This window comes from Rhipicephalus sanguineus, chromosome 8 (genome assembly GCF_013339695.2).
Source record: "Rhipicephalus sanguineus isolate Rsan-2018 chromosome 8, BIME_Rsan_1.4, whole genome shotgun sequence".
NCBI lineage: Eukaryota > Metazoa > Arthropoda > Arachnida > Ixodida > Ixodidae > Rhipicephalus > Rhipicephalus sanguineus.
In genome coordinates this window covers 10,216,180-10,734,446 of record NC_051183.1, presented here as the reverse complement: position 1 = coordinate 10,734,446, position 518,267 = coordinate 10,216,180, and the positions used below count along the sequence as shown (strand labels likewise).

Here is a 518,267-nt window from a genome sequence, read left to right as displayed (position 1 = left end):
TGAACCGGCACGCACTGTCTTCTTGCAGATGTAGGCGTTCAGAGCAGGGGCGTAGCCAGAAATTTTTTCCGGGGGGGGGGGGGGGGGGTTCAACCATACTTTATGTATGTTCGTGCGTACGTTTGTATGTGTGCGTGTATATATACGCAAGCAAAACTAAAAAATTTCGGGGGGGGGGGGGGTTGCACCCCCCAACCTCCCCCCTTGGCTACGCCCCTGGCTCAGAGGTAAGCTAGCCAGAGACGAGCTCACCAACGGTACTACACACGTTCCAGAGGTAAGCTAGCCGAAACTATAGCAAAACCTTAACAAAACCGTCGAATAACAGAAAATACAGCTTCGCTGTGCCTTTAGCATTGCAACAGCAACGCCATGCAAAGCTAGCCGCGGCCTTTATTTATTTTTTTTTTCTGCGGCGCTCTGCCACCGACAGCTGTTCTGACGGCCACAACAGTTGTAGCCGCTGCCATGGTGAGAAACTTGGCCGCCGCGATAGACGAAGAGAGAACTCATGATGGTTAGCGCAAACGCAACACGGACGAAAAGAAGAAGAAACGACGATACAAGCGCTATCTAACAACTGAATGTTTATTGGAAAAATCACAAATATATATGTCTAATAAAGAGAAAAAGACCACCAAACCCGCACATGCGCCCCAAAGATAATTGACAGATAAAAACGCGTATGCTAACAAAACTAGCTAGCCCTTTCCAGGAAAGACACTTCCTCATCAATCAAATTTAAGCGAAAGAAGGGCAGCTCACGCTCGTGTCTTTCTTTCTGATCATCGATCTCAAATGCCTCGGCAATTTCCCGAGTTACTCTGGCTCTTGTGCCTAGTCACCACGACCGTTTTGTCAAGCTCAGGAGCACAGCCGCATTGTCGGCAATGGAGGGCAAGGTGTGAGGACGGTGCGCCCTTCAAAGAGCTAGCATGCTCCCTCAAACGGACGTTGAGACATCTCCCCGTCTGTCCAATGTAGGAACAACCGCAGGACAAGGGTACGGTGTACACAACGCCGCAGGCGCAGTCAACGAACCGTGTGGCATGTTTCATAGAACACTCGCCATCTACTGAACTCGTCTCTCTTTTTTCCACCTTTCTGTATACACGCGCACAAGCTTCCAAGCTTCCTGCCGGCACGAAATACGACATTGATGTCGTAATGACTCGCCACCTTCTTAAGGCGATGCGAAACAGTGTGCAAGTATGGAATGACAGCAAACTTGCCACGTCTTTCCGGAGGCAAAGCCACCGTACCAGTACCATTCTTTTGCTCCAGCTTCAAGCGGCACAACAAACGCAGGGAAACAGGACCAAGAGCCAAGCGCGGGAAACCCGCCGCTTCCAATCCTTCCACTTGACGCATGAAGCTTTCGCGCATAGCATGCGCACAGGACTTCTTGATAGCTGCGAAAAGACACGCCATGGCCAACCCATTCTTAACAATCTTCGAATGAGCAGACTTGTAACTTAAAAGCTTTTTTACAGAACGTGGTTGATACGCCCAGCAAACGTGTGTCGCTTGGGTTGGCCATGGCGTGTCTTGGTTGGCCATGGAGTTCTCCTTCTCCACTGTGTGTCCACGCTCTTCCTATACATAACTTGCAACTACGTCACACCGTGGAACTCTGGGATACAATTGGTCGACATGAGCCGCCATTACTGAGCACATGGCAGCAGACGACATCGACTCAAGCTGTGCGGTTCTCGTAATTCCCGTCAACGTTTCACATCGCAACGGCGATTTGTCCGATGTTTGGCTTTTGCACGAGAAGTGTAAATCAATAATAAAAAAAAGACCAGAAGCGGGGACTTACTGTTTGCCAAACGGTGATCACAAACCCGTGCGACCGCACGAAAGAGCTGTCCGAGAAGTGGAGCACATGGCTTATGCGGGCGTAAACAGAAAGGACCTCAGACGTTGTACAACGTTTATGTGTGCGGGTGTCACTTCATAACAGGCAAGTTATGCTTCCGAATCTCCTCACCTTTTCGCCGAGTGTATCACCACGGAGTTATGCGCGAGGTCAATTTTTGTAAAAACGTGAAGCACCGAATTGAACACAGCGATCGCGCCTTGGTTTTCGGGAGGCTCTCTTAGCTCTTCGGTGAAACGAACCCCGACTGGGCGCCAGACATGTATGTTATTGGGCCATGGTTTTATGAAGCAATCAGCGACGAAATCTGTGCAGTTTAAGCGCCGCAAAATGCAGGCGGCGAAGAGCGCCGCTGTAGGTGACTCGTGCGAAGTTGTTTCAACCATTACGTGCGACACCACTGACGACACTGCAGGCTGCATATAATGTCCTGAACGATTCTCTTTCGTCATAAGCGCAAGGCAAATGATCCAAACACGCACACTACGCCGAACGATCCGCGCACGAACGTAAACACAGCGCGGTCACTGAGACGTATGTGCTCGGCGATGGCGGACGGAAGACAGGAACTGACGTCACTTGGAAGTTATGTATATACAAATAACGGAACACCTTCTCTGCCCATCTACTCTCCTTCATATTCCTTAGCCTTTCTTCGAACCTTATTTTGATCTGACCCTCGAGTCGCCTCAAAACCTGCCCATCCCATATATCCCTTTACTGCCTCGATGCGCACGCCCCCGCGCGCTGGCATGAAGGCATCAGTTTCCACAGGTCACTCATTCACGCACCAGTATGGCTAGTCGTGATGACGTTGACGTGATGTATTAAAGCTTTAAAATGGCCGTGATGTCTCACCAGAAACACTCAAAGTGGCCGCCTGTGCGTCACCAATGGAGCGGAGTGGCCGTGGAAACGTAAGGCTCATATGCCGTGACCAACGTTACTAGAACAAACTTGGTTGTGACGTCAGCTAGGTACAGTAGAATCTGAAACTATCTTTTAAAAGCATACTGTAATTACTTTTTCATGGCGCACTCAAGCTTACCGGTACATTTTCTAGTCTCTTGAGGGCTTGGCCTTTCATTCGATGCAAAAAAAAAATGAAAATTTTCGTGTCAGTACCCGTTTATCGCTGCAGCACCGTGCAGTCACAGTGCCCTAAAGTTATCAAGCAGGAAGGATAGCAGAGGGGACTGCCATGTATGAAAAGTGCTTTGCGTATTCGTAGCTGCGGAAAAAAAAGCTTGCAATAAAATAAACTAACGGCTAATTTTTTCTTCGGCACGCAACTTGAAATTCTTCAACATATTGTTTGGAACTGTTGAGGAGCGTTTCAGCATGCCACACATTCCACCATCTCACACCAATTCAACCAGCTGCGAAACAATCGGAGAATGCGCTTCGCATGCCAGGTCTTCATTTATTAACGCGGTAGCGTTAAAGAGCTAGTTTCGCAGAAATTCCGGTGTCGGCGTCGTTGGTTGTGAGCGAAAAATCATCATCTTTTTCGTGACCGATAAATTGAAAAGGATGCGAATAAAAAAAATAAAAATCATTGGTTCGAGTGAGAATCGAACCCAGGCTGTCTGCTTGGCAAGCAGATATGTTCTACCACAGAGACACGCTCTTTCTTGAAACTACACTATATGATTATCATGTAGTGAAAAGAGTGTCCTTAACACATGTAATAGTGCGTGGTAGAAGCGTAGAATCGCGCCATGCGTCAAAACATGTGCATCGCGCAAATAGTGGGTGTTTTAAAGGCCCACCCATCGCAATGAGCTCAGACATATATTTATCATCAGCTGCAAAAGCATCGGCAAAGTGAGCAGCTGCGTAGGTTCACGTGTTGCCTTACGGACGCGTAGTGGGCCCTTCGCCGATTCACAAAAGAAAGAATTATGGCGTAGTGGGCACTTCACTGTACCTGCAGTAGGCATTCTAGGATATTCTAAAGGGCCAATGTTACGAGCACAGTCGTCCGTTTCCTTACGGCACGCTTGAGGCATGCACCGCGAACCGAAGCCAGGCTGGTAATTCAGAAGGCGAGGCGCAGGGCGCCCGATTACGCTATCGCGTTTTACTCTTGAAGGCGAAGCTCAAGCGTACTTCAAGTTTTTTAAATGCGAAGCATTTCTTAGCGAACTTCAGGCACTTTGGCCGTTTCTATCTATATATCTATCATCTATAGAGCGCCTAGACCTACGTCTGGGCGCTCTCCTGGTCGTCTCCATAACTTGTAATATACAAAAATTGGAGTAGGGGATCAGTGTATGACAAACACGATTCACTAGTCATGACATGAATGACGCAAAATACCTGTCGCGTACGTCATGAAACCCTTTCTCTCAGTCACGTGTGGCACATACCCGCATACCAGAGTTCATGTTATGCGGGTATGTGCCACAGGTTATACAGATCTAGTCTCAAATAACGCAGTAACCGCGAACACACACACATTGACACGCAAGGAACGTGATAATAATAATTGTCGGGGTTTTATGTTCCAAAACCAAGATACGATTACGAGAGACGCCGTAGCAATGGGCTCCGGAAATTTTGACCATCTGGTATTCTTTAACGTGTACCGAGATCGCACAGTTCATGGGCATCTAGCATTTTGCCTCCATCAAAATTCGACCGCCGCGGCCGGAATCGAACCAGCGACCTTCGGGTCAGCAGCCGACCGCTACACCACCGAGGCGGACGCAAGGAAAGTGAGGAAGCTGAAGACAAAACACCCCTGGAAGCTCAACTGCTATCCACTCGTCCACGTGGTCCGCAACGTCGCCTACGTGGATTACACAAAAACCGGGGCCGCTGATTCCTACAATAAATCTGCCGAGAGTACCACCGATGGCTTCAGCATTGGTTTATAAAGACCCAACAACGCCTGGTCCTTATACTGCATGAAAGACGGCTTGGATGTGGACAGGGCATCAATAGACCTTGCTGCCACGTCCAGGACAGGAGGCATCATAGATCATTTCATCGTAAGAGGCGTCCAGGATTTCCACCAGCCGTACTATACCTCGCACTTTACTACACTTAGAACCCTCGTAACCGCGATCACGAACGGATCTGATTAACAAGTCCGGTCCAGCTGCTGGTGCTCACTGATCACAGTCATGATGACCTTGTTCAAGAACTGTCAAGTACCCCTTCCACACATGCACACGGATTCGTGAAACGTGCGTGCGTTCTCGGCCATAACAGACAAGTGTAAGCATAACAACTGCAACTGCGACTAACGTACGTGCAGTGCGCCTGCGCGTGCCACTCGGCTACGTACCATATATCTAGGAAAACTTTCCTGAATGAAGCTTAGTTGCGAGTAAAGCCTGTCCTGTGCATCTGTGTTCCTTCTTTGTTCTGTTCTTATTCGCACTATCCAGTATTGAAGAATATAAGCACTACATATCAGCTTACCGCATCTGGTGTTGGTAACACCCATGTTGCTGTTGGCATCGTTACACAACTGTAAATAACTGGTCATATAATACATATGCGACTCTTCAACATATGAGCCTGCATATACCACTTCCACATTTCTCTAGCGTCATTCCGTAACGTTTCGCTCAAAGGGGAAAATTACGCCACAGTCACCATCCCGTGCATGCTTCGCATAACATCGATTCCCGCGTTACGTGGGACCTGCCGAATTTTTTTTAGTATATTGTATTTATATTTTCTATGTATGCTCCCCTCCCACCTCCCCGAGTCTCCTCTCTCTGCTTGTGGGTACATTTCCGTGAATAGTGAACTGCCTTTATGCACCACGAGGCTTCCACAAATTACGCATTAATGAAATTGCCATAAGGTAACTTGGTAGCCTGAAAATATATGCACAAATTTACACGTTTACAGGAGTTGCTGATTGAATGCAGCTTTAAGTTACTGGCTTCGATACTGGCTCAGAGTAGGCATGCTAGAAGCAGTCTGCAACAGAGCTGAATTTGCTGCCGGAAGAATTTTCAGTTGTTGCAGTTTTATGCAAAGAGTTCATTCATTATAGCGGCAGGCCTAAGACCGATGAGTACTTTAAAATAGAAATTCACCACTTGAATGAAGGAAAGCCATAAGTGACCATCTAAGAAGCAGCAGCTAGCTGGCCTCACAACAGCGCCACCAATCACAGTAGCAGGTAAGACTCGCGAGTATGCCAATATAATGAGAATATGGCAGTACAATGAAACAGCTATGGCTTACGGCATCCAAAGGTTTCGTTGTGGACGGGTATGTCAGCCCAGCAGTTAGTACTGCATGACAATAGCACACATAATGTAGCCTTCCTCCATGGCACACATGCATCAAAAAGGAAGTGACCCCATAGCAGTTGTCCTGTACTGGCATACATTCGAGTTCATGAAAGTGCTTTTTGGTTTCTTTGGATCGATATTTAGGACGTCATGAAAGCAGTAATCACTCATGGATCTTCCCAAAACTTAAATTTAAATGTACAGTACGGTCCACTGTTAAAGGGAACACTCTAATGAGCACCTTTCATTTTGCTGGCCCTCTAACAGCAAGTGGACAGGGAAACATTGCTCTTGCACTGCACGAGTCTTTCAAAAAGAGGCAGAACAGTCAACCACTAGTGTTTTATGCAAATCTAAGCCACTAAGTTTTTGCAAGAGAGTGAAATCCAAACATGGCCGGCACGCAAGTGTTCCCTTTAACAGTGGACCCGTCTGTACATATTTTTTCACACAATCAAAACCAAGGAAGTAAAGCATACAATTTCACATGTTTTATAAAAATATAATTATGGCTTCCTTCTTGTTGATGTTTGCTTCTGGCTTCTTGTGCCCTCTAGATTAAGAAGCAATTTATATGAGAAGCAAATGACTTACCAACCTAAACTTAAAAAGACACTTCAAGGTGGAGAAGCTTACATTAACGCTGATCGCTAATTCTAAACTGCAAGCCAAATTGTAAGAGTGCTTTGCACTCATCAGTATGCCCTCTCGACAGTGATAAATTGAATGCATACGATATACAACAAAACGCCACAGCAACTAAAACACTGCAGCATTTATGGCAGATGTGGTAGGCAATGTCATTTTTGAACAGCAATCAATTAAACTGGTTGATTTTGATGTCTATTCATCCGGTTGCCATATCAGTGGCAACACCACAGCCAAAACATGTTAGGTGCACAGGGGACACTGGAATTCATCAACTTTGCTTTGAAGGATACCCACAAACTTACAACACAAATTATGACACAACTTTTTGAGTATAAACTTTATTAAGGATGCAAAAGAAGGCGTTGCATCCTCAAGATATCATTCAAAAAATGGCTGTGCATGTTTCAATGTGCATGCAAACTAAATGCCGACAAATGCAAAAAGACATGGGGAGTTGTAAAACATACCTGCTAAGTGAACATACGAGGGTTCTGCACAATAATTGAACATCGACGGTGGAAAATGAACAACGTTGGGGAAATAAATTAATGTACATCTTTTTCACAACCGAGGTTGCAACAGTCAAGTCTGCCACAAACGCAGTTTTTTTTTTCCAGCACAACACAACCACCACCACCACCAAGATGAGATGAGGCGTACGGCTACTGGCTGTGACGCACATGTCAACTTTGGCAGACGCAGCGACAATAAGGAAAGGGGGAAAAAATGTGCAAACAACCTTTCGTCGTTTTGCCTGAGAACGAACTGTGACACGGGCACTACAAGGTACAAAACGCAAAGTACTAAAAAGACCAGAGTTGTATCTTTGGAATATGCACTTCATACGATGCAATGAAAGTGAGAAAACTAACACCCTGAAATAGAGCCAACGTGGTCCTAACAAAGGCAAGCTCACTTGTGAAATTGTGTTTAGTATGTGGGCCGGTTGGTAGGTATGAGCACGTTAGGGTGAAAGCAGTGCAAAGATGGGGCATCTCTCTTCGACACTGTCACTTCTTTACACTGTTTTCATCTTAAGCAACTATTAATACCGCCAATTACTACCTCCACTACCACCCACTTCTTGGTCCACCTGAATCAATCCCAACTGCAGGAAGGAAAGAACAGGACAGATCTTCATGTAACAGTATCTAAGCCAACACCTGAAGCCATAATATAATAACTAGCAATATGCCAGTGAGACCAAAATGGCAACAGGGAGGATGGCTTACAAAAGTTGGCCATGTGAGGTCACCTTCCCCCAGAGTTTCACATCCTCCATGATCACTTTCCGCTGAGGGGACAAATCGCAATGGCTGAAAAGGAAATAACTCGGAAGATAAAGTACTCCAACCTTCACAACAGCAAATGCTAAACACGTTCGCAGAACAAACCTCGCAACCCCTTGAGCTAACATCAGTCAAAGGAGTTCGCAACACCTGTGAACAAAGATGCCCTCGAATGGAGTCTATGTGCCTCAAGCTGAACAGTGGGTCGATTTGGGCAAGTTGTTAGTTCACATATAAACATCAAAAAGTGCGCTGAAGACAAGGAAGAAATATAGATCGTTGTAAAATGTCCATGCATCTTTTATCCCGTCTCTAGTGCACTTTTACAAGTTTAAGTAAAGATGAGCTCAGTTTTAAAAAATACTGCAACGGCCTCAATCACCAAGTCCAGGGCAGTTCATCCACAGAAGCAGTGGAGAGGCAAGCAGCACTGGCAATCACACAGGGGAAGCACTAGGAAGACTCGCGCCTGCGGGACAGCAACTGCCAGAGCTGCTCGCAATGCCACCAACGGTAGAAGGGACGATGTCATCACAGCCAGAAGGTCCCGCTTCGTCCAGGTGGCGGGGTGAAGGCCCTTGTCAGATCCGTGGCTGGTAGGTGAGCGTGACGTGAAATGTGCGCACATCCAGTTCCGTACAGTCCTGCTCGGACACGACCGGTGGACCGTCGTTCTCCTTGCCGCCTAGGAACCACTCGGAGCGGGTGCGCAACCTCTGCGCCTGCTGGCGCTCCAAGGGGCACGACGACGACGCAGTCGCCTCGTCGACGTGCAGCTCCGCCAGCGCAGGCGCTGACTGGTGCAGGCCCCAGCGCTGCGCCTCGGCCTGCAGCCAGGAACGCTCAGCCTCGAGCGACGTCTTGCGAGGCACCAGCGAGTCAGGCGGGTAGCGGAAGGCGAAGATCCAGTCCTCCTCGACGCGGAGCACGCGGCCGGTCAGCCGCGCATAGTACTCGTAGTTGTGCCGGCCAAACAGGTTGCTCACACCGAAGTTGTCAATGAGGAAGCGCGTGGCTCGGCTGGCGGCTCGGAATCGGGCCACGTCCTCCATGCGCGCCACTTTGCCCGTGCAGGTGCGGAAAAAGGAAGGCGCCACGCTGACGCCCAGTGCCTCAGCCGTCATGCCCGTGCGGCTCAGGTCAGAGGCGACCAGGCGGAACGTGCCAAAGAGCAGCACCAGCAGCCGCTGTGCGGGCAGTGGCAGCTGCGCGAGAAGATTCTGCACCCGCTCGCGTCGCTCCTCGAGGCCGCCTGGTTGGTCTAGTGCCACCAACAGTTGGGCTTCTAGCTCAGCACCAAACACACCACCTGCCAAGAAAAAATGCAGCACGATCTTGGGCTCGCAAACGACACTTGCCGAACTCATCACATCTGTCCTTGTAAGCCATGCTGCATAGTACACCAAAGCAAATAATAATTCCCATAATCACTACTCAAGCAACGATTACTACACCTACCATGGTCAAATAAAGAACTCAAGTAAGTAGAATCTCGATGATACGAATCCCGCGGGGTCACGAAAAATATTCGTATTAGCCGAAATTCGTATCACCGAAACACATGTAAAACTAGCTAAATTAACAGTCAGAGGCAAACTCATTTTTAGGAACACATAAAAAAACATTTATTTCTTGCAGAAAAAATCTCTAATGTCTTTCTGCTTCTTTTTTTTCGCGAAGTCACTCAGCAGACTTCTTTGAAATCCGTAAAAACGCGTGCACGTGTCGTCGCTGATTTCATCAGCGGCCATAGCACGCCTCAGGACGTCGAGCGCGTGCAGCGTTTCAGCCGCCGGTGGTAGTCCTTCACCATCGCCCTCGTCTATGTTGTCGCCATCATCGCTGGAATCGGCAACCTCGCATGTGGCCTCCTCAACAATATCCTCCACCGTGCGCGCACCACAAGTGGCGAGGTTGTCATCCGCCGTGCAGAAGTCTTCAGCTGTACACCCAGCATCAAGCAGTTCCCAACCCTCAATTGGCTCTTCCTGCTCTGAGGGCACCTCTTCGGAACTCCTGAAGAAGCCGCATTTCGCAAAGCAGTTTGCTATGGTAGTCGGCGTTACTCGATCCCAAGCCATAGCGATAAAATGGATGGCGTCCAGGAGGCTTATCCGCAGGTCGCCTTCGTGTTTTCTGTCAATATTGGCAAGTAGGCGGCGCACAAGAAGGCCCTTGAAATGATGCTTGAGGTTTTTTATTATTCCAGCGTCAAGCGGTTGCAGGTGCATCGTCGTGTTCGCGGGCAAAAAGATCAGTTTGACGTTTTGAAGCGTTACTTGCCTCGGGTGGGCGGCGCACTGGTCAAGAATCAAAACAATCTTCCGATTCTTGCAGGCCATCCTTCTGTCAAGGAGCGACAGAAATTCTTCGAACAGGGCCGCCGTCATCCACGCCTTTTTGTTTGCGCGATAGACGCACGGCAAATGGCTCTCGCGCTTGAAACACCGAGGCTTTTGGGATTTGCCAATTACCGTCAGCTTAAGTTTCTCCGACCCGTCGGCGTTACAGCACAAAAGCACCGTTATTCGCTCTTTGCTTTTCTTGCCTCCTTGGCACGCTTCGCCTTTTAAGCAAAGGCTCTTCTCAGGCTGAAGGTTAAAAAACAGGCCAGCCTCGTCTGCGTTAAAAACATCACGAGGCTCATACCCAGAGATGAGTGACTGCAGCTTCGCGAGCCAGTCGCTAACAACGGTCTCGTCAGCCTTCTTCGCTTCCCCACAGACGCTTTTGTAAACGAGACCGTGTCTCGTCTTGAAACGGTGCAGCCACCCACCTGAGGCCTGAAATCCGTCGATGCGCAGAGCAAGTGCGATCTCGTCGGCTTTCTCACGCAACACTTTGCCATTGATGTTCACACCAGCTGCAGTAACCTCCTTAAACCAGGTCAGAAGAGCTTCTTCAAGCTTCACGTGTTGGGCTGTCTTCGCTTGCCTCGCGTTGACGTTGAATGAAAGCACAATCTTCATTATTGAGTCCCGCTGTCCAACAATTGTGCTTAATGTCGACGTTGCGAGGCCTAGCTCCTTAGCCAACTCCGTCCGTTTTCTTTTGGGATCCTCATCGACCTTTCGAAGAATGTCCAGTTTCTCCTTAAAGGAGAGGGCTTTCCGCTTGCGAGACATAGCTTGCTGCCACTCGGCAAAAAAGGCACAATCACAACAAAGCAAGAACGCGGGCTCGAGCACAGCAACGACAACCACTCCGTCCGACGGCACGCATAGAAGAAAGAAGCTTCCGCGGGCCGTGCCTCTACCTCTCCGGCGTCTCCGCCTGCCGGCCTGCCTCCGCACCAAGAAAAAAAAAAAAAAAACGTGGCCAGCGCCATCTGTAATCTTCAAGAGAAAGCAAAAGGCACACTCCGGCCTCCGATACGCGCAGATTTTGGAGGCTGTCGCGCGCTGCTCGCCGGCGGCGCTGGCAACGTGCTAAACCGGCGGCGCCGCACGCATTCCAGCGCCGTAAGTGCACGCTGCTATCTTCCGCGGCCGTCGGTGGGGCCAACGTTGCGTTGGGTGGGGCGGCGTTTATTCGTATCAAACGACGCGGGTCAAAAATCAGTTCGTAACAACCGTACTCAAGCACGTTGTAAATTAATGGGCCTTGGCCGGGACCACAGAAAAATTCGTATCATCCCGAAATTCGTATTAGCCGTGATCGTATCATCGAGATTCTACTGTACATGCATTTGCAGTAAAATGCTTTTGGTGTTGCAACGTAGAAAAAGTATGCCCGTAAGCAGTCCATGATGTTGTTTCGTCACGTCTCTAAGATATGTACGAACGTGGTTTACTGTATTTCTTTATGTTACAGAGCTATGCACAGATTATTTAGAGTACATGTAGCAGCAGGATCAAAGAACAAGAAAGCAGTTTTTGAAGGTTAGTGCTGTGTTGTGTCGAGTGTGCCTTTTCTGATTTCGCTTTCACTAAGCTTGCACTGCCATCATGTAGGATACCTACAACAATTTTATTAGAAGCATCACTCGCTATTCAATCACTAAGTACTATAACTCTTCTCAAATAACCTACCCTCTGTACTTTCTTATTTTCCTTTGGGTGCAAAAAAGTGGACTTTACAGCCCTGACTGCAAATCAAGTGGAGCTTCATATGTTGACCATGACTGTACAACAGTGATGCAGAACTATCGGTAAATTGACTATCGATAGCGCGATCGGTAGTATCGTGGTTAGTATTACTAGCGATATTATTGCCACGCATGTTTATTAGTTTGTTTTGATGTATTCGGGTTTCACCCATAAAGACTGTTAGCAGTGCTTGACGCAAACCGTGCCGTAATGTTTGAGAAGCTTCACAATTGTTTGAGATCATTCTGCTAAGATTACACGCCGGATGCGAATAGTCAAGTTTATTCGAGAGCTTGCGCGAGCAACAGCGATGACGCTGGAAGGTTCGATGACTGATGTATAAAAGACGACGCATTCAACCGATGATCAGATTACTCGACGGCCGATAGCTGTTCTCGCCGCTATAAGTGCACAGCGCGTATCGCTTGCATTTTGAGTTTTGATTTTCGGGGCACAAGTTCACACAAATGAAGAGCTCCATATTTCCCACTCTTGCTGCAGCATTCTTCACCGTCATGACCACGTGACAATACTATCGATAGTGGTGTGAATAATGATGCTGTTGCTGGCCAGCCATATTTCCAAAATATCTGAGATAGCCTACTATCGGCAATTCTTGGCGAAAGAAATAAATTATTTCCTCAGAGAAAATGGCGGAATATGTCTGTCAATAAATTCACATCCAAAAGCAACCAGTTACACCTCACAATTAACAAACTTAGTTCATGATATTTGTTTTTATTTTGAAATCATAAAATGCAACATAAATTTGAAGCACCCATATCTCCATATCTCCACCCATATCTCGCTTGCACACTTATGCGTGATATCACGGTGTCGGAAACTAGCATCCACTGAATGCCAACGATTTTTGGAAGCCTCCACCAGTTAGTACAGCAACAGCATTAGTTTATACATCTTACAGTAGATTTTTCACTACAAAATTTACTAAACACATGGTGTCCATAGATCAAGCAGAAAAACAAAAACATCTTCAGTGGTTGCTCATTTTCGGCTGTATTTGCACAACATATTTTTTACTGTTTAACACATAATTTATAGACAAAGATGTGAAGAAATTAAGACACCCACAAGCACTTGAGTGTCTTGCCTTCGTTACATCCTTGTCCATACATGTTCGGCTGAAGATTGCAAAAAGGAATATATAGTGGCATTTCTGAATGACACCCATGATGAGATCTGGGTGCAACAGCCCGATGGCCATTTGGGCCAATGACTACTTTCTCACAGCATTCATTAGATTCTTCAGTGTACGTCACTTATGGCCACGGTTCCATTGACGTGCCGCACTTGATGGTACATCACACAAATGTGAAAGCACAAATTCTCGAAAATTATTTACAGAGGATACAGCCTTTCATGTGGATAGCATTCCGAGACCCACAGCTACCACTTTTGAACGCTCATTTTCAAATAGATCGCCCATGCAAGGAAACATGTACATATTTTCTGCTACAGAAATTATGTGACCAGCTACTGTTAGAAACCTTCGTTAAAAAGCCATAACCGTTAGAAGCCTTCCACTACTTGTACCACCAACAGGCCTTCATGACCAGGCTGACAACATGCAGCAGCATGAAAACTGAAGTGTTGAGGAAAGATGCACCTCCCGAGAAAGGAGGCCTGAAAGAACGTGTCTTATGAGGTCATCAAGCTGATGCAAAAAAAAAATGTTGAATCTCAGTGTTTCAGTATAGCACAGCACAGGAATGAATCTCAGAACCGACACAAAAGCAAAAAATGTGAATCAGCCAGGCATTAAAGGAAGCTTACAATAAAAACAGCACTTCCATGCGGTCAACTGCCAGAATTACTCTGCTCAACTGTGTTACAACCACGTCCGATGATGTCTGACGATGTCAGGCTTTGAAAGATAATGCGAACAGGGCACACACCAGGAAGTTTACGCAGAAAGCGCTTCAATACTGATGCCATGGTGTGTACAGAGAAGTTGTCCAGGTTCACCAGTCGGCCCTGGTGCAGGAACTGTGCAAGCTTGCGTGCATTACCCTGGTGTCCCGGTGCCCGGAAGACATCTTTCTTGCGGGGAGCCTCCTGCACGTGCAAATGTTCAAATTCAATTCACTTCAACATTAGGTCCCACGGTGCAGAGGACACATACATATCAGTCACAGAAATGCTGCCTGAAGTGATGAGAAACTACCAGACACGTGACACATGACAGACCCATGATGAATAAGAAATTGTCAGACAGGCGCGTGGTTATCATTATAAATATGTGTCTCAACAATAAAAATTCATTTGGAAGTTAGCACTTGTGTGTGTCGTGTTCTTTCGTCCCTTGTCTCTGAAATTTGCGTACAGATGGTTTCGCTGTCTGTAAACAGACTGGCATGCGACAAACAGTCTGCCCAAGAAGCCTTCCGGTTCGGCACTTTCGGTAATACTTTTTCAACGGCCCCGGCGGTGTTTGCCTTGTGTGTTTGAGTTTGTTGCTCCATTATTTCTGGCGCATTCCTTCAGATGTGTTTAGAGCGATGTCTAGCGAGCACATGAAGAGGCTTGACAACATCGCACAGGAGAGGTACAAGCAGAAACTGCAGTGGCAAGGAAAAGAGTTGCAATTCGCTGGACAGGGAAGCTGTGCAATTCAACTTTTTGACTGGAGCAACTGCCTCCTGTCACAGCCGCGGGCATTGCTTATTGCTGCGCCTGTGTCACACCCGGCATTTATAATAGAGATTGGTGCCGATCGGAATCGATTCCAACCCAAAGTGTCATCATGTGATGACATCAGGTGCGGCTGAGTCACGCAAACTACTATGGTTTACTCACGCTATTCATGAATCTATAACTTACAAGTTAACCCTCCTGCATCTACAGTTCCCGCCAGAGTGTGACGATGTCCATTGGTGGCAACACGACAGGCAATGAGTCATTTGCCTGCACTGGTGCGCACCCACTCGCAGGCGTCACTCCCATAAAAAGCAAATGCAATGGCTTCACTGCCATTAGCAAAAAAACGTGGGCACCGTGACGTACACTGTGCGGCGATTCATGTTGAGCGCAGCTGCTTTGGAGTCCCAAGTGTTGCTTCAAATGGTACACATCACTGATGAGGCTCTAACTACAAGAAACACCTTTACGATGGATTTTCGGCGTTAGCCAGCTTTCACGTTTTGGTATTTACTTCAGGCATTAGCGCAGTTATCTGTCATGGGTGGAAGACGTCGACGTCCGACGTGTTCCTTGTAATTGGGGACCTTCAACTAACGTCTGAGCATTGCCTCTGCGCCATTAAAGTATGCGTTCAGCATTACTTGCCTTTGATGAAGTGGGCAGAACAAATCTACGCACTCTTTGTGCGAATCCAGTTTTCTCACCTGATCGCCCTATCTGTCTTCATCTGGCGGGCAACAAAACGTTTAGACTTGCGATAAAAATTAGCTCCGGATCGCAGACTGCATCCTAGCACCACACAGCAGTGCCCAAGTAGCGAGCACTTCATCGAAATAATATTATCCACAGAAAACATCGAAACACAAGCAGCCGCAGCCAGCAACGCAGGCTAAAGCCACGCTAAAACACGGTAAACAGGAAGTTTTCTAGGGTGCGTTTCCGGTGTGCACACGATGTTGCCAGAGAACGGCAAGAACTGGCGAAACCACCTATAATAGAATCAAGAAATGTCGTTGGAGTCAATTTTTCGACCAGGGAACTTGTCTACAGCGCTCTTCTCCATTTACAAAGTAAACTAAGAATAGCGTTGCCATAGAGGCAATGTCAAGAATATACGCTTATAACAAGTTTTCGGGTGTAACAAAGCATTTCTGTGTCAGGCGAGAGTTCATTATAATGGGGTTTGACTGTAATGTGTTAGAGTTAGTTCTTCCACTGCTCACTAAAGGGCACAAGGGGTTCTAACATGCGGACAGCAACATAAGAAAATCAGCGAGGTATGCCACGTATAGCTATGCTGTAAAGAGTGAGCACGGCACCTTGTTGAGGCGCAGCATGAGCACGAGCAGCGGTGCGGGCAAGTCACTGCTGTCCTTGCAGAGCTGCTCCAGGGGCACTCCAAATTTGACTCGTTCCAGGCGTGAAGACGGAGCCTGACCACCACCGCATGAGGTCACCGCCTGGCTCAGGCTGGTGGCACCCCGATGGACACGGCGCGCCCACGTGGACATGCCTGCAGTAACCTGCACAACAGGCGCGTGCCTAAATCAGGGCCAGTATTTTGTAGCAATGTTCAACTATAGTACAGTTGGGTGCAACTTTAAAGGCAGTGTCGTTTACACCTCAAAAGCCTATGCACAGAAGCCTGCACCAACGAGCGTGCGCTCCAGAGTGACGTCACAAGCGAAGCGGTCCGTGACCCCACCATCAGAGAACATCACCTAGTACTTGAGCAGGAGTATTTCTTTGGTCGCGGAGGCAATCGGCTGCCATGCTTCGGTCATTTAAAGGGACACTAAAGGCGAATAACAATTTATGTCGGAGTGAAATCTCAATGTATGACGTCTAAAACGGCAATATTACCAACAGCAGTGCCCTACTTACCGAGAAATTAAGCTAAATGTATCACACGATGAGCGCCACGAGCGGGGCATTTTGGAAATGATCCCGATGACGTGAGAGAGTCCGACTACAATTAATCACTCGTAATCAAACTAGCTGCAATAAAAAAAGAACCTTTTGTGCATCAAAAGACGTAATAAAATGCTGCTTGTTTGTTTCTGTTTGATTCATTGCAAAAAGAACCTCTTTAGCGTTACCATGAGGAACGGCACGCATGCTTCAAAGGTTCCGTTTCCGCCGAACTGCGCTACGCCCAGCTGCGCCCAGCTGCGCCCTGCTGCTGAGACGCGGTCGCATCTCAGTGGCAGTTTCGGTATCGCATACTGCCGCGTGTGTTTTGCCGCTCGTGAAAGTCGCTTGGACAGAAAGTTCGACACAATGCCGCATGCATGTGATGTTGCCGGATGCCCGAATGGTGCACGCCGCCGCGCAGTAAAGGCGGGCAATGTTGGGCACGGCAACAGTGACGCGCGAATGACCGCTTTCAGGCGAGTGATTTGAAGTGCGCTAACGCGATGCGGACCACTAAAACGTGATTTTATTTCAAAATAAGCGCTTCCTTGGCACGAAAGTAGCACTGCGAGGTTTCTGGACCGCTATCTCAACAATCAACGTCGACTTAATATTTGCCTTAGGCAAGGCCTCATCTGCTTTCTTAAAGGGGCCCTGCAACGCTTTTTCAGCGTGGTCAGAAAACGCTGCCTATAGTCGAGGCTCTTGAGAACGTGTGAGCTAACATGCGCAGCACGCGGCCTGGAATTTACAATGAATTATCAAAGCTGGGTAGAAATCGTTTGCTCTTCTTTCGACATATGATGCCATAAACGCAAAGTCCACAGCCATTGGCTGATTTGAGCATCATGAGCTGCATAGTTAGCGCGGCCACCACGAGATTGCGCCACATGCCCACCCACTGAAAGTAAGCTGTGCGTTTGAAGAAAAAAAAGGAAATTGCTGAAGGTCATGACACGCGCTGACAAACAGACGCATCTTCTTGTCCCTTTGTCATCCCCCCCCCCCCCCCCACCTAGCTTTCAGCGCGCTCGCTGGCACAAAAGGAGAGAAAGTGGTTAAAGCTTGCGATAAATCCCTGCAACTCTACTCGTACTTGCAGATTCTAAAAATTCATGCGGCAGTCGATTCATGAGGCAATAAGCTCTTTTAATGAAGCCATTCAATGATTACTTGGAAAAGTGTGGCAGGGCCCCTTTAAGCAGTATACAACTATAGTCTTATCATCTGCTCACAGCCAGCTGATCCCGTCGATAATGTGAGTGGACTATTCCTTTGACCACTGTCAAAGCGTGAGAAGCATGAAAAGGCATTGGTAAATATTACCAGCCTAAAACAAGCATCACAGGACATTATAAGCTGCCAAGTCACAGGCAGTGTGGCCAAGACAAAACAAAATAATGTCAAAAGCACAGAACAAGTTCAAAGAAAAAAAAGAACCAGGTTTCCCAGGTGGCTCCCAGAAATCACGAAGAGCGTACCACATGATGACTAGCTTTGCAAATGACCGTTCACAGATAGTGATTCCGCACCCCATCTACCATGCCAAGAGTTTAAATTCAAGTTCACTAGCATAAGGGCCGACAATGGTTACAAAAAAAGGAGACAAACGCTACACTTTCAACTAAAGAATATGTGCAGAGAACATCCTTAGTTGAAAATCCATCGCTTTTCCCTTTTGTTTGAAACCAACTTACTACCCTTGCTGCCCAGAGTTTCATGCACACGTTGGACAAGGCAAACAGAGCTGGAAATGTTTTACTGCTCTTTTCCATACTTTCCACAAATGACAAGGATGCCATAAGAAACAACAATCACAATATTTATTGTTTTGCCCAAACTCAACAACACCATGCTTGTTGCCAGGCTTTGAGAGCATTCTAGATTACATCCGCAGCATCTGACTACCATAAATCTGAACATGAGAAACTACTCGGCATTTCCCAGCCCGCTCCACTGCTCACGCGTGAATCCATGACAGGTAGTCAGGCGCGAAAAATATGGAGTTGCGCTTTCATGTACGTGAACTAGAGCAAGCAACGCTAGACCAGTTTGGAGGCACAAGGAAAGAGTGCAGCCGTTGCTACATACACAGGCATCTGCTGAAAACTATGGCTAAATCATGCCATATAAGTGAAAATATTCACACATATGAAAGTTATAGAATACACTGAACAGCAAATTCAACAAATGTGATTTCTTGTGCCACAACCACAATATGGTTATAAGGTGCACTGCCGAAAGGCACTCTGCCTTCATTTTGACAGGCCAGTATTCTTCAACATACATCTAAATAAAAAAATCCTTGGATTCGACCTCATCAATATGTGGACTGGGTTGCTAGGATCAAACCCTAAACCTTGAGCTAAGCAATATATCGTCATGGTTACTAGGCTACCGCAGTGGATTAGTATAACTGCATAAAACCCAGCTAGGAATGGCCTTGTGATTCGTTAGCTTTGCACATTTTGCAGTCAAGAAATGAAGACACAGACATAACTTCACAACATGCTTCACAATATAACTTATAAGGATGGATAGGTGGGCTATTTGGTATGGCATTGTAAAAAAAAAAGAATACTAAAAATGAAGATGCAGAAATGCTTGTGAGCACTTGTCTCACTTGTATCCTCGCTTTGATGCTCCGTTTTACTATGCTTCACAACTCTACTTTTTTTAAACTTACCTGTATTTCTTTGGAAGGAAAAGGTTCATTACAAAGACTACAAAGCTGCCACACTTTACCTTCTTAAACTTCTTATCGAAACCTTGATGTCCATGCATTAAAATCACATCATGGATTTCAACATGATTTATATTGTTTGGGCAGTTTTGACACTTGATCGGTTCGTTTTCTTGCTACTCGAAAACAATGCAGTGCATTTTTTACCAATAAATAATCAAGTATTCCTGAACAGATACTGCCAATCTCAACATGCATCCACGTTTCAATGCCAGCACTTTGGCAGCCAGTAACACAATAAGGTAAAGAAATAATATATGGCTTCAAACGTGCGCCCTAGTCGTACCAATACGCCGTTTAATTAACACAACCCGATAAATAGACCAATAAATTTGCAAACCATGTCAAGTAAAATTTCGAGGTCGCATAATAATTGCATGAGCTCTTGTGCCACTTGGAATGGTCTCACCAAAATGATCATGCACACAATAATACAAAAAAAGCGAGCTTTACATTTTGTGTGTTGCTCTTATAAACAAATGTGTGTAACATCAAATGGTCCAATAGCACCCTGAATCCAATGCACACCATTGAACAGATGCACAGTCCCATGTAACAGGTTTAGGATGGTTCCAAGTACAAGAGTCACACTGTCAACAAAAGTATAATCCACTAACTATATAGGGATCACATAACTATTGCTACGATATGTAATCTGTATATCACAGGGAAACATTACTCACGTGCGAAATTTTACATCTTAAAGCAACGAATCATTATAAATAGCATTGCCGAGATATTTCTGCGGTATTAGATGAGCTGTTTTCGATTATTATAAGTCCCCATACGAATCCATTACTCACAAGAACACCAGGCCTGCGTGAAACACGCAGCACAGTCACAGCGAAAGCTGGAAGAACAGCCTTTCTAGGGCCCGTTGTAAACTCTCTTGGGGCAACTACTACAAGTACACTTGCAAGGTACCCACTACGCCACAAACCATCATAATTTTTGCAAAGTAGGGAAATACCCACTATGCCATTATTCGTCATTATGAGGAGAAAGCAAGGTACCGGCTACAAATCTGTAAGGCATTATGTGCACTTTGTTGATGCTAAGGCTGATGATGAAGAATTGTGGCTGAGCCCTTTGTGATGTGTTGGAAGCTTTAAATGACCCACTCGTTACGCAATTTGCATTGTGTGTTGTCTGGTTGTTATTTTACTCTTCTACCACGCTATATTACATCTGTTAACGTGATTCTTCGCGAAGGAGTTTGAAGCACCGGCGTGGCTCGACTGCCACGCAGAGGGCATAGGTTCAAATCTCGCTCGATCCTGGGTTTTTTTTTTTTTTTTTTTTTTCTCCCATTGCGCGCGATAGCGGTTACGGACAATGGAGGTAGCAGACAACTACGCCACCAAAAATCTGCTGTTGTTGCGACCTCATAATAGCTTTCATAATCGCGGATCTCATAATGCGCAGTAGAAAACACACCTGTTACGATCCGCTTTTGGACAAAATGTAACTTGCGCGTCAGCAGCTGAAGATGCGTGAACACGAGGCTTGTTCGCGTGAGAATGGTTTATCATGCGTGACAGGGGAGCGCACATCTTATCTGTCACCAAACAGTAGCGACCCTGGCTAGTCATGCGAGTACCGCGATATACCAAATATCGCTGTACTCTCACTATTAACTAGGCAATCACCGTGTAGACTGATTGCAGAAACACACTATTAATCGGATATTTGGTATTGCTTCTAATAAAGTGCTCTGCAATACCCCCTAAGACGAAATGACGTCACACAATTTAGTATCAACGCACCGATATTTCTTATCTGCATCAACGACAAGCTCCCAGGAGACAACAGAATGTGTGAACGCGCAATTGTTGTCGCAGGGTCACCAGTTCGCTGCCTGTCTGTCAACAGCGCATTCGATCAGCCGTTACTTTTTGCGTAAGCGCCTAACGCGATTATCCGTCTACTTTGTCAAGGCGCGGTTGCGATATCATCCGAGAGACATGAAGTTTTCAAATGCGCAAAAGTGACTATGGGTCACCGTTTGAAGGAGACCTAGTTACCCAGCCGTGTATCCACCTAACGCAACCGCGCGAAATGGACACCGTGCTAGTTTCGCGCGGCTACATTCGGTCCCTCTAGCCATCTGCCAACTCCGTCAAGGCAAAAGTGATCCTTCAGAACACGAACAATGCTTTCAGCGAACCAGCATGTGCGTTTGATTCCAACAACAGGTCACGTAGCAGCCTAGCTCACCTGCAACTCAACCTGGCTGACAGTCTCCAGGCATGCTGACCGTCGCGCGCAGTGACCGATGAGGCAGTACGCTCATGCAACTGGTTGAGCGGTCAATGCCGCTGCACAAAGACTTTAGAAGGCGGAATGACACTTTTCAAAAGACACTGACGACGCCAACAACGAAGCAACGAGCGCCGAAAGCAGCCATAAGCTTGTCACGTGACACGAAGTTGCCAACCGATAAAGCGTGCGCTGGCGTGCGCTGCAGTTGCTGCAGTGCCGGAAAGAGCTCTAGGCGCATTGCCGTTCCCGCGGTCTGCGATCATGCATGGCCCGCAAAACATTGGTTTAATACATGGTCAAATATGTGTACTCAATTTTTAACAAAAAGTAAAGAATGAAAGCGCGTGTCAAATGTGGTTAGCTGCTGCATGCGGAAAGTGGGCATGGACGACTGGGGACCTCTGAAGATGACTAAATGAAATGTGTATGACATGAAACATTTACTTTTGCTCAAACGATGCCGTAACACAGCGGAAATTGCAAACCAAAGGAATATCTAAAGGCTATTGGTGAAAAAAGCCGGCATTCAGCACTCGCAATTCGATAATGCGAATAGAGCGCTATTCTGCGCAGCGGATGTTCCAAGCAGTGTGCGGCGCTAGGGCGCTAGCGCAGCTAGCGCGCATTCTCGAATGTGCGGACTCTGCAGACGAAGGTGTCGTGCATGGTGTCGTGTTCCATGCAGTTCCTCTGCTCGTAGGCTTCCCTGTGGGCACGTCCACTGATCGGTAAAGGTATTGCACGCCGCCAGTGATCATCGTGTGCGCCGTGCTCATGCATAAATTCCGCGATCATTGCGAGAGCAGCAGCTGGTGAGCGCAGTTAGTTAAATGTCCGCTGCATCGCTCGCCATGGCCGCGGTTCCCGAAAGCGTGAGCGCCGAGCAGAGGCTCGTGTGCGCAATCATTCCTCCACTCTGTCCCGGACGCCACAAGGGCCAGGCGGGCCGCATCGCCGTCCTAGGAGGTTCGGTCGATTTCACCGGAGCGCCGTACTTCGCCGGCATGGCGGCCTTGCGAACGGGCGCCGACCTAGCCTACGTCATGTGCCCGTCCAGCGCCGCGCAGGCGATCAAGTCGTACAGCCCGGAGTTGATGGTCATGCCGTTTCCGGAGACCGGAGGGCCCGACGCGGCCGCGCAGCGGGTCTGCGAGGTGCTACCGCGACTGCACGCACTCGTCATAGGGCCCGGCCTCGGTCGCGCCGAGGCAGCCCGCGGTTTGGTCAAGACGGTGGTGGCGAAGGCGCGGTCGCTGTCCCTGCCTCTGGTCGTGGACGCCGATGCACTACACTTCGTGGCGCAGGATCCGGACATGGTGCGCGGCTATCAGCGGGCGTTGCTCACGCCCAACGCGGCGGAACTGGAGTTGCTGTGCAATGCCGTGCTCGGAGCCAGGGCCGCGGTGTCGGACCGCACGGAAGCCGCGCGTCAACTAGCCCGAGGTCTGGGCAACGTCACCGTGCTGGCCAAAGGTTCCGAAGACGTCGTGACAGACGGACGCGTTAGTCTGACTTGTCGCGAGCAAGGAAGTCCGAGACGGTGTGGCGGACAGGGTGACATTTTGAGCGGTGCAGCGGCCACGCTCATGTTCTGGAGTCACGCCGCCGATGCTCCGGCTGGTGATGGTAGCGCGGGTCAGATGCCCCCGGCGGCTCTGGCAGCCCTGGGTGCCGCCATGTTGGTGCGTCGGTGTAGCCGGCTGGCCTTTCAGAAGATGGCACGCAGCACGCTGACGACAGATATGCTGGCTGAGATCCGCACCGCGTTTTCTGCTCTCTTCCCAGTCGATTGAGGGCTGGAGTTCTATAACTATGAACAAAGTAGCTCACCTAACCCATCCCTGAATTGCAATCCTGCGACTGCCCGTCGTTTCTCGGGGATGGGCGAATTTTTGCTTTCCGTTTGAAAATCGTTTATTGTTGGTTGCAATAAAGACTGCATTCATGTTGGAGTCAGAGAAATGTGTCTTACTAGCATGACTGCGTCTTGTTCCAGTGTTCTGCGATGCAAGAGCTTGGTTTCAGAGTTACCAAACGTGTCCGCCAAGTGCATTGATCGTGTAGGCTCGCCGGGCAGAAAGAGAACACGTCCTCCTTTGGAACACCAAAAAAATAAGAAAGAAAAGCAGTTGAGCAGCAATAATGCAATCTGGAATGCAATACCAACTCGCCCAACGCTCAGCTCTTCTAAGCAATAATGCAAGTGGCTTGTTTCCAACCAGGGTGACGTTTACAACGAAGTTACCTTTATAACAAAGTATTTTGAAGGTCCTGAGCACGTTGTTGGTCAATGTATGTTGGGTATCAGAAAATCAACTTGGAAACTTAGTATTCCTTCCTCCATGATGGGGCCTCATGTTGCATTGCTCCATAGCAATTATGGCAGTAATGATGACAGCAGCAACATGTGAAACAGACTCAAACTGGCTTGGGTCTGTACTGACGAACATACATGCAGCTAGGTTGTTTAACTGAAGCGGGTGAGTAAATTATAGAGCACAGACCGGAGTGTAGTATTAAGATACGCAGTTCGAAGCAGAGGCTTGGCATTTACAGTGAAGGCATCTGCAATTACGGACGCTCGTAGCCATACGACCGACGCGCCAACGAGCAATCGAAACCGAAACTAAAAGAAGCCAGTCAAAGTCAAGACGGAAATTGGTGTATCAAGCGGCAGCCGTGATGGAAGGAGGCAGACGCGCGGTTGATGGTTACGGTTTAAGGGACGGTACGCTTCCACATTGTGCGCATTTGTCGTGCGAAGGGTCTCCCACGAGTGGCAGGTACCTCAGGCACTTATGAGATGCGGGCGAGCAGTATCAGCTGACGAAATGGTCCTGCGAAGCGGAGCCAAAGGTAGCATCCTCGACTACACTTCCCGGAGGCAGTACGACGGTGATGTTGGCTTGAGGAACGCTCTGATACGCGATGGACTCGTCTTCGGTGCCGATTTGTACCGGAAAGACCTCTACGCGCACTATGGATGCGTCAACGCCATCGAGTTCTCCAATGACGGAGACTGGCTCGTCTCGGGTAACGTGCTGTCACGCTCGCTTGTTTACCGTTCTGATAGCGGATCGCGCGTCATCTTTACCAGTCTGCAAGAGCTTCTCAACAGATATGTTTCCGTACCGTGTCATTCGTGGCAGTGTGATTCGTGGCAGTGTGAAAGCATTGTTGTATGTACCAGTGCTTGTGACCGAGGTCCGTGAGCATAATCGGCTCAGCAACCTGATCAGGTCCGATTACGCATCAGTACAGCCCCTTGCAACATGTGACGATCATGTCCATCTTTGTCCATGCTTAGCCTAGTATTTATTATACTTACGTTGCGCGATGGAAACTTGAAGAACACATTCAGTACTACGAGCAACAGGTTGCAGGAGAGCGCTCATATGAGAGGAATGGGACCGTGCCTGTAAAACTGCTTTGTGACATAGCTTTTGAAACGTTGCTAGAGCGTTTCACTTGGGGAATTGTTGTGTGTCAAAGAACTACGTTCGTCACCTTCAATCGTGGTCCATCCAATCAAGGTTCAATTTTTCGATCACATTTCTGCAGCTTGCGCAAAAAGCCAATGGAAATCGAGAAACTTCAAGCCGATCGCGATCGAAAACGTACCTTCTGATGATGACGTCGTGGTAAATTAGTGCATTGTATATGTCAAACGATTTGAAAGTTGAGCTTGCTGGTTCATGCTAACTCATTGTAGGAGCTGTAAACAACGGGCTTGAGCCGTTGTTTTTCATCTCCCTCCAATAAGTTATCAATGAAGCCATTCCAGCACAAGACAAGGTCAAAGAAAAGGCATGAGGCACACATGCGCGTGTACCTATTCTTTGTCCCTGTCTTGTGCGCTAAAAGCTTCACTTATGTCATACTATAATATGCCCAAATAGTCGGCTTAGTCATAAGCTAGCGTTAAATATATTGTATCACTTGTATGTGATAGCTACGCAAGGGCCACAGTGCCAGACAATACAGCTATACGAAGGCATTCGGGCAGTCACTTTGCAGTCGGTGGTTCCCTTGCACTGACACGGATGAAAATCGCTCACAGATGGGACACTTCTAATGGACCCACATGGCTAAAGGCAGTGGCAGCTACGGTGAAAGATGTGCTGGCAGATGATGCAAGCGATTTGGTCGACTCGTTTCAGGGGGAGACGACCAGCGGGTGCTGTTGTGGAACGTGCAGGAAGCCATCTCGGGGCCAGGTCGGCCGCACGCCATGAAGGGGCACCACAACAGCAACATCTTTTGTCTGTGCTTTGACTCGTGCCACAAGACTGTGTTCTCAGCCGGTACGTTGACCCGCAAACCAGCATCAAACGGAGCATCTCGCACGTATTTATACAATGCAGGCTTTTCAAGACTTACTTTACTTCCAACACATATGTTGCAGGTACAGCTACGGGAAGAAGCTGTCATGGACTACATGACAGAACCTACACAGAGGTTTTACACCTGTTTGTTTAAACAAGCACTGGTTCATGTACAAAGCTTGAGAACTTGTGTTAAAGGAAGATCAGGATAATGCATACTTAATACGTAAAAGTGGTTCAACAACATCTGGGGTTTTTCAGTGCAGCAATTGTACTACCTGTGTATGATGCTGAAAAGCATGCAAGAATGTTTCATAAAGGTGGTCTTATTAAAGGGTATCATAGTAAATGCAAGGCCACAAGAAAAAATAAACAGAACGGTAATTGCAGCCTTCATTTTCTTTCAACACTACCTATCTTCTGTGACTCTAGTGGTAGTGCCTTTACTGACACCTTTGTCTTTTGGCAGGTAATGACGAGCAAGTTGTGATACATGACGTCGCAACGTGAGTATAGATGCATTATAGTGATACTATGAAGCTGTTTGCTAGGAGTGCTTGCACGCCCGGAAATCGTGTTGCAATTTTAATGATACTAACGAGACGAGTTGAGAGGGAAATGGGGGCTTGAATTCACGAGGAGTCATCGAACAAGTAATGCCACTGGAGCCATCATTTCGACGAGTCCTCTTGCAAAAACGTTGGCTCCAGAAACATTCCTCGTTTGACAACTTATCATAACTCTAGAGTAACCTTGGTGTAATACCCCTGTCGCGCGGGCCTTTGAGGGAGTGCACCACGCTGCTATTGTCATTCACACGGTGTCACATGGGAATGCTTGCTGACATTTGCTGCAAAGCGCACTTGTCGGCGAGTGCGTTCGCCAGACTCGCTTTGCTGCGATGGAGTGTCGAGCCTCGTTATTTAGTTATTTTAGAAACTGAATTCATAGTATTTTATTAACTATCGTTTTCGTTGATGCATTAAAACATACTATACCACAAAAGGAAAAAAGCAATCGATCTTAGGGGCTTAACATAGCCTTCTTGGTTAATGCTATAGGTCTTTCCTAGGCGTAGACAGTGAAGAGTCAAACTAAAACCCTCCACAGACTATGCAAGAATGTCCAAACTCCAGCGCCAGAAACCTGCTGTGGCAACCCCTGCAGAAGCGCGGACCTTTTGTCGCTCGTACTCGGCACGACAGCTGCGCAGACTATCTCCATCTGTGGGAGCGGCTTAACAGTGGCTGCTCCTCGGCGCATGCGCGGCGAGGAGAGGTTGAACCCAGGCGGTGCACAGCTGTGGCTTGGTTATTGATAAGCAACGGCGTGGAGGGTTTTTTGCAGACACCTGACATCTTACCTCGAGCTTTAAGAGCTTCGCTCTTAAAAACTAGTTTGCTATTCTCACTCTCAGGTGTGTGCAGGGCATGCCCTACGGCCACCAGGGGCATGCCCAGCACACACCTTTCAATGGCTGTATTCGCCGCATTTGTACCTAAAGTTTACTTTAAGGGCTGCTTATAGCTGTAACACATTATTACTCAAGAAACATTGCCTGAAATCACAAACATCTGTTGTGCTTCTTAATTACCCCTTGCCATTTCCATCGTTTTCAAAGTACACTTCCCTTTCTCATGTAGCAGCGTGCCGCCAAAGTGACATTCCGGGGGCATAAGTGCACTCGCTCAAAATGACGCTAATTATTATGTGAACTTAAACTGTGCTTGGGACGAGACACCAGAGTAGTAGACAGGATGAATATAGTGTTCATCCTGTCTACTTCTACTCTGGTGTCACCTCCAGCACAGTGTAAGTTCACATAATAATGTCTTACCAACTAGTCCCCAAACACGCGCTCTTTGAGAAATGACGCTAAATTTGCCAGTGTGACTGGGGTATAACACGCACGTACTGTTTTGCAGGGGTGCCACTAGAGACGTGTTCTTGCACGACGAAGCAGTGTACGGCCTGTCGGTGCAGCCCGGCAACGACTTTGTGTTTGCCAGCGCTAGCGACGACGGTTGCATTCTTGTGTACGACGTGCGGGAGCCGAGGTCCTCGGATCCCCTGCTCTTGGCCACCTCGGCGTCACCCTTCCACGCCGTCACGTACAACCCGGCCGAGCCGCGGCTCTTGGCCACTGCCAACTCGCGGGAAGGCGCGGCCCTCTGGGACGTACGACGCCCGCGCCGCTACTTGCGCTGCTATGACGGTGCCATGTCGCAGAGTGCCATGAGCGTGCGCTTCAACGGCCGGGGCACCCAGGTGCTCGTCCTGCGGAGGCGCCGGCCACCGGCCGTTTTTCGGCTTGAAGGCCGGCAGCCCCTGGTACAGCTGGACCACACGGACTACTGCAACTCCTGCACCATGAAGAGCTGCTGCTTTGCGGGGCAGCGAGACGAGTACGTCATGTCCGGCTCGGACGACTTCCAGCTCTACGCCTGGAAGCTGCCCGATGACGTTGAGGAGAGTGCAGATGGAAAGAGCAGCTGGGTGAGGCAGGCTCACCTGGTGCTGCAGGGACACCGGTCCATAGTGAACCAGGTGCGCTTCAACAAGACGGCCATGGTCGTTGCGTCGTCGGGTGTCGAGAAGATGATAAAGGTGAGCACCATGCTGATGTTGTGCGTAAGAGGTTACATGTAATTAACGAAAGAAGGGGAATTTTTTCTAGGGGCTCATTTCTTTGTTAGACACAACCAAATGAATCCAACAGACAACTAGGCATGGGGGACATTGATTGTTGTCTTTAACTGTAGCGTAGAAACAATTATGCAAATTAAATTGAATTATGTAAATTAAATTGAATAGTCACCTAAGAGGGGGGGGGGGGCGCAATATCTGCCCCATGCATTGACACCCCTAGTCACCTAAGAGGATGGGGGGTTCAAAATCTCCGTCATACAATGACTTAGTAGGGGGGGGGGGGAGCGCTGCAATGAACATTCCCCCCCCCCCCCTGATGGGGAACCCTGCACACACTTATGTTGCCAGCCACAACCCTGTGCTCAGGGTGTTTTTATTTGTTACAATATTGCCCTTCCCTCCTTAGAGAGCTTTCAGTGTCACTGTTCATGCTAATATAATAATAAGGAGAATAGTAATAATGGAAGATGACCGATGAAAAATTTTAAAGAACAATGCTTAGGGAAGATAAACAAGGTGCGAAGTTCTGCAGAAGACACAGTGAAATAGCTTGGCCAGCTCGTTCTATCCGCTGTAATATTTGTACAATATTAATAAAAGTTGGGAGGAAATATCATTGAAGTAATCAGTTACTTATCATTAATTTCTCATTCACTTTCTTGGCACAGCAATTGATAACTGTAATCAATGAAATTTTCAAAGGAATTAAATGTCATTGGTCATTGTTTTTCTGCAACGTGCATGAGTCTGGTGGCATGCTGACATCGCCACTGGGAATTTGAAGTATGCTGGCACTTGAATGTATGGCCAGCCAAACTTTAGCTTTATTTAAGTTACAACCCATATTTATTTATTTGTAATACCCTCAAGGTACATACAGTACATCATAGAGGGGAGGGGCAAGAACACTAATATTTGTAACAAAGGGCAAAGTAGGAAGGAGAAAAATAAAATGCATAACCGTCAGTCTAGTGTGTGCAGTAGCAGTGTGCAATAAGGACAAAAAGTAAATGATGACACTGATTCAAACACCAGTAATACAAAACTGAAAGGTCAATTTAGTGAATGAAGTTGGAATGTGTAATAAAAACAGGAAGTAATAATTGTTGGAGTTTACTGTCCCAAAACCAGGATATGACTATGAGAGACGCCGGGTGGAGGGCTCCAGAAATTTCGACCAGGTGGGGTTCTTTAATGTGCGCCTAAATCTAAGTATACTCTGGTCTTGGGCATTTTCGCCTCCTTTGAAAATGCGGTGCCGCGGCAGGGATTCGATCCCGCGACCTGCGGTTCAGCAGTCAAGCGCCTTAACCACTAGATCACTGTGGTGGGTAATAACAAGAAGTCAGAGGGCACTAATTCAGAATACCAACAAAAAAAAAAGATTTTTTACAGCGCTAGGTCATGTTAACTAAAGCATTTTTGAAAAGTACTGGATCACGTATGTTTACTTTTGATGACTGTATATTATTCCACTTAACAGAGGTTTTGGGAAGAAGTGACTGTGAGCATGTGACATTGCTACAGGAGGAGACATTGATTTTATGGCAGTGATCTCTATGAGCAGATGTGAATGGTGGTGGGTGAATCAAGAGCGATCAGAGAGTGGCATTGTGACAGTATACTTTATGAAAAAGTGAAATGTGAGCTTGCTTCTGGCAAACTACTAGTAATGGGATGTTAAGAATTGCTTTCATTTCTGTTTCGCTCGCTTTACGATTATAGTTTGCTCGTGTAAAACGGACAGAGCGTTTTTTGTAGTGCTTCAACAGCATCAATTAACGTGGATTGATGCACCGGGTAATTCAGCAATTCATGTGATGGATAATTTCCAATTATCGCGATGGAACCTCACTGCTGTGCTGCTTCTGCACCCGCAGCTGTGGAGCAGCCTGCCGCTCCCAGGTGGCTCGCATTGCAGCCGCTCCGAGAGGAGGCGCCGCCGCTACACGTACCAGGAGTACGTGAATCTGGTGCTGGAGAGTGGCCAGCTGTCCAGTCACGACTACAGCCACAAGTCGGTGGAGGAAGACCCTCGCATGATGGCCTTCTTCGACACCTTGGTGAGTTGACTCAAAAGTTTGTACTGAGCAATAAAAACCGAGACGGGAAAGGAGTGCAGGAACGATGTGGAATGGTGATCTCGTTTCTGTGTTCCTCTCGTGCTTCCATTTTTATTGCACTGCACGAACTTTGTGTAATTATAAAAAGAATATTCCGGAGCACTTGCCCTATCGGGAAAATGGGGGCTGGCATGTGCATGCCTGATGTACTACTTTTCTTTCTTTCTTTCCTTCTATTGCATTGTGCAATTTTCTCTCCTAACTGGTTCCTTCCTCCGTGCTGGGAATTGGACCGTCATCTATGTGCCGCAACACTTCAGTTGATGCAGGCAACAACGGCAGTCGTGCGTTCATATCCAGGCAAGAATGAAATGTGGCAACGTGAAATGGCAAGTGACCTCGATAAGAAATCAGATTGCCTTACCAGAAACAGCTGATCACTGACAAGCTCACGATCGAGAGAGCACCTACTAATTGGAATACGGCGCATACAAATACGCATCTGATCGGCGCACCTTCGAGGGCCGCATTTCTTAGTGCTCTTGGCTCCCTGGTATTTTTGCAGTCATACCTGCAGTACCAACGACACTTGTGAGGCAACAGAAGCTTCAGTTGAAAAATGTATCAACTAGCCCATTTGTGGATTCATTTGGAGTTGTATTAAGGAATATGCAGCTGCAGGCAGTTATCACACATTGACAGTTTTTGCAAAGCATCAAATGGCTGCATGGCATGAAAACAGTGCGAATTTCATACTCAAGTTCCTGTGCCTGTTCTCTCAAAGCAGCCTCACTTTTTGGCCAAACAATCAACATGCATAAGCATGCATGCATGATATGTATGTGTGATGTCAGAAGCACTACTTCCAGTGTCGCCGATTAGCATGTAAACTCGGTAAATCGTCCTATACAGAGTTATAAAAAATTACCAGTAAAGAACTAGTTTTCGCTATGTCCAGTGTCTAACAAAAATAGCCAGCGCAGTCTGCTGAAATGCTCTGTGCTATCATAGCCGCTTGCACGGATGTTGGCAGGGGGGGGTTACAGAAGGGACACTTGCCCTCAACCAAAGCCACACCGGCGCTCCCCCCCTCACCCACCACGATGCAGCAAGGGTTTACACCCCCCAAGACAAAATCCTGCCGATGCCCATGGCCTCTTGTACTTCTTTGTGTGCCTTTCCGATGGCACCAAAACCAGAGGGTACAATTGCATTTGTTCACAGCATATGGAATGTGGTTAAGATGTGGCTAGGGTCAAATAGTCTTTTTCAACATAAGGCAGCAAGAGCAAAGCAGCAGCAGCGCGTGGCACGAATGGTCCATGCTCTGGCAACGAAGAAGAACGGCTATTTGGGCTAGTTGGTTAAAATGCATATTGAAAGGGTTTGCAGCGCAAGCACGGTGGTGCTGAAGGAAAGGCGACACAAGCGCAGCGCTCGTGTCGTCCCTCTTTGCTTTCCGTTCCTCGCTTTTAAGCCTTTCCTTCAGCACTACCGTGCTTGCGCTGCAAACCCTTTTCAATACGGTCTGGCAACAACAGATATAAAGTGGCTGGGAACATGGTGCCACTACAGAGGCTTGTAAATCACAGGATTCGTGAAAACACGGCAAGTAGTTTCCTGATATTCACTCATAGATTGCACTGTAGGAAAGCCTATCTTGGAGGACAGTTGGAGAGGGTAGGCCTCTGTGGACTTTATTAGGCTGATATAACGGTGATAAAGACAACATATCATAAGGCGAGAACAGATTCTGCTGGCAACCGAGTATTTGAGTGCCATCATCATTTTTGCGCTCCATTTAGTGATGTTATCGTACCAACCCGCCTAGCAAGACACCCTTCTGAAATCATTTCCACATTTTCTGTGTGTCTGTGGTGCTTTCACTGACAACTTTTGGAAAACATACACTAGTATATCTGCTGTTAATATTTATCTCTGTATGTACCAATGGAACCATACATTGACTGTTTGCATTTGCTTTAAAGGGGTACTGACATGAAAATTTTCAGTTGTTTTCTTTGTGTCAAATGAAAGGCCATGCCTCGAGAGCCTAGAAAATGTACTTGTAAGCATGAGTGGATCCTGAAAAAGTAATTACAGTTTCAGTTCTACTGTACACTGACGTCACAACATGGTATGGGATTCTTGTCACATGCTCACGCAAGATAGTGACGTTTCCACGGCCACTCCATTCCTGGCTGGTGATGCACAGGTGGCCATTTTTAATGTTTTTTGTGACATACAAGAGGCCATTTTAAATGGTTTGGTATTTGACATCATCACAACCAACCACACTGGTGCATGATGTTACTAAGTGCGCAGTGCGAAAATGGACCTTAATGTCACAGTAAAATATCTAATCAGCATTTACTTAGCTTCACGCTTGTGCAGAGCGATCTCTGTAATGTATGGCAGAGTAAACTCGCCTTCAAAAATTTATGTCAGTACCCCTTTAAGATGTTCTGGGCTTTTCTCCTGGCTTTTCTCCTCACTTTTGAAAGCCAGCGCAAGTTCCCTAAGGCCAGAAAGTTTTGGAACCCTTGAAGTAGAACATGCTCATCCATAGAATGAATAATGTTTGCAGGTTGAACGAGATGCCGAGGGTTGGTCGTCGTCCGATTCAAGCCAGTGCAATAGAGTGAGGACTTCATCGTCATCATCATCGTCATCATCATCATCTTCTTCTTCGTCGTCGGCGTCGTGCGACTCATCTAGCGACGATGAAGAGACCACTTTGCAGCTGCTGCGTCTTCACCAGCTGCGGCAGCGGGTCAACACGTCGGACAGCGAAGACGGCTGGGTGCGATCCAGCCCCACTCTACCGTAAGGCTCAACGGTTTTTAGTGTATGTGTCAAGAAGACTTTGTTTAAAGGGGTCATAAACCACTCCTTGGGCTTATTGAGAAAACACATCCTGCGGATAGCAGACACTGCTATGAACATATCCGCCAAATCCTGCAGTCATGCGCAGCAAAGAGAGTTTAGGAGCATTGCGCAAAGTTGCCATTTTCTCAGGCGCTTTCTTTTAACACAGAAGCCTGTGCTCACTCTTCAGAGGTGCCGGCACCTGCTGTTTGACATCGAACAGCAGATAACATGCTATTGGCCAATAACCGGCATAAATCAAGAGCGGCGTTTGAATCAGATGCACTTCTTGCCACGCGGTGCCGCCACATGCTGGCACCGCGCTCCATAGTCTGCTAACGTTACACGGGAATCGCAACGGGAGAGAGAGATTGCGTTTCATCACACACTCAAGGTCATGACGCTAACTTCTTTCTCCCCATACCATCCCTCCCTGTGTGGCTTTTAGCACACTTGACAAGATGAGAGAAGAGAGAAAGCACTGAAAGTGCGCGACAAACTCCTGCAACTCCACTTGTACTTTGAAAAGTGGTTCATGACCTGTTTAAGGGATGTTGAGCATCTTGAGTGGGCATGCAGAGACCCCAAACCTTAATTTTAAAAGTGCTATTGTATGTGCCTGATGACTTGCATGCACGACCACATTGACGCGTATCTATTGAAAAGTGATGCACAAGATAGCACTTAAGATTCGGCGCTTTAGAATTGGCAGCTTTAACTGTCCGCAACATTTTAAAACGTGGATTGCACCCAGTACACTACTAGTTGTCAGTGTGCTCTGGAAAAAGAGCACCGCGTGTCAAGATTTCACCACTCCTGTCAACGGTCACACGTGCTAATAATTTTCCATTGCAGCTGTATATTGTTGTAATCCATTGCAAACTCAGTAGTGGCTACATGATTTTGCACCCCATTTGCCTGCTTTTGATATCCAGATGCAGTAAATAGTCTTTTTGATGCACATATGCACATAACACATATATATCCTTGCTGCTACAGGCCTCCAGGAGAACCAGAAGAGGAGCCGCAGTCCAGCCAAGTAGCGGGCGAATCCAGCAGGTGAAAATGGAGACATTTGCGGCCGTTTCCTCTCCAAAATGATTCTGATGGTCGCCTGGATCAATAGTGGATCCGAGTCTGCATCCGACACAATAGCTGATGCGGAAGCGTCGTAACACTTGTCAGCTAGCGGCATGGCATGTTAGTGCAACTGAAAGTAGTCGCTGTTAAGTTACGCTGCGAAGGTGTTGCACCTGAGCGCACCACTTAGCAGCACAGTAACGTAACGTGCCTAATGTATGCACACGTGCACATACACGAGTGAAGTGTGATAGGTTATAATGCCACAAGGAAGTCTGAAGCCACCAGACGAACCCACATACACCTTTGCATTTATGCAATAATATCGCATGAGCATTGACCCCCTGCAAATGGTAGTGCCTAATATGGGCGAGAAGTGACAAGGTGTGCTGTACAGTGTGCAAGCACGCTCAAGTGCAAGCACCCTTTCCTAAGCTGTTTACACAAGATATCCTTAAGCGAACAGTGTAGCAGACGGTGCTCACACTTGAATGTGCTTTGTGCGCCTGTGCACCGCACAGCACATCTCATCACTTCTCACCAACATTAGGCGCTACCATGTCTGGGGGTCAATGCTCGTGCGATATTATTAAATAATTGCAAGGTCTTGCATACTACTTATCATTCCTGGAATAGGTGAATGTTCGTTCTGCCCGAGTTTTCTCTAGTCATTCTTTTAGAAAAGTCTGGCTTCTTTCCCGTGGTTCTCAAAGTCACTCATGGTAGTATGTCTTTACAGTACAAAGCACTTCTGCAGTTAGTCTTCCTATCAGCTTTGTCTGTGTTTGTGTTATACCGGTCACGGGCACTTCCGATTGCGATCAGGTCCAATCCGGATTAGGCTCGATCCAGATCAGGTGCTGCTATACAGTCACATTTAATCACAATTAGGCCCAATCGGGATCAAGACAGTCGCAATCTACACATCATGATTTGGCTTCACGATCGCGATTTGGCTGACGTCTGCACCAAACTCGATCCAGATATAGACTGCATCGTGTAGCAGCGACCAACTTATTGATAACGATCAAGAAGTCCCATCCCGATCGGGCCTGATCGCAATCAGAAGTGCCCGTGTGACACCGATATACCGGCTTCACACAGTTACTTTTAATTGTTATTGGGCTTTATGCGGATCAAATCTCTGAACCGTGATTCTCTCCTTTTGGCAAGCTATGGAAGGAAGCCAAGCGTTGTTAAGAAATTCAAACCCAACTGGGCCTTACTGAAAGTGCACCTTGCAACATCGGTATTAAATTGTGCCCCTCTCTCAATAACTATAACCACCAACTTGCCCAACAAAAAGCATTCCTACGTCACTGTGGACTTTATTTCATAGCTTGGAAAACCCTACAAATGTACAGAAGTACTCGCAGGTACCACGCAACGGGAGTTTTCCCCAATGTGTTTCACAGAGAGGCTAGTGCAGCTTATTTCTTCCTTTCATCGTGCGCAGCCCCACAACCAGTGAGCACGCCAGCAGACCAGAGTTCAAGCGGCCCCGATGCGGCTTCCGCAACCAGCGCTCGTACAGGAAACGACGGCGGAGTGGCAGCTCGGACAAGCAGTGACCACACGGAGGCCAAGGGGGATCAAGTTTTTTTTTTTTTTTTCGGGAAAGGGGGGTCGCCATCTTAACAGATTTTTAATATAAAGAATAACTCGCGGTCCAACTACAGGTCGGGTCGCACCTTGAAGCCGGGCCCCTTCGGCGGCTCTGTGAGCGACGTCAGGCCCTTGGCCGGCTCGCAAGAGAAGCGGCCGCTCCGCGGTCCGGGCTTGGGCCTCTCGCCGCGCTTGAAGGCGTCCAGCAGCTCGTCGACGTCCTTGGCCTCCAGGTCTTCGTAGTAGTCGTCGTTGACCTGAATCATAGGCGCGTTGACGCAGGCGCCCAGGCACTCGACCACGCTTAGGGTGAACAGGCCGTCAGAGGTCGTCTCACCCGGCCGGATGCCCAGTTTGCGCTCGACGCACGCTTGAATATCCTCGGCGCCGCGAAGCATGCAGGGAGTCGTGGTGCACACCTGGACGTGGTAGCGGCCCACGGGCTGCCGCATGAACATGGTGTAGAAGGTGGCCACCTCGTAGACCCGCATGCGCGGCATGCCCAGGTAGTCGGCCACGTAGTGCATAGCTGTCAGCGGGAGCCAGCCGTGCTGTCGCTGAGCCAGGTCCAGAAGGGGGATGACCGCGGCGTTCTTGTGGCCTTCCGGGTAGATGCTGGTGATCGCCTCGGCGCGCTTGGCGTTCTCGGGCGTAAACTCGAACTTGACCTTGGCGTTGTTGCGCTCGTCGTCACGATGGACGAACAGTTGGTCGCTGCGAAGAGCCGAAGAGACGGATACGTTGCGAGGGCCCTGCCGCCAAAGTGAAGATGCCCGCACGGCCAACTGGCTGGCTCGCTGCATCTTGCTTGTTTTCGGAGTGCGTGTGTGTATGTGCGACTTTACGGTGCCCTCGCTTACCGAGAGCGGTACAGTTTTTCGCGTGCGCTAGTTTAAAGAGTAGTTGAGCGTTTGTTGCCGCCGCCGCGGTTAACGGGAAACGCGAGCGATCACTCGCAACAGTTTATGCAGTTGAGAACCGTTTGCCTTTCGAACGAACCTTTGCAGATGATTGCTTCGTCAGCTTCGTGTCTTCGGTGGACGTGCGAATAGTCCGGGTAAAAAGGCGGACGTCGACGTAACGGGGAAGAAAAAAACATGTATAGTAATGCAACGGTTGAGGGCCCGTGCGTGTAAAATGCTATGTTCTGTCGAGCCGCGGCGCTGCTGTCGCATTCTCTCCAAGCTGTCTGCTCCGGGGACGGTGCAACCCGAATTTTGATTCGCTTCCTTGTTTTATGACTTTTCTCTAAGTGTGTGTTTTTGCTGTCTCCTTGTATGTTTGGCGTGTTTTCTTTGTGAATCTACAGTGATGATTTCGCGAGAAGTGTATCATGTGAAGCTATTGTTAATAAAGGGAGAGATGTTTCCGAGCTATATGTGAATGTCCCTGCCAGGCCCGTAGCCAAGAATTTTTTTCGGGGGCGGGGAGGGGGAGCACTTGCTGAAAACCTTGACAATTTAAGATAATCACCCATTTTTATTACTTATTTCCGATAAAACACCCATTTCTATCAAAATTCCGGGGGGGGGAGGCGGCCCCTAGCACCCCCCCCCCCTTCCACACACACACACACACACACCTGGCTACGGGCCTGGTCCCTGCCCTTCGTGGTCGCAAGCGGCGCGGGCACGTGACGTGTAGTTTTACCGCGATTCGCGAACTTCATTTAGAATTTTGAACACGAGAGAGAGAGAGAACAAAACCTTTTTAATGAAAACCAATGGTTTCCTCGATTGTGGGAGGCGACGACGGTTAGTCGGCCAGGAGCCCCTGCTCCTTGGCGGCTGCCTCTGCCCGCCCCGTGATCCAGACCTGCACGGCAGGGTCGGAGCTGAGCAGTGTGGCCTCCCACTGCTGCGTAGTGGTAATTTGCAACTCCCGAGCCCATGGCTCAACCCAGGTCGGAACGGGGAATGAGATAGAGGAAATTGGGTGGTCGACACGCGACCGTATGGTCACTATGGTGACGTATCACGAAATTACGCAGTATTATCGATTGGCCAGACTTCAGTATCCCCCAGGGAACGAATCACTAACCAAACGACAGGAGCTTCTATGGAGGCAACTCCAGACGGGCTCGTTTCCGACGCCAATTCTCTACTCATATATTTCTCCTATATTTACACATGAGTGCAAGCTGTGCCGGGCCCCCCGGGCCGACCTTTTTCACATGCTTTGAACACGAGCTCAATTTATGCAAAAAGGATGCAATCAAATTTGTAACATGCTAACGAAAATTTGTTTCGTGTTGTTGTAGATGTTCTGTACATATATTTGTGGCAGAATTATCATTGGACTCTCCAAAGCTACACTGCCTATGCTTATTAAAGGCACCTGGCGTGGAGTTCCGTAATAAATTTGACCACATTTGAATTATTTCGTCTCCGACAAAAAAAAAAAGCCTGTATGCGGTTTTCGTAAGCCAGGGTCGAACGCGACAAGAAAAGCACTGTCTGGTGACAGATAACCAAGTAAAACGTCATAACAGTGATTTTAAGTTCCATTTGATAGCATTATCAGTGACAAACCAGACTTCTTAAGAAGCATGGACGTATGACTTGCCAATCACATCCAACTTGGGTTTGTTGGCTAACCATAAGGGGACTGGAATTTTTTTTTTACATTTTGCATGTGTACGCGTATAAAAGGGAATGGGACCACCGCTCCCCACTCCCCGAAAAAAAATTTCTGGTCACGCCTCTGGTACAACGACCCAACGAGATAGTGCGCGCACGGTATCGAAAGCCATATGGTGCAGATGTCGATTTGTCCGCTTATTCGGTTTCTTTTCGTATGGACTTGGCGCTTGTCGGAAACAATTAGTGCTCTTAATTAGGTCGTTTCGTGCGTTTGCATATGGTAAACTCGAGTGGGCCTCAAAGAGCTTCCTTTTATTAAAAGGCTACGCACAACATAGAAACTGCGATGGGGCAGGGAGCACTGGCACGGCCGCTGAATGAAGCACTGGCTTAGCCAGGGGAGAGGGGTTTGGGGGAGTTCAATACCCCCCGAAATTTTTCAGTTACGTGTGTTTAATACACGCACACATGCGAACGCACACACGGGTATACACAAGGTATGGTTGCACCCCCGCCCCTCCCCAAGGAGGAGGAATAAACTTTTATTGAAACCAGCAGTTTGGTTGGCTGGGCCCCTAGGCCTCCCACGTGGGGACGTCTATGTCTTGCCTGTCCGCCGCCTCGCTAGCCTGCTGTGTCGCCCAAAGCTGGACGTCGAGGTGGGAGCTGCACAGGGCGGCGTGCCATCACGACGAGAAGGTCTCGATGTTAATGGACGGGTATTGGTGTTTACATTCCCACAGCACATGCGGGAGCGAGGCGACCTGGGTCTTGCAGATCTTACAAATATGTGGTTAAGATAAATGTCTGTATATATTTTGTGGTTATCGATGCAGTGACGGGTACGTGTTTGTCTGTGGTTGCGCTCTCGCTCTGTTTAGCTTGTGATGAGGGGTGGGGAAGGTTCTTCTTTCGAGGTAAAATGCTTTTGTGATGTCTTTTGCACCCCCCCCCCCATTTCTGGCTACGCTATTGGGAGGGAGGGGGGGAGGCATGTGTTGCAATCAAGGAGGTTAAAAAGATTCGCTGGAGTGGAAATCATGCCTGAAGAGCGAACAAAAAACTTTGAGCGCAAATAAACGACGTAGGACCAAGAAAGATACACACACCACAAGCGCTTGTGTGTGTGTGTGTGTGTGTGTGTGTGTGTGTGTGTGTGTGTGTGTGTGTGTGTGTGTGTGTGTGTGTGTGTGTGTGTGTGTGTGTGTGTGTGTGTGTGTGTGTGTGTGTGTGTGTGTGTGTGTGTGTGTGTGTGTGTGTCTGAGCGCTTGCGGTGTGTGTATCTTTCTTGGTTCTACGTCGTTGATTTGCGCTCAAAGTTTTTTTAGTCATGAGATACCAACTAGCCCACCTAGCCATACTGAAGAGTGAAGCCATGCCCTCCCTTCTGCTACCCCACCCCTAAAAAAATAAGTAAAAATCTTACTATATCCGGGCAGGTACTGCTGAACGTGTGTCTCTATGTTACTGGTTTCTGTACATATATTTGTGGCAGAATAATCATTGGACTCTCCAAAGCTACACTGCCTATGCTTATTAAAGGCACCTGGCACTCATATAGATTTGTTACTTAAATTTCGTCGAAAACAACGATATTTTATTCTATAGTTAAATAACTATAGAATAAAATATCGTTGTTAACCTAGCATTTACATTAACAGATCAACGTCACTTGTTCTCTAAGCGGGCACCAGACGAAAAGAACGTGTTTCCGCGATTAATGGAGCACAGACGCTGGCTCTTGCCTGTAAGGCGTTGCGAGGGCTTTCACTACAGATTTTTTTTTTTTAACCTCCTCGGTTGCAAACACGGAGGAGGTTGCAAATCACCGGGCCAGAGGGTGCAGGAGCTCTGTTTTCTGCCACACTGGCAGACATGTCGTTTTTATTGATGATATGTAAAATCACGAATGACATGCGCGTATCAACGTGCCACAGCTTCCTTGACAAGGAAGATGCCCAGGACGGAATGTTGACGAACGGAAATAAATGCAAGCAAAATACGTGGCGACTTGGAGGATAAGCCCGAAGTGTAGTTAGTTAGTTAGTTAGTTAGTTAGTTAGTTAGTTAGTTAGTTAGTTAGTTAGTTAGTTAGTTAGTTAGTTAGTTAGTTAGTTAGTTAGTTAGTTAGTTAGTTAGTTAGTTAGTTAGTTAGTTAGTTAGTTAGTTAGTTAGTTAGTTAGTTAGTTAGTTAGTTAGTTAGTCCTAACCCGGTCGTCATCACGTAATTCTTGCTGCTTGGCGCGAGGCCACGGGTTCGATTCCTGCGGCCACGCTCTATGCATTTGCTGTGATTTAGGTGCCTGTAGAGAGCACTAGCTCATAGCCACATTAGGGTTCACTAAAGAGAAAAACGATTTTTCCCGTATTAGTAAATTACTCTTTCACGATAGCAAAATCACCACGCTTGCCGCGAGAAGACGCTTGAGAGGTGAGAAAGCACGCAAAAATAAAATGCTGGTGGCGACGCCACCATGAACTTCCCGCGCAAGTCGCCGTGACGTCATAGATTTTGAAGCGTCGTCTACTAAGGCCTACATATTAGTTCAGTACATTGTGTTCTTCTGATGGAGGCAAGGACTACCAAGTTTCAGAAATTTCGTTGAGCCCAAAATACGAAAAAATACTTTGAAATCCGTGACGTCACCATCGGTGATTTCGGCGGGAAATTTAAAGTGAAACTTTTGACTGATCTTCATATCCATTATTAAAACTATAGAAATGAAATTAACGACACTAGAGTTTTCAGAGTATATAATTTATAGTCTAAATTAATTTGTCGTCGTTTCACTTTAGAGAGAGGCGCGCCCTCAAAAGTTGGAAGAATATGTTCTACTGGGAAAGTGCATAGCCGTGGTTCTGACGGCTCTTGCGGGGCTCTGAGCTGACTGGCGATCTGATAAGCCCAAGATAACAGCGCTATACAATAAGGAATGCGTACACAGACGCAGTAAAACTTGGACGGAAGGGCAGAGGAAAGGAAGCGCGTGGTTTTGAATGATAACTGGCTGAAACCAACCGTCTTGTATGTGTATATCATATGAACTGCCACCCGCCTCAACGCCAGTACTATCACTGAGGAGGATACACAGACGCTGTTGAGTAAGTATTTATACAGCGGGCATGCCGACCGCAGCTTTTTCTCGTAGTAGTAATGTGATAATTGCTGCATTGTGTTTTACGTCCCAAAACCACGTACTATGATTATGAGGGACGCCGTAGTGGAGGGCTCGGAAACGTCGACCACCTGGGGTTCTTCAACGTGTACCTTAATCTAAGCATACGGGCTTCTAACACTTTACCTGCATGGAAATGCGGCCGCCGCGGCTGAGATTCGATCCCGTCGCCTTCGGGTCCGTGCGGGTACAGCTTTTTCTCGAGAAGCTAGTCGACAAATAATTAGACCCAATATGGTACTTGATTCGGACGGCTTAGGTTAACTGGTAGGATTATGCTTCACGTTACTGATACTGTGCAGTATATGAGAAGTGGCCATCGGACTTTTTGGAGGAACACCATCTTCCTGCGCCTCTTGGCATATATGTTACCCACCTTCTGTGAGTAACGGGGTAGGATACCTGATTTACTATAATGACGGAGGTCGACTATACCATATTCACTCGCATACTACAAGCACTGAATAATATGTTGGCCAACCTACTAACCGCTGTTCTAGCAGCAAAGACATTGTCTTATCAGCCCAATGATATGTTTTGTCCACCAGTATTCCCAACTTTCGTGTGGTCGACTCTCACAACCAGCTGCCGGTCAAGACGCAAACGCCGGACACTTGTTCGGTTCAGTGGCGTAAGGTTCATATTGCAAATACAGCCTGCACGGTGCAAGTGGACCCGTCGCGATGTTTGACTGCTGCCCCGAAGGTCTCGAGATCGAATCCCGGCTGCAGCGTCGCATTTCGATGGCGGCGAAATGCCGGAGGCCCGTGTGCTTAGATTTAGGTGCACATCGAAGAACCCCAAGTGGTCGAAATTTCAGGAGCCCTCCACTACGGCGTTTCGACCTCATAATCACATCGTCGCTTTGGGATTATGAAACCGTTAAGCGCACAAAGACGGGAACAAGAAGACGACACGCAGAGCGCTACTTCCAACTGATGCTTATTGCGACACAAAAACGCCATATATGTGGTCCCTTCACTCAGAAATGGCTACTTGGCATTTTTGAGAGCTGAGCTATCAGTTTCTCTCTTATTTCTACGCTCTCCTCTCTCTTTTTTTCTTTTTTTTTTCTTTTTTCGCGCTAACGATAACAGGCTTTGTTAGCGCGCGCATGGGAACTGGGCGATACAGAAAGATCACTTGAATCACACAAGCATTTCTTTAACAAGAATCATAAAGGCAAAACAAACAGGGTGAAAAGGTGACGTACCAAAAATGAACAAGGGTATTACAAAAGCTGGCCAGCACAAATGAACAGGAATGAAAAACAAATCAGACGTAACACCCCAGCAATTATTATTATTACGGTGCAAGTGGAATTTTGTAGCGCCTTGATTTCCGCATTCTACAAAACGTCCCGCAGTGATCCGTCAGGGCACAAGCGTCCATCGTGAGTCATACAGCGCGCTTGCTCGACTGTTGCTCTGCTAAATGGCCTTTCCGATGTATGACATGCAAACGTTTGGGGCCCCTATTCTAAAACTCTTCTAACGTCACCGGTTTCGAGTTTGTTGAAGGAAAGCGGCTAGAAAACGCTTTGTCTGCCGCGTTATATACAGCGTCATAGAGGCACTTAGGACGATGTGCTGTAGCTAGTGATGCAGAACTATCGGTAAATTGACTATCGATAGTATCGATAGTTTCTCTGAAACTATCGATAGTGTAAACCAACTATCGATAGTACTACTATCGATAAACTATCGATAGTCGAATCGGTAGTACCATTGGTAATATCAGTAGCGATATTATATTAGCCACGCGTGTTTATTGCTTTGTTTTGATGTACTCGGGTTTCAACTACAGACTGTTAGCTGCGTTTGACGCAGACCGCGCCGCAATGTTTGAGAAGTTTCGCGATTGTTTGACATTTTAAGGTTACGCGCCATACGCGAATATTCAATTTTATTCGAGAGCTTACGCGAGCAATAGCGATAACCCTGGAAGGTTTGATGACTGATGTATAAAAGACGAAGCGTTCCACCGATTGTCAGATTACTCGACGGCCGGTGACTGTTCTCGCCGCAATCAGTGCGCAGCATGTATCGCTTGTATTGTGAGTTTTGATTTTCTGGGCACAGGTTCGACCAAAAAAAGAGCTTCGTATTTCCCAGTCTTGCTGCAGCATTCTTCACCGTCACAACGACGTGACAAACTATCCATAGTGGTGCGAATAAAGATGCTGTTGCTGGCTGGCCAAATTGTCAAAGTATTCCCGATAGCCTACTATCAGCTTCGCTTAATTTATGAGGAAATTTTTATCGAGTGAAATTATTTGCGCAGTGAAAATGGCAGCATATGTCCATAAAAATTAATATTTAAAAGCAACCAGTTACATCTTACAATTAACAAACTTAGTTCTTGATAATTTTTTACTTTGTGATCATCAAATACAATATAAAACTGAAGCCGCGCAGTTCCACCCCATGTAACGGCTTCCTTACCGCTACAGCTTAATAGTTTGACTTTATGACCATGTGTCAGCGAAGCACTCTGGTGAAGAATGCAAACATGTCAACTTTCTTGCCTTTCAGCCTGCTCCTCCGGCTCCACTATGTACCACGCGCGCGGGGAACCAAATTTATTCTGCAATGAGTTCGCGCTGTTGATTTTAAACTATCGATAGTACTTACTATCGATAGCACTATCGATAGTATCTTTTACCATCGATAGTTCGATAGTGATTCAGCTATCGATAGTATCGATAGTACCATCGATAGTCCTGCATCACTAGCTGTAGCCCAAAATAGGGACGCTAGGTGATACCGGATGACCTTGCTTTATTATTATTTCGTTTATTGCGTTTTAACACCCCCCCCCCCCAACCACAAAAAAAAATATATAAAGCTATACAAGACAAAGAGCAACGTAACGCAAAAGAAATAAAATTTACATTTCCGAATGTACATACAAGGTCAGCTATTTCTTATGTTGTAAACGTCATTTTTTAAAATATTAAAGGTTCGGTGTTTCTCGTCGGAAACCGTTTATCAGCAAAATTTAAAAATCCTGAAGGCTTCTTCGTAGGCGCGTGCTTTATAAGGAAAGGCCTTCACGCCAATTTTTATCCCTCGTCGATAGCGGAATACAGAAACTGGCTTTTCCTTTACGTTTTAAGGTGTACACTGCCGTGTAAACGCACATTTACATACATGCACGTATCTACACACGGGACGAAGTTCATTACGCAAGGCGCCTTCCTTTTGTTTCTTTTCCAAGTCGTCCTCGACGTTGTCCTTGCGGTGGGCGTGCATCCGATGCACGGAACAGCAAAGGGCGGGAGAGGCAATTGCACGCGTGATTAGCGCGGGTCACGACGATAAGGCGACGTCGGCTGGCCGTCGTATTCTACCATTCGTGGCGATATGCGTCGGCGTGTGGGCATCGTAGGCTTCGGCCAGCTGGGCCAGTTCCTGGCCGCCGAAGTGCAGCGGCGACCGGAGTCGCTCGAGCTCGCCTTCGTCTGGAGCCGGGGCCGAGTGGTGCACGGGCTACCCCCGCACCTGGTGCTCGAGGACCTGGCGTTGGCCGCCACCCGGCATCCGGACCTGGTGGTCGAGGTACGTGAGCCGCGCAGTATGGTAATTACGTTACTGTACTGTATCCATGCGTGTTACCGTAAGCCATGCGCAGGGTTCCACATTGTAGGTGGCGGGGGGGGGGGAGGGGGGGGGGTAGTGCGATGTCTCACTACAGCGACACCCCCCCCCCCCTCGTTGGTCGCGTTCAAAACAAGCTTCCAAGCTTCGCAGTGGATGCAAAGATGAAAAAAAAAAAAGCGATGAAGTGCTTCCCATAACGGCCTGCCTTTGGTCCCCAGCTTCCCGGGGACGAGAATGTGAGTGAATGGCTGTTGGAATGCAACATCAGTGGTTCTCGCAGCCGCCATTCTCGTCCATAAACAATCACGGGACAGTTCCAACTGAGCAAGGGTATGGGACAGACTTGGCGCCCCCCTTAGATGATTGGAGGGGGGAGGCCCCCCTACCCCCCTCATGCGCAAGCCTATATGACTGTATACAGGAGGAGCCGTCGCAGGATTTAAGGTGCAACTACCGGAAATATGAGCACAAGATAAAATGCAACATCAAACTGGGCTGGCCGCGGTAACCGATTTCATTGTAATTGTTGCGCTGTGTACGAAACGCTAAAGGGATGATCACTGTAGCCCATCCGTGCGATGGCCAGAGACACAGAGTGACACAATATTTTTGAGTGTGTCCGACTTGAGGCTTCCTTCATCGCCGGTGTGTCGTACACAGCGTGAGAACAATGAACGGTTAACAACAATATATAGCGTGGAAGCGATTCAATGTACAAGAAAAATAATTACCAAATAAATGCGGTCCAGCTGGTGTTCATTGCGCGTAAATAATAAAAATCACACCATCTCCCGCTAAAGGGGACCATGAGGCGATGCGAAGCAGTGTTTCGGCATGTAGAGCCCGCGTTCTAGAGGTGGAGTGGTGAGGGGGAAAGGGGAGGGGAAGTGGAGAGGGGAAAGGAGAGGGGGAGGGGAAGGGGAAGGGGAGAGGGGAAGTGGAGAGGGTTTGCGCATGCGCAGTAAGGGCGGTCACGCCGCACACCACCACCACCACCGGATTGAACTCCGCCATAATATGCTTCACATCTAAAACTGTGTTAATGAGCCTCGATGCGGTGATATGAAAGGGAGATGTATTCAAGTCTAGTGGATGCATATGTGGGTGTGCCATGGTTGCCGAGTGGAGGTCGAGAGAGTACGTGTCAAGCTGGATTCTGCAATCTCAGCAAACTTTGATCCTTCAATCAAATACGTGTGTGTTGTGCCCATAAGTGCTCCTTTCGTCTTTTTTTTTCTTTGACGCTGTCCATTTATCGCCTACGACCAGTGGCGTAGCCAGGGGGCGGGGGGTGGGCACACCGGGCCCCTGCCCCCCCCCCCCCCCGAATTTTTTTCCCCATGGAATACAGAGCACAAGATGACACTCGACCCCACTTATCTGCCCAGACCCAATGTCGGATCAAGGAAGTGCCCCCCCCCCCCCCCCCCCGAAAAAAATTTCTGCCTACGCCACTGCCTAGGACCGCTATTACAAGAACTGCATCTTATTCATTTTTTGCACATCTTTCTGCCCACATTCTTTTAGGGCTTTTTTTCTTTCTTTCTTCCCGTCTCGCTGCATAATAGCAAGTAGGCGAATATACGCTGGCTGATCCTTCTGCTTCCAATAAAGAGCTCTCTCTCTCTCTCTCTCTCTGGATACTGCAAAATAACTATTGTGCCAACCTGAAATGCAATCCTCGACTGCAGGTGGCCCATCCATCTCTGGTTCGCACTCATGGCGAGCAGCTTCTGCGCCACTGCGACCTCCTCGTGGGTTCGCCCACGGCGTTCGCAGAGCCGGACGTCGAGGCTCGGCTGCGTGCCGCGGCCAGCCGCCACGCGCTGTTCGTGCCGTGCGGCGCGCTCTGGGGCCTGCACGACATCCGGGCGCTGGCAGACCGCGGTCAGCTGGCCGAGTTGACGGTCACCATGACCAAGCACCCATCGGCACTGAGGCTGGCCGACGCCGAGATGCGCGTCCGCTGCGACCGAGCGGCACTCGGAACGCAGGCTGTCACGCTCTACGACGGTGAGCTTCGAGGCAGTGCTACAGAACCACTGTAGCAGTACAGCAGAGACTGTATGTAAGGACGTGCGCACACGTGGCGCAGCACCCCCCCCCCCCCCAAACAACCTGAAGGGGGTGCCACCCGTCATTGTTTAAAGAGCGGCGTTGTGGCCCCGCAGGCTTTTGACGATAGTGACGTCATAAGGCCCCTGATGTTGCATTCCAAGAACTGTGTACTCCAGGGGCCTAGGCCAAAATATGTTCGGGAAACAGGGGGGGGGGGGGTTAACCACACTTTATGTATGCTCGTGCGCGCGTTTGTACTTGCGCTTGTATATATACACATGCAAAATTAAAAGATTTCGGGGCCTCACCGCCGCCTCCGGCTACGTCAGTAGTTTACTTCCCACCATTGGCCGTCGATCGGAAGCCAGGGACCAAAAGCAGGCCGTTGATTTATTTTCACTTTTGCACCTATTGCAAAGCTTCTCTTCTTTCGGACTCGAATAAAGGGGGGGACATCGCCCTGGCCCTAATGGAGACTACGGGTATCCGCCTGCATAACAATTCCGCGCGAAAGTCGGAATCCCGAAGTGGGTAGTGCAGTACGCCGCCTTTCGCTTTTCGACTGTGACCTGCGGTGTTCGAGATATATATGGCCGACACTGTAAGATAGAACAAGTACTCGGTCGTCATTATTCGAAAATAAAATAGATATCACTCGTTTCCTTTGGCAACCATTCTGCTCCGCTGATACCTGAACTGTCCATGAACGAGTTTTTTTTTTTTTTTTTTGTCCTAGTAACTTTCATCTCATCTAACAAATAATCCTGGCAGTACTGCGCGCTGATTACGGTTCTTCCAAGTGGCCCCTTCAGAGATCATTTTCCCCGCCACCGCAGGACCCGTGCGAAGCCTCTGTCCGATGGCACCGAACAACGTGAACAGCATGGCGGCCGCGGCGATGGCGGCACACACGCTGGGTTTCGACGGCGTCCGGGGCCGGCTGGTGGCCGACCCGGGCTTGGCCGACTTCCACAGCCTCGAGCTGGATGTGGTGGGACCCAGCGAGACCGACGGGAGGGCGTTCCGGGTCCGCACGCTGCGCATGAACCCCTCTGATCGGGGGGCCGTCACGGCGAGCGCCACCTACGGAGCTTTCCTCGGAAGCATGCTCGGTACGCGAGAAGTCACGCAATGTCCTGCTCTTGTTACGTCGTGGTTCATATTATTATTAATCAACTACCCCCAAAGGCCCCCATTGTGAGGGAATTACATGGGGGGAAGGGGCGCATTAGCATTGGTCACTGAAGTGGTCACCGTTTACACATCATGAGCATAACGAAAAAAAAAAAAAAGAACTGACACAATAACACAAAGTTAAGATTAGAATTCCAGCATTTAAATCATCAGTGGAATAGTAAAATATGTCAATCACGAGCAATAGAAGCCGCACTCAGACTACGTTGTCAGACTCCCTATCTAAATTTTTATCTACACAGAGCTGGTCTGGCAGCTTAGCCTAATTGTTATTTTTTGCGGAATACGTGAGACAACGCAGCACTATCTCATTTCCCGTAAGAGGTACTCTACCTTGCGCAAAAATACCTTAGGTGTCGTTTTCCGTCTGCTTAGGTTAATTAAATGGACAAAATGTACTGTCTTTCTATATTATTATTATTATTATTATTATTATTATTATTATTATTATTATTATTATTATTATTATTATTATTATTATTATTATTATTATTAGAATCTCATTTCTAATAATTCTTCCGTATTAATTAAACAAAGTTTGAACTTCAATTTCATATTGCCTTTAAAAACTAACCGGTTCTTTGCCAATCTCCCAGTGTGGGTATGAGCCACAGCTTCCAGGCTCTACTCTACTCTACATCGGCTCACTGATATATTCTTCGTGAATAGGTTAGCTTTGCATGGGTATTTGTCTGTGTAAATTATGAGTTTATCATTTGCCGTGTTGGGGTATAAAGTTGTGCGCTGTGCCACCGCCGTCTCTCATTCCACCCACTGCAAGCGCTCTCGAGATCCTTGACACTACAAGTAAAAACGACAGTAAACAGAATGTCTGGACGTAATACATTCTCTCTCTCTTTACCGCAGAGGCCGCCAAGGGTCGCGAACCGGGAGTTCACTTCTGCTGAAGCCGTCCAATGTAGACAAAGAACCTGTTGCAGCTCTGGCATGAAGCGCCCGTCTTGCTTGTGGTTTTGTCCTACGAATACATCATTTTGTGCATGTTTACATAAACGGACCCACAGATGCCTGTCTGCGTATCCGGACTTTTTCTAATCGTACAACCTCGCTGATACGCGTTTTTTTTTTTATGGGCCCACGAATTAATGAACGTATGATCCGGGAAAACGTAACATCGAGTAGCGCTTGCAGCAGCTCTACTGTTGAAACGAAAAGGTATACTTACACGCAAAATCTCCCTCGAAGTCGAATGAGAAAAATGATATAAATTACAACATATATAGCTCTCTCTCAATAATTAAAGATTTTGTTATCGCTGTAAGGGTGGACAGCTGGGCTAAAGTGGTTTCTGTTATAGCTATGTAGCATGATATTGGCGAACACGGACGAGTAGAAAGGCTGGCGTTGTTGGTGTCTTTCTACTCGTCCGTGTTCGCCAATCATGTTACGGCAGGATACCTATATATGTCAAACACATTTTTACACAGCAGAATTTGTAGTTAAACACTCTTAACAAAATGAAAAGTGGTTGAATCTTCGATCATAACGGTTTCATTTCGAGAACCTTTCGTGTCCCTTTTTCGATTTCCGCGTCGTCTTTCGCGTACGTCGACAAGAACGGGGCCCCGACCACTTTTGATGTCTCTTCGGGAGCCACGTGCCCTCTGATTATTCTTTCAACAATGTTTCTCTCTCTCTCTCTCTCCCAGCAGCGTAGTTAAGCTCGTAGACTATAACGAAAAACAAAAAAAGGCGTATTTGGGGCGTACTGCCACACAACAATAACCGTGTAATCTATCTCGCCTGCCTTCCTTGCGTTATCGGCGCGTGCCCGGTACTTCCCGGTCACGAATAACTGCGTGAGGCCAGAGAATATCTACCACTGTGAGGCTATCAACATGACAAAGCACCCTTGATATCAAAGCAGCGAGCACAGTTTTCAAGCATGGAAACGCAAGCAGGCTCGCCTCGGTGGTCTAGGGTTATGGTGCTCGACTGGAAGGTCGCGGGATAGAATCCCGGCCGTGGCATTTCATTTGAGGCGGAATGCTAGAGGCCCGTGTACTTCCATTTAGGTGCACGGGTTGTCCCCAGGTTGTCGAAATTTCCGGAGCCCTCCCCTGCGGCGTCCCTCATAACCATATATCCTGGTTTTGGGACGTAAAACCCCGACAGTTATTATATATTGTTAAACGCAAGAAAGCCATGACCATTATTGCTCCGTGGCCGAAAGAGGCACCCCGATTCCTTAGAGCGTATACACCTCCTGATGCTCCTGATGAGGTCTCATGCTTAATTACATCTGTAGTAAAAAAGACCTTTTTTACCACAAAAGAGAAAGCAAGGTGAGAAAAATCAGGAAGGTCAACGAGCGTCCGGTTCGCTACCCTTCATACTACACTAGAGCGGGAAGAGGGAGCGCGGTGCACCAAGTCTAGGTGGTGTTAGGTGCACACGCATGGGCTACCAAAAAATGCCTCTTCAGTTTCCCCCCGACCCCGCAGGCGGAGGAATGCACCGCCCGATTCTTGGCCAATTCTTGTAGCCGGTGTGTGCCACATCGTTCGCGATAATACGGATGTCTGCTCTGCTGTGTTCGATTACTTAAATGAAACAAAAAAGATTACCTTGTTAATCTACCTTTATTAGGGCGAAAGCCTTAGATGCCTCATCAAACGCGAAATTTGACCGTCGGCATCCCGCGTCGGCGGCGTCGGGGACGAGTAACGCAAAAAATCACCATCACGAGATGACGTCACCATATGACGTCATCATGACATCACATATTGACAAAATTTGTGACGTCACATGATGCCGTAATCACATGACATCGTAGCTTGGTCAAAAGTGGACAGATCACGGAGGCAGTGCAAAACCTTCGATCCTGTAGGCAATGCAAAACCACGCTAGGTGCACAAAGCTTTCGGAGGGTGGCGGGGAAGGAGCAATACATCGACTGACAAGAAAAAGAAGATGCCTTTCGCCTTCGGGTCGTCTTAGGTGCATGCATCCTGTGAGTTATTTTTTCTTCTTCATATTCTTGGTTCCAAAATTGCCAGCGTTTTCTAACTTCATACGTCTTGACGTTAAACATGCTGCCGCTAGGTTCTTCGCCCTTTGCGGGTGAGCGCCATCAGGAAGAGGACATTATCAACATCATCATATAGCAACTTTATTAAGTGTGATGATTAGTGGCAAAGCCACAGCAACAATAACATGTGGTGTGATACGAAGAAGAAGAAGAAGTGTTGGGCATGCGGCATGCCTGGCTGGCGGCCGTCGTGTGGCTTGCCGCTGCGCTGCCCGACCAGCTGGAGGACAACAGGGCGCTGCTACCGGGCGTCCCATGCGACGAGTGGGACGCCTCCACGGGCACCTGCTTCTTCCGGCGACAGGTATATATGCCGCCTCGTATATATTGTGCGTGTTCCGCTTATACCATAGCTAAACGCGTGCATAAAAGTCGCGCATTGCAGCGAAAACTACGGGTCATGTCAGCCAATCAGAAGAGAGAACGGCGCCTTCATAGCCCGCCAGTGATCACTCTCCGGCACGCGTGACTTAAGAGCATAGAAATTAATGCTATGATGCACAGACAAGACTAGCGCCTGCGCGCGCACCTATATAATCCGCCGCACAGTTGCACGCACGAACAATTCAGATCGGAATACGTGTGGCTGAAGACAGCGCACAGCACGAACATGTGCACGGTATTTTTCACCGTGCGAATCACCAACTAGCCCAACTTTCAGTCGTGCTGCACGGCATTTTTCTCGTACGAGTGAATTCCTCTTTCACGATACCAAAAACATCACGCTGGCTGCGAGACGGCTCTTGGTAAGCGGGAAAACGAGCAAAAAGAAAGCGTGAGAGGCGACAACACTTTGAATTTCCCGCACCTGTCGCCGTGAAGCCATAGATTTTGACGGCGTCTAATCGGCAAAAAATCAAATGCATTGTCCTCTAAGTGGGCCAGAGGTATAACATACCAAGTTTCAGGAAATTTTGTTGAGTCAATGGGGCCAAAGTACGAAAAAACACTTTGAGATCCGTGACGTCACCGTCTAATATCTCGGCGGGAAATTTTAAAATGAGGCTTTTGACATCTGGTTTCTCGTGTATTAATAAACCTATGGTGGTGAAATTAACGACCCTAGAGTTTTAAAAGCATAAATTGTCAGTATAAACTAATTTATTGCGTCACTTTAATGTAACTTTAACATAGCCCTCAAGGAGAGCCGAAAGTTCACTTAGGGCTTACCACAATTAAGCAAACGAAAGAATTCACTCAATCTTACTTGAAGATTGTGAGGGGCGTGGCGTGTTCTTGGCGGTACTGTGCAGCAGGGTACATCCATGGCCGCAGGTGGGCGACACGGTGACACTGTGGCTGCGCAGTGCCGGTACGGGAGTCGGTCGTGTCACGTGGCGGCGGCGCTACCGTGCGCTGGACGGGTCGTCGTCCCGCGACGCCGTGGTCGAATTGCGACCTGACACGGCGCCGTGGAACGTGGCCATCGGTGCCGGCGAGCTACGCATTTCACCCATCACCGACTCGGACCTGGAGCCCAACAGCTGGGAGGCCTTTGCGGGACCCCTGGGCAACCTCAGTTTCCGGCTCGAGCTGCTGCCCGTCGACCTGGGGCCCGTGTTCCGAGGCGACCAGCTCACCGTCAACCTCGAACACTTCCTCACGCTGCCGCTCGAGTCGCTTTACTTCCGATGGGACTGGGACTACCAGCCGCTGGCCACCAACATGCGGGTACGCCGTGCGATCAAGGATATAGTGTGCGCGTCAATGCCTTGGTCAGGAAAGCAAGAAGTGGGACAAAAGAAATCCCGGCTGGAATAGGTGAATTAAAATTTTAAAGCTGCAAGGTGCCCTACTCCCAGCTGCAGCCATTATAGATATTCCCACTGGATATCTCCCAGCTGGAACGTTCAGTAGTTCTAGATGATGACGGCAAATCTTTCTTTTAGAGATGCTTGCCATTAAGCAGAATAAGCACAAAGAACGGACGCATCAACGTTGCTTGTTGGGCGAGTTGGAACGAGTCAGTCATAATGTAATTCAGCGCAAAAAACAGGCAACAGACGAGCGAGAGAACAAGGACACAGCGCATGCGCTGTGTCATTGTCCTCTCGCTCGTCTGTTGCCTGTTTTTTGCGCTGAACTACATTATGACAGTTATGTTCTTTTGCAGTTTTTTTTATTTCTCGAATACAAACTACGATAAACTCCTACCTTATTCAGCTCTGAAATCTTCACAATGGACTTGATGCGAAACGTACAGTTCTTTCATCGTCCCGAACGAATATGTCCGTTCAACAGCGATTCCATGTGTACGTCAATAGTTCATATATTTACGGGTAAAATATTTTCTCTTTTTGCTTTTTCGTTTTAACCACATGGTTCCGACACTACGTACAAGTTATCCGTAGGTTGCCATATACTGCCATATATGTATATCTTGCGTACTTCCGGCCCTAGCCTAAGCGCAACTAAACTAGGGACCGTAACTAAACTTCACAGGTGAGCCGGTCGGGCCGCTCCCTGCGCATCACGGGCCTGCGGCGCAGCCAGGGAGGCTTGCTCGCCTGCTCCGTGTACTCGTCGACGGGCCTGCTGGTGGCACGTCGTCGCTTCAGGCTTCGAGAACCGATCGAAGAACCCCTGCCCGAACTGCAGAGCCCGTTCCTACTGCAGCAGCAAACCGGCGGTCGCGTCAAGCGCGGCGTACTCCAAGCCGACACCACCGACAGTCGACTACTCGCGCCTTGCACCAGGCACACGCAGTGCGGACTGCATGCCTCGTGTCGTGCGCGCTACTGCGTGTGCGGCGCCGGATACGTGGGCAACGGGCTATTCTGCTGGGAGGCCACCGCTGCCGCGGGCGGTGGATAGGCCTTTGGTTTCGCTTCAACTCGCGTGGCATCAGCCATGTCGCCATCGGCATCACGGGCGGCAATCCGTGCTCGGCCGTTGCAATCTAAGCCAATCCAAGCGAACGTATTATTGCTCACATGGTGCGTCTCTCTTTTGCATCTTTTCCGTGGTTTCTTTTTGTAGGGGGTCTCTTCGGAAAGATTTCAATGTCATGAAAGACTAGTTACGTCCTAATTAAAGCGCAGAAGCCTTAGATGAACAATTCCGAAAGTGTGCAGCGGTCGGCAGCAGGGTCCGAAACAAGTGGCTTCCTAGCAGACCGAAATAACGCTAAATGGCAGTCACGTCGCCAGTTCGAAGGGCTTCTGGGCGTCTCTAAAATTTTTTCTGAATCGTAAATAGTTTCCTGTTTCACGCTTTGATTACGCGCTACTAATAAGGCTCTCTAATCGAAGTCAGTACTTTGCCCTAAGAAAGGCAGCCTTAGAACCACGACCTCCTGTCGTCGTGCTTAGAACATGCGTTAGTGAAGTGTGCGTTTACGTTATAACTTCTTAAAGTGTGTTTACGATTCTCCGTTTGCAGTGATATCTAGGGGGAACTTCGTGCTATGAGAGGCACCAGCTGATCCGGGCACCTGCTCACCAATCGTCAGTGGCATTTCTCGGTTACTGTCGAAGATGCTGAGCTCTACCGCCGGTATGTTTCTCCCGGGCCACTGCTTTCGCCAGCGTGCATTCAGGTAAGTTATCCAAAGGCGCCTTTGTATTTGTAATTCCTAGCACGGAACTGCATGGCTGTTGCTCTGCCGTTCATGTGTTCTGCGTTGTTTGATGCACGACAGCGCCTGAAGATCGTTCAGAGAGTGGGGAACTTGTGTGTCAGCTTGCCTGGAATCGGTAAAGCTGGTGGCGTTGCCATCCTCCTCACCCTCACTTCCTTTTCCCACCCCTTGCTATATACAAGACTATGCTTTCTCTCTTTTCTCTATCATTTTTTTTTTGTCGATTTCTTTCTCTCTCTCGGTCTTTCTATATTTTTCTCTCTCTCTCTGTTCTTCTCTCGCCCATCGGAGTTATTGCATCCCACGCCGGTCAAATCGGAACATGTTGCGAAGAAGAGGACGAAGGGAGTTCATGATAGCTTTCTGCTGTCGCCACACGGCGTAACGAATAGCTTAACAGCTCTGCTGTAAAAAATAAAGAAAAGGCACAGATTGAAAGAACTGAAGCCAAGCCTTTACACGTTCCAACATATTCCCGCAGTTCGCACGATGAGAAGCCATTGAACAAGAAACGTTGGCTCCATTGAGATTCCTTGTGTAGCGACTTCTTATCAATTCAAGCCTTCATCTTCCCCTGAACACGCTTTGTTTGCCGTTCACTCGCAATACTAATGGCGAATTCCACTGGGAGATCCGGAGCGGCCGCCGAAATCCTGGAGCGAGCACTCGGATTGTACCAAGCCAAATCTGCCAGTGGAACACGTGAATGTTCCGCGTGAGGTCACTCCGGAAGTTGTTTATGCATACGTCACGTAAATTGGCTCCGGGAACTATTTCTGCTTCCGCTCTGTGCGTTTCCATGGGTTGCCGCTGCAAAGCGCACATTTCGACCCCGCAGTGGCGAAAAGCAGGCATGCCATTTTCTTGTGTTGCGCTGACAAATATGGACGAGCACATGGAAATATCTTCGATGTAGCCGATGATCTTCGGGCGTGCGCACAGCGGGTCAGGGAACGTTTCTCTGAACATAATTTCGTAGAGCACATACGGTTCGTCGTCATCGCTGGTGCTACTACCGTCAGAACTCGTTCTCTCGCTGCCGCTCAGAGCTAGAAGCAAACCAGAAGCTCGCCCAGCAGAGTCAAACAACGCCATTTTAGGAATGTAAACAAGTGCACAGGGTGATCAGACCCCGTTTTCTGTACCGGAAATGGCGTCACCGCGTTGCCGGAGTTCCGGCAAAATCCACCTCTGCAAGACGGAGCAACTCGGAACGCTCCGTCGCCGAGTGGGTTGCTCCGAATCTGCCAGTGGAAAACGCGAACTTGCTCCGAATTGACCAATGGAACGCAGATTCTCGAACGCGGAGCAAGAAAACTTGCTCCGGCTCGACCAGTGGAATTCGCCATTAGAACAGGTGGTCAGCTATAGCTACAGAATGGGTGACAACAAGACAAATTTAGTAAATTTTTTAGTGCTCCAAGACAAACCGTAAAGAGGTGTGCCTGTCTATGTTCCTGTTTACGTCTTGTCTTCTCTGCGCTAAATATTCGCTGAATCTGTGAATTGACTAGACCAACAACATGCCTTACAACAAAAAATGAAATATAAATTGAGTCCACCAGGCAGTGAAATGGAGCAATCGAGTTGCAGATTTTATTAGCATATGCAGTCTTGCTCGTTTAGGACAGCGAAAGTTGGAAACATTTTGGCAAGGGCCTTTAACCTGGCAAGTGATGCTTCAGTAACTTTATTATACTGTTTGTGTTATGAGAGCTGCCATTTGAAAAATCAATACTAGCCAAAGTGGATAGGAAGAGAAACCAAGGTCACCTGCGCATGAAATGCTTAGATTGTATTTTTCAGACCACATGGAATTGTCTAAGTAATGTTGACAAACTTGCAATACATATAGATATCAGCCTGATTACGCCCACTGCTGGGCAAAGGCCTCTCCCATGTTTCTTCATTAAACCCAGTCCTGTGCTTGCTGTGTCCACATTATTCACCCCGCGAACTTCTTAATCTCATATACCTCCTATAGGAAACTCGATGGTACACAAGAGTGTGCTTTTACTCACTGTCACGTTTTCTTTTGTACATATCGTTTCAGCACGAGCGCAGTGGTGCACCACCTGCAGAAACGATCGCGCCTGCGAGTGGTGGACAACAGCGCACTGGGTCGCCAGGCTATGATGGATGGGAAGCCGCCAAAGATCATCCAGGTCTACAACAAGACTGGCTTTGCCACGATTGGCGACAAGGTGTGCACTGGCCCCCTCAGAGCATAGGGTGCCGTTGGCAATAAGATGGCGAGCTGGGGCTAGTTGGTAGATGTTTGTGTTTAAAAATTAGTTTGAAGTGCACTGAAGATGCAGACAATGGCAGTGGACAGGACAGCGCTTACACTCAAAACTGATTCTTTATTAGTCAGAAAAAAACGGATATATACCGATACATGAAACCTCGCTTATGTGTAACAGATTGTACTTGTCTTCAGTGCGCTTCAAAGCAATTTTTGAACATGTTGTTGGTAAATCAGTTCTCCGGAAAGCTCGAACTTTGGCTGAGGTTAAAGGGACACTAAAGAGAAACAATGAATTGGTTTAGATTGATAAAGTGTGCTTGGAGAACTCTCGTGTAGTTTATTTCACTACCATAGATTTATTATTAGAGGAGAAAACCAAGTTCAAAGCTTCATTTTTAAATTTCGCGCTGAACTTTGTAATTCGTGACGTAAAAAACTTCAAAGAGCATTTAACGTATTTTGGCGCCACTGGCTCGACGAAATTTCCACAAGCTCGTTATGTGAAGTCTCTGGCCCCCTCAGAGGACAATGTAATTCGATTTAACCGATTAGGAACTACGTAGGCCCGAGCAGGTGCCGTCAAAAATATGTGATGTCACGGCAAATGGTGCGGGAATTCCAAGGTGGCGTCGCCACCTGTATTTTCTATTTGCGCGTTTTCTCGCTTATTAAGCGTCTTCGCACAGCAAGCGTGGTGTTTTTGGTATCGTGGAAGACTACCTTACTAATGCGAGAAAAATCGTTTTGCTCTTTAGTGTCCCTAGAGCGGGAAAAAATTGTGATCCACTCATTTGTAGCCTGAAGCTACAGTGAAAACCCATACAGGCCACTGACAAGCTTAGCATTAGAGGAAGAATCCTCAGAGTTCAGGATTTAAACCCGGGACCTTTTCGGGGCGTTCATAGGTGTGCCTCGAAAAGACATTGGTCCCGAGTTCGAATCCCAGGTGAGGATGAATTTTTCTCCAATAATTTCGTGCTACTGGCTCAGTGGGTTCAACTTCATGATGCCTAGGAAAGCATAGTAGACATGACTCGTAGTTTTTAGTTGAAATGCAGTGATTATGAGGTAAATGGAAAATGAAAGAGAAGAAAAAAAAATGTTGCAGCTGATGGGGATTGAACCCACACACTTCACATTCATAATTTTTCACTTCCTTTCGCTTCGTCACGAGTAAAAAAATTCTAGCCAGTTCCCATACCATGAAAACCGTCGGACAGCAAAGCTGTCGCTCCATTCATCGGGCATCACGTTTTGCTCCTAAGTTTCAGCAAAGTTTTCACTAAGGATTTCTGTGTGGGGAGGGAGGGGAGGAGAGGAGTACAAGGCTGATGCAGTCGCCTCAGCAGTGCATTTTAGGAGGGTCACACATATTTACAACAGCCAAGAGGGGACTATGGCGGCGCCTCAGAAGCCTTCGTTGGAAATGTGCATAGGGAAGCAGGACGCCAAGCTTCAAATAGCATCTTTGAAGCTGTGCATCAAAGCGAGTGAGCTCCCCGATAACCGCCAACAAGTGTCTTTTTTCTCGCCAATCGGGATGCCCTTGCAAGATACCAGCCTTTTCGATGACATCTGCTTCCAGAACAATCGCGATCGCTTGCAAGACAACTCAAGCTCGTTACATCTACTGCTACCACCTCTGCTCCTGTTACTTGACACGTGGCGATAACAAAAACACCATATCGGGTGCTAACGCACAGCACGTGCGACAAAGAACACAGAACTACAGCGCGTAGTCGCGGAACACCCTGAAAACATTGCGCAATACGATGTGCCGTGGTTCAAGGTTGCTGCGTGGGAGGGCATCCAGTTGGATGCCCTCCCACCCACCGTCCCGAAGCAAGCAGAGCAGAATTACTACAGCAGAGCAACAAGGTGCGCCCTTTCCCTGCAGCGGCCGTTTGATTTGATGAATGCATCCACAAAATCTCGAGCCAGCGTTACAACTTTTGTTTACTTTCAGTAAAGTTACTGTAGATTTTCCCTAATGGGAGCACAATTTCCCCGAGTTTTCCCTGAGTATTTCCAGACTATCTGAAATCCCTGATAATTCCCGGTTTTCTTGGTGGGTAGACACCCTGCGTCAACTCAATATTTATGAGGTTACATAACCACATTTCACTCATCTCTGATGGTGCTAGGCACTGCCAATGTCATGAGCCGAAAGGTTGTATGTAGGGGAAGCTCGCACTAGAGTACGGATTTGGGCTGGTTGGTTTGGTCATTAGTCAGCGCCGTGGTCTCGTGTCCTTTCTTGTCCCGTCTCTTTAGCGCTCTTTACAGCAAATTCTTCGAACTCGAAGGCAGATGCCACACCGCATGTGCGGAACGAGGCAACTCGCCAACTTATACGATGAAGAGAAAGAAGTGAGAGAAGCCTTTCATATGGACATCCAATCCGTGCAAGTAAAAAGCCAGAGGCAAAATAGCAGCCAGCGCCTGAGTCGTGTTTTGTAGTAGTTGTTCTTCTTTTTTTTCATTTTTGCAACGTCTCTTTGGCATTCAATGGAAAAGCATACAAAAGAAAGCCCGATGATAATCTCTTTTTTGATGCATTGTTTCGATCACTTCTAAAGTTGCATTTATCCTATCAAAGGCCTGCGCTCTTCTCTGTCATTTCCACCCCTAATAGTTATGGACAGTGCCACTGCGTGTTGATGCGGTTGGCAGCCATGTAGCGAGTTCATTGCGTGATTAAAGTCGAATGATGTCGGTGCTCTGACCTATACTGAAATTATCCCCAGCCATCAGTCTACACAATCCACAGATAAAAGGTAGGTGCTTCAAAAGTGTCGGAGGGACCCTTTAAAGGGACTGTGACTTGTTTCTTTTTGCAGGTGTTGGTGGCAATCCTGGGCCAAAAGAAGAAGGGCTTTGTCGTGGGCTGCAAGCACATGAAGCAGAAGCCGCTGGTGCCCCGATACGACACCAACAACATGGTGCTGCTCGACGACAACGGCAACCCACTGGGCACTCGCGTCCTGGTGCCCCTGCCGTCCATGCTGCGCGGAGACAAGCCACGCTACTCCAAGATTCTGGCCCTCTGCTCACGATTCGTCTGAATGAAGTGACTCGTTCGTAACCTCTGCCGAAGTGAGCGTGTGCAGCTTGTTACCACACCAGAGCATGATTTCGTGGGGTGTACAGTCGGGAAAAGTAGCCGCTGTTAATAAAATGAATTTTAGCACGCAGTTGTGTTTCGTTACTTCAGATGTTTTTTTGAGAAGTCAGGGGGATATATGGGCATCAAAAGTTGACAGCCACTCAAAATAAAATGCTGAAACTTCAGAAGATGGTGGTTTCTTCTGCTAACCAACTCTCGCATTGCATGAATTTTTTTCTCTCATACATGTGTGTACGAATACAGAAAGAAAGGCTTGGTGGGCTGGAAAGTTTTATTCTTATATGAGAAAGAGGCGACGTATAATATGCAAACGTAGGCTATAGTACACTGAAATAGTATATATATTTAAATTAATTAAAATATGCATCTTCTAGCCATCTCATTGCGCACTTTTCTTAAAACAGGCATTGATTGCTGCTTTGCTTCGTTATTTCACAGGGCTCCTTACCAATGCAGGAACATGGCAACATTTCATCAAAGTTTGTAACGTATAGCCAAAGAAGCTTCTAAGGACTCTACCACAAACACTATGACAAGGCACATTTAATTTTACTTAGCAACAATAAGCACTTTTTGGTGTATCGAACAGTGACAAATATTGAAGGTAAACATTAGACAGAAGTCTGTCTGGTTGGGTAAGTAAACTGAGATAACTGATATTTATTCTCCAACCAAAGTTACGAAGACACGTAAAAACCCGACGTTTCGGAACCAGCTCGGTTCCTTCCTCAGGGGGGACTGCGGCGGCTTGGCAGCGGCCTCTTTAAGGCACTCTCGCGGCGGTTAACGACTCTCGCGGCGGTTAACGGTTAACGGTAATGCGGGGGGTCGTTAACCGCCGCGAGAGTGCCTTAAAGAGGCCGCTGCCAAGCCGCCGCAGTCCCCCCTGAGGAAGGAACCGAGCTGGTTCCGAAACGTCGGGTTTTTACGTGTCTTCGTAACTTTGGTTGGAGAATAAATATCAGTTATCTCAGTGACAAATATTTTGCGGTCTCGAGAAAGAAGCCCTCCCAGAGATCAGTGTAGCTTGCCAAAAAAGTTGAGCTGCGGCACCGAAGCATGATAACCGCAGGTGTTCACAAGTGCTGATATATGAACGACACCATGCATGTTCACTTCGCATGAACAGTGCTAGCTCTACAAGCCAGCATCATCGCCACCATTGATCCCTGCTGGTGGGCCACTTGCATAAAGCATATTCATCGCAAGCGAGCTAGAGCCCCGTTTGGTCTTAAAGGGATACTGAACAAAATTTTTGCCGCCGAGATTTTCAGCCAAGATTGGGTGCTGAAATCAGTAGACACAACTTTCATTTCACACAGAAACTAGCAGAAAATAAGAATTTAATGCACTTTTCACAAACTGCCGCGCCATGAACTAGAGGAGGTGATGTTTCATGTAGTACCTGAAACGGGCATGTCAACGATGCCAGTTGTCGCCCACGTCTCCGAACCCGCTAAAGTTCCTAGAGCCGCCAAGAACAGCGCCGGCTGCAAACAATGCTTCCAAGCACCTAAAGAGGGGGGCACGCCTCAGCGGCTTTGTGGAAGGGTGAGAGGTGGAGAGAAGGAAGTAGCCGGACAGGAACACGTGCACCCTTCATCCGCCATGGTGACGTGACGTCACTGCTTGCGAGTCACGCTGGTGTGTAGCCACCACGCGCTGTCAATCCTCCAAAAATACAGCCAAGTGTTCAAAAACATGTGCAATAAACTACGTTTATCTTTTTCTGATTTTTGTTCAGTATCCCCTTAAGGGGAGACACGGGTCTTCTAGAACAAAAAGTCGCCAAAGAATCGACTTTTTGAAATATTTTTTTCGCAATCTAGACGTCCTAAAGAATCTATTGCTGCGATATTAACGCGTTCCGCCGAGTATTTATTTTGTTATTGCGCTCTAAAGAGAGCTTCATGATCGCTTTCGCTCGAAAACGCCCCTCGAGAGCTGAATTCTTCTACATTCCGTTTTTAGCGAGAAAACACCTCTAGGTCTGGCAACTATGGAGCTGCACGCCACCGAAAAAAAGAAAATATTCGCACGGCATTGGCGCGTTTGTACCACCTGGGGTGAATCCTGCTCTCTGATTGGACGACCGGAGTTTCGTCTGCCCGACAATGCGAGACGCCTTGTCAAAAATTGTTCGGACGCGACGATGGCTGGCGGGCGACGCAAGTTCGCGACGGCTCATGCCTACGGCAAAAAACGCAAGCGTCGGTCTCGGATACCTAAAGCAGCATCGAGTGGATCGACGGCGACGAGCTCTGCGACATGCGCCAGCGGGTGTACGACATCCACCGAAGCTGCAGCCGCGCAAGCGATGCCTGTGGCCGACGACACGTCGAGGACAATGCGCGTTGACACGCTCCTTGTTTCAGAAGCTGAGAAAGTGGCGATTGAGCATCGCGCGGAAGCGCAACGCCAGAAGCTTTCTTCATTATCAGCTACGCGCCGAAAGCAGTCGCTTATCGGAGATTCCCCAGAAGCGGCGGGGTGCGGCACCGAGTTTACGCTGCTAAGCCTACCGCTGCTGAACCAACTGCTTCGGTGCGCGAAATGCGAATTCTGCTCCGGCCCTTTGAACGTTTCAAGAGGTGACCGTGAGTACGGAGTGGCAGTTAAAATAGTGGTGAACTGTGCCGTATGGGAGATGTCAGCACCGGATGGAGCTCGCCGAGAGCAGGGGAGAATGCGACCTGCAACCCATTCGAAGTGAATGTGCTTGCTGCTCGGGCAGTTATGAGCACGGGAAATGGGCAGACCGTGCTAAACGACATTTTCTCGGCGCTGAACTTTTCTCGTCGCGGTATGCACAACAAAACCTACCAAAACTACGTAAAAACAAAGATGAACCCTGCCGCCGTGAACGCATCCGCGGGCGTCATGAGTGAGTGCGCGACAGCTGTGAAGGCCATCTATTCCGAACTGAACTTCGGGAACCCCGGCAATATCGCAGTTTCATTTGACGGGACTTGGCTCACTCGTGGACACTTGTCACACATTTGTGTGGGAACTGTGATCGAACTCTTTTCGGGATACGTGCTGGACTTCAAAGTTCTATCGAACTTCTGTTTGGGTTGCGAAATCGGCCCCAAGGACGGTGACCCACGATACAGTGAGTGGCGAGCTCGTCATAAGTGCCAAAAAAACTCTTCGAGCAAGCCTACGTTGCTGAAGCCCTCCTCCCAGTGTACACTCGCCTCTCTGATCGGAAGCTGTTGGAGCGCTGTCAACGAGGCAAAATTCAGAATTCAAATGAGAGCCTCCATTCAGTAATCTGGTCGCTTGTGCCAAAAACCAAACACGCCTCGCTCTTCACAGTCGAAACTGCTGTTGCGGAAGCAGTCGCCCGGTTCAATGCCGGAAAGAAACGTGCCTCTGAGGCCATTTTGAAGGATCTGCATTTGAGTCAAGGCAGCACAGATGTTGAAAGGTGTCTAGAAAAGGACCAGTGGCGGCTAGCGGCATGTGACAAGAAGCATACCAGAGCAGAAAACTTCAGGAATGCCATGAAGAGGAGGCGTGTGAAAGAAAATGATAGTGATTATGTGCCTGGTGGCTTCTAGAGCGAAAAGGACTTCCATCTGTTGCTTTTTAGTAGCAAGAAGAAACCTATACCAAGTCTTCAAACTTCTTTCTGAGTTTTCTCAAAATCCGTTTTTCGCCTATGTGCTATACTGTTGCCCACAGTATCTTTTGATCTTGTGATCAGATTTGAATGATTCTTGTTGCAATTGAAAGCTTATGAGTTCCTATACACAATAATACTACTAAATTATGGACTTGGTCAAGAGAAAATTTTTTATATACTGATAAAACTGATAAAAATTTTCATGTTCCCAACCATTACATTACAGATGGCAATAACTTTTATAAAAATATAGCTAAAATTACAGTAATGGCTTAGTTGTGATCCTTGATTGTTCTAAAATATGGCCATATCAAGTTTTCTAGGATATTCAATGATTAAATTGCAGAACAATTGGGCAATTTGATCATTCATTATTTATTTAATATCTCAAAAACTACTTGAGCTAAGAAAAAATGGATTGCATATCTGTTCATAGCAGGTTAAAATATACATTGCCTGAAAATTTCATTTGAATATGACAATAAACAAAAGTTTTTTTTAGAAGACCAGAGTCTCCCCTTAACGTACACCATCTGAACCAGTTTACGAGGTACTGCACTCTGGCACTCGTTTCAATGGTGCATCACTGCTGTCGTCTGAACCACCTGTTCATTCTGAAAGGTCCAGTAAAGTTGCAGGTCTAGTTGATTTTTCTGCACCCTCTCCGATGTTGATGCCACCTTGGTGCAAACGCATGGGTGGCAAGCAGAAGCACAGCAGATGACGCAGCGCAAGGACTTTGGCACCATTTAAAACCTACTTACACACATTGGCTGTGTCCATGTAACGTAGGGTGGGTGTGTGTGTGCACTTCGGAAACTAAACTATAGCCAGCTACAGCCTAACGAAAAATACAAGCTCCGCCGCAAAACTGCGGTACGCTTGTCATTCGCCTATGCATAGTGTTTCCTACAATATTTGCTAAAGGGAACTCTGGCACTGCAATTGTTCAGCCACCACAGAATTGATGGGTAGTACATGAATTTGCCTAATGTTCGTGCTTGTGGCTTCTGTTTAGAACAAACGAATGGATTATTGTGAACGTCGTGAGCCAACTTGAATAGGTGAGCCTAAAAGGTCAAGGTGGTGAAGCGGAACTGAATGTTTGTTGATATTCGTCTTGCAACAAAGCGACTGCAGGCCACACTGAGCCAAATGGAGCCGAAAGAACGAAGCTTAGACAAATCTGTGTACTAGCCATCATTCCCATGCTGGCTGAAGCGCCATACGTTGCAGCTCCCATAGACACCAGCGCCAGATTTCCCTCTAATGTACGAGGGGTGTTCAAATGAAAAGGTACGAAACGTCGTAACAATATGACCACTTACATAGATGCCTATGTCTATGGGAGAATGTAGCGCGACATCTAGTGATGCAATTGGGGTCTGTGCCATGTATCGGAGCATGCGGGGGTGCCCGCATGCGCAGTAGAGAGTGGAGACTCTTATAAAGAGCGTCGTCCAATTGACGCGGCAGTGCGTGAGAGGACAGGATGGCGTTCACATTGCAAAATTCGGTCATTGAGAAGTAGCGGGGCATTAAACAATTTCTGACAGCGGAAGGTGTTAAACGGGCACCATTCGCTGCCTGTGGTTTCCGTATGTTTGGTCCCCTGAAAAAACACCTGATAGGGAAGCGCTTCAACTAGGATGACGAACTCAAGGATGCTGTGACGCACTGGATCTCATCACGGCCACAGGAATTCTGGGAACAAGGAATTCTTCGGATTGTTCATTCATGGTATCGTTGTGATCAGGCACATAGTGTATACTTTGAATAAAGTCTTCATTTATACCCACAGTGTCGTTTCGTACCTTTTCGTTTGAACACTCCTTGTATTATTAGGAAACTCTATGCACCTATGTAAAAGAGTTGTGCAAGCTGGTTTCCTTTCGAACTCCAAGCGCTCTTTCTGTGCTAATGTAAGCACCACGCATATAGAAAACTAAAGGTTCGCCGTTCTTACCTAAAATATGACCTTTGGCTAAGCAGTGGCCTCAGAACCTCTGGTGAAACTTGCCACGACATTCAAGTTCTCGATTTGAAACCAGCGACATGAACATGTGTCTGTACGGGTACACCATTGTAATCGACTATAGGTGAAATTCGGTTCGTTGTTTTGTTTTGCACCACTGAACTGGAGCCGCAGAATTTCTCGACTTGTGCACTGGTGCGAACTGGTTCAGAGTGGTGCAGGCAAATCAGACAGACCTTATGTTTCAAACACTTTCTCAGGACATGTGGTATGGAATGTGATATTGTTTACAAGTTTTTTTAGCACGCTTCTCTTGTGCTTGTTTATATAGGGTATATAGAAGCATTGCGATGTGCACCTAAGGCCAGTAGTATTTGTTTTATAAGCCACACTGGCTTCTCATTACATTGACACACATGTGCGCGACACCTTGAAGGGCAGAGATGAGCAGGTCTGGACGTGCCTCTGTGACATTGCACCAGCTTCAGAAAGAGTGAATGATATCGAATGCAGTGCTGTTTACCTACAGGATGAGCACAGTGTGTGGTGGGTCATATTACACAGTAGACTCTCAGTAAACAGAAACCAACTGCTGCTGAAATCAAACAACTGCCTTTGATATGATTGGTTCCGTACTTGAATTCTGCACCCCTTTTCATCTCCTGTAAACGGATCATATCTCCCTTCAGGTTCTGTTTAAGGAGAGTCTACTGCACGTGGCAAAGAAAACTAATGTTACCCTTTTGTATTATGCTTGAGTTTTCATGGTAACACTGTCGAGCACTTGCATAAAATCTCCCAAGAAGCACACACGAAAACACACCAAGGGGACGCAAACGAGGTTGTTTAGTTAGTTGGTCCACATCCCGAAGCTACACTGTAGGACTCGATGGCCTTAGTCCCAGCATACAGACATTTCTTCAGTCGATGCATCAGGAAGCGACAAGTGTGCAACCACTGAGGTTCAGTATAGTAATGTGCAGCCAATCAATTGTGGGTCACGTCTCACCAATGCGATGGCAGTGTCCAAGTGCATGTGCAGCGTATACTTGACTAGGAGGTGTCAGTCCTTGACGTCGGATATGCCCTGGGGCGTGATGGCAAACATGGCTTCGGCCTCGGGTAGGCACGGCGAGTCGTAGATCTTGCAGATGCGAGTCTCCCCACGACCCTTGCGCAGGTAAAGCCTCGTGGTGGAAGCGTGCGCCATGATGTTTCCTCCAATGGGCTTCTTGGGGTCGGCAGAGAACATGGCGGCTCCATCCACCTGGTAAAACGGACATGACACTTTCATGATGATGATCATATATGGTGGCTAATGGCGCAAGGACCAGTGGGCCAAAGAGCGCCGGGACATGGTACGGTCACTGATATATGGTCACATGACATGACATGGACAATTTGTCAGACTAGGATCTGGACCCAAGCTAGGGGTAGTAGTTCGTATGTGGACATTAGATAGATCCCACAAAAAGGTAATGAATCTGGGCAATAAATGCAACAAACTGCGGCTCCATTCACCTAGTAAAACGGTGAAAGGTGCTGGCACGCACGCACGCACGCGCGCACACACACACACACACACGCACGCACGCGCGCGCACACACACACACACACACACACACACACACACACACAGAGTCAAACTTAACATGACAGCCTGTCAAACTAGAATCTGGGTCCGAGCTAGGGGTAATATAGTTGGTATGCTGACATCAGCTACAGCACACAAAAAGGTTATGAATCTGGCCACTAACTGCATCAAACAACGGCACTGAAGGTAGTGACATTACTTCTAATGCTTTCAATTTTTTTGCTTCAAATGAAACACCTGGACCTTGAAGTTCTAGAAAAAATACTTCAACATTAGTAGCTTTGCTACAAACCAGTTGCAATTTAGTTTTCCAGGAGGTGCGTCACAACACAGAAGGTGATCCCGGCAGAAAAGAATGCCGTGGCACTTTGGCACTCATTATATTGTCTACTATGCTGCTAGTCATTATGTATTGACAAGCGGACTTGTCTTCTTCAATTGCCAGTTGCAGCCTTGAAGAAGACAAACCAACTTGCCGAAACGTCGACTCCAGCACACACTCCCTGTTTACGAATTTTTCATCGCAAGGTTCCATCTTCCCCTTCCTGCCTTTTTTTAATCATTATGTAGTGTGATGTAGCAGCATAGCACAGATGGCTAAGGGAGCTAGCGGAGTCACAAAACGGTCACAATGTTACAGGATCATCACCTGGGCCACGACACTGGTTAGTAAAACCAGTTTGTAAAGAAGCCAATGCAGTGTACTGAGAGCAGCACAACAAAGTAGTACACATGAAAACGCACTATACTGAATTATTTGGGGCTTCAAGGTCGAGGACATTTGTTCGAATCAAAAGAATTAAAAGTAGGAAAGGTCTTGTCGGCTAAACTGCATCCACGGTGAAACGCAGCATCTGTGCAGAACGTATGCAAGGACAAGCCAGCAGTATTAGTGGATGGGTTCTGTCTACTTGCTCTGGTACATCTATACTCAGTTACTACCTAAGAAAAAATGTCAGCTACGCCCACAGCCATCGCTCCTGCAGAGAATGTGCATAAGTGCTCGGTCCAGTAGCGCTCACTCATTTTCGTGACGTCAAGCACTTCTCCTGTGTTTCAGATAGTTGACTTTCCCATACAGACACACGTTTGTGTCGCTGGTTTTAGGTTAGAAACTTGAACTTCCTGGTAAATTTCGCCAGGGATTCTGACATCGCTGCTCAGCCAAATGTAACGTTTCAAGTAATAATGACAAACCTTTAACTCTTAGATTATCTGAGAAAAAGTACTCTTGGTTCGAGTGGAGACCAGCTAGCACAACTGGCATTTTTGCTTAGGTTGTAACCAAGTATGGTACGATGCGACGACTGCTCACCTGAGCAACTACTTGGTTGGTGATGAGCACTGCAACGCCAAACTCGTCCGCCAGCCTGAGCAGCATTCGCAGAAACCGTGCCAGGTGCATCTGCCGCGCACTCAGCTCTCCCCGGCCAGAGTAGTCGGTGCGGTACAGTGCTGTGGCCGAGTCGACTATGAGTAGTGCATACCGGGTCTCTGCCATCATGGCTGATGCCTGCGATCCCATTGGTCAAAGCAAAGAAATTATCGGTTAGCCAGTCACCGTAACGTATGCAAACCAACTAGCCCAACTAAGAGCTCTTGTACATAAGCTGTGTTTACACAATGCCACTGTGCATTTTTTTTTTCCCGGAAAAATTCGCTACGTGACCTGAAGGTTGAAGTTAGGTGTGAAACAAGTAGTTCGTGTCCAGATCCTCTGCCTACCTACATCAAGCGTCTTTTCGTCTAGCTTCATTTTCCTACTGGTCTGGTGTCACAACTTCACAACCTATCCCCAATCTGATATGTTGTGCAGCCATTCAGTAAGAATATGTTGGCATGTGATCTATGCGTCAGTGGCGACCCTGAAAAACTCATTTCAATGCAAATAACCTGAAGCAGTGCGGAAAAACAAGGACAAAGGAACACACACAAAGGACAAAGGATGCACAAGATGGACTGACTCACCCATACCAACAAGCTGTTGCTATCATTTGAATGCATCCGTTTGTGGGCACAAATTGGCAGACGTTTTTAAAACGCTGTTCCACAGCTCCCCATAATGCTAAAGACGGTTCACCTGCCAAGTCAATTTCTGCACCACAACCAAATCTTAGATTGTAGCATACTCGATGGCAAAGGCCAGCACATTCAAGGCTCATTCACACCTCCGACTAGCCCCAGTCGCGCGACCAAGTCGGTCGCAAACCAAATGGTTGCAAATCGCAACTTTGGTCACAAAGCGATTGCTTTGGCTCAAGGCTCATTCACACCTACGACTAGCACTGGTCGTGCAACCAAGCTAGACGCGAAGCGACTGGTCGCAAACCGACTGTCTTGGCTCAGTCGCTCACTGCTCGATTTTTCAGGCGCGCGACTGCAGTCAGAAACGTCTGAACCAATCAGATGCACAGGAACAGGACGTCAGCTTATATCGCGGGGCAATAGCAACGCGAGCAGACGTGAATTCTGTGTGGCTACGGGTATAAGTCGCAGGCAGGTGTGAACGTCGGTCACATCTAGTTGCTGCTTGGTCGCCGGTCGCAAATAGTTGCACGACCGGTGCAAGTGGCAGGTGTGAACGAGCCTTAAAGGGACCCTGAAACGGTTTTTTGAAGTTTTGTCAGCGTTTAGGCAGGAGCATCCCCAAATTATTTGCACCAGAAATTAAGCGACACACTGTGTACCAAGGCCGCTACGGAATTTATATCTATACCCTTCTCCTCACCACTGCCTTGCACCCTCAACTCACAGACACCCTGACATCGCCGGCGATCGCAGCGCTCTCATGAGCGCAATCGACGGTTTGAGCTTCGCTCAGTCATGGCCTCAGATATTGTGTGCCGACGGGTTGCGCGCAGTCTCGGAGGCCCAACAAAGACGAAGCTCGCGGAGTGGTTGATATCTGCTCCGACAGGTGCCGTCACACTACCAGCAGATCTTATTTTATTCTCCGGTACGGCAACAGTCTGCAAAAGCATGCGGACAAACATAAATAATTCGAGAACGATCACCGATAAGCGTAAACTCGGACAACGTGGTTGTGTCTTCAGGGGTGAAGTTACAGCTACAAAAATGCGGATCATGGCGTTGAACGGATAGCAAGAGCGCGACGCTCATTGCAGCGACGAGCTGAAGGGATTCCTGCTCGCCAGATGCCTCACGAACATTGCACGATATCGCAGCTTTACAAGTCACCAATAGCTAGAAATTGCTAGATATGTGGTACACAACACGGCTAAGGCAATTAATTATGTCCAAGAAAAGAAACCTCGAGATAAACACTGCCGCTCAGCTCACGTCAACACGGAGTATGTTGTAACACAAGCAGACGACGCTCACTGCCCACAGGAGGTTCAGTGACGTGTACTGGACACATCGAATCAGATCAGCCGCCTGCGTGACGTCGCACTTCCAATACGACGCACACTGGAAGTGGGCGGTTTGAAAACGCGTTTGGCTGAGCCGCTGTGATCGGTGGCGATTCGCAGCTTTAAGGCCTCGTAATAAATTACACAGCTTACGCACAGAGCTTAAATCGGTCTGTAAATTATCCTTAGGACTCGCTCTACCGGCTTAATGTATTCGTACAAAATCGTCAAAAACGTTTCAGGGTCCCTTTAAGAGGAATTTCATAACAACGGCGCTACCACAGACCTGAATGAGTAGCTGTGTCTGGTGGTCCGAGTTGTACGCACGCGCATACGCCACATTGTCCAGTACGTCGGGCCCCGACAGGCCATACTTGTCGGCCACAGCGAGCAAGCGTTCGGGCCGGAAGGTGCCCTCGGTGTCGATGTAGAGGCACTTGCCCTCACCGCCGCTGTGTTCGATGGGCAGTTGGCAGGTGACGGCCAGCATGTGGCACAGCTGCGTCTTTCCCGTGCGGAACTCGCCAAACACCTCAGTGATGGAGCCGGTCTCAATGCCGCCGCCAAGCAGCTTGTCGAGCTCCTTGGAGCCCGTTGTGATCTGGACGATGTCCGACCGCTTCTGGTGGATCTCGGTAGCCGTGGTGAAGCCAAGCGGCACCATCTTGGCCGCCTCGGCGAGCAACTTGTCGGCCTTGGCCTCACTGATGCCCTTGATGGTGAGCAGCTGCTTTTTGGGCGCGTAAGCCACAGCCTCGACTGTGTGGAAGCCGGCCTCTTCGAGCTTACGGATGTCTGCTGCCCCGATGCCATTGCCCTGCATGATGACAGACCGTTCAAAGGTTACTCAGTAAAGAACAGCTTTAAATAAGGAACGTGCAGATTATAAACATTACGGAAATCGTAAGTGAAGCTCTGGTGAACCAACAAGACAAGAAACAGATTACATGTTAAAAGAGTGGCTGTGCAAACATAGACACAAGAGAGAAGTCAAGACAATACAAATGCCAACTAACAACTGATAAAGGTCTTTACATTGTAAAGAGTATAAATGCATGTAAAAATTCAATGAAAGTGCAGTTTTATACAGGCACTGAAGTGAAGAAACGTGTCCAATGGTTGTGGCCTGGCACATCAATAATCATGGTAGCTCATGCGTGAGCCAACCGTCGATTAACTTGCATAAAAAAGAAATCAGTTATCTCTCACGTAGACCCCCATGCGTGCTGCACTGATAGGCATTGCCTCTTGCCTGCGCCTGTGCAGATAAGTTTTTGTGCCTGTCTTCTTTTTCGCCATAGTGCGCCTTTTCAGTTGTTAGTTGGCATTTGTGTTCTCTTGGCTTCTCTCTTGTGTCCATGCTTTCATGCCCAGTCTTTTAACACGAATACCTATCAACTAGCTCAGCTCTTTGTTGTTCTAAACAAATCACAATAAGAAACATGCAGCAGATTTTGGCGACAAATGGCATTGCAGAACAAAGTTTCATTAAGGGCTGATGTTCCTCAGGGATCATTATTGGCGATACTATCAGCTTTGTAGGGTCTCATATTACATCGTGAAAGAATGTGGCAAGGTAAACTTCCAGAAGCGTTTTTGGCATTGTGACGAAACGTTTACGTCTTGTTATTTACTGTTGAGTAAAGCCAGAGATAAAAACGTTGCAGAATCGGATTGTAGGCCAAGTCCACTAGCTTACCTCGAGTTTCTGGATTTTCAACGGCCCAAAGCTTTCTGCCTGGTCGTAATCCACGACGTCTCTTTCTTGGACGTCCGTCATCTTGGTGCTTTGTCCAGAGTCCCAGGAACGCGGCGCACACGACGCAAAGCACGACTAAAATCGGCTGCCGATAGCTGAAACACAAACAGACACACACACGTGTAAAATAGTACACAACGCCAGCACATCCTGTTTGCTAACGCGAGCTGATCGTGTTGCACGCGAGTGCGGGATATCGTTCGTTGTTCGCGCTTCGTTTCAAATAAATTGATTAAAGTCGGTGACGAAAGATCGCAAAATTGTTCCAGGTGTGACATCAAAACATGACCAAACATCCATCCCTTTTGTAAAGGCCGAACACTGTCCGTACGGCACTTCACAAACTTTTGAGTAACTTACTTGGCACGAGCCGTCTGGTATCAGCTGCAACTCTCTACACGCTTTCTAAACTTCGCGTGCACTTTCGACCGCTGGGAAAAGGAGCTACTTACGGTGTGCAGCTGTTTCCCGATATTAAGGATAATATCGGCGCTTTGCCGAAGAAGGCTCTACACGTCGCCGCTAGTACAAACTGGAAAACAAGTCAGAACGCGAACGCGAAGATCCCGCCATTCACTGTTCAGGGGTTAGTGCGGCAAGCGGCGGCAAACGCGGGGAAGTACTTTGTCGCCGTCAGGGTCGCCACCAGACGTATGAATTTTGTATGGTGAAAGTAATTGTGTTCACGTGGCGTTTCCTTATATTCTGTCTCATTTCGGAAATAAACTTCAGTTGTAAGTCAGCGCTCGTCTGTGTTTCTTCCTGGTTCCTTGTTCTTTTATGCGCTGTTAGTCACATAATTGCATAAAGCTACAAAGGCGTTAGCAACTGAAGTAATTGCTTGAAGTGGCACTCAACTGCACTAAAAATTATTATAAAACGGTATAAGAAATTATGTAACGCCTATAAGGTAAAGAAGCGGGTTTGTACTAAATTAGTTCAATTTTTTATTTGTTCAGCTAAGTTTTTTCAAGCCTAAATCTAGCCTCTACCAGCGCCTCCTGCAACGGCTTGGTGGTCAGATCTGCTTGCTTCAGATCCGTAGACGGAAAAACGGTCGAAGCTAGCCAAACGCGTTCAAAACATGGAGCGCTCGAAATTTTATCTCGGATCTAACTGATTAGCTCGGAAATTAGTCAGCCGCGCAGTGCTACACAGAAAGTACTAGCCAGAGGTAGCGACAAATTGTACAGAATGAGTTCGGAGGAGTGCGACACTGCTGCGCCGTCGAGAGAGAAGTCGCGCCTGCTGAAGAGCACGCTGCGCGCTCTACGCTCGTCCACTACGGACGTCGAGAAACTGGCCGCCCTGCTCGTCTTGACCAAGGTTGTGGACGCCTCTACCGTGCAGCTCGAGAGCAAGCGAAAGCTGCTGGATGCCATCGGCGTGTCTTTCATCGTGAGGATGCTGAAGTCTGACACGGACAGCTTCCGCGCTCTGGGCGCCGACATTACGAGCGCGTTCGCCGTCGAGCCGACCCTTTGCGAGCGGCTGCGACCGGCGCTGGACGCACTCACGGGGTCCCTGGCCGAGCTCGGAGTCGCGGCGGGAGTCGAATGCGCCTCGCGGCTCGTACTGCACGAGCCGGGGTGTCGGGCCTTCGTCGAGAGTGGCATGCTAAAGGCGCTGGTCGATCTGTCACCGGCGGAGCTTGGCTCCCTGCTTACCGCCTTGGCAGCTTGTCTACAATCGACCAAAAGTCGAGGCTTGGCTGACGATTGCGAATACGAGGCCGCCTTGCTGTCGTCAGCGCGGACCTGCGTCGGTCAGTCCCTGGCGGCAAGGCTGGGCGCGGAGGCACGGCGAGGTCTGTTCGCGCTCCTCGCGTCGCTGGTGGAACGTCGGGGCGTGCGGTCTCTGGGCGCTCCGACGGTGGCCCTCGCCGCAGTAGAACTGGAAATGCAGCTATGCTCTCGGGGACAACAGCCGGACGCCGAACTGGTGGCCCACTGCTGCCTGCTCTTGGAGGTTGCCGTGGACGACGCCGTGGCGAGCGGCAGGCTGCCCCCTGCCGCTGCCGATCGAGTTCCCGGTGCGCTGCTCGCTTTTCTCGACGACGTAAGTCTACCATGCTTTCCAGCGAACGCTCATCTCCCCTTGTACGAAACCTGCAGCAGAAAAGGTTAACAAGTGTACTCAATGTACGAGGGGTGCGATGCGTCCCTGTTGGTAACACATGGCGCCCTGTGTGCATGCATTCGTTCTGTCTTTCATTTGCGCTACAAGGAAACCCACTCAATGCACAGCGCACCCCTTGCAGTTGCGACCAAAAACGTAAAGAGTCACCTGGTAGACGCACAAAGGTGCATCAGTAATGGATGATTTGACGTCACCTTGCATAAACAGAATATACACATTCCTTTCTATGCCTAAGAGGTCAAGGAAAAAAGTTGTCACAAATGCACTTCTTCACTTTTCGTGACACTTCAGAGAGGCACAGCATGCAGATTTACTACATATCCTTCGTTACCACATTCACGCTAGTTTCAGTACTAACGATATAGCACTTGTACTTTGTCTTCAGTATGAGATGAGGCTAAGCAGTGACTGTTTTACCATCTGTTCCACTAACTTGCGATGGACAGTAAGTAATACGGGTGAATTAGGATCGGAGCAGACAGCCTTGGCTCTGCCATGTTGCTATTCAGTTGCGGTAACCAACAAGAACAGTTTGGTGAACTTATCAGAGCCTGGTAAACTTCACCATTTAGCAGTGATGGCGGTAAGTATCATTAATGGTACAATGGCAATACTGTGTTAGTATTGTGAACATTAAAACATTGAACATTCTAAATTATTGTGAACTAATGTAGCTTGGACAAGTCGGTGCGACATGCCTTTGATGGAGCTCTCGTTGTTTTTGTTGACAGGCATTTCAGTCTCCGTCTTGGGGCCCCGGAGAAGCTGCGGTGTTGCCCGCTTGTCGTCTGCTGTGTCGCTGGTTGGCAGACGACTCTACAACAATGCGGCCAGAAGTTGGGAAAGTGCTGCCGCCACTCCTCGACTTGGTCGCCTCAAACGAATCCATGCTACCGCTCCTCATTCCTGCACTGTGCCACCTCACAGCCGACGATAGGCTGCGACCCATCGTGCTGCGGTCGCCAGTCTTAGCTCGACTCTTCGACTACCTCACCGAGTGGAGTGCCTCGCCACAGCAGCTTGAAACTTGCGCGGGCGTCTTCTTAAACCTAGCAGTGCTCGGAGCCGAAACATTGGACTTATTTCCTTCTCTCTTGCACTTCTGCGTTCAGAAAGCGATGGCTGATACGATGCGCCCTGTGACACTTAAAGCGAACCTGGCACTTTTGGGTCTTTTTCTCCTTAGGTCAAAGCTGCACCGGTCGATTGTGGCACCCGATGCTTTGGACTTGACATCCTTTGCCAGACATTGCACTTCACTGTTTAATTCATCGCCTACTCTGCCTGCAAATGATGTAGAGGAATGGAATGAGCTTAGCTCCTTGGGCAAGCAAGTTCTCGCGGATGTTTTGCCCACATTAAATAAGGCTACGTAGTGTTATACTGCATGCTAAAAGTAAACCATGGCTTGCTATTTCTTGGTGTGCAGCTAACTGTAATTGTTGCAACAAAATCTACATGCTTTTTTACTTTCATATATGGTGGCACGCTTCCACCTGCTATAAACACTGGTGCGTACATGAGCTGTCTCCTCAGGCTTGTGTTTATCGCCGTGAAAAAGCAGCAGAAATATTGGGAAAGGCTGAAGTGGGCGGCCTTTGATAGAAGTGCTTGGCAGCTGAAATGTGATTGTACTGTTGTCTTCTGTTTGGGAGCCATTTTAAAAGTAACATGCATCTGCTGTGCATTAATTTTTCATTAGTAGTACACAAGCCACCTGACTATGCTTCCTTTATTGCTATGCAGTGCTCTGGTAATTGCACCACTTTATACCTTGTGTTAGCAGTTTCACGACTAGGACGTCAAAGCTGTACAAGGATGTGGAAAATGGTGTATTTTTATTGTTTACACCTCCGTGAGTAGCACTGATGTGCTGTCACCCAACCCTCTTGTCACCTTCATGGGTGACACTGACCTGTTCTCAGGGAGAGCACATCCTGAATTTGACTGCCCACAAATGGGGAATGTTCCTGGGGGATGACTGCAGGAGGCCAGGAGGTGTGCAATTGTCGAGATCGGCAGTTTCGTAACGGGACCATGAGAAGAAGAACGGGCAGCAATGCCAAAGGCCGTAGCTGCTGCTTGCTTGTAGGCCCCTGGCAGTCGTTTACGGCACCCGTGCCATAATGTAGCTGGCCTCTGCGAGCATTATTGCAGAGGCCAGCATCCCTTTTTGGAAAGACTCTATAAAGCATATGCTTTGTTTTGCTACTAGTGTGGTGTTTTCTGAAACTGCACACTAATGTGCCTTCAAGGTGAGTAACAGTGTGCCTTTCGTACCTTGCCAGTCGTTAGAGTAATGGTCTGCCCATATCAGCGAGATCGTCCAGAAGATGATGAGACATAATCGAGTGTAACACTTTTCCACAAAATACTGGCTCGATTGCTTCGCCTTGCTTATCGATTTGCCTCAAACTCAAATAATTTCTGGGGTTTTTCGTTCCAAAAGCACAATATGGTCATGAGGCATGCCGCAGTGAAGGGCGTGTGAAATTTCAACCACCCGGAGTTCTTTAACGTGCACCTAAACATAACTACATGGGCCCCGAAGTGCATGGACATGGTGCTTCCATTTGTCATTGTGCTTCGTGTTGTTGACTAATATGCCCTGGAAAGGCATTGGCCTGGGGTTCAATCCCCAGGCCAGGACGAACCTATCTTCAACTAAGAAGCTTTCCTCTCTGAGAAATCCGTATGATTTTCCTTGTGGCTCTGTGCTACAAATGGCTGGTTGTCAGTTATCCCTTTCATTTATGACACGATTCTGTTGCTGTTTGGAGATGTCAACAAAGTTAATTCTCTCGTATTTGGTATAAACTTGGCCGAATTCGAAAAAGTTGCAATATTAATTTTAAGAATCTATGCTTGCGACCAATCATGCGGACACTTTGCGTTTCCGTAAAGAACATAACTTTTTTTCTTTTTTTTCCCTAAATTTTGAACAGAGGTGGATATCTTTGTCCATGCACCTAGCTGCAGAATTTGAGGAGTATTAAAACAACTATATTTATTTTACAAAAGAACAGCCGAGGTCTCTGTACCCATACATTCGAAATAAATAGCGCTCAAAAGTGGTGTATTTTTGTTTCCCAATGATAGTTGTCATTTGCCACGAGCGGACATAAGCGCCGAGTTTTCCACAATTATTGTCAGTTACTGTGCAACAAAAAGACACGCTTCCTACGCGTTTGTAGGGTTGAGCCAAAATGCCCTGCGTCGACGCTAGGCGTTTCCCGGTGGCGTCGTTGGCTATCATCATCACCATTGATAGCCTCTCCTCAATTTTAGACGCCAGTTACGCAACTGGTGGCGTGAAGAGGCTATGCCGTAGTTTCATTTTCTTTGCTCGGCGTTTTCGTGTCCGGCGGCGTCCCCATGTCCGACCGCAGTCGCCCGCACTTGCGGGGTTCCACATCTCCGCTAATCTATTCGTGTGGCTCGCCATGTTCTCCACAGTGCGTGCTGCCTCGGGCATAGCTTGCGTCACGTATTCGTAGCCGCGCGCATTCTGAGATCGCCGATCCCGGAGCTGCTACTACAACACAGCGAAGCCGCTTCGCATGGGATGCATTATCACCGCGAGTCCGTGCCCTGTGGCGCGGAGATGAGTCGGTGGCCTACGAGGAATACCTGCTGAGCGGTGTGCCGGCTACCGGGGCATGACATGAGTGGCACGGTGGGCCGTCCGCCGACCGAATTGCTCAGTCTCGGAGCGCCAGCCGGCGGCGCAAACACGGAGCAGCAAAAGCTCGGGGCGCCGTGCGCGTTTGCCGGCGAGTTACCCCAGGGCGCCGAAGGCGCGGGCAAGGACGAACTGAAAACGCAGTTCACGACGCGCGAAGGCACCTACAAGGTGCTCAGCCTGTCCGAGTACTCGAGACCCAACCGAGTCGGCTACAGCAGCAGCCAGTCCAACAGCCCCGTCAAGGTGTCCTTCGTGTCGCTGTCGGACGCGGCCGGAACCGAGGACCGCATCTGCTTCAACGTGGGGCGGGAGCTGTACGTTTACATGTACAGGGGCGTCAAGAAGGTACTACCTTTTTTCCGAAGTAGTGTAACGTTGCACGGCGAAGTGTTGGATCCATGATGCATGCCGATCGCCAGCAATGCAAGTTTCGTTTGTGCAGTCGTATGTGATCACCCCGAACCCTGTTTGAAGCCAGGTGTGGCACGCGAATTTAACCTGACATAAACATCGAAGGAAATTGTCCCAGTGTGCAATACTATCCAGTGGGTTGAACTAAAACCCCTTACTACCTGCTTACTAAAGGTTAAATTTGCCGTTACGATACTGGAAACAGCATCAGCTTTCATCAAGAATTCTACGTTCACTGCACCAGGGCTCACATCAAAGTCTCGTGTGTTGAACGGTGCCTTTATTTAGTATGCATTAGACTTATGTGCCGAAAGGGAAGAGCACTCAAGAACAGTACAAAACTAGATGGTGTAAGGAAATCTAAGAATTTTACAGGCCTTCAATGGTGCCATCTGGCATGAGAAAGTTAGTGTTCCTACTGTTTAAAATTTGATTTGCCTGTACTACTAGCCATGCTTGTCACTTTCTCTGCATAGTAAATTACAACCCATAGGCATACAGAACGGGGCAGTGCATCATGTGATGGCCTGAGGTGTGGGGAAAGATGGAATGAGGTGGAATACACCAAGGGTTGGTAGCATCGGCTCTTGTGGCTGTTTGCCGTGCCCTTTTAAAACACTAGCCCATCTTTCCTGCCTCTTTATTTTGTCATTGTTTATCACACACTATGTGAAGCCGAGATGTATCATCTCACCCGAACTGCCACACATTGCAGCTGCCCAAATTTCACGCTTTTGTGCAGTATTAACTCTACGTCTCAGAAAACCTATTATGGCACTATGTTAGACCTCACCACTTTAGGGAAAAGGGCATACTGCACACTCAATAGATAATAAGATGTTAACATTTCGACGGGACTCTGTCAAGGCAGTGCGGTTTGTATATCTGCCCTCGCTAAAACTTGAAATATAATTACAAGAAAAATTTGTACAGTGCTTGAACATTATGAAACACAGCGCAACCACTATGCGGACCTTTTCTTGGAGTGTACACGTGGTCATATCCCATTTTATTTTTGCGTTTTATTTTCAAATATAACATGTAAGCTGGTTTGCCGTCTTTTGCTTTAATGTGGTCACACGGGTGTGAGGATAGTAGTAATCTTTTCTGCCATATGCTTTAAATGAACATTCAGTTGCGAGTCAGCGCAGTGGTTTGCCCCTCTTTTCTCTTGGTCCGCATCGTGGTTGCGCTGTCATAAGGTTCAAGAACTGTCACCGACTGGCCCACCTTTCAATTCTTCTACAGTATCTTCCAGTGCCTTTATAAATTGGAACAATACTTACAAGCTTAGCACAAACTAAATGTTTACAAGTTCATGCTCAGGGAGCAGTGAATGTAAGTCTTTTCATGGCAACTGCTTTACATTACTCTGAGCGTTCACTCTTTGCAGACTCTTGAAGGACTGAATAGGGTTGCACACAACTGCGTGTAACAGGCTTGTTAAATTGTGTATTCCATGGAAGACCCTTTACAATGTTTGTGTAGGAAGGAACTGATCAACGTTCTGTTTAATCTCCATATATCACAGCCGAAGAAATGAAGATTTGGTTAGTCAGCATTTCATAATGCAAGGTGACTTGAATACACAGCACTACTGTCTACAATTTTATATGCAGATGCCTACCTGGCCTATCAATTCTTTCAATTAGCATCTTAATAATTTCCAGTAGCCCATCCTTATGCCACCTTGAATCCGTGTGGTGCGGGTGCGCTTTACAACTCCATTGGATGAGTAGCTTGAGTTTGTAATCTTTTGCTTACTGCCGAAGCTGACGAGATAGTTGCATTCTTTCAGGCGGCAGACCTGAGCAAACCTGTGGACAAGCGGGTGTACAAGGGCACGTACCCGACCTGCCACGACTTCCATCCATCGGCGACACCAGACGGTGGCCTGCTGCTGCTTGTGGGCTTCTCCGCAGGCCAAGTGCAACTCATCGACCCGGTGAAGAAGGAGCTCAGCCGGCTCTACAATGACGAACGCTTCATAGACAAGACGCGAGTGACGTGCCTCAAGTGGCTGCCCAACTCAAACAGCCTGTTCTTGGTGTCGCACGCCAGTGGCCAACTGTACGTGTACAAGGAGGATCTGCCATGCGGCTCCACACCGCCGCACTACCAGCTCTTCAAGCAGGGCGACGGCTTCAGTGTGTTCACGTGCAAGACGAAAAGTACGCGCAACCCACTCTACCGCTGGGTGGTCGGAGACGGTGCGTTGCACGAGTTTGCCTTCTCCCCCTGTGCCCGATACCTCGCCACAGCTAGTCAGGACGGCTTTCTGCGCATCTTCTGCTATGACACAATGGACCTCGTGGGTCTGGTGCGCAGCTACTTCGGAGGGCTGCTGTGCGTCTGCTGGAGCCCCGACGGCAAGTACGTCGTTGCCGGTGGCGAGGACGACCTGGTGACGGTGTGGTCCTTCCAGGACAAACGTGTCGTGGCACGCGGCCAGGGCCACCGGTCATGGGTGCAAGGGGTGGCCTTCGATGCCTGCCTCGAAGGCGGACACGCCTCAGGCGACTGCCCCGCCGCCGACACCTCGTACCGTTTTGGCTCGGTCGGTCAGGACACGCAGCTCTGCCTGTGGGACCTGACCGAGGACGTGCTGAAGCAGCCGCGTGCGCCTCGTGCTTCGCTCTTGCTCACCGGAAGCAACAGCCCCAACGCCGCCAACTGTTCGCAGGCCCCTCAGCAGCAGGCACGGCAGCAGCAACAACAGACGCGCACTAACAACGTGTCCACCGTGGGGCCTCATCAGCGTCTGGTGGGAAGCCCCGCCTGCCCGCGACTCGACGAGGTGCCGATGCTCGAGCCACACATCTGCAAGAAAGTGGCGCCCGAACGACTCACCGCACTCGTCTTCAGGGAAGACTGTCTCGTGACTGCCTGCCAGGAGGGCTATGTGTGCACGTGGGCCCGCCCCGGGAGGGCTTCGACTGTCGTCTGACATTGGTCACTTAAAAAAAGCGTGTCCATTAAACCAGCTGCCTTGGCTTGCCACTCGAAGCTGTTTTCTCTTTCCAGCGTAGGCGCTTCTACAGTTCTACGAGTGTGCATGTTGTGCTAGCTATCGTACAGAGTAATGCAGCAGTAAGCAGTGTCTGTGATGTGTGGAATGGCTAATGCTTCTAATAATCATTGTTCTCAGCCTATATTATGCCCACTGCAGGATGAACGCCTATTCCAATGATCACCAATTCGCTCCATCTTGCACTTCTTAATTTCATGCTCCAGCTCGCTGCCATCCTCCATTTCTTTTCCGGTTCCCTTGGTAGCCACTCCGTTGCTCTGACTGAGCACTAACTAAAATGAACAGATCTGAGTGCTTGTTACGTGTAATTCGTGTAAAAATTCAGCACATGATCTCGCTCTACCTACTTTCTAAGCATTGACAAGTCTCGAGGCCCGTTCGATTCATCTGCATCGCCTGAACCAGCCTAAAGTGTGCTGAACCGTGCCATTTGTTTCATTAGTTTACGATTTTCCTGCAGTCTCCCTGCTGCAAATGCCAGCTTTGCACAAACATGCCAGTGAGAAGGAACAGCATAGAAGACTGAATATCACTTGTGTGCATATGCAGTCTATACAATATAGGGTGTGTTTACACTTCAGAAACTACATAGACGAATAGACTAATAATTGTTGGGGTTTTATGTCCGAAAACCACAATATGATTATGAGGGATGCCTTAGTGGAGGGCTCTGGATATTTCGACCATCTGGTGATGTTTAACATGAACATTTAGAATTTAAGTACGCAGGTCTCTAGCTTTTCGCCTCCATTGAGAGTCAGTCATTGCGGCCGAGATTCGATCCCACGACCTTCGGGTCAGCATTCAAGCACCATAACCTGTAGACCACCGCGGCAGGTTGACGAAGGAAATGTTAGTTATGTGCTTCTGCTGTGGCCTTCTTCATCTTGTGTCACGTTAACTTTGCACTAATCAAATTCTACGTTAATTTTGAAGTGAGGATCGCTTTTCCCGGTGAAAGTAATATATCCAGATGGGTATTGGTAACGTGATCTCTAATAATGTTTGCCAACACTTTGAGGCTTTTTAAAGGGTCACTAAAGAGAAAACGATTTATCTCCTATTAGTAAGCCATAATTTGACAATGCCGAAAGCACCATTCCTTCTGCGAGAACACGCCTGGTAAGCGGGGAAATGCGCAAGCAGAAAATACAAGTGGCAACGCCACCTTGAAGTTACCGCACCAGCTTGCCATGACGTCATAGATTTTGGTGACATCTGCTGGGACCTGCGTAATTGTTTATCATGAAGTATTGTTCGCATTGCGTTCTAACGGACCCAAAGTACTAACATAGCAAGTTTCAGAAAATTTCATGGAACCTGTGCTGCAAAAATATGCAAAACGTTATTGAAATTTGTGACGTCACACTGGCGTTCACTTGCTAAAGTTTCAGTGCAAAATTTAAAAATGTCACTTTGATCTCCATTTTCTCTTCTAACAATTAATTATCCTATGAGGACGAAATAATTGTAATAGAGTTCTGAAAGAATAATTTATTTGTTTAAACTGATTTAATGTTCCACATTAGTGTCCCTTTAAGAAAACCGGTAGCACAAAGAGGCACATTGAGCAGTACTTGTCTGGAATAATTAGTCTTCTTAAACTTGTAGAGCACGTGAGGGAAGTGCCTCTTTTGTCTCCACTGTAAGCTAACATTTTACTGTGCCCATGGTAAGATGGCAGAGGTCTAGCTTCACTTTTGGAATGTAATTTTCGCTCAAACGATTTTTTTTTTAAAATCGCTTGAGCTCAGGGTATGAACGAGTAGCAAAAGTATAGGGATGGCTGGGCAAGGTGGTGTGATGGCTAATAAACGACAGCAAATATGGTTACACCGAAAAAGGAAACAAGAGGATGGCGTGCCGACTCTCAGATACATTTTATTGCAAGAAACGCAGAATATAAACCCATCATAATACACGATTTAGTTGAAAAAGAACATGCACAGCATAAGTACGGCTTCAGATTCATATGATCACATGAGATTACACATGGTCACATACAAGTCAAGTTAAGCAGGTATGTGAATCCACAAGATATTCCACATCTTTACATGTTACAGCAATCAATGATTGGCTTATACAATCGTCTGATGTTGATAACTGCGGGAGGCTTCAACAATCACACAGTTAAACTTATTATGTCTTTGGCAGAAATGTTAGGGTTAAGAGGCATAACCCGCATTTCTCGCAATGGTCCGCTAAATGAAAACAAGGTGACCATGGGGCGTGCTTGCGTTCTTTTAATTTCGCATTTACACATCTCCCGCTCTTACCGTAAACTGCAAACTTTACCACGGGACAATAGCTGTTGGTAAACAGCACTGACGTTGCCCGGAGGAGAGCGCACCACTAACCTTCTCTGTCAGTTTAGTTCCACATTCTTGATAGCTTAACTGGTGAAGAAAACACGGTCTCAACTTTGTTATCTGTTAGCAGTACTCCTCAGATTATGATTGCAACGACTCGTGGACTGATGGTATTGACAATCATTTTCTTTTTGACATTCCCCTACACTTCCTTCCATCTATTTGACCCATTTTACGAGCTTGTCGCGAGCCGCTATGACCAGAACAGCTGGAGTAGCCCGCCAAGTACGACATAGATAATTTCTTCTGAAAGCTGATTGTCATGTGATGACATCATGATTTTGAGATAAGAGATCTTAGGCAAGTAAAAGCAATGGAATTTCTGAAGATCTCAGAATGAATGGACAAAAACAGCAGCAACAGCTTAACTTTCGCTCAGGCATGCCTGCTGATGTCACCAGCCAAGATCTGTTAAGCTGTTTGCATTAACATTCAATTAAGGTCATAAATTACATTGCTTTCTCTTGCTTGCAATGTGTCCTCACCATGGCTTGTTTTGTGATAGGCTCGTAAAATGGGTCAAATGGAAAACAGAAAGTATATGATAGTGTCATCATCAAAAAGAATTGCAATACCATCTGTATTCAAGTTCTTGCACGCATAATCTGAAGAGTATTGCTAACAAGGTTTACCCCTCGTCAGTTGAGATATCAAGAGCATCACTTGCTGCCATTGGTCGGCAAACTCACTCAGACTCGATCGGGCCGCACGTCAGCCTGAGTGAGTCCAGATGAATAATATTTTGATGAGTTTGAGTCCAAGCGAGTCCGGTTGAGGAAAATTTTGGCGAGTCTGAGTGAGTTCCACATTTCCATGTGTATGTGTGAGTAGACGTGCGACATTTTCATGTCTCAACACATCTACTCACATGTACTTCATCGCACTAGCGTTCATATGCCAGCTCAATATTTATTGATCAGAAGCGCGAGTTACAGACAGGGCCTTGACCTCCCTTCGCAAACTCTTTCTCAGGAAGTTCTGATAAAACTATCCCGTGTGAGTCAAGTCTTTCAATGAAAATGTACTTACTGGATTGCAACCACTGATAACTGATAACTTATATCTGAAGAAATGAAGTCAAAAGGCACCATATAGAGCACCAATTGCACAAGATATTGGTGTTAAAGAGCGACATTCTTTTATCTTTTCGCCAGGGTCTTCCAGCGAGGGCAGGCAATGAGGTCTGCACGTCACTGTTGGTGGAGCAGAGTCGTGGTGGCGCTCGTGCAGTCATGACAAAATAAAACGTGCGAATGTCTTCACACAGCAACCTTTGGTTTTTTCAATGTTTTTTCTTAGTTGCATCAGTGCCATGACACTTGCACTTGGGCAGTGTCGTACTCAAATGTGCACGGCCTCTATGGCACATTTATGTAGCAGCACCAATTATGGTGGTGCTACAACATCGTTATCGAAGTTTCTCTCTTTCTTACGAAGTCTGAAGAACACAACAACGGGGTTGTTTTGCGCCTCGTGGCTTTCACACATCAGTGATTTGAAGAATCTCGTGGATGTAAATTTGAATTACGTGCGATGAGATTGGCTTATATGCAAATTGGCAATCACTTACATGGAGGGCACCTGCATGGAAGGTGATGTTGAGAACAAATATATAATAATCTGGGTGTACCTGAAGTACACAGTAGTAACAAAACTTCTGCTTACTACTTAGTAAAATGGCGAAATTCAGTATGGATTATAATAATGGAAATTATAAGAAAACATCTCAAAGATGTCAGGAAGAGGGTTATAGATGCAATGTCATACCAAATGCCCCCGTTTTTTTCATGAGCGTCCCAACGAGTCGTTTTATGCTATTTTCCGTAGGCACTGAACTGTCATTGCTATTAGGGTGCTGCCTCTATCGTGCTTATTCACTTTTTCTTTTACTAATGACCAGGTGATCAGAGCTGTGACTGGCAACAGTGTGAATAGCGGAAGTTCCCTGCCATGCCTTGTGCAACTACACAGTATATGCATGAAACGTTTCTGGGCTACATATGTCCTGTCGTAGAGAGAAAGCGATAACGTTTATTTACACCCATCGAGAATGACGGGGGAGAAGGCTTTGGCCTCTGCCCCCGTTCATCCCCCTAGCCGTCAGCCGGAATCCCTTGGGACTCGGCGGCGGTCAGGGCGAGACCGATGACTTTACGTTGTTCTTTGGCATCTTGGCTGCGTAATAAGGCCTCCCAAGATTCTACGTTTAGAAAAATTGTTAAAAGGTTGCACGTTCGTGTTGCATGTCACTAGCAAACGCTTTATGCCAGCAGTAGAATATGTAAAGTGATTACAATTTTATGTTCTCCTTGTACAAGCATTGTTGCTGCTATACACCTGTCCGGTGATCCGCTATTGTATAAAGAGTGATACGTTTAGAGACAAGGTAAAACTCCACACTGGTATTTGCGCCACCATTGCGAAGCTTCTTAGTGAAGTTCTTTTATTCAGATGGCAACCCATAGCTGGCCAGCGAGCACAGCAGCCACTCCCATCAATTAGAAAAGGGACAAGCAGATACCGCTGACAGCACACTGTATGAAGAGCGGTCATGTTATGCAGATAAAGCAAGTCGTTTCAGAATGAAACTGATATACTTCGTGCAAGAAATACAAAGCTTTTCAGATACTAACAGGTATTCCAAATTTCAAGAAGTTTTCAAGGAAACATTTTTGCGCTTAGGCGTTTGCTGCTACATTACGTACATCTGTATTAACAAATTATCAGACACAATAATTGTGGTAGTATCTTTATCTGTATCTCAAATACTGCTTCCCCGAGTATCTTGTATTGTATCGCAATACCATTTCAAAGTATCTTTGCCCAGCCCTGAACAGCGACTTCAACCACCACCACCTAGCTGTCTAGGCGATGGCAATTTATTGTCAGCTTAGATTTAGGGCACTTGAATTTGCATTCATCGAGGGTGTTTAATGTTTAAAGAAAGTCTACATTTGTGGACACAGAACACTTGATCCCTCATTTATAGACATACATTGAGTGTTAGGCATTTTTGTGCCTTTTTGGATCTCTATAAGAGCATTACTTTCAACAACTTGTTTATGCATAGTTACACAAACTACGTGCAAAAAACACTATCCTGTCCACGGGGCTTTTAGCACACAGATGTCTGCGAAAGTTTTCATCACCGTTTCGCCGCCCCACATTTACACAAGATCGCAGCGATGCTAGAGAAAAGGAACTCTTGTCTACGAGACTGCGAGGGGACTCGAGCCGTTCCCAAAAGTTACCCCAGCTCCATGAAAAAAAGTTGCCGGAAGGTGGACATGCAACTTAACTGCTATTTCTGTGGTCACATCTATCACAAATTTCCAAGAGAAGCCAGACAGTGAGTATTGAAAATTTCTATAAGCAAAGGCTACCAGGAGCTACAACACCTCTACCGCTCCCCCACCCCCCCCGATTCTTGGCCAATCCCCCTGAGTGGGTGTGAGCCAGCAGTATAGGATCTACATCTAAATATACTAAGTCTAATGAAATTCAGGGAGCAAGAGTGCAGAATGAACTCGTGGCTTTCGCACATAAGTGATTTGAAGGATTTCGTGGATGGATGGATACAACTTTATTTCAAATATTCAAAGCGAGTGTGGTTGGGCTCCTAGACGTCCAGGAGCCCCCTGGCCGACATCTCTAGGCAGGCCCGGTTCACCAGTGGCCCGAAGAGCGGCTGTGAATCTGAACTAAGAGCTATACTGCTCGCTCATGCCCCCCCCCCCCTTCCCCCAAGTAGGCATGAGCCCATCTAAATATCCTAACTAATGAAATTCAGGGAGCAACAGTGCAGAATTAACTGGGACGGTTCAATGCAGAGGTTTTGCACCTCCAATAAAATTTCTCAAAAATCTTTTCAGCAAGTTTGCTTGCCCAAACCCAATTACAACTTTCACCTTCTAGTTTTACTTGCTCACTTTCTTTTTTTTCTGGGGGAGCAGGAGAGTTGTCAGCCAAAATGAAACTTTGTAAATAAGTTTTTCAGCAGAGAACACCAAGGTTTACCTGCATGTATGAAACCAGCCAAAATAGGATATTGCCGACTGCTCCGGTAATACACGTGTACATATTTTTAGAAGGGAAATGAAGCTATCAAGCCAAGTTAACTTCAGAGAGGACCATCACTGCAATTCTCGCCACTGTGCTTTACTCAAAAATTAAAAGCTTCATGCAACATGTTATGGTCGTGTGCTCCGCTGTAACTGCCAAAGCTGCAATGGCAGCTATTCAGTTAGGTTATGCAATAAAGACAAAACCACGAGTGCACAGAACATGAAACAAGATTTATTAACAGAGGAAAAGAAAAAAACACACACAGATGAACACGTGACGGTGTGAGGTATTTACATGTGATGGGAAACCTAAGGGAGACTAAGACCAGCTCAGTCAACCTCCTCCATGCGCGACGCATCTTCATCGTCTCCTTCCAGGGGCGGCATCTCGTCAGCCGTGGGTCCCGCCGACGTGTTGTCACCGGCTCCGGCAACTTCGTCCTCGTCGATGCCCAGACCAAGCTTGATCATGCGGTAGATGCGGTCTGCGTGCAACTGAGGGTCTTCAAGGGCGAAGCCTGAGCAGAGGAGCGCGGTCTCAAAGAGAAGCATGACTAGGTCCTTGACCGCCTTGTCGTTGCGGTCCGCATCGGCCTTCTGCCTCAGGTTCTCCATGATGGGATGGTCGGGGTTGACTTCGAGGTGCTTCTTGGCCGCCATGTAGCCCATCGTGCTGGAGTCCCTCAGCGCCTGCGCCTTCATGATCCTCTCCATGTTGGCGGTCCAGCCGTACTGGGACGTGACGATACAGCAGGGAGACTTGACCAGCCTGTTCGAGACAATGACTTTCTCCACCTTCTTGTCCAGGATGTCCTTCATGACCTTGCACAGGTTCTCGAACTTGGCCTTGTTCTCCTCCTGCCGCTTCTTCTCTGCCTCGTCCTCTGGAAGCTCGAGACCTTCCTTGGTGACAGAGACGAGGGTCTTGCCATCGTACTCCTTGAGCTGCTGCACGCAGTACTCATCGATCGGCTCGATCATGTAGATGACCTCGAGGCCCCGCTCCCGTACCCGCTCGACAAAGGCAGAGTTGGCGACCTGGTCCTTGGACTCGCCGGTGATGAAGTAGATGTGCTTCTGGTTCTCCTTCATGCGGGAAGTGTAGTCCTTCAGTGAGCACGTCTCGTCGCCAGAGGCAGAGGTGTAATACCGGAGGAACTCTGCCAGCTTCTTTCGGTTCTGAGAGTCCTCGTGGATGCCCAGCTGCAGGAGAGGAAAAAAGATTTGGGTTTAGGCCAATTGCTAATGCTAACTAGCGAAACACTAGTGCCATTTACAGTATATGGCACTAAATACAGAGCCTTGGAAAATTAAAGTAGATAGTTTCTCTTCAATGAACGATGGCAGGGCAAGTAGCGAGAAGCAATTCCAATGCAGCATTAAGTAACAGATTGAGGTCTAATGTAAGGCAAATTCACCAGCCAGGCACATTATGATGAACGGACTAATGCTTTGAATTTCTACAGCAAGTCATGCAGGTTATACTTCCCACTGCAACAACGTTTAGACAATGGTATGTCGGGCACGTACGATAGACCGCGCCAATGGGGCATACAGAGAGAGGCCCTGACGGATCCGATTAATGCCCTATTATGTTCTTCCATTGAGCACCACCCCACACGTCCCGGCACCAACACCGGCGACCTCCAGAGAGGACCAGTGCTGGCGCTTGTGCGCGGCGCGTTTTGTGCTGGAAGGCATGAAAACCGGGAGTGCCGATGATTGCAAGTGCTTACCTTGATGTTCTTGCTGAACTGCTCGTAGAACTTCTTGTACATGTCGCGGTCCTCTGCGATGCTGTCGAAGAGCTCGAGGCACTTCTTGACGAGGTTCTTGCGGATCACCTTGAGGATCTTGTTCTGCTGCAGCATCTCTCGGGAAATGTTAAGGGGAAGGTCCTCAGAGTCGACGACGCCCTTGATGAAGTTGAGGTACTCGGGAATGAGGTCCTCGCAGTTGTCCATAATGAAGACCCGGCGCACGTACAGCTTAATGTTGTTCTTCTGCTTGCGGTTCTCGAACAGGTCGAAGGGAGCACGCTTGGGAACGAACAGGAGGGCGCGGAACTCGAGCTGGCCCTCTACGGAGAAGTGCTTGACGGCCAGGTGGTCCTCCCAGTCGTTGGTCAGAGACTTGTAGAACTCGCCGTACTCCTCCTGAGAGATGTCGTCGGGGTTGCGCATCCAGATGGGCTTCGTCTTGTTCAGCTCCTCGTCCTCCGAGTACTTTTCCTTGATTTTCTTTTTTTTCTTCTTGTCCTTGTCGGCCGACTCGTCGTCATCCTCGACGTCCTCAATCTTGGGCTTGCCCTCCTCGTCGGGCTTCTCTTCCTCGGTCTTTTCCTCTTTCTCCTTGTCTTCCTCCTCGTCGTCGGAGACCTCCTTCTCGCGCTCCTTTTGCACTAATAGCCGGATCGGGTAGCCGATGAACTGGGAGTGCTTCTTCACCACGTCCTTGACGCGCCTCTCCTCGAGGTACTCGGCCTGGTCTTCCTTCAGGTGAAGCACGATCTTGGTGCCGCGTCCCAGGGGCTCAGTGTTGTCGGTGCGGATGGTGAATGAACCGCCGGCCGAGGACTCCCAGGTGTACTGCTCGTCGTCGTTGTGCTTTGAGGTGACTGTCACCTTGTCGGCGACCAGGTAGGCAGAGTAGAAACCCACGCCGAACTGACCGATCATGCTGATGTCGGCGCCGGCCTGGAGCGCCTCCATGAACGCCTTGGTGCCGGACTTGGCGATGGTGCCGAGGTTGTTGATCAGATCAGCCTTGGTCATGCCGATGCCGGTGTCGATGATTGTCAGCGTGCGGTCGTCTTTGTTCGGGATGATCTTGATGAAGAGCTCCTTCTGGGCGTCCAGTTTGCTCGGGTCCGTCAGTGACTCGTAGCGGATCTTGTCCAGGGCGTCCGAAGAGTTGGAGATCAACTCGCGGAGGAAGATCTCTTTGTTCGAGTAGAAGGTGTTGATGATAAGGCTCATCAACTGGGCGATCTCCGCCTGGAAGGCGAAGGTCTCCACCTCGCCGGAGTCATCCATGCGCGTTTCCTCGGGCATCTGCACGAAAAAGTGCCGAGTATTAAAAAACGCTGCCGACTAATTCGTCACACAAGCCCTGACGCACGCCCCGATTATTAACCCTAGCCACAAAATCTTTCGCTTGAATTCTTAATCCAAACAACGAAGGCTTTAAAATCGAAGAGAACCAGTTACATCACACGGCGTGGAACTATCGCAACACGTTTACAAAGACGCGATACTATTATTACGGCCTCCATGGAAATACCTGATGAAACTGGGCAATTCAGGACGCAATGAATTACAAACACTACTTACTTTGATCAGACTGCGTCACTTGCAACCGCCGCTAAGCACGGGCACAAGTCAGAGCGAACAGCGAATCGATGAATCTACCTCGCACGCGGCCGGCGCCGGCTTTTTAAAGACGCCGAAGAATGTTCTCGGTGCCCCGTTTCTGCCGTGTATTGCTGCGCACTTCCGGTGCTGATGCCTACACCCTAAAATAAATTATAAACAAGTCTTTTTATCATACCGACACGTTGCAGTTTACTTTTTAATTTATGTGACGATAATATATTTCTCATTTAAAATTTTTCAATAAAACTTATACGTTTTAATCTTTAGAACTACTTACCGGAAGCAGTATTATGTGAGTAAACAGACACAAACGTCCAGAACGTTCTGGAACATTCTAGAACAATTTTGGTGAGAAGTAGTCCCTTTTCCGGCGGAATTCGATGTCCGGCGATGACGTCACGGGCTTTTGTCCGCGCTTTTTCCCGGCAAGTTTTCGCGAACCTTCTCGTTGAATCGGGATGAAAGTGACGATTAAACGTATGAGTCTGTTTCCGATCTTCAAATTTTTCGTGCTAGCGTTGCCCGCTTCAACAGGCGCTCGTTTGTAATTGTTCCCGTTGCTTTTCGTGGTCATATTTCATCGACATTTCCTCGTTTTTCGCGCGTGCACGATACCCAACTTGACTAAACGACTGGTGATTGTAAAATCGGCAGCCCACTGCCTCAGAAAGAAAGACTTAGGAGCGTTAGGCGTGTTTGGTGTTTCTATTTGACAGTTTTACCAGCGTTTCTCGGTACACCGTGTACGCGTGTAATCCAAGAAGCCGTGTCGCTGCCTTGCAGCGTTGTACTAGCGTCATCATAATGCGTAGTACGTGCCAGAGCTTTGTTCGGCGAAATTATGCTTCCAAAACAACCATTTCTTGTCAAATGAGTGATTGGACACACTATTGAAACTGTGACCTTCCAAACAAACCAGATAAGCGAGCGAGAAGCCGGCGTTTGGTGTAAGACGCCCCTCGCACGAAGGTCGAGAGAGGCGAAGGAGGAATCCCAGCACCACGTGTTTGTACGTGACATGAGCATCGGAAATCACAAAATTATGGTGAAAATTCTCCGATATTTGATAATCGGTAGTCGCGTTGTTGCCCGAATGGGCGCGACCACGTTGGGCGTTGACTCCGCGTTCGTGGAGCTTGTATTTAAAAAACACGTGTTGCCGCTTAAGCGATTACAAGTTGAATCACGATTGCAACTTGCGAATCGCGGCTGCGAAATTGACGCTCCTCGTAGCGCAGTAACGTAGTACACACTTCACATACGCGGCTTTTGTTTTCACAGACGCCACTGCGAAATGTGCCGAGTTGTAACGATGAAAACTTCGCAGGTTGGACCAGCGTAGCCTCTTGGCGCTGGATCGCCAACGACGATAATTGCGGAATATGCCGAGTGCCCTTCGACGGATGCTGTCCCGATTGCAAAATGCCCGGTGACGACTGCCCGCTAGGTAAGGGACGTACCAAGTTGGCGTCCCGCGTTTTTTCGTCCTTTTACTTCATCATTCCGGTGACCGCGCCTACAACACACGTTAGCTTTTCGTGAGCGGAGTAGAAAAGAAACCCCGGCGTTTGTGGTGTCCTGACTTCTTTCTTGTGTCCGTGTTTGCACGCCCTGTCTTTTTAGATTGAATACTTACCAACTAGCTCAGCTCTCTGTTTTTCTAAACGCTACGACTCCGCTCTTTAGTGGGTGGTTCAAGCGTGAATAAAGATATTGCCTAAACTATGCTACTTGGAAGTTTCACCCATGTGATGCTGCGCTAAGGTCATTGATTAATGCTACTATTGTAAGGTAACGTGGACCTTTGGACGTGTGAGGTTCTTCAGAAGTGTACAGAATATGCTTTGAGGTCATACTGCGTTGGTGTGGGTGTGTGTATATGCAACAAAGATATGTCACAATGTCCTGCCTTTAACAAAGGCTACCTGTTTAGCAGAGTAATATGCTACATTGTAGGATTTTGTCATGGTAACCTTGTTCACATATTCTAAGATGTATTTGTTTCCCTTGTACACCTTGTGGAAAGTATCAGCTCCAGCAACATGCCTTGTTTGATCACCGCACATCATTTTAAGTACATCCTAAGCAGGGCAACAACTGACTTTTAATGTAATAGGTGTAACAATTAACCTGTTTAGCAGAGTAATATGCTACATTGTAGGATTTTGTCATGGTAACCTTGTTCACATATTCTAAGATGTATTTGTTTCCCTTGTACACCTTGTGGAAAGTATCAGCTCCAGCAACATGCCTTGTTTGATCACCGCACATCATATTAAGTACATCCTAAGCAGGGCAACAACTGACTTTTAATGTAATAGGTGTAACAATTAACCTTCAGTAACTGCTCGTGTGCCTAATGTTCATATCGCACTCTGGTGAAAAAAAAACTGAATAATTTACTTTTAAGAACTGCTCAGTGGCACATAATTAAGGAATGTTGCAAATATTTTATTTGAGACACCTTTTGGGACACCTTACAGGGCCCAGTAGGCCATTGAGTAAATGGGGCAAGCACAAAGCGAATATAAGGAGAAAAGCCTACCAGTCTTGTTGGCAGTTCTCACGCACAATCAGATTACATCAGGCTTACAACTACGAGAGCCCGAGCTGAATGTTGCTGCGAGCCTGATTCCTAGCAGTTTTGGACAAAAGTTTTACTAGAACATTTGTGTGGTATGTGAGAGAAGGCATGTGTGACAAATTCTGAATCACTCTTTCTATGCTAATCTTCTTGATGCGAATTTAATTGCAATAAAGTTTCAAACTGGATTAGTGTTTTGTTTGCCCGAGTGAGTAAAGCTCTGGAATCTAGTCCTCGCTGAGCTTGTGCTTCGTCTCGTTGCAGTGTGGGGCCAGTGTTCGCACTGCTTCCACATCCACTGCATCATGAAGTGGCTCAACTCCCAGCAAGTCCAGCAGCTCTGCCCCATGTGCCGTCAGGAGTGGAAGTTCAAGGAGTGATGCGAACGGTGTTCGCTCGTTTTGTCGAATTAGCTGCTGGCTCGGCTATACGAGGCAATTATTTCACGAAACAGCTTTGTATTAAATGCAGTGTGAGGGTATTGCTGACGAATAATTGCTCCTTTTGCCACGTGTGACGCGAGATTGGTACAGACTGAGCTAAACGTGAAAGAAGCCAAATTGCAGGGAGATGTACCAACAAGCCCAAGCTGCTCTTTCTGAGGTGATCAACAGTGATCACACGTGCAGGAGCCAACTTTTTGGCACGTGAACTTGTCTTTGTCAAGGAAGCGACTAAGAGAGACTAGACCACCTTTCGAAATAGGCCCCAGCAGCTGTTTAATCACAATAGTTCAGGGAAGATGTGCATGAAAAACTGTGGAGTGATATGAGTTCTTGAATAATTCATTAGCTGGGGGTAGGTTCGTACGAGCCGGAATTTACCGTTTCTGTTTGTGAATCCATCTGCACCATGTGCCGGCATCTCCTGAGCTTATTTGACTTTAACCACCTTTGAAGGGGTAGATTCATTTGCCTTGATACTGTCAAATGATGTTAATTCATCATGAGTGCATTAATGTGCGGAAGTAATGATTTGAAGGAACATTTACGGTCAACCTGTTTGTTTGCACATACTTTTCAAGCAAGGTTGGAGTCGCCTGCCTTATCCGAACACTTTCATCAGAGCGAAGTTAGCCTTGAGCTGCCACATTTGTAGTGACATAATGCAGTTAACTCAAGAAATTGTACATACCTGTCTTTATACTAACAGCTATGATGTTGCGCTTCAGTCGGTGAGCACTGCATGTTTGGAGTCAGTGCAGTTGAACCCTGCGTTGTGCAGTACATGGTGCATGGAGAAAAACACTATTGCAGAGATGGATACAGAAGTGAGCAGTGAAACTGGCCATGCTGTACCTTGTAAATATGTTGAATAAACATTGTGTCATTTCTGTGCTCCTCTTGGATTTTTCGTTTTGTGGATCAGTTGCCTACTTCATTTGAGCAGTTGTCACGAGGCTTAATTTTATGTCACTTCTTTTTGTGTTGGGAATGTAGTCAGAAGAGAAAAATGAGGGAGGTGAGCCACTTGGCATCTTACAGTTGCATTATATGGACTATACTGATAACCTTGCCATATAAGAACCATTTATTTGCTTTGGATTGAGGTATAAAGCTGATTTTTAATTGGAGCACCTTGTGGTGTAAATTGTGCCTCAGTGTGGACAAAAATGAAGGTTTCTTTCGTGCAATAGCGCAAATAATCACACTGACTGTGAATGAGCAAGACGGGACAGCTCTTTTGCCATCCGTAAGATTCTTTGCACTATGGCATGAGTTATCTACTACCACCTGGCCCATCAGTGTCCTTTCGAAGGTTTTCTCAAATTCCTGATTTTTTTTTCATAAGATTTACAAACTTCAGTGGCCTGAAAATATTTATAACGCAAAATATACCTTTCGTAGAGCAAGTATTGATTACTCGGACATTTATACATAGCGCAATAATACAAGAGAAAAAATGCAAACAAAGAAGGTTTTGCATGATTTCTGAAGGCGTATATGACAGAAAAATTGCAGTAATATTATTGAGCTTCGAATACCTTACATAAATGCCTTTGCTTAATATGTAAACCAAATTTGGTGTTCAAATGAGAAACAATAATCTCTCAATAAATTTTCTGACAAACATCACTCAGATGACATTATGCGAAATTTGGAAGGCACCCACCATGACCAAAATATATTTTCTCTCCGAAATATTCTAACAATTCATTGTTTTCAATGCCATAAATAAGTACGATTTTTTTCTAATACATTTGAGACAGTCGCCATAATGGCTGGGATGCCTGGTGTGGAATGACCTGACTGGGATTGGTCTCATACATGTTCATTGTGTGTTTTTTGCCTTGGCAACTCTTTTCAGCAACACTTGCAGTAATTTTCAGTAAATGATATGACAGTCTTGTACAAAGAAGTGTAAGAGTAATCTTGAAGAATGGAATTGGCTGCCAGACAGCATCAGTAAAACTTTTGTTGGGCCTAGTTGGTACATAGCATTTAAGAAGAGAAGTTCAGCACAAATCAAGACGGACCACAAAGAAAAGAAGAGACGAGCACTGGCGCTTTGCTAAGCGCCAGTGCTTGTCTCTTCTTTTCTTTGTGGTCCGTCTTGATTTTCACTGAACTTTGCCAGACAGCATTGTGGAATGTCCGACTACTGATACATTTCCACATGCACTTCAGTTGTAATAATTTTTGCAATCAGTTGCAATTGCTAGTACTTCAAACGTTGCACGTATGCTCTTCACGAGCACATTAATCTAACTTCTTTTTGTCGATTTATGTGACACGCTTGTTGTGTCTTGATTTCATTTATACATGAGCACTTTCTGTTTTATGTCGCCCACTCCTCGTGTGGGTGGCTGGCTACTAGTACTGCGTAAATAAATAGACAGCATGCAGAATTTTATGGTGATGTTCATCAGACAGCTTGCTTTGGTGAAATCGTAGTAGCTTTGTTGAAGCATCGGCACAATAAGAAACTGCGTCTTTTGGTACGACTTGGTGATTCTGACACACGAACTATTTCTTACAGTGTTCTGACGTAAACACTATCAGTAGAACCAATTGCGAGGGTGCAGACATGGCTTTAGCGTGAACGGCCCAGTGTAGCCCACAGAAGGAATTGAGCAACGCAGCTGCCATCAGGCTTTTTGCCATATGGGCTGAATTAACTTGCCTAGAGTATATTCTAGGCACTGCAATGACAGGGAACGCCATTGAAGGCGCGTGCTGGAGATGAATGCGCAGAGTTTGTGGAAAAGGAGTGCATGCGGAAGGAAGCCTGCTATGTACTCTAAAATGGATGTGAAATTGTGCTGCTATGAGCAAGCTGCATAGAAAAACCAGCTGTCACAGAAGTGTAAAAAAAAAATAAATGTACAGCTTCTTGCAAGCCAGGCACCGGTGGGATTCGAACCCACGATCTCCTGTTTACTAGACAGGCGCTTTAACCAACTAAGCCACGGCGCCGACGAACGCCTCCGTCAAAATAACTTGTTATGTACTAATGTCGTTCTATTATTGCCTTGTGTCATTGTAAATGATCATGTCGTGGTCTTTTTATTGTATTATGAGGATTTCAGCACGTTGTCTCAGCATCTACTTATATTTCGAGAACCAAGTTGAATCTGTACAGACAAATATTAGGCTGTCAGCAGTGTTCGTTCGCTCTACGACTATGCCGCACGCAACGTGGTCTAAGCGTTTGTCGGCAGCTGTGTGTGCACATGATAACTATTTCTTCTAAGATATAAAATACATGTCGTGTGAAACTTCAACCTTCTTTGTGTGTGTGTGTGCACGAACGCAGCCATACGGCAGTACGAGCCATGTCAAACCTCGCCGATCCATAGCCAATCCAATGCTTTCCATGTGTTTACATGCATTTTACATGGTTAACGTCTGCAGGTGAAAGATCGCAAACCTTCCTCTGTTTATAAACAACGAGAGCTCTGCCGGCGACCAGAGCAGAGAAGGATTTGAAAACAGCACAAGTTGAACGAGCGCATCGCGACTGTGGGTCGGAGAGCCTTCATGAATCGGTAGCAGCGGCGACTCCGAGGGCGCATCGTCAAGGGCAAGCAGTGAGTAGCCGCGCTCTTGCGCAGCCGCTGTTCCCATGGCTACTCGGCGTGCCGAACTTTTTCACTTGCGAAGGGAGGCGGTCATCCTGCGCGTGCTCGTTCGCACCGTTTTCAACCACTTGCCTCCAGAGAGCGGCTTGGGCCGAGTGCACAAGGTGTGTCGCACCCTTCGACGTCTTCTTTCGCGGTCGCGACACGAGTCCCTAGTGGGCCGAGCAGTCGCGGACTGCGAGTTAGCTGCCGCGTACCTAATGCAGCGAATGCGAAACGGTCACCAACTCGAGACTCTTCTGCTGCTTCTCGCGTCCATTGCGCGCGTACGCAGCCTCTGCCAGCGGCTGGTCAAGGAGCCACGGGGCGACCAGGACGACGCTTCCAAGCTAAAGCGTCTGTACCGCCGCTTGCTCAAGAACGGTTGCGAGAAGCCGCCACTGAAACGCGCGGTCCTACGCGCGCTGCGTTCCGTACGCGCGGGTCGCAGTACCGTCGCCGAGGAGGCACGAAAGATGCGCGCTCTGTGTGGTGTGTGAACCGGCGAGCCGACGTTTTAAACCTGAACTTGTTCCTCCGGACTGTTGTTTTGCAGTGTCGGGGAGAGGTGGTATGCCGGGTCGCGCGCTGCTGATCACCGCCGGCTGGTTGACGTTCATCTACTGGGGTTGGCTCAAGATCGCCCGCAACGAGATGTTCGTGCCCGCCGACGAGAGGAAGCCTCTGCCGCACGAACTGCTGTACAACTACGTCACCACCGGCCACTGGGACGGCAACACCGAGTCGGCCGAGCCGAGTGGCGACAATAAAGGAAAGAAGGAGGCGTGTTTCTGGGTCGCTCCCTATTTTTGCAGCTAAGCTGTATAAAACTCAGCCATGGTTGAAAAAAATTCTGCTATCAGTGCTGGGGTTTGAACCCGGTCCTTCACATTCCGAGGACAAGTGTCTTAAAGGCTACACAACCACACTTGCAAAATGTGAATGTATCAGTGATGGAAGTGCTGCTCCAAAGTGTAATATTTGTTAGTAACTGCTCCAAAATGGCGCCGGGAAACTGAAAACTGTGAATTTTAACCGTGTGAGCATCCTGCGAGCCTAAGCAAAAACAGAAACAAGCTGTATACTATCATATTGGCAATGCTACATGTGCTGGCATTGTCGATATATAATCTGACTTAGCTGTATATTTGTACATTACAAACAGTCTGTTCTAGTGAAACGTGCGCGAGATTAGTTCAGTATCATGACGTGCGACTGATTACGTCTACAGATTAGTTCAGTATCATGACGTGTGACTGATTACGTCTACCACTTTATCAGCTTTGACCTCATTTATGCCACATGAACTGGTATTTTAAGTGTATAGCTCATTTAGCTTTATTTTAGAAATTTTCAGTGCTGACTATTTTGGCAAAATATGGAAATGACATATTGAACTCGTACAGATTATAAACTACTGCTTTGGCAATAGTTACATGTGATTGTGGCTGCTTCTGTAATTTGGTGCTCAGCTTTATCGCTTTTATATTATTTCTGCCGCTAGCATTGGTATTTTAAATATATGTTGCTCATCTTACTTTGTGTTCAATGACCATCCATCTGCTTAAGTATTTGTTTCTTGCAATTTGAAGTGATTATAGTATGTGCAATATGTTTAATAATAAATAATATTTATGAGATGCTTAAATGATGCTTTAAACTCCAGGAGTCGTTTGGAATATTTTGCGATCTGCTCCGAAAACTCTTATGGCCACTCCAAAGCACCATTTTTATCTGCTCCAAAAATCAAAATGTCACTTCCATCACTGATATATACTGTCATGCCCACTTATGAACAATATGAATGCCCTGTATTTCCTACCACCATGGTTAGGACTCTCATAGAGCAACATGCCTACGAGGAAAAATTAAAGGAACAGTAGTGGGAATATCAGTGGCCCAACGGGCTCCTCGGTGCGACATCATATCATTAATAAAATAAAAAACTCCCTAGGGCCTTCGTGTTTTGATAAGACTGCTTATATTGGCCCTGGAAAAAAATGCCTGCCCAGCAATGCATTTGTGTTCAGAATTGAAGCGGTGTTTAAGCAGATACACGTAAGCTTGGTCTTTGTAAGTTGGCTTTCTCGCATTGTGTGTTACTCGTAACCGAGATGGTGGTGTCATCATAGATGTGTTGCGGTAGACCCTGTGCAGTGGTTGGAACGTTGGTGGGCATGTTCACGATCTGGCCTTTCATACAAAACTAGCCTCCCCTGTCCCCTCTGTGCCGTGTGCTAAACTATGCTTGCCGTCTAACTTCAGAGTGGAATGGCCCCTCAATTTTTTATTATTGCTCTTGCGTCTGGGCCTCGTCTGGCAGGCTAAGTCCGTGAGCTTGCAGCGCACACTGCACTTGGGTGCGAGTCTCTCGCACTTGCGTCGCACCCGCTCGGCCTGCGAGCAGGTCCCGCTCGAGCTGAACCAGCCGGCCGGACAGTTCGGACAGCTCCGACCGATCACTGCCCTCTGCAAAACTGCAAGCACCCCTGGAAAGAAGAAAAAAAAAGTTATGTAGCATATTTACACACTCTAATACATGAAGGCAAGCCTGCTGAACATGCCATAATGCATTAATCCAAAAAATGGCAGGAAGGGGAAGATAGGCTTGTGATAAAAAAATCCGTAAACACAGGGTGGGTGCGCGAGCCGACGTTTAGACAAGCGGACTTGTCTTCTTCAAGGCTGGAAAGTTCCTTGTCGAAACGTCGGCTCAAGCACCCACCCCGTGTTTACAGATTTTTTTCATGATGCATTAAGTTATAGAATTGGGGAGCAGACTTTTTAAAAGACATAAGAAGCCACAACCAAATGAATCCAACAGACAGTTAGGCCAGGGAAACCATAGGGGCCAATTACTGTTGTCTTTAGCTTTATTGTAGTACATAATAATAAGGTAATTTAACAAAACTTGAATTTTGGCGAGATGGTGCATAGCTGATGGGAAACCTTGTGCACAAAACCAGACAATTCACGAGACAAGATAGACAGGACGGGCACTTCCTGTCTACTTCCTGTCTATCTCGTCTTGTGAATTGTCTGGTCTTGCGCACAAACTTTCCCATCAATAATAAGGTCAAATGAAATGATTTAATGTGGACAAAAAATCACCCTTTTTGTCAGTGGGATCTGAACTCGCAACCTTCGAATTCCCCTTCTTTCGTTCATAACAAGCCGCAGTGTGAGAGACATGTTAACTTGCATTTACATTCTCATCATTATAATCATTTTAAGCCTATTTAGGTGGATGAAGCCCTCTCCCAGTGACCTCCAGTTCATTCTATCCCAGCAAACTTCACTTCGTCACTCCATCTAACTCCCTGCCTTCCTCTACTGCGTTTCCCATGCCTTGGTAACCATTTCGTTACTCTTAACTGTCCACCGATGGTCTGTTCTACGCATTACATGGCCCAACCCAGGTTCATTTCCTTCACTTGATGTCAACTAGAATATCCGCTACCCCCCTGCTCATTCCCTGACCCATTCCTCAGTGTTACGCCTACTATCTTCTGTCCCACAGCACGCTTCGTTGTCCTCGACTTTTTCTCGAATTTCCTGGTTATCCTCCAAGTTTCAGCTCCATATGTTAGAACTGGGACTATGCAATGATTGTATACTTTTCACTTTAGGGACTGCTGCAGATTTCCTGTAATTATTTGGGAGTGCCTGCTATATGCACTCCAGCCCATTCCTTATTCTTTGATGAATCACCTTTTCTTGAGTAGGCTGCCCTGTTAGTAATTGACGTAGGTACGAATATTCTCATACAGGCTCCAGTGGTTGTTTTCCAATCATAAACACTTTCCCTTTTACCAGGCTACTGAGCATTACCTTTACCTCCAGCATATCCGTATTCAGTACTTTCAAGTCTGCTGGTACCCCTACGGAGTCGAAGGGCTTTTCGTAGTCTATGAAAGCTATTATAAAGGGGTCTGTTGCACCCAGTCAATTCCTCGACTAGGTACGCGGTTTATCACACGATTGTGATCCATCGTAGAGTATTCTTTACTGAAACCGTCTTGCTCTCTTGTTTGGTTGAAGTCAAATGTTTCTCTTATTCTGTTTAAAATTACCTTCCTAAATATTTTGTATATCACAGAAAGTAATGAGTAATTTGATCAGTCGATTGCTCTCTTTCTCTCTCTGTTTTAGACCAGGTGACGATGTCATGTCGTCATCCCATGACGTAACAAATTTCGGCGAGCTAAGACGTCATAAACGTCACTGGTGATGTGTACCACTTCATTCGCCTGCCGTGCTTCGCTCACGGGGCCGCGCAACGAGACGCTTAAGGATTTGGCCTTAAAACAGTGACGACCCCGCTGCACTCAAAACTCGAACTCGACGAACGAAGGGCACAACACGATCATTCGTGTTTAGGCGGTCCTTCCGTCCGCGAGTACCGTATCAAAGTTCTTATAATCGGCTCAGTTTGTGATCGAGCGCCACGGTAAGCAGCGGTAACTTACCGGACCAGGCCCCTCCACACGGCGACTTGGCGAAGCAGCTGAAAACCCTCGCGGAAGCCCTGGTTGAAACCGGCCTGCAGTGCGCGCTCTTTGCCCTCGGCTATGCCGTCGCGAAGCCCGTCCTGATCCCGCGCAGCCTGCAGCCGCTGCCACTCGACGTCCGCGACTCGAGCTTCCCAGTCGTCTTCGTCCATCCTGGTCACCGTCGTCGTTCAGCCATTGCCCCCTTAGAGCACACTGCTACAAACTTTGTGCACGAAAGTCACAGTTCATCCGCAGACCTCCTTCACCTCTTTCACGGCTTCCTGCTGTTGCTCATTCCGAAAGTGGCCGTTTTGCTTACTTGGATTGGATTAATTTGGTTCAACGATGTTGATGTTGATAGAGCTTTACCGTTTGGATTGGGTTGCCGAGCGCACCGCAGGCAAAGTTCACATACACACGCAATAAAAAGATCAAGTGATGAAAAAACAGCAGCATTTGAATAGGCATTTTGTCGTTTGCAATGTTTTTTTTTTAGTTTTTCACGCACGCGTGCATTATGGAATAACTAGAACATGCTTTCCTTATGAAATGAAAAATCCGTGATCATGGATCTGCTCCATATTCTTTAGTGAATATTCAGTTGATTGAACTACTTTCATGTGTTTCTTGAAGGTCACGCAAGTGAGAATGAAGGGACAATCCTCCCCCTTCCCCACATGGACAAGCATTGGGGACAAGCCCGTGGCTGAAACGTACATACGCCTCATGCTGCAAATGAAAAGTTCTTAACGTAACTGTAGTAGTCTCCATAATCTTGATTGCACCCCTCCCGACAGTGTGATTCAGTGGACAGAATCAGTTGCGAAACACTGCGATTCATGCTTTGGGCAGAATCAGTTGCTTTTGTCATAGCCCCAGATTCTGTCCAGATTTTGTCATTCATACAAATGTGCTTGCCTCTGCCTTTTTCACAAGTGTTTTCATTTCTTATGTTGAGATTCACAGGTCAAAACATGTGTGCACTACCTCAAACAACACAACAGCCATCTGTATGCCTTGTACCCGCCATTGATGGGCACAACGTCGTAACCAACAATAGTTTTTCCTACATACAGCAAAGAGTCAAAATGCTATATCAACTGATATTGCTACTATCGTCGGTCCTTCTCATTTTAAAAATGGCCAGTGAAGAAAGCTGTCACTAAAGCCATCCATTCTAATTTGTACCGTTCACCATGTCATGGCCACACTCTCATGTGATGCCCCTGGCCTGGGGCCCTTAGAGTTATTCAATAAATAAATAAGACAGTAATAAACACATGTTTAGCTGGTTTCTCCACGGATATCTCAGCAGTGTTACTTTTTGTCTGGGAGGGGCAAGGGATGCATTGAAAGCACAAGACAAGCAGGTGCTTGTGAGCGGCAGGGTCAGTTACGCAAGGAGTTGCAATGTAAATGCTCACTCACACTGGTGACTCACACAGGTCGCATGACCAAGTTGCCTGAAAAGCAACTGATCTGGGTTCGTCACTCGCTGCTCTATTTTTCGGTCACATAACTGCAGTTGCATACCTACTGAACCAATTGGCATCCTAGAAGCAGGACTCCTGTATGCACTGATTTTATGTGGCACTGGTTGTTTGAGCAGATGCGAGTGGCATCCAAACTTCTTCAGTTATACGAGTTGCGAAACTTCCCACAGGCTCCATGTATCAAAATCCAAACACACCATTGGCCGAAAGTGCCGAGGCCTGCCGATTGCAGCATCACCTGTACATGGAAAAACAAGCTAATAAGTGGCATTTTTGCGCGTCGTGTTGCACAAGCTTGCAAGCTGTGCCACATTCACGAAGCGAGCATTGTGTTCATGTTTGCCGCTTACGCTTTGCAGATAATACTGCGGCCACAGAACTCTTCGACCTTTCTTGAACATACTTTTCCTAATTTTTGCTAACTGATTGATTGATTGTGTGATTAGAGGAAGAATGAGACGCCTAATTTCTGCAGCCCTATAGGGAGCACGGCGCAGCGTCTTGGGGTAGGGGGAGAAGGGAGAAAAGTGGATAGGAGTGTTAAGAATGTCGTTGTGGCTCGGACGTAGTGGCAGTCATCAAACCGGCAGCAAGGGCAGGGGTAAGGACCCACGCTCAGCGGTAGGCCGCTATACCCGTCTCCTCCAGGAACTCCGCCAGGCTCCGGAGCGCTGGTAGATGAGGGCGGGACGGGTAGAGGAAATGCTCCAGTGTAGAGGCAGGTAGGCCCTGTCTCCTGTAGGCCGTGGTGACCCTCGAGCGTTCCTGTGCCAAACCAACTCACGCAATGACAGCGAGGACCGCAGCGATCGGGGCAATGTACTGTGTTTCCATCGCCACTCCCCGCTGGCACATCAGTTTGATATCCTCAGCAAATTTGTCTACGGGTATGTCCGGATTTCAGAATAGAAATTTGCAACTAGTACATGTTATGACCGGCTGTCGGTGGCGAAGCACTGACCAAGAGAATCGGCGGACGAGGTGTTCTCACGCTGCTAGAACACCTGTATCCTTCCTGGAAACGAAATTCCTGGGACGGCGAGTGACCAACAATGGGCAGAATCTCGGCCTCAAAGTCTGGGACGGCGATGCCGGAGACAATGGACCACCTGGGCTTGGCTTGGTACGCTGCCGAAGCCACCTGACGGGTATGTTTGGACGGGAGTCTCCGCAACCCTTTCGCTGCGTCGGGAAAAGATCTGCATGGGCAAGCACGAGGAACCTGTTCTGCTTCTCCCCACCTGCGTGTCGACAACCGCCGGACTCTTGCCGCTTCAAGTGTGCCATGACCCCTCCGCGACAGTGAAATGGACTGTGCCATGGTGGGAGGTGTCGTGTGTGTGATTGGTGGTCATCAAGAGGGAGGAGCCAAACTGAGGGGTTAAAACGACGATGCTGAGTGAGAAATGGAGCTCTGAGCCCTCGGTAACAGGCTCATCCAATTCGCTCGTCACTGAACTCTTTCCTTGTAACGATGTAATTGAGTGTTCAAAAAGTGCCAGTAAACTTGTTATTGTTTTCCCAACTTGCTAGCATCAGTTCCTCAACCCGGAGACTCGACTACGCTACCAAACGGAGTCCGGGTACGACGCTGCCCTCTCGTAGCAACAGCATGGCTGTCGAGAAGGGACGGATCCAAACACACCGGCACGACAACTGGAGTCAGCGGTGAGGTTGATCCAAAAAACCCGGTCGCAACATACACTCAAACCTCAGTCATAACACAGCATATGAAGAATAGACCTGTAATAGATACAGTGTTATCAATATACATTTATAACGAATGTATGGATATAATGAAGTTACTTTCGTGTTAGATACAATTTCGTTATAATGAGGTATGAGTGTATTATATTGAAGAACTATAAGCTGGTGTCAATCGCAAGACATTTCGACAAGGCGATGGGCAGGTTGCATTTACAAATGTGAATGCCAATTTAGCTGTGGTCAGTCACATGACCTCTGTTGATTGGTGGTGCGAATGAAAGGAGGCAGGTGAATCAGTGGCAATCTTTAATTCGAGGGCTCCTCCTATGTACAAACACACACTAGCGGTTCAGTAGGGCCTGGTGGCCTGTTGGTCGACAGCCTGCACGCATTTTGCCATGGTGGGCGACGCCCTGCTGATGACGTCTGTCATGTAGAAGTCGCGCAGCGCCAGTAGCTGTGGTCGTATCGGTTCCTGAAGAGACAGCTCGACCTTGCCGGCCTTAGCGTCGTCGTCGGCAACGAGCAGTTCCTGGCGCTCCCCGTAGCACGTCAGGTGTGGGGCAACCTCGTTCATGCGACCTCGCACCTCGCTCAGGCTGTCGTAGGGCAGAGGCATTCCCACCACTTCCGACAGAGCACGGACAACCTGCAGCATCCGATCACACCAAATACTTAGATCACATATTATAAAGTAGTCTCTTGATAATTCACACTCGAAGGGACCCCAGGATTTTTTTTAATTGTTAGAAGTTTGTATTATCAGAAGTTTTATTATATTATCAGAACATACCAACTAGTGTTGTGATCTTTATTGTTTCCCGGTGCCGCAGAAACATCATAGACAGCTCTGCATGATTGCCAGTAAAGCTTTTAGGCATAAGCGATCTTACTGGTACTCGTTATTATACAACACATGAACGCGAGTATAAATAAGGGACGAAATGTGTTGTGCCCCACGACAGCTTGTAGCCCCTTCCCATTCTTATGATGCTTTCCCTCATGACACCAATGTATTGCGGCGAAAGTAACTTTAAGACATGTTCGACACTCGATAGGCCAAGGTCAGAAAGTCTTGGTTTTCTTTTTCCTTCCTCAGTCAGCATGTGATTTTGGGTCCGCGTGGTTTGGCTAGTTTGGCCGTTTTGTAGGCCAGGCATTCGGCTTTATTTGCGGCTGTTATTGACATAAAAAGGCGAATGTTCAGTTAGAAGCAACAAAGTTTGAATTATCGAGAGTCCACTGTACAACCTAAGCTCGCAGACATATAGTTATGTCAAATTATGCAGTATAATTGAAGCTCCTTTATCCTTTGTTATGTGACATATGATTAATTGCCAGTGGTAGATGGGTTTAAAGATCTATGATGCAAACGCACACAGCTTAACGCTATGTGGAATTACGTGATGCAAACTAAACAAGATAGAAGTTAAGGTATGATAACTGCACAGCGCCAAAGAACGAGGACATACGAAATGATCAGATAAGATGAGTCCTAACTTTAAACTGAATTTATTAGAAAAAAACAAGTGGAAACGGAAAACCATTGTTAGTGCGCGTGCTTGTGCAGACGCTTGAAGACTATCGGGGTATGACATCGGATTTTCGCAATAGCTTAGGTTCACTATCTGGTAGACTCAGCAGGTTGGCTGACACGTCTCGCCTGTTTTCTTTATTAAAAGAAGGCTTCTACAATCTCCCACGTTAGCTTGTGACCATGCCTAAAAACAATGGAGGGCTCACATTCTCATTCACGGCAAGGTAGTGCAAGATGAGAACTTAAAAACGAGCTCTGGGGCTAATGCTTAAATCTGATCTTTTCACATGTCCTCATTCTCCAGCACTGTGCAGTTATTTTATCACATCTTGCGAACTCGCCCAAGCTTCCTAGGGAAGAAGACAGAGACTTGGAGTGATCAGAAGTTGTCGAACAACGTATGTCTTGACAAAGCGACATGCCGAAACGAAGATGACTTTTCATCACACGACGCAAACTATCATATCTTTGCTTCGTGCGGGACACACTATAATATGTGCAAGCAGCGAGAGAAGTCTCTGTAGCCTTCGTACAATGTAGACTACCAAGCATGAAACAGAGTACACGACCTCACCTTCCAATCCTCACGAGCTAAACCGGGAGGTGTGACAGCTGGCAGTGTTTGCTGGGCGCGCCCTTCTGTGTTGACATAGGTAGCCTGCTTTTCGGTGTAGGCTGCACCGGGTAGCACTGCATCTGCCAACTCGGCTCCTCGGTCACCGTGGTGACCCTGGACCAGAGACACCAGACAAATTTCGGTCAACAAGTTAATAGCTCTGCCAAAACACAACCAAGCAACTTCCACTAAAGTAGTTGAGTACATACAAGAGGGACATTTTCGTTCTATCGATAATAATTTAGAAGTACACATTGCTGGACTAGTCTGTTATGTTCAAGTACAAGCCAGAAAAGTATAGCTGTTTTTGCGCAAGCAAATCACAAGGGAAGGGGTGAAGGGGAGCGCAAACTTTCGACTGTTTATGCAAGAAATAGTGCAACGAAATATATAGGCACAGACATGTGCAGCAAGCTAGGCACACAGTGAGCGCACACCACCCTAATCACAACCTGTGATCTATGAACTTGCTCTCTGCCTGCGAGAGAGACAATGAATTATCACTGATACACATGGAACCTCGTGCTTTTATATGAAATGCCTACAACAATTCTTGAGCCGCGGTGTAACCCCCTTCTACCCAGAATCTAAATCTTATTCAGGCACGGCTCACACTTATGTGAAATGCAGTGGGTTGCTCCCCGTGACCCCATCCCTCGTTATTTCCTTGCGCAAAAACAGCTAATCTTTTGTGGCTAATAATTTCCAGGGTTTTACATGCCAAAGCCATCATATGATTATGAGGCATGAGATATGATTATGAGGATGTACAGTTGAACCCGTTTATAACGAACTCGAAAGTGTCGCGAAAAGTGGTCGTTATATCAGTAGTTCGTTGTATATGGACTCGCCCTTAAAAACGTGCGTTTTGCGGCCAAGCCGTTTTTTTCCCCCTTTGTGCACTTTTATTAAAGTGCTAACAACCCCTTCGGTGACAAGCTAAGCCTTTTCGCGTCGTGAAGTGACGCCCGCTGCGTGCTCTGCGATGAGCTGACATCATTTCACCGAAGCGCGGTACCGCGTCGTGGAGCCGATCATCCCTGGCTAGTTGCGTGCAGCGCGTCGCCTACTGGGCTTGCGGATTCACAGCCGGGCCGCTTGCTGTATGCCGTATGGGCGCGTTTGTAGTACGTTCTTCGTGCTTGCTTCACTCCGGACCGTGCACAGGTGTGGCGACTAGTCTCTTCGTTCAACGCGGGGAAAACAAGCATTTTGCAAGCAACGCGCACTCGACGTCTCCGCGATGCTCTCGCGGCCGTGCACGACGATGCGCGGCGCACTTGAGTTGTCACCTAGTCAAACACGCAGTATACGCTCGCTGTCAGTGCATCGACGTTTCTCGGTGCCCGCGCCGCTCAACAACAGCGAGCTACTTTCGTTCCTACAAAGCGCACTTTAAAGCGGTCTCGCACGACGCGGCGGCGGCGAACTTGCGAACGGCAGCATGGCGCGCGCTCGTACCGCCGTCAATCCGCAGTGTACGGCGTACGCCACACGCGCAGCCGAGCAGATAGATACCTACAGATGACTGTGATAAGGTTGTCGGCTGTAAGTCATAATGGCACGTTCATCGACGGCTGCCACCTCGCCTTCGCTCTTTTCTGATGCTTATCCGCGAAGGCATCGCCGCAATCGCGCGGAAGTCGTAATCACCGATCGACCGGTCTCTGCCGTTACCGAAAAGATGGACGACCTTTTGCGGCACATTCGACGAGTTTAGGGACGCAGTGAACCTTTTTGCGATGGAAAGTTATCGGGGTTATCACTTCTTGCATTTATGCCTTCTTGCGTTCCAAGGCATTGTTTGGTTCACCGTAGGCGGTCGTAGCTGCAGAGAACGGCGTCAGGAAAGGTTACCGTGCGAAATCTGACCGCAAGGCTTTATGCTGCCTACTATTTTTTTTCCCTCACTGCCATTCTGCCACTGATAAGAAACGCCTGGAAAGTGAGCGACCTCGCTCGCAGCGTCCGAAATCTGCGTGCGGTGCTCGCCGATCTGGGATATCTTAGTCGCGAGTAAACAGGAGCGGGGCACACGCGAGCGCGCGCCCCTGTCACGCTTTAGAAGGAATGTTTTAACTTTCTTTCGCTTCGTATGCGCCTTATTTTTGCCGTGACCGTGTCTGAAGTGTTCGTTGTAAAAGTAGGAGGCTTTGAAAAATGTTCGCTATATGTGGACGCAGCTTCAATGGTTAGCATAGGAAAATCGTAAGTGCACCCAAATATGGTCGTTATAACCGATAGATCGTTATATGTGGGATCGTTATAAGTGGGTTCGACTGTATCAGCAAACCTAATCCAAGCAGCCACACACACACAAAAAACAAAAACAAGGTGCCTTTGTTGCTTGCTGGAAACAACGCATGAAATAGAATGTGCAGCTTCTCGGTATGACCTCTCAGGCCGGGCAGAGGTTTTGGCTGTCGGCAGTTCACTAGCAAATCTTGGAGGCGTTACGCTGGGTCTTAAGTCATACCTGCGAACCACTAGGTGCATACATTGTCCGCACAGGGGCTCTTGAAGTGCTGGTTGTAAGAGATTTAGACAACCGCCATCCCAGCAGCTTCTTCAAGGCTACTTCACTGACAGAGTTATTCTCGTCAAAGTATTAACGAAGGGGAATTTTTCCCAAGGGGCTCGTTTATATGTTAAACACACCAAATAAATCGAACAGACAATTACGCCAAGGAAAGCATAGAGGATGTCAGTTGTTGTCTTTAACTGTAGCGTACAAATTGTGACATAAATTGAAATGAATTGAAGTGGGCGAAAAATTACATTACGAGAGCCCTATGGGGGCTACGAGCAGCGCTGGCTAACACCCCCAAAAATTACATGCACAGAAATGCCCAATGAAGTGGATGGGGAAGGGCCTCCCATCACAGCTCAATTGGTAAAGCATCGGACGTGTAATATGAAGTTTGCGGGTTCAGATCCCATCGACGAAAAGCGTGATTTTTCGTCCACTTCCATTAATTTCAATTTACGGCACAATTAGCATAATACAATTGAAGACAATAAAAAGAGCGTCCTTAATTCTTTTCCTTGCCTAATTGTCTGTTTGATTCATTTGGTTGTGTCTAGTCAAAGTGAAATTTCATTAAATGCACATGCTATATGTACAAGGAGATGGGCATGCCTGATAGATGACGAAGCAGTTTGCAGGCAAGTCTTGCCGCGTCACGGCACCCTCGTCGGCGCCGAACAGATACAGCACGGAGGGCTTGGCCTGGCGGACGGCATCGGGACCCGGCCGGTAACCCAGGTCCAAGGCAGCTCCTTGGCTGGCCGTCCGCTGTAATACATTGAGCACCCGCCAGCCGGCATCGGCGCTCTTCGCCTGCTGGGCCACCTGACGGGCCAATTTCAGCATGGCCGCTCCGTCGGAACGCTGCAACGGCACGCTGCCCACCAACACCAGGGGGCGCTTGGCCTGCGAGAGGGTCTGTAGAAAATAGGGATACTTACGAAATCAGCACTTGAAACGTACAGCACTTTCAAGCAAGAAATTGCCAAAGAAAAGATCTACAACCACTCTCGGGACAGCTCTCTGGTGTTTGAAGCCAGGAAGGAAGTATTTCAGAGACGTATCAATCCAAGCATGAAGGGATAGGTGCACTTTGTGGTGCATGTGGAGAGAAAGGAGGAAACGCCTGAACACCCGATGCCTTTCTGTAAAGGGCTTCACCCTACAGTCCGAAGCAATGGGGCTGAATTTTTTAAAGCATAGAGATTTAGGGACAGTGAAGGCAAAATAGACTTTAAACAAATCCAAATAACCAAGAGGAGGTTATCTGATGGGTGGACAAAATCGAGGCAGAAGTGAAATTTAGTCTTTCACTATACAGAGTTAGTACTTCATTATGAGTTATGGCTAGGTGGCGTGAAGCGCTGCCCAATTAAAAGGCTACAGCCCCACCCATCAGTCTGTGAGAATGAACTAAGGACAGAAAGCGTTAAACTTAAGTTCATAAGCCGACGTAAGGTAAATATAAGGACTAAAAGAGGAGCACTTGAATTGATGGTATCATGTTAGAACGGATCCACATACGTATAAGGAATGCACACATATCAGGAATGCAGACATGGGCTCAATTCACAAAGCTTCCCATTCATGAACAGTATGTCATTGGTCAGCCAACTCTGCTGACATTAAATTCATGGTCCAGGTTCTCTGATGTCTAATATTGTGGCAAAAGGCATTGCAAATGTAGGTACATTTTTCCAATGCAAAATTTCAACAAAATACATTTCTTACGTTTAATTACAAGATACATTTCTTACGTTTCTTAACTAGGAATGGGCGAATAGCAAACTTGAGGTTCAAGGCAAATTCAAAGCGAACAGTGAATTGGTCGAATAATTTTCTAAACCAATGATTCAAATTGAATATATCACATATTACAAAGAAGATCGAGTGCTTTTATCAAGACCCAACTAACTCCATATTTTCAAGAATTAGAACTAGAATTAGAAATCCGTGTTGAAGCGAAGATGAATACTGTAATATTCGTACAAATATTTTAAGCACTCAAATATTTACACAGGCCTACTTTTAACAAGAATAATTGGCAACAACTGTTTAAAAACAACTGCTATTCTTCACTACTGGTAATGCTTTCCAACTAGCAACCGTACTGTATATCCATGTTTGACTGTATATCTGTTGTTTTGAAAAAATACAAAGCTTATCGGAAGCCAACACGTGTATGTTTCCCCTCTTTTGTGCGCTTTCTCCGGCTTTGCATTTTGTTAAGCAGATGGAGCCAGGCACAGCATTTCTGGAGACATTGCATCGTGGCACGCACAAAAGCCCTTTGAATAACCTTCAGTCACCACTACCCTCCTCTAAGCTTTGCTGTTTTAAAGAAACTCGCGCAAGCCCCTGCAGCGTGAGCCATGACACAATGTTTGCACCACACAATGGACAAAGGGCTAATCTCTCAACTCTGGAAGCACAGTGCCAAGCGTGGGAGACCACAATAGCTAGAGTAAAGGGGGCAGATGGTGGCCACCAAACAAGAGCTCGCCTCACATCTTCAACATTCTAATACCAACTACCTACGTTGTCTAAGGCACCTGTCTACGCGTAGTTCACTTCCCATTTTCTTCTACTCGCTGCAAACAAATATTCCATGTCGGAACTGAAACAACTGCATTGTTCTAGTATGCATTCAGTGCTGGTGGTTTGCATTTCACAAATTTTGCTAGATGCTGCTAACCCTTGAAGTGCATTGTAGAAAGTGTGATTTTAATGATGTTACTTGCGTTTCTTCCAGTTCTGGCCAAGGTGTAGATCCCTGTTACAGTTGAAACTCGATCTAATGAAACCCGATTTTACGAATTTCCCGATATAACGAAGAAGTTTCCATTCCCCAGCAGGTACCCATAGGGTTCAATGTTATCAACTCGAATAATGAAAGTATCATGGCACAAAACCCATTTTAACGAGATTTTTCCAGAAATATATGAGTAAAAAATGCGGCGATTTATTTCTAATTTTGACACAGACAGGTTTTTCTTTGGTTGTGTGCGCTAACACTGTCGTGCTAAAGCATAATCCTTGGTTTCATGATCCTTGGTTTATTGCGACCAAGCTGACCAGGTCTATGCAATTGCACGACTGGGCCGCCCTCACTTACTTTTCACACGCACAGGCACAAGTTACCAGCAAATTCAATGCCACGGTAGCTTTCGAGTACCGCTACGTTACAATTTTAAATTTTGAAGGACCATAAAACCTTTTTCTCTGTTTTATGAACTTCCAGATTTAACCAAATAATTTGAGCGCAGCCAACACTCCATTAAATCGAGTTTTACCTGTGTCTATTAAAAAATGCATCATTGTTACAAGCAGCAGCAGCAAACTTGCGCGTGATATAATCGAGGCCAAAAGCTTCGCGGAAAACTGCATGCCCAAGTCATTGATTGCTTTATCTTCAAAATAATTACAACGCCTGCATTGCCACTCATTGTTTTGCTGGCTGTGCTGACTCCAAGAAACTTTCGCCCACATACTACAATGCAATAAATTAGGCATAGCTCTCGGAGTAATACCTGCTGGGGTGACAAATAGCAGCCTGCTGTCAATATTTCTGTTTTCTTTTGCATGAAATATACCAAAAAGTAGGCTACTTCTGTGACTTGGTGGTGTTTGACACCCAGCTGCTGCTGCCTTGCCCACCTTTCATGGGCAAGGCAGCAGCAATGTTGAGAGCTCAAAGCAGCCAAGACGAGACAAGGTTCACTTATTGCTTTTCATTATAAGTGCGAAAAGTAGACACATGCGTGAAGGTTTCTGGGAATTTCAGGAGCTGGGCAGGAAAGTTGGGACATAGAGGGATGCAGAAAAGGTCCACTACAATTAGAGTTCTCTGAGTTGCAATAGCAGACATATGATCTACTAATTGTTTAGACAAATGTGCTAAGTTTGCTGATGCTTCCCGTACTCGTAGCTCTCGCAAACTTAATCTTTTAACATTTCAAACTAGAACTAACATGTTCAAATACAGTTTTTATCACTCAACAATTGAACACTGCAATTCTTTACCAGGAGGTGTTCGTGAATTGCTGTACCATGACTTTTTGCCTGCACTTAGTAAGATCCCCACTCCTGCAATAGCCCCAAGGAGGCTGCAGTATGTAAAAATAAGTAAATAAATGAATATCATATCCTTCTCTGCTGTACCACCAATGAAATTCCAGACAATTTCTCCACACCCAGTATTGGTGGTAGCCTAGTAGTCTAATGAGCTGTTCCTTTGCATACGAAGCAAACAAGATGAAGTGTTCATACTTCAGTGGTACAGTGCACCACAACAAAATAACCGCACTGAAAGGCGAAGAACTTGAAGTAAGAATCGATACCAACTCGCCCAAGTTGCAATCTTATTGAAGACAAAGTTTTCTCTCAGGCAAAGACGAGAAGTGGCCTGAGTACCTACCCAGTAGTGCTCACCTTGCAAAACGGATGCGACCCCGACGCTAGGGCTTGCAGGGTGGCAGGGCTGTCACCCAGCTGCTCATATTCGTAGGTGAAGTCGATAGGTGGGCCGACGGAAGCCACCTGAAGCTCGTTGTGAATCCAATTCTTACGGATGCGTGCATTTAGCGTAGTCGCCTCCCATCGCGGGTTGGCACCCAGGAGCAGCACCAAGTCCGCCTCGTCGACGGCGGCCAGGCCTGCACCGAACAGGTAGTCGGAGCGCATGTCCACCGATCCTGGGAAACGCTCTTCTGTGCAGAGTACTTCTGAGCCCAGCGTGTTGAGCAGGTCCTTGAGCGCCAACAGGCCTTCCGCATCCGCCAGGGCCCCCGCAACAGCCACGATACCACCCGTGCCATCTGGAGACGCAGCCTTAGCCGCAGACGATAGACGGCTGCCAATTGCCGACAGGGCCTCTGGCCAGCCGCATGGCTGCAGCACTCCCTGTGCCATGTGTTTGACACTGTCAGCTAACGGCCAAATACAACAACGCTTTAGACCACATGAGAAGCCTAATTTCATATAGTGCAGATTGGGGGTCTCAACGCGCGGCCCGCGGACCTTTTGCTAGCCAGCCGGCCCACACATTACAGTCTTCATCCCTCATTTAAAAATTTTTTCATATAAGTATGTTCATGAGCTACACAGCCCCATGACCAGTCTCAAGCATTCTTTTTTCGCCAGGCATCCCATGCGGTCACCATGTGCTAAAGCTTAGCAGTGAAAAAAACCCCCCTCTATACTTGAGAACTGGTGTCCAGATTTTATTCAGTCTGCAGATCAGTATCGATATGTTTTTTCGAATCCTGAGGCCAAATCCCCTTCATAAATGAAGTTTCCATCATTCCACATCAATTTGCAGCAACGTAACATTCAGGCAGACCTCACTAAACTAAATTTCCAGGTATTTTGAACAGTGAAAAACAAACTGTTCCTCAAAAGTGCATTACAGTACTGCTCAGAAAAATTTTTCATAAGGCAAACGGACAATATCCATTTCGAAAGAAGTATGCCTATACAGGTACTGTTCTGGTACAGACCTTTGAACTCTTGAAAAAAGGAAGCGCATGTGCTTTAGTGAACCTGTTGCAACTGTTGCTTAGGTATATTAAATGGACAAATTCCCTTCTTCCTAGACACGAAGTGTTGAGAAGACTTTATTGTACAGAATGGGCCGGCAATTTTGGTTTTGGCGGCCTCAGGTTGTTGCTCTACTACAATGCCACGTAGTGACATGCTCAGGGACGCTAAGGCAAGCATAAGTTGAGCTTTATTGCTTTAGGTGGTTGGGCCTATGCTGCAACGACCAGTCCTACCTGCTGGTCTCGCAGCATTGGCGTCGTGAGGCGCTGGCGGCGGAGGCCATCGCAGGCAAAGCGCGTCTTGTCCGAGATCCACTCCTCGTTGATGTCGTCGTTACCCCGCGGAAGCACCCGAAGCAAGTCACCCGTGCGAGTGCTGAGCACGATGTTGCTGCCCAAGCCATCGAGGACGTCGATGCTCTCCACCTTGCGCGTCTCCCACGGTCGGGCCACGAAAGAGTAAGGCTTTGACGTCAGGGCCCCCACGGGACACAGGTCAATCACATTGCCCGACAGTTCCGACATTAACATCTTCTCCACATAGGTGCCCACCTGGATAACAGAACAGCTTCAGTGCCAAGGGCAACTCAAGTGTGACATCTGCAATGCACATTTTGGAAGTGTTGCATGCTGTGCACGTTGTGCAGCATCCATGTTTCACTAAGTACTGCCCCCATTAGTGTCTTTACAATCACACGTTAGCCAGGGCGTCCACAAGCCCATCTGTATACATAAACAAGTCAACAGAGGCAAGTTCACTTGTGGGAATGCTAACACCTGACAGAGGCTTTTGCACATATTTATCTGGTGAAAAGAAAAATGTACTAAAAGCACGCGCTTTTGCATATAGCATTTGATGCATGATGACATGAAACAAGTACAGAAGGCTGCGGTGGCTGTTCCGACAGAAAGATGCGTTTGAAAAAACGAAAGAAACGCCGTTTGCGCATCTCGATGACCGCATACGCAGCCTCATGCTGAAGACAGGATGGTAATGCAAGGCACCTGCATGTCGTTGCCACGGCCCGTAGTGCCAAGGTCGTCGACTCCAGCCACCTCGCTCGCGAAGCGTATGCAACGGGTGCACTGGATGCAGCGGGTCATGATGGTCTTGACCAGTGGTCCCACGTCCTTGTCCTCGACGGCGCGCTTTCCCGAATATTGCACGTCGGTGAAGCGGCTCCGGTCGCTGCCGAAAGCCATGGACTGGTCCTGCAGGTCGCACTCGCCCCCCTGATCACAGATGGGGCAGTCCAGCGGGTGGTTCATCAACAAGAACTCCATAACTCCCTCGCGTGCCTTGCGCGCCATGGGCGAGTCGGTGCGCACTCGCCAGCCCTTCATCACGGGCATGGCGCACGCGGCCACGGGCTTTGGGGATTTCTCCACTTCCACGAGGCACATACGGCAGTTTCCGGCCACGGAGAGCCGCTCGTGGTAGCAGAAACGCGGGATTTCGACCCCGACCATCGCGGCAGCTTGAAGCACGGTCGTACCGGGATCGACTAGCACGGGTTGGTCGTCAATGAAAACCTCGATTTTCTCGGGCTTCACCTGCTGTTTCTGTTGCTGTAGGCATGCGGCAGTGCGCAGGGGAAGCGCACCTTGCACCAGGGGCCTGAAAGAGGCCCTGAGCCCCTGGTTTAGCGGTACACGAAACATGTTTATAGGGCCTTTCGGCTCACCGGCCGACCTGAGAAGATGATGGAGGCATGGAGGTCACATTGACGTCAGCGCCCCCTGTGTTATCGCGGCTGGCACGGTTGGCATGGTCCGCCGATTCTGCGGCAGCAGCAAGCCGGAGCCCCATTATTCGCGTACAAATAGTGTAAATGTGGCGGCTGATGACCCTACCGAAAGCCTATGTTGCCGTCGTGTTTCTCGGCTAGCTCGTCAACTCGAAAGCGTCGATCTCATTTGGCTCCGCACCGTGCCGTCAGTTCGTACTGTCGACGGCGCTGCTGCCCCTGCTGCTAGCCTCCGCTCCTCCTGACGTGTACTACAACTTTGAGCATGGCGCTCGCAAGCGGTTTTCCTTGCGCCGTGCTCTTCCTAGTTTTTCTATGTGAGAGTAACTTCGTTAGAGCTTCAAGTCTACCGACACGCATCTTATGTGTCGACAAAGGGTGTCAAGGTAAGGTACCAGCCAGCTGGTGCGAAACCAGTCGTCTTTTATGCGGTGGTTTCTAAAGTGCTGACGGCTTGTGTCACGCGAAAACATATTGCCGTTGTTTCTGTTGTGCACTTTCGTCTTTACCGGACCGTTGAGCTTATCTAATGTCGGGCCAGTAACCGAGGAATACACGCAGTCAGTGTCGCGTGTCGATCTTCGAAGCGTGACAAATTTTAATGGGTCGCTGTACTGATATCTCTGGGAATGTTCTCATCTCCGAACAATTGCCCCATACGCTGATTTCTTGGCTCGCCGTAACGGTGCTGAAATAAGGGCGCCCGTGTCGCACCGTTTTTAACTCGCTCGCTCTAGATTACGTAATTTTCTTAGTCGAAACCCGCTGGCCGTTCACGGCAAGTACAGCGGATCTTTTTAATTGACATGACCGAACCAAACTATCGTTTGCGCTACAGTTTCGAAGTTGAAGTGTATTGACGACGCTGTCCTTGTAACGCCTCCTTATACATTTGCGAACCGTGGTCGGCACCGTGAAACTTGCCTTCATAAACAGCAGAATCGTTCTGTGTTTTTTTATTGCAGGGAAACTAGGCGAAGGAATCACGTTACAGGCCTATGCTCCCATCAAGGACGGTTACATCAGATTTGGCAAGAATGAAAAGGTCACAGTCTTCGGCAGGACAGAGAAAAGTGATGTCCTGCACATTGAGGTATTTGCTGCTCTCACCTCCATAAACTGGACTATAGTACGGCATTTCTTAGCCTACCACCAAGCTTCATTATAAAGGCCACTATTACACGCAGGCTTGCATGGGGAGTGCCAATTTCATGCAGTGTACTGAGTTTTCAGACTACAAGCTGTGCCATATTCATGAATGTATTGATAGCTTGCACGTGATGTTGTGAACACAGCTTCAGAACGTACTGGTACAACAACTCAGCAGCTACATCGATGTTAACGCAGCATATTCATTGCTGTGGCTAACATGCTTTAGCGTCGTGAAGATGCAGCCAGAACATTGTTGGCTTCCGTGCCAGAATAACAGCCGATAGTGAATGTGATGTCTGATAACATTCACGTAACTTTATGGAGCCATGTTCCCAGGCACGTAGGCAAGGGGGGGGGCCCGGGCCCCCCCCGAAATTCGTCCAGCCTTTTATGTTCCCGGGCAATTTTTTTTCTTTTTGCCATGAAAAGACTTTCTTTCGAATAATTAAGCCTTGGGCCCCCCCCGAAAAAAAATTCTGGCTACGTGCCTGCATGTTCCTACTGTGCTGGTACTACAACATGGCATTGATGTCAGTGCAAGCCACCTATAAACTGTAGACCATGTCATTGCCATCTATAGATGAAGAATTAACGGAGGCTGTTCGATACTGTTGCCTGTCTCAAATTATGCTAGTTCACAGCAACACTGAGCACTGAAATGGTTTACTGGTTATAATAATATTTGCACAAAAATGAGAAAACTGGTGGCATGCCACGCAGAGCAAAAAGGTGAAAACCTTTACGCTTGTGCACCTGTCAGCCGTCGTCCACAGTTACAATAGAGGACATAAACAAATATTGTACAACCCCTCTAATATGTTTCTCATGGGATCAAGAAAAAAGAAACGTAGTAGCCAGGAAACGTATAACACAAACATGCGGGTACATCAGGAAAAAGTGCTGCTAAATGATAAAATGGACGCATTGCATGCAGCTACACCTGAGCAATATGGATTAACCCGAGAAAAATTTATTTACAAAAACGCCAGGCCTGCGCTGAAACCGCAGCACAGTCACAGTGAAAGCTGGAAGAGCGGCATTTCTAGAGCCCGTTGTAAGCTCCCTTGGGGCTACTAATACACGTAGACTGGTACTCACTACGCCATAAATCACAATTTTTGTGAAGTTGGGAATTACCTACTAAGCCATTATTCGTCATTCTGCGGAGGAGCGAGGCACCAGCTACACGTCTGTAAGGCATTATGTGCACTTTGTTGACGCGACGACTGGTGACGATGGAGAATTATGGCTCAGTGTAATGGGTTGGAAGCTTTAAACGACCCACCAGTTATGTAATTTGCATTGGGTGACGCCCGCTCGCTATTTCCCTCTCCTGCCATGCTGTATAACATACGTTGACGTGGGAGAGAGAGAGGGGGGGGTGATGAACTTTACTGAGACCCCGAGGAAATGGATCATGCGCTTATGGGCTTCCTTGGCAACCAATACAAGTGCACTTGCGGGGAACCCACTATGCTATAAATCATTGTAATTTTTGAAAAGTAGGGCAGCAGGCACTGTGCCATTTTTCGTCATTCTACGGAGAGCCGTGGTAGCTGCTAAACGCATGTAAGGCATTATGCGCACTTTGTTGATGCTGTACCTGATGACGATGAAGAATTATGGCGGAGCCCTTTGTAATGGGTTGGAAGCATTCAACAACCTTCTCGTTGCGTAATTCGCATTGTGTGACGCCTGGTTACAGAATTCACGTTGTGCGACGCTTGGTGCTTATTTTACTCTTTTACCACGCTATATTGCATATGTTAAAGGAGTCCTGACACAAAAATTTTCGCCCCGCGTTTTTTTGCTGCAATGTGTTGCTGGGGGCCTGTTAGTCATAACACGGCACATCGTTTGCTGCAGCGCACGACAGATAAATAATTACAAGCTCCTCATTACCGACACAGCCTCAGTTTCGGTTTGACAGAGCTCCAAAAACGGCAAGCCGCCGGGTGCAGCTATCACCACCTAGCGAGTGAAACGCTCGGTCACATGAGCACACAGAACAGTGACGCATTTCTGCGCGGTCTGTCGTCGTCGGGCTCATCGTCGTCTGATGGCGACGATTTTCCTGCGGCGGGGATCGAATGAATTTTCGACGTGGCGAATCACTTCATGTTTGACCCGCTGGCGAGGAGCGATTCGTCGGGAAGCGCGTCAAAACAAAAATGGCGGCTACGACGTCATCGTAACTTGTACCGGCTGCAACGGTTACGTAGGGGAAGTAGGGGGGTCACCTCGGGTCACCTCCGAGGGTGTCAATGCACTAGGCGCGGCCTATAATGCTGGATCGCGCTCGCAAACTTCAAAATTCATATAGAATACCTTCCAAGCTTTATTCGCTGCCGATATTTTGCAGATGGTACACGCACGTACACGGGAATCGATCCAGCAGGCTATCTTGGCCGCGAAATTTTGTCAGTACCCCTTTAATGTGGTTCCTTCCCGACATGAAGCCTGTATAGGGTCTTTTTGCAAAGCAGTTTCAAGCACCGGCATGGCTCAGAGGTTGAATACTGGGCTCCCACGCAGAGGGCCCAGGTTCGAACCTCGTTCCATCCTTAAATTTTTTTCTTTTTTTTTCTTATTTCCAGCGATAATGGTTACGGACACCGGCGGCGGCGGCGGACAACTACAGCGCCAAAAACGGCCGCTGAAATGATCTCATAACAGCTTTCGCTGTAAAAGCATAACCATATGCATAACCGTAAGCATAACCATATGAAGAATTCATATAAAATGAATTCAAGGCTTCGACGGACACCTATTTGGTCGGGAACAATCATCGAATAAAAAGACAAGGACACCGACCACAAGAGAATCAATATGTATTGACGTTTTGGCACCCAGAACGAGAGCCTTGTTCACAATAAAAGCGAAGGAAGGAAGCTTTTATAAATAGCACGTGACCTAAACGTCTTGGGTATGCGGGGGGCAGATTACTGTCCGCGCAGTTGAGCGTGCTTTTTCTTGTTTGTATTGTCAGGGATTCCAGATACAATCTGGAAGTAAGGTCCTTCTCGGTAGCAACGATACGTGCCTTACCCCAGTCTGTTTCATCATATGAGACTTGAGCGTGTTCGGCGAGGGCATTAGAAGATACTTTTCAATATATTTTGATTCTCTTGTGGTCGGCGTCCTCATCTTTTTATTCGAAGAATTCATACACTTCAGTATCGTGAAGCTGTAGGAAACTACTCTGAATTCAAGATGCCTTTACCAACTGCCTCTAGACACCCTTAAGTGCCACATACAAACACTGGCTTTTCTCACATACCATGACTGCCAGTTTTTTCGAGTAATGACACAAATTCTGTCAGCAGCAAGGTCCTATTTCCTGTAGCATCATCTACTGCTGTGACTGAAATTGCTGTTTGCTTTGTTAGCTTCGTCGCTGAATGATGTTGGCATTGACAGTCTCGGTGGTGCGGAAAGTTGAGGTAACTTGGCATCAGTTTTTTTGTGGGCCTTCTGAAATGAACGGCAAGGTGCAACACTGCCTGGACAAGTTTTCAGAACGCTGGCAAACAGGATGGGCCTATACTTGCCAGGCTGTATAAAGCTTACTTGAACATTTTATTACAAAGTTTGTTTCTCAACTTTAGGCTGTTGGCAAACATGCCTATCACGTGCTGTACCTTTATCATCATCATTGTCAATCTTGTTCCTCATTACTTTTGCTCAGAGGTTTTCAGTCATTCGAGTTGCGAAACTATCCACAGGGACCATGTATCAAAATCTGGACACCCCAGTGGCCAAATTTCGGAGGGCTGCTGATTGTAGCGCCACCTGTAGGTGAAAGAAAACAACTAATAAATGACATCCTCTTGTGGTTTGCATTGTAGAAGGCCGCATGCTTTATGAACCAAGTGGTTAGTTTATGTTTGCAGTTTACTTCTAGCAGATAATATTGCGTTCACAGGTATCTTCGATTTCTCTTGAACGTACTCTGCCTAATTCTTTCCACGACAACTTGCACAATGGCTGCAAAGACTGCAGCGATGTGTATGTTTTCTCTCATCATTCCCAGGTGGCGCATCATTTTGCTGTCCTCTGCAAATTGGTCCACACGCATGTCCTAGTTTCATCACGCAGTTTCGCAACTGGTGTGACTGAGGAACTCTGATTTTGCCTGCTGCAACATATAAGTGTCAGCATCTCACTCTAGATGTAATATTTACAGGTCGGGGAGAAGCGTGGCTACGCCCCTGAAAACGTTATCAAGATTGAAAGGATGTTTGTCACTAAAGATCAGCTTGTTGAAGTTGAGGTAAGGAGACTGCATGGCATGGTAAAGTTGGATAGTTGCTAACAGGGATTTCGTTTAATTTTTTAGGTTGTGTCCATCCAACCTTCGAAGACTGTTTCGGAGGAAGCAACCCAAGGTAACCTCTACCGTCTTTATTTTGTTAGTCACTCTTTCAAATCCTAATCTAGCAGGCACATATTTTTTCTGGAACATGTTGTCTTATCCCACTGTTATTTAGGCACACATTACTGCGATTGAGCCCTACGTAGAATAGGAACGGTGAGATGGTGACCATTGCTAGTGCTATTGCGGGTGCCACTTTAATTACCCTACGATTACTTATCTGCACGTTTAGAAGTGTTTAGATGACTAGATTGGGAAGAAGTAATAAGAAGAATTAATGGAGCACATCGCAGCAGCTTATGGTTTTCAGATGACTTCATGCTCATCAGCAGTAATGGTGACGAAGTACAAAATTATAATTGAAAACCGTAATTGAAAAAGTGTTAAATATAAATATGCAGAAGACAGGTAAATGTTAGGAGGTCTGATGAAAAAATGAGAATTCGGGGTTGGCAACCAGGCCCTAGAATTTCTACAGGAACATGTGTATCTAGGTCACTTACTAACAGGAGAGCCTACTCATACAAGATGCACATACAAGCAGCACACGTAAGATTGGGAAACAGGACAGGACAAGTAAGGGCACAGAGCGCCATTGGATAAAGAATTTGATTACATTGCTGAGCCCTGGGTCAAATGTGATTCTATGTTTGATTTGTGCGACTGGTGTGCCAGCCATGTGCTTAGCTTTTCCTGTTTTGATATCCTTTCCCTCGTCAGCACTGTTTGCCCAATCTGGTATGCACTGTCGATACCTTCTTAATGGATCCTTACCAACGTGCCGAAGCTTCAGCTGTTGCAATGTTTTCAGTGTTGCTGAGAATACTTTTGCTTGCAGCCACAGTACTACTCACAGAGCCCGTGCCCACTGAGGCGACGCCGAGTCCGGCGATCGTGAAGAGGTGCCGGATATACGGCACTGTTATGAGCGGTTCCATATGCGACGATGAGGATGCCAGCGAGCTGATTGAAGAGGTTGACGCAGTGACTCAGCTGGAGAGCAGTGCGGATGATTCGCCAACGTCTTCGCTCGACACCTGGTCGCCCTCGTTTACGACTGATATAAAGCTTGATTTGTCATCTGAAGTGTACAGCGGTAAAGGTTCAGAAGAGACTGTGACAGTGAGCAGCACGGAACTTTCAGGTTTGAACCATACGCAAGGTGACGATGCAGATGTTGGGAAAGAAAAGGCAGCCTCTAATGAGCAGCCATTGAGCGCCTCTTTGGAGACGGCGAAAGACGAAGGTGTCGAAGTGTCGGTTGAGGAGGAAGGCGAAGATGAGCGAGATGTTACGGAAGAAAAGCCAATTCCTGGCGAAGTTGACGAGGAGGATGAGACACCTTCAGAAGAGGACCACGTGAAAGAGAGCAACATGGAAACTACAGGAGCAACTTCGTCCTTGGAACCTTCCGCGACAGACCTCGATGCAAGTTCTTCAGATACAGTTGCATTGTCCGACCTGGCCACTCCATCATTGCCACCTCAGCAACCCGACTTGGCTACCGCCAATCAACTTCTTTCCTCGACAGTGCTTCCTTCACAGTCATCAGCATCATCCAGCGAAGCTGAACCTTCGCTGCCTTTGGAAACGGATTCAACTGCCAGCTTAGTTGATAAACCTTCAGTAGTAACTGCCTTGGATGGGTCTTCAACTGAATCTCACCTGTCCAGCCTGCCGACATCTTCGCCAGACGTTTATTCATCACAGTCACTCGAGCAGCCTTCTTCGTTGTCGACTGCAACTTCCCTGCCCGTAGAAACTGAGCTTGGTACAAATGCTGTTGAAGAACCTGCCCCGACCCCGAGCTCAATTGATGCACTGTCAGACCAGCTGCACTTGAAGCCAGCTGCATCCGAAGATGTAGCTGTCTCCTCGTTGCTACTGTCTGAGCAGTCTTCTCCCTCTACTTTTGCATCATCCCCCTCTCAAGAAATAGAACCCATTGAAAGCACTACTGAAAAACTTAGTTTGTCAGACGCAACTGTGCCACCGGTTGAACTACACACGACGGAGACGTCTTCCTCCCTGGATGGTCCCTCAGCTGTATTCTCCTCTGAATCCGATGAAACCCCTATTTCGTCAGTTTCAGCACCACAGCCTGTAAAGGCTAGTCTGAGTTCAAGCTCAGCTGCTGAACCCGCAGTGTCGGAATCGCCCGTGTCATCCCAGGAACAGCAGATGCAAGGTTCCTCACTCGCCGAGCCCCTTGTCTCACAGTTGCAGTCATCACTCGTTGATAGTAGCATTGGAACAACAGCGTTGCCCGTTTCTTATGAAGGCACAGTGGAAAGCTCTTATGTCAAACCTTCGGAATCCATCCTGACTACACCGTCGCTGGAACAGCATCGTGCCGACATTGCTACCTCCGAAGACCGCTTTATCATGACTCCATTGGCTCCCCAGTCCGAGGAAACTCTGTTGGCTCCCCAGTCCGAGGAAACTCTATTGGCTTCCCAGTCCGAGGAAACTCCATTGGCTCCCCAGTCCCAGGAAACTCTATTGGCTCCACTGTCCAAGGAGACTTCATCGGCTCCACAGCCTGAGGAGTCTTCTGCAGAAAGTGCGGCTTCCCTGATGTCCTCAGTAGCGCCTTCTCCAGAACCTAGTGATCGGGTGGATCTGGAATCCACCGTGACTTCTCAAGCAGAGGTTGCACCTCCGGAACCCACCGCTGAGGCTCTCGTCTCTCCCTCCTTGCTGCCGGCAGATGGCCTGGCCGCTTCACCAGAGCAAGCCAAGACGGAGCCGAGCCAAGAGCAGCCGAGTGGTGGTGCCATGGACTGGGGTGTGATGGACGAGTACTTCTGGCAGATGCTGGCTCTGGTGAGTCTCAATATGTGACTGAATTGTCATGGTGGTCCGGAGTGTGATAATGTAAAATGATTTATATCACAAATACAAAGTTTGTTCCTAAATAACATGCTTCAGTAAACATAGAAACATATGTATGACATAATAATGAACTAGCGGAAGCAATTCTGAACATGTTAAGGGAAGTAAAACAATCACCTATGCTGTTAGCAAGATATTTTCATTGTGAGCCACTAGAATGCATACCTGTCGGGGTAGGTTAGCACCTAAGGTACCAGGCAGCTAAGCTTGAGGATGGAGGTTTGATTTCTGGCCACGATGGCAGCAAAATACAAAAACACTTCTGTACTTAGATCTAAGTGCACAGTAAAGAACCCGGGGTAGTGAAAACTAAGCCGGTGTCCCTCACTATAGCGTACCTAATAATTGTATGGGGGTTTCGGCACTTAAAACCCTGTTCAATTAATTAACTACCATTATGTTATTTCAACTAGACCGAGAAAGAGAACTATTTAATGTGCCTTATGTGCAGGCTGTATGCACAACCTTGCTAACATTTTGTGCTTGGTTGTGTGCTGTGTTTCAGTTGCCCGAGCCTTTGCGAGCAGCACTGGACCGGCGTCTGTTGCCGTCCCCGGTGACACTGCTGCTAGCCTGTTGCGGCCTGCTAGCTGCCAGCATGGCAATCACCCTTCACGCTGCCTATCTGGTGAGCATTGTGACTCTCTTTTAGAGCTACTTGCAGTGGACTGTTGTGTTTGGTGGAATACTGCCTAACACAGTAGAAATCAAGGCAGGACAGAAGTTCAGGGGAAATTGGAGTCTTCAAGTGATGAGAAGTTGCTGAGCAAGGAATGTCGCTGGAGACATGACGATTGGCTTGTATATTTGTTAGGGTTGCAACTGCTCTCCTTAGCAGTGCTCACTAGCCTAGCTCACCCACCTCCACATTCAAGAAAGAGGATAATAAGCTTGTACGCAGAGAAAGGCAATTGAAGTATGAGCCATCAAGAGAAGGTAAGTAAACATGACTTTTTGGGTGCTGAAATTACATGCGCTGAGAGAAAACAGGATCTGCATGTATGTGCGTTTCTCTCTGCGTCTGTCGTTTCACCACCTGAAACAGTCGTGTTTACAAAGTCGCACCAACTTGCCCAAGAAGTCATTAAGAGTAACTAAAGTCGGACTTCTCAAAAATCTTTTTTTGGAGGGACCCAGGTTTCAGTTGCCCTTCTCTGTTCACAAGCCACTGTATTTACACGATTGTAGGTTGACCTCCCAAAAACTGTGCATCAGGAAAACGAAACAAGAAAGTGCAAGCGCATTCCATAATGGAAATTTGTTTACATCAACAATCGACAGTTCAAAAATGCCATGCACAGCTGTTACGGGAGTGTCGATCGTTGATGGAAGAGCCACACTTCCAGCCAGCAGCGGCACTCCTGCCGGAGAATGACGACATTGTAATAATGGGGGAAAAAAAACCTTTTCTTCAAATCAAGCGCGCAATAATTATATGCTACAAGCAGAGCCGAAACGCAAACGTAATGTTGTAACCATGCCACAGCATGCCTGATTCTCATTTTTCTGGCCATTACTGGCAGCACTAGTTTTATTTTCTACTGTAAATCGATTCCTCACCTTTGGAATTCAACTTTCGATAAAATAGGTCAACCAACAATCGTGTAAATGTGGTAATCATTCTTTTGCTCCCATATTGAAGAACTGGGCGTGCGTAAAAGTGCTGCTAAGGACAGCTGTTGCTGCCCTGATCAAATGTTATCTCATCAAAATGTTATTTTCAACAACATTCCTTGTTATATGACTTCACATCAGTAATGCAACCGTGGGTAATCAAGTGAAGGTGCAACTGCAGATGAGGAGAGAAGGATGCATGCGATGGGTCAGCAGAGTTTGGAATGGCTGATTGTGCGAGTTGGTCATTCATGATACTTAAATTACAAGCGCGTAACTACACAGTATCCCCGTCTTCTTGTGTGCCTGTGTAGTTACATGCTCATAATTCAGGTATCAAAGTTCCGGACACACAGAAAAAAAATGGCGAGGACAAGCACCAGGCCACATCCTTTTTAACACTGCTTATTTTTATTGTATTACTCTGCAATACTAGTTCTAATGCCTATTGATTCTTTGGATAAATTAACTCAATAATTAATCTGCGTGTTACTTAGCTACCAATTAATTTTAGCTTATCGTTGCTATAAGTAAATTTTTTTGCGTTTGGACTCTGAAATGGGATGCAGATTATACCTTCCATTCTCGTAATTTGCTAATCCTGGCACTAACTGCATTGAAATGGCACACATAAAAAAAGTACCATTGCCAAATAGCACCAGCTTTCATGTGTGGCCCACATAATTTTTCTGAGTGAACCAGCCTCATCAGATTCCCCATGGTTCAGAATTCATGAATTTTGTCATTGCTGCAGCAGGATGCATTAAAATGTGGCAATTGAATGATTTGCACAGCTCTTACCAGTTAAAGTTTGAATACTGTTGATGCTGCTGAGCCGTTCACAACTTTCGATCTATTTTCTTTTTCAGCATCGTCGAAAAGCATCGTCGCTTGCAGGTAAGGAAGCTGATGCAATTATGTAAACATACTGCATGTCAGTAACAAGTTGCTGTGTGGTCTGTTGCACTAAAGAAACAAAGTACGTAGTACACCGTAGTACAAACTAACAAAACATTTATTGCACCTTCTATACAGTAAAGACAGCTGTACACAATCGATGCAGCACACCGATCCAACATGTAACATAATCGAGGAATCCAGCCCTTTCACGATGCCACAGCGCATGCGCTCTTCTCCTAGCCAAAAAGTCTCGAAACGTCGCTTCATCTCGGAGGCTTTCGTTCTGGCAATACTGGTTCTCCCAGCCACGCAGTGTTGTTTCCTCACTTGTTTGCACGCGCAAGGAAGAGAACGATGAGCGCGAGAAGGAAACCGGACTGGCGGATGGCCATTTCGTCGCTGGGTTGCACCCCCAGCTGAATTGCCACCGCCTCTGCGCCGCCGCTAACGACTGCATCGTTGACATGTTGCCTTTCTTTGGCACACCACTGTTGACTCTATTCCTGGCAGTACTGATGCTGGCAATATAGTGAGAACCTCAAAGTGGCATGTCGTAGGTTATTGGCCCCCAGTGATACGGGCCAACCACTGAAACGTAGCTGGGGGTGCAAGCCAGCGGCGGATCAGCCGTCCGCCGGTCCCGGTTTCCTCCTTGCGCTTGTTGTTTTCTTCCTTGCATGTGACAACATGTGAGTAAACAACAATACAGGTCCCGACCCCTACCAAAACGGCAGAGGGCAGCACAGGAAAATGTAAAAGGCAGATTCGGACTTGCCATGCTAAGATGTCGAGCGATTAATGTTTGTCCCTGCAAGAAACCGACAGTTGTGTCGTTCCTGGGTGGTCTCAGGAAGGGCGGTACGAGACAGTCCTGCCAATCCAGCATGCTTGATGTTAATCCCGAGTCACAGGGATGAAAACAAGCTGCTCTTCCGCCCAAGTAACTATGCCTTCAAGTAGCACTGGAACAGGAGCACTTGCGCCATCTCTCGCACCACTATGTCGAACTGCGTCGATTGACCCTTTTAGCATAATTGTAAAGCTAGCTTTCCTGTGATGCAGTTAGACCAACTATTGGCGGATGGTCACTTACTGCAAACAGCATGTTCAAGCGCAGTTTGCTTGCCCTATGACGCGGAAAACGTATGCTCAGCTGTCTTGATATGAACACTCATAATAGACAATCCCCAGCACCTTTAACTAGGACCTCCTCTCCAATTGGAGGACGACAGGTGCTGCCATTAGTTGGGCAAATGTGCAGCACAGGGAAGCACACTTGCAGAAAGAGAAAGAAAAAGAGAAATGGAGAGAAACGAAGAAAGAGAGTGGAAGTGACAAAGTGAGAAAGAAAGGGAAGAAACAGAGAGAAAGAGTGCATTATGAAAAGGGTCTATTGCGATACGTCTTGTGCCATTGGGAGAAGCCAGATTACAGGACGCGTGAGAACCACACAGCGAAAGCAATCTCGGGTTGCACAAGATGGAATGAAATGGATTTGTTTTGCCACACAAATACACTGGGGTGAGGATGGCGGGATAAAGCTGCATAGTGGCAGTGTGACTCGTTCCATGTCTCGGTGAACAACGGGCAGCAACACCAGAAAATATTCATTACACATACTTGTGGCGAGATGAAAGAAAAAATAAATACATACAGCGAGAACAGAAATGTCCACAACTTTGATATGGCAAAGAAAATCATTTTAGGTGGTAACAACGTCATGGAAAACCAGCCAATTCGTGGCCTGGGCCTAGGGTGCCCCCGAGGAAGTATCGGGAAAATGTCTCCTCGCCACCTCACGAGCTTGCTGGATGGCCCATAGTTCTTCATCTGGGGACACTACATTTTTTCTAACCTCACGTGCCCAGAGAATGTGTGACACACAAAAATATTTGCAGTAGTGTGATTTTAGGCACAAAGTGTATGTTTTCATCAAGTAATTTCTATTTATTTAGCAATGAGGGAAAACCTGAGGAGATAGTCTAGCTTCTCTACAGTGCATACCAAGTTTTGCCCATCATTCTGATGCTGGCTGATTTGTTGTACTTGCAGCTTCCCTACACATTTGCGGTGAAGTTCCCTCTAACAGTAATTCTTTACGAGTCTGTAAGGCTACAGTTGAGTGTGTGGAATCAAGAGACAGACGGACTCTGGATTACGCAGGCAACATGTCCATGCTGGAGCAGCGGCTTTTCACCCTGGAGACGGAGCGGCAGGTGCTGTCAGAGCAGCTGGTGCAGGCCAAGGCACAGGCAGATCGCGGAGGTCGCACCCTGTCTCAACACGAGCGTGAGCTGGACACACTCCGCGAGGAAGTCCAGGTGAGGCAGCCAGGCCTCGTGGCTCGCACATCTCGGCTTGAGTAAGGCAATGCAGGCCACAGCCATGGTAAATTTACGGCAGTTCATGTTTTGGGGGGTCTGATCATTACTGGGCACGCTTTTAACACTCTAAATTCAACTCGAAGCAAAATTTATCTCTATCACATGCGGGTCATGCAGCACGCTACACTTTGTGGGCCGACAAACAATGGAATAGCAGTGCATCTAAATTGTGGCCTTCAAAATAATTTGTATGACACAGTATTGCAGCAGCAGGAATTTGTAATGTCAAAGTTGCTACAAAACGTGTTGCACAAACATAATTTTTTATCAGCGTTATGAAGTTGGACATGGCTTCAGTGATTGTATATTGCCTTCTGATCTGCTTTGCTACTGAGAACAAGACCTGGAGCAAAGACAGGGCTGTTCCCGTATTTAACATTCTTTCCTGTTCTGATAACTTATTTTACGTTAAATGGCCTTACCCCCCGGTTGTGTTCAGCCTTGCTCCAGAGGTTCGTGGTTTACTGGCTATGGGAGATTGCTCCCAATGGATCGTATGCTTGTGCTGCACAGATTTGTGCGTGCAGGCCGCATGTACATTACCGCTTGAGCAATCACGCTACCCACTGCTTTGGTTTTTACAGAACCAAGAAGAAGAGTTGCGCAAGCTTCGCACTCGCCTGTCTGAGCAAACTCAGAAGCTGGAGGCGAACCAGGTTGCGCTGGCCGTGGCTCAAAAGACGGTGAGTTCGCGAGCACACTGCACTTTTTTCTTCTTACATTTGGAAGCGTTGGGGGGGCTTGTGCAGGAGAGAAAAATCGTGCATTTGACAGTTATTGTATACTGTTGACCATAGGTTCCCTACAACGTTTACTAGAGGGAACTGTGGTGCTACGATCATTCAGCCACCATGGAAGTAATGGGTAGTATGGGGATTTGCGTATTCTTTGTGCTTGTGGCATTGTTTATTGTTGTTTTGGTTTTTGTTTTTGATATAAGGATGGCTCGTTGTGAACCTTGTGAGCCGATTTGAATTGGTCAGCCTAAAGGGGTCAATGTGGTGAAGTGGGAGTGCTGAACTTTTGCCGCACTTTGTCTTGAGACAAAGCGGCTGCAGGCCACACGGAGCCACATGGACCCGAAAGAACGAAGCTTAGGCAAACCCATGTACTACCCATCATTCCCATGCTGGCTGAAGCGTCATTCGTTGCAGCTCCCACGCACACTAGTGTCGGATTTCCCTCTAGTTTACTATATGAAACTGTATGCTTCTGATGAACAGCTTTCTGGGGCATAGGAGGTATGCCCCTTTGTGTGTGTGTGTGTCTAGGGCAGAAAGCACACAAGCAGAAAGTTTAGCTAATAGCAAGCACATTTATGTGAAGGAATGATTCGAACTAAGCAATTCGAGGAGGCTTGTCTGTCATATTAATGATGATGGTGAAGTGGATAACCTCTCGTCACACGTGGCCAGATGACAAGCTCACGTGTGGCGAGGTGAGGTGAACCAAGTGGTACTTGATTAGTTGATGGCAGGAAGTGTCAATTTCCTCGGATATGTTAATATCTTTATCGCTTTCCCTCTGTGAAAGGGTAATCCAAATTGAGGAGGAGAGGAATACCTTCATTTCCTTTCTAGCAGCTGTTGCTGGATTGCGTGTCGTACTATCAAGCAGACGAATGGCAAAGCTCAAATAATAACAACGACAGGCCATGTCACTAACCAAGGCCATGTTGTGTTTGCTACCCTACACATGGGCCAAGTTAAAGATAGCAGAACTGAAAGAAAGGAGACAAACACGGTGCTGGCTAACCAGAGATGAAGTCGCAGGGTTGTCAATCGGCGCAGTGTTTTTTTTGTCTTCTCCCTTCTTAGTCTTGTTCCTAGTGCTGTTCTTTCTTCCAGTTCAGCAATGTATGAACCAGCCCAATTCACCACTCTGTTACTAGATTGAACTTCGGTGCAATTTTCTGACGGTTGACAGGTGTCTGGCGGCATGTCAGTTCGTGATCCTCCTGACGGTGTGTTTATCTGTGTGGGCATGCAGTTGATTGAGAAAGAGGCTGAAGCGAGTGAACAGAGTGCTGCGTTGGCCTCCCTGGAGCGGCAGCTGAGCGAGGTGTGCGCAGAGCGCGACCTCTGGCGAGGGCAGGCCACCGAGAGCCAGGCTCAGGAGCGGTCGCTACAGCAGAGCCTCTCGGATGCCACCGACACCAGTGACCGACTCTGGAGCGAGCTGGAAGCACTCAAGCACAAGTCAGTCGCTATGTCCTCCTCCTTTCATGCTTTGTTCATGTTCAAGTTCTCAACGAAATCAGCTTTACATAATAATGAATACAAAATTAGTACAACACAGGGCGCCCCGAAGTTGAAAACTGTCAGGAAGGCTCCCATACGTGACCCCAATGGAAAAAAGTGCTATTATGAGTGCAACAAATCAAGGACTCTTCTTTGTCATCTCAACATATCATAATCATTTGTACAAAAGTCTCATCTCAATCACAATTACAAACGTCAATCAGTGGTTATGATAACTGTACATATGATTTCAAAAAGTAAAGAAGAGTGTGAAGAACGAGAAAATATAAAGCTGGATAGAAAAAAAAAATTGGCAAGAAATACTTCTGCATTGCACAAGCAATGTCAGGTAGCATTAGAAAGCATGGACACAATGTAAGATGTAGTAGTAGTATTGTTCCGTCAATTATTATTATTACAATCACAAAAGTCAGTTGTGAGTTGTGGTGTAGTTTCATCAGGATTGTCGTATGTTTCATCAAGGGACCGTCTACTCTACTTCAAGTAGACCTAATTAGCTTAAAGGTACCCAACTTTGGGAGATTCGCATAAGGGGCTGGGTACAAAACTTGATGATTTTCATCCCAGAAATGTTCAGTGATTACAGTAGGCTGCATCTCGGATTTGCATTTATTTCATTATTGCGTCACAAGGTAATATTGTTGAATGTTGCATTCAAAATGGTGGAATGGGTAAATCGAAAGGGCAGATAAACAAGTGTGTTTCTTAATTAAAGGGACCCTGCAACACTTATACAAGTAATTGTCGATTGGCTTTAAAGAAGCTTATTGCCTCACGAATCGACTGCCGCAAAAGATTTAGGATCTGTCAGGTACGAGCGGAGTTACAGGGATTTTGCCACGTGTTTCAATTGCTTTCTCTCTCCTTTCGTACAAGCTAGTGCGCTGAAAGCTATGCAGGGACGGTGACGACAAGGGGGAAAGAAGATGTGACCCTTCGTCAGCGCGCGTCATGACCTTGAGCACATTCTTTTCTTGTTTTCTTTGAATGCGTGGCTTACTTTGAGTGTGATAGTGCGCACACGGGCACGTGGCACCATCTCGCGGCGGTAGCGGTAACTATGCAGCTCACGATGCTGAAATCAGCCAATGGCTGTGGACTTTGTGTTTACGCCACGGTCATTTGGGTTTATGGCATCATTTGTCGAGAGAAGAGGGAGCGATTTCTAGCTGACTTTGAGAATTAATTGTAAATTCCGGGCTGCGTGCTGCGCTACGATGTTTGGCTCACGTGTTCTCAGAAGCCTCGACTACCAATCGGCCTGGAGCTGCGCCAGCGAGGGGCACAGGGGGGCAGCTGCCCCCCCCCCCCCCCCCCAAATTTCCCCCTGCCCCCCATATGTGCCCCCAATAGCAAAGACATTCAAAACACAACGCATAAGGTCCCAGCCTTCCTGCCCCCCTGAAGGAGCTCACTTGTCATGGGTGGCCCCCCAGTAAAAAAATCCTGGCGCCGCCCCTGCGATCGGTAGAGATTTCTGACCATGCTGAAAAAGTGTTGCAGGGCCCCTTTAAAGAAAAGATATAAAAGCTTGCCTCTTTACATTCACAGCATGTGTCATAGTGGAACTGGCCATCTTGTCTCCGACTGGCCAACATAATGTTTCTTAGCTTGTTTGTTTGTTTATTTATTTGTTTTAGCGTACCTTACAGGCCCCATTGAGGACTATGAGCATAGGCATGCGCACAGGGGGGGCAGGGGGGGCAGCCGCCCTCCCTAATCACCTAAGAGGGGGGCGCAAAATCCGACCCGTACATTGACCCTTCTAGTCACCTAAGAGGGGGTGGGAGGCGCAAAATCTTCCCCATACATTGACTTAGTAGGGTGGGGGGCGCGGTGATGAACCTTTGCCCCCCCTAATGGGGAACCCTGCACACGCCTATGACTATGAGTAAGGGGAAACATAAAAAACAAGATCATAGCAATGAAACAAACAAACAAACAAAACTGAAAGCACATTAGAACCAATGCAAAACGACAATATGTAATGCGGGTTACATTATGAAACAAACAATAGTACTCATTCGAAGTTTTATTCAAATTGCATATTGACAAAGTACTTGAACGAAAAAAATATACAGTTGTGAGGTCAAGAATAGTGAAAAAAACGTACCATACAGCCCTGATAGCTGGCATTCGCTTACTACTAATGCAAAGCCATTACTAACAACTGCGTGTCGTCGTCGTCATCTCATTACCAACAGGCAAGAGGCCCTGTGTGAGGAGGTGAGTGCGAGCAACCAGGAGGCCACCAAGATGGCCGAGCAGCTGAAGCAGAAGGACGAACGCATCCAGGTGATGACTGTCTCTTGCCCCAAATGGCCTGTTTAGACTTGGCTTCAGACTGCTCCTGTTTGTTTCCTTTTATTTTGTTATGTGTATTAGTGCGTTATGACACATTTTTTTATAATGAGGTTTTAGGATAATGATGATTATGAAATCTTACTGTGAAGAAATGGGTTATAACAAACTAGTGCATATAACAAAGTAATCTGAGTACCTGTTTTCGCGGGATCAGACCCTAGGTGGTCGAAATTTCAGGAGCCCACCACTATGGTGTCTCTCATAATCATATCGTGCTTTTGGAACATAAAACTCGAACAATAAATATAAGTAAGTTCCTAGTGAAGCTTGTGTCCACCCTCTGTGTTTAGAATTTAGTTTTCATGAAGAAGAAGATTACCCGTAAATAGATACAGCAAACCTTTTTCTTTTTTTCTTTTTTTTTTTTTTGTTCAGATGCAAAGCCCCTCTAATTGTTTCACAGTATAAAATCATCGTAGATTTCTTTGCTGCAAGACCACCTTTGGTCTGCAGCTATGTGATACAGTGCCTATGGAATCTGTCAGCATCTGTTTATGCTGGGGCAAAAGGCAGTGCATTATATTTTGCTTTCTCATTGACTCATATCTTAGAAGGAAGACAAAAAGTCGTAAATGTCATGTCAATACTTTTCTGATGAAATTTCAATGTTCAAGCTGTGCTTGACTTCAAATATGAGCTAGTTGGTATGGTTTCATACTTAGCGCTGTGCAGAGCTCACAAGAAAAAAGACGAAGGACGAAAGAAGTGCACTCAGTGCCTGCCGAGTGCACTTCATTTGTCCTTTGTCTTTTTTGTGAGCGCTGTACAGTCCCAAGTATGAAAGCTGTGCTTAGTCTAAGGTCTATTGGTGATATAATTACATCAAAATGGGTTTACAGTACTGTGTCACTGTACGCAGTACACATTTTTTGGTCAGTATTTCAGAGATGACTCAGAAAGGAATGTGTGTGTGTGTGTGTGTGTGTGTGTCTTTAGGTGCTGGAATCTTCCCTAACACAACTGGAGGTGCTTCAGAGGCACCGGACTACCTCAGAGGGCGAGAACGAGCCCGAGGCCGAAGCTGACGAGGAAGGAGCAGCAAAGGCTCGGCTGCAAGAGCTGCTGGACGCTACACAGGTGGGCCACATCTGCTAGTCTCCGCGAGATGGACAAAGATCCGGGGGGAAAAATGCCATCTAGTCGATGGTAGAGAGGAAATGCATCAGGTTTCTCAGAAAGAAAGCTTTCTAGTTGAAGGAGTTGTTCTAGTTTGTGAATTAAACCCGAGGCCTCTGCCTTTTTAGAGGACATCTTCAGTCGGTGTGAACTAGAATATTAGGAAATTGCTAGGCAATGCTGAATTGATAACTTGTAGCACAGCAACGCTAAATGCATTGCTGTGCTAAGTTCTGCACAAATCCAAAACTGGGAAGAAGTTTCATAAGAAAGAACATGTACGGACTTCACTTCCTTCAAAGTGTCGTGCTTCTGTGGTCTGGCCCACCTGTATCATATTCCTAGCTTATGGCATGTCATTGTTGTGGTCTGGTGCGCGGCAGTGCTAACGACATCAAGTGGGCTGATTCCATGTGGCAGTTTCATCGAGTCTGTGTTCCGGTGTGATAGTGCTTGTTGTTGTTCTGATATACATTCATAAATTTGGCCTTTATTTCTATGTTTTGGAGTCAGTTTGCTCGTGTAAAACATTCTTGGACCCTGTTAATTCTTTTATTTTTGTTTGGGAAACACAATATGTTTGGGAAAACACAAGGCGAACCCATCACAGCAATCTACATATATCTTGACCTGTAAAAGATTTGATGAAGTAATCATTTTTTGGTTGATTGACTTATTGGTTGAATGGATGAGTTAATGAATGAATGAATGTGCAAGTTTCATGTAGGGATTGCCAGGAAAGTGGAGTGACCGGTAATTTGGTTGGAGTGTCATGCTGTGCATGTTGTTGCCAACATGGATGGTGAAAAACTTTCCTCAAAGTAATTCAGGAATGAGTTGAAGCTTTCAGTATGGTAAATTGAAGATTTTTTAACGATTCAAAATATTTGGGGTGTTAACAACAAGTCAAGGACCCATAGGGGTGCATCAAGTTTTTGAGACATACACCAATGTACGTCCTTCTTACCTGCATTGGTGTCCTCAATCTCTGACTCGGGCGCGTCTTCATGCACAGGCGCGCAAGGAGCGAGACCAAGTCGAGGAGCAGCGGCGGCAGCTGCAGGCACAGCTCGACGAGATGCAGGAGCAGCTGTGTTCGCAACAAGGTACAGTAGCCTTCAAAAGTGTCTGCAATGGAATCTGCTAATCACACAGATTTTCTTAGCCCTACTATCCTGTCTTCTTGAAAATTAAGTGCAACTTGGCACCCTCTCATTCACACACACATTCACACATGCACATACTCCCAACCTTACCCCACAAGCAGCGCTAATAGGCGACATGTATGTATTCTACATTTATATATAATAGATGACTGTACATTATCACTATGTAACCTTTGTACTAATTACAATAAAATTAATTCTGATTCTGACATAGAGTTAAACGATCCGCGGATTTCCAATGATCCTCGGAGCGCACCAAGCACGAAGCGCCGCAAATATACGACACAAAGCAGTGAAAACAGCGTTTGCGGACAGCGTAAACAGCCGAGAGCTCTCAGAAAGATGGGGTTGCCATCCACAATCACGTTTGTACATAAGGTATGGGTTGAGAGCATGTGTCGGCTCAAGACGCAGGGTCTTGAGCCACGTTCACATTGTGAACAAAGTCGCAAGCAAATGAGAAAAATTGCTGCTTTTGCACTGCTCTTATGCAAAATAATTAGTCGCTCTACGTATTTTTCAAGAAAATGAAAATACATTGATGACACAGGCATTTGTCAATTGTTTTCTTGATGTTTGATAATTCGACATTCAGTTATGTCGCACAGTTTGTCCGGTCTCGTGAAATCTGAATTAACGAGCTTTTACTCTATGTAAAAATAGTTGATAAGATAAACACGTGTCGGCACTTTGGGTTTGTCACCTTGATTCTTTGTCAAATTGCACTAACAAGCCATGGCATATAAGCCTTTTATTTTACACATTCATCTCCTTTAACTGAGTTCTCTGTAACAAACTACAATCTTGGGCATGCCTGTGCATGTTTTCAAGGGAAACAATGCAAAGGCCAAAGAAAAGACACAACACTGCTGTATTTGGTTGTTTCATATTTATAATAACGTCTGAATATGAGCCACTTGGTACGTATTCATGGGCAAAAGAACTCAAAGCAAACACGGACAAGTAGACACAGGACTAGCGCTGTCCTGTGTTTTCTTTGCACTGTTTTACCCATGCATTCGTATTCATACATGGATGAACCTCCTTTCGGTGCATTTCACTCATTCTGCCGGCTACAAGGGTAAGAGCCCAATTTGCTTGTGCACCTGTCTCCTGCGCAGTGCGTGTGGAGTCCCTGGAGAAAGAGTTGGAGAAGAGCGCGGCGGCAAAGGCCGAGGCCGAGCGGCAGAGCGCGGAGGCCCAGACCAAGCTCGATGTGCTCTCCAACTACTTCAAGGACCGTGAGCTGCAGCTGCAGAAGTAAGCCACTGCATGCGTATTATGCTAAAGTGAAATCAGTTCAGACTGATAAATTATCTTTTGGAGACTGTTATCATAGGTTTATTATGTGAAGATAAGGTGAAGGTCAAAGTTTCATTTATGAATTTTATGAAATGATACCACACTACTCTAATGTCAGTGTGATGTCTTTTTCTTTTCTTTTTTGGTCACTTTAGCTCAAGAAAATTGCCTCAAACTTGCCATGTGAAGTCCGTGGCTTCTTTAGGACACAATGTAATAGATTTTAAGTAGAACTGTGCGAATAGCAAAATTTTGGGTGCGAAGCGAATTCGAATAATAAAGGTTCAATGCAAATCGAATCGAATAATTTTCGAATAATTTTCGAATATTTCTTAAAGATTTTTCGAATACTTCGAAGTGAAATTACAGAAAAAATAGTTGGAGAGGATTCCTAAGCACATTCTTATGAGATAGCAACATGAAAGTGTTTCTTTTCGCTAGGTTGATGAAGCACTGGCGGGGTGGTGTTTCATAGTTGTCTTATCAAGAATGAGGCAATGTAGAGGCCGAATTGTATTTATGTACATGATTTGGTGCAACCAAAGTGTTGCCGACAACACTTTACACGTGATAGGCAAAGATGCCATTTCCTCAGCCTCTCCTCCTCTTTCAACTTCTGTGGAAGCCCAACTGATGTGGCGGACAAGGGTGTGCTCCCTTCAAGTCCGGAGTTCCAAATCTGCTTCGTAGACGTCGATATATAAGAACATCTGAAATTTTGGATGCTAAAAAGCTTCGGTTTCTGATTTTTCGGACTTCCTGCCCAAATTTCAAGTCCAAAACAGCACTAATTTAGCCCCCACCTCTGCCACATCTTTCATCTCCATGCTGGAACCAGCATTTTCTTGAGTTAATCCATTTGTGACCGTAGCAGAGCTTGAAAGTCAGCTTTACCGCAATACGGAGGTGTGATGAGGTGAAGCATATTGAAAATCTAGGGACCACTTTCAATCGGACGTTGGCTGCGCCTTGACCAAGTTCGACCGCAACGGAGCTTGAAAGGCAGCTTTGCCGCAATACGAGAGTGTAATGCGGTGAAGCATATTGAAAAATTTGTAGGGGTCACTTCGAATCTCACGCGTCTTGGCTAAGTTAGACCGTAACGGAGCTTGAAAGGCAGCTTTGCCGCAATACGGGGGTGTGATGAGGTGAGCCATATTGAAAATCTGTAGGGGTCACTTTCAATCGGACGTTGACTGTATTTGTTTTTGGGTAGTTCGAATAGTACAATTTCAGTGCGAATTGAATCGAATAGCCAACACTATTCGAAAAATATTCGAAATTTCGAATATTGGCACACCCCTAATTTTAAGCGATAGAGAAGTATCTAGGCTCCAGCAAATGCCGTCAGTATCTCTGATAGCACTGCAAGTTGGCATGGAAACTTCAAGGCAGTGTCCGCCTTTGTATTTTTATTTCATGCTTGGTGTGGCTCACCAAACATCTTGTTGCAACAGTGGCACTTTTGGTAGTTTGGAAGGGCATTATACAAGCAGAACGATCATAATTCTCATCTGTGCCCCTTTGAACCCTTTGACACGCTATGTACACAATTGTGTACACCACTTGTTTTGCCAGCAAGATACATTGAGCTTTGGATGAATTGAACCTCCTGCATAATAAATTTGTCTTCATTTAACTTCATTTTGCAGTGTACTGTTGTATATGATCAGTTTGCTGAAGGCACTGCACTGTTCAACGAATCATTTACGTGCCCCTTCCTGCGAGCCAAGTCAAAAGTATAATTTTTCTTTGCTCCAAATGGACATACCTGAAAACAAATTTGCACTATATTTCTGCGCCAGAAATATAGTGCTCACAAATTTTGGCAATTGCAGTGCAAAACCACGGTTGGTGCAGAAAGCTTTCGGAGGGGGGCGCGGGAGGGGACTGAAAAGAAAAAGAAGATTGTTTTTGCCTTTGAGTCGTCTTAGGCAAATGCATAAGGGACCGTGTGATTTTTGGTGCAGATGTTATGGATTTGTTAGCATCATGCTTGTATTTGTTATAAGCAGTTTGTTAAGCTGGATGGCTTGCCTTGCAGGGAAGTGGGCATGCAGGAGGTGGAGCGACGACAGCGGATGACCGAAGCCAGTACGGCCACTCAGCAGCTCGCACTGCTAGAGCAGCAGTGCCAGTCTTACAAGTGAGTGATTCGGGGTGGGGGGGAGGGCAATGTTGGCGCTTTACCTCAAAAGTTTCTCAATACGAACGGGTACTTACACCCCTATCACATCGGCAAATTTAATCTCATCTTGAGCTGTTGGTGTTCCCCAGTTGTGCCATTTGCAGGCTGTCGCACGGAAACCTTTATAGTCGGTGACAAGCTAAGAATAAAAAGTAAACTCTACCGCTGTCCATTTGTGTTATGCGCGTCCAACTACGGCCGCTCTTTACCATGACGTAACGGTTAAGGCGAGCAAATGAAAAATGCAACATGGCGCCGTTCGCGACGAGAGGCGAGGTACCGCTATGGTGGCTAGTACCGCTGCACCGATACCGAGATCCGTCAATTCGAATTTCCTGAGGTGTTTGTTTCTTCCACAAGAAGCTGTTTCCTACTGTTATTCGCACGTACCCAGCATCATCCTCGCCGGTCGTCATCCGATGCAGTAGAAGCTTGTGACTGCCGCGTTTGGAGTTCACCGAAGCGGCAGCAGCTCGGAGTGTTTTACAACGCTTTAGCGCGTTCCGTCGTTTCGGCAGCTTCAAGTTGCAACACGGCGTGCGTTCCCTCCATCGCTCGGATACACCAAGCATATCGCCTGAGGGTCACCACATCGACGATTGTCGTCGCGTTCATTCGTGTGCAGTGAGGTGAAAGTAAAGTCGGAATGTGTGTCACGTATCTCGGGAGCGCTTGCAATGTGTGGAATGGAGTTGGGAGAGAGAGAGATAAGCGAGACTCGGGAGACACCGTGGTGGCACTGCAAACAAAACTTTATCTAACACACCACGGCAAACAAAAATGAACACTCAAACTTTACAGCAAAAAGTACCATTAGGAAATGCGACGCTATTGCGCAATCACTAACAGACAATTGCAAAACCTTCGAGCCATGCCTATTTCCTATCAACTCGATAGTCTGGCCACTATGGCATCTCAGTCACTCGCGATACTAATGGAGCGTTCTTACAGTTCGCGGTGTCCGCTGACTCGGTTGATGGTCCAAAGTCGACGTTCAGCCCCGTCGTCGCAGCTCCTGTCGACGTCTCCGGGCCGTCGCCGTCGATCAGACGCCTCGCTGATCGTCCTCCTCGCCGATGCTTCCTTCCTTTCGGAGAACACCGGTCTCTCCCAGTTAGGCCTAACTGCCGGCCTCTCTTCAGTGCCATTGCCTCGAACTGTCGACGTGGCTCCGTGATTGTCGGTGGGTCGCCGTCGTCTTGCCGAGCTGTGGTAGTGCCGCAGGTGCCATGAGAACTGCGTGATGAGGCTGCCGCAAGCCCGGGACGCCTCGCTCGGTAGACCCCGAGGTCGACGGCCACCCTCCCGGGGCATGCACAACGCTGCCTCCAGAACTCAGCCCTGCTGTTCCCGTCGCGGACGCGACGCTGGCCTGCACCACCTTGCTCCTCGACGACTCCACCGAACAATGCCTGCTCGTTCCTCTGGGGTTCCGCACCTCAGTTCGGGTCGCGTGGCACGCGCCTTTCGCCGGCCAATGGCTTGCGTCGGCGTGGCGGGGGTGCACACCATCGGGTACTTTTCCATTCCCCGCACACCATCGACGCCTTGCGCTGTCCGGCACGCGCCCCGTGCCCCTTTACTCATGACAATGTGCGCGTCTGTATACGATTTACCGCCCGCAAAAGCCATGGCATTAGCGTTGCCACAAGTGCGTGTGCGTGTGTGTATTACTTGGAGCTCGCAACGTTGGAATCTTGGTGATCTATTGTGATATGCGCCGTGCTGTGCTCCTATATAAACGACGTATGTACGGACGAAGCGTGAGAGAAAGAAAGCGACCAACGTAGCCAGTTAGCGCAACACATTGCGAAAGTAAGCAAACCAATTATAAGAAGATAATTGTGGTCATCTGGTGCGTGTGTGATTTTGTGACGTGTGCCTATTGGCGCAGTTGCGTCGTCTTAACGGAATTCAGTTCCACCGGCCCAGAATGATGTGCTAGGTTGAAGTGCCCGTCGCGTAAGTCTCACGCTCGATGCACGAACGCCTTGCAATGAGAAACGCCGTGCGAGGTAATCGTTGTCTGCAAACCGTGAAATAATGCGCTCGCTGTGGCACATCGATTGCATAGATCGTGAGCGTAACTGAAGTAACGCCGCTAAAACTATTATTGAGTGAAAAAAAAAAACTTTTGTTTTTAATGGCGTTGCATCATACTTCACGATATCATATTTAGAAATCTCGTTTTTGTCTAACGTGCGTCTTTTTTTGCATTCCGCGTGTATAGTGTGCATGTATCACGCAGTGATAATTTGTTTATATTAAACTCGTGAAGCTCATAGTGCATAGACCCTTTTGTTTAAGCGCTTATCCCTTCTTCTGAAGCCTCACCCCCTCACTATGCTTCACGAACAAATGAAGAGGGGGGAGCCCAAGAGGTGGGGCTTGACAATGTACGAAACGGATGTACTTACTGATTGTGTCCACCGATATTACCTATATAGACATCTATATGTTTTCCTTTTTTTTTCTTCGAAGATGCGCGTGTTTTCTCTATATCCGAGTGTGTATGTGTGGTCTTTTGGCTACTGATTTTTTTTTTCATTTCTACATTTTTATTTATTTATTTTTTCTTCCTCTTCCTGCACGGAGGACGATGCTATAAAAGCGCATCGAAGCCTCGTAAATTTTGCCTTGATATCAAAACGTTGACAAATAAACTGTCTTTCGAGAAGCGTATATCCTTTTCCTATTTGTCGTATGGCAACCGATGGCAGCCTCAGTGTATATGTATATATATATATATATATATATATATATATATATGTGTGTGTGTGTGTGTGTGTGTGTGTGTGTGTGTGTGTGTGTGTGTGTGTGTGTGTATGTGGCGGGGGGGGGGGGGCTCTTCCAGTAAAAGTGGGCCCCCCTGCTGTAATGCCGACCGGGGCGACGCAGGTATGTAATAAATAAATAATAAATTAATTAAAAACTTGAACGTTCAAAGTCTTAAGGGGTAATGGCAGTGCCAGTGCAAGTTGTCGAGGCAAGAAACAATCCCACGTAAAGCTTTTAGCCAACTCCAGTTTAGCCGCGTACATCTCCATGGCGTGAAAGTAACGGTAGCGCATGCAATGACCCCCACAGTTAAACGCCATGTGTGCTACACGCTTTTATTTCGTTGAAACAAGACGTCAAATGAAGCCTTGGCGTTTAGCTCAAACACGATGACAAGCACGTCGACTAGAGACGCAAATGCGGTATTAACGGCAACACAAGAGTCGAAATTCACGAAGGCAATCTCAGACCACTTCGCCATACTTCTCAGAAACATCACCTTTGAGATGTACATTACTTCTTCGTATAGACTCCGAGATGACCGTGGCGGGGGGTGCGATTTAAATAACAGCTATACTGTTATGCTGACGCTGAACTCCGTGCCTTCACAGTTTATTTTATCTACCTTTGCTTTCTTTATTTCAGTATCAGTGCAGTATTGCAAAATAAGGTTTATATGCGTGAAAATTATTGCCATTTTTTAGGAACTACTTCGTTTGTAGCGCGGAGGCATGCAAAATATGAGCAATGCGGCCTTGTGGGCGGAGCTTATATTTATTCTTAGGCTGTCACCGACTATAGTTACACTCACTGGACTAGTGGTGCAATTCCTTTTAGGGGCGAAGCTCCTTAAGGCGGCACCCGTTCGTCCCTCGTAGTCGTAGTCGTAGTAGTCGTAGTGCGTAACCAGTCTTACGCTTTGACCTCCAAGGTGGTGCCGGTGGGAGATTTTTCCTGTGCGTTGTTGAACAATAAAAAATTCGCAGCGTTAGCTAAAAGCCGACTTCTTCTGTCTCTCATTCCCATTAGCAGCCATTGTTTACCTCCAAGGTAGTGCCTGGTGAGATTTCTCCTGTGCGTGATTAAACAGTAAAAATTTTGTTCAAAACGCCGTTGATTGATGAAATAAACCAACGAAAGACGCCAGATGTTTTGTAAAAGCAAAACGAAAGAACGCCAGATGTTTCTAAAGCAAAACGAAAAGACGCCAGCTGCTTAACGAAAGACGCCAGATGTTTTCTAAAGCAATGGTTTTCTAAACAATGAAAATTCACAGCGTACATGTAAAATTAAAGTGAGCTGCAAGTCGTCATAACTCATCGAACCTTTAGTATAAACGCGCCCGATCTCACGTCGGTGATGTTGTACTGGGCAGAATTCACGGAAGATTCACGGTTTACCGATGAACCTCCGCAGCTTCGCCCACTCATCATCATTCACTCCGTGGATATGCTGTGATTTTTTTTCCTTGCAACACATTCACACCCTCGTGCAAGATTGTTTTACAAATACACTTCACCGAGTCGAAGTGAGTTCCGCAATAGCAGTAGTGGGGGGGGCCTCAACAGCATTGGCTATTCTTCTGAGTAGTGGCTGAAGTAAATATGAAGTGATATTGGGGGAAAGTAGAGTCATTAGTATTGCTAAACCATCATTTGTTTTAAAGCGGGATGCCATGTAGTAAATGTACTGCAAAAAATAGTCAACTGCCGATTTTTCGGACACCGATTTTCCGGACATGCTCGAAAATTCGGACGCTTTTGCAGCACCGTCACCAGCCCCATAGACGTCAATCTATTAGAACGTCCGAAATTTCAAACGCTGAAACTCTTCCGCATCCGATTTTTCGGACTTTCTGCCCGAATTGCAGGTCCGAAAGGCATTATTTGAAGCCCCCACCTCTGCCGTGTCTATCATCTTGTAGGTTCGAACCAGCGCTTTCGCGAGTCGATCTGTTTGCGACAGTAGCAGAGTCCGAAAGTAAGCTTTGCAGCAATGCCAAATCGTTATGGGGTGAAGCAGACCAGAAACCTAGAGGGGCCACTATCACGGCGCCGTGCGGCGATGTCTTTACGGATAAGCAGCGGAAATGCACGGAGGCGTGATGGTGGCAGCTGGCAAACGCGCCAGTATGGCTTAATCGCTGACAACCGCAGTTGCAGGCATTTAACTGCGTGGTAGTGCATGTGGCCAACCGCAGTTGCAGGCATACTGCACGCATTTAATAGGCGAGAACCCCAACGTGGCGCCATTCTTGCTGCCTCTCTGTGCAAGACCGCTAAGTGCACTGCATAGACGCGTTGCCTTCACGGACGAAACCAGCTCGCCATTGCCGCGCCCGTGTGTGGTCAGGAACAAAGTGCGCATCACGAACCCTTTCATCATAAATGCGTGCGTACGATACAGCAACAGTACAGTGACGGCGTCAGCTTAGTTGGCGATGTGCTGCACACAACTAGAAACTATTGGCTTCACACGGCAGCAAATGCTGCGTATCGGCGGAGATTCGGCGATGGGTGTACGCATCGTTTACATGCGCACACGCATCAGGGAAAGCTGGACGAGTCGTCCGCCTTAGTCTTTGTTTTCCGCGTCATCGTTTCCAAATGCTCCATGGGAGAGAGCCGTAATCTATCCTGTGCTTTTTGGTATCAGCGGCACTCATCACGAGATGCATTCTTGCAAGTGGCGGTTGGTACGTAGTTAAGCGGGGCTCGCGGCAGGTACTGAATGTATTTGCAAGAGCCTGGGCGCGCACCAAAATGCCTGATAATTGTACTGGGAGGCATTAAAGCTATTTCGGACGTGGCTGTGGCGATTCGACCGCTTGAGCAGAACAAAAGCTCATGAATTTGTTTTTTCGGACTGCTTGACTTTTTAGACGATTTCGTGGTCCTAGGGAGTCCGAAAAATCGAACGTTGACTGTGATTCAATATTCTCTCGTTCGGGCTGCTTACATGCCGTGTCATCTGTACCTATCTCGTCACAATAAAAGATGATAGTGTGATTGCGGTGATGTGTTTCCATCTGTCGTTAGGGTCATTCTAAGCGTTGTTCACGACTGTAGGACACTATTACGTAGCAAGCATTGTCTAAACTCATAAGTATATGCTGTGCCAACTGATCAGCAGTCATGGCATTACCATCAATTATCAACACTTTTCTTTCTTGTGTTTCCAGAGAAATTATGGATCACTGTAATTAAAATGCACAAATGATGATGAAAAAGGAAATGATAGCAATTGAAATAACATCTCACTAGCAATTGCTGAACCTTCATACCCCCATATTTATTTTGTTATATTTCTGCATTTTGTTAATTTGTTTTGACTGCACTTTCCTTTGGACTTCACTGACAGGTTTGGCCGTTGTTCTGAGAGATTGTCGTTGTGCTATGTTGGAGTATTTTTTGTTGGTTTTTGTGTTGTTGGTAATACCTTTGAGGTGGTGGTCTAAATGAACGAATGATTGAATGGGAAAACCCTCCTCACAGGTCTCAGTTGTCGTCACTGCGTCAGGAGATGGAGCTGTCTGAGCGCAACTACAAAAACCAGGTGAGGATGACACCCAGTGTTGCCCATCTTTTTAAGTGAAGCTTTTATAACTCACAGATTTCGGCGTCGTGAAAAAAAAAAAAAAAAATGCGGAAGCCGCGTCGGTCACATGCGTATTTGTCTGCATCGTTTTCCTATAATCGATGCTCTCTCGGTTGTGGGCTTCTCAGCTATCAGCCATTTCTGTAATGGCAGTGTGATCGTTTATCGAAATCAATTTTCATTTCACTTTGCCACTTATCATTGCTGCCTGAATATGAACACATGACCTCCGTCGTTGCCTGTAGCAACTGAAGTGTTGCACTGGTAAGCACATGGGTGAAGGTCAAATTCCCGGCATAGAGGAATCAACAATTTACAACGGAGCATTGCTCAATTCGATAGAAAGAAAGAAAGTAGTAGGTCAGGCACTCACACACACGCTTAATTTCGCTTGCTCCCGTTTTCCCGATAGGACAGGGGCTCCTGAATTTTTTCGTGTAAAGGAACCTCCATGGTGACTGTTCAAATCTGCCAGATGTCCACTGAGAAAATAGTTTCAACGCAAGATGAGATCAGAGGTAGTATTCTCGAGCCATTGTTGTCGGGCATAAGATCGCTGATGTGTGTGGTTAATACCATCTCACAACATAGTGAGCGTATTCTCAAAGCTGATTCCTTTAGAGCACCACCCCTGCAATAGCGAGCGAATGTTTTCATGTAGCGCACATATTCATGACTGCGTTTATGGCTGCATTTATGATCTCAAAAGTGATGTTGTTAGAAGAAACCTCAGAATGCATACAAATACCAAGCAGGATGTGTTATGCTGAGAAATGTTACAAGAAATAAGTTCAGGGTGCAGATAGTGATGCATTGTTGAAGTAAGATTTACGTCGAGGGCATCCGGAGGTTTTTATTTTTCTTTGCATTGCAGTATCTGTGCCAGTAAATTGTTTTTCTTTCTGTTCATTTGAGTAGACGTGGCATGCCTTCCAGCATGCCGCATTAGAATATAATGGTGGCTTGCTCAACATATACCGCATTAATATGTGTTGATGACTTGCTAAACGTGTACTGTGCTTTCTGCACCAGGTGGCAGACCAGGAGAAGCGGGCACACGAGAATTGGGTGAGTTCTGGCCCGTGTGGTGCAAGGTGTCCGTGAGAAGTGCTTGCGCTAAAATTGAGTGCATGCTCACTTGTTCAACCCTCCTCTATTCAAATTATTTGTGTAATTCAAATCCACAATCCCATCCGGGCATGCAATACAGTCGAATTCGGGTATATCGAACTCGCCAAAAAACGTTTATTAGTTCGATATATGGCATAATTCGATAGAGGCCCGCTATGGGATTTGATGACACAAAGGCACATACCAATAAGAAAAGTACTTTATTATTATGGTGGCTTACTTGCGTGCCCTACTTTGGAACAAAATAGTCCTGGATTTCCTTCTGTTTCAACGACTTCGCTGCCTGCGACAGCATGCACGCCTCCACGTTGTCCAACGAGTCGGAGCAGCCTTCCATATTCACGCAATAGCGCCGGACCAACGCAAGTGCACTAATCACTTCGGAGGATGTAGGCAACGGGCCATCGTCAATTTCCTTACTGCTGTCGCTTTGGCTCGTGGTCGGCACGACGTCTGCAACGTAGCCCTCATCTTGTAGCTGGCCCATGATGGCGACATTATCGTCCGCACTGACGAACTCGTCGAACGTTGATCCGTACGCGGCGGCGACGTCTGACTTCTCATCGCGCTCGACTCGATTTATGATTTCGAGTTTTGCGGCGAACGGCAAATTCTGCCTCTTTGCACAAGCCATGACGACAGCGCGCCAAGAAAGTTCACAGAGCGCCAACAGGCAACATGATCAGCACGGACCACGCTGAATGAGGACTGGAGGAAAAGAGGCAGCAGCAGGCACGCAAGCATAAAGAAAGAAAAAAAAAATGGCGCGCACTTGTACCGCCTCCGCGCCATGTTCCGCGCCTCGGAGAAAGCACGACGGCCTCTGATTGGCTGTAAGCAGGCCAGGATCATTTTTTGCAGGGGGGTGTTCGCCCGTGCACAGCCGGCTCTAAAACACTTTTTCTAGGGTGGCACCGGCAGTTTTCCCCGCCACTGCGAGGGAAAGCCAACTTGCTGGGGCACTTTTGAGGCACATGGAGTTTGATATATCGGTTGTCGTTGCTATTTTCATTCGATGTAACAGTAACTTTTGCTATATATTCTCAATGTAAATTTACCGTGTTTAGAAATTGTTCGATATACGGGATAATTTGATATAAACGGGTTCTATATAGTTGGGCTCGACTGTATCACATCTCACCCTTTGAATACAGATGCACCCTTTGTGTTGCACAGCAATAATTGTCGTCTTGCTTGCATGCTTTTTCTTGTTTTAACACTGCATGCCCAGTACTTTCGGCTTGAGAACAGCATGCACATTTCAACTGCTGACTCGAAGGTTGCAGGATTGAATCCCGGCCACAGCAGCCATTTAGATGGAGGCGAAATGCTAGAGGCCCATGAACCTTGATTTAGGTGCACGTCAAAGAACCCCAGGTGGTTGAAGTTTCCGGAGCCCTCCATTACAGCTTCCCTCATCATATCCTGGCTTTGGGACGTAAAACCTGAACAATTATTATTATTACAGCATGCGCATTATCAGCATAAGCTAGCATTGTTGATTAATATTGTGGCTCGAAAGGACACCCCATGGGGTACAAACAGCCCAAAACACAGAGCAAAGGGTGTTTTAGAGTGTAGTGGCATCACATTTTGAGGTGGCCAAGCAGCATCTGCTGCACTCTCTCCGTTAACTCTTTTTTTTCAGCTGGCTGCACGGGCCGCAGAGCGCAAGCTGGAAGAGGCCAACCGGGATCGGACAGCCCTGCGCCAGAGGCAAGTTTGCATTGGACTAGGCCAACTTGCATGCTTTCTTTTCTTTTCAAAGCAGCATTTGAGGGGTCCGCTGTCTGCTCCAAGGAATGGGCGCTCAGCGGGGTTAACTAAAAACCATTAATTAGTTTCAAGAAGACCTTCAACAGAATGTTACGGCGGCAAGGGCAAACATAAAACAAACTCGCAAACAGTTTCTGTGTACACCTTCCGCGCCGGTCCCGCTAACCTTGGCCCTGGCGGACCGCACGCCGCGCACACCAGCACACCCCACAAAAGTTCACCGATCACTCCCCCTTGGCAGCTCGGTGCGTTAGGTTATGAAGCTTTTGCGCATCGAGGGAGATGCGCAGTGGCCTGCGTTGCCGCTTAGTATCACCGCCGGTGCAGATGAGGGCAAGAATTATCAGAGATCCCCACACATTCTATGGGGAATAAGAGGCAGTGTTTAGGTAAGCATTAAAAAAAGCATGATCTGTTTCCAAAGGGAATACCTGTATGACAAAGAATATTGTAGGTCCCAAGCACTCTTTTATTGTGAAGTGCCTTGCATATTGGTGCTAATGTGAAGGGAACCGTTGAGCAATTCCTGCAAGCATATTTGAGTAGAAGAAGGCCAGCCGTTAAGGGGGTGCAGCGACACTGCACCTGAAAGCTTTTTTAAATATTCTTTATAGATACAGACGACACTCGCTGAGTTTATGTATATTTGTGTGTTGATTTCAAATATGCAATTATTTTTCTAATACAATACGCAGTTTTTAAAATATCATCCATTCCATGTGCCACTTTGGGAGCTATAGTGTGCCTAGACTGAGAGGGTTACAAAGTAAATAGGCACATCAGAATGATCTGGGATGAGAACTGAATGCAAGAAAACAAGAATGGACATTCTAAACCCATTTGAACAAAAGTTATGGTATGTTGAACGTTTGTGACTGAAATCCCAGCTTGACATAGACTCGCTCGCGGATGTTCAATGTATCATAACTTTTGTTCAATGTTGTTTATAACATCCGTTTTTGTTTTCTTGCATTCTAGCTCATTCCAATGTTCTTATTTACTTTGTGCTGCACTGTACTGTACTTTACTGTACGTTTCAGGTTAACCTTGCTGGAGCGGGAAATGCAGCAGCCACCGCCGTTACCACCGGGCGATCTGTTCCCACCGCGGCCTCCGCTCCTAACCAAGGACGATGTGCCGCTGCTGGACGGTGCCCCGCCCCTGCCTCCCCTGGACATGCTGCCACCGCCACCGTTCCCGCCATTCCCCCCGCCGCCACCCCCCGAGCTGCTCAAGCACATGCGCGCGACGGGTGGCAGCCCACACTTCTTTGATATGGCGCCGCCCCCGCCGCCGTTCGTGCCACTCGTGCCACGACCGGGCCGCTCCAGCCAGGCCTCTGTTAGCTCCTGTGAGTGGGAGGCCTAACCTGCGTTTGTGCCGTTTACGATGAAACACGACTGTACTGCACTTCGTTGCATGTTGTGCGTTGCAGCCGAGTTGTGTTATTTTATCAGGGCGCTACTTTAAAAAAAAAAATTAACTGTTCAAGCGAAGCTTGTATTGTCTCACAAGTGTCATTGGTGTTGTAGGTGTGACCGCAATGAAATGCGGCCCTTGAATGTGCGTGCTGGCCACATGCGTATTTGTACGTGCCGTTTTCCAATAACTAATGTTCTGTCAAATGGGCTTGTCAACGATTGTCTGTTCCTGATACGGCAATCTGAACTTTTGCCGAGGTTATCGAGGTGACTTATAATAACCAACTAGCATGGTCAAATTGTCTCTTAAGTGACGTGAGCAGACGAGGCAAGTATCCATCCAAAGCCTGGCGAGAAGTTGGAGCAAGAAAACTGCTCCCTGTCAAATGGAAACATGATTATAGGAAAGAATTTCTTAAACACGACATGATAATGCCCCTTTTCACAAGCTTAGTGTGATTGAAGGAGTGCAGGAGGTACTCTGTTTACGTATTGTGTTCTACAAGGCTGTCATTTTGATTCAACAGTGAGGGAAGAGAGGGCCCTACATTCGGTGTGAAACAAAGCACTTCTTAACGCAGCTTTTTCATTTGTTTTGTCACGTCGAGACTGTTTACACAGTTGAAGCTCTAATGGACTTCTTTTATCACGACGTCATTACTACCAGTGATGTTAAGAACGAGGCAATAAAGAGGGTCATTAAGTTATTGAGGGTCGTCGGTGCTACCCTGAAGAAAGGCGCAAACTTTTTTGTCTGTCGTTCCTGCTAGATAACGTTGTAGGGCCATGCAGACAAGCTTATTTCTGAGAAAGGAATTGGCATCACATATACTCCATAAATGCATTACTGTGGACGCACAAGCTTAGACGGTAAAGGTAATGTTGACACAAAAGCTGGGATGTCTTGGTCTCCGGTGAAGGTCGGTGTTGTGGTGTTGCTAATTTTTTCCTCATCTGTGTGGTAATATGTCACTCTTGCTAGTGAGAACATCAACCACAATCTAATGATTTTTTGGCACTGTTGTTATTAACACAGTGATTCCTTCACTAGAAAAGCATCAACTGACAAGTCATATTGAAGAACTGTGCAGAAAATGTGTTCTCATGCAAACATTTTCTTAGCATTAAAAACAGCAGTGTATGACCCAACTGTGAGCTTGACGATCGTGAATACAGTTTACAATGAAGCATTTGAAATATTAAGGTATGCTTGAACATTTGATTTCACGTGTATGATTAGTGGCAATTAACCCTTTGCGACACGCATTATGATCGACTGTCTATAAATGCGTGAAATTTGCATAATTTTATGCCAAGGATCTGGAGACCAAATTTAAAGTAGTGTATATTACAGCAATTAATTACAATTACGATCTGAAACGTTATTGTATGGTCAATCGTGCTATATTTTTTCATAAACCAGATTCAACGACCCACTCAAATTATATGAGATATTTAGCTGTTGGCAGCGAGCATTCACAAAAAGGTTAAAAAAAATATATTTTGAAATTCCTGCTGAAACGCCCGACGACTTCTTAAATACAACTAAATATTTCAACCAGAAGTGATATATATGAACCTTGTGCAACAAGAATGCTCAGTTTACGGATAGCTCAGTGTTTGTAGTCTCTTTCTTGCCAGTCGTGCACAGAAATGGCAAAAGTAAGTCACTTCTCCAAATGAGAACGCTGTGTCACAAAGGGCCATGCCGCAATCATTAGACGTGTTTCTTCATTTCTGTGCCAGTACAGAACTGCGCATTCATAGAATTTTGGCGGGCACTTTCTTTTGTGCCTGAGCGTCATTGCTGCTTTTGCGGGACTAACTGTTTAAGGCGTTAGCTGACCTTCTGCACTGTTCCATTGCAGCCGCCTCGGACAGCAGAGGTCGGCCACTCAAGTCTAGTCCCCAGCCGTTGTCAGCGGACAGTCGACGAAATGGCACCGGTGGTCGCAACACACCGCTATGATACCCCTGACATTAGGAAAGGACTGTAAATGGGGGTGGTGGTACTTCAATCGTCCGCTACCCTCCAGCCCCAGGGGGTGTTTTCAAATGACCCGCTAGGAGAGCGTGAGGTGGCCCTCACAACCACTCGCCACGCTACCATGAAATGCTGGGGATGACCCAACCAAGCATCGTTCGTACATGTGCCCCGCTGCTACTGAGCAAAGACACTGCGGTTTTCATCCTGGCACCTGCGTCTACTCGCGGTTGCATAGACGTGTGTAAATAAAAATGATGGATCCTGTCCGCATTGTCTTTGTCGTGACCCCATGCTGTGCACCTGTTCCCGGCCCGGGTCTTGTGTGCGTCGCAAGTCAAAAAGGAAAATAATGAACAAAGAGCGAAGGAAAGCCCCGGCAAGGGCTTGCACAAACCCGAGCATTGCTACGGTTGCCTTGCAAGGGCGACTGCGAAGCTTGCGATATTTTTTTTTTCTTTTTTGTTTGAGTGGTTTTTGGAGAGCGCGCAGTCGGAATCGCGCAAAACTTTGCCGCGGCCGGCGAGGAGAAGAGCGCGCGCGCTGCCACAGAGCAGCGGCTGCTCGCAGAGCCAGCGCCGCTAGTGACGTCACAGCTGTGTTATACGGCTGTTACGCGAGCAGCGCGATGTATCTCTCCGCCATTGAAAGGTCACGTGCGCCGTGCGGACCTATCGCGTCAGTTGTTGGTAGTCGCACACTCGCTGGCGGGTGTCGAGTACGTGCGCTGTTTCTTCTCGAAAAAGTTTGCCCTTCGCCCGATGGCGTGTGAACCGTTAATAAAATAATGCCTAATCGGACTGACAAAGACAAGGTGGGTTGAAGCGACGCTCCGGCAAACCGTGTGTGCCGTGTCACGCGAGGCAGCGTCGCCGAGCCATTTGACGTGCATTTTCCGCTGTGTGTGTGTGTCTGTGTGTTAGGCTTAATCGCGGCTCGCCCATCCCGGCCTCGCAGGTGCCTGTGAAAAACAACAGCTCCGGTGTGACGGCCAAGAATGGCAGCGGCAAAGACGCGGCCGACGGCTCCGAAGAGGTGAGCCTCGAAGGTCCGCGCGCGGCCTCCGCGTTCCTGTCGGCAGCCGCTCGCCTGCGCAACATGGCGTCTTTTAGCGGCGGCGAAAAAAAATGACGGGGGGTTCCCCTTTCAGAGCTGCGCCGTCGAGCTCGGGGCTCGGCGGACTGAGGAGGCACGCACACGCGTGCGTAACCCGCACGGTGCGCAGCTCGACTTTCCCGTGAGTTGTGCGCGCCGACAGCTGGAATTGCAGCGGCTCCGCAGGCTCGCGCTATGCTTTCTCGCCGCTGTCGCCGTGGACCATGTGCGGTTTGACAAACCGAGCTCAGCCGGCAGGCATTTGGCCTCTCACAGCAGTTAGCGCACGCCGAGTTCGTCGCATACTCCGTCTGTGAACGTGCTTGGCTGACGGTGGCCGTGAACAACGACCTGGCCTGGACGTCAACGTCGATGAGACGTGGCACGTAGCGTCTGTCAAAGTGCGCGCCGCTAGGTTTCCTTTGAAGATTGTTGCTTCTTGGGCGAGTTGGGGCTGCGCTCTTGCAGACGGGGACATGGTAAAGGCATATAGACTGCACCTCAATTTGTGCTTGTCCCGGTCTTCAAAAGCGTTAACCTACTAAGGTGTCCGATCCTTTTACGCGCACCCATCTGTCTGCAGCGACAGGGCTTCGTTGCATCGCTGACGTATCGATGTTTCGCAGGTGAGCCCGGCCTGCAACAATAGCAGTGGTACTGCCGTGCACGCCAACAGTAACGGCGCTGGAGGTGCGGCGACGACTACTGCGGCGGCGCGGGCTGGGGGACCCAAGTCGGCTCCTCCGCCCGCCAACCTGGTGGCCAAGTGCAAGCTGGCCGGTGCCGTGGTGCCTACGGCCCCCGGCAGCGCGATGCGCAAGGAAAAGCGGCAGAGCTCGTCCCGGTTCAACGTGAGCCACAACCGCGAGTTGCAGAAGCTGCCGGCGCTTAAGGACGCGCCGCTGGGCGAGCGTGAGGACCTGCTTATTCAGGTGAGATCCCTTGTTTGTTTACATTTTACTTAGCGAAACACGTTTAAGCATATGTATGCTGCTATATGTATTTATTTGTATTTATAAGTGTATATATATGTACGCATATGCGATGTTGCCTCCGTGCCAAAGGAAAGGGCTGTAGACACGGTTAGTTGTTCGAGGACAGTGTTTATGCTACAATCCCCCATCTAGCCTACCTGTGACTATACAGGATGGCAAAATAAAGCAATTTAAATTCCCAAAAGGACAAGGAAGGGATAGGCTGTAACACGCAAAAAAGGTGCACCAGTTGTGCCACAGGCCATCACCCGGGTGTCATCTGTGTTACATCATCGATGGGGAATGACAGGCTCGTTGGTTGCTGGGCGTTCAGTACACAAGCAGACACAGTAAAGGGACCGGAGTCCAGGGTATAAAACAAAAGATATATATCAACTGACAGTGTTAGACAAGATAATATGATGACAAATAAACTAAGGTTGATCGGTGGTTACTACACAATACTCGAAGCACGACGTTATCATTAGGTACAGAAATTTTGGACAGAGTGCGAATCGGAACTCAACCATCAATTCAAGAAGCATACGCTTAACAGCAGCTAACTCAAAGTTCAAAAGTAAACAAAAACATGACACACGGATGATTGTAATGTTGACAAGTTCCCACCGCCAAGAAGTGAAGCAGTCCTATAGAGTGCTGGCAAGTCTACTTGCGTCTGGTCAAATTGCAGCGTTATCTTTCCTGGATGACTATGCTCCATCTCAGAAGTTCCCATTAACACTGTGGGCTACAAGTCCCATAGCCAATAGGAAGGGCAAACATCCTTCACAATGTATTCATTCGCGCCACATCGTCTGCTCAGTGTACCCCTGGCGTCTGCGCACGCGTGCTGGACGTGTAGAGCGAGCAGACAGCAGCGCCAAAAAAAAAATGAACATAGCTTTACCCATCGAAGATGGTTCCCTCCACCTCGAGTTTATCGCGTCGTCATGCGCTGTGTGGCCCGTAAGTTCCAAACTGACGCTTGTATTTGTTTCAGTCTTTGGTTTATGCCCTGATGCTTCAACAGCAGCATGTTCATGACCTTATGAACCGTTGGCAAATTGACGGCACGTTAGGCTTAGCAGGCGTGTCTAAACAAACGGCTGATCTCGCCAAAACGCCAAAGCATACCTGATTCTTTGTCCTCATCGTATGATGGCACAGAGTGATGACTCATTTCACTATTTATTTGTGGCTGTCGGCGCTGTGGGCAAGTAACAAGCAAAAGTTCGGATCGAAGCGGGCGGTAGCGTCTGCAGGGGCGCTGCCGTGTTTATTTGCGACCACAGTTACTGGCGGTTACTGATACAACAATTAAAGAATACGGTGTAAATGCGATGAAGAATTAACGTATCACTTCTTGATGTGATATTAATGAGAACTAACAGACAATAGTGCCACGGAATGTATAGGGGATGCTATTTGTACTGATTAGGATATAAATGTGAAGAAAGGAAATTGGACGAAAAGGTAACTTGCCGCCGGCAGGGACCGAACCTGCGACCTTCGAATAACGCGTCCGATGCTCTACCACTGAGCTAGGACGGCGGTCATCCCCCCGTCCACTTTATAGCGTATATATGTGTGCATTTAAACCTAGGTGTGTTAGTCAGCGCCAATCGCAGCCACGGCGGTGAGTGTGGTGCACTCTTTTTCTGCCTGTTGACGTCACATAGCACGTTAGGTCATGTGCTAAGTGGTACCACTACAATGGTAATGGTTGCACGTGGCTCCACAGAGATGCATTCTTCAGTGCACTTGTCCCTCATTGCATTGTTTGTTTGCTGAAAAGTATATCTAGGTTGCTATGTGCCTTAGTGCTCGGCAGCAATCTATCTGTTACAGCAGTGGTTTACTTACATGTGCGCCATCCGATTATGGGACAGGAATGTAGCTACAAGATGGATTCGGCACTGTAACATTCCATAATGTTCTTTTACTGGGAGATAATTCAACGAATGAACAAACAGGGACAACAAAATTTTTGCCGTTAATATTTTGTGGAAATTCTGATAAGCAACTGGCATCAAAAGTGTGAAAAGCTGCTGCCATTAATTTTTAATCCTTGAAACCATACGTTCCCTGAGTTGACTAGTCGGTCTATTTCTGTTGCCCTGAGTACTCGGCAGCACTAATGGTATGCAGGACGGAAGGAAAGCACTCCTACTTTAGTGTCTGAATTATCATAAATGACCGTTAATTGCATAGAACTGTTCACCTATTCAGAGTAACATGTGCAACTTTTGATACCAGGTCAGGCTGGCAGTTGGCTTTTAGGGCACATTGCTTCTTTGTGTCTGTGCCACACATTGCGCGCCTATTGTTCACGAAAATCAGTGCAGTAAAACACTAGTTTATGAAGTCTTGTCTCCTCAGTGGTAAGGCTACAAAGTCTCATTTTGCCTGCTGTTAGATGATGTAGGATGACCTGTGAGTGGTGCTATTTCACACTTTAGTCTCCTTTTTGTGCAGAAAATCCGGCAGTGCTGCGTGCTCTTTGACTTTGTGACCGACCCTCTGTCAGACCTTAAGTGGAAGGAGGTGAAACGAGCCGCCTTGCACGAGATGGTCGAGTACATAACCTCGCAGCGAGGTGTGCTGACGGAGCCCATCTACCCCGAGATGATCCACATGTTCGGCGTCAACGTGTTCCGAACGTTGCCGCCCTCTTCGAACCCCAACGGGGCCGAGTTCGACCCCGAGGAGGACGAGCCGACGCTGGAGGCGGCCTGGCCTCACCTCCAGCTCGTCTACGAGTTGTTCCTGCGATTCCTCGAAAGCCCCGACTTCCAGCCCGCGCTGGCGAAACGGCACCTGGACCAGCGGTTCGTGCTGCAGCTCCTAGAGCTGTTCGACTCCGAGGACCCCCGCGAGCGGGATTTCCTTAAGACGACGCTGCATCGGATATACGGCAAGTTCCTAGGGCTGCGGGCGTACGTGCGCAAGCAGGTGAATCACATGTTCTACCGCTTCATCTACGAGACGGAGCACCACAACGGAGTCGCCGAGCTGCTGGAGATCCTCGGCTCCATCATCAACGGCTTTGCGCTGCCCCTCAAGGAGGAGCACAAGCTGTTCCTCCTGCGCGTGCTCATGCCCCTGCACAAGGTGAAGTCACTGAGCGTGTACCACCCGCAGCTGGCCTACTGCGTGGTCCAGTTCCTCGAGAAGGAGCCGAGCCTGACAGAGCCGGTGATCCTGGCCCTGCTCAAGTTCTGGCCGAAGGTGCACTCGCCCAAGGAGGTGATGTTCCTCAACGAGCTCGAGGAAATCCTGGACGTCATCGAGCCGGCCGAGTTCGCCAAGGTGATGGTGCCCCTCTTCCGGCAGCTGGCGCGCTGCGTGTCCTCCCCCCACTTCCAGGTGGCCGAGCGGGCCCTCTACTACTGGAACAATGAGTACATCATGAGTCTGGTCAGTGACAATGCGGCCACTCTGCTGCCCATTGTGTTTCCGGCACTGTACAAGAACTCCAAGGCCCATTGGAACAAGACCATCTACGGTCTAGTCTACAACGCTCTCAAACTACTCATGGAGATGAACCAGAAGCTGTTCGACGACTGCGTCCAGAACTACCGCCAGGAGCGTCACAAGTGAGTTAGACTTTTGGTAGGAGAAGTGCAGTTGAAGCATAGCTTGAGGTAGCCTCAGTGCTAACTTTTATGCTTTAAATGTAAGTTGAGGTGTCACAGATTAGAAAAGTAATGCTTGTCGTACTGAAACTGCGAAAGTAGCTGCTGCCTTTGCTGTTTGCTAAACCTGATTAGTGCAGAACTCGGAATATTTAGCTGTGCCGACATCCCTACGTTTATTTGCAACTCCAAGTAGAAGCAGTGCCTGGCCTGGCTGAAGTACAAAGTGTTTCTTTTCTAGCATGTCTCGAGCCACGAAACATGCACGCCGCGATGATGAGTGATGATAGCAAAGATTAAATTGACGCTATGGGCGGTATCCACAATGATTTGAATATCTTGTAATCGGTGTGCTGGGATTTGTGTCAACTAGTGCATGCGCCATCTGTTTGGGTACTGTTTACCTACCACACAGTTTTGCCAAGATTGCGTCTGTGTTATGTAACTGTTCATTAATAACAAATAAATGAAAGTGAAGTTTTGTTGCACCTATGTCACGATGAACAGTGCATACGACTAGATCAGGAATATACGCCAAGAGTTGATGCACTGTCTCTCCTATTAGTTTGTGTTTTGTCGATGGCACTGCTTGCCTTCAAGAGAGACTAGTTTTCTCGTATTAGTAAATTACTCTTAAAAGTAAATGACAATACCAAAATCGCCACGCTTGCTGCAAGAAGACACTTAGTAAGCGATAAACGCCAAACGAAAATGCGGGTGGTGAAGTCACTTTGAAGATCTCACACCAGTCACCGTGACATCATAGATTTTGACAGCGTCTAGACCAGGGCCTACGCAGTTCCTACTCGGCAAAAATGAAGCACATTGTCTTCTGAGGGAGCCAGAAACTCAGGAGACCACGGACCAAGAAATTTAGGTGAACCTACGTGGCCAAGTACGGGGGGAATAAATTTAAATTCGTCACATCGTCATTGGATATTTCGGCGGGAAGTTTAAAAGTGAAACGTTTGACATTGATTTTCTTATCTATTGATTAACCTGTGGTGGTGAAATTAACAGCACTACAGTTTTCACAGGATAATTTATCTGTCTAAACTAATTTATTGTCCTTTAAATTGGGGTTTTCTGATCCTTGCTGGACTGTGCCAACCTTGCATTTCCGTTGTGCTTTCAGCGAGAAAATGCGCCTGCGGGAGCGAGAGGACGCCTGGAACCGGATAGAGAGCCTAGCCGAGAAAAATCCTCAGGTATGCAGACACGGAGGAGCAGTGTTGTAAGCGATGACTGAAGCGCTCGTCTGTGGTGCTCTTGCTGCAGTTCCACGTGGTGAAGCCCCCACTAGGCACCCCGACGCAAGCCCTCGAAAGCCCACCGGAAGACGACGACATGCTCTACGACAGGCTGGAAAGCCAGGCCAGGGAGGTGGGTGGCGTCAGATCTGATCAGCTCACTTTTGTGGGAGTTACAGTAGACTCTCAGTAGGCTGAAATCCCTTGAACGCAACAGCTGCCTCCAACATGATTGCTTTCATTCTGCACCCCCTGTTCATCTCTCAACAGACGGAACTCCTGTGCTGGAATCTATCTTCCTGGTCCCTTCAATTTACTGTATTTGCATGAGAGAGATGTAGCACAGGACAGTACAATATCTAAGGGGGCATTCAGGTAACAGGCTTAAGATAACATATCTTCGGAGACACGTAGATAACACTGACGCCATCTTGTAAAACATATCTAAGGAGACGTAGATAACACTGGCGCAACCTTAGCTTGGCCATTGTCCCGTGGAAAAGCCGGCTTACTGGACAAGCCAGCGCCATGCGGTGAGAACACCTTATCACTCGCACATTATGAGGGTGTCTACCGACCGGGAAAACTGGGAATTCTCGGGGATTTTGGGTAGTCTGGAAATTCTCAGGGAGAACTCAGGGAAATTGCGCTCCCAAAAGGGGAAATCCACAGTAACTTTATTGAAAGGCGACGGAAGTCGCGGTAGCACTTGCTCGATATTTTGTGAACGCATTTTTCAAATCAAACGGCCGCTGCGGGGAAGTGGCGCACCGCGATGCTGTCATCGCCTTCGGAGCGGTGAAGTGGGAGAGAATCCGGCTAATGCGTGGCATGCGGGAACCGCGAACCACGACACATCGTATCGCGCAATGTTGTCAGGGTGTTCTGTGAGTACGCGGTGCAGTTCTGTAATCTTTCTCGCGCGTGCTGTGCGTTAGCGCCCGATATGGTGTTTTTGTTATCGCCGCGTGTCAAGTAACAAGCATGATTAGTTGTAGAAGCGGTAGCAGTAGATGTAACGAGCTTGAGTTATCTTGCAAGCGATCGCGATTGTGCAAGAAGCAGATGTCTTTGACAAGGCTGGTATCTGGCAAGCCATCCCGATCGGCGAGAAAAAAGACGCTTGTTGGCTGTTATCGGAAAGCTCACTCGCTCGGATCCCGAGCTTCAAAGATGCTATTTAGGACTCCGTGAAGGATAGAATAAATTTCCAGGCAAGAGCTAGCGTAACTCACAGCAAGTGAAAGCTTTTTTTTTAGGAGTGCTGTTTCTTGGGCGAGTTGGAAATTCATACTTGGAAGGGTAGCGCTAGTAGACACGGACTCGAGGAAGACACACGGACACACAGACGTCTGTGTGTCCGTGTGTCTTCCTCTAGTCCGTGTCTACTAGCGCTACCCTTCCAAGCTTTTTTTTTCTTTTTTTCCCGATGAGGGCACATGCTGAAACAAGTTTTAGGCAGTCGACCGATATTTTGGGGGGCTGCAGCTCGCAATTACCAGCCACACCACGTGGATGTTTGCTACAAAGCCGAATTACAAAACTTTTCAGAGCCATGGCATAGCGGCGACCGAAATTCGTGACACCGGCACGGGTAACACATGCTCGATTTGGCACGCAATGTGGGAAAACAGGAACGTTTCCACCATAATCGGATGTGCCGTAAGTCAGGCTGTTGCCGTGCTTTCATGCGATCTTAGCCCGCAGCTAAATTGCTTTTTTTTACGATAGCAATTATATAGACACTCCGACGCGAATTTTTTGCCTTCGCCATGATCTTCCTTATCAAGTCCAAATCGCGATTACATCACCGTGCGCGTCGTATGCTCCATGTGCGAGTGAAAGTGCGTGAGCGCTGCCGACGAACGGGGCTTAAGTCTCATTTGCGCGATGGGCACATGGAGATAGGAGCCGGCGCGTTGGGAAGGTGGGGGGGGGGGGGGGGGTGGCTGCACGAGTCCGACAGGAAGTGCGTACTTTGTACCAGCGGGCGTGGTCACGTGCGCCGCGGTATCTTTAGTGGGGATCAGCAGACGGCTCATACCTTCATACGTGTTGTGCTCTAATTGCAAAACTTCCGTTGAAGCCATAGCAGTGCCAGATCCGGGGGGGGGGGGGGTAGCGGTGATCGACCCCCCCCCCCCCCCCCCCCCCCCCAAAGCCAGCTCCCGCCCCCTCCCTTCAGTGCCTGTCGTCCACCTCCTTTGTCCGGCTGCTTGTCGAGTTTGCCCCCTTTGTCAGGTTGCTTTGCCTGCCACTGTCCAAAAGGGGTAAAGAGAATCTTGTCCCTGCTCTCTACCTCTCATTGCTCTACCCTTTCCTGATTCCCTATGCACATTTCCAACGAGCTTGAGTTATCTTGCAAGCAATTGTGATCGTTCAGGAACCAGATTTCGTTGACAAGGACGGTACTTTGCAAGCCATCCCGATCAGCAAGAAAAAAAGACTACGCTTGTTGGCGGTTATCGGAGAGCTCACTCGCTCTGATCCCGAGCTTCAATGACGCTACTTAAGATTCTGTGAAGAAAGAATAAATTTCCAGGCGAGGGCGAGCGTAACTAACAAGTGAATTTACAGCAAGGGAAAGCTTTCATTTTTTTTTTTTTTTTTTTGCTTTTTGCCGCAGAGGGCACTGCTGAAACAAGTTTTAGGCAGTCGACCGATATTTTTGGGGCTGCAGCTCACTATTACCAGCCACACCACTGCTTATGTGGATGTTTTGCTACAAAGCCGAATTCGAGACTCTTCGGGGCCACTGTATAGCGGCGACTGAAATTCGAGACACCGGCGCGGGTCCCACTTGCTCGATTTGGCGTGCGATGTCGGAAAACAGAAACGTAGCCACCATAATTTGATGTGCCGTAATTCATGCTGTTGCCATGCTTTCATGCGATCTTATCCCGCTGCTATTCTGCTTTTCTTTTTTATTAAATTTTTTTTTTTCTGATAGAGGTTATATAGACATTCCAGGCGAATTTTACACTTTCGCCATGGTCTTCCATATCAAGTCCAAATCAGGATTACATCACCCCCCGCGTCATATACTGTATGTAAGCGCTGCTGACACACGGGGCTCAAGCAAAGATGAAACGAGCTGACTGTCTCCTTCACGCGATGGGCACATGGAGATAGGAGCTGGAGGGTTGAGGGGGGTGGGGATCACACCCTCCCCCTCCCCCAGTGCCTGTCGTCCACCTTTGTCGGGCTCCTTGTTGAGTTTGCGCCCTTTGTCGTCTACCACTGCCCACAAGGGCTAAGGAGAATCTTGTCCCTTCTCTCTACCTCTCTCCTCGTTGCTCCACCCTTTCCTGCTTCCCTATGCACATTTCCAATGAAGGCTTCTTAGGCGCCACCATAATCCCCCTCTGGGCTGTTGTAAATATGCGTGAGCCCCCTAAAATGCAGTGCTGAGGCGGTGTCGTCAGCCTTTGTACTCCCCCCCACACACACACACACACGCACAGTAGGCAGCTGGATCCGCCCCTGAGCCATACATAGATAGGTCGCCTCTTTTACTGCAGCAGCTGCGTTTCCTGGAGTGAACTGCTAGCCTATATTCGTATAAAATTCCTATTTCTTGCTATCGGATTCATTATTTCGCCCTCTCGGTGAAACTGTGACTTTTTTTTTCTAACGCGCTGCGCGTTCGTGAAGAGCAAATGGTTCGGCTGGGCAACATGATAACATCGGTGTCGCACTGCTCTGGGCAATGCGCAACGTTTTGATGACAAGCCACGGCAGCAGAATAAGTGCAATTGCACAGTGCGTTAAACCTGCATTTGTTTCGTCTTTACACGTTACACTCTGGCAAGGCAAGGCCCACCGTCCCGAACGGTGTCACGACGCCCCGGCGTCGAGCCGCAATATACCAGCAGCAACGACACCCGTGGCCCCTGGCCACCCGGCTACACAAGCTGCGACTCCCAGAGTCAAAGAGACAGAAGAAACTATTTACCGTATTTACTCGCGTAATGATCGCACTCGCGTAATGATCGCGCCCCTAAATTTTGTCGTCTAAATTCGATTTTTCTTTTTCCCCGCGTAATGATCGCACCCCGAACTTGCCGCATCGATATGTCGTGTGCCAAGTCTAGCCGATGATCATCGCGTTTATCATCTGTCGAATGTTGCGTTAATAACTCTTCCAAACTCGCCAAGTGAACTGCACGCACCAAACATATTCGTAATTTTTGCCCACCGTTGGCAGAAACGTGCCATCTCCTAGATGGCACGTTTCCGCCAACGGTGGGCAATTACAGTAAAGGCAAATGCCGCAGTTTTCACTGAATGCCCGCCATGTGTTTTATGTCTGTGGCAGCTGAACGCGCCCATCTTTGTTTCTGTGATCTGAAAGCAGGCATCACTACGCTAATGCCGTAAATTTACTGATTTAAATGAAAGCATTCCTTATTTAGACAGAAGAGACTGTTTTGACGCGAGTGACGTACTCACAACCACCGTGACTGACGAAAAGAAGAAAAAAAAAATGCGGTCGCTTCGCTCTGTGGGCCGCCATGTTTGTTTTGCTATCCCGCACTGTTACAGCGGCCGCCGCCTGTTGGTCGACCTGTTGTCATCCCGCAGCAACAAGCTGCCGACGCATTCCCATAATTCCTGAAAAAGCCGTGTCGCCGCCATCCCAGTCGCTTGTCACGGCGTCACTCGACACCACGTTTTTTTGGCTGTGCTTTGTGATCGTCTGTTGAAGCACCGTTTCACCATGGGGCGGTATGCGAGCTTTACTGCCGCGTTCAAGCTGAAGGCTTTTGATTATGTGCTAGAGCACGGAAACCGCGCTGCCGGCAGACATTTCAGCGTCGACGAAATCCGGATCCGATATTGGAAAAAACAGCGCGAGAAGCTCATGGCTACGAACAGCACGCGCCGGGCTTTCCGCGGATCCAAAACGGGCAAGTTCCCTGACATCGAAAAGGCAGTCCTCGAATACGTGAGGGACATGTGCAAAGACGGTTGTGCCGTGTCGTTAGACATGGTACGGACGCAGGCGCGCACAGTTTCCCGGAGGCTGGGAATAGCCACAAAGGACTTCCGCGCCAGTTCCGGCTGGACGACACGCTTCATGCGGCGGAATGGACTGTCGCTGAGGCGGCGGACGTCGTTGTGCCAGCGACTTCCATCCGCGTACGAAGACAAAGTGATCGATTTTCACAGGTTCGTCACGAGGATACGCCAGAAGAACGGTTTCCTGCTGTCACAGATAGGCAATGCCGACCAAACGCCGTTGATGTTTGACATGCCTCGAAGCACTACTGTGAACGAGAAAGGTGCTCGAAGTGTGCTCGTGAAAACGTGTGGTGCGGAGAAGCAGCGGTGCACCGTGATGCTCGCAGTGACGGCAGACGGGCGGAAGCTGCCGCCGTACGTGATTCTGAAGCGGAAAACAATTCCGAAGGGAAACTTTCCCCGTGGCATCCACATCCGCGCTCAAGCAAAAGGGTGGATGACGGCAGACCTCATGGTCGATTGGATCAAGACGGTTTGGGGGCGAAGAGCAGGAGCGCTTCTGCTTCCTTTACTTCTTGTGCTGGACAGCTTTCGGGGCCATCTCGTTGACAGTGTCCGTACCGAGCTGAAGGAGCGGCGCACGGAAATCGCAGTGATCCCTGGGGGTCTAACTTCGCTGCTACAGCCTTTGGACGTGTCACTGAACAAACCGTTCAAGGACAACGTCCGGAGGCTGTACGCAGAGTGGATGGCGGCGGGCGACCACGATTTCACGCCAAGTGGCAAAATCAGGAGACCCTCCGTGGAAGTCCTCTGCTCATGGATTCTCGAAGCGTGGAGTACCATTTCCGACGAGGTGGTCGTCAAGAGCTTTAAGAAGACTGGCATTTCCAACGCGCTCGACGGGACAGAAGATGACCGTCTGTGGGACAGTGAAGACACTGCCGATTCCGACAGGGAATCGTGCGGCGACGACACTGACGCCAGTGACGCTTCGGACTCAGAATGAACGTTAGGGGGTCAGAGAGTTCAAAAATAAAAGGGCAGTGTTCCATGCATGTAGCTCCTGCGTAATGCTTGCATTTTATTACAAAGGTAAGCCTTACTCTACTTTTATTTTTGGTTATGTTCATGATAGCTATCGTAAGAATTCAGATTAGCGACTTCTTTGCGTTTTCGGTGCTCAGAATATTGTTTCACGGAAAATTTACCCCGCGTAATGATCGCACCCCGAAGTTGGCGTCAATTTTTTTGAAAAAAAAAGTGCGATAATTATGCGAGTATATACGGTACAGAAAATTCGAACCACCTACGAGGCTTCCGTACTCACTCGCTTCGGGCTTGCCTACAATTCACGTGCTCTATACCTCGCTCTCCCAGGATGCGGACCATGTGGCTCTCGTACTAACAACTGAACGACGTTCTTAAAAATAAAAATCAACCACTTGCGAACAGAAATAAACTCTTAGCATGCTGACAAGTTGAAACACGCCACAGCAACCGATTTCCTCGCTCTCAAGAAAGCACGCCGCCGACGCTAGCGATGAAAATTCCCCCCCCCCCCCCCCCCCCTCTGTTCTTTCCATGTCTCTTATGCCTCTGTTTATTTCTAGTTCTTTCTTTCTATGTATTTCTTCCTATGCTATGCTTTACTCTCTCCTCTGCTCCTTTACACCACCCTCACTTGCCTTTCCCACCCCCTTGCTGTACTATACTATACAAGGCTATGGTGTGCTCTGCTAGCATGTCTGGATAGCCGAGTGGTTAGGGCGCTTGCCTTCAGATCGGGGAGACGTGGGTTTGAATCCCGCCTTGCCAAGAATTTCAGTTTTTTTTTTCTATCTTTCTCTCCGTCTTCCTCTCTGTACTTGTTCTCTCACCCATCAGGGTTATCGCATGCCACGCCGGGCAAATCTGCGCACGTGTTCTGGGAGTGAACCAAAGGTTGAAGAAGATTACAAATAGAGCACGTGCCGGTCCATGATGATGATAGTTTTCTGTCCACGGTTAACGGTGCAACGCCAAGCTTAAGAGCTCTGTTGTAAAAACAGTGTGGCAGGTAGTTTGTAATGCCCGCATTGTATTTATTTAGAGTGCTGCAATACCTCTAGGTGCACCCCTGCTCACCCGCTGGTCCCAAGACGAATACCAGTGTATGGTTGAATACCATTGTATATTCGTGAACTCTACCGTAGATATGCCGTAGCTGTGCCCCATAGGTGTCACTGCATAGCCACCATATGTTGTTGATGAGAATTGCCACGTTATCTTTTTGTGCGACGTAGGTGACAACCCTGGCCGCCAAGAAGGAGAAGCCCCTGCTGCGGCGCAAGTCGGAGCTCCCGTTGGACTCGCTCACGCTCAAGGCCCTGAGCGACCACAAGAGGGCCGACCAGCTGCTGGCACCACCCGACGCCCCACTCTGATGACCGGGCCCCAGCTTATTTATTTGCCTTTATTTTTGTACGCCCTCCAGCAAAGAAAAGGCGCCTCGCTGGCCAAGGCCACACTTAGGAGGAGGGAGGCTCAGAGGACCAGACTAGCAGAGGAGCTTCTCCCCCAAACTCTTAGGCACGATTTCCGATAGAGAGTCGTCCAGACCCGGGCCGTTCGCTCAACCTCGCAGTGGCATCGTGCGGTGTCCGATACCATCACTCGTAGGGGCAATCCACGAGCACTGCTGCATGCGTGACCTAGTCTTGGTTGCAGTGCTTTAAGCTTAACTACGATCTTCCCATTCTTCTCTCCCTGTGTCTGTCGGGTGTGGTTGTGCAGCACTGAACTTTTATGGCGAGTTTTTCGTGTGCGCTCGTTCTCTGCGACGGAAGTGTCGGGTTAGTGCCTGTCGCTTGTGCCCGACGTCGGGCCTTGCGTTTAAAACACAGTAGATGTGCACTGAGTTGTTCGTTGCTTGGCACCACACCCCTCGCCCCTGTTGCATTGCTGTTTGAAAAAGATGGCGCCGTCGGAGCGACGGGACACGGGGATAACAAGTGGCCCACAGCTGTTTTGAACGTCGCATGACGTTAGGGCAGTACAGGCATAATGCCTAGCTCTTCTGAGTTAAATAAAAGTGTCAATAATCTCTAAGTTGTCGTGCCATGTTTCTTGTGCCATGTTTTACAGTGAAAGCTGCTGTGAGATCATAACAGCAGATTTTGGTGGCATAGTTGTCCTCCGCCACATGTCTCCTTGACACTAACACTCACAACAAGAAAAAAAATGCAGCCAACTGCACTCCGTGAAAGCTGTCAAAACAGAGAAGCTGATGCTGCCCTTCGTCAGGCTATTGCCTGGCTGCCTTTTTTTTTTTTTTGTTTCAGGTCTTTCTAAGTACAGTAAAACCTCGGTGATACAAATCTCGCGGGGTTACCAAAAATATTCGTATCATCCGAAATTCCTGTCACCAGAAAACATGGAAAATTAGTATGCAACAAAAGAAAGTTGGCATAAGGTTTGGTTTAGTGTTTCTCGAGTCCGCAGCGACGTCATGAACAGCTCTGAATGATTGCCAGTAAAATTTGCAGACGTCAACTATCATACTTGTACTCGTAAATATGCGGTGCGTGCGCATGTGTGTAATTAATGAACCAGATGTGTTGCGACGCTTGACCGCTAGTAGCTCCTTCCTAATCTTACTACGCTTTTCTGCATAACATCAGAGTACTGAGGCGAAAGTGACTTTAGAAGCATTTTGCACGCATAGATGAAGGCTAGAAAATTTTAAAATCGCTGTCCTTTGTGGCTGTTGGGTGGTGTTGGGGCTGCTTTTCAGGAGATTTATGGCCGTGCCCGCACAATTGGGATGTTTGCTCAAAATTCGGGAGTCTCCCGTGCAAATTGCAGAGTTGGCAGGCGTGCGCGTATGTTGCGAGGCCCAACTCCTTCGCCACGACCTTCCGCTTCGTCTCTCGGGGCCTTTGTCCACCTTTCATGGGACTTCGTGATGGACCCGCCGCGCAAGTTTCGGTTTTGTTTCATAGAACGTCTGATTGCGAAGACATGGCTTTCATCGATGTGGCAGGCAGGTGTTAATTAACACAATACAAAAGACGCTGCTGCCGCGAGCACTGCGGCACGCAACGTGTTGGAAGAAAAAAAAAAGGAAAAGAAACGACGTCAATGCCATCTCTAATCTAAACGCGAAGGCGCATAAAGGCCTTCAAGTTTCACGCGCCCAATTTCGGAGGCAACGAAGCACTGTTGATAGGTGCACAGCGGGCATGCCCATGCCCGCGCGTGACTGCCACGACAGTGCGGGTGCCTGTTTGTACCTGTGCGCTAGCGTACGTTTGTATCAAACGTTGCAGAGTGAAAATCGGTTCGCAACAACCGTACTCCAATACATTGCAAGCTAATGGGCCTTGGCTGGGACCAAAGAGAAATTCGTATCACCCCGAAATTCGTACAAGCCATGATGGTATCACTGAGGTTTTACTGTATTTCTATGTTTTGCAAGTCTTTTCTAAGTATTTCTGTGTTTTATCATAGCTTCCCGCCCATTTCAAAGAGCTCAGCCACAGCATCAGCAAAGTACACATAATGCCTTACAAGATGGATAGTGAGTACCTCGTTTCTCCATGGAATGATAAATAATGGGATAGTACTTAGAAAAATAATGATTTATGGCTTAGTGGGTACCTTTCAACTGTACTTGTGGTATTTGCCCCAAGAGAGTTTAGAAGAGGCTCTAGAAAGGCCACTCCAGCTTTCGCTGTGACCGTGCTACGTGTTCCGCGCAGGCCTAGCACTTTTTTTAAAAAAAAACAGCTGAGCTCTTTAAGGGCGGGGTTACTCGCTGCGGATCATAATGCAGCTCCTAGCGGGTATGCGCCACATAAATTGGGCAAGCCCCACAACTCGCCTCCGATGCACTAATAATGAAGCTGTCCAGAACAATCCTAGCAGGTATGTGCCACAGGAATTGGACAACCCCCACTACTTGCCTCTGGTCCACTAAAAATGAAGCTGTCTAACTAGCCCCTTGTCTTTCTTGTCTGTTAGTTGTAATTAATGTTTTGTCTAGCAAAGAAAAAAAATTACACCATCTCCCGCTAAAGGGGACCATGAGGCAATGCGAAGCTGGAGCACTTGCACGATTGCGTTCCGTTGGCGTTCGTTGGGCATGCTACCGACCTCGCGTCGAGGAACGCGAAGAGGAACACTACGCGCGTCGTGTCTTCCCTCTAGCCTGGCCGATAATTATCACAGGGCGAGCGGGGAATGCGGTCTACAGGCGCGCGAGAGGGGAGCAGCGTAGGAGAGGAGAGAGGGGGGAGGGGACGCGCTCATCGCGGCGCTGCGCAGGAGAGAATTTCGGCATGTCTAGCCCGCATTTCAGAGGAGTCAACCGAAGCAAGCGCAGGACTGAACGCGCGCAGCGCTCTACCCGCTTGAAGGAGGAGAGTAGCGCATGCGCCACGAGAGCAGGAGCGAGAACGCAGGAGAAGCGCAAGCAGGTGCTGGTAGAGAAGTGGCGAGAGTAACGCACAGCTGTTGGAGTGAGGGAAGGAGGAGAGTTGCGCATGCGTAGTGTGAGCGCGGACTAGCATGCCGCGGGACATACCCCCGAGCACGAGATGCCTTTGCATCTAAAAAATGCGCCCCTAAAATTTTCCTTTCGTTCAGCCTTGCGGGTATGCACCATAGATTGGGCAAGCCCCACCACTCGCCTCCGGGCTGCTAAAAATGAAGAAGCTAGCTGTCTATAATTAGCCTAGTGGGTATGTGCCACAGATATTGGGCAAGCCCCACTACTCACCTTCGGTTGTCTGTAACTGGCCTAGCGGGTATGTATCACAGAAGTTGAGCAAGCCCTACTACTCACTGATTGGTCCATTAAAAATAAGTGATCTATAACTAGCCTAGCTGGTATGTTTCGCAGAAATTGGGCAAACCCCAGTACTCGCCTCTGATCCACTAAAAATGAAGAAGCTAGCTGTCTATAATTAGCCTCGTGGGTATGTTCCACAGATATTGGGCAAGCCCCACTACTCACCTTCGGTCCACTAAAAATGAAACTATCTGTGTTTAATTAGTGTAGCGGGTATGTGCTAAAGAAATTGGGCAAGCTCCACGACGCCTCCGGTCCACTAAACGTTCTAAATTTGAAATTTTAAGCAGCTTTGCTGACTTAATGTCGCAAAGACTCGTTAAACAGTGCAGATGGTGCCATGCGACCCCCGAAACGACATCTCTCCCTTTGTCACTTCCTATCTGAAGGCACTTTTGACCTCAAATGGGGGTTAGACGGGAACAAAGAAAGATCGCTTCCAGTTGGCATTCCTCCCCTACTTTTTGCATCTGTCAGTGAGCAACCTTGATGTAGATATTTGAGAGTTGGCTACGAATGTTCGGCACCAAAAGTCGCATTGAAAGAGTTTTCTTTATTTACAGTGGAGTTGTTATGCTTTTCATTATGCAGCTACGTGTTCTCAAAAACATTCATCATCATGAATGGCCTCTACCTTTCTAAGAAAGCACATGCAATGCAATAACTAGGCTGGCACACACTTTCTTCGTCCTCTTCTTCATCTCCTGCTTCGCTCCTCAAACATGCGTGCCCGCGCTCACTCTCCCGCTGCACCGATTTGTCCGGTATGGGATGCAATAACTCAGATGGGCGAGAGAACGAGTACAGAGAGAGAGAAAGGATAGAAAGAAAGGGGAAGAAGGAGAAGAAAGAGAAAAGGGATAGAGCGATAGAGATAGAAAGAAACACAAGAAAACTAGATAAAACAGAGCATGGCAGAAAGAAAGAGGAAGCAGAGCAAGGAGAGAGGAAGTGAAGAAAAGGTAGAAAGAAATAGACAAAGAACAAACTAGAAAGAAACGGAGACGATAAAGAGATAGAGAAAACAGAGAGGAAAAGAAATAAAAAAACGAGAAACAAGGAAGGCTGCCCAGCTCCACTGTTCTTTCAGGCTTGGCACCACTAGGGCAAAGCTGCCTTAATTTCTTGCTTGTAATTCCTACATTTGTAAATTCTTGTGACATGCGTGATAAGCATCATTTCTGCTCCAGTTTTGCACATTATTGTCAATTCGCGGAATGTTTTCCCTTTGCCTGCAATGCCCCCCCCCCCCCCTCGTGTTGGCTTCATGCATCTCGGCCCTGCACCTCAAAAGGTATGGAAGCACCCCTGATATAGAGCAAAGCTAAGCATTGAAATACACTCAAACCTCATTATAACAAAGTCACATCTGCCATGAAAATAACTTCGTTATATCCGAAAATTCGTTATAAACGTTTATTTGTAACAGTATAGCTATGACAAGACTATTCTTCATTTCCTTTGTTATAACCGATAATTCGCTATATCCGTGTTCGTTATATCGAGGTTTGAGTGTAGTAATATCATGTCACCAGCTCCACTGTTTAGCCAGTCTTCACGACGTTAAGTTGGTGGAGCTGTTTCAATTTTTTTTTTCTGAGGACACCAGATGGTTACACCTCTTTAGAAAAGTAGCATGCGTAGTACTTTACACGTGACACCGTGGTCGCTTGTGTAAGGAGCACACTACTTTATTACAAGGCATAGCCTGTATGTGAGATGGGCCACTCATTGATGCCTCATCTGCATTTTGATTGCTTTGCATAAAAGTCCTGCTACTCTTGCAAGCATTTTGCAGAGCAGATTACTTCATGTGCTGCAAATGTTTTCTGCAAACGGTACTGCATTGCAAGTTGGCTGAACCATTTGGTGACCTGGTGGAGACTGGTATGCATCTTGTATGCGAGTGTTATCTTTTGAGAGCCAAAAGCTTTAGATGCCTTATCAAGTGCAAAAAGTTATCACAGGCGTCAACACAAGTGAGGCAAAAAATCATTGTGACACCACAGGACGCCAAAATTCGTGACGTCATCACATGACATCACTGCTTCGTCAAAGGTGGGCTGATCCCGGAGGCACCGCAAAACCATGTTGGGTGCAGAAAGCTTTCAGGGGGGTGGCTAAGTACGGTCGACTGAGAAGAAAAACATGAAGAAAATGGCTTTCCGTTTGAGTCGGACTCCCTTCACTTGTTCCTTTTAGATTGTTAGCAGTACAATAATTTCCATGGTTTTATGAATTGCCCATAAGGCGTTCACAAACTGTTTCCATCTCCCGGCTTGATTTTTTTTGTGTGTACTCACCGAGATAGACCCTTTTCACAATTGTGAAGCTAGCTTTCTTGCTATGCAGCTTGCCCAACTAATGGCGGCTAGCCACTTACTGCAAACAGCGTGTTCAAGCGCATTTTGCTTATGCTATGACATGGAAAATGTAGACTCGGCTCTCTTGACATAAACACGCATAATAGACAAGCCCCAGCACGTGCAACTAGGAACTCGTCTCCACTCTAAGCAAGACAGGTGCCACCAAAAGTTGGGCAAATATGCAGCGTAGGGAAGTGCACTTGCAGATTATGAAAAGGTTCTAATCCACACGGCTCAGATTCTGTATATACAGAGCCTTCAATAAGCTGTAGCAATAATCCCATTAGTGTTTGATGACTTTTTCCAAGAAATTGAAGACTGCTGTCTTACCTCTTTTTAAGTGTTATTTTAAGTGATTACATGTTACACATGCTAATTAGGACAATCATAGCGACAAAATGTGGAATTGGTAGTTTCTCTACCAGTATAGGCTCGTTGTTTTCTCCTCACTTTCCAGATTTTGTACCTATCTTTTTGGGTGAATTTTTTGCGGTCATTCTAGCTCTCCGCAAATTAACATCAACCAATTCTGCGGCGATTGTGACAGATTCTCTGTCTGTATGTTCCTCCCTTACGGCAGGTGGTGACTCATGTTTAGAGAGCATTTAAATCGTTAGTTCCACCGCACATAATTTAATTACATTGGTTTGGGTTCCAGGTCATAAGGGCCTATTTCTGAACGAAATGGTGGATGAGCTAGCCAAGGCAGTTTTGACTGGCCCGGTTATTCAAGTATTGCTTGCACTGAAATTTATTATAGAGCAAGATTCAGGAGGAAAATAAGTGAATTTTGTGCACAGTCCCTAACGAACACCTTAGAATTTCAGGATTTGAAACATCATGGACTAGAGAAATTTGTCAAACACCAGCAGTTGAAGTGGTAATCACGAGACCAGGTTGTCAAATTCTAGATTAAAATTTTTACTTACCCAAGGCTGGTGTGGCACCTCCCCTTCATTGTTTTTTTCATGGAGCACTGGAGATAATATGGCATTTTCTCATTTCTTGTAATAGATATTCTTGCTTCGAAAAAATTACTTTCGATGCAGTATCCCGCCTGCTTAGATTACTTTTTCGATCAGCTTACAGCGCAAAAACGACGAGGACAGAGACCAAGAATGCGACGACACGAGCGCTGACTCTCAACTAAGGTTTATTGGAAGGAAGGGCACGAATAAATCGTTTTTGCGCTGTAAGCTGATCGAAAATGAACTATAACCAACTAGCCCAGATTTCCCTTCTTGCTTTGATTACATTCAAATGTATCAAATTTACTTTCTTTGGGGACTTTGTGCGAGCTTTTTTTTGGAGTAACTAACGATCATGAACAACCATTGCTTTTTATAGTCATATTGAATGCCAGTTTTTTATTGTATTCAACACAATTTGACATTTTTTTTAAATACTTCATCGCAATAAAGAGACAAGGACGAAACGAGGCAACAAGCATGTTATTTAGAACACCAGCTAATATTTTGTCTAACTGCATATGGATCAAGGGATTGCATGCATCGGCCATGCCCTACCTGCTTCTTTGTCCTTTTTTGGGGGGTCAGTGAGTGGGGGGTGGGGATTTTGTATTTCGGACTCGTCACTAAAAATACCTGTTTGAAAACTTAGTCCATAATTTTCTGTGTTAGAAGGAAGGCGCATAGCTTTCAGGCAATAGAAACTAGCCAGAATTGGCGGGAAGGGGCTGTAACATTTACAGCATGAGGATTCAGATGCCTCTAGAAGTTTCATTTTAGATTCTTATACATTCTACAGTCTAAATATGATTCTGGTAGGCTTTAGTTGATGCTTGGCAACTAAAGCCTACCAGAACAGTGACCAAAAGGAGCCCTGAAGACACCAAGAAAGTCAAAAGAACCCCTGCCTTGAATTCATGTCTTGTTTCACACTTTGTGTCAGTTCTTGAATTGCACAAAACTCTCTAGACTGTCCACATTTAGACGTCTTTGCACCATCAACATGTGAGCGTGACGTTAGTCCAAGTCACACGCCACAGACTGTTGCAGTGATGACAATCAATCGTTCAAACAGCTTGATGCAGCGCGCAACTGCAGGTCACCATCCAGCCTGCTTTGCACAAGTACAGCCGTATGACGCCAGCATCACTAAAACCGCATCAACTTGGGTGTTTCAGCACGCTGTAAACATGCACTTTAGTGTAAATATTATCGGCAATGAAATAGAAGTGGCTGGTTGCAACATATCGTGGTGCTACATTCAACCAATGAACGCACAAATCATTGTGCTAGCAAAAATCATAAAGTTATTTTGTTTTTGCTCTTCTATGGACGCAGACGTACATACTAAGAAAAAAGAAGCCTTAAAACATTCTAGTTTAAACTTGCATCATTAGATGTCGCCACCAACGCAACTCCTTCCGTCTGCGTCATATCAGGGGGGCCGTCTTGATTGGCCTGATTGTTGGCACAGGTGGCCGCTGCGGCCTCTGATTGGCGATTCGTTCAATATGGCGTAATTCGACGTCGAGAGATTGGTGCTGAAACTGCTGCTTTTTTTAATGGCTGAAATTGACTGGTGCGTCCACAGCTGTCTCATATAGGACAAGGTGGTTCTATTTGATATAATCGATCAATTGATTTAACGCTGATCGCTCGGGCGCCTTGGAGACGCTGACCGCTGCGACCCAAGGCGCATGTCGGCCGCGCCCAGTGAGGGCGAGCTGCTCAGACGGGCAGCCGTTTGGGGTAGATCCAGCGACAGCCGCTGTTGATGCAGCAGCTGCTGGCGACGGCCAGTCGATTGAGCAGCACTGCTGGTGGCAGCAGCGCGAGCTTCGCGATGCGCCAGTTGCTGCTTCATGAAGACGGCGTTGCGCATCAGGTCCTGCACATTGGCCAGGTGTTGCCGGCTCTGCTGGAAGCCGCGAAGCGCCGCGATGGCGTAATCCAGGTCGTAACACTTGCCGCGTAGCTCTTGCCGCAGCTCGGCCATCTGCAGACGCCTCTCGACGGTCGGCTGCAGCGATTTGCGGACGTGCTCCTGCAGCCGGTAGCAGGCCAGCGACGGCTCGTTCGCGAATATATGCACGTTCTCCGAAATGCGGCCGCACGTGCCTTTGACACGCTGTTCTAGCTCGAGGTCCACGTTTGGTCGAGCCTCTTCGGCCACAGTCACGGCCTCGGTGGCCATGGGTACACGCCGGAGACTCCGATCAGTCCGCCTCTACGAAAGTGGACAGATTGGGTATCCGCGTTGTCCGCGTCTTCAATCACCAGTCAGCTGGGCGATGCGATCTACGTAAATGCGTCGGAGACGATCGTTAGGAGCGCTCAAAGGGCGATGGGCAGATACGACATGTTTACATGTAGAGCTACGCGCGCTTGTTTGATATTTTAATATTCATAAACGGGATGATCTTTTGATACCACGCAGAGTCCATTCCAGCTAGGAGTTACGTAAATACCGGATCATGTATTGGAGGGAGAACTGCGCTCACAGACTTTCCAGACGATGGAAACTATTGCATTTCAGAGCTAAGAGACACTTGCGTCCCCGTGACGTGTCAATTATCTTTTCAAAACGTACGTATTTTTATTAAATGTAGTGCATTTATACTTGTTTCTCTATGCATAGAGGGCGCAATAATTTGTAAGAGGCCTCATCTTTAATGAAAGTTATTTTAGAAATTTTTTAAAATATGCGCTTTTTTTGATCATGTAAAAATGGAAAGTGTGACGCATTTTGACATGAGAAACGGCAACAGTGCTTATCGAGTACATATGCAAATACAGCTGGCTTTGGTGGGCGCTTGTGTTCCGGTTTTCTTTTGTCGCGCATTGTCTGTTGTTGCGCGCGGTTTTTGCGGTAGTCAACCAAAAGAGGCGTCACGTGACCCGCGTCGGCGTCGCGATTGGCCGGCCTAATGTTTCCCGACATGGAACAAGAAAATGGCCTCACAGCAATGGTGATGGGGGTGGTTGTCAAGTTCTCGTCGACCCTTTGTTGAGAAGTGGTGCGGCCGAGTCTTTGTGGTGCTTCGCGTTCCCTGAAGATGTCCAGTGCGGCGGCTCGGCCGCCAAGACAAAGTGTGCGCAAAACGCGGAAGAAGCCTCTGAAGCGAGCTGGGATCACGTCCAGGGCGTTCGACGAAGGTACGCAAGAGAGCACTGCTTTTGTGGAAGGAGGGGGGGTCCCTTTGGGCCATGATTAGGCCTAGTCCGTAGGAATATTTTTCCCCGATTCGCGTTAATCGCCGCCTCGGCGTGGTCAGCCGACTCTCGGTAAGCTCGGGAAGGGTCTGGGCATCTTCGAGGGGCCCGTACGTGGGTCTTACGCCAGCCGCATCCGTGCCTGACCCGCTAGGGTACAACTCAGGGCGCCCCCCCTCCCTTGTGTTCGCGTCGATGCTTCGACACGATCTCATCGGCGACTCGCTCGTTTCGGCAAAATGCCGTTGTCTGGCCCATGGGTGGCGGCGGCGGCATTGATCTCGACGTCGCGTGGTCTCGCGGTCTTCCCGCGATCGAATCGTCAAAGCGGCGACGGTGGTTGACTATCGCGAGCTCCCCATGTTCCGTCGTAAAAAGAAGCCGTGCGCTTTTCCCGTGCGGGTGCGATCGCCGCCGCGTCCCTTTGGCGGCGTGCGAAATGCGAGGCGCCCTGCCTAATCTCGCTCAAGGAACGTCTTCGTCCACTGAGATGCGTCATTAAGCGCGGCAGATCTTTCCGGATGGCTCCAGTGGCCGTATGGTGTTACCCTGGCTGCCCGAAAAAGAAACCTATCAGGCAATCACGACTGCGACTGATTGTCTGGCAGCCAAGTTACGAGAAATTGCCCCCAACAGCTGTTTTCCTGGTCTTCCGCCCTGTTCGGCCGAAAATCGAGTTTCGAAAGGTGTTTGCGGAATCCCGTGTAAACGCGCAGTGCGTCAGATAAAGTTGACCTTTGGCTGCCGTGGAAACGGTACGGAAATAAAACGTTCGGCGTGACGCAACACGACTGCCGTATAACGCTTGTATTGTGATGGTGTTTTACGAGAGCTTCGTGTCGGTTAGGGCGCTGTTCATTCCGGCGTCACCGTGGACGCAACGCCGTGCGATCCTTCTAAAAAGGAAAAGAAAAAAACGCGAGACGGTCCGAGTCTGCCTTGACGTATTTGTTCCGTAGTATAATACACGAAAGCGGTCGATGTTAGTGCTAACCTAGTTTTGAAATGCGGCTGCATATTGTCCAAGCAGCAACAATCGTTTAGTGACACATTGAGGACAAAAAGCTCTATATACAGAACGAGCACCTGTACAGAGGTCAGCAAAGAGGCATTTCTAATTCGTCCCGTGAAATTCGGTGCAGTGGGTGTGTTACGCATGTGCGGAAGAAATGTGTCGGTCAGTTTCTATCTTACTGCATGGAAAAACGTGACTGATGCATGTTTGAACATTTTTATGACGCAGATGAGCCAGCTGGCCACCCTCAAGAGTGTGGTGAGCTCTTTCACACTTCATATTTTCGTGCTCAGTGTAGTTCAAGCAGCTGGCTTGCTTTGGAAGAGAGTTTGTCTCTATTTGTGTTAAGATTGGGGACAAGGGTTGCAATGTGGGCTGGTTCGTGAATCACCTGAACAGCTTTTATGTAATGTGAAACAACATATGGACACAAGAATGTACACTAGGACACAACACAGTGCTACTACTAGCAACAAGTTTATTTTCAAAATCAGTCCGCTCATAAACCACAATCGTCAGACATACAGTTAAACACGCGGGAGCACTCGGAGACGTGCACGAAAAAAGTCACACTATGTAAGCGAAATCATGACGAAGATAACACCGTAAATCACGTAAGTGGTGATTTACGTTACCTTAAATTTTGTTAATTTAAACCGTATATAACCGCATAAGTGGGGATTTAGAGTGTTACCTTCATCATGATTTCTCTTAGGTAGAGCGACTTTTGTTGCGCACGTCTCTGAGTGCTCCCATGTGTTCAGCTGTCTGTCGGGTGAATGTGGTTTCAATTTCAACGCGGTCTGATTTCAAAAATAAACACGTTGCTAGAAGCGCTGTGTGCTTATGTGCCTTCACATGTGTGTGTGTTGTTTCGTGCCACATCAAAGCCATTCAGAAGACTGGGAAGGCAGGGGAATAAACTGAAGCTTGAAAAACACCCTGCAGTCACCAGACATAGCAGTGGGGTGCTGCTGCACAGTATTGACGAAAGATACGGAAAATCGCAAACACAAAACACAAGATAAACATGAGGTCACACACTCTCTGCCAAGACCAAAATGTATTGGTACCTGCATTACACTTACACGTCACAAAAATGTATAACATAAATATCTACAAAAAAAAAAGCAGTAGACTCAAGCTTATTTGAACTCCTCAGTGGCAGCTGATCATAAGAGATACGCACACCAGTCCTGCTGATGTGAAAATACCGTTGGGACTAAGGCCACATACATCAGCAGCCTTGGTAATATGCTTTTTAACATTTGTGAGCTGTTCTGTTCTAAAACAATGCACTATCCACCATTTTGTGTTTGTGAAATGTCTTCTGAACAATTACTGTGACGAGCGCTGTACTAATACAACGTTGAAAGCTGAAGACGATGGCCCTCCCTAGTGCTTGTACTATTTATGTTCTGTATGTGTCATGTATGGGTACAGGATCTGGTATCTAAGTTTATTGCCGTCATGGCTCCATTGGAAGTTCATGAGGAAAGACAGGCAATGTAAGATAAACTATGCTCACTAGACTATGTACATATGTCACACGTTCAGCTTAAGCTCTAATCACCATGTGGTTGCATTTTAGTGCGAGTAAATACAACACTCAAAAGCAACTTGCCTTTAGGTCTGTGTTTTAAGAATGGTTCCAGAATTTTTTTTTTATTTGTAAGCACATACATTCTTCTGTGGCATCAACATGCAAAGCATTTTATATGCTGCAGAAAGGCTCTTGCTGATAGCTTTCAGAACAACACTCTGCTGTGTCAACACAGTTTCACTTTCTCTCTGTGCACAGTAGATAATTTTCCTTGGATGGCCGCTACAGGATCAGCTCGCACAGGGCAGGGCAGATTGGCGTTGACTGGGAGAGGCCTGCAGTGGAGATACAATGGGGCTGATTATGGTGGTGGTGACGACGCTACAGGATGGTTTTTTAAAATGCGAGATTAGATTTGCCATTTCATCATTGTGAGAGTGGTATGGGGGGTGCATGAACACAAATTTCAACTCTGATGCGTGGTAGTGCTTAGTTTTGCATGTTGCTGCAGATTTTTGCCTACTTCTTCGAAAGTGAAAACATGTCTGAACACCTGCTGGCTAGTGTTGCTTTACTTAGAACCATATCCTCTGCAGGTGCAATGCGCACTGTTGTGCATTTAAAATGTTCTGCACACATATGGGAACACTTCTGATTGGTCCTGTGGTGCAAGATTTAATGTGTGCGAATTGTAGTAAAAGCTAGTGGGAAAGCTGGGCACTTGTTATCGGTGTCGGTATGCTGTTGTGTGATGGGTTCAAATATTATGTTCCTTATTTAATGTTATACACCAGCTGTATTTTATTAATGGATGGGTGCTTTTCAGATATGCTAGGCATGAAATAGTTTATCTTCTCGTACCTGAGGTTCCAGTGGATGGCCTTTGCATTTTGTAAGCATGATGGAATCCTGCAGCTTTCTGCCTTTCGTGATTCTGAAGGTTAAAAAAATGCGATTAACAATTTTCATTGAACATAGGTGGTGTCTGATAGACTATCTGAAACTAAATTTTTTTATGCAATTCAACTTTTATGCAGCATTTGGCCTAAAGCAACTTTGAAAAGACCAAGATATCAGTTTATTAGTGAATTGTGCTTCTACAATATGGAAAACACACACGCACATTTACTGTGGGATAAGACTTGCAGTCCAGGCAAAACAGAAAAACGGAGTAGCAGTGCTGCCTTTGAAGCCAGTGCGCCAGCTTGCCATGATTGTGGCTGTGTTTGCTCTCGTCCAGCTGAATTGAATTTTATTTTTGGCAGTAATATATATGAGCTTTGGCGAAGTAAGTTTGAACTCGTATCCAGAGGCTAGTTTAGCGCACATTTAAAAAGGCACCTCGTGCTATGAACAGTGCACAGACAAAAATAGACTGATTTAGGTGGCTTAAAGGGGCCCTGCAGCATTTTTTGAACATAGAAAGTGCTGCCGATCAGTAGTTGAGACTTCCGTGAACATGCACATAACAGGTAATTCACAATTCCGTTTCAAAGGCAGCTAGAAATTGCTTGCTCTCCTCTCGATAAACTTAATAAAATGCTTTGCTGGCCAGGCATGTTGGTTCATAGTCTGGAATAGGTTTGAGCGCAAGAAGACAAGACGACTGCTTGTTCAGATCACTTCTTGTGTCCCGTCTCTTTGCGCTCAGATATATTCCAGTCTCAATAAGCTACATAGTGAATGGCTAGTAAGCATAGGAAAGAACAGTGTGATTGGCCTATTTTGTGATCATAAAACATTCTCGGTAATATTTATATCGTTTTTTCGACTACAGTAAATATCTCATATACTTGACTCTGTTTTCAGAAATACATAAAAGGTAACTTATTTGAGTACTAAGTTTATGTGAGGTGCTGCTACGTTAATGTGAGGCAGCGTATGACAGTACTTGCCCATGCATCAGCCAGAATGTCATGAAATATGTGATTTTGATGTCTCTGCACGTTTAAATTCAATTGAAAGCCTAAAGATGGTGCCAAATTTCTAGGTTTACTTTGCATCGATAGATTCATAAATTTCAAATGGACTTTTCAAGTTGAAATGGGGACTGAAAGCCTTTCTTTAAAAAATATACGTACCGAGCCCTGTACTCTGAGCTACAATGATAAACTGCCTGAGCTTTTAAAGGGCAACTGCAGTGAAGTTTGGTCTGCATAAAAAAATGCCAGATTCGGATTGTGTGAATACAAACCTGTGCCACTCCATGCGCAGTCATCATGCCCCATGTGATGAAACCCACATGGTAATTCTGACGAAGATCTCTTCATAATAAGCCTTTGCATATTTTGCTAGGAATGCCTACGAAGCCTGCAATACAGCTAGTTATTGGTACTCCATGTTGTGTTGTGTGGTTCGTACAAAAGCGTAATGAAAACGCCAACTGCGTGCACTATTTTTGCACTCACATTAGCATGACAGGGTGGCTGTATTGGACCACTCCTGGTGATGTCACTTTTGATGTGTGCCGATTGGCTAAACCAGAGGAAGTTGATGGTGCACCTTAGCCAAGGGGTACTTTTGGTTGGAGTTCTAGTAGTGTGCTGGACGTACCAGCATATGGAAGTGGCCCCTAAAGTGATCAAAACAAAAAAAAAATTGGTTGTCCCATCAGCTAACACTGAGGAGAACACAGGTGAAAGCCACGTATGATTCACTGTTAATTTGCATTTGATTCACCTTGTGCACTTAATGATCACTTCTAATCACGTGGCTGCATCAGTTCACTATCGTTCATAGTGTAGGATGATCAGCGCAACCTTGACTCCCGCAAACACTCACACAAACACTCACTCATCCACCCGAGGAACACACACGACACTCAGCGCTGAGTGTCGTGTGTGTTCCTCGGGTGGATGAGTGAGTGTTTGTGTGAGTGTTTGCGGGAGTCAAGGTTGCGCTGATCATCCTACACTATGTCGAATAACCAACTAGCCCAACAAGAAGTTTTATTGCACTATCGTTCACATTTCACTCACCTTTAATTTTCACCCGGGGAATGTGAGTATGCCTCGCATGACTTTCGGTAGCATTTGTGTTGCCGGACTTTCTTACTCATGAATGGTATAAGGCTTTTGCCCTAAAATGCAACCCTCGTTGCTTTACTTGTGTGAAGTTTACAAGTTTGGCCGTACCTTGTTTTTGATCTGTGCCTTGCTCAGAACTCCAAACTCATATCTGTGTGTTCTTGTGGGGGGGCCGATTGTTGTGTGCAGCGGCTAGTGTGGAGCAGACTCTGGTGAGCGTGCTGGGTGGCGTGTGCACGGTGGGGGGGGGACCTCAGGGGGGCAGCACTGGTGGGGGCGGCCACCAGCCCCCCTACGACCTGCGGCGCAAGCTGCCCCACGACGGGGCACCCCCGTGCCCGCTGCCGCGCAAGCGCCAGCGCCGCACACCGTCTTCCTCGCAGGGCGCCTCCTCCTCCTCTTCCTCTGAAGGTAAGAAATGGGGTACACACACGATGGAGCATCGTAAATGCTAAACCAATACTGACCAATGCAATTGTTGTAGGAAAGCGAATTATCAGGCTGCACAGATTTGATTCAACAATCAACCCCTGAACCTCCACCTACACATGGCCTCTGTTTATATTAATCTCGTTTGCTGGTTTGTTTTCATTTCATGGCCCTGCTTGGGCCATGAATCCACAGTATGGCATAAATAAAAAATAATTAACCCTGAACCATTTTGATATTTTCATAAGGTTTCTTGGTATAAGGAACTTGGTATTGAATATTTTCTTTTGAAATACCAAGTTTTTGCTGTTGAAGAAAAAATTGAAGCACACACAAAGTCAATTTAGCTTAATGAAGTTTATTGTTGATTACTGATGGAAAAAAAGCTGGTTACCCGCTAACAGCTAACAATAAAAACAAGACAAGTACATGAATGCTGATACAAATTTTCAGCATTTTGTGAATGTCTTCATCATTCTGACAATGACAAAAAGCTTTACTGTCAAGTGGATGAGCTGTGCTTGTTCTAAAAGGTGATGGGGTTAAAGATATGTTAGATGGTATAGTTGTAATAAATGAAAGTGAAAATAGCAAAGGTGACTACAGTTATTCAAGTTCTCAGTCCTAATACAGTCTTATGTCCTCAATAATTCGAAACTCCGCGCCCTGATGAAATGCAGCTCAGTGTAACAAATTTGATGGTCTATAAATATTTACTTTCATTAGTTGTGACATTTTGACTTCTTTCTCTAATGTAAGTATTTTCACAAATGTTGACATAGTGATTGCTGTTGTAGACGCAGCTTGGCTACAAGCAATAGACTCCTTGAATGTCACTCGTTATTTCATAGAAATCTCTAATGTAGTGCAAACGCAGCTACTGCAAGAAGTCATCCACAGCCTTGCATGCAATGTATTTAGGGGCACTAACACAAAAATTTCCCATTGTGATTTTTTTTTTTGCGTCAAATTAAAGGCCAATCCCTCAAGAGCATAGAAAATGTGCTGGTAAGCGTGAATGTGCCCCCCAAAATTAATTATAACATGTTTTTAAAAGCTACTTTTGGTTCCTACTGTATCCTGATGGCACGACGTGGTATGAGCTTCTCGTCATGTGCTCGCAGAAGATATCATGACGTTTCCACTGCCGCTCAGCTCCGCGGCTGCGTTGGTGATGCACAAGCGGCCATTTCGTATTTTTTGGTACCATCGCAACTAGCCATACCGGTGCGCGAAGTTGCAAGCCTGACGACTTGTTATTGTTGATGTCAGTAGGCACGCCATACGAAAATTGACTTTAAAGTCAAAATAAAATACCTGATCATCATTTACTGAGCTTCACACTTGCTCAGAGCCGTCTCCGTGTACGGGAGATTCGTATGGCGGAGCAAACTCAGCTTCGAAAATTGGTGTTTAGTATAGCACTCTTGCTATGTTATTTTAGAAAGGCTACTCATGCTGGCAACTGTGGTCGCGTTGCAGATGGGAGCAGTGCGGCACACTACCTCCTGCTCGAGGTGCCAGACGAAGTGCTGCTCACCATCTTCTCGTACCTGCTGGAGCAGGACCTGTGCCGGGTGGCGCAGGTCTGCCGGCGCTTCCACGCCATCTCCAATGACACCGAGCTCTGGAAGACGCTGTACCAGAACGTGTTTGAGTACGACCTGCCCCTCTTCCACCCGGCCCCTTGCAAGTTTGAGTTTGTGGCCCCCGAGGAGGCCGACTGTCCCAACCCCTGGAAGGAGAGCTTCCGGCAGCTCTACCGTGGCATCCACGTGCGGCCACACTTCCAGGTAGGGAGCCACGGCGTTGCTTTGCTCGTAATTGCATAGCACCACCCTGCTTAAGGGGAGACCAAAATATAGCAAAAAAATAGACTCTTTGAAACTTTTTTTTTTTTTTGCAATGCAGACGTCACAAAGTATCTATTGCTGCAATAATGACCCATTCTTATGCGTTCATATTCCTGTTCGCTCTAAAGTCAGCTTTGTGACTGTTTTCACTCGCAACCTCCCTCTAAAAGAGTGAAAAGGGGCACCTCCTTCCTATGTGCTGTGCTGTTGCCCACATTATCTTTTGATGTAGTTGTCAGATCTTGATTGTTATTGCAGTTGAAAGCTTTTGAGTACCCACGCACAATAAAGCTAAGAAGTTATATCTCCTGTGAAAAAAATATATTTTTTTTTTGGCTGTACAACTGGTAAAAAAAGTCCTGGGGTTCCCAACTGCTATAACACACATGGCAATAAATTTTATGAGAATAGATATAACGTTGCAATGATGGTCTAGTTGTGATCTCTGATTGTTCTAGAATATGCCCATATAAATTTCTCGAGCATATTCAATGATAAAATTGAAAAAAATTCGGCAAATTGATTTTTCCTAATATATAAAATATTTCAAGAAGTACACTGAAACCTCGTTATAACGAGCACGGATATAACGAATTATCGGTTATAACGAAGTAAATGAAGAATAGTCTTGTCACAGCTACAGTGTTACAAATAAACGTTTATAACGAATTTTTGGATATACCGTATTTACTCGATTCTACCGCGCCCTCGATTGTAACGCGCACCCGTTTTTCGCGACCAAAAAAAAAAAAAAAGTAATACATCGATTGTAACGCGCACCCATTTTTCGTGAGAGAAAAGAACAGAAAAAGTCCGTAGGAGTCAAACTTCGCACATTCAGAAGAACAAGTATTTGGGTTTTAAAGAATTAAAGTTTCAAAAAAGTAAAACACAAAGTCAAAAAGCGGGCCTTGCCGCTAAAACTGTCACCACTACGGCGGCGATACGAGTCGCGTAATGGATCAGTCCTCGTCGCTGTCAACACTCTTCGATTTCGGGAAACCGGCCCTGCTTTGATCCACTGAAACCTTTTCGTGAAGCTTTGCTATAAAAAAATATTCTGCGTCTATTTGCGCCAGTCTCGCACGCACGTTTCGGGAACTCCGAACGACCGCGATGCGGCCCGATTTCCGTCCGTCTCTCTGCACATGTAATAACTATTCTTTTAAATGCGGCATCGTGGTACACTAGTCGAGTATTTGGAGTCGGCACTTCCATGCCGTCGATGCGAACACAGAACGGGATGACAATCTCCTCAGCACATGTACGAACTGAAAAAATGGCAGAAATGGCCAAGGCGCGTAGGAGGCGGCCATTTTGAAATGTCGATGGCAATACGATAGCCTAGTTTCTTTTTTTTTTTTTGCGGTACTCGATTCTAACGCGCATGCGATTTTTGGACTCGTTTTCCCGGAAAAAAGGTGCGCGTTAGATTCGAGTAAATACGGTAACGAAGTTATTTTTGTGGCAGATGAGACTTTGTTATAATGAGGTTTGAGTGTACTTCAGACAAGAAAAAATGTATTGCATATCAACTTCTAGCAGGCTTAAATATACACCTGAAAATTTCATTTGTACTACCGTAAAATCCCAAGCAAGCGCCCCCCTCCCCTCTTGCCTTTTTTTTTCTTTCCCAACCTGTTCTTTGCTACAGAATTCTGCAGTGGTTCTTGGGAACCCAAGTTCTGAGAGTCTTTAGATATGTGCACAATTTTTTGGTACTACTTGTAGTACAGTGTAGTGCGTCGGGGTTACATTCTGAGTTGTCGCAAATTGTCGGAACATTTAAAGAACGTCTTTCAGCCCTTGTCATAACGCATGAAATTTCACACGAGGATTCGGTCCGGTTCAGTAAAAAGAGTAAATGCATGCGTATTCATTAAAGCATTTCATTAGAAGCACTCCTTAGCGGCTCTTTCTCTGCCATCTTGAATTTTGGTCCGTGACTGAGCAAGGGCAAGGGCCCCCCCTCTTGTCCGATTATCTTTCACCAAGGGGGGGCTTTTGCTTGGGATTTTATGGGATATAATAAAAATCTCTTATTAAAAAAATTTAGAAGACCAGTGACCCTTAACCACTGATTTGGCTACCTCCTTGGCAGGCACAGTACGATGGCCAACCGCAGAGGTATCGTGGCCGGTCACTGAGCTACTTCGACACCATCGAGACGGCGTTCAACTTCTGCGAGGACGTCGACCGGCCCGTCATCTTCGTACACGCGGGCACCTACAAGGGGGAGTTTCTCATCGTCGACACCGGCGTGGCGCTAATTGGGGCAGCGCCCGGCAACGTGGCCGAGCACGTCATCCTCGAGCGCGACTCCGACTCTACGGTCACCTTCGTCGAGGGTGCCCGCGGAGCCTACCTCGGATACCTGACGCTCAAGGTGATTAGTGGCTGTTGCTGTACATAGGCGAGGTCTCCGCAGTCTCCGAGTAACTTTTGAGTGCAACAAAGCGACACAACAAAGACAACGGGACACTGAGTCCCGTAGTCTTTCTTGTGTCGTTTTGTTGCACTCAAAAGTTGCTATGCGCAGAGGCCGACTAGCCCATCAGTGCATTGTGCTACTCCACAGTCTGAATCTGTAGAGCAGCTGTGAAACAAGTGCAGGAAACAGCAGTTCCTAAGAAGTAGAAAAGGGCGACTGAACAGTTGAAACAACATTGGCGACTCCTGTGCCCATTATAACATTACTTCCACTTGTTGGGTCTGAAGCTGCTTCAGTGACTCCTGTGCTTTCTGAAATCTCTAAACTTTTCCTTCACTCTTGGCAACCTAACAGAGATACCCCGACTTGTTCTGTCTTTTACATCTCGTCTTATTTTCCACCATCGTGGGTCAATATAACAGTGTTGTATTTATGGATTTATTGCATATTTATTTTCAATACTGTCGACCCCAGTTTTGGAGTCATTACAGAGGGCATATTGTAGATTGTATTCATTCATAAAGAGCAAACATATCATTAATGAAATGGGGGCCAGCACTAATGTTATGAAATGGGCATGGAGATAAGCTGAGTAAGTTGTTGAGGATTAGTGGTGCCACGAGGACAGCGGGAATGCCTGCTGGTGGAAAAAGGAGGAGGGCACGAAACTGTATTCGGGTTTGCATGGCTGCCCTTCTTCATCCGGCAAATACAGTTGCTTCGGTTGTCGGGAGCAAGTTCTCAGGTTGCTCTATTTGTCCTCAGTTCACGCCCGACATTACGTCGTCAGTGCCGCACCACAAGCATTACTGCCTCGAGATCAACGAGAACTGCTCGCCAACGGTGGACCACTGCATCATCCGGAGCACGTCGGTGGTCGGGGCAGCCGTGTGCGTCAGCGGGACTGGGGCCGAGCCCTGCCTGCGCAGCTGCGACATCTCTGACTGCGAGAACGTCGGGCTGTACATCACCGACTATGCCCAGGTATGGTTTTGCTCTTCCGTAACCGCAGTGGCAGCTCAGTGGTGAAGGCATTGTACTCTATGGGGCCCTAAGGGTGCGACTCATTTCTTGACCAAGTTAGATGAAACTTGTGGGGATTGAGGCTTGCCCGTCGCCATTGCGCGGGTTTTTCGCCTATTTCTGCCATCCTCATGTCCGATCATGTCGCTCCCCTCCTCCGCCGTCCTACGGCGCTGGGCGAGCGGGGGTGACGTTAACCCTCCTCACCCCGGCGCCGGATCTCGACGGTGGCGCCGCGTGCGGGTCTCGCGAGACTTTTTGCGCGGCGGGGGAAGAGACTCCCTGGACCTCGTAGGGTAAGCACACATTTTCTTTCCCGTCTGTCGGCCCCTTTGTTTGGGCTCGCTCGGACGGAGTTCGCTTACGGTGCCTTGCGCCAGCGGCGAACGCTTACCTTACGTTGTCCTTTTCCGAACGCTAGGCCGAAGAGCGGTGCAGTGTCTTCGCGCGTGGTCTTACTATGCCGAAACCGTACCTATCGAAGCCAACGCGAGCGGAGTTTGCCCTTGCTCGAGCGATCGGGCCCTGTGGTCGCAGATCGTAAGAGTACGCAGCATAGTCGCGAGGGTCCGTTTCCCTCAGCGGCGTGTCGCCGTGAGCCCTTTTGCCCGCGGAGACGTGCTAGCGGCACCCTTTGTGTTGTACTTTCGCCCGTGGCGTGGTTAAGCCTGTTTTGCTTCTCCCGCCGCCTTTGGGAGCAAGTGTTGTACTGCGTTTTGTGGTGTTGCCGCAGGCAATAAAGTTTTGCGGATTACGAGAGCAGTACTGTGTACTTGCCGCGCTACGCTCGGCGCCTTGTTTCCGCTCGAACGTACGTGTGCAGCGGCGCGCTAGTTCATGCGCGGCGACGGCAGACGCGGCCCTGTGGCTCGCTAAGTCCGAACCCACGCTAGTGGCCGTACTCCTGTGAGATACGTGCACACTACAAACTGCACAGATTCATCTGATTCTAACTTTCAATTATATTTTAAATAGGTCATGTAAATCCAGAGATAATTGCTAATAACTTCCTATTTGCTGGAACAGTAAAAATATCTCTATTAACATGGTGTTCTTATAACACATTCATATACAGTCGCCGAACGCTTTTTCGAACTCCAAAAATTCGGACTTGTAGGATAATCCGGACTTCATAAATGCACCGTCAGGGATCCCATAGAGCTAAGGCATTTTTTCGACTGATTTTTCGGACGAACTTGCCCCTGAAAGTTGAATTTTTCGGACTAAATTGCTCATTTTGAGCCACGCACTGAACCATTGTAGGCGCCGCCATGTTGGATTTTCTGCCGTCTTGGCTAAACTTGGTCTTCAAATGGCTTTAAGGCCTCCGAGATCGGAAAGCGCACGGCATAAGTTTCGGAGGCCGTGTCTGCTTTTTAGAAAACGCGGCACGGGACGCCATTCTTTCGTCTTCGGTCAGCACTATCGTCATCACACCATACGGGGAGGAGGTGGAGGAAGGATTCTTTTATGGTTGTTGCAGCTTGCTTCAGTCGTCATTCTGCACGATTTGTGTCGTGTTGCATCGAGACGTTGTGTGCTTCTCAGCGGCTACCTGCAGCATCGAATTTTGTGTGCTTAACGCCATGGCTCCGCCATCCGTGCCATCGCGCGATCTCCGCAGCCGTCGGCGGTGGAGATCGCTAACGCGGTGACACTTCTGTCGAGCGTTTACGGTGACGATGTCACCTTGGCGCAAATACGGGCAAACCAAAGTGCCTCCAAGCGTAATATGAGGCAAGGTAGCAACAAGGATATTAAGTAAGCCTGCCTGATGCAATAAATTTCACATTTTTGGCGAAAACGAATTTTTCGGACTGTTCGATTTTTCGGACTTTTTTTCGGTCCCCGCCAGGTCCGAAAAATCGGTCGGCGACTGCATGCTACAATTCATGAGGACTGCAAACATACTTGAAGTAAAGCTGTTATTTCTTGACTTGCAGCACAACGAAGCTCGGTGTTTACACATAAGTAATGAAGAACATTTAAAATAAATTGGAGCCATGAATGAAAAGTTCACTCTCAGCGTTGCCTATTGAGCTTTATGCAGCAAAATAAATTGTAGCACTAGCTGTCCTAGGTTCAAATACAGTAGAACCTCATTGATACCTTCCCGCTTATACGATTTCCCGGCTCCTACGCTCGCATTCGCGAAAACTAAAAATAACCCAATAGAGCTATATGTAATACGTTCCCGGAAAATACGTTTATTCGGCAGCAATGTTCAGCACCGCGGGGAACTGTGGTCATATGATATGTTTTGCAGTCAGAAACTCTCATTCAGGGGAGCAAAAAGGGCCCTCTCGTGTATTTGTGAAGCGCTAAGTGGCAGACTGCCGCAGTACCTAATATCCCCCCCTCTGTGCCTTCTCTGCTTTGCTCACTTCCGCATCTTCTCTGAATTGCTTGATCACCCCTTCAGCCATTGCCTCTGCTCTCTGTTAACCACACACCAACCCGAAGGCAGGCAGCCATGCTGGCCGTCAAAATCTTCAGACGGCTATAAAAAAAATGTGTCTTTTCTGGAGCACTTAGCGCGATTTCGCTGAGCACTGCAAATTCTTCATATCTCGAGGACACAGCTTCGATTCCTGGCCACAGCAGGCACACTTCGATGGAGATGAAATGCAAGAGCAGTACAGTAATACCTCGTTAACTCGAACTCGCATATCTCGAAAAATCGGCTAAGTCGAAGTTTTCCGCGGTACCGAACAATTTCCCATAGGTGCATTGTATTTATTGCCCTTTATCTCGAAGTATTTCCGTGCCCACTTTCGGTTATCTCGAAATCTCGACTGATAATGGAACCGAAACTTCGCCGCCGAATTGTTTCACAAAATACTAGCGGCAAAATGTCATACGTTTCACAAGGTTCGCGCGAGGCTGCCGCGTTTACGACGAAGTGGACACTGTTCCCGAAAGTAAAGTCGGAACCTAGCGGCATACCAACTTTGTCGAGCAACCCTGTGTCACGTCATGTGACGCTATAGACGTGCACATAAGCAGGCCCTGCAAAATAGCTCGGGTCGTACACGTTTTGTTTACCGTCAGAGATGCGATTTCAGCATTTTATTTACGCAAGGCACGTCGCGCGGATTTTTTCGTCGGCCGTGCGATGTGGTGAGGATAACGCCACCAAAGCAAAGCAAGTCACTGATGCTGCAAAGAAAGATAGCCCTGATCAAAGAAACGGATTCGAGGCTCGAAGTTTCCGGACGTCAAAACGGCGCTGAATGTGTGGCATCGTGCGAGAGGAGCCCCTTCCAGTCACATCGACAGATAAGGCCGATTCTCTGGACTTAGCGGTGGGCTAAACTGACCTAGCCTGCAACATCGGCTGGTTTGACCATTTTCTTAAGCCAAACAACGTGGCGTCACGCACAGTGATCGCGGCAGCGTCGACGCAGCTACTCGAGGGGTGACGACATCCGCCGAAACAAGAAACATGCTTCGCTTGATGCGAAATAAATTTGAGTGCAGCGGCGCGGACGATCGGCACATGCGATGTGTTAAGCAACTCGAGAAAGCTTTGCTAGGTGCAAGTGTTACTGAGAGGCAGACCAGCCTTAGTCGGTCTCTCTGCACTAAATAAAAAGGCAGTGCCGAAAAACACAGCTGGTTAATAGCGCTGGTATGTCATTATTTTTCTTCAAAACCTTTACAAAGAGCCAGTTTGGCGCTCCTGTTAAGAAACTGGTCAGTAGGGATAACGTTTCTAGATAGAACTGAACTTCTCAATGGAATTTGCCCAACCTTGCTTATCTCGAAAATCTGCTTATCTCGAAATTTTTTCTGGTTTTTACTACTTCGAGTTAACGAGGTATTACTGTATTACACCCATGTACTGCGTAGTCTTGGGCACAATGCTAAAGAACCCCAGGCTGTGAAAATTAATTTGGGGTCCCTGACTGTGGCATACCTCACAATTGTATCATTGTTTTGGCACGTGAATTCCGTCAATATAATTTAAAAATTTTTAAGATTAGACAGCAGGTGAAATGAAGCTCCGGGCACTCGTAATATTATCACGTGCTTGTTTGGGTGCTTTATGCAACTACAGTTGGAATACTTTCTGTGCTATTTGTGCAGCACTAGGCTGAAGTAAAGGAATTCACTTTTTTGCATGTTTATTGTTTGTACGCATCTCAACATGATTAGTTGATGCTGATAAGTGATGTATCTCACCTGACAATGAATGAGGTGTGATTAGCCTATGCCAACAAGCAAAGTATCTCACTTGACATCAAATGAAGTGATTAGTCTATGCCAATAAGTGAAGTATCTCACCAAACAACGAATGAGGTGATTAGTTTATGCCAATAAGTGAAGTATCTCACCTGAAAACGAATGAGGGGATTAGTCTATGCTGATGAGTGAATTATCTCACCTGAAATCAAATGAGGTGATTAGTCTATGCCGATAAGCGAAGTATCTCACCTGACAAAGAATGATGTGATTAGTCTATGCTGACAAGCGAAGTATCTCACCTGACCTGACTTTATGCAGGGAATCTATGAGGAGAACGAGATCAGCCGCAACGCACTTGCAGGGGTGTGGGTCAAGAACCATGCTAACCCCATCATGCGGCGCAATCACATCCATCACGGTCGGGACGTCGGCGTGTTCACCTTTGACAACGGCCTCGGCTACTTTGAGGCCAACGACATCCACAACAACCGCATTGCCGGCTTCGAGGTCAAGGCGGGCGCCAACCCCACGGTGGTGCGCTGCGAGATCCATCACGGCCAGACTGGGGGCATTTACGTGCACGAAAGTGGCCGGGGTCAGTTCATGGAGAACAAGATTCATTCCAACAACTTTGCTGGCGTCTGGATCACCTCGCACTCCAACCCCACCATCCGCCGCAACGACATCTACAACGGCCACCAGGGCGGCGTCTACATTTTTGGCGAGGTGGGTCTTGGGCTCCCGTGCATGGGGGATCCGGATATTTATGAAAGTTCCACAGCTCATGCATATTTGCATGCTGATTTCAGGCATGCAATTACTTTTCTAGTGCAACATGTACTTTTTAAAATATCAAATGTTTCATGTGCCTTGTTAGAAGTGCATCGTAACAGGATAGATAGGTGGGCTAGTTGGTACTTCATATTGGACTATGGAGTGCAAAAAGAAGTTTTGCTACAATTTGTTAGAACCAAGACATTTTCCTAAACTGAGAGGGATACAAAGCAAGTAAGCATATCGAAATAATCTGGTATGAAAACTCTTCTGCGAGTGAAATTCCAGTTTGACATGGGCTCACTCGCGAATGTCATTGACTGTTCTAGAGATGCAGCCGGTGTCAGTGTTATTTCAACTGCCACCTCGCAGGGTCGGGGCCTGATCGAGCACAACAACATCCACGGCAATGCCCTGGCGGGCATCCAGATCCGGACGAGCAGTGACCCGATCGTGCGCTACAACAAGATCCACCACGGCCAGCACGGGGGCATCTATGTGCACGAAAAGGGTCAGGGTCTCATCGAGGAGAACGAAGTGTATGCCAACACCCTGGCGGGCGTCTGGATCACGACAGGCAGCACGCCTGTGCTGCGGCGGAATCGCATTCACTCGGGCAAGCAAGTGGGCGTCTACTTCTACGACAACGGCCACGGCCGCCTCGAAGAGAATGACATCTTCAACCACCTCTACTCGGGCGTCCAGATCAGGTGCGTATGCTGCACGGTTTGCCCGTCACTAGTTCATTAAGGGGGGACGCGGCTTTCGTATTGCGAAAAATGGCAAAAAAATCGATTTTCTGAAAATCAAATTTTCAGTTTCTGGAACCCTTTTTCTATCTGATTCCAAAATATCTACACTGAAAACGACCCAGAAGTGCTTCGAAAAATTTGTTTTTCCCTCCGAGGTGGCGAAAATTATTGTGGAAATGGCAAAAAAACAGCGATTTTCAAAAAATTGTAGCTCCGCGATGACGTGACCGCGAACCAACTTTTTGGGCTTGTCGGAAAGGGCATTTCTCAGTGTTCAAATTCCCCGCTTCAGCGGGCTCCTCCATTCAGAAAGAAGCGCACAAAAAGCAAACACTTGAGAGTCGTTCCGAGGCCTCCGATTGGCCGCGTCCGCCATGTTGCCCCAGCTCGCCTCGCCATTCGTCCGATGCTCGCTCCGGGAGATCGTCGTCTGCGTGTCGCGAGTTCACGGCTGTCGAGAATCGCGCTACTTCGTGACACGTTCGCAGTTGTTCTGTGTTCACGGCTCGACGATCACTTAGAATATAATTACGCTTTAGTTTGGAGCTGCAAGAGGAAGTTCGATCTGATTACGATGGTGCGCCGCGCTCCTAGCGAACATCGCAAACGCGCGTCTCGGACCGGCTCTAGCGTTGACTTCAGCGTCGGATACGCGGTTAGATGTTCTGTTTATCAGCACTTCTGACATCGTGACGAAGGCGATCGCGGGACGACTCTTTGTACTCACGACCACGCACTACGCACTTTGAAGCAACGGGCACCACGGCCTGCGCACCTACTGCTCGGAGTCGTCACTAGGCCTAACTCCGCTCACGGCGCCGTTTGGCGAGACGAACCTCGCACTTTGCGGGCAACAACAACGCGCTAGCGTGCTTGCGGCTGTGTGCTTCTTCGCAAGCGAAGAAGCACATCGCTCGCCGGCACTTCGGAACCGCGTATGGGCATTTTACGCATCAGCAGTGAACTCGGCAGCCAAGCTCGATCGTCAGACCCCACGGCCACGGACTGCTCGGAGCAGCGGTAGCAATTTCGCGCGTCGGCACCCGAAAATGCGATACAAAGTATACTGCGCGCAGATTTTTCATCATCGTAGCTTTGCATTCGCGCATCGTCACCGAACGCCGTCACCAAGCACATCACGCGCCGGCTCCACGGACCCCGCGGCCGAGCACTTCGCGGTCAGAGTGCTATCAATAAGCACTAGTGATGTAATTTAGACGTGCTTGGAGCCGTGCTTGATATCGCCGCAGGCATTTATGGATGTTCTGAAACAATGAAAGCCTCGTAGACTAGCGTTGCCGCGGTCGGCCGAATGATAATACGTTTCATACGCGAGAGCGGCAAAAGACCGTGTAGGAAGCAGGGGGACGAATTTTTATCTGCCCGACTCGCGTCATTGAATAAACTGCTCAAAAATCCCTGTGCCACTAATGTCTTGGCCATAACTGTTTGCTATTTGGAACGAAGGCATCGGCTATCATGGTGTGAGCCATTTTCTCTCACAACAAACCTTTCTCTTTATAAAAATTATTCTATGATTAATTGTAATCAATAAGCAAGACTTAATTATGCTAATGACAGCATAAATACAAGAAATATGTGTAATTATTTCAGTATATGGTCTTATTAGATTGCAATATCTTCTTTTCTGTCTTGTCTGTCACACCACTCCTTCATACAGAGAACTTGGTTTGAGGTCCATACTGGTTTTTTTTAGATCAAAAAAAAAAGAAGGAGGTTATGAAAAAAGAACAAAGGCACACTGCAGGAAAGCCACATGTCCAAGAAGTGAAACATCATAAAAAAAACCAAAGTGTCGGAGATCAGCAGACGACAAAGAAGAGGAATTGATAGTGGGCTGCTGTCTCCGCAGCTAGCGCCAAGAAGTCCGTGCACCACTATCATCATGTACATTTTTCGTGTTCGATTGTCGCCATTAAACGCGTTTCGTTGCAGTCTCATGGATCCGTCTTTCTGGCGGCGCTACGATTAGAAGGCTGACGTTCCGCAACAAAAGATCACTATCTTTAGGTGTTTTAGAGAAGGCCAAACTTTAAACGCCGTTTTCTCAATACTGGTTTTTGGCATCTTGCTCAGCTTGTGGAGCAGATATCTTGGCAACTACTACACAGATTTTGATTCCGTTTTTTCTTTTTCAATCCTTGAAGTCTTGTTGACAGGATGACATTATTCTTTACCTTGCTTAAGGCCTAGTTTTTTTTGTAAGTGATAATTAGTGCGTGAGAAATTCTGATGCAATACATGAAGCTGATGTGGATGTTATTTGTAAAAAAACTAAAAGCAATAGACAATTTTTAATAATGTCATCCTCTGTAGAGCTCTTTTGAGTAAAGATCAAAACCACTTGGACCTTCCTGGCATGTTTTGTTACAATGCTAATTTGAATGTGTAATTACAATGTGTAATTTGAAAACTACTCGAGATATCGCAATGAAACTTTATATATAGCTATTCGAGGCACTCTTCAGTATGCCTGCCAAATTTCATTACTCTAGGTCAACAAACAAAAAAGTTTTTTTCGATCGCCACCTCCCCCCTTAAAGAAAAGTGCAGAACCTCAAGAGAAAAATAACTGGCTACCTTCGCAGTGTGGCCCATGTGTGAGGTGGTAGTCCTACATAGACTTATCGTTTGCTAGCATACCTTCACTTTATGAGTGCACCTGTCAGTGTTACAAGCGTTAGCGAATTCCAGTGTTTAAGACAGAGATTGTGCAGTGGGGGACCATTGTTTGGTGTGTTAAAGAGAGGGAGAAATTACTTTATTGAGGTGCATGCATTTCTTGCCTCAAGGTGTAGGTCAACTGCCAAAGTGATGTTTTCATGGGCAGTTTTGCAGAGAATGTTCATCAAGATATGATCTTGGACTTGTTAGTGTATAATGTCCTGCAAGTGGCACTTGCTAGTTTAAAAATATAGAGGTGGTATGGTGGAATCTTATTTAACAGAAACCACTTTGATAAACAGAACAGCTGCTTCTAATTTGGTTGGTTTCGTATTTGGCTGCTGCACCCTTACGCTCTTTAAAAAAAACTTGTTGAATGGAACATGTTCTTTTGGTCTCCTCATGTTATGCTTTCATGAAATTCTGCTGTACTAATATCACAGGATGCGATAGCGAGAGTTCTGCCCTGTGGTTATTCGGCCTTCGGCCTGCTCAAAGAAAATTAATACATTCCGGCTAAATCTGCTGCTCATTAGGTTGCGCTGGAGGATCCCGCGATTGATGCCCTTTGGTTTGCAGGACGGGCAGCAACCCAATCATCCGTCGCAACAAGATCTGGGGTGGCCAGAACGGTGGTGTGCTGGTCTACAACGGTGGTCTCGGTGTGCTAGAGCAGAACGAAATATTCGACAATGCCATGGCCGGTGTCTGGATCAAGACCGACAGCAACCCTACCTTGCGGCGCAACAAGATCTACGACGGCCGAGACGGTGGCGTCTGCATCTTCAACGGGGGCAAGGGTGTTCTGGAAGAGAACGACATTTTTCGCAATGCTCAGGCCGGCGTGCTTATATCGACCCAAAGTCACCCGGTGTTGCGACGGAACCGTATCTTCGACGGTCTCGCTGCGGGCGTCGAAATCACCAACAATGCCACCGCAACGCTCGAGTTCAACCAGATTTTCAACAACCGGTTTGGGGGCCTTTGCCTGGCAAGTGGTGTCCAGCCGATTTTAAAAGGTGGGTTTTTTGTGTAGTGCACCTGAAATTTATAAAACAGCTTACCACACAAGCTATTAAGCAGGACAGGTGCTATGAAGTTTCTGTGGACTGCCAACATGCCCATGCGTACGCTTCTACAAGCACAGTGTTTGACGGGCGCTTGCTTTTCTATTGGATGCAGGGAACCGCATCTTCGACAACCACAATGCAGTTGAAAAGGCTGTCACGAGTGGCCAGTGCCTGTACAAGATCTCCAGCTACACCAGCTTTCCCATGCACGACTTTTACCGGTAAGTGTATGGTCCTTTGATCTGTAGTCTTGTTACGTGTCGCATTACTGGCACCGTAGCTGTTCAATCAATGGATTGAACGATCCGTTGACCGATGCATGTATGAACAGCATTGCTGGTGGTATTGGGATCTCGTAACTGTCATGTGTGAACAAAATATGTGCCGGGAGGTCCTTAGCGGGGAAAGTGTAGCATTTAAAACCTTCCAGATTACCTATGGTTCCTAGATCTTGATATCAAGGACAAGCCTGACACTGTTGATCCCATGCTGTTACAGCTGCAAGACGTGCAACACGACTGACCGTAATGCCATTTGTGTCAATTGCATCAAGACGTGCCACTCAGGTCACGAAGTGGAATTCATACGGCACGACAGGTAAGCACTGCGGCTTAGCTTTTTGCACGACCCAGTGTAACTTGGTTGTTGAGCTAGCCCTTTAATTTAAACTATTTTATAGATAGTATTGACACATTGCTGTGTCCAGGAAAAAAGCCGCTTTAGGCAGCCCTCACTATGATAGTTTTAATAATTCCGTTAATCAAAGTGACACGTGGTTGTCTATTCCAACTGGTTGTTTAGAGTCCTGTTGCTCTGTGATTGAGTGTCATTTATAAATCAGTTACTTGGATGCTCAAAATGACTTTCACTGGAATCCACCTGGAAATTTGAATTTGCAAAATTTTTATGACATAAGCACTTGCTCAAGAATTGAATTAGCGCCACCAATAAGATGATTCGCGACTACCTCATGCCTTCACAAATCCCATGGTGTTTCATGTTAGCTGCTGTGCCGTACAGTAAGCCATCATTTATCTGCATATGTATCACACAAATGGTGTTGGGGCGAAATTTTAGGGAACGTGTGCTGTCTGCTTTCCCTTAGTGTTGCGTCTGCAAAACATTTATAAAATTTAGAGTTTGCTGGTGTGCAGGTAGGATTTGGTCATGCTTAAATGGCGTGAACATGATGTGGAACTGGGACCATGTGAACGAGTGCTGCCCGGCACCTAGAACCTTGTGGTGCAGCAAGTGTACAGCTTTATTTTAAAAATTAGCGGTGATTACGATACTCTTTAATGCAAAGTTTGAGCGCAGCTGTACGCTTGTTTTCATTTCACGGGTCCCTTGGTGGTGGCGATAAGCGTAGGCCTCGAGGGTGCGAATGCCTCTGCCTTGGTGGTGGTGCAAATACTGTGGTGCCATCTTGTAGTCTCGTGTGCCACTCCGCTTTCATATTTGGCCATGTTCACTCTCTCGGTTACAACGGATGAGGCACGTCGATGCTCAGCATAGGAATGAGTGTCAAAGAGCTTCCTCTCTAAAAAGTTAAAGTCAGCGTTTGTTATCTTTCTTTCACCTGTGGTCACGCCCTCGATGCATTTACCCCAACTGCAAGGTGCGCCTGATGTGACTGCAGGTTCTTCTGTGACTGTGGCGCCGGTACCCTGAGCAACCAGTGCCAGCTCCAGGGCGAACCGACACAGGACACAGACACCCTGTATGACTCGGCCGCTCCCATGGAGTCGCACACCCTGCTGGTCAACTGAGCACGTGCGGGACTTTGACTTGCCAGTAGTGTGTGCGCGTGCGTGTGTGCTCGCACGTGTCGTGCATAGGGTGAACCGACCAAAGTGCCAAAAAAAGAAAAGATACACCAGAGAACCGCCCGGTGTTCGGCCCCTTTTTATTTATTGGGGGGTGGAGGGAGACCCTCCCCCTCCGCTCACCCCCGACAGCTGGCTCTGTCGTGCTATGCAGTTGGCCTCTCATACCCTGCCGCCGCAACGACGTGGTTTTGTATTGCCGCTGTGTCGTATCCCCCCCGCCATCTCCCGATGTCGTCACTGCCCCTGTGTTTGTGCGTAACTGCAGAGAGACGCCGTGCCCTTGCCGGACTACGAAAAAGACTGCAGCCGTCAGGCCAGCTTTCTCAACCCCCCTTCCCGTCTACCAAGCCGTCGAGGATGTCCTGCAATTGCCTGGTACTTCTCTAGACCCGAGTGAATGAAGTGTTGTGCCGTGACCGTTTTTGCATGCCCTTCGTGTACGACTTATCGAGTGTTGCTCTCTCATCCTTATTATTCTTTTTTTTCTTGGCAGGACAGCCACTGTGTGAGAGCTTATTTTTAGTGCTGAAGTTGCATGTCGTGTACTTCACGGAAATAGTAAGTTGCGCGTTTGCTCATAATACGTTAAGGTTACAAAATACAGGGAAAAAAAGGGAAAAAGCCCGCTTGACTGGAAAAGTCTCCAGCCAGGCTGTTTTGTCTTAGGTTTATCTTATTGTTATTCACTGATGTGTTCTGTTCGGACTGTGAATCTATCAATGGCATTTCAGTTTTTTTGTTTTCTCTCACTCTGCATATCACGCGTGTTAGGCTTTAGTGCATCCTTTGGCAACTATGGACAGAGATGCTTGTGTTGTGTTCATCATCGCCTGCTGCAGGCGCGTGCAGAGCGTTGCGCGTTTTATATGTCGACGGTGAAATTGGTGCAGCTTGCTGCAAGTTGCGGTTGAGACGGTAGTTGCACCTGCGAGGTTAGTGCTTAAATTGTTCTTGCGCGGTATGCACGAATGGCACGGCTACCATTTTGACAGCGCGACGGGCGTAGTGGGCTCTTCCGTGGTGCAGCCAAAGAGGAGGCATTGAGTTAAGACAGTGCCAAATACTGACAATCGCCTCCCTGCTTTGGGTGCGGTGCGAGAGAGCCCCCACGCATAGAGTGTGGCGAGTGTTTTGCCCTGTGATGGTCTGTATGTTGCTTAAGAAACAAACGCTTCCCATATGACAGTTTTTTTTTTCATCCGGTGTACACATGTAGACAAGTGAAATGCAGTGACCAGTTGTGCAGTCATTACGTTTGTAACATATTTGGCATACCAACAATTGTTTATGTTAATTCAAAGTGTGTACGTGAGTTCTGCGGTATTGTATAACAGTGTGAAAAACAGTGGGAGGATAAGAGACGTAAGAGAATGGTGCCTATGCAACGGTAGCTTTGAAGCGACTCTTTTTGGGGTTCTATGAGACGTGCTACGAACTTTTGTGTATGGGACACTTTACTCTGTATGTGCGTGTGTGTGTGTGTGCGCGCACGTGTGGAAAATGGTGACTGGAGCATCCCCACATCCCCACCTGCCTCTACTCCCAGCAAGCAGCGTGCAGGAGAGGCGAGGCACCAACCTGTGAAGTTATTGTAGTCGAGAGCACCGCACGCGTCACGATCAAAGCGCCCAGTGTGCTAACAAACGGTGCCGTATCCAAACCCAGCGTCGCTGCAGTGAGCCGTGCGAAATATGGCCCGGGCCGCAAGCTGGAAACGAAGCAGTGCCCACAATAAACACACGAATGCCACGCTGTCTCGTACGCCTGCTCTGTGTCTCTTACCTTCATGCATTACGGTCGAGCCGCATCGTAACAAACGCAGATTTAGCAAATACAGTGAATTGCATACAAAAGCTTGTCTGGTCACGTTTCCTTTCTTTAGGTTTGGTGCTTGCACGACAAAGCTGAAAGCACACGATGTTGGGAAGTTGTGCCAGAGTTGTCGGTCTTGTGCAAAACGTGCGACACATGTTTTCTTAAGGATTTTAAAATTTGCTTCTGCCTGGGACTATTTTTTGGACGAAGGCTTGCACGATATTTCAAAGCATTGGAATAGCATAAACTTCCGAGTCTGTATCACCGCCATCTTAAATTTTATAACCTTCTCCATAACGTTTCTTGGATTATCTCTGATCCTGGGCTTGGGATTTTATAGTAAGCTTCATTGCTTCTCTAAGCTTTTTAAGAACAGCATTTTTCAGTTTTTTTTTCTTTAATTTGAATGTTTCAGTGAACAAACGTATGCATATTTTTCTTCACACATCCTTATTATTTTTGTGCAATTATTTTCATAAGAATTTCCATCAAATTTTGTGCTGCATATTTGGCACGATGTGGTGTATCCTTGTACAGTCAAACCCCCCAAATATTGAACCCACATATAATGAATTATTGTGTATACCGAACAGTTATAAAATCTTGAATATATTTTCATTATATAGAATATTTTATATGTCGAACTACCTATTTATAGAACTCTTGTGATCCCCTTCAGATTCAATACATCCGGGTTCGATTGTAGTGAATTATCAGCTTAGCAGTCCTGCAATGACAACAAATTCCAGGTTTGCATTGAGATCTGGGCACATGTTGTTACTGGCGCTGTAGTTTGATGCACACTCGTAAAATGTGAATGTCTGGCTGCAGCGGTTATGGAGCTTGGCTGCCAACCTGAGCGGTGCTGGTTCGATCCCGGCCAGGCGCTTGCATTTCAATGCAGGCGAAATGCTGAGGCCCGTGCACGTTAATAAACCCCAAGTGGTCTAAATTATCTGGAGCCGTCCAGTACGGCGTTCCTCATAGCCCGAGTCACCTTGGGACTCTGGCTGTGATATTCAGCAAAGATATTCAGGGATAATGAGCACCGATTATGACATCAGTTATTGTTTCTGAAGCAGCATGGAAAACACGAGAACTTTGCTGCATGTTTTAAAACGTATAATCCGGGAAAACGTACAATTCGAACCCACTAAAACACTGTGCACTTTCGCTTGATAATGTTATTCAAACATTTTGGCACTGGGAAATCATATGAAACGGAACATATCAACAAAGTTCTACTATATAAAGTTTGCACAAAGTGCATTGGTAGAAAAGAAAAACTTAAAACCTCAATACGTACACGCTGCATGCTGTTTACAAGCGGACATCTAAAGGCACTTGTAAATTATGACGTAAATTGGGTCCTTGAAGTTAATTCAGTGTTCATATGCAAAAGTTTATGCCATAACCAATAGCAGAACCTTTCGTGATATTAAAAAGTACTACTACTGAACAGCAAAAATAGAAAGGAAGCATAAGAAAGTAACAGAAGTAAAAAAAAAAAATTGTGTAGCTACGCACTAGTAGTGCAAAGACTAAGGAAGCGGCGGAGCTGGTGGCGTTTCTCGCCTCCTCGCCGTCGCGTTCCCTTCCCACCCCTTCGACTAATGTGAAACCCGAGGAGGTGCGAAGCACCGGTGCTTCCCATAGGGACACGCCAGTACCAACGAGAGGACAGCGTCCTCTCCTTGCTACAGACAGCATCCATCGCAGAAACACAGCTTTTCCTGAGCCAACGCGCAGTCTTATTTGCCACTTGAAGCACATCTTGCGGGCGAGCGTGCATTCTCAAGCTCTTCCTGAGCGAACGCTCCATCTTATTTGCCTTTACCGTGACAAGCGACGATAGGAGACGGCAACAGCCCGCGTGCGTAAGGTGCTTCGCACCTTTTTAAGTGCGGGAAGTTCACATATTTATACAAATAATACATTGATGATGCAAAAAAAGCTTTGTAAAAATGTAAAGAATGAGAGCTGAGGCATGAAATATTGTGCAAGATGAAGCAAGTACAAAAGGACATGAGGTTTTCCAATCACATGTTCCAGTGAAATTGTTATTAGTTAAAAATGGATCCTTCTGCAGTCATGTTCGGAAATAGTTGCACTGTAGTAAGCTGTTGCATGAATTGCACCAGACACACTGGTATCTATTAGCAATGGCGTTCTTGGCTCAATGCCAGCTTTCTTAACATTGTTGACACAATGCCAGGAATGACGCCGAACACATTTGGCGCTAGTCATGGGAAACCTTGTGAAAGTATTTCCAGATGTAATCAGCCAAGGTAATGACGTCTGCTCTTTAACGTCTGCTAGTTAACGCCCAAGCTTACCGCTCTTGGTTTTAATTACATGGGGCGGCATGGCAATGATTGTGCTGGAACAAGGGAGCATTACGCTTCCTGATGCAGTGTTTGCTGAAGGCGATAGGTGTGATGCTACACCCCTGCACATTGTTTTATAGGGGTGCAAACTCGGTGAGACCGGCCACATAATCACAATAAGTTCGTGTTTGGCTGTGTAAAATTTAACTGTTCTTATTGAATGACTGGAAATTCCCAAGCGGTCGTTATCCTAGTTCCCATGCACACATGCTCAGAATTGAATGATCCTCTGCAGCAACTGCAGCTAACCTGCAGTGAAAGTATTTGAAATAGTTATCACGGTTATTGTTCTGTCTCCCTCACGACGCCAATAAATACTTTTCGAAGGGGCCATGAACCACCCACTAAGCTCTACTAGAAAGACACATTCTGCAGATAGGAGTATGAGCTGTGAACATCTCAACCAAATTTTAAAGTTTACTTTAACCCTTTCAGGTGCAACATGTCAAGAACTTTCCACAAATGTGTCAAATTTACACACTATTTCAAGGCATTCAGTATTCTATTGCAACAAAAATAACGTCATAACATGTTGATTTGTGCGTTTTGTAGTAATTAATCTTAACTGCAGTTAAATATCTGTTTGTTCTGAATTTATTCGTGTTCCGTTTTTGCATTAATAGAATCAAATCTCAGGCTAGAAATATAGCGTGACTTCATTTTCGGTTACCTTCATTTTGAGCAAACAATTATTCTCTTGATGTGGCTTGCGGAAAGCGGCACATTGAACGACTCATTGAACGTGGTAGTGCCTTCAGCAAAGTGATCATAAGCAACAATGCATGGCAAAATGATGTAAATGAAGACACATTTATTGCGCAGGTGGTTCAATTCAGCCAAGCCTCAATGTATCGTGCTCTTTCTTAGCCACTAGTCAACAAAACAAGTTGTGTACACAAGCTTGTTAAAGCGCCTCAACAGGTTAAACATCCTCTTTTCAAATGGCAGCTATCTCCTGAAGACACTGGGCAAACTCGCACAGAGAGCAGTCACTGGCTGATTGTTGGCAGGATCATTGTGCTCCTTCTTACTGTTACTGTGTGTATTGATGCAACTAACTAAAACAGACTATAGCAGTTTAAAAAATAAGCGCTTTGAATTCTGAAAGTTACTGCACATTTCCAAGAGAAACCAACTGCCATTTGCTCATACTTGGTCATGTCAAAGGATACTAAAGTGAAACAATGAATCGGTTTCGATCGATAGATTGTACTACGAGAACTCTAAGGTCGTTATTTTCACCGTCATAGGTTTATTAACACAGAAGAAAATCAAGGTCAAAGTTTCATTTTTAAATTTCGCGCTGAAAATGCCGCACATTACATCACGGATTTCAATGCATATTTTTCATATTTTGGCGATACCGGCTCAACGAAATTTCCTAAAACCTGGTATGTCATGTCTATGGCCCTCTCAAAGGACAAAGTACTTCATTTTTACTGGTTACATAGGACCTAGTAAACGCCATTGAAATCTATGACGTCACGACGTTTGGTGCGGGAATTTGAAGATGGCATCGCCACCCACATTATCTTTTTGCGCGTTTTTCTGGCAATTGATTTGCGATGCACTAAACTGTGATAGGTGAGGTCATTCGATGATTACTTGGAAGAGTGTTGCAGGGCCCCTTTAAAGGGACACTAAAGTGAAACAACAAACTGGTTCCGATCGATAAATTTTATTCTGAAAGCTCTAATGTTGTTAATTTCACGAACACGGCTTTAATAATAGACTAGAAAATCAAGGTCAAAGTCTCAATTTCAAATTTTGCGCCAAAATCTTCTCGTGTTACGTCACGGATTTCAAGGTGTATTTTTAATGAAATTTCCTGAAACTTGGTATCTTAAGTCACTGGCCCCCTCAGAGGACAATACACGTAGGTCTTAGTAGAAGCCTTCAAATTCTATGATGTCACTGCGACTGGTGCAGGAACATCAAGGTGGCGTCGCCACCCGCTTTTTGTTTTTGCCCGTTTTCTCACTTATCAAGCGTCTTCTCACGACAAGTGTGGCGATTCGGGTATCATGAAAGAGTAATTTACTAATACGAGAAAAATCGGTTTTTCTTTAGTGTGCCTTAAGTCGGATACCATTCGAATAGCAGAGCTATTCAAATCGCATTTGAAGTTCTGAGTTGCAGAACTCCAGTATTGTGCAGTGTTGAAGAGCGATATTGCAAACGAAGTTGCCATAATGAGGCTACAGTGCAAGACAGATGTAATGAGCTCTAACAAGTTGAAGCATCCAAGGTGCAAGGCAAGAACTACGATTGCACTGCTGGGGTGTCCTTGTGCACAAGAAGTGGCGTTTTTCCCACCATAAAAGCATGTGCCATTCAGAGGGTGGCTTCAAAGTTACTTTAATGTGAATATTATTGGAGTCGGAGATAAAAAAGCAGTTAGGAATTTTAGCAAAAGTGTATATAATTTCTGGTGAGGCTTTCAAAGTTTGAAGAAATTAGAAGAATCTTAACCACGACTTTTTTTGGTTCATGCTGAAGTGTTGAAATAGGGCAACAAATATTCCCATGGTGCTTAATTTTTTTCCTCTTTAAGGTTTGAATTATTAAGCAAGTAGTCATCTTACAAAAAAGCTATCACTGTGGTCATATTTGTGTCGCGTAGAGAGATACAGCCAACAATTTTTTTCGCAGCCATAAGTAATTAAGTGAAGTAATTAGCAAGTAGTCGTAGCCATCTTACAAAAAAGTTATCACTGTGGTCATATTTGTGTCGCGTAGAAAGATACAGCCAACAATTTTGTTCGCAGCCATAAGTAATTAAGTGAAGTAATTAGCAAGTAGTCGTAGCCATCTTACAAAAAAGCTATCACTGTGGTCATATTTGTGTCGCGTAGAAAGATACAGCCAACAATTTTGTTCGCAGCCATAAGTAATTAAGTGAAGTAATTAGCAAGTAGTCGTAGCCATCTTACAAAAAAGCTATCACTGTGGTCATATTTGTGTCGCGTAGAAAGATACAGCCAACAATTTTTTTCGCAGCCATAAGTAATTAAGTGAAGTAATTAGCAAGTAGTCGTAGCCATCTTACAAAAAAGTTATCACTGTGGTCATATTTGTGCTGCGTAGAGATACAGCCAACAATTTTGTTCGCAGCCATAAGTAATTAAGTGAAGTAATTAGCAAGTAGTCGTAGCCATCTTACAAAAAAGCTATCACTGTGGTCATATTTGTGTCGCGTAGAAAGATACAGCCAACAATTTTTTTCGCAGCCATAAGTAATGAAGTGAAGTAATTAGCAAGTAGTCGTAGCCATCTTACAAAAAAGTTATCACTGTGGTCATATTTGTGTCGCGTAGAAAGATACAGCCAACAATTTTGTTCGCAGCCATAAGTAATTAAGTGAAGTAATTAGCAAGTAGTCGTAGCCATCTTACAAAAAAGCTATCACTGTGGTCATATTTGTGTCGCGTAGAAAGATACAGCCAACAATTTTTTTCGCAGCCATAAGTAATTAAGTGAAGTAATTAGCAAGTAGTCGTAGCCATCTTACAAAAAAGCTATCACTGTGGTCATATTTGTGTCGCGTAGAAAGATACAGCCAACAATTTTTTTCGCAGCCATAAGTAATGAAGTGAAGTAATTAGCAAGTAGTCGTAGCCATCTTACAAAAAAGCTATCACTGTGGTCATATTTGTGTCGCGTAGAAAGATACAGCCAACAATTTTTTTCGCAGCCATAAGTAATTAAGTGAAGTAATTAGCAAGTAGTCGTAGCCATCTTACAAAAAAGCTATCACTGTGGTCATATTTGTGTCGCGTAGAAAGATACAGCCAACAATTTTTTTCGCAGCCATAAGTAATGAAGTGAAGTAATTAGCAAGTAGTCGTAGCCATCTTACAAAAAAGTTATCACTGTGGTCATATTTGTGTCGCGTAGAAAGATACAGCCAACAATTTTGTTCGCAGCCATAAGTAATTAAGTGAAGTAATTAGCAAGTAGTCGTAGCCATCTTACAAAAAAGTTATCACTGTGGTCATATTTGTGTCGCGTAGAAAGATACAGCCAACAATTTTGTTCGCAGCCATAAGTAATTAAGTGAAGTAATTAGCAAGTAGTCGTAGCCATCTTACAAAAAAGCTATCACTGTGGTCATATTTGTGTCGCGTAGAAAGATACAGCCAACAATTTTTTTCGCAGCCATAAGTAATTAAGTGAAGTAATTAGCAAGTAGTCGTAGCCATCTTACAAAAAAGTTATCACTGTGGTCATATTTGTGCTGCGTAGAAAGATACAGCCAACAATTTTGTTCGCAGCCATAAGTAATTAAGTGAAGTAATTAGCAAGTAGTCGTAGCCATCTTACAAAAAAGTTATCACTGTGATCATATTTGTGTCGCGTAGAAAGATACAGCCAACAATTTTTTTCGCAGCCATAAGTAATTAAGTGAAGTAATTAGCAAGTAGTCGTAGCCATCTTACAAAAAAAGTTATTACTGTGGTCATATTTGTGTCACGTAGAAAGATACAGCCAACAATTTTTTTCGCAGCCATAACCTGGAGGCAGTTGCATTGGGTGAATGTTGAAGGCAGCATTGTTGTTAATAAAGGAAGTGCATGTGCCTGCTGCTGTTACAGTGACAAGCTGTTGACACTAGTTCAGCAGGAGGTCCTCTTATGGGAGACTGCAGTCCTTTCTTGTATTCCAAAACATTATGTTGTAGCACCCACAAGCACATTTCGGATGCTGAATAAATAGTGAATATGTTGCACTTTCACAACGTGCATGCAAACAGGCAGTACAGATGGGTGTAGGACTGTAGGTGCAAAGTTACAGTGTGAATGTACGCTGTCAGCTTTGTACTTGCAGGGCATTGTTGCTACCCATTGCCTGTCATCGAAGTAGGCAATAAGCTGCTTCCAGAAAGGCGCATAAGACATCATATCAGTAGACACATGAAAGCACAAAATGCGTGCATACACAAGAGCAGGTAACATATTTTTTCTGTGAGGGCTTTTTTTGTTAAGAAAACGGGTATTTCAGCTCCTCTCCAAGTCGCTCCATGATTTAGAATGAGCGTATGAATGGAAGACATGGAATGCAGCTTGCTACACACTGTTTCAGGTTTGTCCTCGTCGTTGGCGTACCCTTGTGTTGCCATATTACTTGTGCCAACCGATGCATTATGGACTTGAGTGGCACTTGCGGAGCGGTAACTGCAGCCAACAGATTTTGCAGATTTTGCAAAGGCAGGTCTACCTGCTGCAAGCAACATCTTTTTCCTACACAGTGACATACTGAGCAATTGTAGCATTCTACTCCTAGGCACAAGCTCATGCAGCTTTATTCCAGTGGAGGTGTACCAGTTCTTATGTAACAAGTGTTGTGTACACATCAGAGTAATCGAGATGTCTAAAAGTCAAAATTAATATAGAGCCATTCACTAAAATATCTTAAAGCACCTGTGTTGCTTACAGACATTAAATAAAGAAGTCACTCAATGAATTAATTTAATAATGGCTTTATGCACAGTGGATGTTTAATAAAACTTGAACCTAACTTTGAAAGTAGATTGGTACACCTCCAATGAATAATGCGATACTGTTCGAACATTTCTCAACTTGCAAAACCATTTCTTGAAATGAGGTTAGTTAATTTGTCTTGAGCATGTTTTAAATATTTGACCGAAAGTACAAGACATCTTCGAAAATTTGTAGAATGGGTTCTCAGGAAAACTCATTTTGAAGTTGTTATCATGATATCTTACGTTCTTTCTGAAATACAGATGACACAGACACACCGCGTTACTTGACATCAGTGACTAACCCTTTCAAAACTAACACACCAAGGACATGGAGGCTAAAATGTTTGAGGCCCGAGTACTTAGATTTAGGTGCACGTTAAAGAACCCCAGGTGGTCGAAATTTCCGGAGCCCTCCACTACGGCGTCTCTCATAATCAAATCGTGGTTTTGGGACGTCAAACCCGAGATATATTATTATTATTAACACGCCAAGGATGACGAGGCGCCTTTGACGAAGATGGGTCCACCTGTCGAAACATCGGCCAGCCTGTCTGAGGCACCTACCCGTGTTCAAACAGCCTGTAAATAACATAGTGTTTCCAGCCATTGGTCTCCACCTGTACTAAAGAAATCCAAAGGAATTTATGAAATGTATGTAGTTACTATGTTCTTGCATGTCTGGATGGCAGCACTACCAATCATCTTTCAAAAGTATGGGGACCAGCGCACTCATTGTAAAAGAGAATAGGCCACAGCATCCCGTGCCTGTCAGCAATTTCATTATGAACAGGGAAATCAACCTCTGTCTTTAATTACGAAAGCCAGGATCGCTGCAGACATAGGTGCAAACACATTCATTGACAGGCACTCTAGCTTTATTCTTGGGGAACACAAAGCACTGCAATACAGTTGCATAAGTGCACAGTGAAGCCATATTTTTCATATATTGCAGCATTGCCTGAAGGCCCAGAAGATAGAACCTTGTGAAAAATAATCAGCTTTATTGATTGTTTCTGAGCAGTGTAAAACTTTTCAGGCATGGATTACACCATAAAAAACAATATTTAAACTTGCGAATAATAAGAACGGTAACTATGATTAAATTGATAATCACACTTCAGAAAAACAGTACAACACGAAACATCTGCAAATAACATGTCTTAGGTGCAGCACTATTTTTGGAGTTTGGTTCAAGTTACGTTAAACAACTGGTATGACTGGCTATAACTTGTAATTCTTGCATGAAACTTGATGTAATGTTACATATACCTAGCACACCAGAGCTATGGGTGTTCGGAAGCTCTCTTGCTCTCAACCTGCACAGAGCCAGATTTGCCATGAACACTTTGTCACACAAACCGCACATGGTCTTATCATAGCAACATTCTGGAAGCCAGCCTGTATGCACCAGCAGACCTGACCAAGAACGTACTCATATTTACATTTCTCTGGTGTCAAACATTGCTGTTTTGTACAGCATTTTAATCAGTTAAAAATAACTGATTTTCTATACTTCATGGAATTTCTAATGTTATTAAGAGTTAGCTGTTCTGTATACATTTTACTTTTTAAAATTGCCAGTGCCATGTAGTAGTAACATAAATCTTTTCATTCAGGAGGATTACTCAAAGAGGTGAACATTACTTAGACTGGAAATAAAATGCATAATTCATAATTACGAACTATGCAATAATCTACTTTTAATTACTTCAGCACAAATATTGCAATGTATGAAGGAAGGGAATTCTGAGGGCTCGTTTTCTTTAACACAACCATTAATATTGCAATGTAGTAAATTAAGCCAATGGTTTCACAAGCGACATCCACTTGGAACTATTTCGAGATCAGTGCTGTCAAAATTTCAGTAATATGAGCTGTTTCACTAACTTTCTCAGGAAAACGATTTTTATGCACTGAAGCTCAGATACTACTTTAACACCAAAACACTTAATCACAAAGTTTGAGATTGCATATTTTGAAATTTTAGTCATCCGCACAGTATGTTCGTAGTGGATTCGACTTTCAAGAGCATCAGCTACAATTTCCAAATTGAAACGGTTGCAGTAAAGTTCTGACTTCAATTAGAGAAACGTTCTTAATCACACATTCGTTCCAATTGGTTAAAATGATCTTGATTAATCAAAATGAATATTTATTTTGACTATGAATGAAATTTTTATTTAATATGACTCATATGACTACTCATACGACCAAGGTGAAGTCCTCCAGCAACCATCGAAGAACGGCTGGCTCTCTCTTCAGTGATTTCGTGCATCTTTCTCCAAAAGAGGCACACCTGTGCTGACACGCTGTGGGCAAATGGCTTTAGAAGTTCATCAAATTTCTATGTATTCATTTCAGTTGCAACCTAAGGAGGTTCCATTCATTAACGGTTTATTGAGTAAACCGGAAGTGACTACGACCACCCATTGGGCATGGTGAGCTTGAGACATTCGTTGTAGTCCGTTGGGAGGGAAGGCGACGGGTGCACAACGAGGGCCTTTTATTCCTCCATAACGGTACAAAGAAAGAGAAACGGAGAGGCCACAACAAGGCACTTGGGTGGTGTTTGAGTCTTGGCATGGAGAGAGAGAGAGAGAGGGGCTCGTCAGTTGGCCTTGAGCCGGCCGTTGGGGGGCGGGGCCCGTGTGCCCTCGCCCGCACCCCCCGTGAGGTGCGGTGGGAGCACCCGGTCTTGCATCACAGTCTTGTACAGGGGCTTGAGCAGCTGCGACAGTTCAACACAGAACGCGTGAGGCTGCTGTGTCAACAATCCAACACAGAAGACTTGCATTTACACTCGGCAGTCTAAGCTAGTACTGAAGTATTCTTTCCCAACAACAACGACAACAAAAAAAGGACAGGCCTTAATCACATATAAATACAACAGGGCAAATCTCAGCCTCCCATTTTTATAACTCCCTGTTGTGCACTAGTACTAGTTTACTATGTCATCATGCAATAGTATTGCGACTGAGTTCTGCAGAATCCCACAAGGTGGTGGAGGGTTAAGAAAAAGAAAATAGACTACCACCCATTTGCAGCAAAAAGCCACAAGGAAATTCATGCGAATAGATATCCTTGTGGCTTCGTGCTACAAACGGGTGGTCGTCTATTTTCTCTCTCTTTTGTCATCATGCAATGTCACATCTTAGTTCTTTTTTAACAGATAGAGGGAAAAAGTACCCAGGACACAAGATTTGCGAACTTAACCTGAGCAGTTAGTTTCTATTTAAAAGTTTCAGTCTGTGGTAGATTTCGTGACCGGTACGGTTACCCATTAAACTAGAAAGGTCATGCACTAACAGAGAATAAATTTGCATTTGCTGTGAAGCACACTTGCTTTCAAGTTATAACAATTGCCTAGCCTCATTGCATCAACAATTGTACTCCCGGATCACTACTAGCACCAGAACTTACCAGCCTCCTAAAGTGCTCTTGGAGCAGTTGACTGCTTCGTTATTTTCACAAAGCATTTTCCACAGCTAAAATGTTACTGAAAGCCATCATGGTTTATGTTGCTTACCATGTACACAGTTTTTCCGACAACCCACCACCTGACGCTTTAAACTACTTGTGTCTGCAATCTTAACGGCAGTTGGCAGCCAAATCTAAAATGGAAGCGATGGCATAGAGATCGGACAAAGGCCGCGTGATAAGGAAGGGCTGCGAGAGTGTGTACGCGTGCCCTTATCTGTCTGCCCTTGTGTCTCTGTCTAAATATGCAAGGCTCACTTCAATCCTCCTTGTTTGCATTGGCACAGCAAGTGTCACCTCTGGCAGCTCCACAGGCATGCTGAAAGAGCAATGAAAACTGGCACACTCTTGCCAAGCAGGAGCAGGCATACAGTACAGAATGTTTTATGTGAGCCTGATTAGCTGTATTTTTTATTCGCAAAAACAAAAACATATAAGATAGCTGCTTCAGCTTGTATTGTGTTGTGTTTCTAACAAAGAGTGTTTCAACCAAAGCTTGTCTAGTCAGGTAGCATGCTCTAAAAAAATAATAATAATAACAAATTTTTAAAAATGTGGCCATTGTTCAAGCCGAAATTATTATCTTGAAGTTCCGAACAGCCTTATGGGCTCTTTGTTGACAACGCAGCAGATACTGGTCATCTGCTGCGCTGCAAACAGGAAATCTCTACGAGTTGTAAAATGTCAATAATAATTTTGACTTGGTCAGTAAAAGTAATTTTTTGTTTTGTAAACGAACCTTTGGGACTACTTGCCCTGATACGGAGAGCTATATGCAGTATGACCTCAATTCATGCTTTGTTTGCTTTTCTTTCTTTTTGAAGACACTGACTTCTTGGGCATCTTTCAACCCCATTTTGTAATGAAGGCAGGATGATAACAATAACTTCTGACCAAATTTGACTACCATATTTCCTTGCACACTACCAGTACTGGTTAGCACCATCCAATACACTTTAACCTCAATATAACGAATACGGATAAAGTTATTGGTTAAGGGGGGACATGGCAATGAAAACTATCTTTGTCATTTATGGAGATAAAGTGATGAAATTTGGCATGTAGATGTGATATGTTGTGCTGATATCATAACTGAAATTGGTTTTGAGCTATCTGTCGTAGTTTTTGAGTTACAACACTTGATAGACTCTCACTGTCATTCCAAAGTTAATAAATGAATTAGACACAAGTTCGTCAAGATTTTTGCATAAGGATATTCACAAGGGCCCATTCTGTGCCGTAATGCTATTGGTTTATTTTTTAATATTCAAATAAGCACACAAAAATTTTTGAAATTCTTTGTACATATTGTCGTACTAACAACTTTTACAAAAAGCAAATTGTAAAAATCTGTATGACATGCAGACAAATATGAACAGCTTTACGGCACTCACCAATGTCTCAGGATCTAGGCACAGAAAACGGAATTGTTATATCTTTATTTGTTGTGAAATGGCACAGGGATGACTGACAGCAACTGCTCAAAAAATGAAAGCTGAGAAAATGGAGCTCAAAGATAAGAAAATGGAACTTAAAAGGAAGCTAGTTTTATTTTTCACTGGAAAAATGCAGTTTTGCGGCTATCTTGAGCTCTATCTGTCCTCTTTATGATGACGTCGATATGGTGGCACTGTATCAAGAGGAAACTGCAGATCTGCATTTTCTAAAGCCCAATTTTCTCATAGTTTCTGATGACAGCACACTAGTAAAATGCTTTCTTTTTGAACTTCTACTGCTTATTTTGGTCTAATATTTCACCATGACTTAAAATATGGTCTCAGAATTGCAGACAAAAATAAATCGCAAAATTGAACATTCTGACCAAATTTACCATTCACATTGCCACGTCCCCCTTTAAATGAGCAGCAGCTGTCGTAAATATATGTTTACGACGGATTTCCAGATGTAATGAAGCTATTTTCGTGTTAGCTGTGACTTCATTATAACAAAACTTTACTGTACTGGCCGAATGATGGCTCATCTTGGCCAACTATTGGCTAACGTCAGATAATGTTCATTAGCTATGCCTACAGCTGGCTTTTGTTGGCTAACTTTTCAATCCACTGACCGAGCTTTTCTCTTGCGGACGCCTTTGCAACGGATCAGCTGGCAGACTACCAATTGGAGTCTGCCAAACCGACTCTCTACACTTCATGGAATTTCTAATGTACTGAGAGAGTGCTAGTTGTTCAATATACATGCATGATGCCTTTGGGGCAACTACTTGCAAGGCATCAATCACAATGGGGCTGATATCTCAATCCGCTGACTGAGTTTTCCTCTTGCGGATGCCTTTGGAATGGATTACTTGGCAGACTACCGATCGGAGATTACTCACGCTGGCCCAGATGATGTTTGCGATGTTGTCTATCTGGGCACCGACTTCGCGCATGTCGCCGCTGTACCGCACGTAGCCCCAAAGGCAGAGGCTGACCAGCGACAGGCCCATGAGCAAGTTGCAGAAGTTGGAGAGGCTGTAGATGCCGAGCAGGCCAAACGCGCCCGACACAAAGTAGAAGGCCAGCACGACGGCAAACAGGGTCGCCGGGGTGCGCGCCGCCGCAAAGATGTTCTTGCCCTCGTTATGCTTGGCAAAGTTCTGGAAGGTCTGGTCGATCTCCTGCGGAAGCACCGCAACACGTGCAATGCGCGTGCGCAAGAGCGTTAGACAAGTTTTCCTGACGTGGCCGAGATGCACGTTTCAACATTTCAGTTGGCCGCTACGTGAACGAAAAATCATGCGGGATTTCTCGCGTCTGCTGCGATCTCACCTTTCTTACGCTACGTAATATCCGCGACAAATTTGTCTTTTCGTGCTCTGTTAAGACATCTCAAATTGCAGCTGAATTTGTCAGCTGCGGGCCACTGCTCCCTCACGGATTTCAGTGTAACCAACAAAATAGAATTGAAGGCAAAATTGTGAAATGTCACTGATCGGGACAGTTGTCCTGATATGGTATAAGAAGCTATGTGAAGTGACAAACTTGTGGTTTGAGCTCAGCACGTATGTAAGATGTCTTACAGAGCAGTTTGTCACAGGTATAACTAAGCATGATTAGCACAATTTACACGAAAAGAGGGCAAATGAGGGCAAAGCTGTCACAAAACAAGTTGACAAAGACAAGTCGTAGAACCACAACACGAATCCTGTAGCACATAAAAAAGTAGTAGGAGACAAACTGTTACACACGTTCTGTCCCACGGCCATTCTTTCTGCAGCAAACAAGAGCAATGATGCACCATGTTTACATGTGCATGCCAACTTCCATGTGACTGCCTTTAGAGCACTACACTGCACCAGTAAAAGAGTTCAATAGAAATTATGTTTCCGGCTAAAACACTGGCTCACTTGCTCTACAAGTTCATATTTCAGAGGCATAATAATGATAATAATCGTTGGGGTTGAACATCCCAAAACTAAGATGATTATGAGAGACGCCATAGTGGAGGGCTCCGGAAATTTCGACCACCTGGGGTTCTTTAACGTACACCTAAATCTAAGTACACGGGTCTCAAGCATTTTTGCCTTCACCGAAAATGCAGCGGTCGCCGCCGGAAATGTTTCAGTGGCAGAAATATCAAACAGTTATAACAACCCCTTTGCAATTCCACGCTAAAGTATATCAAACTACCACTCACCTCCTCATTAACAATGTTGAATACTGCATCGTGTTGCGCCTCTGCAAGTGTGCTTTTCCTAATTTGCTGTGCTCAATGGCATTGAAAATATTTATGCCAACAAAACCACACTGTTTTGAAGACACTCAAACAGGGCATGGAGGCAGTGCAGGCTATGGAGGGAAAATGGGCAAAGGACATGCCTCAAAACATGAATGCCTTGCGCGACAAGAATTTTATCCGTGCTCCGAAGCAATGATTTAACCTTAATAAGCTTTACTGCATTGCAACCGAGTAGTGCGGCGAAGAATGCTAACAGAAGAGAAATGCCATGCAGTGAGGCATATTAACCCAGTGGCGGATCCAGAGGGGGGGCGGTAGGGGCGATCGGCCCCCCCCCCCCAAAGCATGTGTCAGCCCCCCCCCCCCCCCCCCCCGCCTGCCTGCAGTGCCTGTCTCTCCTCATCCCTACCCTACCATCCCCCCCCCCCCCCCCCCCCCCCCCCCAAAGTTGGCACCTGGATCCGCCCCTGTATTAACCTATGCTTATGTTATTGGAAGCAGGACTGCCATGCTGCTTGAAGAATTCAGGAGCTCCCCCCCCCCCCCCTTTCCACCTGATACACACTTTCCACCAAAAAGCTCGAAAGAAAAATAACTGAAATTTCTCAAGCCTTTAACACAGTCTTGGAGAAACAAATAGGTAAATTCCTGCTTTACACAATGTCAAACAAATCGATATCCATCGTCTGAAACAAAGAATTTCCAGATATGATCCCAACAGGCATGTTCTGTATTGAATAATCCATATATTGAACTATTTCGTGGTCCGCTTTGAGTTCCACGTATGTCTGTTTCCCTGTATACCATAAGGTCAATGCTACGTCGCGATATGGAAAGGCTTGGATACACCAAACTGGCCGTGAGAATTCTCAACCATAATTCTCAACACAACTTCGAGAACAGCACGGATTATCTAGACTACAGAACTTATGAATGGTCGGGAAAGTAATGAAAAATTCTGAAACTGCCATTTACAGTAATTAGTGAAAATATCTCATGAACCTCCCCACTTCCCCCCCTGCGGCAAAATGTCGGCATATGTAAGCGCAGCATACATGACCAATTCGGGGTTTTTGCCCTGTAGAATTAGTGCTGACTTTAAACACTTTCTTTGCAAAGTAGTTGGCAAGACAAAAAGGTTGCTGTCACTAAATTTGCATAACTCTGTATATGAAATGGAGAAGTGGGGGGGGGGGGGGGACTATGCCAATTTTGCATAATTATGGGGCTTCAACAACACAATGGACAGTGTGCCAACTCTTCTTTTGCTAGAAAAAAAAAAGACCTTGCTACCTTCATGGTTGCACAGAACGCACAATTCTGGCTTATCCACATTCTGAGAGCAAATGAGCCAACAGTTTAGCCGAAGGAGTATGCCCTACCTTACTCTTTTAGAGGCACAACACTTATCGGTCAGCAGCTTGTACAGCAATTTCGTCATGCTAAAATTGTTATGGTGCGTGCAAAGTGTTATCGTCCGTGCCTTGCTTTGTTAGCCTCATGCACATATAAATGAGCTATTACAGTGCCCATATGGAAAAAAAAGCAAAGAAAGCACGAGATGGCGTTAAATGACAGGTGGATTGACAAGTATTTTACTTATTTTTTCACACTTTTCTCCTGCTGGGGTATTGCAACCATCTTATCAACCAACAATCCACAAACACTAGTTTGCTTTTAGCACAGAGTTGAGAGGTGATTAATCATAGTGTGCTATGCCTATTTTCTTAACATGTCCCATAGCTGTCTATGGCAAATTAATTGCAAGTTGTCCAACATTCTGTACTTCAATTCAATAGGCACTCAATAATAATAATAGGGCAGGGGTTCCTCCTTTAATACCCACAAGGCTAACCGTTACCCTCCTCCTTGTGGCAAGTTCTTAAAGCGGAGCAAAATTTGATGCGACGACCTAGCTAGGCTGTTTTTTTCCGAGAAATTCTTTGTTATGTGTAACATTCATACAATGCAGCCGTAGGGAACTGTTCACTGAGCAGCACAAAAATGAGCTTTTAAAAAACTGGCCATTAACACTTGTGTACTAAAGAGGATGGGTGCAACCATTGTAGTGGCAAATCTGTATCTCACTTTGTCCTACAACTTCCCTCTGCTGGAAAATGTTGCCGAGTAAGCCTGGCTAGGAGCAAATCAATCCAGGCATTCTGCCTCTGATTGATTGAATTTGATTGATTGTGCAAGAACTAAGGGATAGTGCTCGCACAAGCACTATCCCCTAGTGTGCTCTTGCGACCAAGTCAAGCCATGAAGTCTGACACCTAGTAGTCTCAGTTGCCAACTTAATTGCTGCGCTTCAGTCATCTGGGCGGGGCCACTCCATACTTCTTAAGTTGTACCCAACTAAGCTCCTGGTGCATTTTTCGCACATTGCAGGCTTCTTTTCGGGCTTGTTAAAAATACAGTCAAACCTCGATATATCGAACATGGACATATCGAATTATTGCCTATATCGAACGGTTCCTATATCACGTGGGAAATCGCATGCATTTTTAATTTTTTATTTCGAACGAAGTTTGACGTATAATGGATATATCGAACTCGGCCACCCCAAACCGCCCGCGCTCCGTTGACAGGCGGCGAGCTTTCCCGCAACTCTCGAAAATAGCGGTAGCGCGGTGGGCGTTTACGACTGCTGCACACATCAATGGCGCCGAGTGCGCCACTTGAACGTAGCGGCATACGCACGCCGCAGCCTTGCAGCAACGACGCACTGCACTTGTTGCACCAGCTCCTCCTTGATAGTATCGCCAGGCATCCGTCGCATCGGTCGTTGTTGTGCTCGTGTGTTAGGCCTGCCGCGCGTTGTGGTGTGTGTAGCGATGGCTGCAGACGCGAAGAAACGGACGACCCTGACTTTTGCAGCAAAACTGGAAGCAATCCAGCGCGTTGAGAATGGTGAGAAGAAGTCGAGCGTCGCGGACGGGTTAGGCATACCAAGGAGCACATTGAGTACTCTGCTCAAAAACAACGCCGACATAAAGGCCAAGGCCGAGAAGAGTCAGCACGCGGGCTTCGGTGGACGCACTGACGAAGCATCAGTGGAAGAATCCGAGGAAGCTGGGTTGGCATGCGCAGATGAAGAAAGCGAGCTCGCCGAAACGTGGAGCAAGCTGGAGAGCTTTGTTGGTGCGGAGCCGCAAAGCATGTGCATCGAAGACTTCGTTGGAGGTGACGACAGCACTGGTACAACGGCGGAGCTAACGGATGTAGAGATCGTCGCCGAAGCTACCACTGAGCAGCCGAATGAAGACGCTGCCGAGGTGGATCCCGCAAGCGCTGATGGTACCCCGCTCCCGACATCAGCTGAGGTTGTAGCCGCTTTGGCCCTTGCGCGCCGCCACTGCAGCGCGATTGAAGGCACCGGCCTTTCACTTCTGGATCGCCTGGACTATGTTGAGGCCGCAGTCGTCAAACACGCCATTGCCAACAAAAAGCAGGCTACTCTTTTTCAGTATTTTAAGCCAACACAAATACTTTGTTTGAATCTTCAAGTGAGTATTTACTGCACCACGATTGGTTCGTTGGTTGTTTTCTACAAGTTCTTGACGCATGTTTTATGTGATTTTTTATATCGAATTCTGGATATATCGAACTATTTCGCGATCGCCGTGCCGTTCGATACATCGAGGTTCGACTGTATTTGTGCAACAGAAACAAAAAGCTGGATCAGAGGTGTTTCAGGAGGGTCTAGAAATTTTCTCACTGACATTCTTGCTCTAATGATATTATTTCAGAAGTTAATTAATTAGTATTAACTGTGTAATTAGACAAAATACACTTGCTCCTAAATGAGAGTAAACAATGTTACCTTTGTTGTGTCCAGCTAAGTACCACTTGTACATTTTTTTGCTCGGGCAAAAGTAATGTGCGGGACCACACATAATAATGTCCATAATTAAAAAGCTGCTGTGACAACACCAGTATATTTTTGAAGTTTTGCACAAAGCAAGTCTATCATATTTAGCCAACCAGCCCATTGCCGTGTTTTTCTACCTATCATTTCCTCCCACTGATATCGGCACTTTCAGGTTTACAGCCGTACGGTTCGATAGCCATGCAAGAACATTTTGTGCCATGCCTTTTGCTTGCGGGGGTGCAAGCCTTGAGCAGCGACGAACAACACTCACTCGGCCACCGAGAGCCGAACGAAGAAAAAAAATGGGAGAGACCTACTGTGTCTTGCACGGCCTATCGACCAGTTTGCAGCAGCAGCAGCTGCATGAGAGAATACGAATGGAAGCAAGCGTGCCTCAGTGAGTCGGTCCAGGTACTGCTGGGAGAACTCCTCGCCACCCATCTTGCGCGTGCTGGAGAACAGCTCTCGCGCTGTCTCACGTAGCCGTAGGTGGTGACTCTCCAACATCTGGGGGCTCAGGTAGGGCTGGTCTCCACCACACAGCTGCGAGCACAGGTCGTTTCCCTTTTTCTTTAAAACTTGGTTGTGGTGTGGCAAATGATGCGGACACACAGTGCTAACTTGCACTTCATTTCTGTATTACAGGCGCATTTATAATACCCAATATCAAATGACACATGACATGACATTTGCACAGTTTGTGCAAATGCAGAAAAATGAGATTAGAAAGCCCATATGACTCAAGAACGTTAAAGCAGCAATCGAACAAAGCATAACAACATGTAGCCACTAGTGTTCCTAAGCAGACAAGGCATTCAGTCAACAGAAATATATTCACAAACAAGCTAAAGCTCTAAATCACTACAAGAGGAAAATGCAGTGCAAGGGTTACGTTCAAACCAACCACCCGTACAGTGTTTTGTTTGGCGTACGAGGATTTGCTTGATGCCTCATCCCTTTGACTGCAAACCAACATTCTGGTGTCTTAGTTTAACCTAACTTGCCCTGGCTAATTTAACCTAACCTGCCCTGAATAATAAGTGACCTCCAGTGGCCTTGATTTTATACAAGGCATCCTTTGCTTTTGTGAAAATTACAAACAATATTGTGTTGAAAACGTAAAAATTACTCATACATTGTGTCCGTGACTGCAAATTATTTAGATCTCACAACCCCTTTCATTGGGAAGTGCTGGGTCTTGGTCAACAATGCTGCCAAATTATGGAACAAATAATTTCATAAAAGCACTTAGATGCTTTAACAGTGTCTGCGCCATGACTCTGCAAAACAGCTGTAGCATTAGAAATGGTAACAGAAGCCAGAGAAGGCTTTCTGAATTGTGCCAGCTCAAGTTCTTGTGCTACAGCGGTTAAATGACAGCCACTGCCAGTTTTTGAATGAAACTGGCAAAAAAAGGAAGTGCCCATTGAACTCATTAACTGGTAATGTGAGCACACTGCATTTGCTGGAGCAGTAGTTCTTCAAAAGAACTTGAACAAGAAAATGGAAATTCTGCTCAGCATAACTAGTAGGATAACCAGGAAGTGGCCACTCTTTTGCAGTTCTTGTTAGGACAAGTTCTTCTTTATGCTCAAGTCTGGCAACAGATTTGCACTAACTCATAGAGTTAGTACAGGCTCTAGAGGAAAAGCTTCCCTTAGGGCCTATGCATTAGAACCTCGGACCCCAAGGGCGCTGCCACTGCTGCCATCACCCTACCATGCGAACGTTACAAGCCTCTAAGGCCTGAGACGCGAGCTAGACTGGACGGTGGTATTCAGTTTTCATTGTAATTAATAAAAGTGAGCTCACGCGAAGTAGAGCTGTAAGTACGTGTCAACAGAAAGCGCAGACGATGACGCGACTCGCAACTCTGTCAGAAGACGCGCAATCGGCCGCGATCTGGAAATCAATTGAATATTGTAGCGCCATCTATCCAAAGTGCCTGTGAACGCATCTTCAAAATGCCCCTGTTTGATTTATGTCAACAGTATTACTAACATTGAATAGCGCTAATTTTAGCTGATCTGTAAATAGATGCAAAGGCAACAATGACACCGGTAGGGTAATGGTAGTGTTCTTGTCGCACTTTCAGCCCAGCTTTTCCTCTAGAGTCTGTACTAATTCTATGCAGTAACTGGACACTTCAGGTGGTGAAAGCCTCAGTGATATAGTAATCCATAGTATAGTACTATAATATGGATTAGTATGGATAGTAGTATTGGTACTTTTGTATCTATAGTGTAGTAATCCGAGCACTACACCATCTCTACTTTCGTATCTATAGTATTGGCCTCGAGGAGTTACGGAGTCGCCCTCTATCGGACGCGCCTCGATTGCGTGCTAGGCAGGATACCGCCGGCGCGCTCCCCGTAGGTTTTGCTGTCGGCGCTCTACAAAAACACCTCGCGGAAGCCCTCCAGGGCATTTCTGTAAGCACTTTCGAAATTAACTGTGTTCTTTAATGTCAAAATAATCATTTTCGACGAACTGAAAGCACAAGATAGTCTACAGTCGCTGTCTCTTTGCAGAAAACCGAGCACCCGCTTCACGCTGTCACCGCGTTGGAGACCCCTGAACCGGCTTCTTGCGTGAAAGGTAGTCACTCGCTGAGTGCAAACTATGTGAAATATCTCGTCAGAGTAGACTGCCTGTATAACCAAACGGAGCATAACAGAAAGAAGCCTCAAGCCAGCGATCCCACGGGTTCGCGACGACTGACGGTGCCTCTGCATATATGAGCGTCTGCATGTATGTTCGTACTGATGGTTTCGCTTTTGCTACGAGCGCGTTTTGGCACCGCGCTGTGAACTTTAGGCCGCAAAATATGAAAATTCGTGAGTAAACAAACAACTACTGTTGCGCGGACATTATCAGAGCAGTTCAAAAACAATTTTCTTACAACTGCGGCTTCGGTGCACATGGCAACTTTGTGATCTGCCGTCCCGACGATTCAGTGTTTTTTTTCTTTTTCGGTCTAAATATGGGTACGTTTCAATGTCATTTGACAAGTTGTCTCGCACTGCGTATTGATCGGTCATCTCAGCGGGCAAATGCCGCTGCTTCTGTTTCTTTATTCAGCGCATTCGTTTCGTTTGGTGCTCACATAAAACGTGAGCGAATGCGACGCCTTTTTTTAATGCTTCTTAATTATCGTTCTGTTTGCATTCCAGTGAACTTGCCGCTCTCTGTCAACAAATTCATAGACCAAAGCTTCACCACTTCGAGATTGCTGGTGGAAGAAGAACCAGTCTACGAGACCGAGCATGTAGTAGCATGCGACGCCTAGGAAAAGAAAGAAAATACAGTAACGTTTGCCGGACTTGTTCTGCAAACGTAGGCTGTGAACAAGGAGCCACATGAATTTGAAATAACGGTGAATAAAATAGAAGCTATTGCAGCAACCAGCAGCCGCAAAACAGGATAGTAATTATTTGGAGAGTACCCTAGCAATTTTGGCAGCAGTGTCGTGTCTAACGCCAACAGGGTGGCATCTTTCCCACGTAAATAAATGAGGCTCCAAGAAAATACATGGGGTTGGCCGGTGGGCCGATCACGGAGGCAATGCAAAATTTATGTAGCTTATGAAGCAATGCATGCCTCATCAAATGGGAAAGTTGCCCCTCGGCGTCCCGCGTCGGCGGCGTCAACACGAGTGATGCAAAAAATAATTGTCACGTGATGGTGTCACCATATGACGTCATCATGACGTCACAGATCGCCAAAATAGTAGCGTCATTATGACGTCACATAATGTGACGTCACATGATGACGTATTGACACGTCATGGTCGCTTTGCATTGCCTCTGTGATCGGTCACGGAGGCCGTGCAAAACCGCGTTAGGCGCAGAACGCTTTCGGAGGGGGGCGCGGGAGAATCAGTACATCGACTGACAAGAAGAAGATGGCTTTCGCCTTCTAGTCATCTTTAACGAATGCATAAGGGACCCTGTGCGTTTTTTAATTCAACGTATCTAAACAATGACTTGCGCATCTGCAGCCGATTTTGTGGACGCTGAGCACGGGGCCAACGATCAAGAGGTCGCATTGGAGGGTTCTGAGATGGCATCGCACGTGGTAAAAGGTAGCGCTTTTACCATCCTGTGGCAGATAAGCATCATTTGCCGGCGGCAGGGTCGTAGCCACGTTAGGGCACACCGGGCCCGTGCCCCCCCCCGAAATTTTTTTTTGCCATAGCATACAGAGCAGAAAATGACACTCGACCACATCTGCCTGCTCGTCCCCACTACAGATCAAGGAGGTGCCCCCCCCGAAAAAAATTTCTGCCTACGCCCCTGGCCGGCGGGAAGCGCGCGCGAACCATCGTCTCAGTGTGCGCTGTCTGCTACTCACCGAACATCGCAGGCCCGACGCAGTAATAAAAGTCGTCGTCGCGGAAGTGCTTGTTGCACACAAGACTCGTAGCGGATGGCTACTTGCCGGTTCTTAGCTTTACAACCCATGCTTCACGCTGTTTCTTTTCCCGCGGTTACCAGTGCAGGCTGACACTGGGCTCCTTTGCGTAAGCGCGGCACTGCGGCATCGAGCGGTAGAGCCCCATGTTCGTCTCCTTCGGAGGCAAATGGTTTCAATTGAGTAGAAAATGAGAGAAAACTTCCGAATTTGAACAGACCGCAGCGCATGTGGGACTTGAAACTCGTTTTCAAAGCACGCGGCAGTGCGCCACAAGCAGCCGACGCGGCCGCTGAGACCACGTGATCCTGCCAAGCACGTCACGCCGACGGTGGCGCCGGCGTTTCCAGTGGTGGGCCTCGAGGCCAATAGCGATCAGATTACTACACTACTATCACTACTTTTTTATATGTAACATAGTAATTCAAGTACTACACCACTATCTGTACTTTCGTATCTGTAGTAATCAGATTACTACACTATCCATACTCTTGTATCCTTGTTATAGTAATACAATAGACCCTTTTCATAATTGTAAAGCTAGCTTTCCTGCCATGCAGTTTGCCCAAGTAATGGCGGCTAGTCACTTACTGCAAACAGCGTGTTCTAGCGCATTTTGCTTATGCTATGACGTGGAAAATGTAGACTCGGCTCTCTTGACATAAATACGCATAATAGACAAGCCTCAGCACGTGCAACTAGGACCTCGTCTCCACTCTAAGCAAGAGAGGTGCCGCCATTAGTTGTTCAAATATGCAGTGCAGAGAAGCGCACTTGCGGATTATGAAAAGGGTCTATTACTATACTACTATTCGTACTTTTGCAGCAGTGGTATAGTAACCAGAGTACTACACCACTATCAATACTTTTGCATCCCTAGTATAGTAATCCGATTACTACACTACTATCCGTACTTAGGCAGCGGTAGTATAGTAATCCAAAACTTCACGTTGCTATAGCCACACTGTTTAGTAATGTCAGTCTGGAGCTATGAGCGTGAGTAGCACTCACCTGCTCCATGCCACTCGTGTACTTGTCCTTGGCTGTAGCCACAGCTGCCAAGTTGTTCGCCTCAGCAGTTGCCTGAAAGACAAGACTGTGCTGTAGCATGCTGTTCAAAGAGAACCATGGTTGCTCACCTCAAGCATGGACTTTGGCTCGGGTAGCTCATCACCTTTGAATATGTTCACGTACACCTGGAGGAACAAATCTAGCTGTGATAATGCCCAAGGAAGAAGGGGCAACGCGTCAGCCTACCTTAAAGTAAGACATCAACTCCTGGCAGGAGATCTTCTCGCCATTTATTTCCTTCACTAGCAGGTTGTCCGGGGCCAGAAGTGAGGGCACGAGCTCCAACAGCTGCTTCTTGAATTCCTCTTCGATGTCAGACAGGCGACCGTCAAAAGATGCCGCGGTTGCAACCTGCATCACGGAAGATTCACTTACGCTGTCACTTAGGAGGAGCAGAAGGATGCAAGAACAAATGTAATACCTTCAGCCCGGGGTGAGGCATCAGGAAGCAGCCAATCTCCGAGAAGCACGACCGGATATGCCTCCGCAGCTGTTGCAACTCCTGGTGTTGCCTGTCGGAGATCTGCAACCGCCTTTCCAGGATGGTGCTGCCACCTTTCGCACCATAGTCTGCATCGTACGGGTAGCTCCAGTCCCGCACTAAGAACAGAAGCTTCTGGAAGGGCTTTTCACTCATGTCCTGCAAGGCGCAGTGAAGCAAGCGTCAGTAAAGTGGCAACCACCTGAAAGGCACTTCGAACTGTCACTGCTGGTTCTACACATTACCTGCTGCGCCAACCTGCCATATTCGGTGAACAGTTGCAGGTGTTGCAAGTCATCCTCTTGAATGTTCTGGGAGAGGTTGTACACCTGCACCGAGCTGGTCATGGTGCTCAGCGCGAAGATGGTCGCGCAGTCCTTGACCGTCGACTCGCAGTCGAACGCTCCCTGGGTGTCCATGAACAGCACTGCGAATTGCTGGCCTTGCGAGGTGGTCACCTGCGGGTCGGAAGATAAGACCACCCGTCAAACAGATCTGACCACACGTCGGGCCGTCCGCAAAAGCGGGGACTTCGCCGACCGGGTCTTCTCACCAGGAACACCTCGTCCCACACGAGAATTCCCGTCGTGTCACGCTCGCAGCCGCCGCGCCAGGAGAAGCCCTTGAGAGGGGCCGTCGGGTCGCCCAGCCAGTCCGCCTGGCCCTGATTGCGCATGTAGCGCAGGAAAAAGTCCAGCAGAAAGGATTTGCCCTTGCGGAAGGCTCCCGCGACCGAGACTACCACGACGGGCTTGTCCTTCACGTGGTCCGCCAGCAGGATGCGGCCCAGAGCATCCTCGTCCAGCTCGAAGCTATGGTCATCCTTGGTGCGCAGGATCTGCACCGGCCGCCCGCTCTCGATCCTCTCGACCATCGCGTCCCTGCGTGATGCAAGTGTAGTGGCGCACAAGTCGTGACTGGCGAGGCCAGGCGGGACAGATCAGACCGCGCGTCGCACCGCGAGCGGGAGAAGAGGAAAGACAAGCCGCACTTACGTCCTTGTACCGTTCGGCTCCTCCAAGCAGCAGCAGCGAAATTTCTGCCTAGGTGCTCATCACCTGAGCTCGGCTGTGCTGGCTGCCGATGACATCTGCTCGCTCCAGAATCGCGCCTCGTCGTCCTCGCAACCTGCCAGACGAGATACTCCTCCCTGCCACGAAGTCAGCCCCCGCAGGTAACGACGACTGGCCCGTTCCCGAACAACACCTAGCTGCCAGGGAAGCGATCACTTTCCTCCTCCAAGGAACGGCTCGGTCTCGGTTCTGCGACTTTTTTTGCACAATAAGGCGACGCGACAACAGCGCCAAGTGCGTTTGCCAGCTGGCGCCACTGTCCGCTGACGTTTTCGATGAGCGCTGACCTCGCGATCTCGAATAATTGTTGTTAGGGAACATATTCGCTTTATTTTAGCCAACAATGCGTGGTTCCACAGCTGTGGGAATTTTCACTCTTGTGATTTGATAAATTGAAACCAAAGGCAACGAAACCGCCCACTGTAAAGCCAGCGCTCTTTTATTGTAATGCATGTGTTCAGCAAAAGCTGTTAAACAGGCGCAAAGTAGCGTCACCTGACCTAATTAAACAAACTGATATTTATGTAAATATCGTTTTGTTGTGCAAGAAATAGTTATATTGTTGCTCACTACAAAGCGCTTGCATCTGTTAGTGTCAAAACAAGATTACAAAAGCGAGTTGAGAAGTTGTGAAGTAGTGTGCCTTAAGTTGCGTAACTAAAGACTTAAATGAGCTTTGGTGAAATAGAGTATGGGTGTTCTCTGATAGAGCAATGTAGAGCAATCGAGGGGCGGGGAATGGCATGTGTGTGTTGTTGTCATTCGTATTGAAATAACCTGCTGGCACGCATATGAATGCATGTGATGCGTAACGTAACCCTGTAGCATCCCGCTCTGGTTGCGGCGGCGACGTGCTTGTGGGTGCACTGCTACGAAAATTCCCGTTAGTCGAAGCGAAACCTGTAACCACTGTACTGAAACTACACTGTACTGAAACTCCACGATGGTACTCCCGAACAACGACTTGCCGGAGCCGGACAACTCGGGTGACGACGGTGGTGGACTGTCCGTACCTGCTTATCACGTGAACCAACACGGCTCGTCCGATTCGGACTCTGAGTTTGGCGACGGGGACAGCGTCGACCTAGGCGGCTACCAGCTACTCCCTCAGGACCCGGATCAGGCGAGCGACGCGGTAGGCGCGCCACCCAGCTTAAAAAAACAATTGGTACCAATTCGGAAATTTCCACCTGGTTCCAATTGGTTCAACTTGTGAACTAGTACACAGTTGGGGCCAACTCGTTGTATGCCAATTGGGTCGAATGGTTGCAGTAGCACATAATCAATTGGGCCAATTGATTGTCTGTCAGTTGGGTCAAATTGTGCGGTAAGCGTACATAACCAATTGGGCCAATAGGTTTTGTTCTAATCGGGTCAAATTATGCAGCACAGGAAATATCAGTCTAAGTGCCCAAGCTACACACCTTGGGGATGAGCCATAACCAGGTGAAATTCCTGGATTAATCATAAAGTGCAAGTCAAACTGGCCAGAGCTTGCACGGACTTCAGCTGGCTGCTGGAAAATCCAATGCATTTGGATTCTGAAAAAATACGAATGCATTGGCTACCCTTTCATCAAAATGAGCCATGCAAAAGTGCATATATCTACCCAATCGGCATGACTTATAAATGTTTCAACCACTTAAATCTAATAGTTGGTGTCGTACGTCGTTGAAGGGCCAGTTCATTTCGTGAATACAGCAAACAAAATACCCATAAGCCTAGTGCCATCAAGAATTGTTGCAGTGCAGTTCTCATCATTGTGAATATATACACTAACTTCAAATGTTTCTGCAGCAAGTTTAACATAATTATACAGTTGAACCTCGTTGTAACGAAGTAGCACTGGAACCATAAATTAGTTCATTGTATCCGATATTCGTTCTAACAATAAAGATAAAAATCGGCTTTAAGAAATAGGCACTTTGGCTCGCATGGAAATCATAGACACAAGTGCGCATTATTCTTTGTTTCAAACCCATTACAGATGAAGTAATCCTTACCTTTCTCCTGGTGGTATTTCAAACTATGTGGACAAGATCATGAGAAGATGAAATTGCAACGTAACAAAGTTTGCTTGACTGCCACTTTTGACCACGTTTTTTAAACACATTTTTAATGTCGCAAACACATTTTAAAAGATCTGGTTGTGAGTTGTCTTTCAATATCTTTTTTTCTTTTTATGCTACTTTTCGAATTTTGATCAGCCTCGCTAGAACCAAATATTTCTTTGTTACGGCAAACATCGCTTGGGCTTTTGCGTTTTCTAGTTCATTATAAAACTATAGATGTGACCAAAATGAGGTGCGACCAACCAAAGTTCCTATTTAGTTCACTATATCAGTGTTAATTATAACAAGGTACTTGTCTGTGTTAATCGCTATGTAACTGTTATTTGGTCATACATAAAATTGTTACAGACTTCTTTCCATGTGCTCTCGCTTCTGGTTATGTGATCTTTGTTTCTGCACTAATTAGTGAATTAATAAAATCTGATACTAATTGCTATTGGGCACATGGTGTCAGTGGGAAGGCATTTGATCCTTGGTGTTTATAAGCACAGCTTTTATAAATTGGCTTGTTCAAGCACTGTGTGTTCAAGACAGAATATTGGGCTAGTTGGATATGTTTCATGCTTGTGAACAACGTCCGCTGGTAACACATGCAGTGATGAAAAAAAAAAAATGACGAGGCAGTGCTTCGACTGAAATGTGATTGGTATCCACTCAGGATGTATACACAGATCTTGCACATGCTAAGCTTTATTTACAACCGTGATGTGTGCATTTGTAATTACATAACCTTTTAAATACACCAAGTTTGTTGCATGCTTGGCTTATGTGCTATTTGCACAGGAATTCTGTACAACAAGCACAGTGTATTTTGCTTTTTTCCGCAGGTGAGAGGCTTCATTCCAGTCATACAGGGTACTTTAGGATACAATTGATTCTAATTAATTGGTGTCACTTTTAATTGCCCGCCATGGTAGTCTAGTGGTTATGGTGCTCAACTGCTGACCCAAAGGTGGTGGGATTGAATTTTGGCCGTGGCGGCCGCATTTCTATGGAGGCAAAATGCTAGAGGCCCATGCACTTAGATATAGGCGCACGTTAAAGAACCTCAGGCAGTCGAAATTTCCAGAGTCCCCCCCGCTGTGGTGTCTTCCATAATCATATCGTGTCTTGGGGATGTAAAACCCCAACAGTTATTATATTATCGCTTTTAATCTAAGCCCGAGGACATGCACCTAGAACTTTGTCTTCATCTAAATGATGGTTGGTGCCTATGCATGTGTCGCTGCTTCCTGTACATTCATGTTTCCTTCTTTGCTCAAGATTTTTAGCACACATGCTCTAATGTGGGGCTACTATGTTTGTGCTTCTTAGGAGGAGCTCGAGGAGGAACAAGAGGCCTCTCCAGGGTTTATGGCTCTACCCGAGGTAAACCCAACATTGTGGTTGTGCCATTGGATGCTCCTGCAGAAGAACATGTTGTTCATAGGCAAAACAGTGCAAAGGAAACGGACAAGTAGACACAGGACTAGCGCCGACTGCCAGCTTCTTTGGTTTATTGTGAGAATGCACTTTCTCGACGCATGTACTGCTAGAAGTGTTGATAATTTCCCCCTCTCTTGTGTGCACCTTTTCAAGGTATACTACTGTTTTCTCAAAATAAACCAAATCAGTTGGCAGTCAGCGCTAGTCCTGAGTCTACATGTCTGTGTTTCCTTTGCGCTGTTTTACATGTGGATATGTACAGACTGGCTCGCATTCAGACATTATTAAGCATGTCTTATTGTGGCAGGCTCCCAGTGAGTGGCGACCAACAGAGGAGATGCTGCGGCCTGCCGAGCCCCGACCAGTGGAACCTTTAGGACAAGGTGAGTGGCAGAGTGTAGTTGGTTAAAATCTCAACCTAAATCTTCTCAACATCTGATGAGTGTCATAATCATCAGCTTGTCTTATGTCCACTACAGGATGAAGGCCTCTTTCAGGCCTTCGTCCTAAAAGTGCCTAAATATATTTCATATTTAGGCACTTTTGGCTCGGCAAAAGTACTGGAAGCTTTCCAAGTTCAGTGTTTGGCACTCTGAGAATACCATTCAGTCCATTTTTACTGACGGAAAAAATAGCCGAACCCGATAAAATTTTGTTGAAATTAACGATATCGCGCCAACTGCTGGTTACTCCCAAGGCAGCATTGCCAGCTGTCCATTTTTATGTCCTGTCTGGCATTTTCAGCTTGAGCATATTTTTATTAAGCATGGCACCCTGTTATTAGAGCATGATGCTGAAATTTGATTTTTGATGTGCTTTCCTGTGCAGCACAAATTCAAGCGATCCAGGCAGCCATGGCAGGGTTTGAACTGCCCAGCTCTCACCTGCCTCCCTGGGCCAAAGACGTGCCCGAAGAGGAATGGAAGCAGTGCCTCTACCGCAAGCTCAAAGGCCTGGCAGCACAACAATCGTAACTTCGCAGTAAAATATGAGAACTCTTGTCGCTAGTCTCGGGGAATAAGCATATTTTTTTTTTGTAACAGAAGCCTCCACAGTGCCGCCTTGAGGCTTCAGGATTCCCGGTGTTTCCGATGAAGCATTTCCAGGAAGAAAGTCTCTTCAAGAGGACCCACAGAGTGTTCTGGTCGAACAACATTCCTGGCTTTGCACTGGCATGCCAGAACTTTACAGCCAGCCACAGGGAATAAATGTATCATTCTGCGCAGTCGAGCCACTGCACTGCTGCCAAACTTCTTGCTGACCCATATGGCTTTGTTGTTGATGTCTCAGCATGCTGGGTGCTTCCACTTATACAGTTCTGGAAACAGTTCCCACACCAGGTTCCATAGGACTTCCTGTACAGATGAACACCGCAGCACGTCTTGTAGAGAGATGAATGGACTTTGGGGCAACATACAAGTGTGAGCTTCATGACTTGTGCCACGCAGATGTTAGCAGTATCAATATTTAAATTCAGCGCAGGAGGTGGGATGTATGAAATTTACTGCAGTTAGTGTACAGACAGTTATAGTGTACTGTTAGAGGTAACACAGAGCAGGTGGCCACGCTTCGTGGAGCACCACGACGGGCACCGTGCAAAGTATTACAGCACAAGCGCAATCAATGCCAGAGGCAGAGTTAGCTGCGCACTGTCTGCCACAGTTCCTCCCATTTTCTAGATTGCACGCGCGCTTTACCAGAGCGCATGCAGCGCAGTGGGAGGAACCGTAGCAAACGACGCGCAGCTAACTCTGCCTCTGGTGCTGGCTGCGCTTAACGCCGCAATACTTGGCGTGGCGCCTGTCGTGGCGCTTCGCAGAGCGTGGCCACCCGCTCCGTGTTACCTCTAACAGTGGCTGCACCTATACATAGGTGCGATAGCTTCACTTGCTGCTTTCTGTGGTGACATAACATTCTTGAACTGAACACAGAAATGCTTTATTCATTGCTACAGCAGTTTCATTTCAAAGGGGTATAAATTGCAGATAAAAAGACCCTGTACCAACAGTATGGTGCACTTTAAGGGACACTAGGCATTGAAAAAAATCTTGAAGCCTGCCTTCTACGGAACCCCTAGTAGCCAAACTACAGCTTAGGGGCATCAATTTAGCCTATGGTATGTGCTTCATAAGTTGTTTATATAGCGTGTAACTGGTCAAGTATCTCACCTGGTCAAGTCCGTTGGCTTCTCTGGCAATGTACTTTTCACAGGCTCCATGGAGGGCTCTGCACAGGTAGCCAGTATGTACTGCGTCAAATGAAAAGTCCCTTGACAGCACTCGAATGCTGGTGCTAATATAGAACCAACCTCTATATTACTGAGACTAGGTAAAAGGAACAGCCTCCATGTCCAGCTGGCAGATCATGAACAGCATCCTTGAAATTAGTTGACTATCAAAGAACTTTAAGCAGAGCATTGGTTTGGGCGGAGTGGGTGAGCTGATTTGCTGCCCATTGCATAGGCTGTTTGACTGTCCCTGCATCTTTTACTTCTGTTGCTTTCCTAAACATTCAAACCTTGTCTTGCATATTCTGCATGAAATGGTATATCAAAACTGTATTCCCCGGACCTAGTTGGTTCATAGCTAACACTTGTTTGAGCAGCAGAACTTAAAACAAGGGACAAAAAGAAGACAGACAAGGACGTCGCTGTAATAACTGAAATTTTATTTCTATGCGCGCAGCTACATAAATAACCAAAACATGCACAGCATAGGCGGAGAGTTTTCATTTTACCGGAGGGGGTGGGGGCCCGACTTGCTCTTCCACAAATCTCCCTCACTCTCTCCACACACGCGCGCACACGCGCACGCACGCACGCAAACACACACGCACGCACGCACACATGCACGCGCACACACACACACACGCACGCACACACACACACACACACACACACACACACACACACACCCTTACTCATCTGAGAGGTCTGGCTGGTGAACGAGGTGCTCAGTCAGTCGTGCCAAGAAGTCCAGGTATGGAGTGCCCCTTTCTAATGTGCCACAGTGGTCTTCTTCTTCGACGTTTGGCTGATCATTTTGCATTGTCTCTGGGCTAGTTTGTTGCGCATGTCGTAGAGGAGCTTGGTAGCACCATGGCATCTGTGCCAGACGTGACTGTGCGAGTTGTGCGACACTTGACCGGCCTTCCGTAGCGGGTTCCACACTGATAGGACGGCAGCGGCTGAGCAGGTTCGACAGTTTGGCAGCTATCACTGGAGCGGTGGCGCTGGGCTGCTTTCTGCACCTTCCCTCATGGACCTGGGCAACAGAGTGCCTTTATGGGCATGTAAAGCAACCACAACTCGACTGGTTCGATTATGTTTTTTGAAGCAAGTTTTTTTCTGTTTGAAACAGATGAAACTAAAGACCAGAACACGAAGAGACAATCAATCAGTGAAAGCAACAGGGGTAAGCATTGCCTCTTCATTTGTTGGTCTTTCATCCTATCTGTTTCACACTGGCTTCAGTATCATGAACCAACTACCAGAGTCCTGACACACCCGTGTCTGCTGTACAAAAATAAGATTGGCTGCAGAAGAAGTTGCATGCAGATACTTACAGCTACATTAAATACACCGCAATAGCAACAGGCCTTTGCTTATAGACCTGTTTAAGCCAGTGGGCATATGATGTGACATTGTGGTCTTTTGCAATAATGGCAGAGCTATGTGCCAAGAGGAGGCCACAAATTAGAACTGTCCCATGCTCCTCTGCTGGCTTTTTCAGTACCTTCGTTGCATATTGTGACATAGCAGACATATTGCGCTTGTGATATTGCCAGAGTCTGCTGTCACTTTATACATGGACGAGAAATGAGAGTGGTAATATTACAATAGCTGGCCTCGTACGTGTGAATGAAGATTACCTACGGTCCACTGCATGTCAGTCAAGTTTCATATCTGTGCATGTACGCCATGTTTACAGGAGAAAAACTGAAGAGGTTATAGAGTCGGAAGAGTATTGCCAAGGATAGACCTCGCATGCTACATGCATGGCATACGTAACATACTTAAAAAGATTGACGACATTACAAGTACTTGCCTCGGTTTTACGTGCTGCCTGCTTCACATGCCTACTGGGCCGAGTGCATTGCCGACCTGTGTCCACAGCAGCTGCATGGAGGAAGAGCTGTGTGTATTACAGAAAGAATTAATAGTAAACTTGGTGCCAAAACACAGCGACGCAGGAAAACATAGACAAGACATGAACACATAGACAGGATAAGTGTTTCTTGTGTTCCTGCGTGGCTGTGTTTTTGGCGCCAAGTTTACTATTCACACTGAACATGCACCAACTAGCCCAACAGCGAGTGCTACTACAGAAAGAATATTGCATAGCCCCATGTTCACAAGCTGGGTGAACCCCTTAGCTTGGTGTTCATTATGTTCCAGGTTCCATGAGGTCAGCTTTTCAGGGACTGTTTCTCTGGTGGGAAGTAGATTCTTTTTATCCCTTCATTGCTCATAAATTTTAGACAATGTTTTGTGATTTGCACATAGAATTAATGTGCACCATGTTTAAACCGTAGTTTGTGTTTTCTTATAGTACTTTCACAGAGAAGAATTACTACAAACATTTAGTCCATGGCAGTGCAGCCCATGGCTTGTACGGTCAATGGCACAAACCAACAAATGCAGCTTAAAGGTACTTTTGGAGGGCCTGTTGGTGCATTGCTGAAAAAATTTTAGAATTGTAAAAAGACACAGCACAAAAGAAGGTTATACATGGGACAGCTATCTGTCCGGTGTTAAGACAACAAACGAGCTACTATCATGCTTTGAGAATAAATAAAGAGCCTCTCGGAACGTGGCTGCTTAGGTATGTATGATGCAATGCATTCATTGTAGTGAAGACTGGCTGCAAGGGCAGAACATGCATATGTACGATGTCTCCACTCCACCAAGACATTTTGGGCAAAACTCGCTCATAAATCTAATCTTGAGTGCATGATGTTTTGTACAAGGAGAAATAAATGTACCATTATCTGGCTATTCTTTGTGGATGACTTTTGGCATACACATCAAAAAAGTGGTTATATAAGGTATAGTTGCTACATAGTTAGTGTAAAGATGGAATCGCTCGCAACAGTGAGGGACACAATGTAGCTGCAAACCATGCTTACACATATTGTAAGCCTGGTTCACAGAATGAGTCTCACAACCAGGCATGGAACCAGGCTTACACAGTGTAAGCCTGGTTCACTTACCAGGCTTACATTATGGTGTTACATAAACGTGTAATGCCAACCTATCAACCAGAATGTTTTGATCGACATCCTACTAATTAATGCCTCGCTTGTGGAGCACACCACATATACCATTGTCGACATTTTTGTTGAGCTTTAGTGAGCACATATACCACTGGCTTGCTGTGTTGCCAACCAGTGTAGCATCATGTGTCGAGCTGCCAATTGCTGCTCGAAACAACCGCCTCTGATAACGGAGGAAATTGGCCGTAGTCCACCATGTGCTGTAGCTTGACCGGACTGCCGATTTTGATGTTGCCACATATCTGCCTCCCTGTGCCGCCCGAAATCACCGTTCCACCTGCAACACAACAATGTCGGCGATTGACCTTTGCTAATTAACTGTACATAGTGGGTTTCTTTGATTTTTTTGTGCGGCATTACTCAGGACTGTCTAATGTGGGCAATGCTTTCAGCCAGTGAGCATACTGTGTGTGCAATCATAGACAGTTTGGGATGGCAGTTTAAAAGAGACCCAATGTAACAGCTGAGGCTTATATAAAACACGGATATAACAAATTATCGGATATGATGAAGCTCAATTGAATAATGATCTACCACTTTCTGGGGTTGAAGACTGAGCATGTTGATACCGCATACTGGATTGCACAATACTGACAGGACACATTGGAGAAAAACACACTCTGGAGCCTTTCTGCGTCTTGTCAATGTTGACCAATCCACTATCTTATCACCAATATGTTGGCACGTAACCAATACATATGAAATTAAGGTATTTCGGTCAATTCTGTTGCACAGTTGTTGTGTGTGCACAAGTGCGGCAGCTTTTTTAATAAATGCTGCTTTATTTTATTTGTGTTGTTGTTGCATTCCTTTTTGCCTCGCATTATTTCTGCATGCCACATGCCAGTCGTTACTGTAAAATCGTTGGAATAAAGTTGCTATATATAAAGAAATTTGCCCAGCTGCAAATTTATGTCTCCACACATCATCTTTTATCACTATACAAACCTATAGTGAAATTTCGCAGTCATCAAACATATGTTTGAAAAAAAAAATTACAGTCCCTATGCAACGCTGAGAGCGCAGGCAAAAGCTTATGCTCTTACGAGACACCCATTAAATTATTCTGATGTTCTGAGCCTATTGCATTGTACCTCTCCCAACCTTTCAGCATTTCACCCGCTGCTGCACTCCCTCTAGTATCGGCCACCTTTGCCCTGGCGACGATTTCATGTTGGTTGGTTGGTTGGCTCCTTAGGGGAATGGCTCAACCCACTACGGGGGATCGGCCACGAAGCATGCGGCAGTAGACTTTGTGAAAAAATAAAATAAAAGGAATATGCGAAAAAGATAATTTATAGTAAAGAAAAATGTTGGGGCGATTTTGATTTTTTTCCTTTTTTTTAATGAAATGTTAATTAAACGAGTGCTAAATAATATAATGAAATAAATAAGTAATTATACAGAAATTTAAGTAAGGGAACAAAATGATATATTTCTAATTATAATATTAACATGGCAGTCTCTTTGTTTCTTTAATATAAATGAATATGGCATCATATATGCCCCTGTTGCATTGCCCTAGTGCCGACGCCCCTAGGGAGAGCAATGCCGATGTGGAAAGCTCAAGGCCAAGTTTTTGAAAAGGAGGTTTTAGAAATCTTTGCCGTATGTTTTGGTATCTTCGACATTCTGTGAAGTAGTGCTCTATTGTTTCTGCTTGATTACAATAATTGCAGTTAGGGGAAGGAACAAAACCAAGCCTGTGTAAATAAAAATTTAGTGATGGTATTCTGCATCGCAGCCTAGTTAACGTTACTTCCAATTGCCTTGTACTACACCATGTGCTATTCCACGAAAACCTAAGGTGCTGAAAATCTGTATTGTTTAGGACAGAAGATTTAGTACGTTCCTCTTGCATACAAAAATTTCGGAATCGTGCGATCGTGTTATTAGAAGACGGCCTCAGAACATTTATGACTGGTCCTTTGAGGGATGCTGCCGCCAGAGTGTCCGCCGCTTCATTTAATATCAGTCCAGTGTGGCCTGGTACCCAAACCAACCGGACGTGCCGTACGTGATTGGGCATATATGAGAAAAGGTCTGTTAGGCAGCTCGACGGCTGTGGCACTGCTAATGCCGAACACAGACAAGGAATCCGTTAATATAACTGCTGAAGAGATATGTGCTGGGAGTTTCCGCAAAGCAAGAATAATTGCGATTAATTCTGCCTGGAATATTGGTGTGAAGTCGGGCAAACGAAGGGAAAATGACCAGTTTAGTGCTGCTGAATAAATTCCCACCCCTGCCTTCTCATCAGTAACAGAAGCATCTGTGGCTATTACTGAATTTATCCTTACGTTTTTAAGGTGGTCTTCCAAAAACCCATTTAAATATCTAATGGGCAATAACTTCGCATTTTTTGGAAATATGTCATCATATTCTATTACTGCTGTGTGTTTGAGTGCGTTTGGGCATATTATATCACTAAATGTCACTTGTGATGAGAAACCGACCTGACCGACCTCTCCTTCGTCTTCGTGTGATGACGTCATCAGTAACATACCTGACGTCACAGATTTCGGCTACTGACGTCATGACGACTATACATGTGACAAATTTGATCAAGCTTATTTGCAACTTTTTTTGCATCATTCGTGTTGACGCTGACTACGCCGGATGTTTCGACTCGTGAGACATGAAAACTTTCGCCTTAGTAGGTTTGCAACTTTCTTGTCGCCGATCGCTGCTGTAATCACTTCAGTACTCGCAAGCGTGGTACATGCGCATGCAATCATTGACGTCATTTGTACGCGGCAGAAAGCGAGCTGTCAAATCGGTCAGTTGTCACTAGGTGTGTCATTACACTCTGAAATAGTTCGCGAGCTCATACTAATGGCCGGGTACGTGGACAAGGTTTCACATCAGACTGCAGTCGGCACAGACCGCCTTAACGAAACTGTTATCACACACTCGAATAATTTTCGAGTTCAACAATCTTTGCATTTGACGAGACAGGCACGGCTGTACGGCTGTACTTACACCAAAACCACTGCGCTGCGATGTGCTGCTGCGGCGCCCTGTGGTAGTCATGGTAACGGGTCATGCGCGTATAAAACGCGACTGTTCGAAGCTCGCGTACACACATATAGTTACGCACGTGGACACCGCTGCAAATCACCAAGTTTTATCAACTTATGTTGCTTGGCATTACAGCAGGCATAGCAGTTATAACATTACGACAGTCACCGTATGCCAAAACCACGGGCCAAAACAAAGCAGACGAATCGCGCGAAAGGAACCGCAGCGCTACTGCACAAAGTTTCCACAGAACTAGTTTCATAATTTGACAAAAAATTTCTAGCTATACTCTACTCTTACAAATCTTCATAAAGTTATTCATTTACGATAACTTTAGAAGCTCGTATTTTTGAAAAGCATTCAATCTGTAATTATTTTATTCTATCACTTTGAATTATAAAACAAACGATGAGTAGGCGCTTGCAAACACCTTCCTTCAAGCTTAATATTAGTACATTACTCCACGCATACATAAGTTCTCTTGAAGAATGTAAAAGTTAAAATCTCCGATCGCCCATCTAAAAATTATGCAAGACGCAACAATTCTGCATTTAATCTCTACGAGACGATCTCACATAAACAATAATGATGCAGTCTTTAGCGCCAAATTATGTGAAGCGAGAAAACATGACACTAAATTGAACCTGGAGATATAACTACAGTCCCTAGAAATAACTGCCCTCTGAAGCGTGGATAAGCCACACATTTGCCTGACAGCTAATACAAAAAGCAACAAATCTAGCGTTCTTTTAAAGTTACTGGAAGGATATAAACGCCACGAAAGTTGTTATCCTTTATCTTTTTTTTTATTACTCGGCGTAGCTTTATTCACACAGTAGTGCAGTCACTAGCGCCAAAGTATTGGAAGGCGGGAAAAAGTGATACTAAGGTTTGAAAATCTGGACAAATGATAACTGTGTGGTGTAGTACACGCCTGAAAAAGTCGACGAAAAGGTAAGTTTTGCCTAAAAAAAAAAATCTGGTGTACTGTTAACGCTAGTGGAAACACTGAGCGTTGTTGCCATCTGTAGATGAGTTTTTTTTTGTTGTTGTTGTTGCCTTATTACTCCACGCTTCTTTATAAACACCAGGGGTGCAATCGCGGAACGATGCTATTTCCGATTCCATGCCATATTCTATGCTATTCTTATCATCCGCCACTCACGGCTGGCTGATCGCGTTGATAACGCGGACGGAGCGTCATGCGTTGCAGCTCCCATAGACACTAGCGCCAGAGTTCCCTCTAGTAAGTATTGTAGGAAACTCTATGAACACCAGTGCAGTCGCTAGCGCCAAAGCAGTGTGAAGCGTGTAAAAATGATACTAAAATAACCTTCAAAGCCTAGACATATGACAGCTGTAAGTATGGGGGTTATCGCGAAATTGTTTCAAAAGCTCGAAGCTACACAATTTAGCTAACAGCTAATAACAAAAGCAACATCTCTGGCGTACTATATTAAACGTAGAGGAAGCATTGAATTTCCGCGGTTGCTGTTGCATTAACTATGCTCTGTGGGACCTGAAGCACGATAACAGAGGGCAACAAATTTATCATCATCATTATTTCGTTCAAGCAGTGGTGTCTGTCACATGACAGCGTCTGCATCGACCGCCCGCAGCTGCCGAGTCTAGTTTCACACAAAACTGTCTAAACTTTGCAGTGGTCGAAACTTTGCTCTCGAAACGTCTGACGTGTAACCTAAAGTAACAGCGCCTGTCCGCAAATTCTTCAACCATGGCTCTCAGCGACTCTGACGTTAAGAAACAGGTAGGAAAGCGTTGGCGATTTTGTATCCCCCTCGCAGGCGCGCCGGACTAACCGTTTCGTGCTTTCGTTTTCTTTCAGATCAAGCACATGATGGCGTTTATCGAACAAGAGGCAAACGAAAAGGTAGAAGAAGTGGACGCCAAGGTAAATATTTGGCACGCGCAACGGGAACCGGCTCGCGCTGGCGTTGTATGAGGCGCGTGATATCCGGCCTCCTTAATTACACTGAACGAGCGCTGCTGCTCGGGCTTCTACCAGCTTCGCTTATTGAAACTAAGCTCACACACAAAAGCTATTTCAATGTAATGTCACACTAGCTCCCATCTGTTGCCGTCTACTCAGACATCGCCAGAGCTAGCAGCATTTCTCCTAAAAAAAAAAAAAAAAATCCAATGTGCATAGGGTAATTGTGTGCTGGGCGGCGCACACCTCAATGCTTCCCTGTTACCACAATGACCGTGGTTATATCATAACGCAAAGTATTGCTTATTCATTGAACTCGCAATTATCCTTGACGATATATTTTTCCTCTAAAAAAGGGGTGGGGGGGTGGGGGGGGGGCGTGGTAACAGTCGTTTTGCTTACATGAAATAGACATTAATTTTGACGACCAGGATATCTTTACAGTGCACCTAAATGTAAGCACATTTTATTTATAACATTTCATGACATACTGCAGACCACAATTCAGTCCTTGTAAAGGAGGATACTCAGATAGTGTACAAGACAAATAAAATAAAGTACACTTGAGTATTTTGCATTTCACCCTTATTTAAATGTGGCTGCCATAGCCATGAATCAAACCCATTTCTTCGAGCAGCGCAACACGTTACCTGCTAAGGAAGGTCGCGAGATCGAATCCTGGACACAGCAGCCGCATTTTCAGTGGAGGCGAAATGCTTGAGGCCCGTGTACTTAAATTTAGGTGCACTCTAAAGAACACCAGATGGTCAAAATTTCCGGAGCCTTCCACTATGGTGTCCCTCATAATCATATCGTGGTTTTGGAATGTTAAACCCCAACAATTATTGTTATTATTATTACATTACCTGCTGAGTAACTCCAGCAGGTCATTTGGCATTCCAATTTGAATTTTGGTTTTTCTTTTTTGTCCTTTTAATGTGCAGGCAGGGTAAATTTAATAAAATGTGCCCCTTTAACCTGGCCTTTAGTCAACTCGTGTATATTCAGTCCATTTTGCCTCGTTCTTTCCACAGGCTGAGGAAGAGTTCAACATTGAGAAAGGTCGCCTGGTTGCCGAGCAGAGACTCAAGATCATGGACTACTACTCGCGCAAGGAGAAGCAAGTAGAACTACAGCGAAAGATGTGAGTGTTGCACTTGTGCCTTCCTGCCCTAAGCGGCCAATGCTTGCAGTAATCCTTTGACCTGTTCTACAATGTGAGATGACAGCACACGAAAGGCGAACTGCAACAAAGTGTCACTTCAGCTAAATTAATTATTAATTAGTATATTCCACTGAAGCACTCTTCAAAAAGCTGCATGTCTGGTAATAGTACAGTTTTCTTATTAGCTGCCTTCAAAGACTGCTTAAGCGTGGACATAATAGTTGCTATAACGTAGGTCCAGACATGTGCGTCCGAGATGTTTTAATGCCTTATTGAAGATTTTTGCGCAAACTTTACAAAAAAAAGGGACTGTGAACAGAGCGCATATGTGCCGTTTGTGTGCTCTTACTCTGTTCCCAATCCCTTTTTTTTTGTAAAGTTTGCGCAAAAATCTTCAATAATGTTTAACCAACTAGCCCACTGCCAAGTTTTTCTTTTAATGCCTCTTATCTCCAAGGTTGCACTGAGAAGTCATACGCATTCTCGGTCGAGCCCTTGTCATGTCACTTTTGAGAAGCAGTAATGGTGGCTTCTTTATTTTTAGTTTTGGTATAAAAAAAAAATGGATATTTTTGCTAGTTTTTCGTAACACTTTTATTGGTAGTTCAAACGTAGAGTTTTGCATGGAGGCTCCTGTGTGTGTACTGTGTCTGAATGAAATTACACTCTTCATGTGGCCTGAAATTTTGTTGCAGTTTTTCCCATTATTTATTTTGTCTGATAGAGCTTTGTGTTTTCTCATTTACTTCTCTTGCTCAAGTTCTTTAGCAGCAGGGTTGTGCTTCTTCAGAGTAATCACTTGACTAGCCACAAGGATCAGCTGGCTCCTCGTTATCACTTTCATCCGAGCTTGGATGAAAGCGCTTGTCCTCGTCTCGCCTGTGTTGCTGTGTCCACTTTAGCACTGAGCAGTTTTAAGTATGGAATACTGACTATCTCGCTCCCACACATTGCGAAAATTCAACAACAGTTTCTAATTTCCTTTTAGTGTCAAAGTACAAACAGACCTGTCATGCTGACTCATTGTGCTTGCACTGCACAGATCGTGAAGAAAGAACACTCGAGGGTTAGCAATGGTACACTGAAAATGGTACAAATGGTACAAAAAATATTGCAGGATTTCTCAAGCACGGCTCGAGGTCCACAAGCTGCGCGTTCATTTTGTCTTTGTGGCGTTCGTGTGACTAAAAAATTTTTTCTAAAAGTGGCGTTCACATGATTTAGCCTACTGACTGCTATGGAATAATGTGGAAAGGGCACGCCATGGAAAAGTGTGAGCCGGGGCCTGGTAGATTGTGTGGTAGGTCGAAGGGGTATTCGACGTCTAGAGAGGCTCAACAATCATCAAATGAGGCGCAACAAGCCAGGCGGCTTGTCGAGATTCTCCCGTTACGTTTGTCTTTAATGCATCGCCACTAAGGCTTTCGCCTTGAAGTCATTTCAGTGATAGTTTAAGACACCCTCAGAATTTTCGAGAACTTACTTTGTGTGGGAATCTGCGCTGGTTGGTAGGATGGGAAGAAACAGCGCTAGACGGGACAGTCATAGAATGACAGACAGGGCACTAAACTAACACTCGATGGTTTATTGCAGAATAATGCGTTATGCACATGTGTGATGTGGCACATGTGATGCGACGATTTCTGTTCTATCTCTACATAATACTGTGTTTTTGTTGGTCTTCTGCGCAGAGCTTCTGTATATGTTGCATTTCCCCGCAATACTAAATCAGTGGTTTTTAGTTTTCAGTAGCCTGTCCGTCGTTCTGTCACCGTCTCGTCTCTAGCGCTGTTTGTTCTCATTCTTAAAGCTAATTCACACCCGCAACTAGCATCGGAAGCGTCACGATTTGTGACTGGCAGCCAAAATGCAACTTGAGGCGACCGATATTCCCACCAGCATGCGACCTATATCAGTTGCCACACAGAATTCACGTCCGCTCGCATCGCCATTGCCCCGTAAAATAAGCTAAGGACCTCTTCCTGCACATCTGATTGGTTGAGAGGTTTACGACTGCAGTCACACGACTGAAAAATCGGGCACTTAGCGACTGAGCCAGAACAGCCACTTTGCGACCGAAGCGGCCTTTTGCGACCGTTTGCGACCACGTGCTGTGTCAGTCGGTCGCGCGAACAGTGCTAGTTGCAGATGGGAACGGGCCTTTATTCTGTGTATGCTAATACTGAAAGTAACTCGATGGACATGCAGCCAGAGTTCCAACATGCTGAACCAGGCACGGCTGCGGGTGCTGAGGGAAGGCGAGGAGCACATCCGCAAAGTGCTCGAGGAGGCTCGCCGCCACCTCGGAGACATCACCCGGGACGAGTTGAGATACCGGGACCTGCTCGAGACACTCATCCTGCAGTCACTGTTGCAGATGCTCGAGACAGAGGTAGGTGCTGTTCTTGCGTTGGCAACCCAAAATGCAGAGAACCTCAGTTGGGCTTCTTCACTGTTAAAGGTGCACCGTAAGAAATTCAGCCCATTCCATGATGTGAAAACCGTCGGACAGCTAAGCTGTAAGCATGGGAGTGTATGTGAGGGTAGACTAAGACAGCTTAGTCTCATTTAGATCATCATCGTCGTTTTGTTTTATTTATTTTTTTATTTACTGCCCCCTCTAATCATGTGACTTGCGAGACGCCTACTACTACTACTACTACTACTACTACTACTACTACTACTACTACTACTACTACTACTACTACTACTACTACTACTACTACTATTACTACTACAACAGCACAGGTTAGCACTATTTATCTGTTTCATCTATGCAACCTGATATTAATAAGGGGGGTTGGAAAAGTGTTGGAGGGCCTCTTTAAAGGTACTTATATGAGGTCTCTTTGTTAATCCCAAGAGGTCTTAGAGCTTAGGAGCTTTGTAAAAGCAGGAATTTTCTTGCAGCCTTGATCGTGATACATAGAAGTAAAGAGACCATTACAGCTTTTCAAGCATACATCGTAAAATAACTTAGAAAATAGTAAAATAACATAGTAAAATAACATTCTTTCGTTTTTTTACTGCTAAGAGATAAATGAAAAGATATTTCTACACTTGCCAATGATGGCTACCCCTTTTCACTCTGGCAATAGCATAGCACTGAATTACTAAAAAAAAAAGTACAAATTCTTGCTTTAGGCAGACCTTGAAGCAAGGTGCAGATTTCTAGGGCGTACAATATACACTAGAAAGACGTACAGTTGAAACTCGATTTAACAAAGTGATCAGGACCCGCGAATTAGTAAAATCGGGAACTTCATAAAACCGAGAAAACAACAAATTTCATACGAGAGAAGACAAATTTATAGTCTAGTGAAAAAGCTCGTGATTTTTGCCTGCACGCGCTTCGTGAGCAGCGGGAGCACACAATTCTCGTAGCTGGCTAGTGAAATCAAAGCATCCTTGGCACTCTCGTGTGCCCCAGCAAACTGCCTCAGAAGGTCGACAATGTCCATCACCTGGCTTGGTGTGGGCACGGGAGCTTCGACAGTATCCGGATCGTTTGCATCTTCAGACTTTTCTTGTGTGCCAGAAACAAGCCGCACTGTCTCCTTGTCGTCGAGAACTTCTGTTGCGTCAGTGTCCACGTCTGCGTCGGCGATCACGAAGTCGTTGAAGTTATGATCTGCGGCCACGTCGTCATGCCAACGAAGCTCTTTCCAACAACTGGGCGATGCCTCTGCCTGCTCATGTTGCGGGCTTGTGGAGCCCGACGCAGCCTGGCAGCACAAGCTGCGTCTAGAATTTATGGCGTCTGGAATGTCTGGAAGCACACTACCAGACATTCTAGACACCATTAATTTGGAAAAACCCCTGTTTTATGCATCTTTTTTCCCAGAATGCTTCGTTAAATCGGGTGTGGCGGCGAAGTTTGTTTCGTTATTTCAAGTTCATAAAACCATTAAGCCTATGGGCAACTGCGGGAGAAATCCGAATTTGTCCGTTAGATCTGGAAGTTCATAAAATCGGGTTTCTTAAAATATCGAGTTTCAACTGTAATTGCACACAATGAGTGTTGTTCACAAATGCCAGTGTGTTCCAAGAAGCATTGTAGTTTTGTGTTACTATGTCTTATGTCATTAGTGTATGTTCTCCAGACGACGAATTTCAAGGGAACTACATTTGTAGCATTCACAAAAGCTCACCAATGACAGGCAACAGAGGTCGTCTTTCTTTAGCTGCCATGCTGACTCACTGGTTATGGTGCTCGGCTGCTGACCCAAAAGACGTGGGTTCAATCCCAGCCATGGTGATCACATTTCAATGGAGGTGAAATGCTTGAGGCCTGTGTACTGTGCGATGTCAAAGTGCGTTAAAGAACCCCAGCTGCTAAAAATTGTCGGGAGCTCTCCACTACAGCGTGCCTCATAATCATATTGTTTTGGGGCGTGAAACCCCAGCAATTATCATCAGGTCGCTAATCTATCTGCTACAGAAGTTGCATTGAAGTATCTTTTGTTTGTGTTTTGCAGCTGACTGTGTGTTGCCGGCCTAAGGATAAGAAGCTCATCGACATAGACAGCGTCGCACAGAAGTACCAGGCAAAGACTGGCCAGGCGGTACAACTGACCCTCGAAGCGAGTCTGCCGGACACCGTCTGCGGCGGAGTGGAGTTGGTGGCCAAGAGGGGCCGCATTCGCGTCTGCAACACGCTCGAGTCTCGGCTCGACATGATCGCTCAACAGCTGCTGCCACAGATCCGCACAGCACTCTTCGGAAGAAACCCCAACCGCAAGTTCAATGACTAGCCACCGGGGGCTTGAACAGTCATGTCCCATGTAGTCAGGACTCCATCTTAGTATAGTGTTATGGTGTGGCCTTGACAGTCCCGCTCGTGCACCTTCAATATTGCTCGAGCTGCATGCAGTCTGTCGAGCGCTGCTTTGTGCTGGCCGCAGTTGCATCGTGGGCTGCTCAACGCATCTTCAAACCCTACTGTGGTTACTGTATTGTTGCAGATTAATGTATTGATATGTTTCCTGTTACCCATATCGCTACGAATCGGTGTATCTGCATATATATTTTTTGTTGTAGCTTCATCTCAATAAAATGTCGCAGCAATGTCAATGTTTTTGCTGCGAAAAGAGCATCACCTATGTTGTCGCTACCTGACAAAAAAAGATTGAATCATGCACGTGGTTATCGCTCACACTGTTGGAGAGATGGCCATCCATTAATACTGGATTTTCATGCTTCTCCTGGGAAAACTTAACCTTGGGCTGCCATGTACCTGTGCAATATTTTATTTTTTTAGAATGTAAATGCAGTACAATCTCATCGAGACAGTCCAGTTTCGTACACTTTCCCGTTGCCAACGTTCATAATGTCGTTATCAAGCGATACAGCACGATGTTTCAGTGAATTTCGGATTGTACGTTTTCCCGGATAATAAGTTTTATTTTTGCTATTTTTTGTTTTGTTTTAACGTATGAACGAGAGGTGAAGCAACTCCACGAGATGTTTGTGTGCGAACTTCCTTTCATCGAGTAGAATATTCTTCTACCGGTAGCCTTGCGCAGTGAGCCCACGCTTCTTCGGAAGTTACGTGCGCCTCGGCAATCGTACGATGACACACTTGCGACGGTGTGTCAGAGCAGCGAGGACTCTTCACGTATAAATCCTTCAATCGCTATCGCTACGGCAATATGGCCGCGTCCATGACGGGTGCGCTTACATATGCGTAATGGCGCCTGGAGGAATTGTCCTCGGCTAGCTTGCTTAAACAATGCACAGCTTTGCGCTTTGTCGATGCTCGGCCGCATGGCTACGTTCCCTTTGGGTATGAACTTCTTTAACCCTTCGGGAATCGCCAAGTCTGGCTTGTCCGTCGGCCTTGGCTAGGAAGTTACGGAAAACCCTCAACTCCGACCGGGTAAGTACCCGCGGGATCTTCTTTGCGATATGTACAGACTACGCGGGTGCTTTCCTGAGCGTTTATAACACGGGCTATTGTACCCTGGCGCTGGTGTCTAAAAAGATAGAAATGAATGACAAGTGGTGCAGTGCTGCTTTAGGATATGCATAGGGGCGTGCCTTTACTGCAGCGCTTGTGAAACTACTTCCGATTACTCCTTTTGTTGGCGCGAATAAGTGGACGGGGTGACGATGGTGCCTACAGTGGTCTCAGCTACAGAGTTACGACGTTTTATTGCTGTTTACTGTAGCGAAAAGCCGCGTAAAGTGCGTCGAACCCCGGGTTTAAGGCAGACAGGGCGCGGTGCCGTAGGCGCGGCCGTGAGCTGTTTATAGTAAACACAGACGGATATTGTAAACAGTGCTGATCAAGCCGACACGCCTGCTGAAGCGAAACGCCTGTGTGCTGGTGGATGCTTGCCTGTCGGAAAGGTAAGCTCTGCTTTAAGAAGTTCGAGGTTTCTTGTGGAGGCATCTGTTGCTGCGTGCGGCTTTAAATGTTGACGCTGTGGCGAGTGACTGTAGATAATCTTACATGTGTGATAAAGTCGTCGTGGTAGCAAACAATTATAAAAGAGTCCTCTCGAATAAAACATTAACTAGATGATCATTCGTCCGCTGTTGAACGCTCCAGGTTTCTACTTTTCCGTGAGAGCCCGTCTCGAGTCAATTTCAAGTGCTAAGAACACTTCATATGTATATGCCGGATGGACAGCTTATTGATGCAAGAAAGACTCTGTTGTTTGGCTATGGATGTAGTTTACACGGCCTGATCAATGCGCCCTAGGTGTGTTAACATCGCGAGTGCGTAATGCGCACCATAGCGGTGTCACGCGTTGCACTCCGCGTCCAATTTCCCTGTCGCAATTGGTCTTTTCTGCAGCTTGCGCAAGTAAGCGAATCACAGCCGAAAAATTCGATTTGTATCGGTGTCAATCAAAATCGAAAGTGCAGCACCCGTATTATCTTAGAAAATTCGAAAATTCATTGATGGCACTGTGGACATAGAATATATATATATATATATATATATATATATATATATATATATATATATATACACATTTTTTTTTGTCAGTAAAACAAAATTGCAACCGCATTTAAAAAAAAAACATGTAACTAATGAGGTATGCATGCGCCAGCTGCGGCAACTTTACATTGATGCAGGTCAAAGAACTAGTCCTTTTTCTTTTTGTTACTGATCAGGCAATGAACTGATCAAAAATGCATAGCAGGGATGGAATATAAACAGTGTTCTACCTACTAAATATTCCTTTGTTTTGCAAGAGAGTCCATTCATATGGTTAGTAGGGTAGAAAACTCATCGTCATTAGCTTATTTCATGAGCATGCAGTTTGAAGGCCTCTCCCAGTGACCGCATTTACCTTTGTTAGCTGTCGCCGTCCTATGTTTGCAAATATCCTATAGTCCTTTTGACACTGCCTGATCCTATGTGTTATCCTTACGTGTGTTATTCTCACCAATGCATCAGGTGACCTGCACAACTGCACTCTATCCTTTGCATGTGGACTAGAATTTCTGCTATGTGCATTTCATATCTAATTCATACCCATATTCCTGTCATATTTCATTTTGTTGATTATACGTAGGTTCTCGGTTTCTTCCAATGTTTCCTTCTTATACTCAGTACAGCATATTCTTCTGTTACTGCCACATGTCCCGGTTTTCTTCGGTGATAAATCAAGTAAACCCAGGTGAATCCAGTAGAGATGTCCGCACGTCTTGACCGCTGTTGTGACGTTCATTTACGAAGCGCCAATATACAGCATGTGACGTACTCTTGTAGCCCTCCTTCCCAGCTGTCACTGTGTTATTAGAATGCTAAATGGGACATGGATAAATCTACTATTATTATCATTAATATTGGTCATAAGCATCTGTGCAGTTACCATCATAATCAATCGCCATCTAAAAACCAGACCTGCCCTTTAAAAAAAAGAAACTGAATTCTCATCTATGAACCTGGCCATTCCAATTCAGCTGTGGTTTTAGAGAATTCTGCACACCCTGTCTACTACACAAAAAAAAAAGTATGCTACAATTGTATGCTCACAATGTAGCATTTAGACATACTGTAATATTCTATGCAATGAGCATTGAAAGACCAGGCAGAAAATCCTCCTCTGTTTAACTTTGTGACCTTTTCTTTATGTGTCAATTCTGATATGTTTAGATGATGGCACCTGAATGGTGTTTCATTTTACATTTGCTTCGAATGGTTCCTTCAGCTGAAAATTTTCTTTATTTATAAAAAGGTCCATGAAGTGTGGAAAGAAATAGCTCAGAGCACTGTGTTATGAAATTAAGATTTCTTGTGGTGAGTACAGACTACTGTTCTTATTAAGCTAGTTACGCGATTCTTACAACCCACATTCACATTTCACGACATACGTCTTTTTATCCTGTGCTATCGATACCCCGAATTATTTTCTGTGCTTTTATCGCTGTATGACCACAAATTTGTTCAGGCAAACCAAGTCTCATATTGATAATCAAAGTAAACCACCTTTTCTTTAATACTCACTATTTGTTTGTCACAATAAAAGTTGTTTAAAGGTAAAGCATTGTGACCTTTTATTATTTGACATATTGTAAATGAGAGATAACGTTAGTTATGTACATTTAATGAGAACCAGTTATCTTTTCGTCTACTTAAATTTCTTCTCATTTATAACATAATTATTACAAATAACGTCCCCTATACTTTCCTTGGCTTGATTGTCTGTTGGTTCTAATTAATGTTGTTTCTAACAAAGAAAAACGAACCCTTAATTGCCCCTTCGCTTGTTTATGTACATTTACACATTTAAAGAAGTTGAGAAATGTAACAAAATTACATGTTTAATTGAAGAGTGAGGACACTGAGAAGCTCTGTATTTGTCAAGTGCTTACCGTAAAAAGCCCATGGGCCAAGGAGGTGATGGAAGAAGTGCACCTTTTGTTTATTTGTTTGTTTCCAGTTAAGTACACAGTACGAGCGCTTTTCAAAAAGTAAGGGCCCTTTGCTAATATTAAATATTTACATATTAGAATGAGGCTTTAATTGTGCAACACTGTCTGTTAATTCTTCGTGAAGGTACTGAAGTTACTGTGCTGACTTAGTAGTCGTCTGCTTGTCGGGGAATGCAAACGACAGTGTCTGCGAAAATCGTTGCTCCCGCCTGTTGTGAAGTGCGAGCTGTAATTCAATTTTTGCTTGCAAAAGGATCATCAGCTTCTCAAATTTATGTGGAATTGTGCCTGGTTTATGTACGTGAAGTGATGAATCAAGAAAAGGTAATCAAATCGTGTCGAGGCTTCACAAGTGGCCACACAAATGTACATGACTAAAAGCGGAGAGGAAGGGCCAGAATCCAGACCAATGAAACTGTTCAACAAGTGGACCGGGCATTGCGATTAGATCGACGGCTGACAGTTAGTTGTCTGTCGGATGGATTTCCTCTTGTCAACTGCACTATAATTTGCACGGTTGTAACTGAAAAGCCCAGATATCACAGTGTGTGCAAGGTGGGTACTAGAAATGCTTACTGGCCAACTCAAACAGCAAGGAATTCCCAGGTGGTGAACTTCTATGCAGAGGGTCTAAAGAAACTGGTGCATCGGTGCGAAAGGTGCTTAGAATTTAATGGTGATCATGTAGAAAAGTGAAGTAGTCTTGTGCTAAACTAAACCAGCCAATAAACACTTTTACTAACGAATATCTATTTTTCGGGGACCAAACGGCCCTTACTTTTTGAATAACCCTCATACTTAGTGTGAGATCACGGTATTCATGCTCTCCTGAATCTATTCCATCTAAAATTTCCACCTTACTATATAATGGTGATCATGACTTGGTACTTAAGGTAGTGCCGGAATCATAGGATAGTCACAGCAGTGATTCAGCTAGAAGGTATTTTTGATGTTTTTGTGGAAGAGCCATGGAAGCTTAGGCTGCTTTAACTGACATGTTTGTAACTTTAGTCCACGTTTTCATTTGCACAGACATGCTTCCCCTGAAATAAGGAACCTGATTAGTAGGCACATCATTAATTCTGCCGAAAAGACTTAAAGGACGTTTGAGCTTCGCTTGCAAGAGTAGAACACGATAGTGTAATCAGGCCCCAATCACATCTTATAATTAGCTAGACAGCCTTTGCTTCTCGGTGGACGCTTTAACCATGCAGGATGGAAAGGAATGCCTGTGTGCATAACATTGGTAATTTTAAACCCTCCAAGAACACATGCCTGCTGCAAGTACAGTTGCGAAGTGCCCACTACACGTACATTTTGCCATCATTTTGCGAATTAGCCAAGTACCCACTGCGCCTCCGTAAGGCAATATGACCACTTATGCAGCTGCAGACTAATTGATGCTGTTGCTGATGATGGCGATTAATTACGCTTCCCACTCGTTGCACAATTCACACGGTGTGACGCCTAATCTAATTCTACGCTGCTGCCATGCGTTTACTTCATGCGTTTACATGTGTTTACTTTAGAATCAATCATATTTTTATTTTCGTTCTTCGTTTACACGATAAAACAAAAAAAGGTAGCAAGAGAAAAAGCTGCTTCATCGCAGCTTGACAGAGCTCCTGCCACCCGTACATAGGCAACATAGAGCAAAATACATAAGCGAAAAATGAATACAGAATAAAGTATTTATCTTCTATTTACACTTCAATGGCCTCACAGAACATCTGTGTAACAGAATATGAAATAAAGGAATAAATACAATAAATACGAACAGTAATGAAACTACATCGCGACACGTGTTTACTAATTACTATAAATTATAGTACACCATTTTCTCATAATACCATTGGTGTTAATCAGACATAGTATAATTGAATGAAGAAAATTTATTTAAGGTGCAGAGTTCTTTTTTTTTTCCACAACAGTTGCAGGAACAGGTGTGTCTCTGTCGTATAACACTGCTTGCAATGCAGAAGACCTAGGTTGAATTCCCCCTCCATCCCATGATTTTTGTTATTTGCATCCATCACGAATTTTTGCTCATGGACAAGCCAATTTTTCGCTCACAACCAACGACGCCAACACCGATGTTGGCACAGGAATTTCTGCGGCATGGGTTCTTTAATGCTATCACGTTAATATTGCACTTCTTTTCTGCATTTTTTTGTTGACTGCAAGCCACAGATTTATGTTCTTCATTTGGACATCGCCTTTGTTCATGTCATTGTGTAATGGCCTGGGTTGTGCCGATCAATTTGAAGGATTTTGTAAAAATGTCATCTTTAAAATTTTCTTATTTTTATTTGCACATTTGTACAAGGACACCGATTAAAGTGTTGTACAGCTGCATGCCGTTGGAGGCTGTGCTACATCTGACAGCATCTCTGTAGTCCTGTAGAGTTTTGAAGTGTCGTTATTCTGAAAAAGAAAAAGAAATGTACCCTAGTCCTTCAACATTGACATTTCTGGGTGCACTTACGTTTCTGCAGAAACTAGCACAGAGAGTGCTAGGCAGCCACTATTGCTCTGAAAGGTTTCCAAATATCTATGTCCTGAAATGCTTTGCTCATACCAGTGTCACACAGTCACTTTTGATCGTGAACTGTGCTGATTGAAATAGAATTTCTTGATCGTGATTGGCTTCATACACAAGCTGCAGAGTGAGAAATTTGATCTCGATCAGACCTAACCGGGATCGGCATTGCACCTTGTAACATCGGTATCATATGCAAAGACTTTATGGCTAATAAATAAAATCCTTCAACACTGGGACAAAACTGGTGCCACTTGGTTGGGAGAGGTTGTCCCCCTCACTCCCGCATCCATGAACTTTTCCTTGACAAAGAGTGACAAGCATTATTCAAGCTGTTTTATGGAGTTTGAAGGAGAAAATATTTCAAAGAATCTTTGTTTTTTTCTGCTTTGAATCTGTATATGAGCAGGAGTTAAGTTCTCGTTGATATCCATGATTTTGTTCAAGCTTTTTTTCTGTGTACCGATATTCAAAATTGATTACATGGGGAGGGAGCATGAAGGAGACATGAAATCATGAAAGAAAAATCGCTAGAGCGTGGTATGCAATGAGCGGAATGGCTGTGTAGGTTAGGCATAGCTTAATTATACAAAAGAGCACAGGCATGCCTAGCCAGCAAGTTCCGCTGCTAACAGCAAAGGTTTAAGGAAAGAAGAGTATTTGAATGTTTGTCAGTGTGTTAGGGAAAGGACACAAATTTTGACTGATGGTAGTTCCTTGTAGATGTTTGGGTGGCAATGATACATAGCTATTTACACATCAAATTAGTGTTATTCTAACAATTTTTGAAGAAATTTTCAAAGCTTGATGTGGCGAATATTTGGCAAAGAATTCTGTATGCAAAAGTACACTGGACATTAGCGAACTGGATAAACTGTGTGAATAAAGAATGACCTTGGGGCTACCTAGGTTCTTCTTAGATACATTAAATGACAACACTGATGCGAAGGCAGGCAACAAAATACAGTAGACTCTCATTAAACGGAACCTGAAGGGACCAGGAAAATGTGTTCCATTTAACAGGAGTTCCGTTTACTGAGAGATGAACTGCATTGTAGCGTTCAGGTACGAAACCAATCATATCGGAGTCAGTTGTTCCATTTAAGCAGCAGTTCCGTTTAACAGATTTCCGTTTACTGAGAGTCTACTGTATACAAGAAATGCATTTTCTGTGGACCATGCATGCCCGAAGTGTGAAATTCCTCTGGCGCTTGTATGACCATTGCAGGGCATTTTTTATTTGCCGATTTATTGGAAGAAGTCACGTTCACCATGTTGCGCACTTGAATGAGTTTAGTGCATTGTGGGAGGACACGCAGATGTAACACTGTACAGGTGAAGCTTGATGTGAATGACTAGCCTTGAAGGTGCAGTGCACTGTTGCGTTTGTGTCAACGTAATTGTGTGAAGGTGCATTGGTGCACTTCTATCATGCCCCCTGGTCTAAATTAAGCAGCGCTTTGGACACATTTAACCCATTTGTGTTTATTCGGATATCTTTTGATCCTGTAACACTGACAGTGCCCCATGCTGCATTTTTAATGCTTACAATGGGGGCAGTGTAAGATCTGTAAGTACTATTTTTCATGTGCAGAGCCTTGCTTGCATTTTATTTTGTGCTTCAAGTTTCAAGCTGGCATGAAAAGCATGCTGCATCTTTCTACCTTTTGCTTATGCTACATTTCTTATGTAATGAAAAGTTGAAATTATGCAATCTTTTAACAATGTAAGTGTGAGGTCTCGTTCAAAAGCCTTGTTCACTAATTAGTGAGTGTTGCAGAAGCCAAAATGTGAGCCATTTTGCCAGTCACCACAATGCAACCGCCCAGTTAATACACTCTGAGGGTCAAGGTATGATGCAGTTGAGGGGTTGACGTTCTGCTTTTGTGTTTCTAATAGAGACTTGCTTGCCAAACAAACAAAATATTCCTGATTTCTTGATTTCCTGCATTTATCGAGTGAATACATATGGTTACGACTGCGGAGGTCAACAGCACACCCAAAATAGGTAATAGCGTTTTAGAGCATTAACAGTGATTTGTTACTTTTCTAATTGGAGCCAAATGTCATTATAGCAAAGTCACATTTGACACAAGAACGACTTCGTTGTATTAGAAAATTCATTATAAATGTATATCTGCACCACTGTATAAATGGCTAGACTATTCTTCATTTACTTCATTGTAAGAGATAATTCATTATAAACGTATATTCGTAACACTGTCTATGACAAGACTGTTTTTTGTTTGCTTTGTTATAAGCAGCAATTCTTTATAACCAATAGTTTGTTATATCAAGGCTTGACTATGTTTTCTTGCACTGCAGGCCTCACTGCTCTGGTGGCAAGAGCTGCTGAGTCATGGCTGCCAACATCTGGCAGGATGCTCTGAACGCTGGTAAGCGTAGTTTTTTTTAGGTGTATACACAACTCAGTACTTCACGTGCTCTTTTTCACATGGTTTGCTGCTTGTCTCTAGGCACACTGGCCTCACCGTGATGTGGCTTGATTACACCCTCACATGTAACTCTGTCATGTCTGTTTGTTTCAAGTGTTGTGTTCTTCATACCTGTGCGTGTGTATTTAGAGTGTTCTTTTGTCTTACTTTTCTCCTGTGCTGCTCAATGTGGCCTCGCGTGCTGCACTTGCAAGTTGCACTAATGCTTTCGCCATCCTGCACCTCAACCCGCACCAGTTACCGTACAAGGTTGGTGTACTTTCTTGCTTTGCTAATGCCACTGATGCATTTCTTTGACCTTGCATTCAGAATTCGACTGTGGGTAATTTGACGTAGCATAATTAAAAAACCTAACAGCATGTCAAAGGTAAAAGACGAAAATAAATTCTGTGTCCATTTTAAAGTTGTCTTGCTTTCTTCATTTCCCACATATAACGACCTTGCATGTCTGTGGTGGCATTTTGACACCTTTGCAGTCTATTTGCTTCAATTCTGCAGTTCCCACATTTTGGCACAGCGTTTTCACACATTTGTCTTTTTGTTTTGTGCATTTTACTTATTCCTCAGGTGCATGTCATATTGTTACAGTCATAGCTGCAACCCCGCTACAATATTAATGCATTAATAGTGGACGTTAAAACTACAATTATGCGAAATAATAGTGGTCAAGTTATGTTTGAGTTATATATAGTAACTGGATGGACAGCAAGATCGTTGAGCCATTTTACCATTGTGAAGCGTGGCCCTTCATGCATCAGTTCACTGTCAAGTTACTTGACAGAGAAATCGCATATCTGCAAGATTAACACCTCATCAAAAGCCTGTAAAGCTCTTGTCATTCATTTTTCTGTGTTTATCGTGTGCCTTTTTCTTGTTTTTCTCTGCCATCCTCTACCTCTATTGGAATTCAGCACCTATGTTGTGTGCTCCTTTCTGGGTGTCCCATTTCTGCGGTGTTTGAAAGTGTATATGGCTGCAGAAGAGCACATGCGTGTTGTGACACCCCTCCTAGGCTATGTCCCCGACTGTGAGCAAGACATGTAATGAGGGCCGTTTTTTCAGAGCGCGCAGCCAGCGCGTACGAGAGAGCGCTAGACGAAGAAAGTGTGCTGGTAGCCCTGGGCGACATGAAGGCATCACCCAACGGGGACGGCACTGCCGCCCTGGTGGACGAGAGTGGGTGCGTCTATCTGAGTGGCTCTAGGCGCAAGGTGGACTTTGTGTTGGCCTACTCTCCAGCCAAACACCAGGCCATCCGGGACATCTTTGAGGAGGAGCTCAGCAAGGCAGGCCTGGTGCTCGAACACGTCCCACAGGCAAGTGTCTGCAAGAGGGGAGCACTCCAGTGTGAACAACGTCTGCAGTTGTACATTTCCGGTTGTATGTTTGTAGAAATATATCATCCTCAATGGGCCCTGAAACACTTTTCCAAGTAACTGTCAAATGACTTCATTAAAGGAGCTTATTGCGTCACGAATTAACTGCCGCAAAAATTTTTAGAATCCATCAAGTACGAGTGAGTTACAGGGATTTGTCACACACTTTAATTGTTCTCCCTCCTTTCATAGCAGCGAACGCACTGAAAGCTACACGGTGGATGACAGTGGGGCAAGAAGCTACGCCCGTTCGCCAGTGCGTGTCATGGCCTTGAGCGCTTCCTTTTCTTTTTTTTTTCTTTGAACGTGCGCTTACTTGCAGTCTGATTGTGAGCGTGCGTGCAGGCATGTCGTGGCATCTTGCAGCAGCTGCAGTAACAATGCAGCTCATGATGCTCTAGTAAGCCAATGGCCATGGACTTTGTGTTTATGATCTGGTCATTTTGGATTATCGTCTGGTCATTTTGGATTTGTCGAGAGAAGAGCGAGCGATTTCTAGCTGAATTTGAGAATTAATTGTAAATTCCAGACTGTGTGCTGCATTATAATGTTTGACTCGCATGCTCTCAGGAGCCTTGATTACCAATCGGCAGCGTCTTCTGACCATGCTCAAGAAGTGTTGCAGGGCCCCTTTAAGGGGGGAAGAGGCACTTTGACATGAAGCATCTTTTTATTTAAGTTAGGATGATGAAAACTTCGGTGATCATGTATTTACATGTGTAAATATCAAATATGAACTCAGTTTTTATGTAGCCCTTACGACAATTTTTTTAAATTAATCATTCATTAAAATTTCGTTTAATCACCTTTTTAATAAATTGGCTACTCGGATCCTGCTGAATTAAATGTCATTGCATTCTACAGTTATCAAAGAGTGCAAAAAGCAAATTTTATCGTTCTAGCTTTCCTACAACAAAAGTTATGAAGCTTCAAAATCCGCCATTCGATTACCGAGAAAATGTATTTTTGTTATTTTCTCTCTTGTAAAAACTTACGCTTTTCTATAGTAACATATGACACTTTGTTGCACTCACTAAACATCCAGCTTTTCAGTAATACAAAAATGATCAAACTTGAGTGTACCAAAGCTGAGAAACGCTCGCTAAAAGAATGAAAGGTGGCCAAAAAATTGAAACTGAGAAAAAAGCAAAAAACAAAACTCTGTATATTCAAGGAGCGCTACACAAGTAAAAATGCTTTACTTTGCAAATAAACGCCTTAGAAGACACCAGGAGAGTAGCTTATCACATTTTCCAATCGAAACGGCCCCAGTGCATGTCATTTCAAGCAGTTTGTTGATTGCGGAGAAGTCGACGATGCCGTAGTTAGCCGCCGTCGGGTCAGAGCCCTCGCACGCTGTTGCGAGCGTGCGCAGCTTGCACTCGCTAGCGGAAGTTGCCGATAAGCTGGAGATCTTATCTTCAGTCTTTTTCTGCTGTTGCGCACGATCGGCGCTAGTCAAGAACGTCGTGTCGATCCTTCTACCACGCTTCCTATCACTGACGTCATCGAGGCGGCCGCCGACACAGGTGAAGTCGGCATTTCGACCGATGAATCGCGTTCCGCCACCACGCCGTCCTCCGCTGGATGCGCTTCTGATGCACCCGAGCCGTCATATCGCTTTTTTTTTTTTCGAATTTATGAGCGCTGCGCAACTTTCGATATGGCTTCGCCACGATCAAAGTTCCAAAACGCGGCCGAGAGCGTAGGCCTAATTCACCCCCGGCGGCTGCGGCGCACTTCGTCTAGCTCGCTTGGCGCCGTGCCAGTAAGCCGCCGCAACGTGCAGTTTTTGTTGAGGATGATAATAACGCCTGCTCCAGTTTCTTGCCAGCTTGCGCGGGTTGGAACTTCACGGACGTAAATCGACGAGAACAACACAGTTATACTACGGCGACATCAACTTGCCGCTTTGCGTGCACTGTAGCAGACAGCGCGGGAGGCCCGACGAATCGGAAGGCGTTATTTAGTCATGTGGGCTCACTGTGCCAATAGGCTCACGCGGAGGGACCTTTTTTTGGCGCGGATTTTCTACGTGAATTCTGAGTGGACGGAAACAAGGGCGGCGGGATATTCAAGAAAAAGCGCGGCTCTTTCGAATGCGACCAAGATGGCTGCCGTAGGTAATGTAGAACGGCAACAGTGCGGCGCTGAATAAGCCCGTTTTTTACGCGTTCATCGCTAAAATTTCGCTCGCTGATGGCACATAAAATGCTGTCACGGCTAAAATACTGATCTAAGACGCATGAAAATTGCCGAGGTTATGCATCAGTAGCGGCAGAATCCAAATAAAACATTTTCAAAAATTCGATTTCTTTTCTGATTTTCGGTCTCAAAGACCCGCTTCCCCCCTTAAGGTTCACTTTATTCCAGCATACTTACTTCTCCATATTGCAAGAAAGGTAAGGTTATTTATTTATTTATTTATTTATTTATTTATTTATTTATTTATTACGTATACCTACAGTGCCCAAGTTGGGCATTATCGTGGGGGGTTAATTATACACATAAAATTGCAATAAAATGTCACAAATCAGCAGAATCAAAACTATAGAACGAGCATATTTATTTATTTATTTATTTGTTTATTTATTTATTTATTTATGAATACCTCACAGGCCTTCGAGAAGGCATTTCACAAGGGGGGAAAATATGCTTACATAATCATCATAAACAAGCATTTCCCATCACAGGGTCGGCATACAAGCGTGGCAGTAGGCATACGAACTGGTACATCAGTCCATTGCAAAGATGAGGATAGATGAAAATGTTTGATTAACATGTAGAAAGATGCAGGAAAAGAAAATAAAGCAAGAAATATTTGACGATAGAAATTTTTGATGAGGAGGTTAAAAAATGCATTGTGTTTCAATTCGGAAGTGATGTCGTCTGGGGGTCCAAAGACTGATAGCATGAGGCAAAGCTGAAAAATCAAAATGATGGTCTTTAGTGCTTTTTCTAATAAGTAATTGTAGGTGAGGTGTAGTTATATGTATACATTTTCTATAAAATTAGTTTCACGACAGCTTAAAATATACGCATAGTCTATTCATTGTCTTCATGCAGTATGAGAAAGCACAAATTTGTTATACATCGGTTCCAAGCTGTGGCATGTTTTGCATCTCACTGAACATAGTACTCGTGCTTCAAACAGCGTGTACACCTGCAGCAATATACAGCACATTTGAGTGAAATGCAGGTACCCTGAGCATACGGGTATCTAGTTTGGTTCCCCTGATGCTCAATATTTGCTGATTTTTATTTGGCCACACTCGATTGAACTGGTAAGAACAAGTCGCATCCACAAATACGGCCATGCACCTCAAGGGGATATAAGGACTTTGCAGACTTTCACTCACATTTTGTGGAAGCATTTGTAGAAGCACTTGTGTCTGTTTGTTCCTGTCCTATGTTCTTAAGAGAAGTGCAAATAAACGTGCCATGAATTCTAGAGAAAGATACTATGTACAGTAGAACTCTACGCTTGCACATCAAAAAAAAAAGACAACTACCAAAGGAGATTCTACATGGATTTCTTTCCTCTTTACATTGATGAGTCAGTGTTGCTGTGGTTGCTCTTGCAAAAAAATGTTGTAAAAAAGCAGATGTTTATTTGCTGTGTTTACACTTTCTCAACTTGTAACTTTTTATTAGTTTATGTAATGAGCTACATTTGACTTGCAGAATCCGAGTGGCCTCTGCTTTGTGAAGATCCATGCACCTTGGGAAGTGCTCAGCTGCTTTGCTGAGATCATGCGCCTCAAGATGCCCGTCAAGGAGGTACTCCAGTGTTGCCTGCATTGTTTCATGCTACGCAATGGTGGGGGGGACACACGTTTCGCAGTTTTGATGTGCTGGATGTTTGTTTTCAATTTGTCAATCTTGCTTGCAGCTAGGCAGCCTTGGCGACGTCTTGGTGAACGTAAGGTTGTGGGTCCAATTCCCAGATGTTAACGCCGCATTTTGATATGGACAGAGCACACAAACACCTTTATATAGGTATTCTCAGGTTTACATGCGTGCTAAATAATCCCTGGTGGCCAAAATCAGTCTTAAGACCGCCTACTGCATTATCTCTTACACAATTTCTCGTGTCCACAAACCAATCTAGCACTTATCTTTTGTTTTCCTTATCGGTTTTGTGCCCTTAAAAAAAATTAAGGGCACAAAAACGGGCATGGTGCATAAGTTAACTATAATATCGGTTTGTAAATATTAACCTGATTTTTTTGTGAAGCATAAAAACAATAGGGAAAATGAGAATAAGAATAAGGTTTGTTTGTGAATGCAGGGAGTGTTGCTTTGGGATGGCAAACCGCATTAAGAATCAGTCACATACAGCTGCATGGAAAGTCCTCATGGCAGAGTATTAAGTGCAACATTAAGTGCAACTTAATGTTGCACTTAAGGAGACATTCATTACACTCATTACATAATATACATGCTCACTGCCTGCTGGCTGACTAACTGACTGACCGACATACAATTACGGGCACACATGTCTACTACGAAATGACCTGTATTGTGAAGTATTCTTTACGTCCTGGCTGTATTGTCGGAGTTATGGCCCAGTCTTTATGACAGAGTGACTTGTGTAAAAAACGTATATTCTAGGTCCAAAGCACTTCGTTATGTAGGCATTTGCCTCTATTTTGCATCTGGCATTAAACTTAAACAGATATTTTGGTTGGTGCAAGAATGCACTACCATAGTTAAAAGTTCAATGAATGCCGATCAGTCAAAGGGGATATGTACTGCTGTACCTAATAATGCATTGACTTAGATAATTTGTAGTATGATTGCCCTATATGGCTTGTGTGCTCACATCGAGGTACGTTGAGACAAGCAGCCTATGAGGCATCTGATACATTGAAAATTTTCTTATTATTTAGGCAACGGTTTTTCAAGTGACTGTAAAATGATGCATTATGTTGGATTGCCTCAAGTGAGGCGAGGCAGGTTCAATACATGCAGCATTCATAGCAGGCTCAATTGAATGTCAACAAGATCCGAAACTTCTGTTTCAGAAATGTGGCGCATATGTATTAGAATGTGCTATTACATCCACCAATTCTGGGTTGTGGGTTTCCGCTGCACTGGCAGCAAATTGATTTTTAAAAATTTTTTCTACATCCTTTTTTATTTCAATTCATCTCTTAATTACTGCACATCAATCAAAAGGTACAAATAATGCCTCCTATGCTTTTCTTGGCATCATTACTTGCTGGCTTCATATGGTTACACCTATTAAATCTCGTTTAGTGGCGGCACGTAACACATGGTGGCAAATAACACGTTTACAGGCTGCGAACGGTTTAGGGAACTCATGATGACATTAATGCGCCTTATAAACCCTAATAAGGGATAAGTTCTGGGGAAGATGCAAGCTTGCAGAGAGGAAAAATTCTTCAACACGGGGTGTCGCTGGAGCCAATGTTCTGACAAGCAGTGTTTTCTTCTTGTGAGTTTCAGCCTTGAAGAAGACAGGACCACTTGTTGAAACATTGGCTCCAGCTCCCTGTGCTCAAGAGTTTTTCTTCAGTATAAACCCTGAAACTCATGGTACACACTTCAATGCGGCCACAAAATTTGCGCGTCTCTTTGCCACCTGCTAGCTGCCGAACCAAAACCGCCTTGGCAAACCTGCGAAGCGTCGGAGAGTCCTAAGGTGGGACTCCGCGAAAAATGATCGCGTTCCGGGATTCATGGGTCTGGTGGGTGGAGCTGCCCAAGAAAATCTCTCACCAGAATGTCGTTCTGAAGACTCGTCGGTAAGTGTAGGGCTTGTGATCGGGCAACGCTGTGTTGGTAAGCTTCGCTACCTGGTGCACTTGGTGGAGGCGGCACTCTGGCTTTGTCTTCGAGGCGCACGATTGGATGGGGCTTGTGTGTTGGGAGCTGGCAGTTGGGAAGCAAACAACTTCCACCTGTGAAGTGACCTTCTCCATAGGGGTCATCAAAATCATCGCGAGCTAGTTCCACTGACATACCTATTGCATTTTTGTTTTTTCATCGTATGAGACGCGCTTGTATTACCCCTAAGAACAAACCCTCCCGAGGTATAGGTACTTTTGAGCATATCAACTTGCTGCAAACTATGTTTCCTTAGGGACACTAAAGAAAGAACAATTAAGCTCTGTTATTAAATTATCTTTAAAGCAGGCCAGATACCGAAATCACAAGTCGTGATTTTTTTTTGTATCTGTTACTATACACAGCTTCTGGGAGATGCATCGTTGTTCCCCCAGCAACTCAAGTTCCTTCGCATCTTTTTCCCTTTAAAAATTCTTGTGATCAGGGTCAGATAACTTTTCAGTGATGCAAATAAGAGCGCTCAATGTCACAGAGGTTGCGACCACCAAAGCGGTGATGACCTCCCGAGTCATCTGCTCGATTTCACACACGCGTTCACACTTTGGGCACTTGTGTCTCCCTGCCACGTTTTGGCAGACACAGCCACAGAATTTCTGAAAGTGCCGTCAAAATCAGCATCTTTAACATCCTGCTAATGTGTTCTCAAGAATGACGTTTTCACGATGGCTGTTGTAACAGGCCCAGAGAAGGGAGCCACATTTAGTTTCTCAGCATTAAACTTGAAATACCGTTTAGCCATAAGTTACAGTTCGTGAAGGCATTACTTTTGAGTGTGTGAATACAAGCTGAGGTCAATTTATGCTCTGAAATTGTTGTGTACACTGTTCTAATATTAACAGAAAAGCCATGTTTACCTTGAGAAAAGGATTCATGAAACAGAAAAGACTTCAAAAATGATACAGGTGATGGCTTTCTACCTTGTTGGCCATCCATCCTGGATTTGGATGGTGTATGCCTTGGCATAGTTACTCTTTTATTGATAAAGATGGTGTGCATTTGTATTTTTAGAGAGCCCGAGCTTGGCAAGTCTGTAAAACATTTACCTGCCAGAATGGTCTAAAAATATGAGAAACACGTTGAGATTTGGTACATCTCTGACTTACTGGTGGTGGCATTCTGGTCAGAAAAAGAAAGAAAGAAAAAAAGAAAGAAAGAAGCTTCGATGTTTATTACCTTTTCTGACGTTTACTTCTATTGTGAAGTTAAATATGGTTTTTGTTACTTTCTGGTTTTGTTCAGTGTGCACTTAATGGTTCTTGCAACACTTTCCATTTCATTTCTTTCCTCTGCGATCAGTTGGTGTGCGATGGCCTTTCTAAAGCTGGTACTGTTTGTCTTTTGCTGCACAATTGCTTATGTTTGTCCAAAATGCTTGCTGCTCTATTCAGAGATATATCGGACACTCCTAATTATGTATCACTAGATTCAGTTGCTGTCTACTGTCCAATTTATGCCATACAATTTATCTGTGAATGCTCTTATTTTTGTGCTCCTTTTACAGCAGAGCTGTTATGCTGGAGGTTTGCCATGTGCCGTAGATAGAAAATTATCATCATCGTGAACCGGCACGTGCTCTCTTCGTCCTCTTCTGCTTTGCTCCCAGAACACGGACGCCGATTTGTCCAGCATGGGATGCAATAACTGATGGGCGAGAGAATGAGAATGGAGAGAGAGATAAGAAAGAGCTAGAGCAAAAGATAGAGATAGAAAGAGAGATATTCTTGGCGAGGCTTAAACCCGCATATCCATGATCCGAAGGCAAGCGTCGTCACCACTCGACTATCCAGGCACGCTAGCAGAGAATAGCATAGCCTTGTGTAGTGTAGTGTAGCATGGGATGGGGAAGGGAAGTGAGGGTGATAAGGAGGATAGATGTGAGGGTGAAAAAAGATAGAAAGAGATGAATGAAAGAGAGAGATAGGAGGCAACATTACTATATGTGAGCGTTATTAAGTTTATCTGCCCATTGTCTTTTGTTCTCGAGCCTTTATTGTTCTGTATTAGTTCTAGTTTGTACCATTACATGTATTATGCCATCCTTGTATATTTCTTTTATGTGTATTGCCCCTCCTGCTTGGGCCAATTCGCCTGCAGTATTTTGAAATAAATAAATAAAATAAATAAATAACATCTACGCACAGTGAGAGGAAGTGTCAAAGAAAGACATAGAAAGAAAGCAAAAGAAAGGGAAGAAAGAGAAAAAGTTAGAAAGACGAAGAGAGAGAAAGAGATAGAAACAAACAGACACAAAAAAAGATAGAAAGAAAAGAGAACAAGTATAGTCATGTATAGTATAGTATAGAGAGAAGCGAGAGGGTAAAAGCCAAGCCAAGCCAGGACCAATCGGGTGCCCACCAATTTTGCAGTGATCCAGCTTTGCACAACTTAGCGCAAGCTGCACCAATTTTTTTTTTTTTTGTAATGTCTTACACAACTCAAGAGTATAAAGAGTAAATTTTGTGAACAGTAGCGTAGAGGGCAAATGGTGACTGACTATATACAAGTTTTCTCTCGCAGGTCTTGTACTGAATTGCGAGTCCTGTGCATTACCATGTTTTACAATGCTTGCTTGTTGTCATAGTAGTTAGACTAACTCTTGGTGCCCTTTGAACTAATATTGATTGCTATTTATCGATTACCATACCGCTCTATGAGTTTTGAAGTAGCCTAACATTTTTGTTAGCCTTCATGTGCAGTTCTTGCAGTTGTGATATCAGAGCAAAAACATTAGATTTCAACTGTTGCTGGTTTTAAAAAGAGAGATAGCAACTTGGGCAGTTTGGTAATACTTCATGGCAGATATAAATTAGTGCAGAAAAACAACAGAAATTGGACATCAGAACGATAAAAAAAAGTTCTTCTGAGTGCACCTTTTTGAATGTGCACTGTATTGGCTTTAAGACACGTTCTGTGCCTTGTAATCATGATTGTCAAAATGCTGTCTGCTTAGTTACGCTTAACTGAGCTAACTCTATCCAAGTATGTTATAAACTACTGCTGCTGTGTGCTCGTTAAATTTGAAATATCGCTCCTCTGTTAGGTACCAAGAATACCAATGTAGCTGATACAGAAATGTAGGTGATGTAGAAATGTTTCTAAACTATGTAGTGCCTCCACAGCATACAAGAGCCAGTCAAGTGTTTTAATGTATGAAATTTTAGAGTGCTTGTGTGCATGACTTGCATGCATTAGGGTGGTGGGAGGGAGGATGATGCTAACGTGTGCCACTTGGTAAGTTGTAATTGCAAGAAACAGCACGCTGTCAGGACAGCAGGTTGTTGTTCCATGTTGTTGTACGCCAACAGGCTGGCAACGTCTGAACACTTTGTTCCGTGCACCATTAAGATGACAGCCTCTCATTGGTTTTGCTATGCCTTGATGTTGGTGTGTATAGCGCAGAATTGACTTAGAAGAGGACAAAAGAGAATAAAAGAGGGCTGAATTCCAAGTGCTTTATTATTTAAAGGGGCAGGATATATACACACTGGTTATTAGCGGTACCGCAGTCATATTGAAAGCACAAGAAACGGAATGAGCATATATCCGCCATTGCCTTAAAGCCTAGCAAAGTGACCACACCCAGGCTGTGAAAGTGCGATTGAGGGAGTGCTGACGCAACTGTCGTCAAGGTTACAGCTGGTTTCAGCATCAATTACCTCTAGAGTTAGTTGGCACCTATGCCTGGCCAAAATGAAACAGTGATAGAGGAGCCAAGCAAGGAGTCAGTGCTCCCCGTATGTGTCCCCCTCATATTCATTTTGTTGCACCAAGGGACAATAGTTTGTGGTCACACTGAACCCACAATCATGGCAGTTGATAGGGACATGGCCCTTCACCTCATTGTGCACATTATTACGGTGTTCGTGTAGGCAGTTGTCTGGGCATCTGCTTGTTCGTCCCACATATACATTCCCATGCATTGGTGTAATTGAATACACGATCCCGACTGCACTGCCCCCTGATAACCAATGTGTATATATTCTGCACTTTCTTATAATAAAGCAGTTGGAAGTCGGCATTCTTTTACTTTCTCCCTGTGCTTTCACATCTTGATTCTGTGTATAAGAGTAGAAGCTTGGGCAAGTTGGTTTTGGTTCATGACGTTGTGTAGCACAGCACGTGAATGTAGGAAAAAGGGCAGAGTAGAAAAAGAGCACTGTCACCTATGTCGGAATTCAGGGCTCTCTTTCTACTCTGTCTTTTTCCCTACATTCGGGCGCTGTGTTATACAGTACACCGTTGATTCTGCACTCTATACACCACTAACACATACTGCAATCAACCTGGCCAGGCTTCCACCTTGTATGCTGTTCCTTGTTACACACATTAATAGGACGATGGCATCCTGTCCACTCTTGAGGTGCACTAGTATGATAACAGCCTGTCATTCATTCTCTTGTCTTGTATTGTTGTCCTTCCGTGTGCTGCGTCTTGCCGTGCGAGTCGCCATATCGAGAGCCCGACCGAATGCGAAGAATGTACGTTAGTGAGCAAAAGTATATGGACCACGTGAATGCGTGCTGAAATTGCTTCTGCGCCATCTAGTGGCAAGCCGTCCGCTGTCGAGGGCATTGCTGTGACGAATGCATGACCAGAGCAATGCTCTCGACAGCATACGGCTCACCGCTAGACAACGCAGATGGCAACTCTAGCATGTGCTCCTGTGGTCCTTATACTTTTTCTCACGGGTGTACATGCTGGCTCTTATGGCTGTGTGGACAATCTATTCTTTTCATACTGGATGCTTGCTGTGTGTGTATACCTTCCCTGTGTCTGTGGTTTGCAGTGGAGCTTGAGGATGCAGGAGCAGAATGCTATGCTGGACTGTGAGCCTGTAAGCACCTTTTGGCCTCTCTTGGCACAAGTACGCGGGGATGGTCTACCCGTGTGCTGTTAACTAATGCTGTCTTATGAGGACCCTGCATGAATTGCACCTTGGTTTTGGTATGGCGAACAAACCAGAGCAGCACATAGATTGCTAAATGGCAATGGTGTCATGAAAAACATGATACACCTGTGCAGTCAAAATGCAGTCAAAATTGAAAACAAACAGTCTTGCCCCTCCCTCTTGAGAGAGCCTCCCTCTTGGAATGTGGTACTCCGAAAGAACGAGCTGAACGTGTTCAGTGTGCTTGATTTCGACTGGCCGAATGTGATGTGCATCACCAGAGCACTCCAGGGCACTCTGTAATGACCAGCCAAATGGACCATAAGAAACAGGCGCTTCTCAGAACGTCACTGACCATAATTCATGAATTCGGTAGTTCATCCAGTGGTGAGCCCACAATGCATGTGCCACGAAGCAAAATGGGAAGAGGAAAAAAAAAAAGAAGGTGGGTCTCTAACATGAACATGAGACACTCCCTCTCCTCCAGAAGCTGGGACTACGCAGTGCTTAGAAAGCTAGCCAAGGCAGAGGGGTGAAGATCTCCCCTTCTGGAGGCATGGCAGTAAGGCAGTTTAATTTCTCATAACTTGTCCGATGACAAACTGATTTAAGATATTACTCCCTAATGTGATGATACTTCCTAAAATTATACTGCTTAGGCAAAATTTGAGCGCAGCTGTAAGTGTGTTTTCATACCACGGGTTCCTTGGCGGCAACCGTAATAAGCTGCGGCTGCACCCTTTACAAATTCTATGGTCCTGTCTGGTAGTCTCGTGTGGCACTCTGCTTTCTTCCTCACCCTTTTGCCATCCTCTTCGCGCTTGCTTTCATCTTTCGCTGTGTTGATTCTCTCGGTTACGACGCTCAACACAGGAGCAGGTGCTTGAGAGCTGCATTCTAAAGATTATTTTGGAAAACTGTCTCTACACACTGCCTTACAGCTTCCATTGTACAACTGAAATTTGTAATGGGGTTTGAAGGGAGCCCTTTAAGTGGAATCACTGTAGTACGATTCTGTTGAGCAAAGACATCTTGCTATCACACCAGAGTATGACAGAAATGGCGATCAATGTTTGTTATTGTGCCACAAGAACCTGTTATGTTCATGCAGGGTCTTCTTTTTCTTACATAGTGCACCTTTCTCGTGTGTATCTCTTAATAGATTAGTGGTATGGTAGCTAGAATCCCATTAAAATGTGCATCGTGTAGCACTAACATGAAGACTTTGTGAACTTGAATCCATGCAGATAAACCAGCAAAACCCAGTGGAGCTGGTTACCTTTGTATGTATCAGCCTTCCTTATTGGTTTAGATAGGATGAAAACAGTTCTGCTACACAGTACTGGATGTAGAAGAAGTATACACAGACACTGCTGAATAGCAACAATTGTTTGCCAATGGTATGTCTTTGTTCTACTTCCTGTATTGTCCTGAGTGGTAGTGCCATTTAAATCTGATCATGAACTTGCAAGAGTGACAATCGATCTTTGCGCATCAGTTTAGTTTAGCTGTGCAGATATCAGTTGAACGTAATCATGCGACACTTCTGTGATCTGCAGGTGGAAATCCGTTCAATGGGACGGCGGCAAAAACAGTTTGCCGTTACGTTTTCTATGTCCAAGGAATACCTGTAAGTCGCATGCATTGTTGGGCAAACCAGCACTTTGAATGTGACAGCATGCTTGAGGTGGTTTGTTTACGCAGGTTCGACATCCCAGAGCCTAAAGAGGACTTCTTTAGTGCAGCACAGAGGGCGCAAGTGGTGCACTTTATCCTCCAGCGCAAATCCTTCTCACGCGACACCCAGCGACGCCACTTTGGCATCGGCCGACTGCTTGCCGACGGCGTCTACCTGGCCGCTTATCCGTTGCACGAAGGTGGCTCCGACCGCACGTGCAGCGAAGACTCAGAGGCACCTCGCACGCAACTTCGCCGCAAGTGGGCTTCGCTGCTGGCGATATTTCGCTACCAACCGCTGGACGACGTGCGGCGTTACTTCGGTGTCAAGATCGGCCTCTACTTTGCTTGGCTGGGCTTCTACACCACCATGCTCCTACCGGCGTCCCTGTTGGGTCTCGGCTGCTTCCTCTACGGCGTCGCCACGCTGGGCAAGCACCGCCCCGTGCACGAGATGTGCACCGGTTCGGAGTCACAGCTGCTCATGTGCCCGTTGTGTGACAACGGCTGCGAGTACTGGCGGCTGCGCGACAGCTGCACGCAGGCCCGGCTGGGTTACCTGTCCGACAACGGCGCCACGGTCGTCTTTTCAATCTTCATGTCGCTCTGGGGCGCCGCTTTCCTCGAACTCTGGAAGCGCTACTCGGCACGCATCACTTACCAGTGGGACTTGTCCGGCTTCGATACCCTGGAAGAAAACTCGAGGCCCGAGTACTTGGCACGCTTGTCGCATCTTAAGAAGCGTGACGTGGAGCTCATTGAGCAGCAGGAGAAAGGCGGCATCGAATCTCTGTCGTTCTGGCGCATACGTCTGCCCTTCGGATTGCTGTCGGTGTCAGTGGTGCTGTTGCTGGTGCTACTCGCCGTGGCCGCTGTTGTGGGCGTCATCGTGTACCGCATGTCGGTGCGTGCTACGCTCGCACTGCAGAGTGAGGAGATGTCGAGCTTCATTCCGCTGATCACGTCCACCACTGCAGCCCTGCTCAACTTGCTGTGCATCCTTCTCTTCCACATGGTGAGCGGAAGTAATCGCAACAGTGCACACCCATATTTCTTGCTTATCATTATTGTAGAACACAACTTGCAATGCAGCTACATGGCTCATAAACAAGTTTCTTGGGGTCTCCTAGAAATTGCGACACCTGCCCCCGCTCATTCCCTTTCACGAGGGGCAGTACACTCCAACCTCCCAAGGCCCTGAGGGATCACTTCTTTCACCTACCCCAATATCATCCTTTTTTTTTTCTTGATGAACTGCGATTGAGCTTTGAATCAATGGAAGGGGAAGCTGTGATGTACAGAGCATGGCCTTTTCTTTGTTTACTTGCCTTATCTGTTCTAAAATTTATTTCACTCATTATTATTTTCTGACAGAGACATAGAGAGAGACTGCCAACACCTTGTTCAAAATGTGTATGTGTAGACACTGACTGCGCTGAATAGTTTCAAGCATGCAGTCAAAAGTGACACTCTAGCTGTTTTCCGGTGGCTCCTAGATTCGTCATAAATGCAGAAATGAATCTAGCGTTCCTCATATTGACTGTCCTTCGAAGCTTAATCAGGTGTGCAGTGTAAATGCCTTGCCAAACAATACAAAGACAAACGGTGATGTTTTTATTGCAGTTATACACACGGCTGGCTGTCTACTTGACCGAGATGGGTGAGCACCCTCCTCTCCCTTTTTCGGCACTGCCATGTGCAGCTTCACCTCTCGTGCCTTGTTCTGTTTCGGGTAGCAAGGGAAGCAACATTGTTTTTGTTGGACCATATACAACTGTGCTTCCGTAAAAAAACTTGATAGAAGCTCATAGCCTTTAGGACCAATGTGTTTTCAATGAACGTCGCTCTATGCAGAGATGCCAAGGACACAGACCGAGTACGACGACAGCCTCACCCTGAAGCTGTATCTTCTGCAATTTGTAAACTGCTATTCGTCCATATTCTACATAGCCTTCTTCAAGGGAAAGTGAGTGCTCAACTCTGGTGATGTGATGTCCTTCGATTTGCCTGCACAACCTGAACAGTTACTGCCGTGCACACTACAGATATAGCGAAGCCACTTTCATGTCAAATGCAACTTCATTATAATGAGGCTTTACAGGACAAGGTGCTGCATGTCGTCATTCATGTCACTGTACCAAAGGCACTCTCTGACCAGCACAGTATGATTAGCAAAATGCAGTGCTGGTTTACAATATTTTTGTGCCCTCTCTGTCGACAGCACTGACTTGATGAAAATGTGTGAAGCAGCAGACGATGCAGCACTTGGTTGTAGGTGCTATTTGTACCCCGTTTTAATCACCTGCTGTTTTTATGTTGTGTGGGGCGCATTTCAGAGCGCAGCCCTTAGGCGCCCGTTTCTGCGTTGAGCATTGGCGCGCCCTGTCCATTGTAACCGAGAGAATGAACAGAGCAAAAGATGAAAGCGAGCATGGTGAGGATGGCGAAAGGGCGAGGAGGAAGGCAGAGTGCCGACGAGAGGGTGCGAGAACAGCATGCGTCGTCTGGGAGTTCTTTCAATAGCGGCTGCTGTGAGTCGCACCCATGTGCTGGCTCTCGCTATCTCCATATTAGCGAGGCAGCTGCGCTACGCTTCACTCCATTTTCAACATGCCGCACGAGGCAGATTGTCCACGCCAGCCAATATATTTTTGAAATAAAAACGTGTGCAGCTGCGCTCGAATTTGTGGTAGGGAATATCATAATTGTCCGTAAATTTTTCATCTTAGAAAGTGACCACATGTATGGTCTGTGATCTTTCAGATTTACGTGGACAAATAGCAAAAATGAAGGGATGTACACAATTGTGTACAAAGTGTCTCAAAGGGTTAAGTGGACAAAAGTAGGACCTGCACTGTGTCAACACCTCACCATTGGTTTCTAGTGTCACAGTGCGCTTGCACCATCGAACTCAAGCTGTACAGTATGTTAAAGGGGTACTGACACAAAATTTCGCGGCCGAGATAGCCTGCTGGATCGATTCCCGTGTACGTGCGTGTACCATCTGCAAAATATCGACAGCGAATAAAGCTTGGAAGGTATTTTATATGAATTTTGAAATTCGCGAGCGCGATCCAGCATTATAGGCCGCACCTAGTGCATTGACACCCTCGGAGGTGACCCGAGGTGACCCCCCTACTTCCCCTACGTAAGCGTTGCAGCCGGTACAAGTTACGATGACGTCGTAGCCGCCATTTCTGTTTTGACGGGCTTCCCGACGAATCGCTCCTCGCCAGCGGGTCAAACCTGAAGTGATTCGCCACGTCGAAAATTCCTTCGATCCCCGCCGCAAGAAAATCGTCGCCATCAGACGACGATGAGCCCGACGACAACAGACCGCGCGGAAATGCGCCACCGTTCTGTGTGCTCACGTGACCGAGCGTTTCACTCGCTAGGTGGTGATAGTTGCACCCGGCGGCTTGCCGTTTTTGGAGCTCTGTCAAACCGAAACTAAGTCTGTGTCGGTAATGAGGAGCTTGTAATTAATTATCTGTCGCGCGCTGCAGCGAACGATGTGCCGTGTTATGATTAACAGGCCCCCAGCAACACACTGCAGCAAAAAAACGCGGGGCGAAAATTTTTGTGTCAGGACTCCTTTAACTTCTCGCCCTCTGCTGTGAACTGGTCCAAAACGGTGCTGTCAAATTGAACAGACCAGTCGGCAGCACGCATTGTGACCCGATCGGGCGTTGTCTTGGCAGGTTTGTCGGTCGACCTGGGAAGTACAACACGTTCCTGAGCTACCAGCAGGAGGAGTGTGGCCTCGGGGGTTGTTTCGTAGAGCTTTCCATCCAACTGGCCATCATCATGGTGGGAAAACAGGCGTTCAGCGCAATCTCAGAGATGGCGTTGCCTTACGCCATGCGCCTCTGGTCTCACATGTCATTCCTGCGAAGCAGCAACCACGAGCACCAACCCACGCAGCCCTGGGAGCGCGACTACTTACTTCCCGACATGGGCTCCACGGGACTCTTCCACGAGTACCTCGAGATGATCCTGCAGTACGGCTTTGTCACACTGTTTGTGGCCGCTTTTCCTCTGGCTCCTCTCTTCGCGCTGCTCAACAATGTGCTCGAAATTCGACTGGATGCACTGAAACTCCTCGGCTCTTATCGGCGGCCCGTGGCTGTGAGAGTCCGTGACATTGGCATCTGGTACCGTATCATGGACTCTTTGGGCAAACTGGCTGTGCTTACCAATGTAAGTAAAAGCCGAATGGCTTCATTTTTGCATACCGAAGCATTTTTTGGCGAATCAAAGGCACTTAAAGTGTCTATTTAGCCTCCTAGGTAAGGCCACTGTGGTGGCTCTGTGGTTAAGGTGCTCGGCTGCTGAACTCAATGACATGGGTTTGATCCCGGCTGCAGCAGTCAGATTTCTATGGAGGCAAAATGCTAAAGGTCTGTTTACTGTGCAGTGTCGGTGCACGTTAAAGAACACCAGGTGGTTAAAATTATCCGGAGCCCTCCATTACACGGCGTTTCTCATAGCGTGAGCCACTTTGAGGCGTTAAACACCACAAACCAACCAACCTCCTGTGTCATCGTGCCGTCATGGTCATTTCATGAGCTGTTTCATCGAGTATGTATCGGAGAGTGCATGGCGTGACTTGCATGTATGACAAAAATGAATAACATGTCACGACGTGAAAGAACGAAAGAAGGCATATGGATTGAGTGGCTCGTTTCTATGTTAAACACAGCCAAATGAATCCAGCAGACAATTGAAGCAAGGAAAGCATCTAGGGCATTATTTGTTGTTCTTAGATGTAGTGTAGTAAGCCGACACATTTCACCAATGATCAGATTGTCGATGACCAACATGCGTGTTCACCACTATCATTGTAGAACGGATATTACTCGAGTTTATCTTTTACTGGGCACAAGTTCAACCAATAAAGAGTATCATCCTTACCAGCTTGTGTTCTGCGTACTTCACCGTCACAACGACGTGGCATTATTTGGGGAAATTCCACAGGGGATGACTTCCCCAAGGAATTTCCCCGCGGCCTTTTTCTGTCTTCTCATATTGATGAATTTATGCAGGCGGTGCTCATTGCCTTCACGTCGGACCTGGTGCCGCGACTCTACTACCGATGGAAGGTGTCACCCACGGGAACCCTCGATGGCTTTGTAGACTTCAGTCTCTCCTACTTTGATGTGCAAGATTATGACGAGGGTGTGCGACACGGAAATACGTCTGGCCTGCTGGGCTCTCGATACTGCAGGTGAGGTTCAGGTGTTACACTGGTGTTACACGGTCACGTTTGATCGCGATTGGGTCCTTTCCGGATCAGACTTTTTGATCTTGATTGGCTGCTTACTCAGGATGCAGGAGAGAGCCAATCGTTGTAGAGAAATCTGATCCCGATCAGGCTTGATCGTGATCAGCAGTGCACCATGTGGCACTGGTATTACATCACTTCAAGGCCTGTTTCGATGAAAAAAAAATGCACATGCAGGTATGCCGACCACCGCACGCCGCCGTGGGTTGAGAATCAGTACAAGCGGACATCGCAGTACTTTGAAATCCTAGTCTGGAAGTTTGCCTTCGTGCTGTTGTTTGAGGTGAGTCCAAGCGTAAAACCTGGCAACTGAAACAACTATAGAAGAATGAGAATGGGATGGAGTGCATTTGGCACATATTTTCAGATCATGAATGGCAGTTACCAATATCCCTAAAGAAAAAAATTTACAACAGTTGCATCTTACCGGTGCTTACCTACAGCACAGAAACCTGGAGGCTTATGAAAAGGCTTCAGCTTAAATTGAGGATGACATAGCAAACCATAGAATGGAAAATGATAGCTGTAACCTTAAAGGGGTACCGACACGAAAATTTTCAGTTGTCGTTTTTTTGTGTCAAATGAAAGGCCAAGCCCTCAAGAGCCTAGAAAATGTATGCGTGCACCCTGAAAATGTAATTACAGTGTGGTGTTAAAAGACAGTTTTGTTTCATGCTGTACCCTGACATAAGAACATGACATGAGCTTTTTGTCACGTGCTTGCGCAAGATATTGTGATGTTTCCACAGCCACTCCGCACCGTGGCTCCATTGGTGATGCACCAGTGGCCATTTTGGAAGTTTTGGCAACTCACATCATCACAGCTAGCCAGACTGCTGCCTGAGGTCACCAAAATTACGTAGTACTGTAGCCTGATGTCAAGCTAGTGGCAATGCCAGTATGTGCGGCATGAGAAAATTGACTTTAAAGTCAAAATAAAATATCTTAGCATTTGCTGAGTTTCACACTTACTCAGAGCTGTCTCTGTATACAGAAGATATGTATGGCAGAGTAAACTCAGCTTTGAAAAATGGTGTCTGTACCCCTTTAAGCAGCCTTAAGTGTAACCTTAAAACCTCCAGTAATTTTTAACCCACCTATTCAGGGTGGCATTGTCATTTCTATCAGCTTCGTATAATATGTACAAAATTTGAGCTCTCTATTGTTAAGGGTTTTCAAGAAAAAATTGGGACATATGTGTCCCACTGACCACTGAAAGACAGTTGTTTCAGAAAAAAAAAGTACTTTTTTTTAATGCGAATTTGCTGCTGCCCTACAAACCACAAAGGAGAGAGCCTACAAACACCTACTTTCTATCACACACAAAAAAAAACTCAACTAAATATCCATTGCACATCCACTTGCTAATGGCACTCGTGCAGCAGATGTGGGTACTGGGCATGCCTGCAACAGTCTAAATCTTGTACGTGGAGGAAGCTCAACTGCTTCATCCACTGGAAGAGACTTCCCTGCATGAAGTTGGATACTGCAGTCAGCTGCACACAATGTTAGACTGGCTACGCTTCCGGAAATATATCGCTGAAAGGTTGTCAATAGGGGTGTGCGAATATTCGAAAGTTTCGAATATTCGTCGAATATTACATTCGAAATATTCGTATTCGATTCGAAAATCGTGAATTCGAAAAGTTTCGAATATTCAATAACTTCAAATATTCGAAAAATTCGAACATGCGATTCGATTATCATGCATAAAATAACTTGTCTTCCACATTTCTGCTGCGTTCGTACAGCTAAAAACGTTGCTTAGAGGAGCGATAAACATCGTAAGTGCACGGAGGCACGATATCTGCCTGCGACGAGCGCCCCAATACGTATGATTTATTGCTGGTGCATCTCCGACGTGCAGCGCTGTTGGCGATCATGTAACCGTACATTTTCAATATTATGCGGCCGTAACGTGCCGCACTACCACTCGCTCACTATGCGGGAACACTTCTGAAGAAAGACAGTGACCCATGTGACTGGTGGCGGACTGTAGGCACCTTCAGATACCCCAGTCTGGCAAAGCTTTGCCCCATGTAGCTCCTTATACCAGCCACTTCTGTTCCAAGCGAGCGTGCCTTTTCAGTCGCAGTGGGGGTGGGGTGTTGTCTCTGTTAGAAGGGAGCGCCTGCTGCCTGATCATGTGGAGCAACTCACATTTCTTTGTGATAACCTGTAGTCATTACTTTCATTGTGCCGTGATATCTGATTGTGTTGTGATGTGCATTGTGCTAGCCTGGACATTGTGTTCTGGAGATAGCAGTGTATGTTGTGTTGCCAGTCAGGCTATTAATGTTTTTTTTTTCAAATAGCTACATGTTAAATAAAATATTGTAACTGTGGAGGCATTTTTCCTTTGATATTCGATATTCGATTCGATATTCGAAGGTGGATATTCGTATTCGATTCGTATTAGAAAAATTTGATATTCGCACACCCCTAGTTGTCAACTTTTGCATTGGCCAAATCTTTGAGGAAACTGTATGGGTAGGAACAAATAAAACCACTATAATAGCGCATTTAGGAACTCGTGAGTATGAAACAAACTTTTCAAGCATACCGCTCATGCTGAATCGGGTGGAGAGCGCGCCAAAATCTGATGAAAAAAGAATACAGCGCGTGCAAACTGAATGGTTCGTTTGGAACATGGGTATGTGCTGGCACTTTGCGAATACCATGAAAACAACAACCAAAACTGCTTTCTAGAACATCCACGCGGTCACACTAAAAATCTGAAAGCAATCGATTCAATGGTTTTGATCTAAAAAATTAGAACATGGCGAAGAAAAAAGTGGGACATAAGAGTCCCACTGCCCCACAAAACGTTAACATTTCAAGTGAACGCGTGTGTTGAGATCAGAATGCCATCGCGATCAACCATGCCAAATGCGGCAGCGCTACGAGCTGTGGGCGCCCCACAAATTCTAAGAAGCAATCCCTTCTCCTCTCTGTGCCTTTCGGCATTCCTCATCCCCTGAATGTTCGCCGTGACGTCAACGTGTCTGCTTGTCATCTACAACACCTGTTTTTCCGCTTGAAGGTGCGCACGCTTGCTGCTCTTCCTCCTCGCACGGTGAGGAGGAACACTCGGCCAGGAGGGGAGACGAGCCGATGAGCGAAGGAAAGAGTGAAACGAGCGAGGGCGTCTTTTGTATCAAACGCGTGCAACTCTGCTATTACGGCACTGTTTCGAAGAATTCTTACACCTACATGTTCGTTGTAGACTCGTGCACAACTGCAACACGACGACTAAATTTTGACCTCTGTGTGGTTGAGTTGCCCTTTAAGAAGAGAGCAGATTGTAAAAAAAACAAGCGTGTGTTAAGGACAGCTTAGTTGGAATCAAGAAGAAGAAATGGGCATGTAGCTGAATGGCAAGACAACCGCTGGTCAGTAAAAGTAAATGACTGAATTCTAAGAGAAGGTAAGTGGTGCCATGGGGAGGCAGAAAGTTAGGCGGGCAGATGAGATTAGCAAGTTTGAGGCGATAACGTGGCCATAGCAAGCACAGGAATTGGAGAAACATGGGAGAGGTCTTAATCAGGCTAAAGATGGTGACTGCTGCTACTGCCTTGTGACTCAGACAGCAACTTGGTGCTCCCGTTCCAGAACATAATTGCATTCCTGATGACGCTCATTCGCTGGATCATACCCGACGTCCCCAAGACCATTCGGGAGAAGATTCGAGAGGACAACCGGCTCACCAATGAGATCATAATTCTGCAGGAGCTACGCCGACGACACGTGGACAGCCCGCCCCCAGTGGCCTGAATGTTCACTGCTGGCTGTATTCTGCCACACCTGCCGAGTTCCTGTTCCCCCTTGTGTGCAATCGTGTGCAGCTTGTTTTGTGAAACTGAGGCCATTGATGCATTGGTGCCAACGGGGCCCCATGATCAAAGCCACAGAAAACGTTGATAGACGAATGTTCTGTTGCAAGAGCACTTTGTGCAGCGATTTTAGTGTCTGGTCTCGTGTGAACTCCTCGTGTACCTGCCCACCAAGAAAAAATACGGTGCATGCCATACACGTGCAGTCTGCTTCACGGCCGCGCTTATTTGCTGTGAAAACTCAGGGTAACGCCAGCCCGCCTCGTGACTGAGGTTGCCTGCCTAAAGCATTAACGATAGTCGAGCTTTTTTCTCGCTCACCTTGTTACGGACTCTATTTACTTATGCAGAGTTTATTTCATATGTTGTGCCAACTGCCATGCGAGTGCTGATTACACGTAATCTCAAATGCCTTTATATACTGTAAGCCAAACGCAGCGTGCGCGAACAATGTTATGTACGGCTTGCTACAACAGCGTGATCACTTTTTTTTTGGCATAAGCGCTACAGTTTCTATTAAAGGATGTGCCACTACACTGGGCGTTCGTGTCTTGCTTCTACAGTCTAAAGTTTGATGGTGAAGGAGGCGCCGCAGGAGCATCCGCGCTCCGCCTGCGGATTGTCCACGATGCGGAAGGCTGAGCGGATGAGCTCCTCCTGGTAGTCTAGCGTGGCGCCGCGTAGCAGGTCCAACGAGGCACTGTCCACGACCACGCGGGCGCCGTCGCGTTCGAAGAGCACGTCGTCGGGTGCAGGCTGGTCTTCGAGCTGGAAGCGGTACTGGAAGCCGGAGCAGCCACCGCCTTCCACGGACACACGCAGCACGCGGCCGACTCCGACGCGCCGCAGCTTGTCCACGCAGCTGTCGCTCAGCCGAAGGGCACCATCGGCACTCGATGCGACGCCGCGCCGGCATGCTGCTACCGCCCGCTCGTTTCGTGCTCCTCGCACTGCCCAGAGCACTGCACCGTGGCACGAGCGAAGGCACTGCGTGAGCATGTTCTTGCAGCCCCTTCAAGTGAATCTTGAACCACTCCAATGAGCGGCAGCTAAGGACATGCTTAACTTGAGGGGGGTAATATACGCAATACCGTGATCAGGAGAGCGCGTCACATGCGAGGCGACTCTTTTCCAGGCTTTGCAGATACACTCGGAACCTAGAGTACACTGAGCTGGGCCACTTTTAGTTTCGCTGCAGCCGGGCGCACGAAATCATACGAAACCAATTGCGACTTTCATTCAACTGCTGCATACGTAGTTGTCACCGAAACCTCTGCTACTAAAAGCCACCGCAACTCATATCTCGGCTAATCTCGACCGCATTACAAGTCAGTTCGAGCCGTGGTTGAGCCATATTGCACGTAACAAAAGTATAAGCATTTATTTATGTGTCGGAGCAACACTTCAATGTTTAGAAAAAAAAATATTCGATTTATTCAGATTGGTAGGAAGCATTCTTTTGTTTGAATTATGGACACACGAGTAGATAACGCGTAGTTGCCTCTCGGTGGTTGCTCTGTAAACTCGTCAGGGGAACGTACGGGAAAGAGCGCATAGTGTGCGGAATTATAAGAAAAATTAGAAGTGGAAGTGCCGAAGGCTTCCCTATTGTTTGTTGTGCGTGCTCACCGCTGCATCCCAAAATTATTGTCAGGCCTAGCTTTCGCGCGCCGCCGGCTGCCTGCCCCTAGCGACGGCTACTCGAAACCATGTGCTTCTTTACTTCCTTTGAGCTGATGTGTGTGTGTGTGTGCGTTCCATGACACGCTGTGCCCGTGAGAATGATTGCGGACAATAAACTCGGCGATATTTTAAAGTAAAGAAGACAGAGGCGATCTTTGGCCGGCCACCAACGACCATCGAGAGGACGACGAGACGGTGAAGTAGAAAGGAGAAGCGGTGCGGGGCAACAAAAAAGCCGAGATATGTGGCAACAGTGGAGCGCGGCCGCGCAGCCCGCTGCTGCCGCCGCGGCCGTAATGCCGGCCGCGGCCGGACAGTCTTTTGTGCCGGCAGGACTCGGAGTGCTCGGTTGGCCCGCGGCTACGCCGGCGGCGACCCAGCCTGCCGTCTCGTACGCGTGGCCCCAGTGGACGGCGGCCGCTACGACTACGAGCGTCGCCGCAGCGGTGCCCACCGCGACGCCCGCGGCCGATGCCGGCGCAGGAGGGGCGCCGGCTACCACGGCAGCAGCAGCAACACAGGAGGCGGCCGCAGCGGCTACGCCCGAGGTTGGTGCTTCGGCGCCCACCTGCGCACCCAACGCTTGCTTTTCCCCGATTGCGGCAGACACGCCGTCTTTTCTCTGTTGCGCGCGTTTGGACCGTGCTGCCAGGCCTCGCAGCGAGCTAACCCGAATTGCGACGTCGTGCTTGGCTCGGGCTCGGAGCCAGCCCACGGAAACGCGATGGCTACCGTTCGGAATCGTAACTTCTCGGGAAAATTCTGCGCAGCTCGAGACCTTCTTGGAGGCCATTTGCCGCCGTTTACGAAGCTTTCCGAGCGCTAGTTGTTTTTCTCGCTTAACTTTGAATGGCCGCCACGCGAGTTCCCACAGTTCAGCGCGGCTCGCCGGCCACTTGTGACTGTTCCGTGTAAATGCACAAAGGATAGGTCCAAGTCGTTCGCTTATCTAATCTAGCATTTTCGGATTCATTCTAAACCATTCTAATTAACGAATACAACGCCTCCATTTTGTCCCCCACTCTCTGTACGCACAACCGCGCGTGCATAAACGGTGGCTTCCTTAGCATCTCTTCCTATTGCGAAGGAAATGTACTCAGATCACATTTACATGTGACGACGTTCAATGTTACGAGGAACTCGCAGAATAGGATATTGATTTGGATTGCCGATTGCGAATCGTTACTTCTAACTGCTTTCTTCTTCAACTTGAGAAAGAGTGCCACTAGCTTTGTCTTGCACTAATACTTGTTCTCCATGTGCATTTACCATACACTACGGACTAAATTTATGTTTTAGTTTATTAGAACTTGGGAAATGCGTGCATTTTTGGTTTTTAATAAAAACCTTGCAAAGGGGCTTTGTTGGCATCGCAGTAGTGGATGCTTGCCGTTTACAAATGTTTGGAACAGCCCACTCATATGTGGCTCAGGTTCAGTGTAGTGTGTTTCAACAGCAAGCGGTCATTGGCTTCAGCATGCTAGTAATCGTGCTAGTAATACTCTGTTACTGGATTAACAGTTTTGTACTGCATCCCCTGATGTGTCATTGCTTATTGTGACTGTGCTTGCTTACATGTGCCGTTTGTATGGCCTTGCCTTGTTTTGCTTGCTGGTGTTTTCGTAGCAGCATCTGGAATGGCAACAGTCGACACGTTAAGGGACTGCCTTCAGATCACTGAGTAAGATAAGCAGGAGTGCCAGCATCCCTCATCATGAAACGCTAATGGGGGTTTCCTTAATGAAAACCAACAGACAATAAAGCCAAGGGTGGTGTAGTTTTCTAACTGTATTGTAGTAGTTATGATATAAATGTGAAGAAATTCGAGCCGACGAAGAGACAACTTGTCGTCAACAGGGACCGAACCTGCCACCTTCGGATAATGCGTCCAATGTTCTGCTACTTGAGCTACGGCGGTGGTTGTCCCTCCACTTTATAATGTTTCTGTGCATATAAACCTGGGATTACTGGCAAAAAAAAAGTGTTCCACACTTGCCGTCATGGCTACGTGTGGCGCTGACTAACACTCGTGTTTAGGTGCACAGAAATACCCGATAAAGTGGACGGAAAATCGACCGTCACTTTAGCTCAATTGGTAGAATATGTGACACGTTATACGAAGGTTGCATGTTCGGTCCTTGCCGGCAGCAAGTTGTTTTTTCGTCCTCTTTTTATTTCTTTGCATTTATGTCATTACTACTACAATACATTTAAAAGACTACAAATAACATCGCCTATACTTTCCTTGGCTTTATTGTCTATTGGTTTTCATTAAGGCTGTGCCCAACAAAGAAAAACGAACCCTTCAATTCCAACAATACTGCAAGTCTGCCTAGTTGGAACATATTCATCTGAGTGGACTTGTGCAAGCACACGGAGACAAAGAAGAGGTATACAAGGACGCGTGCAATCTAACAAATGGTTTATTTTTTCGGAAACATTCACTTAACCCATATATGCCCAGTGTCCTACATATAAGACGCTTCTTTGATGCACTCTAACATCGCTATTTCTTTAGCTGATGACTAGCGCCACGTACAACACATCAAGCAGGCCTTAGTGGCCTGCTTGATGTGCTGTACGTGGCGCTAGTCATCAGCTAAAGAAATAGCGATGTTAGAGTGCATCAAAGAAGCGTCCTATATGTAGGACTCTGGGCATATGGTTTAATAACCCTCCGATCCGCATGATCTGGTCAAGGAAACCTGTGAAAATCCCCCTTAAATTCCCCTTCTGTCGTTAATGGGTGCTTCGCAGCGTGTTTGTCAGACAGCACTATGCCAGAAAAGAGATGTTTAGAAGAGAGTTTCACTGCTCCCACTAGCCAAAATCGCGGACCAAGCTCCGTTGTCTCTGCCGTTGCTATAGCAACCTTGCTTGGTGGTTTGCTGTGTTTTAGCAAACGTCTCCTCTATCATCTGCTGTGTCACATGCCTTGGTGCCTGCTCTTGCTTCTAGTGGTTATTAGCGGAGAAACATTTGCAACCATATTTGGCTCGGAAGACGATGAAGCCGAGCATGAAATGAAAGGAAACCTTTTACTACCATTGCTGCTAAATGCATTGACGTTTTTAGTGGGTCGGGGTTTGCTTTGTTTTCAGTGCATTTGAAGTGCACTTCAGTATCTGTTGCGGCAGATTCCTGGCTATCACAACATGCATCTAAGCACGAGGTCTGAGTACACTGCTGCAGCGGCCATGTTCTTACACTGTGAACATCTTAAAGACAAAACCCCTTGACTACTGTGCTTTGAAAAAGCCTCGGGCAACCAATATTAATCATAAGCCCTGCGCTACTCCTGCCGCATATCTGAATGTGTAGCTTTAAGGTGCCAAGCATAATTTATTGTTTATTTGCAACATATCTCATGTCGTTTAGTTTTTGCAAGAACAGTATCGCTGCTTTCTAGACTTGTATTGGCGTGCAAAACACTTCACGAGCGGGTTGCATGTCTTCTAGTGGAAATATTAAAGAGCAGCTTTTTTTTCTGCTTGGATATAAAATTCTGAGGATCCAGAATTGTGAGGCCTACCTTTCATTGCCCTCTTCTTTTCAAGAGCTTGTTTTTGTTCAGTTCAGCAAATTCCCAGGTTTCCCTGCCACACAAAGAACATGTTGAAAGGAAGGAATGAAAACAAAATGCCAATACAAAGAATTCTCAGCATGGAGGAAAACAACACTTCTGTGTAGACGTTAGAGTCATTGATTGGCTCGTCTGCTCGTGTCATTTTTGTCTGCTTTCATTAGTGTGCTCATGTATAAGACAAGTACCAGTTTTTCTATTCTGATTCTGCAGTCAGGATTTTGCGTTCTTTTATCACTATGAAATGCAGACTCCCAGAGCCAGGGTGCCCAGCAGGTGATGCATGTAGCTTCATTGGTTCCGTGCAGCCGATGCTGGCCTCTGCCAGTTTTGAGAAATGCACATGTTGAAAGGAGAGTAGACTAATTTCCACTAACATTTGAACATGGCGCTGAAGGAAAAAAAAAGTGAGTGAAAGGAGAGGAGGAAAGCGCTAAGGCATGAGACCGGTGGGAGAGAGCAATGTATTCCGTGGTGCTGGTGTTGGCATTCCTGTCAGTCTTACTCCACGCTTCTGACGTAGAATAGAAATACGTGACCTTGTTCAATATTTCCAAGATGTTTTGCAGTGTCCTATTGTCTCTTGAGGCCTCTGCTTAGGGATGCTTTCCTGTGCAGTAAACACAGAAGTATGTAGTTCAAGTAGAAGCTTTTCAATTTGGGTTACTGTTCGTAATGTCTTGTAAGAAAATGTGTTTTGCTCTGTCAGCAGCCGTGCAGGGGAAATAAAAATTGCCCTTTGACGAACCTGTTCTGGCTAGCTGACCGGCAGAGATTGCATCGCACAGCAGTTAATTTTAAGCGGAGCCTTGTAGTGTGGTCGTAGATAATGTCTACTCTGTGTAATGACTGTGTAAACTTCTGCTGTTGTCGCATCTTCATATTTATTGTAGGCAGGTTTGTTGGTAATTTGCATTCTTTGCAACATACACTACAACCTAGTCGTACGTAATGTGAGTGCCATTAGCTTTCCCTCCTTATCTGTGATATAGAAAATTTTAATCTTGGGTATGCTTTGTGAGCGTCTATCAAATCTGTAAAAGGAAACTAGAGTAGGCACCTTAGATCAACAGATGAAAGAGAGGCATTGCCGGGCACGGTTGTGAGTGTTGTGAATCTTTGGCACTGCTTGACTAATACGTTAGCGTTGAAACATCTGTTGAAAAACACATACATCTTACAAAGTATGTAATTGTTAATGTTCCTCGTGCACCTTAAGTATTATCTCGTTTTCATCTTACAGATATCGGGTGCAAGGCGCATAACAGCAGTGGGTTTCTAAGAGGGCAGAGTACAGTGCTGGTACAAAGCATTACTGGGCTCATCTGTGGTCCAGTGCCGATTTTTGTCATCGGTCAGGCAGTGACTGTCTGCTACTGTACAAGTACTGACAACATAATGCTAGTTCTCGTCATAATAGTATGTTTCTACAAACTTCAGCCTCTTATCAGGTGTGTTTGCTCATTAGCTGGGAGGGCAGGCGGTCAAAACGTGTGCAGTTCAACCAAGGCTTGACATTCCTGCTATAGTCGCGTAAAACTAGAAGGCAGCAGCACGTCGTCCTCGAGCACAGATGGACACAACAAGCCTGCACCTGTGGGCAGGCACTCTAGACTGACATCATAAGGTGGACGGCCGGTGACTCCGCCTTCGGAGAGCACGAGCGGGACTATTTCTTTGGTCACGGAAGTAGCCGGCAGTCGTGCTTTGGTCATGTTGGCGTGGCCGCTTTCTGCCTCCTTGTTTGTATCCGACTGTAGTTGGTATTGACCCCCACCAAAAATTTAACTCTAAAGACGAGACAAAGTGAGAGAGCACAAGATGCATGAGTTCGTATCGATTCATGTTACATTCTCTTACTTTTAGCGTAATGTTTTCTGCATAGGAATTCGTGTATTTTGCTTGAGTATTTTGAGCTTTGTGATGAACGTGTTGTTGCTGTGGTCGGTTGTGCGTGCATGAATTAACTCGAGGGGGGTATGCAGGCAAGATGTGCTGTCTCTGTTGGCTTTGCTGACTGCACTGTCGTTGTTGCAGGATGCGGAGCGCATGCAGCAGTTGAAGACCCAGGCTCAGGCCTGGCAGCAAGCACAGCAGCAGGCCTGGCTGGCCTGGTCTCAGCAGTGGGCTGGATGGACGTCCGCCTACGAGGCGGCTGCAGTCAATTCCCAGCAGGCCGCCGCTGCAAACAAGGTCACTGTAGGAATAGTTCTGTTTGTTTTTTTTTAGTGCTGAATTGTTCGTATTATCCTCTCTCCCCACAATGTTCGAACATCAATTTACATCGTGGAAAATTGGAGCAACTTGTTTACCTACAATAAGGTGTTGACTTGGGCTGGTTGGTGCATACTACAAGAACTGGGTCACCCAAAAGTACTTGCTGTTGGGCTAGTCATATCATTCTGTGTACTGACCTTGATACTATGATCACTTACCACATAAAAAAAAAGGAGAGGAAAGGAGCAGAGTGAGAGCTAACTTTCGGCTGTTTTAATGCGGCAAAGTAAATGGGCTCTATTAACATTTTGCTGCACAAAGTATGAAACAACATACCGTAACACATCAGGTGATGATGCCATAACATGATGCATGATGGCACCATGACTCATCATCATGCACCATCATCATGCATGGTACCATGCATGATCATGCATCACGTGATGGTATGGTCGGTTGATACCATCTCGCATGAGTGATGGTATGGTGGTTGGTACTTTTTGCAGGAAAAAAAGTTGTTATATAGGCTATGTACAGTGAAACCTCGGTGATACGAATCTGACAGGACCACCAAAAATATTCGTATCATCCGAAATTCGTATCACCAGAAAGCATGGAAAATTAGCATGCGACAAAAGAAACCTGGCGTACATTTTCATTTATTGCTTTTTAGCGCCGCAGCAACGTCAGGAAGAACCCGGAATGATTGTCAGTTAAGCTTTTAGTGGTCGGCAATCATACCAGCAATCGTAAATATACGGCCCGTACGCACGTATTTAATTAAGGAACCGGGTGCGTTGTGACCCGCGATAGCAGTAGCCCCTTCCAAATTTAGTACGCTTTTTTGCATGACACTGGAGTACTGCAGCGAAAGTAACGAAAGAAGCGCTTTGACGCGATGTGTCAAGGCCACAAAATTACAGAACCACGGTCCTGTGTTATGATTTGTTATTGCGGAGGTGTTGGGGATGTTTTTTTGGTAGATTTACGGCCGTGCCCGCACAAGTGCGACGAAAACGGTCACGCATGTTGACGTTCATGTTGACTTTCATGGGATGTCTGATGCACGAGGCAGGCATGTGTAAACACAGTACGACGACAGCAACCCGCGTCGACGTACTTTAAAAAAAAGCATGGCGCTAATGTCCTCTGTAATCTAAACGCGAAGGCACGCGGAGGCACATAAGAGCCTCAAAGATTCGCGCGCACAATGTCGGAGGCCGTGACGCGTCTCTGAAGGTTTATTCTGACCGTAAGAAAAGCGTTTTTCTCACACCGTGATTCTGACGATTTGGCGGTGCGGCGCGCATGCCCACGCTTGCGTTACCGCGCTTGCACGTGCTTGGCGCGTCCTCCGCGACAGCGCGGACAGCACCTCCTCGTACCTGGGCGGTAGCGTACGTTCGTATCAAATGTCGCTGGGTGAAAATCGGTTCGCAGCAACCGTACTCCATTACATTGCGGGCCAATGGGCCTTGGCCGGGACCAACGAAAAATTCATGTCACCCCGAAATTCGTATGAGCTGTGATCGTATTACCGAGGTTTCACTGTACCTTGTTGCAATAAAACAGTTAAAAGTTAGCGCTCACTTTGCTTTTTACAGCAGAGCTGTTGTGCTCGAGATTAGATAGAAAATTGTCATCATCATGAAGCGGCATGCGCTCCCTTCATCCTCTTCTTTATTGTCTTCTTAGTCTTCTGCTTTGCTCCCAGAACACATGCGCCAAATTTTCCGGCACGGGATGCAATAACCCTTATGGGCAAGAGAACGAGTACAGAGGGAGAGAAAGAAAGAGAAATAGAGAAATTCTTAGCTAAAAAAATTTCTTGGTGAGGCGAGGTTCGAACCCGCGTTTCCACGACCACTCGGCTGTCCAGGCACGCTAGCAGAGCATAGCATAAACTTGTATAGTATAGTATTGCAAAGGGGTGGGAAAGGGAAGTGAGGGCGAGGAGGAGGGAAAGAGAAAGAAAGGGAAGGAACAGAAAAAGATGAGAAAACGACTGCAGAGATAGAAAGAGAGAGAACATAGAAAGACAGAACTAGACATAGATAGAAAGACTCCGACATAAAAAAACTAAATAAAAAGAGAGCAAGCAGTATAGGAAGGGGTGGGAAAGAGAGGTGATAGGGCAAAAGCCTAGCTGAGCCAGAACCAGCTAGGTGCCCTCTAGCTCTGCTGTGACTCAGCATTGCACGACTTAGTTAATTTTTTTTCCTCCTTTTTCCTTGTTTTGCACTAAGTGACCTTAGTTTTATGGCCAGTACACAAAGAACCGGGTAACAGCACAAGGGCAGGAGAAACAGACCAAAACAGCACTTTGTGTTTCGTTTTGTTTGTCCCATCTCTGCGTTGTTACCTAGTTCTTGTGAACCTTAATTTCTCTCCTTGCATGGTGCTACTACCCGTTGTGGTAGGGTAGGACGTTGCGGTGTCCCGCTGCTACGTTCGAGCCTGCGGGTTTGTTTCCTAGCCATGGTCGCTACATATCAATGTGGGTGAAACGCGAAAACGCCCTTGTTGTTAGATTTAGGTGCACCTTAATGAACACCAGCTGTTCAAAACCAGTCCCGAGTCCCACGCTTTTGTGTACCGCGTGTTTCCATATCCTAAAGAGTGCAGTAGTGGCCGCAACTTGCGGTCGTCGTCACCTGAATGAGAGTCGTACAACCTGAGAGAATCATCACGTATGACGTCATATCACCTTTATGCTATCTGTATTTGGATTGCTGGAATGGTAAAACTCTTCTAAGTACCTTAGAACCGCATTTGAGCCATGGCAAGAGCACTGCTCTGGCCGTGGCTTGAACGTCTCGACTCATATTGCACGAGCTGGGACACATTTGTACAGAACAAAAAACAAAAGGTACAATAGAATCTTATTTATTGTTAAAAAGTGCGATAATATATTTAGTAATTTTCTTTTGCTGTCCGACACTAATACCTTCAAGGATGCCAGTAACACTCTTTCCGCACCGTCCTTGTTCTGTCTGCACGACGTCTACAAATTGCAAATTGGTTCTATGGAATCCCTCAAAGTGGCGGAAGCCTTATGAAGGGGGAAACCTACAACTTGGAAAGAAAAGCCTATTGAAGAAAAATTTGTCCTGGTGCAGGGATAGAACCCGGGACCAATGCCACTTCGGGGCGGTCGTTCTACCAAGGCTTCCCTGAGGATGAATTTTTTAGCTAAAACGCTTTCCTTTCTGAGAAATCTATGTGGATTTTCTTATAAGGAAAAAGTTCAAGGGGACATAGAATCTTGAAGCGATCAAAAATCCTTGGAACACGGTGTGTTGCAGGAGCCAACATTCCGACAAGCGGACTTGTCTTCATCAAAGCTGCAACCGTTGCACTCTTGAAGAAGACAAGTCCGCTTGTAGAAAAATTGGCTGTAGTGACACCCCGTGTTACAAGGCTTTTTCATCGCATATAGATTTCCTTGTAGCTAATGGGTGGTTGTCAATTTTTGCCTTTCTTGTTTACAAATTGTGAGATTCACAGGTCTGCAGTTACAGATGTGCAACTTGTCACATTTTCCCATGATGCTTTGTGTGGAAATCAGGCTGCACCAGTGGCACCGGCGGCACCAGTAGCAGCGGCACCAGCGGCAGCACCGCCTGCTGCAGCACCGGCGCAGGCTGCAGCGGCACCGGCGGCGGCAGCGCCCGTCACTGCCGCCCCTTCCGTGGACGCGGAGGATGCGGAGTTTGAGCGGCAGTTCAAGGAGTGGGAGAAGAGCTTCGAGAACTGGCTGACACAGAACCGGGAGCACCCGGACAAGGAGGCATTTGCCCGTTACGAGAGTCAGTGGAAGCAGTGGCGTCAACAGCTTCTCGATCGCCGCCAGGAGATGCGCCAGATGAAGTCCACAGGTGGGCATTTCATGTTGTGCTGTTCATAATGGGACACTAAAATGAGTCGGCGAATTGGTTCAGATTGATAAATTGTACTCTGAGAACTCTTATATTGTTAATTTCACCATCGTAAGTTTATTAATGGAAAAGAAAATCACGGTCAAAGCTTTGTTTCTTAAATTTCACACCGAAATCGCCCCGTGTGACATCACGGATTTTAAAGTGTATTTTTTTGTATTTTGGCGACATTGGCTCTATGAAATTTCCTGACACTTGGTGTGTTAAGTAAATGGCCCCTTCAGAGGAGAGTGTACTCATTTTAGCCGATTAGGAACTACCTAGACCCTTGTGGACGCTGTCAAAATCTACGACGTCATGGCGATTGGTGTGGGAATTTCAAGGTGGCACCGCATTTTCTTTTTGAGTGTTTCCCCACTTGCCAAGCGTTCTCTCCCGGTAAGAGTGGTGTTTCCGGTATTGTAAGATTGTAATGTACTAATACGAGAATAATGGTTTTTCTTACTAGTAGGGCTGTGCGAATATTCAAAAGTTTCAAATAACGAGTCGTATAGCGTTCTATTTGATTTGGTACTCAAATCGAATGGTGCATATTTGAACCACCAAATATTTTTCGAATAATTTTCAAATAATCGGCACTGACGAGAAAAGCCCAAAGGAACAACACGTTGGAAGAGCAAAAGATCATTTTTGTTGTTTTAATTAGTGCATTAGCAAGATGCATACAGGTCCAGCTTTTACGGGACTATTGAAGCGTCACCGCATGAAGGAATTTTTGCTTCAAATTAAACTCCAGTGTTGTCGAAGCGAGTGTGTCCTCAGTCTGCTATCACTGTCGTGAGATTCGAGGCGTTCCTTCTTGAAATGTTATTTAACTTTTAGGTCTTAGTGTTACTATTTAAAAAATGGTGACGCAGCTCATACCACCTTGAATACTGAAATAACTGCTGTGTTCACCCTAAAGTTAAAAAATACCTTGAAGGCTCTAGTCGCTACTGTATATGAACTTGCCTCAGTTTACATAATTGTGGCACCTTTTGTTAGTTAAATGCACTTTGCTACTTTGTTAATGTTTGTGAATATTTGTTTGATATTAAAAAGTTGTAGAATTCTACACCTGTCTTGAAAATGGTTGCCTTACTATTGGAAAGCTATTCAAAACAGTATTCGATACGTATTGGTATTCTATTCAGTATGATCATTATGCGATTCATGCTTGATTTTGTTCTAAATTTCACTATTTGCGCACCCGTACTTATTAGTGTCCCTTTAACCCTTTATGGGGCATAATGTTATGAACAACGCACGCCACCTATTGAGGGCGGCATTGTCATTTCTATCAGCTTCTTATAATATGTACAAAATTTGAGCACTCTATTGTTAATGGTTTTCGAGAAAAAAGTGTCCCACTGCGCTATGAGTATATCTGAAAAAGTGGGACATGCATGTCCCACAGACCGCACTGAAAGTTGTTCCAGAAAAAAAAAAAGTACTTTTATTTTTTTATGGGAACTTGCTGCTGCCCTACAAACCACGAAGGACTGTGCCTACAAACACCTAGTCTCTATCACGAAAAAAGCTCAACTAAATATCTATTGTACATCCACTTGCTAATGGCACTCGAGCAGCAGATGTGGGTACTGGGCATGCCTGCAACAGCCTAATTCTTATCCGTGGTGGAAGCTCAACTGCTTCATCCACTGGAAGAGATTTCCCTGCATGAAGCAGAATGAAAGTTGGATACTGCAATCAGCTGCACACGATGTTAGACTGGCAACGCTTCCGGAAATACAGTCGAACCCATTTATAACGATCGCACATATAACGATCTATCGGTTATAACGACCATATTTGGGTGCACTTACGATTTTCCTATGCTAACCATTGAAGCTGCGTCCAGATACAGCGAACATTTTTTAAAGCCTCCTACTTTTACAACGAACACTTCGGACACGGTTGCGGTAAAAATATGGCGTATACGAAGTGAAAAAAAGTTAAAACGTGCCTTCTAAAGCGTGACAGGGCCGTGCGCTCGCGCGTGCTTTGCTCCAGTTTACTTGCGACTAAGATACCCAGATTGGCGAGCACTGCACGCAGATTTCAGACGCTGCGAGTGAGGTCGCTCACTTTCCAGGCGTTTCTTCAGTGGGAGAATGGCAGTGAGGGGAAAAAAAATAGTAGGCAGCATGAAGCCTTGCGGTCAGCTTTCGCATGGTAACCTTTCCTGACGCCGTTCTCTGCAGCTACGATCGCCTGTGATGAACCAAACAATGCCTTGGAACGCAAGAAGGCATAACTGCAAGAACTGATAACCGTGATAACTTTCCATCGAAAAAGGTTCACTGCGTCCCTAAACTCGTCGACGCCACCGCGAAAAGTCATCCGTCTTTTTGGTAACGGCAGAGACCGGTCGATCGGTGATTACGACTTCTGCGTGATTGTGGCGATGCCTTCGCTGATAAGCATCAGAAAAGAGCGAAGGCGAGTTGGCGGCCGTCGATGAACGTGCCATCATGACTTATAGCCGACAACCTTCTCACAGTCATCTGTAGATATCTGCTCGGCTGCGCGGGTGGCGTACGCCATACACTATGTCGGCGGTACGAGCGCAGCCATGCCATTCGCAAGTTCGCCGCCACTGCCGCCGCCACCGCCGCGTTGTGCGAGACCGCTTTAAAGTGCGCGTCGCTTGGTAGAAACGAAAGTAGCTCGCTGTTGTTGAGCGACGCGGGCACCGAGAAACGTCAATGCACTGACAGCGAGCGTATACTGCGTGTTTGTCTAGGTGACAACTAAGTGCGCCGCGCATCGTCGTGCAGGGCCGCGAGAGCATCGCGGAGACGTAAAGTGCGCGTTGCTTGGAAAATGTTTGTTTTCGCCGCGTTGAACGAAGAAGCTAGTCGCTGCATCCGTGTACGGTCCGGAGTGAAGCAAGCACGAAGAACGTACAAATGCGCGCATACGGCATACAGCAAGCGGCCCGGCAGTGACTCCGCGACCCGAGTAGGCGACGCGCTGCACACAACTAGCCAGGGATGATCGGCTCCACGTCGCGGTACCGCGCTTCTGTGAAACGGTGTCAGCTCATTGCAAAGGCTGTTAATTCACTCGTGAGCACGCAGCGGGCGTCGCTTCACGACGCGCAAAGGTTTAGCTTGTCACCGAAGGGGTCGTTAGCACTTTAATGAAAGTGCACAAAGAAAAAAGAACGGCTTGGCCACTAAGTGCACGTTTTTAAGGGCGAGTCCATATACAACGAACTACTGATATAACGACCACTTTTCGCGACACTTTCGAGTTCGTTATAAGCGGGTTTGAGTGTATATCACTGAAAGGTTGTCAACTTTTGCATTGGCCATATTTTTGAGGAAATTGTATGGGTAGGAATGAATAAAACCACTATAATAGCACATTTAGGAACTCATGAGTATGAAACAAACTTTTCAATAGGGGTGTGCGAATACTGAATAGTAGCTTTCGAATCGAATACTGAATCGAATCAAGAAAAAAATGCTGAATATTGAATATTGAAAATTTTATTTTCACAGACCTTGACTTTTATGAGTTTTAATACAATCGCTGACCGATAAATCAGACACCGATAATTCGGACATGCTCGGTAATTCGGACAGTCGTGCGGCACCGCGGATGATTCCATAGAAGTAATGAGTAAAGATGACCGATATTTCGGACATCTGCGAGATCTACGTTCGATAATCCGGACCCTGTCCGAGACTGTCGCGCACGCCGAATCGCCAGCCATTATCTCTTCCGGCACCCGTACCATACAAAGTATGACCTCAGAGATAAAAACGAAAGCTAGTTGGTGATTTATGAGGCTTTATTTCAATCGCTACTTTATGCCTCAGAGATTTGTGATTGGAAATGCCGATCTTGGAGGCACTGGTCAACTGTGGGAAATCGTATCGATATCGCGAACATCCTACATTCCGGTTCCTGTATTCCCGTGCTGCGTTCAGTGCGCTGCTATCACCTCCATTCTGTCGAATGCGTCTGCGGTAAAGCGTTTTGCGCGCATTCATTTTTATCTTGAGACTTGCTTATTTTACGCTCTGCTGTCTCAAAAGAGCTGAGTTAAATGGTGCCAACGGTGCCCTCACAGCCAGCGCCGAAGGCCGCGCCGATGACAACGAAACGCAGCAGATACAGTCAACTGCCGATTTTTCGGATGCTCGATTTTCCGGACATGCTCGAAAATTCGGACGCTTTCGTGGCACCGTCACCAGCCCCGTAGACGTCAATGGTCAAGATTGTCGGAAATTTCGGACGCTAAAACTCTTCGGTGTCCGATTTTTCAGACTTTCTGCCCAAATTGCAGGTCCGAAAGGCAATAATTGAAGCCCCCACCTCTGCCGCATCTATCATCTCGTAGGTTCGAACCAGCGCTTTCGTGAGTCGACCTGTTTGCGACAGTAGCAGAGTCCAAAAGTCAGCTTTGTCGCGATGCCGAAGTGTTATGGGGTGAAGCGGACCGGAAATTCAAAGGGGCCGCTATCACGGCACCGTGCGGCGATGTCTTTACGGATAAGCAGTGGAAATGCACGGAGGCGTGATGGCGGCAGGTGGCAAACGCGCCAGTATGGCTCAATCGCTGACAAGCCTTACGATAAGTATCTTCAGTCAACTGCTCGATAATGCAGTTGGATAATGCAGTCGGTGGTGCAGTTGCATGCGTAGTGCACGCATTTAATAGGCGAGAACCCTAACGCGCCGCGCCGCCCTTCATGCTGCCTCTTTGTGCAACCGCTAAGTGCGCCGCACAGACGCGTTGCCATCACGAACGAAACCAGCTCGTCATCGTACAGCGATCACATCACACTGGCGGAGATACAGGCGGACTTGGTTGCACGTAAGCGGAAGTGCGGGCAGCAATGCATTGACAACATTTTTCGGCCACTGGGACCCTGAAGTGTCAATAAAAGTATTTCTTTTCTGACGCATTCGTTTTTTTCGGACATTCGATAATTCGGACTGATTTACGTTCCCCGTGGAGTCTGCATTATCGGTCGTTGACTGTACAATATAATTTTATTTGTGGGATGCGGTGGCGAGCATCGGTCTTGATTTGTTTGCTTTACTTGCAAAATGGGGGAAGGGAGAGGCACAGTGGTGTAAATTTTTGTACTATTATATATGTTCTATTTTAAGTTGCCGAACTAGCATGTGATTGTAAAAATGGAGTAGAAATATTAGCTTTCCTTGAATATCCTTGAGCCGCGGTGCCACGAAGCTGTGGGAGGGATCGAATTGTCGAGCGGCGATTATATAGCACCACGTAACAGCCATCCGCTTTAAACGCACTAGTGGTTAAAACGTAGCTGCGACGGATGCCCGATCGAGTCTCATAGAGCCTAATGTACCGTATTTATTCGAATATAGGTCGACCTTTTTTTCCCAAAAATGTTGCCCATAATCAGCTATCGACCTATATTCGTGACCAAAGAATCTCGACCTATATTCGCGATCAAAGCGACCAAAAGCACCGCACCTATGGCGTTCAACTGCCGCGCCTGCTGTTCTTCAAGCAGTTCCTGCTACATACGCACATTATATACCATAAAATCTGGTATAAAAACCGTACCCGTTCGCCTTTTCCGACTAAGTAACTAAGAAAAAAAAGTTATTTGTGCAATAGCTGCACACCGCCTTTTCAAAGCCCCCGCGAAATGCAGCCGCTCCGCCATGTTTGCGCTGGAACCCGTGATTTCCCTAGGTAGGCCGTGAAGTCCCTAGCCCCCTAGCCGTGCTGCCTGCCGACGCGCAGCCGCACTGGCACTGGCCTAAGGCCTCACTCTTTGTTTGTTGTTTGATCTGACGTGACGGTTCGCATTTGCAAATGCGCGGTTGGACGGTGTCACGTCGGTAGAGCTACACAGCTGACTTCAAGCGTCAAGTGATACTTTTTGCCGAGAATTCCAGCAATTGTGCCGCTCAGCGTGAGTTCGACGTAAAAGTTGATTAGGGGTTGGCGGAAGCAGCGGGACCGACTGTTCGCGTGCAATGGATAGCGTCGTGCTTTTCGCGGCCCAGCAACTGGCAGGCATGACGCTCTTGAAAAAGAACTGAGGCTCCAGGCGTCAAGGAGGCCCTGCAGAAGGCCAACAGACCTGGTCGTCATACCGCTAGGTATGACGTCCCGGCTACATTAAGGACCGGGTGGCGAAGAGTTACAAAGAGTGGCTTGAAGGAGGATGCTGCAATGACACCGACGGGACGCCGCGAGAAGGGCTTCCCTCAATGAAGTTGCGACGTGGGTGAAGGACGCGCGGAAAGACTTGCCAGCGGAAATTATCGTGACTGGCTTTAAAAAGTGCTGCATTTCCAACGCAATCGATGGCAGCGAAGTCGACGTCATTTCGGATGCCGAGGATGCCTGCGAAGAATCCGACAACTTACCTTGCACATCTGACGAACATGACACTCCCGGCAGCGACTAGGGCTCTAAGTTAATTGTAAATAAAGGTGTGCTATGTTTCAATTTTCCTGTTTCTAAAAAAAAAAAAAGCATGGGTCGACCTATTTTCGAATATTTTTTTTTTATTTCTCGTAGAGCGCTATAAGTAGGGGTCGACCTATATTCGTGCCCGACCTATTTTCGAATAAATACGGTATATGCTGACCAGCTCATCCTATGCCTACTGGCTAGTGAGAAGTTGTGGATACTGGACCCAGTAATAGTTTAGAAATGCTCCTTGGCATCGCAACTGTGTGCTGTTGGATGTTCGTGCGAGAGAGGACTTCTTTTCGTGCAAAAATTTCTAGGGCACTGCATTTGTTTCTTTGTTGGTAGTATCAGCGGTGCGCATCAGATGCAAACTCATTCTCGATGGTTAACGTTAATACGTGCTACAGTTTAGTGCGTAGTTATGAGACGCTCCCGTCAGGTAGGTAAGCGCAACCCAGATTTTACGACTTGGAGGGGACCATGCAAAACCATCGTGCAATTGAAAAACTAAGGATATGGGCAGTGATGCTAAGTCTTGCCCCTCCCCCCCCCCCCCCCCCCGCCCCCCCCCCCCCCCCCCAAAAAAAAAAACAGGTACAGACTGACTGAATAAGCTCGCGAAATGACCCTGCACTTCACCAGGAAAGGTAGATTACATTATTTTTGAAAATGACACCTAACCATTTAATTGTAGGAGGTGTGAGTGAATCATTATTCTCAACTTAAAAAAAAAAAAAAAGTCGAATCTAACGCACATCTTTACAAAACGAGTTTGATAATTGGCTGTGCTTAAAAACGAAACCGAAACTGTGTTGGCAACAGCCTCTCATCAGAAGAGTCAGAGTGTCATCACCATCATACAATGGCGACGGAGCAAGTTTGCGTAGGATGATTCCGTGCACGACTGAGCTGTGCACGTCGTATTTGTTCCCCTGTGTTCCCTTGTGAAGTGCAATTGGTGGCTATAAATGCTCACGTCAAGGGCAAATTGTTTTTGCATGCTCACGATAGTTGCGTTGCGCCATTTTTGCCTGCTCGAGATCTGTGACTGCGGGTGCCGCAAACAAAGGGAGGAGACCTTCAGTTGCATGTTGACCAGGACAAGTTTCCACAGGCTGAAAGCGTGAAAATACCTGCATCTCGAAGATGAGCTTGTCGACTATCTGCAGCTTCTCTATATAGATCGAGCTTGCCTCCTAGGTAACGGCGATGGGATACTCCCGCGATCAAGGCATATCTAGAAGCGATCTTGGAACTATGTTCGTCTGTTATCCAGGCAAACTGGATCACAGACGAACATGAACTGCTAAGAGAATAAATTCTCCATTCTACGAAGGCGTTCTCTACCTGTCTCACTCTCTCTTTCAAGCTAGGGGCGTGGTTGCAAAAGATGGTTTGGTGTCGAAGAGTTGTCGTATGATGTGGGGTCAGCGTACAATTTCGTCGTATAACCGAAGCTTTTAATACATTATTTTTATGGGGGTTTACCGGGACCAAGCCAATTCGTCATAAAATGCGGGTCGTCCCACTGTTTTACCAAGTTTCGGTATCAAAAAATCGAATAATAGATAGTAAAAATCGAATTCGAATTTAGATTTTCGGTATTCGAAAAATCGAATAGTAGTAGATAGTAAAGATCGAATAGTAGAATAGTAGCGAATCGAACTATTCGCAGGGCTCCTATTCGATTCGTATTCGAATATTCGGTTATTTGCACACCCCTACTTCTCAAGCATACCGCTCATGCTGGATCGAATGGAGAGCGCGCCAAAATCTGACGAAAAAAGGATACGGCACGTGCAAGCGGAATGGTTTGTTTGGAACGCGGCTATATGCTGGCACCTTGCGAATACCATGAAAGCAACAACCAAAACTGCTTTCTAGAACATCCACGCGGTCGCACTGAAAGTCTGAAAGCAATTGATTCAGTGGCTTTGATCTAAGAAATTGGAACATGGCGAAGAAAAAAGTGGGACATATGAGTCACCCTGCCCCACAAAGAGTTAGAGTACAGACTCAAAATTTTGAAAGTGAGATGACTTGTGAGAGACCGTATTTACTTGCGTAATGAACTGATCCTCTTTCCAGAAAGTTGATGCCAGTTTGGTGGGAGGGTTCATTACGCGGGAAAGAAAAATTGTGAAAGTTATAAGAGCTGAAATTTTGCCTGACGGTGTTAACTCGCTGTCCAGCTGCTGCTGGCTTTGAAGTCAGTGGCAGGAATGCCTTGATATCTGATTGTGGCCCACGCGTGGGTTTGAATCAATTCATGGGACACTGCACATTTCTCTCTACGGAGCCTCCTAACATATTCAAGAACTTCGCTCTCCACAAGAGGAAACTTTCCTTGCTTTGGTTCGCGAAATGCACGACGATGCTGTTTTGTAGCCCGACGCCCTCCCTCTTGTTTTCTCCAGGGACGTATGTGCACCGGATAGACGCTGAGGTGTCCGCACGGTTCCCATGCTCCAGTGCATGTTCGACCACTTTGAGTTTAAAACCGGCCGTGTAGCTAGCTTACCGGCCCATCGTACCCTACGCAGCAGGTGTCCAACGAAGTTCACCACGAGAAGCCCGACAATAAAGAAGCAGCGACAGATGACGGCGCATGCTCATTGCGGGCTTTTGCAGGTGCTCAACAGCCCCTTCAGCGCTGTTGTGCTTTGCATGCCACCGTGCTTGCGTGGGGCTATAAGCAAGGAGGTTTCTTGTGCATTTGGCAGATGGCGCTTGTGGGGTTTGAGCGACAACGCGCCGCTGTCGGAACACACGGAGACAGTTCACGCGGTCGTGCAACAAACGTGGACGTTTATTAAACACTTCTTTACATACGGCAAGCTTGCCAGCTGAATCCTACACAACTACTAACACGCTAAAACTTATACGCTGACAATGAATACTGGGAAAACATAACACACACTGAAGACAACATAAGACATACAATACAATACAATACACACCACGAAGGCGGTGCCGCTGATGCACGACTCACCACGAGGGCCTGAGGGAAGCGAGCCGCTCTATCGACCCCCCGGACCCACCGCGGCAGACGTCCATACACGCACGCCGCCACACCCCAAAAAGACTCTTTGCGGTTTCTATGCGCCAGCCTAACTTCTCCTCGGCGGCGCTGCCGGCGCCACCGCGCTGATCCCAACGCATGCGAGCACAACGCCACTGCTTGTTCGACGGCCGCTGCGGCGTATCCACGAGACGCGCGTGCATCTACAGTGAAACCTCGGTGATACGATCACGGCTCATGTGAATTTCGAGGTGATACGAATTTTTCGTTGGTCCCGAGGCCCATTGGCCTGCAATGTAGTGGAGTACGGATGTTGCGAACTGATTTTCACCCAGCGACGTTTGATACGAACGTTCGCTGCCACACATGTACGAAGAGGTGCTGGCCGCGCTGTCGCGGAAGACTCGCCAAGCACGCGCGAGCGCGGAAACGCAAGCGTGGGCATGCGCACTGCACCGCTAAATCGTCAGAATCACGGTGTAAGAAAAACGCTTTCCTTACGGTCTTTTCTTATTTTCTTACCTTCAGAGACGCGTCACAGCCCCCAAGTGTCGCGGGTCACAACGCACCTGGTTCATTAATTAAATGTGTGCGTACGGGCCGTATATTTACGAGTGCTGGTATGATTGCTGGCATCTAAAAACTTAGCTGACAATCATTCAGGATTCTTTCTGACGCTGCCGCAGCCCTGACAAACAATAAATGAAAATGTACGCCAGCTTTCTTTTGTCGCATGCTAATTTTCCATGTTTTCTAGTGATAGGAATTTCGGGTGATACAAATATTTTTGGTGGTCCCGTGAATTTCATATCACCGAGGTTTCACTGTATATAGCAACAGCGCCGAGCGAGCGTGCTCGAAGTCCACATTCACATCGAGTAGGCGGCCAGTGAACTCGAGTTACAGCCAGCGCATCCCTGACCTTGGCTGATCGTCTCTGTTTACGCGTCAAGCACGTGCGTTGCAAACACAGCGTCCGCACCCAAGTTACGGCAGTCGCCTTTACAGGGGGTGATAGCACCTCCACACGTTCCACCGCAAAGAGGCGCTACTTTTAAGTTTCAACCCGTGTTGTTCGCGCTCGCGCTGCTGGCAACTATTTAGCATGGTTGTTAAACCATGTTTGGACTTTTATTACATCGGTGTTTTGAGATGTAGTGGTGTGATTTAACTATGATATCCTTAACCCCCGTTTGTTCCCTGACCCACTCTGCTCTCTTCCTGTCCCTTAAGGTTGCACCTGTCATTTTCCTTTCCATCGCTCGCTGCGTCGTCCTCAAATTAAGTTGAACCCTCTTTGTAAGTCTCCAGGTTTCTGCTCCGTAGGTAAGTACCGGTAAGATGCAGCTGTTATATACCTTCCTCTTGAGGGATAGTGGTAGACTACCATTCATGATTTGATAATGCTTGCCGAATGAGCTCCATCCCATCCTTATTCTTCTAGTTATTTCACTCTCATGGTTCGGCTCCGCGGTTACTACCTGTCCTAAGTAGACGCACTCCTTTACAACTTCCAGTCTCTCGCCACCTATCACAAAGCGCTGTTGTCGGCCAAGATTGTTCCACATTACTTTAGTTTTATGCATATTAATTTTCAGACCTACTCTTCTACTTTTTGTATCCAGTTCAGTAATCATGAGCTGGAATTCGTCTCCCGCGTTACTCATCAATGCAATGTCATCAGCGAATCGCAGGTTACTGAGATACTCTCCATTAACTCTTATCCCTAATTCTTCCCAATCTAGGGCCCTGAAAACCTCCTGTAAACATGCGGTGGATAGCATTGGAGAGATCGTGTCTCCCTGCCGTACGCCCTTCTTTATTCAGAAATGGATATGGGCCGGGCACGTAGCACGTCGGCAGGATAACCGGTGGTCATTAAGCAACTGACTGGATTCCAAGAGATGGCAAACGCGTGAGGGGGAGACAGAAAATTAGGTGGGTAGATGAGATTAAGAAGTTTGTAGGTATAACGTGGCAGCAGAAAGCACAGGACCGGGTTGATTGGTGGAACATGAGAGAGGCCTTTCTTTGCCCTGCAGTGGGCATAGACAGGCTGCTGCTGCTGCTACTGATGATGTGATTTAACATTGTTTCGATCGTCAGTGGCCATCACACCGAAATAAAATGAACAGGTGCATACAATAAAACATATTTTTTTTCGAGGACCAGAGTGAGGGGTGGGTTCATTATGCGAGCGGGTTCATTACACAAGTAAATACGGTTAATTACATGGACACACACCAGTCATCTGCAAAATATCAACTGCATTACTAGGCTAGAACACATTTAAAATCTTTTTTGAAGTGTGTGCTCCGCAGCAGCGTGCGACATGAAGCATCTTGCGACATCAACTTGGTTTTGAGTGTAAACATCCAACAACCAGCTAGGGAGGGTCACGAGGTTGTGTTGGCTGCCATGCAGTTTGCATGGGCTCTCTGCCACAGTTGTCAATGCGGTGCTCACATGCACGTGATGCCACGTGGCGAGTACGGGACTGCTTTGTGTGCTCACGTGGCCAGTTGTGTTTGCATGCAAACAAACCGCGCTGGGTCTCGCCTCCCTCGTTGCTCCCTGAAACTGAAACTGCGACAGGATAAGGTGCGCACACAAACACGGACACTAGCAGAAAGACGCAAACAACACAAGAGCAGACTCGCAACTCCGATTTTCACTCTGCCCTGGGTGAGAGTAGTCAGATCATGTGACAGATGTGACTTTTACATGTAAGCTTCCCTTTTCAATAAATCGCAGTTGCGAGTCAGCGCCTGTGTTTGCATTTTTTCTACTAGTGTCCGTGTTTTGTGTGCGCACCTTATCCTGTCAAAATGAACAAGTACCAACTAGCCCAATTAGCTGTGCTACTGAAACTGCGACTGGGAGTGGTAAAAACGTCCCCAAATGATGAACAGTCGCACGCTCAAGCAAATGAGGTTTTCCAGCCAAGCACCAGGAAAAAAAATGATGTAAAATTTTTTTTTGTGTCGGTACTGTCGAATTGCTAGTGATGGCACAAGCTTATGAACGCTATTTAATGCAAATTGTGCTCACCTATACATTTTCCCTGTGGTGGCCTCCAGTATGGCATCGAACCATCTTGTGCTTGGATGGACTTCAGAGGTGCAGCCAAAGCTCTTCTATTTCAGCGGAGGGGGGGTCTGCCCCACATGTACGTGCATGTGTCTGTGCATGTGTCTGTTTATATGTATAGTAACACCTCAATTATTTGAACTCTGGTAATTTGAAGTGCAGCATAATTGGGAAGGGTTTTTATATGGTCCCGTATTTTCTATGTAAATTTTGATTAGATAACTAAGCGGTGGCGTCAAGAGATTTTGGTGATCTGCGACATCATATGGCGGCATCATCAAGTTATGATTTTTCTGCATCACTTGTGTTGATGGCGCCAGTCAATTTTCACGTTCGATGAGGCGCCCAAGGCTTAAAGGTACCGGCAACCAATTTTTTATGGTACCTGTTTTCTTTTAGTGCAACGGAAAGCTTAGCGGTCAGAGTGTCTGAATGGTAACGTGGAAAAACGCCTTTGAACATTTTATAATCAAAATTTTTCAACCTGTGGCAATTGTGGAGTCGTATACGCACAACACATGCTGCAAACAGGCAAACAGTGGTAGGTACACGCAAGAGAGGTTCGTGTTTTGTGCGGGGTGGTTTGCTGCCACGGGTCAGCATGTTCCACTAGTCGCCGCAAAGGCAGTGCTGCTTCTCGGCACTGCCTTCTTTTATCTCGTAGGCAGCGCAGAATTGAGCAAGGATAGATAATAATATACACTCTATAATTTTTGAGCACTAATTATGGTACGCCTGAAAGCATCTGGCTATATATATGTTTGTACACCAAATTGAACGACTCCATAATTCAGCTTGAAGGCTCTTCCACTTGGCTGCACGAGATACCAGTTTATTATGACCCTTAAATGCGATTTAAAAATATGAATCCTACTCAGCTCACGAAAAGGATACTTGAATCTGTCACTATAATTCATGGTGTTTTCATTTCCTCCAGGATCTTATCGCACGTAGTTGCCAGTCGTCGGTCCCTTTAAAAGAACATTCAGGATAAATTGCTTACAGGGTATCGAACTGGAACCGGAATTTCGCCACAACTGTACCCTAAGTGATAATGTTGCAATGTACCTGAACCGAAGAAATATCAGTTATAAGTTCAAAACAAAGGGGTTCAAAGCATAAGCAACAGTTGTTGGAATCTGCATGGTCTGATGTATCGCTGTTGCCGCATAGACGAGTCAGTAAACACGCAGAGGTCACAGATGCAACATATGTTATCACCATTGTGCTAGCATGTCTCGTGTTCATGGAGCCATGTTCACTGTCCCAATACGAACACTTTTCTAGCATAATAGTATGTAGTTTTTAAAATATAAAATATTTGACGTGCATTTTTTTTTGGGGAGCAAGATTTTCTTAAATTGAGACAGTTACTAAGTAAATCAGCATGTCACACTAATCTGCTATGAGAATTGTATGCAGTAGAACAAGAAAGGATGTTCTAAACACATTTGAACAAAAGTTACGGTATGGTGATCATTTGCTAGCGAAATTCCAGTTTGACATTGGCTTAGTCGCGGCTGTTCAACTTGCTGTAACTTTTGTTCAAATGAGTTTAGAACAACCATTCTTCTACTGCACACAGTTATTATTCCAGATTAGTGTGATATGCTGATTTACTTCGCAACTTGCTCAGTTTAAGAAAATTGTTGTTTCCCGAAAGGCACATGAAATCTTTTATATTTTAAAAACTAGTTACTACATAAGTGCAGCAAGTTTCATCAAACTTGATCAAGAAAAAAAATTAAATAGCAGTGCCTCCCCTTAATGGGCTGTATTGTTAAAAAAGACGACGTTGACAATCTTGAAATATGAAATTGTGAGCCATTTCACCCTGTGAAGGGGGATTACCAGCGAAGCTGTGTAGCACACAACACAGGGGTGACACAGAATTTTGAATCGTAGCCCTGCGACTAAATCTAAATAAAATGTCTGCCAGAAAGTCCCTTTTGAATTTAGCGTACGCTCCTTAACGTTTTCTATTTGAGAATATGGTAGTATACTTCCGTCTTTTTCACCGCATCCTCCGTTTTGCGATGTGCGTAATTTTTTTCTGGCTTGCCGCATCCGCTTGGCGTTTCACGCACAATCTTAATTGGTGCTTGTCACCTCTGTATTCATTTTCAGTGGACCGGTGGCAGGTGGCGGGTTTTTCCCAATTTGCATCGCACATACCTTTTTGTTGACACAAAGGAAAAATCCACGGTGTCATAGCCATGTACAGATTTGCTGTAACAAGCGAGTGTAATCACAGTCCAGTTGCCACTGAAAATTTGCGATCACATTTCGGAGGGACAGTGCTGCGTGTCCAGCCAAAATAGCCTCTGCACAAAGTAACGTTATGTGCAAAAAGAAATGTCATGATATCGCCGTCCACATCCAAGATACAGTATCTTGGTCAGTTGTCTCTTGGGATCCATACCAACACTCTAATTGGCTAGCACTTTATTTATTTATTTTACCCTCAGCCCTGCCACGATGGTCTAGGGGTTATGGCGTTCAACTGCTGACCCGAAGGTTGCGGGATCGAATCTTGGCCACAGAGGCTGCATTTTCAGTGGAGGCGAAAATATGTGAGGCCTGTGTACTTATGTTTAGGTGCACGTTAAAGAGCCCCAGGTGGTCGAAATTTCCGGAGCTCTCTACTACGGTGTCCCTCATAATCATATCGTGGTTTTGGGATGTTAAACCCCAGATATTATTATTATTATTATTTTACCCTCAAGGTACATAGTACATTTCAGAGGAGAACGGCAATGCACAACAATAAAAAAACAAGGAACACAATGCACATTTCATACAAATATGGCAAATGATTGAGGCACAACGAATATTAATGCTAAAAACAGCATAATAAGGCAGTTGGTGCATAATAATTTTATTATTCACTCTGCCACACCCCGCCACGGTGGTCTAGTGGTTATGGCGCTCGACTGCTGACCCGAAGGTCGCGGGATCGAATCCCGGCCGCGGCGGCTGCATTTTCGATGGAGGCGAAAATGTTTGAGGCCCGTGTACTTAGATTTAGGTGCACGTTAAAGAACCCCAGGAGGTCGAAATTTCCGGAGCCCTCCACTACGGCGTCTCTCATAATCATGGAGTGGTTTTGGGACGTTAAACCCCAGATATTATTATTATTATTATTATTCACTCTGCCACATAGATCCGGCTGAATTTGAGCGATGGCCTGGATTATGTTGAGTTTAAGGGCATCAGTCAATTGCGGCTTATTGGTATAGACCTGCGACTTCAGAAAACCCCACAAGAAAAAGTCTAGCTGGGTCAAATCGCACGATTTTGGTGGGTAGTTTAGGTCGGCTGCGCGAGAGTCTCTATACCCTCAGATCGTTCATGCAGAATGTCCATCGTTACATCTGCTGTGTGACACGTAGCGCCTTCCTGTATGAACAACATGCCGTCTACGTCCATATTGTTGAACTTCCGTCAAAAGAAATCGATCGTCATCTTTCCGTAGCGTTCGCCGTTGACGGTGATGACCTCACCAATGTCGTTCTCAAAAAAGTATGGACCAGTGGTGCCACCGGCCCAAAATTTGCACCAAACACTAAGTTTTTGTGGATGGATTGCCGCCTGGTGAACCTCATGGGCTGGCGTCGTTCCATATGCGGCAATCCGCTAGTTCCATTTTCCTGTGCTGCCCTCTGCCCTTTTGGTAGGGTTTTGTTAGGGGCTGGGACAACTGGTATTGCCAGAATCAAAGCCTTCGAGATGAAGAGACGTTTCGTGGCTTTTTCGCTTGGAAAAGGGCGCATGCACCGTGGCATCGTGAAAAAGGTGTATTGTGCTTGTTGACATAGCTATTGATCCAAAAATGTGCCTCTTCTCTGAACATGATTTTTCGGCGCAACGTTTGCGGGAATGAACAATCATTTTGATAATAAAATTTCATCATTTGGACGTGCTGCTCAATTGTATAACTTGCCATGGTGATTTGGCATCATTGACTGAATAATAAACAACAGATTAGACAGACGCCACCAAAACAACATGGCCACCACAGAGATGACATCGATCCGCCCTTAATGGAAAACCCTATAGTTTTGCTTATGCTTTACTTATTGTCATTTTTCTGTACGCCCCCCCCCCCCCCCCCCCAATACTCTGTGCTCTGCTGTGGCCTGTTGGGTAATATGAATAAATGAATGACTAAATCATGAACATACTTTTGTACAGGGGTGTAATTCCTGCTCCATTTACATTTTCTTATGCCACACTGCACCATGCAGAATGAAAGAAGAGAATTTTGAGCCCTCATGATACCCTTTCATTCACCCATTGTGAGGGGCTCGTTCCGGCAGATATGATGCCTTCGGGTAGTATGATATCTTCGGGTAGCAGATATGATGCCTTCGGGCTGTGGGGATTGAGGCTTGCCTGTCGCCATTGCGCAGGCTTTTCGCCTATTTCTGCCATCCTCATGTCCGATCATGTCGCTCCTCTCCTCCGCCGTCCTACGGCACTGGGCGAGCGGGGGTGACGTTAAACCCCCTCACCCCGGCGCCGGATCTTGACGGTGGCGCCACGTTAGAGTCTCGCGAGACGTTTTGCGCGGCGGGGGAGCAGACCCTCTCTGGACCTCGTAGGGTAAGCACGCATTTTCTTTCCTGTCCGTCGGCTCCTTTGTTTGGGCTCGCTCGGACGGAGTTCGCCAACGGTGCCTTGCGCCAGCGGCGAGCGCTTACCTTACGTTGTCCTTTCCGAACGCTAGGCTGAAGAGCGGTGCGGTGCATTCGTGCGTGGTCATACTACGCCGAAACCGTACCTATCGAAGCCAACGCGAGCGGAGTTGCCCTTACTCGAGCGATCGGGCCCTGTGGTCGCAGATCGTAAGAGTACGCAGCATAGTTGCGAGGGTCCGTTTCCCTCAGCGGCGTGTCGCCGTGAGCCCTTTTGCCCGCGGAGACGTGCTAGCGGCACCCTTTGTGTTGTACTTTTGCCCGTGGCGTGGTTAAGCCTGTTTTTGCTTCTCCCGCCGCCTTTGGGAGCGGGCGTTGTACTGCGTTTTGTGGTGTTGCCGCAGGCAATAAAGTGTTGCGGATTTCGAGAGCAGTACTGTGTACTTGCCGCGCTACGCTCGGCGCCTTGTTTGCGCTCGAACGCACGTGTGCAGCGGCGCGCTAGTTCACGCGTGGCGACGGCAGACGTGGCCCCGTTGGCTCGCTAAGTCCGAACCCACGCTAGTGGCCGTACTCCTGCGAGATACGTGCACACTACAGGGCAGACAAACAGGGAGCTCGCTGAAGCGTTCTTTATCAGAAACGAGGGTGATGATTGTATATCTGAACCGTCTGTCTACTAGATTGCGAAGTACGCAAGCTCACCCATTTCTTTGACGTCACCTAAATTTTCTGCGCAGGTTTGTGTCGGTTTTTGTCGTGTTCTTTTTTCTGTTTCATTAAAACTTCAGTTGTTAGACAGTGCTCGTACTGTGTCCTTCCTCTCTTGTGTTCAGTCTTGTTTGCGCTGACATTTTTACAATAGGCATTTCATTCTCTTGAGCACCTCCAGGTACCGCAAATGTGGACATGTGTAGGGTGTCAGCAATTTGCTGGATGCTCAATCGACGGTCGGGCACGTGATCCACATTTTTGTCGGTTCTGGTCGTTGTTGGGTGTCCAGAACGGGGTTCGTCGGCGGCCTCCTCCCAGCCCTCCTTGAACACCTTGTGCCACCTCCTGGTCTGTGACCTTGAACTGCAGTCGTCTTTGAAGGCCTCTTGCAGCATCTGGAATGTTTTGGTTGCATTCTTTCCAAGTTTCCCGCACAACTTGATAGCGTATCGCTGTTCAAGCGAATGCTCCATCATACCGTGGTACAAAGTAAAAAAAAAGCAAAAAAGTTTCACGCGGAGGCACGTCTTTCCGGAAGCTAACTCTGCTTTGAGTAAACTGCCGACCGGCTATGTTGGGACGGCAGACTCCCCACCACATTGCCCGTGCTGCCATGTATAGTAGCGTCACAATAAAATCATGTGCATTACTTTCATAATGGACCCTGTATGTTTGTTGTTGCTGATGTGCGACTAGAAGACATTGACAGTGCACTTGTAAAGCTTATGTAGGCATTGCAGAACTGCCCAAGGGGTATTCAGTGATGTTCGTTGATTGGTATGTGAACCTTTGTAGTGCAGGGCAGTGCAGTACTTTATCAAATAATTTTTGAATACAGCGTAGGAAGTGTTATGCAGTGACATTTCTGTGTGTTTAAGCCCAGTACACCGGTGTTCATTATGCAATGAAATGGCCCACGGTGATCAGTCAAGTTTCTTTTTGAACAATGTTGTCAGGTTCATGATTTTAGTATATGATGCATGCTCCTCTGCCCCATTTATCTCTTCTGATATGGTGATTTAGCTGCTTCCATCCTGCTCCAAAATTGTATTTTACCTGCTCCCAGGAGTGCTCCACTGCTGTTGTCATTTCCGCCCCTGTTGTAGTAACTGTAAAAACGACCAGTCGTTATTTGAAAGCTATTTGGAAAGTATTAGATTTGCTTCTGGCACTTTTTGACCTGTGTTCAGTTACTTTCAAATAGGTGTCACTATTAACAAAGTTTCACTGTTAGTCATGTATCACTGATAATGCTAAGGGCTCAGCCGTAATTCGCCATCATCATCTGCCACAGAATCGACAAATTGTGCATATTGCCTTACAGATGCACAGTGGGTTACTTTGCTTTGTTTCAAAATATAGTGAAATATGGCATTTTGGCTACTTTCCATTTGTACTTGCAGTAGGTGCCCTAGGAAAGATTACAACTGCAAATAACATGCACACAGACGTTTGTTTCCTCACAGCCTGTTTGAGGTGTCCAGTGAGAAGCCAAGCTTGGCAAGTGAATGAGAAGATGCAAATGGAACCTGAAATGCCATTATGTCTCACTCTTAAATATGAAGCTTAGGTGTCCTCCAATTTTTTTCTGCTACTATATTGATTACAGAGGCCAATCCGCACTTCTGTCATGGTGCTAACTGCTGGCTTTTTGAAAGCTTTTCGAAAGGCACAAGTTGTCTCAGCTCCCCCAGCCTTTGTTCACACTGCAGAGTAGTACATTCAAATAGGGCACGTTGGCTGCCCGCGCATGCAGCCATGCTAGTGAGGGTCTGAGCTCTTCCTTCCTTCCCACACATACTCACAGCAGCCAAATTTGATTGTTGTAAATGATATGGCTTGGGAACATTGTAGTGAATGGTTTATTTTGCCATAAAAGACAACCCTTCACACTGCAGTGGCTTCTCGTTCTTATATCCAATATCTTGTTAAAACTAGCGCTGTTGTAAGTGGGTTCAATTGTAGCTGATTACTTAGTGACCCAAAGGGCTGTTATATAATTCTTCTAGCACACATTGCACAGCATATATCCCATCATAAGTGCTGCAAGATCTTTGCAACACCATCTTTTAAGCATTATTTCCCATGTCATTCATTTTTGAAGTGTTCCCTTTAGGCACTATTATGTGTGCAGCACCAGGAAAGCATATCAGTTGAATGCCGTTCTGTCGCTTGTAAATATGAATTAAGTGGGCCTTGCATGCAGGTGCAGCGACGGGTCAGGCTGCTGGTCAGGCACCTCCAGCAACCAGCACCCCTGCAGCTGGAAGTACACCGGCTGCACCACCACCGCAGCAGCAGCAACAGCAGCAGCAACAACAGCAGCAGCAACAGCAGCAAATGCTAGCACAACAGGCCCTTGCTCAGCACCAAGCATATGCCCAGCAACAACAGCATCAGCAAGCCCTCATGCAACAGCAGGCAATGGTGCCCCAAGCTGCAGCAGCAATGATGCCCCAGGCAGCCATGGTTCCCCAGGCCATGATGACACAGGGCATGGCCCCTCAAGGAATGATGCCACAGGCAATGGTCCCACAGGGCATGATGCCACAAGGCATGACCCCACACGGGATGGCTCCACAAGGGATGCCTCCACAGGGAATGCCACACCAGGGCATGACCCCACAAGGTATGCCACCGCAGGGGATGATGCCACAGGGGATGGCACCACAAGCCATGATGCCCCAAGGAATGATGGCTGCTGGTATGATGCCACAGGGAATGGCTCCTCAGGGTATGGCTCCTCAGGGCATGCCAGGCATGATGCAACACCAGGGTCACCCTCAGTCTCAGCAAGAGCAAGGTCCTCCGTCAGGCATGGGGCCACCACATCGAGGCATGGGCCCTAGGGGAGGCATGGGGCCCAGAGGTGGAATGGCCCCACGAGGAGGCATGCCCCCACAGGGAGGCATGGGCCCACCACACGGTGGTATGGGTCCCCAAGGTGGCATGGGTCCCCAAGGTGGCATGGGTCCTCAAGGCGGCATGGGCCCTCAAGGCGGTATGGGCCCACAAGGTGGAATGGGGCCACGAGGCGGCATGGGGCCACGAGGAGGCATGGGGCCACGAGGAGGCATGGGCCCTAGGGGTGGCATGGGCCCTAGAGGAGGCATGGGGCCTCAAGGTGGCATGGGGCCACGTGGCATGATGCCCAGAGGTGGCCCGAGGGGTGGGCCAAGAGGACGTGGTGGACCACTAGGCCCTTCAGACTTTGGGCCCTACCGACCCCCTCTGTCCCCACAGCAGCAACAGCAGCAGCAGTTCCCTGGTGGCCAGCCTGAAGGGGCAGACGGTGACGACGATGGTGATGGTGATGGTGGCTTTGGTGGAGGCAGGCCCTTCAGAGGACGAGATGGGCCACGTGGAATGCCCCCACGGGGTGGACCTCCAGGTCGTGGTGGACGTGGTCGCCCGTTCGGTGGTGGTGGGGGCCCACCTGAAGAACCCTTTGGAGGTGAGCAGGACATTGGTCCCGAAGGAGATGAGTACGAAGGCGGCCCCGACCAGTTTGACACACCTCCTCACCATGACTTCGGACCTCCTCCCCCGGGCAAGTTTGGAGGCGGCCCGCCCGACAAGCCAGAGTTTGGTGGGATGCGGCACCCATCACCATACGTGTGGCAGAACCCCAACCAGCGAGGTGGAGGCAGGGGGGCACCCAGGGGCCGTGGTGGCTTCTTTCCTGGCCAGCGCCCCCCACCTCCCTCACAGTGGGGCGGTGGTCCTCCCGATGACCGGAGGCCCGGTCCTCCCGATGACTGCAGGCCTGGCCATCCTGATGAACACAGACAAGGGCCTCCCGACGACCGGAGACCTGGTCCTCCCGACGACCGGAGGCCCGGCCCTCCTGATGACTGGAGGCCTGGACCCCCTGACGACCGGAGACAGGGCCCTCCAGATGACCGAAGAATGGGCCCTCCCGATGACCGAAGAATGGGCCCTCTGGACGACCGAAGAATGGGCCCTCTGGACGACCGAAGAATGGGCCCTCCGGACGACCGAAGAATGGGCCCTCCGGACGACCGAAGAATGGGCCCTCCGGACGACCGAAGAATGGGCCCTCCTGACGACCGAAGGCAGGGCCCTCCTGACGACCGAAGACAGGGACCTCCAGACGACCGGAGACCGGGCCTTTTTGATGACCGGAAACCCGGCCTTTTTGATAGGCCCGGCGCTCCTGACAATCGTAGGCCTGGTGGCCCTCTTGACAACCGTATGCTTGGCCCTCCAGATAACCGTAGGCCTGGTCCTCCTGATGACAGGAGCCCTGACTGGAGTGGTGGCCCTCCTGAGAAGCGTTGGAGGGGACCACCAGAGGGTGAAGACGATGTGGCACCTGGTGGACGACCCAATGGGGAGCCACCACGTGTAAGTCTGCATTTTATTATTGGCGTCCTCATTACCTCCACTCCAATATAACAACAGCGTCTTTCAAACATGCTTATTGCCACTTTGAATGAATGTCAATTGGTGTTAGCGCTGAGGGACAGCTGGATGGAAGATTTCAGACGAGTGGTAAGTTGGGCTAGTTGGTAATGATCCATGCTTATTGTAACTGCGCAAAAAACGGACGGAAACACGAAGGGCGAGAAAAGGACAAACAAGTGCAGACTGCGCTTGTTTGTCCTTTTCTCGCCCTTCGTGTTTCCGTCCGTTTTTTGCGCAGTTACAATAAGCATCGATTTCAGACACCTCATGCGGGATGCTACCTGCTGAAGTTTACTGAAAAAAACCAAAAAGATGCGTGTACCAACTAGCCCAACCAAAAGTTCTATTAAGTTACCTGCTGAAGGTTTAACTCAGTTCTCCAGGGTTGTATGAATAATCAAAATGTACAAATATCTATGCTATTAAAGAATGATGAATAGTGCAAGAGGGTGAGAAGAAAAGTAAGGAATTTTATCGCACTATTCATCATACTTTACCTGGGCGTGGGCTGGCCATGTAACACAAATATCTACATAATGCGTAGCCGATCAATCACTGGTCAGTTAGAGCGGTGGAATGCCTACAAGGGATGTGAAACGCAGCCTAGGATGTGGCGAAGTTAAGTGAAGTGATAAAATTTACAGTAGGCTGAGGATGATGACGACCAACAGGCTCAATTTGTGGGGTACAAATATGCACTGTGTAGTGAAAGGTTTAGTACTAACAAGGTAAACGGAAAGTAGCAACTCAAAGGGAGGAGAGAAAGGGGCGACCTATAATGCATAGAGGATGGGGTGTCCCAAGAGGCAACAAAGCTTAACAGCTGTTGACTACCTATTGCTGTGGCTTCCTAGCAGCATGGCGTGGGCTGCCACGAGGCCACATTTTAAGCAAGGTTTGAGATTAGGCTAGTTGGTAATCCATGTTCAAAAAACAGCGAACGAGTGGACAACGGACGAAGAAACAACAAAGACAAGTGCTGACTTTCAAATGAGGTGGAAGTCAGCGTTAGTCTTTGTTATTTCTTCGTCCGTTGTCTGCTCGTGCGCTGTTTTCGAAGACACACTTTAAGGCTGTACATGTCTTGACTGCTGTCAACACCGCTAAGCTTTTTGAATGATTCATGTGGATCATATATTCAAAAATGTTGTTTGGTGGAGATGTGTGGCTAGTGCATTGCCACTTGGTCGCACTGTTGCTTTTTGTACATGGCCTGTCTAGTTTGACAGGGCAGAGAGAATTACAACTGGAGTGCATACTCAAAGGCCATTAAAGAAAGTCTGAGGTGTGGCAACACGTATGAAGACTGGGCCAAGCAGCTACTGGGAGGCAGGGTGGTCGAGTGCCTCATTGTAGATACGAGGGGGCGGGGGGCTCAGAAAACAGGCTGTGTTCTATGCTGAATCCACTTCCTGTTGGTCTTAAAGGGTACCTGAAATGTTCTTTTTTTAATTAGTGTAAGTGTTAAGGGCTACAATGTAATTTGACCCTGTAATGGCTACAAGCAGTTCTGTTTGAAGAAAAATCGTAAAAGAATGCTGACCATCTTTTCTGTTTCTGGACAGTGCATTTGAAGCAGAAAAACAATGCAATGCTATTCAAGGTATGATGGAGTTAGTATAGAAATGATTTAATTAGTCAGTGCTTTTATAAAATATTGTAAAATGCCGAGCAAGCGCCCCCATCTGAGCAAGCGCCACCCTCCCTTTTTTGGGAGATCTGGAATAAGCACCAATGACCGAGCAAGCCCCCCCCCCCCCCCTCCTCCTCCTCCTCCCCTGTGGCCACTTTTTTTTTTTTCAAGACAAGCATCGCTTGTGTAAAATAAACCACAAGAATGAGTACACCGAATGAGTATCTAATGTTGTTTAGGAAGTTCCGTTGTCATGCGGCCAGTCGTATATTGGTCAAACGGGTCACTGCTTCAGTGGTGACAGACACACTTGCTTCAGTTCACCCGCATTGACATTATCAAGAAAAGAAATTGTCATTATCAAGAAAAGAACGGTGGTGGGCTGCACGCCAGGCTCTCTGGTGTCGGCGATGTACCACCAGAAGACCGCAGGACGCACTTAACTTTTGTGTCAGACTCCGAGGAGTCATTTGACGAGTTTGACAGTGACGAGGGGGAATAAAAACAGTAAATAAATGAAGCATTTCATTAGAAACTTTGATGGGTATTTTTTTATTTTTAGCGGCTCTCCCGCCGCCATCTTGAATTTCGGTCCGGGACCAAGCAAGCCATTAAAATGTGTTCTTTTTTCAAAACTGTCAGTGCATGATTTCGTGTCAAGTTGCCAGAAGAGCACATTTTAGGAGCTTATGAGAAAAACCGTAGCCCTGTGCCAAGATTGTTTCAGGGGTGTGCACTAATCAATCATTAATTTATTACAAATTAAATTTCATTACTGTTAGTCTTTGAAAAGTTAAACTATATTGTTGCATGACACAAATTTTCAAGGTTCAATCCTAAGGAAAAAAAAAAGTAGGAAATCTGGAAAGGGCCTCACTTGCAATCAACTTTATTTAATAGTGACAGGTTCACTTGTATAGGGTGATCACTTGTGCAAGTGTATATGTGTACAATAATCATACAAAAAAAAAAACATGTTTATCCAGTCACAAATTTGAGATACAGTCGAACCCACTTATAACGATCCCACATATAACGATCTGTCGGTTATAATGACCATATTTGGGTGCACTTACGATTTTGCTATGCTAACCATTGAAGCTGTGTCCAGATATAGCGAACATTTTTCAAAGCCTCCTACTTTTACAACGAACACTTCGGACACGATCGCGGTAAAAACATGGCGCATACGAAGCGAAAAAAAGTTAAGACATGCCTTCTAAAGCGTGACGGGCGCGCGCTCGCACGTGCCCCGCTCCACTTTATTCGCGTTAAGATACCCAGATCGGCGAGCACCGCACGCAGATTTCGGATGCTGCGAGCGAGGTCGCTCAGCTTCCAGGCATTTCTTCAGTGATAGAATGGCAGTGAGGGGAAAAAAAAAATAGTAGGCAGCATGAAGCCTTGTGGTCAGCTTTCGCACGGTAACCTTTCCTGACGCCGGTATCTGCAGCTACGACCGCCTGCGATGAACCAAACAATGCCTTGGAACGCAAGAAGGCATAAATGCAAGAAGTGATAACCGCGATAGCTTTCCATCGCAAAAAGGTTCACTGCGTCCCTAAACTCGTCGACGCCACAATGTGCCGCGAAAAGTCGTCCGTCTTTTTGGTAACGGCAGAGACCGGTCGATCGGTGATTACGACTTCCACGTGATTGCGGCGATGCCTTCGCGGATAAGCATCAGAAAAGAACGAAGGTGAGCTGGCGGCCGTCGATGAACGTGAAATTATGCCTTATAGCCGACAACCTTCTCACAGTCATCTGTATATACTTGGCTTTGCGTGTGGCGTACGCCGTACACTGTGGATTGACGGCGTTACGAGCGCGCCATGCTGCCGTTTGCAAGTTCGCCGCCGCCGCGTCGTGTGAGACCGCATTTTTTTAAAGTGCGCGTCGCTTTGTAGAAACGAAAGTAGCTCGCTGTTGTTGAGCGGCGCGGGCACCGAGAAACGTCGATGCACTGACAGCGAGCGTATACAGCGTGTTTGACTAGGTGACAACTGAAGTGCGCCGCGCATCGTCGTGCAGGGCCGCGAGAGCATCGCGGAGACGTAGAGTGCGCGTTGCTTGGAAAATGCTTGTTTTCGCCGCGTTGAACGAAGAGGCTAGTCGCCGCACCCGTGTACGGTCCGGAGTGTAGCAAGCACGAAGAACGTACAAACGCGCGCATACGGCATACAGCAAGCGGCCCGGGCAGTGACTCCGCGACCCGAGTAGGCGACGCGCTGCACGCAACTAGCCACGGATGATCGGCTCCACGTCGCGGTACCGCGCTTCGGTGAAACGGTTTCAGCTCATTGCAAAGGCGGTTAATTCACTCGTGAGCACGCAGCGAGCGTCGCTTCACGACGCGAAAAGGCTTAGCTTGTCACCGAAGGGGTTGTTAGCACTTTAATAAAAGTGCACAAAAAAAAAAAAAAACGGCTTGGCCGCTAAGCGCACGTTTTTAAGGGCGAGTCCATATACAACGAACTACTGATATAACGACCACTTTTCGCGATACTTTTGAGTTCGTTATAAACGGGTTCGACTGTAGTTCCTTACTGTGTAAGGTCATGAACGTATCACTGACACAGACAGACATCACGATTCGTGTTGACAAAATATGTGTCCATTAACTTTTGTGCCAAGGCATTTTTTGCCTTTTCTCAGTAGGTGAAGTTTTGAATATGTGCTGTTTTAGAGAATTACAATGATAGACACACACATATGGACTTAAGTGGACAAAGCGCAACTTTCAGCTGCTGTATTTCATGCGATGTTCACACACACACACACACACGCACACACACACACACACACACACACGTGTGTGTGTGTGTGTGTCTGTGTGTGTGTGTAGAGTACAAGGCACATGTCAGAGTGATAAAAAACACAATACATTTGCCCATACAACATCAGCCATTTGCATTTTCACCGCCAAATTCACTTCTGCAGAAGACAAATGTATGGACGGCATACTGACGCAATTTTCGTCACTCAAAGAAGTCATGATAGCTGCTTCACAAACTAATCTCTCTCTGTCGTCTTTTACGCGTTTAAAGATTTTTGTTTTAGCAAATTCAGGTGCGCATGGGCATTGATTACGATTTTTAGCTTGATTCCCTCGATGGGTTATTTGTCCGCAGTTGTATCGGTGCTGCCTGGTTTTGTGTTGTTACATCTCGAAGTTTGTTTGATATATTGCTTTCCGCAAGTTAGTCGAATACTGTACACTACTTCGACGTCACAGTCGACAAACTTCTAAACATGTTTTATTTTACATCTCTTGCATTCTCGGGTTCTATTTGCATTGTTAATTTTTTTACAGGCTAGTGTGTTGCGTTTTTAATCGCTCTGATTTGTGCCTTGTACTCAATATATACGAGGTGTCCCAGCTAGAGGTGTGCACGGGCTCCGGGTAGCCCGAAAGCCCGAGCCCGACCCGGCCCGCGGGCCGGGCTCGGGCGGGCCGACGTACTTTCACCTCGGGCCCTGGCCGGGCTCGGGCTACATGGAGCTTTATCGGGCCGGGCTCGGGCCCGGCGCAAAGCCCGACTCAAGCCCGAAATATAGAGAATGAGCGGGAATTGTTTTCCAGCACGCATGCAGCGCCATTTCCGCGACCGCCCTTTACCGCTTTCCCTTTCCATTCGCCACTTTAAACAAAAGGGGAGCAGGTAAAGCACTGCCTCTGTTGCACTCCGACAAACAGAGAAGTAACACAACCTGAGCTAGTGACGGCGCCACGCGACTGTTCGCGTTAGATTTAAGGCCAAATCCGATATGAGTGAAAATGCACGCGATAGCGACGAGCGACCCGACGTAGATCGCCTTCGTGCAAGCTCACGCTTGCATTGGCATGCCACATACACGTGACGGCTTTGGCGAGCGAACTCCATTGTTGCTGGCATGAGGCCATCTACTTGTATAGCAAAAGTGCCGCTAACAGTCTCTATTAGAGACTGTTCGTCGTGCGTCGTTTGATCATATTCGATATGCTCAATAAAATGCCAAATTACCGGAAAACGATGTTTTGTTTTCGCAGCGAACCTTCAAAAAGCCGGGCCGGGCCGGGCCGGGCCCGGGATTGTGTTTTCGTACGTCGGGCCGGGCCGGACGGGCTCGCAGCCCTTTGCCGTCGGGCTCGGGCGGGCCTTCGACAAAGTCAGCGGGCCCGGGCCGGGCTCGGGCTCGGAAATACGGCCAGTGCACAGCTCTAGTCCCAGCTAACTTGTGCCAAGGGTCAAAAATGCAATATTAGAAACAGGCGAGTGAAATCAGTTGCATATTGCTGACAGCCACCTTGTGCACTACAGACAATTTTTATCATTAATTTGTTAATTAGTATTATTTAACTAAATTGCTAAATATTGACTTTAGGCAAAAAATGGAATTTGCAAAGTCCGAGAGCGTCTTCAGAAACACCCATTGCAGTATTTGCGATAAAGAAAGCCTCCAAAATACAATGAAAAAAAAACACATGACTAGCACATTCGCGCCGCGCGATCGTTCTGCTCTCAGCCATGGTTTCAGCGAACGAAATCAGCTGCGACCGCGACTCGCCGGCTCCATTGCAGCAGTAGGCTGATAAGTCGGTGGTGGTTTCTTGGCCCGCGCTAGCTGCAACTTGTACTGTCACGCGCGCCAACTGGCTGATGCGTGCCGAGAAACCACCGCCAATATCATCGGCCTACTGCTGCAACGGAGCTGGCGAGTCGCGGCTGCAGCTGATTTTGTTCGCTGAAACCACGGCTGAGAACAGCACGATCGTGACTCGTGAATGCGCTAGTCATGCGTTTATTTATTTATTTTGTATTTGGGAGGCTTTCTCTGTGGCTTGGAAAAAATGGTACATGTGAGACTTCATCGTAAATAATGCAATGGGTGTTTCTGAAGACGCTCTCGGACATTGCAAATCCTAATTAACAAATGAATTAATTACGAAACAAAAAATTGTCCGTAGCGCACAAGGTGGCTGTGAGCAATACGCAACTGATTTTCCTCGCCTGCCTCTAATGTATTTTTTAATCCTTGGCTAAAGATAGCTGGGACACCCGGTATATGTGAACAACACATGAAATAAAAGTTAAAATTTGTGATTTGTCCTGTTCACCTCTGTCCGTGTGTGTGTCTTCGTTGTAATTCTTTAAAACAGCACATATTCAAAACTTCTACATAAACCAACTAGCGTCAGTCATTGCCTTACCCAGTAGGTGCATAGTGGAAAGATTTGGAAAGATGTATCGATTAACAGTGTATAGGTAAACGTGCACTAATGTTATGGATTGAAAGTTCACATTCCTTTAGCCCATCATGACACAGCTGCCACTCTGGCCGTTTTATATGTTGCGTGCAAGTGGATTTTCATAGACAACGCAAACTGCGGAAGGCGCATATGGCCTTGCATGATTTTTCCTGCATAAGGTCAGCTTTTGCGGCACTGTGATGCGTGGGGACAATGTGGCAAGATTTCTATAGGCCGAAAAACAATAAGTATCTCGTTCCTCTGGGCCACTTTCTTTAAATAATGGCCAGGAGATTCTATGCCTAAATGCACCTATGGAATGATTTTTAGTTTCTGAAGATGTTTCTGCTAATGTGACTGTGGATGAGCAAAGGTATCCAGCCAAAATAGCAGGCTTAAACATTTGGATGAAGTGTGAACTAGCCCAACAATGTGTTTATATCAGAGACTAATGGAGTGTAGAGGTCCTTAACTGGAAGCTTGCCATCTAATCAATCTTTACATTGTCTAGAGTGTAAATGCATGGAAAAATTTGTTGAATGGCATAGTGCTATACAGGCACCAGAATAAAGAAAGGCATCTAATGGTTTAGGCCTGGTGTATCCTTGAAGTGCATGCGTTGGCTGCCCTTTGATTAACCTCCATACAGAAGAAAATGAAATGCCTCAACAGTTACTTATCGCATAGAACCCCGCGTGTACCGGATTGACAGGTACACTCGGCGACAACTATTTTTGACAGCGCTGTGGAAGCTACAGAACCTAAGCGCATGGCTGCTACCGTGCCACAAGATAGTACTTGAGTTTACTGATAATTTTCTCATTTACCTTGCTGAAATAAATTCCTTAGACAGCACCACATTTTCGGCACGCCCGTTTTCCAAAGTAAACATGGCATCCATGACGTAGTGGGTCAGTGTGCGGCTGCAAATGCGCTTTTTAGTTCTCCAAGAAAAATATACTCGTAATATGACACAAAAATGTATGCTGAGCCATCGAAGTCTTTCTCCCATTCACATTTATCGTGCGTAGGTTTTTCTAAATGCGTTTACGATGCGAGCGAGCAAAACCGAAATCAGCCGCAAGCTGCCGTACTACTTGCGGAGCAACACGAATGTGCGGAAGCCCCCCGCCTTCGTAGCCTTCGCTCCAATGTCAAGATAAGTTGTCGCCAAGTATAGCGCTCCATACCGGCCCTTGAGTAGATGAGTTTTTAGCGATATTACTGCATTCGTAGCGTCCGTAACAGCTTTGGATACGCAAGAATGTTATGTTTCACATAGTGCACATAAGAAGTTCTGTGCACCTGTTTTATGCAAAACGCAGCATTCTTACCTATGCAACACTGTCACGGACGCTACGTATGCAGTACTAAAACTCACTTTTGTGTCTACCATCTTCGCCACTACAGTGCATTGTTTCAGGTGATAGTCGGCATCTGTGTTCTCTTGTTCTTTTCTCTTGTGTCTGTGCTTGCACGTCTTACGTTCTTTTATAGTGAACATGTTTCGATAGGTTATACCAATGCACATGGCTGTGTCTGTTGCCTTGTGACCATGTCATGTCCCTCCTGCAGGATTTTGAGTCGGGCCCTCCACGTCAGCAACCACCGTTTGACGGGGACCACAAGGATCCACAGCGGGACATGCCCGAAGGAGATCTGCCACCGCTTGGCAAGGGCGATCCGGAGGCAGACCCCGAGCGACCGCCCCGTCCAGACTCTCGTGAGATGAACGAGGACGACATGCGTGGGCGACGTGGTCCGGGGGGACCCCTGCCGGGCAGGAGCCCCCCGCGACCGGGGCAGGCAAGTGATCTGTGCTTGTACGTGCCAGATAGCTCTAGCCATTGCTTCAGGTTTCAGTCTTGACAGAAAAGAGCAAAGACTGTTTTCCTGCCCTTTAATTTCCCTGCACTCCCCGTGGTGGCTGAGCGGTTATTGTGTTTTGCTGTGAAGCATAAGGGTGTGGGTTTGATTCCTTGCTACAGTGGCCACATTTCGGTGGGCATGAAGTGTAATAACGCCCTTGTCCTTAGATTTAGGAGCTCATTGAAGAACCCCAGGTGGTCAAAATGTAGGAGTTTCCTGCTATAAGTTGCCTCTTAATCACATAAAACCCATCGGTCTAATTATTAAAAAAAAATTTACATTGTATGTGCCCATGTGAAATGAAGCTGTCTTGTCAATTCTGTGACTAGCAGCCGGCCAGAGGACTGTGGCATTGCACTGCTGAGCTGTAGGTCACCATTTGGTTCCGGCTGCCCTGTCTCATTTCACTGTGACTTCTACGGTCAGAATCATACAAATGTTCGTGTACTTGGATTTAGGCGTGTGTTAAGATTACCATTTGATTAAAATTAATCCTCCTCCCCCTGTGCGTTTTTAGGCCACTTTACAGCCTCATTACATCCTCTCATCATAAATCGTGGGTCACTGTAAACACCACATTATTAGACATGGCGCTCTTTGGCCCTAACTGGCCCTTGTGCCATTAAAAACCACATATCATCATTATCCACCCCCATGGTGCCTCCCAAAATCAACGAGGGTGGCGATGCGGGCTTGTTGGTTGGTCATACTTGAATGAGTTGAGCGCATACGAGGACACGGACAGAAGGAAGAGACGTACACACACTCATCACATCACATGGCTCCAGCAGCATTCGTTGTTCAACGGTTTTTCTTCTTTCAGGGCTCCATCTTCCCCTAAAGTTCTGTCTCCTTATCATAATCTGATTGCAGTTCTGGCTTGTACAGTCGCAGGGGCTCCCTTCTTTAAAAATATAGATAACAGTTATGACTTAGTTAAAGTTAGTGCAATAAAATCTCATTATAATGAAGTCGCATCTCACACGAGAGTGGCTTCATTGTAACCTAAAAGTCATTATAAACACACAACCTTTGCCCGTAAAGTTTCGAGAATGATTTATTTTCTTCTCTACAAATGATTCCCCCAAAAAATCTTGGTGCATATATGTAGCGCTATCTTTTCGGGCTAACCTGAGCTATTTATGTTAATTGTTGTGGCATCCGCTAGATGGTACTACATGTAGAAAAATACATTGTCTCTAGTCTGTGCATTTACTGTGAGTGAATGTGGAGAAATGGACGTCCACCTTGAACACTGTGTAAACATAAAATTCCGTTTGAAGCTTGGCAAGACAGCCACACAGACGTAAGAACTCCTTTGTGACGCTTACGGCAACGAGACATTATCGCGGGCGTGAGTTTTCGAGTAGCACAAGAGGTTTGTTTCGGGGATAACGTCTGTGGAAGACGACACAAGGCAGGGGTGCCCTGCAACCTCACGGAATGAAAACAGCGTGGCTCAGATCAGGAAGATCATACAGCAAGACCGCACCATTACAGTCCGCATGCTATCGGATGCTCTCGACATTAGTAAGACAACGTGCCACCGAATTTTACGTGAGAACTTGGGGAAACGAAAGCTGAATGCTAGACTTGTGCCACACTCCCTCACACCGGACCAGAAGGACACATAGGCATCAGTGAGCACTGATTTGCTCTCCAGGGCAAAGAAAGATGCTGCATTCGTCGACAGCATCATTGCTTAAGACGAAACATGTTGTTTTCAATACAATCCTCAAACAATGAGGCAGAGTGCTGAATTGTGGTCCACAAGCTCTCTGGCGTCGAGAAAAGTGCGGCGACAGAAGACCAAAACAAAGACGTTGCTAATAGTTTTTTCGATGCCAGAGGTGTCGTACACCACGAGTTCGTTCCACAAGGGCAGACGGTGAATCGGGAGTTTTATATCCGCATGCTCTGACACGTGTGATGCACTGCGACGCCGTCGCCCTGACTTATGGGCATCTGGACAATGAAGCCTTCTGCACGATAACGCAAGGCCGCACAGTGCTCTCAGTGTGACAAAATTTCTTGCCAAGAACAGCATTACTGTACTTCCCCATCTGCCATACTCGTCTGACCTCTCCCCATGTGATTTTTTCCTGTTTCGTCGTGTGAAGAGAGCCCTAAAAGGCCGCTGGATGGGTGAGTGTGGAGGCTATTCAAGACGCCAGGAAAAGGAGCTGATAGCTCTGCCAAAAGAAGCATTTTCCAACTGTTCCAAGACCTCAAGAAGCGTTGGAAGCTGTGTATAGACTACAAGGGAGACTATTTCGAAGGGGTGCTGCACAAATGATTTTTTTAATGGACTAGTCTCTGAACTTTACGGACAAGGGTTGTATATTCGTTACACTGTACAAATGCCATCAGAATTCCTCATTTACTTCGTTATAACCGAAATATCCGTTTCACAGTATGAATGGCGACACATTTGCTGATTTACAATGGTATATCCGTTTCACAGGACAAATGGCAACACATTTGCTGATTTACTTTGTTGTAACTGTCAATTTGTTACAACGGTATATCCATTTCACAGTACGAATGGCAACACATTTGCTGATTTACTTTGTTGTCATCAAAAATTAGTTACAAATGTATATCCGTTTCACAGTACAAATGGCAACATGTTTGCTAATTTACTTTATTGTAACTGTCAATTTGTTACAACGGTATATCCATTTCACAGTACGAATGGCAGCACATTTGCTGATTTACTTTGTTGTCATCAAAAATTAGTGACAAATGTATATCCGTTTCACAGTACAAATGACATGTTTGCTGATTTACTTTGTTGTAACTGTCAATTTGTTACAGCGGTATATCCGTTTCACAGTACGAATGGCAACACATTTGCTGATTTACTTTGTTGTCATCAAAAATTAGTTACAAATGTATATCCGTTTGACAGTACAAATGGCAACATGTTTGCTGATTTACTTTGTTGTAACTGTCAATTTGTTACAGCGGTATATCCATTTCACAGTACGAATGGCAACACATTTGCTGATTTACTTTGTTGTCATCAAAAATTAGTTACAAATGTATATCCGTTTGACAGTACAAATGGCAACATGTTTGCTGATTTACTTTGTTGTAACTGTCAATTTGTTACAGCGGTATATCCATTTCACAGTACGAATGGCAACACATTTGCTGATTTACTTTGTTGTCATCAAAAATTAGTTACAAATGTATATCCGTTTCACAGTACAAATGGCAACATGTTTGCTGATTTACTTTGTTGTAACTGTCAATTTGTTACAGCGGTATATCCATTTCACAGTACGAATGGCAACACATTTGCTGATTTACTTTGTTGTCATCAAAAATTAGTTACAAATGTGCAGTATAACCTCGTTACAACAGACCTTCATAGTGAAGAGGATTTGGTCTCTTATAAAAGGAGTCTGTACAATCCATGTACTGTTACAACAGACTTTTACGTAAGCACGTAATGAGTCTGTTATAAGAGGAGAGAATAAAAAGTCACAAACATAGTCAAATAACGGATTTATTAAATGTTTTGAAAGAAGCTAGTCAGCTTTGCCTGTACTGTGTGCCGGACAGCTTTAGACACTACACGTGTCTCCATCATGACAAGTGTGTTCATTTCATCTGAAGTCGTGGCCTGTTGTTCAAAATAGTTTTTGAGCCCTTGAATGTAGTCCAACGCCTGAGAAGTTGTCACCTTCTCGGTGACAATCCCTGAGTTGCCTTCTTCAGTTTGTTCTTGTTCTTGCTCAGCATTAGGCGCTTGGCGAATTTGGGCTACAATCTCTTCATCTGTCAGCTGCTCTGAGCTGACCAGGTCATCATCTGCAGTGACCTAATCCGAAAACTGCTGGCTCCCGAAGGCCTCCTCCACAGCTGACCACACACCAGGATCTGGTTGGTCTTCCTGTGGCAAGCAGTCTGTGCAGTCGCTGTCAACTCGAAAACCTGCTTTCCTAAAGCAATTCTTTATGATTCCTGGCTCAATCTGCGCCCATACAGTTGACAGCACCTGCACGGCAAATTTCAGGTCGATCACTGAGTCCCGCTTCTGCTGCATGTCAAAAAGCAAACGCTCAGCAAGGCATGAGCGGTACCGCGACTTCACTGAGTGCACAATACCTTGGTCGATCGGCTGAGCTTTTGACGTTGTGTTCGGTGGAAAGTACGCCACCTTCGTTGCATGAAGCCGGGGAAGCTGCATATGGCTTGAGCAATTGTCCAGGAATAGTATCACATTCCTTTTCTGCTTCACCATCTTGCTGTCAAAGTCGAGTAACCATTTGTTAAAAATATCCTTTGTCATCCAAGCACTTTTGTTGGAGTGCCAGTCCACGGGAACGTGCATATTGCGCATGCACCGTGGTCTTCTCGACTTCCCGATCACCAGGAGTTTTTCTTTCTCGCTCCCGTCCATATTGCAGCAGAAGAGAACGCTAATGCGCTCCTTAGACTTCTTGCCGCCGTGGCATGTGTCATCGCCAAAACAAAAAGTCTTGCCTGGTTTTAACTTATAAAAAAAAAAATGCCGCTTTCATCGGCATTGAATACATCCCGCGGTGCGTAGCCTTCAAGGTGCGCAGGTAGAACATCTGCTAACCAGTTGGCTACAACAGTGTCGTCGACGCTGGCAGACTCTTCAGAAAGGCACTTAAACGCGATGGCATGCCTAGATTTAAATCTGCTGAGCCAGACTTCGCTGCACTGGAACTGTTCTTGGTTAAGAACAACGGCAAGTTGCTCCGTGCGTTTTCGTAGCAGCAGTCCGTTAACGGGTATATTTCGCGAATGGGCGTCACGAAGCCACATCAGCAGGGCCTCTTCAACGTCAGGATATGAAGCTTCGCGGAGCCGGAACCTCTTGGGTTGCAAGTCACCTGAGACTTCCTTCGCCAAGATTGCCTCTTTGGCGTTGATAGTGCTAACAGTCTGCTTCGACAAGCCGTAGGCCACGGCGACGTCCACCTGCTTTTTTCCCTTCTCAACTTGCTCGATGATATCAAGCTTGTCTTTAAGGGAAATCTGCTCGCGCTTCGTCGCTTTGCGACGCATGGCGTTGGCTGATGCGTTCGGCTCCATCGGTTCCATCACACCACGATAACGTCCGCAATGCACAGAGGCCAACAGGATACACAATGACAAACCATGAGGCCAAACAGCCCCAACTGAACAAAGCGAAGTACACGGCGCCAGCAGCGCCTGCGCCGGGCCGAGCATAAGCGTCACTAAACCTTTTATTCCGAGAGGGGCCGCTGCCAAGCGCATGCTTTCTATTTATTTTTCACTTTGACCACAGTTTTATGCAAGTGGTCACTATTGTCCGTTACGAGTCTAAGATTTTTTAAATCTTTTATCTTTATGTTATTTTGACAACATTGCAATCATTGCAAATTATGGCTCGCTAAATGTAACAGAGGTCGAAGTCAGCCTCGGCAGCCAGATCAATCCAAGTCAAGCGCGGCCTCCCCGAAATGGCCGCCACTTGTGTTGACACCGCCGGCGTGCTTTTCCCGTCCTGCAAGTATGCCTAGCAATGTCTGAAATCGGAAACAATTGAATCTCGGATGTCCGTGGTAGAAAAGTCCGCTGTAAAGGAGGCCTGACCACCTTGCTGGCGTCACAATTTAGTCAATTATGTCCGAATGTCCGTTGTACCAGAGTCCGTTGTAAACGAAGCTCAATCAATGGAAAAGATAGGGAGATCAGCATGACGCCGCGAATTGGTACGTAGTATCCGAATGTCCGTTGTACCCGAGTCCGTTGTAACGAGGTTATACTGTATATCCGTTTCACAGTACAAATGGCAACATGTTTGCTGATTTACCTTATTGTAACCGTCAATTTGTTACAGTGGTATATCCGTTTCACAGTACGAATGGCAACACGTTTTCTCATTTACTTCATTATAACTGAAAATTTGTTATATGCATGTTTGTTAATTATGTCCTGGTCTGACTTTTGTTAAGCTCGCGGCCCTTGTGGGTTGGAGTGTCTTGAGAGTTGTGACTCGTGAATCACAAAAAGTGTGAGTGTAGCGAACACTACAACAGGGACAGTTAGTGAGGTGTAAATTGGCCTCTATGCTGCAGGATGCATTTGCCGAAGACCATTGGGACGGCTTCGACGAGAGCGAGCCGTGGCCACCGGGTCCCCACCGTGGGGGTGGTCCCCCGCCCCCCTGGATGGGAGGTCCACCAAGAGGAGGCCCCATGCAACGCCGGCCACCGAGGGGGTTCCCTCCTATGCGGGTGAGCAATTGTGATGCTGGCGTTTGTTTGGCAACATATTTGCTGAATTGTTTTGTGAAAGCGAGTGATGAAGAAGACCATTGAAGCTCTGTAGTATGTCCTTGAATACGAGAGTGCGCTTGAGAATGTCTTGATTCCAACTTCTTAGGGTGTGTTCCAATTCTGGCCCGCGTCGCAAACAGTCTACGCTGACAGCCTAGAGGACAGCATCGAGCCCCATTTGTTCCAGTAATGGAACGTGTCTGTGTGACACATAGGCGACTTGACGCCACCGTACATCGACATAAGAGAGCTAAGGAAAGCAAACGTAATAGTTGTTTCTTTAACTTCTTTTCTGTTCGAATCTACGAAAAACTGAACGTAGCTTAAAATAAGCACGTAAGGAAGCATCTAGTTGGAGGCAGATGACCCAACTGGCAAGATCCAAGCATTCCCCTCAGCCACCATTTTGTTTAGATACCGAAGTAGCCTGCAACATATTTTTTTCCGTTCTGTCTTTGCGAAGCTGTCTTTTTTTTTGCCGGCTACGTAAGAATCGAAATGAGACTTAAATGGCCGCTGTCTACTTGGCTGTCATTTTTTTCTTTTTCTTTTTTTTTTGCCATCTATGGTGAGCATTGGAACACAGCCTCGATACCACCGTGTGAGAGGGGCTCGACCAAATGGGACTGCAACCTAAGAAAGTAAAGACAATTTAAGAAAGTAAAGTTGGGTCACGGACCCCTCGTCCCTTCATAATTGGCACCCATGAACTGCAATAACTTTCGAATGCTTAGGTCAGCAGTCATTAGACAATGGTTGTATTCTTTGAGAGATCACACATATCTTGCTTTTGGGGGGGGGGGGGGTGCGGTCAGACATTGAACAGTGTTGGAGTGATGATGACGGTAGTGTGTATGGGCTGTGCACTATCCAGGGTGAGCCTCGTGGAGGGATGAGAGGACGCCCCATGCCTCCGCCGGGTGGTTGGGACATGCCCGAGTGGGGACCCCCGCCCCCCTGGGGGGGGCCCATGCGTGGAGGGCCTCGGCCGCCCCCTCCGGAGTGGAGACACCGCCCGATGCCACCACACATGTGAGCCTCCAGCTGCCCCCCAGCTGCCCCCCCGAATGGCTGCTGTAGAATGGCGTCACCAAGTTTCTTTTCCCTTGATGTTTTTCTTTTTGGTTGCTTTTTTCAATCATTCCAGTTTTTCTCGGGTTGCTTTCTTGAAAAAGCCCAATCCTTTAGTTGAAACACAATACTGAAGCTGCATCCGTTACTGGTAACTTTGGCTGCTTGCCATACCTTTTATTGTTCTACAAAGGTTCGTAGAATTGTATCGGCAAGTATCACCACCATCATGCTTTATACGAGACATTAATAAACAAAACGTGAACTTTTAGATGGATGCTGTTGTTTGACTGGCCGCGAAAACTTTCATTGCAGCCTCGGAACTAAAGGAAGTCTTGCCGAACTCGAAGAAAAAGAAAAGCGCTAGGAACGAGATTAAGTTGAGCGGAGACAGTCGTGGAGCTCGCCTTTCATCTCGTCCTTATCGCAGCTTTATTTCTTCAAGTTCAGTAATGAGCGAACCTGACCCAATCCAACGTGGTAATTAAGTATTAAGGCACTTGCAAGTCGTTTGTTTCATTCTGGTTTCATTTTGTGGCATTTACATTGTGAAAGAAAACACACCATTAATCTTTGCACCGTAACTACATCGTCATTTCTCATGTACTGGCCCTTGTTTGGTTCGTATGATTGGAAATCCTGTTAGCCCCGAAATGTCTTCTTTAAAGAAGTACTGACACCATTTTTCGAAGATGAGTTTACTCTACCATACAAATCTCCTGTATCTCCGACAAATCTCTGTCACGTGAGCACGTGACGTCAAGCTCACACCGTGTTGTCACGTCAGGGTACAGTAGGAACCGAAACTAGCCTTTAAGAACTGTAATTACTTTTCCAGGGTGCACTCAAAGTACATTTTCTAGGCTCTTGAGGGCTTGGCCTTTCATTCGACGCAAGAAATGATAGCTGAAAATTTTCGTGTCAGTACCCTTTACAAATGCGGTTAAAGGTACGCTAGAGAGAAAAATGATTTTTCTTGGTATTAGTAAGTTACCCTTTCACAACAGCAAAAGCACCTCTCTCACCATGAGAAGACGTTTTGTAAGCGAGAAAATGCAGGGTGGTGACACGCCACCTTCAGGTTTCCGCACCAATCGCCAGGACGTTATTTTGATGTCGTCTGCTCAGGCCTACATTGTTCTTAATCATAAGTGTGAAGTACTTGTCAGCCAAGAGGGCTAGACTCTTGTACCAAGGTGCAGGAGATTTTGTTGAGCTAATGCAGCCAAAACGCTCAAAAACACTTCGATATCTGTGACGTCACGCTAACATTCATGCGCAGAAATTTTGGTACGAAACTTAAAATCAATTTGAGTTTTCATTTTCTTTTTCTTTTTTTTAAAATAAACTTATGATGATAAACCAACTGGAGAAGAGTTTTCAAAGAATAATTTGTCTAAACTGATCCATCATTTTAACTTTAGTGTCATTTAACAACTGCAGTTAAACAACTTCGTTGCTTGAAAATCGTCGCGTGGCATTTTACTAATGGCTGCAGCTTATTTCGCTTGATGCTTCCTAGTAATGTAAGATGCCGCGGGTGCTCCCATCAATAACCTACTGCAGTGTGTAATCTGCACCACCAGTTTCTACATCCGGATATGTTTAAAGGCACCTCCAACTTGGGGCTAATAACAGCATACAACCGTGCTCAAATTTTTGTAAAGCCTAACTGGCACATTTTTTACTGAGCAACATTGCGGAAACAACTTATCTTTGTGTGTTCATTTGTCGCTGTGAGGCAATATTGCTGTAACCCAGATTGCGTTGTGGTTAAACAGTCCCTGAAAGCAAAATTCACTTACAGTCGCCGACCATTTATTCGGACTCGACGGGAACCGCCGAAAAGTCTGAATAATCGATAGTCCAAAAAAAAAAGGATTCACCAGAAAAGGTACCTTTGTTGGCCCAGCGGTGAGAAAAAGCTTGTCAATGCGTGTCTGTACACATGCACGTTTACGTGCGACCAAGTCGGCTTGTATTTCAGCCATTGTTTGGCCACTCCTATGGGTCGGCAATAGCACTGCAACAGCTTATGCTAAATTCGCATTTGATGGCTGTGGCGTGGGAGGTGCATCATCACGGCAGTCACTGTCCACATGCGCTGGTTCGAGTAGCTGACGGATGATTTCATCGCCCAACTCAGCGAAAACTCCCAAGCAACTTCGGATTGAGATCGGCCGCCTTCCACCCTGGCAAATAACTGCTGCTTTTTTCGCCATCGTGAGGGCCTTGTAGTTGCCACATTTTTTTAGTTGCGACGGCGCACATGGAACGGGCGGTGTCGGAGCAATTTCAGCAGATCAGATTTCGCACGCCAAGCAACAAACTAGGGAGCGAGACGAAACGCTCGGGACGCAGATCAAGCCTAGCCACAGAAACATCTGACAACGCAAACCCTCAAATGCCAAAAGGGAACGACGTTGGGCTAGTTGATGTTGTAGCGCTTGTGTTGTCATAGTCGCACGCGCTATCATTCACCTCAAATGTCGCACCGAGCCGATTCCGATCTTGGCTTGGCATGGCCTGCTGTTTGGCAGTGGCAGCCGTTCAATGGATACTTGACAGGCTAAAACCAAAAGGCAACCGTTATGTGTAGCCAACAGACATAGCCTTCGAAATCGGTAATTTATGCGGATTTTGACGCTGGCACGATCTCTCTAGTGCCATGTTTCAATGCTGGCAACCTAGCAAAAATATTGTAAACATTGCTAACAGCCTGTCATGGCATTCAACGTCGCACTCGATCAGCCAGCTGGAGTCTGAAAAACCGGATGTTGCACTGTGGGGTGTCCGAATTTTCGGTCATGAGTTTACATTACTTCAGTGGGACGAGCTGCGGTGCCACGATGGCGTCCGAATAAATGAGCATGTCCGAATAAACGGTCGGCAGCTGTATTCCTCTAAGTGGTATTTATGTGTTTTGAATAGATGCTGCAAATTGAGGGCAGGGAAGAAATTTGTGCTATAATAAATACCTTATTGTTGTAACACACAAATCATGTCTCGCTTAAGTAAAACAGGCTACTACCATATTTTCACGATTCTGACGCGCACTTTCTTTCAGTAAGTGTAGCCATCATTTTGTGCTTGTTACAGGCAGATTAAAAAGCAAAACTGGCATCAAGTTACTTTTTTAAGTTTTCCGAACATAAAATTATCTGCACGTTACTATCGGGAGCACGCTAGAATCGTGCAAATACGGTAAGCGTAGAGTGTACTGAACAACGTCCACTATGCAACTACACACCTCATACGTGGTAAACCATTCGCTACATTTAAAAGTGCAAATTATGCAGTGAACAGAACAGTGACAAAAAGAGAAATTGGATGCGTAGTAGCGCACTGTGTGATAGTGAAGTCGGGTTCTTGAAAAAAGCAATGAACACTGGTATTGCAAACACTGGTAGTGCTATATTTTTCCATTAACAAATGTTTAGAATAGTTTAGAAATGTTTAGAATAGAATAGTCAGAATTTCCAGTTTTCTTAACTAGTAAGTCTATGTCTGGACAGGGCATTAATGGTGTGCATAATCATATCTGAAAGTGTTTGCCAGCCTTTACCTATCCAACTCACTGTGTTAAACCCTGTAGGGTGACCTATGAAGAACTGTCTGTAAATGCATCAAATTTACGTAACATTTCGAGGCACTCAATATTATATTGCAACAAAATTAATCTAGTATATTTATTTAGTTGTTTATAATAATTGATCTTACTTAAATTGTAATTAAAGAATAATTTATCCTGAAGTCATTCATGTTCTCTCTTTGCATAAATAAAATCTAATTTCAGACTAGAAATATAATGTAATTTTGTTTTCAATTATATTAATTTCACGTGAAGAAAAATTGCACTTTTGATGTGGCTTGTAGAAAGCAGCACATGGCACGACTCGTTAAACATGTCAGTGCCTTCAGCAAAGCAATAATATGCCACAGTCGAATGCAAAATGAGGTTAAATGAAGACATGTTTATTACACAGGAGGTTCGATTAATCCAGACCTCACTGTATCTTGCTCTTTCCTAGCCCCTAGGCGACAACTAGCAAAAACAAGTTGTGTACACAGGTGTGTACAAAACACCTCAAATAGTTGAGCAAGAATGGGGTTAGGTAATGTCCTTGCATATACGCAGGAAGAGCTCGCAAGCCAATGTTGGGATAATGCAGTAAGTTGCCAAGAGCCGACATGCTTTGTAACTTTTTATACACGCGGGCGTTCTTACTACTACAGTCGCCTCCCATTAATTTGACCCTTGAGGAAATTCAGGATAGGGTCAAATTAACTAACAGCAGCAGAATGAGTGAAGTACAAGGCTTTTCATAATCGCTTGAAGTACTAATCTAGTCCTGAATCGCCAGTCTCAAAGTACTTTTCCTCTTAATGCATGAAGGTAAGAGAACTGGCACGTTTAAAACCTGTGTCAACAAGTTGCAGCGTGAAATGAGCTGGAATTATTCAATGGTTTCTTGGCTCGAAAGAGCGTTGGTCACTAAAGGATAAAAATTAATTTTCAAATCAAATTTGGTAGTCACTGCGCAGTGCCTTGCAAAGCGCTGGGCAGCATCTACTGAATTTTTCGTGTTTTCTAGCTTTTGGCAACTGTTGTGCATGCAAGGAAGCATCATGGAAGTGTCATTCTTTATAGTTCAATCTAAACAGTATTTCTATCCCTTGGGTTCTTGCCAGAGTTCTAATTTTGTTCAAATCAAGCCAAAGGTGTGATTAACCGTGGTCGAATTATTGGGAGTCGACTGTACACGTCACTGCTAGAATTGCTTTTGTGAAGAATGTGAATGGGCATATAATAAAGCTTTAGAAGTGTGCCATTCCGACACGTAACATTATGTACTGTGCATGAAATACGCACATTATGTACCATTACAATAAAGCATTGACTCTTGGGGCATCACACTGCAGAGATTGCAGACAGCAAGATGTGCCTCTGTACAGTCCGTGAGGCTGCTTTTGGGGTGGGCGATCTGTGTATTGTGTGACAAAATGTCAGCAGGCAGTGTTTTGTCGATAAGCAGTCACTTGTGGTAGTGGAATAAGTCCTTATGAGGGTCATTTTCTAAAGCCTCGTAATGCGGCAAATGACATGGACACCAGGAACGTACGACGACGCACAGCGCTGTGTGTTGTGTGTTTTTTTCTGGTGTCCATGTCCTTTGCTACGCTACAACGAAGCTTTAGAAAATGGCCCACCACCAACAAGCCCACGTATTCACCCTTTTCAGGGCTCAGCATCACGTCATGGGTCTAATCATATCTTCTCAACAAGTGGAGTAGACAGCCCTCTCCTTATTTACAACTAACACTTCATCCATCTGTAGTATCCCTGCTACCAGTTATTCTCGTGACAACTCTCTTGTCACGAGACCAGCCTTTTGCTACCACTGGAGGAGAAAAATCGGTATAGCCTACGGAAAACCCCTGCATATGCTGTAATAGTATTGACTTGTAGACTGGCTACCTTTTGAGCTTAGCATTTAGGTTTCTGAGAAGTACCTGTTTGACAAATACAGGGCACCATCTTGGGGCGCCATAGTGCACAGAAATGGCAAAATTAAGTTGCATCTACAAACTAGTTGCAGGGCCTTAAAGGGCTAAGGTGAACTGTAATGAACGTTGTAGCACGCAGTGCACGTCTGGCAATACATGGTACTGCCTTCACCAAAGCGATAGTGTGTACCAAAATATTTCACTCACAAGTGATGTAAAAGAACTTTAGTTAACTAGAATATTTAATTTACCATGGTCTATTCCTTGCCAATAGTGCACAGAAATGGCAAGACTAAGTCGCGTCTCCAAGCTAGGATGCCGTGCCGTTCAGTGCTAGGGTGAAATGGTGATGAGCTTCGTAGCGCGCGTTGCATGTCTGGCAACATCGGTAGAGCACTGGGTACCCTGGGCAACGCAGGTACCCTGACGAGCCACCGTTCGACTGGGATCGGCGGCCGCAGCCGCCCCCCTGGTGAGTCGGCGGCTGCCCGTACGCCGATCGTGCTGCCCGGATGGCCAGCCACGTGCCCGAGCCGTTAGGCGTGCTCGTCGTGTGCATGCAGGCAGTGCTTGTGCTGTGCTCCGCCGGAGTTGTCATCGTTTGAGCGTGGCTTCATTTTTTTTTTTCTTTGTTCCCTCGCTCCTCCATTGCTACGCTCCCCTGCTAACTTCTCTCCCCACATCTGTTGATTCTCTGTATTTTTCTTTTCTTGCAATCAAAGTATTCTGTCCCGCCCTTCATCGTAGTGTTGTGCTCTTCTAAAACTGCATCCTAGCATGTCTTCTCTGATGTTGGCGATGCTGCCAGCGCCCATTGAGAGTTAGTGGCATCCAGACGGTACGCGGTGTGCATTGCTGTGCAAACCACAGGGCCTGAGTTAAGCTAACTTTTAGAGTGATAGTTCCGGAAGGAAGTATTGTGAAGAGCCTGTTTCATTCTTCGAGTTTTGACGGGTATTTCCACTGGCTAGATTTCTTTTTTTTACCGTGGCACGCAGTAGTTCGTTTCCTAGTACTCAGTCTGAATTGGATTCACATTATAATGCTTTCTGTTTGGCATTTTAATGGCAGCATTTCCCCGCAGTTTCAATTTAATGCTTGAAATCTCCAAGAAGCCGCATTTCAATTCTAAAATTTTTGGACAGTTAAGGCAGTTTTTTTATTATATAAATATCAGCACCCCTACATTTTGCTTCTTCATATGATAGATGTGTTTAATGTTACGGATGCACCACTAGCTTTCAACGACTAGATTAATTCGACAAGCTTTTTAAGCAGTCCATGCAGCTGCATTAATGGCTGTGAAATGGCTCGAGTGCTTCACTGACAAAAAAAGCTCAACTTACAGTTGGCAAAAAAGTTCTGCGAGACCCACGTGTCACTGGCCGTCTTGCTGAGCCGATACTACAACAAGAGTTACGAGACTGCTTAAAATGAACATTGCCAATTGGTGCACCAGCAGCCCCACCATTAAAGAACACACTGCAAAGGTTTTAGCTGGCAATGTTCTGCGCGTTGGATAAGCCCTGAAATCATTTGAGCACAAAGTGAAGTGCTGCATTATCTGTTGTAATAACCATAGTATTTCAGTGCCACGGCAAATCTGTAGTAATTCTGTATTAATACTATCTCTAGTAATCTCAGGTGTAGTAATATCTGCAGCAGTCTTGTCCGTAGTAAACTCCGTAGTAATTTTGTTCGTAATAATTCAGTGCTGTAATAATTTCATAGTAAAAACATCCGTGGTAATTCAATGCAAAGCATGCTGTTAATAGGTCATTCAAGTGGCTACTTTAGGATTCAAATGACTTCCTGGAATGTACAACTGTATTGCACGTTGCCTTAATGTATTGTGCAGCTGTTGATGGGATTTCCAATGTGCTCTTGCATGAGCCTTCTTAACTTTCTTTCACGCATGATCCTTTATGCTCGTTTCAATGTTGGTGCCAATTGCGTGGTGGTGTGAATCTCTCCGGGTGCATGTGGTTAACAAAACCTGTCAAGGTGCTGAGACTCTGGTATGCGTGTAATCGTTCACTTGTATTGGCTATGCTTGAAATGTCGAAGGTGTGCTTTTATGCAGGAAGGGCGTTTGTATGCATGATCCTTTTAAAGCTTTTGCATTGCATTTTGTCTGGAAGCAGCTTACTCTTGCGTGTAGACTTGTAACAGGCGCGTTTGGAAGTGTGGAAGACTGTGCAATGTTTCCGCAACATCATGGGAAGTTGGCAAGTCATGTTTTGCGTACTGGACTTCTAGGTGATGGGGGAAGGGAACGCACATTGGCAAGAGTAGGCAGGGCATGTGCTTCAGTGTTCTAGAGCTCTTAAGGCACAAATGAAAGAAAGTTGAAAGGTAGTGTAAACTGATGTCATCAATGCCACCATACCTGATCTGGTTGGCTTACTTGAGCACTGTAAGTAACGGAGTTTTATTGCACGGTATAAGGTGTACAACATGTTCCAGCACTTCTATTTCTTTCTCTCATATGTGTGCCTTTGGAATCTTCCTTTAGCAATCTGTTGATTGATTTTTATTTACTTATGCGATTTGCAGTAGGGCACTCTTCACCGACCTCAAAAACAACAACACTCAAGCGGGCCTTGTTTACACACTTTTTCTGGGTCCTACAAAATTGCGAAGCTGTTCTTGATCGTGCTTGCATGAAATTTAGACATTGCAAGTGCATAATGTTATACGCTTGCATATATAGGTATAATGTATCTGCATGAATGTATATCTATCATGCAGCAATGCTTTGCACTTTGAGACCTCTTTTAGGTGCAAGTGATAATTGCACCTTCACAGTGAGTGTTGTCACTGCCAGCTTTTCAACTTGCACCGTCCCACCAGATTCGTGTTTTCACCACACTTCGGTTTGAATAGCTTATGTATAGAGCAAGCAGCATAAAAACACTGGAGTCTAGGGTACGCATTATCAAATCAGTCAACTGTATTAATCAGCTAATAATGTGTCTCTTGGCCTTGGCTGTCATTCAGAACAGAGTTTATAACTTCATGGTAAACTTCCACCAAATTCATTTGCTTTGCGGATGAGAGCATCTTGATTGTGAACTTTGTTGGTATGTGCAGCAAGTTTCATGGTAAAGGAGAGCAGTCCTAGTTAGTGAGACAAAGAAACAGGCTAGTCTGGTTGAGTTGTGGCTTAACTAGCTGCTTTTTTGTTTCCTTAGACCCTGCATTACAGATTTTTTCCTTGGCAGCATCAGCTCGCAACATTCCAAACACTGTTTTGCCTTGTCACGAATATCATGCTCCACAACATTGATGAAATAGCATTTATTCTGCTGCAACTAGGCAATAGGGGTCAAGCGCTTTGGAGTTTCCATGTATTTTAACATCACCAGGCAGGCGACACATGGACGATACTGTCTAATTTGCTGTCCACATACACATCTATCATTTGATGGTCACTGTGCCACAGTGTGGGTGGAACAGTACCATTTCTTCAGAGTTCTTAAATTGTATCATTTGCAAAACTCCATTCCGAAACCCAAACATGCCTGTAGACAAATTTGCTGAGGATGGAAAGCTGACTTGCCACCTGGGAGCGATAATGGACAACACACTATGTTGTTGCACGAGTTGTCATGGCAAGCATGAGGCGAAGTACTTTCAAGAACTATAAAAAGATCTGTGGCCACAATATCGTCTTCAAAAAAGTTAAACATAAACCCACGGCTCACTTTATCAAGCATGCCGCGTTCTGACACATAAAAGTATCATTTATTAGTTCGTTTTTTTTCGCCTACAGGTGGCACTGCAATCAGCAGGCCTCCGCAATTTCAGCCAATGGCATGTCTGCATTTTGACACAAGGTACCAACTCGTGCAATTGAAGAACTCTGGCACTTCCCATCTTAACAAAATACAGTGTGCGCTCATAAGGTCAGCCGGTGTTGTCGTTATCGCATACACATATTTTGCCAGATTTCCAAAAGTGCTGTGGCGCAACGCTGAGGGAGGGGAGGTGGTGGGCACACTAGGAAAGGTTGGGATGGGATGGAAGCGAGCCTTCTTCCTCTCTTCTCTTCTCACTGATGCTTGTCCCCTCCTGTGCGCGCGTGCGTGTGTGTGTGTGACGCTCTGTTCCTCTTCTTCTGGGGGGCTAACTCTGGCCAGGGCAGAGGAGCCGCCAGAAGCACCGTGGGAGCCCGAAGTGATTGACTACGGTCACCGGCCAGCTGACCTGCCTGGAGGAGGTAAAGCCAAGTAGCAGCCGGCCATCGTTGCGAATAAAGGGCCTCTCATGTATGTTGTCTACCAGCACAGAGAGACGCTGTCTTCCCTCGGGCCCCCTCTGCGGCCACGCCCATTTGCATGGAGTTGCCAGGCAGAGGGGGGGCAGCGCGGGGGGGCCTGTGCCTCTGGCACTTGCCCCCCGCCTCGTGCGGCGTCCGTTTGCGGGCATCCGTGCCGTGCGAGTCGTCTCTTAAGAGACCCTAAAATACCCAAGAATCTATAATTTGAGAGCACTCGAAACTGAGGACTGAGCGCGATACTGAGATACGCCACCACTGTACACATTCGCAGCTCTTATTATCTTCCACTGAAGGATAAAAAAAAATATTGTCAGTTAAATGCTTAAGCAATTTGTATGGCAGTATGCGGTCATACCATATACAATAATGCCCAGTCATGCAATGCACCATCTTATGGTCGAGTAATATCCAACATGTACCTTCATTGTATGCTAGTATAAGCGCTAAGATTTCTATAATTGTGTCGTTAAATCTAACTTTTGTTTGTTCTATCGTTTTACTGTGTTACCATGCAAACAAACTTGCACCAGCTTAATTGAAGGAATCCTTGCTTGCTGTTGCAGCGTATTAGCATAGAGCAGACTTCTTCTGAGATGAACGTGAGGGAACCTTAAAAGTCATTGGTCTTATATTGCAGCCACTAATCAAAGGTTCCCGATAAATTTGCCCATATCATAGTTTAGTGTTCATTAATGCAGTTTTCCTTGAAAGGGAGTCATTTGCATTATAAAACATAGCTTCCGTTGCAAATAAATATTAAAGTGCAAATATAAATATCAGGTTGCCTTCATAAATGTAACGTTATCAATATTTAATAATAATAATAATAATGTTTATTTCTCATCAATACATTTGATGAAGGATAGCGGCAGTATAATCATTAAAGGGACACTAAAGAGAAAACTTTTTTTTTTTTTCGCTTTGGTAAATTACTCTTTCACAATGCCATGAGCGCCACTCTTGCCACGAGAAGTCACTTCATAAAAAAAAGAAAATGCACGTGCAAAGCCCTTACCAACTCTCCATGACATCACTACATGATGCTTCAGAGGTAAAAAATTCATTGAATTGTGTTCTATTTCCTTATAATTTCTGTGACACTTGCTATTGCTAGCAAGTGTTGCAAAGTTTGCAAAGTTTCAGACAAAAGTCTGAAATTCGTTATAGTGCAAAAATAATAAAAAAACTTCCTCTAGTGGTAACGAACCTTAATAGAACTTTTAATGAATAATTTATCGGGCTAAGCCAATTCAGTGTTTTGCTTTAGTGTCCCTTTAACAATGCGGTGCGTTTGTGTACAGTGGTTTAAAGTCACACCCGTAGTCAAGTCAGCAAAATAAATTTCATCCGCCACAACTTAATGATTTCTGTCTACGACAAACTTTAACAGAAGCTGTCTAGATGTGTAAGTTTAATTACATAGCACTAAATGCCACGTGCAATGGCATTCATACAAGCTGTAAAAGCACTGAGCGATAAATTTCTAGAAAGGTAACATGTACAAGACATGTGAAAAAGCACTTGCATTTTAGAACTCGTAATGCAAAAACCAAAGCTCGGGATACTACAAAATTTTTTATCGAGCCTGGCGCAAGAGACAAGCTGTGTCTAGGAACATTAAGCTATTAAAATTTTCTGCGCTTTAACTGAAATTAATTGGCACCCTGACGGTATGTACAAGTTAAAGGGACTGACAACTGGCCAGCATGCGTGCAAATGGAAGCCAGGTCCTGGTGGAAATGAAAAAAAAAAAAAAAAAAAAACAACGGGAATTATAGTGACAGATTCAGGCATCCTTTTTTTTTTGATTGGAGTAGGATTTGCATTTTTAAATCGTGTTTAAAAGTCTCAAAAAGACGGCATGTGCTCAAAATTGCAGTGTGCATATTACCATCCATCCCCCCTCAAGCTGTACTGCTTACGAAGTAAAAAAGATTTCAAGCTGAGAAGCGACCCTGCCTTCGCGGCAAGTAGTAGAACATGTTGAGCCGTGGTGCATTTGCGCGGAGCGCACACATGCACAGCAAACTGCTGCACACAAATACAAACCGCTCTCGCGCTCACTTTTCCCTGTTTGCAGCAAGTCTTGTCTGCATGCGACTTCACAGTTGCCGCAGATCGAAAAATTTAATGATAAATGCGTCACGGCATTTACCGCATTACCATTCTGTGATTAGACATTTTGGCTTGTAAGCTCTCCATAAAAATTGGTTGTCTGTCCCTTTAACGTAAAAATATTGTGTTGTAGTGCGACTATATGCTTTCCGAGATCTGGCCACTCGACGGAGACCGCTATAAGTGATTTTGGACTCTTCGGACTCCTTGCATGGAAAAAAAATAAAAAATCCTGTGTGGTACGCCATTGACACAAGTAACTTGCCTGGCTGTCTATGGCCATACTTTGCGTTTGTCATAACTGCAATAAATTGCATTGCACACGCCTCTTGTGTTCTTGAAGATAGTTTCAGAAGTCGTCGGTCGCCGATTAGTGACTGCCATAAAGGCACATTAATAACATTTAGCGTGCACTTTGCAGCTGCTGAAATTATTACTTACGTATTCTGATAACATCGAATGTAGTGGCTAACTAGTTGGTCTCGTATCTTCTCTAGCGGTATTAGTTAGAAAATTAAGTACTGGGCACCTGAAATTAACATAACTTCTTAATTGCTAAGCAGCCCTGGTTTACTAAAATTGTAGAGACTTGTCATGTTATCCATAGCATTAGTTGTCCTTATTTCGTAAAACCTAGAAACTTCGAGATCACTCCGAAAAGGTCATCCTTAAAATTGTGCTCTTTAAGTCATCGTCTGATAGTTAAGTTTGCTGAGAGATCTTGAGCAGTTAAAGAAACATATGGATGATTAAAATAATTTAACTTATTGGTAAATGAGATAATCTTGAACGTTTAATGTAATGTTTAAGGTAATCGAATGATTATAGCTGTTCAATTAACAAGAATCTATGCATTTTTAGTTTTTTCAAGATAAAAAAAATATAAATTAAAACTAAGTAAACTTCAAGGGTTGTGGTATTTGGTAACAATGTTTCAGTGCCCTAGCCAATAGTTGAGATGTAGAATCCATGCTCCATGTCAGCAGTTTCGTGCAGTATTGCAGACAGTGCAATTTAAGCTGATTGGCTTGCCTGTTGCACTTTCTCATGCACTGGTGTGTCTTGTTTGTCAATACGTGTATTGGCTTTTTAATTATTTAACGTTTTCTTTTGAATATAATTTAGTGAGCTTTAGGAAATAGTTGCTGGAGGACTTTAAAATGTAGAAACGAATGAGGGCAGCAGAGTAGTTCGATATGGCAGCTGATAGAATGCGTAAAATTTCGAGATTTCTTTGACCTGTAGATAATTTGATTCATGAAGTGACTAAATCACCATATAAAGCCTCCCTGCCATTTTAAGGCCAACTACAATGAAATCTTGGGCCATTTAAGAGGCCTAGTTTTGCATAGTGTAGATATACAATAGCTTCCATGCAAAATATTATTTATGAAGTGTCACTAGATTCATAAAAAAGTCTTATATAAAGATATGTATGTTAACGAAGCTGAAATGTAGCATATTGAAAATTGTGGAGCATGTCATTTGATAACCACAATGGAGGAATGCATGTTTGTGTTATTTAAGGGCTGCTAATAAGAATAACTAACTGAATGCCTTGCAACACTACATAGATTAGCTCAGCGGTGAATGCTGCTAATCTGATAACTAAATTGATTGAAATTGAATTTCTTTGTAGTTGGCCTTTAAATGGTAACACCAACAGCTTTACTGTGATGGTGTACTGCATGCAACTATCCTGTACTGTTATGCAAGGTTATCACTGTTTGGTGAAGGGAGGATTCACGGTGCACAAGTTTTTAGCTGTGCTGCGGTAGTGCTGCATGGAATTAACTGAGGTGGGGCATGGAAATTATGCAGCTGCAAAGTGAAGGTGGTGATATTATTGCCTCTGCTAGTAGGTCAAGTACGACTAAAACCTAGGGCTAAACTTGGTGTTAGTACTGCCACTGCTAGTAGGCCAAGTAGGAAAGAACCTGGTGTAAACCTGGTGGTAGTACTGCCTCTGCTAGTAGGCCAAGTAGGAAAAAAAACCTGGGGCTAGACCTGGTGGTAGGACTGCCTCTGCTAGTAGGTCAAGTATGAAAAAAACGTGGTGCCAGTATAACCACTAAAGCCCCGGAAGTTTGCTGGGAGGATCATCTTCCTGTTGTGGAAGTGGATCTACTGGAGCATTATTAAAACATTGTAGTCCTATGTGGGCTGCTGAAAGCACATTTGACAGGCCCTATAGAATTTTAATTGTTTGAGTCATTACAAGAACAAACTGTTTTTAAGGGAGTACTGCCATATATTTATGTAAAGTCCTAGAAATTATCATCTATGTCTTGTACCTGAAACAATGACAGCACGTATGAAGATTGGGATATGTAATATTTTAATTCAACACTAAAGTTGGGTTTTGTAAACTCTGATCCTGGTGTCATTGACACAGTGATAACATAGGGAAAATGTTGCTCAACCACAAAGATAAGAATAACCGAGAGCTGGGCTAGTTGGTAAGTACTCGTTCTAAAAAGACAGGGCGTGCAAACACGGACACAAGGAAGAAGTCAAGACACCACAAACGCCGGCGTTTGTGGTGTCCCGACTTCTTCCTTGTGTCCGTGTTTGCACGCCCTGTCTTTTTCGAAAGAACACAAAGATAAGTCTAGGTATGAGAACATTGTTCATAAAAAGTGAAAAGGGCTGTAATCATTTTTTCTAGCTGTACTCAGATATGGAAAATTTCGTAAATCCAGAAAAAAAAAATCCTCAATTTTATGCCCTCATTACGATTATAAGGCGTGCCATAACTAGGGAATCTGGATTGTGTTGTAAAAAAATGGGGCACTTTGGCGATTTCCAGTAGTATGTTTTAAGGCATAGGGGGTTGAGACTTTTGCTTAAAAAAAAAGAAAAAGTATAAATTTTTATGTCAGTACTCCTTTAAAATGTTTTCTAAATGCATGAATTAGGAAGGAAAAGATACTGCATGAGCATTTAAAATAAAATCTAGCCTAGTGTTACTTTTTGGTAAAAAATAATTGTAGCCACATATTGATCACACAGTATTTATGATGTAGTATTAAAGAGTATGTGGCAAGCGTATTTTTTACGATGCCTTGTTTTGGTACCATAACAAGCACATTTTTGTGCCTGGAAGATGCTCCTCGCATGCAACTTATCATTTAGGCTTCTGGCACCTGGCAAAGGTATAAGCAACTAAGCCAGCACTCCAGAACTTGGAGCGTGCTCAGCGTGCTTTCACATAAGTCAGTAGAGTAGTCGACAGTAGGACATCATCAATGCGCAAGTTTTGGTGATGCAATTCTTGGCAGTGTATCAGTACTTCCAGTGAAGAGGCCTTCATTAGGGGGCTTCGCATAGGAATGCCTTTAAGTTGTATCTGCCGAGCATCAAACTACGAACATCGGATTAGGCCCGATACACATAGCCAACAAACTCTCCACGTTCACGGCATCTGTAACGAGACTGTTTTATCACCTCTTCCTCTTCAAAAACGGGACAGTGGTGACGATTGCAACATTCTGCCATTTTTTTTTTAGCAGAAGCAGACGATGAAAAGGCCGTCTCGTGACAAATGCCGACGATGTGACGATGACTGAGAATTTGATGGCTGCGTGAACTTGGCCTTAGGCCTTAAGTTTCAGATTGTAACGCAACAGTACAGCTCTTCTTGGCAGTTGGACCTCAACGCCTGTCATCGTGAGTTGCTGCGCTAGTACACAGAAAAATGCATCTGCACTTGCACAAAACGGTGCTTGCCAAAGCTGTCCTGCCCTCTTGTACACCTGTACAGAATGGTCATTGACCAGTCATTATGTACAGGTGATCGAGGGCCTGAAAAAAAATAAAGACAAGTACCACTCTAAAAGTGCTGGCGAAGCATGACTGGAATGCTGCAAGGCTGCCTTAAAGGGACACTAAAGAGAAGAACTATTTTTCTCATATTAGTAAATTGCGATTTCACAATACCAAAAGCATTACTCTACAGTTCTCGCACCAGCTTGCCATGACATCATAGATTTTGACGCCGTCTGCAAGGGCCTACATAATTGTTTGTTAGTAAAAATTTACATTGTGTTCTAAGGGACACAGAGTTTTAATGTAGAAAGTTTCATAAAATGGTCATTGAACCAACATGGCCAAAATACGTAAAAAGACAAAGTCCTGGCATCATTATTAACATTAATGGCCTGAAGTTTCAGTGCGATATTCAAACATGAAATTTTAACCTCAATTTTCTCTTCTAATAATTAACCTTTTTTAATATAAGTGGTTAAAACAACCTCCTCTGATAGTTCACGCGTAAAATGCAAATATAGGTGGTGATGTCGTGCTGTCTCCGCACCAGCTTGCCGTGACGTCGTAGATTTTGACACCATCTGCTAGGCCTGCATAATCGTTTGTCACTAAAAAATTAATTTTATTGTGTTCTATGCTAACAGAAGTCTTAACATGGCAAGTTTCAGAAAATTTCATTTAACTAGTGTGACCAAAATAGGCAAAATGACTTGGGAATTCCTGACATGACACTGACATTAACGTGCTGAACTTTCGATGCAAAATTAAAACATGAAAATTTAACCTTCATTTTCTCTTCTAATAGTTAACCTATGATGGTGAAATGAACGACATTAAAGTTCTGAGAGAAAAATTTATCTGTCTAAATGGATTTAATGTTTCACTTTAGTGTCCCTTTGAGGCGGTGCTACCTCTGAAAAGTTACTGTCGCATAAATGCCCTTGTACTGATACTTGTACTGCTGCATAAACAAAAAGGACCGTGTGCACTTCCCATGACTGCCCTGGCTGAACTGCTGGCTGATTTGCACTAGAACTTAAAACAGAGGTAGCATTTCCTAGTGGGTCTAGCTTAATATTACATTTGCAAAGCATTACTTGACTGTTTTGTTCAAAAGCAAAGCCAAAGTTTGCATCATATCTGGTGAGGTCACTTGAACAACAGTGGTGCTATCTGCCACAGCTGTCATGAAATGGCAGCAACCGATGGCACCACCATTCTACTGCACTCTAACCTCTAACCTTTCACGGCATCGTTGCAGAGGACCTACACTTTGGCTTTACTGAGAAATAGGAAACGAATTACAAAACACTACCTGTGTGCAACATTTGAACAAGAATCATCCAGCAGTTTAGCTGGCAAGAGGCTTTTGCACCTTTACAGTTATGCAATGCTCAGCAATTCTGTCCAGGCATGTGCAATAAATCACTAGCAGCAGTATTAGACTGTATTAAGAGAGTAAAGACCAGTGCTTCAGTCATGCCTGGCCAAACATTTTTTTTAAAGCTCACAGCGCTGAAAAATGTCACCTCCGCCAAGTGAACTCTAAAAAAGAAGTTATGCATGTGTACACGCTGGAAAAAAACATGCAGCATCAACTTTTAACGTTCCTTATTATTATGGTGGAAATTTTAAAGTCTTTACTGCAATCTGCTGAATTAGTGCCATTTTAGCGGCAGTTATGCCATACAGCAAGAACTACCTAGGCAAGTTCTCCTGCTGAATACAGCAGACTTGAACATTATTTTTGCCATCCCAAAGTTTGCAGAATTCGGAGTAGTGCAAGTACTGCTTTGTGGAAGTGCAGAACCAGAAAATGCAGTTATTTTTTTTACCATTTGACTTGGGCAGTTAGCAGCTCATAGCCATGTCATCGCAGGGTGCTATGTGGATCATTTGTAATTCGATATCGCTGCATGCACATTCAGAAGCTATGAGTGTAGCTTAATCCACAGGTGGCAAAGCTTATCCACCGATGAGGTCACTATATTTCTCCCAGGAGGTGTATGGAGCTAAACCAGTAAGAATAAGTCCGAGAAAGTGCATGCGAATAAGATGAAGTTCCTTATTACAAACAAGAAGGTTTAAACTATAGGTAATCAAACTAAGCAAAGCTCTGCACATTTGGATATTGTGCAGTATTATTTTGCAGTGAAGCCAATGAAAACGCATTTTTTTTGTGACCACATCTTGTGACGAGGTCCATATAGCCACCTACATTAATTTTTAGAAACTTCTTTGCACGCTTCCATGCGAGCACAGCTAGAAATACATGGTGTTACTTGGCCACGAAAATGAATGGGCAACATTGTGTTAGCAAAGTTTACGGAGGTCACTGCTGTGATGTGGTAAGTCTTCTAGGCTGCAGAATATTTTTCTTGTAAAACTGCTTAAACGGGAGGCAGTATTACACAAGCATGGTGTGAGTAAAGTACATTCTGTAAAGAAGCAGCATAGAATGCAATCAGCAGTCCCAGGTTCATTAACCTTTCAAACTGAAAGTGTAGCCTATACATTTTGTATTAACTAATGCACTTGCATATGTTAGATTGAACTGCTGAAATGCATCAGAAATACCTACTTGGCAAGTGCCTACTTGGCTGGCAAGTATTGTAAATGCAGGCTACAAATTTTAAAGCATAGCTCAGACATAGTTGGGTTAACATGGAACTAGGTAAGGAAAATAAAGAGTGAAGTTTCTATGAAATGAATTTCCATGTGAAAGTACTTTTCCAGTTCCTGGAGATGGCTGCAGCGCTCATACTACACTTTACTTAATTTCAGCTGGTGTAGTTTGAACCGCATTAACCTTTCATTAGACCATTTTATAAATTTCAGCCAATTTGGCATTACTTGCTGGGACAAATTAACCCAGGCAACCTGTATGAAAGTAGCAAAGTCTTGCCTGTGTCTTGTAGAAGACATGGACGATATTTAACACAGTCGTTGATTGGCCAAGGCTAACTCCCATTATTTCATGTGTGCAGCAAAGTTCGAGTCATTTGACTACGGCCATGGCAAAAGTGCCGAGGAAAAAAGACAGCTGCCTCAAGGTAAGGTGGTCATCCTAACATCTTTGATGGTTGTGCATAGCCACATAAATGACTGTATTAAACATAACAGCACACTATTATGTTTGATTGCCGGATGATAGCAACACGGCTATTTGGCCTAGTTGGAATTGGTTCATGTTTAAGAAGCACGAAGAAAACAGGGACGAAGCAGAGAATACACACAGAACAGGCGCTTGCCCTGTGTGTATTCTCTGCTTCGTCCATGTTTTCTTCGTGCTTCTTAAACGTATGCCAGATAATAAATACACTGCTGATCTTATTTCACCGTTCTACTATTATGCAAAATTGTAGAACAGTCATGTCCTTATCACATGTCACTGCTGTCGACTGGTAACGGTTGCATTTTTATTTGTAGTTTTGGTATTATTTTTATTTGCAGCTTTTTGTGACGATTCTGCTTGTATCTCTCATGCATCAAATTTTACAGATTGGAAGCGTCATGCACTAACAGAGCATAAATTTGCCTTTGCAGTGGCGCCCACGTCTCGTAAACTTTTGCCACCGGGTGTACCTACACTATTTGAAGCTCGGCTGTTTATGAAGGGAAAGAGTTTGGCGGAATCCCGCCTGTTTATGTATGCAGGCTGTTTATGTAGTCTAAAGTTTTGTTGAAGTTGGGTTTTAAAGAGTCCCTGCTTCAGAAACATGTATTTGACTTTGAGCAGATTTTTATAAAATTTTTGCAGCTTGTGTATTTTTACACCCTGATTTCAGATATGCAACTATTCTTTAGTACAATTTGCAGTTTTTTAAAGATCAAACATTTCATCTACCTTATTAGGAACCAGATTTATTTCTAAACTGTGAGCGTTATAAAGCAGATCAGCATATCGCAATAACCTGGAATGAATACTGTATGCAGTAAAACAAGAATAGATATTCTGAACCCATTTGAACAAAAGTTCTAGTACATTGAACATTTGCGAGTGAGTCGATGTCAAGCTTGAATTTTGCTCATGAAAATTCAATATGCCATAACTTTTCCTCAAATGTGCCTAGAACACCCCTTCTTGTTTTACTGCATACAGTAGTCATTCCAAGTTATTGTGATATGTTGATTTGCCTTATAACTCTTGCAGTTTAGGAATAAATCTTGCTCCTAACAAGGTACATGAAATGTTTGATATTTTTAAAACTTTAAATTGTACTAGGAGAATAATTGTATATTTGAAACCAGAACATTAACATACATAAGCAGAAAAAGTTTCTCAAAAATCTATTTAAAAATAAAGAAATGCATGTCTAAAGCAGGGTCTCCCCTTAGTGTGGCTGCCAAGTTTTTTCTAACAGAGTGACCGACTTCTGGCTGGTGCAGTGATGGACTACGGTCATGGAGCGCCGTTGCGCGAGCACAGGCCAGTCTTCGACGACCTTGAACTGCCGCCGGCATTCAGGGACGGCGGCAGTCGCCCCAGTACACCCGAGCCACCTCCGCCGCCGCCTGCGCCTCCTGAACCGCAAGTGGTCTCCGTCGAAGACCTCCTGGGGCTGCCCGGTCGGGAGTCGCGTCCTCCGCTGCTGTGCGTGGTCGTGCGTGGCCCTCCAGGCTCGGGCAAGTCGTTCCTGACGCGACTGCTGAAGGAACGCGAGATGGGCGCTGCCGGAAGCGTGGCACCACGGGTGCTTGCTCTCGACGACTACTTCATGCAGGAAGTGGAGGTGTCCGAACTCGATCCAGACACAGGCAAGCGTGTCAAGCGGAAGGTGAGTTGATTCGTTTTATTGCTATATGCGAAGCTAGGATTCCTCGAGGATTCACAAGTAAATTGAGAGCCGCCAGTGAAAATGATGGGCTGTAAGTTTAGCACTACCTGCTGATGAATGATGGTTTGTGGTGCTGCAACTCGGGAAAGAAAACTCAAGTTGGTACATTCGTAGTAGAATGAAAGTTGCAGGAGGTCTTACTATGGGGTACTGACACAAAAATTTCCAGTTGCCATTCTTTTCCATTACGTGAAAGACCAAATCCTCAAGATCCTACGAGATGTACGGGTAAGTGTGAGTGCACCCCAAAAAATTAATTACATGTTTTTAAAAGCTAGTTTCGGTTCCTACTGTACCCTGATGTAAAAATGCTGTATGAGCTTCTTGTCATGTCCTCACTCAAGATGTCGTGACGTTTCCATGACTACTCTGCTGAGTGACTCTGTTGGTGACACAAAAGTGGCCATTTTTAATGTTTTGGTGGCGACGCACAAGCGGCTGTTTTGTGTGTTTTGGTACCTGACGTCGTCACAACTGGCCATACTGGTGCATGAAGTTGTCGGTAGGTGCGCCGTGCGAAAATTGACTTTGATATCAAAATAAAATATCTTATCAGCATTTTCTGAGCTTCACACTTGCTCGGAGCTGTCTCTGTATACAGGGGATTTGTATGGCGGAGTAAACTCAGCTTTGAAAATTGGTGTCAGTACCCCTTACTTTTTCTTGTGTGACCTAAAGTTAACGATTATCATCACAATTCTTCTCAGCATTATTGCTGCTTATTTGGTGCTTTTCTTGGAGTTCATACAAGAATGACTAAGATTATAAGAGTGCGCCAAAATTGCACACCAAAGTATATGCTACTTTATTAAAATGCGAGGCAATAATGTGATTTATTTGGGCTTGCGTCGCTAAAGCTAGTGCTCCCCAATGAAAACAGTGTTAATGGATTCTGTTGAAATGGTGCCGTGCAAGAAGAGTACTTAGCATCTGCTGCATTCAGAACATTTCACAGTTGGGAAAATAGTGAGATGTGGCACACTGCCACAGCAGCCGAAGGAGTGTGTGCACCTGTTTTCAATATTGCGCCAGCGCGCATTGCCTTCCTGATAGCAATCTAATGAAACCAGCGTTTGCCTCGCCTAAAGAAATGTGTACAAGTGATCTCATTATTCGTGTGAAAAGCGTTGTTGGGCAGCGCTCGAAGATCAGGAGATCTGTAGTATTCTAGGCAGTGGACGCTACGGACAGGAGTGGCTGTTCTCCTAGGCTCCTTGTATGTAGTTCACAAGTGGCACCGCCCCTTTTCTTCCTGGTCACCAGGAGTTCCGATACGAGTACGAAGCAGAGATGGAGGACGTGTACTTTAGCAGCCTACTCAAGTCATTCCGCAAGACAGTGGACGGCCGGCTTTTCTCATTTGTGCTGGTCGATGCGGTTCTGGCGCGGCTACAGCAGCTGGAGCAGTTCACAGGCTATGCACGCCAGAATGGATTTCAGGTGTACATATGCGAGCCCGATTGCCTGGATCCCGAGGAGTGCCACAGGCGCAACGTGCATGGCCGTTCCCTCGAGGACATTCAGCGGGTACATTTCGAAAGCGGTTTATCCTGGCTGGGTGGTTGCTCACTGTTCCTCTCTTCTGCAGATTGTGGACTCCTGGGAGCCGGCACCTAGGCAATACCCCCGACTTGACTGCAGTATACTGCTTAATGAAATGGAAGACATGGTAAGGAAGAGCAGGTCTCTCAGTCTGGGTATGCTCCAATACAACTTAAAAAAAAATCAAGTTTCGCTCTAGGGGCAAAGCAATGAATGCGATAGCAACAAATTAGAATGTTATACGAAGTAAGGCTAGCAACTAACTGTTTTGGATCCGATAGAGCATAACTCTACAAAATGCTGTTTCAAATGAATGCAGCTGCTCCAGGGAGTGAAGTGGTTTTCATGCTGTCCATCGTCTCAACACAAAGTGAGCAGTGAGAGCACACTATGCATACGAGCAGTTTAGTGATGTTTATCGATATAGTGTGCACACCAGCGCTTGCGACCGTGGTCTTATGATCAAAGTGATGAAAGTTCACAGTTGCTGCTCGAGTAATGCAGTCCTCCACCCAGCGGCACCCCTTCACACTCCTTCGGCCGACAAAAGATGATGCGGGGCACTTCCTCTTCTCTTGACAAGCCATTGATGCCCAGCCTCGCACGCGAGGTGATGTTATTGCGTGTGCCCTTTGTGCGACAGAGACTGCCAGCTCTTTTCATCTCTGCTTCAGCTGCGCTTGTCCCCAATGCTCACATGCTTTTACTAGCGCATAGAACATACGATGCGTGGGGCAATGTTATCGATTTGGACTTTATGCGGGACATGGCAGCGACAGCAAAAACCCGCAGAGTGTTCATATAATTGCTAATGCAATAAAATTCGGGAGAGGGCCCTGCCCAGATGACCCAAGCGCGGCAGCCGATTGTCTCCGCTATGAAAGAAATAGTCCTGATTATGCACTCTCCGATGTTACCAGCCCATACCGTGAGTATGGAGTGTGCGCCCATTGGTGGAGGCTTGTGTGCATCCGCCTTTGAAAAGTAAATGCCGCTAACTTCTGAACTTGTGCCCGACTGTAGTTCTGTTGAAACGTTAAGAGGGTGGTTGGCTAGGAGGACGGAGGTCACTGTGTCATCTACGCTAAAATGTCTTGGTGACACTTAAAGTAGTACAGCATAGACCGCTTATAACGTAAGTCGCCGGAGTCTTGAATATCCGCACTATAAGTGGTACTGCACTATAACCAAAACAACATTTTTGAAAGGTTGCATGTGTGCAAAAATGACGCAGGCGCGCGATTCCGACTATCGGGGCATGCGACTGGGACGTAAGTTTGCATCTGCTTACATCTGAAAATGATGAACGGTTAACGTCCGTGGACCTGCGGTGCTGACGTAACGAACGCGGAAAAAATGCGCCGTCACGGGAAGTCGCCGCGGTAACACACTGCGCGTGCGCGATGTCGAAAACGGTGGCGACCACAAACCACCACTCGAGTGTTTCACACGCACGCCCGTGTTTTCGTTAACGATGTAAGTCACCCCTTCTAAATGCAACAACTGCAAAATGTTTCATTGACTCGGCACCAGACCGCAACTTCTGTAGTCCGCGGCCGCCGACATGGCAGCTAGCGCTTGTTAGGCCTAGCGTGCGTGTTGCAACTTGGCATCCCGTCGCGAGAAGCTTGCCTTAGACAACACGGAGATCGGTCGTAGAAGAGATCGCACTCGCGAGCTAAACCGAGGGCATCACGCGTGAAACGAGTTTCGGTTCGCAGTCGGGAGAACAGCCGCGGCAACTATCCTGAAAAAGTCTTTCAACTTGTAAGTCCGCCTGTTGGCGGCAAAAGCGAAAGCGCAATCGCGTCTCAAAGCATTGTTACTTGCGGGGGAATCGAGGTTGCACGCGCGATATTTGCGCTCTACGACGAAGCAACTATTTTCCTGACGGAGACAAACAGCAGTAACGCACTCTTAATGCGTACGCGGGCGCCCGTACGTAGCGGAGTGCGCATGTCAAGCGGCCGAAGTAAAGGGGGCAAAGGCTTCTCCGTCGGCCACGCAAGCGCTCCCCCTCCTCACACCACGCACCCGCACCGGGCTGCTGCCTCCCACCGCCATCGCTTTTCTTTTTTTCTCCCTCCGCTCCTTGTTCGTTTGTTCCGCGTCCCCTCCTCCTTCATAACGCCGTCGTCGCTCTCTCCCCGGCGGCGCATCTCCGCTGAGAAGCACCTCCTCCCTCACATCTCTGAGAACGTTCCGGCAGCCACATTATAACTGGTCTTTCATCTCTGGGGACTGCACAATAAGCGGTATGCGTATACATGGAGTTCTATGGGAGGGTAAACGGGAGTCAGAAAAAACCACATTATAGCCGGTACTGCACTGTAAGCGGTTACGTTATAAGTGGTCTGAGCTGTCTAGTACTCTGCATCAAACGACAAAGGCACTTTTTTTGCTGCTTGCCTTTGACTGTTCCCAGTATTTTGCTGCCATCGCCCTGGGCCGTCTTTAGAGATGGAATTTGAGTCTCAGAAGTTTTATCAAGATGGAGGGAAAACCTAAAGAGGTACTGCGACTGCTTAGGTACAAGTCCTGGGAGCCAACGTTTCGAAGAAGCGAGCTGTCTTGATCATGCCCCGATTAAAATAAATCTCTTTGCTGAAACTTTGGCACCTGCCCAGGACATGGCTTATTTGACCACTATCTGTCACTTCAGAGGGGGTCTGTCTTCTATGGCAGAAGCCATCGGTAGCCAGAATGTGCAACTTTGCCGACTGCAGGATGGAGAGCTACCGCCAGCCGACACTGAAGACAGTGTAGCTGGTGGTGGCAGTGGAGAAGGCGACGGCAATGACGCAGCTGCACCTGAAGAAGAGGAGGAGGAGGAGGAGCCCGTGAGTATTACTGGGGAGCTGGCTTGAACCCTTAGGAAAAACGTGTTCCAATTTGCAGGAGTTACATTCACCAAGAAACAAAGTTGTAGAGAGAGATGTGCCGAGGTGCAGCACCATACGTAGGGTTGTTCGTTTTCAGGTTTTTTTTTTTTCATTTTCTTTTTTTAAATTCAGGGGGTAAAAATCGGGCACCATTTTTCAAGCTGACAGTCTAGAGAAATTGGGTTTCTCGCGGAACCATTCTGAAATAAGGGTTTCTTTTGGATTAAATGTACAACTGTTCAAAGTAATAGATTTATAAAAATTAATAACTAGTAATGACAGGAAAGAGTTAGGCGCACTCGTTGGGCGGTTGTTTGAGAGCTGTGTAGCGTCCACAGTGCTGCACGAAGCTTGTCAAATGAACTATAGGTAACTTCACCCAACAGGAACTAATTTTGTTGAGGCAGGGTAACTAGCGCGTGTGCACCGCATACTCTGTAGAATGTAAATAATAAATTTTAAAAACGTCATGTGGCTGTGGAATTCAGGAAGAAATCGGATTTAGCCCGATTCTCCTGAAATATGTTCAGGGTGTAATGATCAGTTAAAATCTGGCTTTAACCAAAAACAAACAACCCTAACAAAATGTCGTGCACCCTCTCTACCTTGTTAGGTATGTTTTAAGTATATAGAGAAGTGAACCTATCGACCAGGTTGTCCCTTGGTGTGGGGACTCTTGACAGCTGATGGATGGACTAGGCTTTGCTAGTTTCAATTTCAAGGTGGTGCCAGTGACATATTAAAGAGAAAACTGCTCTTAATTCTTCAATGTGTGTCTGAATGATGAGCAGTTGTGCATGGAGGGCATCTGTCGCTTTCAAAGGTGACCTTCTGGGTAGAAGACAGGCGTCGCAATTAGTATACAGTTCAGGTTGTTACTCTTTTGGAAGACATTTTTTAGAGCTTGCTTTTGGGCTCTATTTACAGAAAGCTACGAAAATTTTGCATGATCCAAAGGCAAAACCAACCATTTCAAAGACCGTTGTTCTGTTTGAAGTAGAGCAAAGTTGCAAGGCGGGCTTGTTGGTACGGCATTTTTGAATAACCACGGTAGCACGAGGTAAGAGGACACAAGAAGAACACTGTAGCGCTGTGTGTGTGTGTCTCCGTGTTCTTCTTGTGTTCCGTTACCTTGTGCTATTATACTTATTCAAAAAAACTGTTTAAAGTATTTTCGTTCGAATCATTTCTGCTGCACTTTCGAAGGTCCACAAGCCAAGCCGATGGGAGCTGATGACAGACACCACAAGCAGCGGAGAGCGACTATGTAAGTGTGCAGCTTCAGGGTCGCACTGTGCGGCACTAACACTGTCCTCTTCTTGCAGTAAAACTGGACGGCCTGAGTGGCCAGAAGCTCAAGCACACCTCGATGGACGACTATCTACAGCTGCCCGACGACTACGAAGAGCGGCATAGTGAGCCGGGCAAGAAACGGGTGAGTGCAGACGCCATTTGCCTAGGTCGGCAGCACTGCTCACAGGATGGTATTAAAGGGACGCTAAAGGCAAATGTTAAGTCGACATTGATTATTGAAATAGCATTCCAAAAACATTGTAGAGCTTGTTTCGTGCCAAGGAAATGCTTATTTTGAATGAAAATCACGTTTTAGTGGTCCACACAGCGTTTGCGCACTTCAAATTGCACATCTGAAAAGGCCTCCCGACATAGCATTTGCCTTGCCTAACGTTGCCCACCTTTACTGCCTGGCAGCCGACGACGCTATGGTTTCAGCTCTGAAGGGCATATTACGCATCATCACATGGACACGGCATTTTGTTGAACTTTCCGTTAGAGCGCCTTTCATGAGCGTGCAAGGCACACACAGCAGTACGCAATAACGAAACTACCACTAAGAAGCGACAACTCGAGCGGAGCGCAGCCCTGCAAAAACGGAACTTTCGCACAACCCGCGCCGTTTTCCACAGTAACGTCAAGTTCTTTTTTCCACGAATCTAACAGAAACGCACAAGCAGCATTTTATTATGCCTTGCAATGCTGGGAATGTTCTTATTTTTATCATAAGTAGCTTGAGTACTAGTGATAATTTCTACTCGGGACTCTTGACGTCATCGGGCTCGTTCCAAAACGTACCAGTGGTGGCGCATAGGGTGTCCTACATTTAGGCACCTTAATTTCTCGATTACTAGAGCAGTGCTATTGATAATAATACTATTGACAGTGTAATAATAATAAACATTGACCTTTCACTCTGACATTTTTTTATTTGCCTTTAGTGTCCCTTAAGACTCGTTCACACCTTCGTCTAGCACCGGCTACGCAACCAAGTTAGTTGCAAGGCAACTGGTCGCTTTGGTCTCAAAGCAACTGCCTTGGCTCAGTCACTCGCTGCATGATTTTTCAGTCGCACACGTCTGGACCACTCATATGCGTAAACACAGGACACCAGCTTATTTTACAGGGCAATGGCAGTGTGAGCAGACATAAATTCTGTGTTGCAACATGTAAGTGGCACACAGGTGTGAACATCGGTCACCTTCGGTCGATTTTTAGTCTCCAGTCGCAAATGGTCGCGCGACCTGTGCTAGTCGCAGGTGTGAATGAGCTTTTAAGGCGAAAGCCTTGTATGTCTGTGCGAATGTGGTCTTGTACTAAAAATGCGGCGAGAACATGAAATGGTTCATGAAATAATGAGTGAAAGCTATTCGAAGTGAGCCAAAGCACGATAGATGAACATAATAATCGTGATCGCCGCTGTCATGCTGAAAGCATTGGTGACAGTTTATTTGTTAAACCTAATTGGATGTCAACATTGGGGTGGACGGCAAAATAGGCACACCAAATGAGGAGCTCTGGTCATCGATGGTGGGTGCATCTGATCAAACCACAATATAACGAATTTGCATATAATGAATGGTTGATTATAAAGCAGTAAATGAAAATAGTCTTGTCATAGGTACAGCATAACAAATACGTTTATAACGAAATTTTGGACATAACAAATTCATTTTCATGTCAAATACAGCTCCGTAAAAATGCGGTTGACTGTAGGGCGATAGAGAGGGCACAGGGAGTGAATTGAGTTCTTAGACGAGTGAGTAATATATCTTGAAATGAAGGGATGAGACAAAGTACGTTCTCTGTGCTAAGGCTGTCACCTTTGAGTCATCTTAGCGAATGCATAAGAGACCCGGTGATTTTTTTGTATGCAGGTGCGGTGGGCTGACATAGAGGAGAGCAAACAGCAGAAGCGTATGCGGGACATTGGCTTTGTTGTGGGCCAGACGGATTGGTCCAAGTTCACAGACCCCACCCAAGCCGAGAAGGCACTCACACGGACCAAGTACATCTGAATCACCCTCCTCCCACCTTCACTCATCTGAAAGAAAAAGAAAAAGCACATGATCGCCCACTCGTATTGCGCGTGCCTGTCTCATTCTCGACAAAGGTTTTTTTTTTTTCTCTGTGTACTTTGTGCCCCGCATTGAGGACATTTCGGAGCAATCTTCCGCGTGCACGAAAACGTCATTGAAGCAGCTGCCGACGGGACAATCGTTGCAGTGACCCGATTGCTCTTCCATACTGTTATAGCAAAGTGATTAAATGATGCCCTTGGGAAGTTCAGGTTTTTTTTTTTTTCTGGGTGCAGGTGTGATGCCACCCTGTGCGTGTTCAGCACAAAGGTTGAGCATGCCGTGCAAGCATCTGCCTGCGCTAGATTGCCAGCAGCAAATACTTAGCCTTACAAGCGAACATCAGGCATTACAGCTCTTCATTGCCGGGCTAGTGCCAGCATAGATGCTTTGCACCTGACGTCAGACACACAGCATCCCACCTTACTGGTGCTCCAACATGGTGGCTATAGGATGACATCAGTGTATCATATCCAATGGCACGTAATGCTGTTTGCATCTGTGCGAGAACACACAGTAGGACCACAGCACACTTCAATGTCATCGAGATGCAATCGGAACATTGCTGGCGTAAAAGACCTTGCAGCAGAATCACCGCGCGTGACCACAACAGATAAAACTTTCCCACATTGCCGGTTCTCCAACAAGGCAGCTGTTGTCGTTTTCCTCCGAGCATGGCTCACACCCAATGCAGGGGATTGGCCGAGTAGGCAGCTGACGTCAGTGCAAGCAATCTCTATTTAACCAATCACCTTTGAGGAAACAGCTCTGGACATTCCGACTACCTTTGTGGTGGGCCATTTGGATGCAAAAACATGGCTTGGCATGTGCAGTGTGTGGCATGAAGTGTGCTTTCCAGCCGTTGTGCTGCATACAGCATCACACAGCTGAAGTGCCTTCAGCACAAGAGTAATACAGACATCGTAAAGAACTTCCAGATGTGCAGTATTATACATCATTGTGTGCGAAATGTACAGTGCTGGTGCTTGCATCAGAGGGGCTGTAAGCAGCCAGGGTAAAGATTGTTATAGCAGCACTGCTGCACAGCGATGCCCTTACTCTCCTGAGACAAGCCTGTCGAGCAGATCGGGCACGGATGCCGCTGAGTTGGCAGAGGTGCTGCTACCAGGGGCTTGGTCCTCTTTTGTGGTGGCCTGTCCATTCGTAATCCGCTCGCGGATGAAGCGCTTCTTCGCATTGAGCACCAAGCTGAACTTGGTGTAAAGCTCAGTCTCCAGTTCCTCCTTGAGGCGCAAGCTCCTGCAATGACATTTGTGATTAGTAAACAGCATTTCGTTTAAAACCACTCTGGCAAAAATGCCTGGTGAGAGTGATCGCTGGACAATGTTCTGCTTGAAACTGACTGTACCATACTTGCATTGCTTGGCAGGGGGTGCTATTCTAGACACTGTAAAATTCTGTAATGGCGCAATTTTCAGCCAATCACCGCGATAAGATGGCAGAATTAGTGACCAGAATAGCACCTCGGGTTCGCTTTAGAACTAAGAGCGGTTATAAGAAAATGGTAATTGAAAGGTGCCACACGTTTGGCTGTTGAAACTATACTCTCGCCCTCAAGCCTCATTTTCTCGGCTTTACCGAGCGCAGAACAGCCAGCTGATTTAATTTGAATAGTTCACTACCCTTCACATCTAGGAAAGTGCGGAGTCGGCCTCCTGGCCTAGCGGTTTCAACGGGCCGCAGGAAATGGTACCTTTTCAGCGCTTCCAGCGTCCGCGCCTGTTCGGCCTGTGTCTTCTGTAGCTTGTCGCGCAGTTGATCCAAGCTCGCATCGCGTTGTTCCACGATACGCAGCGCAGCCGCTAGTAACCTGGGCCCACAGTCAGGGTCTCGCCGCAGAATCACTTCATTCAGTCTTGACAGCATTTCGTGCGACACCCGTCGAAGCCACGAGAAGCGCGCTCGCTCCTCGCCGACCGGCCTGAGACGGTATACGAACTCGCGACCACCGCCGCCCCCCGCGGTGAGCGCCGCGTGGAATGCGCGTGCATTCTCTTCTGGCCCCTCGGGTATCTGCACGTGGCCGGTAAAACACTGACGACCGTCGCCGAGTAAAAGCTCGTACTCCGTCGGTTCTGCGGCAGAGGGCTTTGCTACGGTGTGGAGGTAATAGCGAGAGCCTTCTATTTCGATCGCCTGTACGAACTCGTTGTCAACCGAAGACTCGTACCCAACTCCGAAGCTGGTGTCGCATTCGTCTCGATCCTGCGAAGACATACTGTCGCAGCGCCTGTTTATTTACCTTTCCGTACGTTGCGTCGCCGAAATATATTGCGTTAAAACGAGCAACCACCTATGACCTTTGATTCAGAACAGTTAATCGGCGCTTTGCAGGTAACAACACTAGCGTGTAGCACACGCGTGCACGTCTTTGGTACCGTTGTGAAAGTGTACTCGTCGACTCAGCAACGTCAAATTCTGCCTAGATACTTGAAATTGATCCCGCCCCACGTTTCAATGTTCAAACAAAAAAGATCGAGTGCTTGCACGCAAACCGACGCAAACACTCCATCGCACTAATCGCACGCACAACTTCGGCTATGGCTTGTTGCGGCTATTTCATAGATCTTGCAAGTCGCGCGCAGCCAAACGCGCAGCCATTATACGAAGTGTGCTTAGAGTGTGCTAATCAAACCCACAGTACGCTTTACGGTGTCTGTCTCACCACATGTGTTGTTTATTAAGTGTGCAAATTTTGTGAATTTCCGCGCCATGGTAGAGCTTGCGCGCCGGCAAGGCGCCGCGCGGCTTGCTTCTGGTCTTCTGGCACTGTACTTCTGGTGCTGAGCGTCCAAAATGGCGCCGGTCGCACGGTGTCCGTGCCTGTGAAACTGTGAAAAGTTCAAAATACGCGTACACGCCTCAGTTTTAACCTCAACCGCAGACTCGTGTGCAACTGCTCGGCTGCGACCAGCGATTTAGACACCCACCATGGCTGCCAACATGTACCGCGTCGGAGGTATGTCACTTTGCCGGCGGTCGGGCCCTCTCGTTAGTTAGGGTTAATCGGCACATCAAATTAATGATTTTATGGTGTTACGGAGGTCGAACTAAACATAGTGCTCCATTGAATCGCCTCATTTTCTTCGATGAGATGCAGTAGGCCGGGAAAGCACTATCGTGCATGTTCATACGTTGTCTTTATATTTTTCTTTCGATGCCGGTACATCTAATGCAAGACGTGTGATCTGCTTGATCCCGTCATTTGAAATCTTGCCTTCTGCAGAAATCGCTTGATCTCGTGGCATTTTGATAGCCCTGTTTGCGTTTCCTCGCGTTGTCACGAAAACATCAGATGCAGCACAAAAGACAGTGCTAAGAAATGCTGACGTTTGATGATACTTTGAATTTGGTGTCTGGTAGCCGTCTCTATCGAGAATGAATAAACTGGTGCGCGTTAAAAACGACAGCATCAGCCCTGGAATTGGTGTGAGTTTCGGTTGCCCTGAGACTTTCTGAGGTACTTTTGTACTTATGTGAAAACAATGCGTATGAGCCGAGGCAAACACCTGCAGGAGCTCACCACTGACGCTCCTTATTGTAACAGCTGCACAAATTGTTATCATATGTGCTTCAATAAGCATAAGTGCATAAATAAGCACGAGTGCAAGCCTGACACAAATGCAGCTCGGTAACCACAAAAACTGCACAACTTTTGTTTTGACCAAATGTAGTGGTGCGGCAAGCATGTTCCATTTGTTTCACATATAGGCAGTATTGACAACCATTGGCCATTAATGTTGAATTTGCTAACATCAATTCTTACTGGCTGTCATTTGTAGCCGTACCCACGTAAACAGTAGATGTCACTTAGTTTTTGGCCTAAACGGCACATTTCAAACCACTGTAGCTCTGCAACAAGATGGCCAAACGGCTGATGACTAAGTGTTAACTCTGCGTAAAATCGCCTTGCTGTGGGCACAACCGAGATCAGTATATCTTTACGACTGCGTCACGAGTGGCAGCTTGTGTGAACATATTTTAGCCAGGTGTGCGTTAGGAGGGGTGTGTTAAAGGAGCACTGACATCAAATTTACGCATGTCAAGATATTTGCATCCACGAGTAGTTATCTACCCCCTAGTAGCGATTCGCGACCAAAAATTCAACTGAGGGACGAATAGCTATCTGTTTTATTGATTTATATCACTGGTATCTAGCACGATTCAAAACGGCCTGCAAGCCCGCCATTTTTTAGCACTGGCAGCGCTCCCTCGCGGTCAACTCCAGACCGCGCCCCAGTTTACCACTTGTCCACAGAAAGGAGTGACGTGAGGATCAGCTGCTCAGCTAACATTTCTTCTGCTAGGTGCGCACGTTCAGTCAGGCCTTGTCACCAGCGTCACCGTCAAAAGTATCGACTTGTGTTGAAGACGACATTCTGGAACTTAGAATCACTGCGATACGCGACGTCGCGAATCATTTTCGCTTCGACCCTTTGCAAAACAGCGATTCAGAAATGGACGCCGTTCCAAGCAGCAGCGAGGAGGTGCCCGGGGACGCACGCTTGGGCCATACTCGCTGGTGTGTCTCAATTAGCTGTATCAGAGAATTTTAGCGTGCACGGCATTCCGGTATACGCAAAGGGGTCTATGGAGTATCGGCATAGTGAATGCGCACCAGCGGAGAAATAGAATACGATAGATTCCTACAATAACAATTCTGTGCTTGCCAGGTTCTTCTTTGCGCAGCCAGATGGCCCCACCTATCCAGCCTCTCACGGTTACGGCTGCACCGGTATTATGCTAGCGCAAGGAAGTCCACAGACGAACTAACATTCACTATTAACGCTACATGCGTGTTACTTGTTAGCGATGTTATTTATCTATAGGCTACTCCACTTTGATAGCTTGTGGTCGTGTTGGCGTGTGCCGTACGTGTAATGAAATGCGTGTTACTTGTTAGCGATGTTATTTATCTATAGGCTACTCCACTTTGATAGCTTGTGGTCGTGTTGGCGTGTGCCGTACGTGTAATGAAATGCCACACACTTTCCGCTTTTTCCGCGCCTCGACGAGCAGGTCCGCACTACGCAGCAGTTCCCCGACATGCTGGCACGTAGTCGCTCCGATTGATCGCACTTGCGCTTTGGAGCACACGAAAAATTAGTCGATGCGACACGATGGATCGCAAGCACGGATCGGAAAAGCAAGGAGAGCCACTGGCTGGGAGTGAGAGTGTCGCCTGGCGTGGGCGCCACAATAAATACACTCAGATCGGCGACGTCACTGTTACTAGCGTATCGTCACTCAGGATGGTATTTGCGGAATGTATCACACCTTACACGTAGCACTAGTGTCGATGTTGCAGCGTGATCAATCTTTCGTTGAGCTTTTGCACGCTGTTTGCCCTCAAAATAAAATTACTTCCACGCGACGGACGCCATTCAAATTTGGCCAAGAAGACCTATGCATACCGAGCAATCGAATGAATGGCACATTTCGACTTTAAAATTTGATGTCAGTGCTCCTTTAAGCTCAGAGCTTCCACGTATCACCGAAATTATTTGCAGTGTTTGCTACTGCTGAACACTCGACAGTAGTGAACAGTGTACGTGTGTGCACTAAAAGTGACAGACCATGCCACTGGTTTTGGCCTCAATTGGTGCATCAGCTGCCAGACTGGCTGCAAATTCCTCCCTGCGATTGTTCTTGAGGTGTAGGATTTTGGTGCAATATAAGGAGTTAACGAAGTGTTCCAACAGCTGATTCCCTGTTGCAGTCTATTACTTTTGCACATTACTGTAGCTTTATAAAAAATTGCCAGGAAGGAGGCAGACACAAAAGTTTCAAATTATCAAGTACTCTCCTTTACTGATACATTAACAACGTTGCTTGTTGGGCGAGTTGGAACAAGTCAGTCATAATGGTATTTAGCGCAAACAGTAGACAAAGGAGGGCGTCCACGTCCTCTCCTTTGTCCTTTGTCTGCTGTTTGCGCTAAATACCATTATGACTGATACATTAAGTTTTCTTTCAAAAAAAAAGCTGGAGAAGTTGCTAAGCTTTACAGTTGTGTTGCTTGCCTTGTTATGAAAAAGCTAGTTTCATCATCTATGAAACAAAAGAATGTTCATGAAAATGGATTACTGCACCACAGCTTTGTGGAATTAGCATACACACATACAAGCAGGTACAATATTTAGATTTAGTGCTAGGGCATTTTTTTTATAAACTGTTGAATGCTGAGTTACATCGAAATGAAATGAGAAGAAAAACAAGAAATTAAATGCCCTTTGTGAATTATCAGTCTAGGATACAATTTCTCACTCATAATTATCCTGTTACGAGAGATTGTACAGCCTTGATACAAAGCATACAGGCCCAATTTAGTATTTCTAGAAACTATAGAAATTTTCAGACTTTCAGCCTCCAGAAGGCAAATGTGGTCTGGTGAGTTGGCTTGCTCTATTCCTACTAACATAGCAGCTGCCACATGCACTCACAGCCAGGAAAAATGTGCACCAAGCTTTTACGTATATTGATATAGATGGCTTGCACTTACGTCACTGAAACAGCCACGTTTGAGCACCAACATGGTGGGACACTAACTTTGTGGTGTCATGTTAGTGTTACCAGTACATCATATGCTGCTTCCTTTGTTATTCATGCACAGATGCCCAGTAACATTCCAGCGATGTCGTCATCACACTGAAGCAGGTTAATTGCTGTGTGGTTATTCGGCCTTGGCGTCATCTAAGCTACCATGTTGGAGCTATGTTGTGTGTCCATGACATCACGTGCAAGCTATTAATAAGTAATGACATCAAATTTAGCCATCTTGCTGCAGGTCATCAGCATGTCTGGTGTGTGTCATGATGTCAAAATAATATTTATGACACTGAGGTTGGTATTTCGATACGTCATCAAAACGTCTTGTTTCCCATCCTTCACTTTTGTAAAGTCACAACCTTTATGTGTGAAAAGTCTGCAGTTGAGTTTTTACAGTTTCGAAAATGAGAATTATAAATGAAACTGAAGCAGTGCCAAGTGTTAAATAGCCATCTCGATTTTTTAGAACGAACCTCTGCTTACTATGTTGAGACATTAACAGTACTTATCACAGCATCTCTTGTAGTTTAGGTGTGGATGTGATGGTATGGTTCTTATAAAATGTGTTTGTTGCAAATGAACTCTCGTGGCATGTACGACATTTCTTTAAAGGGACACTAAAGGCAAATAACAATTTATGACAGAGTGAAAGGTCAATGGGGGTGATTGTCTAAAACATCAATAGTATCAACAGCAGTGCTCTAGTAATCGAGAAATTAAGATAAATGTAGGACATGATGTGCGCCACGAGTGGGATATTTTGGAAATGACCCTGATGACGTCAAGAGTCCCGAGTACAGTTAACCACTAGTAATCAAACAAGTTGCGATAAAAAAAAAAAAAGAACCTTCCGTGAATCGCAAGAGGTATTAAAATGCTGCTTGTTTGTTTCTGCTTGATTCGTGGAAAAAAGAACCTCTTGGCATTAGCATCAGGAGCGGCGTGAGTGGTTCAAAAGTTCTGTTTTCACTGAACTGCGTTTTGCTCAGGTGGTCGCATCTTAGTGGTAGTTTCGGTATCGCGTACTGCCGCGTGTGCTTGGCTCTCGCTATTTTCGCACTGTTGATACTCTACTTCTGCTGCTGGCCAAGCTAAGCTCCGTTACAGTGAACTATGCAGTTTTGGAGTGGCCCGTGGCTGCGTCGGCAAGGTTGATCGCCGCCGTTGCACAAAAAGCCATAGCGTCGGCGGCCGGGCAGTAAATGCGGGCAACGTTGGGCATGGCAACTGCTATGTCAGAAGGCCCGTTCAGGCATGTGGTTTGAAGTGCGCTAATGCCGTGTGGACCACTTAAACGTGATTTTCTTTCAAAATAAGCATTTTCTTGGCATGAAACAAGCACTACGAAGTTTCTGGAACGCTGTTTCAGCAATCAACGTTGACTTAATATTTGCCTTTGGTGTCCCTTTAACAAAAAGCTGCAATGTATTGATTGTAAATCTATAACCTTAAGCCATTCAGTAGTTTTGAAGCAGTGATTCAGTGAATTTCAAGAGCTTCGCCAAGCCTCTGCTGCAGCAAACCATGCCAGTGTAGTGGCTTTTAGAGTGCTGTGTTTGTGTCCTGACAGCCCCACTTGCTTGTTAAGGCAGGAATGTGGAAGGTGATACAATTCTACAAAGAATGGCGTGGAGGTTTCACCTGGCCAACGATCTCCTAAATTAGCTATAAAAATCATCAAAGCTTTCTCCTCAACCTTCACATCAATGATGCATTGATGTGGAAGTTTAGGAGAAAGCCATTGTGGATTTTCCAGCATAGATGGAAGAACAGTGGTAGAGCAGCATGGACTACTCTCATCATGGGGCTAGCATGCACTCTGAATGGGGGTGAAGTCGGCCCTCATACACGCATGGCAAAGTGTGCGAGTTTTAGCCTCTCAACCATAGAGGCCACCAAAGTCTGTCAACACAAGATGTTCTTGAAATAGGCTGTAGCACTCGCATAAGCAATTGGATCCTGATGCAGAAAGTGTAAAGACACTTGTCAGCAATGCTGACGTGCAAGGACTTCATCTTTAATGACAAGAACTTGGGCTAGTTTGTCATGCTACTCCTGCCATCATTTTTAAACGATACTAAAACATCACGGACTACTTTGAGTGCCTCTGTTCTCTTTGAAATATTACACATGCATAATGAAAATATAACACATGCACATATACACATGCAAATATACACATAATGAAAATATTACACATGCATAAGGAAAGGTTGCCTAATTTATGGTCTGAAATGAATACTTGAGCTAGACTAGAAAATAGCTAGAATATACTGACGTGCCTCCTAAAGGAATGCGGACACCAAGTCCTCCGGTGATTTTCTTTTTATTTGTGAGAACTAACACACAATAATGCCAAGGAAAGTATAGGGGACCTTATTTGTAGTAATTATGATATAAACGTGAAGAAAGTAAAGTGGACGAAAAGATAACTTGCCGCCGGCAGGGACCGAACCTGCGACCTTCGAATAACGCGTCCGATGCTCTACCACTGAGCTACGGCAGCGGTCATCTTCCCGTCCACTTTATAGGGTTTGTTATGTGCATTTCAACCTAGGAGTGTTAGTCGGTGCCGATCACAGCCATGGCGGCGAGTGTGGAACACTCTTTTTATTTCTTTTTATTTGGTAATCCGCATCTTCTTGGGGTTCTTAATAATGGCTGAAGGTGTCCACAATCATGGCCCCAGTAATGTTATGCCATACTACGTCTATTTAAAGTTCACTGGCATGTAAACAAGAAGGTAAGCTTAGCAATCTGTATAGGAGATCAAGGATTTCTTCTTTTTTTTTTCCCTTCGAGCAGCGCTGCTTCCGTTGTTTGCTGACAATGATAATATGTGATGCGATTGCGGATGGCGAAGGCACATGCCGTGATGGCCTTTTTCTTGTTTCATCAGCATGCCGCTGTCTTCTTGGGGTGGGCACGAACCTGTGCGTGTGTAAAGGTGGCTCCTGTCTGGCTTCTTTATAAATCATCACACCACAGCAGCCATGGGAACTAGTATCCTTCGTATGCTGTATTTCACACATGCAGTCACACATGCAGGCACTAGCAGGACTATAGATGCACTTGCACCTCTTGGCCATGCCTTGGCTAATGAACCCACATACATTTTAAAAGCACCTTAGTGCCTTAGCATCGTGCTATTTTGCTTGCAAGAATGAGTGCTATTGCAGTTGCTGGAATGGAACCATGTTTCATATCGAGGTTTTAAAATGAAAAAACTGTTGCTATTTAGCCATCTGCTGCCAATCATACCTCATATAAGTGTGCCTTGTAAGCATACAAAACTTATGCTACTCACATTCAGGCATAATTCATGTGGCCCACTTTACTAAAACAAGTACGGAATGTGCTTGCATAGGCAGTGAAGTGGGCTACCTTTTAGATTTCTGTCGCATAATTGCTTTTGCATTGGGAAAGATGTTGACTTAATGTTTAATGCTCCTCCCTAAGCCGGGCTTGGTGTGCACAAGTTGTGCAGTATTGCTCTCATTGGCTTTTCCTGCATGCAACCTTCTTCTACCTCTCTGCAGACTATGTCTTCTTCGAAACATCATCCACTGCTCCATTTCAAATCAGGAGGATCGAGGAGCTCGTTAAGGTAAGCCTGAATTGTACATATCTTGGAGACAGTGCAAAGTCCCATTTTGAAAACGGGGTGCAACAGCCATTGCTCTCTGGCATTTGAGCGAGCTTCTAGCATCATCGCATAAAAACAAAAACTTGCAGTCTACATGATGTGTGGAGAAATTCATCGTACACCCATCAGCAAAAGTTTACGGGACGCGAAATTTTCGAAAAATTTTCGTTTTCTCTTTATCTGGGAACATGAAATCCTAATGAATACTCCAGCCTGTAGTTCGTATTGCAACCGATACAGTCACCAGCTTGAGTAGAAGTGTTGCGCAATAACAGAGCAGAAATTCGAATTTGTAGTGGGGCCTGCATCCCATAAACTTTTGCTGACGGGTGTACAGCTGTGTGTCGGGCTTATATAAAAATCATGTAGGGAGTAATAAATAATTTACATACTTTCGATCAATATCGAGCCTAATTGTGATTGAAGTTCCTAACTTGGCCCCTGTCTGCAGCATACACAAAGGAAACTGCTCACCTGTAATTGAGCAGTGTGTTTCTTCATGAAAGATGTCATTTTAAAGCCCCTAGTTCCCACCATGCCCATGCTTGCGAACAGTACAGTAGTGATGTTTGCCCATTTAGACGAGTCTGTAGCAATGAAGTAAAGGGACACTAAAGAGAAAATGTAAGACGGTTGGTAAGCGAGAAAACGTGTGAAATACAGGTGGCGACACCACCTTGGAGTCGTGCACCAGCGCGATGTGTTGTCATAGATTTTGACGACCTGCTAAGGCCTACGTAATAATTTATCGGTAAAAATTTTTTACATTGTGTTCTGATGGACTCGGAGTCTTAACATTACAAGTTTCGGAAAATTTTATTATACCAATGTGGCCAAAATATGCGAGAAGGTTTTGAAATTTGTGACATCATAGTGACGTTTACGCGCTGAAGTTTGGGCACAAAATTCAAAAAATGAAACTTTGACCTTCATTTCCTCTTCCAATATTTGTCCTATGATGGCAAAATCAATCACAATAGTGTTGTGAGAGAATAATTTACCTGTCTAATCCGAGTTTCACTTTTGTGTCCTTTTAAAGTCATAGTTTGAGTCATCTATTGTACAATCGACTCTCATGTATTGCTTGTACTTTGCCCAGGAAGAAAGCAAACATTTCCAACGTGCTGTGCGATTTTATTTCCCTGGCTGCATCTTGTCTGTGCTGGAGGCAAAATGACCACGGAAGTAGGTGCTGGTGCAGTGCCTTTGGTCGTTTTATCATTGAGTGGAAAAAAGTTAGCGATGACTGATCAGGCAGATAGTAAAGCCAGAGCTGACTGTGCCAAGCAAGTCACAATACTAAAAGCCTGTCTTAATCTTTGCAGACTGCCAACGGGAATGTGGAGGCCAAGGTGATGTGCTATTACCGCCGGCGGGACCTGTCGCTCGAGAAGCCATTAGTCGGTGCCCTCGAGGAAGAGCAGGAGCGCGAGGCTGAGCAGCTGACCGAGAAGGAGCGACACCAGCTGCGGCACCGTGAGCTGTTTCTGTCGCGCCAGGTGGAGACGCTGCCAGCCACCCACATCCGGGGCAAGTGCTCCGTCACCCTGCTCAACGAGACGGAGTCGCTGCTGTCGTACCTCAACAAGGAGGATGCCTTCTTCTACTCGCTTGTCTATGACCCCCAGCAGAAGAGCCTGCTGGCCGACCGAGGTGAGATTCGCGTGGGCCAGCGTTACCAGGCGGAGGTGCCTCCCTGGACGGGGCCACCCGCCGAATCGGGTGAGGGGGCTGACGACAGGGACAGCGCCCTGCTGGAGACCCTGGTGTACATCCCGTCGCACGGTCTGTCGGACCGGCAGCTGGACCAGTTCCTCATCGTGTGCCGGTCGGTGGGCACGTTTGCACGGGCCCTCGACTGTTCGAGCTCCGTGAAGCAGCCCAGCCTCCACATGAGTGCGGCGGCGGCTTCGCGGGACGTGACGCTGCTGCACGCCATGGAGCTGCTGCATCGCACGGGCTATGACCTGGCGCGGGCGGTGGCGGCCCTGGTGCCCCCCGGCGGGCCCGTGCTCTGCCGCGACGAGATGGAGGAATGGTCAGCCTCAGAGGCCAATCTCTTCGAGGAGGCCCTGGAGAAGTACGGCAAGGACTTTGCAGACATCCGCCAGGACTTTCTGCCCTGGAAGAGCCTCAAGAACATTGTCGAATACTACTACATGTGGAAGACCACCGACCGATACGTGCAGCAGAAGCGAGTCAAGGCAGTCGAAGCCGAAAGCAAGCTCAAACAGGTCTACATCCCCAACTAGTGAGTGCTCTCCCCCCTTCTTCACATCTGGCTTGTGGCTGTCCTCTACTCCTTCCTCCTGCAGCATGGACCTTGCTTGTCAGTCTGCAACAGCTCCTTGCATGTTCTTCACCTCTTTGGCATTGTAAGGACACTTTAGCTGCATTTTGCAAATGATGCAACTTCATGCAGCAACAACAAAGCGACGGGTGTCCTTGGTGGACCCGAAGGAGCCACAGCCGGGGGCCGGCCCTGCGAGAGCTGCTACAGTAAGTGCTCCCAGAGAAACTACTTATTGCTCTGCTAAAACCTTGCCTCATAAGCACATTCCATCTGGGCTGCATGTGCACTAACCGAAGGAATACCAGCCCTTACAATGCTGTTACAGTAGAATCTCAGTGATACAATCATGGCTTATACGAATTTTTCTTTGGTCTTAACCAAGGCCCATTGGCCTTCACCACTCTGCTAGATTAGGGTTATTGTGAATCGATTTTCACCCCGCAATGTTTGATACAAACATGTGCTGCCCACCCAGTACCTGTAGAGGCTGTGGCTGCACTGTACGTGTGCAGCCACAGCCTCTTGAGATTTGTTTTCACTGCCGTTCATGAACTGTGTTGACCCTCAAAGGCTGGAAGTGAATGAGATGGGATGAGTATTTGAATGATGCCGCAGTTTTAATCAAAATGTGATCATCTGAAATGTTCAGCTTCTTGTTTCAGTTTGTTACAGCAGTGCTGTCTTAGTAAACCCTGTGCCGTGGTCGTCATCATCATCGTAGCAGTAGTAGTAGTAGTAGTAGTACAGTTAAGCGTGGCTATAATCAACCTCCATACAACTAATTCCTCAATATTACGAAGTTTTTCTATTCCCCGCCATTACATCATAGAAGCACATGTATTTGCGACCTTTGTGTAACAAAGTGGCAGCGGGAGACACCCTGGATATAGCGAATTTTTGCCGTCACCAGCCTAGGGATTTTGCCCCGTTTTTTGTCATTTTGGCACGAGCAGGAGCCGCATGCATCTTCTGCAGTTGCCCCGCTGACGACGTCGCGTATGCCGTGCTCAAAGCCCCGGCGACTGCGAGGCGAGAGCGAGCGCTCGTTTGTGCGTGCGTGTGCGTGAGGTGGCCTGTGCTGCCGCGGACGCATGTGGAGGCGTGCGCTTCACCCCACTCTCTTCAAACCTCATCAAGCTCATCCAGCCACTCGCGGGTGCCACCACGCCAGAATAAAAAAACAAAAAACTGCCTTTGCATTGGCAGCGCCAATCTTCGGTTGTTGCAGAAGTTTCTGAACTGCACTTCGTTAGCGTGACACCAGGTGATGCCACTAAAAAGAAAAAAAAATCATTGCTCCGTGTCGTTACATTTCGAGTTCACGCCGCGTATGTGGGGTCGCGCCGCACATAAAGAGCGCTTTTCCTAATATATTACGTGGTTTCAGCGTCGTTTGCTCTTCGTTTTTGACACCGTACGCGCATGCGTGATTTCACTGCACGCACATGGAGCAGCCCCTACGAAGTGCAGATTTTCTTTTCTTTCTTCTTCTTTTTTTTTTCTGGCAACGCGATGGCGCGTTGCTGGAGCCAATCTTGGAGGCCACGGCTAGACAATGACGGAGAAGCGTCGTATTGGTGTCCTACGAACGTCTAGTATTGCCATCCCCCATGAACAAGGAGGAGAGCAAAATAATGCAGTTTTTTGCCGCCAAATAAATGTTTAGCGGCAAAAGCTCTGCCTTCAGTTCCCCTTTTGTTTCGTTAGCACGTTTCTTTTCCGAATTTTCGTGCTGAAACTGCTTATAACAAAAACCTGTTTGTAACAAATTTTTGGGGGGGAATTTGTCAATTTCGTTATATCCATTAACTGTAGCAGCAGCAGCAGCAGCAGTAGTAGTAGTAGTAGTAGTAGTAGTAGTAGTAGTAGTAGTAGTAGTAGTTAGGAGTAGTAGTTAGGAGTAGTAGGTGTCACGCAGCTCGTATGACCAGAGGGTGGAGTGAATAAAGAACTACATGCAACTTTTGTGATTTGTAAAAAATAAGTATGCCGTAAATTGGTACGCACTACCACTTTCTAATATAAACACCTGCCCTCAAGTCAATATTTAAAAAGTTAATGTGTTTTTGTTAATTGGTTGTAACAGCATCATTCTAACTGTGGCACAGTTTTTCCACCTTGATGTGGAGTGCATGTGCGAAAACGACAAGAGCAGGGATGCAACAGCTGCGCCAATTGCATCAATTGGATACAATTTCTTATTTTTGCACCAAGCTAAGCCAAAACCGTGAAATTTGTTAAAATTGCGTCACGCTGCGCCAAAATGCCCGACCAGCTAAAAATTTTCTCAGTTGCGCAAATTTCAGCGAGAAATGGAGGCCGCGTTGGTCATCTGCAGTGTGGGCATTGTCATCCAATACAGATGCGCAGACCCTAACCCTAACCCCCCGCGAAACAAAAGAAAAAAGTCAGTTTCACCGGAAGGACGAAGCAATGAATGCGATAGCAACAAATTGTAATGCTATACGAAGTGAGGTTGTCAGCAAACTATTTTGTATCCGATCTCACGTAACTCTACAAAACGTTGGTGTAAGAGAATATGGCGTTTCCAGGGAAAGATGCCCTTTCTGCACAGTGTCTTCTCATTGAGAGTGCAGCACAAAGCAGGATATATGAGCCGCCTGCTGATGGCTGCCGAGATGGAGCGCGCGCCAGCGATCGCGACCGCGCCCTTAGAATCAAAGTTCAAAAGTTGCTGCTTGAGCGAAAGCCCCCCCTCCCCACCCCCTCTCGCGTCTTTTCATGCTCGTTCAAGACGGGCGGGGCGTTTCCTCTATGTTTCAATGGCGGGCCTCCCGAGCGGAGTGGTGTTATTGCATGTGCCATCCGAGCGACGTAGATGGTCTGGCTCGTTTGATATCTGCTTCAACCACGTTCGTCGCATGCACTTGCGCGCTTTTACCCACGGTAGAACATACTGCGCACAGGGATGTGTTATCAGTTTGGACTTTATACGGGAGATGACGGCAAAAATTCATCGAGAGTGTCCATATAGTTGCTATCGCAATAGAAAAGGACAGTAGTTCTCAAATTTCCTGATGCTTGTTTTATTGCGTGCAGAACGCTTTTTAAGCCACTTTTGCCGCAGTACACTGGTGTCCTGCGGAAAAGCATACTGAGATTTAGAAGGGGCTATTAGTAGTAGCTGTCAGGGACACAGCACATTTTGTTCATAATTACTCATTCGTGCACGCGCCGTGTAATTACGAGTATGATCGCTGTAGTCTAAAAAATTATTGGCAATCATTTGGAGCTGCTGTGTATGGCGTTTCTGCGCCCTTGAGAAACAATAGACAAAAGGTATGCCAGTTTTCTTTTTTTGCTACCCCCACTTGCTCCTGCTTTACGAATCTCCCAAATTTCCAGGTTGCCAGGTTCGCAGGTCCACATTAGCATTTGGAGTGCCTGTCGAATTATTTGACAGGTCCTGCAAATGCTAATGTGGACTTAGTCATTGTTCGCACTGTGGGGTGGCTCAACACACTGCTTTTATTGAAATAGCAGTGTTCACGTGCACTGTGCACGAATTAGCTGATGTTGAAGCGTTTTTACGTACTTTTGTTTTCTTGTCTAAAAGTAAGCCTTGTTTGTTATACTGCTTCAAATTTGGGATTTCAGGCTAAAAATGCAGGGTTTTTTTTTTTTTTTTTTTTGCAACCTGCTCCAAATTTGGAATTTTATGCTCCAAAAGCAACATTTTGCTGCTCCAAAAATTGCTCCAAATCCTATTTCGGCTGTTGCACCCCTGCAAGAGCCTTACTGTTATAGTATTTTTATAAAATATCTGCATTGTCTAAAATGAACACCCTGTATAGGTATTCCTTACATAAAATATTTTGTATATCAAAAATATTTCAAGGGGATTTTGCAACTGGACGATATGCTCAATAATTCGTTATATGTGGATCTGACTGTATTTGCTTGCACTAACACAAAGTACATGTATCATATAATGACCCCCTACTGTAGGTCTGGATATATGTCATGTACTTGAAGTTATGCAAAATTATGTAAAAATGTTAATATACAAAGAAAGAATGAAGTTGAAGGATTGGCTGAGCTTTGTTTAACGCCTCTCTGCAATGTCCGCTGACACAGCCTGTGCTGCCGCCAATCGTTGCAGCCATGAACTCAGCCCAGTGGTATGCGTGGGGTCCTGCGCACATGCAGTGCCGTCTGTGCCAGTCCTGCTGGACCTACTGGAAGAAGTTTGGTGGCCTCAAGTATCCAACCCGACTGGGTGAGACTCATCACTAAACTGTTGCTCTGTGGTTTGCCAGAAATTCAAGGACGTGTAACTTCTAAGGCCCTAACGGAGGGTTAGGAGCTGCACTTGAAGATCTTTGATGCTTCGAGAAGCCCACATTCTCTTACAGCAGTTACATTTTCCATGTTGCTACACGCACATTGTTGATATTTGAGGTACGACTGCATGTACTCTAGCACCCTGCTTGCGCAAGGAAGCGCCTACGTGTGCAACGGACAAGTTACATAAGAATAACAAAAGAAGCTTGCGTGGCAATAATGAATGTCCAGATATGAAAAAAGCTATTTTTGCATCAGATGGACTTCATTATAACGAGGTTTGACGATAATAAACCTTGTTAATATGTACCTGTTGTGCATGCAATATAACTACACACTAAATAGTAGTGCACAGTAATTGTGTGCAAATTTGCATTTGTCAACATGCGCCATCGCTATCAGCAAAAATAAATGTGATGCCATAGTGAATGTTGCTGAAAGTGCCCACTACAAGGCCTTTTCAGTATTTTTTTTACCAAAGTACAGAAAAAAATCTGGCTCTCTCACAGAAACATTTCGAAACTGTGACATAGAACGTACTCAGCAACTTGCACGGTGGCATACCAGGCAGATGACCAGTCTAACATCTCTAGCTAGTTGTTTTCAGTTCTTTGCATAGCATGCTTGCTTGAGGTGATAAAGATTGTCACTCTAAATGATGGTGGATATCAGAGTGTGCAGTGAATGAATGAATGAATGTTACTTGAGCCAGTGTGTAGCTTGTCAAACTTTTTTTGCAACAAGAAGCCGTAGTAGTAACACTTCAAACAAATTAATGTTCCTGTTATAGGCCTACTGCCTTCATCTATTGCCTGCTTTGCCGACAAAAAAATTTTATGTACTATCACTCCTATACTGTGACACCATCATAGGCGTGCGCACAGGGGGGGCAGGGGGGTCGCAAAATCTGCCCCATACATTGACACAGTAGGGTGGGGGGGGGGGGGCGCTGCGATGAACCTTTGCCCCCCCCCTGATCAGAGAAAATGAGTAAAAACGTTTAACGCTGTGCTTACAGTGAAGGACAAATCGTTAATTGAGGATGTGGAATGGGTCCAATCAAGCAAAAGTGGATTTTCCGGCACCAACTTGGAGCAAAAGAACGGGGAAATATTTGGGACAATTGTTGACTGCAAAGGCTCGGCCTGAACATTTGGTCTGCAACCTTGTTTGGTCGGGAGAGATGCTGCATTGCTGTTCAGAATCTTTCAAGTGAGGATTTCATCAGCAAGGCTGGGACTGCTTTGTGCTCGTGCAGAGTCTGCGGACGTGCTCGGCTCAGAACGGCTGCCTGCGGGCATGGCGTCGCATCGGCCACATCGGTGCACCGTAACCGGTTGTGGAAAGGTGAGTGATGGTTTTGAGATGAAAAATCATGGGAAAAAATCAGTTTTCTGAATATAGTATTTTTGTAACGTACAGGCATTACCACAATGCTGACCAAGTTTCTTACATCTTGGATTGATATTTCAGCCCCAACAGCAATTTATATCACCAAGACAAGCTATATTTCGATTGAGAAAAAGCACAGAAAATTAGAGCTGTGCGAATAGCAAAATTTTGGGTGCGAAGCGAATTCGAATAATAAAGATTGAGTGCGAATCGAATAATTTCGAATAATTTTCGAATATTTCTCAAACATTTTTCGAATAATTCGAAGTGAAATTACAGAAAAAGTTGCAGAGAATCCCTAAGTATGTTCTTGTGAGATAGCAACATGAAAGTTTCTTTTCGCTAGGTTGATGAAGCGCTGGTGGGGTCATATTTCATAGTTGTCTTTCTTATCAAGAATGACACAATGTAGAGGCCGAATGGTATTTATGTACATGATTTAGTGCAACCAAAGTGTTGCCGACAACACTTTTCATGTGATAGGCAGAGATGCCATTTCCTCAGCCTCTCCTCCTCTTTCAACTTCTGTGGAAGCCCAACTGATGTGGCGGACAAGGGTGTGCTCCCTTCAAGTCCGGAGTTCCAAATCTGCCTCGTAGATGTCGATATGTGAGAACATCTGAAATTTTGGATGCTAAAAAGCTTCGGCGTCTGATTTTTCGGACTTCCTGCCCAAATTTCAGGTCTGAAACAGCATTAATTGAGCCCCCAACTCTGCCACATCTTTCATCTCCATATTGGAACCAGCGTTTTCTTGAGTTAATACATTTGCGACCGTAGCGGAGCTTGAAAGGCAGCTTTGCCGCAATACGGGGGTGTGATGAGGTAAAGCATATTGAAAATCTAGGGACCACTCCCAAACGGACGTTGACTGTTTCTTGGCCAAGTTCGACCGTAACGGATCTTGAAAGGCAGCTTTGCCGCAATACGGGGGTGTGAGGAGGTGAAGCATATTGAAAATCTATGGACCACTTTCAATCAGACGTTGACTCTCTCTTGCCTAAGTTCGACCGTAACGGAGCTTGAAAGGCAGCTTTGCCGCAATACGGGGGTGTGGTGAGGTGAAGCATATTGAAAATCTAGGGACCACTTCGAACCGGACTTTGTCTCTTGGCCAAGTTCGACCGAAACGGAGCTTGAAAGGCAGCTTTGCCGCAATACGAGAGTGTAATGAGGTGAAGCATATTGAAAATCTGAAGGGGTCACTTTCAACCGGACGTTGACTGCATTTGTCTTTGGGAAGTTCGAATAGTTCGAATAGTAAAATTTCAGTGCGAATCGAATCGAATAGCAAACACTATTCGAAAAATATTTGAAATTTCGAATATTCGCACACCCCTACAGAAAATGGGCTCTGCTTGTTCGGTGAAGCTGTGAGGTGAAGCGATTGCTCAAGCTCTAGAATAGCTACAGCTGTAACGTTTTTTGCTGTATGAAGCTTAATGCATTAAGTTTAGAGTGCTGCAACCAGATTCTTACTTTTCTTCTTCTATATTTTTTACCTGCCTTTGTTCGTGATCGTTAGTAGCTGTACTGTAAACGCTAAATTTCAGTGGTCCGCTAAATTGCTCATTGTTGAATTTGACAACTGCTTGCAGCAGTTTGATTCTTATTCATTCTGCTTTCCACTCATGCATTGAACATGACTTTCTGCCCAGTTTGTTATTATTTATAGTCTCACCAAATAATAGTAATTAACATTTAATTATCTCAATCATTATTTGAGACAAAGAAAGGATCGCTGCACTTTTAAAATCAGCACAGAAAGATACATATATATCTGTGCTTTTTAATTGAATCTAATCAGAAAATGAACAAGATAGCCCCAGGTACCATGTCCCCCCTTAATAAACTCACCAATGCCTCCTCTTCTGGAAGACAGTGTGGGCACCCCTTGATTGATTGAATGACCGACTGACTATTCTTCGCAGGAATTCAAGTTGAAGGCCCACCTGGCACGCCACTGTGCCACAGCCCACGGCCTAGCACTGCGTGCCGGCAGCCCGCGGCCCGTGGTCAAGACGCGTGCTGCCTTCTACTTGTGCACCACAGCACTGACGCGCATGGCGCGACGGCTGGCAGGCCCCGCAGCACTGCGACCCCGACACGCAGCACGCAATCCGTTCTTGCCGGTCAATTCAGCAGCAATCCGACTCGAGGTGCAGGGCAAGCTGGACCCGGCAGTGCTGGCGGCCACACCGTCCGCGGCAGCCGCCGCAGCTGCCGCCCTCGCCGCTGCCCGCCGCCGCCCTCGCGAACGCGGTGCCGTGGTCGACGTGTCGCACCGGCTGGGCACGCCCAACCTGCCGCGGCCTGAGTGGCTGCACCCAACGCCACGCGAGCAGATCCCAACGCCCACACGGCACGCGTTCCCACCCCCGGCCGAGCGGCCCCCTCCACTGTTGCTTCACCACCAGCCGCCACAGCAGCAGCGCAAGCGAACTGCCCCAGAGCCCCTGAACGGTCCGCCGGGTGGACCCCGGCGTCGACTGGGACCACCCCCTCCCGCCGTGCCCCTGAACGGGGGCCGACCCAAGGTGGCCACCATAACACGGCTGGGGGGTGGCCGCAAGCACCTCATTTCGTGGGTGGATGCGCCCGACGACCTGTACTTTGTCGCCACCGAAGCCACCAGGTGAGGGATGCTTGCGTTGGGGAGGGGGAGAGTATTCTTACAACATTACTTATAGCAACAGCAGTTGGCTAAAGCCTCCAATAATTTCTTTCAAGTTCTCACCCAACAATTAAGGGGGGACCCGGCTTTTCGAGCCGAAAATCTGCCCAAAAACCGAATTTTCATTCTCTCAATTTTCGTGTTCCTGACACGTTTCCGCACTTTTCTACAAAATCTGGTTCCCAAATTCTGCATATTTTTCCTGTTACCGAGATCTAAAGATGCGGTTTCGCGAGCGTTTTCCCGTAAATATTGCGAAAATACACTGCATTTTGATCGCGCGCCGCTTGGCAACGGTACGCTCCATCGGCGCCATTTTGGTGTTGTTCGATAGCTTGCGTTTCAGACTATTTTTTTTGTTCCTTTGGCAACCCTGTGCGCCCCTGAGAAACGAGAAAAAAGCACCCGCAAAAAAGAGCTTTCACGCGTTGCCATTGGTCAAATGCAGCATGTGATCAGGATTCTGTCCTCTGATTGGCCTAAGTGCCGCTATCGTGCGCCGCCATTTTGACTGGGACAGCGTGTGCCTACCGCCATTTTGATCGACTCGCCGCTCTGTGGATTGCTCGCTTGATCGGCGCGCGAAGTTTATCATGCCTGGCGGTGCGAAAAAGTTCCATACGCGCCACCACTTTGGGCGTAAACGACGAAGGGGAAAAGTGCGTGCAAAGGACGCGGCATCGTCGCAGACAGCCGTTCACGAAGCATCGCCTAGCCATGCCACGGACGCCGGCGGTTCATCGGCGCCAGCCGTACAGTGCTCAACCCACGCTGGTGATGCGAGATTAGATTCTGCGCTCGTGACGGAGGAGGAAGTGCGGGGGGCACATGCACGGGAGCAAGAAGTGCTTCAACAGCTTGGATCAACGCCAGCGACCGCGCGGAAGATCGAAAACTTCAGCCGACGAAGCGGCGCAGAGACTGTGGCGACGGAACCTGCAGCTCCGTACACCATCGTCGAACTTGACGCTGTCAATGAGCTTGTTCTTCGAGCTCTGCGTTGTCACATCTGCCGAGGAAAAGTCAAGCTAACCCGTGGAGATCGTGAGTACGGTTTGGCAGTGAAGCTACACGCGATGTGCGACAACTGTGGCGATATTGGGGATGCTTGGAGCTCGCGTCGAGTGGAACACTCGGTAAGATCAAGACCATTTGCGATAAATATGCTCGCGGGACGCGCGATGCTTTCCACTGGTAACGGCCAAACTGCGATGAACGACATATTTTCCGCAATGGGGCTGTGCCGTCGAGCGATGCATAAAAAGACTTTTCAGCGGCATCTGAAAAATAAGCTGGAGCCCGCTGCTACGCGAGCAGCTGAAGATGCTATGCGGCAGTGCGCGCTTGAAGTGTCATCGCTCTACGAGGACTTGTGCTTTGGACATCGTGGCAACATTGCAGTGTGTTTTGATGGGAGCTGGATGACCCGGGGCCACTCTTCGCACATTGGCGTCGGAGCTGTCATTGAACTGTTCACTGGTTATGTTCTTGACTACGTCGTACTTTCAAATTTTTGTTTGGGCTGTGATGTGGGACTCAAACCCGGTAGCGAGGGTTATGAGCAATGGAAAGATGCTCATCGCTGCCAGAAAAACACCAGTTGTAAATCTGGTCAAATGGAGGTAGAAGCAGGCCTCATTCTTTTTGAAAGGTCCCTTGAGCGGCACAATCTCCGCTATACGACAGTCTTGAGTGACGGTGATAGCAGAACGTACAATGCTATAAGGGATGCCAAAGTTTATGGTTTTATTGATGTGGAGAAGGAAGACTGCACGAACCATGTGCAAAAGAGAATGGGGACGGCTCTGAGGAACTTGGTTCAAAAGCAGAAAACCGAAGGCCGCAGTCTGGGAGGAAAGGGGCGACTCACTGCCGACCTCATCACCAGATTGAGTACCTATTATGGTCGTGCGCTCAAGTCGCATCAGGGGGATGTGGATGAAATGCAGCGAGCTGTGATGGCCACGTACCATCACGTTACATCCACCGATGAAAGCCCAAATCACAGTTTGTGCCCCACAGGCGAGCAGTCGTGGTGCCGGCACAATGCCGCAAAGGCCAAAGGTATGCAAGAGCCAAAACACAAGTACAACTTGCCCAAAGAAGTTGCAGAGGCATTATTGCCCGTTTACGAACGTCTGTCTGACCGGGGTCTGCTGCAAAGATGTCTAAGAGAGAAAACTCAAAACTCGAATGAAAGCTTGCATTCAGTTATTTGGAGTCTGATCTCCAAAGAGCAGCACTCTTCCCTTTTTGCTGTTCAAGCAGCGGTTGCTGAAGCTGTGTTGCGTTTCAATGCAGGAAACAAACACTCTGAAGCATCAATTCTTCAAGAATTGGGAATGAATGCAACCAACACTGGCAAGATGCGAACAGCAGAGAAGGACAAACGTCGGAGTGCCATGTCCACCAAGAGGCATGCAGCATCAGAAGGACTGAAAAAAAGAGTCGCAAAAAAGCACAAAGACTCCATGCATCCTGATTATGCACCTGGGTCATTTTGAACGACTTCAGTGACATTTACACTATTTTTCTGCTAGTAAACAACTTCTAAAACGTTTTTCCTTGTTTTCTCAAAATGGCTATTTTGGTGGTTTTGCTATTTAGGAGAAGCGATATTTCAGCTTCTGGTCATGATATTACTCTAATTCTTGTGTTGACAGCTTGGTAAACTAACGTAGATTGAAATAAGACTGAATTGAATATTGTAAGTAATAGGCATAATTTTAAAAATCACTTTAACGATTTCATGTCAAGCTGGGATTTCACTTCCAAAAGTTTGACATGCCATAACTTTTGTTCAAATGGGCTTAGAACATTCATGTTTGTTTTATTGCATACAGCCATCATTCTAGATTATAGTGGTATGTTGATTTGTTTTGTAACTATCACAGTTAAAAAAACAGACTTCCTCCTTCCAAGGAACATGAAAAATGTGATATCTCGAAAACTATATAATGCACCAAAAAAAGAATTGCATATCTGAAATCTGCACATCAAAATACATAAGGTGTGAAAGTTTCATAAAAATCGGATTGAAATTAAGCACAATTTGTCTCCGAAGCAGGGTCTCCCCTTAAGCTGCTGTGTGCATTGCCGCACTCTGAAATGCAATTCTGTAGTAGCCCATGGAATTCAATGGATGTAGTATTTCTTGACAACAAAATGTTGCTGAGCTGCAATCCTGCAGCAACAAAAATTGGGGGAACATTTCCCCGCACAGTTTCTGCTCGTGCAAGGTCGGCATACTTCAAAATGGTTCGAATGTCTTTGCTTAACTCTTAAACTGCACTGACTACCACCACATTGCACTTGTGAGGGTGCCACCATCTTCATTTCCAATATGAACATGGTGCTGAAAGCAGACTCATGCGCCAGACAGGGTCTTTGCCACCATATTGTTTGTTTAAACCGATTTTGTGTGTGTGTGTGTGTTTGTGTGTGCATAGCCTCATTAGCGTGTTCATTGCCGTTCATGCTAGTGGCATGATGGCTCGCTGTTTGCCGTTCTCTGGTTGCTGTGCTCAAGTGGTTTTGCTTAGGAATCTGTGAATATTCGAGTTTCGAATTCGAACCGAATAGTAGCTAATCGAATAATTCGATTCGACTTTCAAATAGCTACTATTCGAAGTTTCGAATAATTCGACAGTACAAATATCTAAAACGGGACAAAGGTCAATGGTGCAACTTTGTTAGGTTGGGGTGGCTAAAACTAACGCTAACGTCGTTACAGTAGGCCTTTCGTTAAATTTTCACCAATATCCTGGTTCAAAAGCGAGCGCATGCTTATTTTAAAGGAGATCGTCATTTCCGCACGTAAAAAGACACATGAGAAACCTTTCAAGCCCTTCAGAGCTTTGCTTCCGAAACGAAGGCATGGACTTCTAGTGTAGTTCGGTAGTGTATGCCGCAAGCGCCGTAAAACGTTCCGACTTTGGCCGGCAAAAGCCTCGGTCATTGCCCTCACATATGAAAATCTGTTCACACTGTGCAGTCGCCACTGTCACACTGCACCGCTCATTCAGACACTCCCATGGCTCTGGCGCGCAGTTAAGCTGTGCATGGGCACCCGACGAATTTTTGGCCTGGAGCAGCCATGGCGATGAGGCACAACATACCGTATAAACGCGTGTAAGGGCCGCACTTTTTTTTCAAGAAATGAGGGCCAATTTTCAGGGTGCGGCCCATACACGCGACATTTTTTTTTTTTCAAGTAAAAACGCACCAGTTAGCGAACGAAGAGCGTTTATTGCAGTATACGACATTTCTTGCGACATACGTGCTCAATCGTAGTCATCGGCGAGTCCTCAGACTTGGAGTCCGAGATGAATTGGTGTGCTGCGAAGCGCCGTCACCCTAAGCAGTCATCTTCCGTGCCATCCAAGCTGTTAGATATCCCGGCGACTTTAGAACTTCGGGACACAATGTCCGTCGACACCGAGCTCCACGCAGATAGGATCCACCCAAGTACAGTCGCCAAGGCTAGTCCCTTCACACACAGCATGTCCGTTGTGAGTGGAAGACCATCATTCCGTGCCTCAGTCACATAGCGGAGCAAGTCTTCTTCCAAATCGGTAAACTTGCACTGCTCTCCTCAGAAAGCGCGCTTACTGCTGTTGGTGTTTCGCAAGGCTTCTTTTTGAGCACACCAACGTCACACACTTCTCGTCAACGTCGAATTTCCTGCCGGCGGCACGTTTCTCATGCTCGAGAGCATACTCGATCACCTTCAACTTATAGCCAGCAGTGTAGCTATTCAGGTACTTGCCCATCTTGCCAAAACGTGAACGCCGTGTAGAAAACAAGCTAGCACGAAGATCATCAAACAGTGCAGAAAACTACAGCAAATGGATGGCTGAACTGCTCAAACCGAACAACGCGAACGCCATGCTAAAGTTGGTGATGCTAATGCCGATATGGATAGCGCCGATAGCGCGAAGCTAAAGATAAAATCCTGCTTTAACCCTTAGTTGGCGGGTCTATGAATACTAATAAAAAAGTTAAAAGTTTTAGCCCACTTCACGAGCATTTTAACACGAATAAAATCGATATATATACTCTGGTGACGATGATGATGGTTGCGTTTCCTTGCGCCATCTATCGAATACGCCTAGAAGATTACGCGCGCGCGCATTTTGAATACGTATTGGTTGAGGAAAGTGTGGGTGCGGCCCTTACGCGGATTTTTTTTTAGAATATGCACTTCAAAAAAACGGGGTGCGGCCCTTACACGGGTGCGGCCGTTACACGCGTTTATACGGTATTGTTGTCAGATGAGCCGCATTGTGCGACGTTGGAAAAGAAAAACAAAAACAAGGTACCATACCTGTTAGCCATTAGGAGGTAAGGAGTGGCGCTGCTGACTGGAATAGCGGCTCTTCTATCAGTATTGGCCTCGAGGAGTTACGGAGTCGCCCTCTATCGGACGCGCCTCGATTGCGTGCTAGGTAGGATACCGCCGGCGCGCTCCGCATAGGTTTTGCTGCCGGCGCTCTACAAAAACACCTCGCGGAAGCCCTCCAGGGCATTTCTGCAAGTACTTTCGAAAGGAACTGTGTTCTTTCCTGTCAGAATAATCATCTTCGATGAACTGAAAGTACAAGACAGCCTACAGTCGCTGTCTCTGCAGAAAACCGAGCACCCGCTTCACGCGGTCACCGCGTTGGAGACTCCTGAACCGACTTCTTGCGTAAAAGGTAGTCGCTGGCTGAGTGCAAATTACGTGAAATATCTCGTTAGAGTAGACTGGCTGTGTAACCAAACGGAGCATAACAGAAAGAAGCCTCAAGCCAGCGATCGCACGGGTTCGCGACGAGTGACGGTGCCTCTGCATGTATGAGCGTCTGCGTGTATGTTCGTACTGATGGTTTCGCTTTTGCTACGAGCGCGTTTTGGCACCACGCTGTCAACTTTAGGCCACGAAATATGAGAATTTGTGAGTACACAAACAACTAATGTTGCGCGGACGCTATCAGAGCAGTTCAAAAACAATTTCGTTACAACTGCGGCTTCGGTGCGCATGGCAACTTTGTGACCTGCCGTCCCGACGATTCAGTGTCTTTTTTTTTCTTTTTCGGTCTAAATTCGGGTACGTTTCAATGTCATTTGACAAGTTGTCTCGCACTGCATGTTGATCGGTCTTCTCAGCGGGCAAATGCCGCTGCTTCTGTTTCTTTATTCAGTGCATTCGTTTCGTTTGGTGCTCACACAAAACGTGAGCAAATGCGACACCTTTTTTTTAATGCTCCTTAATTATCGTTCCCTTTGCATTCCAGTGAACTTGCCGCTCTCTGTCATCAACAAATTCATAGACCAAAGCTTCACCACTTCGAGATTGCCTGGTGGAAGGAGAAGTAGTCCACGAGACCGAGCATGTAGTAATGCGACGACAAGGAATAGAAAGAAAATACAGTAACGTTTGCGGACTTGTTCTGCAAACGTCGGCTGTGAACTAGGACCCACATGAACTTGAAATAGTGGTGAATAAAATAGAAGTTATTGCAGCAACCAACAGCCGCAAAACAGGATAGTAATTATTTGGCATGTACCCCAGCAATTTTGGCAGCAGTGTCGTGTCTAACGCCAACAGGGTGGCATCTTTCCCACGTAAATAAATGAGACTCCAAGAAAATACATGGGGTTGGCCGGTGGGCCGATCACGGAGGCAATGCAAAATTTATGTAGCTTATGAAGCAATGCGTGCCTCATCAAATAGGAAGGTTGCCCGTCGGCGTCCCGCGTCGGCGGCGTCAACACGAGTGATGCACAAAAAATAATCGTCACATGATGTCACCATATGACGTCATCATGATGTCACAGATCGCCAAAATATGTAGCGTCATTATGACGTCACATAACGTGACGTCACATGATGACGTATTCACACGTCATGGTCGCTTTGCATTGCCTCCATGATTGGTCACGGAGGCCGTGCAAAACTGCGTTAGGTGCAGAACGCTTTTGGAGGGGGGCGCGGGAGAATCAGTACATCGACTGACAAGAAGAAGATGGCTTTCGCCTTCTAGTCATCTTTAACAAATGCATAAGGGACCCTGTGCGTTTTTTTTTAATTTAACGTATCTAAACAATGACTTGCGCATCTGCAGCCGATTTTGTGGACGCTGAGCACGGGGCTGACGATCAAGAGGTCGCACAGGAGGGTTTTGAGAAGGCATCGCACGTGGTAAAAGGCAGCGCTTTTACCGTCCTGTGGCAGATAAGCATCATTTGCCGGCGGGAAGCGCGCGCGAGCCATCGTCTCAGTGAGCGCTGTCTGCTACTCACCGAACATCGCAGGCACGACGCAGTAACGAAAGTCTTCGTCGTGGAAGTGCTTGTTGCACACAAGACTCGTAGCCGATGGCTACTTGCCGGTTCTTAGCTTTACAACCCATGCTTCACGCAGTTTCTTGTCCCGCGGTTACCGGTGCAGGCTGACACTGGGCTCCGTTGCGTAAGCGCGGCACTGCGTCACCGAGCGGTAGAGCCCCATGTTCGTCGCCTTCGGAGGCAGCCACACTATTACAATGGTTTCAATTGAGTAGAAAATGAGAGAAAACTTCCGTATTTGAACAGACCACGGCGCGTGTGGGACTTGAAACTCGTTTTCAAAGCACGCGGCAGTGCTCTCCACAAGCAGCCGACGCGGCCGCTGAGGCCACGTGATCCTGCCAAGCACGTCACGCCGACGGTGGCGCCGGCGTTTGCAGTGGTGGGCCTCGAGGCCAATACTTGCATGCCCATAAAAGATGAAAAAAAAAAAAACCCTCCCGAACAAGCGCTGTCAGCACGCTGTAGCATCCCTGATTTTTTCCTTTGTCTTGCCGTAGGGCGGCCGGTACACGTTTCGTGTAAATATACTATTTGATATTTTTGGTCACTATTTGGGACTGTTCGATTCGAATTCGATTCAAGGCGAAATTTCACTATTCGCACACTCCTAGTTTTGTTCGCGCATGTGAAGTTTATTCTGCCGTTCGAAGAATGAGTCTGGGACCCATTTTAGAGCCGCATAGCAATATAGCCAAGCACAGACTGAGCAGTGATTGCCATGGCTACTTTGGCATGTGTGAATTGTGCGCTTTCGAAATGTTATGGGCGTTCCTTGGAACGCCGTATGGCACTGTATCATAATACAACTTGCCGTGTTGCGAAGGAAGATCTGTGCATGTACTGCATGGAAACGGTTGACAAGGCAAGTTAACTGATCTGAATTTTGGCATTAAATTTTCATTTTGCTGACCGTTTCCCTATTTGTACTGTACTATTTCGCGATAGTGAAATTTTTCTGTTTCCCTGAAAAATTATTACGGGTTTCAACTGTAACAGAGTAAATGTGATGCTTGCAGACATCAGCTCTTACAGCTGATGTTACATTGAGACGATTCTCAACATAAGTTTACTGGGAACCTGCTGCAAATTATGAGCGCATCTCTGAGTGACTCACGCTAGCCACTTTCGAAGCTAATGCTGTCGACAATGTATTCAGTGATGTTGGAAGGCGTGCAAATTGGGCGAGTTGGTGAGGTGAGCAGGTGGTGGCTCGTCATCTGTGTATGCTGCCTGTTACAAGTGTCTAAATCTTAGTCTTGAGCAGCCCGAGTCCTAACTTTCCTTTTTACATATTGGGAGATATTGCTGTTTCTCTTCTGCACTAAAGTCCTCTATCTTTTACTATGAAATCCTGGTGATGGAACACTTCATGCGTGTTACAATCAAGGACATTGTATCTCCCTGTGCTTTCCCAGAACAGTGGGGAAACTTGAAATCAGCAGTGGAATTGGAGGGGGCGCCTGCTCAGAATTTTAAGATATATAACTAGCCTAGCGGGTATATGCCACATACATTTGGCAAGCCCCACTACCCTAAAATCCCGAGCAAGCACCCCCCCCCCCCCCCCCCCCCCGCTCGGTAGCGGACTAAAATTCAGGATGGGAGTGGAAGAGCCTCTAAGAAGAATGCACACCTGTGCTTCTAAAAAAAGGCTTTATTGAATATGCATGTGTTTACTGTTGTTACTGGAGCAGAGGGAATCCTTGTGTGAGATTTCATGTGTTATGACAGGGGGAGGAAAGATGTGGCGATTTGTGGCAACTCGGAATGCAACCACGAAGCATCATACTGTAAAAGTACTAAAAAATCGTCCACATATCTAAAGACCCCCAGAACTTGGGTTCCTAAGAACCACTGCTGTAGGATTCTGTAGCAGAGAACAAGGTTGCAAAAAAAAAAAAAAAAAGAGTGGTGGGAGAGGAGGGGTGGCGCTTGCTTGGTCATTGGCACATATTTCAAATCTCCCGGAGAGGGAAGGAGGCACTTGTTCGGGTATGGCCACTTGTTCGGGATTTTATGGTACTTGCCTCCGGTCCACTAAAAATGAAGCTGTCTGTAACAAGCCTAACAAGCCTACCCCCACTACTCACTTCCTCCAATAAAAGAATGAAAAAGTTGTATATAACTAGCCTAGCAGCTATGTTCCACATAAGTTGGGCAAGATTGTTTCCAACCTTTTGTAATGGGTTGGAAACAATCAACAACCTGGTCACTCATTGCGCAATTTTCATTGTGTAATGCCTGGTTGTTATTTTGCTCTTCGACGACGCTAAATTACTTATGTTAACATGATTGCTTGCCCGACATGACACCTGTATAGGGAATTTTTGCGAAGGAGTGTCAAACACCAGCATGGCTCTGTGGTAGAATACTCGACTGCCACGCAGCAGGCCCGGGTTTTAATCCCATCAGTTCCTAGAAACTCTTTTTCTCACTACATTTTTTCTTATTTCGCGCGAGAGCAGATACCCACAGCGGTGGTGGCGGCAGACAACTACAGTGCCAAAATCTGCTGTTGTGATCTCATAACAGCTTTAGCTATACAGTAGAACCCCGCTGTTACGTTCCTCACTGCTGCGTTTTCCCGGCTGTTACGTCGTTTTCCGCCGGTCCCAGCATAGCTCCCATAGGATACAATGTATTGGGAACCCCGCTGTTACGTCGTAACTGTCGGACCGTTCCCGTATGATACGTTGCGAAGTGCGCTCGGAGCCGACCGAGTGACTACCAAAGAGAGCGGCCATGATGCATTTTCACGCAGCTTGGCCTCGTTTACCGTAATATTAGCCGCATGAGAGGCGCAAGCAACAGAATCTTTCAATTGATGCAAACAAAAGCATGGCCTTCGAGATTCAAATTGCAAAGATGGCGTCTATGACGTAACTGCTCGCGAAAGCAAGGCCTTAGAGATTGGCATAGCCTTTGAGATTTGTATTGCACAAACATGGCGTGTATGACGTAATTGCTTGCGAAAGCAAGGCCTTCGAGATTGGCATTTACTTCTGCCATCGCGTTGGCGTAGACTCATCATCATCGTTATTTGTCGGAGAACGGGAGGAGTTCGAGCTGGTTGGAGCTCGCATGGTCGTGCGTGCGGTTCGCGGTCGGACTCGCCGCGCCGGTCGTGATTGCGTGTGCTTAGTTCTTTCATGCCTACAGCTGTTGGTGTTAAAAAAAAAAATTGGCCGCGTATCTCCGTGCTACGCTGCAAATGTCGTGTAAAGACGATAGAAGAGGCGCTGTGTGAGATATGGACGCCATCTGGCAATACTTCGGGAAACATGAGTGCTGTGTTGCGTGCTGGTAGTCCCGGCGCAGCAGCAGGCGAAGACCGGCGGTGACCAACGCGACCGGCGGGGACGCCAGCCAGCCCGAACACGCGGTTTGGCGCGAAGCGCTGAAGCAGAAGAAACGTCCGCACTCAACGAGTACTCTCCACACACTCTTTTATTTACACGTCGCCTGGGTAAAACAGGAACGCCAGAGCGGCGCCCACAACCGGCAGCCTGAAGGCCGCCCACAACGCTGCTTTTTCATTTTTTAAATATTTTTTTTCACCTTCTTGGCCTTCTCAAAACTAAAGTTTTTCAGCACCAACCCATGGCATTCGTACGGTGCAATACAGAACCACAACGCTGCTTTTTCATTTTTTAAATATTTTTTTTCACCTTCTTGGTCTTCTCAAAATTAAAGTTTTTCAACACCAACCCATGGCATTCGTACAGTGCAATACAGAACCGAAACCGAAACACAACAATGAGCTCGTGCGAAGGGCACGGAGGAAGGCAAATTTCAGCGCAGTCGCATGTTCAGCGCAGCTTAAGAAACTAGGGTCCTTAAAATTACGTATGTATGCATTTTCTATTAAAGGAACACGCCACCTAACACTTACCTAGTGATGTTGCACCTCAGATATGCATGATATTTACTTTTTGATCGACAACGTTCACAAGTATGAACAGCCGTACCAGTTCAAGACGGCTGGCCCTTGGGCAAGTGGTTCAACTTTGGCCGAGTGGCTGAATCGAGGGACGTGCCGACAAACAGAAAGACAGAAAGACAGACCAAAATTTCTCCGTTTAAGTATCCCAAGAAAGACTATCGTCTTTAAAAATCGCATACGTTGATTACATTTCTGTGGATGAGGCCGTCCTAAGCTCCGCGTTTCTATCCATCGACTAGATCGCGGCTGAACGCGCCAATTTTCGTGCTGCTCGTAAGAATTGAAATAAAATTCTGTACCACTAAATATTTTGCCGTTTTTCCTGTTTTTCGGCTCTTACGTTTCCCGTCTCTTACGTTTATTTCCTACAGTCCCTTCAAAAACGTATCAGCGGGGTTCTACTGTAATTTAAGGTCCCCAAACACCGTCACTGTCACCAGAGCAATGACTGAGAGCACGCAGTGGATACTTACCAATGGCTAGGTGGTGGTGGGTGGAAGCATAATAACACGCACCACCGGTGGTATCTGTTGCCCAAGTTGATGCCATCGCTTGATCCTGAAAAGCGAGGTCAAGGGCATGGAACCTTACCCCCTGTTAGAAGTGCTCATGCTTGGTTGATGATGATAGTAAGAGTGGCTGAAGTTCCTAGAAATTTATTTCTCATTCCATTTTTTTTAAAATATATTTTGCACGATAGCGGTCACAGACACCGGTGGCAGCAGACAACTACCTCACTGCCGTTGTGATCTGATAACAGCTCTTGCTGTAAGATGCTGTATACAACTAGCCTGGCAGGTTAAACAGTGCACATGTTGGCAATGATATAGCATAGTCCAGCAATGAAATGGCAATATGACCAGTCTTCATGACATTAAGTCAGTGAAGCTGTTTCAATTTTTTTTTGTCTCCTCTAAGCAGCTGGTGCTGCTCCGCAGGGGTTTTCCATGATATCTGCTGTGCCAGGGGATCCTTTCTGTCTTCTTTATCTACTCAATGTCACACTTTTGCGAAGATAAAGTGAGCATGCAGCTCGTGTGCTCAATTCATCTCTCATTTTGCTCGCACACGCTCACTTTGTCTCACATGAAACATACAAGGCAATCGCCTTAAAGAAAGCATGCAACATGGTGTAGCTCCCGCCCTGTCTCAAGCTGCTAAGCATAGGTAACTGGCGAGTGTGTGGATGCAAAGTATGGATCGTTGAAATAAAAATCGTTATTATTATTCCTTCGCAGGCGTCTTCGACGGCAGCTGAGTACGGCCGAGCTTCGGCGCTGGGCCCGGCGGCCTTGCCGTAGCCGGGCACCGCCCGACCAGATCGTCATCTTGGACTGAGCTAGCGCAGGCCGCACGGATGCCTTTCTTCGGGGCAGCCAAAAGCCTGGCGGAACGGCGCCCACTCGCGAAGCGCCAGGTTCACCCTGCGCCGAAAACACAACTTGGTGGTGGAGGCAGAAGAAGACTGTGCGTGCGTCAAGAGATGAACTAGTACTTGCGCGCTCTCACCTGTCCCTGGCTCTTGGCCTTTCATCTCCCTCGGCACACATGCCCTGCACACATGCCAAAGTTTAGGGCTCTTAACGACGGCAGCGGAGGAAGCAGAAACGTGATGCGTAGCCCTCAAATTGCCAGAGAATGAACAGCACCTTTCCGATGCATAGCTGTGGTCTTGCTCACATGTAGAAGGAATGGGAGTTATGGAGATTTGGGCCTGTTGTCCATCAGAAACAATTTGTAGTGCGGGAAACACAAAAGAACGCAGGAGAGTGAGTGTTTATGAGCACTGTGTGCAGCTCTTATGTAGTCTCCTGTCTTCTTTTGTGTCTCCATTTCCTGTGCTACAAATCGTTTCTAAAGGAATGGGACTGCTTCACCATCATCAGAATCAATGAACTTTGCTGTGTACCTCCAAAGAAGTTCAGCAACATGGTTCTGCTTCCGTCACACACCATTGCCACTCACCGTGGCAAAGGCAAGTGCGAAGAGCTGGTCCGCCGACGCGTTCGGCAGAGCAGCTAGTCGGAGACCTGCGCTGCCCTGCTGCCGTTGCTTGTACAGCTGCATGTCGATTCATTATTATTGTTATTTTTTTTGGTGGCCAGTAAAATCAAGCAAGACTGTAAAACCAACATATGCATCTAACTTACCGCGTAAGCCGCCTGCAACGCCACCTGGTCGAGCACAGCCTCGGCCGGGTCGGCTGCGTGGTGGCGTGCCAGGCAGTGCTCGGCGTGACGCAGCCGCACAAAGCTGCTGCGCTCCCACCAGAAGCTCAGCGCACCGGACTCGTCGTGGAAGGCACCTGTACGGTGGTATAGGGTGATGGTCTGAAGACGTTTGCATTGGGGAACTAAAGAATGCATTTATTGAACTACAAACCTTCAAGTTCAACATTAGCTATCAGGCTTTTACTTCATGATGAGAGCCAAATTACTTCAATTTTTCAGTAAACATTGCCCTGGTTAGAAGCTTCAATTTTCCCAATGTATGGGTAAAGTTTTCGTAATTAGGGTAGAGTTATGTTTTTCTTTTGTTCGTTTTCTCCTTGATGTGGATTGAAGTCCCGTCAAGGAGATGATCGACGTCGATGAAGCAGGAGGCAGGTTGGAGGTAATAAAAACTTGAAGGTATATTGCAGCGAAATATTTACAGTCATATGTACATCTTGCCGAAGCACACTGATGATAACATAGACATCAACAGCGTCTTACTCTTCTACTTAACTTTTCTTAAGTTAGAGCCTAGAACACTGTTACTACATACGAAGAACCGAGTCTCACTGTTCGACCACCAAGTGGTTACGGCCCAGACGAAAGTTGCATCGTACGGAGTCTTACTGATCTATCAGTTAAGTGATTACAGCCTAGACTGAAGGGAAACGAATTCCGTCCAGTCTTAAGTACCTTGCGGTAACAAAGAAGGGAGGTGGCCACTGGTGGTCCGCCTCGACATTCCCTTATCCAATCCGTTCATTCTCAGATTAAGCCACTCCCTACCGGGCTGTCCTTAATCTCGACAGCAGTGTCTTTACAGCGCAGACAGGCGTTTTGGCACTCTTTCCCATCATGGCTCTCCCTCTCCTTCCCACGCTCTCAGGGATTCTCACGGTCGAAATACATCTGTATTTTAGCCCTGGTGCATTCACGCCATTTTCCCATACACATCGAGTTGAACTCGCGGGGCCAGTCGTTAAACCGTTCCGGGAAAGAAAAGGCGTCTGCGTGACCCTGCCTCCCACGCATTCGACCTTGCATTGTTGCAAAAGCACATCTTGGTCCGTGTTGGGGTCACGCATACTGTCGCCTCGAGCGACTGCTTAGAGCGGGGGATGTCCTCCTCATTTTCCCACACATTCAGGCCGCCGACCTCTGAGAACGGTCGCCTGACCGCAACCCATGCTGGCCATCGGGGCAGACAAGCTTGCTCAAAGGAAGCCGTTTGCTTTCTCTTGATAATTGCCCAGCGAAAAGACCAGGCAGGGGGAGAGCCGAGAAAGAAGCTTTGTACGACGTACCGTGCCGCGCCGTCCTGTCTGCAGGATCGACTTATGAGCGGCAAACATAACACGTCCCCCCTAAAGAGTACGCTGGGCTGTTCTACGCTCAGTGGTACGATAAATCACTGCCGCGATTAGGTCACTGGACTTTCTAACCATACAACAGTCTACACAAACATCAAACACAATTGCGAGACAACACGACAGGAGAATACAAGAAACGTAAACAAGTACATGCTAAACAATCAAGCACACCATTGCTGCTTCAAGCAGTATGATCACTAGTGTCTGTTTCCTGAATTCACAATCACACAGTCCACAGTATACAGCAGCAAGTGGGCAGGAACATTCACGTCCCCCCCCAGTTGGCATGGCACTGTTATTCTGATGGCTTCCATAAACTATTCTGGAGCCTTGATAATGCATCCGCATTACCGTGACATACGCCCTTCCGATGTTGTACAGACACATGATATCGCTGCAACGCCAGCGCCCATCTTGTCAATTTCGCCCCGTGCGGAGTCGAAGTTGTAAGGTACGACAGCGGATTGTGGTCGGAAACGACGTTTACTATGGCACCAAAAAGCCAGTAGTCAAACTTCTTTAAGGCCCATATTATTGCGAACGCTTCCCTCTCAATGGTCGACCAGCGCATCTGGGTCGGTGAGAAACGGTGGCTTGCAAAGGCGATAGGCTTCTCTTGCCCCTCGGCTGACATTTGCGCCAAACATGCTCCCGCCGCCGTAGCTGATGCGTCTGTGAAAAGCCAGTAGGGCTGAGATGGCTCTGGAGTGTTAAGCGCCACGGCCTCGCACAAAGATCGTTTGAGAATCTCAAATGCCGCCTGGGCTTCCTCCGGCCAGGGTATCTTATTAGGTACCGCTTTCTTTGTTAACAGCGTGAGCGGGCTCGTCACCTCTGCGTATCCTCGGACGTACTCGCGATAGTAGCCGCAAAGTCCTAACAGGCTGCGTAGTTCCTTTTTGGTGCGCGGTGGTACCAGGTTCTTAATCGCTGCTATTTTTTCAGGGTCTGGTGCATGTGTCCCTGAACCGACAATATGCCCCAGGTAATGTATGTGGGATTGCGCAATCTGACACTTCTCCGGACTGGCTTTCAGTCCCGCCTTATCTAAGACCTTAAGAATAATGTCGAGATGCTTTAAGTGCTCCTCCCAAGTGCTAGAAAAAATAGCAATATCATCAAGGTATGCCGTGGCATACATTTGATGTTGCGACAAGAGTTTATTCACCATTCTTTGAAAGGTTGCCGCGGAATTTTTTAGCCCGAAAGGCATAACTTTCCATGCGTACTGACCCTCGTGCGTCACAAACGCGGTGAATTTCTGACTCTTTTCTTCCATCGGTACCTGCCAGTACCCGCGCCTAAGGTCCACTACCGTAATGAACTGCGCTCTGCCTACTCGGAAAAGCAATTCCTGAGGATTCATCATAGGGAACGCATCCACTTTGGTGACAGCATTTAACGCCCTATAGTCCACACACATGCGGATAGTCCCATCTTTCTTTCCGACGCATACTACCGGGTGTGCGAACTCACTCTCCGTGGGGTAGATCAACTTCGAAGCCAACAGTTCGTCAACTTGCCGGCTGACTTCCTTCTTTAATAGTTCCGGCACCCGATAAGGAAACACCTTTTTTGGCTGGTGGCCCGGTTCTATTTCTATCTTATGTTCGTCTACCTTCGCTATACCCGGGGTGCCGTCAAAGAGTGTGCAATGTCTTTGGAACACCGCCTGTACTTCCGCCTGTGCGTCAGCATCAAGGTGAGCAACCTTCTCGCTCGTTAGCACTAGCTCTTCCCGCTTTATAGTGGTTGGTTGTGGAGCATATTCCACCTCCCCAAAATCATGGTCCTCATCGAAGACTACCCCAATATGACTGACCCTTGCATAGTAAGGTCGAATGTTGTTGGCGTGGACACTTTTCACCTTTCCCGCAGATGTTTCAACGCGGTAAGAATGTTCGCGCTCACGTCCAACCACTGTGAATGGGCCTAGCCATTTAGGTGACATCTTACAATTCCGATCATTGTCGAAAACCACAACTTGGTCGCCAACGTTAAAAGCTTTGAGCCTGGTGCTGCGATTATACGCACTGGCGTAACTCTCCTGATGAGTTGCACTCATTAGCTCAGCAATATTAGCGGCAGTCTCGAGCTGCTCTTTAAGTTGCTGTAAATACTTAGCGGGGTTTTCTCTCAGTGTTGCGGGCACCGGCATTTCTCCCGTCCACGTCCTCTGCAGTATTAGAAGCGGTCCCGTGGGATTCCTTCCATACAATAGACGAAACGGAGCTACTCCGGTTACCTCATGGGGAACTTCCCGATAAGCCCATAAAACCATTGGGATCAATTTGTCCCAATTCTTGGAGTCTCTCTGAATGACATGGTACAACATGTTTTTCAGTACTCGATTCCACCTCTCTACAACTCCATTACTCTCTGGGTGTTCTGGGGTTGAGAATCTTGGTGTGCAACCTAATTTCTCCAGCATCGTTTGCGTGAGCTGAGATTTGAAATTAGTGCCCTGATCGGAGCAGATCATCTCCGGAACGCCTGTGCGACTGAAGATCTCAATCAGTGCATCACAAGTCGCCTTAGCTGTCAAAGAGCGCAGTGGGACCACCTCTGGCCACCTCGTGCAAAGGTCCACTAAGCACAGCGCGTACTTATGCCCTCTCGCTGACGGTGTGTCCAGGGGTCCGATTACATCTACATTGACAACTTGGAAAGGGTGTTCGGGTCTAGTGAGCGGAGTTATAGGCACCCTATCCGTGCGACGCCTGTCTGAACGAATTTGACATCCATGGCACGAACGACAATGCTCTAATATCTCCTTCGCCATACCCGGCCAAAAGAAGTTATACCTAATGCGAGCTTTTGTTTTCTTTGGCCCTAGGTGCCCCCCACATAGTGACTCATGGGCTAAGTGCATTACCTCAGTGCGCTTATCTTTGGGGACAACTAGCTGACTCACTCGAGTGCCTGCTATTGAGTCGCAGTGGTATAATAGTCCGTCTGAAATGAACATGCCGGATTTCCCACTACGAGCATCATCCCAACATTTTTTTAGCGTAGTGTCACCCAACTGCATTTTGCGGAACTCTTCTCTTTGGCCTAACGACGCCTCCCTTTCTTCATCAATTTGCGCCTCTTCCCCGGAAACGTCTTTTTCCTCCAAGGTAAGATTGCAGGCCACTACTTTTGGTTTTTCTACTGCTTGTTCTGCCTCATGAGCAGGCTCGGCCGGTGCTCGACAGGGTGCCAGAGGGCTGCTGGCCTTCAACAAAAGTTTCCAATCTTCCTCGGTCAACAAACAATCTGTGCCCTCGACGAGCTCATCAGTTAACGCGCAGAGTAGGTCGACGCTCTGAGGCTCCGTAACCTCTCGCGGGCTATTTAATTTGACCGGCAACGTAGCTAGCCTTGCCTCGATCGTTTTACCAAAAGCAGACACCAATCTCACCTTGCCACACGACTCTATCAGACTACGCGGAAGCAGACTATCCCGAATGACGGTTATCTCACTCCCCGTATCCAAAATCGCATCTGCGGCTATACCTGCACATGATACAGGAATTAACTGCAGTTTATTTGTGCCTTGACCCTCGTGTTTCAGAGACTTCACCTTTGCGCTAAGTACTCCATCAGGTATTTCAGTTTCCGTCTCGTGGGATAACGTTACCTTTTGTACCTTCCGCTTTGGCTCGATAGCCTTTTTGGGGTTGCTCTCCTGATCACTAGACTTCGGGCATTCTCTAGCGAAATGGCCTGAGCCGTGACATAAGTGGCACTTCAGAGCCCCTTTCTCTACTCGTGTCGCCGGCTTCTGCCCCATTTCTACAGTTGGTTGCTTTGAAGCACGCCCTTTCCCTTTCGCTTGCTCGAAAGTTTGGAGCACTTTAGCGATCTCGGTTGGCCTAAGCCATCCCTCGCCTTCCCTTAATCTCACATACTCAAGACCCTCCGTACTGAGTCCCGATTTTATACGGTCAGCAACCATGAGTTCGGCCATCACTTCTACCGTGTCGGCCTCTCTGACTTGAAGGTAGTATGAGAAATAAGTTCTTACACGCGACGCGAACTGCGCCCACGTCTCTTCCTTCCGCTTTACCGCTCGTTCAAACCTCAGCAGATATTCTGCCGGAGAAAGCTTCAGTTCCGTCAGCACCGCCGCTTTAACTGACTCGTAATCTGCACTCTCTTCAGGGTTGAGGTTACGCAGTAGGTAACGGACTCGTTCGGTTAGTGCTGGCATAACCAAATGCACGCGACTCTCATACGGTACTTGATAAGTAGCAAACAGTCTTTCTACTTCCTCAAACCATAATGGCACATCCGCGTCACTCGGCAGGCGGAACCCTTTCAGCACTTTTGCACATTGCCGGATAGAGTCAAAACCCAGTCGCCTATGATCACCCGTCCCCGACCCATAGTTGGACAACGTGCCATTGAGACGGTCAGCGTTCGCTCTATTCTGCACTAGCCTTTCGAACTCAATCTGAAGATTGAGCCTTTGAATTTCAAGTTCGAGCGTTCTCGTTTCACTTGAAGACGGCAAAACCTGAGATGCCTGCTGCATCGATTCTTGCCTCTGAGTAGGCACTCTCGCCTCAGATGATTTATCGGAATTTAGACTACCATTATTTGATGTCTCTCGATTCCGATCCACTTCCGCCACACTCGTACCCTCATCTTCATTAAACTCCATTGTTTCAGTACCTCCGCGTGTTCTCACCATGTGCTCTACACATAAACTGCCATGCCAACTTGAGAAAGACGTAAGAAATCCTGCTCACCCTTTGCTGACTGCTCTGTCGTTCCTGGATCTCCTTCACGGCGCCGGAGTTGACTGCTGTGGGATCGTCTCGACGTTGCCGCTGGTGGCTGTTGGATGCCTTGCCCCTCGGGTCTTCTCAGCGCTGGTCCAGTGTATGGTGTTGTAGAGCTCGCCGATCCCTGTCAGACTGCGCCAGTTATGTTTTTCTTTTGTTCGTTTTCTCCTTGATGTGGATTGAAGTCCCGTCAAGGAGATGATCGACGTCGATGAAGCAGGAGGCAGGTTGGAGGTAATAAAAACTTGAAGGTATATTGCAGCGAAATATTTACAGTCATATGTACATCTTGCCGAAGCACACTGATGATAACATAGACATCAACAGCGTCTTACTCTTCTACTTAACTTTTCTTAAGTTAGAGCCTAGAACACTGTTACTACATACGAAGAACCGAGTCTCACTGTTCGACCACCAAGTGGTTACGGCCCAGACGAAAGTTGCATCGTACGGAGTCTTACTGATCTATCAGTTAAGTGATTACAGCCTAGACTGAAGGGAAACGAATTCCGTCCAGTCTTAAGTACCTTGCGGTAACAAAGAAGGGAGGTGGCCACTGGTGGTCCGCCTCGACATTCCCTTATCCAATCCGTTCATTCTCAGATTAAGCCACTCCCTACCGGGCTGTCCTTATTCTCGACAGCAGTGTCTTTACAGCGCAGACAGGCGTTTTGGCACTCTTTCCCATCATGGCTCTCCCTCTCCTTCCCACGCTCTCAGGGATTCTCACGGTCGAAATACATCTGTATTTTAGCCCTGGTGCATTCACGCCATTTTCCCATACACATCGAGTTGAACTCGCGGGGCCAGTCGTTAAACCGTTCCGGGAAAGAAAAGGCGTCTGCGTGACCCTGCCTCCCACGCATTCGACCTTGCATTGTTGCAAAAGCACATCTTGGTCCGTGTTGGGGTCACGCATACTGTCGCCTCGAGCGACTGCTTAGAGCGGGGGATGTCCTCCTCATTTTCCCACACATTCAGGCCGCCGACCTCTGAGAACGGTCGCCTGACCGCAACCCATGCTGGCCATCGGGGCAGACAAGCTTGCTCAAAGGAAGCCGTTTGCTTTCTCTTGATAATTGCCCAGCGAAAAGACCAGGCAGGGGGAGAGCCGAGAAAGAAGCTTTGTACGACGTACCGTGCCGCGCCGTCCTGTCTGCAGGATCGACTTATGAGCGGCAAACATAACAGGTAGATAATTCTTTCTGACAATATGCTTGTGTCTGACCACATTGGTACAGCATCTTTCTAAATAGACAGCGAGTGCATTAAAAACATGTAATGACTCCCCCTAAATGCCCGATTTGGCATTTTGAATTGAAAATCTCTTGCATCAATCAACTCGAACTAACTGAATTGAAATTACAACTTGCTACGAATGATTAAATATTTGCCTTATTTAACGTGCCATAATTCTTGCAATAAATTTGGTCTGAAAATTACTCCACTGCATTAAAGGACTGCTTTCCAGTATCTTTAAGAGGATACCTGTGGAACAAGTGCAAGTTATTTTAGATTCGAAGTTAGTGGCAACAGAGTCATGTAAAATTGTATTGTCTATTTGTGATTTTTTACATTACAAATATCAGCTGTGGGGGATTTGGGTGAGCATTAGAACCTAGTAAGGGCTATAGTGAATGGTGTAGTAGGATGTCCTGGCATTTTTATGTGCTCTCTGTATTTGATCAACCGCATTGATTCAGTTAAGGTGAAAATAAGACAGTCCTTTGCAGCGTTGCTAAAGTTACATTCTCATTGCTGACACAAAGTGAGAGCAATCTGCACTATTGATGCAGAACTATTGATAGCATTTTTGATACTATCGATAGTTGAGTCACTATCGATAGTAAGCTTGATAGTACTATCGATAGTCTAAAAAAATACTGCAGCATAAACTTTGTTCCCCGATTGTGTGGTATGTGGTGGAGCAGGCTGAAGGGCAAGAAAGTTGACATACTTTTGTTCCTTCACCAGAATGCTTGGTTGACACTTGATAATTAAGTTTAGCTGTTCATCTGTAGCGGAAAGGCAGCCGTATATATGTCGGAACTGCGTAGCTTCAGATTTATATTGCATTTTGGGATTTCAAAATAACAATATGAAGTAATAATTGTTGGGGTTTCACGTCCCAACGTAAACCTATAAAGAACTTAGTTTGTTAATTGTAAGATGTAACGGGTTACTTTTGAATGTAAATATTTCATGGGCATATTCCGGAATTTTTCCTGTGGAAATAATTTCTTTCTTTCACCATGATATTGCTCACAAATTAAACGAACTGATTATTGCTTACAGTAGGCCATCACAAATGTTTTGACAATATCGCTGCCCAACAAAAGTATAATTATTCACAGCACTATCGATAGTATTATCGGTAGCAATACAAGCGATTGTGCTATCGATTGTACTGTTGGTAATACCATCGATAGTAGTACTATTGGTAGTTTCTTTACACTATTGATGGTTTATAAAAAAAAACTATCGATGCTATTGATAGTCAGTTTAACGATAGTTTTGCATCACTAATCTGCACGCACTAGTTGACTTGTGGAGGTTCCCCATATGAACCTCTGATGCTCACAACCATTACCTAAAGCTGGTCTGTGGTGACAATGGCGTAGCATTGTCACACTGCTGAGTGGTGCTTCATTTAGCAGTCCGTGGGCTTGCTTCCTATGAATCATGCCCAACTGTAAAGGATAGATTTCAGGAAGATGAGGTTAAGAAGTCTGTGGGGATAACGTGGCTGCAACAAGCACCGGACCGGGTTGTATGGCGAAACATGGTTCGTACGAATTGTCAGCAAACGTTACCATTTGAAAGAAAACCTTTTCCATATTTCGTATACAAGTCATTTCTGAAGGAGATTTGCGCCAGGATTGCAAAAATGTCGTTACTGATCATCAGAACGACTAAAATCTGGACTCTGATTCTGAAATTGTTTTTGTTTCACAGTTATGTTTCAACACATGGTGACCACAAAACAATGGCTTAGACCAGTCATGCCTGTGTAGCTCACGAACGTACTTACTGAGAAAATAAAGCCGCTCCTCCCCGAAGGGGATCGTGAGGAAATGCGAATGCATTTGGGTGCACCCGATGAGTGTGCGATTAATTAATGAAGAGAGACGAGAGTGTGCACGTGGAGGCGTAATGCTCGAGTTGCATTGTGTTACACTTCGTCCTAGTGGTATCGTTGCCGCGAGAGATTCGACTTCACCGGCTTCCATCGCTATCAAGACACCAAAGCGCGCGCTCCTTGCATGATATATATAGGTCCGAGCGCGGAGAGGAGGAGCGCCCGAGCTCTCTCTCCGCCGAGCGAGCTCCGCGATGCGAGCGCCCTCACCTAAAGTCCCTGAAACTTCGTAAAGTAGCGACATACGTGCATGAAAGCGCGCCTCCTCTCTTTTCTCCCTCCTCTGCCCTCTCCGAGCCTGACACCGCGTCGGCATTGGCCAACTGCCGTCACGTGGGACCACTCGGAGCGTTCGCTTGTTTACAGTCGCCCGCAACTGCCATGTTTGCTCGCGAAGCGCGGACAGCGCGGGCTCGCTGTTTCTCAGCGCACGTGTTTTATGGATGCGCACTTTCCATTCCGCGTGCGTTGTGCTCTGAGATACCTTGCACACAAGACCGACGCCACGGTTGGTTGCCATGGGCTTCTGCTGCGCTTTCGGACGCAGAAACAAATCAAGTGAAGGCAAAAAGCTGTTTATGATACCGTCCGGGAAGCGCAACGAGTTGCGAAGGAAGTAACTTTCGGCCGACGTTTTCGACGCGACTGTGCGATGTAAGTTGCTATCCTCTCACTATAAGTACTCGTCGAGGTTCGTGCAAATAGCTGCGTGCTATAACGCCGTAGACATGCAGGTCTCAGTTATTCGTGCAGTACGTCGCTATTCCTCACACGTTTTATTACTGCTTCTGCGGGTCTGTACTATGTTTTTTTTTTTTTCAAGAATATGTGGTTACGTTTTCTGCTTGACGTGATGCGCCTACTGGTTTGAGTTCGCGGTATTAGTTTGTGCGCCTAGCATGGCACGCCGATTACGGAGGCACGTCGACTGACGTTTGAAAATGGGATTACGAAACATCAGAGATTCGGCGCAGTTCTTTTGAAGAAACAAAGCTGCAGTGCGAAAGCTCAAATTAGGAGTGGCACTCTCTGTTTGTTTTGTTGCGTGCTCGGTTTTTTTTTCCCGGAGCAAATAGCTTTCTCTGGCTCTTTTACGTCGACAGATCCGCCGGTGGACTTGCGATAGAAGGTAGGTAGGCAAAGCATGCGTGCCCATCCGAGTCGCAGGGTGCGTTCATCGTTTAGGAACCTCACGTATACGTGTAATTTAGCGCGAAGGTTTACGTGCCATTTCGTGTGGAGGTTTATATCCGCGAGTAGCTTCCCGCCGCGATGGAGCAGAGATTATGGTGCTCGGCTGCTGACCCGAAGGTCGCGACCGACCGCGGCGGTCACAATTCGATGGAGGCGAATAGCTTGAGGCCAGTGTGCCATGCGATGTCAATGCTCGTTAAAGAACGTCAGATGGTCAAAATTTCCACAGCCCTGCACCACGGCGTCTCTCATAATTATATCGTGGTATTGGGACATAAAACCCCGGATGATATTATTATCCGCGAGTGGAGCTCTCGCGAAGGAAACGTTTACGGTGGCAGGCTAGTTTATTCAATCGCTTGCTCGTTCATAGAGCAGCGAGTACAGTTCGTATGTCAAGTACGTCTACGAGGCGCACTTGTGCACTATGGTTGGTGAGTCTAATTTCTTAACGAAACAACCAACGCTGTCTAAATGTATCGACTGGAAATGATGTACGCCTTCTGGCGCATTCTTCTTTCAATGAAGCTCCGAGCTGCTGCTTGCACTGACAGTCATTGCTCTCTGCACATATCTTTTTTACATGGCAAATCTTGCCAGGGCGCTATCTTGCATTCGCTGTTCGTTCATTCTGAAGTGCTCTTAAGATAAATACTATCATGAGTAGCAATGAGTGCTGGGTAGTATAACTGAAATTAATCTTTCTAGGACCATTTCTCCGAGGAACAGTTCGAGCCTCTATTTCTGAGCAAGTTCGGAATAAAGAACGGCTACCTCTAGTGCGTACTGGCAGCCTCAGTGCGTCATTGGTATGCGCGGCGAATTCGCCTCGCGAGGACGACGTGTACAATGTATAGGTTTCAGAAGGCTTCATGTAGAGCGGGACATTAACGTTCAACATCACACGTGTCCTTTACAAACGTCCCTAGCAAAAATTCTGATAGAGGTCTGTATCAGTCTGATACAGTTTCCTATCAGTTGTACCAGTCTTGTATAAGACTGATACAAAGTCCTATCAGTTCTGATAGACATCCGTATCAGTCTGATACAGTTTCTTGTCAGTGTTACCAGTCTTTGTATCAGACTGATACAGGGTCTTACCAGTGCTAACAGTTTTTCAATCAGTCTGATTGGCCATTTCTATGGTGTATATTAGTCTATAGGTTTTTAGTCTTTTGTTGGTTTATGGGATCTTCATAAAATGCAGTAGTGTCATTTTAACAGTTACTCTTTTTTTTAAACACACTGGTCACATATATATGATTGGTCATTTCTGCATGCATATTGGTGTATCAGTGTTTTCTATTGAACATTTGGCGACCATCGTATGACATATTACCATCATTCAATGAGTGCCACTGGTAGCTTTTGAATGCGTAGAATAATGATGTATAATGCTTCATGGTGGTGTTAAGCATAATGAACACACTGAGCTTTGCAAAGCAGGTTTCAGGCTAGATGAACATCTCTTATTCTATGTACAAATGGGGTTGCAGGTGCCAGATAGCAACACAGTTTATTCTGACATTCAGGTATCTTAGGAATTTTAAGACACTAGGTATACGAAACTTATCACAGAGCAGTACAAACACAACTTAAAACAACAATACAAACAAAACTTCTCATCACACAGCAGTACAAACACAACTTAAAACAACAATGCAAACAAAACTTCTCATCACACAGCAATACCAACATAACTTTTAAATTTTTAGCTTATAGGGCCAGTAAACATCCCAGGACACTAAACTTCATATTTAGAGTACAATTGTGTCCTAGTGTGAAATGAGCATGGTAATGCAATAATTTTTTGAAATGGTGCGGAGTTGAAAACCTCGGTGTCTGGGTGCTGCGGTTTCTTGCTTTCACGACCCAAGCTAGCCCTAGCTGCCTCCCCCACATAGTGCTTTGCCTTTTATGATGAGGCACTACATCTGTGCCATAATCCATACTGGATGAAATCCTTTAAAGGGGGGATGAACCGCTTTTCCAAGTAATAATTGAATGACCTCAGGGTCGAAGTTTATTGCCTCGCAAATCCACTGCCACAAAAATTTCAAAGCGAGCGGAATTACAAGGGTTTGTTGTGCACTTTAAGCGCTTTCTCTTTTCTCTCGGCCATCCCGACAAGGTGCGTTGGAAGCTATAGGGAGGAATGGCACTGAGGAAATACATTATGTCAGCACACATCATGACCTAGAGCATGTTTGATGAAGCACGACTGCTTTTTCCTGTTGCAGTTCCCATGCACGAGTGTGACTATGTAATGTTAGCATATTATGGACAGCAGTGCCAGCATGTGGCAGCACCCTGTGGCAAGCAGCACATCTGATCGAAATGCCGCTCTTGATTTATGTTGGCTATAGGCCAATATCTATCTGTTGCCATCTGTTGTTTTACACCATACAGCAGGCATCCGAAAGTCCGAAGAAAGTGAGCACAGGCATCTATATATATGAAAAGAGGGCACCTGAGAAATTCGCAACATCGCATTCTGCTTTTCAAACTCTCCTTGCCGTGCACAGCTGCAAGATGTGGGTGAGATGTTTATAGCAGCGTCTATTATCCACAGGATGTCTTTTCACCAAGGGCTGGTACAGACCTGTTTAATACTTGCATGTAATCTTGCCAAGATTTATGAACATCAAAAAGCATGTACTAATAAAGGCCAAAGCATTTGACCGCAAAAAAAACACAAGATACTGTCTACCATAGTAAAAGTTCAATTGTGAAGAGAACAGCGATAGAAATGGTCAAGAAAAGTCAACTTTTGATTGCCCTACCACGTTAAACTCAAATTAGACTGACTACATTTGTCACTGACACCCAGTAATCAGTCTCTTTCAAACAAGTTTGGTACATCAGCAACATAGCAAACTCGTCCAACTTTCATGTGCACGCACACTCTGTCCACATCCTCCGGTAGAAGAACAACTTTTTTTCGCTATCACCATGTGCATAACTGAGACTTCGTGGGTCGCTCATACTTGCATCGTCGCGAGCCGAATCTGCAGTTTGGTCGGAATCGCTTGAGAGCGGACTCTCCTCGAAGTCGTACGTGTCGTCGGGATCAGGATTTCCATCGCTGTCACCGTGTGCATCACTGAGACTTCGAGTGTCGAACGCCGCTACTCCAGAACCACCGTTACCAGCTAAAGACTGAGGAATGTTCTTGCTAGAGCGTGGCTGGCTGGCAGATTGCGCCTCCGCCGCTTTTTGATATAGGCTCGTTGACCGAGGTACTACATAATGCGATCCAGGCTCCAAATAGCGCTTCCTTCTTTTTAATCGAGGCTGTGGTTGAGCTGAATCAATCTTTCGTCGAATTGAACGCGAACTTCAAATAGCGCGCTTCATGGAGTCCACGCAAAGTGAGGCCGCGATGAACAATCTAAGCGGGTCCAAGATGCATAGACCGAGGCTTCACATTCACACCCTGCTTGCCGTGCCTTGAAGATGGTGCGCGGCGCGGAAACGATGATAAACTATGATGTAACATCGGAGATAACGTGCAACGAAGTAGGGCTCCTCAGGTCACACTCGATTGCCATTATGGGATGGCCATCACGATGGCCATGATGATGATGATGATGCGACCAACGGACCAACGCGAGCGACACCAGGCTAGCCACCCTAACCAGGCGACACTATGTTCATTGTTGTTTATTTTTTATTTACGGTGAGTTAAAAAAAATACCGTGTAAACTTGTAAAAACATGAAGCAAATTTTCTTAGTTTTTTAAAAACGAAATTGCATTTTGTTGAGACCCACAAATGGTAGCGCCATCGTCATGAACAGCGCGTTGGTACGTATACGTTTTTGTTGTGTGTGTTGCTGATGCTGAGTGGTAGCGCGCGTCCATGTGCATTTCTTCGGCGGCATGTTCGCGTACGTTCGTTTCCGCGACGACAACGAAAAGCGAATCGTCCCAGTGGCTGCATGTAAACACCTCAAGCCGAACGATACGAGCGATTTTAATCCTCGCAAATGGTACAAAGTCTTCTGGAAAGATGAAACACACTGCGACCACTACCACGTGCGCTCAAGTGATTAGGCTTTACGGTAAGTGCATGACCGCCTCTTTGTTTTCCAAATACAAAAACAAAGATGAGGAAGCAGTCATTCTGAAATTATCCACTCGTCATGTTTTTTTAGCTACCGAGGACGATGCAAGGAAGGCTACCGAAAAACGAACTTCCATTCCGCAAAGACCTGGCAGCGACTCCTCCTATAGCTGCAGTTCAAATGAAGTGGATGGATCGTTTGAAGAAGTAAGTGCAGTCAGTTGCAATCGCTCACATTGCAGCTGATGTGCTACTTTGCGGCCTAATTATTACCGACAGCCAATTTTGATCTGCACGTGGTGCCGTATCACACATGGTGCAGCGATGCTTTAATCAATGCCTCCTACGAGGCATTGCTCTGATATACCCCCCATTGGAGATATATCAGAACATCGCTGCTCCACTACCGCACGGACGTCGGTGCGGTCGTATTTGCTATTGCAGGTGGGGGTAAAGTTGCAATATGCCGAAGAGCTATTTATTTTATTCTTATATCTTTGTATGAGCGCAGCCTATAGTCATTTTTTCTGTACAAGTCACTGGTTCAGAATTATTTTTGCTAGCGCGGATGGGAGAGCTGACACAGACAAGCGCTTGTCCGAGTCAGCTCTCTCTCTTCGTGCATTCGTGTTTATTCCCGCGCTGTTGAAATTTCCTTCAAGACGCAAATACGCCCTGTTTTTAGTTGCGAACAAGCTATAAGCTGTGAAATTATAATGTTGGGTTAATTGTCTATTCACTTGCAGGAAACGCAGCGTCAAGCTGCTGTTAAACAGAAAATGAAGGATGTGAGCAGCCATTTTAAGAAGCAGCAGCGAGACCTCCTGTTTGGTGATGCTGAGGGAGGAAAAAAGACCGAGAAAGAACTTCTCAAAGAAGAAGTGAATATGCTGAAGGCCGAAAATTCAAAACTCTTGGACCGAATAAGAATGCTCGAAAAGGCCCTATGCAGCAAAATTTTCAAAACAGGTTTGATTATTATTTCCTTATAAACTATTGTCATGCACTGCTGCTAGTGTTGTATACATCAGTAAGTTGCACTTTTCTTATAGCGTACAATTTTGCTGAAAGCAGAATGCAATATAAGCTGATATATCATACGTAGAAGTGATGCGGGCATGTTTTTCTAATCACTTGTAAGTATGCTTCTCCATGCTGTCACAGCATGGTGCTCATATTAAAGAACACCAGATGGTCAAAATTTCTTGAGCCCTCCACTGCGGCGTCCCCCGTATCACATCATGGTTTTGAAATGTGACACCCAACCTATTATTGTACTTTCATAGCATATATCTCAACTGCATGCTCTATTTTATGTTATTTGGCCTTGCACACCCTGGTCTCTCTTCAGTCTGAGACCTAGGAAGCTACTGTGACAATTAAGGGTGCGATTAACTTTCTTTTGCTGCATACGTTTCTGCATACACTCTTTTATTGCAGAAAAAAAACCTCGTTCTGTGCGAGGGCTGCAGCCGCAAGCCAGAACAACAAGTTGCGCCTTTGCCATCGCCATGTGCTGCCACGGTGCAGCTGCCACGCACCACCACCATGCAGCCGCCGCGCACCGCTACCGTGCAGCCACTGCGTACCACCACAGCGATCCCGGGCAGCCCTGAAGTGGCCCACACAAGTGCGAGGGAGGCCGATTACGTGCCCACTGACGGAGAGGTATTGTAAAACTCTAGTGTGCTTTGTCTTAAAGGTATAATGCTTTGCTGTAATGAGAAAATGTGCATTGACACATTGTTGTGTGCACATCATCTTTAACTTGTTTTATAGGTGCATCTGGGCAAAGGGATCACCATTCCTGAGGGCCTGTACAGCCGCCTCATGAGCACAAAAAGCGAAACCCGCTTTGTTCGTGAGGCGGCCATTGCCATTTATTCAACGGCAGGCTTGGTTGGGTGGAGTGTAATTGGAACAGCCTCTAACCGGACAAAGGGAGAGGCAAAACCTCCCTTGGATAAAGAAAAATACGCTGTGCTTTCTGGTAGGGAAAATTTCCCAGTCTGACTGGAGTTTATGAAAGTAGTTGGCTGCATTTTTGTGCATAATAGTAAGATCAGCCGAGATTCCACTGCCAACTTGTGTTATAACTACTTACTAAGGCTTCAAGCCTCGTATTTTTGTCTACTGGAGCTGGACACTTATGCAAGTATCAACAAACTAATTAAAAAAAAAACAGACTGATAGCACTCGTATTTATTTCCTTGTCATATTAACTCCTCTGTTTCGAGTGCATATAATTGTCACCTAAGAAGTGCCCATAATTTGCTTTGTTTTTGATCATGCAGATTTCTTCAACCATTTCTTGAAAAGCAATTTTCCAATTGGAGAGGTCGAGCAAAAGAAGAAGATACTAAATAAGGCGCTCGCAAACAAAATTAACGATTTGATGAAATCAAAAGATTCAGAAGTCAATGGAACATCAAATAAAAGATTTTGTTTGATTTCTGTGTTCATCTGTGTCCTGCTTGCTCTAATGCAGTGGCCCACCTGCCAGTCGGCTAAGCACCGATTCACTTGTGGGCTTATATGCAGTAGAATGGTACTAGACTGGTACACCCATAGACTGGTGCACCCATAGACTGATGCACCTATAGACTGATACACCTATACACTGGTACACCTATAGACCGATCCACCTATACACTGATACACTTATAGACTGATACAACTATAGACTGATACACCTGTCAATAAACTGATAGCCTATCAGTTTTTCTATCAGAATTTTTGCTAGGGGTGTCCTAATATCTCCTAAATAACATATAATTAAACAAAAAAGCGTACCAAGAGCTAGACGGCTAGTGCGAATGCCTAAAGCGCGCCGCCTGGCAAGCAAGCGCTCACTTTGCGAAGCGTCGTCTGCTACGCAGGAGCAAGGTAGGTGGCGCCATGCTCGAAAAGAGAGTGCGAAGGAGAGGAGAACGAGGAGGAACGCGAGCGGAGGAGGAAAGTGTCGCTACTTTACGAAGTTTCAGGGACTTTACCTTCACCGGGTACACTCCTCCTCTCCCTTACCCTCCGCCGCTCACCACCTGCTCCGGTTGCTAGGCGCGGCGCAGCTGTTGCTAGGGGCGAGGAGGAGCGCGCGGAGAAATAACACCTGTGCGCACGCCGGCCGGGGACGCAGGACAACCATACCCCGACTAAGAAATGCATTCGCATTTAAAAAAAAGACGTGGGACTAAGTCGTGCGGGCTGCAAGCGAGAGGTTCGCAAGCTGTGTTTGAGATCCCGTGCTGCAAGTCATTTGAATTTCTATAACGTGTATTACGACAAAGCAGTTTTGCAGTTGTGCGGTGCTGCGTATGTATTGAATCTCCAAGCAGCTAGGAAAAATCTGTGTCAGATACCCCATTCTTGCTTTGAAGCGTAATTATCAATTATTTTTATTGAAGGAAGTAAACCGGGATGGAGCATTTCGTCACAGAGGTGCAGCTGCAAGCAAATCAGTCTTCCCTGCCTGCGGTCCCCTTCACCTTTTTTCATAAAGTTGGCCCATCTTGTTATCCTGTTGTCCTCCTTTGCGCAGTTCATCTTAGCTAATGATAAATAATAATGTGTTTCTCACTAGACTGGCTCCACATATGTTGGAGGTAGGTTAGGAGTCAGCTTTGGCCAGGTAAATTTGATGTAAAAGAACAGCTAGCAGTGCAGCTGCATGGGAGGCCGAATTTCGCCATCAGCTCTCACTGGCTCTACCATTACAGAGTTTACCCAGAAGAGCACAAGGGTGCAGGCGGGAATGTGCAACTGAACGCTGGCAATGAAGAAGCAATGAGGCCATCGGTGTAGCCTGATGACGCCGTGGGATGCAGGAGCGTGGGTCAGTTAAAACATACCCGAGTTGAAGCATTGAAAAGGCTTGGGTGGAGCGTAGGAATTTCGCAGAACTTCCTCAAAAGTCGTGTTGGTTTTAAGCAGCGCAATAAGACCCCTGTACATCCGAATGGGGTCTGGACTCGCTTATAAAGCTTGGACATCTGATGTAAGAGTTCTGATGTAGCGCCTGTCTTCGTCGTTTCTTTGTCCGCCGTGCTCGTTTTGCGCTAAAGTTTTAGTACTCAAACGGCAGTCATTTTCACTAGAAAGGCGACGCACTGATCTCGAAAGCAATGCCTTACACTACAACATAAAGTAAAATTTATGTCTTAATCGGCCCTGTATATTGCAGTAAACATTTCCTTACTAATTATATTAATGAGCGTGGTGTCGCGCGCACAAGGGCAACATGAACACGTCACGCTGGGTGACCGCAAACACTATTCCACAACGCCACCGCGATAAACAGCGGCACTGACTGACTGACTGAAAAACATTTGCTTACAGAAGTTATTTACAGGGAGGGTGGGGAGTGGTCCTCAAGGTGCCGCCCCGTACAAATTAGGTGGGCTCTCTCTTGCGGGATATGACTTTCTTGCAGTCTAGTTGGTTCATATCATTGAACGGGTAGCGTGCTGCGCAAACACGAAGGATGGAAGAAAGAGTGCGTTCTTTCCTGTGTCTCCCTTCCGTCCTTCGTGCTTGCGCAGTACGCTACCCCAGGGGCGTAGCCACGTTAGGGCACACCGGGCCCGTGCCCCCCCCCCCCCCCCCCGAAATTTTTTTTTGCCATAGCCTACGGAACAGAAAATGACACTCGACCACATCTGCCTGCTCGTCCCCACTACAGATCAAGGAGGTGCCCCCCCCCCCCCTCCCCAGAAAAAAATTTCTGCCTACGCCCCTGCGCTACCCGTTCAATCGGACGGCAGCCCACTGGCGTCGGCCGCGGCCCGGGCCCGCTCGACCAAGGCCCGTTGGGCCGTCAGATCGGAGCAGCCGTGCAGGGCTGTCTCTCAAACTTCCGGGAAGGATTGGGCAGAGAGGTTAGGTTTGGGGTTTTTTGGCACGCTCACACCATGCGGGAAATGTCGGAGGTACTTTCCTCACAGTGCGGGCACTTCTCCTTGCAAGGGGGGTCGAAGTGTTTTAAGATTGCGAGGCACAACAGAATAACTTTTATTGAGGGAAAGGGAAGGGGGTTAGGAGCTAGATGGGTGGGGCCCTATGTCCAAGGCTCCTCTGGCTTGTGCCACCAGCCGGACGTGGTCCAGAAGCGCTAGTTGGACCGAGCTAGTGAGGAGTAACTCCCATTGCTCCAAAGAGCTTTCCTATTCTGTACTTATTCTGTACGCAATTGAGGTTATTCGGCTTTTTCTACAACCCCATGAGATGTGGTAGAGGGTTGGTGGCGAGTCGCGACACCACGGACAAACGCGCCCATACAACGTTAGAAAAATTTTGTGTAATCGCAATAAATTTGGATGGACCAGGGGCGTAGCCAGAAATTTTTTTCGGGGGCGGTTCAACCATACTTTATGTATGTTCGTGCGTGCGTTTGTATGTGTGCGTGTATATATACGCAAGCAAAACTGAAAAATTCCTGGGGGCTTTGAACCCCCCCCCCCCCTGGCTACGCCCCTGGGATGGATGGACCCCCGTTTGAATTCTACGGAGGTCCATGGGGCGCCATATTTCTGCCGTGCGCATCGTTGATGAGCAAGAAACTCTCGCGGAGCCATCCGAGCAGGGTCACTGTCTTCCTTCTCGCGAAGGCCATCGTGTGGGGTGGTCTGGAAGGGAGGCTGGTGCTCCGTTCGGTTCGTGAGCGCTCGAGCTAGAGCATCCGCCCTCTCGTTACCCTCGAGGCCTGCGTGTCTCGGGCACCAGACCAAGTGTTTCTCAATTCGTTTACCAAGAGGTTGCAAATCTTTAATGGGAGACGGCCTTTCGTAAAGAGTCGGCACGCCTCCTGCCAATCCGAGGTCATGTACGCCTGCCCAACGTTTCGCTATCGATTAATTTTTAATCGTCAATGCGATGGCGAAACACTCGGCCTTGGCAATCGAAGACGTGTACAGGGATGCGCTGGATACCATGCTTCTCGTGTCGCTGCTCACTATTGTGATTACTGAGCGCTTCCAATATGTGGAAGCGTCCACGTTTTGGTATAAAGGCGAGGGAGGTTTCGCTCCTCCGTCCTCGTGAGGCCCTTACAGGGGATATACATTATGGCCGGATTACCGCTGTTCCCCGAAATAATGCGACATCAACGGGCTTAGATCAAAGGGGTTTTAAACGCGACATCCATCAAGTGTTCGGTGATGGTGTGCACAAAGCCAGGGGCGTAGCCAGAAATTTTTTTCGGGGGGGGGGGGGGGGTTCTACCATACATTATGGATGTTCGTGCGTGCGTTTGTATGTGTGCGTGTATATATATACAAGCAAAACTGAAAAATTTCGGGGGGGGTTTGAACCCCCCCAACCCCCCCCTTGGCTACGCCCCTGCACAAAGCGACCCGCCGCAGAGGCTCGCCCAGCTTTTGCAACTTCCGCCGGCACGACCGTCGCTCTGCAGAGCAACGTCCCGCCGTGCCTCATTCGTCAGCTTCATGACCGCCGCTCGTAGGGTAAACCTCGCACAAACCCATCTCCGCAATTTCAGGTTATACGATATTTATAGGTATTTATACGTTACTATACGGTATTTATATTATAGGACGATATTTACCGCGATACAGTACGGCCTGCGCAAGTTGGCGGGCCAGCTGGAACCCGAAGCGCGCGAAGTCCAAAGGCCTGCAAGCGAAGATTGCGTTAGTCACACTGCATGCCATGCCATTGATAGTGTGTGTCGCTCACAGAGTGTTGCCAGGCGCCGAGTAGATGGGCTCGCGGAGCACTCCTACAGGCACCACTGCATGTCATCAAATAAGAGGACGCATATATACGGACTGCTGCTGCGCGCGGGTTCATATAGGCATATAGACCGAAGGGGATTTCAAACCTTTTTTTTTTAGTTTGTATAATACACTGCAGTTATCAATACAATATATACATATTACACTGCAGTTTGTAATATGACATTTCAGGCACACTGCAAACACGCGCATAAATATAGGGGGCCGTATCCATATATACAGCTGAACCTCGTTATAAACTTATAGCGAATCATCAGTTATAGCGAACTAAACTCGAACTTTGGTTGTACTGGCTGTACGGTAGTGCGCTCGTACTGTCTGCTTCTACTTGTGCTCCGTCTCCTGCGTAGTTTTATTTCAGTTTCAACTCAACTTTGGTTGGTCACGCTTCATCTCTATGTCATCTAGTCTTTTCATAACAAAACCGAAAACGCGAGAGCCGCCGTGATGTCGGCAGCAACGAAGAAATATTTTGTTCCCGCGAGGCGAAAACTTAGAGAGTTAGCAGAAAAAGTTGCGACGCTAAAAATTCAGTTAAAAGCATGGTTAAAAAGGTTGAGGAAATATTGGTCATCAAATGCAGAAAAAAGAAAAAAAATAACGAACATGATTGCAATAAATGTGCACGCAGGCGTGCTTTGTCAAACGAACTTTGTTCAGTTGTAGCTTCACCTTTTCATGTTCCTATCTACATAATTTGAAATGCCAGGAGACAGATGTAAGGATTACGTCGCTTTATAGCGAGTTCGAAGCCTAGAATAACGCAATTTTGTCTAGAATTTCCGCGCGAGCCAGATTGGCGATTTGTTAGAACGGATCTTTTTCACTGTTACAAAGAACGTCGGATATAACGAACTAATCGTTGGTCCCGATGCTATATTGTTATAACGAGATGCTACCGTATATTCCCTCCACCCCATGTGCGTGTTAATTACGTACCCAGCTCATTTGAGTCGGCCAGGTAGTGGACGGCAGGCTCCATGTAAGGTACGTCCCACCTGCGGGCAGTATACACGTATTCGATTGGTCATGCCGCGCAGTTTTCGGAACGCAGGTCGCGCGTAATCTACGACTCGGCCGGCCGTGCGGCATGCGTCGTATGTTTTCATTTATTCATGCGACCGTTGAGTTCATTTAATTATGCCTAGACAACGAATACACAAGAAACGAGAAGACGGCGCATGGCCTAGCTGTCTGCTCGTTGTGTATTCACTGTCTATATATAGGGAGCTGCCTCACCTTGATTATGAACTCAAACCAATTTATCCACCCATCTGTTATCCAGCAACGATTTCATATAGTTGCGGCAAGAAGGCAACCGCAAGAATTTGTTTGATAAGGTAGAGGGCTACGATTAAAAAAAAAGAACAATTGAACAATTTGGTCATAATACGCGGACGGAGAAGGAACACGGAGAAGGAACTCTAAGGAAGTCATAAAAGAATATCAGTATTTACACAAATAGTAAAATGGTATACAGGTCACGGGCGTTTCTTCTCTGCGTTCGCTCCTGTCTAAAATGGTAAGGAACTGCACACGGCGTCAAAGAAAGGGAAGACAGGCAAGGTTAGAGTTGTAGGACAATGAGAAACCGCCCAAAGCAAACTGACGCTCGTCTCACAAATGTTGCTCGGGATAATAATAATTGTTGGGGTTCTACATTCGAAAACCACGATATATGAGAGACGCCGTAGTGCAATGCTCCGGAAATTTCGACCACCTGGGGTTTTAACACGTGCACCTAAATATAAGCACACGGGCCTCTAGCATTTTGTCTCCATCGAGATGCGACCGCCGCGGCTGGGATTCGATCCCGCGACCTTCGAGTCAGCAGTCGAGCACCATAACCAAGACCGCCGCGGCGGGTTAAATGTGGTTCTGGAGTGGGTGCCAATGCCGGACGTGTGAACCACTATTCATGGATCGCAGTCATGCTGACTTGCGTGCCTGGCTACCCGTGCTACATGCGCGCCAGACGACATCTTGAATCATTTGTGTACCCTATCCGCGCTGAATCAATTTGACGTTGCCTCCATCCGTTCAAATTAAATTATGGAGTTTTCGGATGCCAAGGTCACGATCTGGTTAATTTTGACCACGGGTGTTCTTGCATTTCGCCCACGTGGAAATGCGGCCGCCGTAGCAGGGAATTAAAAAAAAAAAACGCGACCTTGACGAGGGTAGCGATGCAGGCTTTTTGGTCTGTAATGATTCCTGGATGTGGGCGCGAAAAGACAAGGACGAAGGGAAGAAAGTACGCACACACTGGCGACCTTGAGCTTAGCAGGACAACACCTCGGCCTGCTGAGCGATCACGGCGTGTGACAACCTACAGGCGCACACGTTCAACCAATGCCATGCATTGCTCCAAGAAGTGGTTTTCTGCTCATGGCATGGTCCCGAAACCTTTGTTGCACAGCGTCGTGACCGCGGGTGTGTGCTGTCATCGAATGAACTCCGTGTATCATTGACAATGTGATACTAGCTGTCTTAATGCGAAGTGGACAAGGACTTACTCGGGCCAGTTTAGGCCTCCATAAAAAAAAAAAGATTCGGCACATCCTACACCTTGTGGGAATCGCTTTCATGCGAAGCAGTCGGCGAGCAGTTTGTCTGTGCTGCATTTTTTCGCTTTGGGCCAAGCGTATACGAGGTGGATCAACGTGTTTTTGTAAGTGTAGTAGTTGTGTGCACATCGTGGCCTTACCGGCACGTCGACTACACTGGTGTTTAAGGGTAACTCATGATCTGAAGTAACGTCAGCACTCACTTTAGAGCACAGACGTGAGTACTATCGAAACGAAGTGTATTTCAAGGTGCGTTGATGTGAATATTACACGTAACTTTCGTTAGCTAGCGTATGCCTCCGGGGTCGAGCATCGCTTGAATATAGCTTTCTGAATCATAGGAATACAAATGTAATGCTTATTAGACTTCTGTGAAAGCGGAACCAACACTGGAACTACAATTGACGTTAACCCGACATGAAGCCTGTTTCATGGGGGTACATATGCTATGTTTATTCCTTTGTTATAAAATTAGCGAGCACTGCAACCACAATTAACGTTGCACCGACATTACGCCTGCATATGGTCTTTTTCCAGAACAGTTTCAAGACGTGTCGTGCTCCTGGTATAATACCCGAGTGCCGCGCAGAGTGCTTGGGTTTGATTCCTGCTGGGATCCTGATTTTTATTCTTTGCATTCGTCGGGTCAACGCTGCCGATATCGGTTTTTCTTTACGCTCTCGGATTTAAATTATCAATGTCTGTTCTTGCCGTTCCTGGCAAAATACAAACTGTCTATCACCTGTGGCGCATACCCGCTTACCAGGGCCCATTGTATGTGGGTATGTGCCACATCTGTCTGGAGGAAAGGGTTTGGCGACGTACGCGACATGATTTTCACGTTATGTCATGACCAGACAGTCATATTCGTCAAACCCTCTCACCTCCCACGTCAGTTTTGGTCTTCACCAAGCTAAGGAGGCGATCACGGGAGCACCCAGACGTAGAGCAGCAGGGGTGTAGCCAAAGGGGGCGGGGGGGGGGGTTCAAACCCCCCGAAAATATTCAATTTTGCTTGCGTATATATACACGCGCACATACAAACGCACGCACGAACATACATAAAGTATAGTTGAACCCCCCCCCCCCCCCCTCCCCCGAAAAAAAATTCTGGCTACGCCCCTGGTAGATAGATAGATAGATAGATAGATAGATAGATAGATAGATAGATAGATAGATAGATAGATAGATAGATAGATAGATAGATAGATAGATAGATAGATAGATAGATAGATAGATTAAAATTTACCGAGTTCTAAAACTGTTCTAAAAAAGAAACCCCACTATATGTTGTGAGGCAGGACGTAAAAGCTATCATACGAAATTATAAAAACGAATTGCGCACTACAAGATTAAACTGAAAAAAAAATCTCCATTGATCAGTCCTTTCGGTCTGAGTGAGGAATGATGCCCCAGGAATCGCTTACAAATGGGTATACGCGAGTTACCCCAAAACACAATCCGCTGTTGGAAAAGCAAGATTAATCGAATCTCGATCATTCCAATGACTGAGCTGTTGCGCTCTCTCAGACATACAATCACTAAGAGCAAATGTAGGCTCCACCCACAGCCGTCACTGTTCCAGTAAGAGAAAATTTGCATAGATGCCCCATCCAGTTACAGTGGCTCACTTTCGTGACATCAAGCAACTTTCGCGTATTTCAGGCAGGTGATTTTCCCATACAAACACATCTTCGCATAGCTGGTTATCGGTCGAAAACTTTACCTTTGTGCAAAATTTCAGCAAAGATCCCTACACCGCTGCTCAGCAAAACGTAATATTTTAAGTAGGGACGACGAACTTTAAATTGTTAATATTACGAGGTCTGGTTGGGAAGACGTTTATTTGGCCCGAGGGCCCGGCAGAGAACACACACGGTGAACCCCCGACGATGATGATGATACACGACGACGATGAGGATGTATAACCGAACGCATTATGATGGTGATAACGTACAGAGGAAGAAAAATTACACCATTTCCCGCTAAAGGGGACCATGAGGCGATGCGAAGCCGGAGCACGTGTTCGTTGGCGTTCTTTGGGCATGCTACCGACCTCGCGTCGTGGAACGCGAAGAGGAACGCTGCGCGCGTCTTGTCTTCCCTCTAGCCTGGCCGTTAATTCTCACAGGGTGAGCGGGGAACGCAGTCGGCAGGCGTGCGAGAGGAGGGCAGCGTAGGAGAGGAGAGAGAGGGGTAGGGGACGCGCATGCGCTGGTGCTCATGGCGGCGTTGCGCAGGAGAGAATTTCGGCATGTCTAGCCTGCGTTTCAGAGGAATAGTGGAGAGAGGGAAAGTGGAGAGGGGGAAAGGGGAGGAGAGAAGAAAGGGGGATGGGAGTGGAGAGGGGGAGAGGAAAGTGGAGAGGGGGAAAGGGGAGATGGGAAGTGAAGATGGGGAGGGGAGAGGGTATGCGCATGCGCAGTAAGGGTGGTCACGCCGCACACCACCACCACCACCGGATTGAACTCCGCCATAAGGTACTTCGCATCTAAAAATGCCCACAATATCTTGCAGTGATGAACGGCAGGCGCGTTGCAGTTCTGGGGGCGGATCTTGTATTCTTAGGTTGTAGCCGACTATAGATATACATGCGTGAGAGTATCCAATGCACTCACAGCGGGGGCAGTCCTTTGCCGGCGAGCGCCTTCCATCGCTTGAGCATGACCGCGGATCGTGCACGGAACCAGTCGAGCAGCACGGGACTGTCGCCGCCGATGTCGGGCACCTGGCGGTAGATCTGCTCGAGCACCATTTTGTCCTCGACGAAAGGCGGGTACAACAGGTGCGCCTGCAGCGCGTTCAGCTTCTGCACGGCGCGCTGGCTCACCGGCTCGGCAATCCACATGTAGTCGACCAGCTGCCGCTTCAGTTGGTCCGTCGCTGAAGCCAGCACGTCGCGCGCCGCCGAGCGGCCCTGAATGCGCGACAGCGTTGCATGTGGATCCCTCTCTCTAGCAGAACGGACTGTTGGGCTAGTTGGCTATGCACGAACACTAAAAGAGTAAGCGCTAAAAAAAAAAAAACGACGAGCACAAAATTCCGCTGTCTGCTTCCACTTTTGTGCTCGTCGATTTTTTAGCGCTTACTCTTTTAGTATTCCTCGCTTCATCCGGCAACCTCAGCCATAAGCGTGCCTCAGCCTTGGCGCACTTCTTGCGTGCGCAAGAAGTGCGCCAAGTCAACCCCATGTCTTTATACCCATCCCGTCATTGTCCAATGTTATGGGTTATGCTCACTGAATTTTTTGGCAGTCGAGGACTCCTGATGATCGTACTCCAATAACGGTTGACTTCCCACCTTTACCCCTGCAAAGCGGGGGACCAAAGGCAGACCGTTCTGAGCAGCATGTCAGTGCTTCGTTTTCATTGAAAAGCTTGTTTTCTTTCGGACTTTTCCTAAAGGGGGGGGGTACCTTGCCCCCCCCCCCTCTCCCTTGATAAAGAACCGTGCGCACGCCTATCACCTCAGCGTAATAAGGCACGAAAGAAAGTTTTGCTTTATCGGGGACATCACAGACGCTGACTGCAATGACGGGACAACACACCAACGAAATGGCGAAATTCAGCGTTCCAGAGCACTGGAGTAGCTTGGGGGGGGGGGGGGGGGGATCAAATCTCCCTTGAATTTCTTTTCAATCTTTTATGTGTATATATATACGCGTCCTGTTGTATACATCGCCCCGCTTTCTTCCGTTGGTGTCCTACCCTGAGAAAGACGAGGTGTCATTTTCTCTTCTACCTAAACAATAATAACTTCCGCCCCTTTCTTCTGTTCGACAGCCGCATCCCGAAGAGAGAGCACAAAGGAACGCAAGGGCTTGTATACGCAAGCACCTTCGGGGCCCCTGCACTAAAGCTATAATAGCGTATCGTACCCAATGAACTCTAACCAAGGAGGTTTAAATAACCTCCTTAACTCTAACGCGGCGAACCCCTTTCTAAGGCAATCTGTGACGTGCGGAAGAAGTTTCTGCATGTCACTTTACCTGCGGTCCTGGCTGGGGCGCCAGCAGCGCAGTGGCCGCGTGCTCCATGAGGGCGCGCAGCTCGCGAAGGCATCGCCGCTCTGGGCGTTGCTGCACGCCGCCGAGCGCGACCGAGGCCGGCAGCACGGGTAACAGCGGGGCCAGCTCGAGCGCTAGCCGCCAGGCCAGGTAGTTGTGCACCGCCGCTGGCCTGGCGTCGGCCAACAGTGGCGCCGCCTCCTCCACGTAGCCCGGTGCCGTGAGAACCAAGCTCACCGTCTGGGGCGCCGCCAGGTCCTCCAGCAGGACCGAGAACACCTCTCGCCAGCGCCACTGCAGAGTTATCATGACCGCCATTTGCAGGGCGCATACAGGACGGGACAAAAAGAGCGACACACACCTGCACGCACGATTTGAATTATGTAAACAAAATCAGCCAGTTCCATGCCGTGAAAAACGCCGGACAGCGAAGCAGGTCCGCCACTGTATGTGCAAGTAGAATATAGCGCTCATCTCGATCATCATCATCACCACGATCATCATCATCTCTAGTATCACGTGACCTGCGTGATGGTGGACGGCTACAGTGTACTAGAATGGGGCAGTGGGCTCACTGCCGTATCCCTGCGCCGCGCCGCCGTGGCCCTCTCCGCGTCGACAGCTTGAGCGCCCGCCAGGGGCGCTGCCGCCAGTTTCTCCTGAAAACTCTTGCCACGGCCGCTATGTGCTCTTGCGAGGTGTGAAGCGCGTCCCCTTGGTCGCTAGGGGTTAGGCTGGTTACACTGTAAATGCGGGGGCATCAACAAACGCGGGGTTGGTGGCGGGGAGAGGGCCACCACAATCACACAAGAAGAGATCACAAAAAAAAAGGAAGGGAGGGGGTCGAGCGCATTTTATTATTATTTTTTTTAAACTGACCCAAGTAGCTGAAGCTATTGTTTTCATTTGTGTGTGCCCTGCATCGCATATTTACGCCGTTCATTCGTTTGAAGGACTTTTTTCGGCACCACGCGTGCCGCTTTACTGCACTTATATATGCTTGTTTTTCTGAAGGATCGGCATGTGTGTCTATCCGCAAATCGCAACTGTCTCAAAGACGGCCCGCCGCTGCATCTGGGCGAGAGGGACGCGCTTTTTTACAACCTCAGGCGGTCGTGTACATGGAGCATGCAGCGTACGTGCAGAGAAATTCCTGGGGCAGCGTTTGACAACAAAAAACAGCTGGACTCAACGAAGCTAGGAGTGACCGCAGAGTCAAGTGCGACAACAATAAGAGCAAGAAAACGCGCGAGGTCGTGGACAACAAAACCATACTCGTGCTTTGGTAGAACGGGGAGGGGTCAGGGGTACTTCAAAAAAAAAAACGCCAGGCCTGCGCTGAAACCGCAGCACAGTCACAGCGAAAGCTGGAAGAGCGGCGTTTCTAGAGCCCGTTCTAAGCTCTCTTGGGGCTACAATACAAGTACACTAGAAAGGTACCCACTACGCTATAAATAACAATTTTTGTGAAGTTGGGAAGCACCTACTAAGACATTCGTCATTCTGCGGAGAAGCGACGCACTAGCTACACGTCTGTAAGGCATTATGTGCACTTTGTTGACGCGACGACTGATGACGATGAAGAATTATGACCCAGCCCTTTGTAGTGGGTTGGAAGCTTTAAACGGCCCACCAGTTATATAATTTGCATTGGGTGACGCCCGGTCGCTATTTCCCTCTCCCGTCATGCTGTCTAACATACGTTGACGTGGGAGAGAGACGGGGGGGGGGGGGGCGAAGAACTTACTGAGACCCCGAGGAAATGGATCATGCGCTTATGGGCTTCCTTGGCAACCAATACAAGTGCACTTGCGAGCAACCCACTACGCTATAATTCACTGTAATTTTACTGAAGCCCGGAGGAAAAGGATCATGCGCTTATTGGCTTCCTTGGCAACCAATACAAGTGCACTTGCGAGGAACTCACTTTGCTATAAATCATTGAAATTTTACTGGGACCCCGAGGAAATGGATCATGTGCTTATGGGCTTCCTTGCCAACCATTACAAGTGCACTTGCGAGGAACCCACTACGCTATAAATCATTGTAATTTTTGAGAAGTAGGGCAGCAGGCACTGTGCCATTTTCGTCATTCTAGGGAGAGCCGTGGTGCCTGCTAAACGCATGTAAGGCATTATGCGCACTTTGTTGATGCTGTGCCTGATGACGATGAAGAATTATGGCAGAGCCCTTTGTAATGGGTTGGAAGCATTCAACAAACTATTCGTTGCGCAATTCGCATTGTGTGACGCCTTGTAACAGAATTCTCGTTGTGCGACGCTTGGCACTTATTTTACTCTTCTACCACGCTATATTGCATGTGCTAATGTGGTTCCTTCCCGACATGAAGCCTGTATAGAACCTTTTTACAAAGCAGTTTCGAGCACCGGGATGGCTCAGAGGTTGAATACTGGGCTCCCACGCAGAGGACCCAGGTTCGAACCTCGTTCCATCCTGGAATTTTTTTCTTATTTAGTTTTTTTTTTCTTATTTCGAGCGATACTGGTTACGGACACCGGCGGCGGCGGCGGCGGCAGCGGCGGCGGCGGCGGCGGACAACTACGGCGCCAAAAACGGCCGGTGAAATGATCTCATAACAGCTTTCGCTGTAAAATTAATAAAGAACGCTGGTACGTCGCTGCTTCTTTTGCTGTCGAAGTCCTAAGCACAGAACTATAATGACAGATGAAACGGGCTGGATAGAGACGTACAGAAAAAGGAGATGTAGAGGGGGCTGAAGTAGCTCTCATTAAAAAGCGGGGGAGGTCCAAAGGGATTGGGCTCTCCTTGGGATGCCCCAGTGCCTGGTAGATCGACGTTGTCGTCGGCTGTCGACTGCAAGCATCGCTGGCGTTTCTCGCTGTCCTTTATTTTTCATTTTCGTAGTCGATTAGCAGGTGTTCATACACGTTTGCTGCATCTGTTTATTGTTCGACCACGAGTGACAATTTCTGCATTGTTAATTCATATTGTGATATGGCAAACATGTGCGTATACATAGGCATATGGTTTTGTGTAAGTAAAATCAGTTTGTCAGCGCGTGACGCTGTCGAGTACTTCTTCGTGTCCTGTTTTATCCGCTCTGCTGAAGAACTGGTGCAATTCTACGGTGCAATAAAAATATGTGTACGCACGTGATGCATGTTACTTGTTATGTACTCATAATAACTATGTATAAATATATATATATTTTTTTTCATTGGGCATACGAGTCCAACTGCAGTTTTACTGCAGTTTTGGTAACATTGTACGATCTACGTCTGCAAATAAAAAAAAAATTTAAGAGTACGGTGCGGATACATTTATTACGAAGCCGAGTGATTCCGCCCATTATTGATTCGCGAAAAAAAAAGAACATAAGTGGGTTAGTTACACAGACCAGCTCATATATATGCAAAAAATAAAAAAAATTAAAAATGAGGCGTTGTTTATATTCGGCATAGTGGGGCTCGAAAGGTGGGAGTGAAGTCGCTATGATCGCTGCAGTGGCGAAAGTGCACTGAAAATCATATGGATCAGCAGGACAAAAAAAAAAGAAACTAACGCCCCCACCTTATTGCAGCGGCTGCGTGGAGGAGCATTCATCTATGCAATAGCCGCTTAAAACATCGCCTGCCCTCCGTAAATCAGTCACAACGACAGTAACTTATTTCACAACACATAGAAAACTTGCATCAAAAGAACTTCCGTGAGTTGCGCACCGTAACTTTGACTTTTCTTCCGCGCAAAACAGCAACGCGCGCTAGCCGCGCCCTGCAACCCGCCGGAAAGTTTCAGGTGATGCTGCGAGCCGCGCCGCCTGTCGGCGGCGACATGAAGTGCGTCACGCTCCGCCGCTCAGTGAGCGCACTACAAACTTCTAGAACACTATATGGACGGCGCAGCCTCGACCTAGAATAGAGTGACCTAGAATAGGGGGAGTGTCCAAAGCGCCGCGCGAATACATGGGAGGAGCGAGGGCCTTTTGCGGTGAACTCCCGCGCCGCGGCGCTACCGTGCCGGACCCGTGGGCTTTCTCCGCGGCGCAAGCCGCGTGAAAGCAGCGAGCGTCTGCTACGCGCGTGATATTTTGGCCGCTATTAGCTAAAGTTGCGGAAATTTTGGCAATATTTAATACTGCGTCACTGCAACATAATACTGCAGCGACTAATCACACAGAGAACGCGTTTGTTAGTTTGTGTGTTGTGAAACGGGGATTTTGTATACAGGATGGTTTGTCACCGCATTGGTCCACACTTTCGTGGCTGTTTGAGGAACGCATCCTGCGCGCACTTTATCGTGAGAAAAGGCGCTTAACTTACTTTCGTGTGTAATGACGAACGTAAACTTGCTGCAGGAGAGAATAAACTGGAGATAACCAGGAGAACGTAGCACATATTCACGTATTAACTAGCTCATGCATGCTAACGCGTTTGCACCCTTCATATCCTATCTTTTATTTCGTGCATTCGATTTGTTTTACAAGGCTGCCTCCAGCGCTCTGTTGTTTCAAGCCATTTCATGCGAAGCCGGATGTGTCAGTCGGCTTGGCCGCGGTACCAAAAGTAAAAAATTACTCGCGTAACTCGCGTCTCGTTGACTTGGTATACACGAAAATTGGCACGGAGAGGCACGAATGTGCGTATGCCCAACACGGCCGATATGTCATGGGATCACTAACTTGACATGCTTGCCGCCTGCGTAACGACTAACAATAATAATAATATGGTGTGTGGCGCGCAAACCCGCTTTCTGTAGCCAGAAATAATTCTGACGATGTGTGGTCTGACGATTTGTTTCCGTCAGGTTATAAAAAACTTGATGGTCACCAATATCGATATCAACATGTTAGAGTTACCCATACATTTTGAAGAACTGACCGCATAGGTAATATGTATGCCAAAAAAATACATGAAAAAAAAACGTGGCCCCCTTATGCATTCGCCTGAGATGACTCGAAAACGAAAGCCATCTTTTTCGTCAGTCGATGCATTTAACCTCCCTCGCCCGTCCGAAAGCTTTCTGCACATAACGTGGTTTCGGACTGCCGACAGGATCGAAGGCATTGCAAGCTTTCTGCACCTCACCTGCTTTTACATTGCCTTCGTGATCGGCCCCCGATCACGGAGGCAATGTAAAAGCAGGTGAGGTGCAGAACGATCACGGAGGCAATGCAAAGCGACCATGTCATGTGATGGCGACATCATATGACGTCACGTTGAATGACGTCATAGTGACGTCACAAGTCCTATCGACGTCATCGCGTGATGATTTTGTGCATCACTCGTGTTGACTACGCGGGACGCCGACGGTCAATTTTCGTGTTTGATGAGACATCTGAGGCTTTAGCCTTAAAAAAAGACAAACCAAAGAAAATGAAACGATAACAGTGCAACATCCTCACTTCACGTTACGAGCCTCACTTCACGTTACGAGCGATCGCCTGAAAACAAACGTGATTCTCAGTTCAGAGCAGCTGATTGCACGCGTCTGTGGGACAAAAGAGGCTTGCTTTATTCGTCTGGTCACCTCTTTATGTTTATTCAAGAGATAAGCAGACTCACTATTTAAGTACTCCGGAGCTTAAGCACGAAATAGTGGTGGACGCTATATTGAGGTCATCAGGAAAAAGCGGGAAATTGCGGTCGGGTGCCCTTTTGGCGCGCACTCAACTGCCGCTGAAACAGTTGTATTTTATGTAACTACTCGCCCACATCTTTTTGTAGTCTCTGAACCGGGCGAAAGGCTAACCTCCAAGAACCGTGATAACATCTGAAGTTGAGAATGAGTTGTTTGAAACTGTTTTCATTTCGTATCGTGAAGGCTTGAAGCAATCCACGCATCTCGCGCGAAGGCTTCATACTGATGTTCAGCGATCCATTGCAACATGCGGCTAGGTACAAAAGGTATCTCTGCATTTGAACAATTTTCTGAAGTGATTGAGATATTACGCTTCTATTTGTCGATTTCTTACCGCATTTTCGTTTCGGCAGCTTGTACAGCAAGAATGGGGACATTTGTAACTTTGTTTCATGATATCTGGATATTTGTAAAGGATTTTCTATATTACACCTTTTATGCAAAAACTTGGTGGAATAAGGTTAGTTTACCCGGCATTGCTTTTCTTTCAAATGTTTGCGCACGGTGAGCCTTGTTGTACGATACCTCAGAAGCAAAAATAAGACAACAGCATTGCAGTCGTATGGCCGTCTCTACTCCTTTTTTTTCTTTCTTTTTGTTTCCCTTGCGTCTTCCCGGTGTGCTCTGTCCATAATAAAGTGCCAGTGGAGGCTAATTAATTGTCGAATAAAGCGGCGTGCATATGGCTAGCAAACCAGTGGCGACCATGAGTAAAAAGCTCGTAGTGTGAAGCGGTCACTGCGCGCAAGTATTTCAGCTGACTGCGCGTGCAATTTACTTTTTTTATTACTCTTAATTCGTGCATGCGTGATGCTATTGCCCGATTAATCGTGCGAATAGGGTTTTTTTTTCGTTCTTTGCTTGTGCGTGGTCCGTTTTGCGCGTTTTTACACACGCACCAACGTTATCGAACTCTGTAACCGCAACTAGGCCACGCTGATGCCGCTTGACACATGATTTTTTTGCATTCTGTTGTTGCCCCACCATTAACACAACGCTTAAATATGGATAAGCTCCATTCCGCACCGCATCATAAAAGTTAAGTGCACTTCAAGTGCCCTGTGTGGAAACACGGCGCAAAAAACTACAGCGCGTAGCAGACGCCCCTCCCTTTCCGCGCGCTTCCCGAGCGCGGAAAGCCCACGGGTCCGGCGCAGCAGCGGCGCGGCGCGGGAGTTCACGGCAAAAGGGCCACGCGGGAGCCGGCGCTTTGGACACTCCCCCTATTCTAGGTCACTCTACCTAGAACAGCTCCGCTGTTAAAACATATAGCACTGTTGCAATAACTGGTAGCACACATAAATTAACAGTATAGCCGACATTAACCACAATTTATAACCAACTGAAGCAGTCAGTTGGCTAAATTCATCGATTCGCCTTACACAGATGTGCGTGCAAGAGGCACTTCCAGTAATATACCTTGGCGTGTTGGGGAAGGCTGAAGATGCGCACGGTGTGGTAGCGCGGCACGTAGGTGGCTACGGGCGGGGTGGCCTTGGCCGCGATGCGCGCCACGGTGCGGTCCAGATCGACCAGGGCGCGCACCAGCTGGCCCTCCGGAGATCGCTGGGTCAGCGCCTGCAGCCCCGATGCCGTCTCGTTCCAGCGCCAGCTGGCAGCCGCCGGAGGAGGGTGCACCTACAACACCGATCAGAAATATGTCTGCATCTTGGACACTGTCTGGCTGGGCGAAAGAATTCTACATGCTCACTTTGCAGCTCCGTTTGGGCTGTCTTACACTCCAAGAAAAAATCGAGTATTTGGGGAGTATTTCTGCCGTGTAACTATAACCGTCATCTACGTCGCGTGCTTTCTTTGAAGTTGTTGCCGTGGCAGGGGGCAGACTTCGCGCCCCCCTGCCTATAGAAGATTACGGGAGGGGCGCCGCCCATGCCTCATGTCTAAGCAGCATAATCACGCGACGGTTAGCCTGATTCAACATCGCAGCGACGCCGCTGGAACGTTTTTTGGCATCTGTGCATGAATAACAAAAGAACTTCGAAGTGGCTATGATAGTATTAACGTGACATGGCGGTTTCCGTGAGGTCATTGCAAGCCATCTATAGTTCTCGCTAGTTAGTGATTGTAGTGTCCTTTTAGGATGGATAACGTTAAAGGTATTCGTCCCAATGTACGGCATCATGTGCACTTCTGTATATATCGCCAGATATAGCTTGAATTAACACGTACATGTAGCAGTTTGCAAGCCTTACGTATATGGCGACTGCCGAGCGGTTTCCGGGCGGGGCGGCTAGCCGAAGGCCGATCAGGGGTCCCAAGCCGAGATGCCGCAGCAAGTGTCCCGCTAGCTGCTCTGGCGCCACAGGGGGCTCCTTGTCCAGCGGCAATGGGAACTGGGACACACCCAAACGTTGCGCCACGGACCACCAGGCGTCGCGGCTCTGCGCCGTCAGCAGCTCTGCGCATGCCCAGGTATGTGACGTTGATACAGTCATATCAGAGTGCTTTTGAGAAGAGTCAAGGTGATATAGCGAAAAAACAGTTATGTGATAGTTACACTAGACCAACTAGTCCAACAGCTTGCCCTTTATTAAAGGGGCTCTGCAACACTTTTTCAGCATGGTCATAAAGCGCTGCCGATCAGTAGTCGAGGCTTGTGAGAACACGCGAGCCAAACATTATAGATCGGCATGCGACCTGGAATGTACAATTAATTCTTAAGATGGAAATCACTCACTCTTCCCTCGACAAATGATGCCATAAACCCAAATGACCGCGCCATACACCCAAAGTCCACGGCCATTGGCTGATTTAAGCATCGTGGGCTGCATAGTTACCGCGGCCGACAAGGGATGCCGCCACATGCCCGCGCGCTCGCTCGCGATCACACTGAAGGTAATCCGCGCGTTCGAAGAAAAAAGTCACAGTTTCGCCGCAACGGCGAAGCAATGAATGCGATAGCAATAAATTGGAATGCAACGCGAAGAACGGAAAGCAGCTCGAAATTGCCAGCGCGTCGCTCGAGTCCAAAAGACGCACTGAAAGAACGCACACAGGACGAGCGCGAACTATCATGCGTCACAGCTTGACACTTGAAGCGCACTGCTGAAACATAAAGCAGGACGCACGAAACGAACAGGTACACACAGGACGAGCGCGAACTAACTGCCACAGTTCTTACTTATTTCTGTTTGAACAGTGCGCTCCTTTCGCAAACGCGGCCGCTGCAGCGAGCGAAGTGACCTTCGTACGCTCTGTGACTTCAGCGCAGACATCGCGGGGAAAGCACAAGACATACAATCCCCCGCTCCACCCCTCCCCCGGCCGCCCCCTTCTTTCCTCGAGATAAGCGCACGAAGGCGACCACGCCCTGTAGGGCGAAGAGCAACGGCGTTCGCAGGAGGAGCGGTGCGACGATCTTTAAAGCGCGCCATCTGTGTGGTGACTAAGAAAGCATGTTGAAGTAAATGGTGTATATAAATAGCTCGCCGTTAGCAGGCTGAAAGACGGTACTGTTGGTGGCCTAACCGTCTAACGCCGCGCGCTGCAAAGCGAAAGGTCGCCCGTTCGATTCCGCGTGGCGGAAAGTTTTTCTGAATTATTTTTCTTTGTGGCTTATATATATATATATATATATATATATATATATATATATATATATATATATATATTGTGAGACGACGTCAGGTACGACAGAACGATTGTTATATTTACAGCAAAGGCGCGCGAACCAAAAACCGAACACCGACCAACCAACACGATGATGATGATCACGATGATTTGTATGCACAAGTGAAGATGATGAACGGCACAGTCAGCGCTCACACTATATATATATATATATATATATATATATATATATATATAAAACATATACGCTGCATGACGGCGGCGACGGCGAAAAATCAGCCGAGACTGTCCATATAATTGCTATGGCAATAAAAAAAAGATAAAGTGTTCAAAGTCATGACGCGCGCTGACAAACGCACGCATCTTCTTGCCTCCGTGTCATCCCTCCTGCGTAGATTTCAGCGCGCTCGCTGGCATGAAAGGAGAGAGAAAGCGCTTGAAGCGTGCGACAAATCCCTGTAACTCCGCTCGTACTTGAAGGATTCTAAATATTTTTGCGGCAGTCGATTCGTGAGGCAATGAGCTCTTTTAATTAAGCCATTCGATGATTACTTGGGTTGGCAATGGACACTGGATAGGCAATGGAACCCAACCCCCCCCCCCCCCGAAATTTTCAATTTTGCATGTGTATATCAGTGTTGGCGGTAACGCGTTACAAGTAACGGCGTTACCGGTAACGCGTTACTTTTTTCAGTAACTTAGTGACGTACTCGTTACTATTTCGGAACTGTAACGGGTAACGTATTTTCGTTACCATTTTTCGGTAACGTGAGGTGTCTCGTTACTCGTTACTTTTCATTCCAATTATCCTCGCAGTTTTACACAAAATTAATTCGTCTTGTAGGAGCGCCTTTCTCGGAGCTCACCCCCGACGTTATTTTGTCTCTCTCTCTCTTCATCCGTACTGGCACTTTGCTTCAGTTATTTTGTGGCTGCGGCAGACTGCTGTCGGCCCGCCAAGCGTTGACAAAGCGACCCCGCATGGGGTCCTTTTTCGCGCGAGAGAAATTGCAATGGGGAGCAAACTGGCGAAATTTTTTAAACAGATCTGCTATAGTTTCGGCATGCTATTGAGTTTCAATTGTCGTTGATTGGTTATCGAGTTTCAAGTTGTCGTTGATTGTCGATGACGTGAAGCGAAATGCAGTCCTCGTATCCGTAAAAAGTGAGCTCTCGAGATTTCTTCGGCTTATGGACATCAAGGCTAGGTGTGAGCTCCAACACAACAGAGGATGACTGCTTCGGAAATGCCTTCTCGACATCATCGCCATCTGAAGATGAGAGACTGTCACAGTACCTTTGGTGCCGCATGATATTGCGTTGAGCGGGTTCAAGTAAAACTTTCTGCGTAAAGCTTTTCCTAACAGTGATTACACAAGTACCATTTAGCGCATCCGTCGAGCTCCTATTTAGCATAGGCGCGGACGTATTCGCTAAGAAGCGAGTGAAACGGTCCGGTGACAGCTTTGAAATGCAGCTGTTGCTTACATTCAGCACTTAGTAGTTACATTAGGAAGTTGTCCCTGCAATACTCTAGCACTGTTCATAAATTCAGTATTCAAAATAAGTCTTGCTTCTTGCTGTCTGCAACTGCGACTACGTTTCTGGTTATTGAATTCGTGCGAGCGAGGCTAACGCTGAACACCTTCACATATATACATAAACGCCATATTCGTGGTAATAATAGTACAAGTTAAATTGAAAAAGAAAACAGAATGTCCATGCGCGCAAATACTTTTCCCTGGATTTATTCCATTTAGGCATTTCTTTACTGCTAAAAAGTTTGCGCATTTATTTTGTAAGTAAAAGCGCGTCGTCGTAATTACTGCAAATTTGCTCAGTGATGTTTTCTTTGCGGAGAACGTTGACGATGAAATCGATCACTTTTATTTTGTTGTCCCACTGCGAAAAAATGACTTCCCCATGATCCGCAGAGTCAGAAGCCGTCACATTAACTATACAGGTAGCTTTAGGCAGTACTGCCAAGGTACAGCGCATTTGTGCAAATTATTCTCGTTAAAATTAAATCAGTACTTCGAGTAGAATTGTTGCTTCGGCTAGAACTTTTATGTGAAATATAAATACGAGCTTTATAAAGTTGCTATTGTACGTTCCTCCTGCGAAGATGTTAAGATTTCTGACTATAGAGTAACGGCAGAAGTAACGTCCGTTACTTTTTTTCGGTAACGGTAACGGTAACGCGTTAACTTTTTTTATGGGTAACGTAGGGCGGTAACGCGTTCCTTTTTCTTTAGTGTAACGAGTAACGTATTTAGTTACTGCTTTTCGGTAACGCATACAACACTGGTGTATATACACACGCACATACAAACGCACGCACGAACATACATTACAGGTGTTGGAACCCTTCCCCTCCCTCGAAAAAAAAATTCTAGCTACGCCCCTGGTAATGGAGCATATCTTAACGAAATATTTGTGGTGCAACGGAGACAAGGAAGACTAAAATGAGAGAAGACAGGATGTGGCGCCCTATATCCTGTTTTCTCTCGTTTTTCTTCCTTGTCTCCGTTGCACAAATATTTCGTTAAGCTATGCACCAACTCGCAAAACGTGACACTTTGCTAATGGAGCATATGTCCGATGGCAGCAAAGCTTGTAGCGTGAGCTTGTTATCCTGTGATACCTAAATGAGCGTCAGGTGTGGTATAAACTAAATGCTCATAAGACAGACGCGATTGCTGGTGTGTCTGAAGCCTCTTCTCTGTGTTCGTCTTATGCACGCTCTTAGTTTCTGTCATGTCTTACGTCTTACCAACATGCACAAACAGTCATTTTACTTATGGGCGCACTCTCAGCCAGAGGATAATACATCAACGTACCTGTCTTCAGGCAGCCCTGGTAGAGGGCGGCTGCTTTCTCGGCCACAGTCTGCCGGTTCCGCGGCACAACCGTCGAGGACAGCAGCGCTGCAAGCATCAAGTTACCCTTATAGCTACGCTTCCTAGCTGGGAGGCTTTATAAGCTAACTCGTACAGGATAATGTGTACTTTCGAGCCCGCTTCCTAGCTGGGAGGCTTTATAAGCTAACTCGTACAGGATAATGTGTACTTTCGAGCCCGCTTCCTACCTGGAAGGCTTTATAAGCTAACTCGTACAGATAATGTGTACTTTCGAGCCATTGAAAAAAGTCACAGTTTCGAAAGCCAAAATACTGATAGCAGGGGCGTAGCCAAGGGGGGGGGTTGGGGGGTTTCAACCCCCCCCCCCCCCGAAATTTTTCAATTTTGCTTGCGTATATATACACGCACACATACAAACGCACGCACGAACATACATAAAATATGGTTGAACCCCTCCCGAAAAAAATTTCTGGCTACGCCCCTGACTGATAGCAATTTATCTCACTCATTCGAACCTGCGGCTACGGTCGATCGCGCGACCATTTGCTACCGGCGACCAAAAAGCGACGCGACCTACGTTCACACCTGCTTGCGACTTATACCCGTCGACACAGAGAATTCACGTCTGCTCGAATTGCTATTGCCCCGCAAGAGAAGCTGAGGTCCTGTTTCTGCGCATCTGATTGGCTCAGAGTTTTGCGACTACAGTCGCGCGACTGAAAAATTGTGCAGCGAGCGACTGAGCCAAGAGAGTCGCTTTGCGACCAAAGCGGTCATTTGCGAGCGTTTGCGACCTGCAGTCGCTTTGCGACTAATCGCGCGTGTGAACGAGCCTTTAGACAACAGTATCGTGCGGCGCGATTACTCAGTTTCGGAGACAACGCTTTGAGAAAATAACTCGTGTACTCACCGCTGAGGCGGCGCTCGTCTCCTCTTCGTAAGTCTGTCACCTGGCTGTGCGCGGTGTGGCCACATGCGTATCGGTACGGGTCGCGGCACGGGTTCTGGTTCCGCGCGATGGAACTGTTCAGCCGCTGTCCTGCACGTTCCAGCTTTTATCAATCTTACATCACGAGGACGTTTTGGAGTAGCTTTAATTAGGACGGCAGAGTTACTCTATATGCATACACAGACACGGGCACGCCTTCTATCGGATTCACCGAATCTCTTCGCAGCCTCCTTGGTCGTTAGTATACTTGACGCATAATTGTGTAATTCTCGTCTGCTATGGTGAACGGTGTGTCTGATTGGATTGCAGTTGAACCTCGTTATAACGAACACTGATATAGCGGATTATCGGTTATAGCGAACTAAACACACTTTAGTTGGTATCGCTTCATTTGGACGACACTTATTCCTTTTATAACAAAACCGAAAATGCGAGAGCCAAAAAAGCGCATTTCACTAGTTACGCCACCGTATTAACAAATGTATGAAATGCCACAAGGTGACAGGGACGGCTCACCTCGTTTATAGTGGGTTTGAAGCCTACAATACTGCGTTTTTGTATCTACGACTCCTGCACGAGACAGATTCGCGATTTGTTAGAGCCTATTTTGATCTCTCCAGTTACAACGAATATCGTATAAAGCGAATTAATTTATGGTCATGATGTTACTTCGTTATAACGGGGTTCGGATGCAGTACACGTCAGTCTGAAAGTGCAGTGCATCTACAGTTTCACGAGACATGACCACGGGAAAACTAAATATATCGTCATCCTGTATCCTATAAAATTGTGCAGCTCTGTTTCTCACCATTGCTATATATTCCAACTACGCACCGAACGCATGTTTTAATCAATGTATTTTGCGAGCGTAGGTTACCTTCCTGTTGGCACTGCGCCGAGGTGCAGAAGTGCAGCAGGGCTCGCCTTGTCGGCCGCGGTGCCGCAGCTGGCGCGTGAGCAGGCACCAATGCGGCTGGAGGGCCCGCTGCGCAGATCACACAGTCATATTGAAAAGTCCGCTGTTCACCAGTGCACATTGGCGCCCTGCTTGTGATTGATACGTATGCTTCTCTCCACGGTGATAAAAAGCAGTGATCAGGCAGATGTGGTCGAGTGTCATATTGTTCTTTGTATGCCATGGCAAAAAAAATTTCGAGGGGGGGGGGGGGCACGGGCCCGGTGCGCCGCCCCCTGGCTACGCCACTGTATGTAGATAACCGAATGGTCTGTCTTCTCGATTAGGGGTTCTCGATTAGGGGGGGGGGGCAAAGTATCACCACATTCCCCCCCCCCCCCTTTCTCTGGTCAAGACCGAAAGAAAACGAGCTTTGCAGTGGATGCAAAAATGAAGCTGAAGCGTTCTTCACACGAAGGCCAACCATTGGTCCCCATCTTCCGGGGGTATGAAGGTGGGAAGTAGACAGCTCTTTGAATGCAAATCAGGGCTCCTTGGTCGCCATTATGGTAAAAAAAGAATAAAGAAAACATGCGTAGCCTGCGCATTTAAAAATGACGTGAAAATTCCGACTGGGTAAAGGTGTAGCGCAGAATTTAGACGATTAATTAGGGAGGGCGGCCACTCCCCCCTCGTGCGGACGCCTATGGTTAACGATGCGTAACAACCCACCAGATGATGCTGACGGCGGCAGGATGAAGGCTGAGGCAAGACATGCGAGCACCAACACTGCGGCCAAGCAGGCCGCGGCCAGCGAGAGTCGTCGGCTCCACTGGATGCGACGAGTGCCCGAGCCAGCCATGTCGATTTCCGTTGCCACACCAGCACCACTATGATGATGATGGTGCTTATACTTTGAGACATGGCGCGTGCAACCACAGTGAGAGAGATAGTCGGGCTGTAGTAAAAGTAGAGTATAGATCATCGTATCCGTGGCACATACACGCTGAGAGATTGGCCAATCACCGGGTGGGTAAAAAGATTTTCTTAAATTTTAACAGCGAAGCTGTCTGTTTAAGCTGTCGGTAACTTATTTGTGATCCATCGTAAAAAACTATCATCACCACGAACCGGCACGCGCTCTCTTCATTCTACAGTGAAACTTGTGCTCCATCGTGCGAAACTCCTCAGCTGGGTATGCGCCACAGGAATTGGGCAAGCCCCACTACCGTGTACAGCAGGTGCGAGTATGTCACGAACAAGTCAAAAAGATAGAGAGAAAGAAAGAGATAGAAAATAGAGATAAGGAAAGAGAGAGAGAGAGAGAAATAAAGGGAATAAAGACAAAAAAATATAAAAAGACAGAAAATTATGGACAGAGAGAGAAAGAACGAAAGCGAAATAAAGAAAGATGAAAAGAAAAATAGAGAGATAGAAATGTAGAAAAAGAAAGAAAAAACAGAGCAAGACAGAAAGATAAAGAGAGAAACAAAGAAAGAGAGATGAAGAAGCAGAGAGAGAGAGATCCGCTGAAATTCTGATGGAGGCGGGTGTTTTACAGAAAAAAAAAGATAAAAATAGGTGTTTCTCAAGCTTTCACCAAATCCCCCCCCCCCCCCCCCCGAAAAAAATTCCTAGCTACGGGCCTGAGTGGGAGGTGACAAGCGCAAGCCTTGAAGACCAGCTACATCTGGTGAACAGGATCAAGCTGTCAGTCTAGGCCCACGGTATCCTGGACTAGGGACGCCGCCCACCTTGAGCGACTCTACCGTCGGCTCTTTATTTCGAATAAAGTTTATTCCTTCTCCTCCTCCTTGTTCGGTAGTGTAGTGGTAGTGGGTGAATGCCATATTCCAGGACTGGCAGCGCAGCCTTCCGTAAGCTTCGTTCGATTGCGTGTCGAGAACCACAGGCGGAGAGCCAGCGTCGTCGGCGGGCCGCCGGCTGGGGCAGCGCCATGGCGTCGGAAACGATACCGTCGGGCGAGCCCGACGTGGTGGTCTGCATCAAGGGCAGCGAGTTCCTGGCGCACAAGGAGATCCTGATGGCGGCCAGCCCGTACCTCCGCGACATCCTGCACGAGATCGGCACCGAGCAGCGCATCAAGGTCGAGCTCGAGGGCGTGTCGCCGTCGGCCTTCGAGGCGCTGCGCTCGTACATGTACCTGGGCAGCATCCGCATCACGTGTCAGAACGTGACGGACGTTTACCGTTGCGCGTACAAACTGCGCATCCGGGCGCTCATCTCCAAGTGCCTGCAGTACCTGGCCGAGTCCGGCGAGGTGGGCCGTCACGTGGTCCTCTACGTGAACGCCGTCAAGGTGGCCATGAAGGACGAGGAGAAGGTAGGATGGTTCGTCATGATCACGACCACGAGTGCTTGCTGACGTATCAGGGTCGAAGTAAAACTGCTGAACTGAAAAAAACGCATAGCGCAAGAAAAAGTCACAGACACAGAAAGCAGGCGTGTCTGCGTCCAGCTCTTTCCAGTACGCTTCCTTCCAGTCTGCACGTTAGGCCAGTAGCCCAACAGTCAGCCCTAACCACCGATGTGAAATCTACAGACTATATGGCTAAAGCTGGTTCAGATCCAAGCGTATAGGCATACGCAGGATACTAGGAGGGGGAGGGGTGGGGGGTCGGTGCCTTGTGCGCACACCTATGGAAGCATAGTATACAGTCGTCAGCAAGCTTAACTCGAACGCTCCGCAGCGTGGCCTGGTTTGACTGATGTCAGCCGCGAAGCGCTGTGCACGAAGCGACGCTATTGCCGAGATAATACTTCGGTGTGCTTGGATAGTATGTCGGCATGCATTGGTAACATATCTCGGCAACAGAACCCAAAGCTACGCGACGCTGGCGTCAATCAAACCCTTTCAGGACACGCTGTGGTGCGTTCGAGTTAAGCTTGCTGACGACTGTACTGCAACGAAGAGAGGACATGAGAAGCGCGGCAGGGCGCTCAACACGCTCCGAAACCCATTTCTGTGGAGCCCACTATTCCCTGCTCTATAGCATTGTTCCTTATATATTTCGGGGTTTTCCGAAGAATGTATAATTAGGGTTTCTAACATATACCAGAATGACACGACTTATGGTGACTTTAGAGAACCAATTTGGCATTCATATACATTCTTCGCATTTCGTTCTTTGTTTTTTACTCCTAATACAGAAAGCGGTCACAGTACCTATGTAGTCCAGCTTTCTTATTTCTACACACGCGACGCATCGGCAGTCGCAGTACTAGCATTGAAACACAAAAGTATATGGCAGGCCTGCAGAGTTTTGTCCGGCACGTGCAAATGGACAAATCCCCCCCTTTTTTTTTGATACGTTGAAAACACGGACACAATTGTGGGACTACATTCATTAGTGGTAATGCTCGCGTAATTTGGCTCTGTAGCTTTCGCTTCATTGCAAAGACAATGAGGGTTGCAACGTGGGCTTGTTGGTTACTCATATGAAAGGCTTTTGGTGTAGCGCGAAAGGAAACACGGACACAAGAAGGCACATATATATGAACACCACACAGCGCTACTAGCAACAACATGCTTATTTTCAAGAACCCCCAAACTTCTTATATATACCATCAAAACCAGGCAGACACCTGAGCACGTGGGATCACTCAGATAATGCGCAAAAAACCACTTCACCTAAGCGAGATCATGACATGATAAAACTGTAAATCAACGCTTGCGCAAGAACCCCAACTCCATAGGTGACAATGTTATCGATGGCTTGCTCACACACAAGTGATACAACTCACGAAGCGCATCGATAAGCTCGGCTTCAACTATAAGACTGGTGATCTCTTCTTTATGTTGACCAACAATGACGGTGTTCTGAAACAATGGTCCACCCATGGCCCTTGCGCCACAAGGGGGGGAGGGGGCACACCTTGGCCCGGTGTGCCCCCCTCCCCCCTTCCCTAGAAAGCTAGAGGACGGCCGAACGTAATGAACACGACAAGCGCAATCGCGCTTGTCGTGTTCATTACGTTCGTCCATCCTCTAGCTTTGTTAAGTCTCAGTTAACTGTAGCGCAATTCCCCTCCAACACGATAAATTACGAAACTCTTGCAATCAACAAATTTGTTTGCATGCTTTTTTGAGCAACCAACGTTTTCTACTCTAACTGGATTTGTCATGGCGCACAGTTTCCCGAGCTTATCGGGCACTGAAAAGGCTACCCTAATGAAGTGCCACCTTCTTGGGATTATGTGACAGATGGTGAACATAGGGGATTACAGCGATGCGTCTCGTTTCTGTCGTTACGCGGCCATGTGCGTTACACTGGCATGAAGTTCCGCAACTTCTTTTGTACTGTTCCTCTGCGACAGACACTAAAACAATGTGTTGGTGCCAATATGTTGGATGTGTTTTGCGAAGGTCTTGATCCCCTAGAAGTGATAGTTGAATGGCCGAGCGAGGGGCGTATTAGGCTTTTTAGAATTAAGTCTCGTATGTTCTGACAACCAGCTATGCTGGAGCTACGAACGACGTGCTCAAAAATCTTTACTCCCATTTCATTCTAATCATTCGAAACTAACCAAGAGAAGTATCGCGACGATGTGCCTCAGCAACGCATTGAAGAAATCTTGTGCCCACCTAACGAAGCATTACTTCCAGAACCAGATTTCACGCCTGAAGGAATCTGCCTATCCAGATCATGTTTTAGTGTCTCTCCCAGAAAAACAGTTAAAAAGAAGTCGCGGAACTTCAAGCCAGTGTAATGGCCGCGTAACGACAGAAACGAGACGCACCGCTGTAAGCCTCTATGTTTACCAGCTGTCACATAATCTCAAGAAGGTGGCACTTCGCGATAATATTAGGGTAGTCTTTTCAGTGCCCGATAAGCTCGGGAAACTGTCATGATAAATCCAGTTAGAGCAGGAAAGGTTGGTTGCAAAACAAAAAGCATGCAAACAAATTTGTTGATTGCAAGAGTTTTGTAATTTATCGTGTTCCGCTCTCTTGTGGAAAGCAATACGTCGGCCAAACCATGCAGGTGCGTCAATGAGCGATTAAGAGAGCACCATTACAAATCAAATAGACTGGCGCCTGATGGGTTTCTATAGCACTCCACGCCGTTCATGCATGCGGTTGTCTGTTTCAGAACACCGTCATTGTTGGTCAACATAAAGAAGAGATCACCCGTCTTATAGTTGAAGCCGAGCTTATCGATGCGCTTGGTTTGTGAGCACGCCATCGATAACATTATCACCTAAGTAGTTGGGGTTCTTGCGCAAGCGTTGATTCGCAGTTTTATCCTGTCATGATATCGCTTAGGTGAAGTGGTTTTTTGCGCATTATCTGAGTGATCCCACGTGTTCAGCTGTCTGCCTGGTTTTCATGGTATATATAAGCGGTTTGGGTTCTTGAAAATAAACATGTTGTTGCTAGTAGCGCTGTGTGGTGTTCCTATGTGCCTTCTCGTGTCCGTGGTTCCTTTCGCGCTGCACCAAAAGCCTTTCATATGCAAAGACAAGTTTTCTGCGAGTATAGTTGGTTCATGAAAAAAAAAAAACAGCGCTCGTCTCCGTATCCAGTTCGCTGTTCTTATTAAGGAATACTTCTTATGCCTCATCAGGCGTGAAAACTGACCGCTGGCGGCGTCAACACGAGCGACGCAAAAGATCATTATAACGTGATGACATGGTGACGTCATTGTGATATGACGACGTCACATAACATACGTGACGCCAGATGATGTCATCACATAACGTCGTTACTTGGTTTAAGATGGGCCGATTGCAGTGCAAAACCAGGTCAGCTGTAATTCCTGTAGAAGAAGATGGCTTTCGTCTTCGAGTCGTCTTAGGCGAATGCATAAGGGACCCTGTCAGTTTTTGGCCTCGAACATTTATCAGAGCTCAGTCGTACGCCTTGTTATAGCAGCCAATTAATCGAAACCTGCGCGCACGACGCAAAACAGGTGGCGTTCCAGTTCCTGGTGGAGCACTTCGACAACGTGATGCGCTGCCGCGAGTTCCTGGACCTGACGGCGGCCGAGCTGTGCAGCATCCTCCGTTCGGACGAGCTGGGCACGCGCAACGAGCTGAACGTGTACGTGGCTGCGCTCACGTGGCTGGACCACGACTACGAGAAGCGCCGGAGCCTCGAGGAGCAGGTGCTCGAGTGCGTGCGCTTCCCGCTGATGGATGACGACACGCTGATGCGCTGCTTCCTGCCCCCCATATGCCCCAGCGCGGCAGTCAACGCCAACGTCAAGCTCAGCATCGTCAAGGCCATCTTCGCGCATATGGCGGTCGAGAAGAAACGAGAGGACCTGGCGCACGAGTACAGGTGAGATTATTGAGGCGAAAGCCTTAGGGTGTGTTCCAATACTCGCCGTAGACTGCTACATGTACAGTTAAGTCTCACTTCGATTCTCGTGTAGCCGGTACAAGGAGATTTAAAGAGTGGAAATTATACCTCAAGAGTGAAGCCATGTCCCCCCAAAGATGGCGGCCGCAGCCGCCATGTTAGTAGGGGCATGGTAAAACGGCGTTCGGCGAATAAAAGGGAGGGTTCACCTTCCGCGCCCTATGCGTTCAACACACCTAATCTGTGACACTGTATTAAAGTCGCACTTCCGTTCCACCGGCTTCCCAGAAGACTCACTAGCACAATGCAATTACGCGAGCTGAGAACTCATGTTCGTTTTTAAATTTTATTTCCAAGCATGGTTTTAATTTTTATACAAATAAAAAAAGCTACATTTATAAAAACAAAATGGCCGCCCCTTGGGATCTTTCGTTATTTACGCCACTGGCTAAAGAAGCCAAGACATCAAGAAGCTTGAGTCTCCGTCGAATGTTATAGTAGTAAATTGCGCGCAGGGCGCGTCCGCGCACGTACTTGGCCGAGGACGGGCCGGCCATCGACTGGGACGAGAAGGGCGTCGTCAAGAATTTCGAGAAGTGCTCGTACACGCGAGAGAACCAGGCTCTGAGGCACGACGCGGCCACCTGCATTCAGGACGCGTACCGGCGCCACCGTGGCTGGCCGCTGCGCTCGGCGCTGCCGAAGCTGGACTCCGAGATGGGCGCGGCCGAGACCCCGTACGCCGAGTTCGTGCCCACCTGGGTGGACTCGAGCGAATCACTGTCGACCAAAGTGCGTCGTGATGCCTCGCAGGACATGCAGATCGACTTGACGCCCTACGAAGCCAAACTTGAGCAGGTACGTCGCTAGAGATTCCGAGGGACGCTAAGTCGACTATAGTCGCTTAAAAAGTCCCCCCCCCCCCTTCTCGTTGGTCGAGTCCAAAGGACAACATGCTTCACAAAAAAGGAAATGAAGCGATGACGTGCTTCCCACAATGGCCCGCCTTTGGTCCCTGGCTTTCCGGGAGTAACGTTGGGAAGTAAACATTTCTTGGAATGCAACGTCAGTGACCTTCGGCCGCCGTTATCGTCAAAAGCCTGAGTAAACTTATGGGGCAGACTTCGCGCCCCCCTCCTCCTAGGTAACTGGAGGGGGGGGGGGGTGCTTTGCGCCCCTTGTGCGCATGCCTATGGGTATCAGCCTCGTCTAAAACAGTACATAGGCGAGTGACGAACGTAGGAGAGACATACAACGCCTGCATATATGTCTACGGCTGTTTGTTCGCGTTCTTTATTTATGCGCTTTTCTAGACGACCATGAATAACCAAATCGCCCCAACCCCTTTGTATATACGGTATCATTATTTAATTCGTTCATTAATTCAATGGATAGCGGTGTGGGCTAGTTGGTATCTGCATGATCTTTAGTGTAATAACGTGCAAACATAAAAAAGTAGGGCAGCTCCTCGCTAGTGGTGCGAAGACTGAGGTAGCAGCGGAGATGGTGGCGTTCCCTTCACCCTCACCTCCCTACTTCTTTCTCTCTCTTTCTCGGTATTTTTATCTTTATTTCTCTATCTTCCATTTCTTTCAATCTATCTCTGTATTTCTCGCTTCCTCTTTCTATATATCTCTCTATCTTTGATTCTCTCCATCTTATTCTTCTTGCCTTTCGTTCTCTTTTTTTCTATGGTATGTCTTACTCCTTTCCCTCCTGCTCATCCTCACATATGTCCTCCTCTCCCTCACTTTCCTTTCCCGCCCCCTTGCTATGTTTCGGCAGCTGGATGGAAACCGTGGCTATGCTGTACTCTGCTAGCGTGCCTGGATAGCCGAGTGGTTAAGACGCTCGCCTTCGGATGGTGTGTACGCGGGTTCGAATCTCGCATCCCGAAGAAATTTTTCACCCCAGAAATTTTCACTTTTTCTATCTTTATTCTTTCTTTAATTAATTCTCTCCGTACTATAGTCGTCTCGCCCATCAGAGTTATTGCGTCCCGCTCCGGAGAAATCGGCGCAGCTTGTGTTTTGGGAGCGAAGAAGAAGATACAGACGACGATGAAGAAGAGGACGAAGAGAGCGCTTGCCGATTCATGACGATGAGTTTTCTGGGGACGCCGCACAAACTACGGCGAGCTACAACAGCTTTAAGAGGGGACACGGACAAGCGCTAACCGACAAGCGCGTGTCCCCTATTGTATTTTGCCGTGTTTGCGCGTTATTACCCTAAAATTAATTAATTCATTCATTCATCCATCGTGATCACAGGTTACGCGGTGCCAAGCCTGGGCCCGCCGTTTCCTGGCACTGCGTCAGTACAAGCGCGTCCACGCCCGCGTACGACCCGTGGTCGAACTCGAGGCGGTGCTGGACGAAGACGACCCGTACCAGCACTTTCTGGTACGCCACCCGGGATCCCGGTCCATCCCGCCCATCACGTGGGACACGTATCCCTCGCGGACGCTTCCGTGGCACGAAGGCCCCCTGCAGGACCCCGACTGCGCCGTCGTGCTCCTGCTAGGCGGCGTGGAACCCGGCAAGAGCCAAGAACTGGCCACGGGATGCGCCATGCTGCGGTACCACCCGGTCAAGCGCGAGCTCACCAGGTGCGGCCGGCTGCCCCAGCCGCGGCACAATCACACGGCCGCCTACCTGGACGGCTACGTGTACCTGGTGGGCGGCTTCGACATGCGCAACACGCACCTGGCCATCAAGTACGCGACGCGCACTTGCTTCCGCATGGCGCTCGAGGAGACCGGCGCGGGACAGTGGGAGCGCGTGGCCGACATGAACCACTCGCGATGCAACCACGCCACGGTGGCTATGAGCCACAAGCTGTACGTCGTCGCCGGTCAGGACGAATTTGACCGGTTCCTCGCCTCGGTCGAGATCTACGACCCCACGCAGGTATTTGAGACCAACTTGTTTGTTGGGATACGCAACTAGAGTACTCATGCCGCCTAGCTTGGGTCAGCATTTCGGCGCTGGGCGGGGCAAGAAAGTGACAGGCGAAACTTTTAGGGGGGCTTAGCGTCGAAGGGAGAATCCATTTTGGGAGGGTCCCCCCGTGTCTCCTCCCTGCCTTGGCGTCGTCACTGCACCCACACTTTCCACTTTCGGGTACGCCTGCTGCGCGTCACCGCCATGAGTGTCTGTAAATAGGACAGCTTTTGTGTGGGCACGAGTTGGATTGTTGAGTGGCGTGAGGGATACGTTATAACCGATGAAGATGACTGTCCTGTCTTCTTCGCTCTCGTCATCCCTTGTTCGGCTCTACAACCCAACTCATGCATCGATGCACCAACTCGTTCAGCAGTCATCGGTTCGAGGCATGACAACATATCGTGCGCTAGGTTATAAGGAGCAAGACGATGTGTTGTTTCTTACTTTTTCTTGTCGCGCAGCAATGTATATTTGTCGACCGTGTATTTCTAGACCGTGACTGGCCATTTTCTGTGTCTTGCGGAAATAATTAAGCCAACTACGATCAAGATATTCGATCTCGACCGGGCTTGCCCGCGATCAGTATGGCATCGTGACACCCGTACATTACAGGGTGACCGAAAAAATGCTGTAACACACTTTCAATTTTATTTTTTAGTAAATTTCGGGGATCCTTTATATACATTGTTCAAATTGGGGTAATTGTTCTTTTTTGATAGAGAACTGACAATTTTACTGCTTATTTATTTATTTATTTATTTTATTTATTTATTTATTTATTTATTTATTTCAACATGCTGCAGGTCCGAGGGGCTATCGCAGGAGTGGGTAAATACAATACATAAAAGAGCATCGCAGCAGTGGGCAAATACAATGCATAAAAGAGCATAACGAAGTGCTCTGAACATCAATGGTTAGTAATATACAACAAGAAGTCATCGAGTGGTGAAGATTGAACATAACCAGGGGCGTAGCCAGAAATTTTTTCCGAGGTTCAACCTTATGTATGTTCGTGCGTGCGTTTGTATGTGTGCGTGTATATATACGCAAGCAAAATTGAAAATTTTCGGGGGGGGGGGGTTGAAACCCCCCAACCTTGGCTACGCCCCTGAACATAACCAGGTCGAGCATTCCACAATTCTATAGAATGAACAAAAAAACTATATTTAAACGCCACCGTACGATGGATAAAAGTAGACATGTTCAACTCATGGTAATTTTGGGTGATTGTTGGTCTCGCGGGTGCGATGTATTTGCTGAGCAGGGGGAATCGTGGGGAGTTAGTTAAGGCATAAAGAAACTTCAAACATTCAACGTGACGACGAGAAGAGAGACTGGTAAGCTGAAGAAAAGGAAGATGGGAACTAGGTGAAGAATACCTGCCAAAGCGACGATAGATGAAGCGTACAGCTTTCTTCTGAACAGATTCTATTTTGTTGATATTAGAAATTTTGTGTGGCTTCCACACAACAGACCCATTTTTCAATATTGGACGAACCAGAGTTTTATAAGTGAGGAGTCGTATGCTCAGAGGTGCTGAACGTAATGTGCGTTGCATGTAGCCTAACTTTCTGAGCGCACGGTTGCACAACAGTTCGATGTGGTGAAACCAAGATAAATCCTGAGTGAAAAAGGAGACCTAGATATTTGTATTATGAAACATTTCCGAGAGGGCAAACATTAAACGAATAGGCAAACGGAGAGGGGGAAGAACGCTTGGTAAATGACATGGATACCGTTTTCCGGAAGTTGATTTGCATTTACCAAGTGTCACACCATGATTGAAATGATGCAAATTAATGGTTAAGGATGATCTTATCATGAGGAGTTTCAATCGTATGATGCAAAACACCATCATCAGCATGCATGCGGATTTTAACAGGAATATTGCTTGGCAGATCATTGATGAAAATCAGAAAGAGGACCTCTGCAGACGTTACAGTGCAAGTGGAGGAATTAGAAGACCCGAAGAGTACCAACTAGCCCGTACTCAGATCTTGCTAAAGAGTACGTACTGAGACCGATTGGATTGGAAAGAAGAAATCCAGTTTACTAATGCTTCGTTTTTAGGAATAACAGTGAACTTTTTTAGCAGTTTGTAATGTGACACAATGTCGAAAGCTTTAGAAAAATCTATGAATATTGCGTCAATTTGATCATCTGCATAAAGGGCCTGGATGATGTCATTAGTGAATTCACTGAGCTGGGCTATGGTACTAAATCTGCGTCGAAAACCTGCTGAGTGCATCAGATAAAACATTATTGCACTCTAAAAATTCTGTGATATGTTTGAAAATTGTGTTCGAGTATTTTACAAGAATGGGATGTGATGTAGATGGGTCTGTAGTTCACTAAGGACCGCTTGTTTCCGAATTTGAATAACGGAAAAATTTTAGCAGATTTCCATGCTATGGACAGCAGACGTCGAGATAGATTTCTGAAAGATAATGGTTAAATATCGATTAGTCCATAAGTAGTATCTAATGAGGAATGCATTGTTTATATTATCAGCACTACCTTTCTTCTTTGGATCGATTTTTGAAGTGAGATTCAGCACACCCTGGTTTGAAACAACAATGTCGTCAATAGAACTACGAGTCTGCCCTATAAAAGGAGGAACAACGGAGTTATCAAGTGTAAAGACAGATTTAAAGTAATCATTAAATGTATTTGCAGTCAAAGTAGTATCGCCTGTAACTGTGTCGTTTATTTCAAATGTATCAGTGGTAGATTCCATTGGTAGGACAGGCATTCAAAATTTACGTGGATTATTTCTGAGCAAACTCGGAAGTGTAACTTGAAAGTAAAAATCACGAGCAGCATTAGTTTTGCTTCAATGTTCCTCCTTTAGAGCAATGAATTGTGCAGCTACTACAGCATCACCAGTGCGTTTAGTATGCCGCAATTGTCTAAGTCGTCGCGACAGGTGCACAATTTCTCGTGTGATTCAAAGCAGCTCTGAATTCGTCCTCCTTTTTTTTTAACCACACAAAACGCGTGATGCACACTGTAACAAGATCACTTAAAAATTTAGTTAAAGTATTGACATCTTCAGTAGTACTAATCGCTTCAAACTGGCTGAAAAGAAGTGCGAAGTGTATCAATAATACCAATATCATCAGCATGGCTCATACTGAGGAAAGTAGAATAAATGTATCGGGCTTTCGGTGCAGGACAAGAAATAGATGCAAAACCCGCTTTATGATCCGATATGCCATGTACAACAGGGCTCGCACAACCAGACTCTAGGAGGGCTGATGAAGACAAGATCTGAAATCGCCGTGTCTCTTGTGGCGTCACTGACTATTTGCTTTGGCGGAAGTCAGTGAAAAGTGTAATGTTTCTCTGTACGGTTGGGAAGCATGACCTAGCGGAGATAACGACGTCCGGTGTATATCGGGGACATTACAATCACCCATGCATCTTAGATTTGGCGATTGAGGAGCTATTTCTTGGACGATTGCACTCAAGGAAACAAAAGAGTCCGCGATCAGGTTAGGTGGACGGCAAAAGACGCCAAAAACAAAAGTCAATGTTTCAAAATAAATTACACCAAACCGATTGGGTTAGAGACGGAGCATAAGGCACACAAAACCCTAAGTCGGAATGTAAATATAAAGCAACGCCTCTACCTTCTTATGACATTAAAGCCCAACAGCGATATCTCGGCATCGGAAATTTCGCTATGAAAGCACGTTTCCGTGATGCAATGACATGGGGGAAGTAGGACAAAATTAGTGACAAGAAATCAGGAAACTTGCTGACTAAACTTCTTCCATTAATATTTAAAATACGAAGTTGTTGTTGGTGTTCACTGAGAAATGGCTTCTGAAGAGTTGCACCACACAACTGCTGTGCACCGCAAGCAGGGTACGACGATTTCAAACATCGCAAAGATCGCATCGAATCGCTCAAACGTGCCTCAGAATGGCATAGGACAAAATCGCTCCAAATTACATCACGATCGTTTTGAAAATTTTCAGAAGAGTCTCCAACCTGTACCAAAGCCAAAAATTGACATTCTGAAACTATAATAGAGTTTTTGATCGACCTTTCGAATAAAAGCGTGTTTTATCTTGCTAAACTGTTGAAGAATTGTGGCTGTTTTCTTTGCGTAACAGCATTTTTCCGTCACCCTGTAGTCGTAAAGCAGTAGAAAGAAACGAGTCAACGGTTTCGCGTGACAATTGGCAGGACCAGTGGTCCGAGTGTCCGGTGCCGCTGTGCTGCAAGATGTCCGCCCTGGGCGCCGCGTACCACGCCGGCTACCTGCACATCGCGGGCGGCGTCATTCAGTCGAGGCGGCGCACGGACAAGGTGTTCCTGGTTCCCTCCGTCGAGCACTGGGACTCCGTGTGCCAGCGGTGGCTGCGCGAGGCGGCCCAGCTGCCCTCGGGCCGAGGGTCTCTGGCCCTGGTCTCCTACATGGACCAGCTGTTCGCCGTCGGGGGCCTGACTAGGGGCGAGGACTGCCTGCTGGACGTCACCGCCGACGTGCTCTGGTACGACGCCAAGAAGGGCGTCTGGAGTCCCGCGGCGCCGCTGCCGCAACCCCGACACAGCGCGTGCGTGGTGAACGCTGACGACGTCATACTACTGTTCGGGGGCCTAGTGAACGCCCACCAGACCGAGGCCAGCCCAGACGTGCTTACCTACGGGACACACAAGGACCTGTGGGAGCAGGCGGGCCAGCTGCCCTGCAGCATGACCGGCTTCGCGGCCGTGGTGTTGCCACGCTTGAAACGATCCACGAGTCCCTTGACGACGCATTAATTAGAGCCCCCCCACTTCTCTGTGTTTATTGATGATCTTTGGAAAAACAATCAAAACGCGCAGCCGAGTCGTGGTCCGCAGTGTCCCTTGGCCCTGTCCGTTTTGAGGAGTAGGGCTCTTCGGGCGTCTGTCTCTGACAGGGGTCTCGTCAGCTGCACACGAAAGAAAAGGTTGCTGCCGTTAAGAACGCTTGGCCAACGTTTGAAAGTTTGCTATAGTTAGCGATACTTTCAAAAAGGAATGATTATGCAAAAAAAAAAAAACACAGCACAAAATAGAAAGAGACGACCACACCTTCGCTTTTTGCTTTTACGCAATCCTTCCTTTGTGAAACAATGCACTGACTAACCTCTAAACGTGTGCTGCTAGTTAGCGGCACATCGGAGATAACCATATTGATAACCATAGGTATCAGGTATAATCATATTGCAGGGCGCGCTGGGACTTGGCGCGTAGCAGCAGGCTTCGGGAAATGCGCGGAACGTGCACTGAGTATTAATCAAACTTGTACAAAATCGCGTTATTTACTATAGTAATCTTAAGGTCACGTACGTATTGAATGCATGCAACAAGTTTTGAAGTGCGTGCCTAAGCTATACGGGCATATGAAGCGAACAGATAATGAAGCCAAGGGAAGCATAGGGCGTAAATGTATACAGCTTTAATTTATGCGTAGTAATTATGTCATAAAATGAACTAAAATGGTCGAAAAACAGCTCACCTCCGGTGGTTATGGTTTCGGTACCTACTGAACAAATATTCAGAGCGATCTTAGAGATATTTGTTCCCAAAGTGTGCTACGATACATGGGCGTTATGTATCGTAGCACACTTTGCACAAGAAGTGATTTGGCAGAAAGTTCAGCCAAATTGGAGTCCTACATGACGTGAGGCCTTGGAGACACGCATACAAGAACCCATATCTGCAAAACACACGGCCTTTGTACAAGAATGCTATCATGTGACGTCAAGTTCTTAGGTTGGCAAGCTCGCTCATGAGGTTGAGGAAAATTTGGTTGAGTCGGAGTACGAGTGAGCCCTAAGCGCAAAATATATTTACTGAATTAGTCCGAGTGAGCTCCAGATTTTTTGCCGACCTATGGCTGTCTAGTGAAATTCAGCATTACTATCAGCCTCATGCCGGCTCAAGTTTACACTCACATCTACTCGCACATACCTCAGCGCCAGGCCCGTGGCCGGGCGGGGGGCACCCCCCCCCCCCTCCGAAATCTTTATGACACAGTGTTTTATCGAAAATAAATCATGAAAATAGGCGTTTTTCTCAAATAGTCAAGGCTTTCAGCAAGTGCCCCCCCCCCCCCCCGAAAAAAATTCATGGCTACGGGCCTGCTCAGAGCTCTAGCGTCCATACGCCAACTCAATATTTATTGACCAGAGGTAGGACGTTACGAAGGGGGGAGGTGCCTTGACATCCACGCGCGAGCTCTTTCACGGGAAGTTCTTCATAAAATCTCGTGTGAGTCATCTTTTTGAATAAAAATGTCCTTACTGAATGGGAACCATTGGTACAGGGGCGTAGCCGGGGGTGGGGTCACCCCCCCCCCCCCGAAAATTTTCCATTTTGCTTGCGCACACATACAAACGCACGCACGAACATAAAGTATGCTTAACCCCCCCCCCAAAAAAAAAAAAAAAATCAGACATTTTGTCTGTGGAGTCCGGTTGAATATTTTGGTGAGTCTGGGTCCGAGGGAGGCCGAAGGGCAAAATGTATTTTATGAGTGAGTCTTTTTTTACCGACCTATGGTCACGTTCCTTGATGACGCGACATGAATCACAGATTGGCTGAAACGACGTCAATGCGTCCATAGGGGTGCGCAGGGTTCCCCATTACGGGTGGGAGGGGGAGGCTTCATCGCAGCGTCTCCCCTCCCCCTGCCCCCTTGTCTAATCACCCCCCCCCCCCCCCCGTGTGCGCACGCCTATAATGCGTCTACGTAAGCTCCGCACGCTCGCACTCACCTGGTAGAGGACGACGCCAAGGTTGAAAGCGGCGCCGAGCAGTTCTAAGAGCCAACGGCGGTCCAACTTGAAGAAGCCCATCGCGTCGGGCCTCGGGTCCACGCAACCCTGAGCGCGGGCCCTGAGAGCCTGAATCTTGGTGCTGGCCACGGGACCACGTGCTCGGTTGCACACTGCAGGTTCTATCACTGCAGGTGTGTCGGCCGCGTCGGCGGCCAGCAGCAGCAACAGTAGAAGCCACAGGCTGTGTGCCAGTTGCGCCAGTGAGGAGAGCACCAGGCCCCAGAGGAAGCCGCGCACCGACACGGCCATGACACCTTGCCGCAGCGCTACCGTGATGCCCACCTGACATTAGGGGCGATAACGATAACTGTCGGCTTATGTGTGTACTAATTAAAAAAAGATCAGCAGTTGTTTCATGTACGAATACAACCGATGAGCGAAGCTCCTTAGAAAGGGGACGCAAACGACTATGCGCCTTATCTCGCTGCTGGCTTTCATGAAGGCGGTAGGGTGGGCAGCGGGTGGGGAGAGCGTCTGCTGCGCTCGGTGGCGGGAACGACTGAGCGAGTGAGTGTGCGGCGCGCAGCGCAGGGGAGGGAGGCAGGTTGGAGAGGGGTGCGAGCGGTGATGCGGCGATGCGGCGGGGAGCTTCGACGGCGGCGACGCAATGCCGCGCGCAGCGTTTCATTGTCTTTCTGCGCCGGCGCCGGATGGGGAGAGCATCTGCTACTACCTTCGACAAAGCGCCCGTAGTGCGATAGAATGATGGTTGTGATTTCACAATCCACGATAAAGGTGGTGAAAGTGAAGACGACCATTTAACCAGTTGTGCACAGAGCTTATTTCTTTTAACCTCGAATTTGTGGTGTGTTAGAACGAAACCGCTCAAGGCCTAAACATTTCCTCTTAAAGGGGTACTGACACCTTTTTTCGAAGGAGAGTTTACTCTGCCATACAAATCTCCTGTATGCAGAGACGGCTCTGAGCAAGTGTGAAGCTCAGCAAATGCTGATGAGATATTTTATTTTGATATTAAAGTCAATTTTTCCGTGGCGCACCTACTGATATCGACACTAGCTTGACGTCAGGCTACAGTACAAATTCTGGTGATTTCACGCAGCAGTCTGGCTAGTTGTGATGACGTGGTATTAAAGCTTCCAAGATGGCCACTTGTGCGTCATCAAAACTTCCAAAACGGCCGCTTGTGCGTCACCAACGGATCCACGGTGCCATGAATCAGTATATTAACTCTGTGTACGGTGCGGAGCGGCCGTGGAAACGTCACTATATATTGTACGAGCACGTGACGAGAAGCTCATACCGTGTTGTGACGTCAGGGTACAGTAGGAACCGAAACTAGCTTTTAAAAACATACTGTAATTACTTTTTCAGGGCGCACTCGCGCTTAGCACTGCCTTTTCTAGGCTCTTGATGGCTTGACCTTTCATTTGAAGCAAAAAAAAAATGAAAATAGACCTCTACCGGCCTACGTCACTCACACCCCGTGACGTCAGGCCACGTGACCTTTCGGCGCACGTGCAACGGCGGTGGTTGGCAAAACACTCCCGCTGCCGGATCAGCGTGGTACAGTCGCACGGTGTTTGGCGCACGTTTTTTTTTTTTCTCTTGAACCTTTTCCTTCATCTTTCGGTTCCAAAATTATTTGTGGTATGTGTCAAAGAACACATAAATGTGTCGTGGACTACGTGACGAAAAGAAAAAATTGCCAGGCTGCTGGCCGTTTAACTTGGAGAAGTGAACCCACGTGGTCGTCTGTGCGAGGAACAGCGGCATCGTCTTCGAAAATGTGTCGCGTGTACTGTGGCGTGTAGTGTGCGTTGAAAGGCAGTGACAATACCGGTTCACCTTTGCGGACGTTGACACTGACAATATTGTGTGTGGTGTGTGAATAACGATGCATCTTGTTTGCGGAAACATTGGCGCGCGTCGTATCTAACAGGGCAATTTGCAGTGACCGGTTGTCGACGGAACATCAGGATTGGACATTTTATTTGACGCGATGATCTGCGAGTGATTGCGTACCAAGTCTAAAGGAGAGGAATAAGTATGGAAATACGTTGTAGGCATCAGCTACAGCGAAGTAACCGCGCAAGAGATTATTTATAATTAAATTATTGTGTTTAACATCTCAAAACTGCTCAGTGAATTATGAGGAACGCCGTAGGGGAAAACTTCGCTTTAATTTTCACAGGGATTTGTTAACCTCAACCGAACGCATGCCAATGAGTGTTTCCTTCGTTTTTTTTTTGTTTTTTTTTTGTCATCTCCAATCAGGATCTTGCGCCGTAAGTGAGAATCTAATCCGTGACCTCGCGTAAAGTAGCCGCCAATGCTGTACATAGTTTAACACTGCAGTGCAGATTTCTCGACGGAAATTGAGTACGTTCACATCCATTCCATGCTAATATTTCTCCAAACACCAGTCGGACTCGTGAAAATGTACAACGTTCGCTTTCGAAGAGCATATGATTTTTTTATGGCTGTCATCCACGACGAGCAAATCATATGTTGACCTAGCAGAATCGTTCATTATAGGCAGTGACTATTCCTTTTAACAGCTGTGAGTTCAGAAAATAGCAATTTGCAAAAACATCTATTGAAGTAACGCAGACACACGCAGCGCTGCTATGCAGACATCCCGCCGGCGGAACTTTCTTGCCAACCAGAGCTTGCTCCGAAGGCGGGACTTGGGGCCGGGACACTGCCAGTGACGTCACACTGTTTGCAAACAGGGAGAGGTCTACTGTCGTGTCAGTACCCCTTAAATCACCGGCCGCTGCAACCTAAAGGCGTTACTTCATTAAGAAAAGGGAGCTTCGACGGCGACGGCGGAGCTTCGCTCCTAAAAAGGAATCGGCAGCATATTGCGCTCTCTGTAACACTTCAAAGCGAAAGCCTGCTGCGCACTTGGTGATGAACTGAGTTCACAACCGGGGATCAGATTTCTTGCAAGACAAAAATTCGCAGTAAGAAACACGCATTAAATAAAGAGGTTCACAGTCGATTGCATTGTCAGCCATACTCCCCCCCCCCCCTCCATAAGTTATATGCACCTCACGTGGTGTTGAATACATCCTGGTAAAAGCAGCGCAAAAAGACGGCAACACGAGAAGAAGAACGAAGCAGCACAGGCTGTGTCGTTCTTGTTCTCGTGTTGCCGTCTTTTTGCGCTGCTTTTATCATGAAGATGAACCAACTAGCCCACTTTTGCACGCTGTCGAAATACCTCCTGAAACGGCCTACGTTTGACGAAACGACGATGACGTGTGATGACGTCATCATGTGACGCTTGCTCGCAGGTCACGAGGGTTTTTGTTCCACTTTTCGCGCCTGCCATATTTTGCTCAAGGTCACTGCGCAACGAGTCACGTAAGCACCAAAAAACGAAGAAAATCTCAGTCAGAACCAAAGTAGGTCTGTTGTCCATGCGAGACCATGACTGGATCGATTTAGACAGGCCGAGCTAAAGAAATTCTGCACGAATTTAAAGGTACTGCTCACCGCGCTGTTTGCGGCACAAACCAGAAGCAGCGGACCGGAGCGCGGGAACTCGAGGGCCGTCCAACAGAGCAGGCTGCTGGCTGCCACTACGCCCACGTAGTCGGCGATGCACGAGACTGGAAGGAGCAGCGACAGAGTGCTGCCGGGGCGCAAGTCGATGCACAGGATCAGCAGTCCGGCCAGTGTGGCCTGGTCGTTGAGGATGAACGTCTTCAGCAGGTGCGGCAGGTACGACACCGCGTAAAGAAGCATCTCGAACAGCGCGGCAAGCCGCAGCCAGCGGGGCGGCCGCACGTCTCCGGCACGTCGCTTGCCCTGGTGCCGGATAGCCGCAGCGCACAGGAGACCTGCATCGCGGACGCGCTTACAAGGGCCGTAATGCTGAAGTCTGGGTCACTTACATAACGCTGCAAGAATGAACCACTGAGAAGGACGAAAGACAAAGGAGAGACATGGGACATGTACACAACGACTGACGAGTCGTTGTGCGTTCTCTCATTCGACTGGCTCATTCTTTCAGCCGTATGAGCCCTGCAACAATTTTCCATGTAATCATCGAATGACCATGCACGGTATCGGAGTTTATTGCCTCAGGAATCGATAGCTAAAAAAATTTAGTACTGGAACCAGCCTTAAAACCTTCTACTGTACTCGGTTACAACAAAAGAAAAAATGGCAGTTCCGCCCGCCTTTCACTAGTGAAAGACAGTCGTGCTGGCTGGTTTCCGCTCGAACCGTAGGTACTTTTTCTCGGCTAATTAAGAGTTGCAGGTTCGTTGTTGAAACATTGAGCTTGGCTGAGGAGCAATGTCAGAATCCCTGTCGAACAGTGGCATTATGGTATACGATGAACTTTATTCATATCTTGAAGATCAACCCTTAGGTTGACGAAGGTGGCTCAGAAAGAGTTGTGTGGGCAGAAATTTACAGTATAAGGTTTAACCTTACCGCCGTATCGTGGGCCTTCTGGACCGTTCTGGTCGGCCTGTACTTGATCGAAAAGAACGCCACTGTGAAGGACTAGTGCCACTTGTCGCTACCTCGCTACCAGCATATTTCCTTGTCAGAGTCCGAAAGCCACAGGACACACATGTATGTTCGTGCGTGCGTTTGTATGTGTGCATGCACACACACGCAGGCAGAACAGAAAATTTCGGCGGGCGAAAGGGGGGGGGGTTAATTCCCCCCCCCCTCCCTTGCTACGCCAGTGCTGTCGAAATTTACGAGGACGCTCAAGGAAACCAGCGATACAGTTAACTAGGGTCCTCATGGGAGAGTCACACTCGAGAAGGGCTTGGGGGCACTTGTGCAAATTCTCTGTGGGAAGGACAGCGATCGCTGTGGGCAGAGCTCACAATTTTTCCTAGCCGAATACAGAGTCTTAGTCGCGGGGCCCGCAAGCTGCTGGCGCACGAAAGCTTTTGCGTTCTTTTGTGCTCTCCTTGCGGGCTGCTGGCGAACAGAAAAAGTGGGGAGAAGGAAAAAGAACGCAAGATTTTGTAGACTCAATGGGGTACCGAAAAACGGGGTATCTATACGGCTTTTTTTTTTTTCACCCACCTTTTCGTGCCATCCATTCCTTCGTAAACTCCGTACCGTACACGCTCCTGTTTACCCGCAGATAAAAAAAAATTCTCTTTCCAGCTGGAATATAATAATAATAATAATAATAATAATAATAATAATAATAATAATAATAATAATAATAATAATAATAATAATAATAATAATAATAAATGTTGGGTTACAATCACTTTCAGCGATACTATCCCGAGACTCCGCCCGGGAAAACCAATGAGAGCTGCCTTCTCGCTTTGACCGATCCTTGTACGCGTGTGTCAACGTCCCAAACCGCGATGTGATTATGAGGGACGCCGTAGTGGAGGGCTCCGGAAATTTCGACCGCCCGGGGTTCTTTAACGTGTGCCTAAGTCTAAGTACACGGGCCTAGGTTTCCAGATGGAAAGACTTACGATTCTATAAAGCTCTAAATGAATTAATATCCAGCTGCAACTTTGTCAGTCCACGGCTGAAATTCGGCCATATTCCTGCTGGATATTCATCGACTTGGAGCTGAATTATAATTCTATATAAAGCTGAATTATCGAACTAGAGATCTTTCCAGCTGGAAAGGTTCTATAATCCAGCTGGAAATGGAACTTCTTTCATTCTGTCACTCGTCGTTTATATACTATACCTGAGATCAGGCGCACAACCACAGCTGCCGTGTCGAGTTTGACGGCCTGGTCTCGCTCGGCTCTCCAGCACAGCAGCTCGCCGACCACGCGCAGTATCAACGCTGGAATCATGCACGTCAGCAGCAGGAGCAATACCAAGGCCTGTCTCCGTACCGCCATACCGGTGCGTGTGCGCGACTGGTCTGAGTCGATTGCCGACGGAGCGACGTACACGACGCGTCGATATGCAGTGAACATGGACGAAGGAAAAAAAGGGAGAGTCGCGTGTCTCCGCCAGCCTTTGCAAGCCAACCTCCTCTGACACCGCCCCTCCCGCTCTGTGCGCTGCCGATCATGGGTAGGATTGGGCCCCGCGCAACTGACCAAAGCGCGCCGACCAACAGCAGCACTTGCGTATCACGTGACTAGGGCCTATTTCTTCGTTATATTTTTTTTTATGACCAGGTCGTCACGTGACGCTCGCTCCAATTGTCTTTTTTCCTTCCTCCATCGCAGTGAACAAGCATGTCCCATTTTTCTCGCACTCGGTCGGCGCTCTGTTCCTCATGTGGATCCGTCCTGTTAGATTAGTGCAGAGAATTCAAAGCTGTATCCAGAGCACGGCAGCCGAATGGGAACGGGAACTATAGGAGGGCTTGTCCGATGTCGGCCATTTACAGGCACTATGTAGTACCATTACTCCTAAACATGTTCTTTACACCAAGTGCACTTGCATCAATCTAAAAGGTTTATTTTAAAATTGTGCTTGCCTGTGACACCTGCTCTTCTTTGTGTTCTTGCTCACGTATACTGAGCTGTGGCTCACATCCACTGTGGGGGATTGGCCAACAATTGAGTGGTTTCATAAATTTAACTTAAGAATAGGGTAATTTACAGAGTAGAAACTTTACGAAATGATTAAAGGAAATTTAGGTGCACGATGAAATCTATGTAAAAACAATGGTTTTATTACAAATAATAGAAATAAATAATTCCACGTGGGATCGGCCAAGTTTCGGGTGGAGAATTTTTCTTCTTTTCTAACATCAATTTTTTTTTATTCTGTCTTTCCTCCAGTATAGTCCAATATAAGTTGGTCTTCTACATCTTCCACTTTCCGTAATTATAATTTTCTGCTCTAGATTACTTCTGCGAACTGTACTTACTCCTGCTTGGGCCAGCCTCTATGGGTGACCTGGAGAATTTTGTCAATTGAAATAGAAAGAAAAGAATGCTTCAAAATGGGCCCACGAGTGACACATAGGGATCACATAAGTGCTCAGGGCGGAACAATATTTCTCAGTGGCTGACAAGATCTGCAGCTCTTAACTACGCTGCGTTGTTTTAGTGAGAACGGCTGTTGTACCTACAAATTATGGGGCACGCACGCGTTGCCTCGGAGACCTGACGCCCGCCGGCAACTCGACCAACTCATCGGAGATTTAAGTGCGTGTCAGCGAGTAAATTGACTGTTTCATGCATCGACCGGTCGTTTAATTGGCAAACGTGCTGCGAATGAGCCCCCTGACCCACTGCTATCGCTGAAATGTAATTAGAAGCATCGCTATGTTTCGATTGGTGCACGTGGCAGAGAGTTTGAATATTTCATGTTCTGGACTTATCCCATCCTTTTACTAATGCGCGCGAAGCGAAATTGCCCACCGGCGGCCTTTCTATAATTGAACGCTTCCATCACCTTTTTTTTTCCTGGACCCCAATTAATTCATGACTCAGAGCTGTATGGCACAGCAGCTAGCTGTTTTTTTTTATGGCTTTCGCCTTAAAAAACAGCTAGCCGTGACGGCAAAAACAAAAGTCACAGTTTCGCCGCAAGGGCGAAGCAATGAATGCGATAGCAAGAAAGTCACAGGAAGAACGACAAGCAGCTTGCAGCGCGCCACTGACGCGCAAAGAAGGACGCCCGAAAAGAACGCACAGGGCAAGCGTGAACTAACAGCTGTCACAGTTGTTACGTCTTTGTGCTTGAGCAACGCGCTGCAAGCGTCGACAATGGAGAATCAGACGCTCTTATCGATATTTCTTTTTCTTTCAAACTGCGGCGCCTCTGCGTCTCCCCCGGGGCAGGAGACGCTTGCCACGCGGGGTCGTCTGACGCAAGGTGTGCCTGCCACGCGGGGTCGTCTGACGCAAGGTGTGCCCGGAGGAGGAATAAACGTTTATTGCACGAAACGGTATCGCGGTGCTAGTCCCGCGTCTACCCTAGGTGGGAGGTCTCCTCATTCCAGGAACCCTCTGGCCTTCGCTGCCTCCTTGGCCCTGGCGACGAGACGTCGTTGTTGGTCCAGGTCCTCTGAGGCGAGCTTGGCCTCCCATTTTTCGAGAAGGTCATCGCTTTCTTGACCGGCGTTACAGGCGAAGGCGTTGTACATGTCTGTCTGTATATTGCACGGGCACGCGAGGATCATGTTAGCCAACACTCTTAAAAAAAAGTTCGTAAAAAGGTAGTAACTGGAAGGAAAATGTTAGTAACAGCCACTGTTACTAAGTCTCTGAGAGAGAGAGAGAGAATAAACTTTATTGAAGAATTAGAGTACGTGGCTAATCCCGGGTGGAGCCCTCTTGTAGAGCCCCACTGGCCACGGCGGCTCGCCGGGCCTGGTCTAGGGTCACCAGTTGGCTCCCCAGTGCCAGCTCGGAAAGCCGTGCCTCCCAAGACCACGTTGTGAGTATTTGTAGTGAGCGCACCAACCTAGATACTGCATTGGCTGGCCGCTCGGTACATAGGTAAGTGATGTGTGTAAGTGTGGCTCTGTGGTCCCTACACCAGGGGCATACCCCTGTTGTGTACACCTGTGGAAAAATTGCGTGTAGTTTTGATATGTGGGGATATGTGTTCGTTTGGAGGCGGCGCCAATCCCGGGCTTGTTGGCTGCTTAAGTTGGGATGTGGAGGGGCGTACTGGCGTCTTGTAAGGCGTTGGTTTTCCAATATCTGCCTGCTTGTTACACTTTGTTCTTCATGGTGCCCTGTGAGATGTCCGGAGGAGAGTCCTGCGTCTCGGCCAGTAAGTCCGCGAGCTACGCAGTTTGCCTCCTCGTTCCCCCTCAGGCCGTCATGCCCTGGGCACCAAGTGACGCCATGTGCCTCCATCAACGTGGGCCCCAAAATATCAGTGACGCATCTTGGAAGTGTGCCTCTAAGGTATAAGCGACATGCAGCTTGCGAGTCTGTCAAAATATATGCTGGGCGCCCCCTTCTTTCGGCTTCTCTAATTGCCAAGGCTATGGCTGCTGCCTCTGCGGTGGCACTTGATCTGGTGGGTAGGGACGCGCAGGCCACGACTTTGCTTTGGTTAGTCACTGCCAATGCATATGCTTGTTTTCTGGGGCCTTGTGGCGGCGCGGTATAAAGACTGGCGTCGGTAAAGTAGGCGTCTGGATCGCTACTTCTCTGCAGGAGTTTTCGGGCTCGCGCTTGACGGCGCTTTTTGTTGTAGAGCGGGTGCATGTTTTTTGGAACTGGTTCCACGATGATTTGTTCACGTATTTGCTTGGATACAATGACCGTCTCATCGCCACAATATTGAGGGGTGAGAGGGTATCCCAGCCTCTGTAGCAGTTTTCTTCCCTGGTTCGTTGTGGTGAGTCGTTCTCGCTGTGCGATTAACGTGGCGGCTGCCAATTCTTCATACGTATTATGCATGCCGAGTTCCATGAGTTTTTCTGTGCTTGTGCTGTTCGGAAGTCGCAGTGCTGCTTTGTATGCAATTCTGATGAGCCTGTCAATCTGCTCTATTTCGGGCTTGCGTGTTGCCTGAAAGGGAAGAGCGAACGTGACTCGGCTGAGAACGAAGGCGTGTACAAGGCGTACCGTGTCGGCCTCTGTCATCCCATCGTTACTTCGCGCAATTCTAGCTATAAGGGATGCGATACTCTTTACGGTATGTTTGAGTTTGCCTATTGCAGTCTTTGCGCTGTTGTTTTCTTGCACGTGCATGCCTAGTATTCGAGCTACTGGGGTCCTGTTGATGATCTGTCCGGCAATTTCCAGCTGCAGCGCGGGTGCACGGTTGGACTGAGTTCGTGGGGGTCTTATTTGCAAATATTCCGATTTGTTAGGTGCGCATGACATGCCTGCTGCAGTGAGGTAGCTTTGAATCATGTCTATAGCGGTTTGCAGTACATCTTGTCGTTCTCCATAAGAGCCCTTTGTTGCCCATAGCGTAATATCGTCCGCGTAAAAGGCACAGCCCAGGTTTGGTACAGTCTCCAGCTGGAGGACTAGTTTCCGTAGACCGATATTGAATAAAAATGGAGACAAGATGGAGCCCTGAGGTGTGCCTTTCAGTGGGAGGTCGTATGGTGATGATTTGGTACCAGCCATGCCAATCTGCGCCTTGCGATTTCCAAGAAAATCAGAGGCATAGTTGAATATGCGTTGTCCACATCCTATGGCGGCAAGACCGTCTAGTATGGTAGAGTGCGCAATATTATCAAATGCTTTTTCGATGTCGAGTGCAACGAGTAGATTGTTGAGACTACCTGGCGCTGGGTTAAGCACTTCCTCTTTGAGCAATAAAAAGATATCCTGGGTAGACACTCCTCGCCTAAATCCGTACATAGATGTTGGTAGAAGCCCCCGTTCTTCGGTGTATTGGTCAAGGCGAGTGAGTATAACTTTTTCGAAGAGCTTGCCAACGCATGACGTTAATGAAATGGGTCGTAGCTGATCAAGGCTTCGCCGTTTACCTGGTTTAGGTATGAGTACAACCTGTGCCAGTTTCCATTCTGCAGGTATCTTCCCACACGGTGTCCAGACTTCCTGATTAAAGTGGTCCGTGATGGCTTGTAATGCTTCATTGCTGAGGTTCCGTATCATGGCATTTGTAATGCCATCCAATCCGGGCGCTGTATTTCTTTTGAAGCTTTGCGCCGCTGCATAAACCTCCGCAAAGGTTATAGGTGCGTCGAGCTCAGTGTTGGGGTCTCCATTGTATTCTTGACTTGGTGTTGGGCTAACGTTTCGCTTGCGTTCTCCTGTGTAGCGTTGTTTCAGCTCTTCTATTAACTGATCCGGATCACCTTGAAATTCCCCAGCTAGCCGTTGAAGGGTAGCGTTTGTTTCGGTTCTTGTTGCGGAGGGATCCAAAAGACTTCGTAGAATGTTCCAGGTCTTCTTCGTGCTTAATGTGCCTTTTAAGGAATCGCAGAAGGTGCGCCAGTTGTTGTTGTAAAGTTCCTTTGAGTATGCGTTTACTTGCTCCGTGATTTTCGCTATACGGAGTCTGAGTTTCTTATTTAGCTTTTGTCGGCGCCACCGTTTCGTGAGGCCTCGACGAGCTTCCCAAAGATGCGTCAAGTGGGTGTCAATGGCAGGTGCGTCGGTAGTTGTTTGAAAGATCTTGGTGTTCTTGTCATAGAGGCCCTTAATGTACGGTGTCCATTGGGCTATGGTTGTTGGCTTGGGCCCGTCTACTTCTTGTTGCTCTCTATATTTAGTCCAGTTAGTCAGTCTGGCTTTTCCGAGCGGGCGTCGCAGTCGAGCTGTTTCATATGTTATTTGCACAATGTTGTGGTCGCTGCCCAGATTGTCGTCCAGCACACTCCAGCGCATGGTCGCGGCATTGTTGGTTATGGTAAGGTCGGGTGTGGTGTCCCTGTTGACACTGTTTCCTATACGAGTCGGTATGCCCGGTGTCGTGAGGAGTGTGTAGTCGTAGCGCTGTATCGCTTCTAAAAGTCGCGTACCTTTGGGTCTGTCTGCGCTATAACCCCATGTAGTGTGCCAAGCGTTGAAGTCCCCAGTGATGATCAAGCGGTCGCGTGGTTGAAGCGTGGTGTTCAGATAGTGGAAGATATTGCTGAATTCTGCTTTTCTGTCTTGTGGGGGACTGTATATGTTGCATATAACCTGCCTCGGGCGTCCTTTCTTCGCTGGCCAAAGCGTTACGATAAGGTGTTGCGTCTCTTCGTTCGGTGCCGTTATGCATGTAGCTGCCAATTCTTTCCGGACGAGTGTCGCAATCTTAGGTGTATTTGGATCTACGTACAGTTTGTAGCCAGAGACTGTTTTAGGCCTGGCTCCCACCTCTTGCAAGCAGATTACGTCAGGAGGGACCAGCACCGCCTTTATGTATAGAGTGAGTGTAGCGTGCTTGTTGTGCAGGGAACGACAGTTCCAGGACCATATAGTAAGATTCTCGTTTGCTATGCGTCGGTTAATTGCCATGGTGCGAGGAGGTGGGTGTGGTTTCAGCGTCCGAGGTAAGCATGCTTTTGGCGTCTGACTCCTGGGGCCGCTGTTGGCTCTGCTTACGTCGACGCTTCGATTCTTTGTTGAGGCTTTCATGAACGTATCGCTTCAGGTCATTAAATTCGACAAAGAACTGTTTCATTTGGGCTTCTGTTTGCTGCAGTATGTGCTGTTGCATTAGCTGCAGTTGTTGTTGTAAAGTGAGGTTTGTTGCTGTTTGTTCTGTTCCTATATTGACTACAGGATCTCGTGGTGGTGTCGATTGTGGTTGGATGTGCCCATTGTCCCGCGACTTTTCGCTTGGGTGGCTAGTTAGATTTTGAGAGGCCTGAACTGTAGTTTTCGGGGTGGCTCCCAATAATTGGGCCAGCTGTTTTTCGAGCCACATTATTTTGTTCTCGTATTTGTCAAGGCGTTGTTTAAGTTGTTTGTTTTCAGCGATTACTGCTTGATAGTGTACGTTTTGTGTGATGGGGGGAGTACATGCAGACTTGGGAGCCACGGTTTCCGCCCAGCTTACCGGAAGTGATGATGCCTGTTGGGTGCGTCCTTGATCCCCGCCGTTGCTTTTGGCTCCCCCTCCTGGAGGACTGTGGTGGGGGTTCTGCTGAGTCGATGCTGGCGCGCTCTTCTTGGATGGCGAGTGCGGCTTTCTGCCTGGAGACCGTGAAGGCGACCGGGAACTGTGCTTGTCGTCGGCTGACTTGTAGGCGTTTTCTTCCTCTTCGGAGGAGAACCAGCGGAGATTCTTGGTTCTCGGTGGGTCGTTGCTAGTGCCCTGTTGAAGCTTATCACTGTGGCCTGCTTGCGGCCGTTTAGGCTTCGGCGGCTTAAGTCTTTTTTTGCAAGTGGGATCCCCTGTGAGATGAGCCTCCCCGCACGAGGCACAACTAATAGAACACGGATGTCCATCCGTTGGGTTAGTCAATCCGCACAGCCGGCAAATGGGGCGATCCGGATGCGGGCAAACGTCCGCGCGGTGTCCTTTTTCTCGGCAGACCTTGCAGACCTGAATCGTAGGGCGGAAGGGGTAGCAGCGGAGTTCACCCCCGTAATAGTAGACGGCACGAGGTAGCGTTGGACCGAAAAATGTAACGGCTGCGCTTTTCGTTGTGCCTATCATTCTTGCAGTGATTATCTCCACACCGTGCGTTCTGACACGTAGGTGCGCCATGAGAGTTTCGGTTGAGGTGTTCATCGGTACGCCGTGAATCACCCCTCTCAGAGTATCGTCTCCATTTGCGGCGTAGGCACGGACAGCGTGAGCCCTGCCGTTAAGTACAAGGGTGCGTATCAGGCGCACTTTGTCCGCCACTTCCTCATATTTGGTCGATAGAATCGCTATGTTTGACCCTGGATTGATTCTGAGGATGAACTGATCATCTCTGATGCCAGCTTGGCATGCCTCGATAATTGCTTGCGCAAGCGTAGGAGTCAAAATGTTTCTCAGCGGGAGGCCCTGGTTTGGACGAATGACGATCTTGTAATCGTCCTTCGGCAATGGTGGTAGCTTTGGCAATTTCTTGAATGTTGACGTGCCTGTCTTAACTTGGTCCTGGGGCCCTGCGCTGCCGCGCCTCCGCTCCAGTGCCTCTTGCTTGCGTTTCTTCGTGGATTTCGCTGCCTGCCAGCTAGCGTCCTCTTCTGCATGCGATTGAGCGCCGATAGCGTCTCGGCTCACCGTATCGTGGTCACCCTGGAGTTGATCCATTTGGTCGTCTGCTGTGCCATCCTGGTCTAGGAGGTGGTATTGTTGGTCGGTCGCCGCGTTGAGAGCCATAGCTGGATGAAGCTCCGACGCGGGCGTCCCCAGCGTCGGTGCAGCTGCCGGCGGCTCCCCAGGTCAGCGTTTGGTGAGCGTCCTAGCGGTGTCGAGCTTTCTGAAGTCCTTTGGTACCTCCAAGTGGCAAGAAATCCTCTTGAGTGGTGCCCAGGCGTTCCTCGGAACTTCTTGAAGCTGATCGTAACGTTTTCTGGTAGTTGCAGACAGAAAACACCACTGAAAAATCATGAGAATCCAGAGCACGAAGCGAGCGCGTCTGCACTACTTCGAGCCCCCTGGCGGTCTCCGTCTCTGAGACAGTTACTAACCATTTACAAACTCGAAAGCAACAGGCGTGTTGTTACTACCCAAACAGCCAAGTTACTAACTCGAGTTAGTAACAAAAAGCTACTTTGCTTATAACCCTTCACAGTGCTGCAAAAACATGCATTCACTCACTGAGTGAAAGTTTTTAATATATTTTAAAATATTTTCTCAAACCCTTCTCGTATTCACTTTTTTTGATCATGGCTTGAAGACATATAATTTGTACGGCCAACATTTTTAGAGGAATTGATATTTGAGTCTGATTGCACACTCTTAAAAAAAAGTTAGGAAAAAGCTTGTAACCACGAGCAAATAGTAACAGCAGCTGTTACTAGCTTTCTTGGACCATTACTAACTTTTTGCTACCTTTTTACTACCTACGTTAGCAGACACTTAAAAGTTGCAACGGTTACTACCTCTTGCGTACCGTTACTAACTTTTTGCCATGCACCTGTTAAACGAGTTTGTTAAACCAATCTTAGAAGTTATTATTACGAGCTTTTTACAACCTATTCACTAGCACTGGAATCGATTCAAGTTCATTGAGGCGATATTAGTAAGCTTAGTACCCCGTCTTGGGTCTTGTATATTACGCCATGTTGAGACGATATTACGCAAAATATACATAGCATATTGATTGTCTTAATATGCTTGATTAAAAGTCCTACGCTATGTCACCTCGCGCACCTAATAAAATTGTACGCTATATAAGTATAGGCGCATAACTTAAGCTATTTATCCTAAAGCCTAGCTGCCCACCGGCACCAGCTGCGTACCCCAGAAGTAGGGCTATATATACTCCTGGAAACGCTTACGAATTATACGTGTCGCGTAGCCTTGTTGTTGTGTATGTGTGCTGTTCTGATTCATGACATACTGTGCATAATTACCTAATGATATATCGCAATGTTGATGCTCGTGAAGTGACCGTTATAAAAAAAAGAGGCGGAAGGATCACGGCTACTTAATTTTTTTTTTGTAGTAACCGTTACTACCTATTTTACAAGTTAGCAACGAAAAGGGTAGTAACCGATACTAAGTGCGTTTGTAACGGCGAGGGTAGTAACGGTTACTAACCTCCCCGTTACTAACCGCACTTACTAACAGGGTAGTAACATATGTGACAAGTAGTTAGTAAACCGAAGTTAGTAAGTACTACAACCTTTTTTTTAAGAGTGAAGGTGTCAGGTACGCCGCGAATTGGGCAGAGATAGTCGCGTAACGTTGGTTACAGTCTGTGCTTTAGTATACCGTGGGTGCAAGTGTTGCTCTGAAGTGTTCTCATTATGGTGCTGTCCTCTTTGTTGAGCTTTGAGTGTGCCCGGTGTTCTTTTTTTCGTTCGGCATCACGGGTGGGTACAGAAAGGGGCCGCTTAGTCGTGCGCGTCTCAAGGGTAGTTTTCAAACTGAAAGATGTAGGAACCACCAGCGGTAAATGGTGTTTATAAATAGCTCGCTGTTATTTCGCCGGCGCATGCATGGCGCGTGGTTGAGTTGTCTAACGCAGCGAGCTGGGGAGCGAGGAGTCGCTGGTTCGAATCCCTGGTCGGGTGCTTCGGAATCTTTGTTGGGGAACTTAAACGCAGAAATTTTGGCCTGTCTGTCTGTCTGTCTGTCACACAATTCAGCCACCCGGCCAAAGTTTAAGCACTTGCTGAACGCCGAGCCATCTTGAACTGGTAGCTGAGTTCATACCTGTGAACATTGTCGATCAAGAAGCAAATATTACTCATATCTGAGGCGCAACATCAATACGTAAGTATTAGGTGGTGTGTTCTTTAGAAAATACATAGAAACGTAATTCTAAAGACCCTAGTGTTTCTTAGGCTGCGCTGAAAATCCGACGCTAGGCACGAAAAAGCCCTCTGCAAAAGCTCATGTTTCCCGACGTATTGCCAGATGGCGTCCCTATCTCACACAGCGCCTCCTCTATCGTCTTTCGACATTTGCAGCGAAGCACGCAGATACGCGGCCAATTTTTTCTTCTGCTTTATTTTTCTTCGTGCATTTTTATATATATACGTGCGCGACCATCGACGATTTCCTCTTTCCGAGAGGTTGTGTATCTCGACGCGACTAGGCCCATCGAGCTCTGCTGACCTTCATGGACCAAACAGATCTGGCCACCCATTTGTAAGCGTTTCCTTTTGTGTGTGTGTGTGTGTGTGTGTGTGTGTGTGTGTGTGTGTGTGTGTGTGTTTACCTATTTTTGTCCAAGTCTTCGTCAATTTTTTTCTTCACTTTCCTATCTCCTTTCCCCTTTTTCTCCTCCTAAATTCCTTTCATATGTCTCTTCCCTCCTCCCGAAAGAGCGGGCAGGCGTTGTGATCCTTCTGGTGGCAGTTGCCAGCTTGCTCTCTCCCTCTTTTCTCTGTGTCCTTGTGTTTGTGTGTATGCAAATCAAATAAATAAATAAATACATAGAATCCGGGACATGACGGCGACGGCAAAAATCCGCCGAGAGTGTCCATATAATTGCTATCGCAATAAAAAAACAAAAAAAAACAGTTGCGTAGCGATTGGTGTAGTTCTAAATCCTGCGCTAAATGCAGTTCCACTACTCTGAAGTAGTGTTATTCTTAGTATTATTTTGCCATGTAAGTCAATTTGTTTAATCGTCTCGCAGGTACGTTACTGTTGCAGTGTTCATACTCATGTATCGCTTTGTTCTACATTTCTTTTTGTGATGCTCCTCTTACTCAATGCTCCCCGTGGAGCCTGCAAGGTACTTGTAAATAATAAATAAAAATAATAAATAATAAACCTAAGGAAGTACGTAGCACGGGCACCCAGCGATTCTCTTTTGTAAAGTTCCCGCTGCTCCGTTTACCAAACCGTGGATGACCTCAATGGTTATGTAAGCATATGTACAGTTTCCCCGACACGAGTAAAATCTTGTTAGGGAGATTCGCAAACTCGGTGTGCGACACGCGCTCTACTCTTTGCTGCACTCTATCGACTTCCTGCGTGTTACGGCAGTTGAGATACGTGTCGTCTGCAGCGAGTTTCGTAAGGTTTTTAGGGGCGAAGCACCTTGAGACCTCACAATGTCCGTCCGTCCGCCGTAGTCTACAGTTGAAGCGCAGGTGCAATACAGCTGTGCATAAACCGTCTACAGAGCGAGCATAGCGCGCATATGGTTTAAAAATAGACCGTACTCGGCGCGGCACCGCTCGAAAGCTGCTCGAAAAGAAGCGCATCGATTAACAGGTGACAACATGAGCAAAACCGTCTACAGAGCGCGCGTAGCGCGCACATGGTCCCAAAATAGACCGTTCTCGGGAGCGGCGCCGCGCGACCTCCCTCGTCTTTGCCAACTTCAGGCTAGATCCAATCGAAGAACCAGTGGCTCTACATTGACTACAAAGCTGTAATAATGAAGGCAAAACGGAATCCACAACTGAACACGACATACGAATTATGACCAGTAAAACACATTCTATATAAGTGCACACACGCGCGGTCACTCATTTACATGCGCGAGTGGGCAATGTCACGGGAGATTCATGGTTACCGAACGATCACCGCAGCTCCCTCCTGGCTGACCAGCTCTGGGCCGTCCAGCAGGCCCGCGGAGCGGCCGGCAGGCTTGGTCTGACGGTCCCGACGTGGGAGTCGCCCGCTGCGCGCTGACGCGCGCCTTGCAGGACCCAAATAAAGTTTTTTCAACCAACCAACCAACCAGTGCTTCGCGCCCACTCATCATCATTCACTTCGTGGATATGCGTGGATTTTTCCCCTTCAGATGTAGCGAGGCGACGGAGAAGCGCCGATGGGAGGAGCAATCACGCGCTTGGCGAGACGGTGGCGCCCTGCGCGGCGCGGGTGTCAGCGGCATGGTTCCGAAGCGTTTTTAGCGATTTTAAGCTTCTTGATTATTTTTGTTAATTATATTATTACGCAGTTCGTTTATTTTAACCCATATATGCCCAGTGTCCTACATATAGGACGCTTCCTTGATGCACTCTAGCATCGCTATTTCTTTAGGTGATGACTAGCGCCACCTACAGCACTTCAAGCAGGCCTCATTCTTAACGTGTGCAAGCCTAGACAGTGCTTGCTTTTCATCGATGCTTTTCATGCGGTCACGTGCTCACCGCTTTCTTCGGGCAAACGCGCGCTTTGTGTGAAAGACGTCTTGGAGAGGAAGAAGTGCACGTGAAATGCCGACCGCTTTCTCCGGGCAAACGCGTGCTTTGTATGAAAGACGTAATGAAGAGGAAGAAGTGCAATGTCGGTGTGCACGTGAAATGTTTATTTTCTGGAAGCGCGAATTATAAAATCAGACCCTTAATACTACTAGAAAGGGAAGCTTTGCGCTTGTGCCTTGGTCTTCCCAAGTTTGTGGCAAATAATGTGTTGTATATCGAAGCGCGAATACCATCTTTGATAAATAGATTCAAAATGCTTATAGTTCAAACCTTATTAAACATATATAATTCGCCTCAGAATCAGTTATTTTACGTTTTTATGAAAGATCCAAGCCTATACGGTACGGTACGGAGAACTTTATTTAAAGATCCGGAGAAGTGCCACCCCTTAGGGTGACACCGCGGGCCGCTCCCACGTGGGGACAGTTAGACCTAGCCTAATCGCCGCATCGCAGGCTCTCTGGACAGCCCAAAGTTGATGCTGATATTCCGAGCTCTTGAGGGCCGAGCTCCATTACTGCTCTGTAAGGTCCTTTCCCCACGTAACGAGGGGCACCGCCAAAGCATTTTTTTGAAAAACAGTGGTCGCGCTTACACACCCCACAAATTATATTCGTTCAGGCGCTGCTAGAACCATTGAAAGTTAAAATTAAACATATTGGCTCAACACGTAGAAGTCATTCAAAACTTAACATAGATTTTGATAATATTTTTCCTCCGAATGCGAAACCAAATGCCATTACGGTATTTAAATGATCAGTTGCAAGATTACATTGCGCACCTGACAATTAACAATATAATTGCGACTGATGCATCCGTATCAAACGAAAAGGCTGGGGTGGGCATCTTCTCTCCTTCTCTTGACTGGTCTTTTCCTGTTAGACTTCCAGATTACACACCTATCTTCATTGCAGAATTATTTGCTATTGTTCTGGCTCTACGAAAGCTTCCTTCAAGCGAATCAGAAGCAGTTATAATTACAGATGCTCTTTCAGTATGTTCGGCGCTCTCTTCGGCGACAAACGTACCGCTCATTAATATGTTTCATCATTTAGTACCGGCAAACTTGCTAAAAATTCAGCTGTTATAAGTACCAGGCCACTTCGGAATAAATATATTTAAATGAGATGGCGGACACATTAGCCACAATATCTTTAAGGGGACCCATTACACCGATTATACCCGATACTGCTTACGCGACAGCAATAAGATTTCGAAATGCGTGTCTGCTTAATGAAATAAGCAAATTTTCATGGGATCAATTCAGCGACTTCGCACATCTAAGATTTGGCTGGAATAAGCAGTGGTGTGTATCAGGGCAAGTAGAAGTTACTTTCACCAGACTACGCTGCAGAATTTCGAAGTTGAATTATTACTTACACAAAGCTGGACTCAGCGCGTCTCCGTTATGTCAGTTTTGCGGTGAAATAGAGACAATAGAGCATTTCTTTTTATTCTGTCACCGGTATTCCAATCAGAGAAAAAGATGCCTCGTCGCTCCCCTTCAAAAGTTAGGATTAAAATTCAATGTTCCGCAAATTTTATCATTTGGTGGCATTACATTAGGTTATAGCCACAGGGAGGTCCACTCTGCAGTGTTTGATTACATACAGGAAACAAAAAGATTACCATGCTAGTTTATATTGGCTTATTTTCATTACTAATTCCAACCGTTGTTACATTCGTCAAACATCACACCTGATAGTCTGACTGTGTGCTCTGCAGAATTTTCATGTATTAGCTATGTTTTTTCTTTCTCTCTTTTAGTCTAAAATTACGTTTATCTTTAGCCTAATGAGTATTTACCTCAAAGGTCCTGCCGCCCTGTTCTTGGCCCATCCCCCTTTGTGAGTAAGCGCCACTAGTAAGAGGTCATCATCATCATCATCATCTTCTTCTTCGAGGCTTACCACACCCGCACAAAGCACCCATAATGCCCAGTGACCTATATGTATATGACGGCTTGAAAAACAGTGTTGCGTTTACCTGGCAGTAAATAAAGAACTTGGGCTTTCTTTTGAGGGTAGAAGTATACTTTCCGTAAAAAAAAAATATTCTTTCTGAGTTTGGGCATATATGGGTTAACCCGGTTTTCAGCACTGCTAGCCTTGTTTTAGACCTGTATTGAGCACTTGATTGCGAGCGTGATCACTCCACATCAGATCTACGGACGAAGCCGGGCCCCCGAAGTGATACGCACTTAAAAGAGAGAGAGAGGGGATCTGTTTCTTCTTTCGGCCGGCTCGCCTGTTTCTGTTCCCTGAACCAGTTTGAAGACGTCATGCTAACTCGCCCAATCTACACTTGTTGAAGACCCATGTAAACGTGTCTTTCTAAAAAGGTGGGGAAATTATTAAGCCGGCCAGCACGTCGTAAAAAAAATAATAATAATAATATGAAAAAAATTGGGGCAGCTACGCACCAGGGGTGCGAAGACTGAGGAAAAGCGGTGGCCTTCCCTCCTCCTCACCCTCACTTCCCAGACGACAAAGGCCGAATCCCCGCCGTCACCGAAGCGTAAAGTCTTTAACCGAAGAAACCGAAGCGCCGTTCGTAGCGCCGCCATCGGTGGCGCACGAGGTGAATACCAACGTTACTAGATTCTAGTAACGTTGGTGAATACTGTACATGGCTATGCTAGCCACCATAGCTATCCCCTCCCTTTCCTCATATCCCTTCACTTTCCCGCCCTTGCAATATATATATATATATATATATATATATATATATATATATATATATATATATATATATATATATATATATATATATATCAAGGTGTGTGTGTGTGTGTGTGTGTGTGTGTGTGTGTGTGTGTGTGTGTGTCTGTTTTAACTCATCCCCCGAGGAAGGGAGGTCCCCTCGCGAAACTGTTAAGAAATCAATATTTATATAACTGTTGACAACGCCTTTGTTGTGTTATACCCATTACTCGAAAGTGACTGGCCCATTGAAATACTATGCATGGCTATGCTATGTTAGGAGCTGCTTGGCACATACTGTGACCCATATTGGCCCACTTTTGCGCGGACGATCCCTGAGTTTTGAAGCTTTAATAATAACTGGGGTTTTAACATCCCAAAACCAGGCGTTTTGAAGCTTAAACAGCTCCCCTAGTAGCACCAAATGTTGACACAACGTTGCCGCCACATTGAGAAAGTAACGTTGTGGCAACGTTGCATGCGTGCTAGTAGGGTCCACCGTTAAAAAAAACATGTTGCAAGACAACTCCGTTGCTGCGCAATAATAAGTATCCTATACTTATGATTATAAATTACACGTCATCAAAATCAGTTCATGAAATGCCTAGCTAAGGCACTACTGTTTCTTTCGTTAAACTACTGTCTACGGCGAGCGCTTCGAAACCGAAACATCGCAATTCAAGCTAGCCGACAGCTCATTTAATGGGTTCGCACTTTTCTTCGTGCTGTGTGGTCTACATAGTTCTCGTATTCGTCTTGCTTTGCTGATTTTTGTTTGTTCGTGAAAGTGCCTCGCACAAATAGCCGGAACGTGTCGACAGGTGCCTAGTTTTATCCACAAGTATATCACCTGATAGACCTTTCATCGGCCCAAGCGCTCAGATTACGGATTCGCGACGAGAGAAGGCAAAGCAAAAAAGAAAGAAGAGGAATGTGGTTGTTTTGAACCAAACTCGAGGAATGACGAAATGATTGCGAAAATGTTGCGCAACGACAAAAGTGCGATGAAGCGATTGCGGAAAATCCGCGAACCACGATCGGTCACACGCAGCGGCGGCGTGTGTGTGTTCCATCATCTCACTTGCGAAACACTCCACAATCTTACGTTACAATCACGTACAAAAAGTTGTTTCGTGTTTTGAAACTAAAATATTTTTGCACTATCTAGCGAATAAAAATATTGTTTTTACAAAATACAGTGACAAAAATTACATAAACATGTGTATTATTATAAAACATAGATGGCGCTGTAAGCTGTTAAAGGTTAAATTTTATAGCATTTAGTTGTGTAGGTTTGAAGACAAAGTTTGCACTTGTGCGATGCTCAATAATCTGGCGATCTGGCTCGCAGCCTGACAGGCCAAGGCTGACATCGGTGTGCCTGCTGTGTGACTGTGTTGTAAGCCGTGCGTGCTTAGAGCAAGAGCGCCTGCCTGGTACTGCCCACGGCCGGACGCGTTCGGCGCATACGGCGTTTGACTGGCCCCCATCGGCGCGCGTGTTGGATTACGTGATGGCCTTCCGCGCAGCATCAGCACAGCGCGTCCGGTGCATGTGGTGACATCCGCCGGCTTGGAGATCGCTGCGTGCCAGACTATCCCGCAATGCGCTGACAGCCGTCGGCGGCGGCGTGCGACATGTGCGACATGGAATCCAGCGATCGTCCCCGCGTCGGCTTCTGGTGGGGCGACAAAAAGAGCCGCGAACTGAGCACCGAGGACTTCAAGCAAGCCTGCGCGTAAGCACGCCCCCCACCACACCACCGTCGCCCACCCCGCCGCCTCGCGCGCGGTGTGTCTTGAAAAGCGACTCGCGTTGCATACCGATCATCGTGGCGTCGAGATTCCACGCCGTCCGTCTAGCATTACTTGGCTGCCGACTATCGTTTGGCCGACGGGGTTCTCGGACGAGGCTGAGGGGCTGTCGCCACCTGAATAGACAGGTTTAGTTTAGTTAGAGCGGGGTTGAAAATTTTTGCGCGCCATTCTTGCACGCTTCTAAAGTTGTTGTTGCACTAGTAGCTCTACAGAGATTGAAGCCGTCGGCACGCTTAGTTTTTTCAAATATGTATTAGTTTTAGACGTATGTAAGTACAGATACTGAGACATCACTCATACCAGTAGTGTAGGCTGTGTTCATATTTTACTATTTCTGAGCCTTAAATGATATGTGACTTGGAGGTAATGCCACCGTATATATAGGACGCAGATGTTTACGTGCTGTGTTGTAACGAGAAATGTTATTGAAATGCCGTGTTTTCTCACCGCCAATTGCGCTGCAATTAAGTGGAAGGCAGAGGTCCTGTCGCCTGGCAAGAATTTGTGCTTCAACACCCTTCTGGTGAACGAATAAGTCAATGACTCTAACTGGTCCTGTTTGTGCATTGGTTAAGGGAATTTCAGCCAAATGTTCAAAGTTGCTTTACCACAGTGGTGGGCACATTATGACCTGATGTTTAAATTGCTAATCACCCCCCTTCCCCCCATAAAATAGTGGTGATTTTCTCGTTGTGTGCAGTTGGTACCTTCAATGTGGGACAAGTTTTCCTTTAAGTCTCCATCACATATTTAAAATTAGGTGGTAGTTCTTGAAATTGTGAGAGTGGCAAATAAGTGAGGACAACGTTTATGTTGGGTTAAATTTATGCTTCATTAATTTAATTAACTTTGCATGCAACACACATTTAAAATTATTTTGTTTTTATATATATTGCAATTACAGTTTGGTGATTCTAGCGGCGTGGTAACAGTTAATGTCATGGCCAGTGTTAAACAAATATGTCACATACAAGCCGCCACGAGCAATATAAAGCTGCAGGTACAGTACAAGCTGGAAGATGACAACCCATTTTCTGTACATTTTAATCTTGGCTACTCTTGTGATATTGGACATTTGCTTGGCGTTTCCATAGCCATAGTGCAAACAAGGCTCATTTAGGGTCATCCTCAGGATTCACTTATTTAACCAAATAGGTGTTGAAGTGCAATGCCGTTTGGGAATACAGGCGCTATGCCTTATAGTTATTTGCAGTGCATTTGGCAAAGGGGTTGCATGCATGATGCTTAGCGACTTTTAATATTTCATTGATGTAGACCATAACTGAAGTGTAACCCATAGTCTTCAAATTTATCTTCAAATTTAGTTACAGTGCTCTGAAAATTACTCATGATGTTCAACTCCTGTGACTCAGGGCCTTTTTCTCCTTTTTACACAGCTTATGTTGAGCCAGAACTGTGGAAATAAGATGCTGAGTTTCCAATCACCAGTAGTGGGTCATGGGAGAAATCGAGCCTAGTCACTCTAATCTGTGACTGTAGATGTTCAGGCTTGCCAATTCGTCCTCCTACTGAGATAACACATGAACAAGAAAAAAGATACAGATGCATGCTCTTCTGTTCTCATTTTATGTTTGCTCTTCTGCTGTCTCCTTTTTCATTTATCTGTGTATGTATGCCGTATGATTTTTGATAATCAGGCAGTTGGCACTTGCATTGTGAGTGGACGAGATATTAGGGTGAACCACTGCAGGAAAATATATACAAGCATCGTGCTTGTATTGTATCGTGCCTAGACAATGTACTTCTGAGCACTCTATGCCCCTTTTGATGATAAAAGTGCTTGCTACGTTTATTGTTGTTCAAGAGCACTGTTTGCAACTTATAGTTGGGTGAACTTTGACGTACCGAACAAACAGCACGAATGATAGATTGCTAGAAGACAATGTGGGCATCGGAACGCATCATTTTATTGGAGGAACAGAAATACACATGTGCAAGAAAAGGCAGGAATGTAGGGTAGCCAACATTGCAAACAACACAACTGAAGCTGTGGGTTATCTGGTGCCAAAATAGACAAAAAGCGAAGGCCAGCTGAGAACTGTTCCCAACTGTATCTGTCAAGCAGGCAAACTGAAGACACCTCTAAATGAGAAAAGCAATAGCAACAAAAAGGAAGTAATGATAAAAAAATGTGTGTAAACAGCTAATAACCAGAAAAAGTCGTAAAAATTGACCCAATGCTTATTGTCGAGACATGAAACCTTTGTCATTTGAACGGATGGCACACAAGTGGAACACTCCTGTTGGGTGAAATACTGAAATGCTCTCTGCTTGCGATGTTTAGGAATTGCACGGTGTTGCTGTATTCTTGTCTTCTCTGTGTGGTGTACTCAGTACACTGAAGCCTTTTATCGTGTTTTTTTGCAGATCCCATGGGCTGGAACTTGTAAAGGTATGGGAAACTGCCTTTTGATGACATTTGGGATATGCTTCATCCGTTTGCCATTAGCCCTTTGTGACACACATTATGATAGACCATCCATAAATGAATTAAATTTGTACAATTTGATGCCAAGGTATAGTGTATTTTATAGCAATTAATTGCAACTAAAACAATTATTTATTTTACTGTACAGTTAGTCATGCCATATTTCTTCATAAAACAAAGTCAATTACCCTCTAAAATTACATTCCATAGTTATCTGACGGCAAGAATTCCCAGAAAATGTAAAAACATTGTGAAATTCTTGCCGAAACACCCCACGTGGAGCATCTTGTTAAACATGGTACAGCCTTCACCAAGGTGTGAAGCAAACTATTTCACCCAGAAGTAACTTTGGGTAACAAGAATGTTTAATTTAGCACTATCTCAGCGTTCGTTGTCTCTTTACTGCCACTAGTGCACAGAAATGGCAAAAGTAAGTCACGTGTACAAATGTACACAATGTGTCACAAAGGGTGGTCATCCTGCTTAGTTTCATGTAGATGCAGGAGCAGTGTGTTCATTGTCGGTTTGCTTACATGAACATTCTGAGCTTGCTTGATTTTGGCAGCAGCCTTAGAGGATGCGTTGCATTGTATTGGAGGTGGATTTTGCGTTTTCCTTGGTGGTGAAAGCACAAAACCATACATTCCGGTTGCTCTGAAAAGTACCTTCGCACAGTCGTACATGAAATTGTTTGCAATGTTTGGGCCTTTCCACGAGCTAGTAAGCTCGTGGAACTCGGTTCCAGCGCAACTGGAAGGCAGCCGAATGTAGTCGCCCACAGTTAATCGGAAGTACAGCGCAGTCGATTGCTAAAGGGTGCTAAAGGGGCTTTAAAGAGTGTATTAACACCTTAACACCCAGCCTTACTGTCACCTTATCTTCAAGTGCTGGCAGGTGTCAAGTCAGGGAGAATTAGTGCCAGTACCACCAACATCACGTCATCTGCTGCAAAGCCAAGTGATCATACACTTGCCAAAGGGAAAAAATCCATGCAGCGGTCTGTGCTTTGCATGTTCGTCTGTGTTCCTGTTTTCATGTTGTATTCTTTGCGCAGTTTAAAATTTTGCTGAATCTATGAACCAACCAGACCAACAACATGCCTTGCATCATGGAAGAGTAGCTTTGAGCATACTTTCTGGTTTGTGGATGTTTCTGGTGGCAGTTGGACCTGACCAGGCCCCTTGAGGAGCAGGGACCACTGGCAGCCATTGTGCACAAGTTCTGCGACATCCTTGTCCGTGCTGACCATGGTGACAGCGAGTGCCAGCACATCACAGCCGAGTTTGAGGTATGTGGATCCACTAATGGTGGTACAACATGGCTGTCCAGATGATGCATAGTAAATAAACTCGCTGAATTTCATTACTCTCGGGAGGAAACCTCATGGGAACAAGTCCAACTTTTCTTAAAGGGCATTTCTGGTGTTTTTTTAAGCACTACTGTGACATCGCCGTTTTCAAATGGTACTGGCAGTCCTGTGACTGCAAAGAAGGTTCAATTTGCTTAGAAACTCTGTGGATAAGATTAAGTAACCAAGAAACGAGGTGTCAAAACCAAAACTGGTGGCGGTTTCATGCAACATCTACGGTGGTGTCACAACCATAATGTAAACACAGTACACATGGTTGCATTCGACAATGAAACAAGCTGTGCTAGCTTTTCAGACCTTGACAATGACGATTTGACCACTGCAGGATCATCACTTGTTTTCGTCTGCCTGCACGGGGAGCTATTGATGAAGGCTATGACTTCACAAACACAGGGTGGTCCACATTCAAAGGCATGATTCGGGAACTTACTGCCAATCTTTAAATTTCATTTCCTAGAAAACTAAATGACTTGCAGTTGTGTGGTGACACAGATCATTAGAGTACCAAAGAGAAGATAATTCACATCAGTCGACACATATCAAAATCACTGGGATTGCCCTTTAAACAGATAGAAATACGGAGTCCCTTTCATTACACTGTTTTGAATGAATTTGTTGAAAAATAAATTCTACCCATTGTTTACAGTGCTGTACAGTACTCACGTATTGAAATGTTAAAATTAAGGGCTAAGTAATGCATGTGCTTTCATTTCCTCTGTCTACAGTTAATGTCATATGGGCGTAATTATGACACAAATTGGAGCCTTTAGCGGCCATATTTGCAGTGACGTGACGCGGTTATCGTGAGCTCATAAGTCACTATACTGAAGATAGTGCACGTTTCAGTCTTGAGTAGTGTACGTTGTGTCAGTTAGATCACCTTAGGCAGATAGACATTATGTACAGCTTATCGTAAAAATGATTGCGTGAGCATTACAAAAGTCATGTTCATGAGTTATTCATGTAATGATGAGCAGTGTCTAGAAAAGAGAACTCGGGGACCTGATTTTTTCAATCATAACCTTATAAATCCAAAAGACAATGAAAAAAAAAAAAGCATAGGGGGAGTTATTTGTAGTTTTAATTGAAGCGTGGAAATAACAAGCTTAGAAGAAATTAATGTGGACAAAAGAACAAGTTACTGCCTGTGGGAGCTGAACCTACAGCCTCCTCATTGCACGTGCATTGAAAGCCAGAACGTGCTGCTTACTGTAGTTAATCAATTAATCACTTAATATTTATTGAACTACTACAGCGGCAGAACACGTAATGCTATCTCAACTCTTGAAGGGCACACGTTTTAGCTGGCTGCATCGGTTGTGTTGCTCACACCCAGGTGTGAATACGGGATTTTCTCGAGGGGGGGTGGGGGAACTTTTCATGGGAAGTCTGATACTTAAAGATGAGTACCGGGTGTCAACACCCAAGTTTCAAGGTCTAATTTACTTACGACTGACCACCTATCTTATCATTATTGTTAATTTTAGGACTTTGCAGTGATTTCGTGGCAATGTTTCTTTTTCTTTTTTTTTTGCGGACACGTGCACCCATAGTTTTGTCTGTTTTTTCTCCAGTATCTGTTCGTATACTTATTTTGTACATTACGTATGTTTAACTTTGTATTATTGTCATTTTTTTGCTTTCTTTTGCTCATGATGTGCAGTCAGTGACCAATGCTGAAATGCCCCTCCCCCCCATGCAGTACCCTCGTAATGAGGGCCTTTAGGGGTATTTGAACTATAATAATAATAACACCCATACTCGGCTTATACATTCAAAGATTAAGAGGGGAGTCAGCACATGCTCACACCCTGCCTCTAACGATGTGAAGAAACGGTCTTGGAACGCAGCGCTTTTGCCGGGCCCACCCGAGCGTAGTGGTCGTCGACCCCCTGGAGAATGTGCGCAAGGTGCTCAACCGCTTCCACCAGTACCGCCTGGTCGAGCAGAGCCCCTTGGCCACAACAGGTGGGGGTCTTCAACTTCATGCCCACTTGCGGAACAATGCAGAAGACGTACCTGCAACCCATATTTCTCTCGTGCTAGTGTTATTGCTTGCAATTCTTATCCGAGAGGTTCTTTACCATACATGTTCTTTACAACTGCTGTCACTTCCTTTGGCAAAATGTACTACTACTTCTACTGTTTGCCAAGAGCTTGGAGTACGCTGACGTGTAACTGCACTTTTAGGACCAATGGAGATAACATATCCGGCAAGTGCACGTGTGCTGTAGATCTCCATCACAGATAAGACAGCTGAGGCAAGGCAGCCGGCCAACTTTTGCTTCCTTGTTGACACAGCCATGTACGCGTTGCCTTCCTTTCGGCAAAACATTGTTTCAGCCGAACTGACACTCTTGCCTTATCCCTACCTCGCGTGACGTGGGAATTGGTGATTCGCCATTTAATGAACAAATGGTGATTACATGGACATATATTAGGCACAGGTTACGTGATATACATGCCACGTACAAACCATCACGAGCAAAATAAAATTCTAGGTACAATAAAGGCTGCAACGTGACCACCCATTTTCGTTACAATTTAATTTTGGCCGCTCTTGTGATATCGGACATTTGACTGGCATTTTCATGACCATTGCGTTAACAGGACTAGTTGGTGTCATCGATTCATTTATTTAACCAAATAGGCGATGAAGTACAATGCTGTTTGGGAATACAGGCACTATGCCTTGTACTTATTTGCAGTGCATTTGGCAGAGAGGTTGCATGCATGATGCTTAACGACTTTTAAAATTTCTTTTATATAGTAGACCATAACTAAGGTTTAACCCATCGTCTTCAAATTTACCGTAGTTGTTACTGTGCTCCAAAAATCTCAAATGATGTTCAGCTCCTGTGACTCGGGGACCTTTTCTTCTTTTTGCTCTACTTATATTGACCCAAAACTGTAGACATAGGCTCTAAGTTTCCAAACTGGTGGAGGGATGCTCAAGCCATCCAGTATCCCCCTGTAATCAGTTGAGGCAAGGCAACTGGCCGACTTTTGCTTCCTCGTTGGCACAGCTACGTACGCGTTGCCTCTCTTTCGGCAACACATTGTTTCCGCTGAACCGTCATACTTATCTTATCACTACCTTGCGCGACGTGGACACTGTACTGGAATGTTTGCGAATGTTGTTGTCACTTGCAACGTTGGGATCGGCTCATCCTAATCTAATTTATTCGCACGCTACGAATGGTGCGGTACGTTATCAGACACGGAGCGCCCCTGACTGCTCTGGGATGCGTCACAATGTCTTGCAGTTGCAGTTTAATTTTGCAGTTGCCAGACATGCTTGCCTGTGCTGTCACTGAAGCGTTGCTTTATCAGTTGGAAATACGCTCTTTAATCTGTTGTTTCTGCCCAAGCATTGTCACTCATGATGATATGGGATACAGATATCTCATGAAACATTGCAAGCTGATACCATGATTGCACCGTTTCTTGCTTTATGTCATCGAGGACATATATATAGTGAACATAATAATTAGCTTTGCCAAATGTTGAGGGTAAGAAAGCAGCTTCTTTTTTTTTTTATTTGTAAAATAGTATGTCAAATAAATATGCTATGGCTGAAATACATACTTGCCAAAAAAAAAGGAAACAATGAAGCAACATTGTATTCTGAGATTCATGCAGTCTCTGTCCAACAGCACATAAGGTCACAGGCAAGACTCGACAACAAAGTAGATCCCATTAAGATGTGTGCAGGCAGTTTCAAATGCTAATGGGATGCAGTGATGCAGTTTCCATGAAATAGTTTAACGTCAGCCCAGTTCTTTTGAGCAGCCTGTCTGTGCATATCGCACATTTGCACAAGTTTAATTTAGCTTAAAGAGCAGTACTACACTGAATGTTCCTTCCAGGTGTCATGCTTCTGTGTATGTCAAGGGCAATTACTCAATGTCACAGTTACAAATAAACACACTTGCTTATTTGCGTTGCTTGCATATTCTCAATTAATTATCGAACCCATGCTGCAAAATTGATTGTGCAAAGTGGAATAAGCAGCGTTGCAACATTTACAAAAAGACGAAAGAGAGGAACATCGCATGTGAAACACATCTAGCAACTGATTTAATGAAAACAAAAAGCACAAAAGGGGGTGTGCATTGTGGGCAAACAGTACATAAACAAGCATAGTAGCAAAAGCCACTCTAAACGCAAGCATTTTTCTTTTTTGTTAGAACATTGCCTATACATAATGGCCATATCAAAATGCTAGATGAAATGTGCGGCATTCAAAACCTGTGTTTACCTAGGCATGCCACCTGCGTCTAGCAGAGATAAAATTAAAAGGTCAACTGTAGAAGCACACAGTATGCTGTCGGGGAAGTTTGGTGCATGCTCTTAGTCTATCGTGCTCTCAGGCAGGCAGCTGGCATGCACAGATTTTGAGTGCCGCACATGTTTGATCTAGCAGTCTGATATGGCACTTATGTATATGCAATGCTCTAACAGAAAAAAATGCTCGGGTTCGGTCCAGTTTTTGCTCATACGCTGTTTGTCCATAATGCCCACCCCCTATTGCTTGTTTTTCTCTTTTCATTAAGGGGGGACACTGCGCCTGAAAACTTTTTTTAGAATTCTTTACCAATTTAAATCAAACTCGCTGAGTTTATGTATATTTGTGTGCTGATTTCAAATATGCAATTTGTTTCCTAGTACAATGTGTAGTTTTTGAATTCCATGTGCCATTTTGGGAGCCCCAGTTTGCCTAAAATGAGAGAGCTACAAAGTAATTAGGCACATTAGAATGACCTGGAATGAGTACAGAGTGCAAGAAAACAAGAATGGATGTTTTAAGCCCATTTGAACAAAAGTTGTGGCATGTTGAATATTTGTGGCTGAAATCCCAGCTTGGAGTAGACTAATTTGGAATGTTCATCGTGCCATAACTTTTGTTCAAATGGGTTTAGAACATCCATCCTTGTTTTCTTGCACTCTGTACTCATTGCAGGTCATTCTGATGTGCTTAATTACTTTGTAACTCTCTCAGTTTAGGCAAACTGGGGCTCCCAAAAAGCATATGAAATGTTTGATATTTTAAAAACTACATGTTATTCTAGAAAAATAATTGCATATTTGAAATCTGCACACAAATATGCATAAACTCCGCAAGTTTCATCTCAATCGACAAAGAATTAAAAAAAAATTTCAGGACCCATATCCCCCCTTAAAGCAGTTGCTAGATGCGCCTCATATGTGATGTTCTTGTCTTGCGACTTTTGCGAACTTATTCCACTAAAATATTTCAGTTTAGCCCCAACACAAGCTCTTCTGATTGTGCAAAGTGTACTATAATATTGTCACGAGGTCGTGACGTTGGCGAAGGCTGCAGTCGGCATGTCCAAGATGAAACTCTTCATTTGCCCAAACTTGTGGCCAGGAAACGGAAACTCAAACTGTAGCAAGGAATGCACGCTGTACACTGATAGTGGCGAACAGAGCGTCGGCCGTCAATAATCTTATCTGCGCCTAGGTGTGCCGGCATTTATACGTGTGGCATCGAACATTCGAGTCTTATCGCTGGTGGCTGCGCTAGTTCCAGAACAAACTCAGCTGTTCGTGTTTGCGCGCTCAAGCTTATCAGAAGATTCTAAAATAACCTGAAAGCTTCCCAGAAATTCGGGCGTGGTTTGTGAAATGCAGTGGCTATACGTGTAACGGATCAGTTAGTACATGGAAATACAAAAAGGAGTGCACGTGGCAATATAGAGCCAGTGGTTAGTTCGTTCACTCCGGTAAGAGTTCATGTAATGGATTGCCTTTTTGTTTTTTGTTCTTCCAGACAGTAAATGTTTAGTTCATTGGACAATCTCATGTGGCCTGGTATATTCCAAGTACGCCGTACTTAAGATACTAGTTGATTGTATGTACCTTACGCGCTTTTAACACGATATCGTTAAAGAGCTCGTTCTGCAGAAATTCCGGTGTCGGCGTTGGTGTCGGTGTTGTTGGTTGTGAGCGAAAAATCATCTTGTATAAAATAAACAATAAAAAAAATCTTAGGTTCGAGTGAGAATCGAGCCCAGGCCGTCTGCGTGGCAAGCAGATGTTCTACCACAGAGCCACTCCGTTGCTTGGAACTGCACTGAAATTAACTTTAATGCTTCACAAACATACGCGTCCTGTGTACAGCTGTCACAGTACGAGATGTAATATGGCAGTAAAACGGGGTACAAGTGTGCCATCGATCGTCACACCATGTGAACTGCATAATGAGTTGGTGGTTTAAAGCCGGCCACCCATTACAAAAGGCACACACATTACTGCGCGTATTCCCTTACGAACACGTAGTGGGTGCATCGCAACTTCAAAAAAGTATCGCACGCGTAATTGCTGCTGGTTTAAAGGGACACTAAAGGCAAATATTAAGTCAACGTTGATTGTTGAAATAGCGGTCCAGAAACCTCATACTGCAGGGGCGTAGCCAGAAATTTTTTTCGGGGGGGGTTCAACCATACTTTATGTATGTTCGTGTGTGCGTATGTATGTGTGCGTGCCTATACACGCAAGCAAAATTGAAAAATTTCGGGGGGGGGGGGTTTGAACCCCCCCAACCCCCCCTTGGCTACGCCCCTGTCATAGTGCTACTTTTATGCCAAGGAAGTGCCTAGTTTGAAATCACGCTTTCGTGGTCCGCATCGCTTTAGAGCACTTCAAATCACCCGCCTGAAAGCGGTATTTCGCACGTCACTGTTGCCGTGCCCAAAGTTGCCCGCCTTTACTGCGCGGCGGCGTGCACTGACGGCGTGCGCCATTCGGGCATCCGGCAACATCATATGCATGCGGTATTTTGTCGAACTTTCTGTCAGAGCAACTTTCACGAGCGTGCAAAACACACGCGGCAGTACGCGATACCGAAACTACCACTGAGACGCGACCGCGTGAGCGAAGCAGAGCGCCGGGCGAAGCGCAGTTCGGCGAAAACGGAACTTTTGAACCACGCGCACCGTTCCCCATGGCAACGCCAAAGAGGTTATTTTTTCCATGAATCAAACAGAAACAAACAAGCAGCATTTTATTACGTCTCTTGATGCATGGAAGGTTCTTTTTTTATTGCAGCTAGTTTGATTACTAGCGATTAAGTGTATTCAGACTCTCAGACGTCATCGGGGTCACTTCCAAAATGTCCCACTCGTGGCGCTCATCGTGTGATACATTTAGCTTAATTTCTCGGTAAGTAGGGCACTGGCTGTTGATAATATTGCCGTTTTAGATGTTGTCATACATTGAGCTTTTACTCTGACATAAATTGTTATTTGCCTTTAGTGTCCCTTTAAAGCATGCCACCCATTGGGCATACACATTAGTGCGTGCATTCTCTTACACACTCGTAGTGGGTACACTGTTGTCATAAAAGTGCTGTTGAAGAGGGCAGAAACCTTTACCTTTACTATAGGTATGGCGAGTGTGTGTGTGAGTGTGTGAGACTGGGTGACTGAACATAATGACAAGCGAAACAGAGCACGATAAGGATGGGGCCGGGTATCGCTATCACGTTCAACTCTTAAAGGCGAAGCTTAAATGTCCCCCCTTTTTTTTTTAGGAATGAATCTAGGGAAGCAGTGTTTGTTGGCAACAAAATTCTTAACCTGTTCTGCTGGTTTGAATTTTTCATGTATTGCTGAAGGTGCAGTACCTGTACTGAGACCACGTTTTCAACATACAGAATTGGCACTAAAGGGACATATGGCCCAGTGCATGATTCTATTTGTTCACCAACTCTGGAAGCTGGTGCAGTGGTGCTCTTTGTCGAGCGTATGGGTGAAGAGCTTGAAAGCATAGGACATTGATTGGTGCATAGAATGACAAAGTTGAGGTAGTTGGCAGGGATTCGTCGTAGAAAAAGATAGGCTTTCAGACATGTACACAAGAAAAGGAAAACAAACAACATAAAGACACTCCAAACTCAGAAGGTCTCACTGAAAGGTGGTACACATGACTTATCTGCACATGTTCAGAAATGGCAGGACCACCCACTAATCAGGGATACGTGCAGGCCTATGCTATAGTTTAACCCTTCAGTTGATAATGAGTGTTAGTGTTGTCTTTCCCTTTTCTTGTCTGCATCAGCGCAGCTAACCTTTAACACGAAAGTGCTTTATGCCAGGGTGCACCAAGGGTTGAAGCAAGTCATTTCTGTCCCGGAGTTGACATCAACAACATGGCGCGTGGTTAGCTTGGGAAGAAACTCAGTAAAAGACTTTCACTGAGCTACCTGGCAGTTAAATTGAACCTTCAGCTCCACGGCTTTTGAGGAAACGAGTCAGACACACTGACAGTTGCACCGCAATCGCAAACAGCTTTTCAGGCACAAATGCATAATGTATGTTTCCCACTTTGACAGGGATAGTGTCCCAATCTATGAGCAGTGCTGAAGCCTTGTGGGAATGCCTCGGCAGGGCGTGGCAGAGTCATGACCGCGTTTGACCAGCATGACACGTGAGAGCAGGAAGCACGACGCTCTCGCATGTTCGAGGCGCACACTATGAACTGTGCCTCTCGCTATCATGAATCTGAGAACCTTGCAACATATTGGACTGCAAAACACACTATGGAGTTGTACCGAAATCCTCAATGGAGATGTGGCACTGTGTCCATTTATGTCGAAGGCTGTCATGCTGGCCCACCAGCAATGCATGCCGTGCAAACTGTATTGCTGTATTTCCAACACAGCTGCAACTACATCTATGGTGATATATTTCTCTTTCTTGTGAACAATTCTGACAAAAAGAGGATCAATTATTATTTTTCTACAATGTCCTGGCAACGAATTTGCCTCGATAAAGTACTTTTATTCCTCGCGGTAGAATTGCCGTGATGCTTCATTTTAGGCCTGCATCTTTGCAGATTGGATATTTGTGCCGCCCTTTGTGGAGCTCAGTGGAACAAACGTGGAGGCCGATCGGGCGGTGCTTCGAGAGCGAGGCGTCCAGTTCCCTATTGTGTGCAAGCCGCTTGTGTCGCATGGCATGAAGAAGGCCCACCAGATGTGCCTGGTGTTTGGCGAGCATGGCCTGGCCGATCTGCAGGGTCCCTGTGTGGCCCAGCAGTTTGTGCCCCACGAGGGACGTCTGCTCAAGGTGTACGTGCTGGGACAGCGCTACCACCTCACGTGGCGGCCGTCACTTAAGGACTTTGTGGCCAACAACTCGCCAACGATCTTCTTCAACAGCCAGGATGTTTCCAAGCCACACTCCAGCTCTCCACTCAATGCCCAAGCTGCTCTGGATGTGAGTTCCTTTTAACAGCTGGTGGGTTGTGTGGCTAAAGGCCCTTTGAACAACTGATGGGTTGTGTTGCTAAGGGTCCTTTGAACAGCTTATGGGTTTTGTTGCTAAAGATCCTTTGAACAGCTGATGGGTTTTGTTGCTAAAGGCCCTTTGAAACAGCTTCAGACAATGCTCTAAGTAATGGTTTTGAGTAGTGCAAGTAAGTGAGGGGGAAAATAACAAAACTCAGAAGAGTAGAAGGGGAAGTGGTTATTTTGCTGAATTGTGGTTGTCAAAATGAAGCACCACCCAACAATGATAACATCACGATGATAACAGTTAGAAATTCCTAGAAGAAAGGCTTGACTGAGGTGTTGCGTGAAGAAGCAAAAAATGTGCAGTTGTGCGATAGCCAGACCTGTAACCGACTCCATTTTCATTTTGTGGCTATAAATGGGCAAATTGCATTGTACTACATAGCACATGCCAGAGTAGATAGTCTTTGGATGTCTTGCATGTTCCCTATGCTTTATGGCTTCTACATCCAATTGTACTTACACCGCAGCCACTGTCTTGGAGATCACTGGAACAGCGGAAGCTACGAAATCCACTTCGTTAGCACATTGTTAGCCATGAACCAGGTTCTAGAATGGAATGCGAGATATCACATCCCAGCCAGCTGTTGGCTGTTCACCATGTCCATACTATACTACTTCTGCTGTGCTTTGTGTTCACTTCAACATTTGTCCTTTCACCTACCTTTTGCTTAGGTGTTTTGCACAGCAAGATAAGTTAGTTATGCCCAAAAACTAGGCTTGTGCAAATGGTAAATTTTGGGTTCAAAGCAAATAGTGATTTGGTTGAATAATTTTGAATCAAATTCAAATAGATATATCGCATATTATAAAGAAAAATGAGCATATTTCTCGTGACCCAAGTAACCTGCACAATACTTTTTAAAAATTTAAACAAAGCATGTGCAAATGTCTCTTTTTGGTTGAAAGGGAAGTGGAAGTAACTTTGAATAGTAGCAGGATTTGACTATCGGAAGAATTAAAGTGATAACCTGTAGAATAAGGTACGTTTTAAAATTGATTATACTTAGAGCATATAAGCCGGTATAACAAGCTTTTAAACTGAAAAAATATTCGCACAAGCCTACCAAACACCAAAGCATTAATAGTAGTGATAGCGATGTTTTAGGCAACTACATAAAGTTCATACTAGGCTTGCGCAAATATTCGAGCAGTTCGAATATTCGAACAAATATTACAGTTTTCGAAATGAACGAATAGACATATGTAAGTCGCATGTAACCCCCTATAAAGCTGGTTTCACTGCAGTGGTGGGGTGCTATACCGTGAGTACAACTATCCAGGGAAAATCCGCACTGCCGCGAAGCCCCTAGTTCATACTAGGCTTGCGCGAATATTCGAGCAGTTCGAATATTCGAACAAATATTACAGTTTTCGAAATGAACGAATAGACATATGCAAGTCGCATGTAACCCCCTATAAAGCTGGTTTCACTGCAGTGGTGGGGTGCTGTACCGTGAATACAACTATCCAGGGAAAATCCGCACTGCCGCGAAGCCCCACTTCAAGGTTAAATGAACAAATTACCCTCACATCGATTCATCATCTTTTTTAAGTTTAAAAGCTCGTTATACCGGCTTACATGCTCTAAGTGTAGTAAATTTTAAAATGTAAAGTATTTTACAGGTTATCACTTGCACTCTACCGAAAGTAGAGCTGTGCGAATAGCAAAATTTTGGGTGCGAAGCGAATTCGAATATTGAAGTGTGAGTGAGAATCGAATCAAATATTTTTCGAATATTTCTCAAATATTTCTAGAATATTTTTCAAATACTTCGAAGCGAAATTGCAGAAAGAAAAGTTAGAGAGGATTCCTAAGCATATTCTTATGAGATAGCTTAGGAATTTCAGGTTCAAAACAGCATCAATTGAGCCCCCACCTCTGCCACATCTTTCATCTCCATGTTGGAACCAGCGTTTTCTTGAGTTAATATTGCGACCGTAGCAGAGCTTGAAAGGCAGCTTTGCCGCAATACCGGGGTGTGATGGGGTGAAGCATATTGAAAATCCAGAGACTACTTCCCATTGGACGTTGACTGTCTCTTGGCAAAGTTCGACCGTAACGGAGCTTGAAAGGCAGCTTTGCCGCAATACCGGGGTGTGATGAGGTGAAGCATACTGAAAATCTAGGGACCACTTTCAATCGGACGTTGTCTTTTGGCAAAGTTCGACCGTGACAGAGCTTGAAAGGCAGCTTTGCCGCGATACGAGTGTGTAATGTGGTGAAGCATATTAAAAATCTGAAGGGGTCACTTTTAATCGGGTGTTAACGGTATTTGTTTTTGGGAAGTTCGAATAGTTCGAATAATAAAATTCCAGTACGAATCGAATAGCAAACACTATTAGAAAAATATTCGAAATTTTGAATATTCGCACACCCCTAACCGAAAGTCAATTCGAAGTTGCTTCCACTTCCCTTTGAACCAAAAAGAATGACATTTGCACATGCCTGGTTTCAATTTTAAAAAATATTGTGCAGATTAGTTGGCTCATGACAAATATGCTCATTTTTCTTTATAATATATGATATATACTAGTATTTGCTTCGAACCAAAAATTTACTATTCGCACAAGCCTAGTTCATACATTTATTGGTTGTCTAACTTCCACTATCTCTTTTTGTGATGGTCGTCACACTATGAAGCTTTGGCTTGGCCATGCGCTTACGGTAGGGAGACGCTATGAAGGACAGACTACAAAACACACAGGACACAGTTTAACAGAACGAGCGCATTAATTTTACTCGATGTCTCCTGGACACATGCTTGTCCTACTGCATGCCTTGTAGTCTCCCCTGTAGTGACGATTAGCAATGCCATAACCACCTCAGTGCATTAGGATTTCACGTAGGCTCACTACACTTACCGTATTTAGTTTTCTATTGCTGGAGCCTTCCCAAGATGGATCAAGGCAGCATACGCTGAGACAAGCATCTGCTTTTCTGCAGTGCTTCAGCATCAGCAGCCAGTACTGTCCGCCATGCACTCACTCAGCTTACTTGTAATTGTCAAGACGTGATCGACTATAGTACCTAGTGTCGCAAGTTGCGATAGTTTGGAAATTATGGGTAAATCAAGGTAGCTTGAACTGCAATGTTTGGTCATGGAGTGAAAAAACAAGGCATTAGAAAGTATCATCTGTTGTTTATCAGGAAGCATAGTTTAGACTATCGAAATTGGCATATAAAAAACATCTTTGTGCAAAGGTTGCATCTTCATACACAGTCACTAGCCACATCCATTGAGCATCATATCCATATCTCTTCAACACCAGCAGTGTTTGTGTCGCAGATAACACAAATGTTTCGGGTGGTCGCGCTTCTGGGGCAGCAGCCAATGTCCACGGTTTCGTGCAGTTCAATGCACTACGTGGTCAAAAACGCAAGCATGCCATCATGCCAAGATCTGTACGAGGCACAGCACAATTGCGCCATTTGCCACAATATAGCCAGGGCAAGTCTTTCGAGGCAATCTCCTGGGGTAGCATGAAATAACATGCTGCTCCATGGAGCGACTACAGTTACAATCTTGCGACATCCAGGGGGTGCCCATGCCATGCCCACGAAAACTCCGGTTTATGGTGGACACGATGCGGCAGCAGCTCGGTCAGCGACTCTTTGGCATCGACATCATCGCCGAGAAGGACACGGGGCGGCTCTGCATCATCGACGTCAACAACTTTCCTGGTAAGCACGTGCACCATATTTGCATGATTCTAGTGCGCCACCAATTGTAAAATTGTAATGCACAGATAAATTTAAGAGAGGGAAATTAACAACCGCCTGTTCGTAGCATGAAGCCACAAGGAAATCCATACAGATTTCCTTGTGGCTTCAAGGTGTGGTTGTCAGTTTCCTTCTGTTAACCGTTCCGCCGCCTTGCGAGATTCTGCAGAACTGATTTGAGGAAAATTGCAAAAAATAACTTAATGGCGATTTCTCTTTTGAGCCAAATTGTAATGTGCACAAAAATTTGACGGCTACATTTAGCAAAAAAAACTGTGTGCACCAGAATCGTGCAAATACCATATGCCATATCCGTATAAAGAGGGTCATTGGGCTTTGCTTCTTTTCCAGGCTACGACGGGGTGTCAAACTTCCTGGACCAGCTGAGCGGCATGCTTGCTGAGCTTGTTGGCTCCGAGCTACCAGACTCTGGCATCGACACCTCCGATTCGTCTGATGAGACCCCTCGGCGACTGCACCACTGACCGATAACTCACTGACCTTCCGACACAAGCACGTGCACGTCGCGTTCGGCATGCAACATGCGCGCGGCACGCGAACTCCCCACAATGGCCGCCAGGGGCAGCGCGTCCTGGCGGCAGAAGAGGCTGGTGCAACCGCTGTTTCCAGTGGCTACCATGCGACAGAGCTCCGGGTAGAACTGTGGCAATGTCGGAAGCTCATAGAAGACGAGGCGCTGCACACCCTTGATTCGGTAACGGCGGTAGAAGTGGAACCGCTCCGTGTACAGCATCAGTCGCCGTCGGCCGGTGAAGAAGACTCCTCGCGCTCGAGACACCTTGGCGTCCGACGTGTACTCGCAGATCTGGCAGAAGCTGGCATCGAGCGAGCGCAGGTGGTTGCGCAGCCGGACGAAGTCGAAGTACGAGCGTACATACACCATGCAACCCTGAGAGCCCTCTCGCAGCAGCGGTGGCAGCACCTTCTCCGTGAAGAAGCGGAAACGTGCTTCGGGCACGTCGGCAACAGAGGCCGTCTGGAACCGCTGGAACACTTGGGCCAGGGAAACGGTCACCTCTGTTTAAAAAACAAGAAGGTTGCAGAAATTAATGAAAACTTTTGTGACAGCCAAAACACCATTCACGTTTTAAAGAAAAGTACACAGAGTCTAGTTCCAAGATGGATCAACTGCCAAAACACCGTACTGTCCCTAGGTCCGGATCAACCATGCTCTATTCTAGTGCAACCTGAAGTGGCAAAGTGCTGCAGTCCAGCCCAGCAATTGTGTCCACACTTCGTGACTGTGTTGAATCTCTTTATATATAATGAAACAAAATGCAGAAGGCAGCTTTGTACAGTGGCTTCCTCAAGTACATTAAATGTGTTGGCACTGTACAGTATAGTTCATCTTCTCTCAGGATAGTACTGCATTCCGTAGTTTATATACGTGTGCGCACAGTGCAGCTTTCATGTAGGTTTTGCTACAGCACATTCTTTTGAAGAGCTTTTCTGTGCCTGGCATCAAGCTGCGGTTGCTCCAGACACAGCATACTTAGTTATGGCCCTACAGTTATATGTTAAAAGATTCTTTAATATGAAAAGGCTGCAGTTCGGTACTTATGTTCTCAGTACATGCAAGCTGTACTAGTGGCTGTGGTGGCTGTAAACTCCTTGTTTTTTGTGAAGTCGCCACGTGTCAATGTAGCAAAAATGTTTGTCTTATACTCCCAAGCTAGCAATGAGAGATTTTCAAAGCCTCCCCAGCATCACTGTCTGCCTACCTGCAATGGAGCCCGGTTCCACAACGTTGGCGGTGCTCACCACGCCCGCATAGTTCTGGGCGTGCCTGCTCAGCAAGGCTGAGATGGGTGCCTGGGCCACGGCACTCAGCACCACTGTCTGGCGAAAGCGGCGTGCCCAGCCATGCAGCCACCAAAGGCGCACGCGGGAGAAATCAGCCCCATGCGGTTCCACAGCTTGCCGGTTCACATGCTCGAAAAGGTGCACCACGTGTTCCCAATTCTGCCAGAGATACACGAGAACAGACACAGTTGAAGCTGAAAAAGAAGTTACTTGTGACCTTTAGCCACTGCTCTTCTAGGAAAGAAGTTTGCAACTTGTAAGCATAGCAACTGTTCCTAATTTAGCTGGCCTGCCTTTCATTCCTCATCTACTTGACTGCCTGCTTTGCCACTAAGGTGTCACTAACCATCACCTTAAAAGAGTGGGTGGTGCATAAAGTGTGGGGTTACAAAAATGAGGATTCAGAATCAGATACTGTTCACTCCTTCCATGACTGCAGATGAACCACTGATGGCTGCAGTATCTGAGAATTGACCGTTCTGGCACATGAACACGCTAAGTGCGATAGGATAACTGTGACTGTAGCAGCATGTATGGTGTGCAATTGAGTAGACTGCAGTAAAATGACAAGCCAGCAACGAAAAAAGGGTCAATTGACATTTGATAACCCCACTCGACAACACTTACTGTTGGTTAGCCATAAACATGTGGACTGTTCACTACGTGTGATGTGATGAATGTACCTCATATGATGTATGCAATCACAACTGTGTACAGTTGGTCTCAATTGTCTGCTTCGTGTGCTCCACCTGTCACCTAACTGACACAGGGCCTTTTTAGTTTCAGTAGAAATGTAAAAAGTGGCACAAACAATGTTTGTGTGATTACGGTGCACATCATCTTCCTGCTACAGTTGACAGGCTTGCATTTCACAGTTGTCAGCGAATATGTGCCAGCAGTCCATTTAGCGTGAGCTTGAACAGTACTGGGCTACAGTTGCACATTAAACAAACTTGAGATGCAGTCGAACCGGGATATATAGAATCTGAAGGGGATCATGAAAAAGTTCTATACTATATCGAAAATATATTCAAGGGGCTTTTACAACTGTCTGATATATGCGAGTTCGACAATCTCATTTCATTGTACGGCAGGCTAAACGGTCAACTACCATCAGCCTACAAAAACTCGCCATGCTGGTCAAGTCGTGATGCCACCAATCTTCTGTTTTTGCATCCTTCACTGGTTACCAAATCTCTTCAGAAGTATTTTGGTATTGCACAAGCATAATTTCTTAATACCGTACAACTTAAATAATTTTTCCCTTCATAGCCACCATAGGTCTACTGTGCTTGGCGATGTCACTGACCTGCATGAGTAGCACATCAGCCTGGTCCACCACTACCAGCTCGAGAGAAGAGAGGAAGTCAAAGTCGCGGTCCTTCTCGCCCTCGGCACCCACCACGGTCCTCAAGCCCAAAGGCGAAGCCACCAGGATGTCCGAGGCGTAGAAGTCTCGGTACAACCGCAGACTCTTGCCCGACACGCTGAGGCCCAGCCGGAATGCATCATCAGTGTTGCCCGCAAAGGTCTGCTCGTAGTCCTCGGGACGCTCCAGCCAACGCTGCTTCTCCTCCTCACAGCCAAACTCCTTCAGGAACCTTAGAAGACGAGTCAAATGAGAGCGTTGAGGTATGCATGCACGTAGAAACCAAGGTCGGAAAGAAGACCGCATAATATGCACATTGCTTAAACAGGTACTGACACAAAAATTTTGGTTTCGCATTTTTTTGCTGCAATGTGTTGCTGGGGGCCTGTTAGTCGTAACACAGCACATCATTTGCTGCAGCGTATGACTGATAATTAATTACAGGCTCCTCATTACCGACCAGTCTCTGTTTCGGTTTGTGAAAGCTCCAAAAACGACAAGCCGCCGGGTGCAACTATCACCACCTAGCGTGTGCAATGCTCGACCACGTCGGCGCACAGAACTGTGACGCACTTACGCACGGTCCACAGCCCAGACAGCGCAAGGCAACCAAGAAGTCCTTTCAAACGGGTAAGCAGTATCGCCAAACACAAAACTTTCAACGCGTGCGCCGCGGCCATGGACTCGCGAGCAGCCGCCGAAAAGACTACACAAATTAGCTGCCGTCGTCTTTCTACAGCTGGAGTGTCAGTCATGCTCTCACCCGTCAGTTCACTGTACCCACTGCCTGGTCATTTTGTTCACCATGTTGGCTTTCAATTGGCTCTTGTGCTTGACTTCATTTGTGTCGTGCAGCTGTGGCAAGTTGTGTAAAACGGAGCAAGACGCCATGTCAGCTCACACCATGACCTTGAGTGTATTGTCGCAATCATCAAATCGGCCAATGGCCATATCCTTCCCCCTGAAGACTTAGTTGGGGCCCTTCAATGATGTAATTTGCCGAGAGAAGATAGGCCGATTTCTAGCAGTCTTTGAAACGCAATTGTAAATTCCCTGCCACATGCAGTGCTATAATATTTGCCTCACTTGCCAATCTGCCTGACCATGTTCAAAAAGTGTTGCAGGGCCCCTATAACAAGTGAACATTGTAACATGGTCAAGACAGCACATAAGACAACGATTAAAGAAGAGAATGCACACCATGAGGCGCTAACTACCTGAAGAGTTATTTTTTTTCCTTTTTTGTCAGGCAACTTACCTAGGTCCTTACATTGTAAAAATAATTTTGAGTTGCTTTTCATTTCCTTTACCCATTCATTCAGGGTATGTGCTAAGTCATTAGCGCTTGTGTTGTGTGTTCATTCTGTCCTTGAGTGACCAGGAAGGATGTGGTGAACAAAAAGAACATGGGGAATGAATGGGCTCAATTCTCGGTCCTTATAAAGTCAGTGACAGTGCTTACAAGATACATCTTCAGTTCACCTAACTAATATTATTTTAAAGACAGCCTTTCTAGGCAAGTTACCACCAACTTTGCATATCGTGTTTCCTACTTGTTTCTGTGGGCCATTACTGAAGATAGCATGTAGAAATATTTTCTTCATGCAGAGTAAAAATTATTACACCAATCTGTTGCTACTAAGAGCTGCCATAGGTGCTGATACAGCTGAGCCTTGATCAAGCAAGCATAGATATCACACAAAATATAAAACGTTTGTTAGCAGGTATTAGCATAAAACAGATATTTTTTATGCGACTTCAATATATGGAACAAATCTAAGTCAAGCCACTGACCGGGACATGTGACCCACTTCTTTTGCAGGCAGCAGCTGGGCAAGGAGCTTCACCGTGCGTAGAGCTGACTCCCGGAAAGGCAACAGAAAGAGCACCCGTGGCCGTGTCAGTCCCTGGTCTCGCATCTCTGAGCTGGCACCTCGACGCAGGCGTGCATTGTGGTGCAGCACGCGGGACCGACTCTATTGCGAGCGGAGGAAGGCAAAGCATTAAAACAAAGATGTCTCGTCATGATGCATCAGCACTTTACAATAGATAAGCTGTGCAAAGATGATAAGCTTAACTACGTGAATTATGGACGGCTGGAAGAACTTTACTGAGGTCGAATAGGTTGCGCTAGCCCGAAGCTTTATAATTATAATCCTTTAATTTAAGATAGACAGTTTTGGCAATGGTGCACATATAGTCCTTTGCCTAAAAGGTTTTAATGCAGTTTCAAGTTGCTGCAGCTTTTAGGTTGCCGTGGCAGCAACGTACCTGTAGCACCGGCCTGCTTCAAACTTTCTCCAAGTTACTATTTCTACAACGTGAACTAAAACAAGACACAATGCACCGCTTTATTTCACACTGTTTTTAGCTTGAAAGCAATCTTTCAAATGCAAGACCCACCTTGAGCACATGGTTGAGAGCGTGCAGGCAGTAGGCAGCACGCACTTCTTCGCCGTTCGCAAACGTGCGCTCGGTGAAAAGTAGATCCCTGTAGGAGCTCAGTACAGACAGCAGCTCCATCTGAAGCGGTGTCAGCATTTCAGGCACAGCCAGGGAACTCTTGAGCCATAGGCTATCCTTGCTCGAGGCTCGTGTGAGAGCTACCTCTCTGGTGTTTTCCTGAACAGCAGCAAAAACATCAAGGTGGTCACAAAGTGGAGGTGACTTTCAAGAGCTCAAAGATGACTACAACTCTGCTGTGGTGGCCTAGTGGTTATGGTGCTCAACAGATGATCTGTAGGTTGTGGGATCGAATCCCGGCTGCGACGGCCATTTCGATGGAGGCAGAACGCTAGAGACCCGTGTCGTTAGATTTAAGTGCACGTTAAAGAACATTAGGTGGTCGAAATTTCTGGAGCCCTCCACCACGGCATTTCTCATAATCGTACCATGGTCAGCAGGTGGCAAGTCTCTAGGAAATGTGCAATTCTTGTCCAAATATGAAGTGTTGGTTTTTGCAGAGTTTGTTTGTTGCAAATCAAATCAAATATTGCAAATCAGTTCTGCAGAATCCCGCAAGGTGGCGGAAGGGTTAAGAAAGGGAAAATAGACAACCACCCGTTTGTAGCACAAAGCCACAATATGTGTCCAGTTGCTTCGAGTTGTTGATGAATTCGCCCTCGCGCTGCCAATTGCTAGCTTCCTGGTTAGCTCAATTGGTAGAGCAACCGCCCCGGAAAGGTGTTGGTCCCGGGTTCGAACCCCGGACCAGGATGAATTTTTTTGGCAACTAAGAGGCATTATTTCTGAGACATCCATATGGATTTCCTTGCGGCTTTGTGCTACAAACGGGTGGTTGTCTATTTTCCCTTTCTTAGTCTTGTTTTCTTCAAGGCAGCAAATGCCTACCTTGGCTAAGGTAAGCAGCTGCTGCCTTGAAGTTGACTAGACCGCTTGTCGAATCCAGTGACACCCCATGTTCCAAGAATGTTTAATCTCTTGAAGCTTCCCCTGAACTTTTGCCTTATTTGTTGCCATTATGAAAGTTGACCTGCTGGGTGGCAAGTCCCATTCTTTATTCTAAGCCTGCAATGCAGAGAATCTGAATTCTCTGTTGTACAAGAGCAGTCGTCACAAAGTTTTTCAGTGATGCAAGCATTGTTTCAGGTAAACATATTGTGGACCACACGAACTGCCTTCTGGTACTACAGCTGACGCTGTCAGCGACCGATTTACTGTGTCTAGCGGTGCATTAATTATTCTCAAAAGCAAGCGATCTCATCACTCGTGTTACGCGCAGGCATATAGCAAAGTGCTCGAAGAATGCCACATGGTTTAACAACTACGCAAGGTAACCAACCTTTGTTTTTGTGACCCTAAGTCGTCCCACTGCTGGCCAATGCAGTTCTTGGCGAGTTCGTTCAGCATTTTCAAGGGGAAACTTTTCCCCTTCAATGTTCCACTCGAAGTGCACAGAGAAAGGATCATCTTGTGCTGGAAGTTCCTGCAGTTGTCAAGAAGGCACAGCAAAAACGCATCTTGTACAGGTCGTTTCTTTTGTCAGCAAGTGGAATGACATTCTGCAATGTCATTCCACTTGGCACTATGCCTCAAGTGAAGAAAACGGTGGTGCGCCTCAACAGACGTGATCACTGCACTGATGTGGAACACCCATGCGATTCTCAAGTGAGACATTGTTACAAGACTCCCTCAACATGCACTTATCTGCACCACTGTGATATGCTTTCATCAAGCTGCTACTTCTTGTAACTACACTGAAACAGTGTTTTCTTCAGTTGGGGCCAGTGCTGTGCTTTAGACAAGGTGGAGAGCAACTTGTCCATATTGGAAATATCCCACAACTAAACAAACCACGATGACTCGCATCAAAATGCCCAAAAGAAAGGTATATGTAGGGTCACACTAAGCATTCCTCTCTAGTCATTTTCACTTGGCACATGTCTCTGTGCATAAAGCCCATTGTGCCATTTAGTGAATGAACCACTGTGCTGTATAACACACTTTGCAATGCACCCTGCCACGGTGGTCTAGTGGTTATGGCGCTCGACTGCTGACTCGAAGGTCGCGGGATCGAATCCCGGCCGCAGCGGCTGCATTTTCGATGGAGGCGAAAATGTTTGAGGCCCGTGTACTTAGATTTAGGTGCACGTTAAAGAACCCCAGGTGGTCGAAATTTCCGGAGCCCTCCACTACGGCGTCCCTCATAATCATATCGTGGTTTTGGGACGTTAAACCCCAGATATTACACTTTGCAATGCAAGTCCTTTCCCTAAGGTACTTAGAAGGACATTGAAGGCACACAACAAATTGTGCTAGAGCGAAAGGTCAACCCTTGGGAACACCCGAAACACCAATATTATGCGCAGCAGTGCTTTACTAATCGAGAAATTAATGTAAACGTAAGACATGGTTTGCACCACCAGTGAGACATTCTGGAACAAGAGGCCACTGACATTGAACATCTTCAGTGAAATTAGTCGCTAGTACTCAAACAACCCACAATAATAGAGAAGAATGTAGTGCATTGCAAGGTTAAGCATTTCCTGGGCACAAAAGAAGCAGCACGATGTTTCTGGAACGCTATTTTAACAATCCATGTAGACTCAATATTCGCCTTTAGTGTCCCTTTAACACCTTTTATTCACTTTGCATCTAGCCATGCTAAAAATATCGAGACAAATCCTGTCTTGGTAATTTCCGACATCCTGCAGGGTAGCAAACCTGCCCATCTTTCCTTGCTTCCCTCTCCGACATCCTACTAACGGTTGTGGGAAAAGGTACTGCAGTCATAACCTACTTTGGCAGCAATGCATTTGAAGAACCTTTGGGATTGTAGCTTAATTTGGTATACATTGTTTTTATTTGCCTAAATCCACTGACGATTTCTTTTTTTATTCACAATACTAATAAGAATATGCGCATAGGCACAGTCGTGTGGAATTGTAGCATTCATAACGCAATACTCTGTTGCATGTGATAAAATTCACAATTCGCAAAAGCACAACGTTGATAACTATGGTAGTGCAAAGAAGCAGGATACAAGAAAGGCAACGAAGAGACGCACAGTGCTAGACTTAACCTAACCATGGATGGCAAACATATCGGAGGGAAAAGACATGAAAATTAATTTTTCACACTTCAGCTCATGCGCAGGTATTGCAGTCTCAAAAATTGCTGGTGTACTAATCGTTGTGCCCCTCCACGTCTTGGTTGCAGCGGTGTGCAAAAAAGTGTATAAGAACGGATTGTTGGAAGTGTGTGCCTCATCATCACTGCCTTTCTTGTGCCCGGCTTCTTTGCGCTACCACAGATATTAAAAAATATGTCATACCAACAAGCCCGCTTTGCAACTTTAATTGAGCACAAAGTTGGTGGAAGCCAGAAAGCAGTGGTCATTACAATGACGTTCCGTAAACATGACAGCTAGCTATACCTGTTCCTGCTCCTCGTCTTCGGCAACACTGCTGGCGGCGTCGTCGTCGTCGTCACCTTTATCTTCCAGCGGCCGATCGTCACTGCCCGCTTCTTCGGTGTCCGTCGATTCATCACAGCTGGCGGCTCGACGGTTACTGAAGGTGCCCAGCAGTTGGCACACGGCATCGCCACTTTCGCTGCCGGAGTCTGCCGCCGACTGGGAGCTTTCTTCGTCCACAGAATCGGCTGCTGCGGCCTCGGACGGCACAACGACGGCCACGCGATCGCTTTCCGACGGCCGATCGTTGGCCGGGTGGTCTTCGCCAAAGTTGACCCAATGCGTTCTGTCCTTCTTGGACAGCTTCGGAGTGGCCGCTGCTGCCCGCCGCTTACGGCCGCGCGCTGGCCGACCCATTTTTCACTTACCGGGCACGCTGGACGGGGTCGCTGAAAAGAGTCTCAGTAGAACTGTGAAAGCACGTCTCGGTGCACAACACGCTTTTCCACGTGCAGCCGGTACTCTACGCGCACACGCCGCTGTCTAAGCTGAACGGGTTTTGGAAATTACTTGAAGCACTGAACATATTGCCCCACTACTGCATGCTGCATTTACTAGGAGAAGCTACGAAACGATACCAGAGAACACCCGCTGTACGACATCAACAACCACACCACACGATGCTTTCTCCATGTCAAATTGCTTTCGGTCGTTGCATGATGATGATATCTTATTCCTGTTGGCCGTTTGTTGTCTCATTCCCGTTTCTGCGTTCGTCGTTTTTTTTTTTTCTTTTTCGCTATACTCTTTTAGTGTTCATGAATAGCCCAGCAGTCTGTTCTGCTCATATGGTTTGGTTAAGGAACATTGCGATGACGGCATGCGGTAATTTGTAGTAAGCGGAGGTACAAAGCCTCCGAAGTCGTAGTCGCCGTACTGGTTGTACATCTCTGTGGGCTCGATTGCTCCTGTTTACATGGTGTTTACGGAAGCCTGATGCATTGTATTTCTTGCAGAACCATTGGAATTGCTAGCTTATTCACACAGGACACAGCTAACACTCCGAATACATCGCAGACTACTCAGGAGAGGCCCTATCGTATCCCAATGCATTGCGAAAAGTGTGGCGGAAGTGACGTCAGATTTATGGGGCAAACAAACCGGTATGGGGCAAACAAAACAGCAGACGCCCCGCGGCGTGCTCTCCGCGGTAGTTCGCTTCTGCTCAGATTTGTAGTCCCGGCGTAAACTTAGCGCGTATTGTGCGGTTTGCACGTAGTAAAACGTTGCAAGCAGACGTTTACCAGGCTGTTCGTGCGTGGCAGGCCCGAGCGAGCGTTTTTGTGCAACAGTACAGAAAGTACCGGTACGTGCCGTAAAAAACATTCAGCCCCTGCATCATTGTATTCGAACTCACCTAGCAGTGACTTACGCGTTCTACTGGGCGTTAGATCTCTCTTTTCCGTTCTCGTAGCCCGATTGCCCGATTAGCGGTTACTTCACGTCGAAAAGAGGGCACCGCTGAATTGTATAGGCGATCGTGCACGTAAAGTTTGTAATTCCAGTGCGCACACAACACAAGCACGCAGCGAGCGCACACCGAACAATACATACATCACGTAGTCCGATAATAACAACAAAAGTTTATTGCCCTTTCGTTGAACGACACAGCCTCTAAAACGTACGATGCCTTCAGCGCATGTTATGTACGGCGCGTCAGACGCCAAAAACAAAAGTTCACATGAGTTCTGAGTTGACAGAATGAGTAACAAGCAACAGAGCGCACATCCGAGAGCTTCGCACGCAAATACCAGGCTTCAGTGATCAGCAATGAAGCGAACGTATACGTACGCATGAAAAGTGACACCAGGTACTGTCCGCGTGCACGCGATTTGCACCGGGTATACGCAACAGCTGGGCATTGCGTAGCTTTCCTAAAGAACACACACAAAGAGCAGCATGCGTGAATCGACTACACCGCTCGCACGGCGAAAAACAAACAAACACAAACAAAAAGGCTGCAAAGTTTCGCGATGCGCGCATGCGCTTGCAAACATCGAGACGGAAGTCGCGAAATGTTTCGCTGCGCCTTCGCTAGGAGGCAATGCGGGTGTTTGCGATGTGGAGGCTTCACGAATGTGACGTCAGGGCCTCTCCTTAGTTTTGCCTTCCTCCATGCTACATTCACGTACTTTGGCGGCTCCCCCTGGCTCCCTTTTGAGGAGTGTTCAAGAGATGGCGCAGCATTCGTCAATGAGACCTTTCTTTTAAAGACGATAGTCTTTCTTGGGGAACTTATGGTGCGATCTTGTACGCGTTCCAAATTGACCAATCGCGTGCAGTCACTAGCGGTCACGTGCGGCTGAATGTAATGCCACGCCTCCGTTTTTATTTTGGAACGCGTACAAGATCGCACCATTATAACGCAGAAATTTTGGTCTGTCTATCTCCCTGTTTGTCTGTCTGTCTGTCACCCGATTCAGCCACCCGGCCAAAGTTTAACCACACTCAACGCCCAGCCATCATGAACTGGTACGACCTGTGAGCATTTTCGATCAAAAAGCAAATATTACGCATATCTGAGGCGTAACATCAATACGTAAGTATTAGGTGGTGTGTTCCTTTACTAGGAAATACATAGATAAGTATTTCTAATAAAGACTCTAATGTTTCTTAGGCTGCGCTGAAAATGCTAGTGTTTTAGATGCGAAGCATCTTATGGCGGAGTTCAAACCGGTGTAAGGAGACGCCCTATCGTATCCCAATGCTATAGGCGGAAGTGACGTCAGATTTATGGGGCAAGACGCCCTGCTAGAGTGACCTAGCCCCGCGGCGTGCTCTCCGCGGTGGTTCGCTTCTGCTCGGATCCGTAGTACCGGCGTAAACTTAGCGCGTATTGTGCGGTTCGCACAGAGTAAAATGATGCAAGGAGACGTTTACAAGGCTGTTCGTGCGTGGCAGGCCCGAGCGCTGCGTGCTGAAATTCTTCGTGGAGCGTTTTTGTGCACCAGTACAGAAAGTACCCAATTTCCAGATCTATTGCCCGATTAGCGGTTCTTTGCTCGTATATGGAGTAAGCGCGTAACTTCACGTCGAAAAGAAGACACCGCTGTATTGTATACGCGATCGGGCACGTAAAGTTTGTAATTCCAGGGCGCACACAACACAAGCACGCAGCGAGCGCACACCGCACAATACATACATCACGTAGTCCGATAACAACAAACGTTTATTGCCCTTTCGTTTGAACGACACACCCTCTAAAACGTACGAATGCCTTCAGCGCATGGTATGTACGGCGCGTCAGACGCCAAAAACAAAATTTCACGTGTGTTCCGAGTTAACACAACGAGTAAGAAGCAACAGAGCGCACATCCGAGAGCTCCGCATGCAAATACCATGCCTTAGTGATCAGTAATGAAGCGAACGCACAAGAAAAGTGGCACACGGTACTGTCCGCAGTGCACGCGATTTGCACAGGGTATACGCAACAGCTGGTCATCGCGTAGCTTTCCTAACGAACGCACAGAAGGAGCAGCACGCGTGAATCGACTACGCCGCTTGCACGGCGAAAAACACACACAAAAAAAAGGCTGCAAAAGTCTCGCCACTCGCTCGATGCGCGCATGCGCTTGCAAACGACGCAACGGAAATCGCGAAATATTTCGCTGCGCCTTCGCTAGGAGGCAATGCTGGCGTTTGCGATGCGGAAGCTTCACGAATGTGACGTCAGGGTAGAGTCAGGGCCATGGTCAGGGCATCTCCTTAATTTTTCCTTCCTCCATGGTGGCGATGGTGGTGGTGGTGTGCGGCGTGAGCACCCTTACCGCGCATGCGCAAACCATCTCCACACACCGCTATTCACTTCCCCTCTCCGCTCCCCTTCCCCCTTCTCCCCCTTTCCTCCTTCACTTGCCCTCTCCCCTCCCACTCCCCCTCAGAAACGCGGGCTCGACATGCCGACACGCTGCATCGCTGCGTGTCGACCGTGTCGACCATATGAGGCGATGCATCGCATCGCCACATTTTAAGAAACAGGATGGGCCACGCGCATCGCTAATGCGCATCACGTGCTGCTATCAAGACAGCCAGGGAGGGCGTGGCACCTGCAACATGTACACCTCGCATTTTGTGATCGAACGTTCAGTAGCAACCATTGCAAAATATTAACAGCGCATATATAGATTCGAAAAGGGGCGGGACAAAGAAAGGCAAACAGCGCTCTTTGTCCCGCTCTTGGTCCCGTTCCTTTCCAAACCTTCTATGCGCTGTTAACCCTTTGCAATGGATCCACACCCACCTGCACAGGCGTCAGCCCTTTCAAACTATGCAGTTCAGTTGTAGCCAGCGCTCGTCCTGTTCTCATGTGTCTGATCTGGTCCTTCTTTGTTCACACTGCAGAATTTCTTCGCTATGAACCAACTAGACAACTCCGAGATAATTCTACTTTAAACTCGATTTCTTCAAAATACGATAAAACTTTCGAAAATCCAGAAAGTCGATATTTCCAAACGCTTTAGGCTTACCCTTTAGGTTAAAAACGCCCACAAGATCTGTTCCATCCGAATTCGACGAAACCTTTCAAAAACCTAGAAATGAAAATTGCTGGAAGCTACAGCGTTACATTTCTTTTCACAAATGACACCAGAGCTTACCTGTGAAGCTGTGTGTTTGCCCAAGGATGGACAGGAAAGCACCGCATTTCATTTTGACGTATGCGCTATACTACACCTTGAGCGACACGAGTGCGCTACATGTGTGCATGCGATAATGTGCAGTGCAACTTCTAAGCAGCGTTTCCTGTGCCGTTGTTGTAGCCGAGACGGTAGAGCGTTCGGTTCACAAGCGAAGGGTCGCTGGTTCGAATCCCGCTGACGGCATCGCCAAAGAAAAAGAGCAGTATGACGCAATGATGCGGTTACCGTGGCCGAAACCCACCATGCAGATCGGAAACTGGTGGTTCGTATCGCACTGCAGCAAATGATGAGCATAGCATGCTGACATCATTCACGTGGAGGTGCTCGCATTGCCACGGCCACCATTGGAATTGTAAGCGTACTCTGCAATAAGGTCCTGACCGACCCTTAAACGCAGAAGAATGGACGGCGAGGCCATTTTCGTTTTTTTTTTTTCGAACCGAATATTTCATAAAAAAGAAGGACCCCCGGTTCGTGCACGGGCAGCTACCCTTGAGCCCGTGCAGCGGGTTGGGGATCCTCCAGGCGTCTCAAGCTCCGCACCACAGTGGCACTGTAAGACCACTACGAAGCCCGGCTGTACCCATTTGCAACCGCTGGGTGGGCGGCCGGCACTGGGGATCGAACCCCGCACCTCCCGTACTGGAAGCTGACGCCCAAGCGTTTCGCCACCAATTCGGTGAGGGTGCTAGTGAACAACGAGCTAGATATAGCTTGCACGATATTTTGCGACGAAACTTAAAAAGAATCGAATGAATGAAATAAAGGTCAACATCACTAGATTTAAGTGGGAGGGTCCTTCACTCCAGTAACACGCCCTCTTACCGCAATCCCATCCATCAAGGATTCAGAGGGTTATTGCCTTACGTTTTTGGTTGCGATGCCCGCACCGGGATTCGAACCACCGCCCTTTTGGTTACGAGCGTAACACCTTAGCCACTGGGCTATTGGAACTTTTTTTTTTCTTTATTGCTTTTTACAACCACAACCAAAATGATCACATACAGAATATATACATTTTATAAAAACACTGGCTTAGCTTAGCCAGCGCGTATGCTTTAAAAGGGCTTCACAGAAGCCAATTGATCAAGTACAGGTAGCCACTCTGGAGGTTCAGGCTGTGCATTGAACAAGTCTCGTGTGTACAGCATACTCTCAACAAAATAGTCCCTTGCTGAGTGAGCCTCTATATGAACATGTCGGATATCCATTCTTGTCTTCCATACGCTATGCATGCAAAGCAACATTAGCATGTCACTCGGCACTTCCCCTGTACCTGCACATGGAAGAAAGCGAATTCCGAATGCGCTAATAGGTAATTCTTTTTTTAGTGTCCGTTGTAGCACATCCCACAAGAATACAGCATCGTGGCAATCGAGGAAAACATGCTCTATCGTTTCTGGTTTCCCGCATATTAAACAGTTCACTGACCAGGGTACAAAGAGCCCTTTACTTTGTAACCATGGCAACACAGGGAGAGTGCCGGTATGCACCTGAAAAAAGAAGGTTTTGACTGAGGGTCTAACCGGCATTCTTTTAACACGCTTTAACACATCGCGCTCAGGACCCAGCCTGTACGGAGCTCGATATAATGGTACTGGCAAAAACACATCCCGAAGATCACGATACAGTTTCTTTTTGGTGACATCAGACAAGTATTCATAAGAAAATCTTTCCTTGAGCAGGCGTGTAGACGAAACAACTTCACGCAAATAAGGACTCAGCGGTCCAGCTTCAAAAGAAAAGGACGACACAACAAAATCGGGTAGGGGATTCTGCAATCGCGCTTGGATCACAGTTCTCAAAAAAATATCAGTTTGATCCCGAACAAAAACGAATCTGCTCACCAGCTGTTTAAGGAACAGATGCAATAGCCCTAGGCCACCATTTTTCACCTTATGAAATAAATTGCACCGGCTCGTGCGCTCCCACTGCGATCCCCATATATAGGTCGCGAATACTCGGTGCATTTTCTGAACCGAAGTTCGGGTCATGGTTAACACTTGCAGAACATAAAAAACTTTGGCAATCAAAAATACATTGCAAACAGACGCTCTTGCAAACATCGAGAAATTGCGGCCACCCCACTTGTCGGTACAATTTTTGATGCGTTTGTTTTCCTCAGACCAGTACTCAGTAGCATTCCGGTAATGGTCTAAAGGAACGCCGAGGTACTTTCCCGGCGTGATTTTCCAATTCATATTAGAATAAACCTCAGGTGTGCTCTGCCAATTGCCATGCCAAAAGCCAAGGCACTTTGGCCAACTGATTGCACTACCGGTCGTTGCGCAGAAATCTGTAGCTATTCTTACAACTTCTTGCACACTTTCTTTGTCAGTGCAGAACACGGCAATATCGTCAGCATAGGCTAATATTCTGGTTTCACTACTCAAAAAGGAATACCCTCTTACACTAGGGGTTGCAAGCATACGTAAACAAAATGGCTCCAAGTATAGCGCGAAAAGGAGAGGCGACAGAGCACATCCTTGTTTCACGCTCGAGCGCACTGGAATAGAAGCAGTTAATTCTTTATTGATTACTAACTTAGCCGTACACTCATGGTACACCATTTTAACACCTTCGGTAATAACAGATCCAACATTCACATGCTCCAACAATAAAAGAAAACTTCGTGTACAACTTTGTCAAACGCTTTATGCAGATCTAGCTGAATCATGGCCACGCGGTCATGCATTGCGTCACAGCATTCCAGGATACTTCTGGCTATGTGTATGTTCGTGAAGATGGTTCTGCCTTTAATACCACATGTCTGATGTGGGCCGACTAGGGACGTGATAACACTTTGGAGCCGTGTAGCTAACACCTTCATGTATATTTTATAGTCGGTGTTGGTCAGACTAATGGGCCGATAAGACTCTACTGAACTTAACTTTGCAGGATCCTCAGTTTTGGGTATCAATACTACGTGAGCAGTCCTAAATGAGTGAGGTGCCTGTTTCTTCTCATAGCATTCTGTGATAACTCGATGTAATGCTACTGCCAACTGGTCTATTGGAACGGTGATACGAACCACGCTTACAAGTTGGTTTGCACATTGTTGCACATCATAATCATAAAAATGATGCTAGGGTATTTTGTTAAGCCTCGGTAGGTATAGCACTTGAGAAAAATATTCGTGTCGTTGATGATGAAGGTCTCTGTTAACCATCTATTTCTCCGTTTTCAGGCATCTTTACAATTCGATAAAACGAATCATTGAACAATTTTTGACCAAACAGGAGAGCCTATAGGCTTACTGGTTGGTGAACACTAGCCCTCAAATCTATTTTTTGTAAATTCCACAAAACATTCCCAAGTGAAAAAACTCTAGATTAGCTGAGCCTATAGCTTTACTTTTTTGACTAAATATACACCCACATCATACATTTCATCAAATATTGAGAGAACGTTGAAAACTAAACAAAAATTTCCATAGGTTGCCGTTAAGGTTAAAAATGGTCCCAAAATCGAATTCGTCAAATACGACCAAACACTGAAAATTTTAAAAATACCAGATATCCAAAGGCCATAGGCTTGCTATTTGGGCTGAATATGGTCCCTAAGTCGAACGCATTCAAAATTAATCAAAATATAAAAAATCGCGAAATGCAACATTTCCAAAGGCTATAAGGCTTGCCATTTAGGCTGAAAATAGCACCAAAGTCGAATGCATGAAAATCGCGATTAATCTATGCAAACTCGAAAAATACAAGATATCCGTGTAGGTTAAATATGGTCCCCAAGTAGAATGCATCAAAACACGACCTAACTACGAAAAAGCGCCAAACACAACATTTATAAAGGCCATAGGCTTGTCTTTTAGGTTGAAAATGGTCCCAAAATATATTTTATCATAATACGACCAAACTATCAAATATCGAAAAATACAATATTTCTAATTTCTATAAGTTTTCCGCTTAGGTCTAGTATGGTGCAAAAATCTGTTTCACCAGGATTTGACCAAACTGTGAAAACTCGAAATATACAACATTTCCAAAGGCTATATGGTTGCTATTTAGTCCGAAAATAGACAGAACTAGGCAGAGAACTTCTTCAGCACCAACAAACAAGAACGAGAAGAGACAATTCAAAACGGTACGAGTACTAACGTTGCTGAATACTTTGTTTGTCTTTTTTTAGAAAATATGAGGTATATATGTGTGCGCACATCATCCAAAAACCAGATGAAACATTTAAAACAACCAACTTCGTTCTTCAATTGTGATAGCCACGGTGAACTGACAGTACTTTGATAAAGGTTAATTAATTGAACTTCAAGAATTTCGCGCTCAAACTTATCATGCCGCGGCCGGTACGAAAACGTGGTGTTTTGGAAAATAGCAGCGTGCCCGTGAACACAAACTAGGTGTCATGAACTAATCTTGCATGCGATTCTTTTTCATTGTAAGCAGTGGCAATTCACTGCGCTTTTACATAGCACGGCGCAACTTCAGCGGGCGCATGATAACCTCTACGCGTAGTCATTGAGGCATACTTCCTGAAACTCGAATGAATTAGTCGTTTTAGTAGGCCATCACTGTCACGGCACACATTGTAGATATTGAACTTGGTGCATCCCGTCCGTAGTTAAACCGAGGCACAAGTAGTATTCACATAACAACGGACAACAATTTATTTAACGCTCACACGTCAGCACGATGACGACCGAAGGCGCGCAAGGCAGGGCAGCCAGAAAGATAGACGCAGGTGAACAGCAGATCCAGGCATGCAGCGTGTGGTTCTCGTTGGACAGATTCTATCCTCCATCTTGGATGCGCGAAGTCGGTCACATTTTAAGAAGCAGGATGGGCCACGCGCATCGCTAATGCGCATCACGTGCTGCTATCAAGACAGCCAGGGAGGGCGTGGCACCTGCAACATGTACACCTCGCATTTTGTGATCGAACGTTCAGTAGCAACCATTGCAAAATATTAACAGCGCATATATAGATTCGAAAAGGGGCGGGACAAAGAAAGGCAAACAGCGCTCTTTGTCCCGCTCTTGGTCCCGTTCCTTTCCAAACCTTCTATGCGCTGTTAACCCTTTGCAATGGATCCACACCCACCTGCACAGGCGTCAGCCCTTTCAAACTATGCAGTTCAGTTGTAGCCAGCGCTCGTCCTGTTCTCATGTGTCTGATCTGGTCCTTCTTTGTTCACACTGCAGAATTTCTTCGCTATGAACCAACTAGACAACTCCGAGATAATTCTACTTTAAACTCGATTTCTTCAAAATACGATAAAACTTTCGAAAATCCAGAAAGTCGATATTTCCAAACGCTTTAGGCTTACCCTTTAGGTTAAAAACGCCCACAAGATCTGTTCCATCCGAATTCGACGAAACCTTTCAAAAACTTAGAAATGAAAATTGCTGGAGGCTACAGCGTTACATTTCTTTTCACAAATGACACCAGAGCTTACCTGTGAAGCTGTGCGTTTGCCCAAGGATGGACAGGAAAGCACCGCATTTCATTTTGACGTATGCGCTACTACACCTTGAGCGACACGAGTGCGCTACATGTGTGCATGCGATAATGTGCAGTGCAACTTCTAAGCAGCGTTTCCTGTGCCGTTGTTGTAGCCTAGACGGTAAAGCGTTCGGTTCACAAGCGGATGGTCGTTGGTTCGAATCCCGCTGACGGAATGGCAAAAAAAAAAAAAAAACACGGAGAGGTTTGGCGCAGGGATGCGGTTACCGTGGCTAAACCCAATTCGTGGATCCAAAACTGCTGGTCCGCATCGCACTGCCGATAATGCTGAGCATAGCATGATGGCGTCATTCGTGTATGGCGGGTTGCATTTCCACGGCCCCCATTGGATTCGTAAGCATGACACCAACAAGGTGTTGACCGACCCTTAAACGCTGAAGAAAGGACGGCCAGATCTAAAAAGCGTGGTGGCCGCGTTTTTTTTGTTTTTTTTTTTTCGAACTGAATATTTCATAAAAAAGAAGGACCCACGGTTCGTGCACGGGCAGCTACCCTTGAGCCCGTGCAGCGGGTTGGGGATCCTCCAGGCGTCTTAAGCTCCGCACCACAGTGGCACTGTAAGACCACTACGAAGCCCGGCTGTACCCATTTGCAACCGCTGGGTGGGCGGCCGGCACTGGGGATCGAACCCGGCACCTCCCGTACTGGAAGCTGACGCCCAAGCGTTTCGCCACCAATTCGGTGAGGGTGCTGGTGAACAACGAGCTAGATATAGCTTGCACGATATTTTGCGACGAAACTTAAAAAGAATCGAATGAATGAAATAAAGGTCAACATCACTAGATTTAAGTGGGAGGGTCCTTCACTCCAGTAACACGCCCTCTTACCGCAATCCCATCCATCAAGGATTGCCTTATACGTTTTTGGTTGCGATGCCCGCACCGGGATTCGAACCACCACCCTTTTGGTTACGAGCGTAACACCTTAGCCACTGGGCTATTGGAACGGCGATACGAACCACGCTTACAAGTTGGTTTGCACATTGTTGCACATCATAATCATAATTAATGCTAGGTTTTTTTTTTGTTCATGCCTCGATAGGCTTGCCATTTGGCCCAAGATTGTCCCAAGATCGAATTCATAAATAAAACATTTCCAAAGGCTTGCCAATTTAGCTCAAAATAGACCAAAATTCGTAAAGAAATTTGTAGTACGAAGCAACTAGCACGACAAGAGACGAAAACGTTGCGAGCGTTCACATTAGACTGAATGCTTTTAATGAAAATGTTTGCGTACATAATCCCAGAGTCAGACGAAAGCTGTCAAGAAATCAATTTTGTTTCTAGATAGAGATGGTTTACTGATCAAGAGTACTTGTACATCAAGGTTAATAATTATTGAGGGTGATTGCACGTAAGATCGAACAAACGATGGCTGGTCGACCTCATCAATTTATTTCAAAATATTATATATTATTGCCTGGTGAGTGGAAAGAAGAGATCCGCACCAAGAATTTTTTCGAAGCACAGAAAATCAATAATGACGAAGAGGTGGAGTGGAGCGCTCATCCGCTCTGCTGTTTTGGCCAACTTTCGTTATGAATTGCACAAAATATATTAAAGATAGGTAGCTGAAATTTCTTTAACTAAATATATGCATGTTTGTGCTTCTGCTCAGGTACTTTTAGTTTTTATGTGTAGTGTAGATGTTTTTATAGAAAACCTCAAAATTGGCCCAGGAAACGTTATTTTCTTTACTTTGAAGGTCTTTATCTCAAAAAAGCCTTGTAGCAGAGCGACAAAAATTCCGTATTACGTTCTTCGCATACTTATCTACCAAACTGCCGAATCTTATATTTGTATAACTTTTCAGTAAAGAGATACGATCAGGCTAATTTCAAGGAAACACCGAACAATGGAAACTTCTGACGACAATTAAAAAAAACAATTTTTTATATTTCTTAAACTTTGTCCACTTATTCTCCTCCACATCAGCTTCCACAATCATTGAAAACATGCTGCATAATGTCGTTGCACTAATAGTTACGGCCCCTCCAATGAAACCCTTAGGCAAGGATTGGCAATTCCGACTTCTTGTCCAGCAAGTGTATAAAATGAAGGAAGGATTGAATTTCTTTTTAATAAAAGGCCAGCAGTACCGAAAAAGGTGTCGGCGGCACTGAAGACGTTAATTTTGAAATTATTTGGTCACTGCAGCGGGCACGAGCGCGGGGCTTCCAAGCATGCGCGCGCACACCATGGAGATGCTCGTTGGACGGCGCAGAGAGAGCTCGTTTTCGCGTCCTCAGACCGATTGAGTTCGAAACAGCAACACCTCTCGGGTGACTTGAACGCACGTGCACTGGAGCTTCGCTATTCTATCAGCCCTCTGTTCGCATCGAAGCTATAGGCGCCGATAACACGGCGGAACTCTATAAGGGAGCTATGAGCGCTCACTTCACGCACGCTGCTGCCAGAGAAACTGCACTGCGCCAGTTGCGATCAGTGGAAAGCATGAACGTGGCGCTCCAATGGCAAAGCAAAATATGAAATGTCAAAGGAAAGAAAAGCAAAACTATCGGTAACCGGATGCGCTTGCCTATCTTAGATGTCGGCCAGGGGCGTCGCCAGAAATTTTTTTCTGGGGGGGGGGGGGTTCAACCATACTTTATGCATGTTCGTGCGTGCGTTTGTATGTGTGCGTGTGTATATATGCAAGCAAAACTGAAAAATTTCGGGGGGGGGGGTTGAACCTCCCCCCCCCCCCTGGCTACGCCCCTGATGTCGGCAGCAGACGGCCTGAACTGGCCGCGCGTTCGGTCCGCTGTTCACACTTCATTCGGCGCCGATAGTGCTTGCGCTTTGCTCTTACTCTACTCCTCCTGTGCGTCTCATTGCGAGAAAGTATAGCTGAGACTGAATGAGTGTATTGTGGAGACTACCCTTCGAAGCACAAGAAGCTTAAGCACAGTTACCGACCTAGACATTAGTGCTTTGAAGGAACGTTTAACACCCGGAAAGATCAGTAAGTGAGACGGACTACTTGTGCTACGCGTGCTTTTCCTAAGACTGCAATGAAAGATCTTCACGGAACGCGCAGTTGAACGGTGACATTCTTATGCCCCCTGAAAAAGAAATCGACGGCATTAACCAGATCACTGCGACTACCGGTGCACGTGCGTTCGAGTCACCCGAGAGGTGTTGCTGTTTCGAACTCAATCGGTCCGAGGACGCGAAAACGAGCTCTCTCTGCGCCGTCTATACAACGAGCATCTCGGGTGCGCGCGCGCCTGCATGGTAACCCCGCTGCTGGCCTTTTAATAAAAAGAAATTCAATCCTTCTTATCCTGCCTGCATTTTATACACTTGCTGGGCAAGAAGTCGGAATTGCCAATCCTTGCCTAAGGGTCTCATTGGAGGGGCCGTAACTATTAGTGCAACGAAATTATGCAATATGTTTTTAATGATTGTGAAAGCTGATGTTGAAGAGAATAAGTACAAAGTTTAAGAAATATAAAAAATGTTTTCTTTTTAATTGTCGTCAGAAGTTTGCATTGTTCGGTGTTTTCTTGAACTTAGCCCGATCGTATCTCTTTACTGAAAAGTTATACAAATATAAGATTCGGCAGTTTGGTAGATAAGTATGCGAAGAACGTAATACGGAATTTTTGTCGCTCTGCTACAAGGCTTTTTTGAGATAAAGACATTCAAAGTAAAGAAAATAACGTTTCCTGGGCCAATTTTGAGGTTTTCTATAAAAACATCTACAGTACACATAAAAACTAAAAGTACCTGAGCAGAAGCACAAACATGCATATATTTAGTTAAAGAAATTTCAGCTACCTAACTTTAATATATTTTGTGCAATTGATAATGAAAGTTGGCCAAAACAGCAGAGCGGATGAGCGCTCCATTCCACCTCTTCGTCATTATTGACTTCCTGTATTTCGAAAAAATTTTTGGCCGCAAAACAAATTGCGGATCTTTTCTTTCCACTCACCAGGCAATATCAAATCAAATCAAATCAAATTTTATTCATTCATAACATAATGTACAAGATAAGGATATACAGAAGGAGGTCCCGTAGTGTAAACTGAAATGGGACCTCCTATGCAATATTAACATAAATATTTGATTGGCAACGACAGTAGCAAAGAATAGAAATATTACAAAATTCAATAATAATGAGATACAGATACAAGAAAAAGATGATGTTGTCATAAACTATGTGTCATCGATAATAAAAAAAAATATAAGTGCAAACAACATGAAAAAAGAAAGAATAAAACAACAGTTTGAGGTGAGATGACAAGTCGAAAAACCAGTTATACAGAACAGTGAATGTCACATAACAAGAACTTTTTCAATTCATGGCGAAATTTATGGGTTTTTTGGATTTTTATTAGAAATGGTAATGTATTCCACAATGATATGGCTGCAAAGTGAACTGTTTGTTTGCCATAATTAGTTCGCACTTTGGGCAGAATGAAGTTATTATGCTGCGCGAAACGAGTTGGGTTAGTATTAAGTAAAGATGATGAAGGAATTAATGACAATGAGATTTCTTCATTAATTAGTTTGAAAAGAAAAGTGGCGAGATTGTATTTTACAAGGGCGGCAACATCGAGAATGTTATTTTCTTGAAGTAACTGTTTAGCATTGTATGTGGGTGGACTTGACGTGATTAATCTAATTGCCCGGTTCTGAATGATTTGTAGCGGTTTTAGGTGAGTATTGTACGTTACCCCAGGAGGTTATGCAGTAATTAATGTGGGAGTGTACAAACGCGAAATAAAGTGAGAGTAGCACCGGTCGTGAAAAAAATGAACGTGCCCTAATGAGGATGCGTATTCCATGTGATAACTTTTTTGTTAAACGTGTTACATGGTTTTGAAATTTCAAGTTACGGTCGATATTTACGCCTAGGTATACGCATTCTTCACTAGCTGATAATGGGTGGTTATCAATGAAAATGGGCGGAATGCACTCTGGTGATTTATTTTGTGATGAAAACACAAGAAATTGAGTTTTAGAGGGATTAATGGTAAGTCTATTAATTTTACACCATCCTAGCAAGTTATGAAGGTCACTGTTAAGCCGGGTTACTACTAGTGATAGATCTTCGTTAGAATTAATGATTGTGGTGTCATCAGCATATAATATGCACTTAGAAGAAGTAAGGCAATTAGGCAAGTCATTAATATACAGTAAAAATAGTAAGGGGCCCAAAATTGACCCCTGTGGTACACCTAAATTAGTTATTTTAGGTTTAGAATAAGCATTACATACACCAACAACCTGATACCTGTCACATAAAATTATACATAAAATTTTAATAAATTTAATTTTAATTTTTTACATAAATAATACATAAAATAATACATAAAATTTTGAAATAAATTGAGGAGGTCGACCAGCCATCGTTTGTTCGATCTTACGTGGAATCACCTATGATTTATAATTTCGCGTTGCAGGTTATCATGCGGCCGATTCAAAAACGTGTTGTTATGGAAAGGAGCACCGTGCACGTGAACACAAAATGGATGTCAGGAACTAATCTTGTGTGCGATTCCTTTTCATTGGGAACAGCGCGAACGCACTCTTGTTGTTTTTTCTTCATACCACGACGTTTGTACAACGAGCGCATAAGCTCTAGCGCGTAATCATTGAGGCTTTGTTTCATTAAAGTAGAAGCGATTAGTCGTTTCGGTACGCCATCACTGTCACGGCACACATTGTGGTTATTGGACTTACGGAATCCCGTCCGTAATTAAACGATGGACTTTTCACACAACGGACAAATTATTAAACGCTCACACGACAGCACCAGAGGACCGAAGACGTGCAAAGCAGGGCAGGAAGGAAGCGAGAAGCAGGCGAGCAGCAACTCCAGGCTGCGTGTGGCTCTTGTGGGAGCCAGATGATCCACTCCCGAGGAAGCGCGAAAGCGTTAAAGGTACAGGATGGGTCACGCGCATCGCTAGTGCGCATCACATGGCGCCATATCATTTAGCCCGTCAGCGGGGGGATACAGGGTGTTCCAGCTAAAAAGCACCAAGTATTAAAAAAATTAAACATGGGCGCTACACGTCTCCAGTTAGTGCAGTATTGTTCGGAGCCATATAGAGCATGTCAGAATATTATCTTTTCCCAATCTTCCAAGCTCGGCAATAATTTTTTTAAATATAGTAACTCTAGAGAACATTCTTCCATACAAAAGTTGCAGGGGTCGTTCAGAAACATCGAATTCTTCAATCTGTTGCTAACTCCCCTGCTTAATTTTTTTTCTGGCCTTTCTTTAAACAGCGCGAATTTTGAAAAATACGACGTGACTGCCGTCTAAAGGCCAAGAGGGACGGTACGATTTTCCACCCGATGCGACGTCCGACGCGGCGGTGCGGAAGCCAGAATTGTGGCGGTCCGATGCAATGAAAGCTAGGTCACCACTCCGGCTGCCGCACCGCCGCGTCGGCCGTCGCATCGCATATATATGGAAAATCGTACCTACCGTCTGTCTCGCGCTTAAAGCGCAGCGTTTTTGGTTACCTCAAACGTTAAGTTGAACGAGTTATCAAAGGGAGCTCCGCGGACGAAGGTGGACTGAGCTGGCTATCGGTGACTGCGATGGACGCTGAATGATGGTAGAGGCGTACCTTTAAAAAAAGAAAAACAAAAAAAGATCTACGAAAGAGCGGCCGCCACGCGTTAGTGAATCTTTTATCTTGCTCCTTCATCACGCTGTCACCCTCGCCCCTTACCATGTGTTTCTTCATTGGTGCGAAAAGAAAAAAGGCCTACGCTGCATCAAATGCTGCCCACGGTCTCAGGTGGCATTTGCTGCGTGACTGCCGCTTTCGTTGAAGTTTTTTTGTCGTTGAAATGGCATGCTCCTTTTGTCGCGTAATGTCCATCGCAGTCACCGAAAGCCTGTTCAGTCGACCTCCGTGTACGAAGGAGCCTTTGATGATTCGTTGAACTTACATTTGAGGGCACTAAAAGCGCCGCGCATTAGGCGGCAGTCATGTGGTATCTAAAATTTGCGCGCTTTAAAGAAAGGTCGGAAAATATTAAGCAGGGGAGTGATCTGAGCATAGATTTAAAAATTCAATGTTTTTGAACAAGCGCTACAACAATGTATTGAAGATTTTCTCTAGAACTACTATTTAAGACGTTAATTGAGCAATCTTTGTTAATTGCCGAGCTTAGCGGATTGGAAAAAATATTCTGACGTGCTCTATATGGCTCAGAACAATACTGCGCTAATTGGAGATGCGTAGTGCCTATGTTTAATTTTTAATACTTGGTGTTTTTTAACTGAAACACCCTGTATGTCGAGTTCTGTCTGACATGTTCCATTGAAAGTAAGCCCTCGTTTCATCCAGTCCTTCTTTGTTTACGTTGCAGAATTTCTTCGTTACGAACCATTGCAACTAGACAATTACGAGATTCTTCTACACCAAGATCAATTTCTCCAAATGTAACGAAACTTTCACAAATAGAAAACTTCAAAATTTCCGAACGTTTACTCTTGCGATCAAAAATTCACAGAGAGTCTATTCCATCAGAATGCGACGAGATTGAAACCTTTAAAAACCTAGAATTCAGCAATTTCCGGAACCTGCTTTAGCATTCTGGTCATAAATGACACCAGAATTTATTTGTGAGGCTATGCATGCAAGCACAACATTTAATTTTCACGCGTGTGCTACAGTAATTCAGAGCAACTTCTAAACACCTTTTGTTATGCCGTTGCTGTAGCCGAGGTAGTAAAGCATTGGGCTCACAACCAAAGG

At 46.5% G+C, this 518,267-nt stretch overlaps 34 protein-coding genes, 3 long non-coding RNA genes and 2 other non-coding genes across 50 annotated transcripts; 23 read left to right on the top strand and 16 right to left on the bottom strand.

Annotated features, from left to right (window-relative positions):
- Nucleotides 1–7,117: 7,117 nt before the first annotated feature.
- LOC119401356 (rho GTPase-activating protein 20) lies at nt 7,118–21,912 on the bottom strand. Its single transcript, XM_037668081.2, has 4 exons — nt 21,708–21,912; nt 16,153–16,356; nt 14,089–14,248; nt 7,118–9,393 (listed from the first exon to the last, which is right to left on the bottom strand). The coding sequence occupies exons 2-4, from the start codon at nt 16,342–16,344 to the stop codon at nt 8,666–8,668; spliced, it is 1,080 nt and encodes a 359-aa protein (XP_037524009.1). The 5' UTR covers nt 16,345–16,356; nt 21,708–21,912; the 3' UTR covers nt 7,118–8,665.
- A 462-nt stretch (nt 21,913–22,374) lies between these two features.
- LOC119401355 (ATP-dependent (S)-NAD(P)H-hydrate dehydratase) lies at nt 22,375–23,714 on the top strand. The gene has a single exon (XM_037668080.2). The coding sequence runs from the start codon at nt 22,583–22,585 to the stop codon at nt 23,543–23,545; it is 963 nt and encodes a 320-aa protein (XP_037524008.1). The 5' UTR covers nt 22,375–22,582; the 3' UTR covers nt 23,546–23,714.
- A 689-nt stretch (nt 23,715–24,403) lies between these two features.
- Nucleotides 24,404–37,714, top strand: LOC119401353 (DDB1- and CUL4-associated factor 5). The gene is made up of 8 exons (XM_037668077.2): nt 24,404–24,785; nt 25,913–26,056; nt 26,547–26,583; nt 28,003–28,684; nt 30,607–30,789; nt 33,377–33,615; nt 34,657–34,716; nt 36,194–37,714. Exons 1-8 carry the CDS (start codon nt 24,551–24,553, stop codon nt 36,306–36,308), a joined length of 1,695 nt encoding a protein of 564 aa, XP_037524005.1. The 5' UTR covers nt 24,404–24,550; the 3' UTR covers nt 36,309–37,714.
- LOC119401354 (NADH dehydrogenase [ubiquinone] flavoprotein 2, mitochondrial) lies at nt 36,168–37,145 on the bottom strand. The gene has a single exon (XM_037668078.2). The coding sequence runs from the start codon at nt 37,143–37,145 to the stop codon at nt 36,411–36,413; it is 735 nt and encodes a 244-aa protein (XP_037524006.1). The 3' UTR covers nt 36,168–36,410.
- A 4,198-nt stretch (nt 37,715–41,912) lies between the features above and the next one.
- On the top strand, nt 41,913–49,982 carry LOC119401352 (aspartate dehydrogenase domain-containing protein). Its single transcript, XM_037668075.2, has 5 exons — nt 41,913–42,026; nt 45,320–45,660; nt 47,394–47,715; nt 48,597–48,872; nt 49,822–49,982. The coding sequence occupies exons 2-5, from the start codon at nt 45,466–45,468 to the stop codon at nt 49,860–49,862; spliced, it is 834 nt and encodes a 277-aa protein (XP_037524003.1). The 5' UTR covers nt 41,913–42,026; nt 45,320–45,465; the 3' UTR covers nt 49,863–49,982.
- Nucleotides 49,983–52,167: 2,185 nt separating this feature from the next.
- On the top strand, nt 52,168–54,914 carry LOC119402542 (uncharacterized). Its single transcript, XM_049418751.1, has 3 exons — nt 52,168–52,310; nt 53,282–53,677; nt 54,449–54,914. The coding sequence occupies exons 1-3, from the start codon at nt 52,170–52,172 to the stop codon at nt 54,818–54,820; spliced, it is 909 nt and encodes a 302-aa protein (XP_049274708.1). The 5' UTR covers nt 52,168–52,169; the 3' UTR covers nt 54,821–54,914.
- On the top strand, nt 54,915–61,028 carry LOC119401351 (39S ribosomal protein L14, mitochondrial). 2 transcript variants are annotated; one of them, XM_037668073.2, is made up of 4 exons: nt 54,915–54,942; nt 55,388–55,544; nt 57,640–57,790; nt 60,675–61,028. In XM_037668073.2, the coding sequence occupies exons 2-4, from the start codon at nt 55,483–55,485 to the stop codon at nt 60,897–60,899; spliced, it is 438 nt and encodes a 145-aa protein (XP_037524001.1). In that variant the 5' UTR covers nt 54,915–54,942; nt 55,388–55,482; the 3' UTR covers nt 60,900–61,028. The 2 variants fall into 2 exon arrangements, with proteins under 2 accessions (XP_037524001.1, XP_037524002.1); XM_037668074.2 differs by lacking the exon at nt 54,915–54,942 and adding an exon at nt 55,179–55,196.
- Nucleotides 61,029–67,255: 6,227 nt separating this feature from the next.
- Nucleotides 67,256–73,888, bottom strand: LOC119401350 (DNA repair protein RAD51 homolog 1). The gene is made up of 5 exons (XM_037668072.2): nt 73,741–73,888; nt 73,229–73,383; nt 71,816–72,346; nt 69,474–69,671; nt 67,256–67,831 (listed from the first exon to the last, which is right to left on the bottom strand). Exons 2-5 carry the CDS (start codon nt 73,307–73,309, stop codon nt 67,628–67,630), a joined length of 1,014 nt encoding a protein of 337 aa, XP_037524000.1. The 5' UTR covers nt 73,310–73,383; nt 73,741–73,888; the 3' UTR covers nt 67,256–67,627.
- A 443-nt stretch (nt 73,889–74,331) lies between these two features.
- Nucleotides 74,332–77,864, top strand: LOC119401349 (neurochondrin-like). The gene is made up of 2 exons (XM_037668070.2): nt 74,332–75,346; nt 76,159–77,864. The coding sequence occupies exons 1-2, from the start codon at nt 74,483–74,485 to the stop codon at nt 76,801–76,803; spliced, it is 1,509 nt and encodes a 502-aa protein (XP_037523998.1). The 5' UTR covers nt 74,332–74,482; the 3' UTR covers nt 76,804–77,864.
- Nucleotides 77,865–78,730: 866 nt separating this feature from the next.
- On the top strand, nt 78,731–82,523 carry LOC119401348 (WD repeat-containing protein 20). Its single transcript, XM_037668069.2, has 2 exons — nt 78,731–79,457; nt 81,322–82,523. Exons 1-2 carry the CDS (start codon nt 79,092–79,094, stop codon nt 82,468–82,470), a joined length of 1,515 nt encoding a protein of 504 aa, XP_037523997.1. The 5' UTR covers nt 78,731–79,091; the 3' UTR covers nt 82,471–82,523.
- A 6,676-nt stretch (nt 82,524–89,199) lies between these two features.
- Nucleotides 89,200–92,447, bottom strand: LOC119401346 (heat shock protein HSP 90-alpha). Its single transcript, XM_037668067.2, has 3 exons — nt 92,320–92,447; nt 90,724–92,040; nt 89,200–90,190 (listed from the first exon to the last, which is right to left on the bottom strand). Exons 2-3 carry the CDS (start codon nt 92,038–92,040, stop codon nt 89,318–89,320), a joined length of 2,190 nt encoding a protein of 729 aa, XP_037523995.1. The 5' UTR covers nt 92,320–92,447; the 3' UTR covers nt 89,200–89,317.
- Nucleotides 92,448–92,724: 277 nt separating this feature from the next.
- Nucleotides 92,725–96,280, top strand: LOC119401347 (anaphase-promoting complex subunit 11). Its single transcript, XM_037668068.2, has 3 exons — nt 92,725–92,838; nt 93,689–93,808; nt 95,210–96,280. The coding sequence occupies exons 1-3, from the start codon at nt 92,820–92,822 to the stop codon at nt 95,323–95,325; spliced, it is 255 nt and encodes an 84-aa protein (XP_037523996.1). The 5' UTR covers nt 92,725–92,819; the 3' UTR covers nt 95,326–96,280.
- A 2,007-nt stretch (nt 96,281–98,287) lies between these two features.
- Trnat-agu (transfer RNA threonine (anticodon AGU)) lies at nt 98,288–98,361 on the bottom strand. Its single transcript has one exon. It is a non-coding gene; the product is annotated as a tRNA-Thr (tRNA).
- Nucleotides 98,362–98,571: 210 nt separating this feature from the next.
- Nucleotides 98,572–99,793, top strand: LOC119401345 (uncharacterized). Its single transcript, XR_005185420.2, has 2 exons — nt 98,572–98,975; nt 99,562–99,793. It is a non-coding gene; the product is annotated as an uncharacterized LOC119401345 (long non-coding RNA).
- LOC119401343 (uncharacterized) lies at nt 98,982–99,793 on the top strand. The gene has a single exon (XM_037668065.1). The coding sequence runs from the start codon at nt 99,011–99,013 to the stop codon at nt 99,503–99,505; it is 495 nt and encodes a 164-aa protein (XP_037523993.1). The 5' UTR covers nt 98,982–99,010; the 3' UTR covers nt 99,506–99,793.
- A 1,465-nt stretch (nt 99,794–101,258) lies between these two features.
- LOC119401344 (protein YAE1 homolog) lies at nt 101,259–103,795 on the bottom strand. The gene is made up of 2 exons (XM_037668066.2): nt 103,475–103,795; nt 101,259–101,494 (listed from the first exon to the last, which is right to left on the bottom strand). The coding sequence occupies exons 1-2, from the start codon at nt 103,666–103,668 to the stop codon at nt 101,296–101,298; spliced, it is 393 nt and encodes a 130-aa protein (XP_037523994.1). The 5' UTR covers nt 103,669–103,795; the 3' UTR covers nt 101,259–101,295.
- Nucleotides 103,796–107,005: 3,210 nt separating this feature from the next.
- LOC119401342 (NADH-ubiquinone oxidoreductase 75 kDa subunit, mitochondrial) lies at nt 107,006–118,637 on the bottom strand. Its single transcript, XM_037668063.2, has 6 exons — nt 117,924–118,637; nt 117,153–117,470; nt 115,810–116,280; nt 111,991–112,296; nt 108,810–108,965; nt 107,006–107,347 (listed from the first exon to the last, which is right to left on the bottom strand). Exons 1-6 carry the CDS (start codon nt 118,578–118,580, stop codon nt 107,048–107,050), a joined length of 2,208 nt encoding a protein of 735 aa, XP_037523991.1. The 5' UTR covers nt 118,581–118,637; the 3' UTR covers nt 107,006–107,047.
- Nucleotides 118,638–118,770: 133 nt separating this feature from the next.
- LOC119401341 (transport and Golgi organization protein 1) lies at nt 118,771–155,339 on the top strand. Its single transcript, XM_037668060.2, has 20 exons — nt 118,771–119,052; nt 119,632–119,759; nt 124,005–124,091; nt 124,158–124,206; nt 125,032–127,019; nt 127,594–127,716; nt 129,572–129,599; nt 131,766–131,923; nt 132,571–132,669; nt 133,976–134,184; nt 136,452–136,542; nt 137,548–137,688; nt 138,743–138,833; nt 140,015–140,153; nt 142,240–142,341; nt 148,656–148,716; nt 149,791–149,826; nt 151,538–151,605; nt 152,706–153,016; nt 154,955–155,339. The coding sequence occupies exons 1-20, from the start codon at nt 118,932–118,934 to the stop codon at nt 155,053–155,055; spliced, it is 4,131 nt and encodes a 1,376-aa protein (XP_037523988.1). The 5' UTR covers nt 118,771–118,931; the 3' UTR covers nt 155,056–155,339.
- Nucleotides 155,340–155,722: 383 nt separating this feature from the next.
- Nucleotides 155,723–170,077, top strand: LOC119401338 (serine/threonine-protein phosphatase 2A 56 kDa regulatory subunit gamma isoform). Of its 3 annotated transcripts, none has more exons than XM_037668055.2 (7): nt 155,723–155,884; nt 156,028–156,105; nt 156,792–157,097; nt 159,615–160,735; nt 161,910–161,982; nt 162,026–162,157; nt 169,275–170,077. In XM_037668055.2, exons 1-7 carry the CDS (start codon nt 155,858–155,860, stop codon nt 169,413–169,415), a joined length of 1,878 nt encoding a protein of 625 aa, XP_037523983.1. In that variant the 5' UTR covers nt 155,723–155,857; the 3' UTR covers nt 169,416–170,077. The 3 variants fall into 3 exon arrangements, with proteins under 3 accessions (XP_037523983.1, XP_037523984.1, XP_037523985.1); XM_037668056.2 differs by having other exon boundaries at nt 155,725–155,884; nt 162,053–162,157; XM_037668057.2 differs by lacking the exon at nt 156,028–156,105 and having other exon boundaries at nt 155,732–155,884.
- LOC125759695 (uncharacterized) lies at nt 166,513–168,051 on the top strand. The gene is made up of 2 exons (XR_007417316.1): nt 166,513–167,121; nt 167,867–168,051. It is a non-coding gene; the product is annotated as an uncharacterized LOC125759695 (long non-coding RNA).
- A 6,672-nt stretch (nt 170,078–176,749) lies between the features above and the next one.
- On the bottom strand, nt 176,750–178,627 carry LOC119401337 (BLOC-1-related complex subunit 8). The gene has a single exon (XM_049418750.1). It carries the CDS (start codon nt 178,348–178,350, stop codon nt 177,799–177,801), a length of 552 nt encoding a protein of 183 aa, XP_049274707.1. The 5' UTR covers nt 178,351–178,627; the 3' UTR covers nt 176,750–177,798.
- A 417-nt stretch (nt 178,628–179,044) lies between these two features.
- On the top strand, nt 179,045–203,840 carry LOC119401336 (F-box only protein 11). Its single transcript, XM_037668053.2, has 12 exons — nt 179,045–179,312; nt 180,613–180,642; nt 185,143–185,364; nt 186,865–187,175; nt 189,337–189,621; nt 190,432–190,650; nt 195,196–195,603; nt 196,024–196,361; nt 199,668–200,107; nt 200,271–200,379; nt 200,657–200,755; nt 201,798–203,840. The coding sequence occupies exons 1-12, from the start codon at nt 179,213–179,215 to the stop codon at nt 201,925–201,927; spliced, it is 2,691 nt and encodes an 896-aa protein (XP_037523981.1). The 5' UTR covers nt 179,045–179,212; the 3' UTR covers nt 201,928–203,840.
- Nucleotides 203,841–214,157: 10,317 nt separating this feature from the next.
- LOC119401333 (atlastin-2) lies at nt 214,158–229,944 on the bottom strand. Its single transcript, XM_037668047.2, has 10 exons — nt 229,664–229,944; nt 229,222–229,549; nt 228,914–229,126; nt 228,609–228,827; nt 228,374–228,538; nt 228,256–228,312; nt 228,128–228,199; nt 223,097–223,246; nt 217,487–217,768; nt 214,158–214,399 (listed from the first exon to the last, which is right to left on the bottom strand). The coding sequence occupies exons 2-10, from the start codon at nt 229,540–229,542 to the stop codon at nt 214,280–214,282; spliced, it is 1,599 nt and encodes a 532-aa protein (XP_037523975.1). The 5' UTR covers nt 229,543–229,549; nt 229,664–229,944; the 3' UTR covers nt 214,158–214,279.
- A 493-nt stretch (nt 229,945–230,437) lies between these two features.
- Nucleotides 230,438–234,238, top strand: LOC119401335 (male-enhanced antigen 1). Its single transcript, XM_037668051.2, has 4 exons — nt 230,438–230,876; nt 233,128–233,181; nt 233,546–233,621; nt 234,067–234,238. Exons 1-4 carry the CDS (start codon nt 230,685–230,687, stop codon nt 234,210–234,212), a joined length of 468 nt encoding a protein of 155 aa, XP_037523979.1. The 5' UTR covers nt 230,438–230,684; the 3' UTR covers nt 234,213–234,238.
- Nucleotides 234,239–234,288: 50 nt separating this feature from the next.
- Nucleotides 234,289–237,002, bottom strand: LOC119401334 (uncharacterized). The gene is made up of 4 exons (XM_049418695.1): nt 236,973–237,002; nt 236,158–236,501; nt 235,407–235,464; nt 234,289–234,593 (listed from the first exon to the last, which is right to left on the bottom strand). Exons 1-4 carry the CDS (start codon nt 237,000–237,002, stop codon nt 234,525–234,527), a joined length of 501 nt encoding a protein of 166 aa, XP_049274652.1. The 3' UTR covers nt 234,289–234,524.
- A 280-nt stretch (nt 237,003–237,282) lies between these two features.
- LOC125759694 (uncharacterized) lies at nt 237,283–241,563 on the bottom strand. Its single transcript, XR_007417315.1, has 3 exons — nt 241,495–241,563; nt 238,602–238,789; nt 237,283–237,355 (listed from the first exon to the last, which is right to left on the bottom strand). It is a non-coding gene; the product is annotated as an uncharacterized LOC125759694 (long non-coding RNA).
- A 1,503-nt stretch (nt 241,564–243,066) lies between these two features.
- Nucleotides 243,067–249,744, top strand: LOC119401332 (V-type proton ATPase subunit E). Its single transcript, XM_037668046.1, has 5 exons — nt 243,067–243,301; nt 243,380–243,445; nt 244,519–244,628; nt 246,858–247,041; nt 249,128–249,744. Exons 1-5 carry the CDS (start codon nt 243,269–243,271, stop codon nt 249,401–249,403), a joined length of 669 nt encoding a protein of 222 aa, XP_037523974.1. The 5' UTR covers nt 243,067–243,268; the 3' UTR covers nt 249,404–249,744.
- Nucleotides 249,745–250,284: 540 nt separating this feature from the next.
- On the top strand, nt 250,285–282,004 carry LOC119401327 (anoctamin-5). 4 transcript variants are annotated; one of them, XM_037668037.2, is made up of 15 exons: nt 250,300–250,527; nt 252,845–252,906; nt 258,406–258,476; nt 259,599–259,852; nt 263,597–263,692; nt 265,528–265,683; nt 270,573–270,620; nt 272,234–272,304; nt 272,379–273,366; nt 273,975–274,011; nt 274,206–274,317; nt 276,053–276,551; nt 277,397–277,578; nt 277,813–277,918; nt 281,248–282,004. In XM_037668037.2, exons 3-15 carry the CDS (start codon nt 258,440–258,442, stop codon nt 281,407–281,409), a joined length of 2,748 nt encoding a protein of 915 aa, XP_037523965.1. In that variant the 5' UTR covers nt 250,300–250,527; nt 252,845–252,906; nt 258,406–258,439; the 3' UTR covers nt 281,410–282,004. The 4 variants fall into 4 exon arrangements, with proteins under 4 accessions (XP_037523964.1, XP_037523967.1, XP_049274704.1 ...); XM_037668036.2 differs by lacking the exon at nt 252,845–252,906 and having other exon boundaries at nt 250,285–250,527; XM_037668039.2 differs by lacking the exons at nt 252,845–252,906; nt 265,528–265,683 and having other exon boundaries at nt 250,286–250,527.
- Nucleotides 281,806–282,743, bottom strand: LOC119401331 (iron-sulfur cluster assembly 2 homolog, mitochondrial). The gene has a single exon (XM_049418748.1). It carries the CDS (start codon nt 282,465–282,467, stop codon nt 282,033–282,035), a length of 435 nt encoding a protein of 144 aa, XP_049274705.1. The 5' UTR covers nt 282,468–282,743; the 3' UTR covers nt 281,806–282,032.
- A 376-nt stretch (nt 282,744–283,119) lies between these two features.
- Nucleotides 283,120–359,582, top strand: LOC119401326 (collagen alpha-1(I) chain). Of its 4 annotated transcripts, none has more exons than XM_049418746.1 (18): nt 283,120–283,699; nt 288,772–288,927; nt 292,520–292,829; nt 312,965–313,684; nt 313,721–315,126; nt 323,625–323,855; nt 330,002–330,160; nt 331,077–331,234; nt 337,200–337,253; nt 340,924–341,003; nt 349,934–349,999; nt 351,336–351,724; nt 353,048–353,311; nt 353,373–353,453; nt 356,053–356,166; nt 357,415–357,475; nt 357,534–357,643; nt 359,379–359,582. In XM_049418746.1, exons 1-18 carry the CDS (start codon nt 283,394–283,396, stop codon nt 359,517–359,519), a joined length of 4,806 nt encoding a protein of 1,601 aa, XP_049274703.1. In that variant the 5' UTR covers nt 283,120–283,393; the 3' UTR covers nt 359,520–359,582. The 4 variants fall into 4 exon arrangements, with proteins under 4 accessions (XP_049274703.1, XP_037523958.1, XP_037523956.1 ...); XM_037668028.2 differs by having other exon boundaries at nt 283,121–283,699; nt 312,965–313,702; nt 313,739–315,126; XM_037668025.2 differs by having other exon boundaries at nt 283,121–283,699; nt 312,965–315,126.
- A 920-nt stretch (nt 359,583–360,502) lies between these two features.
- Nucleotides 360,503–362,138, bottom strand: LOC119401329 (uncharacterized). The gene is made up of 2 exons (XM_037668042.2): nt 361,294–362,138; nt 360,503–360,839 (listed from the first exon to the last, which is right to left on the bottom strand). The coding sequence occupies exons 1-2, from the start codon at nt 361,815–361,817 to the stop codon at nt 360,635–360,637; spliced, it is 729 nt and encodes a 242-aa protein (XP_037523970.1). The 5' UTR covers nt 361,818–362,138; the 3' UTR covers nt 360,503–360,634.
- Nucleotides 362,139–362,363: 225 nt separating this feature from the next.
- Nucleotides 362,364–393,199, top strand: LOC119401328 (metastasis-associated protein MTA3). Its single transcript, XM_037668041.2, has 8 exons — nt 362,364–362,559; nt 369,689–369,756; nt 371,121–372,046; nt 372,218–372,294; nt 376,212–376,328; nt 377,652–377,740; nt 379,717–380,420; nt 392,973–393,199. Exons 1-8 carry the CDS (start codon nt 362,532–362,534, stop codon nt 393,070–393,072), a joined length of 2,109 nt encoding a protein of 702 aa, XP_037523969.1. The 5' UTR covers nt 362,364–362,531; the 3' UTR covers nt 393,073–393,199.
- LOC119402541 (neprilysin-1) lies at nt 392,953–436,586 on the bottom strand. Its single transcript, XM_049418694.1, has 14 exons — nt 436,457–436,586; nt 435,707–435,814; nt 434,791–434,919; nt 433,860–433,946; nt 429,642–429,847; nt 428,848–429,066; nt 421,792–422,103; nt 420,422–420,720; nt 416,176–416,234; nt 415,178–415,232; nt 415,047–415,114; nt 393,885–394,039; nt 393,244–393,795; nt 392,953–393,158 (listed from the first exon to the last, which is right to left on the bottom strand). The coding sequence occupies exons 1-13, from the start codon at nt 436,584–436,586 to the stop codon at nt 393,679–393,681; spliced, it is 1,944 nt and encodes a 647-aa protein (XP_049274651.1). The 3' UTR covers nt 392,953–393,158; nt 393,244–393,678.
- LOC119401330 (uncharacterized) lies at nt 408,266–410,927 on the top strand. 3 transcript variants are annotated; one of them, XR_005185417.2, is made up of 5 exons: nt 408,266–408,485; nt 408,579–408,694; nt 409,234–409,456; nt 409,928–410,155; nt 410,267–410,927. XR_005185417.2 is itself a non-coding variant. In XM_037668043.2 (4 exons), exons 1-4 carry the CDS (start codon nt 408,284–408,286, stop codon nt 410,101–410,103), a joined length of 717 nt encoding a protein of 238 aa, XP_037523971.1. In that variant the 5' UTR covers nt 408,266–408,283; the 3' UTR covers nt 410,104–410,927. The 3 variants fall into 3 exon arrangements, 1 of the variants encoding a protein (XP_037523971.1); XR_005185418.2 differs by having other exon boundaries at nt 409,928–410,477; nt 410,782–410,927; XM_037668043.2 differs by having other exon boundaries at nt 409,928–410,927.
- Nucleotides 436,587–437,645: 1,059 nt separating the features above from the next.
- LOC119401324 (uncharacterized) lies at nt 437,646–449,767 on the top strand. The gene is made up of 5 exons (XM_037668022.2): nt 437,646–438,068; nt 441,658–442,028; nt 442,565–442,907; nt 444,320–444,958; nt 449,189–449,767. The coding sequence occupies exons 1-5, from the start codon at nt 437,682–437,684 to the stop codon at nt 449,765–449,767; spliced, it is 2,319 nt and encodes a 772-aa protein (XP_037523950.1). The 5' UTR covers nt 437,646–437,681.
- Nucleotides 449,768–449,774: 7 nt separating this feature from the next.
- On the bottom strand, nt 449,775–457,645 carry LOC119401325 (uncharacterized). Its single transcript, XM_037668023.2, has 4 exons — nt 457,472–457,645; nt 455,275–455,621; nt 451,750–452,094; nt 449,775–449,919 (listed from the first exon to the last, which is right to left on the bottom strand). Exons 1-4 carry the CDS (start codon nt 457,629–457,631, stop codon nt 449,818–449,820), a joined length of 954 nt encoding a protein of 317 aa, XP_037523951.1. The 5' UTR covers nt 457,632–457,645; the 3' UTR covers nt 449,775–449,817.
- A 16,339-nt stretch (nt 457,646–473,984) lies between these two features.
- LOC119401323 (inositol-tetrakisphosphate 1-kinase) lies at nt 473,985–492,637 on the top strand. Its single transcript, XM_037668021.2, has 7 exons — nt 473,985–474,344; nt 476,812–476,836; nt 478,035–478,160; nt 480,092–480,209; nt 487,101–487,483; nt 491,098–491,242; nt 491,633–492,637. The coding sequence occupies exons 1-7, from the start codon at nt 474,244–474,246 to the stop codon at nt 491,764–491,766; spliced, it is 1,032 nt and encodes a 343-aa protein (XP_037523949.1). The 5' UTR covers nt 473,985–474,243; the 3' UTR covers nt 491,767–492,637.
- On the bottom strand, nt 491,567–501,047 carry LOC119401321 (U3 small nucleolar RNA-associated protein 25 homolog). Its single transcript, XM_037668020.2, has 7 exons — nt 500,371–501,047; nt 498,277–498,420; nt 496,878–497,096; nt 496,269–496,450; nt 494,415–494,706; nt 493,024–493,264; nt 491,567–492,319 (listed from the first exon to the last, which is right to left on the bottom strand). The coding sequence occupies exons 1-7, from the start codon at nt 500,764–500,766 to the stop codon at nt 491,775–491,777; spliced, it is 2,019 nt and encodes a 672-aa protein (XP_037523948.1). The 5' UTR covers nt 500,767–501,047; the 3' UTR covers nt 491,567–491,774.
- Nucleotides 497,618–497,691, top strand: Trnas-gga (transfer RNA serine (anticodon GGA)). Its single transcript has one exon. It is a non-coding gene; the product is annotated as a tRNA-Ser (tRNA).
- Nucleotides 501,048–518,267: the final 17,220 nt, after the last annotated feature.

Bases quoted from the DNA above. Each gene is read 5' to 3' on its own strand.
- LOC119401329 (XM_037668042.2), bottom strand. From the start codon at position 361,817: ATGTCTTCGCAGGATCGAGACGAATGCGACACCAGCTTCGGAGTTGGG. The intron at 360,840-361,293 runs GTACCATTTCCT...ATGTCATTGCAG, and splicing joins ACGCTGGAAGCGCTGAAAAG to GAGCTTGCGCCTCAAGGAGG.
- LOC119401321 (XM_037668020.2), bottom strand. From the start codon at position 500,766: ATGGGTCGGCCAGCGCGCGGCCGTAAGCGGCGGGCAGCAGCGGCCACT. The intron at 496,451-496,877 runs GTGGGTCTTGCA...CGCTCGCAATAG, and splicing joins CTCTCAACCATGTGCTCAAG to AGTCGGTCCCGCGTGCTGCA. The intron at 492,320-493,023 runs GTAGGCAGACAG...TTTTTTAAACAG, and splicing joins GGAACCGGGCTCCATTGCAG to AGGTGACCGTTTCCCTGGCC.
- LOC119401333 (XM_037668047.2), bottom strand. From the start codon at position 229,542: ATGGTCGAGAGGATCGAGAGCGGGCGGCCGGTGCAGATCCTGCGCACC. The intron at 228,828-228,913 runs GTAATGTGTAGA...TGCGCCTTGCAG, and splicing joins ATGGCAGGTTGGCGCAGCAG to GACATGAGTGAAAAGCCCTT. The intron at 223,247-228,127 runs GTGAGTGCTACT...CTGTGCTCGCAG, and splicing joins ACACGAGTGGCATGGAGCAG to CTGTGTGGTGGAGACCAGCC.
- LOC119402541 (XM_049418694.1), bottom strand. From the start codon at position 436,586: ATGGCTGGCTCGGGCACTCGTCGCATCCAGTGGAGCCGACGACTCTCG. The intron at 435,815-436,456 runs GTGGGTTGTTAC...TGATCTGCGCAG, and splicing joins GCCGCCGTCAGCATCATCTG to CGGGCCCTCCAGCCGCATTG. The intron at 416,235-420,421 runs GTGAGTGCATTG...TACTGCCCGCAG, and splicing joins GGCAAAGGACTGCCCCCGCT to GTGGGACGTACCTTACATGG.
- LOC119401341 (XM_037668060.2), top strand. From the start codon at position 118,932: ATGGCGCTCGCAAGCGGTTTTCCTTGCGCCGTGCTCTTCCTAGTTTTT. The intron at 124,092-124,157 runs GTAAGGAGACTG...TTAATTTTTTAG, and splicing joins ATCAGCTTGTTGAAGTTGAG to GTTGTGTCCATCCAACCTTC. The intron at 131,924-132,570 runs GTGAGGCAGCCA...TGGTTTTTACAG, and splicing joins CACTCCGCGAGGAAGTCCAG to AACCAAGAAGAAGAGTTGCG.
- LOC119401342 (XM_037668063.2), bottom strand. From the start codon at position 118,580: ATGTTTCGTGTACCGCTAAACCAGGGGCTCAGGGCCTCTTTCAGGCCC. The intron at 117,471-117,923 runs GTGCCTTGCATT...TCTGTTATCCAG, and splicing joins GCCGTGGCAACGACATGCAG to GTGGGCACCTATGTGGAGAA. The intron at 116,281-117,152 runs GTAGGACTGGTC...CACATGGCACAG, and splicing joins CAATGCTGCGAGACCAGCAG to GGAGTGCTGCAGCCATGCGG.
- LOC119401350 (XM_037668072.2), bottom strand. From the start codon at position 73,309: ATGACGGACGTCCAAGAAAGAGACGTCGTGGATTACGACCAGGCAGAA. The intron at 69,672-71,815 runs GTCTGTGGTAGC...ATGGGATCGCAG, and splicing joins AGACACAGCTACTCATTCAG to GCATCAGCCATGATGGCAGA. The intron at 67,832-69,473 runs GTGAGCAGTCGT...CCGTTTTACCAG, and splicing joins CCAACCAAGTAGTTGCTCAG to GTGGATGGAGCCGCCATGTT.
- LOC119402542 (XM_049418751.1), top strand. From the start codon at position 52,170: ATGCGGCATGCCTGGCTGGCGGCCGTCGTGTGGCTTGCCGCTGCGCTG. The intron at 52,311-53,281 runs GTATATATGCCG...CCATGGCCGCAG, and splicing joins CCTGCTTCTTCCGGCGACAG to GTGGGCGACACGGTGACACT. The intron at 53,678-54,448 runs GTACGCCGTGCG...TAAACTTCACAG, and splicing joins CGCTGGCCACCAACATGCGG to GTGAGCCGGTCGGGCCGCTC.
- LOC119401330 (XM_037668043.2), top strand. From the start codon at position 408,284: ATGTGCATTTCTTCGGCGGCATGTTCGCGTACGTTCGTTTCCGCGACG. The intron at 408,486-408,578 runs GTAAGTGCATGA...ATGTTTTTTTAG, and splicing joins TCAAGTGATTAGGCTTTACG to CTACCGAGGACGATGCAAGG. The intron at 408,695-409,233 runs GTAAGTGCAGTC...ATTCACTTGCAG, and splicing joins TGGATGGATCGTTTGAAGAA to GAAACGCAGCGTCAAGCTGC.
- LOC119401334 (XM_049418695.1), bottom strand. From the start codon at position 237,002: ATGTCTGCTATGTCACAATATGCAACGAAG. The intron at 236,502-236,972 runs GTACTGAAAAAG...TCTGTTGCCCAG, and splicing joins TGTCACAATATGCAACGAAG to GTCCATGAGGGAAGGTGCAG. The intron at 234,594-235,406 runs GTGAGATACTTG...TCATCTGTACAG, and splicing joins AAGCCAACGGACTTGACCAG to GAAGTCCTATGGAACCTGGT.
- LOC119401323 (XM_037668021.2), top strand. From the start codon at position 474,244: ATGTGCGACATGGAATCCAGCGATCGTCCCCGCGTCGGCTTCTGGTGG. The intron at 474,345-476,811 runs GTAAGCACGCCC...GTTTTTTTGCAG, and splicing joins GACTTCAAGCAAGCCTGCGC to ATCCCATGGGCTGGAACTTG. The intron at 491,243-491,632 runs GTAAGCACGTGC...CTTCTTTTCCAG, and splicing joins CGACGTCAACAACTTTCCTG to GCTACGACGGGGTGTCAAAC.
- LOC119401352 (XM_037668075.2), top strand. From the start codon at position 45,466: ATGCGTCGGCGTGTGGGCATCGTAGGCTTCGGCCAGCTGGGCCAGTTC. The intron at 45,661-47,393 runs GTACGTGAGCCG...CCTCGACTGCAG, and splicing joins ATCCGGACCTGGTGGTCGAG to GTGGCCCATCCATCTCTGGT. The intron at 48,873-49,821 runs GTACGCGAGAAG...TCTTTACCGCAG, and splicing joins TTTCCTCGGAAGCATGCTCG to AGGCCGCCAAGGGTCGCGAA.
- LOC119401343 (XM_037668065.1), top strand. From the start codon at position 99,011: ATGGCTACTCGGCGTGCCGAACTTTTTCACTTGCGAAGGGAGGCGGTC.
- LOC119401347 (XM_037668068.2), top strand. The intron at 93,809-95,209 runs GTAAGGGACGTA...GTCTCGTTGCAG, and splicing joins CGGTGACGACTGCCCGCTAG to TGTGGGGCCAGTGTTCGCAC.
- LOC119401356 (XM_037668081.2), bottom strand. From the start codon at position 16,344: ATGTCCACGTGGGCGCGCCGTGTCCATCGGGGTGCCACCAGCCTGAGC. The intron at 14,249-16,152 runs GTGCCGTGCTCA...TTGCACGTGCAG, and splicing joins TCATGCTGCGCCTCAACAAG to GAGGCTCCCCGCAAGAAAGA. The intron at 9,394-14,088 runs GTGTGTGCCCTG...TTTTCTTGGCAG, and splicing joins CTTTCTGCGTAAACTTCCTG to GTGGTGTGTTTGGTGCTGAG.
- LOC119401332 (XM_037668046.1), top strand. From the start codon at position 243,269: ATGGCTCTCAGCGACTCTGACGTTAAGAAACAG. The intron at 243,302-243,379 runs GTAGGAAAGCGT...GTTTTCTTTCAG, and splicing joins ACTCTGACGTTAAGAAACAG to ATCAAGCACATGATGGCGTT. The intron at 243,446-244,518 runs GTAAATATTTGG...TTCTTTCCACAG, and splicing joins TAGAAGAAGTGGACGCCAAG to GCTGAGGAAGAGTTCAACAT.
- LOC119401335 (XM_037668051.2), top strand. From the start codon at position 230,685: ATGGTACTCCCGAACAACGACTTGCCGGAGCCGGACAACTCGGGTGAC. The intron at 230,877-233,127 runs GTAGGCGCGCCA...TGTGCTTCTTAG, and splicing joins CGGATCAGGCGAGCGACGCG to GAGGAGCTCGAGGAGGAACA. The intron at 233,182-233,545 runs GTAAACCCAACA...TTATTGTGGCAG, and splicing joins GGTTTATGGCTCTACCCGAG to GCTCCCAGTGAGTGGCGACC.
- LOC119401351 (XM_037668073.2), top strand. From the start codon at position 55,483: ATGCTGAGCTCTACCGCCGGTATGTTTCTCCCGGGCCACTGCTTTCGC. The intron at 55,545-57,639 runs GTAAGTTATCCA...ATATCGTTTCAG, and splicing joins TTTCGCCAGCGTGCATTCAG to CACGAGCGCAGTGGTGCACC. The intron at 57,791-60,674 runs GTGTGCACTGGC...TTCTTTTTGCAG, and splicing joins TTGCCACGATTGGCGACAAG to GTGTTGGTGGCAATCCTGGG.
- LOC119401336 (XM_037668053.2), top strand. From the start codon at position 179,213: ATGTCCAGTGCGGCGGCTCGGCCGCCAAGACAAAGTGTGCGCAAAACG. The intron at 180,643-185,142 runs GTGAGCTCTTTC...TGTTGTGTGCAG, and splicing joins TGGCCACCCTCAAGAGTGTG to CGGCTAGTGTGGAGCAGACT. The intron at 185,365-186,864 runs GTAAGAAATGGG...GTCGCGTTGCAG, and splicing joins CTCCTCCTCTTCCTCTGAAG to ATGGGAGCAGTGCGGCACAC.
- LOC119401349 (XM_037668070.2), top strand. From the start codon at position 74,483: ATGAGTTCGGAGGAGTGCGACACTGCTGCGCCGTCGAGAGAGAAGTCG. The intron at 75,347-76,158 runs GTAAGTCTACCA...TTTTGTTGACAG, and splicing joins TGCTCGCTTTTCTCGACGAC to GCATTTCAGTCTCCGTCTTG.
- LOC119401328 (XM_037668041.2), top strand. From the start codon at position 362,532: ATGGCTGCCAACATGTACCGCGTCGGAG. The intron at 372,047-372,217 runs GTGAGTGCTCTC...AACTTCATGCAG, and splicing joins CAGGTCTACATCCCCAACTA to CAACAACAAAGCGACGGGTG. The intron at 376,329-377,651 runs GTGAGACTCATC...GTGCTCGTGCAG, and splicing joins CAAGTATCCAACCCGACTGG to AGTCTGCGGACGTGCTCGGC.
- LOC119401327 (XM_037668036.2), top strand. From the start codon at position 258,440: ATGGCTGCCAACATCTGGCAGGATGCTCTGAACGCTG. The intron at 274,012-274,205 runs GTGAGCACCCTC...CGCTCTATGCAG, and splicing joins TGTCTACTTGACCGAGATGG to AGATGCCAAGGACACAGACC. The intron at 276,552-277,396 runs GTAAGTAAAAGC...GAATTTATGCAG, and splicing joins AACTGGCTGTGCTTACCAAT to GCGGTGCTCATTGCCTTCAC.
- LOC119401338 (XM_037668055.2), top strand. From the start codon at position 155,858: ATGCCTAATCGGACTGACAAAGACAAG. The intron at 157,098-159,614 runs GTGAGATCCCTT...CTTTTTGTGCAG, and splicing joins GTGAGGACCTGCTTATTCAG to AAAATCCGGCAGTGCTGCGT. The intron at 161,983-162,025 runs GTATGCAGACAC...CGATGACTGAAG, and splicing joins TAGCCGAGAAAAATCCTCAG to CGCTCGTCTGTGGTGCTCTT.
- LOC119401346 (XM_037668067.2), bottom strand. From the start codon at position 92,040: ATGCCCGAGGAAACGCGCATGGATGACTCCGGCGAGGTGGAGACCTTC. The intron at 90,191-90,723 runs GTAAGCACTTGC...CCTCTCCTGCAG, and splicing joins AGTTCAGCAAGAACATCAAG to CTGGGCATCCACGAGGACTC.
- LOC119401337 (XM_049418750.1), bottom strand. From the start codon at position 178,350: ATGGCCACCGAGGCCGTGACTGTGGCCGAAGAGGCTCGACCAAACGTG.
- LOC119401331 (XM_049418748.1), bottom strand. From the start codon at position 282,467: ATGCTCACGCAGTGCCTTCGCTCGTGCCACGGTGCAGTGCTCTGGGCA.
- LOC119401354 (XM_037668078.2), bottom strand. From the start codon at position 37,145: ATGCAGCGAGCCAGCCAGTTGGCCGTGCGGGCATCTTCACTTTGGCGG.
- LOC119401326 (XM_037668025.2), top strand. From the start codon at position 283,394: ATGTGGCAACAGTGGAGCGCGGCCGCGCAGCCCGCTGCTGCCGCCGCG. The intron at 323,856-330,001 runs GCAAGTGATCTG...TCTATGCTGCAG, and splicing joins GCCCCCCGCGACCGGGGCAG to GATGCATTTGCCGAAGACCA. The intron at 353,312-353,372 runs GTACATTTCGAA...TCTCTTCTGCAG, and splicing joins CCCTCGAGGACATTCAGCGG to ATTGTGGACTCCTGGGAGCC.
- LOC119401325 (XM_037668023.2), bottom strand. From the start codon at position 457,631: ATGGCGGTACGGAGACAGGCCTTGGTATTGCTCCTGCTGCTGACGTGC. The intron at 452,095-455,274 runs GTGAGCAGTACC...CCCTAATGTCAG, and splicing joins TTTGTGCCGCAAACAGCGCG to GTGGGCATCACGGTAGCGCT. The intron at 449,920-451,749 runs GTGAGTGCGAGC...TTTCGTGTGCAG, and splicing joins TTGGCGTCGTCCTCTACCAG to CTGACGAGACCCCTGTCAGA.
- LOC119401324 (XM_037668022.2), top strand. From the start codon at position 437,682: ATGGCGTCGGAAACGATACCGTCGGGCGAGCCCGACGTGGTGGTCTGC. The intron at 442,029-442,564 runs GTGAGATTATTG...AATTGCGCGCAG, and splicing joins GACCTGGCGCACGAGTACAG to GGCGCGTCCGCGCACGTACT. The intron at 442,908-444,319 runs GTACGTCGCTAG...TCGTGATCACAG, and splicing joins ACGAAGCCAAACTTGAGCAG to GTTACGCGGTGCCAAGCCTG.
- LOC119401344 (XM_037668066.2), bottom strand. From the start codon at position 103,668: ATGGACGAAGACGACTGGGAAGCTCGAGTCGCGGACGTCGAGTGGCAG. The intron at 101,495-103,474 runs GTAAGTTACCGC...TCTTCTTTCCAG, and splicing joins GTGTGGAGGGGCCTGGTCCG to GGGTGCTTGCAGTTTTGCAG.
- LOC119401348 (XM_037668069.2), top strand. From the start codon at position 79,092: ATGAGTGGCACGGTGGGCCGTCCGCCGACCGAATTGCTCAGTCTCGGA. The intron at 79,458-81,321 runs GTACTACCTTTT...GCATTCTTTCAG, and splicing joins TGTACAGGGGCGTCAAGAAG to GCGGCAGACCTGAGCAAACC.
- LOC119401355 (XM_037668080.2), top strand. From the start codon at position 22,583: ATGTCCGCTGCATCGCTCGCCATGGCCGCGGTTCCCGAAAGCGTGAGC.
- LOC119401353 (XM_037668077.2), top strand. From the start codon at position 24,551: ATGAGATGCGGGCGAGCAGTATCAGCTGACGAAATGGTCCTGCGAAGC. The intron at 24,786-25,912 runs GTAACGTGCTGT...GACTCGTTTCAG, and splicing joins CGGAGACTGGCTCGTCTCGG to GGGGAGACGACCAGCGGGTG. The intron at 26,057-26,546 runs GTACGTTGACCC...GTCTTTTGGCAG, and splicing joins CAAGACTGTGTTCTCAGCCG to GTAATGACGAGCAAGTTGTG.